This window comes from Chelmon rostratus, chromosome 11 (assembly GCF_017976325.1).
Source record: "Chelmon rostratus isolate fCheRos1 chromosome 11, fCheRos1.pri, whole genome shotgun sequence".
Taxonomy (NCBI): domain Eukaryota; kingdom Metazoa; phylum Chordata; class Actinopteri; order Chaetodontiformes; family Chaetodontidae; genus Chelmon; species Chelmon rostratus.
In genome coordinates, this window is record NC_055668.1 from 2,094,777 (window position 1) to 2,540,249 (window position 445,473).

The window sequence follows — 445,473 nt, forward strand, 5'->3', positions numbered from 1 at the left end:
GTTTACCCAGGAGTTCCTGATAAAAACTGTTTTATTGAAGAACATTTGCCCAACAGTCTGGACGGTGCATAGAGGTGGACATTTGAGGCCTGCTTTTCTTATCTCTTCATCTGAGGAGTTATTCACACCCTCCTCAAGGGCTTGTCTTCAATGTGCAGTATGTGAGACATGTAGCGTCTTCAAAGTGGGGGTGCAGTTTTAACATTCTGCCTGCTGTCAGTGGCTGAAATTCTGCAGGAGAGAACGAGTCAATGTCCCCGATTCTCTGGGCTTACTTTACAACCAGTGCTGCAGCAAAATGTCCCTACAGGTCCTTCATGGTCTGGACTTTCATTATTGATCTTAGTGCAACACAGTAGCTTCTTTTACACAGAATGTCATATTCAGACATCATTTAAAACTACTGTAATAAAGCAGTAGCATGGAATGGACATAGGAAAGATTCCTATGGTTACAACAAGTGTTCACGTCTCACAGTTCAGGACAGTTTGACTGCAGAGTTGGTCATGGTCAGAGATTTAGAAATAGTGTGCATAAACATTATAACTAAATATCCCCAAAAAAAAGGGGGGGGCTTAATAACAGGCACTGGCTGATGTGACATGTTGATTTTTGGTTTTCTGGCACTTCTGTATTATGAAAAATTGAACTTTCCTAGTTATATTTACAATGAAGCTCTAAATTAAGGTCGCTCTAGTATGTCATGAACATGGCAGTAGTCACTGCAGCTGACTATTGCTGATTATTCGCCAACAAATGTTTCCAGAACATAACTCTTTACTTTAAATGGACACTACATTTTAGTTTGTTGAATGATGAGACAAAGATGTTAATTAGTGAGCTTTTAGTGAGCTCTGTGCTCAACACACAGATGTGAGACTGATATCCATCTTCTCATCTCACTCTGGAAAAGGAAGCAAAGAAGCACATTTCCCAAATACTGAACTGTTTCTTTGAAATGCCATTATTTTAAATTTCTATTAGCATATATTGATAGAGTAAAAAGCTGCAGCAGTAATAATCTATGAATATTTACTGCACACACACGTTGAGACTAGTAATCATGATTTAGAGATAATGTCATGTCTTGTCGTGTCTGTTGATGTGTTTGGTTCACTGGCGTCATGTTTTGTCGTGCACTTCCTGTTTTATTGTGAAACCTTACTCTCCTTTCGTTTTAGACTATTGACTTCCTGGTGTCTTTCCCACCTGTCTGATTGTCTGCTCCGCCCTGATTGTTTCCACCTGTTCATTGTTACCTCATGTATATATAGTCTGTGTCTCCCTTTGTCCTGTGCCAGATTATCTTGTGAGTCTTGTGTACCCTGTCTAGTGTCCTTGCTAGTTTTTTGCCTTGCCTTGACTGTTCTTGATTACCTTAGTTTTTGTATTGAATGATATTCTTAGCCTCTTTTGTTTTAATTTTGATGACCAAGTGCTTTTTGTTCCCCTTGTTATTGTCTAAAGAGTTTTTTGTTGTTAAAACCAGCCTTTTTTCCATCCTTGGTATTTCTGAGTCTTGCATTTGAATCCAAAACTCTCGTGCCTGAGCGCTTGATAGACAATACTTGTTCTCATGTTATTTGCAGAACATTTACCTATAAAGTAGTGTTGCTGATTTTGCTGGGGTGTAGCATTTGAGTATGCTATAGTTTGCTTCTGAGGATATTGGATGTTCATGGCGGAAGCTGCCACAAAGGTTAGTTGAACAGGATGACGAAGGTGAGCCTGCAAAAAAACTCAATTCTTTTCTCCAGTTCTCTTGAAAACAGTGGCACAAATTAGTCATCTGCAAGCGTTCATCCACAACCCCTTTAACATCTGTGACCACTGAGCTGTTTTCTTAGTAGCGCACATGATTTCCAAAGCCCATGTGTCTGGTGGAGTCATCTCAGAATGAGGAGGAACGCACAAAAAGGGGCAAATAAAGTTAAATGTGATCCAGATTGACAGGTCAAAGTGGCAATTGCAGGAGTACAGTTAAACCCATTAGGATGCCTTTTCTCTGAAATATGATCAATCTTGCAGATGAGTCTCTTTTTTTCTGGATTGTAAAATTCACAACTTCAAGCAGGATTTATTGGACCTGTTGTAGGAAATGCCAAGTCCTCAAATGATATAAAGGAAAGGGGTCGTTTCAAGTCAAGCATAAAACTGAACACATATTTCACAAGATATGTAAAGAGCAGGTAGTCTTCCTCATCCCAGACAAGAACAGCAGTACTGGGGGATTCTGCAAAATCCAAGGTTATGTTCAATAACAACAACATTTTTCATATAGAATGTTGATTTTTTTTAAAATCTCGCTTTTGTCTACACATGCTATGGTATGTGGTATGGTTCACATTTGGGACAGATTATTATTACTGCAAATAAACTATGGTCGAGGCATGGTTAGGGTTTGCCACAACTTTACTGTTCTGTTTCACTCACTGCTCTCGACGCATCATTTTCAGCTGCAGCAGGCAGGTGCTTCCAGGGAAAAACCTCTAAAAAGCAACTGTACAGCAACAAACAGCAGACGTGCACAGACACTAGCTGGTGACCTTAGAGCAGCCAGATCTTTCCCTCAGGAGCTCCTACAGACCACAGAGCTAAAAGCAGAGTTGGATTTACATTCATCATGTTGCTCTGTAACTGTTCACTTATCAGTTCTTATAAAGGAACGATGGCTCAATGTCGTGTGCACAAGTTGTTTTTTCTGCCTCCAAGTGGCCAAGAAAATAAGTTCTTGCAAGTTTTTAGGTTTAAGTGTGACAGAACACAAGCTCTCGCACAAGAAAGGCCCATGCACCACCCCAGCCCTTCACGCCATTATGGTCTGCCTTGCTGTGGAAAGAGCACGCTACTTCCTGCATTGTCCATGAACGTTACCACTGCACTGAATAATCCAATATGGATGGAATTCCTCGGGATACTGGGCTGTCCTTTGAGAGGATTATCAAAAATTTTTGATTACTTCGCCATTCACCAACTGCAATTTTGACTGAAACAATGAGACATCCTGTTATATCAGACCTGGACTTCACATCTCTGCAGATTTGTGCTGATGGAAACCAGGTTGGCTTCACCTCACCCAGTGGCTGTCAAACTCCAGATACCTGCTGAGAGAGACTAAATCTAAGACCTGAGCAAAGTCAATAGCTTTAGCGTAGCGGAGTCCAGCCAGGCTGTATGCACTCGGTGTGCTACTGAGGCAGTGTCAGGGCGCTAGCTACTTCCCATGATGCTCCACTCTTTGTGAAGGGGGTAGGTGTCAGGAGGACTTCAGAGTTATTGTCAGGACTGGGAATGACAAGGATGTGATTGTGGAAAAGTGCTCAACATTCTCTGGCTCGGCATTTTGAAGTATGCAGGACTTTCCTGTGGCAAATGAGAGGCTGGAGTTCTTTGGTTTAGAGATTTGTTGAAGATTTACTGAAGGTAATGAAATAGGTGTACAGGAACGGAGAGCACTTCGATCCTACACAACACAAAGCAGAGCTGAAAACAATTCAGTGCTCACAGAAAGGGCAGAAATCATGCAGAATTAAAAGACCAGGTGGACATGAACTTTTTAGATAGGGCCCGGATAAGCCTAGCTTAGCACATACACCTGAGGCGAGAGCAAGATGCTGGCAGAAGAGAGAAGAAAAACAGTCCTAAAGCAAAAGTGCAGTTTGTTGCTGCTTGGTTTGTATGTGGGTTGCTCCAGCAATGAGCCCAGTTATCACTTACATGACAACATTGTCCACACCAAGTCACTGTAGTTGCTGCTAGGAATGCAGCGACGGCTAGAAATCCTAGTAGTTAGTAGTTAGATGAACAGAAAGGTTGTAGACAAGCACTTCTGTCAGATCATCTAAGACACTTTATTTGGAGCTCAAACTGAAAGTGAGCCCACATTGCACAGCAGGGGCCGGCTGGCAACAATGAGTAGCCTGCGACTCCGATTTGATTAACCAAATTCAAACAGACACATGTTTGTCGATCAACTAGTCAATAAAGATGGAAACTGTTAATATGATCTATTTGTGTTAAACTATTATGTAAAACTAGGACACACTTGCATGTCTGACTCATGTGTTTGTTAAAAGTCATGTGGGTCATCCGACATGACGATCAACTATTGTTTCCTTAATGAATGCTGAACAGTCCAGTGTTGACAAAGACAGATACATATGTATTATGCAACATAAGTGCCATTCGTTCTGTTCTTGTAAGGCAAAATGAATGAAGCAGTGTAGCCTAATCAGAGCACATTGAATATTATATTCCATTCCTGCCAATAGACCCCCCTAAACGCTACACTTTGGACTTTTTGAGGGTTCCAGCTACACCCCCCACCGCCCACTGTATCAGATGTCTCATAGCAACAGCCCCTTAAAAAAGACTGCACATACTGACTTTGATCTGTATTGACTTAGGGGACTTTCTTTCAGGATCAGCATATTCACATCATGTTTCAGATTTCAAGTGGTTTTAAATATGGTGATATATATATTTATAAAAATGTGCTGGAAGTGAAATTAAAGCTCTGCCCAGCACTGAAGCAGCTAATGTAACCACCAGAAGGTGCCATATCATGTGGGATTACAGAACAGAGAAAGTGGGGCATCTCATTTGCCTACTGTCTTATTCTCTTCTCAGGTGCATAGTGCAGGACCCCGACTCACCCGAAAGCTCCACAAGTCACCTGATTTCTGTCACATGACACGAGTCTGTCAGAAAGACGAAGAGTTTACATTATGAGTGCTAAAGTTTCATTTACTGAGCTCTTTGTGGTGTGTTTCCCATTTCACTATCATACTCAATTCTAGTCCTTTTTATTGTATTTTTTATTTTTACATTTGTGTTGAGAATCGAATACTTTTATGTGACGTTTGGAGGCTTTTCACACTGGTGGCCATCATTTGTCGACCTGATGCTGATGATTAACAAATATTACTTGCTGTACAGACATGATGTAAAATGTATTTAGAGCACAGGGCTTTTCCAAGTTGATGTAAACAGTCTAACCTAAATACTGACTGATTCTTCTTATCAATACTTGAACTTACGAACCAGATCATTCTGTGTTTTTTCAACAGTATGTAGCTTTGTCACTTTCTACAATTATGGTTTCAACAAGGGACATTATTATTGTGATAAAACTAGCCTATACAGCTTTTACTTGTAAAATAAATACAAATATAACGATAAACAGTATTTACTGTATACAGCATTACTGAGGCAAAAGCCAACTAAATGGCTGTCGTTAGTTAAAAAAGTAGCAGTAGTTACTGAATATTAGCCAACATTTGGGTAAATTATAGTAGCAGGTAAGTAACTCTTGCTTCTTCAACTTATTTGGTAGGTTCTTCCAAAAAAAAAGACAAGGAAACTTCTTTCTAATGTTTCCAAAAATCAGCAGAAATAATTCATGACACGTTACCAACTGTTGGCTAGGTTTGTGGTTGTTATATGCAACACCTGCTTTTCTTCCAATCTATCACTACACAGCAATCAAAAACCAACACCCCAGAAGTGTATGTCAGTCATGACGAAGGAATCAATTATATGATTAAAAATGTAATAAATATAATAAATAATAAATAAATATGTAGTGAGTAGTAAACATAGTTTATCCTAAAACCTTTTGAGAAGAAACTGCAACATGACAGGTAATATAGTGGAAATAAGAAATCATCCACCAGTACTTCCAGTTATTGAACTACATGCAATGCCATTCACATTACACATGTGGATTTGTGTCTTTTCTGATACAAATAAATATTGATTACTGCAGCTGAATCAATAAAGTTTGATTTTATCTTAACCAGTTGTATCTCTCATCTGTTTGTTCTCCGGTCAACTTTGTCACAGGTTGGAGGAGCTGAGTGCAGACCAGCCCAGCCATGCAGGGGGACTGTCCATAGAACAGAGGCCTCTTGACCCAGAGGTTGCCAAGGTGACATTCCAGCCCAGGTTAGCACAAGGGCTCTTCAGTGTGGGAAGGAAGTGATGATGGAGGATGGGACAGGTGTCTTTATCACCAGTACACAGCTGTATCCATAAATCAAGAGCTACTAAGGCCCCAAGCAACCACAAGTGAGGTAGTGGACTGTTTTTAGAGTAAGACCAAAGGGTGAGCGTTTCTAAGGCCAGGGCTTAAGCGTATGGATTGCAGCATATGACGTGTCATGCCACGTTATGCAAAACCGCAATACCGGCACTTCATCACAGCTGTGGAGAGAGGGAAACTGATCAGGCTGAGGACAGGGGGCTTAGATTGAACCAGGCGGAAGCCCACTCCATGTCAGCCCTGTTTTTGTTTTAATCTGCACTCACGCCAAGCATTTTGTTAATATCCTGGATTGTCAGAGTGCTGTGTTGTGGCTGATCTATTGTTGTGCTGCAGCAGATTCTATGAATGTCATCAGTGCTTTAACAGAACAATACTGCTGTCAGTGCACTGACTTTACTAAGGACTTGTAAAAAGTTCTGTTCAGCCCCGTGTTTTCAATCGTGCCACCTGACCATACACAGAAGTGTCAGCGTTCATGGAAGAAATGTCAGCTTTTCCACACACACAGAAAAATCCAACTGGACCTGCTGGAGTGCTCAGGGCTCTTTCACCCAAAGAGGAAAGGTGTGACACAGCTGATCCTGGACCAGCTGACTTGAGGGTCTGTGGTGTTGCAGCAGCCACCTCCCTGCCTCTTCACTCCCGGCCTGGTCAAGGACTGGGATCGTGTTTCAGCCGAGGGGAGAGTGTGTGTGTCGGCACCAGGCTGCTCCACTCACGCTCAGTTTATGTAAGCAGAGACGGTGAGACTCAAATTATCAACTTTGCTGCTCACACTGGATGTTCTTGCTTGGAAGACTTTTTAAAATGTTTAATTTGTATTCTCACGTCTTCGTCCTTGAATCCGCTACTGACAAAAGCATGGCCCCTGTGCACAAACTGTCACAGGCAAAAGCTGACAGTTGTGGGAGAAATATGTGAAAACATTAGCAAAATGTTGTAACTCTACATTCCACGAGTAGCCTTCAAAGAGCTGTCACCATGCGAAGCAGGGGGTGGAGTCTTAGCCCCGGCCTCCAGCACCACCACAAGAAATTTACCTCTGATCATGATCTGTCCTTTAACTCCGACATAAACATTTCAAGGACTGCCTTTTTTCACGAACTTAACACTGTAAAAATCAGGTGCATCTCAAAATGATGCAGAAAAACTAGTCCACACTTTTGTTAATTCCAGGCTGGATTATAGAAATTTCTAATCATCAGGCTCCACCAATAAGTTGCCAAAGACTTTCCATCTGATCCAGAACGTTCTGGCACATGTTCTGACAAAAACTAGATAGAGAGATCATATTTCTGCCATATTAACCTCTCTGTGCTGGCTCCTTTTTAAAATCTAGCATAGAATTTAGACCTACAAAGCCCTACATAGCCAGGCACCATCATATAAAGAGCTCATAATACCCAATTACCCCAGTAGAACACTGCGATTCCAGAATGTAGGCTCACTTATGGGTCCTAAAGTCTCCAAATTCAGAACTGGAGCCAGAGCCTTCAGCTATCAAGCTCCTCTCCTGTGCATCCATCAGTGGGTGAAGGTCTGCCAGCAGGGGGTAGTTTATTTGACAGGCTGGGCAGACAGCTTCACTACTTCTGAGCTTCTTCATCTTCACTTTTGTTCTTCACTTGTTGACAGCTTGAAGAAGGGTCCTGACGGTGTTATATACATGAGGACCTGAGAGAGGTAACTGCATGGTATAAAGTGACTGGAAAGAAGAAAATTACAACAGCTCATATGTGCCGGGATAAAACCGACTGTGACAGCTCTGAGAGGGTGAATCCATTATGATATGGAATAAACCCAAAACTGGCACTGTGAGACATGTCAGCTGACTTAAAGTTTAAAGACCAAAGACAGCCAGCCTCAAAGTTCTCACCATGTCGGATATATAGGACCACAATGTTATCAGAAGCCACATCTTCAAACCAGTGAATGGGAATATTGATGGCCTGACATTACACTCTAAACGCACAGGAACATTTTTCTCTACATTTTTCTACAGATAGCACATCATTAGTGTTTGAAACCATTCTTCAATCACTCTGATTGATCAATGAGGTAGAATAAAAATTTGAGACACTTCTGAGATACAAGAAATATTTAACAGCACCATGAACACCACAAATTAAGTTGGATCAACCTTCTTAAAACCCCTGGAAACGTGAACATTTACAACCCTCACATATGTGGGATTCATTGCAGCGTTGGTTTGCAGTGTATTAGTTTTAGCTAGATGTACTTTAGAAACTGTGTATCCTTATTGATTGTGATGGTGCTCACTCGTGTCAGCACTCAGTAAACATTATAGATAGGACAGAAATGAATTAGAATTACGAGCATCATGCCAGTGATTGATTACTAATGAACCAGGGGGACTGATCTCTGATAATGTATGATTGTGATACCATGCCTCAGCAAGCATCATGTACAGCACCTCGTGGTGTGTGTACAGTGGAGAGCATCGGTCACAGCAATGTGAGCTCTTGCCAAATGCTTCTGACACCAGCCTCAAGGCAAGCTAGTGAATAGTTTGTCCGTTGCTGTGTAACAAAGCAACCTACCAATGTCTCCAACAATAAACGTCCATGCCTTTATGCCAATCATGCATTTTTTTAATTTTTTTTTATTCATTTCCTCCACAGACATTTATCCACAGCAGTGAAGAGTGAACTTTGTGCGCCACCATGACACCACTTTTCCTTTGTTGTTTTCTAGAAATTCTACTACAGCGTTTCCAGGTAAATCTGTTTTTATTTACATCAAGTTAAACATTTTCAGCTTTTGGCATTTCCTTTTTTTTTCCCAGAATTTTTGGAAGTGATTCATTCAGGTTCCATAGCAAATAGGGCCAATCCTGACGTCACAGTGTTATGCAGAAGATGTCACAAGTCTAAACTTCTTGTAAGACTGATCATCAATACATATCACATATCATTACTTTTACTTCCTCAGAAGCGTTTAAACCACTGTTCAGAGAAGGCCAATGTCTGGCAACAGCAAAATGGCTTCTTTATGTCTCAGTACTGGCACATCATCATCATGCACCAGTTCTCCCAGTTATCCCATTCATTCAGATGAAATGTCCCACGAACAAGCCACATAACCCCGGCTTTTTGTTCCTGTAATACCACACTGCTCCTGTTCATACGGGCATTTGTGTGTGAATTAGTATGCATATTTGAAGATTGCTTTGCCTCTACTTCCTTTAAGAGCACCAGTCTTTGTTTCTTGAGTGGATACAAGGATTTCCTCTTCACTGTGGTGTATTTGTTTAAAGTACTGTAACTCTCGGTATATTAATTCACCAAATTGCAGACTGTAAGAACACCTTATAATCACTGAACTCTGTCATCACTTGTGTCCCAGTGCACAGTCAACAGACCAACTGCTGAATAAAAATATTCTAGATGTTTCTCAACTTACTTCTCAGAAAAGCTCAGACTCAGGATCAGATTCTGATACAATAAGGAACTCACTGATCTCTAATACCTGCACAGCTTCTATATTTACCTGGTATTGTTTTGATATCCAACACACCAGATATGGGCTTCAAACGGATGCCCACTGAAGAGTCTGGCATGCCGGCATAGCCTTTGAAACCCAACACTGTTATGTGATGTTGTTGGGGCAACTGTCCATCATCCTGGCACACTCAAAAACAAACACCCCCAAAGAGGCCAAAGAGGGTGCAGCATGTGATGAGGAGGAACTCTGAGTCACTCACTGTACGCCGTGACAAATGTGTAGAATCAGAGTCTGAGAGGTGTGTGATTAATATGTCAGATATGTACTAACTTTACAGCCACCTGCTGTTAGATAAATACTGTGCATCTGGTTTCAATCCCTGTAAACTTCCAAATGATGCAGATTTGTGTGTGTGTGTGTGTGTGTGTGTGTGTGTGTGTGTGTGTGTGTGTGTGTGTGATAGAGTGACTAAGCAGACAAGAGGGTGCATATGCTAATCAGTGCTTTCATATTTACAGTCCGGTCAGTATTTAAACTGCCTTAATCGGTAAGATTCTGTTGTTTGGGCAACATGTCTTCTGATATGTAAAGAATGCGGTTTATTGTTTGGCTGGGATCTTGTGCTTAGTTTTCTGACAAACTTCATATTCATTATTCTATCGTTGATGTAGCCCTGAAAAATCTCCTGTCTGCTCAGAAACATGCAGCTATTCAAAAACAGTACATGTAGTTTGTGTGTAGAACATTTCTTCAGTCATTTCTTCTTCTTCAATGTTTGCTGCACCCTGAATAAGTAAAGGCTCAGCAGTATGAAGCTTTTGAAGCCTATTCTACATACAGTATATGACAGATCTCTGGGTATTGTTATTTATGAGATGAACCAATATAGAATCATCACCCAGCTCCACTGGTGACCAAACTCTACAGAGTTTTTCACCTTTTCCAGCTCATTGTTTTGGTTTTATGGCCTGTAGCTAATTAATGTGATCAAAGACTTATCACACAGCAACATACTTCACAGTTTCTAATACTCACACAACTTTACATGTCATGAAAGTTATTCCACAGGCAACAATTGTATCTTTCATTCAACAATTGTAAGATTAATAGCAGAAGTGCTGTATCCACATTACAAAGTCAACCAGCAGGAATGTATGCTTGCATGGATTTGATTGGCAGCGCCAATAACCCTGTGTTATTAGGTCAGAGCCATCTGCATTGCACTGACAGACTGGCTCCATTCAAGAGGATGAGAGGGCTGCATTGTTTCATGCAGGGTCGCTGCAGGTCTGAACACAGTGTTCATGTTGGACTTATCAGGTGGACACGAGCACAGCACCAAATGAATGAACATGTTGCTCTTTATCTTTAAATGTGTAAATAGGCCAATAACACATTAGCCACTGCAAACTTATGAGGCGATACAATGCAATGTGACTGCTTCTTCCACTGCCCACAAGTGGACAAAAAAATAAATATATTTATTTTCACTTCAAATAATGTGATTTCAATAATTAAAGTGGTCTCGTTTTCTAAACTTGTTCTAAACAAGAGTCACCATGTCTCCAGATCTGAGTAATGCAGCTGGAAAGTCATCATCATTAATAAGATGTGTTGGTTAAAATCATGAGCATAAGACTGAAGTTATAAAATAATGGAAGAAATATGTGTTCCGATTGCTTCCACATGACTCTCGTGGCTGCCTCTGACTTACTGAGGTATTTCGCCTCAGTTTGATGGTGTGAGAAAGTGATTCAGGATTTCTGAAGAACACTGCTGGTTCACAGTACAGCTTGCCGTGTGTATCCACGTAGCATGACAGCCAGTGACATTCAATATACAGTGCGGTTAATACTGACAGCAGATGCTACCAGTCGAAGAGAAAAAGAGCCACATCTGCGTCACTCCTCATCTTCCCTGTCATCTTGTAGGTCTTCTCATCTTTGAAAGGAAACTCCAGGGCTTGCTCTAGTCTTTGGCTCAGAGACAGTCACGTCCCAGTTTAGCAGGCCTGACTTCTCCTGAGCTGTTCATCTGTTCCTGTTTCCTTCGTTCTCTGCTTTTCTGTACCTAACACAGTTGACTTTGCTCAGCAACATACATGCATACACTGTTCAAAGGATCAGTCTGAAGATATTCTATATTTTTCTTTTTGTCCTCAAGCACCATATGCAGAGCTACACCAACAATAATGGTATCCTATGAACAATTATTGAGTATGTCTCAAAGTCTGATCTGTCTTATTCGTGGTAAACACATCAACAAGCCACACTTTTGCACTGGGCGACAAGTTCCTTCATTGCCATGAACACACAGACGCTGTACTTTATTGTGACTCAATCGAACATGCTTTGTCCTGCAGTTGGATTTAGACTGTTCCCTCCTGTTTGAGTAGTGCTCAATAAAACTGCAGTGTTCAGCTATAGAAGTGAGCCATTATTTAAGAAAGTCACTTTCTTAGATGAGAAGATCTGTTGTTCAGTTGGTCAAAATTGCTCAAATAGCACAAGGCAAAAGTCTACTTTGTTTCTGCTTGAGAGGTTAAGGAATAGTTCCAGCACAGCTAGTCCTTATCAGAGAAAGCAACCGTATAGGCCATCTGTGCAAGAAGGTTGTTACTATGTTAGTGTTCAGCACTGACCTCTAGTGGCCATAGTAATTATAAAGGGAGCAAAGGAGGAAGTCAGGTGACATAATATAAAAATCAAGAAATATGGAGGAGGTGGGGTGGACTGGACTTTCACCCAGGACACTGCTTTTTGTGTCACATGTGACGCCAAAAGTCAATGCTGACTTATTCTAACTTACATAACGTTCTTCAGTTACATGACCTTTTCCTAAGCGTAACCAAGTAGTTTTGTTGCCTAAACCAAAGCAAACTGCGCCCTTTTCACATGTTAACCACATAACGACGAATGTCGGGTGCAATGAAGTTCCAGTATGCCTGTGGCTGGTTCTTTCTAACAGTCATGTATGTCGTTTTGGGAACAGTCTGATATCGACCTGTCTGGTTGGGAAACTAAGCAGATGTGTTGTCCAGCACGTAACTCCTTAAAGCACAATTGTTGTTGTTTTTTTCAACGTGTTGGTTTGTGTATTTTTGAACTTTGTACAGAGGCAGGCAAGCTGCTTCAAACGTCTTCAGTCTTCATGTCCTGTCTCATGGCTGTAGCTAACCATTTAGCATACAGACATGAGAGTGGTGTCCATTTTTTCCATCCAACTCTAATAAGTGTCTTTCTCAAAATGCTGTTGGCGACATCTTTAGGATTTAGTGCCATAGAACGGATGGTTGTCAGAAGGTATAAATAGACAGAAAAGCACATTGCTGGTTTTGGTCTTTTCAGGGGATTTGTTGACAAGAAGAAAACTATAGACTAATGCCAGCTTTATTTTTTACGTTGGAAAAAGAAAATACCAAAGAAAATCAGAAATCCTTGTCTCACAGGTACCCTTGCTGTAGAAATACTGTATATATTAACATGCATTATGATCACAGATACTTCACTACATAAAGCATTATCTAAATTGTGTAAAGCCGTGTGGTGGGAGCAATCAAAAAGCACAAATATGAAGACAAAAACTTGACAAGCAGTGAGAAAGCTGTGTTTTTTTCTTCTGTTTTCCTTTGCATGCTCTCCAGTATGCAGGTCAATGCCATACACAGCAGTAGCTTAATTAGGTAACACAGGGTAAGTGTTTTCACAGGCTGCCTCCCTGTTCGCTGCTGCTGGGAACATGGAGCTCTGGCTCCTCAACAAACATCTGTATTTGTATGAGGGCAATTCTGTATGTCGCAGCAGTAAATTCTCTCTTTCTGTTTTTTTCACAGACACATTTACCATGGTCACAGTGCCTTGCCAACCCATGGTTCTGCACGTTGTGATTTATGAGCATGACTTCTTTTCCAGATGGATGCTTGACTGCTGCAGGATCTTACCTGCTGCAGCTCGGACTACAACTCAGATAGTTGGAACAGGAAGAAAATCACTCCTTCATTGTGTGTGTGTGTGTGTGTGTGTGTGTGTGTGTGTGTGTGTGTGTGTTGCCCTCACGTACAGAGGAGCAGCAGGTTGGTAGATAACTTTCAGCATTGCCTCCTTCTGAGCTTCTCGTGGATGGTGGGATGTGTTTGATGTGCTGGTGTTTCATAAGAAGCAGATGTTTGAGCGAGCAGAGATATTTCAATACTTGAGGATTAAAGACAGGTAAATCATGTGGGCTGCAAAATGTAACAGTATTCTCTTTTGAAATATCACAGCTGCTATGTATTGTAACACACACGAGTCCCCTTCCCTTTTTAATGAACTGCAGTGGTAAATTTAATGAGCTGCAGACACAGCTTGAAAACAGCTGTCTGAATTCTAAATAAAGTTGAAAATGTGCTTTCAGGTGGATTGTGCCTTATTGTATGTTTAAATGCAAATTTGTAAATCCAATGAATGTAGAGCGACTATGTTTTGTAGAGGGAAATGTGTTGGCAGGAAGGAGGCTCAGCTCATAAAGTCAATTCAGGCCATGCCATCACACCGTTGAGCCTATCATCACTAATTACTCAGCGTCATGGAAAAAGCAGTCTTTATGAAACATCCTGTCAACACCTCGGGTACCGCCTGACAGCCAGAAAATCAAGCTGTTAATCAAACATTTGTGACACTCAAAGAGTGTTGTTCACAAGTGGGGAGTACTGATCATTAATTCATTCTACATACCAGGTGGGCAGTTTGCCTTTCCAAGCAGCTCTGATCTGCTGCTGTATTGAATTTGCACTTTGCAGGAAGTTGTTGTGTGAACAGAGCATATCCTTGGTTTAAGGTCTGTGGAATGGAAACACAGCAACCCCCCCTCCCAAACAGGACTCACCAGAGAGCTACTGAGGGAGCAGGGTGGAAACTCCATGGCATCATCCTATGAGCTGGATTCCAATTCATGTGACTCGAGAGGATTATCAGAATATTAGTTTGCCATAAAACATCATTGAAGAATAGTTGCCGTATAGCTCTCTGACCATGGTGAGTCAGAGAAGGTCAACACGAATATTCAACAACATGAATGTGGAGCCTGTGGGTCACAGCAACAGTTCCGGAAAGATTTAAGCCGATGTTATAGACACCGGGACGGCCATATTAGAGGTTGTGTGGACAATATAACCATCTCAACAAACTGATTACATATCTGGTTCATTTTGTTTTTCTATAGTGACAGCTGGTTTTCCAGTTTACAATCTGAGGGCCCAGATTTTTTGGTCTAACTAAATCAAAATAAATGTTGATTGCACAATGTGGGTGTATAAGAATTACACTATTGGAGTTTAGATTGGTGTCCTATAAGCATCTCTTTCACCGTGTCATTCTGTCTGCCACCAGTTACAATCCCCCAGAGAAATAGGGCTCAATTTACGGCGCAAAGAAAGTGTGGTAACCATCATTAGAATAGAATAGAATTTCTATCTGCTTTCATCTCACCATTATTGATTAAATGAATAAATGAACTCATGCTTTTTCTCCTAATATTTTCCTCTACTCCCCTTTCCACCCAGACACCAACTCCTGCTTTAGTGACTCAAATTCGATCCATCATGTCTTGCAATCTCACCTGGGTGTGAGATTTGGTTTGAATCCAAAAGCTGGTTTAGAGACCCACTGGACTCAGGAGAGTCCCCAAGACAAGGCCATGATGCCACCAGGGTTAAAAGAATGAATGCACCCCACTACACTGCACCTTTCCACTGCACCCTTCAGTTGCTACAGAATGTGTCTTGTTCCTAATCAAACGTTTGTACTTTAACTAGCCCAGGCAACCGTCCTTAAACTCGCTGGAACCTGGACTCTCGCTGCCTCTTCCACTGCCATATGAGGACAAGCCTGGCGTTACACCTCCGACAAAGCGGCCCCTTTACTGTATGAGCCTGCAGAAAGCTGGCTAGACCCACCAAACGGACTGAAAGACATGTTAATTGTTTGAAACACCACACTGGGCTCATTGGGCCTCCTGCTTGATTCTGTGAGCTGAAGACATTATAATGATTGTGTTGTATCACACCGTTGTCACCTCTGATGAACCAAGTTTACATTCTGGGCTCATGAGTGATAAAGAGGCAGTTATTGAGTCTTTCCATGGCAGTTAAGCTCTCTTCTGTTTTGCTTTGACTCCCTTTGCCTCTCTCTTTTACTAACCCACTAACCTTTCATATATCTACACACACCTTAAATGTACACATGCTAACAGAGTGTTAGCATAACTCAGCTTGACTCCATGCCATCTTGTTGTCAGAGACACGTGAATCACATCCCCCATCTTGCATCTTATTTCTCTGTTTACACTTGCTGTTTTAATCCTTGTTATTGTAGCTGCTCGTGTCTACAGCTGCTTGCTATTGTAGTTTTGACTACAGTTGGACATTGGATTGTATTGAGTGAAGTATTATTGATTGTTGATCGGAGCTGCTAAAGCTAAATAAACAGTTGTGCATATGCGGAGAAGTGACAGCTGATTGTGATGATCAGTGCTGGAACTCATTCATTTCATTTTTTTTCATTTATTTATTGATTTTGATCACGTAAACAACAATGTACAAATAATAAAAAATAAAATAATAAATAAAGCACACATGTATACATGCATACATACATACCTATACATACACAGTACCTATATAAATAATAATAATCATAAGGAATCATAAGGAAATAAGTGCACATTAAAAAAAACACAAAACAGTAAAATCTCGTAAGCAACATAGTTTACATGAGCGAAAGGGAGTAGGAAGAAGTATAAACTTATCTAATCCTACCCCTATAACCCTCAACTATTGTTCTAATTCATTTCATTACTAATAATTTAATAACAATAATAATAATTAATATAATAATTAATTTTCATAACACTATGTATCATTTCCTGCCACATTTTAATTCAAATAGCAAGCAAACACCTTGTGTAAATTATTCAATGTACCTCTGGAGAATCATTTCTTTATGTCTTTTTTTAAATAGAATTATACTTGAACTGTTTTTGATTTCAGTGCTCAAATTATTCCACAGTTTTATTCCACAAATGGTGATACAGAAACTTTTCTTTGTTGTGGGAGCTCTGCCAACCTTCAGATTTGATTTCTCTCTTAAATCATAACCTTGCACTCTTTCATGAAACATTCTATGAATATTTCTTGGTAGCAGATAGTTCTTTGCTTTATATAAAACTAGGGCTGTTTTATGTTCCACCAAATCAAACAGTTTTAGAGTTTTAGACTTCCAGAATAAGTCATTGGTGTGTGCCACATAATCAACCCTGTCAATAATTCTCATTGCTCTTTTTTGTAGTATGAAAAGTGGCTGAAGTGCAGTTTTGTATGTATTTCCCCATGTCTCTGTACAGTCCTGTAAATAAGGAAGAATAAGTGAATTGTACAGCATATAGAGTGATTTATGATCTAGGACATGCTTTGCTTTAACCAGAACTGAAATGCTGCGAGACAGTTTAGATTTAATAAGTTTGATGTGAGGTTTCCAACAAATTTTATCATCTATTATCACTCACAGGAATTTATTTTGATGTACTCTTTCAATGTTTGCACCATCTATTTGTACCTGTATTTGATCGTGTATTTTACAATTTCCAAATAACATGATTTTTGTTTTGTTCAGATTTAGTGAAAGTTTATTCTTATCAAATCATTTTTTGATTTTGAACACTGAAGGGATGACATCCAAAAGTTGCTGAAACTCTCACCAGAACAAAAAATATTTGTGTCATCTGCAAATAAAATACATTTAGCTAAACTAGACACATTACAGATGTCATTAATATATAGGACAAAGAGTTTCGGTCCCAACACTGACCCCTGGGGGACACCACATACAATATACAGACATTCTGACGAGCAGTCTCCCATCTTTACATATTGCTGCCTGTTTCTCAAATAACTTTTCACCCAATTCAAGGGAACCCCCCTAATCCCATATTACGCCAATTTATTAATCAAACTATCATGGTCAATTGTGTCAAATGCCTTTTTTAGGTCAACGAATACTCCTGCTGCATATTGCTTTTTATCTATGGAATCTGTGATAGTTTCTATGAGTTCTGTGAAAGCGATGTTGAGTGGTTTGATCTGAATCCATATTGACTGTTGCTGAGTAAGTTGTGTTTTTCTATAAAACTGTCCGATCTGTGGTTAGAAAGTTTTTCTAGTATTTTTGAGAAATGAGGAAGAAGAGAAACAGGCCTATAATTTGTAAAGTGGTGACGATCCCCGGTTTTGTACAGCAGTGTTACTTTTGCTAGTTTCATTTTATGAGGAAATTGCCCAGTATGGAATGATAAATTGAAGATATGAGTGAGTGGTTTAGAAATCCCAGCAATAACCCTTTTTACTGTTTTCATATCTATATCGTGACAGTCAGATGACAACTTGTTTATACTTGTTCTATAATTTCTTTTTCTTCTATTTCTATGAGGAAAAAAGAAGAAGAATTCCTTTCTATGACCTCCTCATTGATGCTTCCAGTCATTTGTGGATCCGGGATTTGTTCTGCCAATTTTGGTCCAACACTTACAAAGAAATGATTGAGCTTATTAACCACCTCCTCCACATTATCAATATTTAAATCATTATCAATAAAATATTCAGGGTAATTAGTCTGTCTAGAGTCATTTCTTATTATACTATTCAAAATATTCCAAATACCTTTAATATTGTTTTTGTTATTTTCTAATATTTCATTATAATATTCCTTTTTACGTATTCTCATTATGTTAGTTAACTTATTTTTATATTTGTTTTCAGCTTCTGTTGTTCGATGTTTTAAAAATTCTCGATATAATGTGTTTTTCTTTGTACAAGCGTTTTGAATTCCCTTTGTGATCCACTGATTATCTTTATGAATTTGTTTTTTTCCTGTATTGTTTGATTGGACAATTTTTATCATAAAGTACACAAAACATTTTCAAGAATTCATCATATGCTTTGTTGCAGTCTTTTTCTTTATATATTCGTTCCCAGTCTTGTGCTAGCAAATCATTTCTTAATTTAACCATAGAGTCTTCTGTCTTAACCCTTCTATATTGTAGTTTTTTATCCTGTTGGTTGTTATGTGGCTATTGCTGTAAGTTGTAAAAACACGCAAGTGGTCACTGATATCACAAACTAACAGTCCACTCACTGTGTCATTGTCTATTTGATTAGTGAAGATATCATCAATGAGTGAGGCACTATGGGAGGTAATGCGACTGGGTCTGGTGTTTTTAGGATATAGGCCTAAGCTGTATAGTAGTATTGATAAATTCTTCTGTCATTTTGTGTTTATTTTGGTTTATTAAGTCGATGTTAAAGTCACCACAGATGAACATTACTTTCTGATTTACTCTTGAGAGATTTTCCTCCATCCAGTCCCTGAACAAGTCTATGTTTGAACCTGGTGTTCTGTATATACAGCTCACAATGATATTTTTCTTTCTCTTCAATACAACTTCTATAGTAACACATTCAAAGAGATTATCCACTACAACTGACAGCTTTTCATAGACCTTGAAATTAAATTTCCTGTCCACAAACAAAGCAACACCACCACCATTCTTGTTTTTTCTGTTTACATAGACCAATTCATATCCATCCAGTTCAAAGTCAATAACCCGTTCACTGTTCATCCAGGTTTCTGATACAGCAATGATGCTGAAAGGCTGTTTGATCTGGCTTAAGATGTATTTTATGTTTTCAAAATTGGCATACAGGCTCCTGCTGTTAAAGTGGATTATTGATATTTTGTTTCCCGATTTTATAGTGTTGTTGTTCTTCAGTGTAATAGTAGCAGTTGTTCTTGATGTTATGGGAAAAGTTGTTTTCTGGATCATTGTCATTTTCTATGTCCTGTGGATGATGCTCAGTATATTGAAACAGGTTTAGCTCTAGATCCTCATATTCAGTAATCCTTTGTGTTACATTATTATTTCCAGAATGGGTTTGGGTTGTGTTTGTTGTCATTAAAGGTGTGTGAGATTACTCATACCTGCTAGGCTTGCAGCTCTTGGCTATTTAGGAGTACTGCTGCGAGGACGAACGATCAGCTTGTCGTGTCGTAAATAGGCAATGTCCCCCCTCTCTCTCGCAGCTCTCAGATCTGGCATGAGTTCTTTCCTCTTCCTCCTCACAGCATCTGTGTAGTCCTCATTTATGTAGATTTTAGTTCCCTTCAGGTTCTTGGTGTGTTGTAAAATGGTTGATCTGTCCTTATACCTTAAAAACTTCACTACTATGGGCCTGGGTCTGTCACCTTTCTTCCCTGTGCGATGGGCTCTCTCCACCTCCATGTCTTTCTTTATCTGTAGCTTTTTAGCAAGAACCTTCTTCACTTTTTCCTCTGTCTCAGACCAGGTTTCCCCTGGTGACTCCATTATCCCATCAAAGAGCAAGTTGTTTTGTCTGGACTGTCCCTGTAAATACTCCATCTTGTCAGTGACAATAAACTGTCACACACTTTGAACAAATCTGTCTGCATGGAATTGCAGCGATCAGCTTGATTAGCGTTGTTAGTTTTGATGGCATCCACCTCTTTTTGAGTAAATTGAAGGCTCGTTTTTGAGTCTTGTAGTTCTCGTGTTAGTGCTTCCATCCTGGTGTTCGTGGAGTCCATTATTGTTTTAACAGTCTTTAAAATGTTCTTGTTGTTGTTGGAGTAAAGCTGTGAACATGTCCTTCTGCTGCTGTAGTAGTTCTGATACTTGTGTGAATGAAATATGGTCTTCATCAGATTTTCCTTCTGCTCTTGATTTAGGTAGCATTTTTAGCTCTGAGTAAAAGATAAAAAATAGCCAAATAGTCAAACAAAGTACCTGCCCTGGCCTGGTAGCTAGCTGCAGCCTGCAGGTGGGTCCTCCTGGGCTGGCCTGATGGGGACTCCTCCTGGTAGCTGCTCCTAGGCTGGCCTGGTGGCTAGCTGTTGGTGGGCCTGGTGGAGGCTAGTAGCCCCTGGTCCTGGTGGTAGCTAGCTGTTGGTGGGCCTGGTGGAGGCTAGTAGCCCCTGGTCCTGGTGGAGGCTAGTAGCCCCTGGGCCTGGTGGAGGCTAGCTGCTAGTGGGCCTGGTGGAGGCTAGCTGCTAGTGGGCCTGGTGGAGGCTAGTAGCCCCTGATCCTGGTGGAGGCTAGTAGCCCCTGGGCCTGGTGGAGGCTAGCTGCTAGTGGGCCTGGTGGAGGCTAGTAGCCCCTGATCCTGGTGGAGGCTAGTAGCCCCTGGTCCTGGTGGAGGCTAGCTGCTAGTGGGCCTGGTGGATGCTAGCTGCTAGTGGGCCTGGTGGAGGCTAGTAGCCCCTGGTCCTGGTGGAGGCTAGTAGCCCCTGGGCCTGGTGGTGGCTAGTCACCTTATAAATGTAAAATAGTGTTAAAATAATGACAATTTAATTTAACAGCCCTTTGTGAGACTGTCTTCACGGTTTGGTTATACAGTAAGTCCCCAGTACCTGGACAGTGCCCTGTACTTCCCTGTTGATAATTTTGTTAATATCAGTAACCACCTCTGATATTTATGAATAACCAATCATGCTCCTACCAGTTCCCATAGAACACCAACAGATGTTACAGAAATATTAGCCAGATATTAGCCTCATGGAATACAGGATATATTGTTTTATAAGGGAAAGTACATGTAAAAGTAACATTAATGAGGGCTCTGCTCCATTTAGAGGTGCCAGTGGACCACCTAGCATTGTGTTGGAACAATGAATGGAGTGGAGGTGTTATTAATTAGTTTGTCATACCTGTGTTTGATCAGTCGAAATGGTTGCAGTGAGAATAATTTAAAGCACTTGCTGTAATCACAAGCACAGTGACATGCTTCACAGTCTCAGGGGGACTATTCACAGTGTGGTCTTCAATTTAAACCAACTACCAACAAGACAAACCAACAAGTGATCACTAGCTCACAAGATCACTGACTGCAGACCAGCTGCTGTTTATAAGTGATAATATGCTCTACTACACACTTTGAACTGTAACTCCAGGGAGATGAGTGTTACATAATTTGCCAGTAGAAATGAATGTGTGAGTAAAGACAAAGCTAGACAAATTGTACATGATGGACATGTTACAACTTGGCAACATGGTCAGGTTTAATAGGACAGTAAAGATTTAAATAGCTGCTCAGTGGAAGTGTAGCGAGGCGAGAGCAGAGAGAGAGCATCATGTTGACTGAGGCGGAAGCTTGTCTTTGTGGCTCTGCGACATGAGTTCTGTGAGGACCTCAAAGGCAATGAGATGTGAGGGAGATCCTTGTAATTAGTTGTGACTTTGATGCGGCAGCAGAGTGTAATCATGAAAACAACCCACTCGCCCTCATGGGCCAATGCACAGAGCTGAAGCTCAGAGCAGTTCAAGCCGTATTGTCCAGGTTTACATGACTCTGACCTGACTGAGAGAAGACGAGGCCAGGTCTGGGTTTGACTCCCACTTTCTTCAATAAATGTGCCTTACCTTACCTTACCAAAAATATTCTAGATACATTTATTTTAGTTCATTTATTGGTTTACTTGTGTTTTAACTGGGAGGGCACACATGAATTACTGACTCCCTGGAGCCTCCATCTCTGTCTGTGGTGTCACCTCAGAGTACTCTTCCCTCGTCTGTCATTACCACTCTCACCGGACACTTTCCCCACCCAGCCCATTATTACAGACAGGGCTTCTCGTCCACACTGCATGTCTAAAGGTGGCGTGTGCACTGGAAACCTCCACTGGCTGCCTCGCAGCTCTGCTTGCTCTGCTGCTGTTCTGCCTTCCCTGGTCAAGCTGGTCCTGATCAATGCACGGTCCTTTGGAAACGAGCCTTTTATCCTGAATGACCTCTTTTTGCAGTGAAAGTATGGACTTGATGTTATTGATTGAAATATGGCAGCAGAACATGGATTGCTGCCATTTGATGGAGCTTTGCCCGGCAGACTGCTCTTTTGTTAGTACACCAGGCCCAGTCAGCTCCTTTTTATCTGATGTCACTGATTTTCTTAGCATCAGTTATAAAGATAGACATGGTCTTTGTGGTTGGGGATTTTAATCTTCATTCTTCATAGAGTTCATGTTTTAAATCTAGGCTTTAAATTTTAAGCAATACATATCTGGCTCTACACACACTGGTGGACACACTCTGGACCTTGTTTTTACACATGGTATAGAAATTGAATTTGCTGGCTCGAAGGATTTATGTGTCAGTGACCACAAATGTCTTTTATTTGACATTTGCATTACATTGGAGTCTCAGCCTTCTTGCCATAAGAGACACATTCGTTTAATAAACAAGGCTGCAGCCGTCAGTTTCTCTATGGTGTTTGACAGCGATGTTGTTTTAAGGGATGGAAATGTAGACACTTCCAATCATTTAACAATCACTTCTCCTCAGTGCTGGATAAAGTGGCTCCTCTGAAACTTGAATACTCTAAACTATCTAGAGTCTTAGGTGTAAATGTCAAAGGTCTGAGCATTTGTGGAAAGCCAAAAAGCTCAAAGTACACAGACTTCATCTCAGAGAACTCAGAGAACCCTTAATGACATGGTGACAGTGAAGAGATCTTCTGACTTGTCTGATCTAATATCTTACACCAAGAGAAATACTTACCTATATAAATGTATATATATGTTTGTTTCTATTTGATTTTTCTCTGACTGTGAAGCACTTTGTGACTGGCGTCTGTGAAAGGTGCTAATGTTGCTTGCTTGCTTGCGTTAATTAAGATCAGTGTGATGTAAATGTACCAGATTAGCCAGAAGTTTAGTGTTATCTGCAGTATGCAGGACAGAGCGGACAGACAACAACAAACCAAAGGCAAGGCATTTTTTTTCTTATGTAGCAGCACTCACAAAATGTATGATACATACATTCACATACAGTAGCCCTAAAAATTCAGACTGCATTCAGACTTTAAATATACTAAATGACAGAGAAAGAAGAAAATGTTTTGAAAAATCACCGTTGCACTACTGTTTCTCTAATATTTCAATTTTCTAGCAAAGAACTGCACTGGTTGGTGTGTCAAACCATGTTGTGTTCCAGTCATGTGATGCTCAGAGAGAAAAGACTGATTGATTGAAATGAACATGTCCTTACTGGTCAGATGTAGTGACACCATCGACCGCTCGAGTGTACCTGCTTTTCTTCACAAATTCAGTGTCAGATTTCAGCAATATCTCCCCCAAATTCCTGGTGTTTCCTTTGTTCCCCCTCCTTTGTGTCTCTCTCCTGTATGTGTGTGTGTGTGTGTGTGTGTGTGTGTGTGTGTGTGCAGAGCTGGGCGTGGTCACCTCCTTCCTCCTCCTTCCAGTTCACCTGCACACCTGAGGTTCATTCACAATCAGCTCCTGCAGTGTACATACACATCCATTCATCTGTGTGGTGTTATGCCTCAGTTCTTTTCCTCGCCCTAGCTTCTTGTCCTGTTTTTTGTTTCCAGTGCTTTTTGATGTCAGTTCTCCTCTCTGACACCACCTCCACTTTACCTTACCTCACCTGTTTGTCCTGCCACTCTCTATCATCAGAAGATATTGCACTCTATTGTTCCAATACATTCTTCCAAGCTGTTTTTTTGTCCCTGAGTGCTGTTTTTGGGTCATTTACTGCCTCAACTATGACATTCAGTCAAAATGGAAGGAGTGAGACTATGAGGAATGTTAAACACAACTATTGCATCTGAATATTTTTGAACTTCAAAGGTCATAGTCATTGGCTTGTTGTCTTCATCTGCTTTTTGTACTGCGCCTTCATAGGATCAAGCTATTGTCTCATTTTTGTTATTCAAAAATCCCATGAAAAGACCAAAAGCAACAATATTTAAGTCCTCCTCTTAATACTTTCAACTGTAAATCTTTGAAACTGTGTCACTGAGCTGGGCTTTCATTGAAGAAAGGTGTATATGGGGTTGAGTTGAAATAAACTGTGGTGTGACTCTGATGTGTAATAATTTTGGACAACAGGCCCTCTATAGCACAGAGGAATAAGATACATAAGTCATTGATAGACACACATAATGCATGTTAGTTGGATCAATATATTGTTGCTTTAGGCCTGCTCCTGGGAAGCCTGGGATGTTGACAATTAAATACATAGTGTCACTAGACTGATCCTTGATCGATGATAACTTGGCTGCTGCCTGAAGAGTGTCAACCATTCGCCCTCTGTGGTCAGGAATGACGGTGCCCTCTACAGCTCTTTCCAGACAATGTGGGGTTTGGCAGTGATCAGCTGTCACAACCACCACAAAGACTCAGTTTGCCATTTGCATTGCTAACTTTGCAGCAAATGAGGAAAGGATCACACGGTGGACAACAGACCAATAAAACAAGTACTTTTTTTCTGGGCTATATCATTTGTGGTTTGAAATGTAAAGAAAAGAAAAAGCTGAAACCTTTAGTTGTTTACATCATGACCTGTTTAGAAAGAGATGTTAACATGCCTGTATTTTACCCATCAGATTAAACTAGCAGGGCATCGTATGCTGTAAACAAAGACTTTGGTCTGAGCTGAAGTGCTGGAGCTGGGCTGGGCGATGGGAGTTGGTCGGACCAGTTTCCTGACTTCTGAGTGCAGGGACATTAGTGGTCAGCTTCACAGAGGCAGACCAGGAGAGTCTGGTCTCCTCAGAGTCGCACAGCAAGAGTCAGGTTACATTCATGAGATGGCTGACATATCATATCCCATTCATCTGGGTGTCACTGCATTCCACTTTCATGTTGCAGGAGCATAAATAACAGCTATCGTCAAACCATCAGCCAGCGTGGGAGTGAGGATCACACTGAACTTAAATTAAGTGACTTGAGGTCTTGTGTGTTCTGGCAGTTTTTGAAGATAGTAGCTTCACTCTTTGCTTCTTTGTCCTTTGTTCTCTCCATGAAGAGGGGGATTTGTAAAGAAATGTCCAATCCAAAACTCAGATCCATCCCCACCTACACCTGGTCCCTCCTGATGGATTGATCAGTGTGGAAACGGTGTACAGAGCAGACAGCCGTGATCCACTTCTTAAAGGAAGAGACTCTTACTGCACACCTAACAAACACTTTCCCAAAAGGCTCTGGATCACACATTGCTATTTAAAGCTCAGGATAATACTTGATGGTATCCTGTGAAGTTTTTGACCTCTGGTCATGCTATGGAGCAGTTTTTGGATGAAAGGGTCCCCATTCTGGGGGCACACGTGTCTGAGCACATGCAAGCGAGTGATGCAACACGCACTTGCAGCAACGTGCCAGCAGCAGCAGCAACAGCAGCAGGGAAGAAGACTGCTTGTTAGTAAACACAGAGGTAATCCATGCAGGTTTTAAAGTCTGAAGAAAATTTGGCTTTGGAGGAAAGGAATTTGTAGAAAGGAAATGAACCCATCACGTTACACCTCAAGCATGCACACAATGTGTTTCGGTGAGAAGCGCTGAATGTAAACATAAGTTGAGTCCAGGGTGATTTGGTGACACTTGGTGGCCAGCAGGTGCATTTTACTACCACATGTCCCAAAGTTCCACTCGAAATCACAGGTGTGTCGACCCCCCAGTGCAGTAAACACACCTTGAGCTGCTACTCAGCCAGAAAAGGATCTCTTTCTGTTACCCGGCTAAACCTGGACAACTGGTATAACACACTGGGCGTTTCTATCCAGGTACCAGCCTGTTTATGTGACAAAGGCAGGGTTGTTAATTAACAAAACAGTAACATCAACAGAACCACGAGTAGAGAACTTAATATTATAGGAGATGAGATGTGATTCTCACTGGAAAATTCCTCTAGAGCAACAGCAGAAAGTGATATTCAACAAGGTGACGTTTATATGGTATAATCACCTAACTAGACTAGAGTAACAACATGAACACACAACAGAATTAATAAAATCTGAAATAATCTGAAAAGTAAGGTTGGTAATAAGTGTTGGAATGACCATACTTTGTGTTTAGTAAGAGTATTTTTTGCCTTTTCGTCTGTGATCAAAATTATGACGATGTGATGCACATAAAAAGTAATGTTTTTGTTCCTGATGCCAAACGGAGAGCAGGGGAGAGAGGAGAAGAAAAGTAGATGATGCCTGATGAGGCTGATCTGACTGACATGCTGCAGTTCTACCCAGATCATGGCGGCTAATTAACAGTGTGTGGATTTGTTTTTTCTCATAAAAGACAACAGATGCATGACAGCTTCCTCAGTGTTACTGCCATCCTCCACCTCTCCACATAATACTCTAGGACTTTCTTCATTGTGGACTCCCACAGCCTCCTGCTCACCTGTGTCTCACTTCACCCTGTGCATACATATATAAGATCTACCTGTCTATCTATATATAGAATATGATCACCTCAAATAGAACTAAATGTGAGGCAATGTAATTGATCTTTCCTTGAAATCACCTCTTTCCACCATTTCTACATTTCTCTTATTAGTTCTGCACTGACCTGATATGTTGTGGAACATCTGAATTCAAAGTGCACTCAATCTGTTTGATCTGTGCAGGCAAATCATCAAGCTTCAGAACAGCTACTAAATGGACCTCGCTGTGAGGCTGGTTAGTCATTTGGAGTGTTAGTGTAATGATTGTGTGTGTAATATTAGAATATTTACTCCATATTTCTTTAATAGTAATTCATTCATTGTTCTTGACTCTATTTAAATGCTAATAAATGAATACATTTGGACTTGGACGGGGTGTTTTCCAGTCCTTCTCTATTTAAACTAACAGCACTTATTTTGCATGTGCATATATTTTCTCATTTAAGGAAGTTTTTCTGATCAGTTGTTGATGGTGTAATTGTCTTCGGTGTGTGCAGTCTGACTGTGTTTGATTGGTTGTTGTGAGTTTGACGACTGATGAAGGTTTTTGATATTTTCAGTAAAGCTTACTGCCGGCAGTGTAATTGTCAGTGTACCGCAGTGGAATTCAATACTTTCTTTTATCTGTAAAGTAAAATAACTTTTACTGAGCACACACACAAATACATTTTTAGCAATGCATTTTATAATGGGTGGTGATGTGTGCTTCCAAACACCCCATCTTTCACAAGAACAGGAAATAGTGCAGATGGTATGGGAATGTAATGTGTTGCCAGGTTTAAATGCCAACACTAAAAATACCCAGCTGGAATGCAGGACTTGGCAGCAGGGACGAGTTGGTGGCCCGGGCTTTGTCGCCACACTCGGGGCCTATTTTAACACAAGGGGCCGTCAGACCGAAACCTGAAGCCGGCTCCTTGGTCCAGCTCCACTTTAATCTTCTATTTTGTTCACAGAGAGTTTTCAGGGGGATACTTGCGGAGGCTCCAAGAGCAGATGAGAGGGGGATTTGGGGGTGCTATTCCTGGGGTCCTTGGGGAGAGTCTTCTGAAAGTGCTTTTTTTTTTTTTTTTGTCTACCAGGCAGCATTGCTCAGCCGTCTGGTGGCTATAAATACGGGTCATAGGTATCCAGGCCCGGACCACGCGGCAGATCTGCTTGTTCTAGTGCCAGACTTCACTTCCTGCTCCACCTCCTCCTCTCTGTGATGGCTCTGACTGTCCTCCCACGAAGAACGACAATCGTTTCAGCAACTACCTAAAACAACATTTGTTTACATTCAAGTGAACTGCTCGGGCAGCTGTGACAGGAGCAAAGGTGGAAGTCAGCGGAAGTTTTCCTAGCGTGACAAAGTCTGCATATGAAGAAGGTCGGGGGGGCTGTTTGGGTCAACAAAATATCAGACAGCTGCTCAGTTACCCGATTCAAACTGACAATCAACACTGTTTATTTTTTAGCATGACCACGATCCGTCCATTACCTTAACCACGTGTTTATTCTTGTAACCATGACAATGACGGTCCCCTAACCTTATTTTAACACAAACCATCATCTTTCCCTAAATCCTACCTGATCTTCATTCCTTTAAGTTGAGGAGAGACTTGGGTTTGATGCATTTGAATATAGGCAGCTTATTACAGGAAAAATAAACATTTTAATATCTCAGACTGAAGCAGGATTCAGAAAGAACAAGAATATCTGGCTGAGAAAAAGTATTACTGATGGAGACATAGTAATAATACAACTTATAGAGTTGACAGTGTGGGTACAGGAGGTGGTGTGGCTGTCGATGCTAAATCCAGATTCTCAGTTGTAGTTTTAATGGCTCTTTGACTTTATTGCTCTGAAAGCTGAACTTTGTCACAGTGATACCATTAGAGTTGTTGACATCAGCCCCAGATCTCAATCTTGACTGGTTATCATATTTGTAATGGTATGAATTTTTGAACCCACAAACCAAACCGGCACAACATCTCAAAGTCCAGCCTGACTGATATTATTCTCAGTAATGAACCTGCTAAACACATGTTTAGTGATGTACAGTATTTGACACAGCGATGCCTGATCATTGTCTTGTCCTAAATCAGAGATGTGAGCAATCAAAAAGTAACCTCCCATGTGAAAACTAGAAGGAATCTGAAAAACCTCAGTGATGAAGCCTCTCTTCATGACTTGTTCACAGTACCATGTCTGACATTATCAAAATCCCTGACACACAATTTGCTTCCATCACAGTTTTTAATTCAATTGCAGAAAAAAGCATCTTCGTTTTAGAAATTTAAGCTAGGTCTAATCTACGGTTTACTGCTGACTTAGATGATCTTTTTAATTCTAGAAACAGAGCTCAAGATCCAGATAGATGACCCACAATCCCTTCCCATTGGTTTGTGTTCAAACAGCCTACTCCTGAATTCCACCACACAGCTGCCTGATCATGGCCATTCTAGATAACACTTACAGTTCTACCAGGCACGCCGTGGAGCATTTCAGAAGCTCTTCATGCTCTGCAGAGAATAAATGTCTATTTCTGATTGATGGCACGTCAGGCTGTACATAACACACAGAGCCAGCCAGGGAAGCCAGACAAGGGAACGGCATAGAGGATCCGGCAAATTTTCAAAATAAAAGACCCCATGCAGACCCCCAAATCACGTATTGACAATAAACACCATTAAAGAGAAAATAAACCATTTAAGTAAGAATCCTACTTAACCGTGGTTGAAGCACAAACAGAAATCCAAGCGGCTCCAGCTACTTCGCCATGATAAGTTTGTGCTACATTCAGACAAAACCCAACAGATGCTGTTCTCTAAGGCCACTCATACTGAGTCTCTTAGCATTTATCTGGTTGCTAGCCCATGTATAGACAGAGTGCCAACTCTCAGAGAACAAGACTTGGTTGTCATACAGTACTTGGCATGATACATATATGAAACAAAACACACAGTCACAATAATAATAATAATAAGCATCATGCAGTTTCTGTAATGATGAGGGTAAATACGGAGTGCTGAGTGAAAATCTGTTAAATATATGTATGATTGTGTGTATGAGAGAGAAGCAAATAATGATACTGAGAACACATACATAAGCAATAGGTAATAATAAGGCAAGAATGATGCTAACTAAATAAATAATGTGATATTCACATGTTGAAATGTCAGTTACTGTTGTGTGGGGATCCTGGCATGGCTGGAAAGAGATCTATTCCACAGTTGAAGTGTGTGGAAGTGGCTGAACTGAGAAACCAGCACATGTAAGTGTGGTATTAAGAGACAATGTGAACCTGTCCTTTAAAATCAATGGGTGCTCAAGCTTCTGCTGTGCTGGTGCCTTAGCTTTGCAACAATCGTCTAGTACAGGGCCTCTGAAGCTCGAGAACCTCTGATCTTGTATTTCATATTTTGACCTTTTACCCTCCATTGATGGACTTTATCTTTAATAGCAGGTTAAGTTTATGCAGGTTGCACAATGAAGAAAGACTACTTGACTTGAATGAACTTTCACAATCAAAATGTTTTCGTTGTTCACGCCACTAGATGTTCTCATAATACAATGATGTTAACATTGTATTTTTTCCTTTAATTTTACTCCATATACAATAATAACAATTTGTCCATGCTGTCTATGGACACATAGTAGTAGTACTACTCTGATTGATTGTGGGTGGAGAGGTATGAGCTGTATCTACAGTATGTCCTGTATTAACCACAAGCTTTGATGCATCTGTTTTCCATACATTGTTGTAAAGCAATTATTCTTCTACAGCCTGTCAAATAAACGCTGTAGAAAAGCTGTGATTGGTTTCTCATCTATTTTTCCACGCGGGACTGTTATTTATGAAACCAGAGTACAGTGGTAGGAAGAGAGTGGATGTATGGAAAACTGGATGACAAACTGCCTGGTGGACAAGCTTGCTGACTGTACACATATCGGCCAAGCTGGGACTTCACTTTATAGATAATAAATGGACGTAGAGTCACTTATTGATTGTGCTGCTCTCAGTGTAATGACTGATGTCCAGAGGCCTGTGTTTCATTTCCTGACCATTTCTCAGTTACAGCTAAATCACGAGCAGTCGTCCACCAGTCTGAACAAGCTCCACATTTCATTTCAGTGACAGTTCCTCGCCATCACCAGCCCTCAGTGCCTCAAAATGTTTCTACAAATGTCAGCTTGTCTCAGGTCTTCTCAATACTGCCATATAGACTGTGTTCCTTCAAGCATCACAGAACAGACTGATGTAAATGGCTCCAAAAGAAATTTGATTCCCATAGACTCCCATATTAAAATGCTCAGATATAGAGCAGAAATAAACATGTTTACAGCCTGCCACAAAAAACGGTTTTGGTCTCTGTAGCTAATTTCCCCAATCATGACAACTGTACAGGTGTGAACGGTCATATAATTCACACTTTAAAATTGTATTAAGGCTTGAAGTTATTCTTGAAGTTGTGCTTTAAGTTATGCATAATTAAGGAATCAAGCAAGACGCCCAACTGTGCTTATAAGAGTGTATGCTAATTACAGTGATTAAAGTGAAATCATTATAGAGACATGTTATCATTTAGAGTGATAATACTTTTGAACAAAACGCGCCTGTGTGAGTTTGGAAAATAAAGGTCCTAAAGGTGTCTGTACGAGAAGCCCCAGGCTTTCAGCTAACTCCAATGTAAACCCATCCACAGCAATATTAGATGCACAGAGCAGCTGCTTTGGCTGTCCAGCACGTTCTCATCCCAGGTCATCAAATACCAATGCTGCTTTAAGCCCTCTGTCACAAAGCCTCTCTAACATTTGCTAAATGTTGTGAAAAAGTCGCACAAAACAGCTTGGTTAGGTTTAGGAAAAGATTGATCAGGGGACACGGGAAAGTCATGCATATGACCTCTCACTGACTTCCGCCCATCTAAGGACCTTTTTTGCTCTTATACTACGTCACCTTGCTCTGCCATGGATGAGTTTAGAGTAGAGTTAGTTGAAAGCCTGGTGTGTCTCATACAGATGCTAAAAGGACGAGACGGCGAGAGGCGTGACAAAGCATGGACATTTGAATTGAATCTGTCTAAACCTGCTCTGTATGAAAAGTGTCATGAGGTAACTTTTGTTGTGATTTGGTGCTATATAAATAAAACTGAACTGAAAAGGTTGAAAAGGGGAATGCATTAGCAAACCATTTATTTATATCTATGCCAACTCCTGAGAAAAATAGCTGCTAAATGCTCAACTACATTCACCAGCTAGTTGCCTTGTCTGTCTGCTGTTTGGTGCTCGACATTTATTGCCTCCTTTTTTTTAATAGTTCATTCATGGACTGAAGCATGGTAATTGGACTGTATTTATGCAGCACTTTTCTCCTCTGACAGCCACTCAAAGCGCTTTTACACACAATCCTGCATTCACCCATTCACACACACATTCACACGATGAATGCACATTCACACACTGGTGGCACATCATTGGGGGTTCAGCAGCTTGCCCAAGGATGCTTTGACATGTAGACTGCGGGGGCCAGGGATGGGACTATCTACCTCCTGAGCTGCAACTGCCCCATGCTATGTTTCATTACACTTCAACAATGACATGACATTGTTGCTTCAAGATTGACTGCTGATGATATTGATGATATGATGATCATATGTGACCATTATGCCAGATCGTCAGTGAAGCATAATGGATGAAACAATCACTGTCACACAGCAGTGACGACATGACTTCCTTGCACAAATATGTCATGATGTTATGAGTCATAGTAGTCACAGTTGAATAGAGAATTCATTACATAGATGGAAATTGTTCATATAGTCTGTAGTAAAAGAGATATTCTGTGTTGGCCGCTGAGTGCTTGGTTTCTCACTGATTAGCATGTGAGAGATTGAACTAATCCATGAGAATTGCTGCTGATGTGACTGAATGAAAATAAAAAGGAGATGCGCTACTTATTGAGCTAAATGAGATAAAAAGAACCCTGCAGACCTTTTGACCGCAGGCTGAAAAAGTGCTTTGATAACTTTCAGAAGTAATCCTAAATAAGGTTTGATCATTACCTAACATGAGTCACGAACGCATGGGAAAAGTGGGCCAAACAGACACAAAGTAAACAGCTTTTCCAGCTGCCTCGTAACGGTGCCACCTGAGTGCGGTTTGGAAGACGACTTTTCAAGGGGCTCCTCTGCTGGGAAACAGCTCTGAGCTGGTCCCACATGCTGCTGCTGATGGGTTTGTCACACAGGCCTGGGTTAACCCATGCTGGATCACTAAATGGGCTGCATCTGACTTAAATTATGGCGCACATCACAAAACCACAGGATGTTAGAAAGATCAAACACACTGAATTGGCTTATGGGACTGCTGACACACTTCAATGCGTGTAGATACATGTAGTCACGTAACAGGAAGAAAGGAGGAAGAGTTGGACTCGTCAGGGAATGAACGTAAGTGGATGTATTTTTCATTAATAAATCATTAGCACATTAATTTTCAGGTGCAGCTGGCCAGTGATGTCATAATTTCCACATCATCTGGGTTCCAGAAGTGATTTGGCTGTTCATTTGTTTACCCAGATATTAAAGTAGTCCAAAGGATTCTGCTCATTCAGAAAATTTAAAGTGAAAGGGTAATGGATAATGGGTGCATATTTAATTCGTATTTTGAAAAATGAGAAAAGCTTTTGTGTAATGAAGTAGGCACTGTAGAAAATAGCAGTCTGGCAACTAAACATCTTATTTTTCAATGCACAGTGTAGATTAGGTCTATATCATTACTAATAACACTCACAGTGGGTTTGTACTAAAAAACATTACTGTACAAAAACTGCTCCTCACACTGAAATTGATACTCCTTGAGAGACTCTACTTATGGTGCAGTCTCAAGCTTTTGGGACTACATGAACAGTCCAGGGGCTCATACAGAGTCATTAGATTCATCCTCTGGGCACCATGGACGGCTGCACAAAATGTCATTGCAATCCCTGTGATAGATATTTTAGTCTGGACAAAGTGGTGGACTGACCGACTGATATTAACCCTGTTGTCTTAAAAAAATGAAAAAAAATAAATAAATCACTCACTCAGCCATAGCACCACTCGACGAGGTGGCTCTGTATTTCCATAGATCATTAAAACCACCACCAGGATTGTTGTCAACCTGGTGCCATCAAGGCCCTCTGGACTTCTGTCGTTCCACTCTCTGTCCCCATGTCTCCTATATGTTGTTGCTATCTAATAAAGTCAACATGTAACAAAATGAACTAATAGCATAGTTTCAAGTTGACATGAAGGTACCTGGTCCGATAACACTCTGGTTGTTATCAGCTCTTCTCTGCTTCCTCTTTGAAACAAACAGAGCAACGCTAAGGAGGGAGAGGGGAGAAAGTGGCAACATCCTTTTCAGGACACCATTCAACAGGCTTCAGGAAGGAAGGTCTTCATTCTGAGAAACACCAAATGCTGCACTTAGCACTTGTAAATCAGGTCCTGGCATGATTATGCTGTGTGTTGTGTCTCTGTAATTACACAACTGGTAAGAATTTGGGGTTCGCAAATCCACCAAGATAAACACGGGTAAGATGCCAGCAGGAAGGACAGCCAGCCATGAGGAGACAATATAATAACTCAAGTTAGCTACAAATTAGCTTCAACCGCAGCAGGAAATAACAAGCGGCAGGCTGTCATACGTCACTGTTCCCCACTCTAATCTGTGCTGAGTAGTCTTTGTTGAACAAAGTGCCAAAGTCCTCCAATTATAAAACCTCACAGATAGGAGCTGACGCTCCGTTACATTTACTCTGACCCTGCAGCTTACCTCTCACACTGCCAAGTCAAGTAGGCCCTGAAATAAACACAGTGACCCCGAAACCTCTCATGATATTTGTCCATAAACAGCCAGGAGAGGAAAGGCAGGGTTTCCCTCTTATGTTAGATGTGTGTAGGTGACAAGCCAGTTAAGGGAAAAGGATGATAGGAAGTCCCACCCGACTGGCCGGCAGGGTCACTTTCCCAGGGTGAGAAAAACAAGGGTGTACAATGAACTGCACAAGAGACATAAGTCCTCAGTATTTTTACAAAGGCATTCAACAAGAAGCAATAAATTACAGCAAGGTGAACAAACAAACTGATTTTTGTTTACTCATAATGTGCAAAAAATTACAAAAATTAAAGCGAGTCTAAAATTCTGAAGCCTAGCGACCTCTAGAGGTATACATGTTTATTACACCCAACAATACCAACGCCTTGGATCAAACCAACAACACACTGGTGGTTATGTTGCGTTACGTTTGTCCTGAGGGTGGAACTAGAGGAAAAGTTCATATTAATCAAATTGTTCAGCCCTTTGGTAGCATGACTGCGCTCAACATTACTGTTATTAATGATGTGTCTTTACTGTGGCACTAGAGTGGAAGTCCAAAATAGAAAAGGGTTGATCCTCTTGAAAGCATGTGCTCAAATATCATAACAAACCCAATCAATTATCATATTCCTTTAGTACCAGTGGAACATTTGGCTTCATGGTGGTGTCATATTGGAAGACACATTTGTCAGTGTTTTTTTTTTTTAGATACAGCATCATCAGTGTTGGCGGCAGGACAGGCCACCAAACTGACCAACGTCCTTCAGCACAGCCTCTAACAAACTGAATTACCCTTGCTTAGGTTAGCAACAAATGGGCTTCAACCACAGCAGGAAATAACAAGCGTCAGGCTGCCATACCGTCACAGACTGGACTTCAATACACATATTCCATTTCTGCCAATTGAGCTCCATTAATCCTACACACTGGACCTTTACAGCATGTTTTATCTGCTTTCAGAGGCTAGGTAGAGTGTAGATAAACACTTGGAGAAAACAATTTAAAACACTGACTATCACATAGGATTATTATTATTATTATTATACATTTGAGATATTATTATTGTATTCCCACCAGCTGCTACCAGAACAAGACAACCTGGATGTTGCACTAAATAATCCTCATGCTTGACATGTTTGTTGCTTGGATACAAGCTAAAACTAACATAAGGGAAGGGTTTACCTTCCTGCTAAGTGATTAGCCAGATACCCAAGTGGGCCATAAGGTAGCATGGAGTCATCTCCTGAGCCGGCCAGTAGATAAACCTGGAAACACATACTGTAGCTCTCATGTGATTTCCTTTTTTGTTTTTAGTTGTTCATTTGTTTAATCCAATTTGTGAAGCACCAAATTCCAACAAAAGTTATTTTGTGACAGTACATATAGAGCAGGTCCAGATCATATTCCTTAATTGACAGCCCCAACTATCCCCATGAGCAAATACTTGGCAACGGATGGCAGCGAGGAAAAACTTCCTTTTAACATCCAGAAACTTCAAAGAGAGCTACAGTCTGGGTGGGCGGCCATCTGCCTGGACCAGAGAGAGAGAGAGAGAAAGAGAGAGAGAGAGAGAGAGAGAGAGAGAGAGAGAGAGAGAGAGAGAGAGGTGGACAGCTATGATAGTAATACCAATAACAGCTATGATGATAATAATAGATATTAATAACAATGATAATAGACTGACTAATGAGAAAAAGTTTGTGATAGTCTGAAATCCTTCTCCTTACCTACAAAGCATTAAATAGTCAGGCACCATCTTATCTTAAAGAGCTCATAGTACCCTATTACCCCAGTAGAACATTGCGATCCCAGAATGCAGGTTTACTGGTGGTTCATAAAGTCTCTAAAAGCGGAATGGGAGCCAGAGCCTTTCGTTATCAAGCTCCTCTCCTGTGGAACCATCTTCCAGTCGTTGTCAGGAGGCAGACACCCTCTCTACATTTAAGAACAGGCTTAATACTTTCCTTTTTGATAAAGCTTACAGTTAGGGCTGGCTCAGGCTTGCCTTGGACCAGCCCCTAGCTATGCTGCCATAGGATTAGGCTGCCGAGGGACTTCCAATGACACCCAAAACTCTGTTCTTCTCTCCCTCTCCATCTGTATATTCGTACTCTATCAAGGCATGTTACTGACTTGGCTTCTTCCCCCGAGTCTTTCTGCTTTCTCGTCTCGCAGGTCCGAATGCAGAGCGGCTGAGCCTGGACTACTGAGTTCACCTGCCGGACATCCACTGCAACCTTTAATGTTATTAGCTTTGTTACCATTATTATTAGATCATTAGTGTCGTACTATGTTCATATACTATCTGCTATTAATATGTTAATACATCACATACATAAATATATCACATAGGCATATACCATTCTATATGTACTTTCTATACCTATAAATCTATTACAGCTGTCAAAACTGTGATTTCTGTCAAACCCCGAACCTCTCTCTCTCTCTCTCTCTCTCTCTCGCTCTCTCTCTCTCTCTCTCTCTCTCTTTGGACAAGGGGACACACAATGAATCCTCAAATCGCTACTGGACAACCACTTGTTTTAAAATATTAGAGCAACAAGGACTGAGTTACTTAGTTCCTACATTAAATGTCAGGTGGTCAAAGTCAGATACCTGGTCGGTCTAAATATTTATCAGGTTTAACAGCTGTTTCTAAGGTTCCTGTGTTGATGAATCAGGACCAGGTGCTGAGTTTTGTCTCTAATAATAATAATTTTATCACTAAAGAAGCTCATGAGGTTGACTGCTGAGGGCTATATGAATACATGGTTCAATAGAGTTGTCTCTATGACTCTATCAGTCTGGCCACAGTGCTGGAACAAGACAAAGAGGTCGAAAGAGAGCTGTGGCGTCGTGGGGATTTTGTGGTGTCTCCTGAATCAGCTACAATGAGGCTGCTTCACCATGATGAGCAGAAGCATTTTTGGCAGCGTTGTACACGGATACACTCCGGGCACATGGGATATCATTATTTGTGAAGAATTGGAGCTGCAGAGAAAAGTAATTCAGCTGACATGAATATGTTTAGCATATGAGAAGTAGACATTCTCTGTTATTCTATCCCACTGATGTCATGAAGAGAGGACACATTCTAATCTATTTCACTATTTGTCATGTGGGTTTCTGCAGAAAAGACCACACCGAGTATGTGGACACCTGAACACTACAGTCATATGTGCTCGTTGAACATATTGTTGTGGCACTGTGGTCATTAATGTGCTGTGCAGGCTTTCCACCAGATACTGAAGCTGGCTGCAGGGATCTGCTCCCATTCAGCCTCAAGAGACGTGGTGAGGCCAAACACTGATGTTGGGTGATCAGGTCTGGCTTCTCCAGGCTTCTTCTATAGGTGACTGGAAAAAAACATTTGTTTATTGACTCCACCTCCACCGCCAGCAGCAGCTTCATCAGACCTGGATGGCAGCCCTTCTACCAAGCCTCATCTTGGAGAATTCAGCAGTGTAATTCCAGATGATGGTGATGCTGATGGGTACGCTCAAACAGACACTCCTGCATATCTCCCTGAGCCAGAGAAATGTAATAAGCAGACCACAATATATTAGTTGTACCATTTTTGTATAACTTGTTTTTCGGAATTATCCGTTAAGATGGAAGATAGATGGGTCTTTTCAGTGTAAGTTTGCCATAATTGAGAAAGTAGAATAAAAGGTAAATGGACTGCATTTATAGAGCACTTAACAACACATGCCACATTCACCCACTGATGACACAGCTTCATCATCATCATCATTTGACTGTTACTCTGCACAAAATGACCGTGGGCCCCCTGCTTCAGTCAAGAGGAGCAGCTTGATGGAGAGCACTGAAGAGCAAAAAGCCACATGAATCAGTTTTGGAATCTGCGTTGTATCAGCTGTAGTACCAGCAGAGCACAACAGACTTGGCCCAAATACAAGAGTTAGTGAGAGGCCAGTGCTGTTTATAGCCGATTGAAATCTGAAACTCTGAACAGAACCTCCTCCAGAACAAGCTAGGTGTGCAGCAGAGGTTACCATGGCGATCTATCCAGGTTAAAAGAGACTTCCTTTGTGACACTGAAGCACTACAATTGGCTTTGGGCTCAACATCTCACTCTAGTCCAGCCCTCAGGTTAGAGATGTTTGCCCGGTTGAAGCTTTCATTTCTTTACAGCTGAGCTGAACTCCTTTGAGTTTGGACCTGAATTGTTGTAGCATCTTCTTCTGGTTCAAGATTTATTTACTTTTGCCTTTTGTCATTGATTTTTTCAACTCTATTAAAGCAATTTCTCTTTTTGCAGCGCTGTTCGTTTCCCTTTTCGTCTTGGTCACTGACAGCAGAGTAGTTCTGTTGTCTTTGGCCCCACTGCTGCTCCGAATGACTCAGTGAGATCATACATCACATCCAGGAAGCTACGACCTGTAAGGCAAGCGCCTGCCACACCAGACTCACTGTATGATTGCTGTGTTTAAATTCAAATGGAATAAAACAGCCACCAGCACATACACTGCACGACACACACACACACACACAGTTGTGTTTACATCACTTCAGAGGATGCTACTTGCATTGATTTCCTAGAGTTTTCCTCTAATCTTAAACTAAACCAAACCTTACCCTAACCTTAAATAGACCAAGTCTTCACCCTAAAATGTAATGACTTGCGTGATGGGGCCTTGGGAAAAAGGCGAGTCCCCACAATGTCACTTTGTAAACAGATTTATGTCCCCACAACATGAGTAATACACGTCCACACACACAACTCCTTCCTCCCGCCTCAGAGCCAGGAGGACCTGGTCCAGTCTTTTCAACACTGGGCACGGGGTTTGTTTAGACTGCCTTTGTGTCCAGGTGTTTTCTCTATCCACGGTGCATGCTGACTAAGAGTGTCCATGCCTCTTTAGCTGAGGAGCTCTGGGGCCTCCTCCCTCCCCAGCAGCAGTGAGGCTGGGGAAGCCATCTGCCGGGCTCCTCTGAAGGAGGATGCTGGAGCAGGCAGCATCTGCTATAGTAGTAAGTCTAGCAGTCTTACTGGCCACACTGATCACATCCTGTAGGTTCAGTTCATTAAAGTGGATCCAGCATCCTGCAGAATCCCCCTCAGTGACTGAACCTCTATGTTAATACTCGTAAGTGCACGAGTGCCTGCTCGCCATGATACAACTGGACGATCTGGACATAGAGATTCCACACATCTGGAGGTTTTTAGTCAGTTATTCTGATGGCTGCCATCACAGAAAGATAAGACAAGAGTAGTTCCGCTAATAATAGCTGCAAGCTGTACTTACAGCTCCGTGTAGCTCTGTGGCTTCTTGCCACGGGAACCTACATGCATTCAGTTGGTGATGCAGGAAATATTTTTCCCTGTTTGCTTCAGGTCATATTAACACTTTAAACGTTACACAGGAGACTGATGAAGGCACAGAAACTATAGACCACTTTGGTCTGTTTTTATGCTCGGTCCTGATTTGCTGTTAGGTCTGTTTTACACTGCTGGTACTGCAGCTGATAGAACACTGATCAGAGAATTGATTAGTCTATTGGTTTTCATCACAGATAATACAATTCATCTTACTTTCATTTGACCAAAAACTAAAATGATTTCCATGTATCCTTCGCTGTGGGACAGTGTCAGACCTAACACACTGCCTGGGTATAATATTTAAATATGTTGTATCTGCAGAATGTGCAGTTGTCACATTAGAAATAAACAGGAGGCAGTGAGTGTGCACTGAGTGGGAAGATAAATACATCAGCTGAGGAATTTACATGATTAGTGGTTTTCTGCCAGTATTCCTCTCTGACCTTATTTGCAGCAACTGTTGCTTTTTGCTTTAATCATGTTTCATAGTCTTCATAGCTCTCTGTTATAACAAGTTGCTCTTGAAGTAGGTGGCATGCAATCAGTCCACTTTGTTGAGTCAGATGTCACACACAACACTGCTTTTTTTGCAACGTGCACAGCGCGTGATGAAGAAAACCTGGGTTAACAGAGAAACTTGATGACCACCATTATGACACTGATCTCAGATGTCTCTGATCAGCCACTGTATGTAAAACTTGCTCTGTACTACACCTCCCTTGTGAGGTGGCTGCTGGGTGTATGTGTGTATGTATGTACATATGAATGTACATACATGGGAAAGGGAAACAGTTATATGCTTTCTGAATATTTGTATAAATCAAAAGGAAAACTGATTGAGCTGTTCCCAAAAAATCTAAATTAAAGACAAGGAATAGCAGCTAATTGAAGGATGCACATCTGATTGTGCCATTGCCTCTGGAGGGCCAATCACTCTGCACAGCACAGAGCTCCGTGTACAGATCAGACCTTTGTGATTGGTCTCACTTCTTGTCTAAATTAAAGCAGCTGAAGTGACTTTGTTCACCTTTGTGAAGCCTAAAAGCTGCTCATGGCTGTGTGCCATTGAGCTGTCGCACACTAAAGGCCTTGAACCCAGAATCACTGCTTGTGGCTGTATTTTTATTTTAAATTGTTATATTTTTGCTTTTATGTTTCACTTACTTTACCATTAATGTTAAATAAATTTCATATAAAAGTAATTGGTAATTAATTTAATTATGCAATTATTGCTGTTATTATTATTACTGCACCCTCACCCAGGCATTTGAAGTTAATTTGGCTGAATAGACCTCTGCTCAGGTTGAAGTTGAGTTGATTATTGCTTGCTTGAGGACACTGGATTTCTTGAACTTATTAGAATTAGAAAGGTGTAAGTTGTCCCACCCCAACATTTGCAATAGCTAAGGAGATCCAGGGAGATCAGACCATCTCTACATCCTGTGAAAGATGAGAGCAGAGCTCCAATGCCATGGCCTAGAGGTTGGAGAAGCGGCTTGTGATCGGAAGGTCGCCGGCTTGATTCCCCCACCGGACTGGCAGAAAAAATTTGGGTGTGGTGGAGTATTCCCTCCCCCTCCATTAGCCGGCTGATGTGCCCTTGAGCAAGGCACTTAACCCCCCAATCTGCTCCCCGGGCGCTTGATTGCAGCCCACTGCTCCTGTGTGTGGCATGTTGCATGTGTGTGTTTCTTCAACAGTGATGGGTGAAATCCAGAGAATAATTTCCCCAGTCGAGGGATTAATAAAGTAAATAAAAATAAGAAAATAATAATAATAATCATCCAAAATAATGTGATATCTGTAATTAGCAGGAAGAAATCTGCTAAAATCAGACACACAGGTGGTATTTTGCTTCTAAACTGAGTTCATTTACTCTCACTGTGTGGCAGTGTTAGCTCCTGAACTCACTGCCTCAACTCATCCAGCGCTGTATTATTTTCACTTGTAGATCCTCTGTCATGGCCAGCATTGATTCTTATTCTGCCCAGTTTCCAAACATGAACACTAACGTTCTCCCACTGCTCCCACTGTTTAAGAGTCAACTTAGCCAGGGTTATTTCCGACACTATGCGGCATGTTTTCAGTGCTTAACTTTTACAGACAGTAGTGTGTCCACAAGAACATGAAAACAGAAAGAGCTAAAAAAAAAAAAAACTGACTGTCGAGATGAAGTTTTCAGCATGTCCTTAAACTCATGAGATACCACAGCCCACTGAATTTTATCGTGTTTGGATGAAGTGAAATGAAGCTGATCCTGAATATTGTTGGTGGTCCTGTAATCATAAACATAATCATCCATCAATAATCATTTCAGTCATTATTTCTTCTGGTCTTCAGCAAACTGAACGTTGCCCAACAGAGGCCTTCAGTCAGTCCTGCACTGACCTCTACTGGTGAACGTGAAGTACTGCAACCCAACAAGAAACTGGACGCCTGCAGCGCCTGATCCAGCACATCATCAGACATACTCTGTCATCTGCTGCTTTCCTGATTCAGCAGATCAAACATTTTTGAGCAAAATACCACCGAGCCTGTTGAGTCCAGTTTGTATCATCTTAGTTACCTTTGAAAAAACAGAATCTGCTTTAGCTTGTCAAGACACACAGACCAACACAGAAGGTTTTAGTAGCTCAGCCTTTTGACTTCACAGACATCAGAACTCAGCTGCCATGTTTGTTGCCAGAGCTCAGAGGGGTTTTAGCCTCCTCACACTGGCTTTTAGAATTTCCATATTATATTATTGTATTACGCCTGACCTTTTAGTCCGTGTTCGAGATTCTGGGGGTTTTAAGGGGTCTCAGTCCCCTTCGTTACCACCTCAGATGCCATTAAAACCTCTAAATGAAGTTTTTTGAGTAGTCTCAAAATTAATTCAATAATTTGCATTCATCCTTACTGTAAAGTTTATTGATGTGTTCAAAGGTCGAGGGGTCGTCAGCACAGAACATGTGACTGGCACTGCGTCACACTGGCCTGTCGATGGTCACCTCCAGTCAGGAGATGACTTTAGGAAATGTCCTCACATCTTTAAACTTGCTTTTAAATGTTTGAGTAATGTTGATTTTTTTCATGGCGTACAGTATACATAGGATGTGTCATTGTTAGTTGTTGAGTAGCTATGTTTATGGTTTGGCTGACTGTGGAAGAAGCCTGCCAGCTGCACTGATTTACATACTGTTTAAGTCCCATATAAGCTTGGGATTCCTGGACAGAGGTCTGGTCCACAGTCTCAGCTTACAAGCAGAGGGCACAGAGGCTTTACAATCAGAGCAGAGGCTCTAAGGAAATAAGACATCATCTTTAAATCTCTAATTAAAACATACATACAATATACATGCTTTTTACCTGAGAGCTAATGATGATTTTACTGTGCATGTGATTCTTCTCACCTGCATTGTCTTTATTTTTTATGTGACTGGTCCAGTTCATTTCTGAACTGCTGTTTCCATGGTCAGGAATAAATTTTGAGTTGTCCATTTAAGGTATGCTGGCCTCCCAAAGCCAGTGTGCCCTCTGTAGACTCTTACTGTCTGCTATTCCAGATAACACACTGAACTTCCACTCCCACCTTTCATTTTGGAATCATTATTACAACTTGTCTGCGTCCATCGATACTGTCAGCTTGCTGACAGGAGCTCAAACTGGGGCTTTCTACGAGGAATGTAACAAACATAATCACACAGGATATGGCTTGAACATCTGGACTGAATTTGACTGGATAGAACTCTATTGATTCCTTCCACAGAAGCAGATGAGCATGGGAAAGATCCAGACTCTGTGTGGTATTCATGTGCACACTTTGCCACATAACAAAAACAAGGAAAGAAAATCAAGTCCGAGAAATAACACATAAAAATAGTGTAAGCATGCAATCCCCCCTCCCCTTAGTCTGCACTACCACGGTCATCTCCATAGAGCAATGCTAGCTCATAAAAAAATAAATGATGCAAATAGACTTTCTTCAGCTGGTTCGACACAGAAGTAAACACTGCAGAGGTGACCTCTAGTTAATCTCATGTCTTTATGTCAAACTGAGAGTTAGAGAGAAGTCAGATAAAATTAGACAATACAATACAATCAAATACAATCCTTACCAATGTGATGGTTTCCAAGGAATGATAGCCAAGGAATCTTAAACTAGACGCTGTCAGTCACAGTCATACTCTTTAGGTATTTTGATACCTGCATTATGCTGATGTAATAACTCTTTAATAGTCTCTTCTACATATTGTATGACAGGATGCCAGATTTGGCAATCCGCTCTTGCCTGAATAAACTTTATTTTAAAAAAAAAAGCAGGGTCTAAATAAGCATCATATAATGTAAACTTAATGCCACTAACAAAGGGTATGAGGGAGAAAAGTATTACTGCCATTTAGTTTAAGGTGCTTCTTACAACTTTCCACCAGAATTTGAGAAATAATTTGAATTTGAAGAGATCATTAAAAAACAAATCCCCTCAGAACTGATGGCTACATCGATGAGGCTTCCCTGGACTCTAGAAGAGTCTAATTTCATTCTGCATTACTGACTGTTTACCTTGAGGTTTAAAGGAGACGTGTGAAAAGTGGACAGGATCTTAAAACAATTCAAACATGTCACAGCTTCACCTTCGTCCCACAAGCTGTTCATGAATTGACAGAAATAAATCCCTCAATCCCAGCACAGTATATTATTCTGATGAAGTCTGAAGCTGTGTGAAACATAAATACAACAGAATGTGATCACTTGCTAATTATTTTTGACATATCGTCAATTGAAAACAATGCAAAGACAATATATTTAATGTTTGACCTCATCAGCTGCATTGATTTTTGTAAATATATGTTTATTCTGAATTGGGGTTCTCATCATAATAAGTACGTATAAAAAGTAAAGCTTGTCCCAAATGGGCTCCACACTCGCAGAAAACAGAGTATATGATTTGGGTGCCTGTTGATTGAAGCTTACTGCCAGGCATCATGGTCATTAGAAGACCACAGAGGCTGCAGCACAGGGACAATAGACTGTGGACTTTAAGAGACATCTGTGCATCTCAGTGAAATTGTGCAGTTGCTGCTGCAGTAGTTGTCACGGTTTCTTGAAAAAATGATGTGAGAGGGCCATGGATCAGGATGCAAACCCTCTAGGAATGAAAGACTCCCTCATTTTCATATTATTCAGGTCAGAGGGTGGAAATTCAGTGTGACGGGTGGCTGTCACCCAGTCCTTCCAGCTGAAGAATGACCCTGCTGTCTCTAAAAAACAAGTGTTTTCCTGCCTTTGATTAGGTCAAGAAGAGCGTCTCATAGTGGCCTGAATGACCAGTCCATCCCAAAGGTGGACGGGGTCGAGGTCGGGTTCAGTTAAGTTCATTCCACGACATAAGTGGAAAACCATATCACGGGGCACTGCCATGTTGTAACAGGAAACGGCCAAACACAAACTGTCGCCACAAAGCTGGAAGCACGCAGTTGTCTAAAATATCAGTCAGCTTTGTTGGCAGTAGCTCTCTGTACTTACACACTGAGATCAACTTTAGACAAAGATATAAGGCAAAAGCTGACCAAACGCAAGCAAACTTAAGCATGTGCCTATTATATATAGACAAGAACTCTGCAAATACTACAACTATAATACAAATACAAATCTGTACACAGGTCAGGTCGCTCATTTGCACTGTACTTCCTGGGTTGTGGTGAAAGTTGTGCAAGGAATGCTGGAATGACTGTGAGCATTTGAACCAGACAGTGGACATTTATTCACCAGGCCCGGGGGCCAGCAGCAGGAGTCTGTGACTCGAACACAGCGTGCATGTCTGCTTGTGCAAGAGTAAACTCTCCACAAACACATTGAGATCACACTGCACAGTTCAATCTCCACACACAGAGCATCAGATTCAAAACCACTGCTCACCTCCCCGACTCTCATTCATTCATTCATTCATTCATTCCACACAGGCCGAACATCAGCCACAGAGCTGAAACTAACTTTTAGTCTGGTAATCCATCAGATCATGTCTGTTATGTATGATCACGTGGGAATGCAGCGGTATGGACTGATTTGACAAGTCTGCACAGTATTACACTGGAATAATGCTGGAGCTGACAACAAACCCAGCAGGATGTAGTGACACATGAATGAAATGAATGGAGGGGTAATAAATTAGAGAATAAAATAGAAAACACACTGGTTTGTCTTAAAAAGCTCTGCAGTGATGAAAAGGCCTGATAACCAGTGTAATATGTTGCCATATTGTCAATGAGTGGATGTGGCTGCTGTCCCCTTCGTGGCTCTATCGGGTTTGTCACATCAAAGATGGAGTCAAGTGATCTGATTGGCTGCAGGAGTGTCTCAGCCCCGTGTGATTTCTCCTCTGATGCATCAAACAGGCTGCCAGGATCATCTGTCTCATTCACTTTCCACAATCTGCGAGTGCAGGGAGGAGAGGCGTTCAGGTGCTGTTTTCAGACCTGGAGCACGCAGCTTTCAGTCGCGTTGTCACGTCGGCCGCAGTGAATGAGGGAGAAAGTGGCCGAGAGGATGGAGAGCTGGGATGTGCTGAAATACACGAGGCCTTATGAGAGGTCACTGTAGAGTACTATCACTTACGATCTGCAGGACCTCCTCGAAGAATTCGTTTTTTATGAATATAGGTTTTATTTACATTTGCGTTGCCGTCAGACACCATGCTCCGTTTATCTGTAAGCACATCGCGGTGCTTTCAAGCAACATTTTCCCTGTTGAAGCCATGTTAGGGGGGCGTTTCACTGAATTTTCCCTCTACTGAATTTTTCCCCTTTGCAGCATCAGTAGCACAGAGCCAGCCTCCGACCAGACAGCGCTGTCCCTGCTCGGTCCGTGCCTTGTTTTTCTCCACGGTTGGGAAGCAAGATTACGCACAAGGACAGCAAATAAAGCGAATCCAAACAAAGCGCGCCGTCCTTCGCCGTGGGGATCCGTCTGTCTGCCGTGCAGGAGCATCTCTGGCCCGCGCCGATCGGCGTGAAAGGAGGACTGAACAGGTAGAAACTTGGAGGCTTTTTCATTTTTCATGCCTCGGCGCACATCCGGATTGACGGGGACGCTTTACTTTCCATGTCTGATGTGATTACACGCATGCAGAGGATTGGAGGCTAACTGCTACATGAAAAGGCAGGGGGCGGACGGGGGCTTGTGTAAAGAGAGGCTCGTTGTGCTTAATGCCTCTATTGTACAGTAACACGCAAAAGTGTTTGGCTGAATGTGCACCGTTAACGCTACTGAGTAATTCTGTTTGGCTAAGCGAAGCCGACCTGGCGTAGCTAACATTAACCTTTAGCTTTATGTTTTCCCCGCTAAATTAGTGCTAATAAATAAATACACTTTTTCGTGTAAGCTGGTGTCGCCGTGTCGGGCTTTTCTACAACTTGAATAACCGAAAAGTCCAGTTTAGCGTCTGCGTAGCTGCGTGTGGGAGGTGCAGCCCGCCTCTCTGTAACGCTAGCTGCGGTACAGTAACGTTAGCCGACACGGCCGCGGTCACACACGGTCCCGTCTTTTTTTCCATTCGGCTCGTGCGCCGAACACCGCACGCGCACGTCATATCCCTCCACCTCTAAAGCCGCCGGTGAGCTCGCGCGTTAATTAGTGCCTGACATGGACGCGACGCGCGAGCTCCCGCTGCGCGGCTGCAGGCCGCTCGCTGCTCGAGCTTGTTGACATGGAAAGCTCGGGGGAAGCGGTAACCTTTCCTCCGTAACATCCTCCGTCAACATATGGCTGGAAGGAAAGAAAGGAGGAGACGAGTGGCCTCCGCCGTGGCTCACTCCGTCCGAGCAGTGGACGTGACGTATGTGTTTTTCTCCCAACGCTGCACGTGAAGCACACATACGGCCACTTTCCTCCAGCCTGGTTCGTGTTCGGCTGCTCAGACGCTCCTGAAGTTCGTCCTGTTAGTTTGATGCCTCACTGGATGTTTCGTATGAAAGCAGCACTTTATTTATTTATTTATCCAGCGTTTGATATCAAACAGAAAAGCTGAGAAACCAAAGTGAAAGAACATGAAAAAATGTATGAAAGTCCCAAATGTCTCACCATCATCTGTACCTCAACCCTCATAACTCATTTGTAAAAACATGTCTGAATGTAGTTTAGCCATTATCTAATTACTAATTCATTGTCCAAGCATAAGGATTTATGTACAAGTAGTTTTTTTTACCTTCATTTTTGGATGATTCCAGCGCTCCCACCACTGAACAGCACTGGTTTCATGTGTTTGGCAGTTATACCAAGTTATCACCATTATTATCATATTAACGGGTCAGTTCACCTTTATCACAAAAAACAAATCTAAATAAACTATGCTGATAGTTTTGTTTTTGTTTGTTCAGGTTGAGAAATATAAAATATTTTAAAAAGTTGTCTACAGTTTTTAGCTCCAGTTTGACCACAGATATACTCTCTATGAAAACTGTGGATTAGTCAATGCCCTAGTCAGTGACCTCTGCAGAACTTCACACCGCTCCATTGTTCTGGCCTCACTGTGGACTGAAACCACCAGCAGACCTGACCCCTTTCACACGTGCTTACATTTAAAATATATACACACATCGGTATATGATATTCCTGTTGTTCGCTGTGGTTGTAGAGCAAGATGTCAGCCAGAGGAGGAAAGAAGAAGGCCACCAAGCTGTCCCGTTCATCCCGGGCGGGCGTCATCTTCCCTGTGGGGAGGATGATGAGGTACCTGCGCACCGGCACGCACAAATACCGCATCGGTATGGGGGCACCGGTCTACATGGCAGCGGTCATCGAGTACCTGGCAGGTAGGGTGGCATCGCGTGAGTCATATATGCCAGCTTCAGTGTCTGTAACAGCACATGTGTGGATGCTAATGATGCTAGTCGTGCAAGAAATTCAACATATATGTTGTAAAGTTGATTATTGAAGCATTAAAATAGCATTCCTTTCTAGACCACCATCTACAAAGCATCCTGACCATAAATGACACAAACAGTGATGGTTATAGCACAGGTGTAACTCCTTTAGTAAGCAACAATCCAGTAACGATCATGAAAGAAATCCTTTAGAAAGAGGAATGGCAGTCTTGGGTCTCCTGAACCCTAAAGCCAGTAACACAAAGAGGATTGCAAGAGAGAAAAAAGAGACTTTTATTTTGTTTGTTTGCTGTGTCTGTGTCCACACCACCGCTGCAACAATCCTGTTTCTCAAAGGAGACGCTGATGGAAATGTCTCCGCTGCTGGCTGACGGAAAATAAATCAGTTTAAGTAGCCGAACACACACACTGTATGTTTGACGCGTGTCCGCACTGTGCTTGCTCTCGTCTAAGCTGAGATCTTGGAGTTGGCGGGAAACGCGGCGCGGGACAACAAGAAAGGCAGAATAACTCCCAGGCACATCAAGCTGGCTGTGGCCAATGACGAGGAGCTCAACCAGGTAACACAGCGCCCTGCAAGCGGCTGACAGACCTTTACGTGTCAGGTAGCAGAATGATCACAAGTGGGCTGTCAAACGGTGAAGCTGCTCCAGAGCCAGACAGCAGCGCCCTGTGGAAACAAGGGCAGCTTTTCTGACTCATTGGAGGGTATTAACGCTGTGTTTTGAGATGTAGTTTTGTTAAAAGAAGACACTGTTCACTGTAGTTTTTCAGTAAACACGTCTTCATGAAGTCAGACAGTTCGGAGTATGTTTTCACTAGTAGCTAGTTAAGAGGAAGGTGAGGAGAAGCTTGAACGAGCTGCTGATAATACAACAGCCTCCTTTATCAAGTGACAGAAAAAAGCTGTTAAAGGTTGAATACCAGCAGTCAACTGATATGTTTTTCTCTGATTTTCACCCAATTTATTATCCAATAATTAGAATTAACACCAATATATTCCTGTTTTTTAACATCTGACAGTATTATCACTTTGTAAGGTTCACAGGGCGAATGGTTAGCAAACAGTTGCCTATTTGCACATCACGTATGAGTCAAATATTCTCTCTCCTTCTGGCTCTGTTTGTTGTCACCAGCAGCTCCTGAGGATGATATCTGGCTCTTCAGCTGCTAGATGTTCCACTGTAGTCTCTAGCTGTTGGTGGGTTTAATCTGAGCTAAACAGGCAGTGCTGAGGGGAGCTGCAGAGTCCTCTGTGGGTTCATCACACACAATCCTGTTATCCATAGTTAATATTCACAGATTGATGAGTGCAGCTTTACATTAAGCGTTCGTTCGATAATTGTGAGAAGGTGTCTCCACAGCAGAAGTGACACCACCCAGCATGACCCCTAAGTAAAGTAGCCCTTAACATTCAGATGAGGTTGCCTGGTGCACCCTTCACCTCATGTGCTCTGCCAGACACACCAGCGGCTCCATCACTGCAAACACATGGTGGCCAGCTGAGCTGTGACTCAGAGCAGGAAGCTGTAGTGGAGATGTCACAGTGCTGTGCACGCTATGTGTAAAATGTGTTTGAAGAGTTAGGTAATGGTTGTTATTAGTAACAAGGTGTTCTCATGATAATGTGAGTGACTGTGAAGGTTTCAGCCGACAGCAGACAGAGTGCAGCAGGGAATGTTTCAGAGGTTAGGCTCTGCTGGGAGCAACCAGCGTGCTCTCACATGTGCCTGCACAAAACCAGACCCCCTTTCTGAGAGACAGCAGCACTCTAATGAAGCAACACGATGTGTTGACGTATGCTGTAGCACGGTTCATAGTCAGACTCTTTGTCTCTGACGCGTTTTCTCCATCAGCTTCTGCGGGGGGTGACCATATCAAATGGAGGCGTTCTGCCTCGGATCCACCCAGAGCTGCTCTCCAAGAAGAGGGGAAGCCGGGTGAAGGTGGACAGCCAGGCATCCGTCCCCGAGAAGCAGGAGGAACACTCAAAGAGCAAGAAACCCGTGAAGTCCTTCAAAAAGGTCAAAGGCAAACGAGGCCGCAAGCCAAAGGTCAGTCAGCTCGTCAGAGCGGCGACCGTGAAGTTCACACACACACACAGTTTAGATCAACAGCAGGACAAACCTGTGCTCTCTGTAACTACATGTAAGGTGATCAGTGCAGGACAGTCCTGTTCAGTGAGTTTTCACTGCCTGAGTCCTTTAGTCAGGGTTCACTCATCAGCTGTTTCTGGAGCTTTCAACCACCTCTCACTGCAGGGCTGCAGTCAAGACCGCTGCAGTCAAGTCTAACATGAGTCCAAGACAGAGCGTGCTTAAAAATACAGGAGATATGGTTGAAAGCTCAGGAAAAGAAGCCAGTAAGTGGACCTTGAGTTATTATTTTGTTAAACAACCTGTTTAAACTTTATTTAATTAAGAAAGAAAAGAATTAAGAAAATTATTAAGAAAATATGACTAACTGTGCAATGCATCTGTGATACACCAAGAATTTCGGCAAAATAAAATCCAATAAAGCGAGAAAAGTTTAAACTCAGAAATCATGAAATATCTGATCAAAGAATACGGAAATAAAGCCAAGAATCTGCATTAGATGCTGTTTTCGGATCCTTGACTCTTCCTCAGTGTTGGCACTCAACAAGTAATGAGGTCTGACACCAGCTCGGTTCTGTTTGTCTAAGCTGTACACCCTGTTATGAACTAGGTGAGGTTAAATGTGGTGTTCTTCCCTCCATCCTGCAAAGAGCACAGACAGCGAGTCTGTACCAAACTCCACACTGGAAGACGGCCCTGGAGACGGATTCACCATCCTGTCAGCAAAGAGCCTGTTCCTGGGACAAAAGGTATCAGACTCAGTGCTCGTCGCTCATGAGGCTGCTGATGCTGACAGCCAGTGTCAATATGAAAGAAAGCTGTAGCAGCTGTCGTCTCACACTGTGTCCATGAATCCACAGCTTTCGCTAACAGAGAGTGAAATCAGCAAAATTGGAACAATCAAGGTGGAGGGGATAATCAACCCAACTAATGCAGAGATGGACCTCAAAGACGGTGTGGGTGAGGAGTACATGTTTGATTTCTTATCAAGTTGTCAGACTTCCCTCCCCCAGTCTCTCGTGCTCACCAGCCGCTGTGCGCTGTTTTCAGGCAACGCCCTGGAGAAGGCCGGAGGCCGGGAGTTCCTGGAGGGAGTCAAGGAGCTGCGGAAAGCACAGGGGCCTTTGGAGGTGGCATCAGGTACGGACTGTCCTGGGACAGGGTCTTCATCCGTGGAGAACTGTGTCAGCTGGCTGTTTGAGATGCTGCTTGAGCTTAGTTTTGAAATGGAGAGCTACATGGTTGTAAATTGGTCCCTGCGCACTGTCCACAGGCACTTCACAAGTCAGGTGACGTACTACTTCTTGTCTTTCCTCAAGCTGGACTGATGTAGATCTGGGTTTGGTTTCTCTTTGTTTTTCTTCTCATTTGAAGACTCCAGCATTGCTCATGCATACAACAGTCTAACAGTGTCCACCAAACTTCCCAAACTTCAAGTGGACTGAAGTGAAAGTAATGGTTTCATGAGCATTTAAAACACGCTTGCAGTACAGTTATTATTATATCACCATTACATTGGAAATATACTTAAATATACCGTACTGAAGTGAAATTAAAGCACACTTTAATTAACGCTAATTAATGCTAATAGTGTATTACAAAGGACTTGAAAATAAACATACTTTTAATCAGCACACTGTATTACTATTGAAGGTCTTTGTCATTTTATTCCACTTTTTAGAAGTCCACATAAGTACAATTTATAATATAGTTTCTCTCAATATACTTTTTATAAGTACTTTAAAATAGCATTTTAATTACTGCAGAATTAGTCTGTTAAGTAGAACTTGACGTGACGTGTTTCAGGCCACTTTTCAAAGGTCCCAGTCAAACACGCTGTAAATGAAGCACAAGCAGTAAAAGCAGACTTGTAATTTCTCCTGGCTGAAACTTTCCTGACGACATATTTTCATGTTGTGTGTCTTCTCTTGTCTTTTCATGTGTGGTGCTTATGTTGATGCTTGTCACATGCTTAAAAACAGCAGCTCAGCATATTCATGAAACTGACAGGAAGTTGACTTCTTGTGAATAAAACACTGTGTCATGTATGTTTTTGGAAACACAGCTCGACTGACAGGCAGTAAAGTGCATCCAGCATCATTTTCAGCACCACAGATGTTGACGTGAAGCTCTGAGCAGCGCACACTCGAAGATCTGCTGATATCAGGAAAGGGAGCCCCGGAGCTGAATTCTGTTTTAACATTTAGACCTGCTGCTTTAGACTGAATGTGTTCATTGAAGTGGTTCTCACATGAGAGCCTTCATCTTCCTGTATTAAAACCAGAGGCAGCCTTTAAGCCAGACATGACTGTACAGCTCGGGTCTGAAGAGGGGGTGAGACACACCAGCCCTGCTACATCAGGTTAACCTAACATAAACAAAGTCATTCTTATGTCCAGGATCATTTATAGCATCAGTGAGACAAAATGAGGCCAAACAGGAAACACAACAGTACCTGCTACCCAATCACAGCACCATGAAACAAAAAACAGTACCCTGACTCTGCAGACCTCGGGTCTGTAAACACCACATAAACCTTTGAGAGAAAAACAGTGGAAAAACAATTTGGACAGCATGAAATGGATAAAAGATAGTTTGAAGAATGTAAGGGAGCCGAAGCCTTAAGTGAGATGAATGAATTGAGCAGGGTGTAATCTGGTCCCTGCTCTCCTCAGACCTGAGCCATTCATTTAAAGTTAAAGTGTCGGTGTGTTTGCTCCCCGCAGTGGCAGTGAGCCAGGCCAACGGGATGGCAGCGCGCTTCATCATCCACTGCAACGTCCCTCAGTGGGGTTCAGACAAGTGTGAGGACCAGCTAGAGAAGACAGTGAAGAACTGCCTGTCAGCAGCAGAGGACAAGAAGCTCAAGTCTGTGGCTTTCCCTTCACTTCCTGCTGGACGGTAAGCTGCACTCTGACAGCGCTCGCCCCAAAGCCGCCGTGTGCAGAGGTGACAGGCAGCACGCTAGAGCTAACCCGTCCTGGCTTAGCACACATTGATGTCATTTATGTGTAAGCATTCACATGTAGCTGCACTCTGAAAGACAAAAAGCATCATTTTAAACAAACAGCTCAACAAGGCACCAGTGTTTCATGTTCCCTGTCTGAACCAAGGTATCAGACCACATCAGGTTATCAAAGTAACCAAGCACAGCTGCTGGTTTGGCATGACGTCTCTTACATGTCTGCTCGGGTCATGGCTGCCAGACCCTCTTCGGCCCAGTGTGGATACACGCAGCCCCTTCATTCATGTGAATGGGGCCGGTCGGTCACCACAGCGGGGTGTCACCTGGCAACACATCTGATCTAGGCTCAGCCTCCGCCGCAGCATCCTACCAGCTGATGTCACAGACAGCCACGTACGTGTCATTTCACGTTTCTGGTGCATCCCATATTTTCAGTGCCTGACTCCGCCAAACCCAATCCAAAAATGGGCAAAGAGGTGGAGCGTGGGTGGAGCTGAGGTGGGCCGTCACTCAGAGCAGCCCTGGCCAAACCCCCGGTACATTTGTCACAAACAGATTAAATTAGCATCAGACACCAAAAACATCTTTTTGTTCGAGGCTGCAAACATGTTTATTTCTGCTGTAGCGTTGGTCATTTTCACACGGCCGTCTTGGAGGAGGATGTGCAGTTTTTGGCTCTTGCGTGTTGGCCTCTGGAGGTTGCTTCACACTCACAGATCTGTTGCTCCATCCAGACATCCTGGATACAGAGTATCTCATGTCTCACTGGTACCTCAGCTCACCTGCCTGACAGCTTTTGATGCAGGGCTGTTTCGGCTCTGAGCGCCTGCCGAACAGAACACTGGCTGACACGGAGATGATGTCTGTCGGCCTCAGAGACGTAGCCGCATCGTTCATCGCAGAGCCGACAGTCTCAGATAAATGCATTTATCTTTAACAGCAGTAATGATCTGTGAGACTTCTGCTCACATCACTGTCGTTTCCAGCTGCGTTGCTTTTAGCTGTGGCTCACGTGCAGCAGCCTCCTTCATTAGTCCAGTGCAGCCTGTTAAAAGGGACTTTAATTCACTGCTGCTGCTCGCTTCAGACTCATCTAACAGCCTGAATCTCTCTCACAGGAACGGATTCCCAAAGCAAACGGCTGCCCAGCTCATCCTCAAGGCCATCTCCAACCATTTTGTGTCGTCCACCAGCTCCTCTCTGAAAAACATTTACTTCGTTCTGTTTGACAGTGAGAGCATTGGAATATATCTTCAGGAAATGGCCAAGCTGGACGCCAAGTGAGGATTGTTGTTTTAGGGGTTTGTTTTTCTAACTGTTGTTTGTTGCAGGTGGTGTAGATAGGTGATAAGAATTTAGGGGTTTTGATGTGGAATCTGTCTCGGTTAAAGAGGAAAAAAACTATTTGTGAGTGGAGTGCTGTTCACGTTTATGTTCCACTGTCCTTTCAAGAGGTTGCATTTCTTTATAGATTAGATAATTTAAGTCCGTACAGTTTGCCATTATGGTTCCTCGTTTCGATGATGTTTTTACATTCCATGTACAAATATAACAGTTTTTTTCCTGGCCTCTGTAGTTTCTGATACAGTTAGTTTACTAAAAAACTGTGGTTCTCATTCTGCTTTGAAATAAAAACTCAGATGTTTTACACCAGAGATCCGCTCAGACCTTCAACACCTCTTCTTTTCTTGTCTCATTTCTGACTGTATTTTTTTTTACAGTACAGTAAAAAAACATGCTCATACATACTCTGCAGAACGTCAGGTGATTAGACATGACTGTACGATGCTGGTAGGCATGTGCACAGAACATCCTGAGGCTAAAAGTGGCCTTAAAGAAACCCTGAGTGTTATTCTCTATTTTTCTTTTAGTCTACAAATCCCATACACAGACTGAAACCAACAGCGTGTTAGTCCACCTCGCAATACAGTCTGACAGCTTAAAGCCCGTAAATCTTTGAATATTCTTCTTGAATATCATAAAAAAGGCTCAGTTATGTCCTGAAACAGCTGGACATTGTTGTCACATGTCACCCAGTGCAACAGTGGCTCACTGGGGTTTTTTATGGAACAGAGGAATAAGATTCATCAGGCTTTGACACACAAATACCTGTTAACAGATCACTTCATTGTTGGTTTGGATCTGCACATTGGACTTAATGTACAAATAGAAGACCTTTAAGGTAAGAGGTGCGTCTGTCCTAACTTTTGTTCACTTAACAGTTAAATGTTGAAAGCTGGTCCTGATTCTCAGAGAGCTGTTCACGCAGTCAGCTACTGGCAGCATCAGTGCTTTGGAAACAAGAAAAGGCATTTTAAAATCATATGCTGATAGAGGCCGGTTAATAAGGACCTAATCAAAATGATCCATGACAACTTTCCACTAAAGAACAGCTTGAGTCGACCAAATATCAGCCCAAAATTGCTCTTTTCAGACACTAATTTGTTTGGTGATGCAGTGCTACAGCAGCTGCAGTAAATACAGCTGATTTCATGGCTGCCACTGGATGGCAATCTTAATTTGCTCTTTGAATTGTCATGTCTCACATTCACTGACAAAGGACGCTCATTCCTGAAACATGTTGTTCGTGATCTAAAACACGACGTCGTCTGCAGCCCCGCCCTTCTCTCTGAACTTCTCTTGGTTCCTCAGTAAAGTGTCTCTCAGCCGCTTCAGGAAAAGTTTGCGGACGAGATTTTGGCTTAAACGTTTAGAGTAATGAAGGAGGTTAGTCAGTGGTAAGATCTGTTGTGAATTCAGTCTGAATTTCATGGGGAAAAAACACAATACAGCAGAATGAGCATTTTCTTTATATTTATTACATAGTAAAAAGTACTTTACCTTTCATTTATATATACACATTATATTCATGTAATTTCCTGTTCAAGCAAGAATCAGCTCCTGATATATTTAAGAGTCCCGTACAACAAATAAACACAGCTTACAAAATGTCTCATGTTGGTGGCTCTATAAGGCTGTAGTGTTACCTGACTGACATACACACACTGTATCTATGTCACCTGTACTGCAGTGGAAAGGTCCATCTCTTCTTTCCCAACTCAATAAATAACATTAAACATCACTGAGAGAATCCCAGGGCCACTTTCAATGGATCTACGCCACAATCTAGTTCACATATTTGGCATTAAAATGGTGAATTAGACTCGAACAGTTTTTCAGGGTCCATGTCATTGTACACAAGGCAGCATGCAAGAAGGTCAAAGTTCTGTATGGAAGCAAACTGTAGCAACCGACCACCTCAGTGTGAAATACCACTGAACTCATAGCACTTCAATAATTTACCTAGAAAATCAAAAACTTAAACTTTTATGTTCCCCATCCAACTCTGATCTAAAGAGTCAAGTCAGGTCAAAAATCATAATAATAATTACTGTGTGGTCACTTGTTGGACTCAGTTTTTAAAGTGTGTCTCTCTCTGATGTATCAGGTAAATATACCTGCGCTCATATGCTGATGCGTTTGTGTTACCATGGCTACCAGATGATAAATTTTGAATTTAAGCCACAATCACAGGTCTACTATCACACATCCTGTGGTTCGTGAGGACCAGACGTGGCCGAGACACACTTCACATCAGTTTGATTGACAGCTGTCAGTCAGACAGATCAAACACTGAGTCTAAAACATCTGAGTTTACAAGTCATGTGATCTGATGGCTGATGAGAGTGTCCATCGTGAGATATTCAATATTTCATTTGGAAGTTTAGCTGACTTGATTTTTTAGATCAAACCTGAGACATAAAATGTTTTTTGTCGTATGTGCTCTATGGAGACACAGTGTGTGTGTGCTCTGCTGTTTAATGGTCTCACAAAGTTACTGTGATGAAATCACGTTTTGGAAGTTACACAACTTCAACTTCAAGCTGAATAAAGAGATGGTTTTCAAAGGGAAAATACTTCACTTCTATAAATTCAATGGTAAGTGAATTTCAGCATGAAGAATTCAGTAATGATTCAACTTAACCAGGTGTTACGGTCCTGCTATGACCAGCTTCCACAGACGTCCTTGTGATGTGATGTGATGAGTAACCCAGCCTCGTGACACAAAGAGCTCCTCAGCCCCGGGGATTAATCATGGCTGGACATGCTGTAACATGATAAATTACACCAATATTCATCTCTTTAAATTATTTGTTAGACTTATCGTAAACCATAAAAGTCACTGTTTGGATCTCTAACTGTCCCGAGTACAGTGGAGCGAGCTCCCTGCACACTCAGCTACCTACATTTGGAATGTGACATCTCCGGTCCACCTGAGGAAGGCTTCACGTGCACACGGCCCCTCTTAGTTTAGTCATTTCAGAAGAAGAATTTCAGAACATAAAAGCCTGTTTTTTCTTTTGGGGTCAAAAAATCAAGTAGAATTGAAAAGAAAGTGGCAGAAATCAGCAGTGCAGGCCAGCGTCTGCCTTTGGCCATCACAGGAGAACAGGAAGAATTTGGCCTCTTAAACACAAACTGACTGATATAAATAAAGTTGTTTTCTGTACAGTGTTCAGTCAGACGCTGAAGCCTCAGTGGTGGGTGAGATAACAGCTCTGCTCAGACCTCTGGAACATCCAACTGAAGTCAAAGCTGTGCAGACCCTCTTTAATCAGCAACATGCAGTACCTAAAACCCAAATAACTTATACTATGTGAAACCTCTAGCTTAACACGAAGCACAGGTGTGTGAGCAAAGCCATGAGGTCAGCCTGGTCTTATTAAGTTTGGGGGGGGGGCTCTGAAAAGAAAGAAAACATTGCTACCCTCCAGGTTTGAAGTATATTCTGTTGATCTGATCTGTTGATGAGAAAAAATGGGGGTGACAAGACTAAACCCCAGTTTTCTACCACCTCTAAGTATTCTGAAACATTAACCTGATGTTGATCATAATAAGAATAATTCCACCCCCTCATATGAAAACTGTACAACAAATTTAATCAGTCTGTGATATCGAGCTCGTTCAGGAGGTATTTTTAGGAGGAAGTGTTTAAATCAGGGGTATGGCCAGAAATGAAGATATGAGACCTAGTCTCCCAAAGCAGGTGATATTTTAGATTTTTCTTACTACCAACAAATCCCATGGCAACCGAGCAACCAATGAACATGTCCCACTAACAAGCACTGTGTGTGAATCAAAGCCAGATGTATCTCCTTCCTCTGTACCACAGAGCTCCACTGTTGTCCAAAAACTATTAAAAACACATCACTGAGCCACACTGTTGCACTGGGGGACATGTTCATTCATTACCATGAACACACACACTGTAGTTTATATTGACTCAACCTCGCACTCACTGGAGCACTACATGGATTAATCCGCTGTTTAAAATAGTGCCCGACAAATGCACTATATCCTCCTGCCTGAGAAAAGCTTGTTAAAAACTACAGTGTCCAGCTGGTTCAGGTCTTTTTTTAACAATGAAACTATATATTTGTGAGCTGTTTTTACAGCATCTGGCATCTTCAGCTGGAACTACAGGAGCTGAGAACTACGACAGGGTAGAAACGTCAGAAAGCAGGGAGAGACTGTTCTCAGACAATAAGAAAAATCTACAGTACCACCTGCCTTATCTGGGAAAGCCTTGCTTACACGCTCAACATTCAAACTGTGGGGGGGGGGGCTGGATCAATTTGTGTTAATCATTTTTGGAATTTTGCATTTAGTTTTTTGTATTGGTCTAAAATATATATATGTTGCAAAGAGTTTAAAGATACTGGAGTCAGGAGGTACACTGTTCATGGTGTGTGGTGCAACACAAACCCTGCAGGTTACCAGAACACCGAAAAGCAGAGAGGACAGGACCTCAGTGTTCAAGTTTACCTCATTCAGACTTTTACTTGTAATATTTTTCCTAGAATGACTTTGATCCTCCTTTCTGTTCAGACATATGTGGACATGATGCCACATTGTCTTTATAGGAATTAGGACATGCTAAGCACAAAAATGGCACACATATGCAAGGTGCACCAATAACTGGTGTCACAGGTTTCAGGGGATTTTTCCTTCGAATCAGATGTGTATAACTGGGGTGCCACTTCTAACTTGCCTTCCCGTACATATTATATCATTTCAAGAACCTGGTGACAAGCAGATCTTTAAGTCGCAGTTGAAGTCTGCTGGGTCCAGTTGTTAAAGGGGGTGGTGGTCTGGAGAGATGATGCAGTGGGGTATAGGGTAGCTGGAGTTCTCTTACTTGACTTCGTCAGAGGGGCTTGTAGGTCTGGGACTGGGAAGCAGCGGTACGGGGGACGTGGCTTCGATGAGGGCGGGGTTCAGGATGATTGGCAGGGACATGGGCGGGACTCCCACCTGTAGGGGAGAGGCGAGGGGCTGCAGGATGAGGGGAGACTGGCTCAAGGGTGAAGATCCGTGGGCAGGGGACGTTGTTAACGGCACCGGTATGGGGGGCATTGAGGGCGGGACCGGGGACGATCGGTCTGATCCTAGAAGACACAGGCATAAAAACAACAGTGACATTTCAACAAAGTTCAGTAACTGTTCCACGAGTCAGCTCTCTAAAGGGACAGGCAGCAGCACATGACAGTGAAGAATGAGCTTTCACTGAACTTCACTGAGAAAGTAATCAAAGTTATCAGCAGATAAGAAGCTTAAATCCAGCTGTGTTGTCGTTTTCGCTCATCGTGAAGCCATTCTTACTCCTAAGCAGCCCTGCTGGAGCATATTTAAGTGCAATTCTCAGAGGTGTAATAAATACAGACTCTGCACTGGCCTCATACTATGTCCTGGATACGATGCTGTTTGATTGGCTGGACTATTTAGAACTTGACAACTGCACAGTCTGCTGAGGGAGACCATGAAATGTGGTTAAAACAGCGAGTTAATGGACCCAATGTCAGTGTGAGAGTTTGGGCCTCCACTGATTTACAGATTGATCTTTAACTTCCCAGCATCAGGCCTCAAGCAGCAGCCATGTGTTCAGATGAACTCAGCTTCCAGTCTTCCTAAATACTCCACCAAAGGGAAAACATGCAGTGACACTAAATTTTAGTCCTTATGGTAATTTGGGCAGCGCGTAGTAAACCCAGCCGACGGCGTCCTTCTTTGTCGTGAGTGGATCTCTAGCTCACATACAGAAGTTCACTTGTGTGACTTTAAAAGTTTTTCTATTAGTCCCACCACTTGATCCTGTTCTCCACTGACACGCCACATGTCAGGGGCTCCTATACACAACTTAAAACACAACAAAAGCAGCATGATGGCTAATAGAATTACACTGATCACTAACATCAAGGCACACTAAGAGCTGCCAGAGAGAATAACGTTCACATAAATGTCTGCAATGGACACAGAAGTGTGCAGCACAACATTTGGTCATGTTCAACAGCACCATGAAGAAACTCTGGTAATTTTCAGACTGGTAACATAATGTTGTACCATATTATCACTGCTTTGTTTTTGTCAGACACTGTCGAGTTTGTGCAAGTACATCTTGCTGCAACTTCACAACTCAAGTGAATAATGTGTAGTCTTTGAAAAAAAAAAAATATATATATATATCTGAATCATTCAGAAACACATTATTTCAACCTCAGATGTCAAGCTTTTTTCTTATTATTTGTATTTCTATCAATTCTAAAAAAACAAATGAATGAAATCAGTAATTCCTTGCCGGTCAGGCAGGGTAGGGGGTCGGATAGAAGCGACGGTCCAGTATAATTGAAGTGGATCTACAGACACTGAATGCTGACCCAGTATCAGCTATATGTGAGTCCCAACACATGGCGTCCTGTCAGATGTGACTGTGGAGAGACTTCAGGGTTTTTACCGTTGGCACTGGCTGGCTGGGACTCCTGAGGTGATGCTGGCCTGCTGGGGGTCTGTGTCTCTGCAGGGGTAACTGGGACCGGGACTTGGGAGGGCAGCTGGGCAGGTGGTGGAGACGCTTGAGGGGATGGAGGCCGGCCTGCTGGGGGGGCTGACTGCACGGGCTCTGCTGGAGGACTTGGTACTGGATCTAAAAACAAAGATGATACATGAGAAACACTGGTGTCCAGCTCCTGGTACCAAAACAAATTAATATGCACCTTTTGTCCTGGCATGTCGGCTGTGTACCTGGTAAGACAGTCTGTTTGAAGAGCTCCTCCCTCAGGTGAGGCAGGAAGCAGACGATTCTTTCCCAGGTTATTTCCCACAAGTCTGAGAATCCTGTCCTGGAGTCAGCGCTGTGGAAGATCCCTGCTGTGTCCATCACCAGCAGCATGTTCTTCAGAGACTCAGGGATTGCCTCCAACTACACATACAAACACAGAAGCAAGGACAGACAGTCATTCAGTATCAGGCTCAGACCTTAAAATCCAGGGAAATCTATCCCTTTCCTTTCCAAGTGTGGTGATTTTTGTAACCTGAAGGAAAAGCTATTCGTTGAGAAAATTCTCCAAATTTACAAGCTGACAAACCCTTTAAGCTGCCAGATTTCTATTCTTCAACAGGCTGTTTATTTCTGTCTCTGACATACTGACAACTTATGTCGATCAGTTGTATTTCCACCGAATGTGGATGAACATACATGAGTCAATCTGCCAAATCATTCCAGGATTATTCTTGATCCTGATCCTGCAGCACTTCACAGCCTTTGAATTTCATCACATCCGAGGTGGAGAACACTGATCTACATGCACATCTACCAGTCTGCTATATCTGTTAGCTATAAACACATTACAATACAGTATGTTAGTATTAACACTCACCAGTAAGTCACTGGATCCTGCGTGCATGTACTTGTCCATGAAATCGAGAATGGTGAGCCAGAGGGCAGCGAAGGTGGGCAGGGACAGCAGAGGAGAGAGGTGTTGGAGGAAAACCTGGACAGATGGAAAACAATCAAAAATCAGACACAGCTGCTGTCAGAGGAGTGAGCTCAGTAACCTCTGCAAAACACTGCTTTTAGGCTGTTCAGAGGCTACAAAGCCAACATCCTCGCTCAGCAAAGCAAGGAGGGTTGAAGGAAAATGATGCTTGCTTTGGTCCAGGATCCAACTGCAAATTGTACATGTTTCACTTTTGAAGAGTCACCTTCTGGCACATTGACAAACAGTACTCAGCATAGTCCTGTGCTGCAATGTAAGATGACAACAAACATTTCAGCTGTGTTCCCCTTCATTTTCATTCCTAAATCAGTGGGTCAGGTACTGTGAGTGGTTAAAATTATGGACACTCATGCTGAGCACTCATGTTTGTGTTGCATTGTAGTTTGTACTGCACTGTAAAACTATGACAAGCAAAGCCCTTGAGAGCACAAGGCCAAAAATAAGATCCACACTGGGAGAAGAAAAAACAAAGACTGCTGTAGTGTCTCTGCACATGTTGTATTTGAACATGTCAAAGCGGTGCTCAGCAACAACCGGCTACTGTTGATGGTAAACTCTGCTTCTTTACATTATCTTCCTCTTGCTTGTTTTTTATTAACTCTGAATTTAAATTAATCAGAAAAAGGCAACACAAACATTTCCCACACAGACCCACAAGAAAGAGGATATTTAGAAAAGCAAACGCAACATCTAAGTTAACTATGTCTGTGAAAACAGTTACTTTAATCTAAGACACCCATTGGCTGTTGTGTGTGCTGTAGTGTGTGTGGCTTTGGACCTTTGACAAGAGTGTGCAGGCTCTCATTCTGGTCTCTTCCATACCGCCCACATCTGCTGGACTGATGTTATCAAGCAGCTTAGTTAGCAGGGGGAAAAGCACCTGCAAACAGACACACACACACACACACACACACACACACACACACACACACACACACACACACACGTCAGGAAGCTCTTAAAAACTGTGAAAAAATACTGTTTACAAAATGAACACAGGTGTAACTAACGTTCTGAAATTAGCACATTTTATCAACGCGCTCTGTATGATGTGAGAGCAGATAGAGCACTGTAGGTGACTGCAGACATGTATCTTCTCCTCTCCTTTCTTACTTTATTGAAGCACGATTCCCACTCAGTTGCGTCAAGTGTCTGCAGATCGTGAACCAGGAGCGCCCTCTGGAGGTATGTGAGGGCCTGCATACGAACCTGTCGTCTGGCGTCACAGCACAGCCAAGCAATGCCTGGGGTGGGCAACGATAAATCACATATGAGCTGTAGTGAAGTTTTAATACTCAACCTGGGATAAACTCAGAGCAGACAAACAGTGCTAAAGATGCTGAAGTTAATCAGCCTCAATAAGTGAACTTTACTCTCCACCTTTCATTAATCTGTCTCGTCTCTTCAAAATCAGTGACTGGATATTCAAGCTACAAGCGTATTGTGCACATTTATGGACATACAGCGGTGTTACAGACAAGAGCAACATTAACATTTGCAAATATATGAGGACACATTAGCAGTTATGGCTTGCCATCAGCCTGGTATGGGGTACATGTGGACCAACAATTTTATTTTCCAATACTAAAATATGTTGCTCAGAACAAACCGTGGTCACAATTCTTTAAAATCCAAATTAAAGAAATAACTTTCATATGCTTTTTCAATGTTGTGTTAATGTTCAGAAACGCTGCGCTCTTTCTCGACAGTCCTGTCTAAAAACATACCGGCGATATCTGACAAGTCGGGTGTGAGTTTAAAAGACTGTGATGAAAGTAGTCTCCGCCTACAGTGGTAACACGTTTATGTGACGGTGGTTGTGGTTTGGCAACAGCTGTAGGGGGAGAGAGGGTGTAGTGGTTCACAGGAAGGTTCACATGCCTCTGAGTATTTGGGCTGATTAGTAATTGGTCATGTGGGAGGCAAGTAACGTTCTTTAACGCCACAGCAAAGCTGGGTCCAAAGGACAGGGCTGAGACGCACGGTGTCCAGGCACATGGAGAAAAAGGAACAGAGAACTGTGTGCAAGAGGGCGTGCTGTCTCCATGGACATCATTACTCAGTTTTGCAACAAAATGCACTCCAGTAAACACCACAACAAAGGTACAAATGAACATTATAAGCTACATTAAGACACAGTCTTAGTGTAGCTTATATAACATTACAAGCGCTGTTGTATTGGACTGCAATCAATGGTCTATCGCCTGTACCTTGCAGCAGCGGGCACCAGCAGCTGGTCCACAGAGTCTGGGAGTCGGCCTCGATCTTCCTGCCCGCAGCCTCCAGGTGGTGCTGCTCCTCTGCCCAGGAGCTGTAGATGCTGGCAGCCCGGGTGTGCAGAGTGTGCATCAGATCCAACAGCTGCACCATCACACACACACCAACACCATTGTTAACAATAACAGGATGTATGGGTTCATATCCACAGTGTAAGACTAAATGTCAAGTGTGGAAAAATGACACAGTGACAAGTGAATATTGAATATATACAGTAATATAATGGGACGTCCATATTTAATCTTTTACTACTAGCAAATAGCATGGAGTCAGTAACTGAAGTCCTTTATATATCTGTGCATTGCTAGAAAACAGCCCTCTTTAAAAATAGCTGATCACGTCTTAATAAATATTTCAAATCCATTGTTAGTCAACCGTGAAGAAGAGCTTCCACAAGATTCATTTCAAATTTTAACATAATGAGAGAACGTATTTCACTTCCACCAGAGGACATACAGCGTACATTAATGCTATTACTGTCAGTGTGTGTGTGTGTATGTGTGTGTGTGCGCGTGTGTGTGTGTGTGTGTGCTCATGTAAAGGGGAAAACAGGATTCACAGCACCATCATGTTCCCTACAACACAAATTAAAGGATAAGACTGATGCATTGTTCTTTTTCTCCTGATGGAAACGTCATAACCAGCATTTTGATCTCATGCCATCTTCTTTTTTCACTGAATCTAATCTGACATTGAACCTCACAGCTTTTCAAACAAGATAACAGAGACAGAATTATTCTACAAATGAGCATCTGACGCTGACTCCAGCTATAGTTCAACAATTTGGGAAATGCACTAATCTGCTTTTTTCCAGAGAGTGAGACGAGATTAGATGATTGGCTAAAATCTCTATGTGTTAAGTACAGAGTCAGAGTCCAAACTGAATCTAGTTCAGCATAAAGACTGGAAGCAGGGGAAACAGCAAATACCAAATATCCTCTGAGCCAGAGTGAATTACATGTACGTTCAGGAGTTGAGTGTGTTGAGGCAATTCATGTTAGCATAAATAGCAGATATTTGTGGATGTGGCTACCACAGAGCCTCTTTTGGTGATTCTGTAAAAAAGCACGAGGAATCAATTAATCAATTTTCAGGAGAACCAAAGTAAGTGTATTGCCAATGGAAGAACATGCCCCTGGAAGGATAATTATACTTCTATATGCAGGGTAAAGCTATGGTATGAGCACCATGACTGCTTATGAACTTAGTATTAGCTCCAAATAAATTCAGTTTACAAACTGTATGGGTGGAATTAGAGAGAGATGCAGAATTCCAGATCACTCTTTACTTTTGTTAAAATCTTCAGTAGACTGAGGCTCATTCATAATTATTTCTGTAGAAAAGATGGAAAGCAGGACTTCTTCTCTTGTGGTTAAGTGAAATAAGTGGTACAGTGGTTTTTGTAAAGTGATTAAAGAAGAAATTGAAGTTGATGGTAAGGCTGGAGACAACCGTTATTCTACAGGCAAGTTATTTAACAAGAAATCTTTCTGGAATAAAGGGTTAAAATAATTCTGGCTGCATATGCATAATTGTTTTCTCAGAGTAAAGAGCAGTGGACCGATGATATACGGACTAAACCAAAACTGTACATTTACTGTAATGCGATGAACTATGAATATAGCAGTGAGAATTATGCTGTGTAGAATTTCTGAAAAAGGCAAAGAGCCTTATGCTGCAGCCCAGCTGTGATCTTGTATTTACCACTTGCTGTTGAAACTGGACAGAGGAGTGTATTTGTCTGACTCATACAGAAAATGAGCTCCATTTTGTTTTCTACTGTCTGTACTTTTGACTGGGAACTGCACAAGGCAGATAAAAACAAACACTGATTTTGGAACTATGGATGAACAAAGGTTGAGCAGAATTATCAGGACAAACTGTCAGCATGTGTAGCAGTTTGTTTGAGTATTTTAATGCTAAGACAAGCTAACCACACCATGACTCAAGCTCTGTACTAACACACAGACATTAGATGAGCTGTTTCCACCACGATAACTTTACCCAGAGACTCGGAACCTTTGGAGGAACTACGTGCATTTCCACCGCAGGGACGAAGTTTAAAAATGACGTTTAAAACCACTGTCACTTTTTCACACACTAGCAGACGAATTTGAATAATCAGTGGGTCTTTAGACCAGAGAGGAAATGCAGACAACAACAGGCTGAAGGAACCTTCTAGTTCCTTGAAAAGTAGTTCTGGGACTAAAAGTCCTAGGTGGAAACAAAACTATTGATATCAATCTTCTAATTTCTCTCTTGTAAAGAAAGCAGGTTAGTGTATTTCCCAACATACTGTTAGCAGTCTAAAACATTTCACTCAGTTTAGTCCATATACGAGCAACTTCAACTTTTTCACCCTGCAGTCACAAAGCACTGCCTTCCACCCTTTATTTCCAGATGTCAGACGTCAGCCATCAAGAATAAGACTGAACACAGTTAAATTTAACATGCACATTACATATTCATGTATTTAGGTTGGCCAGCCTCTGCAGTCCTGATTAATATTTTGAGTACTGACATGGAAAAGGAAACTAATGTTAAGTTTGATGCCAGTTTGATGATACATCACTGGTCATATGCTGGGTGTGTGTGACAATAATGATCAACTGATCGAACAACGTGCTTTTTGAAGACCGTTGTAACAGCTAAAGGCTAAAAACACACTGGTTTTATCCTTTAACATTACATTCCCACCCAAGCCAACACCACACCAGAAACACAGGACAGTTGGGATACTATCAGGAGGGGTGTAATACGCTGCTCAAACACTGACATGATTCTTAATGCTACTGTATTCCACAGGGCAGCTGTGGGGAAGGTTCCACTATGGAACATTTTCATTACAGTCTTCATGTAAAGTTACACCCGTCCTAAATGTTCCTTGGGGAGCCAAAGCCATGGTTTCCCAAAAACATCTTGATGCCACATTCCTCTTATGCTGAAACATTATTTATCCAGCCACTGAAAGACACGTGGGAGCTGAATGATCAACATTTGTAGGTGAAACAAGATGCTTTTGGGACAGCTGGGCTCAATTCAACAAAAAGTAGAAGGGTAAAGAGTGTTGTTGTACTTACATCCTGACTAACCTGTAATGACACCGTGTGGTAGCTGGCCGGGACACCCTCGTCCTCCTCGTCGTCGCTGTGGGAACGTGATGGACGCTGGCTGGATGCCCGGCTGCCACCTCGCCTTGTGCCACCTCCGCCCTCCTTCTCCCTTCCCCCTGCCTTCTTCCTCATCCGGGACTTGGAGGAGTCGTATTTGTGGCTCTTCTTCTTGTCGTGGTTGCGGTAACCTAAAACAAACAAAAAAAAGCCTATTTAGAATCTAAAACTAGAGGCAGAGGAAGTCTTCTCTTTTTTTCTTGCCCACGACAGAATCAACATTTTTTTAAATTTGAAGTACCTCACAGAGCATCTCTTTTGACATTTAACTATTATTTATGTGTTCCCAAAGATGTTTAACTGACTTGTGGTCTGTTGATTGAAGAGAGAAGGCACTGGTGGCACCATGCATATTCTTTGACTTTAAAAGATCCGCTTTCAATCATATTTGGGCTGAATTGTCGCTGGCAGTTGAATTCTTGACCACAAAGCTTTAAACCCTAAAATGTCTGTCTTCAGCAGAACACAGATTGTGGATTGCAGTAGGTACTGTAGCAGTATAAAAATGTCTCCCTGGACAAAATACACTCCAGGTTAATGTATACTTATCGCTCTGTAGCATTAGCCGATCTAGACATCCCGTGATCGACCTGCATACACTGCTGCTGAAGCACTGAAAGGGGCTCTGTAATGGTTCAGGACAAACATCAAACAAAATACGTTCACCACACCCAGTTTTCACTGGCATGCAGCCGTTGCCCACGCCCCTGTGTTAAGTGGCACGATTCATTATCATGCCTAAAAAACCCAAGATGGCCTGATGCTCAAAACAACCACAAAGCTATAGACCATTTGCAAAACATCCCATTTATGTTGAAACCACCTTTAACAGAAAGATATAAAGTCAGACCACAAAAGCTCAATAGAGTAATAGCAGGTTTTGCACTTTCTATTAGTATCTCATACAGATTAGCACCATCCTCAGCCAAGTGCTTTGATCGACCCATTGCTTTTGTCTGTCTGTGTAAAGCTCTGTTGACAGCATGTATCTAATGGCCTGAGGCACTAGGAGAAAATGAATAGGCCATTAACTATGCCAAAGCATAAGTGTACCACTGCCCTTTCTCAACTCTAATCCCTGTCTTACTGTCGCTCACAAACAGCACAAGGAGGGATGAATGGAAAAAGGGGAGGTTTGAGGGGCACATGACAAGGATCAAGCGTGAAGAGAGGAAGAGGAAGAGGAAGAGGGGAAAGAATGCAGGGCAAGACACTAGGGTGGAAACATGAAGCAGGACGAACCTTGTGGTTTATGCCTCTGCCAACCAGTCAATATCTTTCCAGACTCCAATAAATTACATACATACATACATAAATAATACATTTAATAAAAGGTGTTAAGTGCTGTTTTGTTTTTTTGCTGTTTTCACTTGTCTTGACTATTCATCACATGGTGCAGCAACAACCACCTGAAGATCAATATCAGCACAACCAATGAGTTTGTCGTGGACTACAATGATTCAAATATGGATGTTGCTGCAATGAAGCTACAAACTGTAAAACATGGCTGCTTGACAAACATCTTCAACCCAGCAGCACAGAAGATCTCTATCATCAGCACAGCTTCATGGTGGACGCCAAAGATTAGTGTCACCAAGTCAGTGTCTGACCACATGTGAAACATGGTCACAGTCTCCCCTTCTGTTCCTGAGTTACGGTGTTGAATAATGACCAGAAAAGTGTTTTTGCAGAACATTATGATGTCACAGTGAAGTTGACCTTTGACCTTCTGGATATAAAATGTCATCGCTTCATCATTTTATCCTGTCAGAAATTTGTATCAAATTTTGTCAGAATCCTTGAGCTGTGGCCAAAAAATGTGCTTTGACCAATGAAACCTAATCAGTTCAAGTGAACATTTGTGCCAAATCCCCTGAAGGCGTTCACCCGTACGCCCAGACAACCCAAAAACATAATGCCACTGCTGTCACCTGTGCAGAGGCATAAAAACAAAGCAGACTGAACACAGGCTCATGGTTCATTTGTATGTCTACACATAAAATAAGTGGAAGATATAAAGACCTGAGTAGGACAATGTGAACCTTAGCAAGATTACACATCTAATGAATGAGAGCAAAGTACCTGCCATTTTTGCCACACAGCTCTGTGGTCGATATATTTCCATTTCATCTTAGTCCTTAAGAACTTCATGAATCCTGTCTTTTAAATAACTCCAGAGAAATTCAAAATGTTTTTCAATGTCTCACCTCCGTTGAGGCTGGCCTCCACAAACACCCGTATAGCTCGAACACACAGCTCAAAGTTGTCAGGGGTAACGTGGGCGGCGTCACGGACGATGAATGACAACGTCTCCACACACTTGATGAGAGACTTGGTGTCGTGCTGGCCCAGATCCTGACCCAGGGTCAGACTGTACTGGTTGACCAGTGGGTGATTCAGCTGAGCTTTAGAGCTGACTGGAGGTGTCTTACTTGTCTCCAGGTCATCTTTGCCAACCTGGAAAAACAGAAGTAAATACAAACGCATCAGAATTTGACCACACATCAGTCATGACATTTTATACATAAGAGGAAATTAGACATAAGAGGTCTTTGTAGATGTGGACCAAATTGGTTTATGTAAGACAAAGCAATGACAAAAACAACACATATATCATTGCTCATCACACAGGTATTCTTTGCATATGTGAGGATATATGGGCATTTGGTGTGTGTGTGTGTGTGAGTGTGCGCGCTGACCACGAGCCATCCACTGCTTGCGACATCCACGTCTGTTGTGGAGCGAGGGATCCTGGTCTTGCTGTGCTCGGTGTAGACCTCTGAGTCGGACGTGTAGCCACGGTCTACGCTCACTTCACTGGGATGATGTGGTGACAGCTCGCTATCTGACTGAGCTCCTGGAGATACAAAGCAGACAAACATATTTTCAATCATTTTCATTCTCTGCTACTGTTTACATGCTTGACTGGTTTGTGTAACAAGGGCTCATTATGTGTCACTGTTTATTTTGAATAAAAGAGAGTGGACGAGAATTGGTTTTAATGCCAGTTCCATTTAGTTTGTTCATCAACTGGTTATTGTTTGTTGAATAATCAACAGTCAAAGATATTTTTCAAATCCATTACAAAAATAGATGAGCTTTTTGCATACATCTGACAAACAGTAAGGACCAGTGACTGATCAGTGTAAAATCATTGGCTACTGTCACCTGAGTCAAAATACTGAGAGAAATGCTGAACCTGTGTCGTTATCAGTAGTGGTGGAGGCAAGCTGGAAAGATGCAGGAGGTTTCACTCCAGCACCGATGCACTCCAGCAGGGAGAAGAGCGTGTACCAGTCGTCTGTACAGTGGATGTTGGCTGCATTGGTCTTCAGGAGCTCATGAAGCCCATAAGCCACCTCCCTGCTGACTCGGGACAAGACATGATGTTTCATCATCAGCAGGAGACGCAGGGAAAGGAGAACCTGTGGGTGCACGATGAGAGAGAAGATCAGGGCTGGAAGAGCAGGGTGAGTGTGCTCTAACTTAAACAGATCTTTAAACATTCATTAAACATTCCTTATTCTTCCATTACACCTTCATGTGAAAGTATTCAAACACTTTTTAAAAGTAAAAATAGTCGTGGCTTGACTCCACCATAACTTTGCCAGAATAACTGAAGCAATTTTATTTGCTTTTCCTACTTTTTTCTTTCTAACATTTATTTTTCTGTATTATTTAGTATATTTCAAGGCCCACAGTCATGGTCAGAATAATTTTGATGAGATATATTTTTTATTATTAAAAATACTCCCCTTGGTCGAATTTGTTTTTAAGAAATCAACCTGAAATGCGGATTTGAAAAAGTAAGAAAGTAAGAAAGATGTTTATATGATAGTGTGGAGGTGAATATTCCTTTCTGTCCACCAGTCATATATCTGTGAGCACAGGCCAGTGTGATTTAAAATGCCGTGTGACCAACTGGAAAAGGTAGATTCCTCACTTGAATAAATCATGAAAATGTTCATTATTTTAAAGCATTCAGTGAACTTTTTTTAATGTCGTATTAAAGTTCAAACTACAGTATTTTTACATGCAAGCAAACATAAACCAAACACACTGTTGGGATATAAAGCAGATTTCAGAGTATTAGATCATTAGGTTAAAATCTAGGCCAGCCTCCTAATATGAGGTCAGGTTAGCATTAAATTACACTCACTACACACAGTATCACAAAGTCTTTGTCTAGCTACAGTGGAGTTTTAGTAGACAAAACATCAACATATGTAACATCTAGTTCAATAACATCAGTTCAATAATTACTATCTTTGAGAGGCTTTCATTATTATACTGTAGGTCATCAAAGTTACAGTGGTAACATGGCCTATCTCTATTATCAGTGACCCCTGATATAAATGTGAGATTATCTTATCAGCCCTGCTGGCTGGCTTGGTGTGGGCCAACACCACAATAGGCTGTAATGACTCGTTTGGAAAGCTGAGTCTGCTGACCTGAGACGATAACCTCAGCCTGGAACATCCCGCCAACTCTGCCGCAGTGTGTGTGTGCAGGTACGTCAGTGTGTGTGTGCATGTTTGTGTTTGGTGTACCTGAGAGCTAATGTCTTCTCGTCGCAGCAGGCGGATTGCGAGTCGAAGGAGTCCAACCACAGCCCTCTCCACCAGGAAGCAGCTCTCATTGGCGTGGACACAAAGGTGGTAGAGGTGGTCACGCACTGTCTGCCACACGCATGACACGCGGTCTCTACACACACAAACAGAGAGAGAGAGAGAGATGTCCGTTAAACACGACTAAGATAACATAAATATGAAGGTATTATTAACAGATTCTCCTCCTACCGGTTCTCCAGAACGATACGCAGCAACATCTCCAAGCAGAAGGCAGCATCCTCTTCATCATAAGTCTCTTCATCTGGGGTGACTGATATCAGAGCCTTAGGACGAGAATGTAGATCTTTATGATTGACCATGTAAATGCCATTTATTAGCCTACGAGCACCCTGACCATACATTCTACCCAGGAAGTCAACATCAATACACGACAAGACAATATGCTGATAAGAAATGTATGCAAAAAATAATACCAACCTTCATTAGCTCCTGTAGAGACTCCAGCTGCAGGAATTTACTCTCTGTGATCAGCTTTTCTGGGTCACATTGCTAGAGGGAGAGAAACAGAAAACACAGTGATGTTGACACATTAACAGAGTGGATCTAAATGGATGATGTGAAACCACAATAGGTTCAACATACAGGATACAAATTACTACCAGAGGTTTTAAAAAGTCAAATTTGGAAGCTTGAAACTAATGAAACAAAGCAAGTGAAGCCAGTCCAGTTTTGACAGCTGGCAAAAGTTTGAAAAGTGCTTTAACTATAATAGAGATGTTTTAGTAAGACAAGTTATTGGACTAATAACCACAGACAGAGAGATGAATAGTGGAGAAAATGATGTCTAGTTGTGATTAGTGAAGCAGAAGGGAGCCTGGCTCTACTACGAACACTGTTCTGCATTAATCTAAGAGTGATCAGGCAGCAAGAAACCCGTAACACAGTGGAAAATTTACTTTCTATGGCATTTGAATACATTTTGTTTTGAAATGTATTAATTTCAAACATTGTAAGGATGTGACAGACCAAACATATAAATGTCTTATCATAAATTAGAAGTTCACATTTATGCAGAGGATGGCAGCCTGCTTGGCCTCCTGGTTTTCGGTGGATGGTCCCCTGAGTCCTGACTGCTCGGCTCCGCTCAACGTCAACCAGTTGACAAAACTCAACACTGCCGACTCGCCACTGACATGGAACAGAGACAGAAAATTGACTTTACTTTTGGCCCTTGTGGTCAGGTCACTTCAGAGTACATCTCAGATGGTAGATGAGTTTGTGTGTACCGATTTGAAGGTGTTTCCTCCCTTTGAAGAGAAATTTTCCCATTAGGCTCCACAAAATCCTCCACCTGAGGCAACAAGCAAAGAGTTTAAGCACTGACCAGTAGGTGGCAGCAGAACACATAGAATGCAGTCTCTTTCTCATATACAGAAACAACAACCCACAGACTGTATCCACAGTGTAATCACACAGCAGATACTGTATTATCCAATCACTGACAGAATGGAAAAGTGCGTTTCGAGTTTAGAGATGGAGTACTGACTTCAACCATGGCTTTGGGCAGGAGCTCAGCTCTGAACAGCTGCAGCATGGAGTCCATTATGTTCTTCCAGCCCTCCCTCAGGATGTTGCCGTGCCGATGAGCGAGGTCAAACACTGTCTTGGCTGCAGTCTGTGCCTTACTGTTGCTGCCAAACACTGTAGGAAGGTTTTCCACAGACTGCAGGAGAGAGGACACGGCAACATGCAGTCAACAGATATTACCGATTCAAAAGTCACTAATACAATTTTGGCTGTTTTAATTACAGGACAGAATTTTTGTTTACACACCACATCATTAATTTCATTAATTTACAGCTGGTGTTAGACAGACAGCCTTTAAAGTCCCAGGAGGGAAATTTGTACATTTAGCTGTTGATTGGCATTTCAACAGTGGCATTTGCCTTCAGCAGGTTGTTCATACAGCACTTGTTGCACCAGCGATTTACAGATGGCCAACTGAATAAAAAGGCAAGAAAGACTGTTTCTTAATTACAAGTGACATTTTAAAAAATACTGATGAATTAATTTGTGAAAAATTATGATTGTATTTTCCATTTAAGGACATATTTTTATTTAACTAAATCAAAACATTAAATAAAAAGAAATATGAGTGAGAAATCGTCCTTTTTCTGTCAGACAAATCATCACAATGTAAAGCATGAAAAACAGAAGGTCCCTGCAGTGTTCTTTGGAACGCCATAATTAAAGCAGTATATTTTTGTTCTCAGCTCACCTGTGTCTTCTGGGCACAAGGTTTCAAAAAACTATAGCACTTTTAATTGCAAGAAAATATATGACAATCAACTGTCAATCTGCATATGCCGCTGCAGTACAATACTTCACATTGATTCAGCAAGGAAATTCACAGCCGACAAAGTCAGTGATATAACCAGTGTCTGGTTTGTGCATTGTTTTTTAATTGTTAACATATATTGGTGTGTTCGTGTGTAAATGTGGATCTGTGTATATGTGCTTTGTTGTTTGTTTCCTATTTTGCTGTTACTGTTGATATTTTTCCACAGTACATCGTGCTGTGATAATAGTTTGACTCACAATGGGACTGGGGTTTAGGGAAGGATGAGGCATGATGATGCATTTGTTTCAATAAATAAATTAATTAATTAATTAATTAATAAAGAACAAAATCAAGAAAGGAACCATGTTTCTTACTATATCTTCCTTTTCAAAGTCTTCCTTTTAATCTGTTTTTAAGGCACATTAAGGAAGTGTAGCATTAATACATTTTACAATAAAGACAACTCATCCACCAAATCAGAGGAGAAAGTCACCATTATCAGATTATCAAAAATAAAAGATGAATTAGAATCAAATCCATTCGTCATTCAAACCTTTCGCAGTGAACAATGTTGACTAATGTGTCTTTTTGTAGTTCAAAACAGGATCCTGTCTTTGAGTTGATGTGAATAATAACATTTTACTGTAATGTGTTTTGGTGTGAAGAATGTCAGCTTTAACAGCAAACTGAAGTTTGCTATTCACACTCTATACTGGCAGGACAATCTGGAACACTTTAGCACAACAAGATGCTACAGACGTTTTCTTAATGGGCCTCACCTCACTGCTCAGAGTGGTGAACTTGCAGAGGGAGATGATCAAATTGTCGAAAACATCACTGAAACCATAGTGAGCTGCTATCATTGCACATTTCCTGCAAAGACAGAAACACAGATAGTGTACACCTTAAAACCTCACAGAACACCTCAAAACATAACAAACTGCATTCTTACTTGTTTTTCCTCTTCTATTACTCAAGGTCGAAGGGGTATACACACACACGCGCACACACACACACCTGAAGGAACCGAATAACAATACCACCAGCTGAAAACAACATTAGAAGAGAGAAAAGAAAAACAAAAAGACAGCTTCATGCAAACTGCATTCGTAAGTATATCAGTGATTAGGGTCTGGTCTACTGCTGAATATGGGTACATGAATTTCATTTCACCCAACCTAAATCTCAGAGGCTCAGTTCTCGGGCCAATCAGAAAATTAGGGATTAAATTACACATCTTGGCCCCTTAAGAAACTCCTGAACTATTCGAACCAGCCATCGTGGATATAAAATTCTGCATTTTTTAACAACTGCATAGATTTCTGTGGATGCATGAGTAAAAATGTGGCAATGTTTCCAGCAGAGCCAGAGCACTTTTCAATTTTATGACGTAAAAGATGCGTACCTGAAGCCAGTGATGGCCTTCTGGATGATGTTGTCGTCCAGGCTCTTGTCAAAGACGTAGGAGAGGGCAGCGATGGTGGGACCCCAGGTCATGCTGAACAAGTCATGGTCGTAGCTGCCAGGCGGCAGGTGGAGGAAAACACCCTCAGGTGTGGCACCGCGGTGCAACAACACACTCCAGACGTAGTTCTCCTTCACCAGCCCTGTCTGTTCATCTGGCATCACAATCTCCTCATTCCTGCAGAGGAAAAACCACGTCAGCTCTAACACCACCTCACTCATGTCAGTTTGTGAATCAAAGCTCTGGAAAAAGCTAATAACTGAATCTTTGTCAAATCTTGTGAATGGATTATTTTTTTATGTTACTGCAGATGTGACTCCTGTCATGCCAATCAAAGCAACACTTGTTTGATGCATTAAAGAATATTTACTGCATCAAACTCCCTTTTTTCATTTCGCTCTGATTTTTTGATGCTGTCTAAACTATCTGTAAAAGAACTCTGTGATAAGGTTTAAACTCGCGTTGGTGACAATCTGAAATAAATAATAAACAAGATTAGGAATCTGACCAGACATTTGATGCCAGCTTGGCAGTAGAGCTGGAACGAATAGTCGATTAATGGATTTGCACAAAATGTATCTGCAAAATCGTGCTAATCCATTAATCATGTCAGTCATCTATTTAGCAAAAGTACCAAATGTTCCACTCTTCCAGCTTCTCCAATATGAATTTGCTGCTTTCCTCTTAATTATAAATTGAATGTGTTTGGTTTTGGACTGTTGGCTGGACAAAAAAAAACAGTCTAAAAAGTCAGAAATTGTGAACGTATGTTTGACTATTTTCTGACCTTTTATAGACTAAACTGGTAACTGATGGGTAATTGAAAAAAAAACACAGATGGAGCTGTTGAGTGGAGCTTTTGAGTGTGTATTTTTAGATTTAGATTGTAGATTTTTCTCTAATTGGTAATATTTCTCTGCTGGCGAGATGCTCAGGTGAGTGCTGTGGTGTGATGGCAGCTTACTTGATAGCAGTGTAGATATCCTCCAACATGTCCTGGTCAAAGTCTTTGTTTCCATTCACTCCCTTCAGGTTTTTCTTGAATTGCTGTTTCAGGAAAGAACAGTACAGTTAGCTGTGGAATAATCAACCTTCATTTCAAGGCAGAAACTTTAATCAAACACCTAACATTCTTCTGGGAGAAAAATGGACTGTCATTTCTCCACCATCAACATGTCAGTCAGTGCATCTCAACACGGTAGCTTAGCTCAGACACCCAAGCCTCTGGCATTCGGTGATTCATTAACCATGTGTTCAACCAACAATTAAAGGGGCTTGTGTGGAAACACACTCGTTATGTGTTACTTAATATGCTTCAGTTGCAGCGTTAGGAAAACAGGGATTAGAGCCAAGAGCTCCCTGTAAATAAACATAACCACGGTGTGATGATGGACAACCTCAAGGCTCAGTTTTATGCATCAACTAGGCAGGTTTGTCCTACTGGCATGTAGGAAAGGAGGAAACAGGAGCTTCTCTGCAGGAACAGATAGAAAAATAAACACTGGCAGAGAGAGCCAGAGAAGCAGAGGGCTACAAAGGATCAGGCCTCTCTTTGTCATGCTCATATCAGGGACATGCACTGTCTCACACTCGCACATATAGTAACTCACTATCAGAGACCAACTCTTGGAGCTGCTGCTGGTAACGACAGCCAACGCTCAAGCTGCCAAATCGATGCTGTGTTTTACGGACAAAATGAACATTATTCCACTGACCTTACCTGTGCCTCACTGAAAACATGTCATGATCTTTGGGAACAGGATCTGATTTACACACAGTAACGCTGGGCATAGTTTTCCCATTTCAAAAATAACTCCACTGCCAACACATGCTGTGGTGAATACTACACATGGCAAGCTGCTAAGTAACCAAAGTGCTAGGCGCCACTTTTCTTGGCCCTCTCCAAACTATTGTGTGGCAGCCTCTGCCTGTTGTCAGAGCCCGGGGGTCAACGAGCCTGCTTCAGCAAACCACAACTGACCTTTTGGGAATGTATAGGGATAATGCAAACACCATGCAAGACCAGCTGTACGATGAGGTATGACTCGACTTAAGAAAGATCAATTCTACAAAGTATGTGTACATAAAGAGTGTGGGGCAGAAAATAAGAGAAGGCAAGTGCTTGCTATTGTTTGTCAGTGAGAGTGGCCCACCCACAAACTGCTCACAAGCTGCCCCACAGACTCTGTTTAGTCTTCATCTGCTGTCAATCAAAGACAGAAAAAAACAGAGACAGAGACGGCAGACGAAGAGAGAGACAGACACACACACACACACACACACACACACACACACACACCAGCTCTTCCCCCATCCCGCTGCCGCCTGTTTAGGATGAGTTCACCCCTCAGGCAGACCACCACTGGCTACAGCTGTTGGCTGTGGGCTTTCTGAGCCGCCAAGCTGCACCAGTGCAAATGCTAGCACTCACAGAGGAATGTCATACCATCGGACACAAATACTGGCATGTCCCGCTGAGAGCGAAAAATAGATTTATGAATACAGCTCAGCTTTTTTCCTTTTCAGAATTTAAATCTGCTAACAAACGTTTATTACAATCAAAGTTACTTTCTTTTTACTGTTTTTACAGACGTGCACTTCAGTGTGATTCAAGTTTTTATCCTGATGCAGCTTTGACCAATTCACTATGATACCTTGTCATAACTACCATTAGCAAAAGAAAACTATGGTAAAGACGACTCTCACCAGTAGTTTATAGTAGTACTAGTTCAATTGTTTTTTAACTATGTTTCTCATTACTTAACTACTTAACACGAGTAAGCATGTTCGTAGTGACTTTTCACTGGTCTACTACTAAATTCTAAGATCTTGGTGCCTTCATCCTGGTTTTTGGAGGACAAAGACACAGAAATGTAATTGGTTCAATGACAAGAAATTGAAATACAAACGGGTCAATTACCCAAATCCCACACTCATGCATGTACGCACTCATATTGTCACTTTTTGAGACAATGAGAAAATGTTTTGGGCTACAACAAAAAGGAGGTGAATGACATGTACTGTGAAACACTCATCATTGATGTCTCTTTCCAGAAGCAATGTCACAGTTACTTTGGAAAACCCAAAGTTTTCATTTGGACTGCTTATTCTGTAGAAAGCAGTTCAGCAGAAAACTCTGTGCGTATGAAAGAGCAAGAGATCACTCACCTCTACAGTCATGGGGATGTTCTGTTTGCGGACATTGTGGTTATGCTGGTCAGTGTTCAGCATTATGACAGCGTAGGCCAAGGCGAAGCCTGCATCGTTGGTCATGAAAGGAGAGCCGTTCACCTTCTACAAACACACAAATAAAGTGCACACAATCAACAGATATCTAATCAGAGGATGCTTTTACTGTAATTACATAAGAAGAGCTAACCTTGCTTCTCCACTGACTCTCACCTTGCACATCCTGCCGATATTACAGTGACCCCATAGAGTGGAAAACTCATTCACAGTGTCACTGACTAAAATTACTCATCAAGGCCACTTATTTGTGCGTATGTGGTCAGCCTAAGAAAAGGACATTACTAGGAATAGTTTCCAGGTCACATGGCTCCTCCTGCTATTTTGAGAAGTCAAATATTCTCCCCTGTCGAGTTTGTCCTTTGCCTACCATTGCGTATGTGTCTCAGTTAACACTTATGTCATCCTACTACTATAATCTGGAGGGCTGATCATGACATCAGATAATCGTGTTCCAGGTTGTCATTCCTTGATGGAAAAGGAAGAAAAAGGTGTGTGTCTGTGGCTGAGGGGGTGTGAGTTTCTCTGTCAAAGCAGAAAATTAATGAACCAACATGAATCATAGTTTTAAGATATCCTGTATATTAGCGGGTGGGAACAAGTCAATCTTGAGTCCAACTCAAATCCAAGTCCTGTGACTTGAGTCTACATCTCTGTGACAAGTTGACACAGGCAAATCTTAAAACTCACTCTACTTTGGGATTCAAAATAACAACCTCCTGTTTAAACTGAGTCTTTGAAGCCTCAATCTGAAAGGGAATTAGCTGGGGGTTGTTACTCTCATAGGAGCATAATCTCTTCATCCTGATTGGGTCCTCTTTACCACTGAACATGTTCCAGTTCGGGTGTCACAACATTTTAGTCCATGACGCTTGAATCTTCTATGTAAGTTAAGTATGAAGTAATCCAATACATTACTGCAGTCCGACTTAAGGCCAAAGTCTAACAGTCAGATCCACAGCTCTGGAATGTTGTTCTCTCTTAATGTGAAGGTAAAACGCTGCAGAAACGTGGTAATAAAGACTTTTTCAGCAGTTGAGGAAATATGCCTTACATGCCAGTTGTCTGTGAAGGTTTCCAGGAGTCTCTGGATGACAGGAGCCTCTCCAGGTAATCTAAAGGCCTCCAGGTAGAGACGTAGGGCCTCATCAATACGAAGCCCCTGGAAGGTGAATGTGCTGCAAAAACAATTCATTAACAACAAATTTATTTTTTTAAGACACTTTAAGCATTATTCATTATTAACATTACACACACAAATGCTTGATGGGAAGCAAAACATCTCCACTCTTCATCAGATCAGATTGCAACATAACATTTAAATGATGAACAAATGCACAAATGTCCTGGAATTTCGCCCTACTTTACAAAGCTGTCCAGGAGCTCCATGTTCTTGCGATCGCTGATGAACTCGCCGATCATCTTTTTGTCCAGTCGGGGGTTTTCTCTGAGCCACTGGGCTACCTGGTTGTTGTCCATGGGGTTACTGAGGAGGCCTTTCTCCTGCAGGAACTGGATTCCCTTCTTGGGCTTCTGGTTGAACTGCTCTGTGCCTGTGATCAGCAGCTGGACACATGAGAGAGAGAGGTTTGAAGGAGTAGTGGCAGATTTTATAATCGGTTGTGGATGTGTAATGCAAATCTACATCGCTTAATACCACTCACCTTTTTCTTAGTTCTGATTTCCATCAACTCTTGGGAATCAGGTAAATATGACGAGAAGCGTTGGGGCTTTTTGGGGGCTCTCTTCTCAGCTAGGTGAAAACATGTAAATTCATATTAGCTTCAACTGATGGTTTCTATTTCACTTTAAATTAAAACTATGCCTAAAACCAAGTCTCACCAGTGTCATTGTCTCCTTGATCCTGTCTACCCAATCTCATCTTCTCTGCCATCAGATGTCCACTGGTTGGTGGACACACTGGTGCATTCTCAGCTTGTGGAAGATTCAGACCATTGGTACTAGCCAGTCTATTAAGATCTGAAGACAAAAGGAAAATATTCTTTGTTAAAAAACAAAAGCACAAATCAAGGTCAACATTGGTAGTTTTGCACTCAAGCTATTGATATCTGATATTTGTGCTAATGCTATGTCTTTAAATTCTAATTATTTTGATGGCCTGGAGAAAAAAAAGTTACTATTTATAATTAGTATGAGAAAAAAAGTGAGGAGGACTGCTAGTAAATGCTTGTAAAATTAATGGAGCTAAAGCACAAATTTTTCATCGGCTCTAACGGTGAAATGTGCATTAATTGATACTTAGACGTGTGCAAGGGTGTGTATACCAGTTGAAGTGTCTGTTCTGCTTTTGGTTGAACCTTCTCCCTCTGCCAGCAGGGTCTCTGACTGGTCTTGTTGAGCTGTGCTGTTGACCACCTTGGCCTGGCAGTGGGCTTCAGTGCTGTCAATCACTGTGAGCAGAGCCTCCAGTGACAGGAGGTGGGTGGTGTAGAGCTGCCCCGACACTGGGAATGCATTCTGCAGCAAGGCAGGAAAAACATTTATTCTTTCATTTGACATAAATTCATCATTAGAGGCATAAAATAGGTCAGTAATTTGTCTGATAGTAATCACTGTTTACTGGTCTGAGCTCATAATGCTCCCCTGACTTTCCATCAAATGTATTAACAAAACAATCCAACACTCTCACTTGAACTTAGTAGATGCAAAATAGAGATCCCATAAGGGGAGTTTACCTTGGAGAGCAGCTTGGTGAGGTCCTCAAACAGATTGGAGCAGTAGAAGTCACAGTCATAGTTGATGTACAGTTCAGTGACAAAGCTGGGGATCCTCCACAGCTGGACCAGTGCCTCCAGAGCCATCTCCTTCATCTCATAAGGCATCTTAATGTTCTCTGACGTGATGATGTCCATCAGTTTCTTTAGGTACATCTGTTCAGCACACAGGGTCATGATTATCAGGTCGTCAGGGTTAGCTTTTGCCATGTACAAAAATCAACAAACTAGTTTCACAGTTACCTCGAGCTGAAACTTCAGATGTACTCTCATGCTTTCAAAAAGCAAGAAGCAAACTCGTATGGAGGAAGCATATAGGTTCATGCGGTCCACACTCAGCAACTACAACACAGACGGAAATCATTAGAAAAGATACATTTAAAAATCAGTATAGAAAATCAGTCCAGCTTTCTCTGGAAAGCAAATTCACTCATTCACTGTCACTGAATTTTTATTGCTTCTGTGACTTGAAAAGAAAGACTCTTGACACTGTGACGCGATATCAGAAATGATACAATGAATCTTCTGAATTAGACAGAATCGTTTAAAATTCACTTTACATTTTTGTACTTTGTACTTTTATACTTTACCTGGAAGAGATGTCTGCAGAGCTCATCTTTGACCAGTCCAAGCAAAGACTGGTAGTTAGCAATGTGTCCCGACTCGAGTGCCACAGTCAGCAGCTGCAAACCCATGTGCATCATGGCGTCAGTGTTGTGGCGGTCGTGGGGGTTGGTCAGTGAGATCAGGAAGCGAAAAAGCTCCCTTAGACATGGCAGGCCATAAGGGATGAGGGATGCTCCTACAGAGGAGACAGGGGGGGGGTGGAGGTTAAGGTAACGGTGAAGGTAAGATTGGCATGTGTTTTCAGTGTGCAATGAAAACAAAATTACTGTACAATGTGGAGCTCTCAAAGTCAACTTGTATGAACTGATTATTGAGCTAAATGATTAATTGATGATTGAAGAGTAACAAAAGGCTTTTTTGAAAGTAAGAGCACAAGAGAAATCAGAGGTTTAAAATCCCTCAGTAGCCTTACCGTCTCTTTGTGTGGACTGTGTGAAACGGACTCCTCTGGGGTTGACGTAGTCCATGTCATGAACAGAGGTGCTGTCTGATTGCTCTGTAATAGATTCTTTGTCCTCCAGAACCTCGGGGATCGACTCTACTGAAGCTGACTGAGCTGGTCCAACCTGCCTGCCCTCAGACTAGACACAAATGGAAACAGAGCACAAATCATAAGTCATCGTGAACGTTTAAGTCACATACAAGTTTCACAGAAAGAAATAAGGGTTCTCACTTGAGCTAACTGAGTACACATCAATAATAGACACCATTTCACAAAATGAATAAGGAGATAAAGAAAAGGAGAAAAAGATACTGATAAAATAAATACAATGTTTGGTGTGCAAGAATTGATTATGAGCAAGCAACGTGTTGCTTGGTCATCCTGTTGCGATTCAAAACAGTGATACCTGTGCATCCGGACAGCCAGGCTCAGCCCCAGGGAGTGTGCTAGCAGTGCTAGGGGTGGTTGCAGATGAGCTACATTGTTCCAGGTCAGAAAGGTCTTCCCTGGAGGTGGCTTTGGAACAGGTGTCAAGGCCACTGTCTGTGGTTGTAGGGCTAGAAATGGATGAACCGGCACTGTCTGAAGCTGGTAGGATAGAGGTGGACAAGCCTTGCTCAATGAACGGGACGCCACCTAACAGGAAACAGATATTGTTATACAATGGTGTAACATGATGTCACCACTTCATCTCATCTTCATCTTCATCTCAGTTTGTAGCAATAGGCAAAGAAAGCTGAGGAAGGATCACTGATGAGTCCGAGTGTATAACTCTAATGGTGTTACCAGAAAGGTTGTTGTTGCTGAGGGTGCTGGACTGGGTTGGGTCCATCTGACCAGAGGGACTTCGGACCATGTGGCTAGGCGGCCTTGGTGAGCGTTTTTGTTTCTTCCATTTGGATGATTCACTCATTCCACCGGCGCGCATCTTCAACTAGGGGAAACAGAGCACATCACTGAGTGAGGCCTCTCAAAACAAACTGCACTTACTGCTGACAATCATTTCTGATTAAGGCCATGATCAAATAGGATGCTTCATTTCTCTTAAAATTCTTCCTATTTTTTCTCCACAGAAAATAAAAGATATGAGCATTGCCAGTAACAGACTGTATTCTTAAATGATGCAATCACACTTAATGTTATGTGATACAATTCCTAAGCTGCACTGATCAAAAACCTTTGATCTTTTTTCTCCCATTTTTCTTGAGTTGAAATAAAGGATCTAGACTTTTTCTGTGCACACAAAAGTCTTATTTCTCTCAAAGTCTGTTTACGAATTTGTTTAAAATGCATGTTATTGGGCACCAAGATCATCCATCCCACCGACACATGTGGCATATTAAGATGCTGTTCACACAGCATGATGATTCTTTGGGCTGTTCACAATAAAAGGCCACGGCAAAATGTGCAGTTTTATCTTGAGAAAACAGTCCACCCTAACCCTAACCCTAACCCTTGTGGCTGTGAGATGTTAGTGCACTCCTATTCAATCACTGTGCAAAGTTGCTGGACATGGACAGGAACTGGAAGACACTTTTGTACACACTGATCCAGTGCATCCAAAACATGCTCGGTGGGTGACATGTCTGGTTAGAAGCCAGCCATGCAGTAACTGGGATGTTTTCATTTTCCAGAAATTGTGTTCAAATCCTTGTAACATGGGGCTGTGCATTATGATGCTGCACCATGAAGTGATGGCAGAGGATGAATGGCCTCAGGATCTCATCACGGTACATTTGTGCATTTAAACTGTGCCATTAATAAAATCCACCAGTGTTCATTGTCCATAGCTTATGCCTGCCCATACCATAACCCCACCATCACCATGGGGTATTCATTCAAAACCTGCTATCTGCCTGGTGCAGTGAAATCTGGGATCCATCTGTGAAGACAACATTTCTTCAAAGTACTAGACTTCAGCAGGTCCCCCACAATCTTGCAGGTATGGAGGTCCGGGGCTGGCAGGGTTACAGGTGGTCTGCAGTTGTGAGGCCAGTTGACAAATTCTCAGAAATGACATTGTAGACGGCTTGTTAAGGTGAAATGAACAACCAATTCATGGGCAACAGCTCTGGCGGAATTTCCTGCAGTCAGCATGCCAAAATAATACATTGTCCCTCAAAACTTTAACATAAGTGGCAATTTATTGTGATAAAAGTGCACATTTTAGAATGTTTTGTTTTTCTTATTTTTTGTGACCAACAAAAGGAACGCCTGGGCAATAATCATGCTGTTTAATCAGCATCTTGACCACACCTATCAGGTGAATGGATTATCTTGGCAAAGAAAATATGTTCAATAACAAGGATTTTAATGAATGTGTGAACACGATTTAGGAGAAAAAAGCCTTTTGTATGTATGTCTTATATCGTTTTTTTTTTTTTAGTTTTACTAAAGCTTTGCTCAAACATGAAGGGGATGACAATCTTATCCTGAGTTTACGCATCAGTGTGTTTCCAGGTGTTGGGGACGATTATATATATGTGAAAAAAGTTGTTTAAAGCCTTTTGTGGTCTCAAGAGGGAGTGAAGTGAAGTTATAAATGTCCTCAAGTGATGTCACTTGAGTCAGCATTGTGAAACAGCTGCATATTTTCTCTCCAGAATATTATCAAAGCTTCATACTGAACTGTCCCAGAGCAGCTAAAAGAAACTGTTATTTTCTTACCCTCTGATTTATTACACTTCTACTGTTTTCTACTTTGTACAACATGCTTTGGTAACACTATAGTTAATTATGCTCATACAAATAATGCATATAAAACAACAGCATCAACAAAAAAATACACCCTGCTGGTTGCCAGAGTGACCACTGTTCTGAGGAATGGGTAATATATCTCACTTTGGGAAGATACTGAGTGAGGAATATCCTATTTGATCACAGCATAAAACAAACACAGCTTCAGCTGTTAGATTAACCAGCATTTCATTAAACAATGCACCGGAAAAACAAAACAAAACAGCACAGTATGTACATGCACACAATTACTGAAGACTAAGAAAAGTCACTGCCACTTGTTTCTATTCTATTGTTTCTGTTTTAAAAGTTTCTGTAAAGGTCCCATTTCAGGGTCAGTGTTTGTGTTTATTCATTGAAACCCTTTAAGGTTTCAGACACTATCTCGCCGTTCCATAAAAAACAAAAACTACTAAGACATGCTTCTATCCTGCAAACAGCTGAGAAAGCAAATGGGTGGCATGATATACAGCAGCTGACACATGTGCATGATGGTGCAAACCCAAAAGACAGTTCAATTAAAAACAAAGTTCAATAACAATACAAATGTAATGTGAGCATTCACAAGCACAGACATGTCATAATGAACTGTGTTCAACACGATAGAGACTGTCCAAACTCATCTATCAGTTCTTTGTTCTTTAAGACAGATGATTTGTTAAATACAGAACGTCAAGTTCCTCGTTCTAGTCAAGTTTACAGCCTATCATAGTGGGAGGTTAGTGAGGTCTTATAAAAAGGACAGGGGAAAGGTTATGGGGAGAGATTCTCCAGCCTTAATACTGAAAGTCATCTTCCTTACCTGCACTCGTTTGTTTTTCCACAAGATATTGTAAGCCTCAGAAGAGAAGGGAGCGGGCAGGTGCCCGTGATTAGTGATGGAAACATGTCAGCAGTGGGACCAACACAAAACACATTCGAGCATACTCGTTTATACATGATGGGAGGGGTGTCACAGGGTTTGGAGACACAGACACAGCCACTATAGGCTCTAACCACTAGAGAAGGAGCAGCCAGCTAATAAGCAGGCAGTGTGAGTGCACAGGCTGACAGAACATGCAAAAAGAAACTCCTGCTTCCAGCTCAATATTCAGGCCTCATAAAAATAATACAGGTGTAACACTAATACAACAGCCATTTCAACAAAACAGCAACATGGGGAAATTTTGACTTATGGTGTATTTATAACAACGTAGTTTGTTTTCACTGGTATGAACCATAGTAGAAACAACAGTGGAAAAGTTGAAAGAAACCCATTTAAAAGTCAATGTCAGCCTGGCCCTGCTTCAAAATTTCCCATCCACTGCGTGGGGGACAGTCTAATAACATTTCCAGTGAAAAGCTTCGGGAAGCTGTTTCGTGCTGCTCTTTATCAGAGGTGGGGAACTTATCCAGATGTGCATTTGCAAAGCTAACCAGCTTGCGCTCATCCATCAAGTATTTTCTCTTGCAAAACCACTTTTGTGTGTGTGTGTGCGTGTGTGTGTGTGTGTGTGTGTGTGTGTGTACAGCTTGTACAGCTATCTTTTAAGAACCAATTCGAGTTTTCGACTTTGGGAATGAGGACATTTTTGGAAAGTGAGGAAATTTTGGCCAGTGCTCACTTCATAGGGCTGTTTGAGAGCTCAGACTTGGTTTAAGGGTGAGGTTAGAATTAGGTTTAGGTTAGAGTTAGGGTACACGTTGGACTTGGGGTTGGTCTTTCAGTTGTGATGGTCTAGGTTACGATAAAGGCTAGGGACTGCATTATGTCAATGAGTGTCCTCACAAGAATAGAAGCAAAAAAGTATGTTTGTGTGTGTGTGTGTGTGGTATGAGGGAGGGATAAAATATGAATAACCATAAGTGCATAAATATAAAATGTGTAATAGATGTAGATTTTTTCATCCAATGTGAGACAAACTTAACGCAAAAGTTAATCAAACACAAGGTGCAATTACACAATGGTGGCTGTTAAAAATATATGAAAAAAAGCTTCATTTCCAATACTGCACACTACAACACTAGCTAGTATCATGGAGGCAGCAGTCCCAACAAAATATAGTAACATTATAGATAGTACCATTATTCTAAATATGATTGTCATTTAGTTTCCAGCATTTAGCGTTCGGTCTCGTGTATGTCACATCACTGCTTTTGCCGATGGTCACTTGTACCTTCAGAGTGCGAGCATTTCACTTAACAGCCACATGTATTACACGTGTACATGATTAATAACGCAGATTTTCTGAAAATTCCACATAGCACCTTTGAGGTAAAACATAAAACTCTGTGTGGCTTGTTCATGGAGGAAAGACACAGATTACAACTGCAGTTCTCACTAAGCAAACAGCCAGAGAGGGCAGTGATGAGCCATTTTTGGCTTGGCACGTCTTATCAGAATGAGGCAAAGAAGATGTGACACTTGAAAGCCTGAATTAGCCACATAGGGGTGAGATTTATGCTTTTTTAGAATTGTTTTCTACCAGTTTATTCATGCGTCACAACTCAGAAGGCTTTCAGGATGAGGACTTACTGGTCGGTATGGCAAATGTACATGAAGTTTCCTCTGATAAAGAGCAGCATACAGCCACTTCCATAACTGTCAGTCCACACATACAGACTCAAAGTGACGGGTTCTCTCCTGTCCCTCTCAAGCCTGAAGCTTGCGTATGTGTTAAGTGTTGAGCACATACTTAACATACTCAGCTCTAACTGGACGGTTATTTTGTCACATTGCCACGATAGTGACATATGACAAAGTAGTTTATTTCCTGAGTGATGTATTACCATGACATGCATTAAGTTGGACCTTTTTCAGCTGCCTCACATTGCACTGCTGGGAGACTTTTTGAAACATGGAGCTTGAATCCTGTCACGTCTCCACTGTTGTAGTTCATACATATATGAACAGGACATAATCTTTTCAAGCATCCAGGACTGTCTCCAATGCAGTGGATAAGACAGTCTCAAATGGGCGCATTTCAGGCCCGTCCCCCAAATGTGATTGACGTTGACTTGGCACTCCTTGCTACACACGATTATTTCTGCATAATTCAACTGTAGGTCAAACATGTCTATGGGACATGCATATAAATGGCAGCATTTGATCCTTGTAGTATTTTGATAGCCATTGCTCAAACTTCAGTTCTACTTAATGTTCTCATTTTAATTTGTTACAGCAGTAGAATTTGTAATGGTGATATAACTTCATCTCTAAAGGAATTAATTCAATGATAATTTTTTAACTTGAAAGGCATGAGAAAGAACCACCAAAGTTTAACAGCAACCCAAAGCACCCTCATGCACGTCGCCAAGAAGCCATGTTAACCCTGCCTGTCAGTGCACTACACCAGCGGGCCAATCACGTGGGAAGTTCAGTACCCTCTCTAGGCCATTCTGACTCGCGTTTCTACACTGCTCTTCACAGATAAGATCCTGAGCGTGCAGGACACAGGATGGGGTCTGTGGGAAGGAAAACAGGCACACACAGAAAGGTGGGCAACTCAAACTCAAACCTAAAAGCTCCAGAAAGCCAAACTGAGGTGAAAGAATAGAAATGAGATTACAGGGGACTGCATTATCAGGAGCAGGTGACAGGAGCAGGACGACCGTAAATAGGGGCGTGGAAGGTTTATCCAGGTGTTGAATCCTTAGTTACATTGTTTAATCAAGGTTATTTACTCGTAAATAGAGTACTATCGATTGGAATATGCAGGGAAAATGTGTCTAATCTTGGTATGTCGGACATGTTCACATATCTCAGTTAAGTGATGCTATTATGTCATTAACTGTATTTTAAAGTCACAGATACAATGTTCAGACAGAAACCTAAAAACAGCACAGTGACAATGACAGAAACAAATGGTGTAAAAATGGAGAAGAAGAGCACAATAAGAGCGAGCAGATAAAATACACATCGAGCATCTCAGTCCTGTTACCTTCTTCATGTTGGCACCCACATAACTCTTGGCCTCCTCTTTGAACTGTGGTAGCCTGAAAGAGACAGCCAGTCAATTTAATGAAGACAGTCTTTGAGAAAACAATCTTCCGACATAAATCTATCCCTGTTTTTCAGACTATTGTCCAGGAACCAGTCTCATATGCACAGGAAACTTGAAATCATGAATGTGTGACTAAAAAGGCATTCACTGTGTTGCTGATGCGACCAGAAGCAGTACATTTCTTCTTTGCTTGTCTTTCTTTAATATTATAATCTTTATTTGCTGGTTCAGACACTAAGTTCTTAAAAAGGTCCAAACATTGTCCTGACGTTAGCATATTCCATGTTCCACAGAGAAAGGATATTTGTTTACAGCAGAACGTTTGGGTAGGAGGTGTTGTCGTAGCTCTGTTGTGAGGTTCAGTTAAACAGGTGATTTTTTTACCCAAATTCAATGTGAACTGTAATGTTACCTACAAGTTTTCTCATTACAGCTGCGGCTCAGGACACCTGTCTATTGTAAACAGCTTTAGAAGATTTTTTCTTTATTTGGTTTCTTGTATTGGTTAAACATGGTGATGCAGTTGTATTTTCATCTGCCACACCTCTGAAAGCTAGAACCAGAGGATTTTTATTATTTTTCCTTAAAAACATCTAACAGATGATCTTAACTGTGGCAGACGATTGACTGATTGATTTATTGACCAATCATTTCAGTAACAGTATATTTCAGTCTCTTCTGCTGAGATTTCAAAAATTTCCAAATGTAAATTATGATTTCCCCAAATCGATAGGAGTGCAATACAGAACCGCCAGAAGGGGCACTCTGTATTAACGTATTATCTTAACCTAAAACAGATAACACAATATATACAAAAGGAATTTAGAACATGTTCTGCTTAAGCGGCAATATCACGGTGGGAACCTCAACATGTGAAACCTGAGCCAATAAACTTTTCCAGCATTTGATGAGCAATGCTGGCTGCTGTTCCCAAGGCATCGCACTCTGTGTGTGTGTGTGTGTGTGTGTGTGTGTGTGCGCGCATGCCACTAGGTTTCTGTGGACTCAGAGCTTGCTGGAAAATGAGATGTCACCACCAGTCACACACACATACACACAGACCAACAAAGAAAAAGGAGCCGGCAGCCCCCCTCCTGACATTAACTCAGCGTTAATAGAGTGTTGTCTTGCGAGCACGATTATTGGATGATCTGTGGGTCCAACAGATTAACATGCCTAATACTTTCAGCAGGCAATCTAAGACTCTTTCTGAGGAGCTGAAGAGAGCTGCAGCTCATTATTCTCTGATGGAGGGGGGGGGGCAGCCAAGACCCACTCACATCTCTATTATCCAGGGTCTGTGGACAAGTGGGGGGCTGGGGGTTGAACATGTGCAAAATGAGATGTGAAGTGTGTGCATGTGTGTGAGCAGTATCAGAAGGATGTAGTAAAAAGCCCACACTAAATTTATATCTCGTGTTCATGTGCAGGGATGCCTCTGTTTACGACTGTGGCTGCTGTGCTTTTCTATTTCCATGCTCGCACAGTAAAATCTTGTTAGAGGACATGATAACAAGGTGCCATACAAGAGTCCTGCCAATAAATAAAACAAGCCAAGAATGCTTGGAGGGACAGTCAGTGAATAGTGACAAGCTTGGCAAAAACCAACACTGGACTTCACTGGAGGGAAGATAACCCATCTCTTTATGACAAATCCTGCATCAAATAGTCTTGATGGAGACACACACGTCTTCACACAGGAGGCGGATAACACCATAACTTTATTTAGAGCTCTGTTTGTTCTCCAGGTGTGCTCCATCCCATTCAGATGAGCAGAAAGCTTTTCTTGTGGCTGATTTTCCTGATTGCTTCTGTCTGGGTTCACTGGCAATGCTAATTCTGTATGTGTGCCCGTGTGTCTTTTTGTATGTATGCTTCTTAGTATTTATGGGGCTGGGAGCTCTGCTGCTGAAGCAGAGACCAGCTTCATCTATATGCAGATCATGCAGTATGAAGCTCAATTGGCTCATCCGCTTGTCTGTGACTGAATGTGACTGGCACTCTGATGCATCTGGATAAGGTGGTTGTGTGGTGGGGGGTGATGGGAAGAGAGGAGCTCTTATGCTAAATGCCAAAGGAGAAATCATGTTATGGTATTAGTGAATCAGTGGTTCATTGACCCTGTGCACAGTACAAAATGAAATTCATGAGCTTCAAGGGGAATAATGAGGCCTGAGAGACAGATATATGCAGAAAACTGGCGATCTATAATCCAGAGGTGATGGAGGAGTGCAGTGGCAGTCCGGCCTGCTCTTCTTCTGTGGCGAGACAACTTAAGATTTGAGATTTTAAAGTATTCTTCACTTTGAAGCAGCATTCATGCTTCGATTCTAGCCCTACAAAAGCGTTTTGGTTTGATAGTTCACTTAAAAAAAAACAAAAAGAATCCCTAAAAAGGCATCTTATCTAAATACATAGGAATAAACTGGGTGTAAACATACTTAGTCCTAACAACTTCAAGAGTGTACACATTAAAGTATATCGGAACACAAACATCTACCTTAACATGACCCCCATTTTCATCCCCCGCTGTCCCACACATTTACCTTGAAAACAGTAGCTGCACCATGTCAACCAGTGTATGTTCAGCTGATTTCCTGAGGAGCTCTGCAAACACAGAGGAGACAGTACGTTAGAACCAAACAGATTGAAGTAGAGAAGGAACATAGACTGTTGCAGGAGTTCAAGGGGAGTACAAGCAAGGTAGAGAGAAGGACCTAGAAAAGTGATCTCTCTAAACAGGGATGAGGTTTATGCATTTCAAATGTTTCTGAATCAAATAATTCTACATTTTTGTGCTGTCATTCATTCTTAACTGACCATGTCAATGCCAAGAGGAAGACTGCATGTACCCATCAGAGAAACAGCTCAATAAACATGTCATTAAACATGTACATTAAATGTGTTATATATAGATGTGTTATACAAGAGATATATGGAAATTTCTTTCCTATTGTCTGAACAGAGATAATCTCACCCAGACAGCGCTGGTCCTAATGAACTGTTAAACTTTCATGTGTCCCCTTAAAGGAAGCAACAACTGTGACCCTTCATCACAGTGAAGCATGGGCTGAGGGATTTTCTGTTTCTCAGCTTGTTGGATTTGAATAAAGGGGTAAAAAGATAAAAAGAGTATTTTATAATTAAATAGAAAAGATTATAGAAAAGTCTGAAAAACAGCTATAACATATTTTAGATTATACGCCTATCCCATTGCTCTCCTTTTCTAAACTGTCAGATTTATCTTGAGACCCAATAGGAGGTCCTAAGCCCCGGTTTACACAAAAAACCATAGGAGTTGCATAATATTGTGTGAAATGAGTTGATGACAAGTAAAACTACTTTAAATTCTGCATGTGAGTCTTCCTAGAAGGGACAATCAGATCAGATATAGTGCTTGATGAGTTTTTGATGTGACTCACCACTTAAGCGCATCTCAAAGCAGATCCTGAAGCAGGACTGCATGATCTCACAAACAGACTCATTGGTCAGATGGGCTCCGACTGGTGTCAGCAGCAGAGTCCTCAGGACCTGAAACAAATAATATAAGGATTATAAGACTATGTGACTGCACTAAAATCCAAAGTCACATCAATCAGGTTCATCGAACAAGTAACTGAGATGAAGACACTGAAAATAATTACATGTGTACTGGAAGTGAAATCGTACAACTTCTTACCCTGCTACATGCAGGGTAAAAAGTATGCCTGCTAAATACTTCCCAGGCAAATGCTGGGATTTACTATGAACATGAAGGGAAAATATGCACCCCTCTGTAAAATCTGTGCTCAGGTCGACAAAACCTTGGAGATATTTGACACTCATGGTAAAATAGTGAAATTAAGCATCCCATTCCCATAATGAACGAATTGCTGAGTGATACACTTAATATTCCAGATATTTTGTTGTTGCCTTGTCATTGGAGACAGAAAAGACATTACCATTAGTAATGCTATTTTTGTGCATGTATGTATATGTTATTTATAGGTAACAGTAAGCAGGTACAGCTGGGCAGTATCACCAGACTGAGTGCTGGCACCGCATCAAATGAAAGACCCATTGATTTGTTGCCCCAGAGTCACTTCTGGTGCATTATATTAGATGATATGTTTATTTTCTCACGACAACAATGACAGATAGCATTTCAATCTTATTTTGTTGAAATATTTAGAAAAGAAAGTAAAAATAAACTAAATAAGTAATATGGAAATGCTTGTATGGTTTATACTTGCCTGTCCAAATCTAATAACATTCATTTAAAATTGCTGTTCTCAATTTAAAAAGATTTTTTTTGCTCAGACATTTCATGATGATATGCATGATATGGGAACAAGTCTTAAAATTATACATCTTGTGGTTTAGCGATCTCATTTTGCTCTTATGACACTTCTCTCAAAGAACTGTATGTTTATTGTTGAGGCTCCAGAATCTCCTCTGAACTTAATTGTTTTCAAAGGTCTTAGCTATTGAAAGGCTGCGACAGGGACCTCATTTGTCAGGTCCATCAGGCCAGACCAGTGGAGTTACTGCTAGTAAACATTGTGTACCTGTAGAATTTTCATAAGGACGACTTCATCGCTGGCAGGGTCTGTTCCTACAAATCGAGCATGTGTGACGGCGTCAGCCATGTTCTCAATGGCCTCTGCTGCTGCTTCATGGTTAGCATCTGCAAAGAGACAAGAAACACAATTTCCTCAACAGGCTGACTCAGAAAATTCAACTCTACGACAAACTTCATTAGCTTGATAACGAGAGCTTTTAAAAGGAAAGAGCATTTCAGTTGGAAGGACAGTTAGTCCCAGAGTTGGAACTGATTATGCGTGGGGGGGTGCACATAATTGGTACGCAGGTACACATGCACAACAAAAATCAGAAGTGTGCAACATCCGCAGTTTGATTCAACACTATCTCTAACTACCCATAACACCGTTCTGACAACATCAACAAAAACAGATCATTCTAAGTTTAACATGAGCTAGAATTCAGAGCTGAAATGTTCGGTGGATTAAGCCGTCAATTGACTGACAGAATTGGCAACTTTTTGGTGACTGATGAATTCTTTCATTTGTTTCACAGTTTCCATCATACCTAGGAACTTGTGATGGTCATTTATTGCTATTTGCTGACATTCTGTAGATAAAAGAATTAGATCGAGACAATAATTGTCATTTGAAGCCCTAAATAAATTTATGGAAGTGCTACTGTTGTAGATTGCATTAGACTGTACAGGTGTACCTAATAAAGTACAAACCATATGCAGTCTGCAAGATCATTTGATCAAGCCCGCGAGGCATTTCATACAAACTAGCACGTCCCTGAACACAACATGCATGTAGTGGTTGTGTTGTCTGTCAACATGTAGATGTCGCCAGAGTGTCTCTCCTTCCATGAGAAATGGACAAATGACCTTTTTTTGTGGGCGTAAAAGGCAAGCCAGTGTACCTAAGTTAGTTTGTGGGGACAAGCTCACATTAAGGTCAGTCTTTAGCATCATTACAGCCTGAAACATCCTAAACTGGATCAGTTGCAAGGCCAATCTGCATGGATGAAGGGAGGAAGTTAACGCTCTTTGGCAAGGTTTGGGTGCCCCACAAGATCAACATTCACAACATTGAGACGGAGACAGTGTTTCGCAGTATATACGTTAAGTTTTATGATGAGCGAGCTAATAGAAAAGAAGCTGAAACCTCATTCAGAAGGAGAATTTGTGAAGGAGATCCTTGCTGCTGCTGTGGAGCTGCTAGGACCAGACAAAGTAAAACTGTTCCAGAGTGTCAGTTTGTCTGGAATAATTCATAGAGATGAAGGAAAAGCTGAGGTGGAAACTCAGTGACAGCAAGTGTCTGTGTCATTTGGCCTTCATGGTGAACATTACCAAGAACCTCTGAGCTGAACCTCAAGCTGCAGCAGCTTCTCAGCTCTCTACTTTCAAATGTGAAACCATTTGAAGCGAAATTAAAGCTGTGGCAAGTGCAGCTGCTAGGTATAACTGCTCGAGTTCTAGAAACTTCCTGTCCATCCCGAGGATCTTCCCGAGGAGACATGGCCTGAAGTTTGTATCTCTGTTTGGGAAAACCTACTACTGTGAGCACTTCTTTGGAAAACTGATCTTGCAAATACGTGATTTCACTCAGGCTACTCATTTCCACCATCCAATGAAAAGAGGTAGAGCAGTGTATAACTAACCCTGCCTGTGGTGGAAACCCACTCAAAGTGTTTAAATACAATTTCTGAATGGAAATGTGTGTTTTGGGCAATTAACACCATTGTGTGTCAGATATGACAAAAAATGTGTCATGATTCCAGTGCTAATGTAAATGTACGCTGAGGGAAACATAACATTTAAGAAGTGGGGATTATGTTTGTTAGTTCACTCGGTAACCAAGAACACAACTCCAACAGCTCCACACATAAACAAAACTAGACAAATCTAGTACAGTCTGTACACATTGTCCTTCAAACCCTGGGATCTGATGACCAGATGTGGCCTTTTGTTGAAGGCAGGTTGGGACAAATTGGCTGTCAGAGCGACAGGAGCCAGTGTTTTTGAAACCTGAGCCGCTGGCCAACTATCTGCCTGGAGCCAGCCTGTTTTCCTTTCCCATCGCCCTCAGGAGCAGCAATTCATTAACTAATAAGCAAAGGGGGGAAAGCGAGGGGAGGAAGGACGGGCTGAGAAACTGAGAAAGAGAGGTGCAGATGAGGATTTTCCAAGTAAAACAACAATGCAGCATGTCAACATGAAGACTAATGTGTAGAAAAGATGTGTAGTATGTGATTAGTAGCAGACATTAGATAAACAACGTTACTTCTTAAGAAAAAACCCACTTAGCAAAAGTCAGGGACGTTTTAGTGATTGGCAGCTGTTGTGACTACCTGGGGTGCAAACAGTGTATCAGTCAGAAGCTGGTTAATGGCTGAGATCTGGTTTGTGCATGGTTGAGGCCATTGAGACAAAGCAATGCCAATATCCCTCCAGAGACAAGGGCGACAACAAGCATGGAAGTTGCACTGAAAACATCCAACGTCCAGACACAGAAACTGGAGCCACAGGGGGATCCAGCACAATGTCAGAAGTGATATAAAACACTAATCCTTCTCTTGGCACACAGTCTATACAACTAGTGTCCAAAGGAGAGGTTGGGGGGGGGGGGGGGTTGTTAAAATAACACTGAGGAGAGGAGAGGCTCAATATGTGTGTGTGTGTGTGTGTGTGTGTGTGTGTGTGTGCCTGAGGGTATGTGGGCAAAGTCAATAGGGGGTTGAACCAGCTGCCACATAAAGCAGTTTAAGTAATACCAAACTCTGGTCACAAAAATCAAAGACGTGGCGTGAGTGAGAGAGAGCAGAGAGGGCAGAGTGGCTGGTTTTTAAGCATGCAACACACAAAAAGCTCTCGAGCTGCACTCTGCACGAGGGCCAATACATCTTTAGAAACTAAACAAATGGACCACTGGGATTTTCCATGGTCAGAGAAGAAAATTAGTTTGTTCACCTGTTCATCTGAATAGCACAAGATCACCTTTCACCCAGGCTGCTCTGCTCCCTGCTTTAGCGATACATTTGGTGTAAATAAGAGTAAATCCAGGAAAAAGTCAGCAATCAAGTTATTAAAAAAGTGACAAAAATAAAATGTAAAAAACTAGATTTTCATACATTTTGGACTAATAACCACACAAAAAGAAAACTTAAGTACAAATTTCTTCATACGGAACCACAGTCACAGAATAACGAAAAAGCTCCATCCAAACTTTATATTGAAGTTATTACTCTTACCCTTTTTTCACACTGTTTCTCACTCTGAAGCTTTATGCATTTATCTAATGTTTAGTGTAGCGCAGCAGATGAGGGTTCAGGATTTTTGGCTGTTCATTCAAACTGAAGATCAGCTGTAGTCTATGCTTTCCAGACTGCCAAGGCTCACAGACATACGCATAATGTCTGTTCAAAGATCACATCACAAATCACCCCAAGTCCCAGAGTGTAGTGTAGTCACAGCTAAAATGCAATGCCTGTCCCTAGATGAGCCTTTAAAATACACAAAACTCAACAACGTATACACAAGACAGTACAAAACGCAAACTCAATAACAAATACATACATTAAGAACGCAGAACTCTTAAAATCTTAAAATACACACAGAACAACACATACATTATAGTAAGGCATCATAAAAGAAGAAGCACCAGCTCATTCATCACAACCTGACTGACTGGTTTAAAATGATCCAGTCAGGATCCAGTTTGAGTTATGCAGGAATCAATGCAGACCATGTGAACTGTGATCCCTTTATCTTTTCATTTTTATTCATTCAGTTTTTTTAAAGCGGGACTTTAGCTAATTAGGACAGTATTTCTATGAAGTTTGGCGACCTGCAAGAGGAAAATTTAAAAAAAGGCCAAGCTAACTTTGCTGACATCGCCGGGTTATTTTCTCAGATTTCACAGACTTTTTCTCCTCTTTAAATCAGTGTTATTTTTGCTTTCTATGTTCTTTTTATTATCATTATATATATATGGTTTGTGTGGATCTTCTGACAGGTCTGTTTTCCTGGTAATTGTTTTTTATGTGTGTGTTTAAAAAGACATGTGACAAGACATGGAATGAATGTTTTGCTGCTTTTCTAACCACTGGACTGACACCTTTTTCTTGAATTTGTTTTGGGGATAAAAATTGGGACTTTTACTATCATGACTTTTTCCTTATATTTTCTGTCTGTGGATTTGCGTGAGGTGTTGCTGTTTATTTTGCTAGACTACATGTTCTGTTGCTGCTCATGCTAATTATGTATTTGTTTGTTCAATTATAACAACCATTTTAATCAAGAAGAACAATTTATTCAACCCCAAAATCATAGGCGGGCTACAGTTGTACTCTAAGCTCATCTCTTCTGGCAGTGGCTGCTGCCTAAGCCTCAGCTGAGCCTCACTGTGAGCCCTGTGTGGGCTGGTGACCATGCGGTTGCTAGCAGCACAGTGAGGGGCTTTGCTGACTCTGCTGGGCAGGCGAAACAGAGGGAGAACGAAGGAGCAACGGGGGAGGAGAGACGAGCTCTGGGAAAAGAGAGGATAGCGCAGAGATCTGGATATCTGTCAGCACAGAGGCTTAGCTTACTGCTTCCTCCACGCCAGTAGACCTCAGGCCACAGATTGAGAGGAATTACCTCACACTAAATGAAATGGGTGAGTGTAATGAGTGTGAGTGTGGGCGTGTGTGTGCGCGTGAGACAGAGAGAGAGAGCGTGTGTGTGTGTGTGTGTGTGTGATGATTACCTTTCCCTTTCTCTTGGGCCCTTGACAAGCAAAAAAAAAAAAAAAAATAGAGTGGCAGGACAAGGCGAAAATGTTTGCAGTGACACACTGAACGGGAGGATCATATTCAACACAATACCAGGGATGAAGAGGAACACAACTGCCAACTGGAGGCCGTTTCTTCCCTGCAGACTTGGAGAGGGATGACGGTGTAATGTATCCAAACCTAAACTGACCCTAGACACCAACACACTCCATCCTTTCCTGAAACCTTACAAGACATAAAACGATAACATGACTCATTCAGCAAGCATCACAATGCACTGGCAACGTCATGTCCACTTACAGAAGTATATCAAACAGCCTCTGTCTTACTGCAGGTAAAAAAAACAAACAGATCTGAAGCTGAGGTATCACATGCAAACCTAATGCCAGTAACATTGACTCTGAATCCAGGTGAGAGCTACAGAAAGTGTTCATCAAAGAATCAGAAGTCAGATTTTTCTATTTCTTCCTAACCAGAAGATGGCAGTACTTGACAAGACCAATGTTGTTGTAATTTCTGTAAATTTACCACTCACATCTGCTCAGCTATCATGAAGGCAATGTCAGTTACATATACTCTAACTTCAATTTTGATTTAAGCTTACAAAAGGTATGCCATGTACTGAAAATTAGTCTTCAGACATTCCCTTTGAGCATCAAGAGGTTTGGTTTTATTGTCAATATCTTGAATGTTTTATTATTAATGAATTATTATGTAATCTGCATGAATTGCTTCAATAAAAACTGTGGGAACTTGATGCAAAATGCTTTTTCAAAGTACCATTTTCCTACTGTATGGATGGGGTTTTTCCTTTGGTGGCCTTGATTGACTTGCACTACCACAGTGCAGTGAAGTACTATCATTGTACAGTATATATTCAATATATATGTATAGTAAGTTGGGGTTAAGGTTGGAGTATATAAAGCTTTAGACAGGGTTTTTGTGGTTTTTGCTTTTTACCTACCTCCTTCCCTTCCCTATCAGACAGACTAATGCAACACACACCTTTAATGTATTTTTAAAGCACATAACAAATCTTTTTTGTGTTTTAGATTCTGCAAGAACAAAATCTAAAATCACTGTGGTCACTTAAAATGAAACAGAAACCAAAAATGGGCACTGGACATTAAAAGGGGGCACTATTTAAGAAGAATAACATCTTAAAAAGTAATTGGAAATGCTATGCTATATTTTCCAATTGACTGCATGGTTCAGAAATGAAAGTCTTATACACAGTCGCTCCACATGTCTTTGGTCTCCTCATGGAGCTTCTGACACATTCTTCAGATCAAGTTTCACTACTCTTTGAACTCGCATTCAGCATTGCATGCTCAAACCCCCATCACCCCCACTACCAGAAAACAAAGAATGGCTAAGTAAAACAAGAGGAGAGTCAAGTGTTTTAATGTGCTGCTGGAGACTTCGGACTGTGCTTGAGAAACAAAAGTCTGACTGAGATGCGGGGCAAATAAAGCAGTCGAACTACTGTCGTATTTCTTCATCTTTACAGCAAGTGGAGAGTGACCAAGCTGAGAACCCCTGGGAACAGTGCTGATGAGATGATGGCGTCAGGATGGGGGTGGTGGGGATTAAGGGAACTGGTGTCAGGTCTGGAGTGACAGACAGAGACTCTGGGACTTGGGGTGATTTGTGATGTGATCTTTGAACAGACATTATGCGTATGTCTGTGAGCCTTGGCAGTCTGGAAAGCATAGACTACAGCTGATCTTCAGTTTGAATGAACAGCCAAAAATCCTGAACCCTCATCTGCTGCAGAGAATGTTTCCCTTATACATGCGTGGCATTTTGTTTCAAAGAAATTTTAATTCCAACATGAGATGTTATTGCCTAATGGTTGCTCACTTTAACATAGTAAAAAGAAAACTGCTGTGTGTTTAATGGACCCAGAAATGCAAGGTGCATCCTAGTAGTTTTTTAACAGTGTGCAATGTTCCTGTAAGCTCAGGCTCTGATTTAGTTTAGCAATGACTGCAGCTGTTTCGACAGCAATGTAAGACTGACTCAACCCCTACTATTTAGACTAACATCTGGTGATGCATGCTCATTTCACACTTAACAAAACAACTGGCAGACACTGGGCCATATTTCCATGATGAGGCTAATGAGGACAGGCAGACTTGACTGTACGCCAGCAGAAGTCATCTTCTGCATCGATGATGAGAATAGACCATTCCTGGCATTCCTGCACTGACCGTCAGACGAACAATCAGCAACAGAAATAACCAAAAAATGCCCGTAGCTCCCCAGTGGAAAACTCAGAACTTTGGAGAGTGTCAAAATGATACATAGGCTTTCTGAGCTGACTTCAACTAACCGGTACAAATGTTTCTATAACAACATTGAACCTTCATGGATACACCTTTGACCACCGTTTTCAGGCATGTTACACCAAGTGATTCATGATTATATATGCTTTGAACAGTTTGACCCCAGCTACACCTAGTATTAACATGTAATCTGTATCTGAATAAAATCTGGATAATAGGTGAGGATGACAGCTCAAAATAGCTGAAAACATCCACAGGACACATTTCAGTAGCTTTGCTGGTGACGCTAAAGCCAGTGGAGAATCACGTGATTCATTTTATTGTAGCGGCCCAGAGTCTCCTGAAGTGATGCTGCTGTATGGGCTCTGCTTCTTTTTCTTTTCTTTGCGGAGGAAAGGCTCGTCTGTAGCTTTCTGGCATCTTGACATAGCAGAAAGAGCTGGAGTGAGGTGAACTAGGGAGACCTGGGAGGATTTTTTTCTTAAGAATGTGGCCAAACTGTACAGACACCATTAACACCTGCATGCATTTACACCTTGCCTTAACAAGTGTTTTTCCTTAATAAAAAGAATTTTATCATCAATATAAGATGTCCAGACACAGAATGTATGTCAATAAATAATGTATATCAGGTCTATAAGTCTGTGTAAAAACACACAGGCCATCAGGTGGCCCCTGATTTAAAAAACGCCACAAGTCTGTGTTGAATATTGCTGAATAGATGTGACAGCAACTGCTCATTGGGGTCTTAATCCCTGCAAGTGAACTTGGCCTAGCTGGAGGAAGGGCAGTATATGAAACACTGGTGAAAGTGCAGGATAGACACACACTTGCTTGGGTCAAAAACAAAACAATGGAAAACAAGACATTTGATCAGTTTAATTTAGTGTTAAAATCACTTTATGTGGTAATGCCTACTTATCTTAAGCTGTATCAACATTGCCTGTTATGAACAAAGGACAAACAGTTTCTCTTTCTAATGACCGTGTGTGTTACAGAAGAAACAAAAACTAGATAAATAAAAACACTGGGCAACAGCTCTAAGATGGTTCTGCAGATGCATCTCCATGTGATCAACCCCTAATGCTTCCTCTTCAATAACTATATTATTGGTTGTGTGCAGTTTACAACATTTTTTCTGTGTTACCAAGGCACTGAACTTTCTTAAATGATTGACATGTAAAACAAAAAGAGATAGATAGATAGATAGATCAGGTTCTTCAACCTGAACCACGTTCATTTTCACGTTCCATTTACATGTGGTACCGTGCTGGCCTCACCTTTTAGTGCTTTCACCCAGCGTTCTTACGTTTTTGACTGGTACGGTAGGTGTATATGCACGAAGATAATAGTCAGAACTAATACTACAAGCATGAGTATCTATCAAGTTATCAACATTGTGGGTAAAACTTAAACCAAAAAAAATTAGACATGTTGTTAATATCGAGATGTCTTACCTAGAAGGCCATAAGAAAGGAACTTGTTGACAGAGGTAAGAGCAAGGCCTGTAATCGGTCCAGTGGTGTCCTCAGAGCGGACCACTTCTAAGAAGGGCCTCAGGAAAATGTTGGGTTCAACATCTGACAGCTCTGAAGAGGAGACAGACAAACACAACAGTCAGTCATGTAAACACACAATGTGAGATCATGGAAATCTAAGGTTAATATCATAAACTGACTGCCACCCCAATAGGATGCAGTTTACACATTACAGAATATACAGTTTGAGGCATGTTTGACGTGATAAAAATGAATGCAATTCAAGGAAACACAAAAAAAAATAAAATAAAAATCCTTAAATAATGCTAATAACTGAAACTATAATTACTTAATGGTTGAATGCCTCTGCCAACCAGTCAAGTTGCTGTTTACATTCTCGTCTGTCCAGACTTTGAATGACTTCAATAAAAGACACCAGAGATTACCACTTGTTGGTGAATTGTAAGGCTATGGAAGAAACCAAGAGACAGTGACACAAGTACCCACGCTGTGCTTAAAAAGTAATCATTGTTGAACAAAGTGGAGTTGATTTGGCCTAGAATATAGACAGCAAACAACAGATGAAGGAGAGATTGCATTGAGTTCCAGAAGCTAGTGGGCCAGGTGCTAGCCCAGATGTAATATCATGACTTCGGCTCTCTATACATACCTTTCAGTATAAAGATAACAGATGTGACAAAAATGTCATTCTCTTTAAGACACAATACTAAAAACTGACACATTAACTTCCAAATATCTCTACTACTCTGCTGCATCTCCTGGATCTTAACACCACATGGCAACGCAGGGTCCTTCTGCGAACGCTGTATTCTTATACATTGCTGCACATATAAACAAGCCAGAGGAGAGTGGTCAGCAGTGCTATGTAGAGTTTAATGTACTATTCTCCTGCACTCTGTATGATGGTCTGTGTAAACAGCACTGTTGCCCTGCGGGGACTAGATCAATAAGGAATTAACGTCACAGGAGGCTGAACCTCTGCTGTAGCTCGAGTGAGAGGGGGAGCAAGGAGGAATGTATGAGAATTAAGGAAGTGGGACAGGGGTGGGAAGAGGGAGAGGTCAGCTTAGAGAAGCTGACTCACTTTCTTACCTCAAGATATAGCATTTTCAATACAGAGATGAGTAGAGCAAACAATGTGAAGCAAGCTGACATGGCTCTGTCTAAACTTTAAAAACATACCCTTCATCTTGTGTGTTTCATTCCTAGATGCAGAAATGTGTAAAAATGACAATCTGAGATTTTAGAAGTACAACATCTAGTAAAAATGAGAAGCTTGCTTTTTGTCTACTTCTGTCTAAAATGAACAGTCTATTGTACTAAAAATTCTGACAAATTTCAACTGGCAAATCTGCCACCGTTGTCATTGTTAACTGAATGACTTTTCCTCTGCTCTGGGTGTCTTTCAGGGTGAAAACCCTCAACAAAGGTCTGCCCAATACTTTTTTTAATGACCAAATATCTGTAAATCTAATACATTTTCCATCAGCCAAAACTACACTTTTAATGTGCTAGTAGTGTTAATGTTAGCCTAACACACTAAACTAAGATGGTAACCATGGTCAAAATAAAAAAGCACCTACTAAACTGTCATTGTGAGCATGTTATTTTAAAAACCGCTAATAGCAGAAAAAAGGGGACTCTGGTATCAAGAAAAATTTCAACCTTTTTTTTTTTTTTAAACAAAATCTAAATAAAGAAACATTCCTTTCTATCAATGAAAAACTCAAATTCTGAGCTTCATTGACCTCAATAAAATATCAGCTATCAGAAGCAAACCATGATCATCAGCACTAGTATTAATGTGCCACGCCGATTGAATCCTACAGTTTATTAAATCCAGCTGCAGTGCAAGATGCAGCAGATCCTCCTCTGTAATCAGTTCACAAAGACGGGAGCTTCGCTGGGCATTCCACTCTGGGAAAACACTTTTGGCCAATCCTCCCTGACTTCAATAGTCTCTCTCTTTCTCTGGTGAATTCAGGGAAAGGGGGTCAAAAGGGGGAAGCAAAAATACAAAACAGGTAAAACAACAACGGAGAAAATTAGTGGAGTCACGAACGCTGCTGTGTGTGCAAATGTTGTGCCAGAGGAGTGCTTGCCACAGCAATACCGTGAGGATTATGGCTTTCTTAAGAGCAGCTCCACTTCGGACGAGAAAAAACAACTTGGACATCAAAAGCACCGAGGAGAGTGTCCAACCAATTTCCAAAAGTGCACATGTGACCGCCGTGCATTAGTGTGTGATATCCAATACCCCTGCGGCTTGTTTAGAAATCAAATATGAAATAATTTGGAAATTTACACAGTCCCTTTATCGGCCGCCAGGTCACTTTTAGGCCTCACTTTCAAAAGCAAATCTCTTGCTTTCTGCTTTATTGAATATTTTTTCATCTGGTGTTTTATTTTAGTTATTGTTAAATCTGAAAGCTTGGAGCAGTTTTGGTTTAAAGGGTAAAGGGTGACACAGAGTGTAAGTTTAGAAATGACTGCACGTAAAATAAGCACTTTTTTCCCACTGAAAGATATAATAAAAACATAAACTTAGGAATTAGGCAACATAAATATTAAAATCAGTGTTAACTTCAGAGTGAGATAGCTCTGTTGGTTTGATTGGCCCATCAGCTGCCATAAAACTTTTTAAAGAGGGTTTTTGTGGCCCATTACTTTACAGTGTAGTAAGGGTGAAAGGAGGGTGCTCAAATGAATCTGTCAATAGACCCTGATGAAGACTTCATCAGATGTGATCACCCTGTAAGTGCTATGGCTGCATTCCCAAAGACCACAGATTGGAAAACTCAATTGTGTTGTATTGATCCGGCTGGCCATCGGTGAACACAGGGCTGACTGGAGCGGTCTGTCGGCGGCCACCACCAATCTTCTTATATAAAGTCTAAATACAGGCTCTGTACTTCAACTCAATCTCCGGGGCTTGTGGAGTGGAGTGAAATAAATAACGACGACTGCAGCCGTGGTGAGGCAATCATTCTATAACCAGGTTAACCTCTGGCTGACATTGACCAAAATAAAAAAAAAGAAAAGAAACACCACGGGATTAAAGCGACTCACCGAAGCACGCATGTTGCCATCTAAGGGCTGGGTTTGCTGGGTACAAGTCCTGATTTAAGAGTGCGTACAAGTCAAAACTCCAGTTCAGCCTAATTGGTTAAAAAAAGAGGTTTGTGAAATGAGCCTATTACGATTCACCATGAGCCTAATCCTATCTACCTTTACCATGCTGGAGCTCCTTCTTTCTGCTTGGAGCTGTAGTGAGAGTATCCAGCCATGTGTGGATTACCTCTCCAAATGACCCCAGCAAAGAGAGGGAGGGGAGGCGGGGGTGAACCTTTGCCCCCAGGAGAGCACCTCGGGATGAGGCCAGCTCACCGCTAAACAGAAGCCATCTTTAACACATGCACATCTATTGGCACTGGAGCAGAAAAGGCTTAGAACACAGAACAACGGCAGGAGATGAATGTGTGCTGCAGACGCACCTTATTGTCCAGAAGAAAAAGGAGAATAGGACAATATCTACACACAACCAGACCATCTCAACTGAAAATATACAATTATTTCTATATATAGATCTTTGCAGGTATTTCTAAGCAGAGTCAAGAGTTATACAAGTATGTCTGTCTTCCACCAAGAAAATTGCGAAGCTTAAACATGTCAATATTAATTAAGTGTACAGTTAGAGCAGGGCAATAAAATGATATAGATCATTTTCATGATAAAATCTTCCACGATGAGGATACATTGTGACAGTTATTTTTGAATCTGTTTTCCTCTAACTACAAACATACTACAAGAACAGCCAATTGCACAGCTGAGAAAAAACGCATGTGGTTAATGCAATCACAGCGACTCAATGACAACCTGGATGGAGCAGCCTACTTAGAAGAAAATGAGTGAGAGTGAAACCAAGTGCAAGGAGACTGTTGACAAAGACAAAGAAATTGAACCAAAGAATGCTCGTAGCATTTAGCACAGGTTACACACAGACAAGCATTACATGCAAAATACATCTGCAGCCAGTCCTCAGCACAATAGGAAACTGTTGTCTGTTGTTGCCAGCTCCATCTTCTTCGCTGTTGTATGTTGGGGCAGCAGCATCAGAGCCAGCGACACCAACAGACTTGATAAGATCATCAAGAAGGCTGGCTCTGTACTTGGACTCAGACTTGAGTCTTTTGAGACTGTGGTGGAGAGGAGGACGCTGAATAAACTGCTATCCATCATGGACAATGATCAGCACCCTCTCCATCACACAGTGGACAGACAGCGGAGCACAGGCTGCTACAGCTCCGCTGTCGAAGGGACAGATACAGGAAATCTTTCCTGCCACATGCCATTGCACTGTGCAATAACAGCTAAAAAAAAAAATAATAATACATTACTTTGCACCACTACTGTTTGCTACTTTTGATATTTTAATTATTATGTATATAATTTTTACTGCTTGTTATTTTGATATTTTATTCTGTATAGTTTGCTCTTTTTAGCCCTATTTCACAAATGTTCACTTTTTTCACTGTGTATGCTTACAGTCACGGTACACTTTATTTTCTACACACTGCATTTGCTGTAGATATTCTTTTGGTGCAATACTTTTTCAGTACTACTGTTTACTATTTTGCTATTTTATTATCATGTATATAATCTTTTTACTGCTCGCTATTTTGATATTTTATTATGTATAGTTTGCTCTTTATAGTCTTATTTCAGAATTTTTCACTTATTTCACTGTGTGTAATGCTGCTGCTGCACTGCAATTTCCCAGCTTGGGATAAATAAAGTCTGTCTATCTATCTGTCTATCTATCTGTCTATCTATCTGTCTATCTATCTATCTATCTATCTGTCTGTCTGTCTGTCTGTCTGTCTGTCTGTCTGTCTGTCTGTCTGTCTGTCTGTCTGTCTATCTATCTATCTATCTATCTAAACACCACTAACACCTTCTACCATCTCAAAAAGTACCATCCCACAGAAAGCTTGAGTTGGCATCATGCTACACAGCCCAGCTCTACCGCTAGTCAAACTTCCAAAGTTCGACAGCCAACAACTATGTCTGCTGTCTCAGTCATTACCAGACAGGAAATGAAACTTAGTAAATCACAAAAGACATGATGCCTATAAGCAGCATAAGAAGCTAATGAATGTCATGGATGCTATGTATGCACAGCCGGGGCAAAAGATTAATGGTGTAAATGCATGAATGATGACAGTGAACTAACCAAACCAACAAGAGAGCAGCCATTGAATATTTCAAAGAGAAATATGATGACATCACCCCTGATGACTTTCTGGACATGGCATTACTGGTAGATTCTAGTCTAGATTCAAGACCGAGTACATAAAGGAGTAGAAATCGAAAGCTGTAAAAGCCTGAGCCACGACTGACATGTTACTAGAGCCACAGAAGCAGGAGCTGAGTAAGGAGCTGCTGCAGCTGCAACCAGCGAAGACACAGAAGAACTGGGTATCTTTGTCAAAACATCCTACACCAACATCACATCAGGTGTGAGAGAGAAGAGACTATTGAGCCTGAACTGAACAACTACCTGCTAGCTCCTGATGCGGAGAGTGAAACCATTCCCCTGGCATGATGGAAGATCCACCGGACATCCATTTCTAGAGTGACCCTTCTGGAAGAACGCTATCTTTGCATACCTGACACCACTTCCTCCTCTGAGCCTGCTCAGGTGGCAACATTGTGTCCTGCCATTGGGCAGCTTTAAAGCCTGAGACAGCCAGCCAATTAGTCTTTCTAACAAGAAACTTGCAATGAAGTTGCCAAGAATGTGCAACATTCAAAGAATTCACAGGAGCAGAACCACCCTCAAATTTGTGTATTTTATTTATTTATTTATTTAACCAAAGCCACGTTGGCTCTGTAGAATGACATCTGCTCAATCTGATAATAAATAAAGGTAATATATCTGTTTCTTTAGGGTTCTGTCCTAAGTAGAACAGTCTTAAAACTAAATTGAGCATTATTATTAAATGCATATTATGATAATTATCTACATTGACCAATCATATTGTGATAACATTTTTGGCCATATCAAGCAGTCTTATCTACTGGTCTACCATTTTGCTTGCAAATGCAAATAATACTTCGGGTGGGGAAAAAAAGATTCATGTGCACCTCTGTGAATGATTTTGAGCTTTGACATTATTCAAAATACCTGGATTCAGAAGCTAAATCTGATTTTCTTGATCTTTTTTCTCTCAAAGCTCTTGTCATTATCAAAATGCAATTTACAAAAAATTTAGGCAGCAGCTTCTAATAAATAATCGGCCCTGTCAGCTGCTTTTGCCGTAAAACTGACAAAACAAAACGGGAAGGCTGTCGCCTGGTTTGTGTGCTCCCTGCAACCAAGTGTCTCTACTACACCAAGAGTAAAGTAGTACAGCAAACAGTAAAGCAAAAGTTAGGAGTAAATATCACTATAACTCTAAATCTTGCTGATCAGGTTACAGTAATGTCAGTAGTCAGTCTCTGGACTTACATTCATATCATTAATTTAAACATTATCAAATTCAGAGTTTGATTCAGGACCTCCAATATTTGGACCAAGTAGATTGTAAAAAGAAGGTGCTCAAGAGTTAATCAGCTGTATTTTTATTTCAGTGTGTTGGGTACATTTTTATTAAGTAATTCATATCTTCTAATGCTTATTTTAGGTTGTAGTCATGCCTTGCACATTAATCAGGCTGTCATTCAAAACAACTGATAAAGTTTCTGTATTTTTATTATTATAAATAGTGACGTTTATGCTATTCCTTTAAAAATGTTCAAATTTAACTATGTGAATTTGTGCATTTTATATTTACAAGACCGTCAGACATATCTGCTTTCTGTTCATTTCCATTCTGATGTACAGCGAGACAAAGTAAGTCAGGATCCTGACTGGGCAGCTGCTGGAATGTGTGCTCAGTGTGTTGTGTGCTTTTTGATGGAGGGACTGTCACAGCACTTAGAATCAAGGTATAGTGGTGCTGAATGCAGGGAGAGAGCTATTCACAAAGAAAAACTAGCCCTGCAGCTGAACTGTGGTGTGTTTGCCTGTTTGGTTCAGTTCTTAACAGCAGCTATGAAAGACATCACTCGAGCTCTGGAGCTGACTTAAAAACCGGGCCGAGACCTCTCTAAAAGGGGAAGTCTCGATGTGTTTCCAAGAGGACTCTAGTGTGGTTTGTTTGTGTCGTAAAAGCAAAGCACAAAAACCACAGGGTATTCACAAGTTATAAAATTAAAATAAACAATAAAATTCACCTGTGGCTTGGAGGCTGTTAAAGCTATTCCACGAGTGATTTGTATAAACAAGTGACAGTATTTAGCTATGAAAGACAAATTGGTAACCATGGTAGCACGTACTGTGTACTATGGGCCACAATGTGGATGCAGGTTAAATAGTACTTTTTTAAAAAGCATGTTGGGGAAAATTACAGTGCAGATCACACCTTTTGTGTCTGCCTGTTCATCAGTATATGTGATGGGCCTGGACAGTGGACCGTGTAACGGCACTGTAGATCCTTTGTTATGTGAAATCTTAAACACATAAACATTTAATAGTGGTTCTGACATAGCCAGACATGTAAAAAAAATCAATGCATCAATGTGCAGGCAGCAGCAGTAAAAGAAATCTGTAAAGAAGCAACCTTGTCCAGCTGTTAGACATCACTGCAGTATACACCTGTTTGTACAGCACATACACACACACACGGCTCAACCCAGACTGACACACAGCTCACAAGCTTTCAGTGAAAATGGACGAAATAAAATGACACCTTCTATTAGGTGCAACAGAGGCAAGGAGAGGTGGAGCAGCAGATGCGGGAGGGGTGAATCCCCCTTTTGACCGACGCAGTGGCCCAAAACCAAACACTGATGGTTATTGATCTGGACCTCTTCAGCTGCTAAAATTAAGAGTCAGGGTCCTTGGTTGCAATGCCGAGGCTCCTCGTGCTGAGGAGAAAGGCGACGCTTTAACAAGACCAGCAAGGCTAAATGAAATCCACGGAGAATTCTGCTGTTCATCTGCTGAACAAAGTCCTGCATGACAGTATTTTTATACATCTGTCGGGAGAAGTTTGATGAATGTCAGCTCTCCTTAGCCCTCTGCCCCCACCCTTGCTTCATTCATTCTTCTTTTCTGCCCTCAGTCCCTGTATTCTCTTGAATGAAATTGACACTTGTAGAAGGGGGCAATTAGGATGGAACAATGCTATGGAGCACATATGGTCATTTCATTGGGTCACAGTGGTATTTTATAGATGCTTGGAACAATGCCTCTGCGCAACCTAAACAGGCAATTTGAAAGCCCCGGAGAAATTAAAACTTTTCTAAAATGCTTGGGAGGACAGCTGTAATGGCTACTGCAGGAGAGCATTTCCTAAAGGGCTCCATGGAATATACTTTGCATTTGTATTTACAAGAACACTCTTACAGGATTGTTCCAGGAGGAAGCAGCAGAGAACCAATAGCCTTACAAGCATGTATAAGTCTAATCAATCACTAAGTCAATCAAAAGATGTTTTCACATTGCTTCCTCAGAAAAGTAACAAATCTAACAGTTGCTACTTAGTTTATCTCAGAGAAAATACAATTAAACAAGTTTCTATCCAAGTCATTATAACTGAAGCCCACAAAGTACAGCTCTTAGCTGGTAATACAGATTTGAAGAACTTTAGCCTAATAAGTAAATTATGTTTAGTCTCAAACCAGAGATGTCTGTCATAGCAATGTCATAATCTTGACTTTTGAGTTTTTTTCTCGTACATGAAACTGTGGTTGTGTCTGCTGTTACAGAGTGTAATGCTTTATTATTGTAATGAAGTTAAAGTGCCACATGAGTAGCAAAAGAAGTAAATACCTAAACTGTGTATGTGTGTAGGAGAAGGACTCTTTCAAAGATCAGAGATGCCCCTGTTCTTTGCATGAGCAACATCTACATTTTTAATTATGCAATTTTTCAAGCTCCAAGCTAAAAATTAGGCATTTTTACCTAAAATACAGTCAAATGATGCAGAGATTCTCAGGATCTCACTCAAAAGCAAATTGTTATAGAGTAAAATGTCAAATACAGGAACATTCAAGTTTTTGAGGTGCTTTACTGTTATGCACTACATTACCTATACCTACAATAGTCTTCCTATTTCATTATTGATATTCTATTCTAATTTGAATACAAACCCAGGACACTGCGTAAAACGTAAATAACACAGGATGTGACTTGCTCATCCTTTTTGACATATACTCAACTGAAAGCAGTAAAAAGACATTATATTTAATGTTTTACATTATCAGCTACAATGGTTTTTGTAGATATATGCTATATCTAAATTTGTTGCGACAGGGGCAACTGGGGAAGTTGTGGAATGCTCTAAAAACATGAAACATTGGAACGTTCCACAGGTAAACAGGTTGATTGGTAAAAGGTATCAGGGTTGGGTATGAAATGAGCATCCTGGAAAGGCTCAGTCGTTTAAGCAAAGATGGAGCGTGGTTCACCACTTTGTGAACACATGATTGTATAAAGGAGATTACTACATGGGCTCGGAAACCATTGTCGGCAAGCACAGTTCGTTTGCCAATGCTTGCATTCTGTTTTTATTTACCTTTTACACTGCATCCCAACTTTTTTGGCTGAATAGAGTGCAAAATAGTGCGACTCATTCCTAGCATCATCCTCTTTGTTAGAGCCAATCAATGTAAAATCAACAACAATGGCACAAAATGGTAAAATTAGAGGAGACAGTTCCACGGATACAAGACACGACAAAAAGTGCTTTTGTGTTTGGAACAATCATCCTGCATCATCTAGTCACTGTTACTGATTAATAACCCTGCAAAGGCAGCCTGTAAAAAACGTAATTATTTCAAAACAGTTTTAAATTATACTACCTAGAAGCAAATCATTTCTGAAGTTGGAGATTTAATGAATAGCCCTTAAAGAGATTCCACCTGCGTGTGAACATAATTATGAGAGTAAGAATGTGTGTTCTGTCTCCTTTTTCACTGAAATCCTTTGGAAATTCACAAAACTACCCCCATTGCCCGTATTCCATGCTTTGTTTGCCGCAAGTGAGGTCCTGATGTTAATGATGACACCACTGAAGAGCAAACAAACACACAGCACTGGTGGTAACCTCTGACCTGAAGGGCTGTGTGCAAGTTGCCCTTTGGACTTCATGCTGATCATTAAGACAAACTGGACCTCCTGCCAATGGGAACGCATAAGGCTCCAATTACTTATGAGGCATGAGAGAGTGTGTAATTGTGGAGGTATAAATGTAATAGATAGGGATGCATCGATACCAAAAACTCATGGTACGGTAAACCATGATATTAAGGCCACGATATATATATATATATATATTTATTTATTTATTGCGATATTTTAAAAAATCTTGCTTAATCTTGCTTAAAATGCTAAAAATAAAAATAAAAATCTTGAACTGTATGCTTTTTGGAGATCAGTTCCTCTTCAATTCATTTACCTTTTTACAGTGCCAGAAATTTTGACTAGGGGTGCCCAGTCTTTTTCATACCACTGCATCAATCAGAGAAGCAATCAAGAGGCCAATGGTCACTCCGGAGGAGCTGGAAAGATCCACAGCCCTGATGGGAGAACATGTTGACAGGACAACTATTTGTTGTGCACTCCACAAATGTGGACTTCATGGAAAAGTGGCAAGAAGATAGTTGTTGCTGAACGAAAGCTGTAAGAAATCCTGTTTAGAGTTTGCCACAAGGTATGTGTCAGCAAACATGCGAAGGAAGAAGGTACTCTGGTCAAATGAGACCAAATTTGAGCTTTTGGACCATGGTGCAAAATGCTATGTGTGCTGGAAATCTAATACTGCACATCACACTGAGCATCTCATGCCGACAGTGAAACAACAATTCTTGAGGAAAACCTGCTTCCATCTGCAAGAGACTTGATACTGGGGTGGAGGTTTCCCTTGAAGCAGCACAATGACCCTAAGCATATAGCCAGAGTTACATTGGTATGGTTTAAGGCAAAGAATGCTAATGTCTTACAATGGCCCAGTCAAACCCCAGACCTCAGTCCAATTGAGAATCTGTGGCAAGACTTGATGCTGTTCACAGATGGTATCCATCCAATCTGACTGAGCTTGAGCTATTTTGCCACGAAGAGGGGGCAAAGATTGCAGTCTCTAGATGTGTAAGCTGGTAGAGACATACCCCAGCAGTCTCACTGCTGTAATTAAGTACCTAAAAGTGGTTTTACCGCATACAGACTCAAGTGGTGAATACTTGTGAATCCAATTGATGGTTTTTTGTGTTAGTTATTATTTGTGTAGCAAGAAAAACAATTTTGTGCCGTCAGAATGCTATGCATGCTGTGTTAATCAAATGGTTAAGAGCCCAATAAAATTTGAATTCCAGGTTGTTTCATGGCAAAATGTGGAAAAGTAAGGCAAGGTACTGTAAATCACTTTAATTCTTGCCTTTTAATTTGATTAAAAATGCTTTTGTTTTTGCACAATGTTTAAAATGTCAAACATGAATTCTATTCCTGTCAGGAGAGTAAGCTTTTGAAATAACATACAGTCCGGACCTTGGATCTCTAAAAATCTCTATAAAAAAAGCAGAGCCAGTAAAAATAAAGAAGGTGCATTCAAACAGCATGACTTCATTACCAAACCTTGCCTGGGCTGGAGCCTACCAGCCACTGCACTGCTTTGCACCTGTTATCCTGTATATAAAATGTATTTTCTATGCTGCATACTTTGCACAGAGGCCACATTATTCCGTCAGAGAGCTGGCTGAGCCCCAACTTCCACTTAATGTGTTTCACAGCCTGCTGTCCCCTCTGATGGATGGACATACTTTACGCTCAGTGTACTTATAAATAAAGGATGTTTTATTATGCTGAATTCAAACCTGATTGAGTGCACATAAACATTTCTGTGTAAATGGGTAGTGTATACGGGGGAAATATTCTGTTATCACTGAGCGAAAGGAGGTAAGTCATTCAGATATCATTTGTGTAAAATAACATTCGTCTTATGAATTTATCTTTCATAGTTACATATCTCTGTCCTTCATTGGACCTGAAAAGCAACCCCTTCCACATTTCTTTAAATGACCTGCCTTGGTATAAATGCAGCCAACTAATCCAAACCATTCTATTTAATTTTGGTTCATAAGTGTTTGCTTGTAGTGTCACAGTGAGGTGCCCTTCAGATGAGGCAGGCTCGTATTATCACTTCTATTTCCAGAAAAACAAACAGTGGAGAGCAAGACGCACAATTTCCATCCCATCCTTTAACCACGTACCCTTGCCAATGTCAGTGTGTGTCTTGGTTAAGATGTTGGGCGGGGAAAGAAAAAAGGGGATGAGGACGAGATCGGGGAAGGAGGGGGCATACAGTTGGGGTAATGAGGTTTGCTCAAGGTTGGGTACAGTATAGGGTTAAGCTGCAGATGGCATCCATTTGGCGGATAAAGCAGCACACATGCTCAGGCTCGGACTGGATTTCACACCGCTCTTGATGAGTACCGCTTTCCACAAGTGCAAGGAAAGAATGAGGGATGGAGGGTCAGAGAAGTGTGGTGTGGTAGTGAAGCAACAAGGTAGGACAACTGGAGAGTGCAGTGACACAAATGCAGGGAATATAGCAATATTGAACAAATCAACCAATGTCTGAAGCAAAACATGCACACATATCAGTACATATGTCAGCTGATAAGAAACACGAAATTGCAGCACAGAGGAATCATTACTTTGTCTGTCCACAAGAGAGCACTGACAAGTTGATTTTTTAACTATAAAATCTCTTGCTCAGTATACATCTTGGTCACAATAAAAAAAACAAACACTAATCTAAAGGATTTGTTTCAAGATTATTTATGTATGCTATATATTTGTGTTAACAAAATTGTTTGGCTGATATATAGTTAAAGGTTTTGCAAACTTCCAAATATTGATATCCGTATAAATCCATATTGGATTGGACGCTTTTGTGTAAATGAACAAGTTGGAAATCCTTTCCACAGCAAGGATAGTAAGTGGCTCAGAGGAAAAACAGAATGTGGACAGATAGGAGTTGATGAGAGGAAGAAGGCAAGAATATCTGAATCGTGGGGAGAGAGAAAAAAGGCTGAGACAAAGCAGCCAACACAGAGACAAAGCTGTGGTGTAAGGGTGTGTGCGTGGAGGAGTGGGGAGTTATAGTCCTTATTTGTTTCACCTGCTGCACTCCTTCAGCTCCCCACTAATGGCATTCCCCTGGGGTAGGAGAGATTCCAGAAACCACACACTGTACAGGCCGACTCTACTGTGTTCACATGAGACACAATACACCAATGCCACAGAGGCTCACACTGCAACTGCACTCTGCCGGAGATCACACACGGCCGCTATGGACAAACTGAAGCAGTGTAAGCAGTAAGACTGCTGCTGAATGGATAATATATCTTGACAGGAAACACTCCACTGTCACAAAGCACCATTTAAACTGGCTGGATTTTCAGATTTAGTAAAAGAGCTTTTTACATCTATATTAAAGTCAACATGACATCTATGGAGATGTGAGTGCATCCAACACATTCTGGGCTGAGAGCACTCAACAAACCAAGGATTTTAAAGACTGATACTGGTGATATTGTTGATATTTAGCCAATATTCATTATGTTTAAAATATTTAATGTTTTTGCCAGATTTGGCCAGAAATGCACACAGTGTCAACTTTATTTGGTATTGTTAACGTTGTTAGCCAGTGAATCATATTGCTGCAATTCAATTCATAAAGTATGTAGCCACAGTCAAGAGGTTCAGTTAGAGTTTGTCTAAACATTGCGGGCAACATGAGTGATCTAACTGACTCTGCAATGATGTGTTGGTGTGAGACGTTGTGGTTCCAATATCACAGAAAGATTCATCCTCCTTTGGGCCCTACAGGGTCTACTAGTCTAGTTTGCAGAACACTTTGCAATATACACTGATGCCTTATGATGTCTTGGAGGGCGTTGCAAAGCCCTGGTCACTGTATGTTTCTCTGACAGTTCTAACAAATAAAAAAAAACAGTGCCTGGAGCTCACAGACAAAACCAAGATCAATTTTCAAAAATCCTCTTAACACCACATTAATTGTTATCACATTTACTAATAGACCACACAAATACTCTGCTACTGCAGTTTGTCCACATGATGGTAGTGATCACTGTCCCATCGTCCTTTGTCAGGGATACAAAAAAAACCTACATTATCACCACAAGAAATCAGACACATTTTCATCAGCAGAATCTCTGACATTGATCATATTTTCTCAATTACTGACTCTGCTGTGGCACTGGAACTTTTCACAATCTTTTAATGTTGCTGACAGCATTAAAAACAGATACAGTCCTTTGTTCTCACCACAACCCTCCAATTCCATCCACAACAGAGAGAAAGCTTGGGCTAAGGCTGGATTCAATGACACCCTGATGACTGGTTAACCTTTGGACAACAGAGACACATCTGCACCAGCATGATTAGGAAATACAGTCAGTTGTCTCTGCCTGTGATGAGTTCCACTACATTTTCGAACACTATAGTATCTCATCACGGCCACATCTCCCACCTACAATCAAAGTATCTGGTCATATTACTAATATTACCATATTACCCAGCCATGGGTGAAGCTTCACTATCACCATTTCCTCTCCCCTGGTCTTTTATTTAATATGTTCACAGACTGAACAATAGACAATGACCATATCTGTCCAGCAGAGGCTCTGCCCAATACCCTTAGCTTTTTCTGACTGCAAATTTCCTTTCAGCTTGGTAACCAGTGAAGATGTTTACAAAGCTCTGCTCAAGTTATACAAAAACACTGGTGCAGATAATCCTGACCCATATCTTCTTCTAAGTGCCCCTTAATCTGTCCACATTTAGCTCATATTTCAACCAACCCCCTTTAACAGGCACAAGCTTCGTGGAGAAGGGCCTTACTCATACTTATAATACAAATGTCGAAGTGTCCGATCTCAACAACTACCACCCAGTGTCTAATGATATGATCCTAGAATCAATGATCAGTTTACAACTACACCCCTTTATTGACTCACTAAACATACTACCACCACAGCAGTCTGGTTTAAACCCAAGTCACAGCACCAGTTTCAGTTGCTGATGACACTGTCTCCTGGCTGGATAAAAAACAATTCTGTGCTGCCCTCTTTATCAGAAGCAAAAGCATGTACTGATCAGAAAATCTTACTCTGCAAACAACAGTCTGTAGGTCTAGATGACGCCACAGAGAGAACTTAGACTATTAACTACAACCATCAGAAATGGGTTGCCACAGGGGTCTATCCTTGATCCGTTACTGTTTACATTACACTATAAAAAAACATAATTCTTCATAATCAATGCTTCATTTTCTTTTTTCTGATGATACTAATTTATATTTCACAGGCTCCACCACAGCCCAGGTCCTGAATCGTTTCAGCATGCCTTTGATGTATTTTAATTATCACTCCTTAATCACAAAGTAGTTTTAAAAGCAGAAAAGACCAAGTACATGGGATTCTCCAACCCTACCAGTGACTACCCTTTTAAAATCTTGAAATGGCACACAGAATTAATCTTGCTGAGTCATGCATATGCACATGCATATATGCAGAATGTCTTTAAAGATAATTAAATCTAATTAGAGATTACAAAGGATTCATATTAAATTCGGTCAAAAAATATACTTGTCTGACTTCGGTTCATACACTATGGATTCATAGAGCCAACCTGCTTGTGTCAAAGTCATACAGTAATCCATCACCATCTTGCTAACCACAGTAATTGCCAATTGTGTCTTTGGAACACTGAACAAAGCCAGAAATATCACCATTAACAGGAATCAAACACAAAGTTTTTTTTTCCTCTTTTTCCTCTGCATACCTTCCAAAATAGCAAAGAAATAAGTGTCGGTAATGTGAATATGATACAACCAGAGGCATTCATTGATTTATGATTTATGTGATTGCTGCAAAATCACCCAAAAGAAAATATCCTATTTGACTTCATAGCATAATATCAATGTTAGGCCCCATGATTTTGGTGATGCAGAAAACACAGACGGAATCATGGAACTTGAAAATGAAGAGGGAATCAACTGTAAAACACAGAGAGAAAGTGTGCAAGCAAGAGCTCATCAACAAATTCTCACAAGTGCAACCACATCAGCAGATGCAAGAAGCAAGTTAGTGGAAGACTTTGTGACTATATGTGCAGAGTGCATTTAAGCCGCATATGGAGGCTGTCCTGCAGAAGATCCATTGGAAAAACAAATAGCGCAATGTTGTGTTAGATCAAATTCATTGATAATCATTACATTTGAAATATTTCTTACTGAACTGTTGAAATTTCATATAAATCATATTTATATCAATTTCATATATAAATATAAACCATACTGTCCAACTAAAATGGGAGTCATGATATGACAATCCACCATGCTCAGGCAGTCGATGCAAATCAGATCACGAGTTTCAAACTCTGGCACTCCTCCAAAGTGAAATCCCTCAAGAACTACTGCTGAACTATCTCAGGGCCATGGTTGATTTTCTTAACATTACCCTCACAGCCAGCTGTACCATCACTGGTGGTGCTTTAACTATTCTTGAGGCTGGGTGAGGGATAAGTCAATAAATTAAAACATAAGCCTTGGAAATGTGTTTGATGGTATTTCAGAATTAAGATTAAGACAAAAGGAAGAACTGACAACAAAAACAAAGTTTCACTTCTTTACAGCTCTAAAGTTTGGATGGATACATAGTACTAGTACTAGTAGTTGTAGTAATATAGTTCACACAGCTCTACGTCATAGATGAATCTGTAAGGTGCTTGTAGAAAATGCTCAGGAATTTCAACAACATGCAGGAAAGCAGGATTTAGTGGAGAGCCCATTCATCCTATTTTATCCCTGCCTCAGTGTGTGAACCCCTCATTTGAATGTAGCCATTCACAGCACATCTCATCAGTATTAATAGGCTGATACCAATGTATTTAGACGTGATTCTCGCTTTATACCCACCCAGCATTGACAGCAAATCCTCTGTGTGTGTTTAATAAATCGCAGCAGTTAGGTGGGATGGCTTAGTCTCAAGTCACCTAATGACTATATTATGACCCACAGCATTAAGAGGGATTAATACTAATCTTGGCTGTTTCATTTTACCCTGGGCTGAAGGGGCGGGTGGTTTGACGGGACAACGGAGCAGTGTGTGTTCCCCTGACCAGCAGCTCGACCGCTAGTTCCCAAACACAGCAAAAGTACATTACTGGGTCGGTTTTGCACGTTAAGCACTGCCAAAGAAATAGCCTGGCTGATGGTCAATCACCAGGACTACATGCTGTTTAGCTATTCCGGAGCACACACATAAATAAAAAGCCTCCACACACATAGCACTTCACCCTCTGCTCTCAACAGCTGTGATAAACACCCAAACAAACAAAATCTGAGACTGGGTATACAGTGCTGAAAGACTTAAGATCCACTTGGTGACCAGTCCTGATCCACAAGTCCTCAAGCCATAGTTTGCCTCATTCCACAAATAGCATGTAAGAATGAAAGCTGATATGAACTACAGTGTAGCAGAAAGTTGTGGGAACATTAAATACTGGAGTAGACAATGATTTTAAAATGTGTAAAACTGTTTTCCAACAACAGGTTTACGAATGTTCCCCAGTCCATTTAGTAATCTCCTTAATTCAATCATGTGTTCACAAAGTGTTGAACCTCGCTCCATCCTGTGAACGACTGCACCTTTCCAGGATGCTCCTTTCATATCCAATCATGATACTATCACCTGTTACCAATCAACCTGTTTACCTGTGGAATGATCCAAACAGGTGTTTTTGGAGCCTTTAACAACTTTCCCAGTCTTTTGTTGCTTCAGCTTCTTTGAAATGTGTTGCTGGTATCAAATTCAGAACAAACATATGTTTACAAAAATCAATGAAGTTGATGAGGTCAAACATTAAATATACTGTCATTGTCTCAGCCTTACACTTATTTGTTGAACAAGGCCACTATATAATACCTGACCATACCAAGCTGTGCTACAGCAGTTTACACTGATTTAGCCACTGAGATTTCTCAGCATCGAGACTAAGACTAGGCATCATTTAAATCTTTTGTTTTCCTTCTCCCAAAAACTGTGCCAAATGTGTACTTTTCAAATGGTACTGGTGGTTAAATGGTAAATGCAAGAAACCTGTAAATGGATAAAATCTAATTACTGAGGTACAGCTATCTGCTCTGTTCTATATTCTGTTCATCTACCTGTGGACAGTGGATAGATTTTACAATTCTGGATAAAAAATTCTGATATTTTGGATTAAATGTAGCCACATGTATGGTTTCACTTTTGGCATTTTGACCAGGTACAAAAATCTCTCCATCTCTCCATCACCTTCATCATCACCCTCTGCTACCAGCTTCTGTCAGAATCACAACTGAAGCTTAATGTGTGAGTGATGTGTCCACATCATTCAAGTACTCTCTATCTGCCCTTTAGTGTTTCATTGATATAATGCAGGGATGTTCACAGTATTTCACTTTCAACCAGGTATCTGACTCTGATATTTTAAAAGCAAGTGTTTCTATAGTGGTGATTTTAGGATTCACTGTGTGTCCCCTTGTCTAAATGTAAGAGGTGTGTGGACAGTGGTCATGGGACGGCCAAGGGCAGGGCACCAGAACATGTCCCTTATTTTTAATCCCAATGTTGACAGGCATGCAGGTAGGTTAGGTAGCTGATGAGACCTGCTGTCACTGTCTGTCAATAGGTTGAGTAGAAAATGATGTTATGAAGCTTGTTAATTAAGCTTTTTATTTAAGAGGTCCCATTGAGATCAAAATAGGGCTGGGTATTATTCAAAAATGTCCAATACCAATGCCAGTACCTTGACGTCAATACTGATTCCTTAACGATTATTTTTCCAGTACCTATTGTCTAAAATCCTCATAAAAAGAAAATCACATTACACATTACAGTTCAATGACTCACTTCAAAAGATGAAGCTGTTCAAGAACCAAGGAGCTGAAACTGATGGAATATCTGTACAGTATTGGACTATATACAAAACATAAATAACTGTCAAAAGGAATTAATAAACAGAAGAGGGCAGCAATACATTGTAGCGTCAAGTCTGCCTTATCCAATGTGATGGTATTGGGAAATTGTAGCAGAGTGAGAACTCTTACTTTCTCTTTCCTAAAGAGCAGCTGTGGTCATCCACCGTATCAACTTCAGGGCAATTCTCTCCTTTTACCTGTCGGTCTGTAATCAACACCATGTTTGCAGTCAGAAATGCTCTATGCGTGGCTCCAGATTAGCCGCTAGATGGCGAAGAGAGGATGTGCTGGTGGATGATGTTGTTGAATCGACTCACCGACTAACAGGCTAGCTGCCCTGGCTCGCTAACAACCAGCACAGAGTTTACCTAGGTATCTGCACAGGTTAGCAATGGCAAGGTTAAAAAAAATCTTAACCCTGTTTACCTCTGGGTGACATGGAACATTAGACAGTCAATCACCAGCATTATTAGATCTTGGTACAAGTATGCTGCATGCTTGTTGCTCATTTACACCTCAGGAATCGAAATTTGTTACCGAATGACAATGTATTTTCTGATACTAGGTTTCAAGCAATTCAGTCGGTGCAATAAAAGTTCGGTACCCAGCCCTAGATCAACAGGTCTTTTACAAGAGAGACCAAAGAATAAATGACACCGATATAACATCAAAACAAAGAATCATTAATCAATAATGCTTTGAAGGCTTGTAAGACAATTCTGTATTGTTGGCAGAGATAAATTCATGTTGCTATTTGGCTCAGTAGGTATCCACTGTGCCCATTTCCAAGTGCAACCTTAAAGGTCTTAGTATGCTTCAAATGAACTGCGTAGTAGCATGTGCTACCCAACAATGTCTACAGGCAAGATTTGATACCTGTTCCAAATGCCCTCTCAAAGTCAAATTAAGTCTCCATGAAGGTTTTTTGAATCAATCCAGGTCCAATCCAATACTCCAATACATAATATAAAGAATGTTGATGGATGTTTCAGTTTTTCATGATCTGACAATCATTCCATTGAAGAAAACTTAAGGATAGCACAATTAATCATTCACAAATGTGACGAGTCGCAAAATAAAATGAAATTACAACAAAGGGCCAATGCACTGGAAATTTTCTAATGTCACTTGTATTTCTCAACAGCTCTTTCCATAAAAGACGCCCATGCACAAGCCATGGTGTCATGTAAGCTTTCCATTTGCAACAGGTTGCCCTCTCCATGGCAACACATGGTGACTTTCGAACAACAGAGGCTTACAGGGGACATTTCTAACCACTGATGCCACACAGGCTCCATGGCAGGGAAACATTAAAGCCTATCGGGTTTATCCCCATTGGGACGCTGAATTGCCCCGCTCAGAGTGGTTGGAGATGGCCCGGGCTGGCTTAGCAGACCAAGGTGACAACTGTCATAAATTACTCCCCTGTGGGCCTGCATGTCTGCCATACTTGAAACAGCTTTAGGGAAACTCAGGCCACTGCCCCCGTCCCCCCGTCATACCTCCTCACCTATATATGAAGGAGGCACTGGCAAGAAAGGGGAGGCTTTTTCTTTTTCTTTCTTCTTTTGTTTTTTACTTTGGAGAGGAATTCAGTTTATTTCCCATTAGTACACTTATGGACAATTTAATATGATTGATTATGACTTTTCTAATAAATGTGGTATATCACTTTAAAACAAGCTTTCTAGCACTGTAGCCTTCTCCTCTGCCTCCATGAGAAGTTTCCTAGTTTTTCTTAGCGTGTCAACTCAAGCAGGGGGCTGAGTGGTTGAAGAGGAGAGAAAAATGAGCCACTTCACTGCTGTTCACATGGCAGCTTACTTCCACAGATGTATAAAGTGCACTTCCCCAGGGCTTGCTGTTTGTCATAAAACATCTCTCAGCACATAATTTAACCAAACTTGAGAGGCAAAAAAGAGAAAAAAAATGGAAAACAAACATAATTTACCAAAGTAGTGTTGGAGTCTAATTCTGAGGCTGTTTGCCAAGACTGCAGTAATTCTAAACCGTGCTGCAGTAAGTGGCTCCTCAAAAGATACTGTGAGGTAATGTCAGACAGCTGAGCAAATGGGATGGGATCCAGGGAGTGCATTATCTTTATGAATTCATGACTAAATTTTGTACTGAAAGTGACAGAGGCGTAGGTGTTTGTAAACACAATGTCTGTGGCCCGCTCTCGCGAAAGAATGCTGAAGAGCTAAAACGCACAGTGAACAGCAGGCTTTAATCAGTCTCCATTCGTCTCATTTAACTTCTGCCTGCAATATCATTCAACTGGAAAGAGAAACTCAGTGTCACTGCTACTGCACGCAGCGCTCTTTCAAAATCAGGCCTAACACTGTCTGGACAAGCAAAATTATCATGCATCAAATAAAAAAAAAGTGCAAAGATACCCATCATGTGAAAACTAGGAGTTTATGGTTTCCAGTTACTTCAGCTTACACTACAGGCTTTACAAGAATTAACTCCAAACCACAAAATGGTGGGCCTCAGACCCTTTAATGTCTTACACTACAAAAGAGTGAATAGGTGCCAGGGTCAACATAATACATGTCTGAAAACTACATTGCAATGGTTTAAAAGTATATAAATGCCAACACTCAGTTGCAAAATTCTAAATAATGTATAACACAAGACTGACAGATGAGCACAGCTCAAAAAATTTTTTGTTTGCCGTTAGCTCTTTCAAACATGTAGACAAATTCTTTCCCATAAAGTTGGTTTCTGCAGTGCAATGTGTCTCCCTCACACCAAGCTCGTTCTGCACACGCAAGGCTGCGCCTATCCAATCCGACTGGCATCACGGCCATGGAATGCTGAAGTCCACATTTTTCCCATTCAGCAAGGAAAAACGGCCTTTCAAAGCCAATCAGCTAGAAATGTTGCTTTGTTTTTATTTTCGACTGAACTTCCTGGAACCTATTATGGAGCTGTCAGGGATGTATATTTAGCTATGGCAACACAGGGCCTCCTCGCCCCCTTGCGCCACTGGTCATGTCACCTCTGATAAACAGAAAAACAATTGGTTATCCCTTTTGTCACCTTTAAAGAAAATGGCATGGGTAGTATGTGGCTGCAAGTGACAAATACTGTCTGTATGGCTAAACACAACCTCTCTGTAAACAACAGTAGAGTGATGTAAGATAAATGTATACCATACACATATTATATTCACACCTTTACTTAATCCTCTGGATTCTTCAGAAACCAGCAAGAGAAAGTATTTCTACTCTGTCACTGATACTGTGATAAAAGATACCAATGCCATTAGCCACATCTGATGAGATCTAATCTGTTCAGATACAGCTGAATATCAGGGGTTCACAGGCAGTTCAGCAGTGAGGAATAGTCACAGTATCGTACAGTCTAACAAAAAAAGGTCATGTTAGCACTCTGTAATACTCTTTGTAAAGAAAACCAAACAAAAAATGGATAAGTCCAAAGTCCAAAAGTTTTTGATCCTTAGCAGTCAAAGTAAAGTTCAAAAACTGGTAGTGGTTGGTTTAGTGTGTTAGCATGGCAACATTATCTGACATTCAAATTAGCACTGAACACAAAGTACAGCTGAGGCTGATGGGACTGTCATTAGGTTTATAGATTTTTTCATCATAAACCAGAATACCTAAATGAAAGAGGAAGAAATCAAAACTAGGGTTGTCTTCAATACCATTTTTGGCGCTTTGAAGCTTCTGTGAGAATTTCCCATGCCATCACACTTTCTATATCTTGCAGTAATTATTTACTTCTATACTTCGCTATTATTGTAATTATGATAGGAGATGAGGACAGGAGAAGATACGAGGGAATGTTGAGCAGTTGCAAGCACGTAGGGAGGGCTGTGCTTGTGCTCGTCACAGTCCTGTGCTCGGGGGACTGCATTTGATCAAAAATGCTCCCTCACCAGGATGCTTTTCCTCTCACAGACACTGTTCTGTGTGCTCATATCACATGGACGTGCCTGGTTTATATGTGTGCAAGTTTGGATGTTGACTAACATGGGAATGGTAGAGGCTTCGAAGCATTCTGACTGGCATTTATCATCCAAAAACCGCAGTTAACCACCTCCCTGTAACACCACTGTAAAACCTTGGGTGAATGGATCAGATCGGACTCAGTATCAGCAGATACCAGTGGTGTAACGGTAGGCTTAAGGGTCTTGAACTGTTCCATACAGGACGTTCGGTTTTGGTATGCCACCTCCTTGGTTCGGTGTGCCCTGTGACCAAAACAATTACTGTCAACAAACTTATGGGGTTAAAACAGTATTCAACCCATAAGTATTCACATACATACAACCCTAATTCCAAAAAAGTTGGAATGCAGAGTAAAACATGGGATGATTTACTCAGCCTTTTGACAAACATTCAATTGAAAACAGTACAAAGATCATATATTTAGTGTTTGACCACATCAGGTTCATTAATTTTTGTAAATATATATTTAGGTTGAATCTGATACAACACATTACAAACAAGCTGAGACAGAAGCAACAAAAGACTGGGAACATTGTGGAATGCTAGTATCAATATTGGCTACAAGCATTCATAAACCCATTGTTGGAAAACAGTTTGTCTGCAAATGTTTGCATTCTGTTTTTATTGAAGTTTGACACAATGTTGCAGCTTTTTTTGGATTTTTTTTAAATCATTGTATACTCCAGTATGTAATGTTCCCACAACTTTCTGCTATACCGTACATCAGCTTTTGGACTCCGTTGTCAGAAAACACAGTTTGTTTGTAAATGATGGCATTCTGTTTTTATTTACATTTACACAGCATTCCAACTTTTTTGGTTTCTGGGTTGTACATGTAACTATTTAGAAACAAAACTTAAATTACATAACTCAAAACATACACTGCACAAATAAATGCTGAGTGATTTGTATCTGTAAACCTGTATTTTGCCACTTGCAGGCTAGCATCTGAGCTCCACCTTCAGAGGGGGCAGTGCTTTGTGCAGGAGCCGGCTGCTTGGATCAGAGATGACACAGAACTCAAGATGCATCTTGAGATCTCCCCTTTACTTCAGTCAATCTGTGTCACAACACACATTCATGGTTTCAATTGGTGTTATGTATTTGTGTCTGTGAGCTGACCAGACACAATGCAAAGCTAACCCTTAGCATAGCAACAGCTGTAGCATAGCATACGTTGCTTAGCTAGTAGTATTAACGCTGCTTGGATGTGACCACAAATGCAATGTCTCCCCATTACCTTTGGACATCTTTGTCACTTAATAAGTTTGGCAAGCTACAACCAACCAACTAGCTTAGCTAAGCCCTATATTATTACCAATAATATCTTTTCAGGATTAGAAGAAAAATTATGGGTGAATGGTTCAAGTGATCAGAGATATTCATAAAAATAAAGAATAAAAAGAAGAAAGATTGATATAATAACAGCTGGCAATAATGAACAGGTTGGCCTGATCTAATTTAAAGCTCCACTAAGCATTATCCAACTACTAGAGGGTGACAGAAACACACCTGTAAAATACACCAATGTAAAACTACTGGGCTACAGAAGCACCAGAGGACAAACTGTGCATGAAGGCTAAGAGCTAAGTTAAATGCATTTATGCAGAGGTGGGCAGAAAATGTCATTTTGAGTAGCAAAGAAGAAAAAGGGGATAATGAGAAAGAGGAAGAAGAGAAGGAAGAGGAAAAGAAGGAAGAGACAAATCACAAATACAAGGGGCTCTCTGTCAGCAGAACTGTTGAAAGCTGTTAATAAAGGCAGGTCCCACAACTAAAATATTGTTTGCCTACATTGCATGTTGTGCATGAAAATGTGTTCACGTTGGTTCATAATGACATAAGATATCATACAGAGGAATAATTACAATAATTAAACGTAGTAAGTAAACGTAGTCAACATATATTGTTGACTTATTCAAGGATCTGCAATTAAACAATAAATAAACAAATCCTGCAATGAATTTGCATAGTGCACCTATTAAGACCCAAACCCCCTTTGGTAATGTTGGGGGTAAAAAGTGTTATACATCACAGGAAAGCTGGGACTGTGAAGCATGCAGTTTAACCACTGTGGCAATGTTTTCTACACATTCATATGGAACAAACATCGCATTTTGAAATGCTCGGTAGGAAAAATAGTCCCAGTTGCTTTGTATGTTTTTGAAACCCTGAAATTAAGTAAATTAAGTAAATTGCAACCAACCAGTCTCATTGTTGAGTGACACTCTGAGGTGGTGTGCTCTCAGTCTGACATGAAATTGGTCCATGGAAACAAGTCCTTTAAACATAGAGGAAACACGGCTCATAGGTAACATTTTAGAGGGCTTTAAGTTTGAAATTCAACACCAAAATGCACTGGTATTGTGACACTGAGGTTGTAGGTTACTATTGTACTGAATGAAATTTTTGTGCTTAAAAGTCTTGGTCTTTGGAAATGTATTCTTTATAATTAATTGAATTAATTTAGTTAATTAGCTAATTGTGAACACAACTGAAACGTCAACGTCTTAATTTTCAAAGCCTCAGTTTTTCTCTGTAATACATTTTACAGGCAGTGGTTATAATTTTAATTACTACTATTCATTTTATTTTGTTATATATTTAAACTTACTGTAAGCTTGTTTTAATTCATAATTTCAATCAGGTCTTACACGCTCTTACCGTAATGCCTAGTACTTACCGCCAAACAACATAGGGGCTAGCTTGACCGCAGCAGGGCAACAGTTGAAATATTTTCTCTAATTTTTCATCAGCGTAACCTCTGTTAAAGAATTCAATGAGGTTAATCAACCTGTATGCCGACACTGTTCCACTGACGCTGTTATATCTGTGGAAGCATCAAGAAGCAGCAACACATTTTATTTATGTCAGGATCAACCGATTGTGTCGATGAGTACAACAGTCAAAAACAGACTGGAAGGTGAGTCCTTCTCCCCATGGCATTCAAGTCTCTCAATGCAGATTCAGACCAAAGCAACAGGTAGCACAGTGGTGTTTATGGCTGCGGATATATAATTAAACTCGGTGGTAGAGAATACAGAATTTAAGCATATGATCAAGGTGCTTGAGCCCAGCTACCATGGGCCTTCACATGTACATTTTAGTAAATCCACTGTGCTGCCCTGTTTAAATGAACAGTTGTTCAGGAATTGTCAGCAGGTCAAAGTCTTGTGATGGGCATTACTGACATGTGCTATCTACGTTTGTTATTTATTTTTTAAATTGACAATATGCCGATATTTCAATGGCTTAACTGTTATAGTACAAATTGTGGCAAATGCTGAATGTTTACATTTTTCAAAATAAGTGACAAAAATGTTTTGTTTTTATGTTCTGTACTGTACTGAAAACGAACCAAACTGTCGCCCCAAAATGATTCTTTCATACTGATGTATGTACTGTATGTTGGTTTGAGTGTGGGTGCCATCCACATATGTTCAGTCTGAATACTTGGAAGCTGATCAGCAAACTATTCTCACTATTTCATCAGTGCAACATTAAATAACACTGCCTTCCTTTATTTTGCCAAGAAATTACTGGTAGGTCATTTATTGACATATAAGGCTCCATGTAGATGGTTTAAACACAGCAGTTTTTTCAAAATGTTACAGCCCCTGTAAGACAAGGTACATAAGTTAAATTTGTGTACCATGTTTTCTGAGAGCAGACACAGTCTAAAGCCCAGACCAATACATCCATGGTGTTGAGTTTAGGGGAATCTGTGCTTTGAGCCATGGATTAGTTTGGCCTATACTTGACTTCAACAGTAACATTGACTCCCCACTAGTTCATTCTCCCTTGACCCCCTTGTCTGACCCCCTACCACACCAACCCCATCTCAAGTCTACTACGTCCACTGCCCAGAGGACGCTGACCGCGATGACACACAAGTCCTTCCAAGTCATAAATTTAGGAACATTTCACCACTCACAGCCTGCTCAGCTCCTGCCACCTTAGCAGGAATTTTTACAGTTTAAAACCAACATAGACATATCTGCATTGCAAAGATGGCTGCTAGCTTCCCTATGCTTACAGGCACTGGTCAGACTGAGAGAAGACAGAATGAGAGTGCTGCTCCTCTTTAACAGGGATTATGAAGTACAATGGACAAATCTAGGGATAAATATCTCAAACACCAACAGGAAAAGCATAGAGGTAACTTATACTTTAACAGTGCAAAGAAGAAAAACACACATTTGTTCACATGTGTATTTGCAATAATATCTATAATGCTTCACTTATTGACAAACACCCATCTTGCCACATGGTCACTGTAAAACACAAAATGCTGTCCTTACATACAAACAGTAAGAAGCCTAAGCACATGCCCAGTCAGCAGAGTATATCCACAATCACATTAGCACAGAGTTCATGCTAAGCTCCAGGCATATAGATCACTAAATCATCACGTGTGTTTGCACACATTTCTTCATATTTTAAAAGTAAAGCATCACTTCACCACTACTGTAGGTATATACCATCATATACGTGTAGATACACATGAATATATGATGGTTGTACATATGTATAATATATTGATGAAGGAAATAAAAACTTTGAAGAGTCCATCATTTCAAATACCTCTTTGAAAAATTAATGCTGCATATTATGTTCTGATAAGAAGTAGCTCCTGATTGACAATAAAATTTGAAAATAACCATTTTATTTTAAAATGCAACAATTATTCAAAATTATCAATGAACAAATACAATGTTGTGATGCTCTGATAAACTAGATGCATAATGCATTACCTCATAAGATACAGCTTCATTTTGTGTGCCAAAAGAGATTTTGCACCCACAATTAGGAGTATTAGGGGCATTTTACCGCAGAAGCTCACCTGGTAGAGCGTGTGCTCCATGTTATAAGGCTGAGTCTTTACTGCAGCAGCCTGGGTTTCATTCCAGACGGGCCCTTTGCTACATGTCATCCCCTCTCTCTCCACTCTTTCCTGTCTCTCTTCAACTGTCTCTATGCAATACCAGCAAAAGCAGCAATCATGAAACACAGTACAGACATCTCGCTCATCATGACCTATCGCTGAGAGAAGCAGCCAGTCACATGTTAGCGATTCCAGTTTTCATGAATTCCCTGCACATAATAGGAACAAACTGATTTGTTGCTTAAAATTCATCATCTTCTCCAGTCTGAGCACACACAAAGCAAACACGATTCATATTTCAACTGGAAATCCTTCAACCTCACTTCTCTACATCTCTACATGTCTGTGCAGTCCAAAGCTGTGAAAAAAAACACTGGGTCAGAAAGCAGGGAGTGAACATGGTTGTACATATCGGCAGGTCTATTTTGCTTTCAGGGCAATCAACACCCTCTTGTTGCCCCAGGTTGTTAGCATGTCTCGTCGTCAGCTGCACTGGCCCGCACCGGTCTGCTCGGCTCCCTCCCCTGTCAGCAGGGCAGCTTTTGTTAAAATTTGTTATCAGTGGCAATGATCCCACTCTATTTAAGAAGGGGTGCGTCAACAGGTTTAAAGCACTCCTGCCGCATGTGTCACCTCTTTTTGATTCAATATTTGTGCTACGAAATGTAGCCTGTTGTTTAATCCCCCCGCCCCCTTTGTACATGCCCACCAGCATGCCTGTCTTCCTCTACCCACCGTTCACCCTCCCACCATCCCTTGACAAGAGATTTTTGACCCAAGTCACCTTTGAAGCCCACACTCTTTCATATCCCCAGCTGCAGCCCAGAAATAGGACAGCTTTTTTTAATTCTGGGTGTCCACTCAGCGGCAAGCGCCTTGTGCCAGTATCTTGTTCCAAGCTCAAACAAGAGGGGGATGACAACGGCATGGATGTTGTGCAGAGTTTGTCAAATGATTTCACTGATGAAATTGAGTATCAGCCTTTCCATTATTCAGTGAATAGGCCTGCATATTGTCACTCTTCATTTCATCCACAGAAACTATGATGAAAAAATATTTGACAACCTTTTCCCATGATAAATAAAAGCTTTACCTCTGACCACAAAAACTATGGCTATAAGCATTACAATGTCACTCAATGAGGGAAAACTGAATAATAATTTGAAAGACATTAAATGGGACAAATCTTTATTGTTTTAATGGAAAGTGTTATTTAATGACCAGCAGGCAACTGTGGAGGCATCCATTATACGCTCCTGATTGGTAAAACAATACCTTCCACTGGCAAAAATATCCTTTCTTCAGTAGTATTTTAACTACATTCTTTCCTTGAAGAGTGACTGAAGCGTTTATTTACATCAGCAAAAGGTACTAATCCTTTATTTGAAGCATGCTTGTATTGAGGCAGGCCTATATTTCTAATTTCCTTTGTTTGATAAGTATAATTGGTCATATTCTTGTATGAATCCTCGTTTTGATCAACACTGCCCTGTTAAAGTAACTGCATGAGACAAACTCTACATTTCCTTTCTCTGTGTCAAATTAAAAGCAGTCCAGAGGTTCAGTTACCTTGCGTGGCAGCTGGATTTACAATATCACAAGATCACGAGAGCCAAGAATCCATCTTGCCAGGATTCAACTTATGTGGTTATGGCCAAACCACACTGGTTTTCCACCTTTCAGGATCCTATGAGGAACTACTGGTGGCTACAGGCATGGTAGAAAAGCAACTATTCATTGGAAAACAACAATGGTTACTCCTCAAGAGGTTGACGTAGGTGCTGTAATAGCACGAGTTGTATCGGAACTGAACAGTATATCTTCATTGAAAGAGGAGCCAAAAACACTTGAACGATAATGCTAGATGAGTAATCCATGGCAGGAATGTGCATGATTATATAGTTGGATTTATTCATAGAGAGCATTCTGTTTTACAACTGAGCTTCCACTACAGTAAACAGTGTCCTCCTGCTGTGTCCTCCTCTGGCATCCTATTCTCTGCACGATACACACTCACACACTGCCTGCACACGGTGCAGAGGAGGGGGAGATCACATGGCGTATTTCAGTTGTCCTTCTAAACTTACTGTAGACTAGTTGATGCACTGCTCTGTTGATTGAATGGACAAAGTAAAAGCACGTTGATGACAGAATTAGAGACCTACAAGATCATAGGTGTAGTGCTGCTGGAGCACACCGGAACAACACTCCGCCACTTTTGTTCTTCAAGTGGGGAAATAGAACATTTACAGTTTACGTAATCAGTAACTCATATAAATTCATACACATTTTCTAAAGGCTTGAAAATGCAATTACAACTTCAATTTACGCACTCACTCCTGTTGCTGGTAGCTGCCAGTAGTCTTTGAGCAACACAGTGAGTTAAATTATTTTTTATCTGGTTTATAGTTCGCTAATATTAACTAGTAATGATGAAACGGCAGCAAATTATCCTTTCACTCATTATTCACTCTTCTAGCAGTCTCTTTATTTGTGATCCATTTTGCTTGACCTCTGCCTGCACTGTAACTTTTCCTCAGGATGGATGTTTCGAATGTGGCTTCATTTGCTCTGCACAAGAGGGTCAGGACATCATTCAGAACACACATTGTCTGTATTGCTTAATGCCACACTAATTACATCCATGGTATCACCTAATACTACTTAGCAAGATGTTTGGTTGACTGCTGAATAACATTCTCCGTATGATGATATTATTCATGAAGTCAGTCTACCATTTGATTGTGTGGTCAGTTATAGTTGACGAATGTATGTAAACTTGCCACCTTAGGTACAATGGTCACATAAATTTCTAAATGAGCCACAACCTAATCATGTGAGTCATAGGTACTCCAGTACTCCAACAAATGGCAGTATACCTATGAACAAGATTGACCTTTTGTGGTTCTTTACTTCACACTGTACAGTCACACAGCATTTATAGCCTATACTACTTATGGAGATCCCATAACACTACAAAGCAGTCAAACTAACCTACAATACAGCTATACCGGCTGCTATAAGGAAAAAAAAAAAGATCTGTATCAGCTATGGATATGGCTCATAGACTATCTGTATTGAACACGTGAGCTATCATTTCAGTTATGGTCTTTATTATGTTGATCTGGGCTATGCTGAGTTTTATCACACCATAACACATCAGTCTCCAGAACTATTACTGTTCTTAACAGTGGTAAGATCTACTTTGACACCAATATTTATTAAGTATAGAGTATAAACTATCCATCTATCTATCTACCTATCTATCTAACAACTGCAGTGCTAAGATAAATTCATTAGCGTATTTTTCTTACATAAGTCCTTTTGGAATAAAAAAAAACGCTACACTGTGATGGGAGACTAACAAGAAAATAAATTCTGTGTCCAGTACAGCAGAGCATGTATGTATCTGTGAGAATCCCAGCTTGAGACCAATGGGCAAAGCAATGCTTAGCTAATTGGATATGTGTATTACAATGTCCGTGGTCACAGCACCCTTATGGGGCATGAAATAACAAGCAGCTGTGTGTGTTAAGAGACTTCACGTGTGTGTGTGCTCAGTTTGTCCGCCTGTGTATGTGGGAGGGATGGCTGCTGAGAGGTTTATTAACCAAGTCCATCAAGGCAGTGTGGGATTCACACTGAAACACCAAAGGCTTAAGGATGTGAGCACCACACAAGCAAGACAGCAAGACAGTGCCTCTCCGCAATACTAATAAAGGCCCTTATTTTCTACCACAACAACCCCCCCACACATACACCCTCCAAACCCCTCCATAGCCAACACTTCTACACCAGTGCTGCTTCCACACCTAGTGGACTGTGCGTTTTGATTGCACCAGCTTTGCGATCATACTGAGGAGACAATATCCTCAATTCTTTACCATCTACTTTACATTGTGAGTCACCCTGCAGAACATTGTAAGTTTACGATAAGAATAATCAACAGTGTGAAACCTAGTTTACAGGACTTTACCCTATATAACTGCCAGTGTGGAATTACAGGGCTCTGTCACAGGTTTAGCGGATTTCAAGACCCTATTTTAGTCAGTGTTGTCAGTGTTTTACAACCAGCAGGCACCATAGCAGACATCAGAATAATGGGAAACCATTAAGTAGCTATGACTTGTGCATTGTACACATAACAGTCACACAGTTTGTCGACATTAGCATACCTACCTAGCCTTATTTATGTTGGATTGCTTTCCAATAATAAACTGTTGCACTAACCACGTGCCACAAATCTTAGGACAAGGCACTGTTGTTAAAGAAAGAAAACAGATGATACAAAAGCTAAAAATGTAATGTAAAAAAAGCAACAGCACTCCAAAAACTAATTTTGGTAAAAGTGTAATACAGTGATCATTGCTCAAGATTTGTTGATCAATTAAAAACATCCAAAATCTTAAGTTCATATGAGAGAAGTTGTTGAATAGAACTAAAGATGAACAAATCTGCTTCATGTAGAAACAAACAAACAAACAAGCAAGATTCAGGAAAGTGAAATGTAAAGTCTTGAATCTTATGTCTGATGTCCAAAGACTCAAGCAAGCTTCAGCATGTATCATGGTACTGTTACCTCAATGAAACAAGGTTCAATTTGACCCTAAATGGTCCCTAATTTTCTCCATAATATTTATAGCTGCTAAAGATTTTAAATGATTTTCAGGATGGGGGATATGAAATTCTGACCTGTCCAGTTTTACAAGGGTGGTGTTCGCTTATTTCTGCTGTAGGGAATAAGATAAAAACAGGAGGGAAAAAAAGAAGAAGAAAACTATCACTGTCTTAGTTGTGCTGCATAAACACAGTGTTTAATTTGAAGGAAAGTGATGACAGCGTCTTACCATGCACAGTCTGCTCAATTGTCAAAGCACTGGCCAAAGTTTGAAAGTGGACTTTGATTTAACATTATTCTGTCAGAATGCTATTTCAAAAATGACCTTTAACACCCAACACAGTCGATGGGATTTCTTTTGTTTAGCTATTAGCCGAATCTTGCGTTCACATGTCAAGTGACTCCAAATGAAAAGACAAAAATAACTGCAAATGGAGGTTCAAATCTCAATAACTTTTGATATAAAACATGCAAAAAACAAACGAAAAAACCTCACAGTACTCAAATATTGAATGCAGACATCAGATGGTAATTGATGCATCAGATGTATAAACCATAAGCTGACTGGCTGTGTGCACTATGTGAATTTCAGATACATTTCAGACGGTAAGACATTGAAAATACACAGTCATATAGTGCAGGTCATGTCGACAAAATTCAAATGCTCACTATCTTTGCATGGGGGCTAAACTTGGAGACACACTCATTTACACAATGAAAACATACACTTGACACCTTCAGAAATTGTGAATACCAGCTTGTATAGTCAATCTTGAAAATGCTGTTTGGCCAATCAACATGTCACCACGTGCAGGCCAAGAGTCTGTTTTTAGAGCAGACCTCCTGTGAAGAGCGGGCACTGGATTCAGAGGTGTTGAAACATCCAAAACCCTACCTTAATGCCCCTGTTTTATTAATGCTCCGAGCTCAGTGTGGAGTAATTAAAGCCACAGTGAACTCAAAGCCCATTAGCTCAGGAGTAAACTAAAGTGAGGTGGTGTGGGTCATGGTATCTGTCTTGTATTGAACCCCAATTACCACCTCATAAGAATGTGCTTAACAGAACATTACAACACAATCCAGGTTGCACAGAGGAAAACACTAAATCCTCACCATCCAGTCACAGCTGACAACACAGGGAAGGTTTAGACCACGGCTGCCCATAGTGGGGCCCACGGGCTTTATGGCCCACCATAAGGTACATAAGGAATTTGGCCAGCCATTTATTTGTAGCAAAAAACCCCAACATTTTAATTAATGAAAACTAGAATTACCACATTGAGGTTGTTTGCCTCCACCGACCAGTCAAGTTACAGCTACATCCACGTCTGTCCAGACTGATATAATATATTTATAGAAGTCTTTAAAAGAATTCAATAACAGGTATTGGCAAAATGGAAGTTATCACTGCATTGATTAGAGACTATTTTTACAAGAGGAGTTCAGAGGACTGATAGCTCAATATCAGCAAATTCTCAATGCTTCAAATATTGATGTTGCTACAAAGAAGTTACAAATTCTGAAAGGTGGAAGCTTCACACATTTCTTCAACCCAACAGCACAGAAGATCTACACAATCAGCACAGTTTCATGGTGGACGTCCAGGATTAGTGTCACCAATTCAGTATCTGACCAAATGTGAAACATGGTCACAGTCTCGCCTTCTGTTCCTGAGTTATGATTTGAAAAGTGCTTTAGCAGAACATGTCGTCTCAGTGCAGTTGACCTTTGACCTTTTGATTATAAAATGTCATCACTTCGTCATTTTATCCTGTAAAACATTACGTCATAACAGCTACCTTTGAACACCAAAATCTAATCAGTCCATTCTTGAGTCCAACTGAATGTTGTTGCCAAATTTGAAGATGTTCCAGAGATATCGTGTTCAGAATAATGGGACAGACGGACAACTCAACTCGGACAACTTTTGTCGGCACAGAGCATTAAAATAATTCTGTTTATGCTGCTTTATTGTTTTATAAGGTAAAAAGGCTCTTTAAATATGTAGGATTCTTATTTATTAAAGCTGGTGATGGTAATGCCAGAGAAATCAACAAGAGTCATCTAGTATTCAAAGTATACAACCGAAAACTCCTGTCCCCTCCCTTAATGCCTCCCTCCAGCCGCTCCCCCAAAACGCATGAATGCTCACTGCTTGACAACTCCTAGAGGAGGCGTCCACACGTTGGGAAGAGGAGTAGTGATGGGAGGACCGGTTCTTTCAATAAATAAATACATAAACAACCATGTTAAATGCCATGGTCATATTAACACAAGCAAAAGAGCGGTCACAAACAGTTCAGTGTTTCAGTCTGAATCGACTGCCCGGCCTGGCACTTCCTGCTCACTGTGGGTGTGTGCTTTGTGCTGCTGGGTTAGCTACTGTGCAGCAGCTCACTCGTTCTTGTGCTCGGGGGGTTGTACCGGAGCGCGGGCATCATTATGATCACTAACCACGTCCAACTACCTCCTGTCTTATTCACATGTAAGAAAACTAAAATTATCATCATGAATGGAAACAACAAACGTGGCTGTTGTTAGTGCCCACGGCTTTCAAGCTAGCATGTTATTATTAGGAAATTATTTTATTCAGGCTAAATGAAATGGTTGAATGGGCTTATTACATGCCTGCAAAAGCCACAGAAAGTGCATTTGTTTCTTTTTTTTGTCAGGACATTTTATTTATTGATTGCTGTCAGGATGTTAAGAGAATTTCAACAAATATAACAAAAATGCCTCTAAAATACATTAGCTACTCTGTCCCTAATTATGTCTCATAATCTGAGCACAGTGGGCAGAGTGACACTTTGCATAGTCAGTCCATTAAGGGAACTTGCCATCCAAGTACCATTTTGCATCTTAACAATACAACGGGTGTTTGCTTTTCAGACACTGTGGGTAATAATTTACTGTTTGCCTTCATTTTCTCTTACATGTAAGTTTGAAACCTTGTTTTCTACCCATGTGATTGTTTAGTCATGTCACTGACAGCAATAATAAATTGTGGTGTAAGCTGTATTGCACTTAAAAGCTGCTTAAAACCACAAGCAGCAGTAAGTAGTGTAATGTAACCTCTTAATGTGTTTTGCATAATACCAATTTGAGTGGTAATAAATTGTGTTGATATAATCAGTTTACAGTGACAGGTTGAATCAGTGACTTTAGAAGAAGTAGTAGAATTTCTATATGTAATGAACAAACAATACAATTCTAAATCTGATTAAAACTAATTCAAAATTGTGTGACTCCTCCATTCACACTGGAAGCTTTAGTGTAGATGCAAAGCACATATGTTGTGTCCAAGCTCTGGTCCAACCTGCCCACCACCTCCTCCTCTCTTTAGGGGCTCATGGGGGCTAGTTTGTTTTGCTCACATCTTGTCCACTGTTCCTGTCAGCACATCCAGATCCTCCGTGGCACCCTCAACCCTCTCTTCCATCTAACCCTCAGCTCCGTCCATGCCTGAGCCCAACACCCCTCCCGCACAGGCACCCCGGCCGGCATGATTAATAGCCCTCTGCTGGGACTCTCCATCCACTCAGCACATTGTTGAGAGCCTCTGAAACAGGACAACAGTTGCATCCCCTCTACACACTGGGCCTAAGCCCTGCCTGTCAGTTCCCGGTTAGGGCACTGTTAACTGGCCAGATTTACAGCTACTAACCAGCACTAGGTGGCAGCCTGTCTGGGAAGGGGGGGCCACTCCGATTAATCATAGCTCTTTTGATGGAGAGTTTTACAACTGGTAGACCAAAGGCTTGCCATATAACACCTGTAGAATCCATGGCGCCTCCCATCAACTGTCAATCACAACTACACACAGATGAAGCCTGTGTGTAGAGACCTAAGTCTTGCTCTGTGAAGTCATGCAACAATGTACAATCAGTCAAATAAAGTAAAAACTGCCAATAATCTTTATCTCAGTTTAGATAAAAGCTGAGTTACAAATGTTTTATTTTTATTAATTCATCAATAGTATTTCAACATTAACACTAACCTTAACTTGACCAATCTGTATTACATAAAGCCTTCACGATAACATCTTAGGAAATAATATGTGAAAATGTGACTGTGCCAAACATGACATTGTCATTTTGACTGTATATTTCAGAGCTCAAACCATTGGTCAGTCAGTTGATAAGTCTACTAACAAAAAAATTAACAATTCCAATAATCAACAGTTCCTGGCTTCCCAGCTTCTCCAATGTGAATGATTTCTTTGTTTTCTGTGATAAGAAACTAAATATATTTGGGGTTTTGATTGTTTTTAGGACTAAAATAATACATTCAGGTTTAGTATTTTCTGACATTATCATTACTGCATTTTCCTATGTGCATCCACAAATATTAAGGGATTCATTTATCCAGGTACTATGCCCATCCAACATCAAGCCAAAGTAAATCTGACAAGGCATTAATGTACGTTATAACTCCACCCACTCAGTACATTGACTTTCGACCATATCATAAAAATAACACTGACAGCACGACCAAGAATCTAACCCGTGATCTCCTGCATAAGGCTACGGGACACCGGGGCCACGTGGCAGACATGTAAAGGATTGGCATGAGGCAGATTCTCCTTGCTCAGAATGCCTTCATGAGTAAACATATTTGCATAAGTGACTGAGCGACATGAATTATGGTTCCTCCTCCTCGGCATATGCCAGCTGCCTTCTGCTGGTTCAATTGGGAGTGATTTATGTCTGAAGATCAGGTGGCTGGGAAGGGAAGAATGGAGGGGAGAGAGGGAGGAAGGGGGGTAAAAGGCCACAACCAGTTCCCAAGTGCTCGGGCTCCGACCCCGGAGGCCCACTAGTGCCAGCCTGACTACAGCTGGGGACTGAGACAACATACACTCACGCTTGACCTTGAAATGAGACTGAGGGGGGCGGCATGTGTGCATTCTGTCTTGTTGACTGACAGGACAGTAAAATGTGATGAATTAGTGAGGTTGTCAGTAACGCATGGATTAGGCAGTGTGAAAACAAACGGAAAACATTTCAAAGCATACTTATCAGTATACTGGTGCCACTGAGTGCCTTCATTCGATTTGAAGACATAAAATAAACAAATGAGCGCACACAATGAGTGCTACATGTTCGGACCTCAAACTACATGATAAAAACATAATATTTGTCATAATTTTGCTGTTTCATATAAAATTAACTCTGCTTTGTCTTTTGCTTTTGGGAAACCAGGATAATTATTGTAAAGGTCAGCTGGAGAGTAATCAAACCATCCTCCACAATGTTCATTCTGCAAATCCACTTCCATGCCCCCTGATATCTACCTCTGGTGCTGTGCTGGTGATTCAAGTCAATTAGGGGTGTGCTTTTGAATTTCGTTAGTGTTGGGATGAAAAGGAGAAAGCTGTCAGTCAAAAGGCCACTCTGGCTTTGTATCTAGGGGGCTGCAAGGGGCTCTAAACCTGTATTTGTATGAATAAAAATGAAGGGATTTAGGATCAGACTGTTTCTTCTGCAGACTTGTCAAAAATCTGACCTTCGCTGCAGCAGAGGGGGTTGATGGGAGAGGAGGCTGGAAGGAGAGAATTGAAGATTTGAGAGGCTGAGGCTCAGTGACTTCTGCATAAAAAAGGTGCAACTGAAAAAAAAATAGGTGAACAGGAGATGAAATAATGTGTATGTCAGAATGAAAGCCTGTTCTACACGCTCTTTTACTCTCTGAGGTATAGTCCAGCAATAAAATAAATCCACAGAATTATTCAACAAGAGATTGAGACAGATTTGTCTGTGTGATGACAATCCTATACAGCAGAGACCCCCATCACTGTCAGGTAAGAGACAAAGACTCAATCTGCAGTTCAAAACAATGCTTCAGATGTTGGAACAGCAAATACAATAAGATTTTTTTGCGTGTTCTTATATTTGGTAGTTGATAATGGGAGTTCATGTTTATATGCAGCAACAAATCAAATCTTTCACCCAATTTGTTAAGGCTAATCTTTGCCTGTTTTTAATTCCAGTGTAGTGCCTGGATTAGATGTAAAACAGCCCACATGGCTTTTCATGTCACTGCAATGGCCACTGGTCCTTTTAGCCCACTACCACACTACTACATTACAAGCCTTGTTGGATAAAGGCTCAACATGTCATGATATAATCTAAATAATAATCAAACTAGCATGAAATTGTGAACAACACATAACCACAACATATGGCTCTAAGGAACAAGGCATATGTGTAACTAACAAGATAACGAGAACTAACAGATTTTGTGGGGTTTACGGTAAACACAATCCACGGTTCAGTTCCTAGATTGATTTATGCTTTCAATGCAGAAGGGAAAACAAACACTTTTTACTTTTATTCTAAAAAAGATAAACATTTAAAAAATGTCTCATTAGCCAAAATCCTTACTATAAAAATTGTGGCATTCAAACTTTGCCATTTGATCAAGAAGAAAAATGTAAACTATTGTCTATATGTCAGTAGTGCTCCATCATTAGAACAAACTCTACATTCTTGACAAACATAGGGAATATTTTTAAACATAAGTGGTACATAATATATAACACTGTGTTCTATAAGTTTCAAACCAAAGAACCTTCGACCCAAAACACCAGATTTTTTTGGAAGCCAGTGCACATTTAAAGACAGATGCTGTGGAAAGCACTCAATTATATGGGTCTAATAAGTTTAGGGATGGGGCATTAGATATCAGGCTAAATCCAAACCATCCCATTTAAATCAGAGAAAAGGCTCCTGCTTCCTGGGTCTGATTTGCCTGGCTGACGGAGCAAGGTGGAGCTGAGGCATCACAACATATGGTCCATCGTTGGCCCAAGCTTCTTCATCTGTGCTCTCATTGTTCGAGAGTCGCGAGAGGACCACATTTTCCAGGAGTTGAAGGAAACTTTTTTTTCCTGCTTTCAGAAAAGAGAGACAACACTTCCTTTCCCAGAACAATTTATCTCTCTGCTTGACAAGACTCCCTGCTATATTTACCCAACTAAAATTGCAGATGATATACTTCCAGCTGCACTTCTCTCCAGCTCTATGGCACATGGCCCCGTCAATCACACTCGCTACAACTGAACAGGACCGCGAGACCAGAGAGACTCTCAGCCAGACAGAGAAAGCAACAGACAAAGATGGAAAGAAAGAAAACAAGTGAAGAGAGACAGAGAGAGGCTGAGAAACCGAATTCATATTTCCTTTGCTGTTTGGCTTTTGTTGTTAGCGGAGATACACAGCAGAGTAAATGGAATTACTGGGCTTTCATTAAACAGACAGCTGGGCTGCTGCAAAACCTCAAAGCAGTAGCAAAACAGCCCACCCACAAGACTTCCTACCAAAATATTGCTGTGTTTCTGTATGAAAGACACAGCTACAGAGATGTATTAGGTTGTTACGCTGCAGTAAAAACAAAACAAATTGATCAGTCTGTCAAGCACAGAATTCAGCTCTACTGTGCTTATTTGATCTCCATTTTGTCTCTCATCAGGGCATGGATGTAACATTTGAGAGACTGGGAGCACAGGGGATTTGAGCTTAAGGATGCAACAAGGCTTTCAAGCATCCTTGACATGGTCTCATTACTGCATGCAAATGTCCTAAAAAAAGCTGAAAGAAATATTTCAATTTTATATTTGAATTTAATTCTGGTCAAATACAATAACTGTGATGGAATCTGTATTAGAGAGGGCAACAGTGGAACACAGACTTTTGGTGATTTGAAGGCTGAGGGGAAAGGGTTATAGTGAGAGGGAAAAGGGGAGAGAAGGGTTAACCAGTGTGGTGGATTCCTCCTCAGCCAGCAGCGCCTGTCCATCTCACAGTGGCAGAGGCATTCCCTGGAGGAAGGCAGCAGCGGTGGGGGCTCAGACTGTGCAGCTCCATGTGTTGCATCTTTCCCATTGCTTACAATTCTACAACTGGAGCTGGGGGTAAGGGAGCTGCCAGGACTCTCATTGCAAAGACATGACAACATGCAGGATTGTCCTCAGAGCCCGTTTGGGCTTCTCTCAGAAAACGAGGGGGGGGCTGTCTGACAGGCACTACTGCATTTACGCACAATTGAACTAACACACGGTCAGTCACCACACTTAGTGTGATTAGCATTGAATCAAATGTCTTGTTTTGTCCAATCAACAGACCAAAACCCAAAGAGTTTCAAATTACTATCACATTAGACAAAACAGGCAGCAAATCCTCCCAACTGAGAAACTGAAACCAGGAAATGCTTGGCAAATTTACTTCAAAAATGACATGACTTTAACTAATTATCAAAAAAGCTGCATATTATTTTTCAGACAAATTACTAATGGACTGACAGTTCCAGCTCTAATAAGGATGAACACTTCTTAGTTCTTAGATGGTATGGAAATCAAATATTTTCACGTCACAGATGAAGCACTGAAAATTATGGGCCCTACAGGTAAAACATGAGAGTTGACGAGTGTGGGGCAGCTGCTCTATGTGTGCATGGGACTATAATGTAATTGGGTCAGGATTTATACAGAACGTCTCATATCCTGTAGGGTTTATTACTGAACATGTGTCAGGAATTTAGACTATTTGAAGTGTCAGCTCAAATTGGCAAATGAAACAGCTCGACCATCTCCACTCATAAGCCTTTCAATATTCTATCTGAACTTTAAACTTAAAAAAAAAATGAAAACAGGCAACCATTTGTGATAGATAATCTGTGAAACAACTGAAAATTACCATCTGTAGTCCAATCAGTTTTAAGGTTCAGCCAAGTGGGTAACAAGAGCAAACTCATAAAGAACTTAGTACACCCATAAGAAGTGTTTTAAACTATTCTAGATGATAAAGTCTTAATTTGCAACATTAAAAAGTCCTACCTCAGCGTGAAACAATGAAAAGCATCATGAGTTCATCTAAACTCAACTGTATCTCAGATGAATATGACTGCACCTTGCTCATTGAAGTATGGCTTGACATCTTTTCCACTTTTGACACTTGCACTCTACCTCCACACAACATTTACCGTCACAGTCTTCTGATAATGAGGACATTTTAATAAAACTGGCAAAACCGTGGTGGGACACCTTTGAACTTGATAAAATGATCCAGGAAGGACAAAAGGAAAGAAAAAAGGAAAGGAAAGGAAAAAATCTCTTTCACTGCAAGATGCTGTGAGATAATTTTTACAAGTTTGAAAGGCCAAGGAATTTTTCAGTGGAAAACTAATACTTTTACCTTGTGCAGTTCTAGCTAACCGTGGTGCATTTGCCTGTTTGGTTCGGTTTGTCTAGGCTGGTGTGAAAGCTGTCACAGTCAAACAGCTTGGTCCACACTTCAAACTGGTACTGATCCCATCCCCTTGTACCCAACCTACATCAACACAGCCCCACATACCTTTTATGTTGTTGAGTACGTCCTTGAGGTGGCCAAAGCTGTTAAGTAATGGGTCCTGTTCCTCATCCTGGGTAGAGAAAAAACATAATAAGAACATGATAGGAACATGGGAGGACATAGGACACCATTTGTCATTTGGATTAGTTGAATCTAATTTGATACTTGCATGCTCAGTCTCACGATGTATTAGGTACAATATGGGCTATAAAGCCAACCATTCCCAGCAAAAAGCACAGCACTTTGTGAAATATATTCTGCATTAAACCAGAGATGGCTGAGTCAAAAATGTATCTATAGCACTGTCTGTGATGTTTATGCATCCAAAGAAGAGCCCAGTATGTTGACTCTCAATAGACATAACAACTTGTTGCATTATATTTCATGCCATACTACAGCAGTTCTCAGTCCCTGCTCTAGAAGACAAGAATCACTCTGTCATTTTAGTTTAATGAAATAAGTCTCTGATTAGATAAGTGAAATACAACCATACTTAGCTGTGACAAATTATAGCAGCATCATGTGAAAATGTGGATAGATCTGGATATAACAAAAAAATTATCGGAAAAAAATGCATAAAAGCTTCTAATTTTTGTCTGGCCACTCAACATTCATGACAGTCTCTCAACTAAAATAACCCATTTTTATCAAGAAACAGTGCTGTCAAACATATGTTTCAAGTAATGTCAAGAACTATTGCACATTGGAAGTGGATCATTTAAAGCAACATTATGAACTATTTTACCTTAAAAAAAACAGCTTTAAAATGATTCTTGATTAGAAAGTGATTGTTAACACAGAGAACAGTGCCTCTCTCCTTCCCACTCCAAGCCCCGAATGCGTGTTCATGCACTATGTGACCAGCGGGTACGATCTCCCGCAAGAAGAGCTTAACTTTACAGCACTATGCCACACCACCATTTGCCTTCAGCTAAGAAGGAGCTAGCTCAGTATTCTCATTACGTCATTTTTCCAACCTACTCTGCGCTGATGTAGGTCCCACTAAATATGACAGCTGCAGTAACTTGGTCAAGCTTTGAATTCAAATTCCTTTGCTTAGCATCATTGTATAACTTTTATTAGCACCAAGCTACTGCTAAAAAGCTCATACCTGAAAGCTGCAGTGGCCTGCTGGACAGTAAGTGTAAAGTTAAGATGAGGTTAGTACAACCATTCTCATTCACAAAAACCACCTAGCGTTACTGCAATACTAGTATTAGTGAGTGCATCTCCGTTGTAGTTCCAGTGTAAAATACATACTATATAGGAATGTTGCCCTAGGTCTCTCCTCTTTGCCTTTACGAAATTTTAATCAGTTCATCCTATATTTCAAATGAACGTTTGTACCAAATTTGAAGAAATTGCCTCAAGCCATTCCGGAGATGCAATGGGATGGACAGATGGGCAACTTAAAAACATGATGTTTCTGGCTAAGCTGTCGTGGAGGAGTCTCACTTTGAAAACGCTGTTTTTTTTTTCACCTGGCACTTACACTGAATTTACGAGCTTTGACACACAATACAAGTTATAGAAGAAGTGAAATGTTTTGTGTAATCAATTTCCTCCTCCATACCTGATGAAAAAGATTTGGTATCATTTTAGTGTAGCTGTTGCCATAGCTACACATTTGCGATGATACTGGAGTCATCTATAATTGTTTCCTGCTTACAGGTTAACACATCACTTCCAGACCGATCACCACAGAGGCAAACCATAAGGAGAGCAATCAGCATTTCATCTTTTGATGAAGTTTTAACAATTAATTATTACATCCATTAATATCAGTACTCATAATACAATACTACTATGTATTTATCTTTTGTCATATTGTTTGCTGTTCATAAAGAAAACTCTGTGAATTCTCTGGACAACTGTGACCTGTCCTCACTATGCAGCTCCTCCGAGCCTTTCTAACATCCACTCCAGTAAAGAGACCTCATCTAGACACTACCTAAGACCCTGTAGACTCTGTCAGGGCTTTGGCAAGAGTCGATAGACATGTTATGAATTACTCAAATATCCATACATCAGTTGCCAGTGTATTTTTTGATACAAATGCAGTCCAATTCAGCGTCTGAACCTTTTCTGTAATGTTATTCCAGGCTCAGTGACAGTCTCTAGTACAGTTTTTAATGACGTGAAGAAGCTGAGCAATCACCACTGAGGTCTTCCACAGTGTAATCCTATGATTCTACATATGACCTAATTTTCGCAACAAGTTAAAGGTGACGCATTTCTTTAATATTTTAAGTAATATTACTTTTTTATTTCTGTCTTTTACAGTTTCAAAATAACAAAAAAGGAAAAGGACCAGAAGTAAAAGTTTGGGCACCTTGCATGGTCAGTACTTAGTAACACCCCTTTGGCAAGTATCACAGCTTGTAAAGGCTTTTTGTAGCCAGCTGAGAGTCACACAGTCACACTTATTATAGTGTTGACAGGTCACAATATAAATCATATAATATTCTCTACAGTATTTTTTAAAACGGCATCTAAATAGGGCACTATCCAAACATTAACAAGAAATGTTTTCAGACAAACATTTTCTTTACTTGCCCGTAGTGGTAAATTGCAGGAACATAACACCTCTTGCTATGCAAAACATCCATATATTACACGCCAGATGAGCAGTCCAATCTCAGTAAATTTAAATCATCATACATAAATAGAATTTACATATACATGTATCAAGAAGCGCAGCTTCCCTATACTAATGCAGCAGCCATTCCGTAGGAATTATGGGAATTGGTGTTGAATGTATGGGACATGATTTTTAACTGCATGATAACAACAACTGCGAAGTACAATAGCGCTGCACCATCAACTCACCTCTCACACAAAAAAGTGGCTCTGGCTACATCCATGTTTTAATTTTTAAACAGTGTTTTAATTCAAAACGATCTCCAGCCAGACAAGCATTTCAGCACAGTTTCAGAGTGTCTCTCACACACACTCACACATACACAGCAAAGTTGTATAGCATGGGTGCTACTGTGGTCATTTTATTCATCACACAGACAGAATTTTTTCACAGCATGTGCAACATATATGTCGCACTGTAAACCTAAGTAAGCTACAAAGACAAGGACTTAATAACAAAGTCAGCCCTGTGACTCTCGCTGGAAAACTATCCTAATATAATTTCCATTTCAACATTGAACAGAGGAATATTGATCCTTAAAATATTAGTCTGAAGTTAGTAGTCGTCTGCAAATTTAACATGCAGTTTGGTGACTACCAAAAAAATGAAGTTAAGTACTCTCCTACCCACCAGTCAGTTTTAAAGTCTTTCATAAATCTGACCTGAAGTCGGTTAAAATCAGCAAACATTATTGTTGTTTAACTTACCAGTGGAGTGTGCGTATTCCATCTGGAGTTCCTCTTGATAGCTCCGACAACAGTACCAATTTCACCCTGGACAATGTAGATATTCTTGTCCACCATTCTGTTTTTCTGGGAGAAAAACAGAGGAGGGGACGGTTAGTTTTATCAGAAATTCAAGCCAGAGATATTCTATATTATCATTTATTGCTACAAAGTTCTCATATCAAGATATCATGGTTCACAGTTGAATTATAGAAGGTTATATTTCATTAAAATCTGTCACAGCATGACATGAAATACCTAAGATATTACGTCTATGAGGACAGATTACAGCCCCCAGTGTCACAGTGAGCTTTCTGGTTTCACTATGGGCATTAACAGTTACAGTAGACTGAGGAAATAAAAATAAATGATTCAATAAACAAAAACAATGCCATTTTCTTCCTGTATACTCCTCATGGAGGCTACATTAAAAAAAATGTCAATTCAATTCCTGATAGCAGTTAGCCCAGTAAAGACATATTTACGGTGTAAATATGAGATTTAAAAAAAAAACACTACAAACCATTTGACTCAACGTTAAGAACATGACCTTATCTTTATGTGATTTTGAATACTTAAGTAACTATTGTAAAAATGCTGTGATTAATATCAGAAAATCCATTTTATTTACAACCTGCAGATAATTCAAAATTGAGAGCTTGCACAGATGGATGTGTGGTCAATAATTCAACCAAACCATTAACCAACTAATAAAAAATACTATAATGTACTAGAGACCGCTGAGCCATCAAGTAAAGCAGTCTAACAGTGTTTCTCATGGCAAATACATTTTGTATACAACAACTCATGTGCGTACAATGGAATTCATTTTAAGCGATGGATGAACAAGCATTTAGACATAATATATCCAGTACGAAAACTGGAAATACTGCAAAAAGTAAAAGAAATTGAAGTTGACAAGCTTTAAGTTAAACTATGAAGTCTTCAAATGAATATAGAAACTAAGAACCAAACCGCAAATTTCCATGTGTACCTTGACAATTCCTAAAACCAATACAGATAACCAAACAGAATCAAAATGACATGCTGCTCATATTTGGCCAGCAGTATATCTCAAAATGGTGGGATTAACCTTTTTCCTTGTGTCATGAAAGCCAGATGCCAGATAATACTCTTACTTTACAGGAAGATTTATGAATATAGAGACTGGGTGGCTGAGGCCACCTTCTTTTAAATTCATGGTAAGCAGCCTATTCAAAATAATGAGGATGAAAGTATGATCGGTAAAGGCATGGATGTAGGGACAGAGGGATAGGCTTATAGCTGAACAGCTGTCACACAAATGAGTCTTCACTACAGATGTACTGATTAAGGTTTTTAAATCACAAATTCCAAGCTGAACCAATGATGTTTCATAATGATCAGTTCTGATCTGATAATGTATTTTCAAAAATAATATAGCTGCACATTGCACACAGCAGGTACAGTAAATGTAGTAAAACCAGTCATTTTAGGTTAAATGCTTGACAACTGAGTAGTGCTGCATAAAGTAAAAACTTTGTGAATCACAGCTTACTTTTGATGCCTTTCATTTATTTTCCAAGAAAATAACACAGAGGTGTAAGAAACACTTCACCAGACCATTCTTTCTGTGAGGGGACAGTGCTAATCACTGCACCACCCCTGCACCTGCACATCAGCTTAGGGGTTGTGAATAATGACAAGTGGCCACTGCTTCAGACATGCTATGGGAGGGTTTTACTGTCCACTCCACACTCACTGGTTTAATGTGACTAGTTTGACTGGTTTTATGTCTAATTTAGCCAGAGGAAAAACATGAAGGGGTAGGAACTCCTGCTCAGGAACACGCAGAAATCAGGAAGACTTGTCAGACATTCACTTCATACGCTTCCGCTGTGACAGCAATATGTAGAACTATTTGCTCAACTTAAATTTCAGTAAACCCACAAATTAGGGCCAGATCACTAGAGCAACAGATTTACAGGTTCCCTTGATTCTTAGTATGTTTCTAAGTTGGTGTCGGAGGGCTTTACAGTCTGTACACCCAGAGCTTCTCAAAGAATGTCCAAACCGACTAAACAAATTTCTTCATTCTGAGTTCTGAAATTATTCGATTAACACTTTCTGCTCATTCATATTCTAGACAAACAATTAAAAGTTCTATACATTTACATGTCTCCCCTCCAGCTCAGTACCTTATACTACATTTAAATGACAGCTCAGGGGCCAAAAGGGCTCCCTGTTGTTTTAAATAGTAGATATCCAGATTTAATTGTGATTATGGAACATTTTATTTTGAAAGATGATGTTTCTTACACCTGTCTTGCATGGTACTAAGAGCATTCCTAGTGATGCTGACAGCCAGGCTAGCAATGAAGCAAACGAATCACTGCATGTTGCTGAGTAAATTCTCGACTTCCTCACTTGCTCTTAGATATCAGTGACAGGAGGCAGTTCACGTTGGTTTAAAAGAATCACATGAATGTCACAATACCGCAACAACTCTGCCTGTAACTTGCCAGAAATACTAAAACAACCAACTAAAGCCAAGATTCCAGCATCCATAATCTAACACAGTCATAGTGAAACCCTCAACACATGTTCGTAAATGCACCACAATACAGTCATACACTAAAAGCAACTGACACCAGCCAAGACGCTGGCTGTCAGGTGAGCTAGGAAGGTGCTTGCTGGGTAATTAGATTAAATAACGTAAAGTCGGAAGCGTCTACTCAAAGGCAAAGCTAACTGGCTAGCTCTCCACCACACTAATGGGTTGTAAGACTGTTGACAGCCCTCTGGGGCAAGCAATAACACAATGAGTGGACACGTTGCTACTATTTAGTTATTATCTATCTATCACTGAGGAAGTAACACATTTGTTGCGTGAACAAGACCAATTACCTGCCCAGAAACCTGACAGCTAACTACTTAGCTCAACCGGCTGGCGTGTCAACCGGCTAACGGCAGGTTCAGCGTTTGTCCTCTCAGACAGTAGTTTATTTCCTTGATTTAATGACGCAAAGTGCCTGTTGACAAATATGTAGCAACGCTTTTCTTTTACTCTAGAAATAAATATATTACCTGTGTGTGGCTGCTATTTCAAAGATGGAGTCTTGCTGTAGCTAATGCTAGCCTAGCTCTGCAAGCTAGCAGGCTAGCCGGCCAACAGTGAATGAAGACCAAAGTTCAGTTCACTACGACAAAAAGACAAACAAAAATTTTCGGACATTCCACTGTGTGATAACGTATTATCTCCAAACACCACTTATTAATTCACTCTTCCAAAAAATGCTCCATAAGTAAATAAATTGAACACCTTCCTGCAGCTGTCAATCTGGTCTTGGTAAACACACTGACGTGGAAAACCTCTACCGTCTCAACCTAGCATGATGATTGCGTATTGATTGACAGGCTACTAAACTGATCACTTTGAGAGTGGTATAGGACTTTGAACTACACGTAGATATCGGAGAATTTATGTTTGGGCTCTATTAGTGTTTGTGTTGTTTTTTTAATCATTTAGAATGAGAGGGAATCTCAAAAAAGTAAATATCACAGAGATGTGAGGGCGGGACAAACGCAGCAGTAGTGGAGTAAAGGTTGGTTACGCCGGGTTGATGACGAAAGCACGGGCAGCATCTCCAAGGAACAGAGCAGTCTCTGACAGTGTAGGCTACTGTGACAGGGCCCCAACGCAATCATTTATTTAACTTTCAATTTCAGTTTTCAGCTTCATCATCCGACACTACTGTGTGTTTCAGCAAGTTTAAAGTGGCTTTAAAGGAATGGTTACTAAGTAGCCTGTAGCTACTGTAAATGTAATTTTAACTTTTCATGATCAAAAAGACATGAGCATGTTGACCTTGCTACCCCGCTGCCTGCAGTTTCTGACTGTCTTAACTTTCCTTGTTTCTTGTTTTGCTTTTATCCTGTGGTGTGTTATGTCTTATACTGGAGAAGGTCAATGGAAAAAAGCCTTTGGGGTTTAATGTATTTTCATCCTCTGTCATTTTTAATGTAGCCCATGTACTGACTGCAGTGCAGTGTTCTGTGTGTTTTTAATCATCAAATAAAGTCATTTATTCATCAAACATTTTACAACAGTGTAACTGTTAAGGAAAATGTATCAGTATGACAATGTACCAACAACACACATTATTTGCTGTGACTAATCTTTTTTTCCATTCAGTGTCACCGCTGGGACAGATGCAGTGCTCTGTGCCCTGTACATGCCTCACCAGACCAGATCAGACAAAAGATACAGACACTGCAACCACACTTCCCCCGGCCAGGATGACTTGAATGTCAACAAAATAAACTTTTTATTTTTAATTATTTAACTAAATTTTGTTCTTTTATTCCCATAGCTGTTTTTAGTAACATAATTTACACACTGTGGACTACAGTGAACTGAACTAACTGAACCATCCTAATTAAGTAATAGTTTTATTAAAATACACTGCTGCTCCTCGGGTTATACTGTGTTTCCCAATATACTACGAAGAATAAATAAAGTCTTTAGTCTATCATTTTTCCAACCCAGTCTGGACGAAACCACGCCTACTTCCGTATACTGAAAGCCTTGATGGCTTCCCATGGAAACCTTTTGAGCCGCGATGGAAAATGTTTGAGTTAAGGAGGCTATATTACATAAAAGTTAAAACAGCCAGTGGCGGTGCTAATAAAGTGGATTGTGTCACTCCTCCTCTGGAGTGACCCTGACAGACTGGGCTAGGTAGAGGGGACAGGTCTGGCATCTGCAGGGCAGGCTGTCGCCCAGCTGCCCCCTTTCTGGCCATTTCTTCACCTTCTTCTCCAGCAGCTGATTGGAATGAACAATTGTGGCTTAGCTGCAAGTGCACAACTTGAAACCATAGACACAGGCAGGCGTGTTTCAGATGTGACGGCAGCACAACTGAGGATACTCTAGCATCATTTATATCAGAACTGGAGAGCATTTCTTAATTGAAAGAGGAGCAAAGATAATTTTGTTGACGGAAAAGATGTTTTCGCCCTTCTCCCAACTGGCCTTGGCAAGAGTTTTGCTCTCCTACGTCATATGGTTTGTTGATCTGACTGTTGTAAGTTAGCCCATGATCAATGGTGATAGACAGATGGTTAATCCAATCACCTGCTAAGCATGTTTTGAAAGTGCCTGCAGTTTCCTTTCTTTTTCATGTGGTGAACGTTGTGAAATGGTCACAGTTTAGTAGGGTCAAGTTGAATGAGACCTTAGTCACCATGTGTTTAACATTAACATTGACTACATAACATAAATCAAAACTTAGTCAGTGGTGACCTTTTGTTTCACATTTGCTTTCTATACTCCGTCACTTGACTTCCTCTTTTGCTCCCATCATAATTACTCCGGCCACTGGAGGTCACAGCCTAACAATAAACGTACAGTGTTTCGCAGGCCTTTCGAACCGACATGTTTGTCTATGTCCACCTGCTTTATCAATTTGGTATGAAGGCGTGCAGCAGATTTTTCCTTGCGTGATTAGCCAATAAATTACAAAAACAACCCTTTGCTCGTATCTTGCTGAATGGGCAGTAATAATCTTGCTACTTGCCTACTGGGTTGCGAAGGGTTCAGACCCATCCAACATCCCAACTTAGTCAAACCACACACCCCAGCCACTACTTCCCGCTACCGCCAAATGGCTTGCTACTTTTTCACTATGAAGAGGGCTATCCAACTGCTCAACAAAATCCAGACTATTTGCTCTCCTGGCTCCACAATGGAGGAACGAGCTGCCCATTGATACCGGACAGCAGAAACTTTACACGTCTCACATTGCAGATTGGAAACTCATCTGTTCAGACTGCCACTTGGTCTGTGAACTCTCTTATTGTTTCTAAATGTAGTCCTTGAGACAGTTCATCTTATTTGATGAAGCTAATGTACTTGCATGATTCTTGCAGTTGTTGGTGGCTGTATCCACGTGGTGGAATGCACTTATATTAAGTCCCTTTGGATAAAAGCAAAGCTATGCAGAGATTGCACAGCTACGATCCTACGATCTCTTATCTCTCTGTGCAATCAATAGCAGCCATTTGCTTAACACCGACACAAGTATTGCTCTGTGTTTAAAGCATGTCAAAGCGACTTGTGTCAGACCTCTGTTTGCTCTTTGCAAAGTGTTTGATCACCTGTGGAAATTATAATTGCGATATTTCATCTGCAAATACACGCATGTCATTTTCCACAGCAGCAGATACGTCTGCACTACACTAGTAAACACTTTTCTTTCTATGTTTGTCATGTACTTGCATGTACTTTTGCAATGTGCTCACAGATAGTATAGAAAATCAATCCACATGTAGGAAACAAACATGCAGTGACGGATTGATTTAACTGCCTAAAGAACCAGGTTTGGCCATCAAAGGAACAGAATCGTTCCCGTTATCTTTAATAACCATCGTGTTTCATATCCTCATTTGATCCACCATGTCCCTGTCCATGTTCAATTGCATATGAAACAGCTGGATTTTTGTTGATTACATTTTCTTCGTCCCAAGTGAAAATATTTATGTAAGCTTGTGTCTCAGACATGAGCCTGTTCATCATTAATTACAGACATGAAAGAGAGCAGTGAGTTTCCATTCATTTTTTAACCTCATTTATCCAAAATCCCTAGAACACCAAAATGACACATTCTCGCCACTTTGTCAGGCTCCTGCTTCAATGAGTGATGCCTATGTCATATTGTCCCTGCCTGGTCTTACAGTGTAAGTTTACAATCTGTTCTGGTAAGAAGATGAAGAATCAGCATTTTGGCTTTACGAAACATACAAACATAAACCCAGAAAATGTACGATGCTTTGTGTCACAAAATGGTTGGCAAGTGCGTTCTTGTTTGAAAGATGTGGAAGTGATAAATTGAGGCTTGTTTATCGCAAGTTCCTCCAAGATTCTTGGAGATATTTTGGAGCAGTGTTTGAGGCCTGAGCACACATTCATGTGTAGAGAATTATATGCACGACAGTCTAAGCTGTCACTGTCTACCAAAGTAGCAGGAGCTGCTGGTTCTGGGTGTGTTTTTCTAAATGGCTTAAACCCATTTCAGTGATACCCTTTGTGTTACTGAACACAGAAAAACAGACTCTCTGTATAATATGATGATATGAGTCTGGTTTTGTGTTGTGGCCACCAGTTTTAACTACAGACTTTCAGCTTTCCCAACACTGTAAACCTTAGACCCACCCACTGCTGGCAGTGTACATGACAGAATTTGCTCTGTGATTCTATGTCTCTTGTTGAAATGCACATTGAGAGGTGCAGATAACTTCTCTCTTTCAATTTTATGTCTACCTTAAACTTTTTATCAAAGAACCAGACATTTTCGGATTCAGTTGTTTATCTTTGTGCTGATGATTCAACTGGGAGATTTTCATGCAGGATCCAAACCGCAGAAGTGCTTCAACAACCCCATCGCACCCAAAATAGGTCCATCCACTTGGCGACTTTACTGGTCTGAATGCTACAGTGCTATACCGTGTAACACATTTGTTTCATCGGGACAAAAACAGAAATGTAACAGTGCATCATCTCTGGCTGTAGCTCTGGATGCCAGATGCAGTCAGTAACAACAGGGTTTGGTCTCTGTAACAGCAGGACACTGTGAAGCTGCACAACCTCTGGGGCTGAAAATTAAGTGCCAAAAACTGCAGTTCCTTAAATGGCCACTTGAGGCTGGCTCCGACAGACCCCCTATTAAAATGGCCAATGTTTTAGCCGAAATAAACATGTTTACACTCTTGTACGAAACACAGTTTTACTCTCACACTCTCACTACACTGTTAAGGCTTAAAGTTATGCATAATTATGGGCATGGTGGTTTTAAGTGACTGCTAGCTGCTAGGATTTAGCAAGCAGGCTTCACTCCTCAACCTCAGCTTCACCCAGGCTCTCTCTGCCCATTTCTGGATTAGCCGCGAGTTTGATGGAGTCAGACCCTGCCAAGATGGCAAAGGCCAGAGCCACTGTCAGTGAGCTTCACAATGGCTCTTCAAAAACCTCTGAGTAATGTCAGGGAGACTGTTGTTCCCTGGGAAATAGTTCCAGTGCATATCTCTCCCGAAAACCACAACTTGTCATTTTTACATACAGAATGTCTTTCTCTGAGTGTTAAACAAAAGAGATACAAGAGATAATTAATGAGCTTCAAGCTCCAAGAGGTTCATGTACTTTGGACAGAGCCAGGCTAGCTGTTCCCCTATTCTCAGTGTTTTATGCTAAGCTAGACCTTTTTTAATTATAGAATGTAAACTCACTGCAGGTTGCTAAACCCACTAAATTCACAGGGGAAAATACAGGGGACATGACAAGTTAGCTAGGCCTCTTAATGCTCCCCGCTGATTCTAAACAAACTACAACTGTAGCATCGTTTGTAGTATCTGTAGTATCGCCTGACCTGCAGAATACTAAAAATCAGTTTATCAGTGCTGGCATGCAGCACGGCTCCCTTTCACACACCAGGTGTTAGAGAAAAACAAATACAGCTGCAGAGTTTTGGTCATTTTCATACCCACCTGCTCTTCAAGCATCACCAGCAAAGTTCACTGAAAGATGACAAATGTTAACATTGTGTACACCAATGTCATATCTCAAAGCCCACAGAGCCCTAAGAATTACACTGTTCAAATATCTGTGATTCATATCTTTCTTTGAATCACTGTAACTCCAGGATGATTACTCTCTGCCTACAGTTCAAACTTACACTGCCCTTACAATATAAGTCCCAAGAGTTTTCCTTTTGGTAAAATGAGAATAATATGGGAATTAAGAAATGGGCACTGTTTTTAACATTTTGCATTCAACAAATATTACTCCATATGAAGTCAGCTGTAAAACATTCTTAAATCCTTTCTGCAGTGGAATGTGGAGGATCTTTGGTGTGGCCCCTGGCACAGTCAACATGGTACAAAGCACAAGGTTGTTTTTTTTTTTAAATCATTTTACCACACAGGTTATTTAGCAAAATGCTAATTGTAGTTGCTTTATATTCCTTGACATAACACAGCGTATATAAATGGATGCCTACATAATCAATCATTAACAAAGAAATCCTGAAACAGGGTCCTCATTTTTTGAGGTGTGCATGTGTGGGATGGCTTTGTTCGCACGAACCATCCAACCCGTTCTCACTCCCAACTCATCACACATGGACACTTGGTGTCACTTTTTAAGGCAGTGGGCACACCTTTGGCGTCATTTTGTAACATGCAGGGTAGCCCGATTTCTATAGGCAGGCCATTCTCACTTCCAACACTTCAAATGATGGAACATAAAGAGCAAGAAAAACCCACCTATACAGGACTTTTACCCAGCAGACTGGGGTTTGTGTCCTGTATGAAGGCGAAAGTGAAGGTTAATTTCTTTCATACGTGAAGAAACACAATATAACTTTTGTAACTCAATGTATTTAAGTACCATACGTAGCCAGTGTACTTCTCCACCTCCTTCGTCATCTCTTCCTAAACCTAGCCAAGCAGTTTTGCTGCCTAAAGTGCAGCCTTTCACAATGTATTAATTATTGTTCTCAGCAAAATTTTATTTTGAAAGTGTCATGGGAAGTTGGATATATATCATTGCTAACTTGACCATGGAGCCCTGCACATTGAAAAATGATAATTTTTCAATTTGCCATGTACCACATACCATGTTTCATATTTTACATATTATACTTAATCTTTTCACTTTTGCAAGACATTAGCATTAAGAAATAATGTGTTTATTATGGCCTGTTACAACAAACCAAACTGCAGTGTGCATCAGTTGAAGCAAGTGTAAATCACAAAGACTGAACTGAACTAAAAACACTGGATTCTGTCAATTTCCTGGGAAGAACAGTCTCATCAAAATGTAGTTTTAAGACCTTTATTTCAGTTTAGATTATGCTGCATGGTGCATATTCCTAAATAAAGTTGTGCTGACTCAAATTATTGGTGTGATTTTGAAGGACACAAAAGGAAATGATTGGGCTGGGGGTCCCACAGAGCAACAAACCAATCAGCAACAAGGAGCCGAATGGCTGCAGGCCGCGATGTTTGGACTTTGAGTCAGGCCTGCCTGCCAACACACTTATGTTACTGTGGACGGCAGTGTAATGGTGTTTGTGGAGGCCAGTGCACGAGCCATGCAACTACCCTTACTCTTCACATGACATTTCTACTGCTTTCATCTCCTGCTCCTGACATTTCAACTGCTAAATTTCCACCGTAAATAGCCATATTTTGTCAAACACAGAGGTTGTGTGAAAATATTTGTCCTGTGCCAATCGGCATATTTGTGATTTGGGCTTTTTTTTTATTTTGTTATGTTTTAACATCTGCTTTGGGTTGTCAGATACGGAGCAGGAATGAAATTTGATCATGGCTCATAATATGCTGAACAGCAGTCAACAGCTGTGGAAGGTTGGGAGTTGAACAAATCAGTATTTCATGATCAAGACATCGTGTGACAAAAAATATTTTTTATTTGTACATTTTTTATCCCTCACATCTCTTCAACTTACATTTCAATTGCTTCCGTCTTTTTCTTCAACTTACAATTCAACTGCTTTTAGTTTTTACATGTCGACTTATATTTACATGGTTTTCGTCTCTTAGACTACATCTGCATTAAGCTGTTTACATTTTCAAACAGCTTTCATGGGAAGATGACCTACATCCATATTAGTATTTTGAAGTCGTTTCAGTGGAGGCCTCTATCCACAGTGACTCACCTGAACAATAGAAAAACAGTTTAGTCTCTGTCAGGCAGCCCTTGTTCCTCACTGGCATGGATTCAAGATTTATACCCACTAGAAACTGGTTTAGAAAAGCTCAGTATTTGGAGGTCAAAAATACTGTTTTACTGTGGATGGAGCATCGAAACTGTGAGAAAAAGACGTGTTTAAAAGTTCGATTGGCTAACTGTGGACATACTCTGCCTGACACTTCAACTGCTTTCAGTGCTTATACATCAACTGATAGTTCCACTGGGTCCATCTCTGAGAGTTCATAAGCTTTGAGTTATGACACTTTAACTGACACTTCAGTTCAATTTATCTTCAAGCTCCAATACAATTTCTACATCTTTCAGTGCTTGAAATTCAGCTGACCATCCTCTTCTTTGCTTCAACTGATCTCTCAGCTTATATTCATTTTAACTGCCACTTCCATTCCTTTCAGTAATTGTATTTTGACTGCTACATCATCTTCAACTTGTTTCAGTAATTCAAATATTTCAATGTTTTAAATGCAAACTTTTTGCAGTGAACACATAAGAGCACACAGGAAATGTATCCTTCAAATTTGGTGATTGGGATGTATTTGAACGCACAACTCAAAGTGTGACAATGACCTTTGGTTCTCCCTGCTTTCCTTGTGTTGTGTTGTTCATTCAAAAACAGCCCTGTTGAGCTTCATTGTTTCATTTCATGGAATCTGTAGCTAAATTTCTGAACTCCACAGGAAGAAAAATTACAAAAAAAACCTCAAAGACCAGAGGTAGACATTTAACAGGTGTTTGGAAGCATCTCCACAATGATCAAAAACTCTTTGCATGTTAGAAACAAATTCATCACTGTTGAGTGCTGAAGGAGGAAACTCCTGCTTTCCCAAGATTGCTAGTGAAGGTATCTTCTCTGTGCTGAGGGTCAGATAGTGCAGACACAGGACCTGGAGCTGGACCCAGAGGCTGGCTGGGTTGTGCTGCAGAAGCTGACAGGGAGAGTTGAGAAGTTAATGTAGACACTTGATTAGTTAAGTGGGTGATTTGACTTACCATACCCTGGTTGCTGAGAGAGAGTCTAAGGATCCATTCATGATGTCCCAGTAATATGCCTTGGCTGGTGACAGCTTCCTGAATTGCAACTAAACCAGCAGCTGATTCTTGGTCTGTGTCTGCTGTCTCCACAAAGGCCAGATCGTTCTGTTATGTTCAGCAAATTTTGGATTCAAAAGCAAGACTCACCAAATCACTGCAGTGTACAACAGAAGGTTGTTCTCTTTTCAAAACTTCTGTGAGTAAGTAGTACAATCTGTTGATTGTAGTTTGTTGTCTTGCTGTACGTCAGCAAGAGAACAATTGCGCAGCAAAAATAAGGTTTGGGCCTCTTGCTATAGTTTAGCTATTATACATGGCTATTGCTGACATAGCTTCATTCTGTACTTTGTTACGATAGCCAGAGCGCTTTTACATTAAAGTGCTGTTCTAAGAGAAGATGCTAAGATCCTGACTTTTGCACCTCTCACACACTTCCTGACAAGACATAAATGTTTGTTTTATGCTAGTACAATTATTACACTGATTGAAAAAAAATAAATGAGTAATCCCAATGCAAGTTATCATCCCAAATGTACTTCATTTTGCTATCTATCCCTGCTACTTGTGTTTGCAAAACAGACAGCTTTGTTTCTATTCATCTATTGCAATAACACAGAATGAAGTTGACATTCTAAAGAGCAGGTGGAAAATGTTTCAATGAGGATTTTAATCTGCAAAAATCAGCAAAATCAACAACAGTTATTGCACATTATTGCACAGTCCACTGCTTCAGAATCCACTTTGGAATTGGGTTACTGCAGCCCCCTTTGAAAGTTTGGGCATGGGTGCAATGCTGGCTGGCAGTGCAGGCTGGTCTCCAAGCTCTGGTTAAACTTGTCCTATAGGAAGCCTGAGAGTGGCCTTGGAAGGCAACCAGCACAGTGCATTCTGGTTGTTGCTGGTTTTCTATCTTCTGGTCAAAAGGTTTTACAACAGCTGTTGTGTCCAGACTCCAGGGACTGGCTACTCAGCAGGTAGGGCAAGAAACTGCCTCAAAATGTTCCTTTGTCCAGAGAATTCAAATATTGCAGAGATGCCGTCCTTCCAGGTCTTCAGTTTTCTGGTTGAGCTTGGTCAGTTCTTCCTAGAGCTGGACCACTTGGGTCTCTAGGTCCCCCGCGCTGTCAGTGTATGCACTTGTAGCATCTTCTAGGCTAGCTAAGTTAGCTTGCCAGGCAGCACAGGTAGTGATTACCATTTCAGTTTTAGCGTTAGTTCTACATAAACCATGTCAATCTGGCCTTTCATGTCAGTAGACATGAGTCACTCATTTTAAGTAGTTTGAGTGTTTTTGAGTCTTGTCCTTGGGGTCTATTCTTTCTGGAACTGTCTGTTCCGAGTTGATTATCGTCGTCATTAGTTTCGCTTCCTCCTTGGCACAGGGGCTTGTCTCTGGGAATGTCTCCTCCAGTGGGCTTGTTGCTTTGCACTTTTGAAGCTCGTTATTCTTCTGCATTTTTGCTCCAGGTGTTGTGGAAAAGCGGTGATCAGTTTCTCCAAAGCCAACATCAGTGTTATGTCACTATTGACAGGAAGTTATCAGGAGGAGACCTTACATATAGAAAATGATTGCTGTCTGCAGAGGATCAGCTTTGGAACGCCACATCACTGCCTTTTGGCAGCTTTTACAGCCCAACACACAGTCACTGTAGTTCTGTGTGAATAACAGACAAACTAAAGCTGCCTCCTGAACTGAAGGTTGCACTGCTCACATCTCTTCTTCTTCTTCTTCTTCTTCTCTTGAGAGCCCATCTACTTTGAGTCACTACATTTCGTCTGACACTGTCAACTAATCAGTTAAACACAACAAGGTCTGCCAGTGCCTACCATTTTAATTGCTGTTTCAACTGCTTTCAGTAATTGTATTTAGGTTGCTGCTGATGTGAAAATAAATAGATGAATAAATAAATATATAAACACACACACACACACACACACACAGCAATAAAAAAATGACAAAAGACATTGCACCTATAAGATACCATGAAGTCTCCACACCTGTGCAATCCCAACCAACAATAAACAGCACTGTGGAGGCTGCAGGGAAAAAGAGATGGAGAGTATCTACAGACAGGGAGCCAATGGGAGAGGGAGGGGCGTTGGGGAGAGTGCGTTTGTCTGTAGTGAGTGGATGTGTGTGTGTGTGTGTGTGTGTGCGCGCGCGCGCGCGCACCATGTGCGCGCAAAGAGACAGAAAGAAAGAATGAAAGAGAGAGAGACAGAGAGAGAGACAGAGAGAGAGAGAGTAGGGGCCGTCCTTTCAACTGTGGACCTGTCACACACAATATTTAGCATGAAGTCAACCCCCTCCCACCCCCACCCCTCCCTCGCGCCCTATACTCTGTGTGGGGATCGAGCCTCACTCCTCCACAGCCTTCATGTCTGACAGCACAGAGGGAAGAAGAAGAGGAAGAAGGAAACTGACTGACTGACGTTTTTTCTGACTTTCTGACGCACCGTGGAACTTTTTGTCCATGTCACCAGCAAACCTGAGGCCAGGACACCCATCAACCTGCAGCAAAGCTCTCTGCCTTTTCCACGGATTAATTTAACCAGACCGGGATTCGATGTAAGTGCAAATAACCGCACTTTCCGCTTGTCTCTCCGTTTTTTTTTACATCTATTTTTGTCTTTGTGTGTCTGGAATCCATTCAGCCTCTTGTGTTTGTGCGTAAAAGTTGACTAAATATATGATGAACAGCAGCGGCTTCATTAACTCTGTACTAAAGTATCATTCGCAGCTTCTCTTAATGTCAGCATCGCTCGATTCTTCACGTAGGCCCACAAGTTAAAGTGACAGGAAAAAGCTTTGAGGGGCTCCGCGCACGGCTCGACACACACAGAGAGGGGGGAGCAGCAGGGGTTCACGTCTGGATGTGCGTCCAGAGCAGATTCTAACGCCAAGCAGAGGCGACACATCAGGCATCATTCATGCGTCCTGCCTTCAGACCAAATGTTCACCGTCACTACAAACTGTTCAAAGAATATTTGAAACTCTTACATGAAAAAAGAAAACGCGCTCGGAGTAAATGTCCCATGCTTATTTGATCTCGCTGTTTTTTTCGGGTTTATTATCAACTTTACAGGGACCACATCGTTCATCCGTGTGTCCGTGTGTGTGAGGCCTGTGGGCAGAAAACAGTAGGGACCGAAGCAGCGCTTCCACGCCCCAAAAACGCCTTTTAGACCAGCCATTACGTTAAATTGTCGTGTTTAGAGCGTTGTATGCTGTTCTTTCCCCAAAAGTCTCAGACTTCGCAGAGGCGGACGTTGTGAAAATATTCGGGACGTCAAAAATGTTTGGAGATGTGGATGAAATTGATAGGTGGCAGGTGGCTGCCGGGGCCACAGGAGACCGTGGACAGAAAAACAGAGCAGGACCCTCCACCCCCACCCCCACCTCCACACACACACACACACACACACACGCACACAAACACATACCCAAACTTCAGTCTCACAGAAGCTCAGAATATGTACATCCATTTTTCAAACGTTGTGACGAGATAATTTCAGGTTTTAACCTTTATATATGAAGACTTAATAATTCTTCTTCTTATTATTCCTCTTCTTCTTCTACAACAAAAACAAAAACCGATAATAACAATAATAACAACATCAACAACAACAATAATAATAATAATAATAATAATAATAATAATAATAATAATAATAATAGTGTGATATAAAATTAAAGTCCACGTAGCTTGTTCCTCTTGGCCATTTCTGACATGTGTAAAAAGGCTTTTCTTGCTGTTCACGGCCCGCTGTTAGACCGAGGCTGTTAGACCGAGGCTGAGGCTGATACGCTGTTAAACCGAAGCTCATTCTGCCTCACTCTTTCTGAAGAAATACGTCAATAAAATTCTGTATTCTGGGAATTATGAGGAGATGTTAAATATGTTAAATGAATAGTGGAGCCCACAGTGCGAGAGAGTGACCACAAGTGTTACGTTTAATTTCTTCGTTTTATATTTTACATTAAATAAATGTCTAATCCGTATTTTAAGGTTTAGGCGCGGTTTATTTTACTAAACAATTAACTTTAGGCATAGTTTTTTTTTAGTCCGCGCCTTTGAGTTTCTTATGAATCAAATGAAGGCCAGGGCAGACCGAGCGGGTCGAGTCCCCGGCCTTCAGTTGGTGTCCTTTTTTGCATGTGTTCTCAGGTTAGGACGTATGGAAATACCATTTGTTTAATCGAAGTTCACGTTTGGCCTCAGGGCGCGATGTAAATGCTTCTCTCCGTGGCTGCAACAGAAGGCCACGGCCTGCAGGAGCGAGAGGCCAACACTGCAGCCTGACGCAGCACAGAGCATCCATCAGCGCGTTTACAAACCCGACTTCATCTCAAGATATCGCGTTAGTTTGTCGTCAAAGCCAAGAAATAAACCTTATTGCCCTGAACAGGTGGGAACTTGCTTCAATTTAGCGATTCAAGTATATTTCAGACTCATGGGTTCTAATCATTCAACCTCAACACGAATAATTCCGTGAACTGACATAATAACACAGCGATTAAAACTGCTACAACAGAGCAGAATGTGCAGCCAAAAATACACATTTACACACATTGAAAGTTTAATATTATTTCAGGAATTGCATTTAATAATATAATAATATAATTGCTATGTGTTTAAATCCTTGAAATATATGAACTGCAAAAGGGAAACGAACGCCTGCTTTAAATTCACGTTTTTATAAAAGCATCACTTAAATTTTATGGTGCATCTGTTAATAAAATCGACAATAATCATGTCATCTATACTTTAGTATTTTTAAAATAGGAATCTCAGATTTCCCTGCGAGTTCAATCATTTCCAATAAATTAGAGACGCCGTTTTACATTTAGAGTCAGTTGAGTGAAATATATTTCGGTGTACTGTAATAAATTCTTGATGTAGAGAGGCTCTGTATTAATCACTGTTGTGGACTTCTCTTGGCTTCCACAGCCAATTATTCCCCGACTCTCTTTGCATGGAGGCAGGACTGCTCGGCCTCAGTCCCTCAATCATATGCAAATGGATGTTATAGGAGGGCAGAAATTAACATCTACAAACATTGGACTGAAATTCCATCTGCCGCCTCTTCGAGGAGGCCCTTAATAAGTTCTCAGACAGCAAAGTGACACACATCTTAATCAACTCTTAATCCCGGGAATTAATTCTCGACGCGTTTATGAATAATTCCCGGGCTAATGCCTGCAGTCCGTGGAAATGCAAGCAGTCTGCGGCGCGCACCGCCAGATGGACCCGGCAATCTCCCGAAAAATGAGAGGATTTTTGCTTCCATTATTATTTTTTATTATTATCTCCAGATATATATTTTAATGAGATCGGTGTCACCGGGCGGCTGCTTATGCAAAGCGCTCGATCTTATGCAAACCGGAGACTCTCATCCTGCTGTTGATCTGCGTCCATTTCTGAGCAGGAGGCCCCGGCATTAAGAGTAAACACACGGGCCCACATCCTGGCGATGTTTTCGGCTTTATTTAAGCGCAGAGGAAGCGCGACAGCATGTCAGGTGGATGTGTGGAGGTGGAGGTGGCGCCTTCCGTGCGCCATGAAAGAGCCCGGGCCCCGTGGTAGGTGAGAGGAGGGTTAAAGCTGAACCGAACCAGCTTTTTGATTGTCCTTGTCAGCATCATCCCAGCAGTCATCAGAGCGGCTCAGCATCAGCCTCACTGTCAGCTACTGCACCTCCGCCTGCTCGTTAGCTCAGTGATAGCTTGTTGGCCATATTGAGCTCAAAGGGAGGGGGAGAGGGGCTCTTGATTTTGGAAATATAATCATGTGGCGCCCCGGGTGTGTGTGTAGTTGGGAGGGGAGGGGGGGCGAGGTGGAGGCGTACTGACACCTTGTTCTGGACAAAATGACTGGCTTGCATCACCCGCACGCCCCTCGCTGCCAAGCCAGCCAGCCTCTCAGCACCACATTGCCACCAGGCCGTCTGTCCATCCATCACTGCCACAGCGGATATAGCCCCCCAGGCTGGCTCACGTTCATATTTCTGACCAAAATACTGGACCTTGCTGATACTAGACCTGGGCTCTGCACTCACAAAGGGACAGCTGTTGCTCTGTCAGGCGTGTCTTACCCTGACTGAACTGTTCCAGCAGCCACTGGGACCAGTTTGTGGAGTGTCTTTGATTTTAAACCCCAGAGAAACAGCTCAGCACACACCTGCAGCAAAGGTAACGCTGTTTCAAACGAAACTAGATGGTCTAATCTGAAAGATTTCACTATAATATAGAAATTACTGGTGCGTTGATTGAATTGATTTCTTGTTACTTCTTCTTGCTGTAGCCTGCATTTGTGCTTAATGGTGTTACTTTCACAGAGGGAAACATCAACTCTGCCTTATTCAAAAGGCCATAAAACAGTTTTTGCTTCCTTGAAAGAAGTCAAAAGATCCCTTCAGCAAAGGTGATAGCATGATGCTTGTTATGCTTGCCGGATCAGTAATTTGCTGGTAGCATTTTAGGCTCTGCAAGCCGTTCTCCTGTTGTGAGCACGGTGCTGCAGCTCTATCAGATCAGGCCGAAATGTCAGATCAGGGTTGTTTGCAAAACTCAAACACAAAATGAGATAAATGTAAAATCAAACATACTGCTTACAGGAAAGCCAAAAAAATGAAGTTCAATTTAAATAGTAGGTCATATTTTGATTCCCCTTTGAAAACCAAAAGCAGACGGATCCTTTGTGTCTGTCAACTAAACTAAAGAGAAACAGGAGCAGTGTCTGGGCAGGTTTGAGCAAGGGGAAAACTAAGCTTTCTAACTCACAAGTCAACTTTAACCCACAAATCCATATCAGAGGCTCATTAATCCAAAGCCACAGCACAGAGGGAGCGTGCTTAGCGAGGTAATCTCTCCACTGGAAGATTTGACCTTATCCTTGCTCTCGCATCTTTTTTCCCAGGGATGCAACGATGGCCTCTGGCCGACAGAAGAATACCCATTTTCCTGTCTCCTAATCTTTTGTGAAACGCTTCGACCATTCTCACGAATGCTCAACAAAAAACAGATGCAAGTCTTTCTTTAAAACTCGGGCAAATGTTGCTTGTGTTCGCAGTGACAAATATTGAACGTGCATCAGGCAGCATTTCTAAGCGTTGAGGCGATGCCTGTGTGTCCGCAGAAAGACGGCAAATGTGTTTGATGGGAGGAAGAAAGCGTTGACTCACCCATCAGGTGTTGTGGATATTCAGTGGTAATAAGGTGCTAAACCTTTCATCAGAATATGCAGGTTGGCTTTAGCGCAGCATTATGATGCTTTGTCACAGTGACTGAAACAATGTTAAGTGAGCGTCAGGAAGAGTTTGAGGGAAAACTGATCACATTGTTCATTTTTATGTGCCAAGTCCAGATCACTGGAGTCACTGAAGCCAGTAAAACATGGAGCTCTGTGGGAACTGGTGGCTGACAAAATAACAAAGCACCTCTATTTCTCACTTTTAACACCCACTTTAAGTGGATGAAATAATAAATCGCGTTTACCTAAATTTCCTTTAAAACTGGACTATTCATATCTTAAGTGACGATAAATTATTATTTATAAAATCGATCGCAGTTGAGTTTTATACTCCTTATGTGTGCTTGAAGCAACAGATTTCTGTTAGCTGCTAAAGTGGAAGTCTGTCCTGAGAGAGTGAACTGACATGTATTTGAATTCTGGACATACTGTGTTCTTGAGGCAAACACGTTTGTTTCAGGCGTTGCACTTCAGGCTGGAGGACTTCAGGTACACACAGTGGGTTTTCAACATGTGACAGCTTGTGTGCTTCACATCTAAGAGAAGTAAGAAGCAAGAAAAGCATGCGTTCACTTATTTCTTCAAAGGCAAATGAAAACTGGAGACACTGATCTGCTGTATGGAGCAAGTTGTTAGACGTAGAATTTTCCTATTATAGCCAAACAAACCACTAAATGATCAAATTCTCTTTAATCCAAAATCGTTTTTTGCTGTTTAATATCTCTGTCTTTAACTTCAAATTGAACTTTTATTCAACAGAGCCTGAACTGCCATTCCTGACGTCATGTAATCAGAATTGCGTCTGGGAATTTGAGTGTTGTAATGACCTGAAGAGGAGTTTACATCCTACAGCTGTGACTGAATGACACAAGGCAGGGCCTGAAGGCTCAGACTAAATATCTCTAGCTTGTAAAAAAAGTGTAAATTATATTAAGATATAATAACAAAAATACACGATGAAGAAATATAAATAAATCCAACGACACTATGTCACTGACTGCAAAAAACGTATGCATCGTAGCAGTTCATCCCCTGGTTTTAGAGAGTTCAGTCGGAGGATTCAGCCTGGTCAGCTCTGGAAATAGAGAGTGTAAAACATACGCTGATGTTCAAAGAGCGCCGAGGGAAATGATGCCATTTCAACAACTTCATATGGTGACTGTCAGTCTGGTTCAAGAGTTCAACCAAGTTGTACAACGTGTTGTTGTGGTCGTTTGACGCCGTGCCACGCTCCGAACCCTGCCTCCCCCGCAAGGCTTCAGATTTAACCCCAGCACAAGTCACATGTGACTGGCACACAAAGGACTGGCACGGTGGCGAGCAGAGTGCAGGGAAGCACAGCGGGGCGGCTCATCCTCCGGGGGCGAGGAGAGGCGAGGGGGAGTGACAGACGAACCTTCCCCTGAAAATCTAAATTTGCTGCTTCTAAGTATAAAGCTCGTAACCACAACGCTGACTACACAGAGAGAGAGGCGACGTCCAAACAGTCGACAGGGATGGTTAAACCCCGGCTCAAAGTCACTGTTTGATTTTCAGAGATGAGGTTTATCGCCTCGTTGAATCTTTGATGACATGGATTCATTGTAGTCTACAGCAGCCTTAAGACTTTCCTCTGAAGCTGTAAACTTTAGGTTTTACTCACCAGTGTCCTGGTGAATGCAAGGTAAATAAAAGCTGGAGGGTAAGCAGTTAGCAGCACGCTGAGTTTAGGTGGGCTGAGCTGCTTTATCCCTTTTATTCCTCTGTGTAAATACGCGTTTCCCACATTTCATGTAGTGGTTTGACATTTGTCTGTCTTTGCTTTCTCTTGTGTTTAGTACTTTGCCAGCTGAATAACTTCTAAATGTAACATGACATCACAGGTATAATAATTAAGTCAGCGGAGGACCTGTTTGCTGTTTGGAGCAAAACTTTTGACGTTCGAGTCTTTGTGTGCCACATCTCTTACTGACGACTTTTTTTGATAAAACACAAATGTGTAAGACAGACATTCTTCTTCTTTTTGACTTCACAAGCATTGCAGCCATAAATAATCCTAAACCTCTCTCAGCTTGGACGGAGTGTATGCGTCCCCCGATGTTTTCAAGGTGTTAACTGCTCCGATAAATAAACGACCAGCTATTTGTGGACTCCACAGAGCAACAGTTCTGCCCCGCCGCCTAGAATTTGGCTTGGAAATGTCATCCTGTATTTTACAGCAATAACTCTATTGCTCTCCACATGTAGCTCAAAATAGAGTCGATTCAGGGCAGGTCTTGTTATACCTGCTTATGTCAGGATCACATAAAGGGATCAGGATTACAACCACGACCAGGGGGTGAATGGAAAGATCAAAGAGAAAATAGAAACAGATTGCAGCGCCAGACTAATCAAATACACACACATACTGACAGAAATAAATCACCGCTTTCCCCAAATAGGAAACAAAATAAGGAGGAGTCCCTCTAAGAAAGCAGGCTGTGTGTTGAGAGGGACACAGTATGGCCGAGTGTTCGACAACCAAAATCACTCAGAAAATGTTTTTACATCAAAACAATTAACACATTTTTATTTTGTAATCCAACAAAAAAGTAGACATGCAGTTTAAATTACTGGATAATTAATTCAAAGCCAAACTAACTCTACTTTGCTAAAGATTTGATGGTCAATTCTGTTCTATTTGCATCCTGACTAAAGGATGTGCTGGCCTTCTCTTCTAAATTCTATTATTTATGAAGTGAAAATGAAACGATTTTAGTATTTATTTATTTATTGTTGTTGTTCATGTTGTTGTTTTTTTCTTTTTACCTGACATCACCTCCACACAAAGTGGATCCAGCCCGTCTCTGAGTAGGTCAGCTGATGTGATGTCTGAGACGCAGAAACCAAGGCGAGAGTTCAGAAAGCTCTGTGCGGGGTTAGGTGAGGGGATCCGTTCATACATTAATGCCTGTGGATCTCTTTGAGCAGCTCGGGTTTGTACTTGCTGTTTGCCTGATGGAGTCACTGGAATATTGGAGAAATATGCGAGTAAATCAAAGTGATCGAGATCTACCAAATATTCTAGAAAACCCATCACGATGACGTAACCTCACGAGGCTATAATGTAGACCTCTCCTCCAGTTGGAAGGTTGTTATAGTGACAGGCTGCTCGGATGTAGTGATGCCATAATAATTATGATTTCAGTATAAATTCAGTATTTTACGCACGTACAACAGACGACGGGCCGACACCGGCCGCCCGGAGGTGTTGTTGGTGACGGAGGGCCCGCGGCTGCTCCGCTGTGGGACGATGGAGCCTGACATGTGTCTGTCTGTCTGTCTGTGTGTCTCTCTGCAGAGCCTGGTTATGGATTTTAACCTGCTGACGGACAGTGAACCCCGCAGCCCTGCGCTGTCGCTCTCCGACTCCGGGACCCCGCAGCACGACCAGGGATGTAAAGGCCAGGACAACAGCGGTCAGTTCACACCTTTAGCCACGTGCACCGTGCGTGTGTCTGTGTATCTGTCCGGGCTGATGGGAGTTACGGAGCCGACGTGGTTTTCCAGGCGCACCACTGGATCAAACCGAGATGAGAGGAAATGCTCAAAATGACTAATAACGATCATGGAGAAAGTCCGTGCCGCAGAAACCTGCAGTGGACATGTCATGCATAATAATAACAATAATAATAATAATAATAATAATAATAATACTAATAATAATAATAATAATAATAATAATAACAACAATAATAATAATAATAACAATAATAATAATAATAATAATAATAAGGGAGAGGGTTGCGTATTTCTGTACAATGGCTTTTATAAATTATGGATGCAAACTGGCTCCAAAACAAACAGGCTGTAATTGCTTTCTGCTTTAATAAGGGCGCCTCAGCCTGTTCTGTGCTCAGGGTTTCTGTGATCCCTGCTGGATCACACCGAGGGGTCTAAAGAGAAGCTTCCCGCTGTGCGATCAGTCCTCCGGTTGCTCCCTCATGTCCAGCTCTGGCACACGTTCATCCGGCTCGTTTACTGAAGAGAAAACATGCCCCGCACTATGCAGCGTTCAGCTTGTAAACGGCTCCGACAGGAATGAAATGAAAGAGACCGGTCCTGAGCTCAAAGCCTTTCACTGGAGGGCTGTTCCTCTGACACGGCCTTTACGCAGCGACCTGATCCGGCTCAGGCGCAGGTGATGGCCTCTAATAACGCAGAGCTCATTTCACTTTGAATATGTAAATTCACTGCAAATGAGAGAAAGCTATTTCTCCAGAGAGCATCCGAGAGCGCGGCGGCGCACAATGACATCAACAAGTATCTCATTTATTATCGATCTGATCAGCTGTATCTGATCATCTATCTGTAATTAATAATAAGAAAAATTGAAATCGAACGAATAAATGGTAAACTATTCGGCCGACATATTCCATCAGGACACTAAACTACACTGAGAGAAGTGAAATTTTCTTTTGAAATATCTGCGGTTTTGAAATATATTTCCAGATTTACTCACCTTTTTTAAGCTTACCTCGCGGCCTGATCAGAGAATGGATTTTGCTGAGTTCTGATTGGTGGTAACAGGTGGTTAAACGTGGATGTCATGACGTAAACGCCGGCTACTGATTGGTGGGTTGTTGTGATAATTCTATATGAGGATCAGATGGAGGTCTTGCTGTCAGAGGGACTTCTTCTCTGTTTCTTCTTGTTCCTCTGCTGACATAAACGGACCATTTTAACTTGCCGTGTGATCAAGCCTGACCGCCTCATGACAAATAATCACCGGATAGATTTCTGAACTTCTCCACAGAATATCCAGTCTTAACTCGCCCACCTGTCTATCTGTGTCTATGGTGCGTGTGTGTGGTTCTCTGTGTTGATGTGTGTGTAACCCAATCTAATTGCTAAACTGTGTGAGGTTAGAAATACAGCCTTAACTAACTGTCAAACACCAACCAAAAGACCAACCAAAGAAATGTGGTGTAAAAAATACTGTCACGTTGCTCGTCTTCTGAAGGAGGACTCATGTAGCTAATTTAACCTTTAATAATTTAGTCTTCAGTAAAACTCACTGGCTGAACCCTGCCTCTGATGGGACCTGCTGCTTTGATGGGCCGGAATGTCAAATTGATGATATTAATAAGGCCCGGGTGGTGTGTATGTATGTGAGCACAGGAGAGAGGAACAGTTTTTACATAAGTCCCTTATTCACAGGTATCTCGGTTGCATGTCTTTTGCATAGATGGATGGATTCTATTTGGAAGGTAAAACCATGTGGGAGGGTTACCCTATTAGCAAAATGACATGTAATTATTTAAAATCATACAATTATTATTATTATTATTATTACTTCTGCGTAAAAAAAATCTAAATTACATGTTTTATTAAAAAAACATATAGTTTCACAGGAAGCCGTGAATATTTGCCTTGCTGTTGAATCTGTGTGCTGTTCCATAACACGACCTCAAGAGAACAAAGCCCATTTCTTCTTTTGCAGTAAAATATGATGAAATATTAATCTGCTAATATGATGCATATTATCCATTCTACAATTAAAGCCGACACATGGCAGGCTTTATTAGCTTCAGTATGTTGAGGTTTAAATTCGACTAGGCCACTAAAACAATGAATGATGAAAGGGTTGAGCATTCTGGGCCCAAATTTCCTTGCTGGCAGTGTGGGAAATCAAATGTTTCTGTGTACAGTTGCAGAGACGTTACTTCTGGGTTGTGTTAGTGTGCTCTGAGCGCAGTGTGCATCGTGGGGTCTCCTGCTCTCAGGATTCGTACAGTCCTTCTTGATCAGCACTGTCACACACCGTAGATGATCACCTTCAGAAAATGATTGTTAAGTAACCCCCCTGATGAGACACACTCCGTATGTGTTTTCTCCACGGTTTTCGTCCTGAAAGCGGAGGGAAACAGAACGATTTATTGTCGGCTCTTGTTCCCCTTTATAATGAACACAAAACACAAGCTTTAACCTGGACTTGGTCGTACTGAAGTATGACACGACTGCCACATCTCACACCAAACTGATGGCTGAGCCACAGCCGTGACCGAATCGCCTCAGTGTGTCTCTTTATTACGCACAGACTTTGATTTTACACTTTAGAGTAACTTTCCAGATGTTCCAGATTAAAACCCTCTGAGAGGCTGACCTGGGACGGCTTTGTCATGTCGGCACATTATCAGTCAGATTGCTCCTATTGTTGGTCAGTGCGTCGCTCTAAAAAAGGTCTGCCCTTTCCTCTGTATTGTATTATAGACTTTGGCCTTAAGTGACAGCTTACCCAGTGTCAGTTTACTGCCAGATAACAGCCTCGGCCTGGCCCTTATTGGTTTTGCTGGTGGCCCTGTGGAGCCTCTTTTTAAACCCTGCTGATCATTTCGAACTGCTCCAAGAGCTAAGCCCTCGCCAAACAGAGCCCAACTTGCCCCAGTCACAAAAGCCTGATCCATGGGATTAGCTGGCAAGCTAATTTCACTTCTTTCTGTGAGGTCCTCAAATTGCGGGAGTAAGATCTGGCAGAGAGGAGCCCTGGCAGACATAACATGGATGTGTGGTCCTTTAAACTCACTGCGCTGGGGGCCAAATGCAATCACTCACTGCTCCTGCACATCTTTGAACCTAATGCAGTGTTTGGAATCGTTCTCTCTTGGCAACGTCACACCCATGCTTGTCAATTTCCAGCCTGTGGGATGGAGGGATTTCAGATGATGTTTGATCTGTCAATATTATCCAGTCCGTTTCAGCAGGGATTGGATGGTGCTGATGCAATCCAGGGTGAAAGGTGTTAGAATAGTGTGCTGTTTCACTGATACAGAATGTGTTCGCTGTTGACACTGCTTCTCTATGCAGAATCCAGCCAATTTAACCTGTTCAAATGTTCTGCAAAAGAGCTGCTTTTAGAAAGTCTCAGAGTGAGTGTATGCTTTATTAATGTCCAATGCATTAAATGATTTCACCATGTTCTACAGGTAAAACTTTATTTACAAGTCCCATAGAATCCTCATAATTCTTTAGAAAGACCCTGAAATGTGTAATCTCTTACAGTGAAATCTGCTGCTAGTACGGGAAAACACAGACCATGTTCAGTTGGTACATTTCTACTTAATTAACTCGAATTCATTCCTAACCTGCCCGGATAGTCTTCTACTCAGAGCACAGCAGGCCAGGTGGAAATTAAAGCATACAGATAGAGAGGAATATTCATTATTGGAAATTAAAATATGCTCTGTTGAAATCACTTTTTTTCAACTGTCAAGCTTTAAGCAGTTCCTTCTAAGGAAATTTCCACAACAACAATTATAAACTCCATCCAACTTTATCTGTTCTATTTTCAATGCAGGGTGGAGGTGAACATTTAAATACCAACTAGGTAAAAATGCTGAGGTACTTTAGTGCTTCCATTGGCTGCTTTTATACTTCTAGTCAGGTACAGTGAAACACTGACAAGTTCACAAGCCCAGTGTAGTGTATAATTAAAGTAGACATGATATGTTTATATAGATTAAACTACCCACCATTCAAAATATGTGAAAAAGATTTTATTTATTATTTTTTTTTTTTCAGCTCATATTACTGCTGACATCCTTTCATTAGGATTACTGTGATACAAAAAGAAAGCACTGGTTTTTATGATAACTTTGGTTTGACCAGGCTCACTGTGTGGCAGCTAGTTGGGTTTAATTGAATTGACTGCAGATTTATTTTGTAATGGATCACTAATTCGTATTACACAGTAAAATGATGAGCACCTTAAGGCAACATCTGCATTATTGCCTAATGTTAAAGCCCTGTCCTGTTGAGGGCCCTGGTTTAAAATAGGGTTTTATAGCCTGTTTAAAGATGTGTATACTGTGCTTACATGGTGTGCATTACTGAAGAAATGTGTGCTTGATCAAGCTATATAGATAACAGTGTGAGGGCCATTTGGCACCCACAGCTCCTTGATGAGCCCTGATGGGTTAATACAGCCCTGAGTGTAATGCATTATAACAAGAAACTAATGAACAATGTCAGCATACATGTATGTAGCTTGTAGCTGTGAAAACAAATCCCATGTCTCCCCCTTTTTCAGTATTGACATTTACATTAAAAACAACGATAATAACCCTCTTTCTCATTTCCAGTGTCGTGTTTTCACAATATTTTACACGTTTTCAAATATTGATTTGTATATTTCTGTCGCATTTGCCATTCATGTATTTCCACTGCTTCAGTTTCCTCTGCACATCTCTATCATCTTCTCGAAGCACTGTGTGAAATATTCCACATCTACAGTGTGTGCATCTCTACAATGTTTCAGTACAATCTTCAAATTACACAGAGATGCAGTGATGTCTAAATTCATATATGTAGAGAATATGAAAACAATAGTAGATTATATATTTTTATGCAATATATCACATTGTTAACGTTATTGTATTCTTCTGGCAAAATATTGAAATCCACTACTGTGATTTGATTAATTTTTACTGTTACTTAGGAGCCAGTTTGTTGACAAAAAAAGAGACAAGTTGAGGGTCATGAGTGAACTTTGATGCTCAGTGGTTTTGCTGTTGTGTCATGTTATTCTGTCTACTCTCCTCTGTCTTCCCACCTAAACTGTACCTCCCAGTGTTCTTATGAAGTCATTTTTCTTCCTGTTTGTCTGTAGACGCAGAGAAATCTCACCAGAACCAGCTGGATGAGTCCAGCGCCGAGGATGGCTCTCTGAAGAAGAAGCAGCGGCGGCAGAGGACTCACTTCACCAGCCAGCAGCTCCAGGAGCTGGAGGCCACCTTCCAGAGGAACCGCTACCCCGACATGAGCACCAGAGAGGAGATTGCAGTGTGGACCAACCTCACTGAGGCACGGGTCAGGGTGGGTAATCACAAGTCTGAACAGTCACAGGTTTGCTCATCAGTGAAGTGTAGTGATGGTTAGAATGAAAGCCTGCAGAATCCTTGAGCATGGGAACATGCAAATAATGTGAAAAGGATGGAAAAGTCAGTCTGTTGGGCCAGCGCAGCAGCTGCTGGCCATATCAACTCAGAAGGTTTCCACTGCCCCCTGTGGCCAAAAAAATCTTTCACACAGGTTTGAAGCCTTTCATGTGCTTTAAAGACAGTAGAGATTTCAGTTTCTGTGGTGTTCAATTGAAGCTGCTCATAGCTAAAAAATCTCTATTACCTTATACATTTAGGTAGAAAATAAAGAATAGAAAGAAAATCTAAGGCTAGGCTCATCCCATGGATACTGGTGTAATATTACTGTTACAAATATTCCAGTGACCATTTGAATTCTGCCATTATCATTTCCAAAACTACACAGAGGTGGTCAGAAAATAGAAATATTTCAAGTACTAGGTGAGATGTTTTATTCCCTCCCACCAAGGCTTCAGCTCGCACACTGAACTTGAATGTCAAAGGTGCAGCAGAGTGTGCCTACACCCAGTGGTTTGGTCGTTGTAGCTATATGGAGCAGGAGGACACACATTCTGATGGATGACAATACAATCGCTGCCCTGCCTGACAAGTAATGGATCAAATTAATGTTGGCTGGATGAAAGGTCACATAGCACGCACTCATGGTTGTTATTTTGAAAGGACAACAGACTACATCCTTAGTATCTATCAGTGGCCTTTCTGCCCCCTGCACGGAGGCCCAAAACACCTCGCCTGTCAGCTTGATTCATGTGATTTGTCAAGAGCTGTGGTTAACCTCTGTAGAGACTGTAAAAACCTCTGAGGAAATGTATGATTTGTGATTTCAGGCTATATACATACAATTATCTCCACTGAAACATTTTGATCAATGTCATGTAATGGTACCATCAGAGTATACCGCAGAGGCAGCTCATATGCAACATGTGTTGTGGTCTAGAGCTGCTTTGAGCTAAATGCAAAAGGTTATAACATGTCAGTTGGATCCAAAAGATTTAAATCTCATGGTGAAACTAGAGGGAAAGTCAGGGGATCACCAAAGCCTATAGAAACATCACCTGGGAATGGTAAACAGCTGCACCTAATTGTGTATAGATGTTAAGATATTTCACTGCATTGATGAAAAATCTGACCTGCTGGTGGTGCTAAATAAAAAAGGATCACCAAAGACAGTGGGATTCATCCTCTGAGGACTGTGTGTAAAAAAAGTTTGGAACAATCCATCAAGTAGTTGTTGAGATAGTTCAGTCTGGACCAAAGTGGTGAACCGACGATAAGACTGACAGTACCAACCCTGGAGACAGGCCACTGGAACCTCCTGATGGAAATGGAGTGACACGCACTTTCAAATCTGCTTTGCATTGCTTTGCACAAGATTTTCTTCAATGTAGATTTAAGAGTGATAGTAGACCAAGGTGCTTGGCAAGCACACCTTTATGCATTGGTGGTAACATTTCCACAGCAGTTTTTTTATTATAAATGAAATTCAAAATATAATCAGCTTTTTAATACAAGGCGAAATAGCTACAGTTTACAGGAACACAAACTGTGAACAGCCAAGGAACTTTGTTTTTGAAGTGGGGGCTTCTGTGGCAGCGACACACACACACACACACACACACACACACACACACACACACACACACACACGAGCTTAAAGGCATCAAAATACCTGGGTGGGTAAATTATACACAATTATTATAATATTATGTAAACGTGTGTGTGTGTGTGTGTGTGTGTGTGTGTGTTAGACTTCACTTCTCAGCAATCTGCTCTAGTTGTCCTAACAAGTCATTATCTTGTGCACAGGAGACACGATTATATGAGTATATATACAATGTATGTATGCTGAACTGGAACTGGTTTCCACCACCTGTCCAGCAAATGAGACAGAAAAGACAGAGTTATCAGCTAGCTGGTGAACACAGAGGAGCATTTAGCAGCATAGTTTTCTCAGAAATCTGGGAGACCAAACCAGAGCTAAAAGCAGGCTGAAAGTTGTCCTCATCATGTGGTTAAAAATATGACTCCCAGCGAATATTATGCAGCTCCATGTTTACGGGATGTGTAAACAGGCACTGTTTGCTAGCAACGGCATGAGGTGGTAACATATCAGATGTGCAGCCTTTTACACAAGTGGCCCAAAAATCAGTTCATACAGGTGAAAGGTTCAGCAAGTTGAATGTGTTACCTCCACACCCTTTGCTTTCTTTACTCCACAAAAATGTCACACTACGTCCTGTAAACACTTCCTGCACTGGCACTGAACGTTCAGGTTGGACATTATTCCAGCAGAGACTGGGCTGAACTGTATTTGTTCATATTTTAAAGGTGAGGCTTTGTAGGGTATGTCCACAGTATAAGAAGGATTAGGCTAGATTTAAAATGAATCTCAGAAATATTCAGACATATCTGACTCAGAGTACAACCTGCTTGCTGCAAATTCTCTCTGGAGTAAGCCGTAGACGGGAAATGTACTCCAGACCCACCATCATCAAAAGTCTTCGATTGTCTGATTTCAGTTTACATCAAATACACATCAGTGCTTTTTTTTTTTTGATCTCCTCATGCAAGCCTTTGACTGTTTCACAGAAGATGAATAAATATGGCTGCAGACGAGCCACTGGATAACCTTGACATTCACCTTTGAACAGCGTTGCCTCAGTGTGGCGGTAAAGATTGGGTAGCTTCTGTCCCCTGGCGTGGGGTTTCCCCTGCTGTCACTGAGTGGGATGGAAAACTCAGAGTCATGCACTTTATACTTCACATATTAGTCAACAGCATTCTGTCACTATATTGGATGATACACAACATGCATGCCAAGGCAGCAGACAGAGACGGCTGTGTATCACCACAGGAACGGCCTGTAAAAGTTTTACGAGGATTAAAGAGATAAAATATTTGATACCAAATGATTTTAATGTAGTATAAATACATGAGTGTTAACAGATGACCAGGAAACCTCTGTCAGGTACTGTATTTATATCCTTTTGTATCTGCAAATGAAATGTTTGTCCACAACTTTATACTTTCATTTTGAAAAACCTGCAATTTAGATTTTCCACTAAAGCTTTAATCCAATTCATATCCTCCAAATATAGAACCATAAAATGACAAATGTGGAGACTGCTCATCCCTGACATTTGTTTCATTGGGCTCTCACTATTCAAATAAGTCAATTATTAGTTTTAATAAGCCTCGCCTAATATGACTGTTTGATGATACACTCTAAGTTACTTTCTGGAATCATTATGTCTTTCAAAAATTCTGGATACATATGCACACAATATTACTGACAGTATTTGAGAGGGGTTAGGATACTCTGACTGGATGTGCTTTAGAATTAGACTTTATTGACTTTCTGATAAGTTAAGGAAAAAGTCATTTAAAAATTTCTTTAATTATTATGTTTTTTTCTTTGTGTGGAAAAATAAGACTTATCTAAATTATATGAGACGCTTTGAAAACATCTCATGTCTTATAGCTGTGACTATAGTGTGACTGATGTCACCAGGAATTTTTCAGATGTTACTCCACAGTTCCCCTCACCAGTCACTGCCACTTCAACTTTCCAACTAATCTTCCCTTTCCAGCCACGACCGCAGCTTCTACTGGTGTGTGTACACTGAACCCGGTCTGCCCCGGTCTAGCCCAGTCCACCTTAAGGGGTATACTGCTGGTCTCATCATTACCCGTGCATACTCCACACATAAACTTTATACAACTTTACAATTTCATTTTAATGGTAGAAGTTAAACTGTGTTTTTTTTCTTACTTTCTTACTTCCAGCCGAATTTTTTCGATTTATTATTTTATAGATTTCTTAATTTTCCTTGGCCAGATAAATGTCAACTTTAAAGCCACTGACTCTACATCAAATTTGTGTAACTTTAAATTTAAAGCATCTAAACTGGTCCATGCTCCCCTATTTTAGTGATGTTAACCTGTTCCCAGATCTCAGCAGATACTTAAGTGTGAACGATGTCAGACGGGAAAATACATTTTCTTGAGTACAGGAATCCTACATCAACACAAGATAATCTGACAGAGAACAGTTTAGGCTATTTCACATCAGAAATATCTATATTTGTGTTTTTCTTTGTGCTCCTCTCACTGGTTTGAGGTGGATGAGGCTCACTTAGAAAAAAGGTGATGTCACATATACTTCTGATCAATCCACACCACTGAGTTTTGAGTTTTAAATTTTAAATAAATAATAGACCTTTTTAAAAAGTATTTAGTCGTGCATATTTCATGTTATGAAGAAAATCTTGACTTTTGAAATGAAGCTTTGAAGGGCCTTAAAGGGAGCATCAGGGTTGGAAGATGGTTCAACAAATAGACACTGATTGTTCTTCTCTGTTTGGCTTCCCCAGGTATGGTTCAAGAACCGGCGTGCCAAGTGGAGAAAACGGGAGAGGAACCAGCAGGCAGAGTTATGCAAAAATGGCTTTGGTGCCCAGTTCAATGGACTCATGCAGCCCTACGACGACATGTACACGGGCTACTCCTACAACAACTGGGCCACCAAGAGCCTAGCAAGCAGCCCACTGTCCGCCAAGAGCTTCCCATTCTTTAACTCGATGAATGTAAGCCCCCTGTCCTCCCAGCCTATGTTCTCCCCCCCTAGTTCCATCCCCTCCATGAACATGGCCTCTAGCATGGTGCCCTCAGCGGTGGCCGGGGTTCCCACTACGGGGCTCAACAACCTGGGCAACCTCAACAACCTCAACAGCCCCACGGCGCTGAACTCGGTAGCGGTGACTGCAGCCACGTGCCCCTATGCCACCACAGCCAGTCCCTACATGTACAGAGACACCTGCAACTCCAGCCTGGCCAGTCTGCGGCTCAAGGCCAAGCAGCACGCCAACTTCGCTTATCCGGCAGTGCAGAACCCCGTGTCCAACCTGAGCCCCTGCCAGTACGCCGTGGATCGGCCGGTATGAAGATGAAGCCCCGACAACGACCCCTGACCCAGCCGACCAGTAAGTCTACAATTCCCCCACTTCACGTCTCTTCAGTTCCATCTCTAAGCTGCCAAATGTGCTGCAGACTGGCAGATTGTGTGGTGATGGTACGCAATGAGAATAATCATCAGAACTGACAAACAACAATAGACATGCCCAGATGGACCACCGCACCTCAAAGGAATTCTCTCTAGTTTGTGAGACTTTGTCGCTGAACTGACCAACTGCTTATCAGGATTTCTAAAGATTATTATCCATTATCATTTTTTTCCTTCTTTTGAACTGCATGATTAGAGTAATCGTAGAAATGAAGGGTAAATAAAACATGGACGCTTCATCTGGACAGGTGGTCAACATCTTGGCCCGTAAAACATCAAATACAATCTTTGCTACTATCGCAGGAAAAGGGACCTGTGGTTGCAGTGTGGGAGAAATGGAGGATGTATATAATGGACTTTTTTCTGTTTTGTATGTGACAAAAAATATATGAAAATGTACTTTGAAGATGAGAAAAGCATGTTCTTTAAAAGCAAAGGCCCTAGGTTGATGTACTGTAAGCACATCCTTTAGGAACTTCAAACTTTGTTGTGAATTCTTCTCCCCGTGGAAGGTCAAAGGTCAGCTTGGGCAGGCAAGAGGAGGGCAGTCCTGTAAAGTTAACACAAACTCAAGTGGTTAAACACAAATGCAACAATTTACTCACACCTATACCAGAATATCAGCAAGATTTTTCAAGTAAAACTCTAAAAAGCCATTGAGTATATAGATTTGTGTGGTGTTATACAAAGGGAGTCCATGACTGTAAAAAATGTATGTAAGAGTGCAGTTGTCATAACAAAAAAACAAGCTTTTTTTCCTGGTGTAGCCTGCTTTGTCTCATTAAAGAACCAATTAAAGGATCTGTTTTTATGAACTACAAATGGACTTTCACATTGAGCGGAACAGTACACGTCCTTCCATATCTCTAATCTATAGCCTGTGGCATCAGTTGTGTGACACAGGCCAAAACACAATGTTCTCACAACAATAAGAGCAACGCCATGGAAACCCAGACTCTCTTCCATGGCAACACTTACGCAACGATGAAAGAGAGTAGTTGGAGGTGGGGAGATATAGATGTTCCCGATGGCTGCTCACTGATATGTTTGACCTACACTCCGAGCAGTAACCGCAGGCTATCCAGTAACACAGCAGGAATTCACAGAGGCCGAGGCTGAAGCAGCGCCAGGATTACATAAGGGCCTCAAGGAGCGAGGTGTCCCGGCGGGGCCACAAACGAGGGGTTAGCAGCCTGTCAATCCCCATCAGCCTCTACAACTGTTTATTGCCCTGACATTTCCTCTGTTATTTTCTTTATGCTCATTTCTAAGTAAATTCTACAAAGTCATATTTATGTCATTTAGCTAAAATATCTTGTGATGAGGGTGAAAATGTCTCAACATTTATGCCACTCAAAAATGAAATTCTGTCACTTACACAGCCACACACTTTGGACGTCAGATACTGCTGCTCATACTAATATAACTACTGTTCCAAAATTATCGTTTAAACAGTATACAAGTACAGTACACATATACAAGTATATACATAGAAAATTGTACACACACGTTGTTTTAAAAAGGACGTGGAAAGAGAGGGAAAAACAAAACAAGCAAAATTTCCCAAAGCATAATTTGTTTTGGCATTTAACCCTGTAATGCCTGACCCAAGAAATAATGGACAGAAAATTCTATTTTTTTATTTGAAGACTTTATTTGGCCCTTTAACGTTTTTTTTTTACTAAAAAAATTGCAAATATGTTTTTTTGTTTGTATCGTTTTGAGCAATGTTTTTATCATATGGTAATGCAAAACGTTTCAGAAATGCATGTATCAAATATGATACCCATGGCATTAGGGTTAAAATACACGATCAGAAACAAGCAAGCTGTTCATTTCTAATAACTCAAGGTCCATTTACAACATCCAAATTAAATAATGAGGCCAGAAAATGAAACTGTTGTTGGAACGAGACATAAAAAGCCTGTGATTTGAGGTTTTCGCACAGAGTCAAACTAAGTTCCACCTGTTTTCTATATAGAATAAAACATTAGAATCTTAACTCAGTTTACAGCCCCAGACTGGAATAGATTGTACAGTGAAAAGGTACGGTACAAAAATGCTATATATAAGATAATAGATTATTTTCATAAACAAATGTTGATCTTAAACAGACTAAAAGAACAAAAAAAGAAAAAAGAAAATTGTCTTTTTCTTCTAATGACACCTTCTAACTGTACGTGCTCTTTTCTTTCTCCATATGAGAGTCTACATGCTGTGTCTAAGCCCTTTCCATGTTGCTCCTTGTTGAGAAATATTAAATATTACAGTAATAAATTGGCTCAAAATTGTATAACCTCATAATGGAAACTTGCTTAAGGTTGCTGAAAGCCATACATTTCCAGGAAAAAGTCAGAAAATGACCTCAGGTTCAGCAGTGGCAGCTACGGCCCTGTTAACATGCAATCAGAAAAAACCAACCTGAAAGACTTCATCTCAGAGCAGAGCAATCACCGGTCAGACACCTGTAACAAATCTACTGCTAACAATGAAGTATACTAACAACACTCACAGTCTGCACTCTCTGGTGCAGAAAGATTCAACAAATTTCAAACCATGGTGAGACAGCTCCTAAAAGATTGGAAAAAAAAAAAACATCAAAACACGAACACTTGCATTGTCTGTGTGATTTTTAAAAGGCAGTGGTCTCTCAAAGTCCAGTTTGATTGAGGTCTGATGGTACACACAGCCTATTGCTTCAGTATGTTGATTTCTTACATACTAACTGCAAAAACAGCAGAAATGACAAATAATATGTGAGACTGGGACACAGCAGTTTCGTCGATTCTCATGTTTTAAAATCAGATAAAGGATAATATGCTCCTCTAAGAGGATGAGGGCATTTTTAACCTCTTCCACTCATGACTCATCAAGTCATTAAAATGAATTCATGTTATCCCAGAACATCAATGTGCAAATGATCCATGTCATGTCCAAGAAGGATTCAGACCAGAAATCTGAATAATCAAAAAGGCCAACTCTACCTCATACAATGGCAAATTGACATATCAATCATTATCAGTATCCAAGAAATTTGATGTTGTCACCTTTTAAATTTAATGTATTTACGACTTCATTAGAGCAACAATGTGTTGCTGCATCAGAAACACCGCCAGTGAGAGAGAGACCCTTTCAAACTCTAAAGCAGGCAGCGAGGAGCTTTCCAAATCAACCCGCCGATCTGACAGCAGCTATTCTCCCGGTGGCCGAGACAGAAACCTATTTTGTGGAGCGAGGTGAAGCGGTCACAGTGTGTGCTCCTCACCACCACACCACACTAAAGAATCAATATTCCACTGGAGGGGGGCTGTGTGACGGTCCCTGATGTTTACTCACAGTGCAAAACTACAGCAAGTGCAGAGAGAGCACAGAGCGTGGTCTGGAAAAAAATACAGAAGCAGAGGAAGTTCTAACGATTACCTCAGAGAATAGAGGCAGGAAAAATACGAAAATAACAGATGGAGGAATTAGAGGTGGAAACATCTGAAGGAGCATACATACATGATTCTACAGGACACCATGGTTTCATTTGGCCTTACATTTCAGAAATTCCTTTTTTTCTTTTTTACAGAAAATGAACACAAACACGTCCCAGGAAAACATGAAACATTGGATGACATGGAATATTTACTTTGTATGACATTTACATCATGTAATTTTAATTGGAAAAATAATGATAATTTCAAAACATAAATGAGTAGAATAATAATTGATAGTATGTTCAGATTTTTTTTGAGTGGTTCTCAGCACATTTATTTTGCCCAAAGTGAAAAAATATCTGTAAATACAGGACAAATTACATACAGAAAAGCACAGGAACACACCGATATGCACTAGACAAATTCTCTAAAAGCTACTGGTTAAAGCGAGCTACGAATTGCTTTTAATGGCACCTACAATATCCATCATTTATTATGCCTTGATAAATGCTTTCATTCATTGTATAAATTACAGCTCTATAAAATTATTTAAATATGTACATGCCTGAAGGACAAGACTGGCATTCTTCTTCTGTTTTTAAAATAGTCATCAAGAAATCAGAGCTCAATACTTCCTGACTGTAGTGCTCATTTATATCTGAAGATATAAATCATTAAAAACAGCTCAAAAATAATTTCTTTGTTTTTTTTTAAAAAAAAAAAGAAAAGAAAAAGGGTCATTATATTTAACAGTCGGCCTCTGTCATTTCTCTAAAACTTCCTCAAACAGGATGGAAGTGCGTTTGTTGGGGCTGTTGTAGCTGCAGATGAACACATTGAGTATGTGGGCAGATGGATGGTGTATCCTCCCCTCAGATGAAACAGTGTTGTTTTTCCCTTTCTGTTTCTGAGTGGACTAAAAAATCAAGTGAGCTTTAGAGGCGTTGTGTTATTTTTCGACCGAGCCAGGCTAGCCGTTTCCCCCAGTCTGATTGCAGTATTTATGCTAAGCTAGGCTAACAACATCCTGACTCCAGACATGAGAGTGATATCCATCCCAACATCTAATTCATGGGAAACAAAGCGAGCAAGTGTGGTCTACAGCCGAGAGACCGAGGCGACAGTCCTCAGCATTCTAGGTAAAAACCTTTTGTCAGATATTTTTCTCGTTGACTCCTCACTGCAAAAAGAAAATATGGAAAAGGTTTAGCCCTGCACTGACTTTCTATCTGCTTAAATTAACCATCGGAACGGCCTGGTTGTGGAAGTCTGTGAACAGCACCAAAAAAAAAACAAGCTGAGAAAAAAATGCCCCAATTTTTATTTCTTACTTAGAACTTGATACAGCCGGAGTCATGTCAGCATGCAGCTAAGAGCTCATAAGTGGCATGCTTCTGAGCAACTGGATCTGTCTGTAACCCGTCACTGCAACTTCCTGCGGACCAGGATCACTTTTACAGTCAACAGCAGATTAGCGTTAAGGCAGTTAATATTTCCATCTGTTTCAGGCCTCTGATACCCCCCTCTGCTGACATGGATCGAGATTTAAGATGATGTCTAAAACACAACATGCAGGGTTTCAAAGTACTTTAATACACCAACAATGCAGCAGCAAGCTGTTTTCATGCCTTACCCACACACGTCAAGTCATCATTACACATAAACGTGATGGTTCATACAACGCGGTGACAAAGCAGCTTGGACCAGCCATTTGTAAACACACATGGATGTTGAAGTGATGTAACTCGGCGTCTGATTATGCAGGACCATCCTCGTTAATCTGATCTTGTGTGCATTAGTAAAAAGTGTTCGATGTTTCCTGTTTTCCACAAGGGCTCAGTTCAGAGGCTCATTTCTGCTGACCTGCACACCCAAATCTGCTGTTCTATTTGCATTTCACTACTCCTCACTGATATGGTAGATTATTGTCTCACAGGAGGTGGACTAAATGAAAGCAAGGAATGTAATAAATATAATTAGGACTCAAGCAGAAAACACCTTCATAGTAATTACTGTTGAAAATAGAGAGTGAGGGAGAAATTCAGCAGGCTCTTCTTACTGTTTGTTCCTGGTAGGGGATTAGAAAAAAATTGAACTGGCTCATTCAAACCTTTCAAAGTTATTAACTAAGCAAAGTGACTTTTGCTGATACTTTTTATGAGCTGTTTGCTCAACTATTTAAAGTGGGATAAATCCCGGGAGTTAATTGCATGCACTGATTTAGGAAAAAGTTTCATAGATGTGAAGATAAGATGAACAAATTCATCTTTTTTGCTACATGGCGAAGGATGTTTATCGCAGGTGTTTTCATATAGCTGTGGTAGAAGAAACCCCCATCATGTTAAAAGAGACAGTTTGACAAGAGCACGATGTGTAAACGCAACTAAAACACACTCACTCCAAACTTGTACTCAAGTATACAACTTGAGGTAATGCACTTAGTTACTTTCCACTCTTCTTTAGTTCGTTGTTGCCCTGTGAATTGTTGCGGTCAGTCATGCACTGTGTTTGGACCTGAGATCTGTTCTCTAGTGGTGTGCCAACAGTGTCACACTCTAAGACTCCAAAATGCAGCATCATACACTGTTACCAGTTTCTGAACACTCTGCTCAATATTTGCATCCTGAATGAAACTGTCGCCTCCTTTTTTGCCATATTCCTTTTTGTTGGATGGAATATAATAATAATAATTATTATTATAATATGGAAATTACAACAGTTCCGCTTTGTAACATAACCTTACTCAACAGTTGGCTAATTAATGTGTCTTTCTGATTAAGCCTTGAACTTATCACAAGCCCAAGACCTTTGACAGGTAAATGTTAAGAGCTTGGCTGGGCTGAGGCCAGGTGAGTGGACGGAACGACAGCAGGACAAGGAGGGCCGAACGAGACATTTTTAGACTGCAGAGATTACAGCGAAAATACTCCAGAGGTGACCTTAGAAGAGTTTGATGAGTGAGAAACCGGCAAATATATATAATACAACTAAATGACCAGTCGGCCTTCTACGACTCTTACAGCACACTGATACCACAATGTTCATATCTGCTATCACTATCGCTGAGATTTGGTTTGATTTAGCCACAAAAACAACTTCGTTAAGTGTCTGAAAAGTTCTTGGGTTGGTCTTAAAATGGTAGTTGGTTAATCTGACTGCTAAATCTGAACTCAAGGTTCACTTACTCACTTGTTCATGGCTTGCTTGTCATAGTTGAAGGAAGAACTCGATCAATATTATGGAACGACTGTGGTCATTCTGAGAAAGAAATCAGTGTTGAGTGTGAGTAGGAAACAGGAAACAAACAGTGATCCGATTCATCCACCCCAACCTCAACCCAGTCACGTTCTGGAGCTGGACAACAGCGTCAAACTGCTTTCACTCCTGACAGAAGTCATCGGTCACATGGACACGACAGGTCTTTGTCAGTTAAACAGAAACATGTGACGTATTTGAACAAAAGCCTGATGTCATTTTTCATGGGGGGGCAGTCTCAAAAGCAGCTGTTGTAATGTGCGCTGGTAAAACTGACGTTTTCTGAATGCTATGAAACTGATCACCATAAAAGGTTCCAGACCCAGTGGCCATTGCTGTAGCAGTGGAACCAGTGGAACAGTGCCTCTCTATATCAGGCCTGTAAGTTACACAATGGCCTTCACCTCACAGCAGGTGTGAGCAGCTACACAATGAGCTCTTCCCTGCAGCTGACAGCCAGCGGTGACACACCTGTTGGGACGTAAGGAACACACCTTGTTTGGGGTTTTGCTTTTTACCAGCAACAGAACAGAAGATATGTGGTCAACACGCACAAAAGAAAAAGTACGAAGAAGATGTGCTATTTTCGGACTGAAGCCAAGCATCCTGAAGCTAAGGTGTGGAAACGTTTTGTTGCACATGTCTGAAAATCTGACCACGTTCATGCCCCCCCCCACTCTGACGCCCTGCACCCCAACACTACGTGTGGTGATTGAGTGTGTGCTTGAAAACTAGTTTGTTACAATACAAACTTTATATCACCTACTGACCAAAAGAAAAAAGAGACCAAGCCTGAACACCAGGAACAAAACAATCACCTTGTATATATTGAAAATCAATGTGGGCCACTTTTGCAAAAACCTAGATTACAGTTCAATGCCAACGGTTTTAAAATCCTCACCTTTTACAGTACCTGTGCAAGAAATATATTCTCTGTCATTTGGGTGAATCAACCTTTCAAACACCTGACTTTAAATGGCTAACATCAGTAGGATACACCTGCAAAACAACAAATGGCTTTGAAGCTAATGCAGAGCCATAAAATAGACAATGCTGGGTGTGTGTAGTCTGCCTCATTTTCCTAGGGGTGTTTGGAAAACAAACACACACGCACACACACACACACACAAGTTTGCATCATGTTTGTATCCATTGACATAATGCATTCCCTAGCCCCTAACCCCCCCCAACCCTCACCCTGGAGGTGTTGGTGTGCAGTCACTTTGAAGTCCCCATTAGGATATGAAAACAACACACACACACAGTGTTGAACCTGAAGAAAGACTCATTCAAACCTCTAATTTAGACTCCAGTGAAACAGGACCTGAAGTCTTTCAAAGGCTTCTTACACTCAGTGCTGTTTCAGGGATTTGGGGAAATGTATTGTCCATATGCCAGATGGCCGAAAACACACACACACACACACACACACACACACACACACACACACACACACACAACCAGTAACCGCTCTTTCTATTGTTTCTATTGTGTACATCTACTTTGTTTCTTCATCTTTCTGCTCTTCATCTTCACTTCTACCTTTCATTTCCTTTTTTCTTTCCTCTCACCTTCTCATCTTTCTCCTCTTCCACTTTTTCTCTCTCCTCCTCCTCCTTGCACCCCGAAGGCCCAGTTCAGCCTGTGGTCCTGCTCTTCCTCCAACTGTAATACATTAGGAGGATTAACATTCCTACAGTAAGCTGCTGCAGCACAGACCCAACCTACCGAGCTTTTCTGTCCTCTTCCTCAGCCCCTCCAGCTTGTGCTGTCTTGCATGTAATTTCCCGTTCGCCTTAGAACTCCCCCACCATCCCAGCAACAGACTCCAACATGCATGCCACGCACACAGATTTAAGTTCTATTTGTGAGTCTGTACTGCAGGTATTACAACACACACACACACACACACACACACACACACACACACACACACACACACACACACACACACTGTGCTAATGGTCTGGATCCTGATTCTGACTGCATTTTCACATGAGACAAACAGGGGGAAGTATTTTTAATTTAGGTTTCAGCTGACCAGTCTGCTAAAAATAACCTTAAAAACATGAGAACTGCTGTAACTTTGCTTCTTATTTCACAGAATTATTGTATTTTATTTTTATTTTTTATTTTATTTTATCTTATTGTCTGACCTTTAGGCTCATCTTAATCTTTTTTCATTTTGTCATGTTGTCGGAACAGTCATGAAAAGTTAAAATGTATGACTGGTGTTATCTTGAAATATCTTAAAAAGACCCAAACCAACAATGTGTTAGTTCATCTTTCAAAACTCTTTGACCTTTCTGACTTGACAGTGAAAAAAAAAAAAGTAATTTCAGACAAAATTTACTAAAATAAGAGGAACTATTTTCAGCAGCGGATTGATATAGATAAGGTGTTTCCTAACCAGTTGGTACTACATTTGGGCGACATTTTCATCTACTATGGGATGCATGGAAGGACTGATGTAGCTCAGCTACTTTGAAAGAGTAGAAATTCTGACTTGATTAAAAAGGAGGAAATTAAACCTATGAATTGGTGTGAGGCTTTGGTCTATTTATCGTCACAACAACCTGCCTGCTGTCTACACATCTGGGCCCTGTGCATCTGTGCATTAAAATCGAAGCAGACCCCTTCACCTTTTGACTGATTCATTCTGAAAATAAGTGAAATAGCCAAAATAAATGCATCTGTAGTACTGAGTCCCAGGTCTGTTAGTTCCTCTATGATGTCCCTGCACCTGAACACTATGTGTGCTGACTGTGTGCTTGAAAACTAGTTTTCAGAACGCAGAAAAGTTTAAACGGACAGTAAAAATTAATGGAAATTAGTTGTAATAGTAATGCAAACTTAACCAAACCTACTGCATAAAAGAAAAAAAAAGACTAAATCTGAACATCATCACTTCCAGGATGAGCATGTACACCTTAAACTGAATTATGCTATGTATTAAATGTCAGTATTGGACAGTTTTGCAAAACCCCAAATTACATTTGTTGACTAATTTGTTTTTTCATCTCCAGTGCCAATGTTGTTAAAACTCTCACCTTTTACAGTACCTCTGCATGGCAACTACAGTATAATTAACTTCAGATTGTGATGATGGCAAACTTCAAGTACTGGCACTGAACGCTGGCATTGGCAATATGAAGAGATGATGGGCAGTCTGTGACGGGGTTGAGGGGACACATCAGACAAAAACATCTGGTAACCACTGTTCTAGTGTAAAGCGTGTGTGTTCATGGTAACGAAGGGTCATGACACCCAGTTCAGCAGTGCGGCTCATTGATGTGCTTTCAATTGTTTTTGGAGAACTGAGCACAGAGGAATAACATATATGAAGCTTTATACACACACTGTGCTTGTTAGTAGGATATGTTGATTGTAGGTTCGGGTCTGCACATGGTTTTTGTTCTTGTTAAATAAGAAAGATATAGAATATTTGAGTATTTTTATGTTTGATTGCATGTATTTAAGTTAAAATTACTTTATGACCATTTCACTGTTTTTGTTGTCCTCAGTGACTGTCATGAAAAAAAAAACCAACAAAAAACAAAACAAAGCGAGGAGAAGTGAAACTTCTCACAAACATACAGACACTCTCAGACTCCCACTGACTGTGGCTGCAGCTCTTGTCTAAAACCTATCCCAGACACCTCTAATTGGCCGGTATTTATCCAGGAGCCCAGGAGAGCAGAGTGCACTCAGGGCTGTTTTCACATGGGATTAACCCAGGTCCAAATCCCAATTTCACAGAGAAAAGCCCAAAACTCTCACTGCATCATCTGGCAAAAATTGGCCCCTGCTGGCCTGTTTACTCAATCCGACTGCTCTGATTTAACTCAGTGTTTCTGAGCTGCTGGTCTTCTGGCAGGCAATGGGTTTGAGGGTGCTACACGCATTATTTCAAACATAAATTATGCTATAATACATCAGCTTTGGTCCGAATATCATGGCAGCCTGTAGTGACCTGCACTTTACATCACATCACTGTGGTCTTTGTCCTTAGAATTAGAACATCCAAACGAAGTTGAAAGTGATTGTGCAGGGACAGCAGCAAAGCAGGGCTTGCCCTATAAATGCAAAAGTCTGTCCTTGACTTACTGAGAAAGCGATGCACTTCCACCATTAGTTGGTGGAGTGTTTGGGTTTCTCCACTGGACGATGCTCTTTTAAAATGAATAGCTGCTAACATCAGGTACCATCACTTCTGATTCTACCAGCACAGATGCAGCCAAAGAAAACGCGGCTGAGGAGCTGATTGTCCTGTCTTGGCCCCATGTGAGCCTTAGGTGGGGCCACAAGGTATATGGGCATGGATTAAACGATTTTGCAAACGTGAGAAGTGATGAACCCACTAATGACAACAGTGTCCTATTTCATTAGGCCTCGCCCTCTCGGGCTATAAGTAGTGAAGCAGGATGTGGTCCATGCCCCACTGGGTCCATTCGGTACCCATAAGCGCAAACACCCACTTCATGTGAAACAATAACCCCTCCATCAGTGTGTCACAGCACAATGGGTAATGACACTGGGGAACAAACTTAAAAGCTACTGCTGTGGGACGTGGACAGCACAGCACAGAAGACACCAGGGGAGAGAACAGCTCCCTCTCTGTGCTGAGAGGCCACTGTGTTCAGTTTGCCAGCAGCATATGGAATGAATGGCAATGGAAAAGTGATGTAACCAACAGCAAATCGGCCATTTTTGGAGGATACCGACCATCACCTGAACAGTGTCACCACCCACCTAGCTAGGCAGTCTCAACTCGGCGTAAGCTGGTTAACTTTATTTTCGACTTGGTCGGTAAACCCTGCAGTATAGTGGGCTGTCAACAGCCAATCGCTCGACCAACAAACAAACAAAAAAATAACAGATGATACTGAGGTGCTGTGAGAGGGGGTCAGACAAGGAAAGTGTGTGACTGCAGCTTTAGCATTTTGTCACGTTCAGATAGATACAGATATACAAGTTAAAATCAGACATTTATGACTTCTGTAGTCTATAACATGTTATGTCTTACACAGTGAGAAGCTACATACAGTAGAGTCACAGTCACTCAGGAGCTTGGCATGACTGTAACGTTATCTATAATGGTAACAGTGCCACCTGCTGGCTATATACTGTAGGTGTCAAAAAGAGCTGCTGAACTAACACAAAGCACAACACACATTGAATAAGTCCAAACCATTAAATGTCACAGTGTACAGTCAGACACAAAGATAAGCTAATGATGGTGAATGAATGGAATACATTACATGAAAACATTAACTCTGCATGATTAGCCCAGGTATTGATAGCAATATGTTAGCATAACATTATCTAACGCTAGATAGATAGATAGATAGATAGATAGACAGACAGACAGGCAGACAGGCAGACAGACAGACAGACAGATAGATAGATAGATAGATAGATAGATAGATAGATAGATAGATACTTTATTAATCTAATTAAAGAGAAATTTACATTTCCAGCAGCTGAAAGAGTGGAAATACAAGGGCATGCAAAAAAGAACAACTTTCAAATAAGGAGACAGAAATACAGTACAAAATAAAAAAACTAACAAGAGAAAAAAGAGTGAGATAAAATAAAAAATACAGAACTAAGCTATACTAAGCTATATAGACATCTGGCGGTTAAATGTAAGCACAGTAGTGCAGTTGTGCAAAATGACAGTGTGCAACAGTTGGTTTGTAACTAATGTCAGTGTTATAATGTATTTGGCTCCTTTGACTCTGTCAAGACTTCCATGTTAACTTAATACATTTCTGTCGTCAATGAATGATTGACAGATGACCGGCCCCAGAATGCTCCATGATTCCCATTCCCTATATCAACTTGATGGCGCAAAAGTGTGTGTTAACCATGTCATGTGATCTGCTTAATATCCAGGAATTTGCATCTGAGGCATGACACATTCACCAGCCATGGTCCAGCCATATGCTTGGTTTTGACCTACTCAGGTTTATTTTTAATGCCTGAATGTCCTCAAAAGCTAAAAACTATTTCATTTTTTTTCTGCACTCAAAATGAATAAACTTAGATTAAAATAAATAAGATAAAACAAAAATTCCCACATCCCATAGGTTAGATATTGATTTCCCAAATTTTTTGTACTGCCTTTGTGCTCAGGAGTGTTTGAAATTAATTTATGGAAAGTTATGAAATTGAAAAACGATGATGATTTGCTTTGAATTAAGAAGTGACGCCAAGAATAGTTCAATATTATATTATTGGAATAACAGACAAAAGGTCTATTATTTGGACCTTCCATTTATAGCATCTGATATTTCAACTACAGAAATCAAGGTTACAACTATAGACACCGACTTTAACAAAATGATTTGAACTTTTCTAGCGTCTTCCTGGGCTTTCATCATTATCATCATCAGTAGATGGCGTTTGCTCAGTTGGCATGGAGAGTATTCAGTTGTCATCATGTCTCCTAAGTGACCAATGACTGGTTACTGTTTATATATCTTGGGTGTTCAAGGTCATAGAAGCACATTTGCACCTTCCATTTACAGGATCTGTCACTCTAAGATTAGAAATCAAAGTTCCAAATATATACAGGAAATTCAAAAGTGCAGACGTGGAACTTCTGAAATTACACATGGACAGTGAAGGTTTTATACTTCCATGAACTGCTGTTGATCAGTGCTAAGCTCAAAACTGTCATGATTTGTAGGCCTGCATCATTTTTCATACTCAAAACACAGTTCAATTTGTTGCATGGAGTTGGGTGGCAGTTAAGGATGATCCTCTTCAGGGGGGATATGAGACTCCAGTACCCCCCACAGTATCCCTGGTTTTAGACAGATATTGATCATTGCTTGCTTACAGTAATGCATCGTAGATATGTTCTACACATTTAGTGTAATTAGTGTGACATACAGGATGATTTTAATACACCATGAATTAGTCACTGACGCTGTTCAAAGCACAATATGATACCACACTGCATGGGTGGTTATCATGAATCAAGACAATGTCCACTAAGTCTGCGCTTTAAACAGGATATGGGTAGTGGGGATATGCTTCAACTGAGGTCTGACATGGTTCAGCAGGGAGACACTGCTACATTATGTTGCTCTGTAATGCCATCTACTGGGCATGCAAAGAAAAACAAACGACTCTGTCAATATTATCCATATAGTTCACTTCATTTAGCACTATAAGCTATATAACATGTAACAGGTGGATTATACATCTATACATGTTAAATACATTAGTTAACAGCTATAAGTGAGGGCTCCCTTAAGTGTTGTATGAACTGATATGGAGTGACAATATAGTAAAACAGCTCATACTTGAATAATAATCTAAAATATGAGATGCAGCAGTCAGGAGATGCAGTGATTCCAGTCAGCAGTAGTATTTAAAACCCTTCAGTAATGTAGTTATTAATATCATTAATCATTAAACCCCACGAGTCAAACAAGATGGCACTGATTTGTTAACTTTAAAGGAGTATAAGGTGTTTTGCTCACTGTGGCAGGGCCAGTCCTCTCAACACTGACTTACTGAGTGAGTGATGAAGTTACACCATTGGTCAGTGAAGTGTTGGAGATTTCCCAAAGGCCGTTGATGTTTCAAAATGAATAGCCACCAGCAGTCCTGCATTATGTCCGCGGGGGGCTTTTGCAGCGAGGTGCATTTATTATTACTGAGTGTCATTTGGGTCTGTGTATTTTCCATTCTTTCAATCAACTCAATCTGGATTTCATTCAGTTCAGAAAACATGTTTCTTGTTTCAGGCTTTAAAAAAGGAAATGACTGTAAACTAAAAGCAATAAACAAGTCTAGTGTCTGTTTTTCTCTTATTTTGTTTTGTACTGTTTCTCTGCTGTGTACATGCACAGTCTGAACAGGGGGAGCACTTTTGAAATGAAAGATTAAGGTGAATTTTAAGGTTTTTAATCAGCGATAATAACCATGTCTATCAGTGATGTCAGATGAACTGTAGCCTGTTGTGAATGGAGACGTGACTAAATACATCCCTGATCCCAAAAAAGTTGGGACACTGTTTCAGACTTCAATAAAAACAGAATGCAATCATTTGTAAATGAACATTTCTAACAACCATTTTCTGAAGTGTTCCTGAGCTCATGTATTAATCTCCTTTATCCAATCATGTGTTCACAAAGTGTTGAACCTCGCTCCATCCTCGCTGTGAACGACTGAGCCTTTCCAGGATGCTCCTTTCAGACCCAATCATGATACTATCACCTGTTACCAATCAACCTGTTTACCTGTGGAATGATCCAAACAGGTGTTTATGGAACTTCTTTTGTTGCCCCTGTCCTAACTCCAAAATAATATCTGCCTTTACAGAATTATTGTTAGAGTTTTGTAATCAATATGCAGTAATTCAGTTGAAAGTGAAGCTTGATTTGGAAAAATCTGAATTTATGGGTGTTTACAGTTTCCAATTAATATTCATTGGACTGAAATGTGTAGAAAGCAGCAGCTTCCAGGAAGGCAGGGAAACACAATAAAAACAAAATACAAATTTGTCTTTATGACGTTTTTTTCAATTGCCAAAATAAGTCAGTCAAATCTCCAAAAGCATCAGTGACTAACGTCCTTTTAACATCAGCAGCCTAAAACAAATGAGTCTGCTTTTCTCTGTCTTTGTTGTGCTTTGTGAAAATATAGCTGAACTATATTCTCCAGCTGAGAGGGGGGTAAATCTGAGCTGAAGCTGAATGCAGCTATAAAACTCTGAGTGTCCTTCCCTGTTTTCAGAGTTTATATTGTCTTCTATGTGGTTACTATTCATACCGTTGTGACCCGTTGGTGAGTAGTTGTGAATCTGATGAACGACCTAAGATGTGTTGAACACAGTGTTGAAGTTTTCCTACCAGCTGCTCATACTGAATACACATGCCTTGTTGACTGACGACATCTGTTCAAATTCTGAACCACAGGTGAAGGCATCAAGTGGCCCTATCTATGAAGCACACACAGCTAATCAGTGGACTGTTTTTGAGTGTGTCTGTCACCTGTGTGTTTCCCACTCATTTGTACTGCATGTACAATCGGCTTCTGACTGGAGTATATAAGGCAGTGCAGAGGTAGCTCGCTACCTTCTTGTCTGGCCTTAAGGTGAGTACACAGCATGATCCCGATCATATCTTTGTATCACTTCTCGTTGCTCATGTGACTGTATGTCCAACAGATGGCACAGATGTGGAGTTTAGGTCTGCTCTGCTTCCTCATTGGCACATCATATGGTGAGCTGACGTTGATTTTTGGATTCAGTTTGATTCAGACGTTACGGCGGTATGTTTTGTTTGTTTCTGATTTGAAGTTGCTAGTGATTTTCTCATGTGAAACCTCTTACCTTACATGATTCCTTTTTTGTTTCCCCTTGAATAGCTTTAACTTTGTCAAAATCCTCTTATTCCACCCTGTCTGACCACATTATAGACTGTGTATCAGCTTGTTCCAGCTCTTCATTGAAGCTATATGATATTAACGCTAAGTGGAATCAAATACAAATATTCAAAATGTCTCATGCTGAAATGTTAGGTATCTGGAAAGCTGAGGTCTCCACCATGATTTAAAATAAAGTTCTGTGCATTTGGCTGCACTGCATGAGTTTGTAGTGGCTACCCCACCAGCAGGCCACCTGTTGATAAATGTGACCATGTTCCTGAAAAATGAATCAGATAAATAAATTACATAAATTACATTTTGAATTTGATTTTTTATTGCTTGCATATAATTTCTCTTCAAAATGTAATTTATGTGCTTGCAAAATCTATTTTTCTGTGCTCCAAATCTGCCATTGCTTGCTCAGGAATAAAGGCAAAATTTTGTTCTTGGTTCTGTTCTGGTGGAGGCAAAGCTTTCAGGTGCTATTACCCTCTCTGTTTAAGCACTTGTTTGGAAACTGATTCAAATCTTAACCTTTAACATGCATCTGTGCTCTCCATGTCCACAGCGGCCGAGGTCTGTTTTGATGAGCTGGGCTGCTTTGATGACCTGCCTCCCTGGGGGGGCACTTCTCAGAGGCCAGCCTCCGTCCTGCCCTGGCACTACGAGGAGATCGGCACCCGCTTCCTCCTCTTCACCCAGAAGAACCGCTACTACCAGGTAGGAGAAAATTTGGTTTTCTTTCATTGCTTGGTAACAGTTCATCTTCATTACCGCACACTTGGCAACCTGCTGCAGCAGTCTCACTCACCATTGACTCACTCACCATCATGTGCAGAGATCCAAACCAACCTCTCGAACAGCCAAATGTCACTTCCACAGTTAAAAGATGGTCTGTGTGGAAAGTACGTTGTGATGTTCATGGTAAGTGTAGCACCTATAAGCAACATATTAATGGTTAACTACATGATGAGAATTGAGATGGACCAGTAGGTTCGTCTACAGGAGCATGTTCAATATTTGAATGAGACTCAGAGACAAAGATTTAAATGCAAAAATATATCCCAGATTTAAAAATAAACACATTACATGCAATAATGCACATGCTTTATATTTTTTTGTGAACATGCTCTTTAACATGGCATGCTATAATTCTAAACTTTAAACTTTTCTAAGCTTTCACTTACAAATAAACCATAATGAAATTAATTGTTTACAGGTTGGATGTATTTTGCTTCTTGAAGTAACAGCAAGTGAAAACCTACGGAAAATCTAGACACTTCCTAGGCTTCCTGAAATAGTGTTAGCAATCGGAAGCTAGTCAGTTTGACAGCAGCTATCGAGCTGAATAGCTACTTCGGTAGCACTCCAGTCATCTACAGTAAACACCGTTTCAGTTATTATCTCTTGGTTGTCTGCTATTTTTTTTGTTTCGCAGCGTGTACACACTTTCTCCTGACGAGACCAGAGCAGGTTGGTGGGATTAGCTTCTATCAACAGGTGGCTAATTGGATGAACAAACATATCACCCTATTCTGACATTTTGCATTGCCAGTTATTATTTATGGAATTAAATTGTTAAAGCAATAGTAATTTGATTGTACTTTTCTCCATTTATATATTTACTATCTGGATTACCGAAGGGCACTGACAGTCTCATTCACTATTTAATGGACTATATCAAATTCTGTGTGGAGAAGGCTGAACCTGCATTGTTTTTACAAGAGCAAACCCTGACTTACTCCTGCATGAAGGCCTTTCTCAAGGAAAAAAGGGGGTCTTTGGGTCAAGAAACAAAGAGGAACTGAAGAATGTGCAGAGGGAGCTAAGGAGGAGAATCAGGGAAAAACAGCTGCAAGAGGAAGATGGAGAAACAGTTGGAGTAGAACATCAGTAGAGTCTGAAGGGGCCTTAAAGCCAAGGAGACCATCTCTCAGCCTGTGGGAGATCAAAAGTGGGTGAATGAGCTGATCTTTTTCTTCAATAGATTTGATTTGTCTAGGCCTTCCTGCTACAACCCCAATATACTCTGCCACACTTACACCCATACGCCCTTCCAACAACATTCAACTGACAGCCATCCTGTATATCCACTGCATTTCCCATCCAATGCCCTAAACCAATGTGTGGTGTTCACCACTTCACAGCATGCATCATGGGGATCAATGCAGGGAAAACCGAAGAGCTGATAGTGGATTTTTACAGGTGTAAACTCTCACATCCTACACCAGTGAGCAGTGTGAGCACCAATGCACTATACACAATACACTATACATGACCTGAGCAGACTGTATCTGTTGAGGAGGCTCAAGTCTTTTGGAGTGCAGGGGGCGCTCCTGAGGACCCGTGTTGACACTGTGGTGGCAGTGACAGGCTGCGTCACCCACATTGTGTGAAGGAGAGGTACTGCAGGCCCTTCCTTCCTGCTGCTGTCAGACTCTACAATCAACACTGCTGCCAGGGACCACACACACGGACACGACAAATTAAGTCATGTGCCATATCAGTGTATACTAAACTGGGCATTATTAATATTTCCCATGTGCAGTAACGTGAATTCAACTGCTGTCTATTTTACTTATATTGTTTGTTTATTTACCATGTCTTGCTTCTTACTATGGCACTATCCCCGTCGCTGCTCTAATAGACAAAATTCATCTCCATTACTTAAACTGAAATTGCTTGAAGAAAGGATTTCTTTGCGGCCAATGTGAGCAAAGGGAACAATTATAGCAAACATGAATGCTTTTAATGTAAATCTGGGCATGCACGTATTATAAATAACAGACTCTAAAATATTAGTCTGTTATCTAGGCACTAAATCGCTTCTCTATTAAAACTGTTAGGAGCTCAAGACTGATCAAGCCATCCAGGCATCAAACTACAGTGGGTTGAAAAAGACTCGATTCATCATTCCTGGTTACTTGGAAAAAGGCGATGAGGACTGGCCACAGGATATGTGCAAGGTAAGAAAGCACGCATTGAAAAACTCCCTCATGGAGTAAGAACAGACAATGACAATTTGATCAAGACGCTCCACAGAAATTAAGCTGTGGGTATGTTACTGAAAATATTTTATTTTGAACTAAGCTGTTGCCTTCAGGGTCATATTTACCAAAAGGAACCCTGTGCCAAAAATGAATGCATCTATTCAACCCTCATCTGATTCATTTGTGGTTATCTGTTGTTGCACAATTTTCTTTTAGGAATAAGTACTGCGTAAGCACAAGAAGTTCTTGACAAGAAGGGTTTTAAGGTGGCATTAGTTACATTCAGTGCACCATATGTGACTTAGACCATTACGTCTAAGTCACTACATAGTCCTGCTATTATTTCACAATAAAAGGCTGGGAAATTAATGGATTCTGTACACTGAAATGCTACAAGGCTATTAATTTGAAATGGATAAAGGAAGTGTTTAATTCCTATTACAGCATAATGCTGCAACAAACATTTTACAGGGAAAATGGGAGCAGATCAGAAACAAAGGGGGCGTCATACTAAAATATGAGCTGATACTTATCAAGCAGAGAGAATTAGAAATAAAAGCATGTTTCTAATATAAGCTTGCTTAGAATAAAACCTGGCACACGCTGCAGTAGAGTTAAATAAAGGCTACAGCCACTATTTGAGAATTTATGGTGTTTACACTTTCCCCTCATGACTTTGTTTGACTTCTACCAGTTTGCCATTTGTATAACAAAACTTGTGCTTTTCCCCATTGAGAAATATCTCTATGATTGGATGTATTTTGACATTTGAAATTACTGAGAAATTAGTTCGTGATTTTGTGTCTTCAAAACTAGATTTCTATATAATGAAGCCTGTGAGGACATATCTGAATGGTTGTGTAAATATAGCAGCTTCAGATTTGCCTGGTAGGCCAGTGTTTATTGAGTCAAAGTATTTCCTGTCTTTCTTCAAAATTTTGAAATAGTTCACCTGTCAATGTTAGATCATTCAAATCAATGTAAAATACTTCTCAAGACTCACTTACATTTCTGTGATTTTATCAATTCACAATTTTGCTCTTTTGTTTATGTATTTGCTCTGTTAGTGAGGCATCTTGTAGCTTTTGCCGTATGATTAAATCTTTATGAATTTACTTACTACGAGTTAGTAAGAAAACATGTTTCTGTAATTTGGGTGAACTGATCCTTTAATCCTGTTGCAAAACTTGTTGCTGGGTCTAGGTTATGCTGAAGTGGGAGAATGTGAACTGCATTGCTGTGGAGTGGAAGAAAGGTGTGAAGACTAAATATGCCCAGGCTGCTAATAACGCCAGGGTGGTGGCTGCCCAGGTGGCATCCATGATCACGTTCCTCATGGTAAGTATGGCAATTAACGGTTAACTGGTGTCATGTAGGCATAGCTCACAACTATAAGAACAGTTATGCTCTCTCTCATCGAGTTTTCTTTCTATAAGGAAGGGACATTTTGCAAAGTACTTTGTATAGCTGATTCCATGTACATCGATAGTTATGTTTTATGACTTTTGATAGAGCTCGACTAGCAGTTCCCCCTGCTTCTATTTTTCCTACACCTCTGCATTGGACACAGAAAGATAAAACTAATATCTATATTCTCATCAATTTCCTAGTAAGACAGGATACAAACATATTTCCCTAACAATTGATTAGGTTTCTGTAAAAGAATATTACAGAGGGTTAGTATTGTATTTCCGTAAAGCTGGGGTACTCTAAGAGACAGATTTTTCAAAAGGGAGATGCTGTTTGTAACCAGGTGTCCATAGCCAACTCCACCATGACAAAGCAAAAACAAGCTTATGGAGTTTTCAGAAATAAAAGACTGAAATATCCCATTTATATTTTGTATGCAGACCCATCTCTTAGTACTTGGTTAAAGTACCTTTGGCAGCAATGACAGCCTTGAGGAGGGATCTCTGAGGAGCCTTGTTTAAGGGTCCTCAAAAGCAGCCTTCAGAGGAGTATTTACACGTAAACATGCACCCTTATCAGATATCAGTTCTAGATTGGACACTGCATCTAAATGGACTGCTCTAATAAATCACAATTTCACTAAAGTTTCATACTGACAGATAACTGACAGATTAAACTCTCCCAATTTCTATATTTAATTTGTTTGATCATTCACCACCTCATTTCAAATCTATGTCAGTTGTAAAACAAAAGGACCGATAACAACTTCCATTTATTAGAAATATTTCATTTCATGTTATTTCACTAAACCTGTATTATGCATACAGTTAAGGTCAGAGAGAGAGTCTGTCTGTCAGCAAGAAACACTTTTTATATCATTTTTGCATAATTTCCATTCAGTCACATGCAAGGCTGATAATTCCTGAGCGTTGGGTGTTAAGGTTTGGGTAATTACTTGGTACCCAAAAGTAGAACTCATGAATATAATGTGTGTTGTATGTATGATAGTGTACTCAATTTGAATGTAACATGCATGTTGCACGATGCAGGACGAGTACAGGCAGAAGGCTGATAAGTTCCATATTATTGGACACAGCCTTGGAGCTCATGCTGCTGGAGAAGCTGGAAGCAGGATCCCTGGTCTCGCACGTATCACAGGTAAACCTAATGCAGTACTAATTTCTCAATAATCACTCGCGTAGGAATAAGAAACTGCACATTTTTTGGATGACTGCTGTTTATTGAAAATAATCTTCAAAATATGTGCTTTTTCTGAAAGTATAATCTATTATTTAGATATGGTAGGTAGGTTTTTTGAATTTCAAAAACACAATATTTTGTATTACTGCATTTTGTGAAACTATTTGAACAATATTGTTACATTCACTTTATTGCCAGCTTGACACTGACACACATCAATCTATAGTAAAAATAAACATTTACTCACTCTCCCAATACCTAGTCCATTGTTGTTTATATTTAGATACACATTGTAAGTAGGACCCCGACAGATCAGAGCAAGGTAGTTTATATCAAGATGATGAGGTGCAGGGCACCTTCCTTCAAGTGTTCAGTATGTCGTACCCCCAAGTTGAATTAGTTCTGTGCCTTCATCGTACCGCTGGGAAAGCGAGCCAATCCGGCTTTTAGCCAGGAGTGGTCGTTTAGATTTGACAGCCTTCATTTCATCAGGAAATGAATCCAGTTAGGCCTGTGCCAGAAGCCGCCCCATGAAGGGACATAGCAGTGGCATGGGCAAACTCCCTACAAGTGTGGAACTGACTTGGGTCAGGCAGTTGCAAATTAGGAGCCATAGTCACAGTTCCTATGAAGGTGGACTTGCTAAGTATGCTGCCCTCAGGCTCGGTGTCTTTGGTAGGCATGACTGGCCATCTGTACGGTGATACAGGAAGTCTGGGCCATGAGTTCATTGGTGGGGCTGTGTCAGCTCTTTCAGGGTCAGGCCCCTGGTGATGTCTGTCCTTGTTGAATACACAGCTTTTCACCTTTCTCAGGATCTCTGCTTCTCTGGTTCCGATGAAGACCTTATATCTGCACACAGTGGTGACCAGAGGAAAACTTGCTCAGTGGGAACAGTAAAATCAGTCTCCAGGACACTGGTCAGCTCGGCACCAGTGACAGCTGAGCTCAATTCCAGGTGAGACATTGGCAAGTGTTTTTTTTGTGCCACTGGAGACCTGGCAAGCATGAAGGAGATGTGAATGTAGCCTTGGTCATCTGTGGTATGCAGGTAAGCTACTGAGCCGTAAGCTCTTTCTGACGCATTACTGAAGATGTGGATCTCTCTGGTGGAGGCAAGTTAGTCAGCACAGGCTGGAGCATAGGGTCGAGGAAGCTCCAGGTAACAAGAGAGTGGAGTTCCTCTTGCCAGGTGAGTCACCAGTTCTGCAAGAACTGTGGCTGTAGTGGGTCATCCCAGCCAATGTCTTGTTTCCACAAGTCCTAAATGAGAACCTTGGCCCTGGTGGCGAATGTATGCTATAGCCTTGGGTCATACTGACTTGCCAGGGTATTAAACAGGGTCCTCATGGTGAGATCTGGGGGTTCCAATGGCCAATGCCTGTACCTGAGTGTGTCAGTGAGACAGTTCCACCATAGGTGTAAGAATGGCTCCTGAAGTACGCTGCTGCCCTTAGTCAGCCACCGGTCGCTGCTTGCTTCTCTATGACTGGGGGAAAATTGCTTGCCCATTGCCTTATCTCAAACCCACCACCAGTATGTAGTTTCCGTTGGCCATCAAGGTCTTTTTCATCCTTGACTACACAGGTGCTTTGTAGGCTGTTGTCCACATAGAATGACTGGTGTACCATGTCCTTCAGGATGGCCAGGTCACCCCTGTTATCCTGAATGTGACACTGAAGCACATCAATGGCACAACAGGGTTTACAGGTTGTTCTAAAGGGCAATACCTGCAATTTACAGACACTCAGCTCTTGCTCTCTCCTCATATCTCTCCAAATAAAACGCAACACAACTGACTCTGCTTTCTTGGGTTCCTGCTTCATTCAGATCCACCATCCATTACAGCATAAGACTGAGGTGGCGATTGTGCAAGAGGACTTTGATGACCTTCAACATGACCTTTGGAGAGTGGTTGGGACAGTCTAGATCACATATGTCAAACTGATTCCATAAAGGGCCGTGTGGCTGCACGTTTTAGTTCCAACAAGGATGAGCACACCAGGCCAACCAATCAACATCAAGGGATCACTTAGTTATCAGCTGAAGACTGAGATCAGCTGATTAATTGATTCCAGCCTGGTGTGCTCCTCCTTGGTTGGAATGAAAACCTGCAGCCATACAGCCCTTTATGGAATCAGTTTGACATGCCTAGTCTAGATAGATAGATGGTGAGATGTGTTTCTTTTCAAACCTTGCAAGGCCGCTTAAGTGTGCAGCTGTCCTCAGCATGGCTCCCTCCACATCTCCAGCATCTTTATGCCTCTTTAATCCACTTGACAATCTGGCCGTTGGTCAACCTCCAACTCTCCACAGGAATTGAGGTAGTGCTCGTTATTATTGCAGTATGGACAGTAGGGCTTAGGTTTAACTGTGTGTTTGGCACAAGCCAGCTCTGGTGGATTTAGTGTCTGTCCTTTCATGAGGAGTACTGCGCTGGTCTTTCTTTAGGATAAGTGGTGCATAGGTCCCTCCTGACCGGGTTGGAAACTTCATCCTGGTATAGGGAAGCAGCTCGGCTGAAAATACGCTTATCTTGTGACTTAATCTGCAACAGGGAGCATATAGGTTTTGTCTGTACCAGTCTGCAGAATATGGTGACTAAGGCAGTATTCAACAATCCCATCATGATAAGCAAGAGGCATTTTACTCAGGAGCCTGTCCATGTGGGAGCCACAGAAAAGCTCCTAACTATTTGGGCATTCAAGGGCCCTTCGCATCCCTACCAAGGACTTGACTGACAGACCAAAGGTATCGAAGGCATTTCAAAAGAAAAAGGATTCCATATCAGCAAGAGCGACTTCAACATCTTCACGGTTAAAACCATATCTTTAAGCTACAACATATCTTTCAATAATACTTAACAGGCTCTAGAGGTACAGTACTAACATTATCCTCATGAACACGCAAACAGGAAACTAGTGAGAAAAGAAAAATAGTCCATTTGCCTCTGAGCAGTCATCAAACAGCAGTGCCATTGGTACCTGTAGGGATTGTGGACAGGATTTCCAACATGCTGAGACAGCTGATTGTCTACATTGGAATCTGTCCTTGTACATGTTTGGTCATGAAGATATTTGGGGTTAGGCTTACAGCAATAAGTTCAGATAGACTATAGGGCCTTCCACTGATCCTTCTGTGTTCTCACACTTTTCTTTCTCTGCTTAGGGCTGGACCCAACTGAACCCTACTTCCAGAACACTGATGTCTCTGTCCGGCTAGACACCAGCGACGCCACCTTTGTGGATGTCATTCACACCGATGAACTTCCTTTCAACTCCAAACTTGGTACATATCACTGTCTGTCCCAATGAAAGAGATCAAGTGGGATGTAGTTACTCAATGTCTTCATGGTACTTTCCAAAACTCTAGTAGTATACTGCACTTGTAAGTTGTGAGACTTTTAGAATGTGAGAATAACTGTAAGAAACAGAAAATGTAAGAATAATATTCAATAATTTCAGCCAATTTCAATTAACCATCTGTATGCCATTTTTTTAGTGTTGCCTAATAGAGTTGGAAATAAGGAAACTGAGGCTTGATCATTCTCATCAGATTTTGGTCAGATCTGAAAAAATCGTAATAATAAAAAAAGATTTCTGTCTCCATCCTCTCAGGTCTGGGCGTGTCACAATCAGTGGGCCACATTGACTTCTACCCCAACGGAGGAGAGCTGATGCCTGGCTGCTCGGCAAACAAAGGCAAACCCACTGACCTGGATGCCATCTGGGAGGGTAAGACACACAAACACATTTTAATGGACCAAGTGGAAATGCAATAATCACAATGATGATTTGGTATATTTTTTCTGCTATCCAATCAAAGACTGCAGTACTTCACACTCAGTGAAGTTGGCTATTTGATTTTCCTTTTTCTTTCATGATTGTAACTATGTATTAATGCTAGTTCAAATGCAAAACAACACAAAAAACAATCACAAGGCACACATGGCAGTCTGCTTTGCATACAGTTATTGTAGATTAACAAACCTCTCTTTTCTGCACTGTAACTCGGACAGACCTATCCAGGTGTACCATCTTGAGTTTACTCAGCACAAAAGTCACGCAAATGACCATACACTAATAGTACAATAACCCTAATCCAGAGTGAAAAAATACTATTTCCGTAAGGTAAGAATACAACAAGACTAGGCTGAAACCTAATATAGGGCTGGACTGTGTATGGTCAGCAGTAGTGTCTATAATGTGAACTGCAGGGCAATTTGGTCTCAAGGTGTACTGAAGTAGCATATGACAAATGCCATTGTTAAAATCAGTTTGATTAAAAAATGGCATAAATGCAGTTGCAAGAACAATACTTTCACTCAAGATGTTTTATTTAAAAGTAAACCTTTTTTCTAATTTTAAATATAATTATTCAAATTTTCTATTACCTCGCCGTGTTCTTTCAGTGGTCTCTATCTGCACATATCTCTCATGTTTCTATGTCTCACTCCGTATTGAGTGTATTGTTTGAGTGATTGTTATTTCGGGAGCTTTAACTGCGCGCTCTCCCTCTCGCCTCTCTGTGCATGAAGAGCTGCTTTGTCTACAACTCTGCTCTATGCTGGACTGTTACACTGCAGAACCATCATCTCTCCTTCTCACAGCAGTAGATTTTATGCCATTTACCTATTTCATTCCCTCATGGTGAATATCAGATATTGTACTGTCTCTCTGTCTCTGTGCCATCTCTGTGCATATAATGTACTCTAATGTGCCACTGTGCTGTGGCAAGGTTTGGACTGGATCCTGAGTTCTCATGAAGTGGGTTGTAACTCATGGAATCTCGAGTTACAGTATATAACACTAACGCCAACTGATTTTGAAAACACAATGGCCAATGGGGAAACTCCAACACTTGACCAACCACTGCTGAAGTTAATCTTTCACTCATTCAGTTCACTTTCATGTTTGTAGGGCTGGTCCCAACCTTGCTGCATCCCAGCCTAAAATAACTGTAGTGGCTCTTCATGATTAAAATGATTAATAATGAAAAACTAAGAGCCCATATATTCACAATTAGGAATTGTACATTCACATCTTTTGTATAAATTAGATGAAAGTACACTTGGCTACCACATTTCTTCAAATAGTGGCCAGGGCCTTTATTTACCTCAAATGCAGAGGATACTGGGCCTTTATAAGAAGCAGGCTTATATTAGAGACACACTTTTATATCATATTCCCAGTTTGATAAATAGGCTACATTTGGTCATATTTTAGTAAAAAGCCTCCTTGTTTTCTGATCACTTCCATTTTGACCTGTTCAATTTCTCTTACTGCAGTATCCTTTTAATACAAACCCAACACTTCTTGTGTCCATTTCAAATCAAAATTATAGGGTTTCAGTTAACAGAATCACTTCATTTCTTAACTTTGCTATTATTGTGAAATGTTGGCAGGAATGTATCCAAAGATTTAATGGCTTGCACTAATTCATCATAGTACTTCAAATGTAGCTATTGCTATCTTGTGGCACTTGCACATTACAACAACATACTGTTTGAGAGACATTAAGTGAAATACTGAATACTACACAGTGCACGTATAAGGGAGTTGTTTGGCAAATATAGCCAATGGATGAAAGCCTGGCTAATAAATAATAAGTTATCTGAGTTTTGGGCAGTACAAAGTTAAGGATATCTACTGGAAAAAGTAATGCCAGTTTTATGTTAATTTTTCCTCCTTCATCATCTGTCTGAAGTTTGAGTGAAAGCTATAGAGGTGAGTGGCTCAAGCCACTATTGTTATCCTGCACATTTTTTCTTCCCATTTTTCATATTCCGCCGGAATTTCAGCGCGTAACTAGTCCCGCAGCTTTGAGAAAACCCTCGCAAACTATATATCAAAACGTGCGTCTCGATTGGGAATGTGTGCTACGACTTTTATAGCTCTTTCATCAATAATTCGCAAAGTTATACGCAAAAAACTGCAAAGAATTTCCCGTAAGAAATGAATGGGAAATTTCCTCAAATTTCATCCTTTTTCAATTGTCCGCTGCTTCACCATACTTTCTCCTAGAGACTTCATTCAAACTTTAAAACGTAGATAATTTTGACCACCTATGACCATCTGAAGACCATAAAGTTTCTCAAAAAATGCTCGGAATTCTCCCCCTAGAGTGGATGACATCATCAGTTAGAGTGAAAGAACCAGTGAGAAATCGCCTGAAATGTTTTTCTAAAATTGCCGTAAAATCCAAGCGGTGAATAGGAGACACATAATTTTTGGATCTTTTTGTAGACAAACCTTTCTTCTCTCATCAAAGTTCAATTTTAAAGGGTTAGCCCCCACCAAATTTAAATAAAGAGGGATCTTGCACCAGCTGCCCTGCTCTGCTGCTCCATTTAAGCCAATACAATCTCCTGTTTTCTGAATAGCAGCCTGCGGAGTGTGTCTTTTTAAATCGACCATTTAGTCATTTTTCTAAAGAATATCTGGACATAAAACTCAATCTGGCCCAGACTTGTTCGCATCTCACAGTGTAATCGTTTTTTTTGATAGCAGCTACGGTTTTGTCACAATCACAAGTTGTTCGGAAGAAACCGACAGCGAGAAAGTGCCGTTCAGGAAAAGATAAAAAGTGGAAGAGGTAGAGAGGTTATTATCAGCAGGTGGGGCAGAAGTTACGCACACACATTCAGACACACATACACCAGACACATCTCCATGTAGGAACTGGTTGGGCTACTTGTTCAAAATACTTGGGACAATTTGATAAATGTGTAGTTCAAGCAGACAGACACACACAAACAGATGAAGACACACACATACGCAGTCACACACAACGACAGATACATACACACAGACAGACTCATATACATAGACAGACACAACGCCGTTAGCTCTATTAGCACTGTTAGCTCTGCTAGCCCTATTAGAAATGTTTGTACCGTTAGCTCTGTTAGCACCATTAGCTCTGATAGCATTAGCACTGTTAGCTCTATTAGCGCCGTTAGCTGTTAGCTCCGTTAGTCTTAGCTCTGTTAGCTCCGGTAGCATGAGCGCCGTTAGCTCTGTTAGTAAAAGGAAACTTTGGATGATAATAGAGATGGTTCATTTCCATTAAATTCATTCATGTTTATTGATTCAGTTAATAAGACCAGCAGCCCCCTCGTGCCACTGTCAAAGTTTCGGCGGCGTCGGAATTGTCTAGTTTCATTTTTATTGTTCATGTTTTTCTACATATATATACATACAGTATATCATATATATACTGTATATATATATATATATATATATATATATATATATATATATATATACATATATATGCTGTATATATATATATATACATATATATGCTGTATATATATATATATTCATATATATGCAGTTCAGCTTTTTGGAATGCACTTACTGTGAAGCCATTTTTCATTTGAGGATGAGCAGTTTTAATTTTATTTTTGTTGTTCACACAATATGCTGTATATTGTATGTTACAGTTGAGAAAAAAAATATTGTTAATTCATTTGACACCTCAACATCGAGAGAGAGAGAGAGAGAGAGAGAGAGCTAATGAAGAGGTTTGGAGTGGAAGTGAAAATCCTCCATCAGCTTACATTAGATGGATATTAATTGATGAGATATATATCAACAATATAAACATATATTTTATAAAACAGCTCCATTTCCTCACAGTCCAGATGTGATCTATAGGCTGTTATATCATAGAGTTGTGCTAAACCCTCTGTTAAACACCTGGATGACATCACAGGATCTTACAGGATCAAATATCATTTTTATCTGATCAATGTTAATAATGAGAGAGATCAGGCAAGAGAGAGAGAGATAGACAGAGAATCTAAATCTCAAATTTGTCCACTGTACTTATTTTAATTCAGTGAACTGCACAAACAAGTGTATTATTCCCAAGAACTGCAGTCATATATAATATTATTACATTATCAGCACCAGTTATTACATTTTCAAAGGGTTTTTAAATACTAGGCCAATAACGTAATAATCAGCCAATAATGTAACAACGTATTACATTATTGGCAAAAAGTTATTACATTATTGGTTCAAAGGTTTTATTACATTATTGGCAAGTTATTACATTATTGGTTTTATTACATTTAAAATGGCCAATTATTAAGTTATTGGTAGTTATTACATTATTGGCCATTATTACGTTTTGCTTCCATTTTGATACAGCAATGTATTTGTTTTTGTTTTTTCTCAGCCTCATAATAACAAAAATGGGCCAAAATAGCAGCTTGTTTCTTTCTCCCAAGCCTTGTTGTTATTGTTGTTATCTGTAACTTGCTTTCTGCAAAAATACTTGATGTAAGTTACTCCTGGCTAGTAAGCTAGTCTTGACTGTACTCGTTGAGTGCTGCTGGCAAAAAGAACTGCTGCATTAATAAAATGTTGTGCCATAAAAAAAGGTTGATGAACATACTTAGCCAAAGTTTTACAAACAAATGTACTGCTACAGAAATTACACACAAACGTAATATGGTTACAGTAATGTATTACTTTTTAACACATTGCCCCTAAAACTTACACTGTCTAACAGTATGGTTGTACATATCACTTTGGAATGTTTATCACTGGATGTTTTTCATGAAAGCTACATTTTACAAGATATGCACATTCTGAAAACAGCCAAAATACCCAGAAAATGGTTAACACATGTCAGTGCTGTTGTATTAGCTATTTCTCAATATCCCTCATGCTCACAGGGGTACCCAAAATGCGCTAGTGCCCTCTTGTGGTGTTAATCACAATTTGATTATTTTCCACCCTTCCAAGGATGAATGATTCCACTGTCACTAGACATTTGACAACTCAGGAAATCAGATACTTGTCAATGATGAGTGTCAGCATACTAATTGGAAATCCTTACTTGGTGTGCGATGTACCGTCCAATGGTAATAATGCTTAAAAATGAAAACAAACATTAGGAACAATACAACAATCATTCATCTATTTTCTGATTGGTCTCATTCACTTAATACAAGGTTGTTGAGATCCATGGTTTCTCCTTTGAGAAAAGTAGCTAAAATGTATCCATAAACTTACTAGCACATGATGTGACCTTTAATATTCTACTTTGATATGCTCTTCACACTACACATCCAGTGTTCTGAAGTCTACAGTATAGGCTTCATCACAGGCATGCTTTCCATACATAACACACTGACTCACACATCCTTTTTTCTCAACCATGCAACTTACAATCCAGAGCCTCTGCGGAATATTGGAGCTGCCCCAACGGAAAAATCGTAAAGAAACCCAGGCAGAGTTATTCCTGCTGGACCAATCTGAGCAAATATTTTCTAATATGGATGACGACGGCCTTCTGTTGAAATGTGCCGCTGAGTATCAAGGCTCAAGTGGCAGCATTGGTGCCATGCCTTGGTCTCAAGGGGGTTGGGGCAGTGGGGGGCAGGGGGGATTGGGAGTTGGCACAGCTGAATCTGCCACTTTTGATCGTATAGATAAGATAGGGAGAGTGGGAGCCAGGGCTGCATAGCTGGAGGTCTTTGAGTGCCTGGTGTTTGCCCAGTGCTAGAAGAGAAAACAGCAGAAGCCATGACCTCTTTCTATGTTTGTCTCTCCCTAACACTGTCTCTGTCTCACATTCTTACTCTGACACTAAGATTCTGCTTACTATTGTTTTCCAACTGCTTTCAGTTGACCACTACTCTGTCTTCTAAACTGTTACATTTTTCCCATGCTAAGCAATGTATAATGACCCTGATCAGAGGGTCATGATTTCATACTTTGCTGTTTGAAATTCAAGTCTCAAATCTGCAGTCATGTCTCTTCACATCTTTCTCCTTACCTTACCCTCTTTAACACTGTCTCTCTTGCTTCTTCTCCTCTGTCATCATCTGTTCCAATCTTTTCCAGGTAACAAGAAGTTTGATGCCTGTAACCATGTCAGAGCACACCAGTACTACAGCGAGAGCATAGTGAAACCACAAGGCTTTGTAGGATTCCCCTGCTCTGACAAGACCAGTTTTGCTGCTGTAAGTCTTTGGTTCAACTTAGACTTCCTCTAGTCCACTAGAAGTACCATTATTGCCTGACCACATGGTTATTTTTTTTTACAGAAATGAGACATTAGTAACCTATATTGCACATTTTAACTCAACTTAAAATTCTTCATTGCTTGGTGGACATTAAAAATCTTTTAAAATATCTGAGTAAGTTGACCTGGACATGTATCCATGACAGGATCAGGTAGAAGAAATATAGCTTCAATGATCCCTTTCCTACGTCCTGTAGCCTAAATAACCGCTCTCCTAAATAACGAGAAGGTAGATACTGTCACTAAAGATAAGTCAGTGTTGAATGTTCAATTTAGCAAAGCACCAGTACCTCAATTTGTACAATATTTGAGCGATGGACCTCATGGCATGTGTCTTCAAAGGCAAGAAAAAGTGGGTAGGAGAGACAAAAAGACCTATTTTTACTGTTCACATCAAGTCTTAGTACCTGTCAGACCAGTAATTGGCACGATGAAATTTATTCTTGAGCCCTACATGCAGGGCTTGTTGCTAGCACTAGCCAGTCATGACACCACGCCACTTCACACTCCAACAGAGCTTCTGGTGGTAGGGGCCACAGATGAAGAATATGGAAGGCATCTTATGTCCTCAATTTAAAAAGTGACTCAGGGCTATCAGATGGTCTCAGACAGGAGAAGGGCTCGAGAAGGAGAAGGGGCCCATATCTCCACAGTTCCAGCATGTGTATGGTTCGACCACCTGTTGCTGTATGACACTGATATGGCTGTGAACCATTTCTTTGGTTTTAGAAGTCAATTCAGCAAGATTGTTTTTTTTTTTTTGCGGCAGAGGGGGCGATGTAAATGGGCTTCCCTCATGTCTTCCATGGGGAGGGCTTGTATCTGCAGCTGTTGGTGTTAATGACAGTTTATCCCTGCTTTGGACACATGTCCCCGATCAAAGGAGGCCCGGGGAGCGCCGAGCATGACCTCATATGACTATGTCCCCGTTGAGAGATGACAGCACCTCCTTGTCGCTCACCTCGTAAACACTCCCTGGTGTTATTCCTGCAGCCATAGCCGACAGCCGCAAAGTCAGCCTGTTCCCACACAGTAACTTATTGCGAAACTATTCTATAAAGCCATTCTTCACCTTCATATTTATAAGGTGGCAATCTGCAACATTTCAAAGAAGTCTTTTAAAAAGTATTTCCCTGACCATCCATTGATAGGAGAAGATTCTTACGCTCATTCACAGGGTGAGCTCATTCTTCACACCTCACTGTGTCCTTGTGTTCACAGGGAAAGTGTTTCCCATGTGCAGACAACACATGCCCTCTGATGGGCCACTCTGCTGACAAGTTCACCGTGACTGATGGCATTTCAAAGATGAAGTACTTCCTCAACACAGGAAGTTCAAGTCCCTTTGGCTGTAAGTACGCTGCTCTTCCTGTCCTGGCAACAAAGTGTGACTTAACCATAGATTGTAAGAACTCGCTTTTCAGATTTCACTCTGAAGAACCGCTGAAACCTTTTCATAGCATTACTGTCCAGATACAAATCTGTATCTCCAGATTTGGTGATCTCCACAACTCTCCACCCCAGCTGACTTATAAAACCATTTTCAATTGAATTTGGGTGGACTTTACAATGCCTTGTCACCCATTAAAACAAAGTTAATTAAATAACATCCTGCAATATTAACATCTTGGCATAGTTCTTGGAAGTTTGAGTGTCATGTTTCCTTTGTCTACTCCTTTAGCTATATACAACATACATTATTCTTTTAGTTATAGGCTACATGTGAATGATGATGAATATTCTTAACAGCACACAGGGCATACAGCTGCGCCAAGCTACAGCGGGGAAAGCGTCAACCATTAGTCAGTCACTATCTGCATTGCTTAAAGCAAGCTAAACGTTCTCACAAGGTACTCAAGTGAGTTTTGAAAAGTGTTAAAGTTTGAAATACTTCCACTTTCATTACTGTTTGGTAATGCAGAGTAGGCAGGAGAAGGTACAGTGCAACGATGTGACTATTTCCTGGAAGCAACACATACCAGTTTGTTCTCATGCCAGCAAGAATAATATGAAGGTAGCAGATAGATTGGAAGACATTTTCTTCCTGTGGTCTATGAAAATAATGTACAGTATTAACCAAGGTGTTATGACACTAGGTGTCGGGGCTACGACAACATAATGTGACTGCTTGCTATTTCTTTTCATTTCTAGGTTACAGCTTCATGGTTAAAGTTACCCTGGATGGTCCCAGCTGGCCCAACCCAGGCTTTATGTATGTGGCACTGTCTGGAGACAAAGACAGCACTAAGGAGTACCGGCTTCATATGTAAGAACATTTTAACGTGTTCTGTGGAACACATCAGGTTTTAGTCTGTGTGTGTTTAGTCTGACTCGGGTAAACTCTGTTACAGTAATGGTGCTCAGATTGCACTGTCAAAACCATCCAAGTGTTGAGATGAAGTGGGTTTGAGTGTGCTCTGTTTCTCCAGGGGTTCAATGACGCCCGGACGGACCTACGAGTTGCTGATCGATGCTGAGGTGGACGTGGGTGATGTGACAGAGGTAAAGTTTCGGTGGAACAACCATATCTTAAACCCAATGAATCCCAAATATGGTGCATCCATGGTGGAGCTGCAGAGAGGAAAAGACAAGAAGATGTAAGTTTGCCTTTTCTGTAATCATGACTGTCAGGTGGCACTGCTCACACCCTAAAATGAGATGATACAAAGACTGAAAATCAAGCAACTTCACAGTAACATCTTGTTAAACATCTGCCATTTTCGTCAAGACAGTTGGTAGCTATTAGGAGACAATTTGGTGGTCCAGACAGTATCAGTGATGCTAAAAAATAATGGTGCTTTGCCATTAATAGTAAATACCAATTAAAAAAAAAAAACACTTGTAACACACTTGTCATGAACTCTTCACTGTTTTTGTTAACATATGTACATACATGCACTGAGCTGTGATGTCCTGTTAAAAATGAGTTGTACTTTATCGAATATCTGATTCAGCCAGTTTCTGCTACTCTGATGAAGTACATAGACATAAAAAAAATCCTAAGGTGTACTGAGGTTTTAAGAATCACTAGAGATGTCCTATAAAACTAAGATAACACACACACACAGACACACACACACACACACACACACACACACATATATATATATATATATATTACAAAAACTGGATACTGCCATAGGATATGAGGTTTTCTGATTAGAAACTGCTGTCATACATCTAACACTATTCCACTGTATATTTGTTGAAACTATTATATCTGCTTATTTTTTGGAAGATTTATTGGATGTTTTCATTATAATGTAGATGGTAGATGTAGATGTGATGAATGAATTAGTACAAAATGTATTCAATATATTTAGAAAATATATTTTTCTTTTCTTCTGACCTCATGAAAAAACAATATATAGTATGAAGTGGTAACTCTTTCCTTTACCACAATCTGGCCTTACAGATTTGATGAAGGTGATTAAATACAGAAATGGCCATGAGTCTTTGTTATCACACCAAATAAGGACGTTTTTTTATATGTCACTTTTTCTGTATTTTGTATGTTACACAGGCTGTGCAGGAACAATTATTCTGCCCCCCAACATGTGCGTAAACGGGAATGCAATGTAGTCCACTACAACACCACCTTTAACTATGACCTCAGTAATAAACATATAACTAAATTTCTGACAATGTGGGCCACTGAGGTTGAATTATTTTTGTTTGCTACAAAGTGATTCACAAACAAAGAAACAGAAAGTGTATTACCCTATAGCGTCATGATACAGATGTTTGGGGTCAATTACACCACAGAGAGCTTGATCTCCCTGTTAATTGAAATGTACATATTGTGGGTTTTAAGAAAGGTGGTATGGTGCAGAAACTACAGTTTTACAGCTGGGGGTCTCTGAACCTCCAAACAGAAGAAATGCATAATTATTTGTTTATTTAACATGCCATCAGTATAAAATCAAGTATTAAAGTCAAGGTGATAAAAAATGGTTATCTATGTTTTTGGGGGCTGTGAAAATGTAGACCTTTATAAGGACTGATGAGCTGTGGCAGTTTCCTGCACTGCTGTGCTACAGTGCATGACATGGACTAGTTTTGGTCACTAGAGGGCAGTATGGGACTGCCCCTAGTGCCCTCTAGTGGTTAGGTAAGGTGGGGTGGGGTGGGGTTGGGGTAAGATGGTATGGTAGAGTACATCCTCAAGATTTCTCTGTTTGGTATTTACCGATGCTCTGTGACCATTTTCTTTCACATCATTCATCATACATCTCTTTATAGAAATAACAACAGTGATAGGAGGTTTTGTTCATGCTAGAACAAAACTGGACATGACTCATAATGGAATTATTTATTATTTTTATGAATTATTTGTGTTAATACATTTTTGATTTGTCAGCCCACACTGACTTCAAGCAGTCAGTGGATACTAGGATTTATTCCTCAGTGCTAATATTATTGAGCGAGTTAGACACTGTTGTAAAATTGATACAAAATATTAATTCACATTCTCTTCAACAATGTCTCACTCAGTCTCTTTCAATTTGTATCTCCGTTTCTTTTTTCACAGCATCTTCTTCTGTGGAACAGAAAACGTGGTGGAGAATGCGATCCAGTCTGTGCTTCCATGCCAACCTTAACCAGCCACAATCCTCATGTCACTCAGTCTTTCAATAAAGATTTTGCATTCAAGCCTCTTCTGCTCTCTCTAATTTGATGCTTTGTGCTGTTGTGCAGGACTGAGTGTTATGTGTTGTTATATGAAGACATGTTATATGAGACAGGTGTGTAGGAGGACGAGTGGATCAAAAGTCGCAAAAAACTCCTGCACATTTTGTAATTTGCAATAATGCATTTTTTTGCTTTGCATGTTTTGGTGCTTTATCGGGCAAATGGTTTGTGACAATGAGACGACATCTTAAACAGGGAGCAGCTGTTAGTCTGCAACCAATCATATTCTGCGTGTGCAATTGGAAGGCATGAATACCAATCAACAGTTTACTATATGACTAATTTACTGTATGATTTACTATGAAAGTCTGTGATGAAGCCATGTAACTTACTATGTGTTTTCACTGAATCAGTGCATATCCATAATATTGATTCATTATATGGTTGTACTGATCGAAGATAAGAAAAAACAAGTAAATGTTGTAACAAGTTGAATCATTTTGTGACCCTGTGATAGTGTGTGTAAGTGAAACTACGCAACTGCATATCTACATCCAGGCTGTGAGTAGACTTGCCAGAAAGTGTGGAGATTTGCAGTCTCCTCTCCCTTTTTCCCCTTTGTGCTCCTGTGTTTTTCCTTCCTCTTCTCTCTTGTCTCTTGTCTGTCTCTCCGCTGTCTCTCTAGTTGAGTGACATCACTCCAGGGTGGGGTTGACAGGTCAGGCCAGCCTCCTCTCTGATTGAGCACACCTGTGCTTAATCATACAATCATGACCCACCTGACTACACAGCATATAAGCCCTGGTGAATCAACCAGTATTTGTTGAATTGTCTGCCTGACAGTGTGGTATTGACAAAGACCTCTGTGCCTGCTCTATCAGTCTGCCTCACATCATTTTGTGTTCAGTTACCTGACCTGTTCCTTTGTTTTGTGCTCAGGTGATTCCAGTCACCTACTCTCGCCTGTGCCCTGCCTGCCTCTCTCTCTCTGTGAGGCCTCGTGTGGATCTCCTGCCACTCAACCTCACCTGGAACCTGTTTGTCAGGCAAATAAATCAAGGCAAGAAAAGCAGTAACAAAGCTAAGTCTGACAAAGCAGAGGAGCATCTCATGGAAATCCATCAGACCAAAGGGTGAACAAAATTCAGAGCTAACAGCTGTAACACTTGGCATGATGATGGAGACTGGTGAACTAAGAAACGAGGGATTGAGTGATGGAAAAGGATTGAATGTAAGCTATTTCACACAAAAAGAGAACTTGAAAGAAGATGAGTGTATTTAAAATAAAAAAATGCACTGAATTAGAGAGGTCAGGCAAATTTGAATCTTTATCTTTGACTCTGACCTTGAGACATTGAGGCCCCCAGTTGATCCACCAGGCTACCTGTCTGCCCCACCACAGGAAGAGTTGACTCAGAGGTGGACTCATGTCTCGGGGTGGGACATACCCCTATTGCTCTTTCAATAGTACCACCCTTCAGAGAGTATATGGACACTAAATCTGAAGTTGCAATGGCAATGCCGAACGGCAACCGCAGAGAGTCACTGCAGGACAGCTGAAATCATGTGGGCGCTCATCATAGGACAGCCGTGGTCAGGGTCAGACTTCTGAGGGCACCAACAACCCAGCATCATGCTGTAACGCTGCCACTGAGAAAACCCTGGGCAGTGACCATGCTGTATGGCCTGCAGATGTGCCCTGTGAGTCTGGATGATGTAGACCACAGGCAGGAAGAGGTGACGCCGCCTAGGCAGTATCACGCACTGAAAGAGGCTGACCAATGACCTTCAAAAGCACGAGGAATGAGGCCATCAACTCTTTACCCTCGGCCTCCAAGTTATGTTGAAATGGATTTGTTTAACCCCCCTGCTAATTGATTAATTCACTGAATAACAATAAATCTATCAATATTTTTTTTTTACAAATGATACTTTCATTTACAACATTTCATACAATGAATTACTAGTAAGTAACCGAAGTTTAAATGCAAAAAGAGGACATCAGGCCATATGTCAAGCAAACAACATATTGGACAACTATCAGCTACAGTTAGACAACAGCTAACGTTGCCTATCAACCACTTCCAGCCGAACAACATCGTTTCTTAGTGTTAAGTGATATGATATGATGATCAATTCTGAAATATCAAGGCACATCTTGGGTGCTAATGTAGAGAAAAATGTGTCAAAGAAAGATGGATTGTCATTGTTGGGACTGTAAAGGTTGGCAGGTGTGAATTTTCTGCCATAGATGGATGCAGTAAATAATTGCAGTTGACGAGTGGTGAATTACTGGAGAATTGTTTTGTGTACTATACCAGGGACACCTCTTTGTCTGCTGTTGCAAGCTGCTGAGAATACTTGATTCAATTTTTGAGAGTTGAAGTAACATAATTCTGATTGGGATAAATGAGTCTATTAAAAAAATCTTATAGCATCTTATACCTTTTTATATGAGTGAAAGTACCAAGACCACAATGTAAAAATACCACAGTGCAAGAAAACAAAAGACAGAAACAAAAAGAAAAGGAAAAAAAAAACACACAGATGCAAAACCATCACAATGATGCACAAAACCACCACAAAGAGACGCAGAAAACAGATGTGTAACGCGACTACAAACGGATGCAAAACTACCACAGAGAGAAGAATAGTGACTACACAGAGATGCAAAACAGCCACAAAGAGACGTGAAATCACCACAAAGAGATGACAAACCACCACAAAGAGATGACAAACCACCACAAAGAGATGCAAAGCAGCTACATAAGATGCAGAACCAAAACAAAGAGACATAAAGCAACTGCCAATACACACAAAACCACCACAAAGAGAAAAAAAACGCCATAGAGGAACACAGAACCACCAGAAAGAGATGCAAAAGCACCACAAACTTGCTGTAACAACCATTTGGTGAAAGCAAGATGAAAAAGACAAGAAGAGTCTGCAATTCTTGGTCCTGTGTAGGAGGAGTGGGGGGGGCCTTTTGCACGTCTGTGGCCTTTGTCTCATAATCTAATCGAATCAGCGTGCCCACGTAAACATAGCAAGTCCCTCCAACGTCACTTTGAGACAGTGTACACAGTAATGTAACCTACTTATTTATTTAAATTAGCTTGTCAATGAGCAGACACTGTCCAGTCTCAAAAAACATGAAGCAACATCAGACAGTGCATCTTTAACGGCAGGTTTACAGTCCCCATGCATTATTTATCAGCCTTTGTATACTGTAATGTTATTACTGTCACTTTAACAGGCTCAACAATAGCAGCGGTATGAGGGATACTTCACATGTCCAACAGTCAGCGTCCCTCGTCTTTCTCTGTCCTCACAAAGCTAACTGTTCCTCGCTGCCAAGGCTTGTCAGGACAAGGAGAGGGTAAACATTACCCTCATTAATGTTGAAAGACATCAGGCTCCATTTGTGCAAACACAAATCAACAGTAAATTACATGGTGAGATCAGGGCTTTCTCCCGCTCATTTGGATACCGAATGGTCCTAGACAAAATCTTGTCTAATGTGTCACATATATCTGTAATTCCAACAGGCCTATGCATGCACATGTGTGAACGTGTGTGTGTGTGTCTGCAAAGCACTTATTAATCTGTCCGTGGCCTTTCGCTGGCTTATGAAGTCCTGATTGTGCGCCATTGTTTTGGCTTCATTTATTTGAACACACACCCCGTAATCACGCTCGCAAATATACGGCTTTAAAAAAGCGAGCTGCCATTTTCATCATGGTGCTAACAAAGTGCATTTGAAATCACTCTGACTTCCCCTGAGCTGAGCCATCAGTGCTCACACAATACCAATCAGAGGAAAAAACTCTTGGCTTCAAAGCTTCAAGCTTGACTACATTAATAATATTAATAAAACGGCAAATTGAATGTGTGGGCTAAGAGGTGGGGGAGAAAGTGTCTTGAAATCCTCTAAAGACATCCGTCTTTGTCTCTGACTCTGTTGTTTCGTTTTTGATTATTGGCTCATTGAAAGTGAAGGCTAATGACAAAATAGCGGGCTAATTCCTGTAATTATGTGTGTTTGTCACAGGAAATTTGCAAATGACAGCGCTTCTTTTTCTGATCTTCAAGCCAGGAGCTTCGGGGGTGGCATTGTTACGAACAAATCATTTACAGACAGGTCATGAATTAGTGAGGTATAGATGGAAGTGGCAAGAGAAAAAGCGCTCTCCTGGGGAATGCTTGCACAACAAACTTAACCCCTGGCCTTTGGGTATATTGCATTGTTGTCAAAAAAAAAAACCAAACAAAAAAAAACCTATTTGCATGAACAGAGAGGTAAAGAATTCAAATGTCTGTTGTTGTTGAGGCAAAAGGAAGAAATGTCCATGAATGAATGTCCAACAACAAGGACACAACACAGTTACATTGTGTTTTAATATAAAAGACAATGCTGAAAGGAGCAGAGAGAAACAGCATCCTGCAAAGGGGTTTTAGGTATTTCAATTGTCCAGTGTCTTCCTGAAGCTGCCACATGGAGAAAGGCTCAGTCTATTTAATCTCCATGAAAAATTTTGAAACCACTATATTTTCTGACCTTCATAATAAATGGATTCAGCTGTAATATAAGAGGACACAAAGGAATCTATTATAGTGAGCGGGAGGGAGGTTGAATAGAGGCAGACGGGTCAGACAGGGGTCAGTACAGTCTTTTTAAAGCAGATGCTGACTTTTTTGTGCTGAAGCTGTTCTGTGCTGATTCTCAACAGTTTGAGTAGATAGCTGCTGTGCTGTTTACGCTGAATTCAGACACGATAAATCAGTTTACTTTGCCATGATTTCCTGGAGTTTTAGGGGTTTTTCAGCGTTCCCAATTTATGGTAGCCAGTTCCTCCGTGTTTGGTCAGTCATGGTGGCTCTCCCTGCTCACAGCAGTGATCCAGCTTCTATCTGTGTGGCATTTTGTGTCTGTATGTCCCAAGTGTTTTCCAGCCTCCAGCCACAAGGTGAAATAATGCGATCATTTCTGCTTGTGGCCTGAATGCATAGCCTGACACAGATGAATAAGTCAAGTTCAGGGTGGCTCTTTGGAGGAGTGCTCATGTTTGTGTGTCTCTTTTACTGCTGCGGCATCAACTGTTCGTCATATCAGCTGTACGTTACCTTCAGGAAACATTGTTTACACAAGTTTGTTATCAATAGAATGATTCCATATTCAGCTGTGCTCTTTCAAAACTCCCTAGAGATTTGTGTGTCATAGTCACACTCTGGTGTGGGGGTTGACTACAGGGAAAAAAAGGGTTGAACCGGAATGGACAAGCAGGCAAGCTGAGGAAATAAAAGCAAGCTTAAAAAAATAAAGCTGACTGCCGTCCACAAAACAGGCAGGCAACAATAACTGAGGAAGCAGACTGAGGCCAATCCAAGAGACCACTAAAGAGATATCCAAAAACTGAACCAAGAAGTAACTGGGATGGCACGAGGAACACAAGCAACCGAGCACAGGAAGCTGAAAGAGGGAACACCAGAGGCTCGAGACCTAATGAATCACAGGTGACACAGAAAACAGGCAGGAAAGGACACAAAGACAGGAAGCAAAACAAACCGCGACACCTGAGGAGAGTAGCCGCCAAAATAAAACAGGAAACAGTTGCATTACCTAACAACTGACGTGTGCATCACGTTTGAGGGGCGTGAACTGACTGGTGGCGTTTTCCGGAGGCGGTGCGTGAACGTGCACGTTGGTGCTCAGGACTCATAGTGTGGGTATCAAGACCCTTGAGATTAGACAGGGCTGAAACACATGTGAGTGAAGAAGAAACATGTTCACATAAGTGCAGGAGGAGGGAGGGACTGTTTACAGAATCAACGTGTCTTTTTTAATGCCGACACTCATCTGAGTCAACCAATGCATTTTCACATCCTACACAGCAGGGCCTTTAACGCTGCTGTGTGTGGGAACAGTCATCAGCCAACACGCCATCCAAATATCTGTGCATCATGGCTGTGCACGGTCACTTTTTACTTACTTGTGTCCTTCCTGTTTACCTCCAGTTACCTAGAGTTAAGTTAGTTATAATATAGCTGTAAGTTAATTTGTAGTTTTGTTGAACCTGTAAATGATGTCTGTTTCTGCTGATGCACAAACTGACGAGCGTGAGCAGCATTAAACAGTTGTGCTGAGAACACACCACATTTTGTTTGGAGTCTATTGCGCCCCTCAGTCTGCCTCATTCAGTCAACACCAGCATGAGTGTGTGTGTGTGTGTGTGTGTGTGTGTGTGTGTGTGTGTGTGTGTGTGTGAGTGGGTGGGTGAGGTGTGTGCATGTTAAGTGTCCAGGCATACCTTTACACCTGAACACTTAAGAAGGTTACACAAATATTCAATTCAAACAAACAAATTCTAATGAACTTACATTCTGTCTGTTTTCAACCAAGTAAAGCTTCAACAAGCACAAAGTGTGTCAAGCCCCCTGTTATCGTCCCATGATTTCATTGGTTAGTCATGTAGCTCTGAACCCCGCCATTAACTGGGAGAGAGCGCGTATGTGGGAGGGCAGCTGAGCTGGCAACTAAAGAGCCACTTGGAGAGTTTGGGTCCCTCCAGATTGCCGTAGCAACTACTCTACTTCATAGCTATTTGAGGGAAATCGGCCACAATCGGCCACACCTATCCAACCCTCTCACCCTGTCTCCACAGTCCCCTTCCCCTAACCCCACACACACACACACCACATCCAAGCTAAAAACAACCTTGCCCTGTAAAAGGTTGAGTGGCTCTCTACCACCACTTCTGTAAGAATAATACACTCAGTGCATAAATGTATTCTGGTTACTGAATAAGTGCCTGTGTTTAGTTTCATATTCCACTGGGCGAATCACTGGTGGGGGTGTTTGAGGGGAAGTAAAAGAAAAAAAACAAAAAAACAAAAAATAGTGTTTCATGGAAAATTGTTCTTGCATAGGAGCCAGTGTAACATACAAAACAGAGCAGAAACAACAGAGAGAGCTGCTTTTTCTTTACAGGCTTTGCACCGAAGTCACAAATCTCTCTGTAGACATGTCAGAAATCATCATCAGTAACGGCTACAAGGGACGAGCAGTAATGTAAAATTATGTCTAATGTAACAAGCAGGTAGGAAAAATAGAGGAAATGTACCTGTGATTCCACATGGTCGATCATTAGCTTGTCAGCTGTAGCTAAAACATTAAAGCAGGCCTTTGGCTTCATTTGGCTGGTAACATATGACGTACTACTATCAATAATTTTAATACACTGCCAACAACTACTAATGCAAATGCTACCAATGTAAAAATAGTTGTGTGACGATCAAAGTTGCAACAAGGCTGCTATTTATTTAGAAGATGTTCTTGACAAAATGAGGAAAAATCATTGCCGTTCTGTGTTCTGTTGTGTTGAAATGGTAGAGATGAAGTTATTCTAGCCATGCTGTCGAGTGTTTTCTTACTCCTGTCCTACACATCTGATGTATACAAAAAATTAGAGTTAGTTTTCAATACGGCTCATGAAAGGATATCAAACAAGATCGATGAAATGAACTCTGAAATTTATTTCTGGTATGAAAATGATAAAAAATGTGTATGTGAACTTTTTAAAACCCAAAAGTTCGTCAAAATTAAACATTTCTTGCTAGCGACAGCAAGCTCTTATTCTCTAAGATCACACTACTGATAAATACATAATGGATCAACCATTATGGCTGCCTAGTTTCTTACAAAAGTGATACCAGACACAGCAGACTATAACTCATGTCCACTGACACTCTCGGACATTCATGAATTACAAGGTATTTGACACTTTATTCATTTCGAGATGATTTGAGTTGACAAATATGATATTTAGAAATATTTGTAGGTGTATCATTATGTAGAGATTTCATTCTTAGACTTACGGAAAACTATAACATCAGAGAAAGATGGCTGGTAAGGAAAACTAGTCTGGCCAGACGATCAGTGAGACGATCATCTCTGTTTGTACTGAACAGGTCAGATAAGCCTGCATCACCCTCTGCTATCCCTGCTCCTCTGCTGCTTTAGCTCCACCCAAACATGCTCGCAGATTTTAATGTTGACCAGGTCGTGTCAACCAGCACTGCTGCCTGTTCATGATGCACTTTTCTTTTGCCTCAGACAGTTTCATTTCTTCCACTGATGTGGATATGATATGATATGTTTCATATTCAGCTGTTTTGTAGTACCTTTTTTACGTCTTTATACACTGCCTATAGCCTTCCATCTTATGAGCAGTTACACAAATCATTTTATCACAAATTCAACAAAAACATGGGAATTCTATGCAGAAAAATAAATCCCTTGTCTTTTTTTCCACACTGCTCTCCAGTGCCAGTGTAATGTTTCATGTACTGTTAAATCTGAACCGCACACCTCACTGACTCCACTTGGTGGCAGTGTTGCCTCACAGAGACTCCTCCACCTGTCCACACGTCAGACCCTGATCTAGTCCACGGCTCTCCTCTAAGAGCCCTGATGTTAAAATTGAATGATCGTGTAATCCAGGACTAAAGAACGCATGTTTTTTTTGTGTGGAATTTCATATGACAGGATCCATCATCCCAACAAAAACCATCTCAACAAAAACAGAACACCGTCTTTTCTGTTTTCATTTTTTATTTTCATTTTATTTCCATTAAATGTAGAAATGATTCATGTAAGCAGAGCCAGCTTCTACTGCGGACACTGAGATCATGTCTGTATTTTCTCAGGAACCTCAGTGGTTTTATGGTTTGGGTACCTCAGGGGAGTTTCTACACTGGTGTATATTTTGTCTGGTATGTTTACACTAAATATATGATAACTTTTGTGACAGCAAACAAAGGACTCATTATTTCTTCATTCCTGGAAGTGTGCAGAGTCACTGATCAGTCAAACCACGAATTTGGTGATTTTGAATGAAAATTGTCCCACTTCTTTGGCTAAATAAACCATTTACACACCCAGTGGATTATTAGAAAATCGTTATGTCACAAAGCTGAAAACAGTACTGTTTTTCATAAAAACATTTTGGAGATACATGGTTTTCACAGGACATATACCTTCATGTTGTACCATGAATTTATGCAATATAACTGAACAGTTGTAACTGTTAAATACAGTTACAGTTAATTGATTAAAAAATGATTGCATACATTTTATAGTGTCGTTATTTCCTGTGAATTTTGTGGCATTTGGAGTCATGACCACAGTATTTGTAAAATCCTCTTCCTGAAATCCTTCCTCACCAAAATCGGTAAATTATGATAAACGAGGGAGAAAACACTACACAAGGAATGTTCTTTGAAATACACATACATTTTATTGGTGACAGTGAATACCTGGCATTGATCAAAATACACTCATTACTGTGTGAAAACTGCAAGAGAAGACGTTTAATTAACTCAATATAAAAAAAAAACATTAACAAAACTCCTTTGCATCATCAATAATGAACTAAAAGAACAAAGTGTACGTTGTGTTGCTGATATTATCCTAACTACAAGCTCAATCATTTTAGCTGTAAAAGTTTCTTAATTATTGTATACTTTAGATATTGTTAAGCAGGTACTTGTACAAGATGCAAGCTTGCTAGACGATCAAATCAACCCCACCGAATGACCATAAATCTGATCAAATGCTGCCTCACGCCGAAAATATGTCAGCTAAACATGTCTTCATATAGTTTTATCATTGCTTTAAGTATAAAGCTGCTACATAACAGCATCCTGTGCATCACATAATACTCAAGGCTGCACAAAATACATTTTAATTAGCCTAATCTAACCAAGGAAACAACAGAAACATGGTGTTAGTAAATTCTTCCATTTGATATCCATCCTTTGTGAGTACAGAAGTGTGTAGCGGGAATAAAAGGTTATTAGGTCAGTTATCAGTAAAGTATGTGAAGTGCCGCCCTGCTGTGGTAGTTATGAGCTGCCATCAGTTACAAGCATTTATATCAAGTCCGTCAGCTCAGAAAGCAGCAGGGTAGTACACACCGCCCAGCCAAAGGCTGCGGAGCACACAGTTTATTCCAGAAAACACTACCATCATCTTCCTCATCTCCGTCGTTTGTGGCAAACCTTGACTTTGTGTATTAGCAATGGCAATCAGCTTGCTGTTTGTTGCTTGCTCTTGTTTAGTCATTCCTATGTGACACATGCGAAACATGCATTGCAGAAAGAGTGCCGAAGACAGCAACTTGTGCGACTTTGTACACTGACACTGAAAAGCGAGGCGAGCCTTGATTCACAGTTCAAATAAAGAAGAAAATGGCTTTAAAAACTGGCTGCAAGATCTTATTATTAACGTATCAAGATCCTGGAAACACTACAGCACAAAATTCCTAATATGCCTGTGAGGGTTGTTGATCAACACCAATGACTCTACAATTACTTGGCCTTTTTTTTTTTTTTTTGGAGCCAAACAAGCTAATGACTTACAGAAGGTTTATTGTTCTTCCAGTATCAACGCTCTGACGTGCTGCTTCTGTGAAGGACGTTTCATGTCTAGCTTCACGCTAATCAGCTAGCTTAGAGACTTGTGGAAAGTCTTGTAAACAACATCTGCCTTGTTGAGTTTTGTTAGGATGAACTGGAAGTATCCCACTGTAAGGGCCACAGCAGGATGCCCTGACGCAGGTGTATCGGCTGGGTCACGCCAGCACTGACGACAGCAACATTTTTATGGAATCAGTGCAGTCACTCATGGAGGCAAAGTACATCTGCGCAGTGCTTTTGCGCTGAATTCAACTTTGGTGAACTCTGACGGCCTCAGTATGCTTAAAACTAAGCGCTTGTCGGATTGTCTAAAAGCATTTTTTTTTTCGAAACAGAAAATCCGACAATCATGCCCACTTTACACAGTGTTTAATAGCGTTGCAACTATTTCGGTCACACCATGAAGGACTTCTGGGAGGGACGGTCAGCCAAGACTGTTCCCTGACAGTACAATTATTGCACTGCATTGACACTACAAAGACCAACAACAACAAGACATAGAGTTCTGGGACAGAGCTTTTTTGAAGTACACTGTGACCTTCACACAAGAATTTCCACTGTTGAACTATAGCAAACTGCTTTTACAGTGCTGATTGACAGTGTTGAAGGAACAGAGCCCACAGCTATCATATCTGCTGCCGCACCTTCCAGTTCTGTACAACTGCTGTTAAATGAGAAGTAACACCAACTGAGCATTTCTCAAGGGATTAAGTGAGCAAAACCCAAACGTGCCCAGTGCACGATGTGGTCAGTACATCCACCAGCTGGATGGAGGACGAGAGATTTCTTCTACCAAAGTTGTTGCAGTTTCTCCTGCTTGCCTACCAGGGCTGATTATCTCATGGTAATGCCCCTTTAAGTGAACCTGTGAAGTTTTGTTGAACATGTTCAACATTAGCTGTGGAAATGAATCCGCGCAATGCTCAGCGCTTACTCCTGAATTCACTCTTTCAGTACACATATGAAGGTACGTATATAGTTAGGAGGGCCTAGGAATGCACTGCATGTTCTGACGGGATAGGTGACATCACATTTTATTCATTCTAGGCACTCTGTTAATTAAGACTATAGAACGTCAACCTGTCATAATCATCTGGAAAGGTGGCTCTTTACTTGAATGATTATTGCTGACTATGTCTCAGTCTTTAACACACAAACAACAATTTCTGATGCATTCAATGGCTCAAGTTCTCTGCAGTAGGATGAACACATTGTCTCAATATTCCTTATGTATGTAAATGTATCTGTAAGAAATCATTATGAAATCCCTACAGAACAGGCGGGATGGAAAAGGGGGCTGGACACATTCAGATACTGCGACCACTTCAAAACAAACAGTTTTTTAAGGACGGAGGTATTCAAGTTTCTTTTATGATTGCAAAAAAAAAAAAAGAAAAGAAAAAAGAGTAACAGGTGACACATACAATCTCTCACTTTGAAGGAAGACAGCAGTCAAACCTGCCTCGCCTCTCATGCTATGGCTAGTGAGAAAACACTGTTGAGGATGTCCATGTGAAAGCACACATGCACACACACACACACACAGGCATGCATGCACGCTCCCAGACACGCACACACACGCACACACACACACACACACACACACACACACACACCGTTGGCTCTAAAGCTGCTGAAACAATGCTAAAAATCTGTACAATATTTAAATACTGTATTTACAGAAATAAACTTCATTGTTTATCACACCTGTATTCAAAATATTCAAGTGGGCAAGTGGCATTTTGTCCACGTGTAATAATCAGAAGCATAAACAATTAAAGGCAACAATAAAGCGCATTTGATGGTTGTATTTGCTTTTCAGATTCAGCCTGCAGCATGTTTCACATTCTTGGATTCAGGTTTTAACTGTGGATCTTAAAGCGGTTTTGCTTGATGTGGCCTATTTATTTAAGATCAGATACACTTTATTGCCGGACATTCTCCAGGGCATGACATCAGCTTTTAGACTGACTTCCTATCATCCACGTAGGGTTGTATATCAGTACATTTATGGTTCCGACTGTTACACTGCAGTACTCCAGAGTACTGAAAAAATGGACGGTCATTTGGTAACATGTATTGATATTTAAGTCGGTAACCTCATCAGCATCAAGCATTTTCTTCAGGAGATGGTAGAGACCAAAACAGTGAACGGAAAGTGAATGTTGGACTTCATCTGCTGGATACAAACATGACTTAAAAATAAACGCAAAAGTTTTTTAGTGTCTCCTGGATGTGAATAGTGAGTTTGCTATCTTGTTAACCATATCAGCGTTATAAGGTGATAATATGTGGATGTTGTTTCACTGCCCCGCAGTCTTCCTCATATCTGTAGCTGCAATGTTAACCACAGCCAGACGGAGCTTGTTAGGCCAATAGTTACTCATTATGAACAAGCTTAAAAGCTTGTAAGCTTTAGCCTTATTGGCCTTGTATCTTTAGGATTTGGCTCTTTTAGACATTTGGGCATGACTATGCAATGATTACATAACTTAAAACTAAGATGAATGCACGCTCACTGCAGTGCATTACTGTTAATAATAGCTTTCTGACAGTAGAAAATCAGTCTAAAATAAAACGGTATGCTTTGGAAAACAGCCGGCAGCAGTGTGACATGTTAATAGTTTATATTATGTTTAAGGGCTGAATCGTGCAAGAAGTGCCTCGGGCCTCAGAAGTGTACTGAGATGGAGCTGATCTACGTTTTCAGCATGAACAGTATTAAGACCTTCCAACAAAGCTTGATGACATGGCATTATGACCTTTTTTATACTTTTATCACACAAAATGTTTTGTAGTGCACACATATGCAATGACCTTTTGTAATCTAACAGAAAACATTAAAGAAAGTGAAGCGTGTAGAGATGCATTGATCAAGGCTGAGAAGTGATCAAACATCAGCGGTGGATAAGCTTTTACCGTTCCTGTCAGGAGCTCTTAAACCTGCCTCGACAAAGCTGTCGCCTCAGCACCGGGTAGATGGGTTTGTTATGAGTGTGTGAACACTACGGAGCTCCTCAAAAAGAACAGGGGCGGAGTGAAGTGACGGACCTAGAACACACTGAACTCATCCAGACTGTCTTTTTCCTTGTAGTAACATTTATTCTACAATTGAATGTCAGCCTGGGTTTGAGGAGAAGCTTATCATTTTTATTCAAACTGTCTTCCACCCACACTTAAACAGAGAGCGACCGAGCCTTGGGATTCATTAGCATTAACCACTTTCCAGTAAATATCCCCAGCTTGTTGTATGTGTGTGTGTGTGTGTATGTGTGTAAGCTGTATGTTTCCATCTCCATTGCTTAGGACTATTTTCTAACATTAGATCTCTCATTCCCTTCTTAATGGCTGAGGAAGTCAATGCTAGCTTTAACAGTGCGCCCGGTGGACACATCCACTGCCATGGCCCGGATCTCAGTGTCACCAAACTGCATGAGCGTCTGGATCTCGCGTCGTGGTGCTGTGCTTTCTGTCCCGCTCACATCCAAGCGAAGTGTCCCACACTTCCTGACGCCGGGTTCGCTGATGAAGCCCGCGCTCTCCTTCTCGGAGCAGTAGACGTGGATGACGATAACCTGCTGGGAGGGCTTAGCTGGTGTGTAGCTCCGCTTCACCATCTCACCCAGTGCCACAGACTGGTCGGCGGCAATGAAGGTGTCAAACACGTCGGTGCACCAGCGTGTGCCGTCCTTCACCAGCAGCTTCTCTGGAGGGTGCTTGCCCTCCACGAAGCGATTGAGGACACCCACCCCGTATGTGAGGGGCGAGCGGCGGACTTTAATGATGCTGGGGTCCAGGCCGAACAGCACAGCACCTTTCAGAATGGTCAGGCCAACATCATGGGGTATGATGATGCGGCTACGGCCCTGGAGCATATTCTGGACAGCCTGCTGCAGCAGGGGAGATTCAGCAAAACCTCCCACTAAGAACAGGAACTTAATGTCGCTCACCTCCGGCTTCTCGAACAGCTCAGCTGGTGGAGAAAAACAGAATCTCAATGAAGAAACCAGGATGGAGCGAATACACAATGATGCTCTTAGTGATGTTATTTAGTTTTTGCCATTCATAGATGCCCTGGTGTAAATTTCAAGTGTGACAGTTACTGTAGGATGGTGTGACTGTCTGGCAGTACAGCTGAATGTGGTCAGGTGTAGTTTGTTGTCCTTGTGACCACACCCAGCTGCAGCCTGTGGTGCCATGCTACATCACAGCTGCAGAGTGTGGTGCCATGCTACATCACAGCTGCAGAGTGTGGAAAAAGCATGTTGTCACCACTAGTTGGCAGGGCAAGCAAACTAATTAGACTGGGTGCAGTTACTCTTTGAAGCCTTGTAATTTCAGGCTGGATTTTATTTGTTTTCTTTTATTTGTTTTCTGACAATATAGCAAAAAAGCAGGCAGTGAGATGAACTTGCTGGGTACATGGCTATCATTACCGACTGAAGTGACGGGAAAAATAAGATCCAAGCTGTATTAAAATGGTTTGTTTTCTTAAACTGTCACCAAAATAATTCAGAATATAAGTTTAGAGTACTTTAAAAAAATCGACTTTTTCTTACTTCTGCGAGTAAATGAGGCGACATCTCTCATTTGTTGTCTTTTACTTGCTTTCGTGTTACTGTCCTTATAAAGGAAAGTCAAACAAGTCACAAACATGGTTTACAACCTGAGCGAACCAATTAGAATCCAAGCAGACCGATCCATGCTTAAGTAATGTGACCTACTTTCCTGTGGTTAGGAAAGCTATGAATAATGTAGGGTGGATAGTTCAAGGGAGAGACCAACCCTATCCTTAAGAAAACTGAGCAAAACAGCAACACGAAGAAAACAAATATTGCTTAATGTTTTAAATAAGTGTTAGACCCAATTAAGATTGTTAATAATGACAGTCACTTGCGACTGTACAAGTGAGTACATTATATGGTATGTGGTGTATGATATATATTCTTATGTAAGTTACTTAAGAGTGAAGACACAATGATTACAAGCTCAATCTTACGAGTTGTGTGGCAGTTGTTTTCTGTAGATTTATCACAAGACAAAAACTGGCAATTTCAGGAACAAACACCATTTATTACTAGACTTGTTTGACTACAAAGGTGAGAGATGTATGCTTACTGAGATGCTGGATGATGTGGTCTATGGTGGGCTTGAAGAGGGAATTCATAGCATCTGGACTCATCCTCAGCATCCCCTGAGATGACCATTTAACAAAATCCACACTGGAGAGGAGAGGAGAGGAAGAGAGGAACAAAGGAGAAGAAGAGAAGAGAGGAAAAAGGAGAGGAAGAGAGGAGAGGAAGAGAGGAGAGGAAGTCGGTTACATGCCTGAGTTTTGAATTCCAGTGAGCCAACAAACATTGAAAGATTTGTAACATTTCATTGTAACATATATATCACAATAATGCAGGGGTCTGCCAAATCAAATATAGGATAAAATCAAATGTTCAGCACAATTAACCGTGTTCCGATGTTTCTATTACATCGGAAAAACTATTCACGTAGTTTTCAGTTTCAATTTCCTTAGAATCTTAAACATAATTTAGTAAAATAATGGCACAATGTTTATCTGATCACAATACTGTTCCACTAAACATCACAACACAATGCTATTCAATTATGGGTAAGTAAGTACTATTTTAGTCCAGATACAGAATGTTTATTGCAATTGGGATAAAAATCCTGCAGATCTGAAGGACCTGACTATTAAAAACAGGCCAAACAACAGGACAAAGAGTCTATAGGCACAGTGGTGCTTTGAGCTAAACACTAAGATCAGCAGACTAACATGCTCATGTCATCATACTGATGTTAACCAGGATGTGTGAATCGCTCACTGTTTCAGCTTTGTTTCATTATCATTCAAACATTTATACAGCTACAGCTGATGTAGAGGGCTAATGTCACTAGTTTTGCAGGTATTTGATAATACTCTCTCTATAACTCTCCTTTTTTATTCTTGAAACTATTTTCTAAATAACTATTTCTTTCACTTTTCACTGTAAACATTTGAATGCAACGCCTTCCAGAATCAGTCTGAAAATAAGAGATGGCCGGTCTTAGCCATATTTTAATGGACCAGTATTGGATAAAATGAAGCTGATCAACATCAGATCCTCTGTCTTTTCTTCTGTGTATTGTCCACCTCAGCCTGCTGGTGGTGCAGCACTGCACTTTGCTAATTATCATCAGCAAAGAGCAGTGCACATTCAGACAGCAGCCTTGCAGTTTTGGTCACTTTTATCTGTTAAAATGACAAATGTCGGCTGTGGCAGATCATATCAGCTGTCAATAATTAATGTCCACTCTCCATTAGTTCCTTGAGCAACTTAATGACAGACCAAAAATTATCAGAGTGTATCAAAGAACGCTCTAAACGTTAAGTCTGTTATGTGGGTAATCAGTGACAATCAAGTCAGAGCCAGTGTCAGTGGGTTTCCTGGGCCCCACGATGAAGCTAGCTGCAGATAGGAACAAACTGTTCTTATGGCATGAGGTTTTGGTCAGGACCACATCAGGACCACAGCCTCATGCCTGAGGGGAGAGTCTCAGGAAGTTTGGTCCAGGATGGAAGGGGCTGGCCACAATCTTACAGCACGCCTCAGGGTCCTGGAGGCTTACGGGCCCTGGAGGGTTGGCAGATATCATGCCCTTGTGTATGTCCTTGTACTTGGCAGTAGCAGCAGTGTACCAGATGGTGATGGAGGAGGGGAGTGGGATGGTGGTTCATAGTACGTAGTATTGCATTCTGACCGGAAACGCATTTCAAAGTGTCTGCAATGTAACATGCAACAACAGCGACAAATCCAGAGAGAAAATTTACAAGAGAGCGGCTGAGCCTAATCCATGCTGAGTGGTATGGTGCAGCGGATGCTGTTATCTACAGTATCAACAGCTGTGCTAAGATCCAACAGCTCCAAAACAAAGCATTCACCACACATCAGAAGACACCACTACGTCAGACTGTGCATCCTCAACCACTGTGCTGAACTCAGTTATAGTCTTTGTAAGAAAGATGTTGAGCTTGGTGGATCACAGATTAACCAGAGAGATGAACTGACAGACGGAAGTCTCATTTCACTATGAGGCACTTCATCCAAGAGCAATGTGTATTGACGGAGTGGACGACTAGCATGAGGAGGCAACACTGCACTTGGGTCAAAAGCTGAAGATACCTTTTCAGCTGAGAGGTGATTTAAAAGAGAGTGGAAGCTATTTACTCCTTTTCTGGGCAGAGAGTCTAAATGAAAAGCCAGGTTGAACAGAACACATTTGTGGTCATTAACATGCAGTTCCTCAGAACAAATAACAACAATGTCCCTAGACATAAGGTGTGACCTTACGAAAATCAGCATCAAAGCTGCAAGAAACGTTAGCAAATATTAAAAGCACTGATATATATGATCGCACAATATGCCTCACTTCAACTTTAAAGCCATTTTTTGGTTATTGTTGGACAGGGCAATTATGGGAAAACATTTAAATGCGAGGACAGCAGGAAAGAAAAATAAAATTCAGGAGAATGCTGGGAAAAAGGGCAGGGTTGACAGGTCTGCCAATGACAGAGGATATGGAGCATGAGGCATGATTGTGCAGCTGCAGAGCTGAAAATGCATTCATAAAGTGAATCTGGTGGATAGATGAAGAGAACTGTGGTATTTTCAGACTAGCCACTGTGTCCCTCTGCTGGAAAACCAGAACAGAGACCAGTGACAGCCTGGGCTCAGTATGGACCACTGCCATCAATTTGTGGGCTCCTTCTCCTTCGGTTCTGTCTCTTGAGGCCTACAAGCACATCTCTCTATGCCTGAATGCCGTCTGTCTGCCGAGTAATAAATCCTGAAACAATCCATACTATCCATCTGCTTTGATCCCATGTGTGTGATTCCTGCACAGTATGTGCACATGTGCATGGAAGTGCATGTGTGATCACGTTAATGTCGGCCCCTCCCAAGGCTTCTCATCGCAATGAGACTGACTGAGTATTTCCAGCTAGGCGTCAGAGGAGCCTAGGGGCCAGTGAGGGCTTCAGTTTCAGCCACATAAATATATTTTAATGGCCATCAATGTAGGATTATGAAAATCCACACAGACATGAAACAGGGCCATTAAAATCTAGACTCCATGGTGATCCCTGGAGTCAGCTGTTATAGGACTATAATGGCTGATAGTGAAAAGTTATATCACCATTAATACAGCCTTGTCTACCACTGAGTTCTAATACTTTGTTCATTTATCAATTTAGGAGGTTAAGAAATAAAAAGTTTCCTCGAAAGTGGTGCTGGGCCTTGAATGGCATCCAGGAGCCACTTTACAACATCTGGATCAACTGTGAGACACTCGACTTCAGGGGTGGAGAACTTTTTTCCTGTCAAGAGCCATTTAAATTTTTATAACATCCGTTGAGGGTCAGACTAAATTATTGAACACACATATTCCACTAATCTCTGCGATGGCTGAACTGCTTCTCTTTGGTGAGACGTCTGATGTCAGATGGTAGTGATGATGATGATGATGCTACTCCCAGTTGGTTTTCCAGGTTTGGGTCAGTCAGTCTTGAGCAGAACTGAGTCTTTGCCCACAGCAGCAGGTTGTTGCTTTGCAGCTCAGTGATTTCATGTTGTAGGTTGTCACATCAGCTGGTTCCACATTAAACAGCCAATATGTTCAGTTCCTTTTGTTAACTGGTAATTTATAATGTTCACCATGAAGGCCAAATCACACAGACACTTGCTATTGCTGAGTTTCCAGGTCAGCTTTTCCTTCATCTCTGTGAATTATTCCAGACAAACTGTCACTCTGGAACAGTTTTACTTCGTCAGGTTCTAGCAGCTCCACAGCAGCAACAAGGATCTCCTTCACAAATTCTCCTTCTGAATGAGGTTTCATCAGCTTCAGCTTCTTAGCTATCAGTTGACTCACCATAAAACTTGCCTGTGTAACACTGTCTCTGTCAGAATGTGGTCTTGTGAAAGCTGCTTGTTGGACTCCCAAACCAGTAGAACTTTATCTGACCAAATTTGTCCTTACAGCTCATCTAGTTTAACATGTTTCTTGCTACAATAACTACTGAGGCCTTTTTCATCACTACAAGCTTTTTCCCACAAACTAATGTAGACACACTGACATGCTGACAAAAAATAAGCATTTATTAATTTCTCTACGAAAGCATGACACTTCTACTTCTTTTCGTTTCAGTGACAGTCAGCAAGAGGCATCAATGTGATATCAACTGCTCGTGCATGTTGCGTTCAGGGACTACTCAGAAGAATGTATTAGACTACTAATTAATGATGCTGTTTCTTTAAGCGCATGAATCAGATACATATCTTAATGTGATCATTAAATATAACTTAGTGATCTGCTTTAATGTGCTTACAAATGGAGGATGTTCACATTTTACATATTGTAAATGCTCCTGCAGTTGCTGCCTGACTGTTTTATTTGTCTGGATTCAGCTTTGGTTATCAAAGCTTGCTTTCTGTTTTTCAACCTGCCTGCCTTGGTGTTTAGCACATGGGTCCTTCTGAAAGGCCAAACCTTAAAGTTAAGTATTCATGGATGTACAAACATCCCTTTTCAAAAATACAATTTGTATTGTGTTTGTATGCTGTATATTTGGCCTGTGGAGTTAAATTAGAGACACAGCCTACTTCTGGAATACATACAACTTTATTTTCTAAATTAAATGTATAGATCTCTGTCGAGACTAGTTAGTCTAGACTGATCTAATGTATGTAATACAGACTTTGTCTATTTGTCTATTCACAGTTGCCTCCCCCCCGCCTGCTTGTGAGTTCCACATATATGTTTTTGTATGTATGTTAAGTATAGAGCTGGAGTCAGTACATGGTTAGCTTAGACTCTTAGCATAACAACTGGAAGAAGGGCGAAACAGCTAGCCTGACTCTGTCTAAACTGAAATAAGCCCTAAAACACCTTCAAGCTCACTAAATAACTTGCTTAATTTAGAGTTTGTCTGTTTGTTCAGTTAGTGCAGTTCATCTGAGCTGGCATGAAAGATGACCCTGGTGTGGACCAAACAGCTGGACCGAGACTGCCTGAAAAGGTGGGTCTTGGTCTGCTTGTGGCTCGTTTGTGGCGTGAAAGCGTGACTTTAGCTTGATTTCAAAAGCTAAACTACTAATAAGTCCATTTGCAGACCAGTGCCTCTTTGCTTGACATTAAAAGAAATCAGTCAAGACCTTAGAAAAATATTTGTGGACCTCCATGATCTTGGGAGCAATTTCCAAATGTCTGGAGGTACTTCTCTAATCTAATCAGAGTATAAACACCATGGAACTGCGCAGAAGTAAGGAAGAAGATGTGTTCTGTCTTCTCGACATGAACATACTTTGGCGTGAAAAACGAAAATCAATCGTAGAAAAGCAGCAAATGACTCTGTGAAGATGCTGGAGGAAACAGGTACAACAGTTTGTTGTATCCACAGTAAAACAAGTCCTACATTGTTTTGCTGAAAGGCTGCTCGGCAAGGAAGAAGCCACTTCTCCAAAACTGCCATAAAAAAGGCAGACTGTGGTTAGCAACTGCACATGGGGACAAATATCTTTCTTTTTGTAGAAATGTCATCTGGTCTGATGTAACAAAGTGTCTGGCCATAATGATAATTGTTATGTTTGGAAGAAAAGGGAGACAATGACCCCATGCATACGTCTTGTGGCAAACTAGCTTAAAGGATAACTTTCGTTTTTTACAACCTGGACTCTATTTGTAGCATTAATTACGACCATTTAGACACCCCGACAACTTTGGTGGCATTTGGAGTCGTTTTGAAGAAATTAGCCCCAGAGGAGCGGCGCGTATATCCGTATAATGCGAGTTATTGGGGCAGCCGTGCGTAGCCTCTATAAACACATAATCTGCGGCGAAACTCGTTCATATTCCAATATTTTGTTAAGATATGCTGGTGCTATTCCCCTCTGAGCCCGTGGTGGCATGTTATTAACATCCAGCGTCTCTAGACAACTACTTGTGACGTGGATGACGTTATCTTCGATAACAACATGGCTAACTCTGCGGCAGTCGGCTAGTTTAGCTGTAGTTCGCGACTGTTATTTTTCACAAAATGGATGAATATTTTTCCAACTCTGAGGTGGTGGACGATGACTTTGTTTACGATGGACGTCCTTACCGTTTTGAGCTAGAGTACACGGACGAGGAGCTCGTTGAAAGGAGGACGCGGAGGCAGAGAGAGGAACAGCTGGCCAAACAACAACAAACGGCTGCGCGTCCACGAGTAGACGGTAACTGGTGGTGTTCTTGTGGACAATGTTCCACCAAGTCCAGGTTGTAAAAAACGAAAGTTATCCTTTAAGGACAACAAAGTCAAGGTACTGGAGTGGCCTTCACAAAGCCTTGACCTCAATCCATTAGAAAATCTGCGGACAGAACTGAAAAGGCGCGTGTGAGCAAAGAGGCCTACAAACCTGACTCAGTTACACCCGTTCTTTCTGGAGGAATGGGCAAAACCTTCAGCAACTTATTGAGAACCACCTAAAATTGATTTTTAACTTTAGACAGAGCCAGGCTAGCTGTTTCACCCTGCTTCAAGTCTTTATGCGTAGCTAGGCTAACCACTTCCTGGCTCTAGCTCAGTGTACTCACTTGCTTTTGCGCAGGGCGTGTTCCACACTGTGGCCCCTGAACTTCTTGTAGTAGTCGATGAAGGAAAAGGGCAAGTTAATATTGAGGGGGTTGGTTCTGTCAGGGGCTGCTGCCCTCTTCCGAGACTCAAACGCAATCATCAGGTCCACCCAGGCGGCCGGCCTCTTGATCTTGAATTGGTCGATGAAATCCTGGCCAAAGATCTTACACAGCAGCTTCTCAAATTCGTAGTCTATCCCAAGAGAGCCATAAGGACCACCTGGGAAAAGAGCAAAATAAGATGTAACCTCAGCTGCACAAAACACAATGAAAAGGTGTACGTATGCAGAGGTGCACACAACTGGTACCCAGGTACACATCCGTGACACATCAGAAATCACACCAGCCACAACAGTTGTTTCAAAATTCGTCTTTGCATACTGTGTGTGAGATTGTTTACATTGGGAAGGTCTACCTCAGACTTCCCTGGAGTGACTTAATTGGGTGCTGACCGGACTGCACCAGCCATAACAGATAGACTTGTGCTCTACCACGATGTCAATTCAATGAGTAGACATTGAAGTTGGTCGCCATGCACACAGACAGGGTCTCTGTCAGCATCAGTGTGCACAACGGCAGAAAGTCAGCTGATCAACAGCAAGGAAGTTATTTAACAAAAAGGTGGAGCTGCTGTGTTGAACAAGATGTGTGAAGAGGATGGAATCTCCTTTTTGAAACTGGGGAAGTTTCACAGTATCAGATGGTCTACATGGAGGTATGAAACACTGCTGAAAATATCAAGACTGTAGCGAGCAATTCAAATGTAACAGTGACCTGCAGCATTTTCAGTGTTTCCTGGCCAACATGCCTGACATTGGCAGTATTTTCAAGACCACATCCAATAGGTTTCAGATGGACGAGTTGACCATTGGAGAATGCAAAGATGAGCTCACACTGGCCATTTAACAGATCATACTTTTGCCTGATGCTGAGGACCACAGGACACACAGTGTGTCTAATGCTGATGCAATCCAGATTGTTACTCCAACATCAACAAGTCCAGATCTCATCTGTCTCTCAGCCCTGATGCACATTCACCTGTCAAAGATGACCACATTTGTCTATTGTTGATCTGTGGATGGAGACAACTAATCTGCTCAAGCATCTTCGTCATCTACCATGCAGGAAGTTGAAGAGGATGCCAGCGGGGAAGACACAGAGGAGGACAGTGATCAAAATGGTTTATTAAGACCACGCTATTTATGAGGTTCCAAGCACCATCTCCTGGTAGTCACCTGAGTACCTGAGTACAAAAGTTATGTGCACCCCAGCTTATATGTCCTTTTACCTGAAGCCTTGTAGAGCTCCTTTAGATGTCCCTCTGGAAGACGGATCTGATGGACAGTCAGGTCTACTGTTCCTCCACCACAGTCTACCACCACATAACGGTCACCTGCACAGAGAATGCACAAAAATGGAACATATTTGGCATGCAGCCACTGCCTCTTTACCTTCACCTGTTTTTAGAAACTTCGTGGCACTCCAGCTTCTTGAACCAGGCCACTGCTGACCTACATTTCTGCAGCTGCAGTGTCAGCAGCACAGTGGTGAGGTGATGAAAGACGAGAAACTGGATGAGTGAGAGAGTGGGACTCAGGGTTGGCTTTGGATAAAGACAGGATTGGTTGACAGCAGTCGACAGTTTGGCATCAGATGATTCACACAGCGAAGCACACTGACGGTCACATTTTAAGCATGTCTTTATAACTACGTCACAGGACGTGTGTGTGGGTGTGCAGCTGAAGGTGGGTTTGTTCTACTAACTGCTTTCAAACGGTACCAGTTCATTTGTATTTGACTCAAATAATCCCTCTTAAAGTCCAACTGAAATCACAGTCATTCAATTAAAATAATAACACAAGCTACAAACCATGTCACTGATTCATACTATGTTTGCGTTGTTATGTTTAGGCTCATAAGTACTTGGAGAATTTAGGTTAATTGCAACTTGAGAAGGGCCCTAATGTCTATGAGTTATGATAACACTGCACTCAGTTGCTGAGTTGTGGGAGCGTAATGACATCACTACAGTGAAGGCACCACATGAGCAGTAAGATGATTATACAGGTTGCCAATAAACCATCACTTTTATCACTTTATTTAAACAACTTAATTTGGAGGTTAAACTGAAAGTGGACGTACCTGAAATGCTGTTAATAACCCTCCATTGCACAGGAAAACTGTATGTGCACAAGTCTAAGTTGAACAAGAACATTCGTCTGTAAAGAGTGATGGAGGTTTACACCAGTCTGCATAATCATTTTACTGATCACCCTTCGTCATCTGACCTCAGAGTATGTCTACACCTGCCTGATCATCTGCCTGCTGATGTTTCTTGACCTGTCTGACCTATTTTTAGCAATCCTGTCATGCTACCAGCAGTCACTTGGGTGGATACGAAGTTATGACTGACAGAACCAATGGCAAGCTCTGAGAGTTATAGTATAGTGAGAGTTATAGAGAGTTATAATGAACCATAGCTTTCCTTTGTGAATTCAGCTTAAAAAGTGGGAGGTATGGCAGGCACATACATGGCCTCTGTACCCTTTTAGCTAAAGGGAACTAGTTTTGGTACAACTAAAACAATTATCATACAACGAAATAAAATATGACAAATATGATGATGTAATAAAAAATACAAAAAGAGATTTGAAATCATAACCTTTGATGCCCCTCTGTAAATATCACATGTTCTACACATCTCTAGATTGCTACAGTACCCCAAAAACAACATACTGTATGTCTACCAGAATGTGATATCTAAAGCTAGTACCTAATATGGCAGACTGGCAGCACAGGAAAAAGCAGGAGTGTTTACGTAGAGGAATAGGGACAAGCAATCATACATCAGTAAAAGAAAAGAAAGACTCTACCTTCTTCCAGCTCCGACCAAAGCTCCCCTATGACATTTTCCACCAAAAAGGTGCGGCTCTGCCGGTTTCGCCGAACATGCTCCTTAGCTGGTTGTTAACAGAGAGAGAATGTTCTGGTGAGTGTGATGGAGGCGTGAAGCTCTGCTATGTGAAGCTGTGTAGCTCATATGCAGTGGTGTGTGAGACAAGCGGCAGGCTGAGATGCACATGTACCCATACGGCGAGCAAGTCCGAGTCCTGTAGAACTCTGATCAAAGTTATTCAAGAACAACTGAATTCAAATGAATAATAAATAGATCATTTGCCTGTTCAACATATATTAGTATATACCAGCATGCAATCAATGCCTCTATTTGTCTGTCACAACAGGGTGACCAATCACGCTGCTCACGGTGAGAACATGCAGTGAAAGAAACGGTTATAGAACGTGGAACAGAAGATCAAGACTCCATCAAGACACTGGCAGGTGCTGCGACTCACAACATTCATCGAGAACCTTGTGTTTTATTAAAGCTTAGTTTAACCTTGTAAGTCTGATTGAAATAACAATCTATCTGCAGAAGACCACACCAAAAAGGCAGAATAAACATGAACCCAGCGGGTTCACAATTCAACATTCATGCTCTAAGAATAGGCAACTGCACCAGTTTTGAGTCTGATGAGAAAAACAATTAGTGCTACAAGTAAACATGTTTCTGCAAAGATGGGTTTGATTAAAAGAAGATTATCTAAAAATACCTAAACACACAAAAAATAATCAGGTTTTCAAACAACCATAGTCTACTACTACAGGCTACTGAGCCTGTAGTACAGTGACGCCATGTGACCTGAGGTTGACTGGCTAATAGCAGGAAGAGCTGGCAGGAGTAGATGTCAGAGGGACATTTCCTCCTACACAGAGGAAACAATACAGAGAAGGAAGGACTACTCTCCAACTCCTATTTGTTTTGTGGGGGGCGTGAGAGAGGTCTTAACATTACGTCAGCCTAACATTTCAACATTATATAAATGAACAACATTTACCAGAGAATGATTTTCAATGATTTAATACAAACTGACACAATCAAAATAAATATTTCACTGAGAGACCAGACAGCTCAGACTGATCCCCAATCTTGGGTTCAGGATGCCATGATGTGTCGCCTTCAAATAGGGTTGCGAGGAAATAGCTAAAAACAGGACTGACATTTTTTTAACATGGAAATACTAAAAAAAAGAAGTTTTATTTAGAAAATCATAACATAAAATAAAATAACATATGTAGCCAGGCCTGGGGGTGATGCTTGGTAAATTCAGTTTGACTTGGTTGACTGAGCCATTCCACTGTGATATGGTCTCTGTGGAAAAGTCCATCAAACCATCTGAGGTGCCATGCAATGGCAGGTTTTGGACTAGAGTAACACAAAGATAACAGTGTAGACTTTTAAACTAGTCTTAGTGCTGTCATTTATGTGAAATGTAAAGCACCTGTCCAGGCTTGATGCGACAGATATGAGATCCGACCCTTGTCTACAACCACGACTTTAGGCTGGTAATATGTGAGTTGTGAGAACATCTGTTTCAGCTTGTTGTGCTTAGGCAGCTTAGCCTTTATAGTAGACTAAAATGCTCTTTAATGTCTTTATTAAAATCACTGTGTGCTATTAAAAATGTCCAATAGCAACGTCCATTTTAGCCTCATTAAAATGTTCAGACCTTAAATTGGGGTTTAGATTCTAAATAGCTGGACATGTCTACAGATAGTAACATTAAAACAGTAATACCAAACTTTGAGGGTATCAGCAGCACGGAAATCACAATGTGAATTATTGTTAATAACATTTTATGACCAAAAAAACTCATCTTGATCTTCATGCTTTTTTCCTCCCCTCATTTATGGCAAGCAACTCAGATCACCGTTACAGAGAATATGTCCCACCAGATTATTCCCATTTTCTGTTTTACATGGCTAATTACATTCTGACATCTCTGTCTGTCTTACAGGCTCTCGTGCTTTGCTCCAACTCTCACACTATATCTTCTAATCAGTGTGCAGTTAAAACGGCATCAATTACCAGTTCTGCAAGGTAAATGAATAATATGGCCTGTGTCTTGAAAAGACCAACAGTCGGTAGCTGTAGCCAGACATGGATCATGAAAATGAAGAGTTTGCTTTCGTCTTACATCTTTAAGCAAAGCCATCCCAATAACAAACTGGTGTACGTGTGTAAATTCTGGCCTGACGACTGAGCTACGAGAGAGGTCATTGGTCACTGAGTCAGTAGAATTCATCCTCTGGGGACAATGAATGTCTACATTTAAGTGCAGCTATAGGACGTAAAGACAAACCAGCCAACATCACCAATATTATCATGAAAACTAATCAGAATAATAATTTTCATTCTTGTTCTTTATGTTTTAAGGTGTGTGTAAGTGTGGCAGTGGTGCTCATGTTGAAGTCCAATTTAAAATCTATACATAAAGTCTTTGCTGTATAAAATTCAAAAGTAATAACTGTAAATCAATTTATTGACAAAGTACAGTAAAGCTAACATAAGGTACTGTGGGCACCATAAACACAACAAAACAATCAAAGCAACAGTTAGAAAGCCAGACCAAACCAACGAAGGCACTATTTGAGGTATTAATTCGAAGCCTGGCAACATGCAGAGGGACACGAGAGCCATGAAAGAGAGGAAAGAGTCTGATACTGGATGATGATCAGCACATCCTTTTCATTCATGACATACATTTAGGTCTTCTGGATCCTACAGTCAAATTAAATGCTTCCTTTCTAAGATTGGTAAAATTTACAATAAGAGACCAAATTTAACTGTGTTTTCTGTGCTTCCACTTCCTTTCCTGATCTTAAATCTGTCGTCTTTATTTGTCAGATGAAGGTCAAAATCAGCTGAAATATTTTGGGTCACTGGTTGCAAAGGGTTGCTGTTTTTACACCTGAAACAGACAATATGTACAGCATTTATGCTGGGGAAAGTCAGGTGAGGATGTTTATTGCTCAGACATGTTTCTCCACAGGAGATTAAGGAATGGTACTCAACTCATGCATCATTAAAATGTTTACATGTGAGCATCTTAATACAACTATTGAGTTTGTGATAGAGGAGCTTTTACTAGGAAACACAATCATATCTGAGGGAATAGAAAAGAAAGAATAAACAAATGCAAACATTAAGACAAGTGAATTTTCTTTTCACATGACTGGATGACAGAAACTGACCTTTTGAACATGGATATATCTTGTTTGCATGCAAGTGAATGATATACTATATTGCGGTTGTCTTGACAGTCAGGATAAGAGGTTAGACTGAAAGGAGCCTCGCTAATCCACATTTTTGATGGTGGTGATAAACAAAATCTTTGATTGCAAAAAGGAAGGAGAGGTTGGTGTTTGCTGTTGCTGCTTCACATGCAGGTGAATAAGATGTGACAGTTCGGGTTCAGCTGTGAAGCATTACATCTCTTTGTTTTTGCATCTGCAAAACTGTGACTTTTAAAGGACGGCCACAGAATAATGACCAAATGCAAAATAATCTACTGTCTAATCCATCTTTTCCTGCTATTATATATACATTATTGTAGAACACATTTCAATGTGGATCATGTTTTGAAAATTTGCAACTGTGAAATAGTTTGTTCCGACTGTAGCCGCTCATTTTACAACTTTCTTGATTAATGGTGCTGTGTCGTATGCAAACTGTGCGATGCCAACCACTTCATTAGACTAATAACTGCACACTAATATAATGTCAGAGCTTTTTAGGGAAATTGGTTGTTGCTGCTTTGTAGGTGTCTTGGCTGACACCTGAAAGATTGACACTGATTTTGTTCAGTGCCCAATTTCCTGCCAGCTCACTACGAATGTCTTGAAACTCAACACAGCATCACAATCAACATCGACACTGAGTTGGCAGGAAATTTGGACCATATTATACTAAAACTAGAGATATGAATAATTTATTATTGAACTTCTCATTAAAAATCAAGATACACTTTTTTGAGTAGAATATTGGAAAAGAAGCAAGAGCAAGTTGAAATGTGATGTTGGGAAGAAATAAAAAGAAAACAGTTCAACTCTCATGCATTTCCTGTGTGAATTTAAAAAGAAAGCATGTTTACCATGACCAGGAGAGACTATGGAAGGAAAAAACATTCAACAGGAGGAGAAACAGTATGTTACACATTCAGAAAATCCACTCAACAGTACGGGGGTGTGCATGATTAATGATCAATGAAGCCTGGAGTCAGAGGCGATAAATATCGTTTGAACGCATCAGCATGGAATTAGAGCGATTGCGTCGGTGTTAATGGGAGGTACCTTGAGTCATTCCGCTGCCCAGGTTGTCAGTGGGGCTGAAGCCGTTCTGGGTGGTCTGGGTGCCCAGGTCCACCATCTGGTGGAGGCGGAGCTTGCGGCAATAGATTGATGCTGCCTCCGGTTCTAAGGAGATGATCAGCTGCTCTGGGTTGTCCCGGGACACCAGAGCTGACTACATGGAGGCACAATACAGATGGAAAAATGTTACAAACTTTTAACATTAACTCGACATATTAGTCATGATGGTGGCATGTTTGAATTGTTACTACTGTTATCACAACACACACTGGCTATGTCAAACACCTGCTTTTATTCTGCTTGTCCATGTCTTGACTCATCAGTAATAATGTTGTTTGGGACAAATGTTCAGAGTATGATATGAAAAGTGATGCAGGATGTGCAACACAGTGGGATCTGTGTCTATGCTGACTGTGCTGTCCACTAGACAGCTATTGAGTTCCTGCAATCACAGCCTCAGCTTACATACTGGATGGCAGAAAACACGGCAGTCCTACTTCTGCAAATGCATCAATACTGACAGCTGAGAGGGCTAGTTTCACATGAAGCTCACTATGCCAGACACATGCTTCAATATTAGAAGTACCACACCAAGATTTACACAGATCATTGTTGTGGCCCACAGAGGTGAGTTTGATGGTTTCTGAAAGTTAACTGAGAAAGGCATTTCAATTAGTTATAGAAGGTGTTTCTGAATAATAAGCTCATCAAGTTAACATGGCAACTTTGACTCATAAACTAAATTGAATGATTCTTATTTCACACACTAGCCTGTATTTAAATGGGATTATGCTAAACAGTATGTTTGATCAGTGTCATTTGACATTTAAGTCATGTCATTTTCAGATAAAGGCTGCAGAAAGGTGCTGTGTTGGCCACAGCATTAGCCACTATAGCAGTTGTCAAAAACACTGACTGGCCTATGAATCTTAACTCAGTCAATCAATCAATATGAACAAGTGGTGGACACATCACCAGCCGCTCATTATAGTCATGATTTGTTTTGATTTCTTTATTTCATTAGCTCTGGAGCTTATGTGAGGGGACCATTCAGCTGGTCGATACGTTTCACAGGACTGGAATTGTTCCTTCAGACGCACATGAGATGGCATGAAAAACAAAGCCTTCTGTGCAGAAAAGCTGTGTGTGTGTGTGAACTGTTGACAGCATTACGGTAGTGCAATCACTAGCCAAGAATGTGTCACAGACAGATGCAGGTTAGCTTGATATAAAGCAGCTGTAATTCAGTGCTCTGATTCAGAACCCCTCCGACAGAAATTACAGCTATAATAAATCACACTCCACCAATATTAATATTAAATAATATATTAATATTAATATCAATGGGTTACAATGTCTTCCTTCTTTCTTAGTTTAAAGTCCTTTTAAGGTCCAATGAAGCTGTCCTGCTTTGTATTGTTAAAGAGAGACAAGAAATGGTGTGTGGTGTTAGGGATGAAGAGAGCAGAGCAGTGAATACAGTGCAGCAGAAAGGCCTGTGGTTCTGTCATGGCCTCAGGAGAACGAACAGATGATGTGATCATAGGAGGAGCAGTGGTTACATCAGGCTTCACTCGTCTTCTCCCTCCCTCTGTCCTCCATGAACAGCCAATCAAATCAGATCACATCCACACTGCCTGGTGCTGAGTCACTGCCGACGCCCAGACTAGCCTCTGCTCACTTCCCCTCTACCTCTGTGTTACGCTCACATCAGCTCATCCCTCCATTCCTGCCTACAGCCCCACTGCAGAAAACAACTAAAAGCTCTGCTCCTTTTCTCTGTTTCTGCCCTCATCGACAGTCCCCATCCTCCCTCATCCTCGTCTAGCACACACACCAGGATGTGATCAGAACAGAGAGATGAATCAGCATTCAAAACACTGAATGGTAATGTTAATCTGTTCTCAGATTTTAGAGCAAATATTAATATCTATGTAATAATATTAATTACAGTTGTGTGAAAGGTGTCACTCAAAGTGATGAACCCACTGACAATTATCACGAAGCTCTGCTCTATGCAGCTTTTTAGGGTTGTTCAGCCGACTGAACACAACCTCCTCACTACTCTCTCTACTGCTTAATGTTCCTGCTCAACACATCTGCAGACAAACACAGGTAACGGCCAGCTGGTGAGCATAGTGGAGTGTTTAGCAGTTACAGAGACAGTTCCAAAGAATGCTACTGTTGCTAGCATGGCAACCACATCACCCCATCAGCCAGTGACAGGTGTGTGACGTGCAGCTTGTTGTGGAGTTCAGTCCCAAAGGGGCTAAATGAATACACACACAAATAAAAAGGATTAAAGCAGCTATAAGAGCAAAGCTAGTCAGTCCGGATGTGTTATGTTAACATATCACATCATATGAGGTATCATATGGTGGTTGTGAGTTGAAACTTGGAGAACAGCTGGGTGAGGTGACTGTGCAAAGATTTCAGGAGTCTCGGCATCACAGTAAGGTTGCCAGGTTTGGTACCATCATGCCTACACAGAGACACAAACCAAAACCTGCACTAACTGCCCACATCTGACAACCTGAGCAGGAGCTAGAGACACTGCCAGGTGTGGTCTCCTGCCTCCATTTTTTATGCTAAGCTAGGCTAACCTGACTCCAGTTCTGTACTTGCACACACACAGGAGATCAGCAAGAAGACAAATAATCACTTTTTTGTGTCAAGATAAATGAAAGGAAGACGTTATTTATAAGCAGCAGTAGATCTTTGTGTATTGTAAGGGGAGACATGTTAATGTTTGCTAAAAAACTAAGATAGCCTAGTTTTCAAGATCAGCTCTTGAAGCCTTTGCAGACAAATGCATTATTGCCTTTTAGCCTCTTAGCCAAATGTGAATGAGGTCTGGCTACAATTTACATTTTGTAGGGCCATTTAAGTACATTTTCCTTCAAGCCATTTGTGGCTGAGTTAATAAATGATGCACTCACATCTTTGAACCACACAATACAGCGGTTAAATGAGAGAGACACTCAAATCCAAAGTGCACAAATGCAAAGGTAGCTGGGTATCTGAACTGCATGTCATTCCGACAGACAAACCTTTGGTCAGCCTCCATGTGCAAGTAGAAAAACCCTCCACAAATGCTACAACTAAAGTGTGGTGCTTTTCACAATCTTTGGCACTGGTAAACATGGATTTTACAGGGACTTGTGTTTTGACCCCATAAGGAAGGCAAGTCCCTGCAATGTGACTGTGTAAACCGATTAATGTCCCCACAACATGAGCAATACACACACACAAACACACACACATATGCAGTGACCCTGGGTCGCCCCACCCATCCCAGCCGTTCTCTGCCTCTCCTCCCTCCTCCTCCATCATCCTCTCGCCTCTTTCTGTACTGCAGACAGCCACACCCAGGTGACCACATACACTCACGGGCGGAGGAGACTTACACACACACGTTTAAAATTCTCTGCTTGTGAGGACCCTTCAGTGACAAGAGTGCAAGGATAAATGTAGCATGGCTAAGCACACAAAGGCATTGCTATTTCTTGAGATTCCGTGATGAACTATGTCCTTCAAAATATACAAACAGTGATAAGTACTGTATATATGGTATATGAATGAGCAAAGTGATCAGACTTAGCTGAATCAGTGGAGAAGCAGAAAGAAAGAAAATCGGATTCTGTGGTGACCACACTGCACAGCAAAGTGGATCAGCATATGTATTACATTGTGTACTGTGTGTATAATTGATTTGTGTTAAATCCAACCTGCCAACTAACCCAAACAGTCAGGTGTGAACATAACATCCATTTGATCTGATTTTGAAAACCACTGACTGAGAGCAGTGAATAATTCTTTGATGGGTTGATTGATTGGTTGCAGGGCTACCATCACAGAATTGTGTAGCTTGTCATAGTAATAGTATAGTAATAGTACTAATAGATTTCTTTGAGTTCTAAACATTAATACTGGACATACAAATAACTGTCTTACTGCCTGGCAGCTAATTGATGGAGCAATTTCTTAGTTTTAATCCTCTGTGAGCTTCTTGATGATGGGACACTTCATATGGAGCGCTGCAGAGTTCTATCCCCGGCCCACTATTTTTCAGCATTTGCTACCTCTGGTGGTCATCTGTAAGCGCAGTATTGATTTTCACTGGTATGCAGATAACTAAATACAGTTGCTGATCCTGATGACCTGAGCCCTCTTTAATCCTTTCAAACCTGCATCTCGGACAAATATGATGGATGACCAAAAATATCCTTAAATCAGAAAAAAACACAGATCCTGGTTATTGGTCTAAAAGAGCAAAGAGAGCCACTGCCTACAATTTATTACACAATCTCAGCACATTACAGCTCCCTTCATCTGGGCATTACCACTGACACTGATCTAATGTTTGTGCTTATAAAGAACATAACTAGATAACTAGAGAACACTTGATAGAATCAAGTGATCACATCAATCCAACCAGAATTTGTCATAGCTTCTTTTACTTTTGGTAGTTGTCCTTCCTTCCTTGCATCCTTCCTTCCTTTATATTGATGACTCTCTGACTCCCTCCCTCCATCCTCTACCACAGTCTGTAGGTCACTGAATGTGTGTTTATTGCAGTCTCATATGACTGCAGGTCATTACCCAGCCATCATCATAAGATCATGTCTGCAGCCATCCTCAGTATATGGTTACTGTTAAATCATTAAAGTCTCCACCCCACCTGCATCATCGCATAGACCTACACTCCTGACTAGACCTCCGGACTCCTCCAAGACTATATAACTCAGCCCAACACCACCACAAACAAAGTGGAATGTGGAAACAAATGTCACTTTCTAAATGTGAATGAAGCTTCTCAGCCCACCTTATAGGCAGCTTCCCTCATGAACTGCTTTGCAGGCATTTTCCAGATGGCAGGAACAGTAATCACCCATCTCACATCATTGTTGTCGAACTCGCCGCCTGTCTGATCACTCAGCTCCTGCAGGAAGGAAAATAAAACGCAGCCAACAGGTTAGAAGATTCACACCAGGGCTGGTGTGACACTGTTCTGTCATTGTGTTTCAAAACTCGTACACAAGAATTACTGGGTCTGGGTTATTGCTTATACTTGCTGTTGACGACTCATCCCTATTTGATGAACAATAGATTTTATACACACACACACACACAAACAAACATATATATATATGTGTGTATATGTAGATATGTATGTACAGATGAGGGCAAAATTATTACCTCCCTATGAAATCTTAAGTTTCTTCAAGATTTTCCCAAGTGCTTTTAACCAGAGCAACAAATTTTTAACACAGATTTTTTAGACATCCTACTTTTATTTTGGATGCTTACATTATTCTATTTTGCACACAGAAATGAAAATATTCCACAAAACACAAAAACTACCAGGGTCAAAATTATTAGTCCCCCACATTCTAATAGTCAGTTGTGTATCTTTTTTGCTGGATAACTGCCTGCAGTCGTTTTTTGTAGTTTCCTGACACTTCTTTTGAGGAATCACAGCCCATTCTTCTTTGGCAAATCTCTCAACTTCCTCCAGATTTGATTGGTCTTCTGGCATGGACATTTTTCTTAAGGTCACCCCACATATTTTCAATTGGATTTAAGTCAGGGCTTTGTGCAGGCCATTCGATTACATTCACTTTGGTCTTCTGGAGATAGTTCTTCACCAAGAGAGATGTAGTTTAGGATCGTTGAAGTGACGACTCATACCCACTTTTACTGCTGACTGCTTAAGGTTTTCTTTCAAAATCTCCACATATTTTTCTTTATTCATGAGTCCTTCCACCTTGACAAGATTTCCAGTTCCAGACGCACTGAAGCATCCCCACAGCATAATACTCCCACCACCGTGTTTCACTGTGGGGACGGTGTTCTTTGGGTTAAATGCCTGTCACTTTGTTCTCCAAACATACGCAGTGTCTCTATGGCCAAAGAGCTTTAGTTTAGTCTCATCAGACCATAAGACACGCTTCCAGTGAGAATCATCTTTCTCCAGGTTGTCTCGAGCATAAGGAGCAAGTCTGGCTTGAAGGTGTCTTTTCCTCAAAAGTGGACTTTTTCTTGGTCTGCAACCTTGCAGTCCATTCCTATGCAGAGCTCTAGTGATTCACCAGTGTCTTGGCAGTTGTTCTGGGGTCTTTAGACGCATCTCTCACTAGTTTTCTTTCCAGTGATCACCTGATCACCTTGAAGCACATCACTGCACAAAAGTGGCTTGTGCGATGACTTAATAAACGGTCATTTCTTAAAGGGGGCTAATAATTATGTCCCTGGTCATTTTAGCTTTTTCTTAAATAATTAAGTTTTGTTGTGCAAATATAAATATTTTGTGCCTTCTAATGAAAAATAGTATGTTCAGAAATGTTCTGTTAAAAATTCCTTTCTCTGTTAAAAAGCACTTGGGAAAATCTTGAAGAAACTTAAGATTTCATAGGGGGGTAATAATTTTTTCCTCAACTGTATGTTTATATTTATGTGTGTGTGTGTGTGTGTGTGTGTGTGTGTGTGTGTGTGTGTGTGTGTGTGTGTGTATTTAAATAGATCATTAGAATAAACTGGAGAGTGGCTCCAGGGTTCATGCTGGGATTGAGTCCAAAATTCTAAATTAATCAAAATAATAATAAAAATGAATTGCATGTAAAACACACAACACAAGACACGCTCATGTGCTGACAGCGATTTGTTACCTTCAGTGCTTGCTCCTTAAAGAAGGCCAGTGCATAAGCAAAGATGTCCAGAGCTTTCACTCGCTTCCCGTTGGCTGCATGAAGGTCTGTGTCAATGGACAGATTCTGAGTGCAGGGAGAAGATGTCAAAATTAGAGCTAAAAGAAGCACTTAAATCAAACCACGTCTAGATTTCCAATTCTGTGTGGATCTGACATGCTGCTGATAAGTGACACTGCTATGTATGTATCCATTGTTTGCATATAGTGTGTTTGTATCCTTACTGCAGTGGTGTGGAGCTTCATTTTGAATTTTTCCAGGTAGAGCCACTGTTTGGACTCGCTGGGGTCGAGGTCATGGTAGAAGTCACGTGCCGCATAGCCAAAGCTGTGGAACTTCCTGTCTGGAGTCAGCAGGATCGTGGTTGGAGTCTTCTGATTGGACACACCAGGGTCCCCGCCTTCCCAACGCCTAGGAGGAGACAACTCAGTTATCAATACATATACCATAAATCTATATTCCTGCTTGTATGTTGATACTTTGTCAGCTGAATAATAATTTTCCAGGTGAAACCCCTATTTATTTTCCATCAATTGCACATGCAGTTATACATCTATGACAAGCTACACTGTATGGATCGTGAAAAGTCAGAAGATTTCAGTTAATGCATTTTGTAACATTCACAGTTAATTTGTAAAGACTTCTACATCAGTCAATTAATTCTGTCAGAAAAGCCATATGGACTTCTCTTCTAGGCTAATTGAGCTACCACAGTAGTTTTGGACAAATGGAGGTCAGCTATTAGTGTTATCTCTGTTCCTTGGGAGAAGTGTATGATGGGATTATGCAGGCTATCTCACCGAGAGCGCATGATGTGAAGAGGAACTAATTTGGGAGATCTGGGGAAAACTGGATGGAGCAGCTTTTATCTGATCTGAAACATGTGGTTGGTGGGATATGTCTTACATTTTCATCTGAAATACAGACAGTGTCTCTGCTGCTGTTGTCATGCCTGTTTCGCTCTTTACTGTGGAGTAAAGTCCCGTCCAGTAGTCCAGAAATTTATAGTTTTATTGATTTTGACAGTAAATGCTTACAGCTGATTTGGTTTTGCCTTCAGTTTTCTGTTGGTGCAGTGCGTGTTTCTTTATGTAAAATTTGTCAAAATTACATGTGTGACATGCAAAAGAAGCACACAATAAACTCACTTTTGCCTGGAACGGCCAGCAGCAGCAGAAGGTTTTCCTTATTGTCTAACAACTATAGTGTGCAAATCTTATTCTTCTGTGCTCCATTGTTGTCCAAAAAACTATTAAAAACACATCAGTGAGCCACAGTGTTGCACTGGATGACACGTTCCTTCATTAACATGCTGGAGATAATGCCAGTAATGTGTGAGTTCTGGACTGTGTGAAACTGAACTGTCTTTAAGACCCGACTGACTCCAGCAGGAGTGGAGACCAGAACCTGACCTGAGATCTAAAGCAACATTTTTGCCTTATCTCATCCATTACTTTGTGTTGACTCACTACACGAATGCAACACATGGACTACACTCACTGGACAACGTGTGTCCACGTGACTGCAGTCGACTGACATGATCAGAGTAATAAACAAAAGCAATAAACCACATCTGAAAATAACCAAACCAGAAACTTTACACAACAAAGTCAGTGAGGTAGGGCAGCAGAATTCACCTGCCACTGAAAATATAGTCCCAAACAAATGCACTAATTCCTCTTCTTTGAGTAACTTGGTTGAGTAACTGAAAAAAGAACAAGAAAAAACTGAACCTTCTTGTGACTTGTGAAGATTTTCAAATGAGCTCGTTCCACAGGAATATTGGATGTATTGTGAGATGGACTTGCTACTATTGGTCTTTTCAAGGGATTTGTTGGAAAAAAATAAAACAAAATAACAGCAGGCAAAATTAGGCTAGACAACATAAGTTAGTAGAGCCTGCCTAACAGTTTATTTCTTATTCCTTTTTTATATTTGGAAGCTTCATCCCTGTGAGGGGAATCTGAAGTGATAAGAATAGGATCTATCTTCCATGTTACACCAGCAATCAGCTTCCAGCTCCATTTGTTTCCCTCAGTGAAGTGAAGACAGCTGATGAATGCTAATGATCCATCTATAGGGCGAGAAATGTCTCGTTTTAGCACACCAGACACTCCCCACCCCTCTGATACAACTATTGAAGAATTCCTCGCTAGAAACTGAAAAAACCATTCTCCCTGACACAACACAGGCAGCCTCTGTCCAGCCTTTGTTTGGGTGAGGATTTCAGAGGAGTCTCACCTAAACAAAATAATCAGGGGGATCTGGAGGTACAAAATCTAGTAGCACTGAGTGACTCAGTTTTATATGATGGTTAGAGTTAATGACCTGTGTGGGGAAGAACTGCTGAGGCAAACCTCAAGGTCTGTGTTGGACATTTGTCTCCTTAAAGGTTTTCAAGACAATATTGTACAGTTTTTTGCAAACAAGATCAGAGATGCTCCTGGAGGCTTTTTAGAAGGAGAGTGGGTATATTAATACTTAATGAGGCTACTGTGTTGGTGTTGGTTTACATTTCAGCTGGACTTTGAGCCAATTTCTTTTTTGAATATGAGCATCTAAAACTATGTGTAATGACTTTTCCTTTTAGTCTGCCACACTGCTGTCACTGCAATACATTCACTGTCTAAAGGTAATGTAATGCACATGCATGTTAGAAACCTGGTTTCTCCAGCAGAAATCTGGCTATGCTGTCTGGGTTTGACTTCCAAATCAGATCACTGCAGCAAACAGTCCGATGATTTTGGATTTAAAGAATTGCTTCACAGTAATTCCCCTTTTTTGAATAAGTAATGTTATGTACAGCCATCTCATTATATAATTAATGCAAATGAATATAAACATAAATAATATAATTGGTTCTTGTCCCAGTCTAAAATGTTCCCTGCAACAGCAGTTCTTAGCCTTTCTTATATAAAAGGTTCGTCCCACTTTGTACAAACTGACAATTGAAAAACGTGGCTTAACCCCCGGTGCAGACACAACCTGTCACAGCATGAGAGTTCACACTAAAACAGACGGTGAAGTTGATCATTCAGTGCGTGGAGCTGTCCTGACTGAAAATGAAAGTATGTGTTTTGTTGCCCTGGTAACCTGGCACTTTTGCACATACAGTGCGCAGTGGTGATTGGTTCAGAGAGGGTTCAGTGATGAACAGAGAGTGTAAATGTAATGTTCTTGGATCTTTCATCTGTACCATCTACTTCGCAAACACATTACAAGGATCCCTCCCCTATAGCGCTGTATACTGCTGATGGTCTGCACTCTGTAAACCTGGAAAGTGCCCTCTAGCCTACCAGCTGGGATGACAGAACAGCACAGGAATTGTGAACCTACTTTGCAAGAGTGCAGTACTAGTTTCAAAACATCAAGGGACCCTTCTTCAATGTGCATGACTGTACTGCTGTAGCTTTGTATGGATTATTCATTTCAAATGCAGCGTACACTTCACGGCAAACATAATAAACTACGGTCTACATTACAGTCTACTGTCCTGTTTTATAGTCAGCTAAACCACTTGTGGTACATGAGGTATAAGGTTTAGTAGGTGAAGATATTAGCAACAGTGCTACAGGTTAACCCCATTTTTCTGGATTCTCTACATTTCAGTATCAGCAGTATCATCATTACTTACACTACACTGCTTGATTAGATTAGAAGGATTTAAGGGCACACATGGATTGCAACACCATAAATATTAGCGGTGCAGTTCTAGATGCAGGGAATGTGAAGAATTACATGTGAGCTGGTCAACTAAACACCTGTCAGTGTGTGGTGCGATGGAAGCTGTTAACCTCTGCGGTGCCTAGCACAGACGGCAGCAGAGCTGACCTGAGGGGTCATGGGAGTCCAGTTTCTTTCACTGCTTACAACAAACTCTGTCAGCACTAGAGAGAGGGATGGAAGACCTCGAGGAAAGCTTGTTCATTTCATTCCAATCTTAGAAGTTATCTAAAACTCTGTGACTAAGACTGAAGACTAACACACACCTAGATTACATTCTCACTGGATGTATCACTTTAGGCACAATATACTCACCTCTACAACACTAAATCAAATTTTACGTTTTCTATATATGGATCTGTCTTATCAAATTGGATTTCTTTGCTCAAAAGGAGCAATTAATTACAACTGTATGTGGAAACTTACTACATTAAATACAAGCCTTTCATTGCAGCCTATTGTGCATTTTGGTCTAAAATAATAAAATATGACTGTTTTTTAATGGAATCATGACTGCAACCACCAAAATAACCGTAAGTGATGACACGATCAGAGCCGGGGATCAGGACACAGCCTGCGAGACCAAAGGAGGCCAGTGTGGTGACAAGGAAGACAGAGCAGCAGCTCCGATCAGGACTCTGACTCCAGGGATGATGAAGACATGGAGGTGTAAGGAGTAATGTAAAGGTTGTATTTGTCTGTTTCATAAGGCAAATAGGTGGAATAATAATTCCTATCTTGACATTTTGTTTTTTCTGTTTACTTATTAGACTAAAAAGTAAAGGGAGTTTGTGAAACGTAACAAACCTGCATTCATCTCCCAGCTGAATTTACAGTGGGCTATACTGTCACACCATCACCTCTTGAGGTACGATGTGGTATTACGAGATTGGATCGGCTGACACTAGCTGGTTAGCATGCTAACTAGATGCCTCAGCAACAAAATACAAAGAATTCTTTGACAAAACGTCAGAACTGTTACTTCTTCTGTTCATAACTTTGGTTCGTCTTTTGAACCTTTTAAAGGCCCAATGTGGATGATTTCGGGGATCTTTTGGCAGAAATTGAATATAATATTCATAATTATTACCTGAAAATGTTACTTTGGAATAAGCACTCTATATCTACAGAGAGAGCAGGAAGGAGTCTGCAACGTTGCAGCACCTTGTTTCTACAGTAGCCCAGAACGGACAAACCAAACACTGGTCGAGAGAGGGCCTTTGTAGGAAACACTGTAGGGAACCAGTGAGGTTACAATGAGCAGTGAGGTGGCAACATGCACCTCCCTGCTAGATACCACTGAGCCCTACACACCACAACTTTAACTGAAATTCTGGCTAAAATCGTACACATAGCACACAGAAAGTCTCTGGTCAAACAAGTGTCTTCCCCCATGGAGAAGGGCAGATTATCTACATGACTCGTACGGCGGGCCTGGGCCATTCAGCAAGTTTGTTTGTCTCTGACAGAAAGTTCCACAGTAAATCTGAGGAAATTATTGGAGTGACAAGTTCTCTTCAAGCACTCGAAGGTGCCACTTAAATTTAAAAAGTATTTCTTTAAGACATTGAATATTAATGACTAAACCATTTACAATGAAAGATGAGAAAAACACATCAGCTGCCATCTGATAGATTAAAATGTTGCTAAATAAGTGTTTGGTATTTTTGAATCATTAGAATGATTCTGGGATAATTTTATCCTGCATATTTTGTTTTTGCTGTGTTAAAAGGAGGTAGGCCACAACCAGCAAAATAACATTATGCTGATGGAGGCCCAGGCTACCTCCACACTTCTAGTCAATGAGTGTCTGCATTGCAGTGCTGGCCTACCTCATAGTGTGAATGCACTCTGGCTCCTTAGTGAAGGCGTAAGCATAACCGCTGGACGTGGTGCCAAAATCAATGGCAACGACCACCACAAAGGGCGGCTCTGACGGTACCTGGTCTGTGTCATTCTGCTGCACAAAGAGAACATACAGATAGACAGAGTTAAACACTTGATGGCACACAGTGAATCTGGCTGCTTGTTTTCTGCAAGAGAGTTGCACACACGAGCATTTAAAGCTGTTACACATTCACAACAGCCATCAACTGCAGCAGTTCAAATGCAATCACAGAGAACAACAATCAATCAATCATTTTAAAAACATGAACACACAGCAGCAGTGAAGAGTTACAACTCATTCCTGCATACCTGGCACCTGGTAATGAAAAGACTATCATTATCTATCATTACTGTTGGTAGGATAACCATTTTCTTTAAACAACCACATGGTAAATCATTTTGTTTCATAGAAGCTGGACAGTGGCAGAGGAGTCACCGGCTCAGAGAGTATATTCCTCCTGTATTTTCAAGACTGTGTCCTGTCACTGTCTGCTGCTGCGATGTCCCTAACTGGTCCTCCAGCTAGGGTCCTCAAACATTGTTAAGTAGGATACTTGCATGAGGAAGAGGAAACAATAAATAGCTGATGAAAGGATGAATAGCGGACAGATCATATCTCCAAAGACACATATTGTAGTAGTCAACCAGTATCTGAACAACCATTTTAACGGCTTGTACATGCACTGGGGTTAACTCTACACACACACAGGTAGAGAGCAGCAACAGGTACAGAACAGAGTCCATGTCTATAAGAGAACTGAGTCACCTGAGTGTGTGAAGGAGATAGCGGGGTGATTCCAGGGTCACCCATGCTCTTTGCTGGAGAAGGATTAGCCATCGCATCTGCAGAGGAAGGCAGAGAAAGACATTCATGTCACAACTGGACAACACAGCTTTGATTTTGACTGAACCTAATAGATAAGGTGCCATCAATGAAGGAAACCTCGGTATAATGGACAAGGAATTTATGCGGGCTATGGTGGAAAATTTCAAGTTCAGCTTCATGGGGACAGTTTGGAGACACATATTCCTCTTCAGTTTAAAGAGACATTATACAAAGTCTTCCAACAGCGTGGGTTCTACGAGGCAAATCATTCTCATATAATCTGGTTTGCACATTGTTAAATCCTCTCTGGAAGGAGGTTCATGACACTTCTTTTTAAACTAGAGACCATGTATTTGGGCGCCCTGCCATTCATAAATGTTACATCCTCTCATGTCGGGCATCTATTTCACATTCTAACCAGACAGGACACTCATTACTAGAAAGTGGCTAAGACCAGACATACCTATTGATGACTGGATTGACATTATTTATGATAGCTTTTTCTATTAGACTGCAAAGATGTGAATCTGTCTTTTTTATTTTTTCTTACTTTCTTGTTGAAGGTGAACGAGTATCATGAAGGCACACTCCAACACTCTCGTTGTGTACTACATTTACTATTTATACCTGGATTTTTATTTACTCTATTGGTTATTGTTTGCTCTTGTATTTTGTGTTTTAACAGTTTTATTGCCCTCTGCTACAACTGTGTTTTGTAGAAGGCTGGGGTGGTTGAGGCTATTCAGACCTATGAGAATAAGTACATTGTTTGTATAGACCTTGAAATAACTCAATAAAAGAGAATTTTAAAATGGAAGAAGAATTGTCTGTCATATTATATTTGATGACTTGGATGTCTAATTCCTAACTGTAAGAGGATGGTCTGAACAAAGAGAAGCTGTAGCCAAGCCAAGAACCAAGAGTCGGGCTGAAACTAAGAATGAATGTCTCTTAATTTTTTCTTAATAATTTTGCCTATTAAATGTTAGTAAAAATGAAAATGTCAATTATAATTGGGGGCACCTTTAAATTTCTTTTTTGACTGAGAGAGAGTGAAATCAGCTCCAAACTTTGGGCCTAAAGCTACAAAGACAGTAGAAATGCAAATGAAAGACAGAACAACAAGTTGGTATTGAGGCCGAGTGGTCGCTTGGATTCACAAAGGTCATGGGTTTGATCCTTGTAGTTAGCGGGAGAGTTTTTCTAATGGGCCTTTTTTACGATCAAACAGTCGCAGTGACTGAAGAGGCTCGGAAACCTAACTGAGGAACGACTGAGAGGTTCTGGTTGGACAGCGGGTGCTGCCGCGACCAGCAACTGAACACTAAATTACTGTGGAGGCTCTGGCCGTTTGCTGACCCTGAACCCTGAAAGGTCTCAGGCTGTAAATGGCAGAGAAGTGAGAGCTGCAGACTGACAACACCTATTCCATTCAAACAGCAGAAAACGTGTTGCACCTGTCATAAAAACACAATGACATTTCAATTGAATTGGAGATTGTCTCCCCATTTGCTCCCATCATTTTCATTAGTCTGGCTTAATAGCCTTCACAGAAAGTGTTCTTTGAACGCACACAATAATAATACTCCCTCGACATATTGTAAATGTCTGGTAGAACTGTCTCACGACGGGACATCATGTTATCCATCCTATTTTTCCGCCTCGCTCACCCTTTTCTCTTGTCCACCCCTACGGAGTGGATGAGTGGTCTGAAGACCCATAATACACTTTGCCAGGCAATTACAGTGCAGAATTACAGACCACCTGTGGCTAGACTCCATCTAGCCTCCATCCAGCCCGTCTCTCTGCATCCCTGGCAGCCCACTCCCAAAATCACCTTTACAACCTTGAGTTTTTATTCCCAACAATGGCCATAAAAATCAAATCACGATTAGAGAAATAAAACTTGCTCTTGTAGTGAATAATATCTCAAGTGCTGTATTATGAGGTTCGGCTCAGCCGTTCTTTCTTATTGTGCTCGCCTCAGTTTGTTTACCTCCATGTAATAAGAAATTTCATTAGAGTTTCTAAACAGGCAGCTGAGGACTGTGAATGCCAACTGTTTACCCACAACTTCATTTCTTTCAATCCTACTTTCAGTTGGATAAAAAAAAGTAGTTTGAGTTAAACTAATACCAATCAATACTGTGTGTTGTGTTTAGGTTATAGGTCATTTATTGTATGTTACATACGTGACAGTCACTTGCTTAAAGCTGTGTGTTTCGCCTTGAAATTCTTGAAAAATCCATAAAAATACACTTTAAAGATTCTGCTGTAATTCGTATGAAGGTCAAACCTATTTTTTGTTTTGAGAGTAAAGATTAATATTGGATTTAACTCAACATGTGTACCCATCTCTCATCCTTTGTTTCTGCAGAGGTCAAACACTTAAGGCTGAAGCTGTCAATGGCTCACAGTGAACAATATACAGTATAGGTTACTTTATCACTACAGGCTACAGGCTGGCTCCTATTGAAACTGTTGGTATTAGTGTCTGTTCCACTTTCACTCCACGCACTAATTTAGTGTGGCATTACTTAGTAGTAAAGTATTAGAGAGCAGGGCTGTGATACATCTAGCCAGCAAAGTAATAACTCATAATTTAAGCTTAGAAATGTATGTTTGCATTCATTTTAGCATTTTAAACATTTTAGCCTATAAACCTGACTGTGCAACCTGTCAAAATAATATCTGAAGCTTTGACCAACAGCAACTGAGATTAAAGTCTACCTGGAGCACAGACAGTTTGAAGAGAGGCATACAACTGATTATTTTCTTATTCTTATTCTTATTATCGACAATAATGGGACTGCTTTGTCTCAGCTACAAGCAAAAAGTTGTTCTTCAGGAAAACAGACTCAAGCTGAATCATTCTAACAACACAAAAGCTTTTAACATCAAAATGTGTAACAGCTACATGTGTCCACGGCGCAAAAACCTACTAGTTGGCTCTGACATTGTGAGACATCGATGTTTTTTAGTCCTATTCTTTTTTATTTGCCTGCACCCATGTCACGTGACTGACAAGTTTCTTTTTGTGACACAAAAAAATGCTGTTCTTTTTATTCTCAATGGAAAATGCAGGTAGTTCCTGCATTAACAGAGACAAGAGAGAAATACGCGTTATTTTCAGAATCTTCATTCAGTGAATGTCTATGATCTTCTGTTTTTTAGTTACTGTGAAGATTCTTTCAGGTCTCGCCAAAAATTGTTGAAATGCAGTTTTCTGCTGTTGCTGTGGTGGTTGCTATGTATTATGCTATGGCTGAAACCACGTCGCTTGCTTGTTTGAGTCATTGCCTTTGCATTGTGTGTACTGATCTGAGCTGTAATGTTACTCGTGTTACTTCATGTGACTGTTGGTTGGAGTTCTCCACTCATGATAAATTTCTTCTTGTCTTTGGAGTTATAGCGACTAGCCAACCCCTCATCATGGATGTCAGGAAGGGCATTGTGTCGAGGGTGGATGGGCTTCATTCCATTTCAAACTGCCACCAATTGGCTGCAACTCTCCTAAATTTTGTACCACGGCCACCAACCAAGAATCATAAAGATACAAAGTTCTCCAGGGTTGTGTAACTAGCATCCTATACATTCCTGTCAGAGGCCGATACCTGATCACCCTGAGCAGCCTGGTTTCTTCCTTTAATGAATTAAAGAGACATAACTGTTTATACGCTGACACTGGTGTTTGTAATTTGATGAACTGATGAACGTAATTTATGGCATTTTGTTGACAACCGGCCATGTGTTGTCAAAGCAGCATAACAAAACTCATAATAATAAATAATACAGGCAAGTTTCATACACAAGTGATTCAGTCATACTGACTGTATGTATAAATATAATACCTGTGGATCCTTGTGATTCAAGATTCCAGATAAATGTAGTGTGTTGCTTAAGAAACAAGTACCTTTGTTTCTTAATTGAACATACTGTGTTGCAGACGTTTATAGAAGTGTAGCCACACAACTGAAGTCCTCAGCCAATAAAGTGATGTCAGCTAGTCAAGCTGTTATTGTGTGAAGCCTGAGTGCTCTGTGAGTTCACCAGAGCCAGGGGGTCAGAGGGGCTTCCAAGCCTGTATCCTGACATAACCAGAAAAGGTTTGGCTCTAGTGCACATACTGCATACTAAACATAACTACTGTTGTTATTTGAATGAGCTAATTTTTCTTTCACGTCAAAGCAATTTGTGTACAATTATTGAATTAAGGATTTGGATTAATTCAATAGATAGATAGATAGATAGATAGATAGATAGATAGATAGATAGATAGATAGATAGATAACAATGGTATTCCAAAAAGGGCAAACCAATACAACGACAGACATAATACTTGTATAGGTTTATTTATTTCAGCATAAACGTGTCTTTTAAAAATCTATATTACAAAATCAAGAAATAATGTCTTATACCGTGTTCTTGAATTATTTGCTCCTTTCAGCTTGACCCCAATTTAATTAAATTTAATTAAGTTTCAAACCGGTGCTGGTCCACATGTCCCAGAAGACTTCAGTGTCCCGGACAAAGGGGAGAAATTTCCAGTCAAATACTATCTGTGATTAGAGAACATATTTTCCCATGTTTTTGTGTGTACGTGACTAATGAAGACAACAATTTTTGAAATTGGTTCAGTATTGAGCTAGAGCGCTGCAGCCGGCAGCCAAAAACAGGCTGTAATGTAATCCCTCTAGGCATTTGTGCACCGTCAATGTATGTTCACTAAAAATTGTTTTTGCCACTGACAGGCCCAGATTGTTATTCTAAGTATCTGATAATAATGTGGAAAGGATCCCTACAGAGAGAGACCTTTTTTTCAGGGTCATATCTGTTTCATTTAACCAGAAACAGCCGTTTTGTCGCTCTCCCCAAAGCCACCAGACTCCATTCACAGAAACAGTCATTTTATCATTGGTTGAAATAAACTCTTGATCCACCACATCAGGAGAGGAGCGAGAAGGAGGGCGGCAAGAGAGAAGCAGCAAAAAACAGCGTGTAGAGCTGAATATTGTCACATCGAACTCAGGAATTATTTGCACCGAGCATTATGACCTGAGAGACTTAAATATGTTGAACTTCACCACATTTTCCCAGTAAACAAAGGGTCTCCTCTCCTGTCTGTCATGCAGTGCACTCAGTACAGCAGCTCAGGCCACAGCAGTAGTGCTGCTTTTTTCACAGCTGAATGTCTGTTTTGGTTAACAATTCAATTATGTGCCATGGTCAGGTAGGTGTTGGAGTGAATGGACGGCCCGAGCAGTAGCTTGCCAGAGGGTGGCAGCAGCAAATCGCCTCATCTCTCAGAAAAAGAAAAATAAATTACTGAGGAACTCCAGGAAATGCGACTTTGAAGCCTAATTGATGCTCTGAAAACTATGTGTTTTTTCTTCAAAAGAACATCATCAAACACACAACATACATACATAAAATAACAGCGAGAGCTCTGATAAATACACAATGCAAAAACAATGATTCAAACAAGACGCAAGCTGCATGGTTTCAGTGATAGCACTCCATAGCAACCACCATGGCAACAATAGAAAATGTAATAATTTTCTGGCGAGCCCTGAAAGAATCTTCGTAATAAGATCATACACACTCACATAAACTGGCAATAAACAAGATTTCTGGTTTTAATGCATCATTATGGAGTATGTGTCGATTGCACAATGCCATGGCAAAAGAAAAATGACACCATCAGTGTGTAGACTGGTCTCCTATAAGCCTCACCGTCACTATGCCACCAGGTACGATGTTGTGGGAAACTGAAGGCTGACTGGTGGTCATATCTTTCATGTCTCCATTATAGAACGAAAGACAGAAGGAAAGAATCTTTTCCTCTACTTCCCCTCCACCCCGACCCCTGCTGTAGTCACTTGTTTGTTACTAATCCGTATGAAACTACACCTTCACTTCTCCTCTTCAGTTAACACGCTTCTATCTTCTATCTCATTCCAAAGTGCAGTTGATCACTTCTTCATGGAGATTTGGAAACAAATGCAGTGTATCCTGTGTTTTTGGTAGTTGCTGAGCTCTGAGGAAAATGAAAAGCAATCTGCTTGTCTTTGTGACAGTGGTGATACCACCGTGAATAAAAGGAACGTCCACTATGTTAATAAAATCTCATTTAGACATGCGTATAAATCAATTTCATCAAGAAGTCACACCTTTTGAAATCAGACTGATTTGGTTAGGAGTTTTCCTATTGAGGCGGTGCTCCAAATGAGAGTAAAACAAAGAAAATGATCATTTCACCACACTTGACATGTGCTCCAGTCCATCCTTGCAGAGCCCAGAGACTACTCTGGGGTCAATGAGGTCAATGACAGCTTCCCGACAGGCCCATTCACTATGCCTCCTTTACCTAACTACTGCATCAGCGCCATCGACATCACCATCAGGAAGTATTCTGGCAAGTAGAGAGATCTCTCTTATCTCTACGGTGCCACTACATCAAGCCTCACCAGCCTCATCCACAGGCTGGATTTTTTATTGCACTACACTAGTACCTGGAATTTCTCCTGTTTTTCCAGGACACTGAAATCATCCAGGATAATCCGACACCATTTTATTTGTTTATTTTTTAATATGTAGATATTTAGATCTTTTAAAGGTGTGTTTATGTTGAAATAATATAAGTTTTTTAAGTACCATTTCTCTCGTTGTATTGGTTTTACCTCTGATGGATGTGATGTGCCAAAATAGAAGTCCGAATGGTTCCAACCGATGGGTTTGTTTTTAGAAGGAATATTCAAATGTCCTTTTTGGTCAGTTTTTACCTTCACAGTTGTGCTGTGAGACTGTGGTGGAACCTCCTCTCCTCTTGGAATAGTATTTCCTTTTTTTATGATGACCACATAAGCCAGCCCAAAGACATCCAACTGTACATCGACACAGCACCCTCCATCGAGGTTTGCCTTCCATCGACCACTGGAACTGGCCTCGTTCTCTCCTTCCTCCCCCCTCTACGAACTGTGCCCCATAGTCATTGCCGCCCTTCTTTGGAGTGGAATGGTCCAACAATGGTATCCACATTAGGGATGGTCAATTAATTAGAATATTATTTAAATCACAGTATGGCCAAGTGCAATATTCAAATCACAGGAGCTGCAGATTTTTTGTTAAAGGTAAATTACGTCACAACAAGCCTGTAAAAATGAAGCATTGTGGTGCTACAGCAATGCCCCAACATATAACTCATATTTTCATATCATATTCATATCATAATCATTTCTATTTTTTTCAATGAAAATAAAATATTACATATTACAATCGCAATATCTGTCAAAATGATCACAACGAGATTCGTTTTGCATATTGTTCAGCCCAAATGCACATCCATACAGACAACTGCACTGTCGTCCATGTTATAAGAGACACAATCACAATTTTAGTAAAAGAAAGCATGAAAGAAATAAGAGAGAAAACACAAATACATAAATACAAGCGCATGCAGGCATGCACACACACACACACACAAACACACACACACACACACGCACACACACCGACCAAAAAGAAAGCCTGAGAGAAGAGAAATGAGAATGCTTTTAAAATCCGACACTGTCCAGCAGTCACAGTCACTACGCACTTCTGCTTCCACCACCACCTCCGCCACGCTCTGTCCACGTCCAAGATTTCCTCTTAACTATTCTCTGCATCAGAGCCGCTTCAACCACTTCCGAGCAAGGAAACCCAGACCCCACCTTCATTTATTTGCTTTTCTCGGACTGATCTCCTGCCTAGTTTACCAGAAGAAATATTGATTTTTTGAACAGGATCAAAGCAGCAGACCAACTGACACACTGACTGTCTTGTTACGTATCAACCGACATGTGACTGAACTGATATATCCATCGTAAGCTGAATGAATCAGCCTAGTATCACACACCACAGGACTTTTGTTTCTGGGTTCATTTTGTTTCTCGTTTTGTTTCATTTCCAATATAGAACACTTTGATCAACATAGAGAAGCAGGAGCTTACAATGTGTTTCAGTACAGAATGAGGATGTCACATGTCACATACTGATTCAGGCATATCAATTGAAGTGGTTATATAAAAGGACATAAATCTTAATGTGTGATATGTGGTGACAGACATTAACACAAGATCTGAGACTGTGTATTCCTCAAGATCTGACCTCTTATGATCCTTACCATAGGCTTTATCTCTATTAAAACATTTTGTACAGAGTCCTGATGGCAGGGTTCCCGGATGCAGATCATGTAACCAGACGTTTCGGGACCTTTTTTGAAGTAAATTTCACTTGTTTTCCTGTTACAATCCTAGCACAATGTTTTAACAGCATTAGCAGCATAGGTGGCTGTAGATACCCCCTGTTCCAAACAGTGGAGGAGGAGAGTTAAATTTAACAGGATATTTTGGAGTCCTTTTAAAAGCCTACTGAACTCATGTTGACATTGCAGCACTGACTGTGCTGCTGAAAAGAATGTGAGGACTCTTATTTTCTCTCCTCTCAGCAGGAGCAGCGACTTCCTGTTGGTCTCGCATTCCATCTATTCCCCTAATGACTGCTACTCAGAGGCCTGGGCCTCAGAGCATGTTCGTAAAACGATCACGTACTTCTGCTAAAATCAATTAGTCTATGTACTATTGAAAACAGGTTCCTTGGAGTTTAAAAGGCTTACATCAATAAATAAAGGGAAGCCTTCAGTTTTCTGATGACTCTGATCTGCTGGACAAAGGTCACCCTCACCGGGGGTCAGCCTGACCAAAAGAGCAGCTAATCCAATAGATGCATTTAACCTGCACACATGGGAAAGAGTCACCAGCAACACTTCAGGCACCATGACCCAGACAGCAGCTGTCACAGCACCAGAATAGAAAGCTGTCCAGTAAAAAGCATTGTTTTGAACTGATATTAGAAAGCTAGATCGATCCAAATTTCCAAAGATAATACAGGTCAACAGCTTTGGCCAACTATACACCTCTCAACCTCTATTCTGATACTACAGTCAAAGTATGTTTCTTTTAAAGTATAGGTGTGTGTAGGAGGTATGCTGCAATAAGAGGCTGTCGCCTTCAGGTCTTCAGGTCACTGTGGTTATTTCTTACTTTCCCATTTCTTCCTGCAATATCTAAAACTGATCCACAAACCAATTCACACCAAATGTGCCTTTATCGTGCACTGTAAATCAATTCCTGTTTGAAAACAGCGCTGCTAATAGCTAAGCTAATCAGGAACAAATTTACTGCGTTTCAATTATTGCTTCACAACCAAAGACTCCTGCTAGGTTGCCTGTGGAAATATTTCAGTATTTCAATTTATTGTGTGCTTGAGGCTCCTACTTTTTCTCATCTACAGATGCTTTTTTGTTTTTCTAAATACTCAATATTATCACTGTTCTTTGGTCTATTATTACTATCCACTTCCCTGTCCAGTTGAAATACAGTCCAGCTCACCCCACACATGACTGCTCCAATAACTACATCATTTTCATGTTGAACCTCGAACACCAATGCTGTGTGGTTCATTATCTCCACACAGTCAGGGAAAGCAAAAGTGTGTGCCCTGGTCATAGTGTCTCTCCTGCCGTACTGCTGACAAAGCTGTCATCCAAACACTCACACTGGGCAGCGATAGGCGAGGTTGAAACGACCATACTGACACTGATCATCGGAGCGGAGAGCGTCAGCTACAGAAACGAGTAGCATTGCTCTGAGTTGTGCTGCTCCATCACCCTCCTCCGTTAGAAGTACAGAATGTGCCATTCATCCCATATGATGTGAACAAAGTGTGGCAACTAAAAGCATGACTACATCTGCAGTGTAGTGGACAGTTTGGTTTGAGGAAAGAGGCCTACTTCAGGGACCACCTTCAGCTAATAGCGACAGCACAGCTAAGGTGGGCCATACCGGACCCACGGTGTTTTTGATAGCTGTTGCTGCTGCTGTTGCTGATAGAGAGGGAGCAACATGCAAAACATGTCCCCATCTGGACTGAACTGGGAATGTTGCTGTTACGTGCACCCTCAAAACACAAATATCTTTTTGTTTGTTTGGGTATTTTTTATTTTTTTGGTCTTTGCGGTGAAATGGAGGCTTTTTCCTCCTCAGCCAAGCGAAACAACTTTTTTACAATATCTTGTAAACATTTCTAGTGTTTCCACTCAGATTTTTTATGCACTAATCCAAAGTATAAATAGATAGATAGATAGATAGATATACTTTATTTATCCCAAGCTGGGATCTATAAAGCAGGTGGATGGAAAACATCTTATATTTACGTGGGTTTCCAGTGCTTGCTAGGATGTTTGACTGTTTTTTTTCCTGGCAATCCCTGGATGTTGTTGAAGCTTGAGTAAAAATTTTAAAAGAAACCCAGTGATTAACTGTGCTGTTCTTTAAAGTGTAGATCCTTGATTGTTCATCAGATGACAGCCGTCTGATTCCTTGACTGAAGTTTGGCAGGCAGGCTGGGCAAGAAATCTAACATGAACACACTGTCATTTTTGTGTTGTCTGCTGCATTCAATGCCCTCTTTCTGACATCTCGCCAGTTCCTCATGCAAATGCAAACTCTGTTCAAAAAGACATTCTACAGGTTGACCTCAATTTTGCCCCCATGCCTGACAGCAACAAAGTGCAGCTATACTATAATTAAATCTGCATCTAGTTTAAATATTTCAAATGTAACATGTTAATAATCTTGTTAATAAAGACGCAGGGAATCTTGCAAGATCCTAATAGACAATAGCAACGTGTTTCAGAAGACAGTGGTGTCTAAGACTGTGATGGAACACAGAGAGAGATACAAAGCCAGGCACCAACTGTTACCTACAATAGCACAAGAGGGGCCTCATTAAATTCACTGCAGCAAAATGAGAGGCACAAACACAAAAAATTAGACTATCAAAGAGCCACATTCATAAGGGTGACGGCAAAATGAGTTAGAGGAGAGAATGTGCTGTTTCTTCTTCCCATCTGAGGTCCCATTCATTCATGCCATGCAGAGAGAGAGACTAACCCCCCCACACTCCTCTTTCCCTGGTTGACTGCATCCACTTGGCCATGAGCCCAGACACACAGTGCAGAGAAACAGCCTGACAACAGCTGCAGCCACTACATACACATACAGATCCACACACACACTGTGTCACATCGAAGGCACAAACACACTACAACATACAATGATACAGGTTTTCAAGGATGAATGCTGACATATGTTTAAAATGAGGCTCAATACTTTTATAACTACTCATTTTTACATCAAACATTCTTCATTGTTGTCATGGTGAGTAAACCTCTAAAAAAACCCTGAGATGCTTCAACTCATCCTGACAAAGAAACTGCCAGTCAAACCGACGGTCTAATCATACAATGGGTCATTATTTGATTTATAGTTAGCAAAAGGTATGTGATACATTAAATGAAACACAGATTTCAATAATTCCAGGTATGCATTGTTTTTCACTCTGGGGTTTGTTACTCCTCTGTGACATGACGTCTAAAACAGATCCAACACATTATCGTTCTCACCCTTTATCAAGTGGAATATAAATTAGTCTGACTGTGGGGGTGAGTGATAATAAAGTGAGATGTCACACTCCATGATTTTCAGCAGACCTTCAAAATCAAGTTCTGTGAATATGTAAACTAGATGCATATTTATTTATGAAATAAGGTATTAGATATTCACTTTACATACAAAATGCTCTATGATCCTAACTGTCAGGTACATAATCATCTCTGCTGACATGAAGATGTACAAATTGCTATTATTGCAAACCTTTAGATATAGGTTCATTGCAGCAAAGGTTTTACATTTTGGGAAATGTAATTATTCCTTTTCTGCTGGAGAGCAAGATGAGAGGGTTGATGCCTCTTCTCATGTCTGTAAGATAAATGTCAGGTGTACTGAACTTTGTTTGACAGTTTCTATATGTACTGGTCTGAAGATCCCAGGCTCCATGTAAGGGTGGAGCAAAAATCTGATTAAACTTTATTCTCTATTTTTCATATACATGACAAAATTCTCATGAGACATCAGTTTTTAGTTTTTCAGTTAGTACTTTCATTCAGTATTCTTAGAATTGAACTCAATACTCTAGAGTTCCATTCAGTTTATTCTAATTCTCAAACCACTTTCCATGACTTTCATTCCATGTTCTTAGGTGTAATGATGATGATGATGATGAAGCTACTCCAAGCTGGTTTCCCAGGTTTGGGTCAGTCAGTCTTGAGCAGAACTGAGTCTTTGCTCACAGCAGCAGGTTGTTGCTTTGCAGCTCAGTGATTTCATGTTGTTCACACCAGCTGGTTCCACATTAAACAGCCAATATGCTCAGTTCCTTTTGTTTACTTTTCATGTCCTGAAACCCTTTCACTAAATGTCTGAAGGAGTTTTCACACTCAGCAGCAGGTTTTTGTTCTTGCAGCTGCCACAGCTTTAATTTCACTTCAAATGGTTTCACATTTGAAAGCAGAGAGCTGAGAAGCTGCTGCAGCTTGAGGTTCAGCTCAGAGGTTCTTGGTAATGTTCACCATGAAGGCCAAATCACACACTGACACTTGCTGTCACTGAGTTTCCACGTCAGCTTTCCCTTCATCTCTATGAATTATTCCAGACAAACTGACACTTTGGAACAGTTTTACTTTGTCTGGTTCTAGCAGCTCCACAGCAGCAACAAGGATCTCCTTCACAAATTCTCCTTCTGAATGAGGTTTCAGCTTCTTAGCAATTAGCTCACTCATCATAAAACCTGCCTGCATAACACTGTCTCTGTTAGAATGTGGTCTTGTGAAAGCTGGCTGTTGAGCATCCAAACTCCTGTTAACTTGATCCAAGTGCATCTGTTAGCTCATCCAGTTTAGCATGTTTCAAACGGCAATGACTCTTGAGAATGGCCTTATTTCATCAAATAATTGCTTGTCCATTTCTCTTGATAAGCAGAAAACTCTGCATCTACTTCTGTTTTATTGACAGGTGCCATGATGCACTGACCTGATATCGACCACAACGTGTCTCGTTGTCAGGGACTACTCTGTGTAACATGTTATTCTACTATTCTATGTTATTGCCTTTACAGCTGGAACAAAGTAATTGCTTTGTATTTCTGAACTGTATCACAGGTTGGATCAACTGGTCTAACACGAAGGCCAGAGCTTCCCTTCCTCTGATCTACACAATGGCACTGCTCTTTCAGGTGCAACACATATGTTGCACATGCTATGAAGCAATCGGTCCATACGATGAATTAAAATTACCTGTGTTACCCACAAAGCAGCTTTGTGTTCATTCGAGACAGTCACTATTCTACTTGGTCTATCACGCACTTGAAAATCATGTCCCTGGCTGCAAACAGTCCATACATCCAACACGAATTCCCACAATTCCAAGGGAACTGCTGCTATACTGGTACAGGGAGGCCACACATCATAACGCATGGACTAAGTCTATCAAGACAGGCGGTCTATACACAATTAAACCTCGATGAATTTTCTATCAATTTTGAAATGGTTTGTTACAAATTCCAGATATTTATTTTTGATACAGCATTCTTGTTGTAATTAAACTCTGAGTTTTCATTCCGAAATGCTTTATCTTATGTAGATAGTAACTGTGATAGTTCTATAATACAACAGAAAGGAACAAACAGCTTTAGCTCTAATCTCATATTAAAGTCTAAAAAGACTGCCGATGATTGATAGATATCATTTTCAGCATCTTACTGATTTATACCTTTAATAAAAATGTTCATGTGTTTTTTCTTAATGTGAGAAGAAATTAATGAAATGCTCTCAAATGAAAATAAGGTGAGAGGAGAGGGAAATGTATGGGTATATGGCAGAGTAGAAAAAGGTTTTCCCCCTCTTTATGTATACTGTAGTATACTGCAGTCTGACATGTCAGTAGGCCTATGTCACACAGTGATTGTTGGACAATGTTACAGTATGTCATTTCATATATATATAATATACACACACACACACACACACACTGCATGTCAAGGGAGAGGTTGAAGCAAGCATGTCGTGGCCATTAGCGTTACTACATCCAGCATGTTTTTACATTTAATATCTAGCTGCTCGCCTCAGTTCCTTTTGAATAGCCTCCTCTTCATGAATACTAATGAGAACCTGGACATCTTTGCTTTTCCAAGAACAGCTCTCCACATTTAGAGTGTTGGCGTCCTTGTCAATACTGACTGATGCAGTCGTCACATCTGTTTGACCAATCAAAATTGGCATCACTGCCGTAAGCCCACATGTGGTTGGCATTTCTATCGTGCGACTGGTGCACAAGAAACAAAAGAATACAAACAACCAAGGGTGAAGAAAAGGGGTAATTTACACAAAGATGACAACAAAAATATCTGCTAACTAGAGAGACAAGGAAATTCTGGAACTTCTGTCTGTGAGGGTGCGGGAAACAAAATACTGATTTATGCAGCATACTTTTTAAGTCACGTCCTGCCTCCTGCATGCTCTACCCAGGCGCCACCCTCACCTAAACCAAATCTAATGTATTTCCAGGATGGAGAACACACCTGATATTGATAATCTCATGTTGTGTGTGTGAAACAGTTCATATGAGAAAGCAGCAATAAAACTACAACAGTGCTAGTCAGCCCTGTCTTCTGCATTTGGCCTCAAGCTCTAATCACAACTTAATATGTTGTCTTTTACAATTCACCTGGCAAAGAAAGAAGAAGGGAGAGTAAGACGCTGGGTAAAGTCATCGTCTCATGCAGAGGTACGTCTTTTTGTAGAGGTGAATTAAGAGTTTAAGCATTATATTGTTGAATATCTTTGTATATAGCAGAATGTGGCAATTGCGGCCCACTTAATGGCAACCCTGTGTTAAGTGTTGAATGTAAATTTGTATGTACATAACATTGCAATTTTTGCAAAATGGACTGTCAATAAACAGTTTTAATGGTTGAGTTTGAGTGAGAGGAATTTTGAAAGATGTGGCCATTGATTAAGCGACAAATAGTTCTCCACTATTTAGTCCACACTGAGTTTTGAAATACTGAGCTCAGGATTGAAGAAGCATGTGCTACCACTTATAAAAAAGTGTGGCAGTGCTTAAGTTTGTTTCCAGGAACTTGCTCCCAAAGGGCAGGAAACAGTGGAATCAAGGGCAGAGGTTAGTAGCATCCACATCTGGAGCTGGGCTGGTAACTGTGCGTGCACGTTAAGGGAAGAGTTGCACATACAATGCAGACTAGTGCTTTTTACTACATACATTCAACTTAGCTGTACCACTCAGGCAAGATCATGATTTTTATGACATGGAAGAAAAAGAATTTCCTTGTGTCTGGCATCTTCTTATCATTTTTACCTTTTGACCAGAGCTCCTTCTTTCCCAGCCAACTTCGACTCAGAGGTGCCACCTGCTCAGACAGACCAATAGTTGGCATACTGGACTTTTGAACTATCCATTTCCCCAACTACCTTCAAATGTCCTTCAGATTTCCACATTAAAGTAGCCAGACAAAGTGTTGCTTTTAATGAAAGTGTTTAAAAGAACCAAATGGTGCATTGTTCATTACAACAAAGAAAGAGACTTTTATACAAAACAATGAGCAGAGATGTCAGATGACAGAAAGGCAGAGCAAGTTCCTGAAGAGGCCAGAGCGTTTTGGTCACACTCAAAGGAAATGCTTTTAAAAGCTCTGCCTAACAATGGCTTTCCTTCCTGTCTGTCTGTAATGGAAAAAATGATAATAGCAAATGCTCCACTCCCTGATTACTAAAGACAATTTTCTCAACCCAGACTAGTCAAATATAGATCTGGATTGTGTTGGCATCCACGTCGCTATCAGTAGCAACCCTTCACAACACCACACGTTAGGGTTAACATCTGATTTGTGGTATTTGATGTGTCCAGTGTTCTCTCATAATATTAAATACATTCAGGTCTGATCCTGCAGCTGTGCTTTTTTGGGGTGTGTGCATATTTAAAAACCTATGAATTATTTAACGTTGAAGAAGTACTCCCAGCTTAGCAGTGCAGCTTACATTTTAAGGATACATATCTGTCCAAGCTGGCTTGCAGTTAACGACAAAAGCATTTAATTCTGTTTCATAATCACTATTAACTCATCAGGAGACTGTTTCCTGTGCCGTGAACAGTATATCAACAGATACCAACAACAGATTCTGTTACAGTGGTATTGAGCTGAGAGGACTGTAGTTCAGACCAGCCAGGGGGAATGTTTCTCAGTTAGAAGTGAAATGGTTAGATTTGTGTCTGCTTCACACTGGTGTGTATTAGTTAGAGATGCAACAGTATATGCACGCTGCAGACAAGCTGAAGAACACAAATAACTCCTCCTGCTGTTGCAGTCTGCATGTTCTCTCCATGTATGGATTTCTGGGTGCTCTTCATCCCATAGTCTTAGACATGCAGGTCAGAGGGACTGGACATTGTAACCTGCCTGTAAATATTTGTCTTTATGCGTGTTAGCCCTGAGTAGCCTGACCAGTTTGGCGATACCAATATTGATATTTAAGAGAAAAAAAATCTGTTGGCCAAAATGAAAAACATAAGCAAACTTGTCAGTGCTCCCTGATAAATAAATTAAGTAATGCTTTTCTAAAATAGCGCAAACCTTTTTAGGCATTTCTAAACTGCTCATTTTTGAGACTTAGTGGCTGACATACAGCATGCTGATACCAATATATCTGTGAAAAGCTGATATTGGCCTATAATATATAGTATGTTGTTGTATTCTGTTGCTGCTGGTTTAAAACATCATTACATTTGGTCTTTGGAAATGATGTACAAGTTTATTTGCATATGGAGCGGGGACATTAAGAACCAATCACAAGTGGTCAATCATGTTGGCCGTGAAGACACACTGTAATGCCAGGTGTGAACTAACTGTCCACTTGTGATCACATCACCCAAGACACTTGTTAATGCCAGGTGTAAACAGTAAAGGGGGGAAAGGTGTCATTATCAACAGAATGATCTGTCTCTGTATGTGTATTCAGATAGAAGACCAGAAGTGGATGTGATTTAAACTGGAAGTCACGTTAAAGCAGGCAAATGTTGTATTTTCTAACCTAATATTTGCTGGCAGTGCAAGTGTTATGTATTGATGTATGTAATATTGATGTATAATACATTCTGAAGTATATTTACACATTCTCATACTGTTATTAAATTCCAATGATGCTGCGTTCACGTTTCTTTATGTGTTGACGTTCACTTCGCTAGGAAAACGTGCAGAGATGGAGAGTACCAGAATATTATATTCAAATAATATGGGGGCACAGAGCGCATTAAATGTCAATCCAACAACAGCAGTCAAACAACATCACACTGCTGAGCTTTGATTTCCAATAAACAATAACAATAAATTCCATTTGTATAGACAGATTTTGCAGCCTGTGCAGGACACTGATGATCAGTTATTAATATACAGCCACCTTGTACAGACTCACTACAATTAACCAGAAAAGAGGATAAAACTCAGAGAATTCAACACAAATGACCAACAATAAATGAAAAGAGCTATGCACACTGCAGCAAGTGCAACAAACAATATTAGGCTACAGAAATAACTGTCACTTTAACAACAGAATAAAAAATATACATAGCAGACAACATATATAAACCAGGGATGTCAACAGCTACAGTTGAGACCCATATGCTGCCAGTCAGCGTGGTAGAGGGGGAGGGATTCAAAGAGCCAGTTCGGTACCTCAAGCCCAAGAACATTATGCCATCAAGAGCGACCGTGACTAAATGAATTGCTGAGAGGAAGAATGAGCTAAAAGTCAAGCTAGCCGGGGCAGATAAGCTTGCTCTGACCCCCGACTGCTGGACAGCTCTTACAAATGAAAGCTACATCACAACTACCCGTCACTTCATCAGTGCTGACTGGGAGCAGCATGTCTGTCTGATATATTTAAGTCTCTCCAGTCATAATGTCCAATGAAAAGAATCCCTGCATTAAATGTGAAAATATTCCAGCTCTCTGTTTTCCCACTGATTCATTGAGAGATGCTTTCTTTTGTAAAGAATTTTAACAACAGAACAAATGGGTTTTTCCTATATGTCAGATGACTGCAGGGAGGGAGCGACAGCTACAAGAATGGACATTTGTATCTTGTAGCCATCCACAATGATTTGAATCTGTTTCAAGAAACATTATGGCTGATGCACAGACATTTCAATCATGGAGCTGACTTTTTTCCCAGTGAATAATAACAGAACAGAAATATCTGTTTCAGGATTCAGGTACATCCATAGTAAACAGGCCAAGACAAACACATGCATTACTGAGGTCAAACAAGGTCAAAAAAGCAAACACTGAATTTCTATTCTTGACATGTCACAGCAACGTATGAAACCAATTACTGTCCCGCCGAAGACTCAGCATATCCCTTTCAGACTCTGGGTGTTTATGGTATGCATTTGAGTTCAAAACTAGTATAATTTATAGTAAGGATGTGCTCGAAATATTCAATCTGATCTGTTAACAGAAGGAAAGAGGTGTCTACAATATTTGCAAAGAGAACATTTAGAAAAGTGTCACAGGACAGTCCTTGCAATGTTTTTGTTTTCCAAATGAGTGTTGTTTCCTCTGTCCCTCCCTCCGTCCTTCAGCTCCTCATGGCCTGTGTGTAGCACCTCCCCCATCCTGTAAGTCTCATTCCTCCACTGATCACCACCTCCTCCACATGGCTCATGTCTGAGACATGACACTGTACCGAAAACCGCCTCCTGCTCCCATTCTCCCACATTCTGAGCCAGGACAGGTCATTCTGGGAGTGGGGCAGCTATTTCATCCTGTTGCGGTTTGTTTTGGTCAGCTGTGACTAGGTCGGTCATGCCATATTGTCTTTTATAAGAAAGCATGTGAGCCACAAAGAGCATGTTTCCACATTCACTCTAAACCCCCTTTTAAAACTGACACTTCTCCTGTGATTTAGAGGGAGGCCGGTATGCCAAGACCACTTCTTCCTTCTTTTGCTGTATTTTTATTCAGTGTCATAGCACTCAACTCCCGGCCTGAAACGCTTCCTTCTCTATGCAAAGAGCTTTTTGAATAAAGTATTTCTTCCTCAGTTCAAACTGTTCAAAATGTTTAAGTGAGTATTGTCAAACTATAAATAAGAATATGTAACATTTGTCAGCTGTAGATTGATCAGTCTGCAATAAAGTGCTTAACCTGGCATGAAGCCTCCAAAGGCAGACATGAAAGCTAAACAACAGTCATTTGACAGGCACCTACCGTGGGTCATGGCAAGGCACGGGGGGGTTCTTTCAGTCGAAGTGAGTCGCACTGTTTCTCTAAACGCACCTGTGTGAATGTTCACCATGGTGGCTCATTCTCAGCTGACTTAAGAAATGTGCATGAAAAATGACATCCTAATACTTTTAGGTCATATGATATCAACATGGTTTTCCATTTTCACTAAACAGGCTTCTCACGTTCCATTCCAACCTTTGCCCACCTAATCATTGAGACCAGGAAATTGTCATCATGTATACATGTTATCCACACTAACAAAGAATGACCAATGCTGCTTGAGCTAGATCAGAGATTGCAGGTAGCTGTACAGTACCATGTGTGATGTGTTTTTCAATGTTTCCTTCTTTACGCAGTTCATCAGATGTGGACTATACTCTTAAAACAAGTCCTCAAGTCAACATATATATTTCATTTTCATTTCAAACCCAGTGCAGGGCTAAAACCAGTTAGTTAATGGCCGGGGTGTCAAATCACCCCACCCCCTCGACACCCAGCACCAACCAAACCGCTGTCTGACACCCCCAGCCTTCCCCCAAACAATTCACAGACAGACGTCAACAGCACGCAGACACCACTTCATTGAAGGAACACAGTTATGTAAATGAAGTACTTCTTGTTTTTCTATCCAGCTCACTCAGGCAGCTGAACATCACAGAGAAATTTAGATATTTTCAACAGAGAAAGTCCAGGTTTGACACATAGAATAGGAACTTCATGACAAAGTAAAAAAAAAAAAAAAAATATTCAGGCCCTAGAACTGTATTGTACTGTGATGCATCAAGTGAACGCTCAATACAACAGAATCACTGTTTTTATGAGCATTGAAACATCAGTGCAGAACTGTCATATGTTCCCTTGAAACCCGGAGCTCAAATGCACCGACTGCACATGTGGAGCATGTCTGAGTATTCACTGAACAGCACGCACACCCACTGTGTGCCTGAGGACTCAGGTTATCGCAACAGAACTTATCAGACCATTTACAACATTCTCAACAGTGAGGCGGGAAGAATCCTTTTCAGTCTGTTTTCATGACTGATAAAAACAGAGACAAAGGCTGCTTCCACACTGATACATTTTCATTTTACAATGCATAACTTTTGCTACGTTTCCACCTCAGTGTCAGCACTACTCCAGTGCTCTCAAACCCCTAAAACTGAGACTTTTGACTGCTGGTTTGAGTGTGTTCGGACAGAGACGATGACTAAGACACCTACATTCACTTAAAGATTGGGTCTTATCAGCCACGAGGAGTCCTTCCCTGATTCATCACTGCCCTATCACGTGACCCTTTTACAGACAAAAACAAACAACGTGAGCTTTGACTGCCAAGGAATACCCCAACGGCACAGTGACCCCACAAGAGCAGTATTATGGGCTATCACTTTGCAAGGCCACCTGGTGACAGAATGTTCTCTGGGACGTTTGAAGGCATGGTTTGTGGCTTTGACAGGGTGTTTTGTTCTGCACCGCTAAAATAAAGTTCACGAAGAAACTGTAAATGAATAAAACACAAATGCTGACAGGGACTTCCAGCTACCCAGCAGAGCCTCTAACATGAAAACTGACAACAACGAATCCAAGGGGAACGATGACCACAGAGACATCTGACCCACAGCCAGCTGTTGACCTGCGGATGGAGACGACTGGCAGGGGCTCACCCTAGGACTGGGAGGTGCAGCTTCATCATCCACCATGCAGGAAGGACAATGAGGGAGACACAGTGGAAGGCAGCGTGGACAACTGTGACCTTACTAAGACCATGCTATGTATGGGGCGAGTACCAAACACCATCTCCTGGTACTCACCTGAGTTCCTGACTAAAAAAAGTTATGTGCACCCCTGTGCATGCTGAAAGAATTATCTTTATTCTAATGTCACTTACAGCCCTTTCCAGTGCGGGTGGTCAACAATCCATAACCTGGCCTTCATGAACTTTCATAAAGTCTTCAGATCTTTCACTCTACAGTCTGAATATACATTGTATGTCATTTGAAATTCAACAGTAAGACCTACTATACTATGTCATAAAACTATTACTATAGCATTTTACAACAAAATGAATTTAACATAGTACTTTTCCTACTGTTTCAAATAAATGTGCTGGTTAGTGGGCAGGTGAGGTATGGGGCTGCTGGACAGAAAACAATGAAGGAAGTGGTACTGAATCCAGGACACTCCTGGGGCAGGCACACACCCCATATCTGCCATATCTTCAGTTTGATATGGTCCACGGATGGCTGAATCAGCATATCAACATTTACAAATCATGAACAAAGGGCTTCTTGTATGCTCCAAGTGCTGCTATGAAAATACAAGGCAAACACAAGTAAAGTTGCTGACTACCTAACAAGATAATATTAGTCACAGGGACTCAGCCGTATTGGATTTCAAGATATCAGCGAGAAACGTTTTTAAAAAAATCTAAAATGTGGTAAAATCCTCAGACCTGGTGTCTTGACAGACAAGCTCAGTGTCCCACAGAACAACATATGACATCTGGCTGTGAGTGTTGCCATTTACTTTGATTTTGCAACATCCTGCTGCAGGTTAATGCAGCTTGGTTTCACTGCTCTGGAGATGGGGCTGCAGTGGGGCATCAGCAGAGTGATGCTACTTTCAACCGCATCGAAATAATCACAATCACTCAAAGTAACTGCATCAAGAGTTTGAACGCTTTGAAGGTGTAGCCTATATTTGTTCTCAACCTTGGCTTTCCTTCTATGCTTAAACAAAGGCATTACTGTATGCTAAAAAAAGATTTGTGAAGAACAGACAGCATTACATAAACAGGTCCAAACCACAAAACAATGCTGGAAATCCATCCATAGTTTAGCCTTGGCTTTGTTTTAAAAAGTCACTGAGCAACATACAGTTATCTTTTAGCACATAAACTGACAGAAACCAGTGTAATAATCCCTCAATTTACACTGTGTGTAAAGCTCTGCCTTCCCAACAGCCATCCAGGCCACAGTATGTCGTTGTGGCTGACCACAGCATTCAGAGCTTGTACCTGCAATCTTTCCAGTGGGAATTTATCAACCCACAAGTTTGAAGTTTGAAAACACAGGCAACCATGTTTAGCAGTTTAGGAGTTGAAGTCACACAAAGTCTGATCTTTATCTATCATCCCTGCAGGACATCATCGGGGTGCAGCCTCTGTGGCCCTCAGTCAGTTACATTACATAACATAGTCACCAAAATGTTACTCCCAGTACCCCTAAGAGGAAAAGGACTTCCAACCAACCAAACTCCATTTATTTTTTTCCTAATTTCAAGCTTGTTCTTTAAAGCTCGATCAGCAAGACATGTGATAGCAACGAGTAAATGCTACTGAAATGATCATCAAAGGTACCAGTGTTAATCAGCCAGCAGCATTTTTTCACACTCTACGTGAATGGCGCATACTGCTCACTTTCGCCCTCCACAGAGGGTTTACGGTGTGAAATCATGATGGAGATGAATAAAAGTTGAAACATTGTTAAAATAAACGCTGCTTTGCGTATTGGGTGTAGGCCGAATCGCACAGTATAAGTACTTGCAAAGGATCTTGCATAATGATTCTGAATTACTGTACGTTTGTGCTTCCTGACGAGCGAGCAACGCTAGAATCAGAGAAATCCCAAAGGATTCGCCTGACTACTCACGTCAGTACGGCATGTACCTTTAGCGGAGGGAAGTGATATCCGGCCAAACTTATCTTATTCATCGAGCAGACGACCTATAAAACCGGCAAATCATGACAGTGATTTGAAACGCGCCTCAGTGCACCCCCCTGGCTGGACCCCGTCGGCACGGCCGTCTGGGCGGGGGGTGATGAACACTGCGTTACCTGAGGACACAGTGCAGACTTTTTTGCTGCATTGACTCACAACTCCGGTGGGACGCACCATGTGACCAAACTCTGCACCGTTATGGAGGACCGACCTGGGCCGTACGTGTTCTCCAGTCGGCCGTGAACAACCTGACACACCGAGATCAGCATCGCAGTCGGAAAACACAAGCCAGAGTGATAAAGTTTGAATATCGCCATGTTCGCAGCAGAGTGCTGCTCTGTGCAGGCTAGTAGGCGAGGTCCTGTACACTGCGGCTGCCCTTGGAAAGCCAAGGCAGTGCTTCGCAGCTCTCACGGAGTCCCTGCATCGCAACTGAGGCGCTAGGAAGACTTTTCTAGGTCGAACGACACCGTAATGAAACAATACATAGTCTCAAAGGCCTTTACGTTAACCGCAAACCTCGAAAATCTCACTCGAGGGCACGTGAACGCGTCCCGCACAGGTCCATACCGAAGCGCATACTGCGTACGTGCGCGCGCATTAATTTCTATCAGAGACGACCGCTGCCAAAAACTACACAACTGTTAAAGGGCATTGCCTCATTTACCTGAGATTATCTTCTCGGTCACGGTTTCTTTCTCAGTCATCATATCCCGCAGTTTCACCTCCTCCCGAGCCTTCTCTCCGATGCAGCTACACCAAGCAATTTTCCTGGTTTACTGGGGATACCAGGCCAAAGAGGGAAAATATCAACAAGAACAGCCCCCACGCGGCTAGTTCGGTGCTCCTTCCGACTTCACTTCGCTTTGCCGCTTCCTGTTCTGAGAAAAAGCCGTTAAAAGAACATGGAGAAGATTTGGGGTCCGGAGGGCTTTGAAGAAGGGGGGGCAGTGAGCCTCAGCAGAGGATGTTGAACCCCCGACTGCTGCTGCTGCTCTGTCCGCCCCTCCCAATCACAGTCACTGCTGTCCTGGCCAGGAATGCTGCCGCTGCAGCTCTGCTCAGGACAGCCGGTAGGGATGCTGTGCCGTCCACCAGCCAGACTCAGAAAGTCCGGATTCCATGTAGGTCTGAGGAATACACTTCACGGACAAGTAAGTTTTTGGAAACTGAGTGCGAAGAGAAAAATCATATTCGAGAATTTACTTTCAATTTAGCATTTTTATCTGATGATTAACCTCAGTACCCAGGCAGCATATCTGGAATGTGGGAGGCTAAAAATGGGCAAGAGGTGAAGTGATGAATGTGGGCAAAGTGACAAATGGGTTCAGTGGGTCACATGACAAGCCCATGCAGACTGACTGTAAGGTAAAATTTCACCAAAGGGTCTGTGTTGGAGTGACTAAATTAAAACTTAATAAACCAAACAATTTGTCTAAATCCATACGCAGGGCAAAGTGCTGAAATACTGTATAAAAATATTTGTTTTGTAAAGAGAAAATATGAAATAGGGATCCAGCAGGAGCACATTGGGCTAAGTGTATCACTGGTCCACTATGTCTACATGGGGCCAAATGGGCCAGTGATTGATCTAGACTTGAGTCCCATTTTGCTTTCTGAAGTGGGATATCTGTTATTATTCATATTTTATACATTTCTTTCTAGTTTCCATCCATTTTTGTATTTTTTTTTTTTCATTTCTTTTATTTTTATCTGTAATTTATGCAGCTCCACATGTACCTAGCTTGGTACTTTTGGTCAGCTGATCAAAAGCAAGCTTGCTGTATTTTATTGACATCTAGTAAGACCTCACAAAGCCAGACTACACAGTGCAAGTCTTTTATTATTACTTTTTCAGTTCACTTCACTTCAGTTTTTCAATTCAGCTGACAAACTCGCTGAAATCTCCTGGCTTACTGAGAGTTAAATGGTTTGTGCTAATTGAAAATCTGGCAGTATGTACCAATGAAGCATATCAACTGATACAATAACAACTGATCTTTGGGGCCCCTTGAAGAGGACTCCTGTGTCATTGGAGAACTAGGTGACTATGATGAGCAACATATAAATGTACTTTCGCATTCTTAAAAGAAATATTTTTCAATGGCTCTAATTCAAACCCTAGATGCACCGTAGCACCAAGTGCTTGCTGAAATATGTAGCTGCTCCATACCAAGTATGACATCAACTGGCATCTGAAGTGCATGCTGGCAATTTCAGCAAGCTTACCTTCTGTGTTTTCTAGTGCAGACAAGTCTGAAAACAGTGAATGTGCATGATGCATTTCTGGTTGCTTCAGCTGCAGCAGTGACTCAGCAGCAAATCCTACTTCATTTACAGTTTCTGCGAGGAAAAACAGAGGAAGCAGTCGATAATCTCTAAAGCATTATTTATATCTGTGCCAAAATGATCAAAAATCAATTTGGAAACAGGGTACCTGTAGGCGATAGTTTAGTTTTGTGATGTCTTTTACAGAAAATTAGTCTCAAAGACCAATTTATGTTAAAAGCACTGGTTTATGTAAATTAAACTGCACAAAGTTGTGTTTCTTACACACTTCTTATTACAAACACCAGTTTACACCAGTCTGAGTTTCTCCTGGTGGCAGTATTGAAAGTCTGAATAATTTCATTCTCCTGGTTTTTCCTACTTTTCAAGTCCTGCTTCAAATATCCAGATACTCTGAGCTGCAACATTACTGCAGCACTCTGTCATTGTGGCTGTGTGCTTCAGCCTGCCTTGTGTCATTCTGCTTGAATTTACAGTTTCTTGTTATTTTAATTAGTTACTTTATGGCAGGAGTCAGTAACAGAAATGCGTTGCTTTGTGCACCCTGTTGGTTTGATGTCTTCTTCTCTTCTTCTGCTTCAACGAGACTAACCAAGTATGTTGCTGGGCCGAGTATGTTGCTGGACTGTAGTGGTTAATGTGCCAAACTGTGGCCAAATTGTGACACAGATTAACTGTGGTGGTACCTATAATGTGAATTCCTGCATTGTAAATCTGTAATTATGTCTAGTGGTCTGAGTAATATATTTTTTTAAAGTGTACTGAAATTAACAGATCACGTGATACTTCTTCTGCAGGTTTACGTATGTTAATGTCTCAGCCAAACAGTATATTATAGTAACTATTATAGTAGCATAAAAGTTCCACAAAAAGAAAACAACAAGGCCTCATATTAAAATATGATTAAATATACTTATCAAAGAGAGAGAGAATTAAAAATAAAGGCCTGTCTCTAATATAAACCTAAAAAAGAAACTCCAATTGAAGGCCTGGTACCCTCTGAGTCAAGGTAAAGAAAGGCCCCGCCATTATTTGAGAATTTTACCCACTCTAACATACACTTTTGGCTATGGCTGGCATTTTGACAGTAAACGGTAATAAAGTTTACTTAAAAAGTCATAATGCTATGGGAATAATGTCATAAATTTGAGAAGAAACAGTTTTTTGAAAATATTGCAATGTCATCACCATATCATTTTGCCTGTTCACAGCATTTCAGTGAGGTGTGACCTCATACTGGTTCACGTCACATAGTCAAAATACACATTGATGTGGCCGTGTCACCCAGCTGCTAAAAGGTCAGCCTCACACTCTTCCTAAGTGTTGCAACTGTGTCTTGAGCGAGTCTGTAATACTGTATATCCACTGCATAGTGTGGCTCAACTTGACATACTGTTGGTTCCAGGTTTTTTCCTTTTTTGTAGGTTATTTTGGAGCTTTTTGAACAATTTCTGAAAGGGAAAGGCATCCCCTTCAGTTACAGCTATAAATCAAGGAAGACTGTTTCATCTCTACACAGTGTCCATAAATACTCTGGCATCAACAATTACTGAGTCTCCAACACTTCCTGCTTCCTTTCCAGAGCCAACCATTGTCAGTGTTGTCACATGTGACATCACAGGGCCTCTGTGGTTGCACAGCCTGCATCATCAGCCTCCCCTGGTAGGGGTTAGATGTATTTCCCCCTCTGTCAACTCCCTCTGTGTCTGCCTTGTCTCACATGATCTCAGCTCTCTTTTTTTTTCATCCCTGAGTTCGCAGCTTCACAAAATTCCTGTGCGCATACATTCAACCCATCATCTCTTCACCTACAGTAATAAAGCTTCTGCTCATCCCTTGTTTCTCATAGCCAGTACAGCAGCATAAGAGCCCTGTAGGAGCAGAATGTGAATTTATTTATGTATAAAATATGGTGTATTAGGATCGGGTCTCACAGGTTAATTAGCGGTCAGCACTATATAAGGTAGGAACTTTTCTGTGTGAGGTCAGGTGTTTCACCTGGAAGACAAACAGTTTTGACCGCTGACGCAGACAGGAAGCAAGCACATGGTGTTACACGTGTGGACGTATGGAGAGTGGAGGAAACCTGTTTGGATTTATGTTCGTTGACACAATTTTTATTGGAAATAAATGGACAAAGTCTCCAAATGGCAAGTTTGACTTCGATTATCATTCATCAGACACGGTAACAGCAGCAAGTTAATTAGCTTATCCAGGCGCAGCACCTCAGTGGCTTAAAGCCTTGGCTTGGCTTCTATAAGCCCCATACAGCAACCCAATTGGCCATACCATGGGCAAATGAAGTTGGTGCCTCTCATCCTTGTCCATTTCCAAATCCCCCATCCCTTGTGTCATTAACTACACTCTAGCTACACCAGCACCACTAATGCAGCCAACTTCATTAGTTTCTCAACTTTTCCTGTCTCTCCTGCATTACACAAGCAGATAATTTCTGATCATTACAAAGACTAAGCCCAGCTCCATTATCAACACTAGCAAGACCAAGGAAATGTTGACTAACTGTGGTTCAGTGCAGCTCTGCCATCCATTACCTTTAGGGCAAAGAACTTAATGCAGAATTTGTTTAGGGGCTTGCTGGAAAGGAGCTTATTTTTTTTTCTATGCACCTTACCTTCAGTTGGAGAAGCAGTCCCAAGATCTTTGACTCTTTTTCAGAAGCCCAGTGCTGGATCCTGGCTAATAACTACAGAATCCCTTACCCTATCCACTTTCTTGACAATTTTCTTGTTGTCTCTCCACCATCCTCACTACCTCTGTTTGAACTTACTACTCTAACATAAACTTTCCCATAACTTCGGGTCCCTCTTTTTGAAGAAAAAACTTCAGGGCCTAGCACCTCCATCAGTTTTTTTGGTATTATCCCAGAATTAGTTTCCTTCTCCTTCCCTACAGCACATCTCCTTGTTTCTGTCAAACTATCTCCTAAGAGACAGCTGCATCAAAGACCAGCTACTAGCTCTTCACATAGTTCCCCAAGCAAAATCCTTCCTGTCCAACCTTTTAACTAAAGCTAGAGATGTCCCCTCTCTCCACAATGGAGTCATTCTGGACAATGCATGCAAAATGGAAATGCATTTGTGGCAACATTTCCTGTCTCCTTGGAATGGCATTTCCTCCTTTGACTTCATTGCTCAACCTGAGGACATTCAACATTCCAGCTCCTTCTTTTGGATTCGGTGGCTACTATGGAGGGAGATGATTCACTTTTGCTTGGCTCTCAGTGTTCAAATCCGAGTCCTATTCACATTCATCCATGCTTAATGAGCTCGACTGTTTTGTTATAGAGGGCATTCTTTGGGGGCATGGTCTAGGAAGTCCATACTCATCCACTCACCACAGTTCTAGAGATTCTAAACAAAGATCAATCTCGTTCTAAAGCTACTATGCAGTTCCTGTGCAGTCTCACATCAATCTCGGTTCAACACCAGTTCATCCTCCGGGCAGTCCACATTCCTGTTTGCCACAAGATCAGTGCTGATTCTCCCGTTTCTAATTCCAGAAATTCAGACGCTTGGCCCCAGAATTGAACTTTCATCCCATACCAGTCCCATCATTTTCATCCACAACATTCAAGTAGCTTCACTGCTGGAAAACCTCTCTAATTCTTCAGGAGAATCCATTACTAACAATGTTGCCCCAGCCAATCTCTTATCACCAGTACTCATTCCATCCAAAAAATACAGTCCTCCACCATCCAGACCTACAGGAAGCAACATCTTTAACAAGCAATGGAGGCTCACTGGCCTCTATTGTCCTTCAACCGCCCATTTCCATGTCACAATGTTAATCAAAGGCTTTTGGAAACAGGAACCTGCTCTCACAGCTAGATGCTTGCCACTCAGATGCTCACACTCACCAACCTTCTTAGCCACTGCATCTTTTTTCTACATTGAGGATGCATGTCCCTTATGGCTGACCTAACCCTAGAATCCATTGTTAAGTTTAAGGTAATAACTCAGCATTCAAAAGTAGAACTCAGATACCAAGTGAAAGTTCAAACGAAGGCAATATATCATAAAGTCTGAAATCCGGAGTGGTGGAGCGGGTCAAGCTGGATTGTGAATTGTTGATCAGAGGCAGACAGCAGAGGAGGGCAGACAGTGATGTAAACTCCCCTGGAGAATTAAACTCTGATATGTCCAAAAAAAAGTCCTTCCTCATTTTCTACAGTACTACCATGAAACAGAACGATCTGGCTAAGGGTGGGGTTTAGGACTGGGGTTTATGTTGGCAGGAGAAGGAAACTAGGTTGCCACAGAGACAGAAAGGGGACAAGCACTAGGACACAGTAGAGAGGGAAAACAGCAGAAACACTCAGGGTGAGTGAGGGAGGAAACCTGCTAGACCCCAACAGCCAAATTTTTGCTGGCTTATTCTGACTTAATCTGCCTGTAATCTTTATCATCACTCCAGCCTATCTGACATCGCTACCCACACTTCTCACTCATGCATATCCATGGTTCACAAGAGTAAAACAGATCAACTGGGAGTTTCTTTCCCCATAAGCATTTTTTGCCACAGTTTCTATCTTAGTCCATATGAGCCGCTGACCAAATACATCAGCTCTAGGTATGTTGCCAAGGCACCAACTCAACACCCACTCTTTCTCACAGACACAGAAAAAATTGTCATTTACACAAAGTCCTCTGCATTCTCAGGTATATCTTCAGAACACTAAACCATTCCTTTGGATTGGCACTGCACTCACAGCAACCAGACTGGTCATTTCAGACCAAACCATTCAGGTGCTCAGCCACTGGTCATCTTGGGTTTGGGAGCAGGGCCATTCCTCAACCATACCTCTAACCCAAACGGCAAAATTTCAAGAACTTTAAATGTATTATCAAGTGCAGTTGCAAAGAACATCAAAGGCTATGATGAAACTGGAATACAACTGAAATTTTAAAGTTTGGGTTCAAACTGCTGTTGTTACGGCTTGTAATGTGGCCCTAAATGCAGTGAAGTAATGACATGAAATAAATAGGAATGAAGGTGAATATGATGGAGACAGAGAAGCTGGCATGGGCAGAGGGAATGAGGGGAAGGATGGCAGATAGGAGTGGCTTGAAGGCTAGGAGATTGCTGGCAGGTAAACAGATAGGAGGAAAGGTTTGCAGGGGATGATCAGGGGCAAGTGCCCCGGGAGCTGAAGAATGGAGAGCAGGGGTGGAGCAGGAAACCCCAGGTGGGAGGCCAGGGGCTGGAGACGGGCAGAGATGGAAACCTCAGGACAGGAGGCAAGACAGATGGGCTGAGTAGGTTAAAATGGTGATTAAAGGGCTGGGGCAAAGGGTGGATCATCTCATGAGAGTGGACAGGAGGTTGACCAGAGGTGCAAAAATAAGATGTTGAAACTCTTTCTCTGTCTTAAAATAAGTGTGTACGCATACTGGAGGATCTGTGAAGGACATGTCCCTTGTATCATAGCTAAACATCACAATTGAGACACGGCAAGTGACATTTACTTGCATGATCAGCACTAGATAATCCAATTCATATGCAAAACTAAATAGGCCTATAAGATTATATGACTATATAATTTTTACAGTGTACTCAACTATGTAGGGTACTATGTCGTTTCATGGCTGTTTCTTAAAAAACTCAAATAAATTAAGAGGATACTTTGTTTGGATCTACAATATTACTTCAAGTATTCCTAAATTACATAGTTCACTACAGGAAACTTCCTTGGAAATTATTACAAAATAACATGTTACAAAAACTTAATCCTCAAAGAAGAGAAAATTGTGCCAGTGTTGCCACATATGTGTTCCCCTCTATCCAGTACAGCTTGATTGAAAAGTTTGTTTGGAAATATAGACCACAAAAGCAAACGTCTTGAGGTGGGTCTTAAGGTCTCATCTAAAGGCCCTGTCTTGGAGCGGGATTAAAACTAGTTTGTGTTTAATCAAAGCTGGAGCTTTAAGACAATAGCTCAGAAAGTGTGGTAAATGGGGCAACTCATAGATGGCCAGCAGCAATGTTTTTTCCCAGGGGCCACCCAGCAGGTTGATCTGGCTGTGTTATGAATGAATATGTAACAAGACAGTAATGAAATGTAACTCAAATTCTGTACTAGTACTTTGATGTATCTGTAGTGTACATGAGTTAATATTTGGCAGTTATAGATAGCACATCTCAACTTTCTCTTCTCTTATATACATATAACATATACAAATGGGTAAATTAAAGTAAAACCCTACTATTACATAAAGTGTGTAATTAAGGTCCTAAACAGATTCAGGTTGCCTGATCATGCATTCCAACAAAAGACATTTGGTGTTTTGATAATGTGGCGGAAGGCACAATCTAACACATTGCTCCAAAATCTCCCATAGTTCAACTGGGTTGAGATTTGGTAACTGTGAAGGTCCTAGCATCTGATTCACATCATTTTCATACTCATCTAACCATTCACTAACAGTTCTATATGATGAGCCCATAACACATATGATATTATGTTATAGATTAAATCACCTGAGCATTTAAATTCATTAAAATTAGGTCCACCTAAACTAATGGTGCTTACACATTAATGCATCAGTATTAATAATCTAATGATATATAATACACTGACAGGGCCATTATTCTGCACAATAAGTACTTCTACTTGAGTAACATTTGGAATGCAGGACTTGTACTTTCAGGGAGTGTTTTTACACTGAAGTATTGCTTTTGCTTTAGTAAAGAATCTGAGATCTGACAGTATATCATTGCATTAACAGTCAAGAGTTTAAGACCAGGTGAAAAGGTGAAGAGTGTTTGCAATGTGAAGGACCAGCTTGATTTTGGCATTTGATGTGGCCGTATCACCATGATAATCAGCATCTTACCCCATCTAGTGGCCACTCAGTATTCAGCTTTCCACTGCTGCGCATCATCAAAGCATAGAAATTCCCTGCCCTCCTGCACATCTGTGAATACAGAAGTTGTGAGTGGCTTGACTTTCTACCAAAGAAACAGACCAGAGTCCATTGTGACACTGTTTTTGGAAAGATAAAAATTAAAAACAGTAGAACTAGCTGGATTGATATGTGCCATGTTTTTGTTTGTTTATGTTTCTTGTGATTTGGTAGCTATTAGTTAAAAATTATTTGCACAGTAAATGTGCAAGTATCTTTGATTGCCAAACTGCAGCAATTTCATTGATACAAGACCAATTATTTGATTGTGCTCTGTGTAGTTTCTGTCGTTTAGATGTTTGAGAGTCAGCAGGTGTTTGCATTTTGTAATTTTATAATGTAGCTTGGAGAGCAATGAGAGGAAATCTATCTGCAAGTTTAGCTAACATCCTCATATTTTCTTTTGAATTCTAAACTGGTGTTTCGGCTTAATTCACAGATTCACTCAACCATTATTTGATTGTGTGCCATGTACTTGATTCAGATGTTTAATGTATCAAACAAAAGTCATTCTGGAAGAAGATATAAAAAAGATTAAGTTAATTGAATTGATTTAAAAATATGTGGTAAAAATAAAGAAAACAATCATTCTTGATGAACAGCTTTATTAACAATACATATAAACAGAAACAGCAGTTTCCTTGAACTGATAAAAGGTACAATTAAATCCATACAGGTTTCTGGAAATTGTCTATTTAGGTATTAGTAAAGTATTCACTGCAGTTCGTGTACACTGTCATACTTTCCACAATGATGCAGGTGTCATTACCCTAGCCTTGACTTTGTGCTTTTTCAAAATAAGTATTTCCAACTAACTAGTAGATGTTAACAGATGGAGAGAGCAAGAATCCACTGATTGCACTGCAGTACGGAATAAATGGATAATGGGAATGCTGATTGGTGTACATCTGTTGTTGCATTGAGTGTTGGCCTGTAGCTGGCATGCAGTAGTAATGCTGTGTGATTGCCACCCCATATGGAATAATGAGCATTGATGACTATTTGCCTATGTCAGATGGAATAGTGTATTAATGGTTTGTTCAAGCATAATTAGATATTTGTGATGAATGATATTTCTGACTGTAGTGGTACTGTAAATGCATCAGCATATCTTCAGCGTAGGATATGTTATTGTCGAAATAGAGGAAGAACTTTATTGGATTTTTATTTTCGACATGTCGAAGTTTAATCCTCTGGAGGAGTTTAAGTTTGCTTGCCTGGTAGAATGGCCAGAGTGGAAGCTTTTTGAACTTCAGGCTAACCACTGAGCTAACCAGCCAGGAGAGAGAAATCCAGGTCTGCTGGCTCATTTTTTTCATGGATAGCGAAGGGAGAGGGAGCAACACAAGAACGGAAACACAGCATGAAAAGCAACAAGTGTCCCCAAAAATGTCTGGAACTGTGGTAGGTGTGGCACCCAGCTTTATGATAGAAAGAAATGCCCTACCATTAAGATTACATGTAAAAAGTGCAAAAAACGAGGACACTGAGCACAAGTGAGTTGTTCTAAAATACTGAATGACCGCACAGAGAGTATGGGACAGTTTCAGTTTCTGGCACACATTCTGGACACTCCTTAAAGCCTATAGACAGGGACCTGCAACCTGCTAGAGACTGAACCAATTAAAATTATTCCCACTGCCACTAGTGAAAATGGAGCCGCTCTGTTTGGAAAAGGAGGGCATCATTGAGTGGTGTGCTGCGCTGGTCCCGGTTTTAAAGCACTACAGAAAAGAGGTCCGGTGCTGTGCAGACCTAACAAAGCTAAATAACGCAATGAAATGGGAAAGGTCAGCCCCTTTGGGGTGTATGCCTTCAGCCGACTTCCATTAGGGATAACAAGTGTGCCAGAAATCTTCCAGCAGAAAATGGTAGAAACTTTATAGGGGCTGGAAGGGATGGAAGTCTAGGACCTAGGAGATCCTTGACAGACATCTGGAGAGGGTTCTGAATGTGAATGAGGCAGCTAGCCTCAAACTGAACAGAGCTAAATTGAAGTTCAAAAAGCAACAAATTTCCTTACTGGGGCACATCATTGATGACAGTGGTACGAGTCCGGACTCAGACGAAGTGGCTGGAGTAGAAAATTTCCCACAACCTCACAATGAATGGTTGCTTGGAATCATCAACTACATGGCCAAATTCATCCCAGAGCTCTCTACAGCAGCACAACCACTCTACAAACTGCTGAAGGTGAAAGTTGAATGGCTGTGGGGACCTGCACAGCAGACCACCTTCCAAAGACCGAAGTCTTTGCACCTGTACTCTCCTTCTATGATGCTACAAGACCCACTGTGGTGTCGCTGATGCTAGTAGTTACAGGTCTGGACTGGGCCTATAGCAGCAGCATAGTGATGACTAGAAACCCGAAACCTCCAGGCGACTCTGTGACACAGAGCAGGAATCCTCAACAAGAATGGAGGATGGTTGACGACAAATTAGTGTTTGGGCTAGTGTTTGAGCACTGTTTGGACTTGACAGCTATAAACTGATCCTTGACCACAAGTTCCTGTTACCCTTAATGAACAAGACTTTGACAATGACCAGAAGCTGCTTAAGAGACTCATGAGCTTTAATGCAGAGGCTGTGTGCGCACCAGAAAAGGCATTAGCAGATGCTCCCTCCAGGAGCCCAATGCAAAGTTTTGGGGATGAGATGTCCAGCATGACACCGCTGCACATATGGAGTCCTGAGCCACATCCCAGCTACCAGAGGATGCAAGAGATCAGGCTGAGGCAGCTATACAGGTGGCAAAAGAAAACGTTAGAAACTTGAGTCGACCTTACGAATCCTGTCTGAGAAGTTAGACCCAAACTGGACAGACAAGGAAGAAATCAGGCAAGCAGATGCAGCCACCAAGCAGAGACAAGCAGCCCACTACAACCACAGGAACAGAGTCAGAAATCTACCTTTGCTGAACCCAGGAGACAGTGACTGGACGATGAGAAACAATTGTTTCCGAGGAGCCGGTTCCACTCAGGGGGAGTACAGTACAGATGAAACTGAAGTCTTGTGTTGAGTGGACTGACAGTACCGACACACCTACATCTAAGGAGCATGGGACTGTACAAGTGTCTGCAGGGACATTCTTCAGTCAGAAAGAGGGACAGACACAGAAAAAGAGATTGGCTGGGTGTTAAAATGAAAAAAAAAAACTATTAAAAGAAAAAGTTATTAAAAGAAAAAAACTGTTTAGTGTTAAAGTTGTGTTATGAAATGTTGTGAGAATGTATCTTTGAGGGGGAGATGGAATGAATGGTAATTCTGACTGCAATGGTACCTTGAACCCAAAGCACATCTTAAGGATACGAGATGATAGTGCTGAAAGTGAGGAAAGACTGTGATGGGTTTTGTTCAGAGCCATTCATTAAACATTCATTGACTGTTTCCAATTTCCTACCAGTTCTCCTTCTTTAGTTAGATGTCAAGCAACATTACAATAGTAGTTGGTTCAAATAACTGGTTATGTCTGTCTAAGATAAGTAGATGAATAACATGTCTATGATCTACATAATCACTACATCAAAAACCCATCAAAGAGCTTTGGGTAGACTTTGGTTGGCATTGCACCCTTTTATGACCAGAACAGGAGAGAGCAGAGTGCGACAGACAGATGAGATCAGATAGACATATAAGACGCAGCGTTAGCACAGTTCAAGGAGTCCTTGTCTCACAATGGAAGCAGAAGCCAACAGACCAGTTTGGTCAATTTTCCAAAACTGAGCAGAGCATTGGCAGCATACAATCTAGCCATTGACTGCTTCTTCAACATCAAGGCTCTTATGTTTTCGTAGTGTTTTCCTTCTGCTGCTGAAAGCAAAAATAATAATGAAGCTGAATGAGAACTCATTTTGTTTACTTTGATTTTATGTTGTGAAGGCCAGCTCACACAGCTGACGGGAACCTTTTGGTTGACACAGTCTCTCACAGCTTGTGCTAATTTTCCTCTGAACTAACTTGAGAATAGTGGAAGATCTGTGCTCTGTGCTAGGCCCCAGATGTTTCAAGATCCTAACAACACCTGGTCTGGTCTACTGGTCTTCACAAGGCAGAGAGGGTCTAACGGAAACATTATATTCAGTTGCATTGTGGGTAAAGTAGGATTCAGTCTTGACCTAAAGGTTTCAAAGGACTAACTGTCCTCCGATCCTTCAATTTTGATTGTTCTTCTTTTAATCTGCCTTTTGTCAGTCCACCAAAATTGTGGAAGCACATGACTGTGAGGAGTTTAAGTATTAAGTATTTTAAGTACATTTACATTTCTGTTGTGGCGGTCTGCTTCATGGTGATCACCACCCGGCGCTCACAGTCTGCCTTTCTATTCTCCCCAACTTCAGTGGAGATAAATGAAATATGGCCCAGTGCATGTTAGTTTATGTACACCTGCATGGTGATTTTGCATGTCACACTTTTGTTTCTGTTAGATGTTTTATTAAACATTTTAATGAGAGCTCAAGTCTTTAACTATGCTTGTATTCAGAGGATGCTCAACTGATGATGGAAATGAAGCTGCAATACTCAGCATGCATCACTAGAGGGTAGTGCAAGGTAAATACTGGAGGCTGCAGACTTCCACCATGCAAGTATTAAATTGCAGCTTGGACAAAGAGATCTCGACAGGCTGAATTAGCTGCCTAGTTGGCTGTTTAAGTTACTAATCAAGGAGAAATATTGAAATTAGGAATATACACAGATCTGGACAGAACTGCAATCTGCATAAATACATTGGTGACCTGCTGTAAAGAGTTCAGTCCTGAGGTGTTTAGTGTCTTTAAAGTCCCTGAGAATTGCTTTTCTGCAGTAGAATGCATTTCATGTTTTAATTGTGGGGACTGCATGTTCTGTTAATTCACATATGGGAACTACAGTTAAATACTACAATTTGTAAAGATGAATTCTCCTCTTTTTTTTCTCTAACTATATGTATATAGTATGATATTTACTCATAAACTCATGAGCCGTTTGTTGTTATAAGTAATGTTTGAAGAAGAACTGGATTACTTGTATGCACAGTCTTTGTTTTTGCTGCATATTATAAATTAAAGGTGAGTTTCTTCAGCAAAATTAGTTGCAATAGAATACAAATACAATAACATTTGTAGATTTACTTAATGTTAAGCCCGTTATTATCTGTTTCACCCAGAAGCAATTTCTAAATGAGGTCATAATAGAGTATGTGGAATATTTAATCAGACACAAAGAGACATATTTCATTGACACTATGTTTAAGAATATGAATTCAAATGTGGCACTATATGTAAAAACATGAAGTCAGATAGAAGTCAGCCTGCTACAGTCACAGTTGGCACATCGTTATTAAGAAGATTTGCGTTTTTGTAAACCAACTCCTGAGACTTAACGAATTCTGATTAAGTCATCCTCCTAAGCATGCTGGGAAAGGGTTCACCGACAGGTCGGCCACTTCTTAGGCTTAGACAAAAAGCTGTGCATGACTCAAAACACTGCTTAGCTACCTGCACATCTGTGCTGATTATCTGATCTGCCCCCAGCTTGTTCTGCACCTTCCAGGGAACAACAAGCAGAAGCGCTCTTCTGCAGGCAGATGTCAAAACGAGGAAAGCTGATCACTGAAGAATAGATATAAATCTTTATGACTCCAGTTTATCATCCTCATCTTCCTTAAATTTGACCCTGATAAGATTTATAGATTAAGACTGACAATTTCATTCAAAAAAATTCACTGTCCTCAGTTAGGGCGATTTTGTTGCAGCTCAAGCACATGAAAACAAACTAAAATCATGTTTATCTGATTAAAAAAGCATCCACACTGACCAACGTTAAATAGTTGCACATTTATAATAGGACATGGGCTTTGGACAGATACAAGACTAATTCATTTAGGTGGTGCTGCTGGTTCAGCTTCTTATTTATTATTATTCACTACACCATTGATCAGTAGCGCAGCAGTGCAGCCTGCAGGCCTGTAGGTCTGCAGTACTGTCTGTGATACTCCATCATCATTTTACATTGGTCACATGTGTGTTTTTGGGTTTACGGCATTATTTCATATGGTATCATGAGGAATATTTTTTAACTATCCCCCTGGACACCTACTGTAAATGTTTTGCTAATCTGTAGTATCCTTATATTGAGCACTGAATTGATTAACAGGGAATTTATGTCAATTTAAATTATATAGACTGTAATATTGCACAAGAAAACATTGTTCATTCATTATTCATTTCAAGGATTAAATGTACCTTTATAGGCTAAGATACCTATAAATGTCTACTTCTTAAGCAGAATGACCATTTTAAAGGCCACAGGATTATCAGGAAAATGCACTGTTCATGAAAAGTTGACATTTTGGATGTTCATGGTTTCCACAGCACAGAGGTGGTGCGTAAAATTGAAGTACACACAGCAGTAAACGATGCCATGCTTATGAGGCTGACAAGGAGAGTGTCTTTTAAATAATCCTAATCATGAATTCTGGAGTAAAGATCCAACTTACTCTTGTTTTAGTGGTCGTTTTAGTCTCCTCATATTCAAAAGTGCATTACTGGGAATGTTACGGTGACTGATTCAGAGGAAGCCCTTTTATGATTAATCGGTCTTTACAATTCCTGTCTAGAACCACAAACCAGGCCACACTCACCAGTCAGCAGTAACACTTGGAGGTTTCTAGCAAAACCTTAGCTCTCTGTATCACCATCACAAGTGATTCTTCTCCAGATACCAGACTAAAACCAGACTTTTAAAGCCAACCAATGCTCCCATTCATACCACACCTGGTCAAGTTTGAAAACATGACTAGGGTGTTTTAATTAGACGCAATTAGAGATGGCAACCATGCGGAGAGCTGGATGTGCCCCCTGCTTTTTAGACTGGAGAAAAAAGATGCGCTAATTAGGCCGGAGGCTACTTTTATTCATGTGACCTGTGGAGACCCCGCGCAAGCTGTTTAACGCTACCGCTCTGACAATTAAAACGGGAATTCATTTGAATGAGCCGTGCATGTTGACATAAACAGACACCATTACATTCACTGCCGTGGGACGAGTTGTATATGAGCCTTGAATAGTCTGTGTGAAAGGAAAAACAGCAACAGGTGACCAGCAGACGAGGAGGTGGGTAGAACCACAATGCAGCTATGTTCCTAAACACAACTCTAGTATGGTCCTTATATAGCGAGCCATGTTCATCAGATTTTGAGTGACAGAACTTTTCTGTTACATATTCCTTTAAACGAGATTGCACACAGCAGTGAGTATGTGAACATTTTACAATATTTGGGTGGTTTTATCTTTAAAAAACCTATTTATATTTAGCTCAAGTTCTGGCTTTCTATGAAACGTCTGCACAAAACTTACAGTCTCTGTCCAAACTTCTTGGAAAAAAAATACAACAGTGAAATTGAACTTTTTCCTGTACTCTGGGGGAGTCCACGAAGCCCCTTTGAGGACCCACAGAACCCCCTCAAGGACTCCCAGTGGACCCCCCCACAATGGGCACCAGCGCTTTGAAACAGACATTCAGAATTCTTCTTCCTGTGACAAATTAGCTATAAACACTTTTCATATGGCCCAATTTTATATGCCATTTGTGTCACTTAGACCAAACTGGCCATCACACATGAATCATTTTCTTGGCAGCTGCTGCAGTTTTTTTAAAAAGCCTGTGGGCACCCCGCTGTTGTAACCTACCATCCTCTGGAGAAAAAAAAAAAAAAGAAAGGAATGATGGCCCTATTATAGCCTCAGATGTAAGAGGAGAGTGTCCAGGAAGAGGCTGGGGCTCAGCTTCATTGGCTGCAACTGCACCTTTTTAGGATTTATCATCTTAGAATGTGTCCCTTTTTGACAGGCCTGAATGGGTTTTACTACCTTTTAATACATTGCTTAAGGCTTCGGCTCAAAGTGTTGCTCCAGGCCTACTAGTCCTGCTCTGGTAGGTAAGGCCTGTGTAACTGTTGTGTGTTCTGTGAAAAGAGTTCTTGAGCTTCTGAAGGTGAATTTGCGCTGCGTTTAGCCAACAGAAAGGAGATCCGGCTAACAAAGGAATGGTTCTTCTCCTCTGTATCCAGGCGGTGGCGGCAGTAACTTTCATAGTTTGACTTGACCTAACCTACAGTAATGGTAATGTGGATGTAAACAACAGATTACATCTTCAAGCATAGATATTTAAAGGATATGATGACAGAATACAAGTTTTTTTTTTCTGTCATTATTAATGTTATCTACATCTTTTGTGTTTTTGTACACACCTAAATGTTTATTTTATCAAGCACAATGACACTTGCTTATCATGGTCATTCATTGGATAATCTGTATCTCACTCTGATTAAATTGTCTAATTTTGTAATGGAGTTCTGAGATCAGAGACTGTACGTTTTGAGAAGAAGTGTGTCAGTAAGCTTTATTTGAAATCTAAATATTTGCATTTTAACCTGGTGTTTTGCTGAGAAGATATTTAATAGTCTATCATTTTGAGTTGCCTTAATGAGTTAGTGTGCATAGTAGATTTTAATGAACTTCGTCCACAGAAGTGTGTGATGATGATGTGAGATGATGGGCAGGTTTTGATGAAAAGTAATAGTGTGTGGTAACATCAAACATGGCTGTGAACCTGTGCACGGTGCCACGGCCATGAGGATAAAGACGTTCACTCTATAATGCTCGTTTCCCTGTGTGCCAGACACCATTTCTGTCAGCACGGAGACACGGGCTAGATTTAAGCCATCTGGACGCGCTCGGCCGACGATGTCTCTCCGCCTGCTTGACTTCCTGTCCTGGAGCAACGCAACCCTCTGCGTGACCTCGGGCTGACCCCTTAGAGTCCGGGAGAGCCTCCTGAGCCACCGGCCTCTCTGATCCAGCGCGGTCTTGAATTATACTATGTGGAAAAATATCATTTTGTATGGTAGGAAGACGCAGCATTCAGGCTATTTATTTACTCCCGTTGTTATTATTATATGGCCATGAACAATACCCTCGACGCGATCCTTTTCACGAGCAATAATGAAAGCTATTGCTAGTTATTATTATTATTATTATTATTATTATTATTATTATTATTATTATTATTATTATTATTATTATTATTATACAACATACACATAAATAATTACATTGTTTGACTGAAAGCGCCCGCTCATAGTGACGCTTTGCCTATGGGCATGCTTTATTTTATTTTTCAAAAATAATATAGAATAAAATAATAAATATTCTTTGAAATAATATTACTTTAAAATTAATTTCTAGTATCTCAAATAATTTGACGTGATTGTCCGGATATATCTAAGGTTTCATCATAAGTAATACATGATAATAATTAGGGACACATTAGGCAAAAGCACATGCGCCTAAAATCTAAAAGAAAAATTATAACAAGGCATGTTTGACAACATACCCACACGCACGCACGCACGCGCACACGCTCACACATTGTGTGTGTGTGTGTATATATATATATATATATAATAGATCTCTCTCTCTCTCTCTCTCTCTATATATATATATATATATAATAGATATCTCTGTCTCTATAGATAGATAGATAGATAGATATCCTTACATGCTAGAATCATCTTGAACAATTCTTCAAATCATATTTAAAACCTTTCATGTATAATTAGGCTTAAGTTATTTCAGGGAACGTATTTTTCTCTCGGGCCTACAGTGATTCATCTTATTTCAAGAACTGGTATATTAAAATCACAGGGGAAAAATTAATGGTGGACTCGCAGAATATGCCAGACTGGCAATTTCAAAAGGAGGCAAAAACTGGAGGATGAACTGATTCTTCAGTGAGAAACACTGTGACTGGACAGTATTCTGACTACTGTGCTGTAAGAGGCAACGACGGGCGTGTTTCTATGATCACAACCACAAACCTCAGTCCGTCTACAGGAGATCTCCATCACTGATCCTTCGGTTTTCTGGGAACCGATCCGCGCTGCTCTGCGTTCATGGCGCTGCTGCAGACCAGCTGCCTCACCAACCCAGCGAGCTGCAGAGACACAAGCACATCCACATGGTGCTGTCCTGGCTGTAGACTGCGCACAGAGAAGAGCTTCACCAGTCCTCACCGTGACAAGCCACGAGGGTGAACGAAAATGAAATAATTAGAATAATAAAAATGATAATTAGAAAGAAATGCAAACAGAACCAGACCTGCTTTTCAATCACATCATCTCAGGCTAAATGGGCTATGGGAGATTTTTAAGAAATCAAACGTGGTGCATTTCAAAAGAAAAGCTCTGTGCATGTATGAGTAAGTTGACAATTTGCATAAAAACATGGTAAGCTCAAAAAACCCATACAAACAACCAAACAAACAAATAAAACAAACAAACAAAAAGTGAATTTGATTTATTCTGAATAAAAAGGTGCAGTAAGAGCCTGATGTGTTCTTCCTGCAGCCACCAGTGTGATGAGAGTGAGAATTGTCCATTATCTCTCCGACAGGATTTGAAAGTCAAGGGTTCATTGTGGGTGTGTACCGGCCTCCCGCGGGTGATTAAGATCACCAACAGTTCAAGGATTCAGCACGTGTATTTCCACACAAACTGTGGATGTAAATCACACAGAAACGGTCGGAGGACGAAGGAAATTACTATGTTTGTTAGAAATCCAAATGATAAATTCGATGTTTTTGGTTGCACTGTCTCGCAATTGTTCTTCTCTGGCCTGAAAACCCCTCTGCTGGGGATAATTATTATGATCGTAGCGTCTGTCCTTTGAACAGAAGCTCCTTCAGCAACAGCGCCTTGAATTACAAAGGCGAGGAAACGGGAAAGATTTTCAGAACATAACTTTCTCGTGGCGCCGTGTGTGTTTTGTTCTTCGGTGTTTTTGTTGACATGCTTTTGAAGTTACAAATTCAGCCGGGCCCACATGGCCTTGCTGGCATGAGTGTGGAGATTGGATGTTTGTGAGTCCATTCACAGCGTGGCAATAACTACACACGCGGCGTAATGACGCGCGTCAGGGTTAAGGCCTTCAAGCGAAGCAGCCTCTGAGGACGGGACGACGTGAGTGGAGGCGTGCATCCATATTTTCCTCAAGTTGTTTAAGGCTGAGGACCAGCATGTAGACTTGACCCTCTCCAGTGTACAGTGCAGACCTGCTTTATAGGCTCAACATGCCCAGTGAAATTAATCTGAAGTTTGACAATCATCATGACTATTTGGTGTACATGAGGCTGTAGTCATTTAAATAAAGGAATATTTAATTCACAAAACACAATAATTGAGATATTAAAAACATGGAATGTGCTTTAAATCACCATCACGTCAACTTCCTGCTGTGGGGAAAACGTCTGTCAGTTTGGACGGTGAACTGATTAATAAAAGACCAAATGTTAATAAGCTCTGATCACACTTTAAACCCACATGAGTTACACAAGTCACTCTTTTAGTCTGAAATAGCGATTATTGACTCAATATTTTTGTGAAAGAATTCAAATATAATTTGATTTGTTTTTTTTTTGTTTTTTTTTTTTAGTAATTTAGTGATTATTTTGTCTTTTATTTTTGTAATACATTCTTTATTGCATACCTAAATAGACACAGGAAACAAAACAAAAACAGACAAACCAAAAAGAGGACAGATTCAGACTGACAATAGCATCACCCACAAAGAAAGTTAAAAAGTAAGAGAGGAAAACAAGCAGAGAAGACAAACTCTTTCCCACTCCTGCACCTGCTATTCCACTCCTGTCTTCACTCAATCTCTTCTATTGAAGCCAGTTAAAACATTTTCATGCTACTTGCCACAGGTCTAATTTCAAGGATAAGGAGTTGGTGTACGAGGCAGATGATTATAAGCATATGTGGATATATATCACAGGCATGTGTAATCATATACATCCCATAAATACACACACACACTGTATATTTTTTAGAAACTTAATTTCAAGGTAATTCCTGATTTTTCCTGTAACTTTACCCAACAAGTAATACACACTTGTTTTGTTGCTTTTCACCTTGGACAGAAGAGCTGTAGCTGTGTGGTATCTCAGCATGCCAAGAGCCATTCTTTTATTATTTAAGTGTGTGGTGGTTTCCACCATCCTCTTGGCTGCAGTGATACCAGCTAGAGGAAGATGACTACAGCTTATGTTCAACTTCAATGCTGAAGTACCATTGAGAAGTAGCACCTTTGGGATACACAGATCAGTCTCATCAACAGTGAGGAGTTACAGAGATGCTTAGACGGAAATGTCATTGTCAAACTTCTGGGCAGCCCCAAACCATGTGAATAAATGTATAGGTAATAATATTGTCTGCACAAAAAAACAGTAGGGATCTGCTCTAAATTTGCTTTGGCAAAGCTTTTGGGAATAAATATGAGACGTTTTGGTTTGTAGTGTATCATGGGGGTTTTGGTTAATATTTGAATCCTGAAATCCTGTTCACCTCAAAATAATCAACAGTGAGTAACAACTCAGCTTAGATAACTTTGGATGCTGGGACCCCTTCTAATAGTTATACTGACTACAACCTTGCATTTTCATTATTATTGTGATATGACGGAGGTCCACTGACGGAGATGTATACAAATACATAATTTCCTGCATTACAGGACCATCCTTGGTCATGTTTGAATATACTCACTTCAAATCACATTTACTTCACATCACTGCGGACCAAAGGTCATGCACTCTGAAAGCTTCAGCAATGTTTTTATTCATGAGTAAAACTTCTCACCTCACTAGAATGTGTGTGTGTGTTTCTTCTTTCCAGAGAGCCACTGGTTTCAATCATCTCACCCACGTTTGTTACAAATCAGAATTTACTACTAATATGGGGCAGTTACCAATTATAATTATAAAATTATAATAATTCATTTCTACTTTCCAGTGCTTTGTGAAGCATTGCGTCACAAGGAGGACATGGCAGCTAATAATCCACAGCTTGCCCGTCATGGTCAATAAATAAATGGAACGGACAAAGGCATTTTCCATTGTAGATATTCAGTTTTTATTTATGAAATGCAAATACACGGCGTAAATCACAGAGGGGAGCAACGCAAGACGTCACTCTGATTTCCTGGGCTCCCGCTGTCACTTGAACGGGTTGTTTCCATGGTAACAGACAACACAAAGACTACAGGGAGCGTGATGACACCTGGACAATGTCTTACCAAGGGTTTATTAGCCGTCTTTCTAAAGAGGAGCAGGACTTTTACGACATTAAAAATGCAGCTGCGGAGTTTTACAGGATTAAAAGAGTCCCCCAGGAGATTGAGAGAGCTCTGAACGAGCTCTTCTTTCACAAGCCCGAAGACGTTTACGGTTATCTGGTAGGAGTTTGTTTCCCTGCTGTAACAGACGAGTGGCCGTCCGAGTTATGCTAAAGTTAGCTAAATATGTACCGTAGCGACAGTAACAGTTCACGCTCGCTGAGGTTAGTTAGCTGGAAGGGTACTGGCTACTTTGAAGGTCGGCACGGTATTTACCTTCTCTTCCGGCACTGTCTAGTGCTGCCTTCAAGTGCTTCAAGAATGTTCCTATTTCTAAAAATGTCCATGAACCGCCAAATGCGTTCTCTCTATTTTCCATCATGGTAACAGAGTTAATTGTCCCAGCCTACCTTAACCTGCTCTAGACCACCTGGTTTAGCTTAATTAGCTTCGTTGCGCCACCATTGATAGGCGTTTATTCTCTCCTCCTATCACACTAGTTTATTACAAAGAGGCTATCCTGGAGGAAGTGAGCACATGGAAGGGGGGAAGTGAAGCAGAGAAGACAGAAGTGAACAGTATGGAAACATAAAAGCCATGTCCAATAGACCTTTTTCACGGCACAGGTTGATGTTGAGTGGTCCTAACAGAACAAACACAGGTGTATTAATGACACTGATGATGGCTTAGTTCAATTAAGTGTCCTTGGAACTGGTAAACCTAAATGGAATATAGCCTCTATTAATGTTAAACTCCCACCTGCAGCTTTCCTGCTGTGAGATGTCAAAATGTGTGCTGTGAAAAAAACAAGAAGTCGGTCAATCGCAAAGTTCAGTCCAATAACACTGAAAGAAGTTTAATGCAACAAAGTTATGACAAACATGCAAAAGCTTACTCAAAATCTCCCCTTTTCTTTCTCTCTGAAATATCAGGAAAGAGCAAATTAAGGCACAAATGTGTGTAACCTGTCAACAAAGAGAGGAAGAAAATGGTTAAATGTAAGCTGCAAACTCACTTTTTCCAGTTTTATATCAGATATGTTAAATGTGGTCCATACAAGTGGGACATTTCTAAAACACTTGCTGAACTTGCTAACACTGCTAACCAGTGTGTAGCCTTACAGGCTATAGGCATCAGTGGATGTGACATTAAGAGTGCTTCCTGGTGGCATGCTCTTGTCTTTCCTTGTAAACCTACACGCATATTGGCCTAAAGAGCACATAGTGTAGAAGATCACATAATTCATGTCCAGTCATCTCACCAAGTGTCTGGAGTTTGCCCTGTAGCTTTGTGGTGAAATTCACAAGAATGTATTTTATTATTAATTTTACCTCTTTTTTCTTCATTTTTGAGGAAGGACATTCACTTTGTCAAACACTTTGGGAGGCTGTTGGCTTCAAATGCAACACAGATCACCTCAGTGGAAGCTCACTGTGCTTCAGGGCATCAGAGTAGTTGTCATGGAAACCTCAGTACTTGATAGTGAAAGGCTTTTTTTTATACTTAACATGGGACAAAATTCTTCAGGATCTATCCTTCCACTGAACATTGGTATATGTATTCAGTATTTTTCAGGGAAAATTGTTGTGAAAATTCGGACTATTTTTGTAGGATTTTCACCTTGTAACATTTAGGCAAGGTGGATTTAATTTACGAATTCTTATGAACTTGATTCTTATCATAGAGGTTCACCTTGAATTCATTCAGTTTATTTATGATCAAAACTAAAAATACCATGTTGCTTCACATGTAGTAAAATTGCAACCACCACACTAATTTTGGGGTGGCTGTGGCTCAGGAGGTAGAACTGGTCTTCCACTGATCATAGGGTTGGTTCGATCCCCAGCTCCTCCTCTGTACATGAGACAGAGGACACAACTGTCCATCTGAATCCCAAATTGCTCAGGATGGTCAGGCCAGCTTGTGTGGCAGCTTGCTGCCATCTCTTTGTGTGTGTGTGTGTGTGTGTAAATGAGAGGCAAATTGTAAAGGGCTTTGGATAGAAGCTATATAAATACAGCTGTTTACAATTTACCAATTTTATTCCAAGTTCCATTTTGTGTGCAAATGTTGGTTTTAAAGTGTGTTGGACTTTGAGGGCTCTATTGGCAAAAATACAATATCTGTAGTTACGTTGTAATTAGTGTATAATCACCTGAAAATAGGAGTTGTGTTTTTGTAAACTTAGAATGAGCTCTTTGTATAGACAGATGGAGTGGGTCTTTTTCCACAGAGTCTGCCACGTTTCTGCTGCAGCCCAGAATGGACAAACCAAACACTTGCTTTAGTGAGGGCCTTTGGTGTTTTTACATTACTTGAAGGCCACCATAGATCTCCTACATGCTTAGAAATGAGAGTGAGGGGAGGGTATTTCAGTTGACTATAGTCTGTAACCTCACTGCGAGATGCCACTAAATCCTACACACTGGACTTTTAATTTCTAAGAGCAAGCGATACTTAAGTAAAGCATAGTGGCAAAATTTTTGCATATTTGGGTGTGGTCACTGACCGAAATTCAAATGTTCTATGAAAAGTGTAAGAAAAGTGGATGTAAATTTTACAATAAGTTTCAGATGTAGTTTTTAGATATATTTTTTTTGTGTTTTGGTTCAAGATTGACATTATATTGCACATGAAAAATAGATCTAGAAAAACAGAGTTGATAGTGTGTGTGTGTGTGTGTGTGTGTGTGTATTGACATCCTTGGTGAGGAGTTAAACATACTTTTTGCACGTTGTCCCTGAATGTAACACTTAAAGGTATTTGAGCTACATATAATAATTACTTTACGTTTTGCATGTGTAGCAGTTTTAAAAACAGCTCCATGTGGTGTGTCTAAATTACTCTCTAATTTGCTATCATCAGGTGCTTGCTAATCAAGGACATGAGTTCTGAAAACAGGCTTTAATGATTGCACTCTGGCTTAAAGGCTGAAAGAACCACGTTCAAAAGTTCAGGAGATAATTAACCAAATTTTTTTTACCATTCACTGTCATTTTAGGCAAATTACTTCACATGTCTCTCTGCACCACCAAGGATCAGTAGACTGAAGGCAAGAGAGGTTTATGATGCAGCAGGACAGCTATCCATTGAAACAGAAGTCTTCTGCATTGTCTGCAACAAGGAGAGGGTAAAATTCATGACAACAAACCTTTCCTTGTACAATTCAACACTAGTCCAGTACAAATGTTAAAATGAACTGTTGGCCTTCTAGACTGCTTGGACTGTGGCTGACAATTGTGGATATTCAGTTCCGTGTATGCATTAAGCGTAAAGATTGAGCAAATAAAGGTTTAACAAAGGAGATGTGATTCATTAGTGATGTGCTTATGGTTTGAAATGACAGTTAGGGGCCTCCTCAAACATGCAGTGGGCTCTGATGTAAAGAGGCAGCTGCAGGCAAGAAGCGAGCAAAGACGGTAGCAATCAGACCATGACCCTTGGCCCTTGCCATTTCAGTTTTTACAGTATCACAAAAGCCAGAACAATGAGATGTGACACCATGAACTGAGGTCATGCAGAGGTCACGGATGGCATACACCTAGGGCCTAGTGAATAGACATGTGCCAACTAGTTAGTACTATTAGTTAGACTACTAAATAGTCATTGTCAGGAGGTAGAGAGCAGTTCCTTTGTACCAAAGATAAATAATAATAATTAGAATAACTTATATAGAATATGCATTGCATAATGTATTACATATAACTAAATGAGATATGATATATAAAATTTAAAGACCAAATAAAAGTACAGAAATAAAAACAATTTTAGAGAAATATATTCTAAAATAATGCCATTTTAGGTGACATTTATTTGAAAAAAGCAGCCGTTCCTGCGCAGCTTATCAATGATATGGGGTTTTTGAAGATAACAATTTTATATATTTTATATAAAATTCAGTTCAGTCGTCTTGGTGACCAAGAAATCAAAATCCCACATAATGTTTATCATGTAGTTGGCATGCAAACTACGTCCCTTCTAGCATGTCCGCTCACTTTCCACAATACCCTGTCATGCTCTACTGTAAACTGTCAAAGACAAGCAGAGACATCACAATTATTGTGTGCCCCATCCGTCCTAATTTATTGCCCTTTTGAGCAAATTATCCAAAGAAAGAATTTCATTCTCTAAAGGAGAAGTTACACACAAGATCCAAAGGCAGTCAATCCAGTATAAACAAAACACATCAGAGGTGCTGCTTTATTAATTTCTTTTAAACAAAGAATCAAGTTTTTGTTTTTCTATATAGTAAACTGGACACAGCTGTGCTCTAGGATTATGGAGGGGCCCATTGTCAGTCTTCAGCATTAACAGTAATGCGTAATGACAGGAAAAAGTAGTGCAAGTGGTCTTTGAGAAGAAGGGGGTGGAGCGGGAACTATGTTGTGGTTGAGGAGAAATCATGTGGAAATAGCAAATATGAACTAATGTCCTCCTCTATCCAACCACACTGTTGTAAGTCAGGTGGAGATGATTGTGTCAATAGTGCAGCAGCAGAAGTGATTCAGTTTATCACAGCCAGAGGCCAGGTACAAACATGCTCTTAGTTAAAAACTGGAGAACAAATGCATGTACAGTATTGGTGAGGAGGTTAAAAGGATGTTGAGAACTGGGGGGCCTGCTGCTCACCAACCATGTAATTCATAACAACTGTAACAATTCACTATCCACGTTGCTGCTGTAACACTATAAATTTCCCCTCTGTGGGATTAATAAAGAGTTATCTTATTTTGTCTTATCTTTTATCTTAATTTTTACTCTCTCTTGGTTTTCAGAGCATGTCCTCAGCTGCCGTCTCCAGCCAATTTGGGCCTAAGGAAACTTCACTGGACTGGAAGGTAAAGAATCAGGAGAGGGCTGGCCATGTGATGACTGCTATCCAGTGGATCAATGAACCTTTGAACAACATGCTGAAGGTCCAAAACCCCTGTGACCAATCAGAAGTCGACCATTTACTCAGGTAGTGTTCAAATGTTTTTCGTGTTACTATGGAGGGTTTCATCTCTGGAGGGGTTGTTGAAAAAAGCTCTTAGACCTTTGATGCTCATGCTCATTATACACCAGATCAAATTGAGATTTTTGGTAAGTAAGCCAGGTAACAAGTAACATTTTGGTGACTTTTTTTGTAAATGCTGCTGGAGAAGTTTTTACATCCGGACAAGAATATATTGCCAAAGAAACCAAATACTTTACAATTTTTCATGTACATAAAAATTGTCAGATTTCATGTTCATTGGATCTGTTCATGGGGCCGCTTCCCCATGAAACTTTTAGTTTCCATCCTGAACAGCCCAGTATCACATCACTAAGAATCTCATTTAAAATAATGTGGTTTATAGATGTACACTAGAAATGTTGGAATTCATGAGGCACTTAACAACTCGAACTGATAGTTGTGCACATTAATCATATTCCACATTGATTCAGTCCTCTAAATTACAAATTACAAGGTGAAAAAACAAACAAACATTAATTTATAAATTGTGTAATTTTGTGCATTTAGATCCAGTGTAGTCACATGTAGTTTGCTGACCTCCTGGAGTGGGGTCATGCAGAGCTTAATGCTTCGTACTTGTTTGCCTATTGTCACAGCCTATCATATCAATATGATGCACTGAGCTCCTCTCATTGGTTGCTTTTTATTTCTCATGACCCACAAGAAAGGCTAAATGAATTACTATGCATCAGTGTGGCTTTGGGGTGGACTGTCTTACAGTGGATTCAAATTTGGAACAACAAGCAGTGGATGTATCTCAGGAATAAGTACAACCCTGATTCCAAAAAAGTTGGAATACTGTGTAAAATGCAATTAAAAACAGAATGCAGTCATTTGCAAACAAACTGCGTTTACAGACAACACTTTAACGAAGTGCTCCTGTCCCAACTTGTTTGAAACATCTTGCTGGCATTGGCTGGCAGGCAGACAGGCAGACAGACAGACAGACAGACAGACAGACAGACAGACAGACAGACAGATAGATAGAGTAGAGTACTTTGTAGGCTATTTTATACATAAGATGCATCCTTAAGAAGAATTAAGGGGTACTAAGTCGACATTTGCATGAAGTCAGGTAATCAAAAAATGTCATTGAGCTCAAGATCTCAATGACGGTGTCAGGAAGGACGGAGTTATAAGGGGAAACTAAGGGAGCTATCGGGAGAACCCAGACGCAGACACAGGGACGTAGAAATAATTAAGCAAATTTATTAAACACAAAGGTAAAACAACGACACAACCCAGGCAGTCACTTTTAATAAGAATAAGAATAATAACAATAATTCCTTAAGAGTAAAACACATTTTATCTACAAGTTTAAGGTTACGCAGAGGTGTTGAAGAACATTAAAGGGAGACTGGAATTATAGATTTGCCTTGACTTGTAGAAGATCCACATACATGCAGACAATGCTCTGTTATCTGCATACAAATGGATATTGTGTCTTTGCTGGAGTAATAATATTGTTTAGATAGATTGGAAATAATAATGAACCAAGCACAGAACCTTGTGGCACCCACTTTGTTATTATCAAAGGTCCAGTGTGTAAGATTTAGGGGGATATATTGGCAGAAATGGAATATAACATTCAAAGTGTATAATTCAAAGTGTATAATTACCCCAAAATAAGAATTATTGTGTTTTTGTTACCTTAGAATTTTATCTACAGAGGGAGTGGGTCCCCACCATGGAAGTTGCACCACCATGTTTCGGCAGTGCTGTTGTCATGCACTTGATGCACTACATGACGGACAGGAGTCACAAATCCAGAGTTTTTGTTGTCCAGTAATTAATGGTTTTTTTTGTTTGTTTGTTTGTTTGCTTTTTGTTCTAAATAATATGCCAAGTAGTAGTCAGGTGATTTTTTTAGAAGAAATAATCAATTTTTTTTTGTCATTTTTTGACCTAAAATTTTCTGTTCTGTAATTGTGCAGCAATTTCTTTATGGCCCGTTACCTGGAGGAGAAAGACAACTGGAACAAGAAGGAGGGGAGTCATTCACCCAGCGAGCCTGAGGTGGTGCCTCCTTCTTCACCACCTGCACAGACTAAAGACAAGAAGAGTGTTGATAAAGGTATGATGAGAGTACTGCTTAATGTTTGGTATCAGTATCACAATTTCTCCAGTTCTAAAATCTGCACAATCAGCCAAATACTGAACAAGGTTGTGAGTTTTTTCCACAAAGTGATTATAGAGCTCAACAATGGAGAAAAATGATAAAATGCTTAAAAAAAAATAGATATTTTTTAATGATGCTTTAACGAGATATCACACTAACCTCTGAGAAAGAATTTCACCTTGTCTGGTTCTAGCAGCTCCACAGCAGCAACAAGGCTCTCCTTTACAAATTCTCCTTCTGAATGAGGTTTCAGCTTCTTAGCTATTAGCTCGCTCAGCATAAAACTTGCCTGTATAACACTGTCTCTGTCAGACTGTGGTCTTGTGAAACCTGCTTGTTGGGCATCCAAACTCCAGTGAAGAGCGTTGACTTTATCCAAGTACATTTGTCCTTGCACCTCATCCAGTTAAGCATGTCTCAAAGTGAAATGACTCTTGATTGGTCTTTTTCATCACTGCGAGCTGATCCCCACAATCCAACATAGACTCACTAGGCCTGATAAAACCGGCCAAAAATGGCATTACAATATTCCTTCTAAAAAACCCAAATAGGTTCAAACCATTCGAATATCTATTTTTGCACATTATAACAAATACAACAAGAGACATGCTACTTATACATTATTTCAACAAAAAAGTATTTTAAAAGATCTACATACCTACACATTACAAAATAAACAAATAAAATAATGTACTTTATGAAGGACTGGATTTATGTGCTTGTTTCAGTTTGACCTACATTTCAGTATTCCTGAGTCCATGTAGTAACATCCTTTATCCAATCATGTGTTCACAAAGTGGTGAACCTCGCTCTATCCTTTCTTGTGAGCTATGAGCTCCCTTCATACCCAATCATGATACTATCACTTGTTACCAACCTGTTTACCTGTGGAATGTTTTCAATCGCAAATTAATTGCAAAGAGCAAATTATCACATTCTGTTTAATTTATGTTTTACACAGTGTCTGACTTTTTTTTTGGAATCAGGGTTGTAGATCAGATGACAACAACTCCAATTAGAAAGGACTTTTATGGTGGAAGCTAGAGCCAGTGAATTAATGTTAAAGCAAATCATTTGTATTTGAGATTAAAATGTTTGTTCTGTCTATTTCTATGAATCCCACGAAAAACAAAAAACAACAGTAAGTGTTTGCCCCAGCAACAAGTACTGTCTGCATATTCCAAGCCTGATATATCTTATTCCTCTGTGCATGAAAGCTCCATTGTTTAACTATTATTAACACGTAAAAGTGCCACATCATGGGTGGCTTATTCCTGATGAAACTGGCGGGTGTATTTCCTTTCAGCTGGTCAAAATAGCACAGCAGTGTAAACACTGACACAGAGGCTCTTTTAGGCTACACAGACAATAATTTACTTACTTTCTTTCTTTGTGGAGTTTGCATTACATAATCTCCCCACACCTGCATGAGTTTCTGTTGCTCATTTTAAGTTGCTCTGTAAAAGGCCACCATATGAAAGGCCAAAATGTTTACCCAAACTTCTTTAGTCACATGAATATCTGTGTCATAGTTTGTGACTCTTTTTTTGGCTTACATCACAGGCAAAAAGAGCAACACTGCAGAGAAACAATTTCCACCAGCAGAGCCACCAGAACCAGTTCTGCCTGGGAGCTTGGCTATCAGCTCAGTGTCTCTGGCTGTGGCCAAAACTGGGGCACAAATACAGGGTATCCCTCTCTACAAATACATAGCAGCTCTGAAGAACAGAAAGGTTAGACCACACAAGTGCAAACACATATACACACACAATAACTACAGTGGGAGCAACATGTAATGATGTTTTAAACAATTTTACTCAGGCTCCAACACAGTTTCACATTCCTGTCTCCTTGGTGACTTTGTTGAGCTGTGGAAAGAATTCTCCTGGAAAACTGAGTTTACTGGAGGAAGTCATCCTGATCCCCAAAGTGGGACAACGAGTCAAACAAGTACTCACCCCCCTTCAATCACATCTCTGCGTAGCTGTTGCATGCTCTGTCTGCCTTTGGTCCACTTGTTCTCAGAGCTGGCTGTTGATATAGACCTATTCACTGTGTAAAGTTAGTGTTCATTGTGGAAGTTCTTTTGCTTCCTTTGTTGTTGCTACTGTGTGGTATATTATTGGTATGGCACCTCAGTATTTCTATATTCAATTTTCACTATAGCATTTATCAAACATGCTGAACTGTGAACTTCTTCAACAGATCATCAGAATGACCCTTGAGTTACAGAAGGAGATGATGAGAATAATAAACACTTCAACAAAAGCCGGGGTGAGGGACACTGCAATTTATTCACTGTAAGAATAGGAACTGAGTTCACAAAGGCTTTATGAGAGCACAGAATGTAAAAGGTGGAGGCAGGATTTGAAGCTTTTTTCTGTTACTTAGTCTTCCTAAAAGATATACACAAAAAAAAAGATGATTTCTATTTGATTTTCATGGCTTCATCTTCAAATTAACTGATGTATGCAGGCTTGGGGGTATGTTGAAATGCTTATTAAAGCATTCAGTACTTCCTTCAAACAGCATTTGTACTGTATACACAGAGATATGTCCTGTGTTGTTCAATGACCCCTAGCACTTATATTCTCAGAGACTGAGTGGAACACACTTATCCTTTAATAATCTTGCAGTGACAACCATCTCATTCAAATTTAAAATAAATACACATGTATTGTCACTGACATGCAGCTTTAGCTATACGCTTCTTTTCATCAGACGTATCCAAAGAGGAGGGATGTAAGGGGTGACTGTGGCTCAGGGGGTAGAGTAGCCGTCCACTTGTCAGACGGTCGGTGATTCGATACCTCAGCATTCTACATACTAGATACATGAAAAGATGCAACAAGTCTTGGAGTGATGGGCTTACTAGAGAAGCCCTATTTAGGTAGGTAGGTTAATGCATTTATAATAGCTCTATGTGTAAAAGCACAATACACAGATGTTGTGTCTCTGCTCTGAGGCCACCCAGACAATACTGTGTGACAGTGGAGCGCCTGCTGTGAACTTCGAGCGACCTGAGCAACCCCTGGACCTGATCACGGAAGCATGCACTAACCTTGGACTGGCACTGGGAAAAGAGATCCATTTAGCAGTAACCTGTGCTGCCCCTGAGCTAATAGACTATGTAAGTTGTAGTCGCTGGCTTCATGTGAGCCAAGATGTTAAATCAGCTAAATCAGATCTGTATGCATACAGCCATAGAGGTCAGTTCACATTCAAATACAGCATAGGCACAACTGATAGAAACAACAAGAAGTGAAGTGAATTTAATTAGTTTTCTTCATCTCAGTCTAAAGGAAAGTATGAAATTGCAACAGGAGTGCTGAAGTCTCCAGATGAATTAGTGGATATGTACCATACCCTCATCAGCAAATACCCAGCAGTGGTGGCCTTAATCGATCCATTTAGGAGAGAGGTAAGTTCAAAACATTCAACATCATTGTTTAGCCAACATGTCCACATTCATATATATATATACTATAAACAATGTTGTTTATACATTGCACATTGCATTGTGTTTTATCTTTTGTTTCTTTACTTGTTATGTGTTACAAGCAAATCCCATGAAAAGAACAAAACCAACAATATGTTACTCCATCTCTCAGTACTTTCTGACTTCTATACTCTGTCTATGGCTCTCAGCCCCAAGCCCTCTGGTTCCCACTGAGGATATAAATCTTTGAATCTGGGCCATAAATAAATAGTTTTACTCTTCAAAAAACTTAGGATTAACATTGAAGTTATCAATCTTGACAGTAGTAACTGCAGAATACTTGATTATAGTCAAAGAATGGCATATTTCTTCTCTCATGGTTGAAGTGCCTGTTGAACCCCATGACTGACAGCTGAAACCTGAACAGCTTTTAGACAAGAGGTAACATTGAGCTAACTTTTTGACAGGTTGACATGTGACAAGTTTGTTTCAGGGCATCCATTGCCATAGTTGCACATGTGGACTTGCCAATCCTCCTTCATGGAACTGTAAAAGGAAAAACGTGTGAAAAGAAAAAAATGCTGTCATAAAGTTTGAAAAATTTGAAAGGAAATGACAAAAATAAATAGATCTAGAAAAAACAGTTAGGACCTAAACTTAAAGGAGGTCAACCAAGCAGTAAAGAAACCAAAACTTCAACCTAACACAATGTATTTAACACAATTGAAGGGACCTGTGGCCCAAATCCTGCTGTGTGCTACAGGCCTTTTTGATACGTTTTGGTAATTCAACAGGATCCAAATACAGGACACTTGGGCCTGCAGGTTGACTAAACAAAATGTGAGCAGGAACAAAAACTGCGGGAGCAGGCTGAGGAGTGGACCAAAAAACACAGGAGAAATACAGATTTCTAAACTACTAACAGACTGGGGGTGACTTAGTAAAACAGGCAGGAGGAACTCTAATCATTAACGCAGATGATCTGACAAGTGGAAAACAGAAAACACATGGACTAAACACACAAGAGGCTAATTAATGAAACACAGGTGATACTGGAAGCAGGCGGGAAAATGCAAAGACAGGAAGAAACACAAAACATGATTCATGAGAAGAAACTATTTCAACATAAACCAGGAAATAACAAAAGTAAATTCCCAAAACCACCCTGATCTTACATACACACATGGACTAGCCCTAGACAGACACATGTGCTGTGTTTACTCCTGTTTATATGTTTGTAAAGTTAGATTTCTGTTTTTATATGCATATGTATGATCATTTGTACCTTTGTTCTCCACTCAAATGTTTATCATTGTTCTTGTTTATGGGTGCTTGTGCTCTGTAAGGACATAGACCAGTGGGAGAAGCTGAGGAATGTGATTGGACACTCATGTTCGCTGCTGTCTGACATCACCTACAAGTCAAAGGCCCTACCACTTCCAGGAGTCAGAGGTCACATCTTAAAACATATCCATGAGATGACAGTCAGTGATTTGATCCGCATCACATCAGAGCACCAAGGTAGCAGAATCATTCAGGTGGGCCAGAGATACAGAATCAATGCTGGGTAGGAAAGATAGCAGTACTACTGCTCCACTCAGTCGTTGGTTGGTAAAATACCATTCAACTCAATTTGAGGACAGTCATAAAATAGAAACAGAATTGTTTGACTTTCTGACTCAATTTAGAAAGTATAAGAGGCATATTTGACACAAATCATCATATGTAGCAGGTGGATGTGTCAGGAACAGCGAATTAACACCCGGTGTGCCAGCTGATTAATCATTTGCACCAATTAGTCTGATGCTGTCCCATGCCTAAACTGTTTTTAACCCAGTGCATCAACACATCAACACTCAGTGCTGTCAGTTGATGTATGAAATACAGAATATTCAATAGATTCATTTAAAATCAATCAGTGCACTTCATGAGATATGCTGGAAATGATCTAATACCTCAATCAAGCATGGAAGTCCTTTGAGAATATTTGAGAAGTTTTTTCCATACTCTACACTTCTGTTTCTATATTTTTGCCCAACCAGGCAGTCCATACAAACAAAGTGTTCAGTGTTTCTGCATAGATCACTGGATCCTTCTTGCTTCAACCACTGCTTCAGTGTAATTTAATTCCTCCCCCCTTCCCAACATCTTAGTGCATTCAAAATAAAGCTCCTTTGCATTTTGCACATATTTAAATTCAATACACATGCTGTGTCTGTTGTGGCAGGGTGGATTGTGAGGTCAGAGACAGGTCTGGTTTATGCTTGTGTAGATTTGTTTGGGGAGCAGACACTCAGATGTATGCTATTACCATTATACCATTGGTCACCACACTGTTATACCTTTGAAAATGGTGCAATAGTTTTAAAACCTTGATTAACGTTAACTTGAGCTGCATTTACTGTAGGTAGAATCTGCTGAAAGAGAAGGCCTTCACATATTCTAGAAGCACTTGTGGATGATAGAAGATGAATCTAACTCAGTAGAGGTTTTACCTCACTGGCAATAACTGCATTAAAGCAGCAATGAAAGATTTCTTAGCACAGGCTTTTGAGAATGGATAATATTTCCCTGGCCTTCCTCCCAGCTGCAAATTCCATTTCCTAACACAGTAAACACAGAAATCGAGTTCTCATTTGTCCAGCTGTATGTTCGGAACTCTCAAAATTTCACTGCAATATTGTTAAATACTTCATTTTTGTCCTATTACCCACTCATGAACCAGACAAACTCACAAGCAGGAGCAGGCTTGGTTTTGTTCACATTGGAGTGTCTCCCTACTACTCGACACAGGTCAGAGACACATCAAGGAATTGAGTATTTATAGCAAATGGTCGCACGGGTAGATTTGGTGGCAAAGGCTCTGCTGTTTGAGGGAGCTCTCAAAGAATCAGAGCAGCAACAAGGGTTCTGGTAGGAGAACTAATGAACAACACCCCTATACAATATACCTAGTTACATAAAAAAATACCTGCAAATACCAGCTGCAAACAGTGCTGCATGGGGATGTCAGCAGAGTGAGACAGTAAGAAGCGTCATGTTATAATGGCTGTGCTGTACACCAGCATGAATATGACTGGACATTTCTAATCACCTGGTGGCCAAACAGCTGATGGTGAAACGTGGATAAAAAAGCTGATACGTGCTGAACTGTGACTCCATTGCTTCAACTAACACTATATCCATTTGTCCCTCTTCTTTTTCATCTGTGAAATGTTGCCTCTATGTTTGATTGCTATCAATGCTGATGATGTGTCTCTGTGTGTCTCTTCACCTGTTTACCTGCCAGGTTCAGTGTTAATGGCAACCACATGCAATGAGCCCTGCAGTGATCACTCTCTGTCTGACATAGTAAGTCTTATCCTTTGATAAGAGGTCATGTCATTTTGATCAGAGAACAGTTCTCTATCCCTTCAGCATGTTCTTTTTGTTTATCAATCAGCAGCAGCCATCTGCAGTTATTTCCTGTGAGAGTCACAAGCTACTGTTTCTCCTACAGGTCCAGCAGCAGGTGTTGTAGTGATAGCATGGCTGTGTGCTTTCCCCACCACAAAGCCAAATGGCAACAAGACAATGAATGAGTTTCTGAAGGATAAAATGTGTTGATGGTGATGATGGTGAAATGTTCAACAACATTAGCATGTGACGAGGCTAGGGGGCTGGACCCAAATGCAAACAAACAGACGTTGGAAAGGTGACTAGGTGAAGGTTTATTGAGGCTGCGGTGAGGAGGGAAGCGTAGGTAGAGGTGGTGTCTCCAGACACAGGGAAGACTGGGGAGGCAAGCAAGCAGGCGGCGAGGGAGGTAGGCCGTGTGGCACAGCGGTGGCTCGAGCAGACTGGTACAGGTGCTGGGTGGCTTGAGGGTAACGAGCTGGATCCTGAACATAGAAAACACAGGTAAGTATGGGAAATCGCAATCGAAAATTCTTTTGAGCACTAGCATACGATCTACCACAAAGCGGTGACAATCTGGCAGCGAGAACACAGGCAGGCCCGCCTTAAGTAAGCTCCTGATGAAGATCAGGCACAGGTGTGTGCAGCCAGCTCCTCCTCCAGCCCGCAAGCCACACCGATACTGTCAGAGAGAGCACACACAAAACCCAACCCCCAGCCTCACCTACACACACACCACAGTACCCCCCCTCTAAATGACGCCTCCAGGCGTCTTCCCAGGCTTATGGGGAAACTCACGATAGAAGTCCTTCAATAACTGTGGGCTCAGAATGAGTCGCCGAGAAATCCAGGATCGCTCCTCCGGACCATACCCCTCCCAGTCCACGAGGTACTGAAAACCGCGCCCCCGACGTCTCACATCCAAGATCTTGTGCACCACGAAGGCAGGATGGCCATCAATGGTCAGGGCGGGGGGAGGGGGTTCGGCCGGAGGGCTAAGGGAGCTGGAGGATACAGGCTTAAGCAGAGACACATGGAATGTCGGGTGAATGTTCATAGACTCAGGTAACTTCAGTCTCACCGCAGATGGGTTAATAACCCTCTGAACTTCAAACGGACCAACATAGCGGGGTGCGAGCTTCCGTGACTCCACCTGCAGGGGGAGGTCCCGTGTGGATAACCATACCTTTTGCCCAGGCTGATACTGAGGAGCTGGGGAGCGATGTTTGTCTGCCAGCAACTGGTTGCGCCGGATAGAGCGAGTAAGTGCTGCTCGGGTGGCTTTCCACACCTCTTGAACTCGGCGGAGGTGAGCACGGACCGAGGGCACTGCTACCTCACGCTCCTGGGTGGGGAACAGAGGTGGCTGAAAACCATTAGCTGCCATGAATGGTGACATACCTGTGGCCGAGCTGACGAGAGAGTTGTGGGCATATTCAATCCATGGCAGCTGGAAACTCCATGAAGCGGGATGTCTGGCAGAGACACACCGGAGGGCTGCTTCCAAATCCTGGTTGGCCCGCTCTGTCTGGCCGTTAGATTGAGGGTGGTAACCAGAAGTTAGACTGGAGGTCGCTCCGATAGCTCTGCAGAAAGCCTGCCACACTTGAGAGGTAAATTGGGGGCCTCTGTCAGAAACCATGTCCACTGGGATACCGTGAATCCTGAAAACTTGTGACACAAGGAGGTCAGCAGTCTCGAGAGCAGTGGGTAACTTAGGGAGGGGAACAAAATGAACAGATTTAGAGAAACGGTCTACTATAGTGAGGATGACAGTGTTACCTCCAGATGGTGGTAGACCAGTGATGAAGTCCATGGCAATATGTGACCAAGGACGGCTCGGGATGGGTAGAGGATGTAGCAGACCAGCTGGAGGACGATGAGAGGCTTTACCTCGGGCACAGACAGAGCAGGCAGCCACAAATTCCCTAGTGTCCCGTGTCATGCCCGGCCACCAGAAGCGCTGCTGGAGGAATTGAAGGGTTCGCTGAAACCCTGGATGGCAGGTGAGTGTAGACGCATGTCCCCATTGCAACACTCGGGAGCGAACTGCCTCGGGAACAAATAGACGATTAGCCGGGCCACCACCCGGATCAGGGTGGGTCTGTTGGGCTGCTCTGACCACGGACTCAATCTCCCACTGCACTGCTCCCGCAAAACAAGAGGAGGGAAGGATGGGTACCGACTCTTGTGAAGATGAATCTGGGGAGAACTGGCGAGAGAGAGCATCAGGTTTGAGATTACGGGAACCTGGACGATATGAGAGCATGAAATTAAAGCGGCTAAGGAACAGGGACCAGCGAGCTTGACGGGAATTGAGACGTTTGGCAGAATGAAGGTAAGCCAGATTCTTATGGTCTGTCCAGATGAGAAAAGGGTGTTCAGCTCCTTCCAGCCAGTGTCTCCACTCCTGTAATGCCAACACAATAGCCAACAGTTCCCGATTACCAACATCATAATTTTGTTCTGCCGCAGAGAGTCGCCTGGAGAAAAAAGCACAGGGATGAAGTTTGTTAGTCTCTGGATCTCGCTGAGAGAGGACAGCCCCCACTCCTAATTCTGAGGCATCCACTTCCAGCACAAACTGTCTGGAAGGATCAGGGTGGAGGAGCACCGGAGCACTGGTAAATAATCTCTTGAGTTGAAGAAAAGCCCGTTCAGCTTCAGCAGGCCATGTGAATGTGACATTGGAGGAAGTGAGTTGGGTCAGAGGGACTGCTACTTTACTGTAGTTTCTAATGAATCTGCGATAGAAATTGGCAAAACCAAGGAAGCGCTGAAGTTGTTTGCGAGAGGTGGGGGTTGGCCACTCTGCCACTGCTCTTATCTTGGCTGGATCTGGTTTGAGCTGACCTTGTGCCACAATGTAACCCAGGAAAGTGACTGCCGACTGATGAAATTCACATTTCTCTGGCTTTACATATAACCTGTTCTCCAGGAGGCGCTGCAGAACGAGGCGGACATGCTGGATGTGATCTTCCTGTGTGCGAGAAAAGATGAGAATATCATCCAGATAAACAAAGACAAAACGGTTTAGCATGTCACGGAGGACATCATTGATTAGGGCTTGGAAGACAGCAGGCGCATTGGTGAGGCCGAAGGGCATCACCAGGTATTCAAAGTGGCCTAATGGGGTGTTAAATGCCGTCTTCCATTCATCTCCTTCACGAATCCGGACCAAATGGTAAGCATTGCGGAGGTCGAGCTTGGAGAAAACTCGGGCATGACATAACGGTTCAAAAGAGGGATCAATAAGGGGAAGAGGATATTTGTTTTTTACAGTTATGTCATTTAACCCTCGGAAGTCAATGCATGGGCGTAGAGTTTTGTCCTTTTTCTCCACAAAGAAAAAACCAGCTCCAAGTGGGGAGGAAGAGGGACGGATTAGACCAGCTGCCAGAGAGGAGTTAATATATTGCTCCATGACCTCTTTCTCAGGACGGGACAGGTTGTAGAGACGGCTAACGGGGTATTTGGCACCGGGGAGGAGGTCTATAGCACAATCGTAGGGTCGGTGGGGAGGGAGAGACAGAGCCAGATCTTTACTGAAAACAGCTGCCAGGTCATGATACTCAGGTGGAACATTAGATAGATCAGGAGAAGCTGGTGGGGGTGACTGGGGGGAGCTGGAGGTAGGGACGGCAGCGTGGAGACAGTAGGAGTGACAGTGTACACTCCAACTGATGATGGAAGAGGTCTGCCAATCTATATGGGGGTTATGAAGTTTTAACCATGGGAGACCTAGAACCACTGGCGTGATGGGAGAGGGCAGAACATGCAGCTGAATTTTCTCATGGTGGTTGCCAGAAATAGTTAGCGACACTGGCTCTGTGCGGTGAGTCACCGTGGCTAACAGCTTGCCATCTAGTGCATTTGCAATTAGGGGCTTGACCAGAGGCTCGAGAGGGATTTGCAACTGAGTAGCTAATTCACAGTCAATGAAATTTTCATCCGCTCCAGAATCCACCAAGGCTTGGAATGGGAGGGTCACACCTACACAGGCAAGAGAGGCAGGCACACTTACTCGAGGAGGAGAGCTGTGCTGGGACGTCGTCTGGCTCACCAGGGCGCTCTCGATCACTGGTGAGCCCGGCCTTTTGGTGTCTGGGGGCAAGAGGCGATAAAATGTCCCGCCAGGCCACAGTAGAGGCAAAGTCTGGCTTGCATCCGCCGTTTACGTTCATCCGGGGTTAGACGAGCTCGTCCAACCTGCATGGGTTCCTCAACAGAGAGAGAGGGGACTCTGCCAGGACTGGAGGGACTGACTGGGGAACTTGTAAGAGCCAGAGATTGGGGAGGTGGGGGGGAGGGGCAGGCACTCACTTGGGCCTTGCTGGTTCTCTCTCTGCTTCTTTCCCTCAGCCGGTTGTCTACCCTGATAGCCAAGGAGATAAGCTCGTCTAATGAGTTAGGCTCATCCCGAGTAGCTAATTCGTCCTTTACATCATCGGAGAGTCCTTTAACAAAAACTGCTTGTAATGCCCTGGTGTCCCACCCACACTCTGCGGCTAAGATACGGAAATCTATGGAGTAGCTAGCAACAGATGAGGACCCCTGATGTAGGGACAGCAGACGTTTTTCTGCTTCCCGGCCCTGGACAGGATGGTCAAACACTCTGCGTAGCTCGGAGATAAAAGAACCATAGGACTCTAGGACACTGGATCTGCCCTCCCACAATGCAGTTGCCCACTGACCCGCTTTCCCTCTAAGTAAATTAATTATATACGCTATGCGAGATTTATCAGAAGGATAACTAGAAGGTTGCTGATTGAAAACCAAAGAGCACTGTAAAAGAAAGCGGCCACATGAGCCTACATCGCCTGAATAATGCTCTGGGGGAGGAACAAAAGGTTCCTTAACGGCTGAGGACGGGTGTGTTTCGGCTGGAGTGGGGGCAGGGTTACTCACTGCTACCGGGGGAGTCCGAGTGGACAGCTGAGAGGCAATTGAGGCCACGCTGGAATTCAAATCCTGCAGGGAGCTCATGACATCAGCAAGTAATCGGTCATGCCTTCCAAGCAATATTCCTTGGGTGGTGAGGGCTTGCTGAAGAGCGTCTTGGTCTGCTGGGTCCATAGTTGGCCAGATTGTTCTGTGACGAGGCTAGGGGGCTGGACCCAAATGCAAACAAACAGACGTTGGAAAGGTGACTAGGTGAAGGTTTATTGAGGCTGCGGTGAGGAGGGAAGCGTAGGTAGAGGTGGTGTCTCCAGACACAGGGAAGACTGGGGAGGCAAGCAAGCAGGCGGCGAGGGAGGTAGGCCGTGTGGCACAGCGGTGGCTCGAGCAGACTGGTACAGGTGCTGGGTGGCTTGAGGGTAACGAGCTGGATCCTGAACATAGAAAACACAGGTAAGTATGGGAAATCGCAATCGAAAATTCTTTTGAGCACTAGCATACGATCTACCACAAAGCGGTGACAATCTGGCAGCGAGAACACAGGCAGGCCCGCCTTAAGTAAGCTCCTGATGAAGATCAGGCACAGGTGTGTGCAGCCAGCTCCTCCTCCAGCCCGCAAGCCACACCGATACTGTCAGAGAGAGCACACACAAAACCCAACCCCCAGCCTCACCTACACACACACCACATAGCAGGACTAATTAATTCTTTATGTATTTTTTAAGCCAAAATGCCAAAAAGTGATTGATCCCAGCTCCTCAATGTGAATATTCAATGCTTTTAATAATAATAGTAATAATAATAATAATAATAATAATAATAATAATAATAATAATAATAATAATAATAATAATAATACATTTTATTTGTTAAAAGCGCCTTTCAGGACACTTTGCAACACAAAAAATATCAAACAACAATACGATAAAACACAATATAATAAAGAAGTGATAAAACAAATTAGTGTAAAATCAGACTGACCAGTTGACCTCAAGTAGGATAAGCGATTCTAAACAGGTGTGTTTTGAGTGTTTTTTTAGTCTTCTATGATAGTAAACTGAATATTTACTGAATACCCATTATCAACCAATATCAATATGAAGGTTTGCACTCCAAGTCACCAGCAATGTAAATTCCTACATACTGAAAATACCATGAAGTCCTGTGTGAAGAAGTTTGTAATCCAACTTTAACATTTAGCTGCCTTCATTTCCACACATTTCCCAATCACATCCCTATCCCCTCCACCTACAGGTCAGCATTCTCAACCATGATTGGACCTGACTATCTGCCGTCAGTTACATTACATCACTAAATACAAGAGCAAAGTCATCAGTGTAACCCCAGAGAAGTCCTGGTTTCTGTCTCCCTCCCCTTGGTGGCATCACACACCTTTCCTGAGCACCAGTTTCTGTGTCACAGTTCGCTGCTCTTCTTCTCCTCCTTCAGGCTGTGGGTCTGGGCCTGGACTATGTCAAACTGGGAGGTCTGAGCGGTGCTGAGAGGATGACTAAATACAACCGGCTCATTTCTATAGAGGAAGAACTTGCCCAACAGGGAATCCTGGGTAGGTTTTTTATACTCCCTTGGCTCCCTTGTCTTTTTTTTCCTTTAGCCAGACAGAGAAAAAGGAGGCCAGACAAAGCCAGAGAGAGAGAGGGGTAGTAATGCCTGGGCTTGAGAACACATCTCTCCCTCTCTGTGTGTTGGACGTGAAAGGAAACTGTGTGTGAGGAATCATACAAATGTGTATTTGTGTGTGTGAGTGGAAGAATGAAAACCCCTCCCTAGGATCTGTTAATTGGCCACCTAATTACACACAGGGACAAATACTTTCCCATCCATCATTTCCAGAAAGCAGGCAGGGACTCTGGAGGGCTAATGAGAGATGAGTGTGTGTCTATGTGTTATCATTTCCCATCATAAAAAGTTTATTTAACATGCTCATTGGTGTTTAATGCTTGTGTTGATGCTTGCTGCAGCAGCAGAAACATCATTCCAGTCCAGTTATTTGAGGCATCTGTGAGCCAGCTTTTGTCCATTCACTTTATTTCATTATTTCTCTCATCCACAGTCTCCAAGGAGAAGCTCCCCCCTCCACTGTTCACTGAAAAACCACAGGAGAACTCCACTACTGCAGAGAGTACTTTGTCTGACACGGCCTCCTCACAGCTCACAGCTCCTGAATCCATCAAGAAAATATAAGTCTTCAGAGCTGTGTCAGTGCTACAACATCATATTTGACTTTAGTAATTCAGGTCTGCTGTCATCACTTACTCAGAGCTGATTCTAAACAAAGTGAATTAAACTAATGCTACCATCCGGTTTTATTTAAAAACTGTTGTAAAAACCAATATGAACCTATTAAGAGAAAGGTTAAGTGTGTAAACATGACCTTCAGTAAAACAGTTTTGTAAAACATCTTGGTGCTACTTGAGGTATACAAACCATATTATAAGGTGCTGTACACTGTTCCTCCTTACACAAGCACAGCTCTGCTTTCAGGTCACAACCAATCATCTCCAAACACAGCAGCGCTCATGAGCCATAGCACAGCAACACATTAGCCCTCAGTATTCACCACAATGGGAACAGACGAGATCCACTGGTGGAGGTCATTATTTCATGTGACCACTGCTATTTAAATCATGTTTTTAATTAATAATGTTTTTATTGCTGTGCTTATGCTGTTTTGCCAGAAAAGACAAGTATTAAGTTCCTAACATTGACAGTGAATTAAAACTGAATATTTGTATTCCTGCCAAGGTAGGAAAAACAGAATACATTCACCAACGTGTATATTTGTAGCAGGACCGAAGCAAAGCAGTGGTAGGCCATATAAATAAAGTTTGTCCCTGACTGACTGACTGACTGAGTGATGAAGGTAACCATTGCTCAGCAGCGTGTTGAGAGGTTCTCCACTCATCATTGCTCTTTCAAATGAATAGGTGTGGACAGCTGTGTTCCATAACTGAAGAAGTTACAGTGAAGAGGAGAAAGCTACTTGGTGGTTTCATAGAATTCACACTTTAGCTCTCTGATGTCACACACTAGGTGGGAAGCTCAGATGCTCTTATCAAAAAGGATCATGTCCTGCTGTCATTCTGTCCTCTTTGCTTTCCAACTGCATATATGTCAATTTTAACCAGTTGCACTGCACAGCAAGAGTGTATATGGAAAGTGTATTTCTAATGTTTTAACGCATTGATCGCATGTTCTTATTGGTTTTCCAAATCTTTCAATGGCACTGTTGGACTGTCAGACATCCCTGCTCATTTTAGTTACACTTTGTTCATTTACGGGGCTTGCCAAGGCTCGTCATTGGCCTGCTGGCTATCTAGCAAAATCTGATGAATGCAGATTGCTGGCTTCATGGCTGTTGGGCAGTCAAAACAGATTGCCTCTCTCAAAACAGCCATTCAGGACACAGCTCTGTGGGACCCCTCCACCTGTCTACGGCCCTCTTCATGCTCAAGACATAACCATCAGTTGTCCTGGGTTGAAGTGATGGTCCGTGGTCACAAGAGAGACTCACGACCCAGCCTAAGACTCCCGAAGCGTTTTACGGCCCTGTCTGATAACCCTCCGGTCCTGTAGCTCCTGCTCGTCCCAACCTGGATCGCTCGCTGAAAATTGTGTCTGGTGACACTGCAGCTTTCCCTCCTCTGATAGCTAACAGCACTCCAGTCACTTACCATTCCTTGGTGAAGCCTAATCAGCAAACTTCATGCCAGGCAGCGACTTCCTCCACCCACCTTAGGTTCTTTGTTGTCCTGAGCTGGCAAGGAATCCTAATGTCAGGTCTGATGTCACTGCTCTGACACAACACTCACCTGCCACAGTCGGCAACCCCAACATACAGTGCGGTAACAGATGGTGCATCATCATCCTGCCATGACAACCAATGGCCACCATCTCCTTGTCCCCTCTTCTTCCCAACCACATTAATAGCAGGGAATTCCATAATCAGGAATACCCAGTTCTTTAATGCAACCACCTACTGCGAGTAATTGTCGGGGGGTTCATCAGACAGGGCCGTAAAGCGCTTCGAGAGTCTTAGGCTGGGTCGTGATTCTCTCTTGTGACCACGGACCATCACTTCAGCCCAGGACAACTGATGGTTATGTCTTGAGGATGAAGAAGGCCGTAGAACAAACAATACAGTTCACCAACAGTTCCAAGGACTTTAATAAGATCTTTAGCTTTTAAGTACTTGTGGAAAGTCTGCTTTAGTTTCTGGTCCTTTTCCCACACTGGTCCATGGAGTGAGGTGTTTCAGCAGAATCCTCAGCCTTCACACTTGGCTGCTCTCAACACTTGGTCCATGAGTCCCTCCTTGGTCTAAGATACCACCCCTTGCTCAGGTCAAGTGTGGTGATAAACCTGGACTACCCCACTCTCTGAAGCAACTCATCAATGCGGGGCATTGGGTAGGGTTCAAACTTCAAGACTGCAGTGACATACCTGAAGTCAATGCAGAAACTCAGTGAACCATCTTTTCTAGGGACACACAATAGGGCCGCACCACTTGCTGGTCAAAATTTCAATTATTCCAACATCAGTCAAATCTCTTTCTTTAGCTTTGGCACTGAACGTTCAGGGATCCTGGAGCACTTCTGGCAGGGAGTAGCACCTAACTTCAGGTATGCTGGACCAGAGTTGTAAAGCCTTTTTTTTTTTTTTTGGAAATGCTCTGGATCCAGCAATTTCTCTCTGCTGGACAGGCTGGAGATGGAACACATCCACTGCTCTTGGCTCAGAGCTGTTGGTGGGAAATAACTGCTCCCTCTCTTCCTCCCTGTCAAGGGTACAGATGAGGCGCTGCTGCTGGCTAGACTGCTGGATTGGCAGTGAAGGCACCTGAAATTCACAGGTTCACATGAAAACACTGATGTTTTTTTCAATTTGTCAAGCATGTACAGTTCATAGGTTACCTTACCCAAGTGCTTGGTGATTTGGTAGGCCCCTGCCATTTGACCAACAGCTTACTATCACTGGTTGGGAGTGGTGGCAAGTTCAAGTCTCTCATTTTTACAACAGGCATGATCATTCTCCTGATCCATAGTTTGATTCTCCAAGCTGTCCTTAAGGAGATCCACTGGTCCCCTTATCTCAAAACCATAGAGGAACTCGAAGGTTGAGAATCCTGTTAAAGCCTGTGGCACCTCACAGTATGCAAAAGGTGGTTAGAGCAGCCGTTGATCCCAATCAGAGCCTGAGTGTGAAACAAATTTCCGCAGCATGTTCTTGAAAATCTGATTGAAACTCTCCACCGGTCTGTCTGTCTGGGGATAGGGGTGGTTGAGGATCTAGCTGCTGCAGCTCAACCTCTTGAACTGGTGCCTCGACAGCGCCCTCTCCCTGAGCAATGGCCTGGTTATTAGCTCTGGCCTTCCGTTATTTCATCTAATAGTGTGGGGACATCTTTACCAAGAACAACTGGATAAGGTACTCTAAAGCTAATGGCTTGTCTGACCACCTACAGTAAGATAAAGGGGGTGACTGGGGTCAAGTGCTATGGTGTGTTCTCTGTGTGCAGTGGCTGTGCTATTGAGGTCTGGAGATTAGGGATTGGGAGGTCAATGATTTTAGCAGCCTTGTGTGTGAAGTCTGGCGAAGTTACCAGGTGATTCAAGATGTTGTAGGCCACTGCGTCCACCAGTCCCCCTTTTGGCCTTGTAGACGAACTGGTTTGGGTCCAAGAGTGGTGTGACAGTGGGAAGGATGATGTTGAGAACCAGCTTGTTGTTGGAAGTGGTCTCACTTCACTGTTCTCTAGGAACTATGCTGGACAGAACAACTGACTGAAAGCTGCCAGAGTGTAAGACGGGCATCTCATGCTGACCATTCACTAACACTGGCAAAGTGTACACTTCTTCCTGTACAGGGACTGGGTGGAGGGTCTGGGAACTGAACAGAAAAGAGAAGGTTTACTCTGTCTGCTTGCAGGACGTGTGAGTGTGACCTATTTCATTGCACTGAAAGCAGTGTGTCTCTAGAGAACGACTCTCAACTGGTGCTCAGTTTACTGGGAGAGAACTGTCTGCCACTGGAATGAGGTCTACCCTGGGCCCACCAGGCCAGACAATTCACCAAGATTGCCAGTTCCTCCAGTGCAGTAAAGCTGCTTGCTGCTGTTGCCCCCTGCTGGTCAGCTGAAGCAACAGGTTCTCCTTCATCTGGTTCCTCATGGTGCCCTGGCCTTTTCATACCTCTGGACATTGTGCTGTCCTCAGTGTGCTGTCCAGCCTTCACTTCTGGCACCACTTGTTAGGCTGCCCGAGCAGTCAAAGGAGGCAAACGAGGAGAGAGGTGAGGTGTCCATCTGAACTTTCATTTTCAATCATACCTTATATGCCAGTTCTGCCCCCCCCATAAACCCTCATCATACACAGACAGCTTGTTACATAAGGGTGTCTGCTCACATAACTGGCTGGCACATACCATTTACAGAGACAGACACAGATAAATACACGCATGAATATACTATATATATATATATATATATATATATATATATATATACACCCACACAGACAATGATTATTATTATTATTTTTTTTTTTTTTACATAAAGCAGCATTTTTAATTCAATCAAGTATCGCATCATAAATACAGGTCTGGCATTCGTAACAAACCAAACTTCTTAAACTGGTTGAAAGTCCAGTGAGCTACAATGATTTTAAATGTGTACAGACCTTCTTGCCATCCTCGATAGACTTCACAGATGAGGAGGCAAAGCTTCCCCTCAGCAGTATGGTGCCTGTGTTGACACATCGCTCTGATAAACGGCAGCAGTCAGTGTGATATCTACATGTATATATCGATGGCTTGACTAGCAGGTTAAGGAGTCGTTTGTTTTAGACCTAGAAGACAGTTAGATTTGAACTCCCTTCTACAACGCAACATTATTGAAATGTACAGTATATTACCTGTGATTGCAGAAAATGCATCACATGAAGTACTACTCTGTTTCATCACAGTGGATGGAGCTTGTTTTATTTTGTGTACCTCCTGGATGTCAGAGTCCTGTGCCTTGAGTCTACATGTATGTCTGGATGGGTGCAGAGGAAACTCCAAGAAGAAGTGGTTGCATAGCAAGAGTGTGTGATGGAACACAGTCAGGTGAAAGCAGAAGCATTCTGACAAGGTCATGTTGACTTACTTTTCATTTCATTTCAGACGGTGATTTCAAACAAAACTTGCTCCTCATTGAGGCGACAGTTCCCCTTTCAGCCTGTCTGCAGCAAGAATAAAGAAATGAAGCATACTCTCAATCTGAATTCAATTATTTAGAATGATCTTAAATACTAACTAAGAATTTCATTGAAATCTAGAACAACAGGAGTTTGATGGGTTTCTAAGATGAACAGCAGCAGTGTACGAGGAATCATTTGAATTTTGTTGAAATCATGTGTTTTCTCCTGAGGGCGATGGCTGAAGCCATTACAGTTACTAAACTTTGCACATGGACAACCTTCGTTATGTTGTTGTACATTTTACTTGTTCTTTTCTTTCTCACGTAGCTGCTGCAGGCCTTGGAATCAGAAGTGGAAGCTTCAGTCAAAAACACACTGTCTCTGTCTTTGGAGACGGAGAAGATGAAGGACCAGAAGGAGCAATGATAAATGTTTTCTAAAGCAGACGTCCACTGCCGCCCTGACCACGTTCTTTTTACTGTTTATTGTGTTCTGCTGAGCTTTGTGGTCGTTGCTCTGTTCTATATGAGGAAACTGGTTCTCAGTGTTGAGTTCAGCATTCAGTCCATGTTCTCAGATTTGTATTGAATATCCTGAATGTCTTCTCATAACCTGTCTGTTAACTGTCTCTTGCTTCAATAAATGTAGCATAGAAACATGTGACTCTTACTTTATTACAGCTACTTTCAACAAGTGCAGTTATTCTGCTTATGCATTAATAGTTATGTTGTGGGTCCAGCTGGCAGGACTTCTGCAGGTACAAAGTAGAAGCAAAGTACTTTTGTTATTTGTAAAGAACCCACAAAGCTCGCTGACAGGCACACTGTGCCCAGTATGCCCACAGTGTGCCCTCAAGTGGACATCCAGTGGGTCTGTTCCTGGCCCACATTGGGCCCCACTCTGCTTTATGTGGGCACCTCACACGTGCTCCGTGTTTCACAATGGTTACGGGGCCCACAGTGGGCTGCCTGCACCCAAACCCAATTTTCTGCCTACAGTGGCTCCACGCTCCAAAAGGGCATGTTTGCTGGGTATTCTTTATGTCAGTGAATTTGAATTTCATGATGATGTTATTTAAACAAAAGCAGAGGTGAAACTGTCCATTTCAAATCATATAACCGAAAAAAAAAAGAAAGAAATTATTCTTATGACTTTTAATACTCATCGCTCTAAAAGACAGCTTCATTCATCACAGTCATTCATGCTGACTTTAATGAAGACCATAAGACTATTATGAAACATTGCTTCACATGATATACTTACAAAGGACAATACTCAAACAATATATGAGCAGACTGATTTGAGAGTCACATAGAAAAATGATGTTGTTGCATTTATTGAGTTCATTTAACCAGTGGAAGCTCTGTGCCTTAACACATGTGGATAATAAAAGGCTGGAAGAAGCTGTGGGAGGACAAATGCCCAAACACACACACACACACACACACACACACACACACACACACACAGCGCCATGTCGCTGTTGTCCGACAAAGCCTGCCTCCGGTCTGTTTGGACATGTGGGGTAAGGGCCCCTTCATAACCGGTCAGCACTCTCAGCGACCCCTCTCGTGGCTCCTCAGTTCCTCGAGGAAATGATTCTGTCAGTGTGTAGAAACAGGAGAGCGTCCGCTCGGCCCGCGGCACACAGAAAAGGCTGCTTGTATACAGTGAGGAACGGAGGAGCTTCACAAGAGCTTTGTATACCCGCCACACAGAGCTGCATCAATGAGCCTGTCAAGTGAGTTATCCCTTATTCACAGCTCTTTTCTATTAATCAGACTGAATCTGGCTGACGCAGCCCTGCTGACACTACAATACTTCTGTTTAACTTCTTGAGGCTGGAAATGAAAAATTTAGACATAAGATGTTGATAAAAGGTCCAAATAAAACCCAGCAGTACACGTCTGTTTCTTTTGTCCTTTGTGTGCCACTTTCACTTGTCACAGTTTACATGAAGTTCTATTTTTAGATTATTTATATTCAATACAATTACTTCATTTTCTCCAAACTTCACGTGTTCAAGGGGCAAATAAATGAAATAACAAATGTTCTCCAGCCGCTAATTCTTCCAGATTCATTCAATTTGGTTTTTTGGTTTGCTGACAGCTTACTACGGCTGTAAATGTCGGGGAGTGAAGACAACCTCTAATCAATGAAATGTGCAGACGCAAACTGAGGCCGGACACACAGCAGTGTCTCAGCTGAGGCTCCCTGGCAGGCAATTACTGTGTTTGGGAAAATAAATGAAACGACTAACAAAATAGGTCAAATTAAGTGTTTCCCAGACACACTAAAAGGACCTCCCTAATTGCTGGTCCCTGAAGGGACAAAAATACAAAAACAACAAAACGTTATATTGTATCAGCCGATGACGAGGGAGAAGACGGAGGAGCTGAGAATGGCGGCGGAGGACAGGCTGAGGGAAGAAAAGGACACAGCATGGTTTGTGTAATTACATGTTTTGCCTCGATCGGCAGCGTGTGTACCGTCCATCAATCAACATCAGGGAGAGCGGTGGCTGCAGCAGATGGAAGGAAGGAAGGAACGGAGCCGGTCATTGACTGTGTTTCTGCAGAGAGAAGGAAGAGGAAGACGAGCCTGGCGTCACTCCACCTCTGAATCAAAGACCATATTGTATGTTGGCACACACTGAGCCGTGCCAGGAGAGGCTCAGCCAGAAGACCTTCATCAGATATGGACGACACGAGGAGGCAGAGACATAAATCAAAACAAAGGCTGTCTTTTCTTCAGTTTGACTCCTAATCAAGCAGCTCCACTGCTCACTGACACCCCACCCTGTGGACGTTGTCCAACATAATGCACACATCCTCTTTGTCCTTGTGTCATGAGAAAGGAGAGGAAAAGCCAAATACAGATCATTTCCTGCTTCTACGAGCTCCAGTGTTGTGACTAAATAAAATTAGAGTGTGACTTCCTGTGCCACATTTGGTTCGGTGGAGTGAGGAGTGAATGAACGTGTGGAGACAGAGTGAAGTCTTTGAAGCCTGCTGCTGATGAGTCTGCTCAGAGGACAGACTTTGAGCCACAATGACATTTCCTCCACACTCTGTTCGGGGGGATTGGGAGCTGGAAATTGCACCTCAGTGCTAAACGAAGCCTAAGCTTTAATTAACGGCAGCACACAAAAGGTACGGACATCACCCACAGTTCACAGCTCTCGTGTTTCAATCCCTCGCTCAAGGAAGTGTCCGGGCAGGTGTTGAGGGAAAACAAAACAACGCACGAGCAGCCCACCATTGTGGTTAAATCACCAGCACAGCCATTGTGATTATCAAAGAGCACGGACTGATCTTCTGCTCCATACCTGACTAACACCCTCATCCTACTGAGGCTTAAAGGGAAAACCCACTTAATCCCCCTCAGACACTTTAACACTGTTTCAGAACAGCCACTGGTGAAGTGTTTGGCATTTCTGGACTCGGTGGAATACTCTGTGGTTTTCAGTCTTGTCATTTACAGATGTGCATTTGTTCATCATATCATTCTGAAAACCCGATTTCAGTTTCATTTACTCAGAATTGAACACAAAGACAGGAGTTTCCAACACAAAGGTCACACAGGGAGAAATCCATTGAAGAGATTTTTCCACCAACAGCAGCCTCAGCAGACCAGCAGAACGTAATGCAGCCATGAAACAGGTTTGTCACATTCTGAGCAAAATCATTCCAACAAAGTCAAATTTCAGTCACAAAGGCAAGTGTATTAGACATGTCTGTAACTGACGATGAGTGAATCACAATTCAGTTCCATTTACAGAGAGGTTTCAACTGGAACAGAGCTGAGACATTAGGTCTAACCTGGACATACTGACACCAACCGTCTCAGCATTCATTCAAATAAGGGAAGTGCTGTCGTTCTGTCCACACACAAGCCGCAGGGAGGTGGACTTTTGCACCAGAGTCTGGGGTCTGATCCAGAGCCCAGCTTAGTGATGAAGTCCCTGTGGTGAAGCTTAGCGAGAGATGATGGATAGATGATGATTAACAACAGACACTGTTGATATTTTCAGGGTTTAACCAGGCCACCACCTTCTCTGAACCTGAACCAAAAGTTAACCTTCAAAACATTAAACAAATCATTTTCCAATAGCAACAAATACATATGAAAGGAAAGCAAAAGAAATATGATGTCAGTGACAATGTTATCAGTATGTCCTTCAACATTTTCATTTAATGAAAGAGATCCCTCACTGTGTTGATTCAATTGGGCTGCATTAGATTTGTCTTTAAAACTACATGCTGTTTGAAATCAGTCGTATATAAACATCATTTAGTCTGCAAGTTTAACCAAGACTAGCTTCATTTTTCTGTCTGTCTTTCCTTTAGAGCAAACTGACATGCTCTTGATTGTAAAATTAATATTAATCACATCTGTGACTTCACACCTCACACATCAGGTCCTGGAATAAATACTAATGCAGTGTGTGTGTGTTTTAAGCAGGTCTGTTTAATGCCAGCTGACGTCCTTTCTAAAGCAGAACAGGTGGTTCAACCTGCACCATGGAGGCAGTGCCCTACATAAACTGGTGGCCTAAGAAAGTTGGGTGGTGTGAGTGTGACTGAATGAGGGGAAACACACTCTGACGTTTGGACAGAACAATTCAGAGACACACTTTGCTTTGGAAAAAGTTCAAGGCTGCAAAAGCCATCGCTGTTCCTCACTGTGAAACAAACAAACAATGAACTGGGCTTTACCTTCAGTATCCAAAAAAGAGCTGAAAAAACATTGAAAAGGTGGTGTGGGAATTACATCCTCCATGTCACTGAAATGAAATGGCTTTATCTTAAATCACTGACACACGCTGTGTAACTAACGCAGGGTGTCTGCTCTGACCTTTCCTTTCTATGATGTGGAAATCCCCTCAGGACCCGTATGGTTGCATTACTGACTCCTCATAATAGAAAAAATGATGATTATGATTATTCTATGTTATGTTATGCTTTAATGCTTTGCACAGTATCATGAAATGCTCCACATTAATTTAGCATCATGTGATTTTCCACCGGCCACAGCCAGTCTGTACAGGATGAAGGTGACGTCAGGGCCGACCTCAGCCTGGGGCACCCTTCACACTGCGGGGGACAGGATGGGATGGAGACCTGCACAGACAGACAGACACTGGCTAATGTCACACAGAGCTGGTAACAATGACTATGCTGTCATGGAGGCCATAATGAAGAGACATAACGGTGTTACAGTATGTTGCTTCAGTCATTTCATTTACATACATGTAACAGCGTGACACAGCAGGGCATGAAACAGAGTCACAGAGAGTGATCAATTCTGCTCCAGTTTGGCAACACCTGTCACAAAACTACAGCAACGTTTCAACAAAGGCCAAACATTTTCAGGAACAATATGATTCAAATTGATGCTCATTCATCACAGTGATTAATATTCTGCACTGCACATTATTCTTTGGGTTAATGACGAGGTCCTGTGAGCTGCTGAAAGAACTCCTCAGGATGAATAAGCAACAAAGAAGACTAATGTCTCGTCCTTCCTCAGAAAGAGCGTGCTGATGGTCCACAGAAGGTTGGAGTGAAGGAGATGAAACTTACTGGCATCGTGTTAGGACTCCAGTGCATCCCTCCGTCTCAGCAGGATCCTCTGCAGCTCGTCGTCGCCGTTTGTCGACGGACACACTGCCTTTGGTTGAGGGGAGGCTCTGTTGAAGTTCTCCTGGACAGTTCCAACAAAAACACGTACTGTACATACACTCCTTACACACAACCGGTCCACGAGCAGCAGGGCTGCAGAGTCATCATTACAGCTCAAAATGAGTAGAACTCATTTGAGCTGTGTTTTTACTGCTACTGTCTGACTTTAATTGGGTCGGATGCATAATTAACAATGCAACAGTAACAGAACTATTCTTCATCATGTAGGACTCGTATGTACATATTGCCTTTAGCTCTTTAAATGAACATGGTGCTTTCTGTCTGTCAAATATCTGACTACTTTTCCAACCTTTGTCGAATTCTATTATTATTCAGCATTAAATTCTGGTGAGAGCACATCCATGTAGGAAATAAAGGCTCTCCTCTTGTGTAAACACACTGAAAGTTCAACAGTAAAATATGACGTGAAAGGACACTTGATTGTTTTAAAGTCCCATTACCATGATTCCTTTAAGTTCCTGATAGGCAGAATTAGAGGGCAGCCTCTCCATCTGCTAAAAGGAAAATAGGAGGAAAAAGATAGGCTTGGTAAATAAACAGCAGCCTGACACATTATACTTATTTTTCCTCATTCAGCACTTAGAGGCTAAACTGCCCCTCTTACCACAGACACAAGACACTGTAGGCAGGCTCGAGAACGTATGCTTTCCAGAAGAAGCAAATGTGTAAACACACAATCATTTCGAGTCACGTCAATTTTCCCATCCTCATTACTTATAATTACATCGTAGAGCAGGTCCTAATGCTACCTAATTTGGCCGAGTTGTTGTGGCGGAGGAACACGCGGACTAAAAGATGTCTTGGCCATATGTCATGTTTTATCAAAACAAGCAGCTCCTGCATAATCCCACACGCTGCTGGATTTAAGAGCACTGAACAATACGCGCCCAACAATGTTCAAAAAACTCATTTGGGCCTGATAACAGTGGATGTCTGCAGCCAGGTGGCTTTGTTCGGTGTTTTCAGCAAAGATGACAGCACATTCACTGTCTCAATCACGACACAATCTCACACATGCACTGTGTTTATGTCTCTCTCTGTCTTCAGTGTTCAGACCTCACTGCAAGACGTCTCTACAGGCTGGACTGGACTTTCCTACTAATTAGCCGTTCTTTCTTTGTCTGTCTGATGAACTAATCTTCAGTTTCGTCCTAACAAGGAGTGAATGTAATTAATACACATCACCTCCTGTGTTCCAGCAGATTTTGTGGTTTCACAGCGGTGTGTGCTGTTGGAACGACCGGCAGCAGAGAAGAATGGGCCTAAAGAGAGCCGTCCCTACAGCCACCTCAGCTCCTCATATCATGATCTTCATCAGAGTTGAACAAAGGTTTATCTCTCAAATGTCAGTTCAGCCTAACAAGCTAATACTGAGCTCCAGCTGCTGGCAGAAATCTCCCTCCATCATTGCCTTTTATGTGTTTTTGTTGTAAAAAAAATCTGAAGTTCATTCTTAACATTTTTCACACGTCCACTGACATGCACAGGATGCGTCAGAGTTTTCATTTGACTGAAATAAATGAATAAAATGATATACTGTGAAAACTACTAAAAATTCAATTCAATTCTGTTAAACTAATGTGTCGACATATTTGAACATATTCTGACTCCTCAGCCTTTGCCCTCTCTCTTTCTACTGTGTCTCCTCTCTCCTTCACCCGATCGACTGTGGACTTTTTTTTTTTTACTTTTTACAAAGAAACAACCAGAAAAATATTGCCCAAAATACTCTCTTTCAGATGTAATCCAGCAGTGTAGCACACAGCCACAAAACACTACATGCAGATGCTCTTGGTTTTGCTCCTGAGCTCAAAATATAGACGTTGATATTCACATAATGGAAGTAATGCCACAAAACATCCTTTTTGTTACAAAAACTGCCCAAAGGTTACTGCAGATGATGCATTTTCCAATAATGTCACAGTAATAGCATGAACGTTAGTGGTCAGAGGATTAATCAGCCCTTCCTCCTAATCGAAAAGCAACACTTGGAAATATTAACAACTGCCTTACTCCATAGTTGTTACTTGATGTAACCATTTTTTATTTTATCTGCCTCCCTCTACTATAGAGGGATAGGCAAGACATTCCTGAGCTGCTCAGCTCTCCTGGCTTCCTCGGCCATCTCTGTGTAGAGAATTTATGTCTGGAGCAAAGAGCAGAGACTGTTCATCTGTGTATCCTATCTAGGAGCTCTCCAGATAATGTGGAGTGTAAATGTGACAACCATAGCAGAGACTAGAGCAGGTGGAATATTCATAACACACCCACATCAAGGTCACAACACCCAGCTGGTGGAGGTGTGTGCCAGCACAACCGGCAGAACACACGGCGTCAAAGGGTTATCGACCATTACTGCCATGAAACAAGAAGTTAAAAGCTTTCGTAGACTGGCTTTAAAAGCAAAAACCAAACAAAATGGCAGGTCACAGATATTTTCAGGGTAATACACCATTTCGGTTACCGGTCTCCTGGTCCTACTGGCGGACTGTCCGACAGGTCGAAGTTGAACGCCTTTTTTGATCCTTTGCATCATTTCTTCCACTGCCTGCTGCTTGACGTCCACTTCTGGAAGTGACAGACACAACGAGCAAGAGAGACAAAGATTTCATCACCATGCTCGAGGCTTTAGTTGTCTTTTTCATCTTTTTAGCAGCTTCACTGATACTAAATGGGAGTCTGGCTGGGAAACAGTGCCAAGAACTAAAATGAGATTAAATGATTGTGAGCTGTTCGAGGCACCGTGTAATTCACAGACATCATTAGCCCTGCACTTGAAATAAAGCTCATTTGGAAGCAAAAGCTTAAAAATGAAATGAGCCCCTAGGACCAATCAATTAAGGTTTTGTTGGCCAAACTCCAGACTTTTCCTCTCAATTATGCCACAAATGTTGACTGAACTCAATAAGTGTGAACCTTGTTTTAAGTTGGATTTGGTTATAGTAATGGAACAATTAATAGTCGTTGCTGTGGCCACTTATTTTGCAGTAGTCTGAAAACACCTGCAGAGCTCAGAGCCTTTCTGGGAGGTCAACAAAATACTTCTGGAAGGTATTTCGAATTTCGACACAAAAACCATTCAGCAATTTCTCATCCAAAAGTTCTGAGAGGATAAGAGTTTCTCAAGTTCGCAAAAGATGGGACTGAAAAATCAAATTCCGCAATAATGCAGCTCATTGGCAAGGAAATGTGAATATTTAATATTTTAACACAGAAAATTTGTGCCATACACAATAGAACTATTGTTAGTAAGATGTCTTTAAAATGTCACACAAAAACTATTTTGTGTTAAAGTGATAGGAAAATATTTTCCTCCAAAGTGCTCAGAAAGAGACTATTATTCAGGAGTCGAAGATCCTTGGGTGCCAACTATTCAGCCCTGTCTGTAATTCCAACAAATACCCTCTGCATAGTGCCCAATTCAGGCCTCATATATTCAAAACTGTTAAACGAAATGAGGACCCAGTATAGCCTGTTCAGAATGTCCTACCTGCTCCAAGAAGTCAAGGCGTCCCTTTTGTTTGGACAAATTGAAGAATTTAACATGTTGACCTAATAGGCCAATGCTGGAGATTTGAGTTTGAATTTCTCATGCACCACTTGCTAAAACATTTGTCCTTCTACACAAAAGTGACTTTCATTTGCAAAGGAAAAGGTGAAAAGGATCAAATTTGAAAGGCAAAAATAGGATTGGAAACTAGTTCTCTGACACTGACATGCATGAGAAATAGCAGCCGAGAGGAGAATAAAATACAAAATGAACATACATCACACAGAGAAGGAAAAGATGACTGAATGTTTGAATTTTGAGAGAGTATGACTTCCAGAATATGGACATTCATACGCCATTTCCTGCATTGTCATCACCTGGAATACTGTACAAAAGATAATTTATTGGAACGCAATGAAATTTAATGTAACATTACACCAGCAATCAGCAGCACCATTGCATGTTAAAGCAAGTCATTTCTATTTGAACAATGACCATCTCAAATCCCTTTCTCATGAAGAGGGGAACAGCTCGTCAGTCATCTTACTCAGGCACCACTTTTCTATCCATCGAGTATGTTATTATTACAATCAGCTGTATCATGATGAAATACTAAAAGCTGCACATTTATCATATGTTGGAAACGGCAGACAGCAGTTTGTAAAGCTGATCCTATCCAGCTGGCTTATTTTCCTTCAAACGTCAGGTGCATTCACACATACAATAGATTGTAAAAAACATTTGGATATAGCTGAACCCTGGCCGAGCAAACATAAAACCCCAGAGGTTTTCCTTGTTTTTGCAGACTGTATGATGTGACCATGTGACCTCAGTGTGATGAAGAACAACGGGACAGGTCAGTTTCCTCTTCCAGCTCTCTGGGCCAAACACAGCAGAGCATCACACCACATCTTGGAAAGCAGGCATGAAGAAGAATTATTGCTGTCTGTTTTACTGACTACTTTTTCATAATTTCTTCTATTTCCTCGATATCAGCATCACATTCAAAATATGTGCATTTGCTAAACAAAATAGTGTTGTTTCTTTGGTTTGACAGTAGGTGTTTTGTGTTTGTGATATAGAAACAGCAAACTTTAATAGAAACCTTAGTAAAGAAACTGCTGTTGGTGAAGCCTTAACCGTGTACAGGATACTGGACTCATACTGGCACATCAGCAGGTTCAACATATAATGGGTATATATAGTGCACATTTTGCAGATGTTTGGTGTGTACCTGGTGTCTTGGCAGAGTCCTGAACCTCCAGCGGGATGTCAGTACTAATGTCTTTTCGCCTTCGGATCAGTGACAACAGGGAACTACGGGGGAAGGCACAAATAGAGATCAGCTGGTTGCTATTTAGTCAGCTGCTTTGACAGGATCCCAGAGGTGCTTATTGGTATTGATTTGGTCATCTTAATCAACTGATGTTCTTGCAAGGCTTTCAGGAACAAATCAAAGTTTTAATCATAATGATACATTATCTTTTTGTTTTTGCATGCACACCAGAATATTAGAATTTCCAACTTTTTTAATCTCTCTTATATCACCAGAAAAATCTATACTCTAATAACTAGATAATTAACCAGACAGACAGCTCTCTCTCCAATTCAACATGCTCAATTGTCTGACCGAAGCTAATAAGAGCCAACAGCACCAGAAGAGATGCCACAGGGCTGTGTGAGGCCTCACAGCCGCCCAGTGGCATCAGATGTTTGTTTTTGGTCTTTACAAAAAATATTAAGATTTCTTTAAAAGGAGAATATCAGTTCTAAGAGATTATAATCTAGATTTTATGTGCCCCATGCAACCAAATACTGTTTCCTGTTACCTAACACATTCTAGAAGATACAGGTGATACACACACACAGAAAGATCCCAGGCGGGATCTAACCAGGGATCTTCTAGCTGTGAGACGACGCTGCTAACCACCAAGCCACCATGCAGCAACATACAACCACCAAAACATTTTTTTCTCTTCAGGAATGCAAGTGAATAACTGCAATTTGGCATCTCAATCAAAAAATAATAATGTGCTTTGCTATTTTTTTCTGCTTTTTTGTAAAACACTAAATGTGAAAATTCATGGATAACAACAATAATTATATTTTAGCATTAAAGATATCATTTTGATTAAAGAGCTTGCACATACTGGTGGAATTACCAGTTACAGAAACATAACAAAATATTTTGGGAAAAAGCAACACTGTTAATTTAAGGCTGCGGTGACAAACACCTTACATTTGGTGGTGGTATAATAAATTTGTGTATACACACACACACACACACACACAGAGTAAGTATTTAAAGTCTCAATTTACTGCTCACTACACAGCAAACTATTGAACGTCAATGATATAGGGAGTAATGAATGAGTGAATGAGAGTGTGTTTCCATGCTTACTTGAACATAAACATCTTCTCTAGAGAATTCTCACTGTTCCAGTTATTCTCACCCCTTATTTATAGTGTGCATGCATCATAAAGTCTGTGATTTCCAAGTTCATTAGTTTGGTCTATTACTTGGAGAGTCACTGATCTCCACACAGTCTATCAAAGCCATTTCATTGTATGAAAGCTGCATCAAAAATGCATCAAAGTTTAAAAAAAACCTGAGCGGGTTGGAGGCCTGAGGGGCTGGAGGAGGTGGAGGTGGTGGGGGAGGTGGAGGTGCTGGGGGCAAGTTGGTAGCTGCCTGCAGCTTCTTCTGGAGCTCCTCGACTGGCCAGTGAAACACATCCCGTTACAGTACACACACAGCAACATTACCAAGAACAGAAAGACAACAACTAACAGTCCTCCCATGCTGCTAAAACATGACACTTCATTGTTTCTGTAGGGATTGTTGCAGCCTACACACACTGTGCTCCCTTTACAGCGTTGAGTCTACATTGTCACCTATAGCATACATCGTAATGTCCCACAGTGCATCCTGTTCTTACAGTTTCAGATATGTTTGCACCTGTAAACCGCAGATCCTTGACCTCCACTTCAGCCTTGGAGCATTTGTCACTGTAATCTCTCTTCTCCTCCTCCATGAGCTCCAGTTTACGCCTCAGCGCCGTCAGTTCCCTCTCAGCCTCACAGCTATTCAGTCTGTCCTCCATCCTCTTTATCTGAGGATGTACGAACCACAACACACACTCACTGTTACAGCATGCTGTGGATGTGTGATTTTAGCACTAAGGACCTATACAGTATTGGTCATAAGCTATCTTATTGCTTATAACTTTTAAAAGTTTCATTCAGCATGATTAACCTATAAGGAGTTGTATGTAAGTATGTTTCACACTGTATATATAGTGAACATATTCCTTAAAAGGACATTCCCTTCTCATTCACTTGAAAAGACAAAATGTGAACAATGTGAGGAGTAAATGTTTGTGTTCTAGCTCAGCTACACAGCATTGTGGCTGCTGTGGCTCCTGCGGTGATGATTTCTGATAAGTAGCATTGGGTAGCTGCCAGTTGACATTCAGTCATCCGCTCCCCAACCCCAGTTCCTTAACCAGTGTTTGAATTGTTCCTCAAATGAAGGGTATGGCTCACCTCCACCCCGGCACCAGGAGAGATCAATGATCCCACTCAGCTCTAATTGTTTTCCATCGGTGCCAGAGGAGGTGGGAGGGAGCTGGAGGCTACACTGCTGCTTTTAATTATTAATCTGGCAGGTCACATCCCCTATCTTAACTGTCATGACCTGTGATAATTTACCAGGAATCCCCCCCCCCCCTGTAATTAACCAGACAAATAATTCTTGTTTTGATGTATCAGATTTAGAGGCGGTGTAAAGCAGAGGGATGGGTTGCATATGTAATAATTTTCTTTAGTTTGAACTATTTTTGTGTTTTAATGAGTGCAGCATGTTTTGGTTGACTGTCACCACAATTGTTGTTGAAGTCTACCATGTTACAACTAGATCCTGGACCTCCTGAGTCTTTAACAAGATATCTTTAGGCAACCACAGTAACACTTATCAACTTCCAGCTTCTATTATTCTATGTGCTTTTGTTTTTGTTTTTTGTTTAACTGTACTAATCGTTCAAAAGCATTATTTCCAGTTGAAAAGATCAAAAAGATTTTTTTTCAATGTCATTAGACATGGTTGAGCTGCAGCAAGAAGAAATGTACCCAAATAACAAATGCTTGTTTGTGGGGAGACAAATATGGACATCTAATAACTAGGCGTAACTTCCACAAGCTTGAAGACCCTACATGTTCACAGATGCTTATATTCACCATTCACCAAAAAGAGGCCCAACTCCTTTTTGCGATGCTACACCCATAAATAAGTCTCATGTGTGCATGACTTGTGTACACAGACTTGGTTCTGGTGCTCCAGCCTCTGAGTCTCCAGATCCTGGGTCAGCCTAGTGACCAGGCTGAGGGCCTCCTGCAGACCTTGACTGGGTGAGGAGCTCTGCATCAAGATCTGACTCTGTCTCTTCAGCTGCTTTTGCTCGACCACCATCTGAAGAAAGGACCAAGAGGAACATATTCCCCCATAGCAGAGAGTCAGGACACATCACTGCAAGGGACAAAACTGCATAATGGGAATTATACACAGAATTATAGAGAAATCTTGATGGCTACTGTAAAAAACGAACCACTCTGGCATAGTTCTCTGCCTCTGTCCTCAGGTGCCTTTCTAGGTCCAAGGTGTCCTGTAAGGCCTCGAATTCCTCCACTGCAAACTGAGACACTGGACAAAGATTTCCACACTGGGTGATTCATCCATTTTGCCAGTAAAGTGCAACATGTTGTCTACACTATATCAACAGTCAATTACTTGTGATACCTTGGTGTAGCTACTATAAGCAAATATGACAATGTTATTATTAGTGCCCATTTTTCATGTTAGATTAATAGTGACAGTGTTTCTGAAAATGAAGACCACATTAACTACAGGTACTCCCCTCATACCTCTGTTATATTTCCCCAGGAGCTTCTTCTGCCTCACTGTCTCTGCAATTAAAACAGTATTATCCTGTTTCTCTTTCAGCAGCTGCAAATATAAGAAAGAGCAGAGTAGAGAAACAATACAAACATAAAAATATACTTATGTTATGGGTTCTGTTTCACAGTAATTACTGTCACTGCCAAAATGGAAATGACACAGAAAATTTTAACATTCCATATTTATAGTCATAATCTCTGTAAGTGGGAGAAATGAGCAAGACTTTTCTCATAATTTTCTCATACCAGAATGCTGAGGCAACTGGACCAAAACAACAGTCATATGGAACAGGTATTACTGGCAACTTAAAACACATAAAAAACCCCATACAATGCTGAAATCACCGCATGGATGAAATCAAACCAACAGCTGCCCGGAGGGGAGGAAAACAAACCAAAAAATGCAAAATGTTAGAAAATGGCTAGCACTAATGCAAAGTCTACATGAATTGGTGTGAATTTTTACAAAGTTGGGCAAAAAGCCATCCAAAATGCAGTCTAGGGCATTGGACTCTATTTTTGTTGATCAAGGTGCAGCGTACAAGCATGATGTTATGTGTAAAGTGGGTGTTGGTGGCTGGAGTTGTGCAACTCAATTAGGTCGAGCTCAGCATGGTCAATTGTCATAATGGTTTGTCGGCGAACGTCCAGAGAGAAGTAAGAGGAAGGTGAGAGCGAGACGAGGAGGTTGAAAGGAGGCATGCTGGAGATACAGCAAAGAGCGCTTTTGTTGAGACCTTTGATGGACAATGAATAATATAATATTAGGCTGTGAGTAAAAATGTATTGTACATGGGGCCAAACAATGAGCAAAGAAGTTTTTCTGGTGAGCGTGTTGGCATGGGATTTCTAAGAATACACATGAGGTCGGGAAGATTATTGGAGGGAACCTTGGGAGATGTTTGCTCGGTCAAGATTACAAGAAGTGGGTTGATCATCATCGAGTGTGTGTGTGTGAAATTTAAAGATAACAGCTGTGTGGAGTGTTTCCCACTCAGAGCACAGGGAAGGAAGAAGGAAGAGGACGACGGCGTGCTCCTGTCAGTGAAGGCTGAGACATGTCGGGATATCTCAGGTGTTTGTGAGTAAGAAGATTGACAAGATTCCAAGAAAGGGAGGAGAAGGGCACTACCTCAGCATGTTTGACTTTTGAAGTTGAATTGCCAGATAGAGTATATCTTGACTATGTGTACACAGGATGAGGCCATATAAGAGGGCTCCTCTCAGATGTTTCTGCTGTCAGAAATTATTTTCACCTGACATCATGACTGAACTGAATTAAATATGAGGCACTTAAACAGATTTTCCCAGTTAAGAAATCATTACTTACTGGACAACATAAACTCTTTTGTGCAGTGCATTCAGTGCAGCCACCATGGCAGTTTCCCCCACAACTGAATATTCATTTTCACAATTGAATGTATGGATTTTTTTTCCAATTCCAATATAAATTCATATTTAGAATATTCGTTGACAGCCCTTGTCAGGAATATGGACATGTTGCTACGATGTGTAGAGGAGTCAGAAGGGAAATATGGAAAGGACAATTACTATGGGGAGTGCAATAAAAGATGAAGAGCAACCAAAATGCCTGCACTGCAAGGGAAATGGTCATGCTGGGTCAGTAAAGTGTCTAAAAAGAAGTAAGGAAGTAAACATGAATAAGGTCAGAGCAGAAAAGTGTTTGGCATAAGTTGAAGCAGTTGAAAGATTGGACGAAATGGTGGCAGAGCAAAAGGAACCGGAGAAGAAACAGAATGGAAGTGGTGGTGTTGAAATACAGGGGAAGTCAGAAAGAATTAAGAAGGTGTTGGATGCTTCCAGGGGATTCTTGACATAACTCGAGAAGACACGCTGTAGATGCTACATTAAGGGAAGGATTTGCACCACCTCAGACAATTGGGTCTGGGTTATAGAATCGTCAGTGTTGAATGGAATCACACTGCAAATAGTTTTCACTGTGAAACTGCTACAATCAAGTAAATCAGGGTAATGCAACTTACATGGATGCCCACCGCTGTAAAACTCCACAGAAGAGGAAGAAGAAGAAGTATCGTACATGGCATCGAAGTAACAGCATAAAACCCAGCCAAAGAAATTTGTGAACTTACTTCTTCTCTGGTTTCCCTCAGTTCATCTCTTACTGCCTCAAGATCAGCAACTGCTTGATTTTTCTCCTTTAGTGTTAACTGCAACTGACTTTGTAGCTCTGAAAACAAAGAAAACCAAAACAGTGTCACACAGTCTTCTTTCTTACACCTGTCATATTGTATGTGTATATTGTATTGAGTGTGTTGCATTACAGTGAACCCTTGGCTATATGAATTTGCTGGCACAACCAAGGTTAGTGTGACTGGCCTTAACTTGTCTTGTTGAGGACCTAGCAGTCATTCCTCAGTCACAGTAACTGAATATGTAACATGTATTTCATGTATGTATTTACCCCAGAAGAACAGTGAAAACAGTTACACAGGATAATGTACTGCATTAGCCTTACATTTATTGTGATATGTTTGTAAAACTACATGTAATGGGTATGAAAATACTGTAAAAAAAAAAAAAGTTAAAAGAAGTAACGTTAGTCACCACGTCACGTCACGTGTTCACTGCATAAAATTTAGGTATTTCTGTGCCCAAGAAATCTGACAAACACTTGCTGATAAATCTCTGAAATTACACAGAGATTAAAATCTGTTAATACAAAGTAGCAGGACCAGGCTGAGACATTTAGGAGGGTACTTAAGCAGAAAAAGGTCGCCGACATCTGAAATTGTTTTTGGGGAGAAATGGGATGCCCTTTGTTAAGTAGGACAAGTATTCTGATGGATAAAATTCTCACATTAAAATGAAAATGCTGAAAAATCTTGACAGATGAAAGATTTTGACCATGGAAGGACCTTCCTTGGACCTCGTCAGTGATGTGCTCGGTCAGAATTTAAACAAATGTTCTTTGATCATATTCAGTGTAAACCTCTACATGGTAAAAGTGAATACATCTAGGGTGAAAGTATCCCATATGCTTTGACTAGCTGTCCATTAACATGCAATTATGAATTTTCAACATAATAAGCCCACAGTCTTTGAGCAAGTCAACTTATTTCTGTATTCAATCATCTTCTACATCCGAGTATATCATTTGCAAATGACATGATTATCTCTCCATTTTAATGCCAACGGCTTTGAACAACATGAGGAGGAAAGCATCATGTATGAATCCATTATCACCTGGGGTATAATTACTGGCTGCCTAAAGGAACTGACCGTGACATTTCCCAGGGACAGCTGGACGAGATAGAAAGTACTTCACTAGCACTGTATGTTACACAGTTTAAGACTCACAGAGCATACTGTACATAGTTACTAGTTACATACTTTATGCATATGCAATGCACAGCTTTGTTCACAAATGAGTCATTTTTTGGCCCACTATATTGTAGATATTCTCTTAATATCTATTTCTACAACATATAGTTTGACTGAAACAATTATCAACTAAGGCTACTGTAATCCAGACGATGTGAACTGTTAAAGTATTGCACTTCAGTCACAATTACAAAAGAATTTAAAAAATGAAAGTGACTGATGAGTTTATTTATTTCTAATTATTTATGAGTGCTTAGACCTTCATCAGGTATAATTATCTGTGATTTTATTTAGAAATGATTTTTATCCGATGAAGATCTAAGGCCTGAAATTTGGGTAAAAAAGCGTGCACAAAATGCATATGTTGTATGGGTGGTGGCTAGGCATGTCACGTATTCAACGGTCATGCAGGATAATGACTTACTATGAATTACTAATGACTGGTAAGAGACAGTGATAAAGGTAGGAGCTGTGCTGTGAAACTGTACTGCTACCTTCAAAAACCTTTGACAACAATACTTGAAACAGTTCAGCCATTTCTGTTTCTTGCTGATAAATATGTTGACATGCATCACAATTCAAAGCGTGACATACCTGAAATGGTGGTCTGGTACTGGGGGTCAAGGCAGACGTCACTGGGTGCATGTAGCTCTTCACTCTCCTCCTCCTCTTCATCCTCAAGGTTGATCTCAGTGATGGTCTCCGGGCTGAGGTGGGACAGCAGCATCATGCTTTTCCTCTTCAGAGAGCAGTTCTGACGGTTCAGCTATAGTGAGGAGGCACAGAGAAAGATAAAAGGACATACAAAATATTATCTTTTGTTAAGTCTCAGGTTATATTATGCCACATGGATTGTCAGGTCCGATTTTTGGGCAAAGGAATCATTCACTTATATAGTTAATTATACAAAAACAATTCAAATAATGTTCAAATGCTACATAAAGCATGTCAGAAAGCATTAATTATATTTAACCCCTTAACGCAGATTGTTGCGAATTCGCATCATACCGCTTTGATCCACATTGCAGTGGAATCGCGCATGCATTCCTCTAATGCTGGTTTGTGCATATTCACACACACAACTAGGAACCTTTGCAAGCTCTCTCAAAGTGAAAACTACATCCGTTGTGTTGTTGTGACAATGTAATGGTTGTAAGCCAATTTTACGGCTGTTTTGGTGAAATAAATGAATTTTGAATGGCTTTTATGATGCACATTTATGAATTTTGAAAAAAAAGTATTTTTATTGCATTTTAGCAATAACGCCTGTTGTCGCTAATTTGCATCATACCTAAATTTAGATCTATTGTATGTGCTACAGAAAAATTAACAAACTTCTCTTAATTCAGGATCAATTTGAAAGCAAAAACACAAAGAATTAATTTTTTTATATAATTTTTTAATATAATAGTTCTAGATGTAAGCTCCAAACATGCTAAACTTACTTCCTTGTCCTTGTCACTGGCACCACAATCAACATGAGCTTATAATTTTAACCAAATAGAATAAAGTCATGATTTAAATAAGCAGAGGAATTTTCTTTCTTGTCATTATTTTTTATGAAATACTTTTTATCCAAGAAGCACCACTGCTGCAGTGCTTCAAGTGGGAGACTAGTCACCAGTGTGGAGCATTAGATTTCTGTCCAACTGAGTACCGTAACTTGTTACTCAGTACTGCCACTTTCTAATACATGCAGGTTTGTGTTGGGCATTCCTTCTTCCAACAAGCCATAAAAAGAGGCAAAAAGGTGCCGTTGTGCAGGTGCAATATGTGGTCTAGTTCAGGTGTTGGATAAGACTTTACATTTCTGTTTGTGCCTCCAAAATGACAACATCAGAACCAAGAAGTACAATGCATCTTGGTTCTGTCTTGGTTCTGTACCCTCCCATCAACATCCTTGCAAAAACTGTATTAGAGATATGCCTATTTAAAGAGTATTTAAAAGTTAATGGAAATTCATGTTTAATGCAATTTTTAAAAAAAGTGTATAGCAGTGTTTGCACAAATAGTATTATATAGTATTTGAAGCTTGAAGTTACATGAAGGTGATATGTTCGAAAAATATGGGAAATGACAACTTGTAAGACTTCTAACTAAAATGTGATGGACATGATTAAGCAGCAAAGGTGATACAAACAAGCAGTAACACTGAACTTTTCAAAAAATAATGAACTAATTTCACAGCAATGACAATAACACTGAAGTGTAAATACCACAGCTTCACTTAAGTGGATGAACACACTCACCATATCTTAATATGAGATTACATGGTGCAGCCACAGAAACAACTTGTGAATGCATAACTTATGGCATATTCAGCATGTATTCCCTAAAAGATGACATGAATCCAACAAAGTGAAAGAGCCTGCATCTAACAGCGCCTTCATTTTTCAAATCTGCATAGACTGACAAGCGTGCTTTGTATTAAGATAGTGGGAAACAGGCAAAGAAATAAGGTACCAGAGCGCCAGCAGGGCGGATGAGATGTTGTTGATTTCCTCTTTTCTTTGGCCCTGCAATCAGTCATAATGGCAGGACGCATGCAAAAGCAATGATAAGGTGTGAAAAAACAGACATCATTAGAGGAGCACAAGCAGACAAAGAAAAAGGCAGTGAATATCTCTCCTTTTAGATGTAATCACAGTTTTTTGATGTGACATGTATTTGCATCTTGCATTTTTGTGCATCATGTTTTTCTGTGTGATTATCACTTCTAACACACATTCTTATATGGCATTTTTCTTCCAAATTCTTTGCAAATTCTACATGAAGCATGCACACTAAACTGCCACAATAGCCAATCCATTTCTAAAAGTTCAATCATCAGGATGGTCATATGTATCAATTAAGTAGACCATTACTCAGTAAAACATGAATGAAGCGTATGGGAAGGAGATGGATGCCAATTATGCAGTTTCTTGATGTCATCCAAAGGAAGAAAAGTGGCTGAAGAGGAGAAAAAAGAAGAGAAATGGAAAAGGCGTGCCATAAAAGAAACATTTATTAATGGCATCCTGGTGAGAGCACATTGCAGTAATTCCATCCTTTGATGATGCAGCATCTTGTCTCTGAAATGCAATCAATAAATACATAACATGGAATCACATTCTTTTGATAATAATGTACAATTTGTGAGAAATGTACATATAAAATTACACACTAAGATAAATCAAAGCTGACATAGCATCGGGCCAGCACTCTCCAGGGGTCACAATTACAAAGTCACGTGCCCCTTCATCTTACTTTTGATCACATATCAACACAAAAACATTAAGCATCAAAATCACATTCTGGTTGGACTGGTTGTCAACTGCTCCCACCCCCCGGTTAAGTTTTAATTCAAAATGCTGAGATAAGGAATTGCTCTGAACTTTAGCTTCTTTCAGAGTGGCCTTGGAAATACATGGTATGCAACATTGGCATCATGGGGTACAAGTAAATTAATAAAGAGTTCAATTTGTCTGTCCTCCTCTGGGAACACCTCCTCATGTATTTTGGGTTTGATTTAAATGTAAATGAGTTATAAACTGATTTTAACACCCGCAGAGTTTAGGAATTGTGACTTCACAATACTACTGAAATGCTATTGAAAGGTTAACACCATTCAAAAAGGTAATGTCGCTTATTCCAACCTTATTCTGTTCAAAGTACTTATGGATTAATTGTGAATAGATGTGCTGCTTTCAACTGAAGTAAGTGAATATTTGATGCATGGATATATTCTAGGAAATGGCTAATTAAGGACTATTGGTCTGACTGCCCCCCACAGTGAGTGCTCATACACCCTGCTATATTAGCACGGCAGACACAGAGAGTGTCTAGTTATGGTCATTGTTTTGTAACAAGGAAGAAGAGGAGGAAAGAAGCAGTGAGCAGAAGAGGCCAAAGGCATCAAATAAAGCTTGACAGAGAGTAGTCGAAGCAAGCTTTTAGCTGATATATTCTTAAGAACAAATATTCCTGCTGTCAGACCTGCAGTGGGCTGGTTTATTGCTGCCTCTTAGTCTGCTCAGTTCAGTGGACATAGCCTGATACATTATCTTTCCTGAAGCTAATTCTTGCACCGAGTCAGTAAGACAAGAAATTTGACACAAAATCATCTCTCCTACATTTCAAGACGATGACAATTCATCACTTTTGATTCTTTCATCAGATGCTAAATATTCACTTTGCACACCCAGAAATTTCCTCCATATTAATGAATGCCCACAGAAAGATTCACTAATACACTTTGGCATTTATGTATAAATGACTCACTCTGCATAAATATTTTTCAATTCACACAAAAATATATATTGTTGTATATAAATGTCAAACAAATCCACATATGAAACAAGAAGGTATAAATATATTAAATATTTCTTACTTTAAATAAATGTAGTAGAAATCAACAAAAACGCGTTTGAAAGTATTTGCAGTTTTCATCAAAAACGTATTTGGATGTTGTTACGTTCATATACAGACTGTTGATCGTGCCTTTACAAACTGCTTGTCAGGTGTGAATTTCACTGCATTTGTCTGAACGTTTTTTGAGAATCCCCTGACGTGGCTTGATTCACAAACCCATTATTTTTCAACAGGGAATTATCTGCAGCCAATCAGTTGTCTCCTTCCATTTCAGCCAATCACGCACGCGTAGATTTGATCATTTAATGTGATCATGTAGCCTTACATCTGCGCAGTCTGCAATTATGAATTAGAACACAAAGAGAGAACAAACGTCAAGCAGCTGCCAGGCGTCTGGTAGCTGCTCTCTACTCTCATGTCATGCATCATTAAATATGTTTAAAACTTTAAAACTTTGAGAGACAACGCTTGTTACACCTCTGTCACCTCGAGGGGACCTTCTCTCCTAAAGATGAAAGGGTAACAGTGATTTGCAGTCTGATTTATGCTTTGACAGAGTCTATCTATCATCTAAACCACTACATTGTTGCTTGCTGTTCGGTTTGTTGTTGTCCACACTCGGACTTCCATAAAAATAGCATTAATATGGTGTTTTTGAAGAATTTCTGAAGCCCATATACAGAAAAAAACACAATTACCGTGACATTATCAGTGTCTATAATTTGGTCCAAACTGGACTGCCTTTAAGGGGGCAACAGCAATGAAATGTGAGGAGAACAAAAGAAAGGAAGAAGGAAGTCACCTAAAAACAGGCCAGAGTCTTTTTCAGCTTATATCACATAATAAGAAGGAAATACAACAATGTCTGTCTGTCAAAATGATGTGGACAGCACAATTTTGGACTGATTCATTGTAACTGTAGACTTGTAGGTTTGGAGGCCATTCTGGCAGGTTGAAGTTTCAGATTGGCTGCTGTGCCAACCTGTGATCATTTTCTCATAACTCAAGACAGTGGTAAGAAAGGAAGGTAGGAAGAAATAATGTTGTATTTGAAGTGTTGGATGTGTTTTGTTCTATTTGGTCCTCCATCTGTAAGGATATGTTGTTAGCTGGTGATATAGCCTACTCTTATAATAAAATTATAATATCATTTTAAACTTGTTGTTTGTGGCAGCCATACAGCCTCACAATCACAATGAAGTTATCAAGTAATCCAGTTAGGAATCAAATTAATTGTGGTGGATAGGACAACACTAAAACTGTATAGGCCTAAAATCCTGTATCCTCACACGCTGCCTAACACCACAGAGAAACACAACAAAGACAGTCAACAACAAACAATATCTGTATGTTTGAGTGTTTGCCTGATTCTGTCCACGTCTCAAAGTGAGTCCGATCTATAAAAAAATCTTGCAATGGAGCCCATCATTATTCGGTCACACTAACGGTTTATAGTCACCTTTCGAAGATACCCCTTATGTTACAGTAGCCTGGAAATGATCCTAACAAAGAGAGGGTGCATTTCTTCAATGCAGATAATAAGAACAGAACATGTACAGAATTACATGAGGGATTCAACAGAAACATCTAGAATAGATGCAATATATCATCATGCTGAATACTGCAATGATGATAATAACAGTGCTGTCACTTGTTATTTCTTACTTTAAAAATTAAGCTTCTTAACCTTGACAAAATGTAAAATGAATTGAAGCAATGAATGGACAGTGTCAAAAGATGAGTAGCAGTTATTGGGAGGGTCTTGAGAGTCAAAGGTTGAAGTTTTTCAAAGCCAGAAATCTCAGCAGCCAACCAAATAATCTAGTAGTATTGATCAACAACCCAGTCAACATCCCTCGATACCTTATGGTCACTCGGAGGAGTAAAAATCTTACTTGTCACCCCTGTATGATGAGGATGAAAAACAACCCAAAGGAAAGAAGAGGACTGAAGGCCAAGAAACGGTAAGAAAAAAAAGCCTAAAAGTCGACCTTCACCATAATTCTCCCTCAGCCTCCCACTGCCCAAAATCTGGTCCAACCAGGTGGACTGTGAGGGCTTTTGTCCAGAAATTGAATGAGAAATGATTACAGTGATAAGCTCAACACCAGTGGGCTGCAAAATCACTATGTGCCAGGCTCCCCCACTCTCAATCACAACTCACATTTTAGCAAGGACTCCAAAAACGTGTGCTCTGAATCAAAAGAATTCAATGCAATTTTAGACACTAAGATATGGGGACAGCAGCAGAACTGGAGGACCACAGAGTGCTTTTGATTGCAACATACAGATTGAATGTGTCAAAGTGACGGTTACTGAAATACACTGGCCAAAGAGTAATCTTAAATAGCTAATTTGATACTAAAGTATTTACAGTATTTAGCCAAACTTGGTCCAAAATTAACAGAGCCCATTATTTTGATAACATTCTTCTTCTTTTTTTTAATCAAATGATAAAATTTCTTAGTTCTTGTTTTTAGGACTTTAATGACACCTTGAATACAGGCTTATTTAGACAAAGCAGGCCTGAAATTAAGTCATTTTTAGGGCAAGACCTTTGAAAAATACGTCCCATCACGGCCCGGTGTGCCCCAATAGCAATAGCAATGAATTACATATTATGAAAACAAAAAGGTATCCAATCAACAATCAGGAGTCAGTGTATTTAAAAACAGAAATGAGTTCATTAAAACTGGAACCTGAATGTTTGACTTTTCCACAAAACACTGTATGATTTTTGAACAACTCAAGCTTCAATAAAGCATGTGAGTCTGAGGTCATACGAGCGCCACAAAAATGACAAAACATTAAACAGTGATGAGAAAGTTCAGAAGTCTCTTCTCATCTTTAGATCCACTGCAGACAAACAGCAGCAGCTGAGAGAAACAGGAGCTCATACAGAGAAATATTGGCTGTTTCTGGGTGAATAAATGTTAATGTTGCTTAGAAAAGGGAAGATGAAAGAAAGAATCCTGAGCAGGAATCATTAATAACTCCATCAATCACATCATGTTTAGGAAAGTCGTTTCAAAACACACACAAAGGAAAGTGTTTACTGCACACTGCTGTTAGAAACTGAGTCCAATCAGCTGATAATCAGCCTGATCAATACAAACACACATTATTAGACTGGAAACCATTAATTAAACCACTAACTAATCGCAGTCAATAAATACCTGATACCCTTATTGTACTTCAGCAGTTACATAGTGTTTCTGAGGTGGTCACACAATGTTAAAAAACATTCATACAGTAAAGATGAAGTGTACCTTGGAGGCCAGGGCTTCAGCACTTTCTCTACACGTCCTCTCGATCTCCAGGTTCTCCTGAATGGCACTGACCTCTTCAATGACCCTCTGAGAAACTAAGAAAAAAAACACACAATTAAGAAAATGATATATTGCCTCTATTTTATAAGGTAGTGAGAAGCACTGAATGCCTTAAGGTAACTTTTCAATGTGCAATTTTGGGCTGTCCCAGACGATTGCTTACAATCATGAGAGTATAGCCAAATCTTTGGTTGTCAGTCCACAAAGCTGGCCCTAGATCTCACTGTGAAACACGTTTTTTCTACCTCTAACCTCAACCAAGAGCACTGAGTTGCCTAAACACAACCATAGACAACACAACAGAGACAGAGAGATCAGTGTCATAGGACTGTTTTTAAAAAGCAAGATTCAGCTCTATATTCGCTGCTACTGCACAGTTTATAAGGGCCAGTAACAGAAGAAGTATTCAGGAGTAAAAGTATCAATACCTCTAGCATAGTATATTGTAATATAGTGCATAGTATATACATTTTTTTTGCTTAGGCCACAATAACAAATTTACTTTGGAAGAATTTACAATCTGTACACCAACAACAACTGCAATCCTTAGGCAAGAGGAAATAAAAGTCCTCCATTCAAGTGTTCCCAAAAATAGTACCTGTGCATGCTACATTATTATATATTAAGTTATTTGATTGGTGATATTCTTGCAACTAAGTAGGAATTTACTGCTGGAGCTTGTTTTGACTGCTTGATATACTGCTGGGTAAATTAATCTATAACAATACATCGTATATACATACATTTTTTCCCTCGTAGTGTAGTGTAGAAGTTTAAAACAGCATAAAATGTAATGTACTCAAGGAAAGTACAAATACCTCAAAACTGTAATGAAGTACAATACTTCGTAAATATGCTTACTGTTGCATTTCACGACTAATAAGGACAAAGTAAATGCTTCTAACCATGTTATTCAAGAAAAACAAGGCAACAGAAACGCTGTCAACATTGAAAAACGCAGCCTGTTTGTGCCTAACCTGTAACAAATGTCACATGGTTATTTGTCCGGGTCTTTACGAAACATAGTTAGGATTCATTACATTTGGCCAATCAAACAACATTAACTTAACTCAACTAATCTGCATGCATTACTATAATTAGCCTGTTATGTATGGCCTTTTCAAACTGTAATGCATTGCTGTTTAGTCATGGCCAGTGGATATATTGCTGTATTTCTTGGGCTTGTATGTACTACAGTGATTTAGTATTGCACATTCATAAACTGAGGTACGAGAGACAGATTTTAAAAAGAACAGCCGAAATAGTAGAAGCAGCCGAGGCCAAGACATCCTGACTGACAAAAACCCTGGATCTACAACTCTATTACAACTCAACAGCATTTTTGTGACACTGTTACTGCTGGCAACTGACAAAGCAAAGCATCAAACTAACAGACTGCCACACACACAAGGAAATGATGCATGTTCATCTTACAATTTGTGCCCCTTAGCAAAGAAGCCCACTAGTCAGTAGCCTTCGTTGATGTGACAACGTTAATAAAATCTGAAAAGCAGCATTTAAAATTCTTCTGAATGACTACATTCATGTCAATACAAACTTAAAAAGTCAACTCATGGCCATTCAACCTGATCAAAATGCCTTCAAGGAAACAAAGAACATGATTAGGATTTTCTAAATGAGTGGGAGCATACCTGTGACTCCTCATTTCATTTTGCAATTAATTGAGATAAGAGTGCCGTAACACTTGACACTGAAGTATATTTCTCCTTGTTATTGTGTCTGCATCTGAGTAGCCACAATGGTGAGTGACCTATGTGCATAATTATGACATGAATTCAAAAGGAAGTGAACTAAATGTTGTTAACAATGTATCTTTAATTCAGATAAGTTTCCCTACCTTTTTATTTTCATCATCCAGAACCACTGTGCATTGAGCACAGACTGAATACATGCATGAAACAACCTGATAGTATGACTATGAATAATAGTTTGGAGTGTACGTGAGCTTTTTGATAAGAATTGTACATGTGATGTTGCACTCAACCCAGGCTGAGCAGAAACATTTGCCTTTTAGCCTTAATTCTTTACTAAACTAGCAAAAACAGCAACAGTATTACCATTTGATAAAATACTGAAGGATGTTTAATCAAGGGGATATAAACGATGAATTTATATCTACAGCTGTGTATTTATAAAAAAAAACATATATACATGTAATCAATATACAGAACCAGCATCCTGAAAGTTCATCGTAGTCTAACCTTCTGTAAAGATCAGTGAATGTCAATGAAGTCCTTGCAGGTTTACTAGATATTGCTGCTGCAAGGAGGAGGAGGATGATGAAAGCAAAGTTTACGAGTGAAAGGCCAAAACAATGAAATAAAAGAGGCTAAAAAGCTTCAAAGATCTGAGGTGAACTGCAAAGTTGAAGATAATTCTCTGTGGAGTCATTATGAGTGACACTTTTCACATTACACACAGTCATTTGACCCACTGTTGATATGAAAAATATTAGGGAGTTGTAGATAGTCAAATTCCAAATCACAACACACCCTTTCAGAATTCCCCACCACTTATCTAATTAAACATTGTGGTTGAGCGGTGAAGAAATTAAGTATTAGTGCCATTGCTGTGGGCAACTCTATCCCTTAGTGACACCTAATTAAGACCCTGATGAACGCCGGCGGCAGGCAATATCCACGTTCCTCTGGCACCCTCCACATCAGTCATTCAATAGCATTTAGCTGCCAGTTTTCATCCTCGGCCTCTTCTCCGCTCCTCTCCGCCTGCCTCCATAATGCCGTGGCCACACTCAGCAACCTACGAAAGGACGCCTTGAACTAAATGACATGTTAATTATAATTACTGGTAGCCATGGTAAATAAACAGCGGTGGAAGTGTTGAAAGTGTATGAGCACGAGTCAACGGGGGGTTCTGACACATCAGAATTGGCAGTCTTAATTGTAAGTTTCGGCCTCCCCATCATCATCACTCCATCTTTTTTCTCCTCTCTTTTTTGTGCCTGTCTTTTTTCATCCTCCTCTCAGGAAAGACAGTGATTACCCCTGTGCCGACGTGCTGCATAATGGTATCAGCGCCGCCAACGGAGCAGTGAATTAAATTGTATCTGCAGCCGCTGTGAAGCCTTGATGAGGGGGGCAGATGCCTTTGTGGTGTTATCATTATAACACAATGGTCATGTTGTCATCAACCTTGCCATCGGCAATTGAAAAGGCATGATTGTGTGTTGGGGGCTTTTTCTCCCGTCCTCCCACTACCCCCCATCCCCCCAACCCAACCCTGACGCCCCATCCCCAGCCGTTTCGTTGTGAATAGGAGCAATTTTCTAAGAGCTATGAAATCACGAAATAGGTCCTAATATGCAGCTGCTTGGCACAGTGAGGCAGCCTCTATTAACGCGGAAGTCAAACACAATATGTGTTTTGGCTGGAGAATTGCTGAATACATGAGCACAGGCCAGATTTATTCAGATGAAAATCCACACAACTGTCACCGTTACAAAGACAAACTATTTGCTCTATCTTTTGACATGTGGTGCCCTATTTCGAATTCTGTCTTCACTAAAGTGGTCATAGCAAAGCATTCAATCCATAAGGAAAATCATTCTGGAAAATTGAACGGTGGGCCAAAACATTTGAAACATATTTGCAGTGTTTGGAAACAGATTTGTGATAAATGCTGGAGCTGCGACAGTGCTATTCCAATTCCATTATCTGTGTCCTGGTTCATACATTTGTACAGCTGTGATCATTTTCAAAACAACACACATTTATTGCAACAGAACACATGTTCTCTCATCAATGCATATGTTGTCATAAATTACATCATACAGGTATTGGTAGGCAGACGTGTTGAATCTGATTTACCTTCTTGAGAATGTACTGTATGCTCCTAAATTTCCTTGTATCCTGAATTGAATTTATATCTCTTTTTTTCCCCCAGAAGAACTTTTAATCTAAGCAAAAAACACAGGAGCCCAAACTCAGCTCAGTGGTCAGTTTTTGACACGGTTTGATACCAAGTGAAGTCTGTTGAAGTGACACCATTGACTGAGTGATGAAGTTCCGTAATTGATTAGTTGTATGTTTGAGTTTCCACATTAACCATTGCTCTTTCGAAATGAATAGGCACGAACAGTCCTTGGAGCACCACCACGCAACGTCTTGCTAAGCCTATGCACTCTTTGCTCTCAACACGCTGCAATGCCGAAGGGGATGTTATCGTGCAACCATAAACAAAGCTTTACAGCGAGGCGAGGACGGTCCTCAGTTCTGTCCTTGGGAGCACATTAACCATACACAGTCCAGCCATATACTAGGTTTTAACCAACCATATTTCCTCAAATTAAACCAGTAGCCAAATAAAAGAGGTCTTAAAAAGGTCTCGAATAAGGCTGGGGTTGTGGTCGACACAAACAAACAAAAAGCCAAATCTCTAACAGTGGCCGGCTGTCATATTGTCGCACGCCTACTATATATAATATATTACGCATAATCTAAATTTCCAGTAGCTACGTCATGTCATATGGTAACCTTGCAAGTTTGAGTTTTGTTAAATACATTCATTCCCACAAGTGTTTCATAATAATAGTCTTGTTAAGAAGTGAAGAAAACAGACGTACACTATGCTGGGAATCCTGCAAACTTTAAGTTCTAAAAACTTTTTTTTTAAGTATAATTTCAGCGACAGTCAAAACACATATTTCAAGCAATACTAAATGCAACAACAGCCATCTATGTTAGTCAACATTAGACTGAATATGAACTTGCATGCTGCTTGAAAACTGCTTTAGCTGTGAGAAATATGAAATGCCACGTTCATTGCCTGTGTCTGCTGAGAACAGCCTCATGGATGTGATATTTGACAATCATTCATTCTATTAACAAACAAAATTTGGTAAAGCAAGTACTTTCATTCAAAGTCATCCTATTAAGCTGAGATGGATTCCGTACAGTGAATGAACTGGTGCCGGTCAACATGTCCTGGAAGATTTCAATGTCCCGGTCAAATAGGAGAAATTCTGGTCAAATGTTATCTGTGCTTATGGACCCTATTTTCCCATGTTTTTCTGTCCAAGTGTCGGAGGAAAACTATTTTTCAAATTGTTCCAGTATTGAGCTGCAACTGGCAGCCATGATATAGACCAAAATGTAATCCTGCCAGGCGTTTGTGCACCTTCAATGTACATCCACTAAAAGTGTTTTTGCCACTGACAGGCTGAGATTGTTGTTCTAAGTGTCTGACAACATTATGGAAAGGACCCCTGCAGAGAGACCTTTTTGTTAAGGAGTAAGATCCATTTTGTTTAACCAGAAACAAACACATCACTCTTGCCAAAGCTCCCAAACTTGTAAAGCACACATTGTTGAAACTCCAGAGAAAAAAGCTCATCAAAACCTTCTCGGGCCATCTCTCTACTGTTCCGACAATCACCACCAGCTTGACTTGTTTTGGTTAAAATAAACTCTTAACTGACCGAATTGGCCATCAGAGAAGCAGCAGGGGAAAATAACGTGGAGATCTAGAATATAATAATATCATCTAACTCAAGAATTATTTTCACCGGACATCATGACAGGAGAGAGTTAAATATGTTGATTTTCCCATTAAAAAGTGGTAATGATCGGGTAAGGCAAATGCTGATTCCATAGTCTGGTAGTGCTCTGAGGCTGCTGGTGCAAAACTCCCGAATAGCTCTCACGCACTCAGATTTCAAATGAATGATTTTTTCAGTGGCGATCTGGGGTTGGTACGTTCTGCCAGACTGAATGTGTTTAGAAATGACAATAAACTATCAATGTGTTTCACTGGCATACACACAGCGGTTGCTTATGTTTTAAGAAAGTAAGATGTAGGCCTACACATTTTCTAAATATATTTCACAATGTTCTAAAAAACAGAAAATGAAAATGTTTTTCCTGTTTTCCTGTTATTACATTTCTTGGACATCTGGAAATTGGATGGGTATTCTTCGGAATCCTGTTTACCGGGATTAAACCCTAATACATAGGTAAGTAATGTCACAGAGCCAGAAAACACTATAGAACTGTTTTCACAGACTGAGCAGTACTCCCTGTGGGTATTAAACTGACCTTGGCAAGTATAATGAGTGACTTGGCCCTTTAAACAATAATCTGTGGGGAAATGTGTAGACTTAATCAAATAAACTGCTCCACTGTATTATTTACATCACAATGGTTTTCAATGTCACAATTGTGATACAAAGACATCTGATGTATAAATAAGGATGAGCTGCGACAGTGAGACAGGCAGTCATCATCTAGGGCTATCTAGACATAGATAGGTAGACTAGTGAATGCTGTGGTCTTCCTTCTACAAAATCATGCCTACTGGCATTTTTGATGATCACCTTAGCTTATAGCTAATCAGCAAAAAACTCTAGTTTTGTGGCTCTTGGTTGAGTGTATGTACTATGAAAACTGGATACTGTTTGCCAAGATGTTTCCCAATGAAAGCTGCTTACCCTGCACAAAAAAACATCTTACATAGCTTCCACGTCGTGCGGCCCATAGTATACACTGTGGCCACAGTACACAGTCACAGCTTTGTTGACGCTGCCATATTGTATTAATTTATATTGATACTTCCACGAGCTAAAGCTTGTTTGTAGAATAAATACTTTTCTGCCTTAATCTCACCTTCTGGCCACATACTGACCCAGAAGAGATAAACTTACCTTGCTGGAACTCGTTGAGCTTCTTGATGGCCTCGTTTCTCTCCTCCTCCAGCCTCTTGCACTTATGTAAGACACACAGACAACAAAGGGCCATTGTTGTTTTAATCAACCTTAAACCTGTTTGCCTGTGTAACAACACAAAGCAGAGACTGCAGAAACTGAATTTAAGGAAAATGTGTTAAAAGGTATTGAAAGATAAAGTCCATATAGAGCTGATGGGCAGGTGAGAAAATATAATTACTCTCCCTGAAAAGTGACCATGGTGCTTCCAAATCTAATATTGACAGAAGAACCAGAAAACTAGAGCCCAAATACTTTTAAAATTTTATTTTTTTAAAAAGCCAATTTCTACATGTATCTGAAATGAAACTTTAAGAACAATCAGCACACATTAACTCTGTGCAGCCCCTTGAAATAGGGGAGTCACTGAAAGCGCTACATTTACCATATACAACAAACAGATGTTCATGGGCTTAATGAATGAACAAATAAATGAATTATCTTTATTTATATTGCACAGCAGAGCCACGTCTAAGACGCATTGCAAACACACACTAAAACAGCCAGTGTTGTCAAAGTAACAGGCCAACGTCGTATGAGGAAAATGTGGTCAGGTTTACACTGCAATTTTACAGTTTAAAACATCCCAGAACGCTTGCCATTGACCAATTATCCAGACTAATGTCAGATGCTCAAAATCATGTTTTAAAAATGTAATTATAATAGTAATGGAACCTGTAGTAATATACTGTATATGATCAAGTATAAGCCTAATTCTCCTTCACAATAATTCACTAAATATTTAAAATTAGGTAGTCAAACTTATTTAAATATACAATAATTAAGATCAGTGTATATGGTGGAATAGTGGCATTAGAATATGCCGGAGGCCACCAAATTTGGGCTTTTACAGACAAATTTCATGACTCAAGACCCATAGGGGTTTGGATCTACGTTTTGCATGAGCAATCAAGTCTAGGTTGGGTCCCATTCTATTACCATGCTCCTACATCTGTTTAACATTATGCCTTTATGCATAATACTCGAGTGGATCCCAGAAGACCAGCCGTGATCAGCCAGCACTGATTGTGATGGAAGTGCTATGCGTGTGTGTGTGTGTGTGTGTGTGTGTGTGTGTGTGTGTGTGTATTATAACCTGTAACATTGTTACATTAAGATGAGAAATGAGAAATAAGGTTAAAAAAACAACAGACCTGTGTGGAGAGTACAGATGTTAGCAAAACATTAGCAGCCGTGGCAACGAGCGAGCAATCGTTATTGTAGTTCTAAAGGCGAGCATTCAAAGTCTCTTTATTTTGCTGGAAACAATAAAACTGCAAAACTAGCATGTCATGTTTGTCATCTGGCAAGCAGACTTTTAAATTGAAGTAACGAGTGGATTAGTCATGCTGTTTCACTCAGTAAGACAGGAACCTGCATGTATTTTACCAACTTCCTTGGCGATGAGGGTGGATTACGCACTGCAGCCAGGCACAGGGGAGAAGACTACTAACATTAGGTACGACACAAAGTCTTTTCTGAACATGTGTACATTGACGTTAACTTGTTAACAGCAATCAGCAGTTGTTGTTGATCATGTGTGTGAATGAAAGAATTCCTAGAAAACTAGAAAACATTGAAGCCGGGCCTCCTAATACATGTACCAAGTCTGTGAAGGCAGGAGGCCTATACACAGTTAAAATAATCATAACTTCTTTTGTTTTGTTTCAACTTCCAGATATTTATTTATGATAAAGGATACTGCAAGTTTTCATTCCGAAGCACTTTATCTTATGTAGATAGTAACTGTAATAGTTCTATAATATCTCAGATGAACTTACCCTATGTAAGTACATTCTAAGCATGTCTTTTTTTCTTCCTGCGTGTAAACTGGCTGCCATGATACAATTTGTTTCTTTCTTTTGAAAAATAAACAGACCTAATCAAATAAAAAAGACACAATTGCCACAAACACAGACAAATTTCTTCTTGTCACGATTCACAATTCTGTTTTTCATTACAATTATAGTGATATATTCATATTTTGCTAATTTTCATTTGAAGTTACACATTACGTACAAAAATATCCAGTATATCCAGTGTGTCAGCAGTGTAACAGTCTAATAAGTGAAATAAATGGCCTGCATGTTTATATAACAGAGATGGACAAACAGCTGTAGCTCTAATCTCATATTAAAGTCTAAAATGATTGATGATGATTGACAGATAGATGTCATTTTTACTTTAATGAAAATGTTCATGTGTTTTTTTTATTATTGTGAGAAGAAATGAATGAAACGCTGCCAAATGAAACGAAGGTGAGAGGAGAGGGAAATGTATGGGTATACGGCAGAGTAGAAAAAGGTTTTCCCCTGGTTAACTATGGACAAGGAACAGCAGCTTTTGTTCTGTTCTGTTCTGTCTGCACTGTAGTAACAATGTTACTTCCACCTTTGTTACAGTCACGGCCGCTAGAGGTCCTTGTCAGGTTAATGTGAACATAGCTTGTTTCTGTCATTTCAACAAACAATAGATGCTGTTATTTTTCTTGTAGACAGTCTTTTTCTTAAACAGTACCTAAGCAAAGTGTCATGGCTAACAGTAAGCTGCGCTTACTGATATTCCAATTATTTCTACTTTTGCTGCCTCTGCTGCTCTGTCAATCAATACAGCTATGACAAATTCTGGTCCAACGACTACTTCACTGTAACTGCGTACTGACCATACAGTACTGTTGCTTCCACAACATGCTACAGTTACTATTACTGCTGCTTCTGTAACTAAACTGCATGGCATGATTCCTATTGGAGATGTCAAAACAGAACCAGCTGTCTATATACCGTCAGACATACAACATGTATGTCTAACCCTGACATATATTAACACTTACCTCGATGGTTGCTGTCTCATGCTTCCTCTGCAGACCCTCATACTCCTGTAGAGCTGTAGGAAGCAAAGGATGCCAGTAAGCCATCTTCATCAATTAATCACAATGGAGGAAATGTCAATGAAGAACACAGAGTCCACATCATCTGGTTTAAAAAAAGTGGGAACTTCTCCAGCATGTGATCATTTCTCAGTCAGTGACTAGTGCAGCTTGTGTCCTGCGCCACCTGACTATGTTGAATATAGCAACACTGTCTGAATATTTGCCTTGGGTGTAACTACAATAGTAAGAGGAACTGCCTATAATAAATTTGTATTAACAGATAATCTGGCTGGCCACTGCCAAGATAAGCTTTGTTAAGTACAGCTAGAAGACAAAAACATAGAAAATACTTGTTATGTACCATACACATGTAGAAGTCAAATATCCACCATGACTGTGCCTTACAGAGGTATACAGAAGGCTTTCCCTGTTTTCCACTATAACAGGGGTTGTATCGTTATCCTCTATTTGCCTGAGTAAATACGAACCCTTTAGATGCTTAATGCTGCATCCAGCACAAGCACACACTAAGAGAATTCACAAGGGGTGATGTAAATAGTATGAATGTATAATGCAGTCAGAACAGACATCGGTAAAGATGCAAGTTATTTTTCCCATGGAACAACACACTTTAATCCGTGACCAACTTCAGCCTCCACTTGGTCCTTGGTGAATTACGGAACAGGAGACTGACTCAGGATGCTCTTTTCTTGCAGAGGTAAATTCTGAATCAAAAGCTTTGTAAAGGAACAGTGTGATGTTTTGGGATATACACTTGTTAGAAAATACACCCTGAGACAGATGAGGAGTGTACATCCAATATAGAACAGAAACAACTGAAAGCAGGGAGAAATTTTCTTTTTTAACCTCCCAAACCCACTGTGAGGATAGGATTTTTGCTATGCCCACTGTTTGCTGGCCAGGAAATATACAGCAGTTCTACTTAACCACAACATCATATACTATAAAATGATTAAATAAATAATAATAATAATAAAAGTATAATTGACCAGAATATTTCACAGAAACGTTGAAGTTACTTTACAGCTCACCTGATAATATATTGCTTCAGCAACAAGGAACTGAATGACTTCTTGTGCGAACACAACTGTATTTTGCAAATAAAAAACAAGTTGTATTACATAGGTCTAAAATAAGTGATGGGAAGTACATTTACTCATACTCTGTAAATTCTACTTCTACTTTACTCCACTTTTCCTCTTATGTGACCTTCTACTGCACTACATTTGAATGAACAGATAAACATTGTGCTTTTTATTTCACTGTATTTATGTGACCACTAGTTTCATAGATTAAGATATGAAAAACCTATTGGCCACTTAATATATAATGCATTGTATATAACATGGTCTTTGTCTACTTTGACAACTGTAACTGTAAATTCTGCTTACGTGGTAATGCATTAGCAATAACACCCCAGTAATCTCCATAATAATAATAATGCATATATACATATATATCTAATGCATGTATATATAAGATATCTGGTCCTTCTTTGCTTTAGTTTTACAGTTGAAAAGAGGAATAAACTTTACCATACATACATTTTTCTAGTGATGTTTTTCTACCTTTACATTATCAGAATTTTGAATCCAACACTTTCACTTACATTATGATATTGCCACTTTAAGTGAATGTGCTTATCTATCTTAAAGATTGTACAAGGCAAACTAAAATTGGTGTTTGCGGTTCATACTGACTCATATTTTTACACATCTAAATACAGTAGACTGACTAGCAGTGCTTCATTGAAGTGATAGGCTTCTGCTAACCTGTCAGTGAATGTCCAGTAGCACAAATATCTTCCACAAAGTACATAAAAAATAATAGCTGACAAAAGGACCAACTTTATTTAAATCTTTGCATTTTCATGGCTTTGCCCATCAAACAATCAATTGCTGTGTGGGAGCTCTTGTTCATGCACTTGAAGGCTTTGACAATAATACATATTTACATCAGAATTTTAGCCACATGTCAAATCAGCCAAGCACCATATATATATATAACTTCTTATTTTGTAATTTTTTTTCCATTGCCTTTGCTATTGCTGTTTTTATTGATGCTGCCTGTAACACCAAACTCCCCCAGCTGGGGATCAATAAAGTTAATCTTATCTCATGATGGCCAGTCACTGTCACGTGTCTGTTCATGACACTCATCGTTTGGTATACACAGGGCTGGACTACCAAGTGGGCATAAAACAGCAATATGAACTACTAACTTAAAGCATGATATCAGCTGATGCGAGGAGGGGCCTTCAGGAGGGTCTGACTTTATTGAAGGCAGCCCGTCTCGTCTGGTTTTAAAGCCTTCTTTATCTCACATGAAGTGCGCTCTAAATTGTTTTGTGTTTGATCAAATTGCCCCCCAGCAAAGCACAGGCCATGAAGAAGAACACACACAGCACAGAGTGGGGACAGACAGGGGGGTTAGGGGGCCAACAGATCACTTTTGCCCTGGGCCCTGGGTCCTGAGTATAAGGAGCCAAAGCCAGGTCCTCCCACTGGACACGGACTTTGGCCATGACAACCAAAACCCCAAAGGTTGGGACAGAAGTCAGCTGAGGTTTAGTGAGTTAGACGTTAGAACGCCTGTGTCTCAAAATGTGGGCAAAGTTCTCCCCAACATACAGTAAAGTAATTTAAAACCAGTGATTTAACATAAAACCCTTATAATCCTCCACCACAGCGGTTTTTAGCCAAACACCAACGACCCCAGCCATCAGAGTTAAGAAAAAACTGCTTTGTCTGTTGTTTTTCATCATAAAAAAAACTTTGAAAGCAAGTGCTGCGCTAGCCGTGTAAGCTAGTTTCACCGGCTAGCAGCTGCAGCTAATAGAACACAGACATGTTCACTGCGTGTGCCGCGAATTTCTCTCATTCAAAGAGCAAAGACTGTTCAGACATGAGCTCAGACATGAGTTGAGACATAAGTTCAGACGGTGCGACATCGCGAACCGTCAACGGCACATTCGTACCTGTGCCATTAAAACATGTTGCAGCTCAAAGCTGAGTTACGTACCTTGGCTGGACAGGTCTGAAATGAGTTGAATTCTGTCCAGCTCCTCCGCAGCCATAGCGAGGAAATCTCTAACCCAAGCTCAACAGGAAGTGCCTCCGCGCCACACACCTGTCAGGTAGATTCCCTCGCGCGCGAGCCACCCTCCAAGCATACATTACACAACGAATATAATGCACGCGGACAGCGTTCACGAGACAGTCTGCCGCTTTCATAAGAGCACTGGAATTAATACATATATTTATAACAATTTATTAACTCACTGAGCGTCTTTTAAAAGAACAGATCAATAAAGACTCCATTTGATACTGGATTTAGACTGTTGTGTATATTTCCTTTGGGGGTGAACTTGACTTTTATTTTGGAAAGGAGGGAATAAACAAAGACTACACAAAGATAAAGTAAAGCTTCTTTATGAAAACACTGTTTTTTTTTTTGTTTTTTTTTTAATCTAAGCTTAAAGTTCGCTTCCAAGCGTCCAACAGCACCTGAGCCACTAATAAACCCAACTAAGACTGAGCAATGTGGATAATAGCTCTGAAAAGTTAGGGGACTACGCGGACATTTGGACCCCATTTTTTGGTTCCGCAAAGTAGAGCTTGACTTGGTATGGTTATGTTTCTGGACAGCTGCAGTGAGTTGGACATGTTCACGGTCAGCCCATAAAACTGTGCTCTTGTTGGCGTAAAACACCACTGGAACACAAACATGAGGTAGCTGCTCTTGAAGGCGCCAGTGACCTTTCCTGAAACTTCAACATTTTCAATTATTTTAACAAATAAAGTATAACATTTCATATCAGATTGTTTGTGGTGTTAGTGCGGCTGTGGCCATTTCTCAAAGCTAAGTATTTTAATTACACATAATATACAAATATGTAATTATCCAGTAACAACAGGCAGCACCTTTTCTGCAATTCCAACATGTGGAACAGTTAGTGATATGGAAAACACCAGCTCCAACACTCTCTGAATCTGTCAGTTTTTTGAGCTTGAATATCCACACATGAATTCAATTGCTATAAAATGACTGTAGACGTTTTACACATTGTTAGATGAAAGTAAGGTAGGTAAATGAGGAGCCGGTGTCAGTCAGAGATGGTTGTGGCTGGCTAAGAGGGCTGACAAACCAAGCACAGGAAGAATACATGTGATGAATGACAGGTGTATAAAGATCAGACAACAGTATACTTAATTTATTCATGGACACAAACACACAAAACCATTATAGTTTCACAACAAAGAATTAGTTTCTGCAGACAGATGGGAATGTTTAATATACTCTGCTATATTCATTTTTCGCAACACAAATCAAACAGCAAAACACAAATAATGTAAACATCCACTGTATAGTTTCCAGAGTCGGTAGAGGAAGCAAGAGGGAAGAAAGAGTGAAACCACTGCAGACAGCATACAGTAAACATCTCAACTCTGCTTGTGTCCCAAGTTTCTCTGTTTACTCAGGATGCTTTCCTCGTCATGTTGAGGATGCTGACATGAGAACATTTGCGTAATGGCCAACTTTAGGTCACTGACATGAAAAAAATACAGCGGTCGCCTATTATTAAGCAATAACCAGGCAGTGGATGAGAGAAACACACATTTCTGATGTTCAGTTGGTGAAACTGTGAGTTTGTGTTGTTCATTCAAATGGTGCTTTGTAGTTTAGAAAATGACAGTCAAGCTGAATAAATCTTTCTGCCAGTCTCAATAAAAACCCCACTCTGAGCTTCACCTACTGGTACTGGGTGCAGGGGTACTGTACTTCAGGGACATTGTTATTTTGACAACCCCCCTGCAGATATATATATATATATATATATATATATACACACACACACGTCTTTCTTCGGTTGGAAACCTCTTGCTTTTAGCGAGAAATTGATATTACATAGGATTTAGTTATAAAAACAAGAGGGGAATCCAGCGGTAACACACCCCAATAAATAAGGACTGATCTATAATTTTAAGGATATGTTCACGTTTTTGCAATTAAGGGTAGACATTACAACCACAGACACTTTCCATACACAACGTCTGGACACAGATACACTACAGTACATCTACAGAAGGGGGAGATTATTGCCCTGTTCTCATTCGGGGTAGGAGAATGGGGGTGGTGTTGGGGTGAGTTGATTGATGAAAAGAAGATGTACTGGCAGAAATAAGAACTGTGGAGAAAGAGGAGGTGAGGTTTAAGATGGGTGAAGGCTCGGCAACATCGGCCTCCAAGTACAGGGCTCTAGGGTGAGATGAGAGAAAGGAATACCAGGAGAGGAGGATGCTGGGGAGAAAGGAGAGTGGGGCTAGAACCAGAGCATCCCTTAGTTTGCCTCAGTGACGGGCAGCAGACTCCCTTGGGTAAAATTCAGCCAGGGTGCTCTGAGGAATCCTCTTGAGCATCTCCTTGGGGAAGATTCGCAGCAGCTGCCAGCCGATGTCCAGGGTTTCATACACTGTCCTGTTGTCGTACGGGCCTGAGGGAGACAGAGGGACCACCGACGGTGTGGGTTAGCATCCAAACACAATATCACCAGGGGCTGTCTCATGCATACACATTCTCAACTGTACATCACATCAAGCAAAACATCTTCTTGAAAATGGACCACAAGGAAGATGATTCCAATAAATTCAGTGTTACTGTCACCACTTGTTTTGTACATAACATTGGCATATTATCACATAAAATGGTTATGACAAGTGTGTTTTGTGGTTATTTCTACAAGCAGCAGACACAGAGCAACATTATCTTTTCACTGGATTGGATTGTATTTGTGTCCTCCTGATAAGTCAAACATTCACTCTATTTTGGTCTCCACCAACTCTGGAGAAAAAGATCTGGCTCTTAGCATGTGGAGTATTTTTTTTGTTTTTGTTTTTTTAGTTTAGGCTTGGTGAATCATCGAAAATAGAAAAATGGGATGTATAAGCCATCACACTTGTTGTGTTGCAGTACATACAGTATAGTCAGTTCTGTTTGCCTTTCAAGGGCAACATACCAACAGCTTTGTTTGTGACATGATGTCATCAATTCATCCAAAGGACACAGTTTGAGATTTTAAGATTACATTTTCTTTTCCTTTGTCATGGTCAGGTTAGCATCTTGCAAGCATTAATTCATGTGTTATTACCAACATTAGGTGGAAGAGGCTGTACTGAACCTGAAGACTGTAATAGGACATGGAATCTTTACATTGATGCATCTAAATATCCATGACTTAATTACAATCCAAGAAGAAATATATAAAAGGAATACAAATATTTTTTTTGTTTTAATCAATATCAATCTCATGTATATACAATCAGAGCTTACCAGTGACTGTTCTAACTGTATTTCTGTTCTATTGTTTTTGTCTATTTGTACTTCATTTCATGTAATCAAAATGTTTAATTCTCATATCATTCTATTTAGCCTGATTTTATTTGGTTTCCACCACAGCTAATGCAGTTAATACAGAAACAGTTACAGTCAAATCAGTTGTTTAATGTGCGCAGACAGTTTACTAGAGAGAACAGTGGAAGACAGATGTGAGAGAGATGACTTTATGGCTTCCTCCAAAATAAAGAGAGTAGATGAAAAAAAAAAAACAACATTTTAAAGATCAATATACAAACATAGTACATTCACTCTTCCGGCAGCCACTTCTAAACCAGTGTTCTGAACGTCTGGAGTAATCAAAAGCAGCACTGTGAAGCGTCACTACGACACAAAGCACAGCTCTTCTGAGCAAATGCATCCACAGGAAAGTGAGGAAATGCAAAGTTGCTGCAGATGTAACTGATGATGCCCAGCTTATGGTGTAGGTATAGTGGGTGTAGCTCTGTGAGGATCTGTTGGGTGTAACACCACGAGACGCATAAAACAGGAGAGGGGGCCTTTATATGGGGGGCAATAAAGGAGATGCTGAGAAAGAGGAGGACAGATTGGAAACAGGTCTGGTCTCCGTCACAACAGATGGTGCCCTCCTTGCTTGCTACTGTCCATCAAAGTTATTGCTTAATCTCTGACCCTCCTCTGAACCCAATTGTATTCGTACTATTATTTTTTAATACGTATTGTTGTGAGTTGGATGGGGAAGAAAAATCTAAGAATATTCCTCTCTCCATTTCTCTGCTTTCTCTGTCTTGCTATGACAACTCCTCTCCTGTGGAATCCGTCATTGTCTAACAGAGAAAATACAGCTCTGTATGTACAGTATCTACCAAAACGATTAAACCATCTCAACACTGAGCTTTGTTGAGTCACTTTCAAGAAAAGCGAGATTAAAGATAATGGCGAGGTATGCGAGAGGGAAACTACACAGATCAATATTTTCCAGGGACAAACTTAACTCAGAAATGCAATGTGAACGCCACTTCAACCACCACAAAGCAGTATACCATAACAGATGAGCAAAACTACTCAATAACCGGAAGCACTGTTCCTACTGTTGGTTAGTTTCCTTGTTATTCTGGACCACCACTTTACATGTACTCTGACCTTATTTCTGTGCAATAATAAAACATATAAAGACTGCGTTTGCACTTTTTTTTATATATAATTAAATCACAAGAACTCTCTTGTACTGCCCCCATTCCCACTTCTGAATTTCCATCATAATCACTATGGCGTAAAGGTTCCACATGTGTCACTCATTCATTTTTGTCCATAGTGAACTCTTTGTTCTGGGCGTGTAAATAGCCGATGAAACAATGAACATCCCATATTAGCTGTGGTTACCAGCTACCACTTGCACCTTCACTATTATGAAGGATGGTGACATGTTAGCTCCGTAACAGTGTACACAAATACATGGAAATGAGGTTGAAAATTTGTGAATTGCTCCTTTAGTACGTTCTCACCCTGAGCGATGAAGTTCTTCTCAAACTTTTGTAGGAACTCGAGGTAGAGCAGATCATCAGAGGTGAGGGCCTCCTCTCCAACCACAGCCTTCATGGCCTGGACATCCTTACCAATGGCATAACAGGCATACTGGAGACAAGGAGAGACATTAATAGTAATAATGGTTGGTTACAAAATAATTATTGTCTGTATACTGTCACAGCCCCCTTCATACAATATGCTTGTCAATGCTTCAAGTTATTTACCAAACTGTCGACATTATTCTGAGGGAAAAACATGACGTCCAGGTTACAGGATATTTAGGCACAATAGGTAAGATTAGTTACCAGCTGGTTGGAAACATCAGCATGGTCCTTCCTGGTCATCCCCTCACCGATGGCTGACTTCATCAGACGGGACAGTGACGGCAACACATTGATGGGTGGGTAGATCTGAAAGAGGAAGAGGACACAGTTGGATTACATGTTGTGTTAATGCAAACTATTTTGTTGTAACTATAGTGGACACTACAACAAACAAGTCCAAAGCTTAGTAGAGAGGTCTATTTAGGGTCATATTTACTTTGTCAGAAATATGTAGACAGATGAGATAAGCCCTCCCAGAGGATTGCACTTCTTTTCACTCTGCGCTGATACTTTCAATGAGGATCAACAGTCATAAGAGTGATTTAGCTGACAAGCTTTATGGCAACAAATTGAAAATTCTGACCAAGGCTTAAATTCTGTACAAGCCAGGAAACACTGTGCCTTGTGCTAATATATTGCACTATATTTAACAAGTGCATGGAGGAGGTTAGCACAGTTTAGTTCGGCCCTACAAAATTCAGATTAGTTTGAGAAATTCATTCAACCCAGATTATTTTATTTTCTTTCCCCAAATGTCTGAGGGCAACAGTGGGTTTGAATAGATTTCTGTACTGCACTGGCACAGGGCACAATGTAGTGTGGAGAAATACCTGTCTGTTGTGCAGCTGTCTGTCAACGTAGACCTGACCCTCTGTGATGTATCCAGTCAGATCAGGAATTGGATGGGTGATGTCTGTTAGAGGCAAACAAATGCTTTCAATCACAACATATCCAACAAATAATCTTGTATTGTATAAACACATGTAAACACTACATATAGTATCTCAGTTGAGTTCAAAGTGAAGATCCTCTACAATTAAGGCACTACTAAAATCACTTTCTGATCTGCTGCCATTACAATATGTGAAACACAGTACAAAAATAGACAGAATTTCTGCTAGCTTCCCATTTTAATGCCCTTTCCTCTGAATCAAGAGCCCTTGGGAACAGTGTGTAGCAAAAGCTGACACAATCCTCCCTGTGATGCTGTAATGGGGGACTCCTTTTTGATAGGAGTAGGCTCTTCATACAAGTTGCTATGGTAACTACAGGCATCAAAGATGTCTCCTCAGTCTATTTGAGATGCCTACTCCAGTAATTCAAAGAATTACCTGCAGAGAGATTTAGCCATTTAAGCACAGAAAATACCATTGTTCATAATTCATGTCTATGTCCCCTACAAGACTGACAACTGACCCTTCCTCTGTCCCACCCCTTTTTGTTCTGTGCTCCAATAACAGCTGAGCAAGCCTGGTGCCCGGCAGAACCAGGGTCATCTTTTGCTGTTATATTTATGCTATGTGCTAGGCTCTTGTGTGCTGGGGTATTTGTAATAAGGAACGCTTGATACCGTGACCATGTGTAAGGCGATGTGTTTATTCCATTCCCAAAACCCAAAACAAATAAGACAAGATAAGATCTTATTTATCTTACATCATGAGGACTTAGCCTTGTGTCACCAAAAACCCTAAACAAATGCTGTCTGATATAAAGAGTTAATTAGGCTGTGCAGTCAGCTGAACATCAACACCATCCCCAAGGACAACTACGTACCATTACGATGTGAAGTCTCATTACACTGGTGTCACAATCTATCATGCACATGTTACATTATATACAGTCACGTCTTAAGTTAGCCACTGTTTGCAAACCGCTAGCTACATCCTGAGGACTTAGCCTTATGTCACCAACGTTAGCCAGGTTTGCTTCCTCCTTATTTCCGTGGAAACGTTAAAGAGATTTGGAGAGGGGCAACGTTATCTTTTAGATATACACAATGTCTAGCATCCCAACCAGAAAAGCTACCTCAGTGAAAGGAGATGGGATGAGGAGAGCCTCTGTTTCCATTGTTTTGTCTTGTTCATAAAAGCTAACATCGTGACTATATCCATCCATAGCTTACTGTCATCCGTGTTGTTGGCTTCTTGAAGCTATATTGCCCAGAAACTGCCTGCAGCACGCAGCTAAACAGAACCAGTGTCTAAATGTTTCCTTTTGTCAAGCTTGTCCGACCTAGCAACAGTAACTAGGGGGCGGGACTTTGGAACGGTTAATCGTGAAGAAGTCATTTGGTTCCAGCAGCGCTTACCATCATTGGGCATGGTGAGAATGGGGATCTGGGTGATGGAGCCGTTTCTGCCCTCCACTCGGCCAGCACGTTCGTAGATGGTGGCCAGATCAGTGTACATGTAGCCAGGAAAGCCTCGACGGCCGGGCACTTCCTCTCGGGCAGCCGAGACCTACAGATGAGGAGTGGGTGGTGAGTGAGTGCAACAAGAAGAGTAAGCAAGAGGACACAAGGCTGTTAACATGCATTCACATTCATTTCATCTGTCATGTTCATTATTGTTTTGCTTAGTGGGGAACAGCACAACAAGATGAAAATATAAGGGAGGGAGCAAAACTAGAATTTATTTGGAGCTGTGTTTTCATCCACTTGATGAAGGGAAGTCCAAAATTCACTCCCATAGCTCTATCTTTGGTCTCCACCAACCCCTGAGAGAAACATCTGGCTCGTTATTTGCTACTTGCTAACTTTGTCTGCCATTTCATGCTGGATGGGTAGTGTGCAGTGGATATATCGGAGCTTTTTCACTGAAGACTAGACTTCACTATGTTTTTTTCAGGGCTGATATTGATAATTAGTAATCAAGGAGACAAATATACACTTTAGTGTAAATGAAGTGTCAAATTTAGAATAACCAGTGGTTGAATGTAACTCAGTATCAGACGTCCACTACATTTTAGAGCCAAATATCGTACTTTTCTTGCATTCGATATATTTGATAACTTTAGTGACAAGTTATTGTGCAGATTCAGACTATTAGCATAAAATCTATATCAATTAATAAATGATGATATATTAGCAAAGATTAAGCTACCCAGCAGTACAAAAGTCATTAAAATGACCAACAACAACATAACACATTATCCTGAAACAGGCCGTACTACATTTGTACTTGTTGTACTTAAGGTGTATTTTAATGTTCATACTTCTGTGACTTAAAATTTTGAAGACAATGTAGCATTGCTTAAGTAACATATCTGAACATTTATTTGACCTTTGAGAATACCAGGAATCCCAACACAAAACTTGCCATTACGCATATGTTTAATTCAATGCTGCAAAAGATGACTTGAAAAGGATCTTGAATAAGTGTAAGGAGTTAACTGCAAATTTAAATAAATAAACAAAATAGCTAACCAAAGTTTTACAAAATAAAACAGGCAAAAAATAAAAATAAAACTACTAAAACTTAATTTTGTATTGAAATTTGAGCCTTTCTCCCAAAGTCCTTGTACTCAAGTAGCTGTCTCAGTTCAGCAGGACCAGTCTGAGGCTGAACTGCAGAGACTTCACTACAGATGAACTCACACAAGACAGACATTGTGGTTAACTGTACGTCATTATTCAGGGACTCTGAGGAAAGAGTGACTGATTTAAAGGCCATCGCTTTTGCATTTAGGAGACTAAAACACCAGTCGGCATCCGTCCTTCCTCCTGTCCCCTGTCCTCCTCTCTCTGCTGCTGACGTGACTCACTGCCTGCTACATATCTGTGGTGGATGGCAGATATCTCTTTCTACACTTTCTGTTTTGATAAAGAACTGGCTTTCCACTGGCAAAGGTTTCATTGCGCTCACAGGAACGTGCATACAGTAGTTGTTATCAACTCAAGTAAAAGGTTTTCTTTTACTTCAGCTGCTTCACTGCGTCTGCTCTGCAGTGCTGTGAAGTCATGACCGCTCTGCTCCGCCTCTGACTGGCTAGTACTTGTCGCCTTTGTTGCTTGGGATGGTTAGGTTTAAGCACGAGGAGTGAGACTGGCTGGGGTCAGTCAGAGGCAGAATAGAGCAGGTCATGCCTTCGCCATCCTTGGAAAAAAAGGTCTTTAATGTTTCCCTACAGATCTTTGGGGTACAGCGGATTAAGGGGAGTGTGATTCATTTCAAACCAAAGAAATAAATATTATTTTTATTTCATCTCATGTACAATCAGCTTTTCTGATATACTCTTCCTCCTAAACAAAAAAAATCTACTAAATCCATTCACTGGTGGAGAGTCAAGTGATGATAACTCCTTCAGTATCTTTCAGAAGAGGCAAACAGCTGGTTGGAAATGTTGCCATTCTGTTTTCAGACCCTTCACAAAAATGACCAAAAGCAAATCCTTGTTCCCAAAGTCAAGTGAATTCAGAGCAAGAGGGAAGAAAATGCGTTCTATTCATCCTTGGATTCAAAGGTTGATGGGCAGGCTAAGCACTTGTGAACTGTAGATTCAATGCAAAACTCAACCTTCACATGCGTGAATGGGAACTAAAGTTAAATGTTAATGTCCTCCTGGGTCTTTGTACGCACTGAAATGCCTATCAAGCTGCCTGAGTCGAAGCTGAATATTGGTGCAGCGCACATGTGCCAAGGTTATGGACAGCGAATCTGAGAAGGGAAAACACATATGCACATGCACTATTTAAAACCCTACATTGTGCTGCCAGCATATTGAGACAGCAAACTGTACAACATAAAGGGATTATTACAGTAACACAAAAGAGTGAGTCAAGAAAGCCTGACTCCTCAACCAGGGAGAAAGGAGGGCAGTGGGTGGAGGGGCAGGGAAGGGGACCATTTCCTTTTAAAGCCAAGCAGACAATAATGAAGTTCAGGTATTTCCTACAAGAATGAAGGACACACTACCCTCCCTTTCAGCAACAGTCCCCTACAAAAGCACTATTTTTGATATGTGATAAAAACTGCAGTGAGCAGCTGTTTTGGGACATTTTTGAGTCTCCTTTTTTTAAATTAAACTATATTGTAGTGAGCAGATTTCAAAGATACATGTCTTCAGTTAGGAAGCAGTGGGCTTTGAGCCAAGAGCCACAGAAATGATAGCAAATTCACTGAGGGATGGACTAACATTTTTGGTTTTGGACTTTCTACCTCCTTTTTAGTTTCAAGCAGGGTGAAAATTAACCACAGCGAAATAAGTTTTTTACTGCTCACACACTCGGCCATTTCCACTTGTGTTCAGAGAAATGTGCCCGACAGTGCTTGTGAAAAACCGAATAGTGAAACCAATCTGAGACGGATGAGTTGTGATCGTACCTCTCTGAGAGCCTCAGCATACGAGCTCATGTCAGTCAGGATGACCAGGACGTGCTTCTCACACTGGTAGGCCAGGTACTCTGCTGAAGTCAGCGCCAAGCGAGGGGTGATGATACGCTCGATGCTGGTTGGTCGTGGAGAAAAAGTAGTTATTCTACTGCACATATAACATGAGGTCTGAATTTACCTCTAAAATCTGTTCTAACTAGTCGTTCTTTCCATTTGAGAATATAAAGCCGACAAACTCTAACATTCTGTGAATCCACCGTTCAGAATTAATAATTAAGGGAAGCATACAAGAACTGGGATTGGCTGGTAGTGGGACCACTTGTTGAGACTGTTTGTGAATCTTACGTGGGGTCATTGGCCAGGTTCAGGAAAAGGCAGACGTTGTCCATGGAGCCATTCTCCTCAAAATCAGACTTGAAGAACCGGGCAGTTTCCATGTTGACCTGAGAGACAGATGACACCAGTTAATGACTGACGCACTGTAGCTGAAAGATCTTGATCCATTCTGACAAAGATGGAGCACAAGCCCCTTTCAGACATCAAATGTGTAACATTATTGCTTTCCTCTATCTGCTACAGCAAAGATTTTTAAACTGTGATGTGCGCCTTCACTGGGGGATGTGTGAGCTGAAGGGGGGGCACACAGGGAGAGACATGAGGCAAAGACACTGTGCGAGGAGAAACTGCCAGATGCATGCTGGTGTTGTAAAAACAATGGGAGGATGGCTGTTGTAGTATGGCCCGCTCATCAACATGGTCAAATATTTTTTAAGTTTCAGAGTAATCCAGTGATAGTTGTCTGCACATGCGCGGGTATACTGCAAACAGGAAGTGCTCATCGTCGCTGAGGGGTGCACTCAGTGTCAAACTCCTGTGGTGTAGCAAGAGCAGTATACGATCTTTTTATAGATAAACTTATAATACAATATAATAAAAAAATGGGATCCTACCCTTTAATTAATAACCATTAAGGGTGGCACATTAAATCAAAAATCCATCGAAATGAAAGATTTTTCAGCATCAACGATTTTCCCTGGATTTTTTTCCTCCAGCCCTGCCTACTGTCGGAAGGGAGAGGGAAAAAAATATAAAACACTACAAATTATGAATCAAGGCTCGGTAGTCTAACAGTGGTCAACAGTGGATGTGAGTGTTTCTTTTCTGGACCCATGTCTGTCCAAACACAACTGAAGTTTAGTGGTTGATACACTAATCTATCAACAGTCTTGGTAAAATGAGACAAAAATGTTCATAAGACCAAGACAAACTATAAACAATTTTTAAATGCATAAGGAGTCGTTCAACAGGAGCTGTTAGCTCAATAAAAGTCTCAGTCTGAGTAAACAAAGGCTTTGTGTTTTAACTTTGTTTTTACCATTAAACAGATGCATTGCTGTTACTCTGTGCACTATGTCCTTTGAGTTACCCTTTAAAGAAAAGCATGTCTATGTGCTGACTTGTATAAATCCCTATTAACACTGCTTTTCAACTCTCCTGCTAGACTCACCACAATGGGATGTGAACTGGTGGAGAGGTGGAAGAGGGAAGGATTAGCATTTAGCAAGTGAAGCAAGTGTGTGTGTTTGGTAGAGGTCAACCTGTCACAATCAAGGCATTACTGCAGCCAGGAGGAGCAGCTGAGGAGGAGAGAACTTGATACTGCGGGGGGGACAGCACTAAAGGGCCTGTTGAATTAGTAACCTGTCTACATGGCCAGGGGATATGCTCAGAGATGCAGAAGTAACAGGAGGGACATAGAGGTTAAATCACCTGGCGAATAAAAGACAGAAAGCTGGGCGGGAGAGAGGGGACAGAGTGTCACGTCAGGGCGCCGGGGTTAAGAGCGGGATTAGAGTCACAAATGGGGGGGTGGGAATGGGTGTGGGGGGGGGGCAGGGTGGAACAAGTGTACGCTAAAGGCTGCAATTTATCTGCTTACCCCCATGGCTGCGAAGACAATGGCAAAGTTCTCAGCACTGTAGTCCATCACATCCTTGGACTTCTGCACCAGGCCGGCCTGGCGACAGATTTGAGCAGCAATCTGCGAGCAAGAAAACACGTAGATATATAAAAAAGACAGGCAAGAGGTCACACAGTCTCCTATATACACACACATGTCACCCAGTGCAACAGTGTGGCTGGTTCATATGTGTTTTTGGACAACAAACGAGCTCTATGAATAAGATATGTCAGGTTTTGGATAAAGTTCGAGCAACGTTTGTTAAAAGGTTCAGCACCCAGCTGTTTTTTTTCAAAGAATTGTAAAAAAACAAACTAAAGATGAACATCATCAGTAGGAACCAATGAGCTTGGAGGTGAGTAGATTTACAGAGACAATACTGCATAGGAGATCAAATCATTTTTGGTTTTAGTCCTTTCATGAAATTAGTAAACAAAAAGACAAATGAAGAGTATTCAGTTTAAAGGCTTCACACAGATGACTTATCTAGTCTTCAATTACGTTTCTAAAAGCACGATACAACAAACCAAAAGCAATTAAATGAGGCAGAGTGAAGAGCCTGTGTGATACTTGAAAGAGGAATTTCACGCTCATCACGTAAAGTCATGGCCGCTGTGTTGATCCAGCCTGACCTCTCCGTGCACCCCAGTCCAGGCACCTGGCCCATAGAGGATACGAGCGCGAGTGACCTCTGTGGCATGTGCTTAATGAAACAACAGGCCAAGTTTTCACACCATCTGGACGGCACGAAAAGCCGGTCATCAGTAGGCGGACAACACACGCCGTGTTCCTGTGGCTGCCTCGACAGAGGAACCTTTTTGTTTGTGCATTTTCGGAGTGCGGATGAGATCTGGGGGGGCGGCTGTGTTTATGCTCATCGTACAACAACTGATTAAAGAAACTGATGCTGTGACAGATTTAATTTTTACCATAATACTAGTTAAAATAAAGCATTAGTGCCTCAAAGTTTGGATTAAGTTATTAAGCTGCGTGAATATATTAGCATACAATTTAAACTTGTGGTTGTGTCTGCCTAGTGAATGGAATCACGCTTCTTTTAACTGTTTTGGTCTTCACCAATGCCTAAGAAAAATGAATCTGGCTGTTAATCTGCTAAATGCTCCACTATGTTCACCAGCTTGTTGCTAACTGAGCAGGTAGTGAACGGTGGGGTTTACACTGAAAACAGCTGCCTACTGTTTCGGTGAGACTGAACCGTAACAGTAAAGTTGCAGGCTGTAACACCAAGTGTTAGAGGAGGCCGGGTTTGTCTGGGAGGGCTAAGGGGAGTGCAAAGTTGATGACAATCACCTGTGGGTCACAACGAGCAACACCTTCACGTTACAGCCATTTAACACAGTTATCTTTAAACTTTAAAGTAAAGTTATCTTTAAGTCATTCAGATAAAGTTTTTTTCTCTTTAATTTCTCCAGAGTGTGTGGAATGCTTCAGGCTTCCCTACATGTTGAATTTAGATGTGTCTCAGTAAAATATAAAATATTCAGTGAAAGAAAAGATGGAGCTGACTGATGTTTATTTTTAGCGTAACAAAAGAAATAAAGCTGTCCTCTAACAGCAATGTCGCTGGTTAGCATTTTGATCATTAACACTTGATGTAAACCAAGACTGCACAGCGCAGCGGTCCACAAAATGTATTAAATAAATACATAAACTACTTCATTTCTGTTTTTTTAGGAGGAGGGGGTAGGGGTAGTCAGTATTGTACTCCTACAAGGTTAGGTTAGTTAAAGGTCACTCCTACAGTTAAAGGACTGTAGGAGTGAAAAGAAGACACAGGGGCCAACATTGGTTCCTAAATCCTCTTTTTTATCTTAAGAGCATCAAGAACAACCAATGGCCTGTCACTCAAGAAACCACAATTGCACTGGAGTGCTTCAATAGATTGAATCAATCAATACTGTTTGCCCGAATACAACAGAGTTGTCTTTGTGTCCATTGTACATTTCATTTTCGTGAATGAATGAAATAACATTTTTTTTTGCCTTGGGACCATTTCCAAAGCTCTCCTACTTAAACCAGGGTAGTGTGACAAATGCCTCCATCAGTCTGGGAATAACAGATCACTCACCTGCTTTTAGTATGACCTGATCTAGTTGGTTTAATTTCCACTCAGCCACAATGAAGCCGTGCGGGCTGCACAGCTGTCACAATGATTAAAACAGACACGAGCAAAAGCCAGAGCCCAGAGTGCTACACAAACACAATGAGTTTGGTTGAAGGTTTGTTTCCTTTCAGGGCGAAGTACCAGTCCCACAAACTGACATGAAATGCACAGTTTTCCTGATGAGGGATTTCTTTTGGTCAGTGGTCAATGTTGCTGTCATTTACATGTAAATGTGGGCGGGTAACTGTAACCATGGCACCTACCAATTAACTTCTGTCAAAAGTTTTACTATAATTCAACTGATTTTAGACATCATGAGATATTCAGGCATGCAAAACACTTGTCTTGTCTATGCAGGACAACTGAGTCATGAATTTCCATTGTGAGGCACGAAAAACCCTGGAGAGAAAGCAGAACTGTGCACTGCTGAGTGTCATGTGACCCTGAGGGAAACAGTTGACACACATGACCTGACTCATCAATATTAACTATTTCCACCGAGACTGCCGCAGAAATAAACAGCAAATTATCCAAAAGCTTTTATCTTTGGATAAAAGACACTCCAGATGCCAAATCGAGCACGGAGGTTCATTCTTGACCTTGGGACCGTATACAGCCAGTTACGGCTGAAACACACGCATCTGCTGCAGCATTCCCACAGCGCAGCACATCCACTATAATCAACTGAAGCTGCTACACTAACAATGGAGGCCGTGCACACCTGTGCGGGAATCATGCTACTACTCATCCGAAGCACTGCGTCTGTGCTCATTGGATTCTGGCCGTTAGTTTCAGGAATAGCTAAGGAGTTGAGTTTGTCAAATGCTCAAGAAATTATTATCAAGAAAAAAATTGGGAAGGATTAAGCTCCATTTCTATTTAGGCAAATGAATGAGAGAGAGCTAAGGAGGTTTTTTTTAACTACTGCAATTTTTGCTGCAATCACAGCCTATAACTATGTAGCATCACTGGATGTGACTCCACTACCACTGGCCAGTTATTAGCTATACAAAGAAAAATACCCAATGACCACCTAACAACAAAGTCCAGACAGAACTGAAAGGTGTAGTCAAAGATTTCACTAAAAGAGTCATGTAGCACAGCACAGAAGATTTGAGACTTGTGATGGACATGGGGTATTATTCTAGCAGCAGCTAACGTAGCCTTGGGCCGCTAGCCTTAAGCAGAGATGAGGACTGGGCTACAGACGTCTGGCCAAAATACACCGTTGTCAAGTGGCGCATGTCAAAACAGGCGGCCCTATTATTGACTATAGTCAACCCCCCGCTGGCAGCGGCTAGGCGGACATCGGCACCCATCAACACACCACCTGATGATACTTCACACCACTGTCCAGCTTCTCTGCCCTGAAAAACACTCATGGAAAAAAGTTGTTTTGCACTTCAATACAGTGCTGGCCCAGCTACAGATGTTGTTTACTGGTTTGTTGCTTGGTTTTCACTGTAGTTTTAACAGCTTTGCTCGTGCCTGTATCTACAAAGCACGAAACCATAAAATAAACTGCACGCCTCCTGCGGCCGCTCTTCTTCTCCTCTGCTCCCATGGCGTGTCGTTGTCCCGTGTGGTTGCGCTGCAGGATAACACGAGTGCTATGGCAGTTTGTTTTCAGCTTGACTCCACACACTCTTTACATTTTCAAATGTCTAGTCTTCAGCTCCGATGACTCAAGTAACATCACATGAGGACATTTATCAAACCTCACACTGTGGAGACATTAAAAAGCTTTTATACGACTACTGCATTTTTCCACATATGTAAAAGGACTCCGTAACACCTGGAAACACACTTTGATGTGTAAAATCAAATCACTAGGGTTTATTTCCCACTAATACTGATTACCGCTCAGGTACTGAGTTGGAAGCCTTTCTTTTACTTTGCAATATCCAGCATTAACCTGGAATTATTAGAAAAAAGGAACTGAGATATTTGATATCATTTTTGTTGTGTTGATTTCTATTTGATTTGCATTTTAGTATGAAGGAACTTCTGAAACCAATTTCTTGGCATTCAGATGATATTGCCAGGAAGCTGGTAATCAGGCAACAGAGGGGTTTTTTCTGTACCCAATGAAATCAATAAGGTTGGTGGTCTCACCTCATTGTGGGGCAACCCAGCAGCAGAGAAAATTGGGATTTTCTGTCCTCTGGCAATGCTGTTCATGCCATCGATGGCTGAGATGCCAGTCTGGATCATCTCCTCTGGGTAGATACGGCACTGAGGATTGATGGGCTGACCTGAAAACAAAGGAAAGGCTTAACACTCAGAGTAAAACAATGATACACATCCCTGCTCATTATACAGGCGGTAGGTGGAACATCCGTCTATGGCCGTCTATGTTTGTTCAGCTGATAATGTGTAATTGTTGCTGAGAGGGGTTTTTCTCAATGTCAATTTTTAGTTCATAGTTTAAGAACAAGGTCTTTAAGGTGAATAATGTAGAATATAAAAACAAGAATCACATAAGTAGGACAAAGAACATAATTATTAGCAGTGTAACTGATGGAAAGTGTGAATATAAAGCAGAAATTGAAAGCAGTGTGAATGCTAGATGTTGAGAAGCTGCCACTAAACTGGTTTGCTGTTGAAAGAGTATGAAGAGCTGGAACAGTGGGAAAGAGAGCGAGAAACTTCCCCCATATGGAACATATGAAAAAGCTGAATTCAAGTGTTCCGAGTGCCCTGACTTGTTTATTGTTGAGGCTTTGAGTTGGAAGAGCTTGAAGATGAGTACAGCCCATAATGTATAAAAGATGTGGAACATTATGAGGTCTGAAAGGAGTTCCTTTTTTTTTTTTTTTAAATTTTGCAAACAATGTATACACTATTTACAATTGTTGAGAAAAAACATTAAGTGCATATTTATGAGACAATACATGAAACAAAGGGTGGGAATTGTGGATACACAATACAGGGAGATGTACATGAGGGAAGGAGGAGTTGTGCGTGGCTGATAATGGTTGACTGCTTATACGGACCTATGTAAATATGTATTCATTTAGTTAATTGGGTTAAACCATTTTTTAGATTTGTTTCATCAATGGGGGAACCAGAAAGAGGAAATAGTAGAAAGGGAATCAAATAAAAGAAAAAGGAAAAAAAGAAAACAAAATAAAATACAAAAACAAAAACAAAAACATGTCTGCTAACACTCTGGCAACCCCGTCCAACATGAGCCGATAAAGGCCGGGACCCCAACCACGCACCCACCCATCAGCCCAAGCCAGCCCCAGGACCACCGCCCTGCAGCACCCTCCTCATCCTGAGCTTGCTTTTGTCCCCTTTCCCATGTTTATTCCTGACTTTTAGTGAGGTGCATTAAAATAAGCATTGCGCTTACCCTGTTCTGTTGTGTATTTTATTTTTATTTCATCCCCTATGTGCCTGATTTTATGAAGTGCATTAAAAGAAGAGGTTACAGGGCTGCAGGGCAGGGACACAGGGTGGGTACAGGCAAGGGCCCCAAGGGTGTGCCGAAAGGAAGCAGAGGACCAAAGTTTTAATACAATAATACAAATGAGGGGAAATAGGTAAATCATGAAACGGAAAACAACTATGGATTGGGATGTTTTTGTACTTTTTAATATTAATAATGTGTTTTGTTTTGGATTAAGATTAAGTTGAAGAGAAATTTTTAGGAAGAGTGAAACTTCAACTGCGATTGCAGGAAAAGTAATAAAGGGATGAAAAAGTGACATTAATGTGAGAAAGTGTCATGAACGTTTGAAAGTTTAAAAGAAGTTTCTCTGAATGTATGAATACATGGGAAGAAGCTGAAGATGAGTGTGTTTGAAGGGTTTCCATTAGAAACCGTTTCAGATAAAAGGGGATACTCTGTTTGAAGCTTAGGTTTGATGAGATTTAAAAGTCGAATAATCACCAAAATGTAACGAAAGTGGGACATTTCAAACACTGACATGAGTGTATAGCTGAAAGTATGAATGAGCAGATACGAGTTGGAAAACATAAGAAAGTCTGAAGATGTGTCAATTGTAAGCGTGCTAGCCACTCATCTGAATAAGGAAAATTTCTCAGAAAACACTGAATATTTCTGAAAGCATGAAAAGTTTGAACAAATTAAAAATGCCCGCATTGAGCTGATCTTATATATATATATATAAAGTATCTAGTTGAAAAATGTGGAACTAGCTTCCTGCATTCACAGCAGCTCTATCTGACCAATATGTACAATTTGCATCAGAAATTTCCTCGTGTTCCTCCGAACTGCAGTAATGAAGTAAGTGGACAAGCACCGTAGCTACATTGCGGACGTACATACGTCTTACGATACCCGAGTTTGGGTACAGACACCAAAATGATTTTTCAGTACTTCACTGTGTCGTACCCATGATGTCCAGGTAGTCCTCAGCCAGAACGCTGGGCCCACGGTCAATGGGTTTTCCTGAGCCATTGAACACTCGCCCTGAAAGAGAAAGATTTTCTCCTTTGAGCCGAGTACATATCAAGCCTATCATTTGATAAATAGCAACTATTTAGTTTATCTGGAAGTTGAATTCAAAGATAATTACTAAGAAACTCAGATAAAATGAAATTCATTAGATGACACTTCCAACCACATCTGATCTATTCTGTTTTGTGTCAGACTCTAAACAGATAAGAGTGGCTCTGATGGCTCTTGTTGAGTCTACAAGTAACAAGTACAAGTAATTATAAATTCATGGACGTGATTAATGATACTTCAAAAACAAAAGCAGGCTTACTTTCTACAGCTATTCAAATATATGTAACCTTGTGCTGTACCGAGATAATCACACTGATTGAGACATTCAAGAACATTCCGAAAAAAGGTTTGATTCAGCGCCGTTTTGCTTTTACCATTTACTGAAAATGTAAGTAAAATAAGCATATTGAAGGAAAATGCAGTTTAACGTTACACAGCATTCAAAGTGTTTTAAAATTTTCATCTTTGTGTTACAAAGATAGAAGGAAGAAAGGGAAAGTGCCTAGATGTAAAAACAACCAGAACTGTGGACTAATTAGGATTATAATTTAGTGTTCTGACTGAACTTGGATGTAAAATCAGGTTAGTCATACCCAGCATGTCCTCTGACACTGGAGTACGCAGGATGTCACCAGTGAACTCGCACGCCGTCTTTTTGGCATCGATGCCTGATGTTCCCTCAAACACCTGAACAAACACAGACATGAAAAAAAATCTTCAAGACAGTTTCTCTGCCGTGGTTAGTTACAAGAGTAGTCAAGACTAACAGTCGACGGCCACCCGAACAGCTCGGCGAGGCTATACTACACTAAACTAACAGCTAACATGCTTACAATGCTAATGATAGCATGCTAATATTAGGCAGGTATAATGCTTACCATACACACACAAATACGGTCAAGCCCAAAATTTTCACTTAAAGCTACTTTTATTCAACAAGCAAGTTTTTTCTTGATTGGAAATGACACAGACGTCTCCCAGAAGATAATAAGACGATGTAAAAGAGGAATAATTGTGTAAAAAATATCCCTCAGCTTTCTGTTTTACATTTGAGCAATAAGTGGCATGTCCAAAATTGTTCATACCCCGTGCAAACTGTCACAGTCAAAGTTCGACACATTCCAAATATCAATCACAATCGCTTCCAAGTTCCAGTTCTGAGTTCTGTGTCTCACCTGGACGACTGCCTTGCTTCCAATCACCTCCAGGACCTGCCCACTCCTCTTGGTGCCATCGGGCAGGGTCAGGTGAACAATCTCAGCATATCTGGGGAACTAGATCAAAGAGATTCAACGCAGTTTATACATTTCTATCATTAACATGAGGGTGCATTTGGAAATTTGAGTTATTTATACTGGCATCTGAAAACACTTTTTTACACATTGTTGAGTGGAAGTGTTGCCAATCCAGTTCTAAATTCTCAAAATGGATTTCCATAACAGGTGAATGTTAACACCAGCACAGTATAACTGGCAGCAATATGAGAACTCAGTTTTCAGCAGCCTCACCTTCACGTTATCCAAGATCACCAAGGGTCCATTTACACCAGACACAGTGGAGTAAGCTGAAAAGAGAGGAAAGCTACAGAGTTCATTCATTCCTTTATGTCAACAGGCCACAGGACAGGAAAATAATGCAGGCAATACTGACAATATTCACATGTCTTTGTGCAGCTGAAAGACAAAAATCTACGTGGAAATAAGTACACTTCCTCACCGGCAACACAGTTAATAATCATAAGCTGACCTTTCACAGTGGGATTTAAACAGCTTTCATGCACTTCCAGGCCCAAATGTCAAAGGCAGGCAAATGTCAGGAAAAAATGCATGAAATTCACTTGTTCACGTATGATGAGTACAATTACACAGGCACATGGTACGTTCTGATGAAGGTTAGTGGAAATAGCCTGTGCCCTTCCTCAACATTACACAACAATAACTGCAGCAAGATGTACTGAAAGAACATACTGGAGCGCGATGAAAACTACACATTAAAGACACATTGAAAAGCACTGAACTTCAGCCGCTGTGTTTTTCTTTAATTATCAATAAGATGAAACAGCAATTTGCTTCTTCATTTGTGCTTAAAGCTCCCTGATCCCCATCACACAAATAGAGGAAATTTCTTGGCAAAGGCCCTGTAGACCACAGAAAAGACAGAAACACAATACAGGCTAACTGAAATAGGTAGTAAAAAATGTAAGACAAATCTGGTGTGGAAGTGCTTTATATAGCACCTATAATGAAACAGTTTCTTTGCTAGACGCTTTAATTCTCAGTGATCCGTATTGGCATAAAATTCACTTTTTCCATCATCAATCCACCTCATACATAACAACTTCTTTGTTATTCCTCTTTTAAAAGAATGTTAGATGAGAGGTGCATTTGCCACATCTGGATATACTCTAATTTACTCTGCTGACGCTGGAGATGTAGGTTCAACTTGGGAGAAAACTTCTAATGAAACCAATGAACAAACGGAAGCACAATTATCACCAAATGAAAAACAGGGTGGATATCTTGAGAAAGGAAAGTGTGTTTTTGAAAGTGCAAGCTTAGAACCATAGTAGCTCATCATAAATGTCAATAATCAAAGTGTGCTCCTAAGGCAATAATGAAAATACAGACAGTTTCAGCAGGTCTAATTTCTTTCAGGTCCACTGCAAAACAAAAGACAGCTGTGACTGGTAACCATCAGAAGATCCTCAGTCGAGACAAACAAATGTTCCTTTTTCTGAATGAAGCAATAACGTTCGCTCTGCTGACATGGAAGCCAATGTATGTTGAGTTTACAAGAACCCACCGGCCCCCCCATCACATCCCTCTGTACATCTGCAGACCTGGGGGGGGGGGGGGTAAAATGCAAAGACATGGGACTGGAGGGGTTGGGGGTGGTGACTGAAGGTGGCGGCATTGTTTCCACTGGGTTTTCTATCCTGGTCTGGTGTTCCTCTTTATGTGCGAACCGTCAATCTCTGCGCTGATATCAAAGACGCGAGGAAATTAGAGCAGACTGGTGCGAACATAAAGCACTAAAGCTTAGCAGGGTGCATCCACTATGCCACTAATTAGGCAGAGGCCAGCAAAATAACCTGTCAATGCGCTACAGTACTGCAGCCACTTCCCACACACACCTGCATTTCACCCTCTATTAGCCAGACAAGCGGGGTGTGTGTGTGTGTGTGTGTGTGTGTGTGTGTGTGTGTGTGTGTGTGTTGAGGACAGAGTGGGAGATGGTGATGGGAGGGTGGGTCAGAGACTATTGAGAGAGCAAGAGAAAAGATGGCTCAAGTGTGATGATAAAAACCAAGGGCACCACAGATACAAAAAAATAAATTTTCCTCTCCAAAATAAAGAGTTTTACTCTAAACAGCCTTTATCTCAGTTCCTTCCTCAGGGCCCAGATTCTGGTGAATGACTCAGGTTCTCACACATGTTTCTCTGTTCTATGGGACCTTGCTCTGCGGTGGGGGGCAACTGCTGTTTATGGATAACCTTTGCTCTCCTTGTTTGCCAAAGAGACGCAGAAAGCAAGTTACTGAATCAGAACATAGTTTCATAACTGCACGAGTATTATACAACCCCAATCCCAACAGAGTTGGGGCGCTGTGTTGAACATCAATAAAACAGAAAGTGGTCATTGGCTAATCCTTTTTGACATGTTCCAAATGCAAATATATTGTATGTTTTAGGCAATACCACAATATGAGACAATATAAATGAATGAACCGCCACAGATTTTACCATGCTGTTTATACTGTCTATACAGCTCTTCATTAATGGCTGTGGGTTTGGTATTGTTGGCAGTCTTGCAAAATCAATGACTAACACCACTTCACAGCATTATTAGATTTAGATTTTTGAATCAAAATTATGAGGCATGCAGATTTGCTAGGTTGGCCAAAATAGCCTCTCAATTTCCCAGAAAATGGACTATATTACAAAAAATATCAATACTACAATTAGGGGTGGATGATACAGCCCTAAAATGATTTCAGGCTTTTTCTGCAATAACAATATTCTTGATTGTCTTAAAATCCTGAGACACTCTTTTGATTTAGAACTGTCAACAGCTGCTCTCCTCTTCTGTTGGGACAATCTTCTTGTACTTCTTATATATTACCGTGCTTTGTTGTGCATCTGATCTTTCAACAAAGCCATGCTACTCTCACCTCAGCCAAGCTGGTGGTGCTATGTGTAACAGTATGATGTCAGTCAGAGTCAGTGCCATTACCTAAATATGAATTCTTTATAATATTAAAAATTACATACTGTGAACACTATGATATGGGAAACCCCTGATTGCAATATATAATACAAATTTTACCTCAATAGGGGATTTCATCGGTAAAGCCCACACCAATGTTGTCCGACAGGTTGCAGATCACAATCATGGAGCAGCAGAGCATAAAACATAAATGTCAAGAGACTACACAGGGTGCAAATTTAAAGGTAAAATAAATTCATAGCTTTGGGGAGCAGTATACCTGTCCTACAGAAAACAAAAATCAGCCAATGAAAAACTTGTTGTGGCTTCAAAACTGCTCCAAGAATTATTAAGAATTATTATCATTAAGATGAGTGACATCTTTATGCTTAAACCCCAGACATCTCCCCATACACAAACAAATCCTTTTGCAAAAAACATGCTTTTATGAAAATTCCAGCACATTTTCACAACGTTATGCTTTTTTCCTCTCAAATGGCAGACTGCCCATGATGGCTACGTTTATAAAAGGGCTTAACAGCTGCACTTAGTCTACAAATTGCACACAAGTCTCAAAAGAGATACATATGGTTATTAACTACAATAATAATGATGCAGGGAAAATTGGGCTACATAATTCTCTTAGAAATCTATAAATCTACTGTATCTTAATGGCAGATGTTTGGTAACAGTGATGAAAGGAGGTAAATGTAATCTTCAGACTAACTTTGCTTCCCTCGTTCACTGTGTCCATCAAGCCATATTTTACAACCACAGCAGAACATCAGGAACATACAAACATAAAGCTATACAGGAAAAAAAAATAGAATAGTTTACTCTTTGGGCAAAGAAATGATGCAAATAGATTCAGGAAATACCCGACTACTGTGACAAAATTTTAAGGCAACAGTTGGGGACTGAACTCTCAGTACACTAATAGCTTGTTACAACATTAATCGTGTTATAATTATAATTAAGGCTCTTGCAGTTTGAAAATTTTACTCTTCTGGTCTCAGTCTTTGCACCAGATCTTGGAAGCTGACAGCAGGATTTGCTCCCATTCAGCCATAAGAGCATTTGTGAAGTCCAACACTGATGTTGGGCTGACATGCAGTCAGCGTTTTAGTTCACCCCAAAGGTGCTGGAGAGGATTGATGTCAGGTCTCTGTGCAGGCAAGTCATGTTCTTCCACAATTTCTTTATGGAGCCGACTGTGTTTCATGTTGAAACTAGAACTGGGCCAATATATCTGATTGCAGGTATGTCTGTATCTGTGCATATGTTGGCCAATTAAGAAACACAAAATTGCACTACTGACAGGCCAAATAATTATATTCTTTAGAACAAGTGCACATGCACTTATGTGAAAACAAATATTATAGGCCAATTTTGATCTTTTACGCCCTCAAATGTTGACATGGGCATTGCATCAAAATTCATATATATTTGTTGTGCTGTAGTTGAAATTTGGCAAACTACCTGAAGAAACGGGGAAAACACGTCAAATGAAGCATGCGATACATCATCAGTTGCTACTTCCTTATAGTTTTTAAGTGTTTTTAAGGTTGATTCCTTACAGCAAGCAAATTTATTGGCCATTTGCTGGCGCTAAGTCTGAAGTGTGCATGATATTTGTGTGGGTAATTCCAAAGGGATTAAAAGCCTAACCCTGGCCCTATATAGTGGCCCATCATTATGTGAAAGAAAAAAGAAAGACGGCAGTTCATGGTACCCTCTTACGTATAACTGTGATGATAAAAAAAAAGTGGTTTGCGCTCTCATTTCACCAGATAACGATTGCTCAATGGGCTATACGTTCATGAGGTGTGAAGTAGCAACATTTCCCATTAGGTTTGGAAAACTTTCTCCACCCCTCTTTTGCTACTTCAGCTCAAGTGCAGCAGTCCCCTGGCTTGGCATGCAACGGCAGTGTGGGTCACCCTGCAGCCTGTTCAGCTGCCAGAGCCCTTTGTGTACAAAGATGTTAATTGGTCCTAATCCGCCACTAGAAGCTGTTTTGGTAGCCTGACCTCGCACCCTGAAGGACACCTTGGTGTGAAATACTAAAGAGCCCATTCAAGTGCCAGAGAAAAGAGGCACAGAGCATTCCAACACAATTCAATTTCCCAGCTGAAAGAGGGGGGAACTCAAGGGGAGTGGGAGGGGGTCAGAGCTGGGATGGAGATGGGGGCGCATCATCATTCTGACAATAAATGAGCGCTACAAAGCAGTGGCTGCTGTGATGTGCAGCCTCACAATCATGTCTTAGCCTCTACTTCAAGGGATTCCCACAACCCCACGGGACATGGGAATGCTAATTGCCTCCAACCTACAACCAGCCCTCAACAAGATGAAATTACTTATAATCCTCAGACTCATTCTATAGCCTTTCTTTCTATGTTGTCACTGTAACTTTGACAGTTGATGGTTGAAGGTAACTTTACACTAATATCAAAGCTGTACTTGGCTAAAATGGCATAATACAGTCAACCGCAGGGCACCAAACAAATGTGTGCCGCTCTGCTGCAGGTCAGGATAATTTATTTACCCTCCTCTCCACACTTCCAGCGGCTGGTTAAAACACAAAAGAGTAGCAAGGGCAGCTTCTTTTTTTTTTTTTTCCAAAGTCTACCTTAGTGCCACACTCACATGCCATAGTACGTATGTTGAGAGCTGGTAATTGTTGTCATTCCTGCACATACTGGCCAAGGACAGATCCCTTCATAGAGCGAGCACAACACACCATAGGACTGGCCTGTTTTCCGAAAGTCACTTTCGAACAAAGTCAAACTAACACTCAACTTGTTTGAATTAATTTGTAATAATTTATATATCTGTATCTATTTTCCTGTATGGGGTCATTGAACTTCACTACACTGTATGTCTTGAGATTATGATGCAGCTTGGAATGTTGTCAGTTCATGTCCTGCAACCTTCTACCATAACAAAGCCAACAGACAATATCCTTGCAAATAAATGCAAGAAGAAAGTTCTAGTTTTCTTGTAGATGGCCAAGGCAGGCGGTTTTGTCTCCTGTTCTTCTTTACTGGCGGTTAGAAAATAGTTTTGCTTTCAGTTAGCAAACTCTGTTTTCTTCTACTGTTTATTTGAGCCATGTGTAGCGTAGCGTACACAAAACTATCCTAGTTGATTGACTCCAAACCAGCTACTACTACTCCATTAACTGACTGGCTCAACACATCACATCGAACAAGCTGGCTCTGCAGCTATAGGGGTTTGTTACAAGCTGTTCTGGGTGAGGCAAGAATATCTTAATGATGCAGTGATGGGAACACCCTATGTGCTCCATACTCTCGAGGCACTGGAAACCAAATTGTAAAACTGTCAACAAGGCTGCTTTTTCAACCGCGCAAAGTGGGCAACTACCGTGAAGCCCCCTGTCACCCAGGGTCACTCTGGGAACTGGTGTTAGTCTGAATAACTGCCAGCTAACATCTAACATCTAACTTATCTGTATGAGGCATTCAGTAATACTTAATTTCCAGTGATGCTGATAGGTATGTGCTCTAAAGGACACAGTATATTCTCTATTTATCTTGAATACCTCACTTTCTTTAATTATGATGGTCCACATCATTGTTTGAGTCAGCAAAAACCTGCAACTCTGTCCATAGCACTTATTCTGTTCACTATGCACAACTGAAAACCTGGCAACTGCTACAACTAACAATATTTTGTGAATTTATCTAGACAAAACCATCTGCATCAATTCTATTATTACATCTTTATTATCTCAACCATTCTAGGTTAAATGAAACTCAGGGAACCTTCAGCAGTGAAAACACCAAGGTCGTAACAAATACTAAGCAAAGTATAAAAGAAGGAAGAGTCATTACATCATCACACAAATGTTCTAATGCTCTGCTTGGTGCCAGATTTTGGTACCAGTTCAATAGAAGCCTATGGGAGATACTTGGAGAAGCGTACTAAAAACCTACATATCTGCAACAAATGACGTTTGAGGAAGAAATGCCTGCACCAACTCAAGAACACGATTCACAGAACAGGCTGCTGACTGATTTTTCCAAATGTGTGCATTCATTTATTTGCTGCTGGTCTACAAATAGTGTCCAATGATGATGAAGGGCACATTTTACAGAGCTCCTGGTGGGAGAAACTGAAATGCTCACCATGAGAAATTAAAATAAAAAAATCAGTTTTCAGTGACGTGTCCATTAACAAAATTGAGTTTAGGATAAATAAGTGTAGTTTCTATATTCTTCATTCCTCTATATTCCCATTTGTCTGGTGCCCTGCTGTGGTTAGTATATCTAACACCTGGTCACCATGTCAAAAGCTGCCAATGGCCTCAGAGGTAATTTAGTTACCATTATTTACAGTTACTAACCTCAATCACATATGCATAAGAAGCTCCAGTCCATTTCAAATTAGGCGTAACATTAATGTAACTTGCAAATAAATTATTGAATTAACATACTAATCAAAGAAATGTTCCTTGAAAACACATGAAACATCAGCTAAATAACTACACACCAAACACCGGTGCCTCCATCACCCAGAATGATAACCTGTGAAGCTGAGAGGGGGGAGATGAGGGAGTGGTCTGCCCACTCATCGCTATGCTTTCAAGTGTCGCACCACTGTGCACTGTGTCACGCAGTGGCAAAATGACCCATTCGTCTTTTATAGATTCCTTGACAAAATATGCTGTCCTTAAGATTTGATAATATGACAGAACAGTGATACAATGACACCAATCATTATTTGTTCAAGAGTGTGAGACAGGACAATCTGATCTGTTTTCCACCTGTTCTATTCGTGTCGTGAAAAAAACAATTGCGATGTTTTTACAAAAGCACATCTAAGATTATGTTTTCAACCAGCAGAAAGTGCTTTGTGCTTTTAACATTGGAAAAAAAAAACTATGTGCAACCAAAATGAACGGAAAAACAGATGAAGGCCAAGTCAGATGGTTTGTTAACAAAATGGCAGACAACTTTTCTAACAAATAAAAGCATTTTAAAATCATGTGGGGTAGCAGCCGGAATAGACAACCAATTGCCAACCTATCTGTGTTTTGACGAGTTGACGGTCCCGCTCCTGCTTTTGACACACATACAAAATGAGACGGGCTTTTAACCCTGCAGGTATGCAGGTACTCCATATAAAGAGGACTCCCTACCTTACTGCAGTGATTGTGAGGAAATGCAATCAGGCTCGAACCAGGAGTAAATTTGCGAGGAGTGTGACTGCAGAGCCTTTTGCTGGCAGGTAGTTTATGCTGTCTATTCAGCAAGGCAGCTCGTTAGCACAACAGCTTCATTACAAACGTGGCGGAGTACTTCGTTACAATAGCTAGAAGCAACAGTTTACAGCTGTTTGCTGTTGAGTCACATTTTTGCACACGAGGAATTCATTTTAAAAAGCTTTTTATTATGTTTCCTCATTAAGACCAGGGCCAAGGTTATAGGCTTCATCTCCATTTACACACAGAGGACATGTACCAATTGGCATTAATTCATTAAAACATGATGATGTTCAAATTCATGTCATAGTATTGATTTGAATATATCACATACAGCTACAGTTTAAACTGCTGTATTCACATAAACACATACCCTTTGGTACTATCCAAGACTGGCTCTAGTTTCACAAGGAAGTGACGCCTGGACCGAAACGTGTGGCACAGTGAGCCTGAGTGGCCCGCAGTTCTGACTGATGGGAACTTGAGCAATACAACCTAAACACTCGTAAGTAAGATTATCTTATTGTTTCCCTCCATTCATTCGTTGATGGCAGCCTAACAACTTCGCCACATAATATTTCCTTATGTATCATAATTTAACATCATTCCACCGCTCAAACAATACAGTCACAGATCAACACTTCCTGCATGTGCCTGCGGGAGTAGAGGTACAGCTGTGAGGTTTGGGTACAATACAACTAGTTAACAGGTGGGATTAAGAATGGAGATGTCGTCTTGCCTTTTGTGCAAGCCCCCCCCCCCCCCCAGATTGCCCCAAAAATGGCAAAAAAAAAAGTGTAGATAAGACGGGCACAGTGCCAAAGGTTTGTGTAAATTGGCTCACAGAAATAACAGCTCTTAAATCGACCATTATGAAAAACCGTTACATGCTCCCAGGGAACCGCTCCTGCAGCTTCAGCGTAGGCCAGACAAAAACAAACAAACATTATGTTCACTTCACCTGTCTTCCCTCTGCTCTGCCCGGTGTGTGCGTGTGAGCGTGTGCGTGTGTGTGCTAATCCAGCCCTTGGCGAAACACGAGAGCAGAGGATATTAATGATTGTGCAAAATTTTAGCTGCAGTGCTTGTGCCGCTGCAGAACGGGAAGGGAAGCACTGGAAGTGGCACTCTCATCACATCAAGGGTTTCCCAGGCAACACAACAGAGGTCGATTAATGCTTCAGAACAGCGCCTCACAGAGGCCAACACAAACGCGGATCACTGATTTCCGAATGAGTGGATGTTTTGTGTTATTTTTGGCATTAAAAATGATTTTTTTTTTTTTTTTTTTTTTGCCAGGCGGGGGTTCCCATTGGCCTGCAGAATTATAGGGCAAAGACTGCACACACTTGTCTAAATGACCCGTTAACTCTAGAGTGTCAGAAGATTAATGATGAGCGGTCAGCAAAACAAGTGTGTTACTCATGTAGATTGGTATCTGTTCATGCAACAGACAGTAACAGTGTCAAATCCTTAGCCTACATTCCAATGTTCTTTCATGAAAAGAATGGCAAACACCCACGGGAGTTTCTTTTTTTCTACTGACAAGCTAGCTGCTTAAGCCTAATTAGAATGTGGATTATAGAACTGTTACAAAAATAACATTGATTTTATAGAAATTACTTTCATAGTGACAGATGAGACATTTGTTTATCGTGACTACATTATTACCGTTAATTAAATCTTCACAAAGAAGTATAGTGCCTTGCTCCATGTCTTTTCATAGCACTAAATGACAGAATGCACTACTAAAACAAAGACAAGCCATTTCGTGGGCTAATAGCTTTTGTCGCATTTGACATGAGAGAGACAAAGGCCTCTTTAAAGAAAAGACTTGGTCTGATGAGAAATCTCTTTATTTGTTTATTTTCTTGCTCTGTTTCGGAGTGGCTTTTCAATAGCTGCCTCTCTTAGAGCTCTGTCAAGTCAATAAGGTGGTGAAAAACCATCTCAACATTGTGATCTTATAGGCTGTTTCATGCCTGGAAACTGGCTATACTGAATAAAATCTCTGATTTCCTACAGCATCCTACAGTTTTGCTTTAACCTAACAGGGACATGGCTGATTCTGAGGCCACTTGTCATCTGCAGCTGTCCAGTCTTTGTTCTGTGACAAGCTAAAACAAATAGCAGCAAGTCTAATACAGGATGCATTCTGTCTCTATATACTGCTTCAATCAAGTCATCAGTTAATTTGACAGTGATTGGCTATGGCATATCATTCTGGAAAGCTACTCTCTTTGATTTGGTTATAACACCCCAAAAATGCTCAATTTTTCTCCAGCTGAGCTTGTTTGTGGTCTTTAAAGGGCCATTCAACAGACTTTACATAATGATCAGTTTACTTATGAACTATGCTTGATTATGTCACAGCGGTGTCATCAGGATTCGCTTGCCTTTTTCTGATACAATCTAATTTCAAATAAAGACCTTCACTGCTAAACTCCATCATCAATGCCAACTCAAAACGTCCTGTATCTTCACCTGTAGTCTAGAGAAATGCAAATATTACACTACAGAACTACGATTTTAATGTACTATTTATTTCCAGAGGATTGCACTTTTGTCATTTTTGAGTTGGTGTTAAGCTATATGGTCAATGAAACTCATCATTTCCTGCAGAGGCCTCAGATTTAAAGTGGCTCAATGGACATAATTCTTATCCAGTGACTCTGAACATCTGTTGTTTCACTGATGGAAACAGCGCTGCTTTCTATTCTGACAAATTATGCTGCCTCCAATCCTCGCTCCTCCGTCCTCCAGCTCATGATCCGGAAACTGATCGAGGGCCGACATAATCGAGGAAGTTCCAAACCCTTAAATGTATCTCAAGGGAGACAAGGAGTGAGGAGGGTCCGGGAAGAGTTTTGAGAGAGGAACCACGTCCCATGTTGAACTTTTCAGAGGAAAGGCCGGGCTGTTGTTGAACCAGCGTTACTGCAATATATTAATGCATGGCATAATTTTGTAGTTGAGCAAAATTCCAACAAACAGTGGCTCTATATTTATTTATATTAATTATTTCCCATACCATCCTGAGCCTGAAAAGGAGGTCAGACTAACTGCCCCCTCAGCATTTCATTAATGAAGTAGGATGTGGATTTTATTCAGAACATTTATAGCTGTTTTTATTTCTCCCTCACATTCGTTTTGCTCTTAATGTAATAAACATATTTTAATTGGGTATTTGTGTTGTTTCTTTCAGTCACATTTCAGACGTCCTGACACCACAATAGATCCATAATCAGTGTTGGAGCAGCAGTCATCAAGTGTCGTTTTTCTTTTAGACTGATGCTGAGTCTACACATGACAGTGGAGATGCTGTGCGTCTTGAGTAATTGTCGTCACCTCAAAGTGACGCTGGAGTGAGGATGTTGTTCTCTTGCATCCCCACTGGCATCAGCTGAAAGCCACATAATGCTAACAGGACACTAGACGACAGTCTGGCTCTTTTTGGGTGCAATTCGCCCCTCCCAACAATTGCTAGGGTGTCCCTCTGACAAAAAAGCTAAGTATGCTAGCCTATGTAGCTAATGTTAGCCTTGTTACGCAGTGTGGCAGTGCTTCATAAACACAGTAATACAAAGTCAGATTGTATATGTTAGACTATCACTGTACAGTTGAATAGCTGAGAAGCCCCCTCCCCATCAGGAATAACTGATGGTACACATGTCTGACTCTTCCTGAGCTCCAGCAGTTAAAATCCTTCGTTCCCCTCACACATCCCATGTAGTGATGCTGCCGTGGTCATCCTGCTCCCTGACTGTACGGCTGCTCTGCAGTCCCTCTTGTCCCAACTCAGCACATTCCTTCAGCACTCCTCTGCAACTAACATTCAGCATTTACAACTGGCCTTACAACCATGTTTCTGCACAAGTTTGTCCATCATTTAGCTGGAAGCCAATGTATTAGTTACACATAGCTGCAAAGGTGATCCATCCGTTATTTATACACATCCCAACTCAAAGACATCTTGACTTACGAGCAATTATGTGATTGTCAATAAATACGGCTTTTTAGATTTTGGTTAATGATTGTCCTCAGAGCATGCTCATCTAAATTGGTGAAATTCTGTCCCCTGGGTTTTGAGGCATACATTTTTGGTATTTGTGGCACCCTCTATAAATTAGGCTGGGACTGCTTCGGTATTCCCAAACACAGCCTGAAGGTACGTGCCAAGATTCATGCTGACTGGACAAATCACGAACGAGCTCTAGCCATTTGTGTGCTAAGCCCTACCCTCTGCAAAGGCTTTTTAGTTAACGGTGGCCATGTTTTTTAAGCAATCTTGCTCTTTTATGATACAAATGTGTATCTCAGTTCCACAATGCTGTACACCCATTTTTGGATTTTTTCAAAATCCAACAAGTTCAATTCATACTACCATTTTTCCAAAATTTGAAAATGGTGGAAAATCCATCATGGTAGACTTCAATGGTCCAAGAGGCTTTTTTTGTAGAGCACATTGAGCTGGAATTGTGTGCCCAATTTCAAGTCAATCAGAGCGACGGTGCAAGGGGCTTGGCCTACCAAAAACTGAATTGGGCCTTAATAAAGCAAAACCATCAGGCCAATTCTACTCACGTAACTTGGAAAGCACCTGCACATCATTTTCAGTTACTGGGTCAAGTTTCATGTTTCTAACTCATTCCAGCCAACAGCAATTGGAGCCGTTGCAGCAGAATACTAATGATAACTACAATAGTAACAATAATAAATAAATCAGACAGAACTGATTTATTTAAGTGTTGCATTTCAAAAGAGACCAAAAAAAAAAAAAAACATGCATCCTGCTCTGAGCCTAGTTCAAAAGCAGCTGTTTTTATCTATATCGTAAAAACTTAATTGAGGCAAACTTTAGAGCATTCAGTTTACACAAATGTGTATGACAGATATCCTCCCTTTCTTGGTGTTACTAGCTAGGTAGGTTTTCAGAGTGTGGTTGCCAATCAAAGTCCCATTTCCTTTAAGCATCTTAAGGCTGAGACAATCTCAGTCCTGTTGTAACTCAATTAACTAAGATCATTTCAGCCTGAAGATGATTTTGGGAGCTGAAGCCCAGTCTGATGCAGTTGGTGAGGATCTGGGAGCAGAATGACCACAGCAGCGTGACTACAGGAGATGTGTGGGAAAACAGGGATTTTAATTCAACTGCACTGAACATCCATCACTACACTGCTGGAGCATCTGCACAGAAACATTTAGACATGTACTGGCCCAAATCGTCCTGACTCCCAGTATGCATTTACCTGGGCCAGGGAGGGGGCTTCTCAGCAAACTAACTTTACAGTGATAGTCTAGAAGTGTTGCAAAAGTCAAGACGTGCATACCGTCACGTGTGTGCCGAGTTGTGGTTGTACTGGAAAATGGACAGAAGCAAAAATAAATAAATAAAATAATGCGGATGAGTAAGTGTTGGGTTGCAGGTTTGCAGCTCTCATTGTATTTATGTTAATATCAGTCTACACATTTGTGAACATTTTTTCTGTAACTTTGCATTCAGAACACATGTGTGTGAAATCCTCAAGTGTGCACGAGGCATTAGCCAAGTGGAAAGCACCCCATGTGAGCCCTTATTGTAGTTCCATTCCCACTCACATGTTTTTTACCCAACCCTTATGTGTTTGCAATGAGTCATTATTTGAATATTGGCATTTATTTGAGAATTATTGGTATCTTTAAAAATGGTTGTACGAGCTCATGATGTTTTTTTGATGGGGTCTGTCACACCAAAGATGATTCACATATCCTACAAAAGCAGAAGTTCTAACTAAAACAGGAACAGGACCGTCTTACTCAGCTCCACAGTTCAGAAGTTAGTACATTCCTGAATTACTGTAAAACTGTTAAAGGAGTACTGAAACCTACTCTTGCTTTGTACTCTCCGCAATCCACAGTGGTTGCAGTCCATCTAACTTAGCCTCTTACTTTGCTGCTGAGCAGGCCCGAAGGTGAGTTGGACTCTGGTGGCTCTGGTGAACAGGCGTTTTCTATTACCACTGGCACTCATTCAATATAAGTTATTTCTGTGTAAAGTCGATGGTTTTGCACTAAAATCAATAAAACTACACCTGAGGCCTCTGAATGCCTCCCCCAAATAAAAGCAGTAACAGGGACATCAAAGAGAAAACAGATCTCCTCTGGTCACTGGCGGGGTCTTACAACATGCAACAGATATTGAAAATGTAGCAGTATTTGAGGAGAAAAAGTTTCTTAACAGTTATTTGAGATCATCTTTTGGCTCTGAATTGTTGCCTCGTCGACAGAATGGACCGCCGCTGTTTGTAATGTTTTTGATGAGAGAAAGAGGCGAGCCATTCTGCTCGAACAAAATTAGAGAATTTCAGTAGTAGGATGGTTAGACGTTGTTAGGACAAGGGTTTTATCACATGTTGCATCCTCTCTGCTTAGCTCTCAGACGGCCCAAGCTCCATTAAGTAATTTCCTTCTAGTTTGCTAAGAGGCTTTTAGCCAATGCTTGCCTATCTGACACTTGCACAAAGAAAAAACCATCACCTTGGCTTCATGGCTCAGTCCATGTTCAACAGCATAATCAAAGTCACAGTAAAGGCTCAACATCAAGCACACAGAGCAAAGTGCCAAACAACACCAACATTTATGAAACTCAATGTGTTTATTCAAATAATATAATCAGCATGGCCTAAAAAATTAACAATAAGGTTGGCACATGAACACAACCAATCATGGCGGGGAGATTAGGCTACTTCAATTACATCTTTCTTTTATCTGACTAGGAAAACAAAGGAACAATTAAGTGCACCTTTGCTTTACAGAATACTGTTTAACCAAAGCAGGACATTCATCTAAAACTCTGATGTCATTAAAACCCATGTGAATCACAAAACTAATCAAACCAGTAATTTTTTTTTAAACAAAATACCAAAAACTGACTGGTTCCAGCTTCTCAAATGTGAATAGCTGCCAACTTTAATTTATTTTCTACTATGCTTAACTGAACATCCTTTGGTTTTGACAAAACAAGACACTCAAACACATCAACTTTCTGTAACTGGACTGGCCATTTCCACTGTTTTTCTGACATTTTATGAACCAAACGATTAGTTGCATAATAGAGATAATGAGATAATGAGTCAGTTTTACTGACATGACAATAATCGTTAGTTGCATCTCTAAAATATACTACAGGCAATAATAGCAAATAAACCAGTTGAACTTATCAGCATTTATCCCTTTATCTCCATAATAACTGGAAAATGTATTTTCATGTCACTCAACTTCAATTCAAAATACTTTGCTAGTCCCTCAAAGGGCAATTCAAGGTTAGCATGCAAACATAAATAATTTGAGCACAAGGGTTCATAGATGGAATTACTGTGTTAAAAATAGTTTTGATACGTAATTTTCTAACACTCAACACCATATCGCAACAGCCAAACTATAAAGTTGACGCTTTCCACAAGACTGGTCTGCAACTCAATTTTTTTAATTGTTATAATTATTCAGTTCACCATGGACACAGCAAACAAGACCTGGATCATGGCATGCCTTTTGAGCTGAAATGGCTATATAAAGACAAAGCACTGAGCCATTATTCATGATGAAATATGACACATTTTGTGGCAAAAATAACATATTTCCTGATATCAGTATAGACAGATTCCATTGAGCAACCATGTGTAGGTAAACCCAATGTGATTTTATATTTTCATATTTTCTGAGGCATTCAGTAGGTTTCACCAAGCTTTGTCAACAATGGCGGCTATAAATCACGAAAAAAAAAGCATATTTCCTTCCATCAGGTCAGAAACTGGTGGTTCTCTGGTCTCACAAACACTTCAGGCCGCACCACTCATGTGATCATGTCACATGAGAGATCATCTCATCTGTCACCAGTTTATGCTTCAACATACTGAAACTGCCAAAATATCGAAGCCAACTATATATGACAGTGCCACACGGTAAATTCACGGCAGTAAAGAAGGTCCAAAGGCAGCAGAACTTACGTTCAATGTTCAAATCTCATCAGAACACATACAAAAACAGAATTGCACGGTGTCTCATTCATTCCTCTGGCTACCATCCGAGTCACCTGACTGTCTACGGTGTTAGCTAATCCAGCGCTAGCGTCATTCAGATGTGCTTGCACGCAAGTAATCCCAAGAGTGACAATGATGGATTTGTCCCACATGAAATAAACATGTGACTTATATTTACTATGCTTACTAAAACAATGCAATACAGATAAGGTTATGTGTAGTTACAACTGACAAGGATTCTACACCGGACTAGCCACCGTTAGCTACAGTTAGCATGCTCGCTTGGCTGGTTTGCTATTTGACGGGACTACATAAATGTAGCTAATTTTATAACACACACACAATTTAAGTTAAATAGGTAGTGACAGTAAAACTACCGAATTGTAGCCTATCGTGCATTTAACTGCCTGCGAAAAAACAGTTGGTTTGTTTACAATCGTGATCCCAATTTGTAGCTTCTTAGCTTGCTCATATTTATGCCCCCGTGTGCTACGTTCGCGTTTACTCGGAATATTGTATCTACATTCGTGACTGACGATTTCTTCTAGAAAAGTGTTAGCACATATTTTCCCTGCGTTTACAAACTAACAGTCCCAGCATTTAAATAATAGTATTACTATTGATGGAAACACAATACTCCAAAAAATCTGAATTCAGGAAGCTAACCCTAACGCCTAACCTTATTGAAATCGGACATCCAATTCCAAGTTCCCTGATGCAAAACGTAACACTGAATCTTAATAGAAACATTGCTCTTTCCAACTAAAACGACAACAAACAAGAACGGTATTTTTAATTTATATTCCACTATCAAACGTTTACATTAACTGCGTATTGTGACAAAATGGTCGTATTCCTCACCATTGGCTTGCCGTGAATGCAGCACAACAACCTTGATAGCCACTAGCTAAAGCTGCAGCTACCTCTTGCTAATTCTGCATGCTAACGTTACATACTTAGCCTGGGTTGAGAGATGTAATTTCTGGTCACAGCCTGGGTGTGCGTCCTCGCAGCTGCTGCCAATCCGTTGACGTCCATCGCCCGGTTTGCCACCAATGTCGCCATCGTCGGATAAATAAAATAAACCCTGAACAAGCTAAAGTTAGTCGATATGGTTTGCTAACTGGTGCCGAATAACATAAATGACAGCAAAGCGCTGGTCATATGACACAGAGGAACCGGATGTTTGATGGAGGTGGGGTGGAACCAATGTACTTTTTTAGGCTGGGGACGGAAAGTCACGATGCCCATCCAGTCACAGGGAGCACACGCTCTCTACGTTAAACCCAAAACGATGAGGATTAGCAGCGCCGTTGTGTTTGACAGTCGCGACACCTCCACAGACCACTGTCGTAATCCGACAATGCACAAATTGGTGGAACTAATAGTTCCAAACACTGAATAGTTTCAGCACTGTACCCCATTCATTTTCTCTCAGTGTCTCCCAAGCACACTCAGTGGTGACATGATGAAATGAGTGCATTTTTCGCATTTAAAAGCAGTAGCTGACAGTTGTGGTATTTTAAATAGCCAGCTTTAGTTAATGTTTATTCTAAATTTATAGTTAACATAGATTCTAATTTCCATTAGCTAACGTGAGCAAGTTCACAAGCTACCATAACCAGAAGTTAGTTGGTCTACATTTACTTAAAATTTATTGCAGTCATTGGCACTGGGTTGGCATACAAAGTTCAGCTTTGGTTATTTAGAACATTTACAGCTTAGACTGTACATTTAGAGTGTTACAGTTGGCAACATGTAGCTGTGACTGTGTCAGCCCACCTGAATACAATTATTTCTCACTAGCTCATGGAGATAGCATGGCTAGCTTGTATCTAGCAGGGTTGTTTGTTGGTTAATTCAGTAGTTACACACAGTTTGTTGAACAGTGCAACTTCAGATAGCTAATGAAGGTCATTTAATATATTTTTCTGTTGAAGAGGTGATGTGTGAAGCCATTGGAAGACACTTGCAAGACAGTTACCTAAAAGCAACAAGGTGTGTTAATTGACAGAAACAGCTCTCTGCATCCTCCAAAATAATTGTGTAGTTGAACTGATGCCTCAATGGAAACTGAACATGATAACTAGGGTTGGGCGATTTGTTCAAACTGGCCACCATCAGCCCAACAACAATCAAAAGCAGATATATTCACACATGTGTATTCAAATTTCTATATATTATTCTAATAAACAAACAAAATAGACTCACAATAAAAAGAAGAGAAAAGTTCTTACGCCTAATTTCTCTCATTCACTGAGCTAAGATGAGTTTAATTACCTTGTTAATTCATGTAATTCATTCATGTAAAATGCACTTAATTCAAACTCGACAGAAATAAAATAAAACTCACCAAAACCTTCTTGTTTAGTCTTTCCGTCCTTCCATCACTGACTCTGGTTTTGTCAAAATAATGAATTCACTGAGCTAGATGTGAAGATGTTCTGCCTTTCTATGTAGTTGCTGGCCTCTTTGTGCTACAGGGTTAATTCACTGAATCCAGTCTGTCCTGGAGCAGTGGCTCTCACTCACTCTTCAGAGGCACATCATTAAATTAGCAAAATAAAATGACAAAAATTACGCAAGAAAAAAACAAAACAGCAATGGAGCCAATATATTTGTCAAATCTGCCAACTAATTATTACCTTCACAAAAGGAAGACTTTACAGGTCTGTTAGATGGCATTAGTTTTAGCTCAGTGTACCTAATAACCTTGCAACTGTATATATGCTTATAGGCTTCAGTGAAGCATGCCCACATTGTGTATTTTAAGAGCTGCGGAGTGTAAATGCCATATCCCACCAACAATAACCCAGACAAGCTCTCTTGCACGCTTTGGCAAATATGCAATATAAATGTATTGTATAAATGTAAATATGGTGTTCATCCTTCCTTTCAGCTTCTGGTCCTCACTGTCTGTGTTTGTGTGTGTGTGTGTGTGTATCAAGGGACAGGCCTAATGCAGTGGAAGAGATAGAAAGTGGCTCCCAAGACTGCACAACCTTGAGGTGGTACCAGGTCAAGGGAGAGAACTGCATTATATCTAGTGGTGTTTCTAATTTTTTGTCCATGCTATTTACTTTCACAAGGGGAGCAGAATATTAGAAATACCTCTGAATATAATGCAGTTCAATACAATGCCACCACCAACTATGACCTTGATGCTAAAGCATATAAATGAACTAACATCTCTATGGTAGCGTAAAAATGGTCCTGAACATGACAGGCAACATAAAAGATGAAATTATGGCTGAACTGCTGTACTGGATTACGTTAGATTGTACAGGTGTACCTAATAAAGTGGCTACTGAATGTGCATGCCTGCAGACTCCTGTCAAGGAGTCCCCTGTGTGCTCCCCTGGGATGTGTGGTTGAGTGTGGTCACTGCCACCTAAATTGTAACAAATCTCAGCTGTGATGGAGCCACAACACGCAGAATGCATTGCTTCTGTTGTTACTTTTGTTTTTAGGGAGTTTTCTTGACAAAACCCCTGCTTTCTGCCATCTTTCTTACCTTGTTGGAGGTTGAGTGAGTTTCTTTGAAGATTGCCCATTCAAGGAAAAACCTGCTCTTTCACTGGCTATATTATATAATACAATGTTTTGTTGGTTGCAATTGGCTTGTTCATTTTTGCACCACTAACCAAATCCTTTTTTTTTCAAGTGTTCATTGATGTTCACTTGTTCACTAAATATACTGTAGTTAGTTAAATGGCTTCTTTCTTAGTACACAACAACAACAACAAAAAAAAGGACAGTGGCCTCCACTTGCCTCGGCACAACTAACATTATCTTAGGTTGTTTACGATCCAGATGTCTAAAATCCTTCATTCGGGTACGATCCTGTTACTAATGACTAACACTAAAAAGAGATGATGACATGACAGGTTGTTAGCCATTGTGTTACAATGTCTGATTGTGTGGATAGAGGGGTAAAATATGCCTCACCACGCTGAGGAACAAACAGACGCCTGCATGTAAAAACTAGGCGACCAAAAAAAACAGAACACCTGTAGCAAGATTCAGTTTGAATCCAAATTATGGTTTCTCATTGAGCGAGAGTCACCAGAACTCAGGGGAGAGAGGCAAACAAGAGCATGCTTGCTTGCTGCCTTTATGCTTGCTGGAGTAGTTGCTTGTGTTATAGCTGCTTGTGTTGTAGTTGTAGTTGGACGATAGATATTTACTGCTGTAAATGTGCTCTGATGACAGCTGGTTGTGAGGGTCAGTGCTCGGGTTAAACATTGGCATTCTAAGCGAACAGTCCTTTTGGGAGAATGTATTCATGGTTGGTTATCGGTCCCTATCCTTAATATCTGCCAATAACCCAACCTGCTCCTACCAGATACCAACACTAAAGGGGAAACAAGAAATAAAGGCCTGGTTCTCTTTGCAGTTAAGGGAAACAAACGGCCAGCCCCTGTTTGAGAATTTAGAGTAGTGACACTGTTCATAAGATACTGAAAATTTAACTGAGCTGCTTAATGATTTGTAACTTGAAGAACTAGACACTTTTGCTGTATTTAATGTATAGGTGTACTCTCTGTCTGTCTGTCTGTCTCTCTCTCTCTCTCTATCACACACATGAACACACACACACATTCACCAACACAGTGTCCTGGTGAGTGAACCGTTGAGTGACAGGCAAAATGACATGATTACACACATTTTCCCCTTAAAATCTCTTAGTTTCCTGTTTTCTCATTTTTGAAACTCTGATCCATTCTCATTTGACGCAGCATGTTCTGCACAATAGCTTGTAAGCGACTGTTTGAAGATGATTTTGAACCGTGCCCCCGGCACAACCACAACACTGGCACTCGCACATCACATACAGACACGCACAGCTCTCTGATGGTGGAAAAGCACTAGAGATTGAAGTGGTAAGCACTGCCATGGTGAGGCTGACGGCAGCCCCTGGAGAGCTCATCCAAACGTTTCAGGCCGCATGCAAAAAATAGCAAATTAATGCAAGTGAAGAGTTTCTGCCTACAGGAGCAGTGCCCTCATTTTAGAAATACATATTTTCCCCAGAGTCTTTTATGATGAGTTCAAAGGGGCATTATGTCCCTCAAACTCCTCAGAACCACCTATCAAGGCAAATAGGTATCATAATATTCATGCATTCATTTCGTATGTCTGCTGCTGTTGTTGTTAAAGGGCTCACACAGTGTTGTGATGTATAAATGTTACATTCAGCCCAGTACCCCTGCAGTCAAGGAACTACAAACTTATTGGGTAGTTCCACAGAGCACAACATGTGTCCATGTAAAGTGTTGTTATGTCTCAAAGCTGAAAGTAAGGGTCGTTTATTTTTTAACTGTCCACAATCTTTCCACAACTTTAAAACTGCGCAAATCAAGATTTTTAATATGAACAATGAGTTTGAATTGATGATAAATATTGTGAAAATATTTGCTCGTAGGTTGCGAAAACACAGAGCTGTCTCCCAGATACACGTCCCCTCTACAGAGCTTTTTAGCGACTTTCAGCTTAGTGTTTTGGTTCATTCTCGCTGCTGTCATGAACCTCGTTTTCCAGCAAGAGCTGGCAGCTGTTTTCAGTGAAAAGTACCAGTGCTGATAGCAGCACCTCACTTTGATTTAGTTTTTGCCTTGTCTATTAGATTTAGTGTACGAGTTATTAGTTTTTATCAGTAAAATTGTTTTTTCATTTTTTTTTAGTATGTTATATGAGTTACAGGTGTCATTCTCGTCTATCGGGAGGCTAGTGGAAAAGGCACTGTCTACTTGTTCCCTGACACAGTGTCCATAAGACTGTGCTGCAGTGATACAGACTGACCCTCCTCAGTAAAAAGCAGTCATTTTCAGTCTCTGGCTGTTTGAACAGAACTGCTCTGTTGCTCCTGCTCACCTGTAGCATTACCACACCTACCTGTTCTCTCCACTGCAGCAACTCATTCAACAGCTGGACTCACTCACTTGTTCACTAAAATCCTTTTTATTGTCTGAGTTCAGCTTGAGGAGAAGCTAAAACTTCGGATAACACAGTGACATTTCCCGTGTTGGGAAGGTTACTTTTGAAATGTGGTGGTTAAAGATTACTAGTTACCCTGCTAAAAATGCAAGAAATAATGCAGCTTATTTAATTACATCATTAAAGTGATGCAAAGTGCAAAGTGCATGTGCTGAAAAGTTGTTAAAATATTTAAACCAGGCAGTCTAAACCTGGGAACGTAAAACTCACAACAGTACCAATTGAATCTGAATTAAGTTAGTGAACGTTATTAGATGTCACATGGGCTACCAGGTCACTATTCAAGGAGGACTAACGTTAGCTAAGATTGAATATCTAAGGCTTCGTAAATGGAGGTGCAAAAGGCATCTGCTGGCTCCAGTAGCTAGCAATTAATTTGTTATAAATGAAGATTAAATATAAAGATGTAGCCCAATGGATGGCCACCATGCAAAATACAGAGCTAAATTACGTCTTGAACACATAAATAACAAGATTTGGTGGAAGGTACTTTACTTATTGTGACTGGTTGTGGTTACATGAACCTACCCGTAGATGTTTCCTCAGGTTTGGCTTTCGATGTTGACAGAATTTTGACCGCTGGAAAACAAGCTTTACAGGGAAAATATTGGCATTGGCATTCTTGTCTGACCACCTGCCTGCCTGTGGTTGGCTGAATGCAGGGATGGCTCAGGTTGCCTAGGGAAATGCACCTTAATTTGATTTGGAGATGAAAGGTGGTGCAAATTCAAACAACCAAACCAGCAAACCAATCAGAAACAATGCTGAAAATTTGACTTCATACCAGCCAATGAATGGAGCACTCAAATATATCTCAAAGGCTTTGCAGGCCAACTTTGACTGAAACTATGCCAAAAGAATTGCTGCACATGGAAAAGATGCAAAGCACCAGACCGAACGTTATATTCTAATTTCATTCTAATTTTTTGTTCTCCCCATTTAAAAACATGATGGGGACAGATTATCCGAAACACCTCTGAATATAATGCTGTCTGGAGATTTTAGAGCAGTGATCCTCCAGTGAAGTTTATTGAGCGCTCACAGTCAGGTATCCAGGTCTTCTTTTCTACCTTCTGGCCTGCTTTCTACCATCTTTCTCTCCTCTAAATGTTTTGTTCAGTGCAGTTGGTTGCTTTGTTTATTTGAAAAACACTGAAAAACCTCTTTCTGGCTGAAACTGAGCAGTTGCTGGCATTAAATAGATTCACTTGTGCATGTTTCTGTGAATGGAAATTTTAGTTAAGTAAAAGTACGCAAGCATTAGCATTATAAAGTAAAATGATTCATTATGCAGAGTGGCCCGTTTGAGAATAATGTAGATTATTGAATAATGATTATTGATGTATTAGTACATACATTAATGTTGATCCTGGTAAAGGTGGATCTTTTTTCTCTTCCTGTATATATCGCTGTGGAGTTTGTCTGTAACATTACATCATAATTTACTTGTATCATTAATCTGAAGCTGCAAAGTAATTTAATATTAATGTACTGGAGTAAAAAAGTACGATGTTTAGCCTCTGAAATGTGTAAGAAAGAAGAAGAAAGTGGACTCAAGTAAAGTACAAGTACCTCGAAATTGTTCTTAATTACAGCGCTTGATTAGTTACCACCAATGTATTCTACATTATGGGAGCAGTCCCCTTCCCCTCCAAAATGAAACGCAGTAAACCTGTATAATGCTGTTGACTGATTGTAGGTAGTCATCAATAGACATTATGTGTTAATATTGACTGAAGTTTGCTGCTGCTGTCTGTCTTCAATGTTTGAATGCTTTAAACCATTCAAACAGGTGAACAGTGCAGATTTGTCTGAAACTATCCAGAGCTACATGAACCATGTGACTGCATAACGGAGAGATAAAAAAAAGCTGTGTTCCAGATGAGTCACAGCTTAACCTTCACAGGTGCACAGGTCCTTAAACTTTCATTATACTTGCTTGTAGCGTTTACGATAAATATGAAATAAAGGTTGATTGCACAGTGTGGCTGTAGAAAGACCGGTCCCCTATAAGCCGCACTTCCGCTATGCAATTTTGTCTTCCACCAGCTACGATCTGTGGGGAAAAAAAAGACTGACTGGCGATCCAGTCAGGCTCCATTTCTGTCTGCTTTCATGTCTCCATTACAGACTCCACAAATGAATAAATTCACATGATGTTTTCTTCCAATCCACCCTGACGCTGCAGTTATTCAAACTGTTATTACTCCATGTGAAATTATAACAGTTTCTCCTCTTCAGTGAACATGCCTCTATCCTGTCTCTCATTTCCAAAGTGATGTTGATCTTTCTTCATGGAAATGTGAAAGTAAATGCAGCGTGTCGTGTGTTTTTGTTAGTTGCTGGGCTCTGAGGAAAGTGGAGAGCGAGCTGCTTGTCTTTGCAACATCAGCGGTAACAATGATACCACTTGCAAAGACAAGCAAGGGTTGTCCATTTCCGCTTTGAAGAGCTAGCAATACACCTTTGACATTTTGGATATATATGGGTTCTGAGATTGCATTTCAGCTAACGCCTTCTGCCTCTTTTGCTCTCCACACAGACTGTCAGTCAATACTACTCATTCTACAAATGACTGCAAACGGAAATCAGAACACTTCTGATACCAAAATCTTTAACCAATACATATAATCAATTAGTTTTGGTCTTGTTTAGGTTGTGAAAAAAGTCTGTCAACAAATATTTTTCATTACAGTATTTGGTGAAATGAATACTGGAGACTGCCTGAACAGCACCAAACAGCGGACTGACACAGTTGGAAATGTGGAGCATTAAGCAGCTAAACAGCCATATTTCCCTCAGAGGTTGGTGGGGACTACCGCAAAGATAAGAGAGACTTAAATTCAGGTGGACACAAACAGGACTCCAAATAGCTGCCCTGCACCATGCAATGGTGTAAGCCAAAGTCATTTTTGAAAGTGTGACATTAAACGCTAAAAAAAAAAAATTGCAACTGAACACAGTTTTGCAGAATTGTGCAAAATTTTGAATTCATTCCTGTAATGATGTAGCCACGAGTGCAAGCAACTAACTGGTGTTGTGTTTTAGCACTGTGGGGCAAAAACAACAGGCTGCAACACATGCAGGTACTTTCTATGCTGCAGCCTTCGCTCATTTGTCACATTTATACATAATGCAGCGACCTCTTCCAATTCTTTTTCGATAAAATTTCAAAACTGAAGGGATGCTTGTGCTGGACAGGTTTGTTAAAAGGAAGCTGATTCCAGTCTGGAACTGCATTTGTGACCTGGCATCCAGAAGAAGAAGTGTTTTTCACTTAAAGTGAAGAGTTCAAGGGATTTTTCCAAATAAGGAAGAGGCTTTCCAGTGTGTTGTTTGAGGACAAACAATGCAGTGGTCTCTACAAAGCTGTTGTACATTATAACAGGATGGTGACATGTGGTTGTCAGAAAACCTTGAACTAGTAGGTTATGACACCACATCAAATAAGACAAACAGCACCGCGGCACAGCACCGCTCACCTTGTGCTAAATAACTCACAAATGTCTGATTATGAAGGCCAGGTGCTCAGAATACAAAGGAATTGAAAGACATTCCCCTTTCCTGGAGAATTACACTGAATGAAGACTTGCAGGATGTTCAAAAGATAACAGGGAAGCAACAAGTGAGAGACATGTACTGAGGATCCAGCAGACATACAGTATTGCATTAGCATTGCATGTGCATAGTTTCCAAGGTATGGCAATTCGACATGATTTAGCACTACCCAGTGATGATGGGATTTGAAAAATATGATAATGCCTAATGTTTCCATGTAATACATGCCTTTCATTGCATCTGTTTTGGCACATATTTCAGCACCACGGACAGAGAGTTGAAGTCTAATTATCATTAGTCAGTCGTTCAGACTTCACAGAAAATAAAGAAATGCATTGAATTACATGCTAATTTCTCATCGGTGTGTTGGGGTGTTCAAAACAGCAAAACAAAGGAAAATTTGGCCCAAAGTAAGTAAACTTATTGTAGTACTTGTGCACAGCCCAACCATGCTGATTTCAGTCATCAATAACACGTGTGAAGTCACTCTTTGACAGAGAGAGACAGAGTTTGGGAGAGGAGCACAGCACATCGCTGTCATTGCTCATGTCACAAAAACACCTAACTTTATCATAATGAATGGAAACAGCGCCTGGAGACCAGAGGCGCCTTTTCACCACCAGCAGCTTCCTCAGAACTGGATGGCAGTTGTACATCTGTTAGCTGCCCTCCTACCAACCCTCATAATGGAGAATTAAGCAGTGGAGTGGAGAATTACTGTTTTAGTGACTTTGTTCAGGTCTAATCACTGACTTAGACCTCAGACTGTGTGTGAATTGTAAGGTTTAATATTTGAGTGAGACTACACAACTTCCCTTTGCCATTCTCATAAAAACAGGCTGCACTATCAGGTCACAGTTCATTCATATTGACTGAACCAAATTTATGTGTCATCATTAAAATATACAGTAAATCATCATCATGTTAATGTTTTAACATATAAATCAACATTATACGATTCAATATGAGTCTGTTGTTGCATTAAAAAGTCTTCAAAAATGACTGATTGTCAGCCCCCCCATTAAAACCAAATGCCGCCACACTGGGGCAGACAGTTCACAGGTCCAAAAATACACAGTAAAACAGCCAGTGCTAATGTTCAACCTCAATCCAACACGTCTGATCACTGCTTCTGATATAGCGTCAGTCCACTTTGACATAGCCTACAATGGTTAACCACAGTACAAATCATCACAGGCTGCTGTAGGCGGTTATTAGCTCTTTGCACAGCACAAATGTTAGTCAGAAGATTAGGGGAGGAATATGTTCCCATTTCTTACCTTTTGGCGCTGTAGGCTGCTGTTTGTTTAAGAGGGTGGTGTAACGGCGAAGTCTGCCACCACATCATCCTATTGAACGTCTTAACCAGTGTAGCTTCTAGCAAGAAGCATGAGGTGGCTCAATCTGTATCACTCGTTGATCTTTTCTCATTTCTTCTCTTGTTAAGTGCTCATTAAATCACTGACTTGTAAGAAAATTTCCACTTTGTCTAATTCAGTTTGTCTAACTCAGACTGCCGAATTCACTTCAGATAACTTGGGAATATGTTTTTGCAGGAGGAAGGTTGTACTTGAACGAGAGGAATTATCGCAGTAAGTAAGAGCTATTTCAATCAAGACAGACATGAAGGATTGTGAACCTGTCCTTTTGAGGGGTAGCGTACAGTGATTGTTTCCACAACCTGGTCCTAGGCACGGTTAGTTGTGTTTGTGTTGACCTGATGAATGTCAGTCCAATATTCATTTTCCTTCTAGCTCTGTTTTGGTCTCCACCAACCCCTGGCTCTTATGTTGCTGCCAAATGCTCCACTCTGTCCCAGCTGTGCAGGTAGTGCACAGTGGGTTTATCTGAGCTTTTGTATTGAAAACAGCTGCCTGCTGCTGCTGGAAATGATGCTGATGAGAGCAGTGAGACTGAACGGAAAAATAAAGTTGTGGGACATAAAGCAAAACAACGAGCTCAAAGAGACTGAAGCGTTCCATAGAGCTGAGGAGAACTGAGCCGGGTGGTAATTCTCTTTAGGGTCATCATCGCAAAATCACATAGTCTTTTGATTCATTGTTAAAACGATCGCATTGCTTCAAACGGGATGAGTTCCATCAGGAAATAATCAAACAAACAGACTTGTGTGCACTGCTTTCTAGCTCCACTGCAAATAATATTATGTCTTGTTTTACTATGTAGTAGGATTTTGTATTCCTTCTGTGCAGCCATTGATAGCATTGTTAAAACAGGGTCTGTCCGAATTTCCATACTGTGTACTACACACTCACTATGTGTGCCATTGTTTAATACACTTTTGTGTAAATTAATAGTAGTATGTGTCTTTTCAAACGTACTGGTCATGGTGGAAGTGACGTGCACGGCGCTTTCCTAGAGCCTCCTTGGAGATGCGTCACTGTGGTATCCCATGCCAAGCAACCTCACCTCTCCCAGCATTTGCAGTCATCCCTTATCTCACACTTAATATGTAATGTTAAGCTTGTGTGAAATGTCATGGTTAGAGTTAGTTTATTGTGATGTTTTCAACCATCATTGTTGTTGTCAGTGCCACATTGCATTGTGGGATGTTTTCACTGGCCTAGTGGGCCGAAAATAGTATGCACCTCACAAACGATTTGGTTCACACTACGCTTTTGGACATACCCACTGTATAGACCAACAAACAAACAAAAAAACGAGATGACACTGAGGTGCTGTGAGAGGGGGTCAGACAAAGAAAGTGTGTGACTGCTGCTTTAACATTTTGTCATGTTCAGATAGCTACAGATATACAAGGAAGGTAGTTAAAATCAGACATTTATGACTTCTGTAGTCTATAAAATGTTATGTCTTACACAGTGAGAAGCTACCTACAGTAGAATCACAGTCACTCAGGATCTTGTGTGCTTTATGCATTTCTGTTGATGTACGACTGGCAGATGACAAATGACAGTGACAGATAATGACAGCTGGTACACTGTCCTCCAAAGATGGTGTCGCCGCCCCAGAATGCTCCACGATTCCCATTCCCTGCTGTGAAAGCCACATGAATATATCGTGCTATACTGCACTGCTAACGACATGCCAATACTACACAGTGGTAAGCGTGCTGTCATTGTAATTAAATATTGTAGTTTTTTAACACATTTGGAACTACAGTTGTTGCATGCTTTATGCTAGGCGTTTTGCTGAATACACGAGTGGAACCCTTGCTTTTGAGGGGTTTCCGCTCCCCTCACTCCTTTGATTACTTAATGGGATTAATTATTCTTTGAGGAAACAGTGACTAAGCTGTGCAGGTTTTTCACAGGCCTGGGGTGCCTAGAGGGGAATCCTGCAGATTTGTAGCACTATGGAGCTTAAAGTTGCTGGACCGGTGTGCAAGAAGAGGGTCGCTTCTTCAGTAAGACTTGCTAGCACATTAATCCCAGATCCGCTGTTCGGCACAAAAAGGACAAGGCTAAAAAAACAGATATTAAAAACAAGACAGGATGTAGCCTTTCTTTCACCTCCTAAGAGCTTAAAAACCGGACCATGTGATGGGAGAAAACGTGTTGGTGGTCTGCAGCTATGACAGCCCTGCACATCCACACACACACAGACATACACACACTCACACCAAAGCCCCTCACTTACAAAAAACCCGACCTTCCTTCTAATTGGACTTAGGGTGAAGGGAGAGAATGGGTGGGGGTGGCTGTGGGGGCTGGAGAGGGGGCAGGAGGCGTAAATGTGACCCTTTTTTTTTCCTCTGGGGAGATTCCCAAGACACAGTGGGGAGGATTGGTTTCTTTGGGTCTGCTCACAAAAGAGCCTCAGTTTTCTCTGTTACTGGACGGTCCCTGCATTTCTGCTGTGATTCGTCTGGCAGAAGAGGCAGAACTGAACCCAGAGCTGAAAACAAAATCGTCTGACTGTTACAAACAAGCTTAAACTTGTGTCTGTATATTTGCAAACCACTGTGTGCAGTAGTATGTTCTCTTTCCCCAAAGTTCATATACTGCTCTGAAGTCCAGTTGTTTTGTTCACAGCAGCAGCTCGTGGTGCTTAGATCCTCTACTACCAAAAGTAGCATGGCCACATTGTGCATCTAAAAGGCCTTCAACAGCGTTTACTGTTGTAAACATTCAGAAGTATAATCAGCAAAATGATACTTGAATTAGTTTAACTGAATCAATACTTTAAGTATTAACAGTAAAAGTACCCGTTACTCATCATGCATTTGAAGGTTGTAGCTGTACTGGTCACAGTGGAGCATTTTAACTATTTAAATACTAACAACAATACTTTTTTTTTTTTACTTTTTAACTTTCATGTATTTTAAGATGATCATTTGTTTTATATGTAAAATCTTAATCTGCAAATTAAGTGTACTTGTCAGATTGTTGGACTGTAATGGATAAAAAGCACAATATTTGCCTCTAAAATGTCATGGAACTGAAGTAAAGTAGCACAAATTGAATGTGAAGCACCTCAGAATAATGCTTATCCACCAGTGGCACCAGCAGATACTCACCATAATTCACTAAGGTACACTACTCCACCAGCGCTTCTGGTACATACTGTATGCTCAAATACTGATGAGGACTAGTGTTGGCATTTATTTATGACCATTAGTTGTTAAATTACCACTAGATTCAGTTTGTTTTTTTCTGTTTTTCAGTTATTTTCACTTCCCGTGTCTTTTATATGTGTTTGAAAGAGGACTCTGGCCTTTTCATGGTCCTGGGGAGGTGTTGTGTTTTCGGTGGTGGAACCAGTGAAGCTACACCGGGCTCCCCCAGCACCTTTTACACACTTCAATAGGGATCGTCCTGTTACAGCCACTTACCTCAGTCCAAGGAAGTCTACAGATTAGGTGTGTATAGCATCCCCCCCCAAAAAACAAAACAAACAAAACAAACTGAAAAATATCAAAAATATGCAAATGCTGAGTATCATTGCCATTATAAAAAGTAATCTCGGGGGTATGTATATTAATGTATATCAGTCTACTAAATTACACATTATGATGAAGTTGGTTCTATTCTATTTTGATTTTTCAAACAAAAAAAAAGAAAAAAAGAAAAATGAAAGAAATTTGATGGAAAACGCTGTGATGCAGTAACTTACAATCACATTTGGTTTAGCTGACAGAGACCTGGTACTTACTACTAAAAAGAGCAGTGTTCTGTACTTCCTTAGCTTTAAATGATGTTCAATTGTAGTGTAGTTTGGGGGAAAAATTAACTAGAATAAAATAATAAATAATAATAAAAAGTACCTGTTGTTTTTTTTTCTGTAAAAACATGGAACATGAAGGCACTCCCTCATCAGGCTAGAACAACCTGTACCAATGGTAGGATTTGGGCAACCTGCCTGTGAAGCATAACTCAGGGCAAAATAAGTTAATAAAAGGCTCGCTGCCACTTATAACGCTTATTGTTGTGATCTCACGCTAATAACTGAGGATGAGCATGTCAGTGTGTTGGTCAACTCACTCATCTGTCGTCTGGACAAATACAGCTGAGTGATTTGAGTGAGTAAAGCATCTGGGCGACAAATCTAATATTTTTAAAAAGTGAAATTCCCAGTGGAATTTTAACTTTCCCTGTGTCACACATCTATTCTCCACTAGTCACAAACTAGTTGCAATACCATTTAGGCAAAAGTTGAATCGAGAAGTGATACAAATAGTCCTTGAATTCATATTTGGGTACTGGATATATGGATTCATCATATAGGTTATTTTTAAGCGATAATGCCCGTTGTTCTTATTCCAGCTCCTCCTGTGTGAGGATTTACTGCTTTTCTCTGTTTTAGATCTTTGTGAAATGAACACCTCTGGGATTTCATTTGGACTGTTGGTCAGAAAAAAACAAGACATTTGAATATGGATTGGGACGGACACTTTTCATTGTTTTGTGACGTTAAATAAAATAATTGGCAGATTAATTTATGATGAAAATATTGAATAGTGCTAATGTATTTGATCACAGTGTCATGTCTGCTCGTACTGTAACTGCTTTTTGTTATTGCTTTTCTCTCATTCCAGTTTGTACTGCTGCTATTATCACTGTGACTTTTAACCAGAAGTTATACGTATCATTCCACTCTAGTCAAAGAATAGCGGTAATTAAGTCGTGTTACCAGAGCAGTAAAAAACCCTTTCAGGAGCATACACATCAGGCCGTGGTGTATGAGGTATAACAGTCATGAAATTTATCACAACTTGATTCATAGCAACATGTATGAAAGGAAAATTAAAAACACACTTGTCTTTGTCTGTAGCCATATACGTAATATATATGCACATTTGTACCACACATTTCACAAATTTCAAGATATTTCACAACAACAGCACCAAAGAGCTTTTGATTGATTCCTCAACCCCACTAATACATTCATTCATTCATTATTTTACAGATATACTAATAATCTATTAATTATAGAAGTGAATAATTTACAATAAAATAACAATTTTAAGGTACAATTCTCATTTCCAGTACTTTTATACTACAATAACTCCATTCAGTTTCCACATGCATCAGTCTGCCTACATCTTTTATGAAGGCTGTGGATTTCAGAAGGTTATTATATTGTCTTAATGACTGAAAAACCTGTTACCTTGTAGTATTCAACAAAGCAAGCGGCTTACTAAGGCAGAAAAGCTTTTCTCCAGGACTCCCCCCTTTCAGCAACTCGTTCCTGCGCTTAGCTCCAACATGGAATAGAAACTGTACACCAAAACTCTGAGAACTCACAGTGGTATTAAAATCACAGACCAAAAAAAAAAAAAAAAAAAAAAATCTGGTTCTGCATCTCGAAGACGAAAATGCCACAAAGTGAAGACTTCTGCTGAAAAATGTTAAAATCCCCACCAAACCATAGAGAAAACAACACTGAACAATTGAATCATTCTGTATGTAACACCTTCTCTGGATTATGTTTTGGTTTGGTCCAAGCTTAATACAGACGGATATACAAAGACCTTCCTGTAAGCTGAATTTTTGCAAGGCATCTGCATAAGCAAATTGCATTCACACGTCAAATGCATGGGGTTCAGTGCTGACGCTGGCCTTGCAGTGACCTTCAGAGAGAGGCTTTTTTCTTCCACCCCAGTGCTATGCTGAGAAATCGGCCTAGCTTGCTCATTCATAATCCTGCATTTGAAGTTGTTTTTTTTTTTATTTGCTGATTGGAGCTCACAAACTGCTGCTCAGGTGTTTGACATCTCGCTTTCTTTCTCTACATCTACTCACTGCAGTGACATGCATCTACCCAACACAATCAAATAATGAAACACAATTTAGAAAGGTACCATCACTTTACACTTTCTGTCAACAGTCCTATACTTCTGGCTGTACATTATGTACCACTTCTCTTGCAGCCATAGAGCTTTTGTTGTCTGAAGCAGCCAACATGGCAGCCGTGTGGCCCGGGCCCCTGTGTATATTGTTATTTTGGATTAATAGGTCGGACTTTTGTTTCACAGAAACCTGAAAGATATCAGCAATCTCCTCAGAATGTGTATCTCTAAATCTCTGTAACAAAGTCCTGTATGGACATTTTGTGCAAAATCTTTCAACTGCCACCCTGTCTTTGTTAGATGAGCTTGTGTAGGTCTTTCTCTTCTTCCTGGTACAAGGCGCCAGATGTGCAACTGGAATACATGAACTGCTACAGAACATGACACAGACAGATGAAACAGAATGAGCGAAACAAAACAAAGACAGCAAAAGCCAAAACGTGTCCGGGGGAAACAGGGATCTGTCTATGCAAAAACAAAGCATCATTCCAGAATTTTCTTGTCCATGGATTCTTTGCCATTGGTCCGCGAGTAAGGCTCAAAAGCAGAGGAGCTCAGGTAGCGGGCGGAAAGTTCCTGCAGGTTGCCAGCGAGCGAGCCTGCCATGGACAGGGGGTTGGAGGAAATGCGGGTGGCTACGCCACTGAGTAAGGAGGGCATGGGAAAGCTGAAGAGGCTGTGAGCCGCCGGCGAGCTCTGCAGGCCAGCAACTGTTCCTGAGCTGGTGACAGCAGGTAGAGGAGGGCTGCTGCCCGCCGCGCCGGTGCTGCTGCCGCCGGTGCTGCCGCCGCCACTGCTGCCGTTGCCAGCCATGGCCATGGAGGGAGGGCGAAGGGCTGAGCCCAGCGTGCCGCTGCCACAGTGAGGCAGGAGGCCCGGCAGGCCTGGAGGCGTCAGCAGCCGACCCTGCTCCAGCAGTCTGAGGACACTGCAGGTTGCTGCTGTTTCTGAAACCACTGAGCGCAGCTCAGAGTCCTTCCCCTGATCCTTCTTCTGCTTAGTGCGCCGGTTCTGGAACCAGACCTTCACCTGGAGAGGAACACAAACGAAAAAAGAGCCTTTAGAGACATGCACTAAATACCCCTGTATGGGGTAGAATATATGAATCTAAATACTCAAAACAACATTACTTTGAGAAAAACAGTTCCTATTCCCATTCACTGACACTTGCTGCAAAAAAGCTGATAGTAATCTGGTAATCTCAGCACTTGGAGATAATTGCACCATGAGATATACAGTACGACAGATAAAGCTGCTTCTACCCAACGCTTTTGTTCTCGAATCAAAAGTAGCAAAGTGTCTGTCCATCCCCCGCCCATCACTACGTGCACTTTCTGATCACACTAATGCACAGCAGCTATATATGTACACACACACACACACACACACACACACACACACACACACACACACAAGTTGTCCACCAGGTGATGATTGATCCACTGTGATTGATAAAAAGCTGCAGTGAGGGAGGGTAATTCCATCAAAACTCACAGACGGCTTTTCATGTGGAATCATATGTTAACTTTTTCTGTTACACTGCGAAAGGTTCACACAGGAACCACACAATATTTTAATTGTTTATTGGTTTTATTGCTTATTGGTTGTTGCTGCTTATGTCGCAAAAAATGTGGTATGATGTTATTTATTCAAAGCTGAAAATATTAGTCGAGTGAATTAATCACCTATAATTCTGATAATTGTTTGAGTGTGTGAGTCCATTATCAGAACAAATCCTGTTTGCATGAGTCAGCTTTTCTCTGCTTCGCATCATTTTGAAATGAATATCCTGGCAGACGGGACAACAGCCAACATCTCTGCTCTGGGAACCTGGGATAGTTCAACATTTTCACACTATTTCCTGACATATTGATTGATCAAGAAAATAACTGGAAGTTGCAGCCCTATTTTTGTTAGTATACAACAGATATTCCAAGATAAATGACACACGGTTTACTCTGCTGTTCCTGCAAATTTTCATTCTCTTCACCTCTAAATTCAACATGGCCACCATTAAGTGTGACTTCAATGACCTGCACCGTCTTTTAATTATCACCATCGGATTTGCTGGCACTGAAAAGGTAGATTTAGCCTCACAGAATTACATAGACGAGTCAATAGAAATTAGGAATCCTAAATTTTTAAGCTTGCCTCTTTAAGAGCTACAGAAGCCTGCCATAATTACATCTCAGAAAATGAAAACATCTGATTGGTTACTCTTGTAGTTTCTGAAAATGTAAACATATTCAAAGCTTTATCTGAATGAAAGATATTATGCCGCAACCAAAAGGTTCGGCCACTTCATTTGTCTGAGAAGTGTTTCTGATAGTTCTGAGATTTTGTGGGAAACTTCTACAGTATGTAGCAAATGGAGTGTCCAGATAAAGAGAAAACCCCTCGATCAGTGCACTCTCAAGGGTGCTAAAAATGAAAAAGAATACACTCTTAGTGATATTATTTTTTTAAACTGTGGCAAGAGCACAAACCTTGTAATTTAGCACACTCAAACAAGTCATTCATCTGGCTCAGCAGATCCATTTAGTTGTTCTGTCATACCCATAGTTCAGTTTCACATTATCTTCTTAATTGAGTTAATGTCAAAACGGAAACAAATACAGAGCTTTCTATGAACTGTACCTGCAAGTCTCCTGTACTCACACCTGAACAAAATGTACACGTACCAATCATCAGCAAGCCTGCAGCTCAGTCGTACTGCTAGTCCAATCACATCTGAATATTGTTCCTTCACTACAGTAGGTGGTTTAACTCTTCTCCAGCTGTTAACCATTTCATGCCCAGAGAAGAAGCCCTGCTGCTCAATCCAATATTTTCTGCCTGTGACATAAAGGCTGCTCACAAGTAATATTTTGTTCATTTTAGGGGTTACATTTTCAGTGCAGAGAAAACAACAAGGTGAAGCTGGTAGCTCAAACAAAGACGATTCGGTGAGCACGCAGCAAATGGCCTTAATGTAACAACCCGTGAGTGCCAGGGAACAAAATGTTAATTTCACCATGTAGCCATTAAAAGGCATTTCATCAGGACAAGAAGCAGACACTGGAAGGAAATCCTGTAGCTTTGTCCCGCCTCAATAGGGAGCAAAGGTTGTTTTCTATATTACCTTTATGTGAGCAAAATAACATTTCATACACTTAATTAACTTGTTTTGAATTTATGTGAAAAAAGAAATGCGGCTATTGTGTTATCAAATGAATAAGAGATATGAAAACATTTCAAATGTAAAAAGTTAAAGCAAATAAGCGACTTAAATTTACACAGCTGCTAATAAAAGTAACAATGACCTTGTTGAACAAACAGATTCAAGCTGTCAGTCGTGTCATTTTGTGAGAAAATGTTGACCTTGAGGTGAGGTCTGCGAGAGCTGCATTGAAAGCCACAACACATTAACGCCAGAGACCAAGCCCAAGGCGCCGTTAGCCGTTTTGCACATTTTCAGAAATAAATAAATAGATGAATGAAACTCCAGCTGAAAATAGACCAAAAGTTTGAAGCACACAGCCAGGAGTCCCTGCAGGTCCAACTCACACAGGGTGGCTGGGTGACTCGCTCTGGAATCTGGTGTCAAAGACAGAGTGTAAATGCAGTTCCCCCACAGCGGACACTGCATGACCCACCGCTGACCCCACACATATGACATGAGGGGGACGTCTACGCCTTTTCTCATGGCAGCTTTGATTTTAGCAGTCGTACACTCTGTGAGCTATTTCAACACAACCTCAGATTTATCAAAACGGCCAGTTGATGCATTTACATCTACATCTAAAGGGATGCACGCAATGAGAAATATTTCTGTGGTAAATCCCTAAAGGTACAATCCATGACCGAATGTAAACCAGTGGGTCACTATTTCAGCTGTGAGTACTCCCAAATTAACTGACAGGTCTGAGAATACAAACACTCAACAACAGCTGCAAGTTTTTAATGACAATTGGTGCCAAACAGGCCTATGTTTTTAATAATGACCAGTTGTAAAACACAAAATTTCTACAGAGACTGTAATTATGTATGTGAGAAAAAATGGTTGCACCTTTAAAATAAATAAACTGCTTTGTCTGAAACAGACTTAATTATTTATTTGTGTCAGGGCTAGCAAATGAAATGAAATGCATTTGATTATATGGGTAAATTCACCTTCTTCTGTGAAAAAGCAAGTGGTCCTAATAGATCATAACATGATTATCTTCAGTCAAAACAGACAATAGTGTAAAAACATAGACACATAAAGGAAATGGCTTTGAAATCCCATTATTGCTATTTCTGTTAAAAATAAAAACAGCCATTAGGTCTTTGGCACAGAAGATTTTCCAGTTTGGACAGAAAGAAATCCTAATTTTGAAATGTAGTAGATACAAGTACAATGCATACAGACCTGAGTTTCAGACAGATTCAGCTGGCGGGCCAGTTCTGTCCGTTCCCTCCCGACCACATACTGGCACCTCTGAAACTCCATCTCTAGCCGGTAGAGTTGCTCTGCTGTGAAGGAGGTGCGGGTTCTCTTGGGCCGGTCCAAATCCAGACCCTTTGGCAGGATTATCTCTCGGATAGAGCCTTTAGCATCTGAAACAGTGAGCACTTTAAATTAACAACACTGAGGCAAAGATAGACTAACAGTGAGTAACAATTACAACAAATAAATGCAATATATTCCAAGGTGTAGGCTGGTTTTACATACTAGAATTATTATTAGTGATGTTGTAATAATAATAATAATAATTATCATTATTATTGGTGGCACAGCAGTGGCAGTACAAAGACTTAATTGATTTTACCTTTTTTTTTTGCATTTTAAAGTGCAACATGATATACTTAGAGACAAATGCTGTTTGTTTGAATAATGTATTACATCTATGAGTTTACAACAGCCTGTGTTTAAAAATTATTAAATCAGAATATATCAATCCAGATTAAATCCGATTAACCAAAAAACAAATAATGTATATATATATATGTGTGTGTGTGTGTGTGTGTGTGTGTGTGTATATACAACGTGTTTGTGACTGCGTATAAGAAGTGAAGATTGCTTAAAAACATATTTAATAAATAATGACAGAAATATGTTGTGGTTCCATTTCAGTTCACTCATATAATCTATACCTACGCCAGCACAAAAGAGAAATGACAACAATGGGTGTTGCTGTCAAAATGATATTAAAATAAACCCAATCTCTCCTACATTTCATACTAGTGTTACATTAGCTATTATTTAAAATCATGTTAAATAAAGTAGTAACAATGTTGTAAGAAATTAATTTGCCATTATTTAAATTGTTAACAAACAAACTATAATAAGTTATTTCCATAGCCAACTTTTACAGACATTTTAGGTGGTGATGCTGCTCTGTGTCATTATATCTTGTCCAACTAATCCTCTGTTTTTGGTCAACTTATATTTATAGTTTGTTTTCAGGCACTCTCAGTGTTGGGCCAACACTGCATGAAGGAAATTACGTAAATTACTCCCTGGGCAACTGACACTCATACACACAATTCCACATTTGATTTGGTGACATTAAATATCTGTAAAAACAAACTCCTATCTTTTCTTTTTTCTGTGTTTAGATATTTATCATTTTAATATTTATCACCCATGAGTTGTGTTGCATTACATACAGTATAAACCCTGTAGACGTTTCCTCTTTAAATGCATGACCTTGCTCACATTTAAATTTACCCAGGAACATTAAACATTGTTTTAAATGTGATAATCTTAAATTTTAATAATTTAAGATTAGCACATTTAATGTGAACATTATGTGAGTGTGACATATGAAGAAAGATTTAGCTCCTAATTGTTTCACAAAAAAATGACAAAAATGACAAAAGAAAAAGTCTGGTCTTTCAGGATGGCCTAAAAATAAAGATCCATTTCTTTAATAACAATTAGCTATCTAGTTTATGACGAGTCATTTAGTTCTCTTACATTTTATCTTCCTGTAATTGTGCACTAATTGTACTCAAACTGGAAAAAAAATCCCAGAGTTCCCCCCTTTTTTATTTTAAATAGGCTCCATAAATGAAAATGAAGCAAACCATCATCAGAATTGATTTTTTGTTTAAGGGTTCATTTTTCTATTATGTTTAAAGTTAAGTGTAAGCTTCCTAATTAAAAAAATAAAGCAGATGAATTGTCATTTTGCTCTGTATGTATCTGTCTGATGTTACAAAGGCTTCATTTTTCAACTTTGTACTTGAAGATACTCTCATATTGATGTTTCTAAAATGTTTGTAATCTAACAACAGTTTACACTGATTCCTTAGATTCATCTGAATGATCTCCTGAGTGTGACACTGCAAGTTCTCCAAAAAACAAAAGAAAGACCACAAGCCTTACCTCGGACTAGTATTCTCCGACAGTAGTCCGGGTCCCCCGTGCTCCCCATGTTCTTCTCGCAGCTGTCCACGGTTCCAGAGGGGGAAAAGGAGCCCTGCTGCTCCTTGAGGAAGCTTTTGGACAAGCTTCCCTGGGAGTCCGTGTCATCTTTCCCCTTCTTTAGTCCATTCTTCAGCCCCATCCCTTCCAGCTCTTGGTTGTACCTGACCTCCATGCTCAGTTTATCCTCTTGGACCTGCAGCTTGTCCGCCTCTTTTTTTTTCCTTTGTCAGGTGAAAAAAAAGGAGATTACGGAGAACGCGGCGCACCAGATCGTCTGGACAGTGTGGGTTTAGTTTCAAAACAGCACCTTTCGGCAGAGCAGAGTCAGCTATCTAATGTTTGGTGAAATACTTCCGTCGCCCGACCGAGGAGCCCTATTATCACTGACCAGACTCCCTTGCCCAATGATCATGGACTTCTCAGTGAAACTCAACAGTAATTCAATGCGCCCCTTTCCTTGTTACATAGACATCAGGCAGATAGATGATCTCCAAATAATCAGAGCCATGGATGCGCACTCGCTGTTTCAATTGATTACGGTAATTTAGCTGCCTCCACATTTGCGTAACCTCATGAATACACTAAATTGTTTGGGGAAATAGATCAGGTCTTGATAGAGGGGTTTGCTCGTCCCGTCCCCCTCAGTTTGCCTGCTCTCAGCCCAGAGAATCAAGACAAATGATTGGTCTTGACTCGCAACCAAGCCTCCCTGAACCCCAGATGAACGCACACAATCACAGGGGTACGACTCTTCCAGACCTGAAAAAAGTTCCCGGGTGCTTCATTCTTCTGTCCGCAGAACACAGCCAGACTTTTTTCCCCCGACTTTTCACAGCGCACCTGATTGTCGCAGCATGTCAGCGAACTTTGATCCCGTTTTTCCCTTTGGCTCTCTCACCAATCAACGGTATTCTGCAATGTGCGACTCTCGCCACTACGCTATTGTAGGCAAGAGACACTGGGAGAGAGCCAGAGAGAGGCAGAGAGGGAGACAGGTGAACAGGATAATGAACAAATCCACGACGATCAGAATTTGTGAAGACAATGACCCAGCCAGTTTGAGCGCTGGATCAACTCCGTGCTCTGCTTTAACTGGAATTGTGTTTGAGTTTCCTGTCGTCCTATGATCATTCAGAGAGCTACGCAGAGCAGCCCAGCGAGGTCCCGGCTGCTAATGCCACATTCTCCAGTATTCAAATGATTGCACACCAGAGGCTGCCTTCAGCTCTCATAATCTTAACCTGCGCATTTGAAAAAGACAAAAAAGGGGAACAAAACTTGTCATTAGTGCTTAGGCTACCTACACTGTCTCTCTCACTCACACATGCCTCTGGAATGGCCCCTACCTCTCTCCACCACTCGCCTTCCAGCCTACTACCCACCCACCCAACCACCAACTCTTAGCTATTTTCATTGTCAGTGCAACAATATCTCTGAACACAGCAGTGGCCAGTAATCCAATAAGACCATTGATTAGGCCACAATGATTCAATTCAAACCTGTGGCCTAGTGCAAGGAGCATTCTCTTGCCCTTCTTGTCACCTTAGCTGGCCAGAAGCCCTCTTCAAGCTGCCCCCCTCCCTGAGTGCCATTCATGCTTTTATGGGAAACAGAGAGGAAAAGGAGTGAAAGATGGCAATTATCTAATTGGACTATTAACAAACAATTCTACGAGTGTGGCTGCCCGGCAGCAGTCTCGGGGTGGGTTTAAGGGCTGCATGTTGGACTAACTTTATTCACTGAGTGTTTGGGGGCTGCTGCTTAGAGTGGGGCAGGATCCATTGTTTGAGAAAGGTAAAAAGGAGGCTAAAAAGGGAGCGACTAAAGGGGACCTGGGCTTCTTAAGCTGTGCTGCAGAGCCCCAGCCTGGGAAATAGATTGAGGACGCAGCATCTTGGCCTCTCAGCTGCACACAATGGCTGAGGAGGAGAAAAGACTGATGTGTTCAGTTTCTAGATCCCCCAAAATATCACACACTCATTGCCACAACGTTCAAAGAATACCGCATGTATACTGTAAAGCAGAATTTATTGCATTTTACAGCACACAGATTTCCCCACAGTGAATTACCAAAACAGCGTTTCAGGTGATCAGAATCAAACTATTTATGGAATTTCAATTGGTATAAATTATAGAGCGCATTCCTGATTATATTGGCCTTGTCAATGATGCACACCAACACAAACATTACAGTGCAAGTCATGTGGAAAATGTGAATTGTATGTTAAACACCACAAACAGAAAATGATCCTTCAGTCTCATATCTCAGCAGAAACCTTTGGTACAATAAAGACCAATCTGCCAATTTTAAACCTGCCTTAAATTAGCAGTATGAAAAGTGGAAAATCCTAACATTAATTTGTTGGCTAACACCATGAGCAGCCATCATGCTGAACAGTCTTGAGGACGGTGTGCTGATAAGTGTTTGCTGGTCATGTCACTAGACAGACTGAACATGAGACCTGCAGCCTGTAGCTGGTGTCGGTCTGCTACCTTGTTCATTGTCTTTGCTTGAAATAGCTGTCTTTGGAGCAGCTGTAGAGACGGTGACTTCAGAAAGTATAAGTCAGGTGGATGCAAAGGGTGATGTTATGATGGGCTTTGTTGTAGTCAGATGTAGGTGGTTACACAATATAGACTGGGAAATTGAGGAAATTCAGGGAGGAGCTGGGTAGCATGTGAAACACAGACAGACAGTCAGCTACAGCAGGCCACAAGGATGTAAGTCGACCAGTTTATTAATTTGTCTTAAGAGATCCAAGTGATGCTACAGTAACAGCACCAAGGTATTTTGCCGTGGTGAATTTCACCGTTTGCTGTTTTAAAATGTGGCTAGCGTAGCTTGGTACCTAAGAGCAGCTAGTTAGAATTAATATGGGGATGTTTGACAGAGCCTTTTTACATTTGAAAAAGCAGGCTTTAAGTGAGTTCCAACATGACAGGGCACATGGATTTCTGCACAGATCAGCACAGACATGAGCATGTAACACAATTTACACCATGTGGACAGTCACAGTTATGCAGGCAGGGAGAACAGGATTTGTGTTTAAGAGGGTGATGGTGCATCAGAGTAGATTCAGAGCAGTATTGTGGTTGTTGGACGTACAATACTGACAAGCTCTACATTGCTCTAAAATAACAATGACTAAATAAAAGGTGCTCAGTGGCACTGTGCTATAATCGAAGCATTCTTCCACTTCCAAAACAGGCTGTGAAGCATGATTCCTCCATCACACCAGGGAGACCCCTACTGGTTGTGGCATCAGAAACTCTCTATATGATGATACAGGAGTAAAAGGTCACGTTTGAAAAATGAAAATTTAATAATTTGAAACCCAATTTAAGAAATCTTATACAGTTTTGCAACTATCTAAAACAAACAAACAAACAATTTATCATACTTACTCTTTGTTGTGTTTTGAATTTGCTATGTGGTTAGCAACGATTATTCATTTAATTCAGTCTCAATGGGTCACAGGTGTAGATCTTCTGAAATTTCAATTCCTTTTTGATTTTACGCAAATGTGGTTTCCAGTTCTTACTATTGTAAAATAAATGTGTGTCATCTGCAAATAAAGCAAAGTTAATGTTTTGGAAAGCTTACAAATATCAGTCATGTACAAAATAAAAAATGGGCCACAGAGCCTTGGGGAACCTCAAAGTTACATACTGGACTTAATCAAGAGTGCTTCATCCTTCTAATGCCATATATTTTTAGATTCTCTTGTAGTAAGTCATGGTCAGTAGCATGTAGTAGTTTTCATAATTAAGACATAGTATATCACTCCCACTCTATTTTCATTATTTTCCTTAGCAGTTGATATTTCCTCCACCAATTCCATCATTGCCAGCAAAATAATCCTGTAAGTCCTGAAACTAGAGTACTGTTCACAATGAATTACTCATGTAAAACATGTTACAGAGACAACCCAGTAACAGACTAGATGTAGAATTTCTTCTCTCACCAATTACCTTTGCTTTCCTCCTCTGAGGCTGAACTCCAAAGGATTGCGGCTTCACGCACACACACACACACACACACACACACACACACACACACACACACACACAAAACCCCACAGGCCAGCATTATCATCACTATTACAGTCATTTTATTACAAACAAGGCTTCAATGACATTCTTTAAAATACTAAACAATGTGCTGTGATGTAATATGACCCTGCTCTGCCCAGTTTTCAGTATTTCAACTCCGGAAATTAGAGTTGTTTCTGAATACATTTAATGTCTGGTTAGAAATAAATGTGTCCCAGGAAATCAAATCAAACCTAAACTGTTCAAGCTAGCCAAACAGAACAAGTGGATGAAATTTCATTTTCATTTTAAGGGAGGAAATTGTCACTTTTGTTACAGGACCTGTTCAGATGCAAGCATGTCTAATTGTTTATGCCTCCTCTTCTGCTATGACTGTAACACACATAAAAGGTCAGTTAACACAGTCAAAGCAAACTAGCAAATGACTGTGCCTAACACACTATTACTGCCCTCTGCAGTTGCTATAAGTTGGTTCTTTGTGGTTCCGTTATTAGGACCCAGGGCTACTTGGCACTTTGTGGCAAAGCCTTTTAGGTACCCCAATACAAGGTAGGTTGCTGTGGAGAGCGTAGGCCTTGGCAAGCCTTGATGTTGGAGCGATAACATGGTAACTCAAGATGAATGGCTACATTCAAAGCCTTGCTTTGCGTTTTTAAATGTGCTGATTATGTTCCACAGTAAGAGAGCAAGCTGTTCTTGAACCCTCTAAATAAAGAGCTTGTTTCCATCTATGGCAGAGGGCTACACTGGCAGCTGAGCTCAAAAATGATTGGGCACTGATGGTTTTCACTGCAAGCGCTGATTTTTTATCCTGCTTTTTTCCCTTTAGTTCACAATCCTTGGTACCTCATACTGTAAATATTGAGTGCTTGTAGTTGGTGATGATGTTACTGGCGGTGAAAACAAACTTTCCTACCAATTAACCTTTATTGGAGCTGTTACAGTTTACTCATTAGGTTTTAACCCTGAGTTAATAGTCCTACTACAATCCCTGGGGAGTGGTTTGTGTGTTTGAGTGTCCCACCATTCCCTCAATCCACATTCATCCAATCCCCTCCAGCTTTGCTCCATAAAAGGTCCAGGGGGGTGGCCATTGCACCATATATGTTTGTTGTTGATGTCATTTTTAATGTCAAGAAGTACTCTACTTTCTAATCTTTGTTTTGAAATCCTGAACTACTGTCACCTGGAACTAGTTTTTCCACGAAGTAATGTAAAAGAATGAATGAAGTATGATGTCAAATTGAGTATGCGTGGCATTTCAACTGCATAGTGGATTTCGTGTTGGCGAGAAATGCCCGGCTGTATACCAGATTAGCAAGAATTTTTGAACATGCAGCATGAGTTTACTGGGCCCATTCAGCTGCCCCAAAATGCATTGCCTCTCTTTAGGCTGACCAATGGCGGACTGACATTGTCAGAGCTAGGAAACTCCATTAGCGCCTGTGCGCATAGGTAGTTAGCCAGCTGGCCAGTCACACTCACAGACCTTACACCCAGCCCACTGCTGCCAACCCAGCAGAAGACATGTTGCACCAGCTAAAACTGTTCCAGCGTAGGCATAACAACTCAAATCTTACACTCAGCCCTTAGTCTGTGTGAAGTCCTTCATAAAATAGTGGTTGGCATGATGAACTATTTTGAAAGTTCGAATAACTTGTAGACAGGGGAGGAGTAAAATATCCTAGCTACTGCAGCAACACGTCGTCTGTGGTAGCACACTTCTGTCTTAGTACACAAACTAATGTCAACATAGCATTACACTACGCTATATGCTATAAGTTGGTAACATCTGACACTGTAGTGTTGGCAAGCAAATATGTAGGGTTAGATAAGGCTAGGGAACGACTACAAATTTGGAACCGTTTGCCAGTGTAGGCTCATTATCATCACATGTTGGTAATAATAGGGTACTGTCATATTACCGAACATTGTAGTAGATGGTTTCACCACTCGTTGTTATTTTACTCACTGTAGATTACGGTTGTATCGTTATCACCTAATAATGCTTTGTCCTAGTCAGACTCCTTTTGTTGGTGGTGATTAAAGTGACCTATTTGCACCCTAACTTAAGAGGTAACTTATGTACAGCTTGTGCAATGGACTCCTGCAACTCTAAACAGTGTAATAAGGGAGCTGGGTTTCAAATGAATATCTAGAATTATTGACAATGTTCTAAAAGTAGAAACCCAGATTTTTTATTTTTTATTTTTTATTTGGGAAACAAGTTGAGCATAAGATCAATCTGCAGGGTTGTTGTTGCTACCGTCACATCTATTGTCAGCATTCAGGTAGATCTTGGCAAGTCTTGCCCTACTAAGGTGGGTACAGTGCAGGACCTTAGATTGTATAAGCCCAGGCATGCACACGATGTTGATGAATATATTCTCCTTTGACCCCAATTCAGCCTCCTAAGGTAATTTTGTTCTAAAAAGAGTATGTGCATCTAATGTCATAAGATGACAGCATTTATGAAATTATACCCTTTTGGTTGGGCAGAATCTCCAGATTCACAAGAGGATGATGAATGTATCCTCTTAACAGCTGTGTCCCAGAACTCATCTATAAGTGTTGACCCCAATTCAGCCTTCCAAGGTAATTTTGTTCTAAAAGGAATATGTCCATCCAGTGTCATAAGATGACATGAAATGATGTCCTTTTGGTTGGGCAGAATCTTCAGATATTTGTCACAATGTTTGGGGGGCACATTTGGAAAAGATGGGAACTGGCTTGAACAAAGTGTCTTAAACATAGTGAATAGACTCGCTTCCCTTTCTGTCCCATAAAAGGAAAACACAGTCTATCACAGAGGGAGGGAATGTATAATTGTTAAAAAGTGGGGCCGAAGTGAATGAGGTTTTGAATTTGAAGAGCTGCCAGACCTGAGACCAGATTTTAAGAGTAGAAAGTACTATTGGGTTTGACATATGCCGAGATGTTGGTAGTGGTAGAAACAGGCGCATTAAGGCTCAAAGTAATGTTGATCAGAAAGGATTTGGCCTCCAGTAGATGGCAGTTCCTTCCAAAATGTCAGTTTCTGTATGTTGCCTTCCAATACTAATAGAAAAACTTAGGTTGGGGTAGCCCACCTAGACTGATTCTCCTGGAGCACTACTTCCAAGGATCCCTGCTGCTGCTATAGTCCAGAGCAGATTATATTAGCTCTGAGGTATTGGAATCCAGATTTAGCCAGATTAAAAGGTATATTAGTTGACTGGATCTAATTTGTAGCCACAAATAGAGCCAAAGATTTCCAGAATATGCTTATCAGTGGATCTGTCACATAAATTTAAGGATCATTCCTCTAGAGGGACACCCTATATTGTGTTCCTTCACGTTTATAACATGGAGAACAGGGGAGATCGTAAGTACAAGAGAGTACGAGAGAAGCTCGATAGCCAGTGAGAAAGAAGAGGAGACGGGGACAACCCTGATGGGTTCCCTGTGGCAGCAGGAAACAGGACTGTGTGTCATTGGTGCAGATGTTTGCTTCAGGGGTAGAGTACAGAAGATAAGAATCCATGCACAGAACGTATTACCAATAGCTAATTTTTTGCAATACTGTGAAAGAATACCTCAGTTCAACTCAGTCGAATGCCTTCTCTGCATCTAAAGAGAACAGGCATCTCTGATGTCTGTTTAGAGTGAATAATGTTCAAAAGCAATCAAATGTTAGAAAGAGTGTCTCCCCTTACTATTTGTCTTCAAACGGCAAATACCTTCACCAGCATTTTCATATCAAAGCTGAGCAAGGATATTGGACAATAGGAGCTGCAATTGGTGAGGTCTATAATTTTTTTTAGTAATAGACGGATGGAAGCCTGTGCTGGAGTGGTCGAGAGGGAACCACACACTCATTGGCAACATTTACAACTGGAAGAACGGAAGCAAGTGTCCACGAAGCTACGCAAAGCTCGTGTAGCTTTGTGACCGATTGATTAACTGACTTATTGATGCAGAGAAGAGTAGAACGATCTAAAAGCTAAATTGTTATCAGAGGGGGTGAGACAGTAAATTATGAGATGCTGATGAAGGTGCGGCGTTACTTCACTGCATTTCAGTACTTACCAGATTCCTTAAACTTTTTGCATCTCTTGTCCTGGTTTGGTAAAGCTCAACAGGCATTTGTTTTTTCAATAGGCGTCATTTTAAATGGGCTGTGCGCCAGATGACTGGCCAGTGCTGCCTTCCTAGAAACGTGAAGTCCAGTTTCCTGGGCAGGACCCAGCAAATCAGTGTTTTCTGCACTTTTTCACTTTGCTTAATATTCATGTGTAACACCAGGTTAACGAGGTTCTACAGCCAGTAACATCCTCAGCTAGCTTCCTTAGAGGCTTTCAGCAGCTGGGTTCAACCACATCTCCTTGGACGTTTTCCATCTTGTGGCATCAAAAGGAGTTGAGAGGATTTAGTGTGCCTATGCAAAGTTGCTGGAATTCATGAAGGTCAAAGCAAATTGTCTTATCTTATTACATTATGAGGTGGAATAAAGACATTTTATGACTGTAGAAAAGTGACTAATGTACACCTCAGAGATCATTTGTATTTAGTAATACATGCAGTACATGTAATTTTGTAACTTTAAAGGTAGAAAATGTCTCAGTGTGGTGGTACTAATTTGTGCTGATAACAGAATATTTTAAGTGTGACATACCAGACAGGCAGAAACCTGCAACAAATCCTGAGCTGTATTTGATTTTTTCTGTACATTCTCTGTGAGTAGTTTTAGATAACACTCTTTTGTCCCGCCGACAGCACATTGCTGTAGTAATTGTCACAGGTGTAATTTGAGCAGTTCCTTTGTGTCTGCAACAGTTACGTCCCCATTGGCAGCCGTAGTGTGTATCGAGACGAAAGCGTGAGGGGAACAATGGAAAGCATCATAAAAGCTTTGGAAAATAAATCAAGTCGTTTTCTTCCTCTCTCTCACCACTCAGCCCACCATTTGTCAGAACACAGATGGATTTTTTTTATCAGGGCAAATCTTTTGGGAGTGTTTGGAAACACTGCAGGCTTGACTGTGAAGCTGCGCTGCTCTCTGTTTAACCTCATCTTAACTGTATTGGGTGGTAAAGAATTGCAGCGGATTATTCCTGCTGGGAGCTGTAGCAATTAAGTAGCATACAGCTGTTGAGCAGTAACCTCTTAGAGGCCAGCATGTTGGGAGTGAGGAACTATGTATTGGCATCGGGCCCGTCACGCTCAAGCTCTTAGTCTCTGTCGTATTATTTCTCTCTCAGTCTCTGCACCAAGCTCTCAGAATGAAAGCACAAAATGGTACAGTCCGACAAGGATGCAGCATAATTTGGGTGAAATTATTTGTACTCATTCCTGTTTAATAATTTATGAAAGGTCCAGAGAAATGATACAAGCATTAATACTTAATACTGTTATACTAACAACTGTCTGGACAGACCAAAACCAACAATGTGTCAGCCTGTGTCTCAGTACACTCTAACTTTCTAATTCCCACGGCTTCCTACTGAAGTCATACATCTTTAAAAATATGTAATGAATGTAAACTGTCATTTTATAAAAATCCTAAATAATTTCCCCAAACAGCTGGTGACTGTGGTTATTAGCAAATGTTACTCAAACAGCAGGAAATACTGGGGACTATTTTTAGTGGATTAGTCCACATTTGGTGCTATAGTGAGTATTTGGGGCAGCAGGAAGGTGTGTGTAAAACTACTGAATGAACATGTCATCTTTACCCTGAATGAGTACTAAAACAATTGGATACGGATAAGGAAAAATGCATTTTGTGGGTACAAAGTAGACAGAAATAGCAGCTGTGAAGTGATGCTATCAAGGAAAACATTTATAATACGGGATACTTGATGTGCAAAAGCATATTAGGAATATCAAAGAAGACGCTGAGTAACTTCCACCAAGCAAGTAAGACCCGGATACCGCAAAGACCTGGAAGGAGGACCACACACACAAAAGAGGCAAAGTGCAAAACAAGTCATTCAGAAGAGACAATAGACACTGAAAAGAGGATAAAGCAGTTAAGTGCCTTCAGCACATGATGTGAGAACAGCTATAAGCCAAGATGGAGAAAACACTGGCAAAGTCTCAGAGAAGATCAGAGGCGTCTGGATGAGGCATCCAGAGCCCTCTGCTGTCCCACCAAATCAAAGTGTGTGTTCGCCTTCGTCAGAGGACTGATCTTTTTTAGACAGTACGCCTATGATATACCACCAAAACGTCTACTGCACACTGCAAGTCAGTTGATGAGGAAGTGATGTATGCCTTAAGCAAACACAGCTGCACAGCAAATCTACAGGAAGAGGCAAATACAATGAATGAGAGCACCCCTGTGATCAATCCACGCAAAGAGAATTAAGCTGGCTCACCCGTCGCCGGAAGGCCACATTTTACTCTAATGTCTAGAAATTTGTGGACGTGACAAAGAGATTCAGATACTGTTTCTTCCATACCCACATTGGAACTGCAGTCTCCTCACAGATGAAAGGCTGCACAAGCACAACAATTAAAAGCACTCGGAAGACGCACAAGTGCATGAAAACATGACCATATTTTCACCGTCATACAGTTGGTGGTCAATTATTTTCTTGCAGGCATTCAACATCAAAGCAAGGAGATCAATAATGTTATACGGCAGCGCATTATCCCGAAACAAAACAGAGCAGTCACATACAAGCAACAGCGAATACCTCGATGGATAAATGAGGCATGAAAACATTTTAGCCCCTCATCTCGTCTGTTTTTGTACTTCTCAATTGCGGCAACATCTTTGACGAGCGTTTTACAAGATGGCTTTCATCAATCAGTGGGACTTTTAAGAACTATCTTTACGCCAGGTTGCTCAGATCAAAGCGAAATAACAGTCTTACCGAGAGGGATGAAAAGGAATCATACTTGAAGAATAGGTAGAAGTGGTCACAGTCAATGGTTGTAACTGACTTTGACTGATATATAGAACAGATATATCACTTTTGTGATCCTTTATACCAGCGCATCATTTACCTAAAAGTAAAAGTGTTCACACATTCTCATACACCCTAAACAAAGTAAAGTGATTCAGTCTGGTAATGTCTCGTCTAATCAAAACATCCTTTCATTTCACTTCTACAACATAAAAGATGTCCTTGGTGCTTCATTAACTTTCAGTATTTTTAAAAAAGCTGCTTTTTTTTTTTTTTGCAGATGTGATAAACCAAAGTTTGTATAAGGTTTAAGGATCTCCATTAGACTAAACTGGTGTAAATAGCCTACATGTTTCATTCAGAGCTGTCAATATTCAGCGTGTGTGTGTCCATACATTGTTTATTGAAGGACGATGATAAAACGCAGATGACCGTTTGAAGGTTTATAGAAAACCACAGCTGAAACACTGTGTGATGTACAGAATGTACAGAAACTCCATCAGGAACAATTTTTACAATTTATTAATCATCAGGATATTTGGTTTTAGCTTCTCAAATCAGAGGATTTGCTCATTTTCTCTGATATATATGATTGTAAACTGAAGATCTTTGGGTTTTGGACTGTTGGTGTGACAGCACAGTTAATTTGAAGGCATCACCAGGCAGATATTTCTCACAAATTTTCAGTGTTTTGTAGACTGATCTATAGATTAATCATTAATGATAATAATCAAAAGTTGTAGCCCTAATTCTAAAACAGTAGATTATTGCTTCAAATCCACCTCAGCTATAATGTATGTGTAGTTTGTGACAAAAAGACATTTTGAAGCACTACATCGTTGCCAGTGTGTGCCAGCCTCAGTATGTGCTGACGTATAGGATCACAGGAAGAACTGTTTTTTTTTTTTTTTTTTGGAAGTTGTTTTCTAGGATGTCAAGCGTAACGTTTAGATGGTGACATCAATAAGACAGACATTTTATAGTGTCCCAATCAAGCTTATTGTTAGCATTTAATTCTCCTAAGACTCCCATAACCAGGGCTGCAGCCAGGATTTTAAAACGCAGAGGTCACGAATCCAAATCATTATCCCATTTTTAAAATGTTTTCATTCATGTAACTGTTAGATTTAAATCTGGAGGATGAATCATATAACATTAAATTAAACTTGACTTGATTCAATTTTGATTAAACACATTTTTTCTTTGTCTGAAAACAATTTAAAGATATTTTGTCTAAAGGAAATATCAGAGTCAGCCGTATCAGATCATTAAATCCTACAAATCCTCAGACACAATAGTGAGGACATGAAATCTGTGTTCTCCATTGTAGCGATGACCCTGACCATACATCAAATGTGTCAACAAGGTATTTAAAATCAGCCGGCAGAGTCAGACGCGAGCTCGTCTCCCTGATCACAACGTTACACAAGTCATAATGTTTACTCACCACGAACAAAAGACAGGAACTTTGTTAAAGGACTAAACCTTTGCCCTCTGCTCCATCTAATCTGCTACATCAGTGGATGAGCGACCAAGTTCTTTGATTTACATTTTATCATTTTCTGATTTGCTGTTCTTCCAGCCCATAATCAAAAAGCCAGTTCACCGCTATAAATTATGATGCTGGAAAACATGTCAGTCATGGATTTGCATATGAAGGCAGGGTTCGTGTGCCAGCGGCCACTAAACAGAAGTTTGTGGAAGACAGAATCAGATGACAGCAGACTGCTGGACAGCTCTGTAATGTTTCACGTTTATTAGATTACTGACTATTGAGCCTCTGGGGCCCTCATGTGGCCGTGGGAGGTAATGCTCCTCAGGTCAGTCAAAGGCTCAGAACATCAAGAACAACAACAATCAGTCATTGGTTTGACAGTTAACTTGCATAGTATTGGGTCTAATAGTTTAATGGGATAGTGTAGTGATTGTTTGAATTAGTGTAAAGCCAGTGGTAAGGATCTAAGAGGATATGGCTAATTTAAAAGAGTGAGCTTTGTGGGTTGTTCATGTACCAAACACAAGCTACTACGACCCTGTCTCCTAAACATGTCATTTAAGTACTGCCAAATGGTTTGTCTCATATGTTTTGAAGGATACAGATGCTATTGCTGCCTGGATTACATTCACCAGCAGCACTTCTCCAGTACAGAAAGTGCTACATCCCGACTGGGAAGGATGCTATATGGGTTCAAAGTGCAGGACCACCAGAGACCAAGGGGCAAGTCCTGTGTCCCACTTGTTTTTAGGGTTAGGCTACAGAAGAACTTCACTATCATTAAGGTTTACGCCACTAAAAAGACTTTTCTGCAGATAAAAAATGTAGCTGAGACCACAATCTTTCCCTTCCCTTAATCAAGTGCCTTGAGTTTCTGTGAGAAAGCGATAACAGTGCAAAGAGTCTGCAGTACAACCATACCAGAAGCCCTGAGGCTCTGTGTGCATATGCTAACATACTGTCAGTGACAATATTTACCATGTTCACCATCAGAGCGTGTAAACATGCTAATAAGCACTGAAGCTGTCATTCAGCAGGTATTTGATCATATACTAAAGTCGTGTTAAATTTTGATCTGGTTATGGTGCTGGAGGAAACGTCCAGTGGCTAGAGGGTTCAGCCATCAGGAACCGAAAATGTAGTGAAAACAAACAGAATGCAAAGATGGTCAATGATCTGTAGATTCAGTAAGCTTTTGTAGTAAGCTTTTGCAAACATTTTGCAGTAAACATTTTGCAAAATTGCGGATATGATCATGAAAAGCGTCATCAGGGGGCCATTATCTTCCTTTGAAAATGTATTAGCTGTTGCAAATATTACGATTTAAGTGTTATTTTTAGACCACAGGCTAGACCGCAGATATCATACATATTTATCGTAGCTTAGCATAACGTTATTTCAGATCAGTGAATTCCATCAGCCTCCAGAAAAAATGTCCACCGCAGCATACAGCTGCTTACAGCTGCTGCACTGTACCGTGGGGGGGGGGGGGACAGAGGACATTACTGTGAAAATAAGGAAACATCTGGCCTACAACTATGAATTTGCTCACTGACACTATTTTGTTTTCAACATGGCTTATTAGATAAGTTTAGTTTCCTCCTGCACAGAGATAATACCAAAAAGTGAAACTGATTGTAGAAATACATTTCATTTTGTCAATGTAAGTTGTAGCCCGTTCTTGATACAAACATATAGAATATAACTGCATCTTTGCTTTTTACCTACGTAGTTCTGCTGGCATCATCAATCCCTGATCTCAGAGGCACACTGGGCAGTTTGGGTTTGGAACAAGTTGCTGCCTAAGGCGAAGACTTTCAGGTGCCTTGAGGGTTTCGTGAGATTGAGAGATCGGTGCGGTGTTGGCTATAATGTGAACCCTGTACATGACTAATGTGGCGAGGAACTTCACATATGGTAATGGGCGGGGTAGTGACTGAAAGAAAGAGATATGTCGATACAAACGGCTTAAATAACCTAACTCTGCAGGGCGTCTGGGCTTCATCTGAGTAACAGGATTAGGAGCTGGAACATCTACCAAGAGCTTGGATTGGAAGTATTCCTCCCTCGTGTTGTAAGGAGCCAGCTGAGGTGACATGGTGCATCTGATCATCCCAGTTTCTCATGAATCCTCCTGATGAGCGTGTGCTAGGATGTGGTTGGTTATGAGGTGGATTCTGACCATTCTGTCAGTTATCCATGGGAAAGGCCCCCACCGAAGAAGCTGAGCACACGACCAGAGAGAGTCTACTTTCAACCAAGACCATCCTTCAGCTGAAACACATGGGGCTGAACAGGGTTACTCTGGCGTGAATCACAGCTCTCTGAATAAACAATATAATAAAAGAGCCGAGTTTGAATAGCATGAAGAATTCGTCAGGAGACGTTAACTTTGCTGCTGTCTGTCATTTGTTTCAGCTCTTTATGAAAATGAAAGATCTGTGCTAATTCCACTCGTTTGGTTATGGTTTCCATGTCATATGAAAATGAACAGATCATGAAAATAGCTTGGTTCAGCAGCTATTAGTCCAGACAGTAGCCTGCTCATCAGGACTGCAGTACAGCCGCTTTCTTGCAACTCTTGGTGAAACTGTCATCAGCCCTAATGGCGACGGTGAGTGCATGCTAATCCAGAGAGAAATCATTATACTACTCCTTAATGCTTAAAGATGAGCTTTGGCTGCTGTTATACTTTTCTTGTGCTTTCTATTGTGTTATGTTTCTGTATCAGTCCAAGAAAATATATTCATTTAGCCCACATAACTGACCTTAACTGTGACTACTGCAAATCTTGTGCAGCCTAAGCTATGCACATATATGTCTGTTTCAAATATTTGCAGTACGTTGTATTTTACCCAGAAAAACTTGCGCAAGCAGCATCTTGTTTTTTTACTCCAGCAAGAATCAGTGCTAAGTCATTTTGCAGGACTTGGCATCAGGAGATAACACAGAGAAACACAGCTTTGCTCTTTGGTAATTCTAAAAAAAAACTGAAACTACACTGTATTATGTGGTTGAGCCATTACATCCACTGGAAGTACTGCTGATAGATTATAGATCATTTCATACTAGTTTCTCCAAAACTCAACCTGCCATAGTTGAGAACATTAGAAACTTTGAATGTTAGCTTTGTTTGTGTGGGTTTAGGGAATATGTGGGTTGTGTGTGGAGACATAGACAGAGAGTCTACATGGACTTTCTTTCTTTCTCTGCACTTGATGGTTCTATTATATTCAATATAACTTCTTCCGATTAGTCTTGGAGAGGACTGTAAGGTTGAATCTGTTTTTTTTTTTAAACAAAAAAGGCTTTTCGTGTGTTTGCAAACCTGAGCTCAGGGTTTTAATCTCTGCTTGTGCTCTAACCTTGTCTCAGTGCACCTTACTCAAGACGGACACTTAGACAGACCTGGGCAATAATGAGGACATTCCACATTCCAAGTTTCAAATGTAAAACAGCTGTTTTGCCAAGGACACATCTTATTATATGTGACAAACAGAAAGTCAAAGCGCTATCCTTTTACAGGAGTTTTCAATAGCTGGGTATTTTTAGCCGAGCAGCCCTGCCCTATAATATATATAAAGAGGTTCTGGGTTTGAACCTGGTGCCCTGGGCCGGTCTGTCACACGTCTCCCTGTGCCCTGCTTACTGTGCATTCTCCAGGTGTGATTGTGAGCACAGGTGGGCGTCTGTCTCCACATCTCAGCCCTGTGATTAACTGCCAACCCGTCGACGCTGCAACCTGATATTTTCCAG

At 40.9% G+C, this 445,473-nt stretch overlaps 9 protein-coding genes across 14 annotated transcripts; 4 read left to right on the forward strand and 5 right to left on the reverse strand.

The window, feature by feature from the left end:
- The first annotated feature begins 46,776 nt into the window (after nucleotides 1-46,776).
- On the forward strand, nucleotides 46,777-55,555 carry LOC121613721 (core histone macro-H2A.2). Its single transcript, XM_041947325.1, has 9 exons — nucleotides 46,777-46,990; nucleotides 48,595-48,772; nucleotides 49,298-49,404; nucleotides 50,701-50,898; nucleotides 51,591-51,689; nucleotides 51,801-51,900; nucleotides 51,991-52,080; nucleotides 53,667-53,841; nucleotides 55,024-55,555. Exons 2-9 carry the CDS (start codon nucleotides 48,601-48,603, stop codon nucleotides 55,187-55,189), a joined length of 1,107 nt encoding a protein of 368 aa, XP_041803259.1. The 5' UTR covers nucleotides 46,777-46,990; nucleotides 48,595-48,600; the 3' UTR covers nucleotides 55,190-55,555.
- A 1,147-nt stretch (nucleotides 55,556-56,702) lies between these two features.
- On the reverse strand, nucleotides 56,703-152,025 carry gbf1 (golgi brefeldin A resistant guanine nucleotide exchange factor 1). Of its 3 annotated transcripts, none has more exons than XM_041947008.1 (40): nucleotides 151,770-152,025; nucleotides 148,686-148,790; nucleotides 145,341-145,407; nucleotides 103,375-103,506; nucleotides 94,880-94,998; nucleotides 93,755-93,863; nucleotides 92,879-92,939; nucleotides 90,270-90,324; nucleotides 84,400-84,547; nucleotides 84,020-84,249; nucleotides 83,584-83,752; nucleotides 83,135-83,346; nucleotides 82,788-82,886; nucleotides 82,506-82,700; nucleotides 82,095-82,287; nucleotides 81,652-81,789; nucleotides 81,474-81,562; nucleotides 81,173-81,375; nucleotides 80,864-80,987; nucleotides 79,732-79,857; nucleotides 77,528-77,610; nucleotides 76,504-76,740; nucleotides 75,878-75,971; nucleotides 74,304-74,480; nucleotides 74,044-74,108; nucleotides 73,822-73,945; nucleotides 73,235-73,306; nucleotides 72,986-73,080; nucleotides 72,737-72,890; nucleotides 71,386-71,611; nucleotides 70,886-71,043; nucleotides 70,394-70,643; nucleotides 68,109-68,317; nucleotides 64,950-65,100; nucleotides 63,853-63,983; nucleotides 63,518-63,619; nucleotides 62,620-62,733; nucleotides 61,985-62,162; nucleotides 61,698-61,886; nucleotides 56,703-60,354 (listed from the first exon to the last, which is right to left on the reverse strand). In XM_041947008.1, the coding sequence occupies exons 2-40, from the start codon at nucleotides 148,779-148,781 to the stop codon at nucleotides 60,101-60,103; spliced, it is 5,628 nt and encodes a 1,875-aa protein (XP_041802942.1). In that variant the 5' UTR covers nucleotides 148,782-148,790; nucleotides 151,770-152,025; the 3' UTR covers nucleotides 56,703-60,100. The 3 variants fall into 3 exon arrangements, with proteins under 3 accessions (XP_041802942.1, XP_041802940.1, XP_041802941.1); XM_041947006.1 differs by having other exon boundaries at nucleotides 68,097-68,317; XM_041947007.1 differs by having other exon boundaries at nucleotides 68,097-68,317; nucleotides 152,005-152,021.
- A 10,909-nt stretch (nucleotides 152,026-162,934) lies between these two features.
- Nucleotides 162,935-182,395, forward strand: pitx3 (paired-like homeodomain 3). The gene is made up of 4 exons (XM_041947525.1): nucleotides 162,935-163,072; nucleotides 171,076-171,193; nucleotides 176,383-176,588; nucleotides 181,027-182,395. The coding sequence occupies exons 2-4, from the start codon at nucleotides 171,085-171,087 to the stop codon at nucleotides 181,594-181,596; spliced, it is 885 nt and encodes a 294-aa protein (XP_041803459.1). The 5' UTR covers nucleotides 162,935-163,072; nucleotides 171,076-171,084; the 3' UTR covers nucleotides 181,597-182,395.
- Nucleotides 182,396-197,440: 15,045 nt separating this feature from the next.
- On the forward strand, nucleotides 197,441-218,021 carry LOC121614227 (inactive pancreatic lipase-related protein 1-like). Its single transcript, XM_041948044.1, has 13 exons — nucleotides 197,441-197,503; nucleotides 197,577-197,631; nucleotides 198,345-198,496; nucleotides 200,623-200,742; nucleotides 201,970-202,104; nucleotides 203,226-203,334; nucleotides 206,545-206,664; nucleotides 206,994-207,110; nucleotides 213,240-213,358; nucleotides 214,642-214,771; nucleotides 215,572-215,686; nucleotides 215,850-216,017; nucleotides 217,952-218,021. The coding sequence occupies exons 2-13, from the start codon at nucleotides 197,577-197,579 to the stop codon at nucleotides 218,019-218,021; spliced, it is 1,410 nt and encodes a 469-aa protein (XP_041803978.1). The 5' UTR covers nucleotides 197,441-197,503.
- A 9,352-nt stretch (nucleotides 218,022-227,373) lies between these two features.
- hspa12a (heat shock protein 12A) lies at nucleotides 227,374-288,477 on the reverse strand. 4 transcript variants are annotated; one of them, XM_041947882.1, is made up of 12 exons: nucleotides 288,421-288,477; nucleotides 260,485-260,561; nucleotides 259,664-259,791; nucleotides 254,333-254,519; nucleotides 254,070-254,174; nucleotides 252,227-252,343; nucleotides 247,384-247,555; nucleotides 243,066-243,152; nucleotides 241,481-241,585; nucleotides 240,154-240,412; nucleotides 233,647-233,750; nucleotides 227,374-232,501 (listed from the first exon to the last, which is right to left on the reverse strand). In XM_041947882.1, exons 2-12 carry the CDS (start codon nucleotides 260,554-260,556, stop codon nucleotides 231,870-231,872), a joined length of 1,968 nt encoding a protein of 655 aa, XP_041803816.1. In that variant the 5' UTR covers nucleotides 260,557-260,561; nucleotides 288,421-288,477; the 3' UTR covers nucleotides 227,374-231,869. The 4 variants fall into 4 exon arrangements, with proteins under 4 accessions (XP_041803816.1, XP_041803815.1, XP_041803813.1 ...); XM_041947881.1 differs by lacking the exon at nucleotides 288,421-288,477 and adding an exon at nucleotides 284,167-284,446 and having other exon boundaries at nucleotides 259,664-259,788; XM_041947879.1 differs by lacking the exon at nucleotides 288,421-288,477 and adding an exon at nucleotides 284,167-284,446.
- Nucleotides 288,478-305,811: 17,334 nt separating this feature from the next.
- Nucleotides 305,812-326,913, forward strand: eno4 (enolase 4). The gene is made up of 13 exons (XM_041947894.1): nucleotides 305,812-305,979; nucleotides 308,861-308,989; nucleotides 310,635-310,819; nucleotides 312,790-312,929; nucleotides 314,538-314,707; nucleotides 314,796-314,924; nucleotides 315,180-315,248; nucleotides 315,940-316,104; nucleotides 316,270-316,395; nucleotides 317,760-317,934; nucleotides 319,703-319,764; nucleotides 326,158-326,275; nucleotides 326,783-326,913. The coding sequence occupies exons 1-13, from the start codon at nucleotides 305,812-305,814 to the stop codon at nucleotides 326,911-326,913; spliced, it is 1,767 nt and encodes a 588-aa protein (XP_041803828.1).
- Nucleotides 326,914-333,188: 6,275 nt separating this feature from the next.
- On the reverse strand, nucleotides 333,189-369,826 carry shtn1 (shootin 1). The gene is made up of 16 exons (XM_041947131.1): nucleotides 369,748-369,826; nucleotides 366,667-366,719; nucleotides 363,777-363,837; nucleotides 357,038-357,132; nucleotides 350,013-350,184; nucleotides 348,167-348,264; nucleotides 346,023-346,104; nucleotides 345,707-345,801; nucleotides 345,424-345,570; nucleotides 344,062-344,215; nucleotides 343,712-343,820; nucleotides 342,337-342,419; nucleotides 340,077-340,180; nucleotides 338,053-338,106; nucleotides 337,493-337,613; nucleotides 333,189-337,030 (listed from the first exon to the last, which is right to left on the reverse strand). The coding sequence occupies exons 1-15, from the start codon at nucleotides 369,800-369,802 to the stop codon at nucleotides 337,503-337,505; spliced, it is 1,473 nt and encodes a 490-aa protein (XP_041803065.1). The 5' UTR covers nucleotides 369,803-369,826; the 3' UTR covers nucleotides 333,189-337,030; nucleotides 337,493-337,502.
- A 1,098-nt stretch (nucleotides 369,827-370,924) lies between these two features.
- Nucleotides 370,925-407,223, reverse strand: atp6v1ba (ATPase, H+ transporting, lysosomal, V1 subunit B, member a). The gene is made up of 14 exons (XM_041947130.1): nucleotides 407,014-407,223; nucleotides 390,115-390,170; nucleotides 389,782-389,880; nucleotides 389,200-389,293; nucleotides 388,490-388,567; nucleotides 386,242-386,381; nucleotides 381,981-382,082; nucleotides 380,387-380,484; nucleotides 380,033-380,156; nucleotides 377,020-377,170; nucleotides 375,542-375,624; nucleotides 374,913-375,017; nucleotides 374,586-374,715; nucleotides 370,925-372,220 (listed from the first exon to the last, which is right to left on the reverse strand). The coding sequence occupies exons 1-14, from the start codon at nucleotides 407,120-407,122 to the stop codon at nucleotides 372,078-372,080; spliced, it is 1,512 nt and encodes a 503-aa protein (XP_041803064.1). The 5' UTR covers nucleotides 407,123-407,223; the 3' UTR covers nucleotides 370,925-372,077.
- A 16,142-nt stretch (nucleotides 407,224-423,365) lies between these two features.
- Nucleotides 423,366-429,448, reverse strand: vax1 (ventral anterior homeobox 1). Its single transcript, XM_041948118.1, has 3 exons — nucleotides 429,235-429,448; nucleotides 427,273-427,460; nucleotides 423,366-423,911 (listed from the first exon to the last, which is right to left on the reverse strand). Exons 1-3 carry the CDS (start codon nucleotides 429,446-429,448, stop codon nucleotides 423,366-423,368), a joined length of 948 nt encoding a protein of 315 aa, XP_041804052.1.
- Nucleotides 429,449-445,473: the final 16,025 nt, after the last annotated feature.

What these genes read in the sequence shown, in the direction of transcription:
- eno4 (XM_041947894.1), top strand. Translation starts at nt 305,812, where the DNA reads ATGTCTTACCAAGGGTTTATTAGCCGTCTTTCTAAAGAGGAGCAGGAC. An exon ending in ACACTTCAACAAAAGCCGGG is followed by an intron (nt 315,249 to 315,939) that starts GTGAGGGACACT and finishes CTCTGCTCTGAG; the next exon opens with GCCACCCAGACAATACTGTG. An exon ending in CATCACATCAGAGCACCAAG is followed by an intron (nt 317,935 to 319,702) that starts GTAGCAGAATCA and finishes TTTACCTGCCAG; the next exon opens with GTTCAGTGTTAATGGCAACC.
- vax1 (XM_041948118.1), bottom strand. Translation starts at nt 429,448, where the DNA reads ATGGAGGTCAGGTACAACCAAGAGCTGGAAGGGATGGGGCTGAAGAAT. An exon ending in TCGGAGAATACTAGTCCGAG is followed by an intron (nt 427,461 to 429,234) that starts GTAAGGCTTGTG and finishes TCACTGTTTCAG; the next exon opens with ATGCTAAAGGCTCTATCCGA. An exon ending in TGAATCTGTCTGAAACTCAG is followed by an intron (nt 423,912 to 427,272) that starts GTCTGTATGCAT and finishes GTTCCTCTCCAG; the next exon opens with GTGAAGGTCTGGTTCCAGAA.
- gbf1 (XM_041947006.1), bottom strand. Translation starts at nt 148,781, where the DNA reads ATGGTGGACAAGAATATCTACATTGTCCAGGGTGAAATTGGTACTGTT. An exon ending in AAGGCCATCACTGGCTTCAG is followed by an intron (nt 75,972 to 76,503) that starts GTACGCATCTTT and finishes CTGTCTTTGCAG; the next exon opens with GAAATGTGCAATGATAGCAG. An exon ending in CATTACAGGTTAGTCAGGAT is followed by an intron (nt 65,101 to 68,096) that starts GTAAGTACAACA and finishes GTGATGGTGCAG; the next exon opens with CTGTTGGATCTGATGCACAC.
- atp6v1ba (XM_041947130.1), bottom strand. Translation starts at nt 407,122, where the DNA reads ATGGCGACATTGGTGGCAAACCGGGCGATGGACGTCAACGGATTGGCA. An exon ending in GAAGCAAGGCAGTCGTCCAG is followed by an intron (nt 389,294 to 389,781) that starts GTGAGACACAGA and finishes GTGTTTGTTCAG; the next exon opens with GTGTTTGAGGGAACATCAGG. An exon ending in ATGCTGAGGCTCTCAGAGAG is followed by an intron (nt 377,171 to 380,032) that starts GTACGATCACAA and finishes CCTCATCTGTAG; the next exon opens with GTCTCGGCTGCCCGAGAGGA.
- hspa12a (XM_041947879.1), bottom strand. Translation starts at nt 284,209, where the DNA reads ATGATGACTGAGAAAGAAACCGTGACCGAGAAGATAATCTCAG. An exon ending in GGGCAGCGGAATGACTCAAG is followed by an intron (nt 243,153 to 247,383) that starts GTACCTCCCATT and finishes GTTAACAACCAG; the next exon opens with CTAAGGAGCATGTTCGGCGA. An exon ending in GGAGCTCTACAAGGCTTCAG is followed by an intron (nt 240,413 to 241,480) that starts GTAAAAGGACAT and finishes CTCTTTTCCCAG; the next exon opens with GTGGTCCTTATGGCTCTCTT.
- shtn1 (XM_041947131.1), bottom strand. Translation starts at nt 369,802, where the DNA reads ATGGCTGCGGAGGAGCTGGACAGAATTCAACTCATTTCAGACCTGTCC. An exon ending in CCTGGGGAAATATAACAGAG is followed by an intron (nt 345,802 to 346,022) that starts GTATGAGGGGAG and finishes ATCTTTGTCCAG; the next exon opens with TGTCTCAGTTTGCAGTGGAG. An exon ending in GGACTCTGCCAAGACACCAG is followed by an intron (nt 340,181 to 342,336) that starts GTACACACCAAA and finishes TGTCACTTCCAG; the next exon opens with AAGTGGACGTCAAGCAGCAG.
- pitx3 (XM_041947525.1), top strand. Translation starts at nt 171,085, where the DNA reads ATGGATTTTAACCTGCTGACGGACAGTGAACCCCGCAGCCCTGCGCTG. An exon ending in TAAAGGCCAGGACAACAGCG is followed by an intron (nt 171,194 to 176,382) that starts GTCAGTTCACAC and finishes GTTTGTCTGTAG; the next exon opens with ACGCAGAGAAATCTCACCAG. An exon ending in TCACTGAGGCACGGGTCAGG is followed by an intron (nt 176,589 to 181,026) that starts GTGGGTAATCAC and finishes TGGCTTCCCCAG; the next exon opens with GTATGGTTCAAGAACCGGCG.
- LOC121614227 (XM_041948044.1), top strand. Translation starts at nt 197,577, where the DNA reads ATGGCACAGATGTGGAGTTTAGGTCTGCTCTGCTTCCTCATTGGCACA. An exon ending in GGCCACAGGATATGTGCAAG is followed by an intron (nt 200,743 to 201,969) that starts GTAAGAAAGCAC and finishes TGCTGGGTCTAG; the next exon opens with GTTATGCTGAAGTGGGAGAA. An exon ending in ACAAGACCAGTTTTGCTGCT is followed by an intron (nt 213,359 to 214,641) that starts GTAAGTCTTTGG and finishes TTGTGTTCACAG; the next exon opens with GGAAAGTGTTTCCCATGTGC.
- LOC121613721 (XM_041947325.1), top strand. Translation starts at nt 48,601, where the DNA reads ATGTCAGCCAGAGGAGGAAAGAAGAAGGCCACCAAGCTGTCCCGTTCA. An exon ending in ATGACGAGGAGCTCAACCAG is followed by an intron (nt 49,405 to 50,700) that starts GTAACACAGCGC and finishes TTTCTCCATCAG; the next exon opens with CTTCTGCGGGGGGTGACCAT. An exon ending in CCTTCACTTCCTGCTGGACG is followed by an intron (nt 53,842 to 55,023) that starts GTAAGCTGCACT and finishes TCTCTCTCACAG; the next exon opens with GAACGGATTCCCAAAGCAAA.